Below are 576,716 nucleotides of genomic sequence, written 5' to 3' on the forward strand. Positions count from 1 at the left end.
TGTAGGGATCAAACCAGGACAAGGGAGAGAGAGTGAAGTGGGTAGGGGAACGAACATAGTCTAGGGATTGCCTGGATTTAAAGTTAATGTGATAATGCTGGACAAGGCAGTGGTACTCAGACCCATCCTCACTGGGATGCAGACAGCAGGAGCTGGAAGGAAGATGCTCACAAGGCAGTCCTGCGCGACCTGTCCCACCTCCCCCACTTATCCTTCTACACCAGCCCAGACTGGTCGTCGGAGGCCAAATTTCCGGCCAGGAGGAACGGGCTCAGAAACTCACCTTTGCTAGCTCATTTTTACATTTGGGCTCCTGATGGGGTGCATCCATATCTATGGTGATCTCGCAGACTGTACCTCCTATGCTTCTTGTGGCATGGGGAGAAGACTACCTCTAACTACGTTTATAAACAATGATTACTGAAGACGTGTTCCCTGGTTACAGAGCCTGCAGGCGGTGCTCGCGGGCCAGAGGGCACGACTAGGGCCAGGCTGCTGTGCAGGGCTCACACTTCTGGAGCTTCTGTGAACAGCAAGCACACATGTGAGCAACAAAGCAGCAGCCAAAGCGGTGGAGACCCTCCTCTCTCTCCCGCCAAAGCACGGCACATCCCGTAGGTCCGGGTGCTCACAGCGCGCAAGGTACGCTTTGGGGCAGTCCTGCCTGACCCCGGAAGAGAAAGTTGTTTTGGGGAAGGGGAGCAAGAAAAAGAGAGCGAGTTGAGTAAAACTTAAAATCAAAGTTGTTTTGCTCCCCTCAGACTGCCTCCCTATCCCCACCCCCACCCCCTAACCCCCGCTCATCTTTGCACTAGTCTCCTTCGGAGTCTGACTTTCTCAGAGGGACTGATGCTCTTTAAGTTCCAGTCTGAGTTGGGGGACAGTTGAGCACGGGGCCCGCAGGTTCCTAGACCCTCTCCGGATCCAGGTCGCTGGGAAAACCCGGAGCGGAGCAGCCCCCGACCGGGAAACGCCCTCGGCGCACGCCCACTGACGCGCATGCTCAGTCGCGCGGCGGCAGCGAGTAGGAAGCTCTGCGCGGTAGTAGCAGCGGCGGCGGCGGCCAGACTGGAGGGTGGGACGGGGCGCACCGACTGGCGGGCGGGGGCTCTGGGACGAGGCTGTGGCTCCCGCCCGAGGTTCCTGGGGGCGTTTGGGACCGCGAAGCTCTGCGCGAGGAGCGAGTGAGCACGGGAGGCAACGAACGCGGAGTGGACTGCGGGCGGAGCGGAGCCGCCGGGCGGAGCGGGCTCGGTGCCCGGGTCTCCGCGGCTCGGGACCCGGCGGCGGGGGTGGCGATGTTCCACTGCATCCCCCTGTGGCGGTGCAACCGTCATGTGGAGACCATCGACAAGCGCCACTGCTCGCTGGTCTACGTCCCGGAGGAGATCTACCGCTACGCCCGTAGTCTTGAGGAGCTATTGCTGGACGCCAACCAGCTCCGCGAGCTGCCGGAGGTGAGTGTCCGGCATCACCTGAGCGCCGCCCTCGCCCTGGGGGAGCGCGGCGGACCCTGGCCAGCCCTCGCCCTCTCTCCCCTTTTCTCTAGTCTCCTCGCGTCTCCACTTGTTCCGTTTTCCATCTTCAGACTGGGCCGGCAGGTCCCGCAGGAACCACCTCTACCTGCATTCACCTGCTTCTTTCCCCTCCTCCGCTTCCTCGGTAAAAGTTTCTTTTCATTTTATACAAAGCCACTTGATGTTTTCCACGTAGTCACTTGAGCCTGTGCGATTTGGGGAAACATTCTGGGCTGATGAGTAGTTTAGATACATGTCTAGGTAGTAACACCTGGCACTTGTATCCGGGCAGGTAAGTAGCCGGGTAGCTTGAGCTGTTTCCTGCTAGAAGGACCGACACGGCATCCCGCTCCCGGGGCCAGTTCCCTCAACCCCATATTCCCCGACCACCAGGTGGGCACTGTCTCCCCTTTGGCCAGGGCAGGTCTCGGAGGGGTAGACAGTGCGCAAGTGAGCCGCATTATCTTGGCATCTTGCGAGGAATGTGCCCTGGGCCTTATCGCTGGTGAGTGGTGCTCGGAAGAGCGCTGGCCTACCGTGGCCACCTAAGCGGCCGCGAGGTTGGGCGGGAGGTTGCAGGAGGAGACCCGCTCCTGGGGAGCCGTGGACATGTGCCCAGTGCTCGCGGCTGCGGCCCTGCGGGAGTGGACTTGTTGCGTGGAATCAGCCGCGGTGAACGTCAGCAGAGATTCTGCCCGGCGGGCCAAGCCTTGCAGCCATCTCTCCTGCAGCGGCCGACTTCAGCCTGCTGACTTCTGCCCTGGCACTGATGCGTTACCTTTTCAGAGTTGTTTACGTAAATTGATCAGTATGCTGCGGCCGAACTTGTCAAGCGACTCTTGCTGATTGTGCTTTAATGGATGATCGGGGACTGCAAACTTTTAACCTTCCAGCTTGTCTCAGGAACTTAGCTTTACTAATCTTAAGGAGGAAGGTATCCCAAATCCCGGGGTGTGCAGGAAGTCAATGTGCAATAATCCAAAGGTGTGCAGGAAGTAGGGAGGCTTATGGGAGTTGGGTAGAAGGGCTGAAGGCCTGAGCCTTGGAACGCAGATAAATTGCTTGTTCTTTAGTTAACGTAAAACCAAGACTTTGTCACAGAAACACTAGTCTAACGTTCTGGCTTTTTAGAATGTCCTGATACGTTCTCCAGCGCTGACAGTGTTTTGAAAAGCAGAACTGTGTGTTTTTCTCAGTATTTCAAGTGTTATTATTCTTGGATTAATTTTCCTTGGTTCGTGTGGAATTGATTGGATGGTTTGTTCTGTGTAATCCTGGGGATTATCCTCACTAGGATCTTTGCAAAGCCCCTCAAGCTTTATTTAGCTTAGAAGCAGAAAAGCAGTCTTCTAGTTCCCTCAGGCATTTATTATTTTGCAGGCATTTTCAAACACATGATTTTATTTGGCCTTTAGCTTCCTTAAATTTGATTTAAAAGTCATAATCTCACTGCCTCAAGTTGTAATGAGTTTTAGATGATGCCGTCGCCAGAAATATGGAATATGTAATTTAACACTTTTTAAGGGCTTCGAAATGAAGTTATTAAAGATTGAGTGAAAACTGTTCAACTAGAAATGTTTCAGTGTTCTTTGCAATGTTTTTGTTTGTTTGTTTTCTTTGGTGGAACTGGAAAATTTCCTTTTACTGGATTGGCTTTTCACTCCCTCTGCAAAGGTTGTGGATTTTCCTGTAATGTTGGGGAATTCAACTTGGTCTGTGAATTATGGCTTTTGGAAATGTCAGGTATTTCTACCAAGCCTAAATGGAAACTTCTCAAAAGCTCAAAATACAGTCTGATAGCACTCTGTAAATACAGGGAATAACATGCTTTTCAAAGGCTAATGGTGTTTGCTTATGGGTGATTATTTCTCTTACAGCTCTTAAATTAGTTTCATAATTTTGAGGTGGTGTAAAATCTGTATCTCCTTGACTTATTGTGCATCTGTGTTCCTGCGTGAGTACAAGCCAGATGCGAAACACTTCGAAAGCACTGATATTTCATTCACAGTTAAAGTCTTTCCTTGGGTCATCCCTTGTTTAACCTCTCAGATCTGCATAACTCATTAGCACTGTTCTCTGCTGTCCCTGCCCTCCCTTCAAACCCTTCACATTACCAGTGGGCTTCTTGCTGACAAACTTCCAAGGTCCTTCTGGTGGTGGCCATTCCACAACTAGTATGTTCCCTCTGTAATTTGTTTGGAAGCACAAGGGGGAATCCTGCACTCCCCACCTCAACAGCAAAGATACACTCTCCAGGTTTCAGCATAATGAAAAAGCATCTCCTGTCCACTGAAAAGGTCTACAACCTCTGATTTCTTCCAACTTCCTATTTTACAAATGAGATTCAGAATTGAAGTCACTTTTTCAGGGCTAACTAGCTAGTTAGATGCATAGTCCTTGGTCACCCCCCGCACATGTGTCCACCAACTACATGACAGCTTCGTCCAACCTAGGGGGAATCTGGCCTCATACCCATCAAACCCCTTCTGTTTTACTCTTGTTAAAACTGGGCCTCAGTCAAACATTTATTGACCCTCCATTATCTACTAGACATCGGGAATATAGAGGTTAAAGAATATGTGATTCTTGTGAGCTGTTCACAGTTTTGTGGGAGACAGATGACTTTAACACAGGTGTGGTGACTGTGTGGTGGAGCGGACACTACAGTTACCAAACTTGATGGTTATTTATCTAATCTTCTAACCTTTTGCTGAACCTGCCCCAGCCATCCTCAACAGTGGTTCCACCTTGTGATAGCTTCTTGATGCTGCTATTCTGTAGGGAAGGTTTAGAACACTCATCTTTGGTGTGGCTCCAGTTAGATGGTAGTCTCGTCGTCCATTTCCCATCCACCTACTCTCTCCATCTCCCCCAACTCAGCCTCTTTGTGATATGTATCAGTAGAGACAGTCTGCCTCGAACCTCCTCGAAGTACCCACCTGTCTTTGCTCACTCTTGTGAAAACAGGCCGGCATCCAGTAGGTCCTGCTCAATCAACAGCTGTTTATCTGTTCAATGAATGTTGCTGAGTCTAATAAAAATCTTCCTCCTCTGCTTCTTTCTCTTCCCTTTAGCATATCACTGCTCCACATCTATACTTTTCTGATATAGTCAGAAAATATTCAAGTTGGACGTGGCTTCAGAGGTAAAGATGTGAAGTTGTTTTGTCTCCCTCTGCAAGATCCTTGCCTTCACCTCTATATTTTCTCTGTGTGTCTGGCATCATCAATTTCCCCTTGGTGTACTAATTCTCAAATATCTTCAAATATATGTATTTTACTGTCATCTTTCTAGCACTAATACAGTGCCTAGTCTGATAGGCATTAAATGTTTTGAGTGAATACATTCAAGCCTCTATAGCTTAAAAATTGGTTTCATCTTGTTACATCTTCTTAGAATTCAGTTAGAATTCTTTCCATGAATGCTAGATGAGCTCATTTCAAATACCTGCCCCTTCCCATCATCCTTTCTCATATCCTGCTTTATTTTTTTCCTAGCCCTTAGAGCACTTAACACTACCTAACTCAAGGCTATACACTTGCTTACTTTTTCTTTGTCTGTCTTCCTAACTAAAACATGTAAGCTCAGTTTGGGGAGGAATATTTTGTTCATGGCTGAACATAGGACAAAATTCGGTACATAGTGGGTACTCATGTGTTTTTTTTCATGAATAAGTCCTTACGTGTTGTCATGGGTAGACTGTTCCTGTTTCTTAGCCATCGTAATTCCCTCCCTATAGTCTGATTGGTACCATACTCCAATCTATTGAAGTTAGTAGTGACACAAAGTCAGGATTCAGTGATCTTGCCTTGCTAGTCTTTATTCTCTAGCTCTTCTGTGCTGGACATTTTTGACCACCTTATGTTTTTGAATATTTTTATGCATGTAAACATAATTTCTATAAATGTGATTTCAACCTCTCCAGCTGTGTGATCTGTTAGAGGATAACCATCCCCTTTTGGAATAAGTCCTCCTTTTCTTTTTTCAATCTAGGTCTTGTCTCCTGAACTGGCTTCTCTTCCCATGAGTTCTATTCGTGAAGGATGGAATAGCCATTCTTATTGTCTCTCAGGTTCATGGACTTCTCTCCATTCGTCTTGTCTCTAAGTCTTGTTATTTTTTTTCTTTTAAAATGTCATCTTTTCTTTCTCAGTCCCTCATTCTCACCTGGCTGGTTTCCCCTGGATTCCTGCTGTCCATTGCTGGTTTTCTGTCAAGGGCTAGTCTTGAAGGAGCAGAGAGCAGAGGTGCTGGAATCAGTTCAGATACTGCTCCATCAATTGGAAACTTTCTTCAAGTCTTGGTTTTCTCACATGTTACAGTAGTATCTACTTTACAGGATTATTCTGGTGATTAAAGAGATAATGCATGCAAAGCACTTTGAGTTAGGTCTGCAATGTCCAAGATCTTTCTAGGTACTGTGGCAGGGCACTTATTATAAAACATAGTTTCTTAGACTGGAGTTTGAAGACATTTTTCAGGAGCTTGTAAGTTATTTTTTAAAAACAATTAAATTTTTAATGTTCTTTTTAATAATAATTTTAAAAATCATAAATTATGTAATATCTAGATGACTGTACAAATGAGTAATGCCCATGTTTGATTGAGCAGTCTTTAGACTGTAGCTAAGGGGGAAGAACAGATGTGGACTTACTGCAGAAATCATGCGTTTGGGTCAGATGATGGTTGGAAGTCACGTTAACAAAGGTTTCATGGAACTTTGTTAGAGAGGAGTGATGAATAGCTGAAGGGGTCACAGAGCCCACGGTGGTATAGGTATGCAGAATTGCAAGGAACCTGCTCCAAAGTAGTGTTGTTTTTAATACATTGTGAGCAGCCATGCAATGTCTGTAAAATTGCATCGTCATCTATCATGTTAAATTAATGATGGGTTAGTTCTCTTTTATTGGTTTTTACCATATTTTGAAATTGCTTTATCTTATATTTTTACAAGAGTTAAGCATAGAGAGGGCATACCTAGCGTTATGTTTGGACATACTTAGATAACATTCAAATAAAAATAAGGCAAAGCTTAGGAGGGAGTCTGAGAGAGTACTTTCTCTTTATAGTGGTGATCCATGCATTTTTCAAGTTAGGCAGATGGTTCTCATTTCTCAGATATACTGTTGTTCTTTTACAGGTTAGAACTTAAGTTTTTATCTGGTTCTTTTATGTGTTGGAACAACTACCCCCTTCTCCTGCCCTATTCCTTTTTATCCTCCCTATACTTTATGAATGAGGAAACAGACCTGGAGAAGTTGTAAACTTAATCTGTTTGATTAAGAAATATTTAATAAGTATTTGCTACATATTAATAATAATTTTAATAGCCATCACTTACTGAGATTTTACTGAACTCCAAACATTGTATTAATTACTCTGCATAAATTATTTCCCTTAACCTGAATAACATTCACTTTAGCCATTGTAATTAGTTTTGCAAATGGAGAAACAGACATTTCAGAAAATTATTAAAGAGGCTTGTTTAAGAAACTTGGTCAAGGTCAGTTCTGCAGTGAGCATTGTATTCCAGCTTCCTGTTGTGCATTCACCACCTGGGTGCCTACCTTGAGGGGAGGAGGCCAGGAAGGGTGACAGGCTAAGGAGGGAGCCTCTACAGAACCCAGTGACAGCTTTGAGGCATTTCACATTCTCTGGGGGAGCAGAGGGAAGGCTTTAGGGGTGGTGACATTCACACTATACTGAAAGGAGGGAAAAAGCATGTTGCTGTTTCCAAGACTGGTTCTTTCCAGGTGGCTAGAATGAGGGGATGTGTAAGTGGCTGAGAGTTTTGCAAGGGAGTCCTGTCCTGTAGGCAGAGTTGGCCCATGGACAGTGTGTAACCAGAGATTCAGTGCAGTTAGATCTCTGTTTCAGAAAGATAATAATGGGGCAGAGTAGAGAGTGAAGTCAGGGGGACCTGTCAGGAACCCACCGTTGTGGTCTAGGCCAGAGGAAAGGATACAGCACTTGTGGAATGAATAGGGGTTGGCTTCATCCAGGATGTTCACATTAGGGGTTTTCTGGTCCAGTGCTCTTTCTACTGTGCCACCTTCCATGTTGTGCCATCTGAGGCATTTCGTCAATTCTTGTGGGACACTAAGTATGAAGCATTTACCTCCTTTTCGTGGACGTGTTTTTCTTAGTTTTGGGGTGTGTCTGCATTCAATTTGTGAATTGCTCTCTAAGGCATGGCAAGTTTTATTTGTAGGCATTGGCTCAGAGGAAAGATGTACAGCCAGACGTGCTACGGATGGGAAAAGTTTGTTTATTTGGAGTTTCAGATAAATCTGGTCATTAAGTTTATAAAAATGCACCACAGTAACACTGGCAAAAACAGAACCTGTGGGTTCTGTTTTTAAGGGGAACATGATTGTGTACCGTATGTATACTGTAACAGGGACTTCAGTTTCATCATCCTCTGCTGATGCTTTAGAAGACTGATACTTAGAGCATTTTTGTTATTCAGGAGTAACATGGAAGTCAACTTGCTGCTTGCATGTCTTTTTAAATAAATAGCTTAAGTCTTTGAAATAAAGTAAAACTATTCACTTAGTAAAACTTTTCTAGGGTTGACAGAATTGAGTCATGATGGTAAAATAGCAAAATGAGCCTGCCTTGCTCTCTTCCCTGGTCCTTCCAGTGAGAAGGGACACCTCCACCCCTCCTTTCAACCTTCTAGTGCACTATCTCTGCCAGAATTCGTAGCTTCTGCAATCCGATAAGTAGGTACTTGGGATTTCCTTAAAAAGGACCCTTTACCACAAACTCGAAATTTTGGGGGTAAAGCATAGCTGATATTTATGCAAGAAGGTCAGAAATAGCAATGTAAATATTTCTTAGCAATGACGACAGAAATCCCAAGCATGGTCTTGCAGTGCCATGGAACAGGCATCGGGCTCCTTTGGGTGAGGATCCAGTCAGTGCGTGCTGCAAGCTTCTTTCTCTGCTCACAGAAGTCTAGAGAAAGTTTGCTTATTTTAGAACTCTACCTGGAACACAGGGCTAGAAATGTTTGTCCTCTACTTTATAATGATAGTTATGAGGGGTGATGAGATCATGGGCCAGATCTAAGTAAATGCATAGAGGAAGCTTCTGGATGTCCATTTACTTTCTCTTGGCCGTTATTTAGTGAACAGGAATGGTAATTTACTATTGTATGTGGTATTTTAGAAGATCTAATGTTATGTGTGCCATGTAAAATACTTTGAATTCCTAGAAGTAAGATGGAATATTTTTTTTAAAATCTTTTTTGCTCGCCACTGTTTTGAAGAATTTCCTTATCAAGGCTATAACTTCTAGATTCCAGAGAAGTTGACTCAGTTGGAACAAGTTTGGTATTTCTGCTTCCAAGAACCACAAAGAATGGATTTGTCGTGTGGTGGGTAGAAGGAGGTGTTACACCTGGTGTTCCAGACTGATTCCTAGATAGTACGGCCAGATGGAGCGGGCTCTCTCTGCCCTGACCGTGCTAGTCACTTTGTTTTCCATAGTCAACATCCACTTCTTGGGAAGAGATCATTTGGAGGGGCTGCCAGCTGACTTGTGAAAATAAGGACCTCCAATCAGATGAACAGTTGTGAAGGCCAGAAGCAGTTTCTGAGCCTTTGAGGATGTGAGCAGGATTCTGACTGCTTGACTTGATTTGGAAGATTCTTGATTGAGAAGATGCTGATACCCCTGAGCCTTCTCCTGTTAGTGCCACTGGCTTTGGATGGTGATGTGGCCTTGTTTTTACCTCATTACAGGAGTATTCTGTGTTGGATGCTTTAAAAAATACAAACAGTTTTTAAAAAGTGATATTTTCCTTGATCGCCTTGAAGTGATACCAGCCATTAACAAGTTTAGAATGTATCTTTATAGGTTTTTTCTTTCACACACCATCTTATATTTTGTTTAAATGAAAAGAGGACCCTTACTGTATAAATTGCTTTGCCCCTTGTTTTTTTTTTTTTTTTTTTTACTTCACACTGTGTACTGGACATCTTTAATATCAGTATGTATAGATATATTTTAGCATTGATGCTGGTACTACAGTATTCCATTGTATTGAATATACCATAATTGACTTATTAAACTGTTATCCTATTGCTAGACATTTCAGTTGTTTCTCATGTTGTCAGTGATGAACTATGCTGGATTACATATTCTGGTACATATTATTTTCCACACTGGTGTAAATGATTCTTTAAGATAAACTTCAATAATTGTTGGATTTACAGATTTTTACAGATGTTGTTAGATCTTCAGATTTTTAAAAACCTGATTCGGGTAGAAGCCTAGAGGTTATACAGATTCATGCACTTTACAGTTAAGAAAATGAAAGTCTAGAGAGGTAAAGTGATGTATCAAGGCAAACCAAAAATGTGGGCTGTTAACATCTCCAACTTCTGACTCCAAGTCCTGTTATCTTTTTGGAGGCTGAAATATTAGACCTAGAGACTGGTCCATATCCGATGCCTTTATTCTTAACTGTGACTCTTTCCCATAGGTCTGGACAAGCCCTTGGGTAGGCTTTTTATCAGTTAATCAGGTATTTGTTCCAGGTCTTTTGAAGTCTGGCATCTAGTTCTTTCATTCAAGTATTCTGAACTCTAGTTGGGGAGAGGAGTTTAGCATCATGGAATTCCTAATGCAGCTCAGTGCCACATGGGTCTGCAAACCAAGAGTTGCTGCGGACCCTTGGAGTAGGCTCGTTGGGGTGTCAAGAAAGCAGGACTCTGGTTTTCACCGAAAAGAGGTTCAGAAGGGCTATTAGGGGGATATGAGGCAACACAATGCTGTGCAGTGGAGCAGACACCCACACTCTGGGCTGACTTGGTTCTGTTTCTGGAGAGGATATGAGGGCACATGAAGCTTGGGCATTAACTTGGTGTGGTGACTGTGTGGATCCAGGCCTTCTCTCCATCCCTTCTACTGAAGGATTGGTTCAGGCCTGAATCTCTTACTTAAAGAGAAAGTACATATAGTAGTTAGGAGATTGATGGCTTTGTTGTGATACCTTGGAGAAATAACTCAGCCTCATTTTGCCTCAGTTTCCGCAACTGTAAACAGAAGGTAATAATAGTCCCTACCTCATGAAGGTGTATGAAAATTAAATGAGTTAATATGTATAAAATGCTGGGAACAGTGTCTGTTATAGAGAGTACCCAATAAAATTCGATCATTATTATTATTATTATTATTGACTACTTTGTGGTAGAAGTCCAAACTTCTTTTATTCTTGTCTCCTTCAAATCCTTTCTCAATACTTGGTTGGAGTTCTAAAACACAGAGGTAAGGGATGACTTCCTGCCACAGTAGCTTCTCACACCTGCAGGATACAACCTAGCAACATTTTTGTCCTCTGCCTGCCCCTTGCATCTTATTTCCTATTTCTGTCCAACTTGTACTTTGTGTTTCAGCAACAATTAGCTGCCTTTAGTTGCAGACATCATTTCTTTTTTTGCTCACCACTTTTTTCTTTCTTTCTTTCTTTTTTAAACTCTAATGTCAATTACTCTTCTTCTTTACTTGGCTCATTGTTCTTCATCCCTTGGGACCCAGCTCAGGCAGTAACATTCCTCCGGGAAGTCTTTCCTTACCTCTTCTCTGGTCTCTGGGGACACCTGTGTCATTATTCTTACCTCTTTGTAATTATCTCTGTCCCCCATCAAAACAAGTCCCTTAAAGCTACACCTTTTCTTCTTTGCATTCCTGCTACCTAACAGGGTGGTTGGTACAGAGCAGACATTTAATACATATTTGAGCAGCATTCTTGAGGAAGTTTTCAGCCTTGCTGGGGAGTGGATTTAGAAGTAGGTTTGGGCCAGATCTGTCTATAAATGAGAGCCTGAAGATTACTCCAGGAAGAGCTGAGCTTTCTATGTTCCTTGCACGTGTGGGTGGCATTATGCTGGAGTGAAGTCAGCGCTGGCCTGGGAGTCAGCCCTGAGTTCTTATCCTTGCCCTGTCCAACACTAGCATCGTAACCGTGGGCAAATCATATAATCTCTTGAGTCTCTTTCCTTATCTGAGTGATAAAGGGAAGGTATCAGTGATGGTCAAGGTCCCTTTGAGTTCTGACCTTCTTTGATGCTAATTTTATGAGATTTTATGACCTGGTGCCACAACACTAACCCTAGGAGAGCGGTCCCTCACTTGTGCACATACTCTGGCGGTTGCTTGGTGAGGGGTAGTGGAACCACAAGGCTAGGCTTCATTATTATAATCAAGGGTTTGATAATAAGGAGAAGCTATTCCAAATATTTACCCTCCTGTTAATTCCCAGGACAAATTAAGGGAAAAAGATCAGCAGATTTTCTTTGGTTAACACACAGACACACCAACAACCTTTGAACACTGAATTCCTCTCTTCCCCACCACCCCCTGCCCCATGACAGTTGCATTTTCCCAGCTTTTAGAAGTGAGATAAAGTGTGCTACTTGGCTGGGGCTTTCTGTCTCCTTATTAAATGAACTCAAGCAATTCAGAGGTGATCATTTGAAACTTTCACTTTGGGTTGATTTGAGAGACTGTATTTCGGGAAGCTTAGATTGGGAGCTGATGATTAAAAATACCTATGGGTTAATAGCTGACCAAGGTGGCTTTTCAAGGAGGATATTAGGATCAGAGTCTACAGCTTTCTACTCTTCTGCGGAATACTTGGCTTCATGACTAGATGCTGGTGTTGGACTTCCCAGGCAGCACAGTTCAGAAGTGGGGACTAGGATAGATTTCTGCAGGATCCTGACAGACTCTCCCTTCCTCCTTCCCTTATTTACTTCGCATATTTATGAATGTTGGCTGTGCTGCAGACATAGTTCTGTCTAGCAAGGCAGGTATCTTGGAGCTTCCATTTAAGGTAAGGGAGATAGCCAGTAAAGGGATAACCAAATAAGAATTTTCAAATAAGCAAATAAAGTAGTGATGAAAAACTATAAAAAAAATAGGGAAATGTGGTAGAAAGTGACACAAGGAGGTTTCTGTCAAATTCTGAGAGGGCCTCTCTGCACTGATGTGTTGAGGCAGCCATGGGGATAATGGCAGAGGTCCTTGCAAAGGCTCTGGGATGAGCTTGGTGAGTTTATGGGCAGAAAGAAGGCCAGTGCGGCTGGGATACACAGTGTGACAAGGAGGGGAGTAGGAAATAAAAGTGAAGATATTGGTGAGGCTCATGTATGTAGGGCTCGAAGACCCCGGTAAGACCTTTCTCTTTCTTTTCCTTTGTCTTGTCTTGTCTTGTCTTGTCATTTTTCTTTTCTTTTCTTTTCTTTTTTTAAAATTTCTTTTCTTTTTTTCTTCTTTCTTTTCTTTCATTAATTGAAGTATTGCAGGAGGGTTGTCATGAGCCCATAAGATATCTGATTTATGCTTTAGAAAATTTACTCTACCTGCTAGTTAGAGATGAGTCTGTAGGGAGGAAGAGTTCAAGACCTGGAGAAAGACTTTTCATTGAAATGTTCTAGAGGAGAGCTGATGGCAACTTAGACTAGGGTGGTAGCAATGAGTAATGAGTTATATCTTGGGGGTAAAGTCAATGAGACCTGCTGATGTATTGGATGTAGTTTTTTGGTTTTATCAACTGGGGAGATTGGAGAGCCATTTACCAGCTTAGGGAGGACTGGAAAAGGGAATATAACAGTGTAGGAACCGGTTAAGCACTTCAGTTGGGGAATGGCAAAAATTTTTATGAGACCTAGAATTTAGGCGAATCAGTCTGGGGTAATGATAATTATAGTAAAGACAGCAAACATTTTTTGAGCAATGTGCCTTACACTGTTCTAAACACCTCCCATGATTAACTCATTTAATTTTTACAACAACTATAGCTTCATTTGACATAAAAAGCTTTGTTTTATGGTTGAGGACACTGCTAGGACACAGAGAGATGAATTAACTTGCTGAGGTCACACAGCTTGTAAGTAGCAGAGCTTGGGGTCATACTGTTGCCATTTGGTTTGTGAGCCATTATTGCTACTCACAGGGCCTTCTCTCCTCAAGGCCAAACATGGTGAGACCATTTTTGCCTGCGTCAAAAACCACCTGATAATCCAGGAGTTGCATCTGTTCTGTGAAAGGGGGAAACAGACAGACAGTTGTGACTTCTGGGTTATTTTTGCATTGATAAGCAAAAGGGTACTGAACTAACATGCCATTTTAAGAATTAGGTCACCAAATAGTAATGTGCTCATTCAACCATAATATTTCAAAGAAGATTAATGCACCCGTTCTTATCAATGGAATTTTACCTTCAGGAAGGAACTTATAGCTGTATCCTTGTATACTTTTAAAAGCACATCCATTTGGGAAAAGGAGAGGAGTCTTACTGAATATAACGAGCACTTGTTTTATTATAGGGGTACCCCCATTATATATAATTCTGTTCGTAATTATTCGGCTGTTACACCGTCCCTGTTTTCAAATCATGATATCAAGGGATTAGCTGATGAGACAGTTATTAGTCTTGACTGCAAAGGTCAGTATAAAGAGGTTCTGATATACTTTTTGGAACTGTACATATGCTGATACTGCTGCAAATGGATGCTAATAAGGTTAAGTTAATAAAAAAATATGCATTTTACAGTAGGTTCACCTTACCGAGTATCATGTTACAGTTATTCCCATACCTTGATTCTCAATAACTTCATTCTAAAATAGCAAGATGAGGGAGGGGGAAAGTGATAATGGACTCGTTTTCTACATCTCTGGTAACTAGTGATTCACTGAAGTTAAACAGAGGCCAGGAGAAAAGCTAATCTGGCCCCTACCCTTCAGCTTTACTCATTCCCACCCCTCTTCAGTAATTAACTTTAACAAGAAAACATGTATAAATAAGTTTTGTAAGGTTAATATAGCATAGGGTTATTGCTTGTGATGTGCAGTTTAAATGGTCCTTCACATTTTATGTGTCCTAAAATGCTTTATTTCAATTTTCAGGGCGTAGGTCCCAAGTAAATTTGGTCCAAGAACAGTGTCAGGTACTACTGTGGTTTAGAGAGAGGATTCAGCCCTGGAGCAACAGGAGTGTGTATGTTTGGAATAATCTTGATTGCAAATAGCAAACATCTCAACATAAAATACCTGAAATGATAGAGGCATTTAGTGATGTCACATATCAGGTAGTTTTAGGGTTGGTTTAGCAGGCTGGTAGTGTCAGGCACTGGTGTGACTTCTGTGGGACTTGCTGGCCTCTCTTCTGCTGCTGCTCTTCACAGGGGGTCATTCCAAGGAAAAGCGTAGACGGAGTTCCAGGGCCAGCTGTCTTTTTTTTCTTTTTTTTCTTTATAGGGAAGGCAGGTAGTCAAGGTAGGCATGGAATAGGGATAAGGAGATTGGGAATGGGAATAGGGTGCAGTGTCTACTGCAGGAGGAAAGGAAGGAAGACACAGACAGTGCAAGCCTGCTTGGTTCTTGCAGACAACCTTCTCTCCCATCAGCAAGTAGTAGGTAGTTGTTATGTCTGTCTAGTTTAACCCTCTGTCTCCTGCCAAAAACACAGGGACCATCTGCTCAGGAAAAGTCTCTACCAGGAATAATTATGTTGCAAAGTTTTCTTAAAAAAAAAGAAAAAGAAAAAAGAAAAGAAAAGCAGCAGCAACTTGTACACATTTTCCTGAGATCTTATTCTATATGTGAGAAAAATTTTGTGAGACAAGAAAAACATAAGTAAACAGGGTATCATAAAGATTAAATTACCAGATATGCTTATTTTCTAAATTGTTTAATTCTGATGTCCTTTCCAATATAATTTTTAATTGTTAAATTTCTGTGACTCAGTAGTCTCATGTTCTCCTGGGAATGCCCTTTTCCAATGCAGATGCTGCCCCCTCTGTGAAGCTCTCGCAGCTCTGCAATCAAGACAAGGCTCAGTGCTCCTCCAGCCCCTCGCAGTTCATGTCGGTCATGCAGTTTGTCAGGGTCAGACTTGGCTGTGAATCTGTTTGTTTCCCTCAGTTGGTCATCATGGACTTACTTTATATGTGTCTGTTCCCAGGTATTGATTGGGTAATTCAGTGCGTATTCACAGGAAATGCTTAAAAAATGTCTGTTGTATTGAGAAAATATATTTTTTGTCTAGTAGTTTAAATACATAAATCCTCCGATTTTTTTTTTTTTTCATTGTGTCTAACTACTCCCTTTTTGAGCCTAAGTGTAATAAATTATTCTGAGGGCCGATGATGCCAGCACTACAGCCTCAGTCTGATTCAGTCTGAGTCTGGCATCTCCTGGAGGAACCGCGTGTAGCCGCAGACAGTGCCCGCCCAGCTAGGCATGTTACATTTGTTTACTGTTCACCTGAGTGGGGTGGTGCCTGCTGAGTAAGCACTTCCGCTGGCAGAGGGTCAGCAGTAGCCCAGAAAGATAACAGATCATTAGTCTTGTTGACAGAAGGCCTGCTTCTCTACCTTTTGCCTCTTAGTAGAGGTGTTAATGAGGAGTAAAATGGCCAAAATGCAGGAAGTGTATCTGAAGGGCCTGGGCTGTCCACACACTGGGTAACCTGGCTTCCCTTTGGAAGAGTGGAATGAACGCCTAGTTGCCATTTTGAAAATACCAATAGTAGCTCTTTACTGACTGTCTACAGTGTTTCACATGGATGAGTAGGCACTTAAACAGAATTTGTTTGGTCCTCATGGTAGCCTTCTATGGGTAGTGGATTTAAGTTCTATTTTACAAATGAGAAAACTGAGGCCCAGCCCTTGCCTATGGTAACTCAGGTGGGAAATAACCTGGCTGGGTGAGTTACACTCCAAAGGCTGATGCTTTTTCATGTAATATGCTAATTTGGCAGAACTACTCAGGTGATGGCCTTGAGACCTTCATGAAGCTAACATTCATTGAAGACTAGCTGTATTGTTAGGCACTGGGGATGTAAAAGTTAGTGACATTCCTTGGCTTTACGTGTCACAGTTTAGAGATGGCACTGGACACCTGAGCAAGTTATAATAAGGCCTGGTTTATGGAGCTGGCAACAAAGGCTGCCTGTCTTTGGAGGGCAGGATGCACAAAACAGCAATGCCTTGTTGGAGGCCTGGAGTTTAAGAAGAGGATTTCTAGGAGTAGACAGTCGTGAATGTCAGGTTAAGGAGCTTGGCCTTTATTTTGTAGGTGGAGGCGTGCCATCAATAGAGTTTAATTCCAGGAGTGTTTTGTCAGATTTGAATTTAGAGAGCTCAGCCCGGTGGCAGTTTGTGGATGGTTTTGAGGGGAACAAGATTGGTATAGGGAGAGTATTTCATAGGCAAACAGAGGCAGGATTTGGCCACTGTGTGGCTTGGAAATGGAGTCTGGTAGTTTTAGGGGTTAAGGACAACAGTTGAATTTTCATTTTGAGTGACTCGGTACCAGTCTCAGAATTTGAGGAGCAAAAGAAAAGATGTGTGTGGATAAATAGAAGATTAAATCTGGTGGTTTTAGATTTCTCATGAAGGACGAGATAGGGCAGTCCACTAGACAATGAAGGCAGAGTTAAGCAGGGATGCCTCTGGTATGGTGAAGGTAGATAAGGACCTAGTTGACGAGCATTACCAGGTCGGTGTGAATTTCTTGTGGTGTTAGCCTTCATGCTCCAGCATGTGTGCGCTCGCTCGCTCTCTCTTTTCCTCCCTCCCTTCCTCCCTCCCTCTCTCTCTCCTCTTTCCCTCCTTCTCTCTCTCCCTCTCTCCCTCTCTCCCTCTGTGCCTCTCTCCCTCTCCCCCCTTCTCCTCTCCCCCTCTCCCTCCTCCTCTTCACCCTCCACTCTCTCCCCGCCCCTCTCTCTCCCTCTCTCCCGCTCTATCCCTCTGATATTTATGATGAACAAGTATTTGGGATGCTGTTTAGGCAAAGAAAGAAGGGAGTTCCAGCAAGGGGTGGACCGTCAGAGAAAAAATAGTGTGAATAGGCCATGGGAAAGGGCATGGCCAGATCCGGAATATTGGAGTTGAACATGTGCGAAAGGAAGCAGCTCTGGGTGAGGTCAGCGTTCCAGGGTGTGACCCAAGAGGAGATGGTGACACACAGTGGGTGTGGAGGTCATCAGCCTTAAGGACACCCTGGTGCTGCTAGGCTTAGTTGTTGGATGGATTAGCTCCAGTAGGAGCCACAAAATCACACACCTGTCCAGGGGCAGGTGGGCAGTATGAGATAAAGACATCTAGCTATAGATAAGACTGCGGCATACCAGAGGGCACATGCCCCATCTGAATAGGACAGCCGCCACCTGCTGCAGCCCAGCACTGTCAGGTGGGGATGTGGGCCTGCTGTTACTGCTTCACTCAGTGCTTTTTGTTGTTGTTGTTGGAAATCAAGATTTTTTATATGAAGTCTTCCAATTTTTAAGTGTTGACATCTTATTCAACAATTTAAAACACAGGCTGTGGGCAATATGAATGAAGTATGTGTGTCGGATTTGACTGTGGACAAACACCTTACTGTTCCTGGGACTATGGCAGGAGGTGGGAATTGGATCTCAAAGTCTTAATAACAGCTTACCTTCCTGGGTCATCTCAATCACCTTGAAGGATGGAGGTTTTAAAGATAAAGAGCTAACTAGCTAATTAATTTTTTATTGGGAGCTAATAGGAGATGATAGTAATCTGAAGCCTGTGGCTCAAATGGACTGCAGATTGTGATAAAACATTTGCCAGCTCCTTTTGAAACTTCTGAATCCTTCTTTCTTTTGCTCTAGAGAGAGTGGAGTCCCTCTATGGCTCTCTTAGTTTGTTTCTTTTTTTTATTCTTAGTTTATTTCCTGATTTGTACTTCTCTTTTGCTTATTCACAGTATTTTCTTTTTCCTTAATGCTTTTTTTCATCCTTTCTTTCTGTATTTACTTCTCTCTCTTCAGTTCATTTTTTTACACACTTCAGGTCATTAGTTGGTTCAAGTAATGTGTAGATCAAATTCTTTTTGGTATCGATTCGATAAAATTTAATATTCTGTTTAATTTTAAATTTGGCGAATTAACTGTACAAGTTGTGATTATAGGTAGTGAAACTGTGGTACTTATCCATCCACAGACATGTTTGCCTTTCAAATTGGTCATTTCGTGGGTTTGACTCAAATTTCAAAATATTGTTTATCCTCAGGTCTCCTCCTGCACACAGCTTTGACCATCACATGTGTTTGTAAATCTTTGTTCCTTTGAAAAGGTGCATTCGATGTTTGAGACAGGATAAGAACTAAGTCTAAAGAGTAAGGTTACGGATCTGTCTGGGAAATACCATAGTTCTGTGTAAAAAGGAGAAGAGAGCATTGACTGTCTGTTACTTAGTGGTGAGACCTCAGGGTCGCTTCAAACAGAGAGGTCTGCAGATGTGTGAATAGTGCGGCCTGCTTGGATCTGACATTCGTCCCCCTACATTTTTAACATACTTTTAAAGACTTTGCTTCCAGACACACTGTATTTGTTAAGTGGCTGGCTAACTGTTAAATTTTCCCATTTCCAAAGATATCTTAGTTAGATCTTTAGTTAGTCTTTTGGAGATAAATGTACAATATCTATTGGCCTTTGAAATACTAAAATAGACTTTGAAACCTGCATTACTGTCAGTCTGGGCCTGTTGAGCTCTGGAAACTCCAGGTTAAACACCACTGGGGTATTAGTTCCCTGAATCAGCTGTCCCCAACCTTTTGGCACCAGGGATCGGAGCTCCTATGAGAATCTAATGCCTGATGATCTGAGGTGGAGCTGAGGCAGTGATGCTGGCGCTGGGAAGCGGCTACAAATACAGGTTAAGCTTTGCTCCCTGTCCTGCTGCTCATCCCCTGCTGTGCTGCCCCATTCCTAACAGGCCACGGACTGGAACCAGTCCGCAGCCCAGGGGTTGGGGACCACTGTCCTAAATGATGATTTTAAAGAATGATGCATGTGGTTGAATACCAGCATGATTGTTGAACAGCACATACACACATTGAGCTCATTGCCAAACCTGTATGTACTTCTGTTTATCTGCTAAAGAACCGGGCTGCTTTTCTCAGGCCGGTCACTGATGGGGGCACCCACTGTGGTTTAGGCTTGGTTCTTTATCAGATGCATCTGGGGAGTTGTTTTAAAACTTAAGGATTCTGGGGCTCCATCTCTAGAGTTTCTAATGCATTACGTGGGAATGGGGGTGGTGGGTGGGACCAAGAATGTATAGTTTTAGCAAGCGCCCCAGGTGAGTGATGCTGGTTGTCCCGTGGCCACACTCTGAGAAACACTGCTGTAATGGGCTTTGAGATTGAATGAATTTAGGTTCATATACTACCTTCATCCCCAAAATGGCATCAAATGATTTTGCAAAGTTACTTAACATCTCTGAGCCTCACTTTTCTTATCCTTTTAATGATGAATGGTGATACCATCAAGGGAAGGTGGTTGCGAGGATTGCAGTTAACATACATAAAGCATCCAGAAGGAGTATATAACTAACCCTTGAGGATAAGGATCATATTTTATACTTGTTCCTATGATCTAGAGTCCAACACTGCATGTGAGCGATGGGTGCCCGTTCTCTTTAATGCTGGTACTTATGGTACAGCATGTCGTTCCGTTCCAATTCATGAGAGTGTGCCGCGCGCGCGCGCACACACACACACACACACACACACACACACGCAGAGCTGAGCTTGTCCTGAGGAGCTATGCCTAAAGCCTAGTTCAGGTCAGTCTTCTCAGATCACTGAAATGTGAAAATCGTTGATAGATCTGGCCTGCCAAGGCCCAGGGACTCTCTAGACCACAAGAGTTGGCCTCTGCTTGTTGTGCCGATAGAGAAATTAAGGCATCAGCTTCAGTGGACAAACCTATTTTAAATTCTTTTTTTCCTGTGTTCACAGACACATGAGATAAGGTTCACTGTGCACAGAAAGTCGTCTTCGTGAAACTTTTAACAAAAAATGTTGTGGCCAAGGTAATCTTGATCTTCCTGGAAGATAGGCAGGCTAATTTTTACAAAATGTTTTATTTTTGTTTTAATGCTAGCACTGAAAAATAATGCCTCGGTTTTGGCCCATGATGCTGTCAAAACAAAACACTTCCTGTATCCAGGATATAAGCAGGTTTAACGAGTACTCAAGCATGTTGCTGCTTTTAGTTTTCATCTCCCTTTTGTAACTTTTGAAGTGGAATAACTCTGCATTCTTTTCTTGCTAATCATTTAAAATTTTAAATGAAAGTTTGCTTTTATAATGTGAGCTCCTTTGGCAAATGCATGAAGGTGTGTCTAATGTAATTCTAGTTTTAGAAGCAGTTTTCTGTGAAAGAGATTTAAATTGTCAATGCCTTTGAGGCTGGGCTATTTATTAGATATTTTTAGCATGCAAATTATGGTGAGCATGGTACCAAAGGGCACATTTTTTTTTTCTTGTTTGGTACGTTCCCTCATTGTTGGCTTGGTAATTATATTTGAGGTAATTTAGGCTTGGACTACAAAATAGATGTTGGGTCTGTGTTCTGTCTTTATTATACAGTAATAATTCTGTGTTCTTTACATGACAGAATATATTGAGGTATTTTAGAAATCAATCCCCTTGCTATCTCTCTCATGAGGCCCTTGAATCTTATGCAAAAGAAACATGTGGGAAAGAGAAATCATTGAGATGGAAATTCTAAGTGCCTGGTGACTGTAGACATTAGTGAAAAGCCTTTTTGTGTTCATTTTGAGTTACCAAAACCAAAATAGAGCTAAATTTGTAGCCATTGCTCTTAAATATAGCTTTATTACATTAGAATACATAAAAGTACATTACAGTTCCTTATTCAAGATTTTAAATATTTTCTAGGATACTTTGTAAACTATTTCTTTGAAGTAACCACATGAGACTGGAAGGAAGGATAATGGACATGGGTAACACCCCTTCTTTCCTGTTCTTTCTGATTCCTCCACTACTTTTTTTGTGTGTGTGTGAATGCTTTTATATATGCTGAACGATCTGAAACAGTCTGAGTGCCCTCTAAAATCCAGTTCTCTTCCCCTTTCAACATGTCAGTTTCATATTAATAGATTAAGACAAAAAAGGAGCCAGAATTTTAATTAGTGCTTAAACTGTTAAGCTAAAAAATTCATTTGAGTTGATACTGGCAATCAATTTCAGGGTGTGGGGGGAGTTCTTTCTTTTGCCCTTGAATATGAAAATGATATTGATGCCTATTTTGGAAACCTTGACAGATACAGAAATATTTAAAGAGGCAGAAGAAGAAAGTCACCCATAATCCCACCTAAGATTTCAGCTCCTAATTTCAGTCAGAGGCACTGAATAGTCTAATGTCTAATCTGTCATGGGCAAATGAAAGCTTGAGTGAGCCTATAGGGCATCCTTCACTCCTGAGCATTCTAGCTGTGCCTGGCATTGTGACTGCCTGACATACATGTCTTTTTCTCTACTGGACTCTGAGCTCCTTGAGGGAAAGGACTGCCTTAATTTTTGTATCCCTAGAAACTAGAGTAATGTAGGTACTCAAAAATGAATATGTCTAAGCTAAATTCTATGCATTTTAACTTCACATTATTTAATTACATGTAGCCAGTGCTGTATGGTCAGTACAGATTCTCCTCAACTTCTGATGAGTTTATAACCTGATAAACCCCTCATATAAGTTGAAAATATCATCAGTTGAAAATACATTTAATATACCTAACCTACTGAACACCATAGTTTAGCCTAGCCTACCTTAAACGTGCTCAGAACTTTACATCAGCCTACAGTTGACCAAATTATTTAATGCAAAACCTATTTTATAATAAAATGTTGACTATCTGATTTAATTTAGTATCTGTATTGCTTTTGCACCATCAAAAAGTCAAAAAATCAGAAGATGAACCATCATAAATCAGGGACCACCTATACTTTTTTTTTTTAAATATCTACAAATATGTAAAAAAGCATTTTATATTTTGAATAAGCAATATATGGTTATGGTAAAACAAGAAGACAAAACAAAAAGTGTACAGTGAAAAATAAGTGTCTCTTTTGTCCCTTTCCAGGCCTGCACTTCCCTTTAGAGGGGAAAACCACTATTTTATTACTTTGTATCTTTCCAGAGATAGTCTGTGGATATATAAGCATTAATGCAATTATCTTTTAAAAAACTTATCTGAGATGTAGGGCAGTGGTGGGCATGTGAGTGAAATGGCCCTTTTGGAAGCCATTCTAGCCATGTCTATTAAAATTGAAAATCTAGCTTGGCAATTCCAGTTCTGTCATTCTATTTTAAAAATAGAAATCCCAGCATGCCAAGATATATATGGAAGGATTTCTAATGCATATTTTTGGTGGCAAAAAAAAGAAAGGAAGGAAGGAAGGAAGGAAGGAAGGAAGGAAGGAAGGAAGGAAGGAAGGAAAAGGAAAGGAAAGGAAAGGAAAGGAAAGGAAGAGAGAGAGAGAGAGAGAGAGAGAGAGAGAGAGAGAGAGAGAGAGAAAGAGAAAAAGAGAAAGAGAGAAAGAGAGAAAGAGAGAAAGAGAAAGAGGAATGGTAATAAAAGAAAAAAGGAAATAAAGTGAATGCTTGTCAGGGAAATGGTTTACTAAATTGTGATGCCTATATGCCATGGCTATAGTATAGTTATTTCTTACAAAGATGAGGGCAAGCTTTCTTAGTTGTTAAGGAGGAAATTTCTTGATGTACTTTTATGTAAGAAGAGAAAGATGCAGATAAGATTGTACATGATCTCCTTTTTACAAAACAGTGATAAACTTCATACATGATTGTACGTATGTGTTTGCGTGATGTTATGAGCATGGAGAAAGGTATAGGAGCGAGGAGTTAAGTTATAAATGCTTTCTAAATTAAGTTGTTTCTTCTTCTTCTTCTTCTTCTTTCCTTCTTCCTTCTTCCTTCTTCCTCTTCCTTCTTCTTCTTCCTTCTTCCTTCCTTCTTCTTCCTTCTTCCTTCTTCTCTTCTTCCTTCTTCCTTCTTCCTTCTTCTTCTTCCTTCTTCCTTCTTCTTCTTCTTCCTTCTTCCTTCCTTCCTTCTTCTTCTTCTTCTTCTTCTTCTTCTTCTTCTTCCTTCTCTTCTTCTTCTTCTTCTTCTTCTTCTTTCTTCTTCTTCTCTTCTTCTTCTTCTTCTTCTTTCTTCTTCTTCTTCTTCTTCTTCTTCTTCTTCTTCTTCTTCTTCTTCTCTTCTTCTTCTTCTCTTTTCTTCTTCTTCTTCTTCTTCTTCTTCTTCTTCTTCTTCTTCTTCTCTTCTTCTTCTTCTTCTTCTCCTTCTCTCCTTCTCTCCTTCTTCTCCTTCTTCTCCTTCTTCTCTCTCTCTCCTCCTCCTCCTCCTCCTCCTCCTCCTCCTCCTCCTCCTCCTCCTCCTCTTCCTCCTCCTTCTTCTTTTTTTAATATGCCCATAATTCTTTCCTGAAATAGTATCTTGGCAGTTGAAGTGATTTACCAAATCCACTTCCTTTTACTTCTAGGAAATGGTGGTGGGTACTTAAGTCCTCACTTAATCTCATTTCATAAATGTTTTTATCTTTTGGAGATATGAGTCATCCAAGGCAAAGCGTAGAAAATCATGTGGAGCAGCTAAATGCTTTGGTACAATACCTGTCTTGGGAATGAAGTTGTTGGAGAAGGCACTGACCCTGCCAGTAGCCGCAAATGCAGGACCATGGAGGACTTGACAAGTAACTTGCATTTCAGGCTGGGAGGCTAGGAAAGTGACAGTAGTGGGAGATGTTCAAAGCCTGGATTAAAGCTCTATAGGATTAGAAAAAAGAATTGCTAAGAGGTAGGGAAAAGAGAGACAGTCTAGGGTCAGTTGATAAATGGAATGTCTTGCCAATAACTGGGATGTCTTGCCGGAAAGGTGAGTTAAGTAGCAGAGTGATGAGATGATGAAGATTTAAAATGGAAAGGCAGTTTGGAGAAATGATGTTCAGATATCTTTTCTGGGTTTACATCTCAAAACATCTCTTTGTTGCCGTTTACATTTTCCTTCTTGTCCTTCTCTAGATTAATGCTCTGTCAGGAAGGAGTAGGAGGTGTATGTCCTTCAAAGGGGCCTTGGCAAGTACTTGAAAAAGACATTGTATCCCTGCCTTCTCCCCACAGAAGTATGTAAACGTTTAGGTAGTAAGCTCTGAGGGAGAAGTCTAAATTAAGCAAAATCCTAAATCATTTAGTCTTGGATTGAGAAGGTCCTTATCTGTTCAGATATTTGAAAGGAGTCCAAAACTTCCTGTCTGGACCAAAGAAATGTAGAGTCTCATGGAAGAGATGAGGGCAGCAGATGCTCTGCATGCGTTTGAAGGATGTATGCCACCATCCTCTCTGCTCTTGAATTTACCCTACCTCCCTACCACCTTCTGTATAATCTCATCTTCAATTAAAAATTTATAGTTCACTTATTTTCTCTAGCTATGTTTCTATAGAGATATTACATTTTTGCCAGTCATTTTTAAAATGCAGTACCCCAAATAAGATTACTAGCCAGGGCAGAGAACCATCACCTTCCTCATTCTGGGCGTAATACTTTTATGAATATGGTATTAGATCATATAACTATTAGATTCATATTGAGCTTATAGTTAATATGCATAGTTTTGGGAATATAACTCTTAAACTCTCATTAAACTTTATAGTTAAATCCATCCGTAAGTCTTGTTCATGCATGCTCCTTTGGGCCAAGTCTTCATTATTTTGGATGGAGTTTTAGTTTTTTTGGATCCAAAGGCAAGACTTCACATTTCTTTGGGTTGAATTTAATCTCATTAGGTTAACACATTAGTTCCACTGTAGCTGCCTTTAAAGAAATTTTTCTCTCCCCCCAGATTTTCATGCAAATTACTGGCTAGTTTCAGGAACTCTGAAAATGAAAAAAAAAAAAAAGTATCATCAAAGATAAGAGCTAGAAACTGAATTTAGACTCCTGTTCTACTATTTGTTGGTTTTGATCCTCAGTAAATTACTCAGCCTCTTTTACCTTCCATCTGCATACTTTTTTCTTCATATTAAATGGAAAAATCTCTATCTCACAGGCTTATTATAGAGGAAAGGGAGTACGTGCATGTAAAGCATTGAGTACTGAGCTTTGCACATAGTAGGCACACTGTTGATGAATACCAGTTAACATCATTAGTTCAAGTAGGGAACAGTGCAAAGTCCCGCATCACACCCCCATTGTCATTCCAGGTGGATAAGGAGCTTTCTAGTCAGAATTCTTTGAGTTTGATTATTCAACTAGTTTTGAAACCCTCCATTCTATCCTTCAGCCCATGTCTCTCTATTTTGTTCAGGATACCTTAAGAGATGTTACTGCATACTTGGCGAATTTCAAATTCACTCAGGTTGCAGGAAATTATTCCTGATGTAATAATATTCGAAAAAGGCAAGATATTGAAGTGTACATGTAGTGAAATCACAACTTAGTAAAAAAGGTTCTTTTAAGTGAAGCAGTTTTGATCAGGGGAGGAAAGATCAAGGCAACACGCTGGAATGCCAATGCTAGTTGGCATGACGGGCTGCCTCTTTCGTATCTCGGCAGCAGCGACATAGAGGACCTCCTTCAGGATCTGTTGGCCCATTTGTTCTTTTGCCAGGTGCCAGAGCTTGTTTTCTCTTTATCATTCAGAGAATATTTAAGAATCTATCTCCTGCCCAAGCTTTTTCAGAACAATTGAAAAGAAAAATTATTATTTTTTAACTTAGTGCCTGTTGTAATATGCAGAGTTCACTCAGCTTTCACTGCAGAAAATTATTTGTGTTAGCGATGGGTATCATTTGAATGCCCTGTGGGTTCCTATTCGTCTGCCTTGGACCCTGAACAACTTGTCTTGCTAGTATCTGTTTTTTTCTCTGTGGACAGAGATGAATATGAATCTTCTGGGTCCTAGTATATGCACTTTACCTTCATAGGCCCCTTTCTTCTCGGAAATATTACCAGTTATTTTTAAGGATGGTGAAAAATGAATATAATCTAGGCCGGCTTCATTATTATTACATTCATTTTACTCTTTTGTTCTTAAAATAAGTTAAAATCTTTTTGAGGGCCTCTCACAGTATCCTGGACCCTCAGCGCTGTGCCTCCTGTGCCTAAATGCTAAGTGGCATGGTTCAGGGACTCCATCGTACCTGTCACTGAGAGCTCCCCTGCACTTTGAGATGATATAATTTATGATGACGCTGCTTCTCCATTTTGTATCCTCATTTAGTTTGAGAAGATTGGATGGTCCTGAATACTATCTGAGAAGTAATCACTTGCTTTTCTTAATTCATTACTTTTATTTTTTCACAGGTTAATGTACCTTGATAGCCTTTCACAAATTCTCTGCTGATTCCTACACTGTTATAAAGATGGCTGCAAAAGGGGGATTTTTGAGTAACTGCTCTGGCCCGTGTTATCAGTGTTGCTTTGTGAGACTGACTTTGGAAAGACATCAAGGTTAATGCTTTGTTTCTAATGCTAGGCTTTAAATTTTGTCTACGTGTTTGTGTCTTGTGAGATTGTTCTGTTTTTCTTCCTTTTTGAATGGGGCCAGTCAAAAAAGTATTTAGGCTTTGTCAATGACTATTTTGAAATAAAACTTGTTAGAGAAAATATAATTACTGCACTCGTCATGAATTCAGCGACTGTTTCTCTTTGTTCTTACCCCAGTTGGATATTTCTAGGTTGTGTAAGAACAGCTCATCCACTGTTAAAGTGTCAGGTGGCTAGTAAGGAGTACAGATCCTTGACAAGAAGAACATAGCAATCAAGGGAGGAAAATTGCAGAGGAGTTGGGGAGGATACAGCAATAGCAAAAGCTCAGATGCCAGCGAGAGACCAAGGAATGTGGTTTAAACTTGCCTCTTGAGTATTTAAACAGATGGGCAACACTAAAATAAAGGCCCACAAAAAGCCAGAGAAAGTACACTTGAATGAAGTATACCCTTTGAATGGAAGAGGTCTGGGAGAAAAATGAGATTTAGTCAGTCTTGCTGTAGCCTACCCAGGAAGGTAGTTTTGACATTTTTAGAGCCAAGAACATTGTTGGCATTTCCATTATTCTCATAAGTAAGTGACTTGGAGCAGTGAAACGTGTCTTCCTGGGGGCTACCAGGGAGGGCAGGGTGCCAGTGCCTGTGTGGTTGCGGGGCACTTGGCCAGGTCCTGCTAGATGCATGGACAGTGAGTAGTGAGCGGTTGGTTCACATTTTGACTGTGATTCACTTAAGATTATCAGACAAATGGCTACCTCATCTATCACTGGCAAAGTATTGAAATCTCATTGACTGCAATTAAATTCTCTCACCTCATTTGTCCATTCTAGGTTCGTGTGGAATATGCTTCTTTATAATATGATGGAAAGATGGCTGTAGAAGGAATTAATTTTCTGTGACTTCTTGTTCTTGCAGACATTCGACCTACGTGTGTTCTCCTGGGAGGTGCAATTGTGTTCCCCATGGTGGGGGAGGCTGAGCCTAGTTAAGGCCTGAGCCTCCCATGTGCTAGAAAGGGTGTTTGAGCAAATACTGTTGGATGATGCATCCCTGTGGCTCTTCCAGTTCAGCCATCACAAATATTCAAAAATAGATCAGATGCTAGTATGCCTCTCCCAAGTTTAAACTTTGAGGTTTTCCGAATTTTCCGTTTCCCCTGATCCTCACTATGATCACCCCAAGTTAAGGCTGTGGCTGGACTGCTCTTGGTCTGAGGCATCACAGGGCTTCACTCGGATGTGTCATTTCTGCTCCTGATGCCGTTCTCATCTACGGGGCTTGTTTTTAAGATTCAAAAAAAAAAAAAAAAAAAAGAACAAGAGACTTATATTACCATGGAAAATATTGATAGGAATCAATTAAAATTCCATATTTAAAGATGTTTGTAACTCATGCCGGGACTACATGAGCCCTTTCATAAAGAACTTAATATGTTGCAGTATGTATATTTTTGAAAAAGCCAGGTTGATAATACTGGCTTGCCAAATTCTTTTCTCCTTCTTTCTAATGCCCATGAAAAAGTAGAGCTATGTTTTTACTACCTGAGTTGGTCAGTGCTTCCTTTATTTTTCTTCTTATTTACTGGGGGATGTGACATTATATTCTAACTTTTGGGATACTGTCTTCTGACCCCAGATAATTTGTAAAGTGCTTTACTGCTTCTTGCAAATACTGTACTCGATGCTAGTTAAGAATAGGCCAAAGTGCCCATCACAAGCTGTTATCTAAGAACCTTGGTAAATTTTGAGCGGGAGGAGGAGAATACTTGGAAATTTTACTTGCAGAATCTTAGGGTCAAGAAGGCACTTTCTGGGTCAACCACCCATCTGATTCATCAGTTCCCTTCAGAAAACCATACTAAGTAGTCATCCGATCTGTGCCAGAACAGAGAATTCACTGTATCCCCAGAAATCCCTGCCACATTATAGTTCAGTAGATAGAACAGTTTTCTTCTTTTAATTTCCTGCTCTTGGACCATATTGAGCCAGTCTAATTGTTTTACCTGGTGACAGGCCTTCACATATTCATAGATCATTTGATGTCCCCTGCAAATCTTCTAGCTCCCTTTCAGTTCTTTGTGGGATATGACCAACTCTTACCACTAGCCTTGCTGTTCTGGCTGCTCTGTCCCAGGATCCCATGCACTACCCATTTTTCCTGGCAGCCACACATGTGGAAGGAACGTGGAATTTTTCTTCGATATTTGATTTGTGTGGTTCTTAGGTATACCTCATAATGGCAGTAGGTTTCAAATCTGGAGTATGTAGTTGATAAAGAATGTACTTTGGATGTGGAGTTTTGTGGGTCTGTGTAAAGGAAGAACTCTGAAAAGTGATTCTAAAATTTGGCTGCATTACCTTCAGAATATAATTGAACAGAAACCTGTTAATTTGGACTGCCAGTCAGCCTTCGTAGGCCAAGGAGCCTGGATGCCATGTTAGCCTCTCCCTCTACTGTTCAGTGAGCTCTCTCTATTGACACTGTTTTGTAAATTAACATTGGGAATTGGCAGACAAGTCATCGATGTGGGAGTTACTATAAACATTGCATATGTGCTTTCTTTTCCTGCAGGTGTAGAAACAGGGTAGGGGGCACTCTCCACAAAGTTGGTTGTGGCTTCAGAAAAAAATTTCTACCAAGAGCACTGGAAATCGTTCTGTGTCAGCACTCAGAAATAGAGTTGTCTGTCATTGAGGAGCTGGAAGATCTTCCTATGAAGAGGAAGGGAGCTGGGTCCTGGTGTCATTGTTGTCCTCTAACCAGCTGGTTTCCATAGCTCTGAAACAAGGTCTTCGACTCTGTTCCCCAGACTTAGCTGCTCATCAGAGTCATCTGGGGAACTTTATAAACCAATATGCTTCGGCCCATTGCAGGGCCACTGGATCAGACTCTCTGAGGGTGGAGTCCAGGAATCTGATGCTTTTGTAGCAGATTAAGAGGACCAGTTTACAAGGGCAAGTGGGAGACAGGTTTAGGGCCATAGACTAGATATTGTTTAATCTATTCTCTAGCTCTAAAATTATGATTTTTATATTCTTTTGATTCTATTTTCTGTCCTTTTGTGGTATGGCTTTTATTGTCTTCCTCTTTCATTGCTGTGTTCTTTCACTTTCCTTCTCTTGTTATTGCGAGCTTCTGTTCGTTTGAGTACCTTGCTGCTGAGTGTCCTGAAGGATTTCGCAAGCAGAGCAAGGGCGTGATCACAGTCGTCTTTCTTCTCCTTGCTCACCTATGATGACCATTCTCTCTCTCCATGTCACAAGAACCCTCTAGGTCAGGGCATTCTTTCTCAGGGAGCCTGGGGCTGCCACCGCCTACTGCCAACACTCTGCCTACATGTGTGTGCTTACTTGGGTACGATCTTTATTTCTTCTGTGGCTTACACATCTGTCTCTGTTTTGGAGCTCCTGATCACCATAGCTGACATGTCTGTATTCCTTGGAAGGGGCTCACTTATGAAATGCATCTGGATTTTTTAATTTTTAAACTTAATACTACAGAGGCCATACCTTCTTCCAGCTTCGAGCCTCATTTCGATTTGTGTTTAGGATACAGGAATCTCGTCTGTCCTTCCAAGCCATCTTAAATTAAGAAGGGATGTCCCACCACACTATGGCAGAAGGAAAATAAAGAGCCCCCGACAGTCACCTCAAATACTATTATTAAAAGCTTATGTTTGATAAGGTATATTGTTCTGCAGGTGCCCATGTATATTCAGGCTTCAGCATTGAAACCCGTATCAAGTTTGTTCCTCCTCCACACTTAGCTAATCTTTACTCAGTTCAGAGCAACTGTAGGACAAGTGTGTGGGGTGAGGGGGAAATCTTTTATGTAAATGTCAAGAGTTACTCACTTTGTTTATCACCTTAATCCAGCTTTCCTCAGCCTTCTTTTCATTATCACCCTCTGAGTTTTCCCCATCCTCTTTAGGCATATTTTTCCTCTTTCACCATCTATTTTGAAACTTTGATACCACAGGTGTACTATGGACCACAAACCATTGTAATAGCTGAGTTTTTAAACACCCATCCATCAGTTTTCACTCTCTTGGGGACTACATCACCCCTGTTAAGAACACAGGCTTTAACTCTGACCCTATCTCAGATAAGGTATACCTGGCTTCCCCTTCATGATTCTAATATGCAACCAGGATGGCGACTCAGTGAGCAAACCCAATGTTTCTAAAACTTGCTTGATTAAAAGAATTAGCTGAGAACACTTGTTAAACCACTAGATACCCCCAAGCTCTTCTACCTAGAGATTATGCATTAACTGGTCTGAGGTGGGGCTTAGGAATCCATATGTTTAGTGATTGCCCCATTAATTCTTAAAATTTAATGGACGTGGTTCTCAGTGTTTTGACGCAAAAGCTGGTCCCCCAACCACCCATTTTCCTGACTAGGGATTGCGGGGTTGGGGCTGGGGTTGCTTGCAAAGCATAGATGTGCTCTGACTATCCTGAGTTGGAACTTAGAATTCATTTTCTAATAAATCTTTTCATTAAAAAAAAAGTCAAAATAGTGTCATGCCACTTCCCTGGACAACTGCACAGCAGCTGTCTATTGTGTAGCAGAACTGCGGTACGTGTTCTGAGGGCAAGGGTCCTCGACCCCCAGGCTGTGGACTGGTATCGGTCTGTGGCCTGTTAGGAACTGGGCCGCACAGCTGGAAGTGGGCGGCAGGCCAGGGAGCGAACGAACCTTCATCTGTATTTGCAGCCACTCCTCAGCGCTAGCATCACCGCCTCAGCTTCACCTCAGATCATCAGGCATTAGATTCTCATATGAGCACCAGTCCCTGTTACCAAAAAGGGGACCGCTGTTCTGAGGGATTCGATGATGTGTATAATGGGGTTTATTGCCACAGAGGGCTTATTAATCTTGTGAAGGAGCAAAGATGAAATGCCTTGGAAAAGCAGTTCTAATTTTGCCCAGGTGATTGGGTAAAAAAGCTTCTGAAAGGTTGTGGCATTTGAGGATGAGTAAGATGTTGATAGCCAGAGAAAGGTGTTGGAAACAGTAAAGGCATGATATATAACAGATGATTCACGAGGGCTAGGACATGGGGTGCACAGGCCTGTGGGTGTGGGAGCTGAAGTTGGAACGGCCATTGGGGCAGTTGTAGGGCAGAGGTTAGAAGGACGTTGGACTTGCAGCCAGAGAGGCCGTATTTAAGGTGTGGCGCTGATGCTTTACGTGTCATGTTCCCTTTCTAAAGTTCAATTCTTAATGACTGTTTGCTCACTGGGCGGTTGTGTTGGTCGTATGAGATATGAGAAGGCACCTGCGAAAATGTCGATGATGTTTTTAGAATATGTTCCAGTTAGGAGAGCCCTGAATGTGAGGCTAGGGAGTTTGTCCTTTGCTCCATAACAAGTGGTCAGCCATAGAAAGGCTTTGAGAAGACTTTTGTAGGTGTTGAGTAGACTTTTAAAATCTTACTTGAAGATTTTATCATGACACGTAATGTTTCTATGCCTGCGGAAATACATTCTGAATTTCCAACTCTGACTTATAAATGAATGTTTGGAACATAACCCTTTGGAGTATTGGAGGCTCTTAGTTCAAAGGCCATGAAATAGAAACACAGGTAATTCGTCTCCTGCTTTCCTTCCTTTTTTCATAATTAGAATCTCAGTCTATTGGCATCGGAAAGGAACCCAGAGATCTGGTTGAGTCATTTTGTCATCTTGAGTGCTCAGGACTTTGGTACACTCTATTCACAGGGCCAGGACTGGAGGAGTCCTGCCTGTGGTTCTGAGCCAGGCAAGCCATCACCCGAGGGGCTGGCTACCCAGAATGCTCTCCATTTTCTAATGTAAACAGTTGTCTCCTCCCACCTTAACATTTATTAAGCATTTTTCATACACCAGGCACTGTTCTAAATAGTTTACCTGTATTCACTCATATAATTGTCACTGCTATTCTGTGAGGCATAGGTGCTGTTATGACTCCTCTTTTACAGTTGAAGAAACTGAGGCACAGAGAGGTTAAACAACTTGCACGAGGTCACACAGCCAGCCAGTTAATTGGAGAGCTGGAATTACAGACTTTGGACTCTACAGTGCCTCTTTGCCTAGGTGTTTAAAGAAGACAGATAAGGACTTTGGCACAAATCTGAATCCTTGCTTGACACATCTGTGTAAACTGGGCTCAGATGTGTAACCTCTCTCTGTTTCAGTTTCATTATTTGTGAAATCAGAGTAGCTGTCTGGCTCAGGGTTGTTTTTAAGATTAACTGAGATAGTAAGTGCAGAGCCTCTAGCCTAGACCCTGACGTATTAGAGACATGTCTTATCATTTTAGAGTTGCTTTTGTAAAAGGTAAATGTTGGAAAGTTTTTGAAGTTAAACTTTCAAAGTCTACTCAAGTGATGTAGCATATTAATTTTAAATTGTTTGAACCCATGCATACAAGATATTCTTTCGTAAAAGAAGTCTTTGATGAGTCCTCAGCCAGGAATAATACCAGGCTGTGGAAGATGTTTTCCAGAGAGAAAGCTGGCAGTGGTACCAGGTCAGGGTCAGCCCCCATTGGTGCTGGTGATATGTTATAGTAAGCCATGACATTGATGAACGAATTCTGCACATCTGGATAAAAAACTGGACTCTTGGTTGGAAGTAGGAGGCCAGGGAAGTGGTAGCACAGGAGCTATTGGGACCATAGAGCTCCTTCAGAAAATTGCCCTGGGCACTTTGAGGAATGGTTCATGCCATTTTGTCTGGACACTTAGGAGCTATTGCTTGTTTCCTGGAAATCCAGGAGCTGAAGGAATGCTATTGCCTCTCATTCTTTACTTTGGGATTCATGTTTGGGAGTATCCCATAGGATTCCTACATTCCCTTCTTTTTCGATGTTCTTTTTGATCGCATGTCACAAAGAGAGATTTCCAACTGAGAACTCTTGAGGTGGTATACTGAATAAGTACTTAGTATACAGTTTTTATCCTGTGGTCAGCTCCACAAGCACACTGCCAGAACTTCTTTGAAGAGTTTAGTCACAATGAAAAAATCATGTCCTTAGACAGATGCTGTAGTTAGTGAGTGGAGTGGCTTGTTGTGTGGCCTGCAGGCCACCATCCAGCATTGCTGTACATTCTTTTATTAAACGAATGCTAGGAATGTCAGTTTGGCCTCTTACCTCGGTTGCTGGTAAATAGTAAAAATAAAATTTAAAGAATGTCAGAAAGAGCAGCTTCAAGAGGAGGCTGTGAGAGAGCTTTGCCTTTTTTCTTAACAAAGAAAGCAGACTTGTTAGATTTTAACATTTAATCACATGTAACTGCAGACCGTGGAAGTTGAGCATTTTCTCTTGGGCACTAATGCGTTCTCTTGTTCCTTAAACAGTAGGGCAATTCAGAAAGTTTTCAAAATTAGGCCTTGTGTTTGTGGTTCTTCATCTGGATTAATATTAGAATTTAATATTTAGTTCAGTTTGTAAGCTAAAATGTGGTGATCAGCATGAGCTCTATTTTGTTTTTGTATAAGTGTTTGCGAGTTGCTAGGGAATCTACTCAGTTTTTTCCATCTTGCTTTTTCATTTAACTGTTTGGGTCAGCCAGTAGGAAATAGTGTGAATTTAGTATGTGTGAGATATTTAAATATGGGATTTATTTTGAAGATGCAAAGCTGCTCTTACAGGAACTATGAACACTTGGAACACAAGCCTGTCTGGGTAGAAAGACACGCTTTTACTAAAGTTACTAAATTGAACAATTTTAATCTTAAATTGTGATTACAGAAGCGAGAATACGTATATATTGTAGCTCATGTGTATTTAGACTATATTAGAAAATGTTTTGGAGGCAAGTTAAACTGCCCCACTGTTTACTTCTGTAGTGATCCTTCTATTTCTAAATGCCTGAAATCTGGTTAGGGCCTAACAGTGACTTCTTAGTCTATGCAAAGACTAAGTTACATATTAAAATTGTTTGGAGTCTTGTGGGACTTCAGGAGGTATCATTCGATGCTTGGATTACATGTTCTGTTAGTGTTTGCTCTATTTTACTGCTTGACGATATACTCCCTACTCTTTTGGAACAGTACTTTGGCTATTCCTTTAAACAGACTTTCCAAAATAAATATAGTAGCATCATGACTACCACTGCAGGGCTTAACCCATGCAGTAGTTTATTAGAGATGAATTCTTGGTTAACATATGTCCTATTAACTGATTAGTCAGGTCCCTCTCAGGCTCTTCAAGATCTCTTGATGGTGGTTTAAAACAGTTTGGTTGTCTTTAGTGTTATTGAGAATAAGAGATAAGGTCCTTTTCTTTCCCTTTTACTTATGATTAGTAGCCACTAAACGTGCCATTAAATGTTGCCTTAGAAAATTATGGGCCATTCTTGAATGACTCATTGTAATCTGGTAAAACTCAGATTAATTTTCTAAGTGCTGTGTTAGGGACTGCGTACTTCCATTTCCTGCTTGCTGTCCAGAAAGATCAAACCTTGGCTAGGGGTATTAATTTATTACTTTAGGAAAGGAAAAAGATTAACTAATAGGCAGTCCAAGATATTCTGTTCATCCAAGGTCAAGACTCATCTGCGTTGCCCATGTATTTATTCTTAACTGAGCACGTTACCTCAGAACTCAGTGTTGATCCAAATGGTGGTATATTTCCTGTGAAAATTCAGAAGCAGTCTTTCTAACACAATCTCTGAATAATCTGTTCTTATTTAATGTCTCATAGGAATTTTTGATCTTATTGGAGTGGCATGAATGACCATAAAACAGTCTAATTGATTATTTTTCCCCTGAAGAAGCATAACAGATATAATTTACGATGACCAGAGACATCATCGTTCATAGCGTTTTGTGCCTCATTTATCATGATTCACTTGCTCCCTCGTATTTTAACTTGATATACCTGTCTTGAGTCAGCTCCTGGTTGTCCCTTGAGAATAAGAACTACATCTTGTTTGAACATTTTTTCCCTCCACTTCAAAACCCTGCATGTAGTAGGCATATTGTGTGTGTAGTGTTCATTATTGCTATTAGCTTGAATAAATTGTATTGAATCCAAGGCAAAACACCCACTAAACAAATTTTTATCCCATTTAAGTCATGTAATGCTTTCCTGAGTATATGTATGAAAAATTATTGAAAATCCTGTGTCAAAATATAATGCCACTTAAATAATCTTAATTGAATCACCTGATTTCTCGTTGGAAGAATTTTTTTTTTTTTTTGTACTAAAACTGGTTCTCGTCTATCTTTTCAAGTTTTGCTTGAAGATACAGGTGATTCAAGCTTGAAGGAAAAACATCTCTTTCATGAGATAAACAGAATCTTTTGTTTCCTGTGGCACAAAAACAGTACCCAAAAGTCAAATGATCCTCAGTCCTTGGACTTGAGTTCTTTTTTCTCAGCAAATTTATCTTTTTAAAGAAGTTATTTCCCTAAAATTCATATTACATTTTTTAAAGCAAAATAGGTATTTTAGTATATATGCACTTTAATATTCTTTTTTCAGAACCCTAGACCATATGTATTTATCGTATTATTAAATACTGTCCAGAAACCATGATTTTAAATGGCCATGTCATGATAGCGCATCGACTTTATCATCCCATGTTTCATCCTTCTATTGTTAGTGTTTTAGGTTGATATCTTTTCTTTCACCTTGTCATATTTGACCCTTCCCTGTGCTGTGCCAGTCCTGCTGAATCCAAGTCTTGTCAGTTCTCCATCTGTGCCACCAGCCTGTTCTCCCAGGTCTACGGCTGTCCCCTCATTCAGGTTCTCAGTAAAGTAATGCTGTCCTAATCCATCTTACTTTTAATACAAGTTTCTCTTCTCCAAACATTGTAAGTATCTCTACCAGCTTTATCCACTCATCTGATCAAACCACAATAAATAAAATGTTCCGGGTTTTACAGTTTTCAAAGTGATTCACCTCTGGGCTATTTTAATTATTGGAAGTGGAGGTACCCTTGAGACATTAATATCTTTGTTAGGGTTCATTAATGGTGACAGCTTGATAACATATGAAAGTACCTTGAAAACAGTAAAATATATTAATTACCCAGTTAAAGGATAAAGTTATTAGTGGAGGCTAGAAGACAGAAAATTGGGAAGGGAAATATTTCAAGCAAAGTCAATTATAAATATCTTTATTCTGAATGCTCAAGTATACATGCTAACATCAGTGGAAACTGATTTGCTTCATGGAAATTGATCAACCTGTGATTTTTTTTTTTTTTTTTTTTTTTAGGGCCATGTAAGGAAAAAGAGGAACACTTCCTTTTCTGTTGCATAAAGAAAAGGGTACCTGTGCCTCTGAATTATGAACGGATTAAAAACACGTATTTTAGAACAGAAGACTTTTTCTTATAGGCAAATAAATAGTCAAGGGAATGTATTTCTCTGTGCTTCATATTATAGAGGAAGTTGCTGGTTTTATTTAGGGATTAAACCTTTTATTTTACTTCATATTCGTTATTTGTTACCTGGCCCATGTGTAGATACAAACTTTCTAAATTGCAAATACAAGTAGTATGTATATATAAGCTTTCTGTATTGTAAATCAGTGTTTCAAATTTTTAAATATTTGTGACTTTCCTGAATTTCATTCTATGTCTGTCTGAAAATTGCTTGAAACTTTTGAATTGGTAGTTGAATAGACAGTGTAGTTAGTCTTTTTGAATTTTACTAGGACTGCCCTGCTTCTGGGTGATACTTCTTCATTTGTCTCCGAAACTAGACCAAATCTTTTTTTCTTTGTCTTTTTGCTAGATCATACTGTAAACTTGTATCAAATTTCTGTCTATTGCTTCCACTGCCTATTTCAGCCTTCCACTTGCCTAAGGCTTTTTTTGGAGTTAGGTCTCTATGTCCATGATCCTCTAGAAGTTGATTCATTTCCTTATCTGTCTCGATTTCTTTTCTTTCATATCTGCCCTCTCTGCCTGGATCAAATTGGCAGCAGCACTGCATATGTGCTTTCACATGCAAGTTTCATTAGCACGCTCTTTTCTTTCCCTCTCAACTCGTTAAACAAGATGGAATACAGCATTGGCACACTTTTAACAGTTATCCTTTTTCTAGCCTAAAGTCTCCCTTCCCCTTTACTCTTCTTACTAGAATATAGTTTCACTAATGTTTTTTGTTTGCCAGATAGTTACCTGAAAATGTGTTACTCTTCAATCTTCCAACATGGTTGTGCTTTGGAATTTTCCTTAAAGAATGTTATTAACTGACAGCAATATCAGAAAAGCCATGTTGTTGAACCTCAGTTTTCTCATCTATTAACTGGAAGAAAAAAAAATTACCTTATTGGTGCATACAAGGGTTCAGTTAAATGAAAGTATTCATGTATTCCTAGCTTAGCCTTTTATTACCAAAAGAGACTCCTTCTTCATTTGATGCCTACCAGTTCTATGCATGATTTGATGTCTTTAAGATGTAATTCATATACTATACAACTCACTCATTTAAAAAGCGTAATTCAGTGTTTTAAGTATATTCGGAGTCGTGCAGCCATTACCACAATCAATTTTAGAATGTTTTCATCTCCCCAAAAGAAACTCCATACCCATTAGCAGTTATTCTTTATTTCCTAGGCAACCACTAATCTACTTTCTGTAATTTTAAGCATTTTAACCCCATGTTTAATATATTGCGCGCTAATAGGATTTTCATTTTTCTTAATGGTATATCAGTCCTATAATTTTTAGAAGTAAAAAGAGCCTTTTGGTCATTTAATGTTTATTTTTTACACAAGAAAACAGGACCAACAAAGCCAAGTGATTCACTCAGGGATATTCCCATTCCACACCTCTTTATCAAAACACTCTAAAAAAGTGTCTTATTAACATTTAATTTCATTAATTTTTATTTCTAGGTGTTTACTAAAACCCAATCAAATTCAAATTCTTGATATGAGATATGATTATTTAAATTCTCTGCTTTGATCAATGGATCCATCCATTCTTCTAAATACTTCTTGGGCTTTTCCCTCTATTAATAACCTTCTCTTGTATCAAAAGTCATATCTTAGCCAAAGTTTACTCAATGTATTATTGTATTTTTTGTTTAAACTTCCTTTAGAAAAGTCATTACTCTGTGATCAACCATAGAATTTTCTAGGATAATCTGCCTGGTTTTAAAGTGTGTTTCTTTGTGGCATACTTGTGGTTCCTACTTCATTTTGTGGTAGACTATTTAACCTACCAGAGTTCTTCCATTCCATGCCTCTTTTCAGTGTGTTTTTTGCTATTCCTTCCATCTGTCAGTAGAGACTATTTCTCTACTCCTCTGAATGTGACAGGAATGACATCATGTAAATTTCAAGGCCTAGGCTACAAGAGTCCTTGCAGCCTCTTCCTTTGCCCCTTTGGATGCTGCTTGGAGAACATATAGGAAAGCCACTTTATCATAAGGGAGAAGACAAGAAGCCTTGTGGAGAAGAAAGGCACTCTAGCTTGACAGCTAGCACTAATTGCCAGGCCCTTAGAGTGAGGCTAGAGTGGATGGTCCAGCCCTTCTGACCTTATAGCTGAATGTAGTTGACTGAGTGAACTCAAGTGGCAATGGCAGAGGAATTGCCTAGCCAACCCACAGAAATGTGAGGGATGAAAAAAATTGTTTCTTTGAGTCACCAAGTTTGAGATGGTTTGTTATGCAGCAAAGGCTAACTGATACGTGTAGGTATCAGCATTGTGGCAACATTGAGATGATTAGTGAATCTAATTCCTATAAAGTCCTTAGTTCACTGCCAAGCATAGAGAATCTGTCAGTAAAGGTTGACAGCTGGATATCATAACAGCAGTGGCATTATAGTTACTAATACTGTTGTTTTAGTCACTGTGGTCACTTCTCTTCCTTCTCCAGATATAATGCCATTGTTTTCATTATCATTAATTCTGATGAGTTGAAGAATTTGGCCTCTTTGGTGCTAATTAGTGTTTTCCTTCATGGTCAGTAAGTAGTTTTTTAAAAACACTTTTCTTATTATGAAGTAAAGCACATACGTAGAAAATGCATAATGTGTAAATGTACAGCTTATAACAAATTATAAAATGAACACCCGTAACTACCACTCAGAAACCGAACATTGCCAGGACTCCAAAAACCCATTTCATGCCCTTCGTGGTCACAGTCCTCTCCCTCACACCTAGATTTTATATTAATCACTAACCTGATTTTATAGTAATCAATTCTTTGCTTTTCTTTATAGTTTTTGCCACTTCTTTATTCATCTCTTAAGAAAAATTATTTAGTTTTGGTGATTTTTTTCAAACATCACATAAGTAGAATAATGTATATATTCTTTTGTATCTGGATTTATTTGGCGAATATTATTTCTAAGATTTTTTCATATTATGATTAACAGTAAGCTTTCATTTTTGTTGCTGTTTAGAATTTCGTTGTAAGAATATTCTTCTATCAGATCTACTATTGATGGGTTGTTTACAGTTTTGAGCTATTATGAATAATTCTGTCAAGCACATTCTTGCATGTATTCTGGAATAACATTCAAGGGATTTTTGAAAAAAGATATGTATCTAGGAGTAGAATTTTTGGGTAATAAAGTCAGTCACTTTTTATAAATCTTATAGAAAAGAACATTGTCAGCTGATACAAATGATACATACTTTAATAACTGTTAATCTTACCTAGAGATTAGAACCATTGACTTACCATATCTTTACTAAGGAGATTGACCAAAAAGGTAGTTCAGGCCAGTAACGAGACGAGTAGAAATGTTGTCATAAGAGTTATGTAGGATGGAAGCGGGTCGACATTTAGTGGAAGGGTTAGAATGTCTCCAGAAGGAAAATCGAGTAAATTTGTTATCATTATAGGTCAAGCATTTTTCAGAAGTTTAATAACATTCTTTACACTGTTGTTCTCCAGGTGAATCTGTAACAGTGGTTTATGTTTTTTCTGTGTTATTGAGACATTTGGGCAATGGGAGAGACAATTGACTGATTGTTGGTCACATAGTAATAAAAAGAGGACACAGCTCTTTTAGGACTGAGATTTCCTTATGTCCCTTTCTAAGAAGAAGGAAGGTACTACACTGTATCAAAAGAGAAGGAAAAAGAACCTTGTCAAAAATGGAAAAAGGGAAAAAGAAACATTTTGTTCAGTTGGAGACTCTGTAGCTACTAAAAACAATGGTGGTATAAGAAAATTTAGTGTAGCCTAATAAGCCAAGGCAAATTGGATTTTTTTTTTTTTTTTTTGCATATGATTGTACAAAATGTGCTCTAACTGGGCCAGTGTGCTATAATCAAACATGGTATAGCTGAAGAATGGTGTCTGTGTGTTCCATCACATGATCGCTCTGCACTGAGGCGCCCTGCCAAAAACAGCTGCATGAATTGTTCTTCGTGTGCCCTGGCTAATCTCAGAGAAGACAGAAGAGTTTACAGCTTGTTGAGTTTTTTTTTTTCCCTGCCTATCTGAGGAAATTGAAAACTTGAGGATTTAATAAAGTCTTAGTGGTATTGTGTTGGTCTTATATGAAAATAGTATATTTAAAGCATTTGGATGCCAAATTAAGATCCTGTCATGATAATGAGGAAAGGATTGAGGAATTACTGTTTTCATTTTGGGATCCTGTCAGATAGGGTTGTTTTTACATCTGGCATGTGCTTCCCAAGTCAAATAAAGTAGTATTTGTGACAGACTCTATTTGGGGATGCTTTTAACATGCAGAACAAAACTTAAATTTGCTCGCTGTTATGATTTCTTTTGGATGTGGGAATTTGTAGTCTGTCATTTCCACAGACATAGAACTAACTTATTATTTATTCACTGTTGATATAAGTACCTTATTGACTTGATTTCTTCTTGTATTTCTTCTGAGTGGTCTCCAAATATATGGAATTGGTAATGGTTTTTGTGCTGTTGCTATTACGTCTTTCCTGGAAAAGAAAGTGAGCTTTTCATGCTTGAGTAAACACATTGATGCATTATGAAACTGTCAGACTCTTTGAACAATTGGCATAAGCTCAATTATTCAAATATGTGACTCTTTTGAATGGCTTTTATGTCAGCTAATGCTTTAGTACAACCAGCATAAAGAAATTTCAGTACCTTTCCTTAAGAAATAAATCTTAACTGTGTGATTAAAGAAACCCAAAGGATTAGTCCTTTTGTGGAGCACCTTCATTATCATATACAGCTAATTGGTAGCAGTCACTCACTGAGATTCATAGTTCATTTATTTTAAAGTATCTTTTTTGATAAAAATAAAGTTGTTTATGCATTTTCCTTATACCTAGCAAAACTTTTTTTCCCTGTGTTTTCTTCCTGCAATTTCATTTTCTTTTTAAATTATATTTTCATCGTAAATCTTTTTCGAGTACTGTGGCTTTTATAGTAACCTTTTTTGTGGCTTGCTTATTATCAAATTATTTGTTAACATACTAGTCGTTTCTCTTATTTGACATGTTTTTCAGTTTTTGATTTTTATTGATGACAATGTGAAGACATACTGTGCATTGTAGCTTGTTTTTCTTTTTTTCATTTATATTACAAGGACAATGTTCAAAGTATGGTTACGTCAATGGGCTTGCAAACTTATGTTTTATGCATTGCTCAATCGCTTTCCCGAAGACAGTGCCTTCTTTTCGATTAAATAAGTATACAGTCCCTTTTACTAAATATATTAAGTTAAAAAGATGAAGCTTACTAAATATTAGCGTTCTTCAAAATTGTCATTTGGAGCCCCCTGTAATCTTAGTAGAGCCTTTTTTCCCTTTGTAAATTCGATTTCTATTTTTAGCAAAGTAATAGATGCAAATGGTTTTTAAAAATCCAATAAGCTGTGTGATGTGACAGTGGAGAACAGCAGTTGATTGCCCTCCCTGTTCCCACTCCAGTTTCTGGCTTTGAGAACCTTCAGCTCTCTGATGTTTCTATTGATATTTGCCTTCACTTGCTAAATGGCTTACCTTTACAGTTTGATGATGACGATTATTTTTTTTTTTTACTTTTGGTTACCCATTGATTTCTGTGGAAGATGAGACTTTAGCTCTTCCTATTTCTTTCCTATCCTTTTGATATTGACATAACAAATTTTGGTTTTATCAATATGTAGATATTAAAATATTATGACTGAGTATTCTTCATAACCAAATCATATGTTTATATTATGATTATATCATCTTATACTTTATATTTTCCTGGAAATTAATAACTTCTTCCTCTTTTTCCTTGCCTTTACTTTATTCCTGTTTCTAATTTATCACCAAACATTCCTGATTCTAATTTATCATCAAACGAATCTTCTCATTACTTCCAAACATATCAGATAATTCCTCAGATGTGTTTTTATTTTTTGTTGTTGTTCAAAACTTTCCTCTCAGAGCCTTCATATTTTCCTCATTGTGGACTGGTTGCTGCTCCTAAGGCCTCTTACTCTGCTGACATCTTGGAATTCCCTTCAGTAATTTATCCTAGGCATTTCCTTCATCTCTGTTTTGGTGCTTGTCTGTTTCTGGGCCTCAGATCCTGCTCCTTTTAGATTTATTTCCATATTTTGGTGGACTCATGAGAAAGATACAAAGAAGATAAGTTTTTTGAGACTATGCATATCTGAAAATGTCTTTATTCTGTCATCATAATTGATTGATAGTTTCTCTGGGTATGCAGTTTTAAGTTGGGAATAATGTTTTTTGGAATTTTGAAAGCATTGCGTGTTGTGTTAGAAAAGACATTGCTCCATTGCCTTCTTACTTGTCGAGTCCAGTGCCATTCTGCCATGGTTAATGGAAGTATCTAGTGCGGGTTCTTTTTTACATTTGTCAAAATAATGTTTTCTCGACCACACAGGGGAGAGTTATATATTTTCTGACACATAGTAATGTCTTTAAAATATTTTATTCTAACTTTCACATGTTTATTTAACATTGCAGATTTAACATCAATTTTCATTAATAGAAAATGTGACCACCTATTGGATAGCTTAAAGGAATACTTAATTATTTTCCCTAAGTCACTTATTCATTTTTAAAACGTTTAGTTTTGAGATAATTATAGATTAACAAGAGAGTTGTAAAAATAGAACAGAGATGTCTTTTGTACTTGGTTTATCCCAGTGTTAACATCTTTGTATAACTAGTACAGTATCAAAATCAGGAAATATATTGATGCAATTCTCATTAATTTTTAAAAGACATTGTTTTAGATTTAATATTGGACAAGTTTACTTTGCAAATATATGTGAGACCTATGTGAAACTGTTTTGTATTTCAGCAATTTTTCCAGCTGGTCAAATTACGAAAGCTTGGACTTAGTGATAATGAAATTCAGCGGCTCCCTCCAGAAATAGCAAACTTCATGCAGCTGGTGGAACTTGATGTGTCCCGAAATGGTAAGAAAAAGATTCCACTTGAATTGTCCATTTGTCTCTTTTGATGCTGGGGGCGATTTTTAATAAACATAACTGGCTAAACGTTATCAGAAGTGCTTTTCCTGATGGTTATAGGAAAGTTGTATATAAGTTTTGGAATGAAATTAATGCCATTGTTGAATATTTTAGTTAACTTACAGGTATTTACCAAAAACTTTTCATAACAGTTTTTAAATGATAACCATCTCAAAGTAGATTCAGGCTGACTGAGTTAGAGAATTATTTGGAAAATTAAGTAGTCTAGCCCCTCATTTTACTCACATTTAGGGCTAGTGGTCATTTGTTTAGTAATCGGGGGGCTGCTGAGGTGAGGGGAAACCATCCTAAGGAAGGGAGGGTTTCTTCTTCTGTGGCTTAGTTGCCTGGTATGCTCCCATGAGAATCTGTCTTCCTGCAGTGAACAGACCTGTTTGCTGTTAAGAATCTTCTGCCAGTTTGTCTCTTATTAGGTCACTCGTGGGTCTGCCCACTGGAGTTTGTAGTGGTTTTTTGAGTTCATTTTGATTTTCAGATTTCACTGTAAAGTTGCTCTATTTTGTATTGAACATCCTAATAGGATATTTGTGTCCCATTTAACCTTTCACTTTTAAACGAACACCCTAGTTTAACCTCATGTTTCGTAACCCTTAAGCACTGCCAGAATGGGTTGGTCCCCGTTTGTTATCACATATTTGATTAATTAAGTTAAATTGCAGCTCCCAGTGGTCCTGTCTTTAGTGATAGTATTCAGTTCTTGCAAGGACTCTGGTATAATTTCCTCAGGAGAGCCCTCAGTATACTCTGAATTATTTATAAAAATGGTAATCTTTTTCTTTTTCTCATATTACATACCTGTTTTGTTTTGTGTTTTGTTTTTGCTTTCCTACAGAAATCTCTAAGCTTCTTCTCAGTGAACCTCAGTCTCATGTCTTCTGCAGAAACTCCAAGGCCCAGATACAGGGTTTTTGTGTGTGTGTGTCATTGTTATAAGGCAGCAGTGATAACCAGTACTTGATTGAAAATGTGATGAAACAAAAATTATTTTACCCCCCACGTTTAACAGCTTTTAAATTGCTGTCATCTATCAGGTCCTATAAATTGGAAACTGTTGTTAGGCCAAGCTGTATGTTTTTGACATAGGGTTGACTTTTATTTTTCATGAGAATTATTCCTTACTTGAAGGTACTGGAAAAGTGTAAAAAAAATATTTTGGGAGGCATGTTTTACAGCGGCTTGTTTGGTTGCAGGGGCCCCAGATCTGCTTGGGTAAAGGAGAGTTGATTATAAGGACGGGAGTGGAACTGACGTTCCAAAAGCGTTGGCAGGGAGCTCACATCTGACATTGTCTTAGGGGTTTTATGGCCTCTGTCTGTTAGTGGTGTGCCTGCTTTTGTTTGTGGGTGCTCTGTTCTCTCTCTGCTGACCTGCTCTCTTGAAACTGGCCTCTCTAGAACCAGTTTGTTGTGGTCTCTCTCCATACAACTTTTGGCTTCTGCACCTGCTGTGGCATCTGTTTGCCAGTGACAGATTTCTCAGGATTGGTTGACCCAGCTCATCTTTTTAAGCCAACCATAAGCCATAAGCTACAGGTCACTAGATACCCTAAAGACTGGCTCCCCCGGGACAGGGGTGGCAGGCTGTATAAAGCATGGCTCTACTCCTCAGCACAGACCTCTTGATGAGCAGCTTATCTTACCCTGGAGCGTGTAGATGGAGCAGGTGTTTGAGGCTGGAATTGCTTCTGAGGCTATCTCTTGTACTACCTTATCTGAGATGTATACATAACTGGAACTGCTCTTTCTTGTTTTAGCAATTATCTCAGTTGTAAAGGGTGGCTGGCTATTAACTCTGCAAGGAAGTAGAGTGAAATGGTCACTGAACTCATACAATCTGAAGAAATAAAATGGCAGTTTTGAAATTGGCATTAGAAAGGAAAATGAGCAGGGGTCTAGAAATCCTTGAGAAAGGGAGGTATTTGCTTTAATTATTTGAAAGCAGAGAAAACAGCTGGAAAGTTCCCAGTCCCATTATTAACTCGATTGGGATGTGATGCTCTGTAGAAAGCCGGCATTGTCAGCTGCCTGTTTTACCAGTTGCCACATGAACTTTTTATTTTTAAACATTCATAGTGAGGAAGAAGGGCTCCACACCTCCTCACATGTGTCCATTTATACCTTCCAGCATGTTGATAAACGAAGCTAAGCCTTTCTGAAGTTAGTGTCAGGACGTAAAAAAGTATCCTCTCCTTAGGGTACGTAGCCTCCTCTTCCTCTTTTTTTCCCCTGTCCTCATTTTCAGCTTTTCCTTCTGCACGTGGATGGAGTTTTGTGGTGGATTCTTCAGATCTTTCACCTTCTCTATCAGGCTGTTTTACAAATACTGAGGGGGAGTTAACCACCCCTTTCCACTACTGGCAGACTCTTGCTCTGGCTCAGTATCATGAAGGTGTTTGTGTGCCCGTGTGTGTGTGTGTGTGTGTGTGTGTGTGTGTGGTGTAGGGGACGGTGGACAGCATGGAGGATGGCAGGGTTCAAGGCTTTTTGTGAGGCTGTGGAAAAAACTGCAGATGACAGAGCAGAACAAGGTCACCATTTACTGTAAGCACTAGGCACATGGATGGGTCTCGGGCTATTTCCAGGTCAGGCAAATCTCATTGTGCTACCTCGCTCATTTTTTTTTTTTTTTCCAGATAAAAATCACATTAATGTGAATTTCCTAGGCAACTGAGTAGGTAAATAAAAGTCACAAAGTCTGCAGCCTGAGAATGTGAGAATCCCTACTTTATGTGGATGCAGGCATTGGTAAGGGTTTGGGGTTTGGGGCTGAAGGTCTGTATGAGCCTCTCGTCTTTACTTGCCCCAGCTGAGGCTGCTCGATCCGTGATCAGAGCTTGTTTCTTTGAGTTCCTGCCTGGTCCCTGGACTTTATTAGCAGGGTGATAGCCAGGACTGGCAATTGCCATTGTAGGACCTTTATTCACTTCTTTCATTCCTGATTTTCTGAAGATCATTGCTTAACCACGAAGGAGGAAGACAGGATGTTGGTATCAGACCACTCAAGTTCATTGAGTCAGTACTTGTCAAACTTAAACATGCAATGAATTACCAAAGGATATTGTGGCAATGCAGATTCTGATGCAGTAGATCTGGAGTGGGGCTTGAGATTCCGCATTGCCGAGAATCTCCAGGGGTTGCCGATCCTGCTGTTCCACTGGGCACACTGAGTAAGCAAGACCTTAGACACGACAAGTCCACTTCTAATGTTCCTCCAGCAGCTTTGTGTAGCTCACATGCACTCAGCTTCTGGCTCCCCCGCATCTTACCATGTGAAGGTGGGAAGCCTTCAGGATACTCCTGGTTACAGGGTAATATACTGGAGCTGACTTAAGCTCAAGTTGGCTTTGATTCCAAGAGCAAAATTAGACCTTTCCTGATGTTCCCCTGGCTCAAGTGAGGGTAAAAAGACAAGTTTTGTGTTTCACTCCAAAAAAATCTGTAGAGGAGGAGGAGAAAAGTTTATATAGGCTCATTTCCTAGGCCACTAGGAACTGCCAAGACTCCCAAACCCTGACTTTTGTGGCTTCGTTTTCTGATATTTCAGGCACAAAGTCAGGGGAATTGTGTGTTGTGTTAGAAAAAAGAAGAGAGAACTTAGGAAGAAAGACGGCATTGCTTATGGGCTATATATAGATTGTGGGGACTTTTTCTGAAGTAAAAGTAGATGCTTGGGATGAGCGCAGTTTGTATGGTTTTGTGCCCGGGATGGCTAGATGTGCTCAGCAGAGAGGACTCTGGGGCCTGCCACTCACCACTTAGCTAACTTTGGATAGCACCCCTACTCCCAGTGCTGGGTCTTGCTTTGTGAAGGAACAGGACAGAGCCCTGCTTCCTTACAAATCAGTGGGAGGCAAGGAAAGTGGCAGATTTCTCATGTTCTAACTTGGTGGATTTTTTTTTCAGTCAGGAAAATAGTTAAAAAATATAGATGAGATAAAAGAAACTAAGTGTTTCTCCTGAACGTAGAAAAGAGGATGGAGTATATGAGGTTGGTATCTGAATATGCTGTTAAAATGTCTAAAAAGGCCTCTAGGCTTTGAATTAAGTTCTAAAGCAGCTTTCTGTGGTGGAATGCATATGCGTCAGTGCCTGAATTTTATGTTTGTTTTCTGCTCACTGATTCTTACCTGTTCGAGGAAAATTATTCTGGATATGTGAGAAGAGTTATTACCCTATAGTACTATTTTGTTATCCAAGAATCTAGGGCAGACTTTCGTAGCGCATCATGAATCTGCCCAAAGGGTTAGTAATTTGAATTTTATAGTCTATGTTGTAATTCGACTTACATCACAGTACTATGTCATCCATTTAGTTCAGTTTTTCCCAAAGTGTAAGGCATACAGCACCGGTACTGCTAGAGACGATTTTAAGCAGTACTGTAAAATAGCGGTTTTTAATACTGAATCGTGGTGAGAAAGTTATCCAAAAATATTCCTTTTGGATTGCCTTCTATAAAATTTAATAATACTATATTGTATTTATTGTTACATTTATCTTCTGTATCTAGGGGTGGTAACTCTTATTCATGTTCATGATTTAAAGAAAATCGTTTTTTTAAAAAATAAATCTTACCCAGATTTAAAAAGATGATTTAAAAGAATGAGCTAAATAATATAGAATATATGTGCTATACCAGTATGGTAAAAATTGTGAAGATGGAACTGGATGGCTGAAGTTACAGAGCCACTGATTACTATTAGCCTACCATGCCAGCGAGGTCGAGTTTATTTCACTTACAGGGCAAGTAGTGTTGCGTACAGAAAAACATGGCTGTACACCCTGGCTAATTACTTTGCAAACTTGAGTTAACAAGAAACTAAAACATAGTTTTAGTACAAATCATCACTAGCACTAGGACAACACCTCAGAGTAAGTGGATGAATGACCTACCAGTGAAGTCATCGTCCTACAAAGTCTAGAGGCTAGACTTTGATTAAAGGCCTGAGTTAGTTGTCTCTGTCCAACCACGAGATGCTGATCAGTGTCTGTGGTCTGTAACTCTGGGTTGTTTAATGAAATCGAAGGGTGATTTTGAAGCCTGCTGAAATGACCTCGTATAGCCCATCAAGTCTTTGTGTTTCTGAGTTATGTACTGAAGAAAAGCTCTTTTGGCAAGCAATAAATCCAGTGTGCCTAGAAGTCTTCCTTCTTTGGTTCTAAATTTAGTGATCTGTTTAGCATACTGCTCCTGTATCTGGACTTAATATTGTAGTAGGTGAGTTTGTGGCTGTTAACATACTGTAGGGGACATCCAGTGAAGGGAAGCCCCACTGTCCCACTCTACCTTGTGGTTGGAGAGCTAGACAGTTTGCAAGCCAGAGTTTGCTTTCTTACCTTTGCAACTACTGTCACTGTCCTATTATGAGCTCGCTCGCGCTCGCTCTCTCTCTCTCTCTCTCTCTCTCTCTCTCTCTCTCTCTCTCTCTTTAAACTTTTAGCTTTCTTTTTGTCAGAAAGTGGGATTAATAAACAAAAAATACATCTGCCTTCTCACATTTAATTCCAGATAATATTAATTATTTTTAAAGTGGAGGTAGAAAGGAAGTGGGCTTCTGTGATGTTTTCTAGTTACCTTTCCATGCTACAGACCATTTTTTTTCAGGGAGCAGTGTTTAAATGTGAAGATATATAGAAACCATTTTTAAACACTGAACATGTTGGAATAAATTTTACAAATATGTTTTGGACTGTTAAATATCAATGTGATTTTAGCAAATAAACCTGAAAAATCATGATTTCATGTTATAAATTAGTAAATCAGAATAGAAATTCTTACAACAATGTTTTTGCTCAAAATGTTTTTGGAACTCTTTCAGATTATTTTGAACTCTTTCGGTGTATTATTTTGCTTATCTTCAGACTGGAAGTTTCACTTTTTAGAGTGGATTGGTTTTTAGAAGCAACCAAACATTGTTTAATGCCCACTTAGGTATACTACCAGGATACTGAAAATCTTATGTGACTCAAAATCTGCCTCAGATAGCAATTTCAGAAAGTATAAAAGAGTAAACTATTGTTACATTTTTTATGTTAATGTGGTTAATTTTCTTTTATCAAAAAAATTGTGGCTGTTCTGAATAAGTTGTAGGTTTATATAACTTTCTTTCTCTCCTGCCTTTTTTTCTTGTTAATTTGCAGGTTTATAATAGAGATGATAACCTCTGAGTTTAGAACAACACCTCTGAATACATTTTTTAGGTCAACAAGCTCTTTGGTTAGTCCCAGGTTTTCTGAATGCTTTGTCTATTTTAAGTAGCTCCTTATCTTCCTTTCTCTCTCCTCACTCCATTCAATCAGTCTTTGCATGCGGTACTTTGTGTTAGATGCTAAATTTTCCAAAACAATTGTGAATTTACAAAAAAAAAAAAAGCTAAGTTAGAGAAGCAAAAATAATTGCAGTGGCTTCTTCTGAAATAAACAAAACCCCAGCATGCAGAATGACTATTTCTGCTCGCTTTTTAATTAGGCAGTTTATGTAGGTATTGGTTTGACAGTTTCCAACTCTGAAAGTGATTGAGAATGAGTGGCCATATTGCCTCATTTTGATTTTGAGGTCACCTATTTTGTCATGTGAATCTGGCTTGAGCCAAGTGATGCTGAGCCTCCAGGCAGCTGAAGGCTGGATGGCATCTCTTTATTAGGATGGTGACAGCAACATACTGCCATGACTGCAGACAGTGCTCTGAGCTCTTTAATTTGGAAAAGACACATCTTAGAAAGGGATGAGGTAGCTGAGAAGGAAAGAGTGAGTGAGGAGAGGCACTAAGAACTGCAACTTGAAGATTATATGTAGAAATGATTTGATTTTTGAATTAGCTTTATAAGAGTCGAATAAATGCTCTATCTAACATACTTGCTCAAAGCTAATAACTAATTATGATCGTGAATTCTTTTTCAGTTCAAAAAGACTTGGACCCGGCCCTTTATTTTTTTTTAAATGCTTATGGTTATCAACTATAGCCTAGAATTATTAATATTTTTTACTTCAAGCAAAATTTATCGAGCAATTACTATATTTGTGTAAGGCTCTTTGGTGAATTCTTCTATCCCTTGAGGAGGTAAATCTGTAGGCACAACAGTCATGTGTAAGGAACTGCACATTAATGCCTGCTTTACTGTTATGTAATAGAGTTCTCGAGGCATTCAGAGAGGTGACAGTATCTACCCATTTTGAAAGAGGTTTGAAGGAGGAATGGGGCACTTTGGGTTTGAAGTTGAAATCAAGAAATATTTAAAAAGTCTCATACTTTAGCTGCAAATTCAGAGGGAGTTAATGAGTGGATTCCTTAGCTACATGCCATCATTATTGAAATTTTTTTTTCAAATGTTTGTAATAGATTTACAGAGTAGACAATTCAAAAGTGCAAATACCTCAGTGCTTGTCTATTAGATATTCACTGAAAATTTTAGGATTCATCAAAAATTAAAGAAGCGTCCAGTACATAACCATAAGAACTACAACTGTATGACTTGTCATGGGATTCTTTGTTGTTGTTGTTGCACAGCTGACTGCTACTGTGTTGTAAAGGATTTGCTCTGCCAGGTGAAATGCTAAGCTCTGTGCATTAGTCAAGAGAGACTAAGTATTGTTTTAAAAAATGTCAGAATCTGAAGGGCTCACACAATGAGGAACTTTATTTCTGTTCAGCTTATAGTCTGTGTGTGTGTGTGTGTCTGTGTGTCTGTGTGTATGTATGTGTGCATGTATGTGTGCATGTGTGGTGGGGGAAAGGAACATAGACTGGGAAGGTGGGAAATGGGAGGCTCTTCTCTGTAGTCAGGCTTCTTCCTTGTTGTAATGTTTACGTCTTTGTTCAACTAGTGGACTCCAAGGCGGGAGAGGGAGAAAACAGGGAACTGTGTATGGGCAGTTTTTTTGGGCCATGTCACGTGGTGAACACCATTTCCATCCATGCTCTATTGGCCAATTTTATGTCCTCAAATTAACTGAAAGGAGCTGGGAAATGCAGTTAAGTATTTGTACATGAAGAGAAACCTGGCTATTGGTAAAGCACTAGCATCATCTGCCACATTGGCATTTAATTGAATGCTGGAGTTGTGTGACTTTATTGCACCAGTCACACACAGGCCTAATAAACACACACACACACACACACGCACACACACACACGCACACGATTCTGTTGCACTGTCACAACCTTCCAGCGAGTGACATATTTATAGGAAATCCAGATGCATGCCCAAAGAGGACAGAATAGCCTTTCTTCCCACATCTGCACAAAAATGTGTATACCAGACATAGAATAACATGTTTGAAAACACTGATGTGCTAATAGTTATCATAAAACCTATATAATTATGCATGATATTTTTTATTTTGAATTTTTAGAACTTGGTTTAAAGTATGTTTTGAAAATGAAAGTTTTGTGTTTGAGGAATGGTTGTCTAAGGACTTGCTCTAGACAATATAGGATTACTAAAGGTTTTCAAGGTAGGAATCACTATCTTGGACAAGTTACTTAATCTCCGTGTGCCATCTGTAAAATAGAAATTATAATAGTACCTACTGCATAGAGTTATTGTGATCCTTAAAAGAACAGTGCCTTGTACATAGTGAACAGCTGCCATAATTAATTCTATCATCATCTTTCATTTTGGGTCATAAAGATCTGAACTAGGACCGTGAGAGTAACAATATAGAGCAGAGGTGAGGACACAAGCAGATTTGAAGGATGGAGTGATATAGGTGAGGAAGGTTTCTACCTGAAGAGATGTCTAGACATTTTGTACCATGCACCAGGCATTGTGCTGTTTCTTCACGTCTCTATTTTATTTAATCTACATACTAATCTGGTGCGATGGGTAGAAGCATCTCAGGATGACTAATGAGGAAACTTAGGCTTGAAGAAGTTGCAATATGTCTCAAAATCATATTTCTAAGTCCATGGTAGAACTGAATAAGAAACTCAGAGGAGTGGCACTTTTAATTATTTTTGGAGCATGTTGAAAATGATAAAGGTAGTTTCAGTCTGTGTTAGAGAAAGGATGTCTACAATATTATGGCTAGGTACTCTCTGAATTTGGAGATAAAAACAGGAAAAAGTCATCTTAAGACATTAAAATGCATGGAAATCTACATTGGGGATGAATTGTACCACCTGTAGAAGTGGCCTCATCCCGAAGAGGTGGCTTTTAAACTTTATATGGTTAGAAATGGATTGTCATCTAGTGAAAGATAGTAGGGCTTTCTCAGTAAGCTCTGATATAATACTTCTGAGGTAATTGTTGTGCTATTTTGGCAAAAGATTGGTGCATTGACAGAATTGTAGAATAAGGAAAGCCAAAAATAAGGCTGTGTGGAGTTTTACCTTCAAAAGAAAAGTGAAGAGATTAGGCACCATGAAAGTCCCAGGCCCTTGGAAACAGGTGTTAGCCTTTTTTTAGTGAGATGACTTTGTATTCTCTAATTGCTCATGGTTAAGGTTATTTCATGTTCTTTTCTCTGGGTATGAATATTCACCAAGCACTGTCTGTCGTTGGGCAGTTCATTCTTGATATGGACATTGAAAAGAAGTGATGTGCTGACCTGTTGACATCAGCACCCAGTTCCATTGTCATTCAGATTGATCATTTGGTCGGTCCCATGTCAATATTCTTAGTATGTGCATATTTTCATAGCCTTATCTCCTCTGAGCTAACTGTCACTGACTTGGCAACTTGGTGACTCTGACCTGGTTAATCCACTGAGGTTCATCTTACCCGTGAGGGCCTGTCTGGAGCAGCCAGCAAATTTCTCTCTCTGAACAACGTCTTTGCATCCAATTTAGCAAGTTTCCTTTTTTCCTTGCTGTAGACAAAGCGAATTACATTTGATCTATCTTGAGAAGAGTAAGAAGAGCACCTTAAGAAGAGTAGAGAAATGAATTATTAGGGTCATTGATTTCATGCTTTTATGTTTTAAAGCACATGTTCATTGTCAAGAATTAATAATAGTGAAATATAAAGAAACATTGTTGAAATACCAAGAAAACTATGTAAATTTTTATCATCAGAATATTTATTGGATGCTTAACTCTGTACCACCTATGAGGCTAAGCTTCATGTGTATTATTTTATTTAATCCTTACACCATCTCCAAGAAGTAAACTTCTACTCTTTTACAGATGAGAAAACCCAGTCTTGGGTTCAAAACTTTGTCTATGGTTTCATGGCTAGTGAGTAGTACAGCCCTTATTTGATCCCAGGTATGTTAGACTCCAAAAATCACAATTTTGTTTCCCTAATTTAAAAATTTTATATCCTACCTAAAAATAAACATCATTGATGTTTTGTGTATTTCATGTATCTTTTTTACTTTTCCCTAACTGTTTCACAAAATTGGAAATATACAACACGTAGGTATAGCTTTTCTTTACTTAATATAGGTTGTAAACATTTCCCATACCATTATTGTTAAATACTTGTTTTTTTAAAAGGCAGATTAATCAATAACTTTTACCTTTTTGTCTTTCTGAAGAATACACTAACTGATCTATAACTTTAACACCAACAGGAAGCTATAGGTTTCAAAGGTAAGATTGATATAAGATAACCAGAAAGACGGGAATTCCCAGAAGGACATGATAGTTAAAAGTCAACCAGACAGAGTGAAGAAGGAGGTGAGTAAGTAGTTTAGAAATCTCTACCTGGTTTAGGATTCTTGTGCTGAAATAAATTGGAGAGGCATAATTGGAGAGGCCATGTAGTTACAGAGGTACATTGGGAAAGAATGTGGGCAGAAGCAGACCCAGCATAAATGCTCAGCTGCTCTTAAGGTACTGTGAAACAGTTCTGTATTTACCTAACATATATTTTGTTTGTGAAGGTGCTTGGTGAAATTACCTTTACACAGCAATAGTTAATGTCTTGAAGTATTTAACTTTGTTGTTCAGGCTTTGTTTGTTAGTGCTGTAAAGTGTTAAAGAATAGGCCTTCTTCCATTCAGCAAGGCTGATGAGTGGTCAGTCAAGATGAACAAGTGGGTCTGAGCAAATTAGACAAACGTGTGAGGACCAAATGCCAATGACTTGACACATGTCCAAAACAAAAGGCAGCCTGAGCCAGGGGGACACACCGGAGGAGCCTAGGGGGAAACACCTGAGATCTCTCTGTAGAGGCCTAAACTAATCAGAGGCGGGAAGCACCTAAGGGAACTGAGTGGCTCATTGGCATTCCTCACTTCCTCATCTATACGGACAGTGCTGCCTTCATCATGGTCTAACTGGCTGGGAACTGACAGGACACAGCATGGCAGGGACCTAGGCCACTTTGAAGTTAGCCGTAAGTTGAATCAGATGCCTTGGGAATGTGCCATCATAATCGCAAGGAACACCTTTGCTCCAAGAATTTCTCACTTGCTCCATGCCTCCCCACTCCCACGTATTTTAGCTCTCTCTGGGGGCTTTGCATGTTGGTAATTAGAAAAGACAGCTCCTACTATATCAGGGTCCCTGCCTTTGGCATTTGTCATGGACTGATTGGCTAATGACCAATTAGACCATGGCAATGAGGTCTCCTCCTGGTAAGTCACTGGCATTTTCTGAGCAGATACTTTGGTCTTCTGGAGAACCCTTTCCTACTGCCCTCTTTGCTATGCTAGCAACTTTTCTGACCTTCTTTGGGAGCCAAATGGGAAGAAATAAGTTAAAAGAAATGTTCTAAATGAAGGCAGCATATGTCATTATGAAAAGCATAGCAAAGCACTAGTGAAGTCTTGGCTAGAATGTGTATTTCATTGAGATAAGGGACACAGGAACAGGGACAGGTTTTAGAATGAGTCGTATTCATTTCTTGAATATTTAACCAGCACCAGGTATTCGAGTTCCATGCTATGAACCAGAGATAGGAAGTCAGTTTAGTGATGGCTCTCAAGGAATTTAGGGTACAAGGGTAGAAGGACCAAATTCATCTGTGATGACACAGTAGTGTGGAAAGTCCGGTCTCAGAAGTATGCCTGGAGAAGGCTCGGAGGTGGGGTGAATATATCTTGATATTTTGGGGGAAAGGAGGAGTATTTAGAAGGCTTCCTGGGAAAGATGACATTTACTAAAGCCCTGAGGGACAAGGAACAGGTAGAGACAAAGACATGCAGGGAGGACATTTCTGGAAAGTTGAAATAGCATGACTGTGTATCTGAAGGTTTTAAATAGTGCGATGAACTTGGGGAATACAAGATATTACTGGAGTGTGTGGCGGGAGATGAAGCTAGAGAGGTAGATGGCAGTGAGATCATGAAGGGCCTATGTGCTCATCTAAGGAATGTGTTCTTGAAAGCTGTGGGGAGCCATGAAAGGGTTTCCAGCAGGGGAGTGGCTCACATATGATTGTGGCACTAGCAGAGAGCATGGAGCTGATTGAGAGCAGCATGCTGTAGGCCAGCCAGCCACGTTGAGGGTGGAAGGACTAGAGAGGGGAGCAGGAGAAAAGGAGATTCTGGACGAGGCATGAGGGTGACAAGTGGGAAGCTTGCCGGATGGGGAGAGGGCGAGTGAGAGGTCTGGGTCTGGGATAAACTCCCACCTACCACCACAGGAGATAGAGACACTGAAGACAGGATCAGGTCTGAGAAGGAAAGATGAGTTTATTTGTAGACATGCGGAAGGTAAGATGCTTTGGGGATATCTAAATGGAGATGTTCAGTAGGTAGCTGAATATTAGGATCCAAGGCTTAGGGGAGAAATTTATCAGGAGATAAAGTTTTTGGAGTAATCCATATATCGGTGAATGTTAAGCTACGGGTATGAATGAGATCACATGAAGTTGGAAGGGTAAGTTAGTATGCAACATACCATCATTTAAGGGAAAACAGAGGAAAAACGTCCCTTCTAAGATTCAGAGAGGAAAAGCAGGAGGATTTGTCAGAGTGTTGACTGGTATTGCAAGGGAATGGCAGAGCAGTGTTGTGATGTTAAATATCATAGAGGCTTTATTGATCCCATGGCCTGAAATTAAAGCTTGCAGATTGATGAATGAAGTTGTCATAGATAAAACTCTTCAGGCTGTAGAAAGGCAGGAACTTGGGGAGAAGCACTGTTAAGACTGATGAAAAGAAACCTGAGAGAGACTGGGAAGGAACAGTTAGAGAAACAGAAGAATCACGAGGGCCTGACCATGGAACCAGAAGCAGGGAAAGCACATCCAGGAGGACTACAGTGTGCAATGGGGCGGAATGGTCAGTAAATACGACTGAAAAGTTTCCATTGGATTTGGCACGTGAGAGGTCATCTGTGACAGCAAACGCAATGTCAGAAGTGGTTTACAGCACACACTGCTTGTTGTTTTATGCTGTTCCCTTGACTCTCTTTGAGAGATCAGAGGAATGCTTGAAAAACATCAGCAATCACCACTTCCTGGAGGAAACAGCAGCAATCACCGTTTCCTGCTGGATCTGCCAGTTCTATGGGATGTGAGCTGTTATGATAACGGTGGTATATGTCCTGGAAAGCTAACTGTGATATAATTAATGGAGGAATTTCATAACTCTCTGGTCATAATGAATATATGTTTAATCAGTGTCTGGTATAGGAATGAGCCTTCCAGGCATCGCTGCTGTCATACTGAAGCAGACGCAAAAGGCAGAAGGCGATGGTAACCAGTCACCAATATCCTTTTTCTGGAGTCTGGTCATCAGCTATGATTGGGACCAGAGTGGACTCTGGACGTTTTAAGCCTGGTTATTCCATGTTAAACGTTGAGGACCACAGACATAATGTTCCCTCCTTCTAAGACGCTTTAATAATTGCCTTTACCCATTGTGGTTCCAAGTTTATTTCACTTTGTGATTTTTTTTTTTAAATTATAAAAGCAATATTTGATCATTATAAAAAGTCATGGAGGCAAGTAAAGGAAAAGTCAACAACTTGCCCTTCCCACTTCCAGACTCTCTCCGCCCTTGCTGAGGTTGCCAGTGTTGGGTGTCATACCATATTGGGCTTATTTTTGTGATACCTCTCTTCCCCACTGGATTACGAGAGCATAGTGGGCAAGGACAGTGCCTCTCATTCACTTTTGTCTCCTTACTTTCTACCACATAGCCTGGAACAAATAATCAGGGTCCATTAAATATTAATTGCTTAAATAATTGGATAAGTGAATAAATGAATGAATAGGGTGATCCCTTAGGCTTTGCCCTTGTGACTGTTGCTTTCATCCCTTCCATTGTAACTTAAGAGAGAAACTGGATACAGGAGGAGAGCACCCATTTTTCTGACTTTTTGATTTGTGGGAGCACTTATTATATGGATACCGTTGTGTAACAGGATAGGATGTCGGGTCTGCAGCCTATTATCCAGCCTAGAGGTGCAGATTTCTTGAATTATGTGAATAAAGTTAGTGACTGGCAAGGAATAAGTCAGACATGACAGGCCTCCATGGAATTATAAGGTTCAATATTTATAATGCATTTTATATTCTTTAAAAGAAGCACATTGCAGCTTCTATATTAAGTTCGACAATCTAGAAACTTACTGTGCATTCTCTGCATGTCAGATACTGGGATGTTATCACAGGTATAACAGAGGGAAGAATCATGTCCAAGAGATGACAAGCTACCGTCTCCTCCTGGAGGTGTTCGAAATGCTGTGGGCAAAACCACATATGTAGGTTTAAAAGGAAGGATGGAGAAAAACATGACCAAATTTAGCAAATCAGAATGCCCTGCTGATCATGAGACCGCAGGAAAAGGGGCCTTGAGGTATAGTGAGAGCAACAATTCTTTTTACCTAGAGATTTAGACTTTGGATCATGGTCTTTCTACCTGTACTTAGAGCACTGTTTCTCCCGGTGGACTCTAGGACTGCCCACATAAGAATCTTTGTTAAAATTGCATATTTCCACCTGACCCAAGGACTGTGCAATCAGAATATGCAGAAGAGGATCCCAGCATCTGCATTTTTATCTCCAGGAAAACTCATGTAAGTTAGAATTGGATCTAGGAGCTACTCATATAAGAACCTAACAAAACCTAAACAGTTCCTGACAGGGATTGTAAACAGTAATTTTAGGTCAAAAGGATGTCTTTAAAGTCTAACCTTTCTCATCTTCAATGAAATCCATGGAATAATGGCTTAAATACAGAGAATGATTTTTGTCTAGTTCAAAATTCAAGCATCTATTAGAATAATCTGGATCACCCCTCAGCAAAAGCTCTCTTGGTTTTCACCCTAAACTCGAATGGGGGTCTGTGAGGATTGCTTTAGGACATGGAAATAGAACCAAACTTGCCATAACATATCATCTTTACAGTGAGATTCAGCTGAAGCAGAGTATATTTTACACCAGTTTCCAGTCTTGAATTTTTATAATTCATAGAAATAGCATTGGTTCTGCAAGATTTTTTCAAAACATTGAGTTATGAGAAATATTCATAATTCTAAGAAAGAGCTTCAAAACATTAATCCAGTGGCAATACTGGAAGAATGTATATGCATGCTTCATATGATGAATACTTTAAGGGGATAATACCAATTTTAGTGTGTAAGTTCTGTTGTGTTTTTTTTTAAGAAGTTGAAAGATTATAAATGTCATAGTTTTTCATCGATCATTTGACAACTCATTATTGTTAAATCCTTAAGCTCTTTTTCTACAGGGCCTCTGAATAAGATAAACATGTTTTGAGCTCTTTTTAGAATATATTTTTCACTCTGTTTCCTAGTTTAAGCTCTTTTTTAAGGGTTACTTTTGAAAAGTGTACTTGTATTACAGGTAGAGGGATTGCATAAAGCATTGACTTTCTTTAAAAATGGGAAGGAGGCAGTTAAATTAGATTCAGACAATGCCCCTTTTCATCTTTTTCTCACTTCTTTCCCTCCCTCTTTTCATCATCTTCAACTAAACAACAGAACGCGTTCCCTTGTTACATTGCTACTTCAGGCAGTCCTAACAAAGCCCTCAGAGACCGCAGCCTTTAAGTGTCGACTCTCCTTCAATCTAAGAACAGAAATAGCTTTATTATGGAGGTAAATTGTGAATGGGAGCTATGAGTAATTGTCAGATACTACAATAAAATGGCCAGGGCATCATCAACAGTGGTTCTTAACTTAGCTGCATATCAGATTCACCTGAGGTAGTTAAAAGACTACTTGCCCAGGCTTTTTGGAATCGTAAGTGATGATGGACCCAGGTGATTCTGATAATGCACTCAGGGCTGAGAACCAATTTAGTTAAATGCCTCAGTGTTTCTCAGAGGCGGCCTTAAGACCCTCTTTATCTGAATCTCCAGGAGTTCTGGGTGAAAATACAGATTCTGTCTCTGGACCCTGGACCTGGTGAATCTGTTGCTAGGAGTGTGGCCAGACTTTTATCAAGTAAGTGCTCTAGATGATTCGCCCCTGTATTCTGAAATTTGAGAATTTCCTAGCCTCTGGGATACTCAGTGGTTTTGTTAGACCTGGTTTAGGGATTTGCATTGGAAAAAGCTGGTGAGGACTATTGAGAATCAGTGTTCTAGCTAGTTTATCTGGGCTGAATGACTTCTCCCTGTACTTCTGGAGAACTGTATTGTTCACTTCTGGCCTGTACCCTCTATTCTGTGCTTTACCCAGAGAGTGCTTTTAGGAATCTAAATGACTCATTGTATCCTGTGATCGAGTCCGTCAGTTGATAAACACTGCATGGTGTGGAGGTGTGAGAGGTGAACACCGAGTTTAGTAGGATGATTTATCCCAGCTGACAAGAATCTGAGATTCTGTTTGGAAAGATGTGGTATACATAAAAGGTAACACAAGATAGCATGGAATCAGGCCCATAGAATTCATGCAAAGGAGTGGGCCTGCTCCCAGGGGCTGATTGGCAGTTCAGAGGAAGGAAAGATTTCTTGTGGTCCAGGGAAGGGGGAGGAGACCTGGAGAGTTGAAGACTTAATTTCTGGATCAGAGCATTAATCCATTGGAAGTCTTCCTTTTCCTAGAGGATTTTGATGCATAAATACCAGTAGTTGTATTTATGGGTATAATTAAAATGAGCTGTAGTTTTGAGTGAATGTTGAAGTAGCTGATGAAGACAAACATTGCTTTTTAGTTTTTGGTATTTAGTCGCTTTTATCTTGCGGTTTAAGTAGACATTATTCAGAATCATATATATTTTGTTTGGGGAGGAGGGTAAGTAAGTAATAAGAATGACAAACTGTCCACATTTTTTTTTTCCTTCCCATTTTTCCACATGAAACCTAACATTTAGTATTCTGTTATTTTTCACTTTTTTTTTTTTTTTTTTTTTTTTTTGGTGAATCAGTATTTTGTACCTCAAGGCATGTTTGTGTTTATTTAGCCAACTCTGCTGGGGAGGAAAAGCTGAGGCATAAAGGTTATTTTGGTAATTGTGGCTAGAATTAGGTGAAAGCCTTCTGAACTGGGAAAGCTTTTTGCTAGCACAAGTGCCAAGACTCTAAAATAAAACCTGGACAATGGGTCACTCTGTCCTGTCTTCTATCCTGCACCATGCAGAGAGACCCATGTTAGCCTTTCTGCTCTGTATCGTGTCTGTGCCCACCTCGCCTTCACAAACAGTGGAAAGGCTACTCAGGCAGGAATTATGCCTCTGTCTCCAAGGTCGGCCGCCTCCTGGGTAAGTCTGTGGTGGTTGGAATAATATGATAAATGGGATGATGCCTTTGAAAAAAACCTCCATTTAGCTATTTTTTCCCCCTGTACACCCAGAGGAACAGCTGTGGCAGCAAATGCAGACTTGGATCATGTATTCATATTTAGTCTTGTTTGACAATCTCAGATATTTTTAAGCAGGATTGAGTCAGGCAGCCAGCAGCATAGCATTCAAACGGTCTTAATCAGCCAGCCCGTTTGGCACGCAAGGACCTTGTTTTACCCGAGTAGTAAATAATTCTAAATGAAGCAATGTGATGTACTGAGTGTGCCCCAAGTCATAACATTCAGTATTTTACTACAGCCTGTCAGCATCTCTTTTTACATGCTCATTCTGTTCACTCCTATTTGCTTCTTCCTTGTAGCATTTGAATTCTGTCTTTGGCCAGATCTCTATTCATGGTTTTTACACATAATGCCAGAGCGACCCTCCTGTTATCCCTCTCTCCCTCCCTCCATGCCGCATTGTCTAGAAGATGCAGCGTTCATTTTTTTTTTTTTTTTTTTTTTTTTGGTTGGGAATGTTTCATATTATGGCACTCATTTCCTTCTTAAGACTGTGGATTTTGTCATTCACCTCTGCTGTGGATTGGGGCATCTCATCCCATGAGCCTATTCTCAATTTATGAGCTTTCTTACATCATCAGCAGCCTGCTGGTGCCAGGTTCCTCTCTGTCCCTTCCATATAGCCAGGGTTCTGAAGTCTTCACTCTCCAGTCTTCCCCTCACACCGTGTGCTGCCCTCCTTGTTTCTTTCTGAGCAAAGATGGGAATGAATTTTCATAGCTTTCTTCAATCCCACTTCTAACTCCTCCGGTCACTGTGCTGTGCAGATATTCCAAACAAACAAGTCCAACCCAAACACAATGACCTCGTTCTTCTCAAGTTATAAACCCCCCCTTTCTCCCTCTAATGGCCAGACATTTTGAAGGCATACTCTAGCTCAGGTTCTCAGGCTTTTAGGTTTAATGGAGCAAGCAGTTGAATTTTTTAAATGAGATTGTGACACAGAATTGCCAACTATTTTATATAAGAAAGACTATCATTATCATTTAGTAAAAGACAAAGATTTTATTTAACCTCCTAGTCAGGATATAATCTCTGATTAAACAACAGTTCTCATGAATAGGTAAATTAGACTTCATGATCAGAAAACTGTATCACCTTCTTTCCATTTTCCTCATCTTGCCAACCATGAATACTGTGTCTCAACAGTTACTTCACAGTCTTCCATGACCGTGAAGCAGATGGACTGGAAATTCAGAGCCGTGCTCTTCCACATGTCAGCAGAGTGACCTTGGAGAATTTACTTAATGTTTCCGACACTGCTTCTGCATCTGTTAATGGGACTACTACTATCTCAGTATTTGTTGTAAAGATTAGAGAAGATGGGTGCAAAATGTCAGTTGCAATACCTTGTATATAATAGGCCCTCAAAAATGACAGCTCTTTTTATTTACAGTCCATCATCAAGTGGTGTAACAGGACTTGGAGGGGAGTGTTTCAGAGCCATGCCTGGCACTTTTCTTGATCCAAGTTTGCAAGTTTGTCCCCTGCTATTTTCTCAGTGCCTACGACTTTCCACTTGTGTTTAAGGTAACAGTGACAACAATTGTCGGGTGATTAATTTCAAGAGTCTTCTCTGAGCAATAGGCAGCCAGGTAGCAGTTTCAAATCTTCATCTAGAGTACAAATATTGTGCTAAAAAAATATAAAGTGTCTATATGGTCAAAAGGACGGTGTGGGGTGTGTGTGTGTGTATGTGTGTATGCACTCGATACCGTGGTGGCCAGCTAAAGCCTAAGGGTCAGCTCAGCATTGGCCAGGGTGATCTCGGTGCACAGTTTCTTACCAGGAGTTGCTGTAGCATTTGGAGAATTCAGTGTGTGGGCAAGAATGTTAATCTACTAAGTCAATTTTTCTCTAATAGGAAGGGACAGTGCAGGAGGACCGAGTTCTTTATAATCTTGTATTTTGCTCTTGTGATACTCCACAGCATTTTAACATCATTAAATATAGAAGGTCCTCAATATAAATGTTGATAGTTTCGTAAGAAGGAAAACCCAAGTGGGCTTTCTTATAGGTCATTTCTTAAACATTTTCTCTTTATAGACCAGAAACACAAATGTAATTAAACTCTAATTGGGAAGTTGTTCATCTTGAGCAAGTCTTGAAGCAGCTTACTGAATGTCGATGCCAAGCTTAGGGTCAGTTAGCAGTCTGATACCCATGTGCACACCTGCGAATTGCTGGATTCCTGTTCGAGTCATTCTCTGTCCCTGGATCTCTTTTCGGGACAGTTAGTGGCTTTCTTTGTGTTGATACTGTTTGTTTAAGCTATATTATTTTTAGTTTGTCTTTGATTTGGTTTAACATCAGTGATGTGGCACTGAGGTACTTAGACAAAGATGCATTTCTTTGTCTAAGATTGGATGCTAATAACAAAAGAGACATTTAAAGACTCAGTTCTTTCTATACTGACAGAGTTCTTGATGATATTTTTTCCCCCCTCTGGTCTGAATAAATATTGGGGATGAGAAGAGGGCAGGAAAGTATATGCCCCAAACTCCATGTGTTGATACAAAACCTGTCTGTACCAATGTGGGGCGGGGTTGCCTTCCTCTGCTCTCTTTTAGTCCTTTGCATTTGTGTGCTTTACTGAGTTATCATGCACATTATCTCATTCTACCTCTCAATAGCCCTGGTCGATGAGGCAGTGAGAACTCAAACACCTCTTTTATGAACAAGTGGAGATTCAGAGCAGTTGAAGTTTACCTAAGTTAAGTGAGGATGCTGGCCTGGAATCTATCTTCTGATTCCAGGTCTAGAGCAATTTGTAAGTATCGCTAAATGCCTGCTAAGGGCCTGCCCTGTGCTAAATACATCGAAGAACAATATAGATCTGATCCCTGAACTGGAGGAGGGTACATCTAGTGGGGAAGCAAGCTACTGAGTAAATTTCTGTAGTAAACTTTATATACCTTTGAGCAAAGTGCTTTAAAGAACTAACTATTGGGCACTCTGTGAGGCCTAATGTATTTGAAGGGATTCAGGGAAGATTTAATTGAAATTTTATGACACCACATTACCTTTTTGTTGGTAGTGCTAATTATATTCTTTCTCTTCTTTTGTAGGAACTACGTTAAGAAATAACTGAAATGTTTTTCATATTATGTACTTAATCAAATACTATACTTAATTTCTATACTAAGCCATAATCCAAAATTGGTAAAGATTAGCCACAGCACAGAGTTAAACTTTAAAGTTTCTTCTTTGTTACTTTGATATTTTTATTATGTTTTCTTGGACATAAAGTATTAGTGTGGCTTTGTTTAATCATAACACTTAGGTAAAGAAAAAGTTTAGACATGTTGTAAGAGGTCAGATGGGATGGTATACCTTCCCCTTGCCTCTCTTCCACTGAGCTTCTGAAGATTCAGGGATGGCCTTATCCTTGTCTTTCACAAGTGGCACACGTCTGTGGTTCGTAGCAGTAGTAGGGCACTTGGGTTGAGTTTTCTGGTTTCTCTTACCTCACTCATTATTTTTAGAGACACCATAACTTTATGGTGAAGAGCGCAGGCTCTGGGGTGAGAAGGCCTAGGTTCAAATCCTGGCCCTCCCATACGGTAGCTTGTAAACTTGACTAGGCCCTTACCATTTGGTGCCTTAATTCCTCATTCAGAGAATGGAAATAACGGTAACTTTCTTAGAGCCGTGAAGATTTAAATGAGCTAATTTGTGGGGAAGTGCTTAAAATCATGCCTGACATTTAGTACACGCTCAGTAAGGCTCAGCTGTTGTCTGTTTTTTGTTGTTGTTGTTTTTAAATCAAATTTTAACGTAAAGGGTCCTCAGAGTGCAGTGAGACTGGAACCAAGCAAAGGAGAGTAGCCTACGCTTGGACTGCGTCCAGGCCCTTGACCTTGTTAGCACCTTGTACTAATTAAGCTAGCACAGTCACCTTGCTGTGGGGATAGTAGTGCTGACGCAATAAGTGTAAATGATTACTTACATAGCTCTTGCCCTCTTTGCAATAATAAAATTTCAGCTTCCTAACCATCCATATGATATGTCGTAAGATTTAAAATGTTATTCTTTGCGGTTTTACAAAAAGACAGATTAATAGCTGGAGGTAATAATTTGCTTTCTTTAAGCATTTCTAGTCACCTTTATCTTTCCATTTTCAAGCACTATTAATTAGTTAATCTTAGAGAATAGCCACAAAAATATGTAAGACTTGTTTTCTTAGCATTTCATGGTACTCTCAATGGAGAGAACCTACTATTATAACGGGTTAGTATCAGATAGATCTTGAACCCACAAGAAGAGATGACTCTTTATATAGAATGAGAATAAAAGCCAGCGAGTAGTTAATTTATTTGGGAAGGACTTGTGCTATGCACGGGGCTGTGATCATACATGAAGCAGGCTAGCTGTGCACAGTCCCGCATGAAAGGAAGTTCCCTGGAAGTTTCTGAACTCACATATACTTAGAAGAACCCGAGAGGTCACTTAGTCCAGTCCGTCTCCATTATAGTAGTGGCCCTAAAATGAGGATAGCTTTTGAGGAACGGGCGTGGTCCACTTGGAGAATTCTGGGCACATGGGAAGAAGATATCCCTGATTCCCTATAAAAGAATGTAGACCAAGCCTTTGTGGCACTTGTGCGGGGGTAGTGGTAAGGAAGGGTGGAATTTCAGCTGGATGTGTTTATCAAACATAGATGCCAAGAAATGAGTGCCAGGAAGGGCAGGGAATGTTATTCTTTTAAATCACTTTTCAAATGACAGTATCTGTAGTGAAAGCTACATTCTATCTCAGAAGGCTTTGGGCTAATTATCATTTTCCTGGTGGCGTTGAAAAAGAGTTTTGCACTGATGGTGTTAAGGCCTGATTATCTCTTTCTGGGATACAGGCTGTAATAATGGTTATATTGGTAAACTACTGATTTGGTACTTTTATTTTTGTAGTACAGCTATGTCTCACTAATTCAAAGCAATTCTGATTCAGAAATAATGATAGCTTACAGTGGATCTAAATTAAAGACTATCTCACGAAAGTTATAGGGAAAGGATTACTTAATTTTACAATCATTCTCAGACATTTTGTAAATACAAATTTTATGCTTTTATTCTTGGACATACTTGAGACAAAACTAGTTTTAATTAATGAAAAATGTGATAAAAAATTTTTTTTGTTTCACCTCATGTAGAAGCTTGAACTAAGCTGAATGTTGGCAAGTAGACATAACTAGATGAAAATAGAAATTATTTCTAATGTTTATATGTAAATAGGTACTTATTCAGTGCTTAATCATTGTATAATTATAATCTATTTGTTATAAGTTATATATATTTATTATGTTATTATAGTTAATACGACAGCAAAAGCCTCTAAATCCACTCATCGCTATTAATAACGCTACTCTTCTTTAAATTATTTGGCCTTGAATGGAAAACAGTGGTCCCCTCTACTGCTTCCTCACCCAATATTAACAAAAGAGGTCAAATAGAGTGTGCCATGTGCTTTAATTTGTACTACTCTCCTTTATTCTTATGATAACCTCTAAGCTAGAGGTATGGTTATCTCCTTTTTATAGAGGAGGAAACTCCTTGTCTGTTAGATTAAGTGTAAACAGGTCAGCTTGGGTTTTGGTAATCTGCTATTGAGATCTTTCTAGCTTTATCCCCAGATACTCCAATATTGGCATCCTAAAGCTCAGGCAAACTATACTGTCATTCCTCAGGGTACACCTTTTTCCTCACTTTGCATCCAATATCACATTCATGCCTATGCTTCTCGTCTGCTCTTATTTGTTTGGTTTTAAAGCATAAATGTCCTTTGTTTAGTTTTGTCCCTTCTCTGAGCTTCTGTAGCACTTTAGATATGATATGATATGATATATATATATATATATATATATATATATATATATTTATCAGTGATTCATTTTTCAAGATGATTGGGGCCTAAAATTGGTTGATGATAATTGGAGTGGACAGGACAAGGTGGTTCAGAAAAATAAAGAATATGAGGATTTGGAAATTGGGTGTTAAGTGGTAAGAGCGAAGGTGCAGGAGAAAAGATTCAAATTACAATTTTTTAAAATGAGGTAGGTGGTCAGCTTAGGCCTCATCGAGAAGGTATGTGTGTGTATGCGTGTGTGTGTGTTTTTAGATATTTAGTCTTAATCCTCAATTTGTCCTGAGTAAAACATTTGGAAGTTGGATAAAGGAAATTTCAGCTGCCAGCAGCCTACAAGCTTTATACTATTTCTTTCTTGTAAGAGACCTGAGACTAAGCAGTTTTCTTACTGGTAAAATGAAGATAATACCTATCTTCTAAGGGTGTTTCATGACTCTTAAAGTACTGTGTCAGCTTTGGGGAAATAGCCAGAGATAAGAACAATATGGTCATTCTTCCAAATGAGCTTGGAGGTTAGTAAGGGAGATTAACTGTTACCAAATAGCTATTAATTAAAAGTGTAGCAGATCTCACAAAGGTGAAACCCAAGGAACTTGAGAACAGGAGAATCCAACCTAATCTTGGGGGCTAAGGAAAGTGTGCCCAAGGATGTGACATTTTAGCTGGGTATTCAAGGGTAAGTAGATTTTTCCCTTCCTCAGTTTTCTATTCTAATATCCTTAGTAACCTAAAGCAAACCAGTAATCAGGACTCTTCAAACAAAATGGTTACCTTCATTTCCTAAAGCTCTTATTTTTCCAGGTAAATGCATTCTTCTTAGTTAAGTTAGGAGCATGCATATGGTGGAAAGAAATGGTCTTTAGTCAGGAGACCTATCTTCTTTTTGCTGATCTGCTCCTTCTTCTATATATACTATTAGGTTAGCCTAAGGAGGGAGTTCCTTCCTTTCCTATAAACCAAACCTCTTGGTCAGCTCTGTCTGGATTGAGTGTTCTCTGGCAGTTGCTTCTATCCTCAGATCTACAAACTCCAGACCAGCCACAACCAGAGTTTCTTAGAGCCACTATTCACTTATTTCCTTGGTAGGCCCATCTTCCCAAGTTTCAGTGATGTTTATGATGCTCTGAGAGATATCAGAGACTTCTACCTAATTGACATGCCTGTCTTCTTTTTCTGCTTCCTTGCTCTTTTTCTTGAATAGAGCAGCAAGCTGCTCTAAAACTTGTATTTTAGTGTCCTGCTTGAACTTCTTTGGTACTCGTGAGGTGACAGATGCAGCACTTGCACCTCTCTTATCAGTCTTATGAAAGCTGCTCACAAAGACCCGAAGTAGTGGCAGAAGAGGGACTGTCATGGAGTGCACAGGCCAACCAGAACCTTTCAGACCAAGGCAAGGTGTGGCATGCCATTGCCTCACTTCCCTGGATAGACAGCAGTGCTAATCCTGTAATGGGTTCATGTATGTTCACTCATTTTTAAGCATTACAGTGCCATGACATCAGTGTGAAATAGGCCTAAAATAATGGGCACACCACTTCATCTTTCTGAGCCTTAATGTCCATTTTATAGTTATTTATAAATTAAAATAATTTATATTGAGATTAAATAAGGTAATTTATGTAAAGGGTCTACCACTATATTTGGACCTCAGGGCCCACAAATGTTTGCATGTCTTAATCCATTCCAGACTCAACTGTGGACAAGATTTTATACACACACACACACACACACACACACACACACACACACACACATATACATACATATATATATAATATTTATCAAACTAGTGTTTGTTCTTCACTCGTGTGAGGAGAATGTCACCACAAGTCTAAATGTGAACTAAAAGCTTTTATGTAGCTTCTGATTACTTTGAGGTTGTTGGACCAGGGCATTCATTTTTCCCTTTGTTTTTCCCTTCTCACTGCCACCCCCAATTTAGAAATATTAGGTATGTTTTGGCTCAGCTTGCATTTGTTGAACTGGTGGAAGAAACAGCATGGGACCAAGAGAACCTTTTCTATTTTAGCCCTTCTTAATGTTAATGTGCCCAAAATAAATGTATTCTTGAAATTAAATGTTATAAACTAACCTTTTCAAGCCCTAAAAGCTATAACCTCAGCTTTTGTACAAAGAGAAAGAGGAATTTAAGAAAACAATTTTGGTTGTTTCAAAATCACAATCTTTTGTTGCCAGTGAACATGGGGGAAATATCCAGCATCAGCAGTAATAAAAGGAATATAAAACAAAATCTTGCCAGAATGTTTTACCAATAACTCTGGCAGTTTTTCTAATGTAAGAGAAAAAGAGGAAGGGGAGAGATGTTGAATTGGGCACTTTGTACTGGCTGATGGAAGTATAAACATGTATAATTTGCCCCCCTGTCAAGCAGTTTAACAGTATTTATCAAGTGCTGTGGAGATGTTAATGCCTTTGACACAGTAATTACACTTCTGGGAGCTTGGCCTAAAGAAATAATCAGAAATGGACAAAATATAATTATAACATCAGGAACCTAGAAACAACCTAAATGTCCAGCAACGGGGGATTGATTAAATGAAGTATGAAAATATGTGCAGTGGATTGGATCTTCTGCTCTTAAGAATGGCAAACTATTTGAAAAAATAATGTTGGGGGAAAAGTTTGTAAAGTTATGTAAAGTGGAAAAACTCTATAATCAGTGTGAACCTAATATTTTGAAATAGAATTTATACATGCATCGTTTTTTGTGTGTGTGGGGCGGGGGAGAGAGGAGAGAGAGAAATTGAAAATGAAAATGACAATACAACTAAAAAAATACATCAGAATAAAACATTATCTCTGGGCGATGGGATTGTTGGTAGGTTTTATTTTCTTGTTTGGACTTCACTGTATTTTCCAAATTGTTATGTTTATAACTGGAAGAAAATCTATAATTTAAAAGCGCATTCTTTAGAATCCTTTGTACTGATACAGCCATATGAAAACATAAGGAGAAAAAAGCCTAATGAGAATTGCAACGGAATACCATCAATGACTTGATTGGGTGGTAGGACTTGGTATTTGTTGTTGTTTTGAATATTTTCCTTTAATGGGCTTCTGTTAAGAGCACATTGTCTTCTATTAGGAAAGCAAATATAAGATAGATATAGAAAAACACTTTAGAAATCTATGCCACATTTGAATAGAGATTGTGATTTCCATTCTCTGTGACTGTGGTCCCTTTTGAGGACGATGAAAACTTGACAGTGGTGTAAATGCTAGACTTTTTTTTTTTTCCTTCTACAGATATTCCTGAAATTCCAGAAAGCATATCATTCTGTAAAGCACTACAGATAGCAGACTTCAGTGGAAACCCACTGACAAGGTAAACTTTCTGCTTGTTTTTCTGTCTGTGTATTAAGGGTATTTTTTATTTATTTATTTATTTATTTTGAGAACCAACCAAGATACACAACCAGGTCACCAATCCTGAAGGTACATATATAAATTGCCGTCTTTATCAAGGATGGTTGACCTTCACAGATATTTACTTATAAGTAGCACTGTACAATTAAAAGGCACACTGTGCTATTGATAGAACATTGAAAAGATGTTAAGGGATAAGGGGAGGCACAACAGACGATATAATACAGGAGTGAAGAGTGCATTTCTGAAGCAGTATGAAGAATTGGAGTAGTTTATAAATCCCCTATTGATGCATCTTATCTTGTGGGATAAGACTGAGTTCTGAACTCCCATAGAGCTTACCCCATAATTATCCAAGGAGAAGTCTTATTAGAGGTGTTTCTTCCACTCCAAGAATGAAACATATTTAACATCTCTTCTTTCCTCTAACTCTTCTTTTAAAAAACAACAACAACAACAAAAAACAAATAAAAAACCTCCACTGACATGATTATTTCTTTACTTTGGCAATAGCTGTGAGGATTGCTTTGGATTTATCTCTCTAAATAAAGCCACCTGTCACTGTTTTACTACTGAGTCCAGCTTTGCCCTTCCTAGTATGACACTACACGCTGCCTGGGCATAGCTGAATGATATTATTGTGAGCCCCTCCTTGTGATTCCCAGTTCAATCTTGGGCCCACTGACCACTGGCTTCTAAGCTTCTGTATGCCCGCACAGCAATGCATAGACAGCCCTAGAGAGAGTCTGTTCCAGACGTTTCTCTGGGCCAGGTGGATCCATTTCTAAAATTTCTCAAGACTATGTAAACAGCCTCAGGAGAAAGATACTCTTCCTTCTCTTCCCTTTTCACTACCCCCCTTTTTTTTTTAAGGATATAGGAAAATAAAGACTAAATTAATATTTAGGATTCATCTCACCCATTTCAAAATTGCTTGGGGCTTCTTGGGTATGAAGTGCTGGAGAATACCTTGTTTAATTTTGTTTTTTTTTCATATCTGCTTATTCTCAAGAAATAAACATGTTTTTAAAAATATTCCTGGCTTCTCTCTTGAATTTTAGTGGTTAAGTTAATGACATTTATTTTTATGAAAAAATAGATCTAGTAATCTTCAACCTAATATCTTTCTAACTCACTGTGATCCTCAAGTCTATGCACTTCCTTAACCATCTTTCATAGAGTTGTCCTTCTTCAAGCCTCTCAGTGGCTCCTTTTCCACTTAGAGGAAGTCTGAGCTGCTCGATGTGCAATGCAAGCCTCACACACCCCTATTCGACTTTGGTCTCCCTTTCCACCTTCATTGCCCTCAGTTGTCTGTGTCAGATGTTGTACTTGCTGTAATAAGGTGCTCGTAGGTTATTCATTTCACACCTCCCTCTCTTTGATGATACCAGCCCTTTTCACCCTCCTTTAAGGTACAGCTCTAGCACCACATGTCTTGTTTAATCCCCATGGTCCCCTTCTCCTCTGGTCTTCCGTAGTACTCTGTGCATACTTATTTCATAACACTTGAAATTTACATTTAAGTTACTGCTTTGACCAAAACTCCCCAACTAGACTGTTAACTTGTATTCTTCTATTATTTATTGTTGTATCTCCAAACCTGTTATAATTTCTGGAATGAAGTAAACACTCAGTAAATGTTGAACTCAACTAAGCTGTTTATCCTTAAGAGGGCTAGTAGAATTAGCCGGGAAATAGTAGTCATTACGCTACCTGTGAGTTTTTTTATCCATTCAGTTGCTTAATCCCCTTTTCTACTTCTTTAGTTTTCTTTTTATAATGTCTGCCAACATATGATTTTACCATCGTCTCGAAACTCTCTCACCTAGAACACACCCACATTATATGAGGATTTACTGGGTTTTACCTGGCTTCATATTTGGCAGGTTTCTTAAAGTAAATCCTTTTTAACTTGGCAGGTGCACTGTTTTAAGAATTAAGACAATATCTATGAGTTGAAAGGACCTTAACAATTATTTAGCTTGACCTACTTATTTTATGACTGAAGAAACTGAAGCTCAAAGAAGTTAAATGACCTTTCCAGATCATGCAGCCTCTGAGCAGTGTCAGACTAGAATTCCTTTCTCCTAACCTAGAGTCTGTGCTTCCTCAACACTTCATACTAGTTTGACTCCTAATGTTAAAAGCCAGTAAAAAGAAAATTGGCTATTTAAAAATACATTTTTAAAAATATTTAAGATAATTTTAGCCAGTTTTAAAATTATAAAATCATATATACTTTCCAGTAAAAACAGGCAGAAAAGATAAGTTGCACCTTTTTAATAATAAGTAAAATTTACCTCTATTACTCTATGGAAGAGGTTTTACCTTACCTTTGTAAAAACCATTACTAAGAGTGTATTTCAATGATTATGAAAACTCTCATTAATACTATCATCTTGCAGGGCCTGCATTTGGTTTTGAAGTTTGGAATTATCAATATTAAATGTCAAACAGTACCTTAGGATTTGTTTTTCTTAAAAAGGAAATTGGAAAAAGGAAAGAAATGGAAGACTGTAGAGACTATTATTAAAACAAGAAGTCCTCCCCCGACCAGCTCAAAAATGAGTTATGTGTTCTGTTGTTTATATTAGCAGATTTATAAGGACCTTCAACATTTCAGATGCAGTGAGATCTTTTTGCCTTCAGTTATTATTTTTTTTTCTTCCTTAAATACTGGTAACCATAGAAATACTGAAAGTAAACTTTCTTTGTAAGTTTTTAAATAATTTATTTTGAAAATTCGGTATTCAGTAGTTTAAAGGAAGTATAAAAAATGTCCTTTTGTGTAGAATATAGTGAAACATATAATTATCTCAAGTGATTGGCATGTTACGTCAAATTAAAAGAAAAATATTAAGAAAGTGGCAATTGACTGTCAGCCGATCAATTCTAAGTAATCTCTAGCTTTGCTCTGGGTATTTTGCAGGAAGAAAAACTTTGCCGAGCAGCTATCTTGTGTTTTATTATAATCTTATGGGCTAAAATTTCTCTTTATTTTCTGCTAATCAATGAAGTATTTTCACTCTTAGGCACTTTCAGCTACAGCGACTATCATTTTCTTTCACAGAGCACTAAGTATTGTCTCAACGTTTTTTCCCCCGTTATTCTTAGAACTTGCATATTTCTTCTCTTTAATTATTTTTGGATCACCCTATCAACAAGTACTGATCATACCCCTGTACTTCTAGGTAGACCAACTCTTTGGGTTTTTCTCTTTATAAGTGTATGATATCTAGGAAGACAAGGCAAACATGCTATATATAATGTTATTTCAATTAGCATATACAAGAAATCATTATAATTATGTTTCATATACACTATGTGTATACTTTTATTTTTCAGTTAACAACATATCTTTTCATTTCAGGTTACCAGAAAGCTTTCCTGAGTTACAGAACTTGACATGTCTTTCTGTAAATGACATCTCATTGCAGTCCCTACCTGAAAATATTGGCAAGTAAGTTTTCATGTCAAGTTTGTATATATCAGGGGGAAAGGGCATATATATCATCTGCTCCATCCTCCTGTCCTTGTATGGCCCTTATTTTTCTACTCCGAAGGCCGTTTACCCAATCTTCAGTATTACCCTCAAGAAAGATCATAACTAGACTCCTGAGTCTTTACATTCAATAGCCCCTAAATTTTAATGGTTAAAAAAGATGTTGCGAACACAGTGTAAATATTATATATGCCTTACCATTAAAGTATCCAGCTGAAACTTACTGGTTTTCATTAACCATTGTCACCATAAAAAAATAAATTAATTTAAAAAAGGATGTCACTACTTGTTACTGGTAAAACACCTAATTTGTATGGAAGTTCTCTTTAAACTGATGGATTCCAAAGTATTTAATTTAAGCAAAATAGCATGTGTTATGCATGGTGGTTAGTAAATACAGTTAGATACTACCACTCTTAGTAATTTTAAACCATGCTAGAGAAGAGAACCAATGAAAGACTCCGTTAAAAACTTAGAGTACCTGACCTGAAAATAACAGCTGCGTCTGCCAGTGTTTGTGCGCAGTAGACTTGAGAATAGGGAGTAAGGACGGTGTGTTTGGAGAGCAGGCACGGATTGGGAGAGGGGTGGAATGGGATGGGCACATTTCCATGTTACTGACTTATAAGTCTGGGAGGACAGCCATGGCAAGAAATAAAATCCTTTGAAATATATGTTGATGAATAAATGGTTCTGTTATGCGTTCTCAGAGATTAATTAATTGAATTATTTTAGCGGATCTTTTTTATACCTCCAGGACATACGGTGGCTTAAATCAGACGGTGGCTCATGCTTTACCACCTAAAAGCCCAACGTGGCTGGCCTAACTTCCTGGGCCTGTGTTCACTGGTATCATAAAGGGTTTCCCTTGTGTTTACCTGTCCTGCCTAAGTTCTAAGACAAAACAGACACTTACTTTTGAGAACGACAATGTATCTGATAGATCTGCTGTCTGTTCTGCAAAGTTTCTCCTTCCAGAGGTCTCCAGAAGTTTTTAACTGTCAACATTGCCCCCTCATTTCTCTCCTGTGTAGGCAGAACACAACTGGCTGATTATGTTTCAGCCAGCAAGTCCATGTTTTTTCTGAGGTGCACACTGATTTTTTACCATTATGTAAATAGATTTTCTGATTAAGAATTGTGCCCTTTAGCTCTTAGGAGAGGAAGGGGACAAGAAGCTTCCAGCTCATCCTGAGTTTATGGTATCAGTTGCAGAGGAAACAACAGTGTTTTACTCTGGATTTCATACACTTACACTTCACTTTTGCTGTGTCAGATTTTATATGCTTTTAATTAATGTAATAGTCATTTAAATACCTAAACTGATGCTGTCTCCCTCCTGCTCCTCCGGTCTCTGGAATATAATTCCCTTGCACCCTTTCTCCCATTCTTTCTCAGCTAATCACTGCCCTTTTTGTCCCCTGGTTCATTTCTTTTTAAAAAGGTTTAATGTTTTGAGAGAAAATGTGTTTTCATTAAATCCCTGCTGTGTTGTTTCATTGGAAAATGTTATTTAATAATCATTTTACAACAAATTACAATATTTTTTACTTTATCCTTTCTGTTAATACCTGTACCTGTTTTTGTCAATGTTTAGGATTTCTCATGTATCTTCATTTTCTATCAATAATAAGGATAGTGGGTTTTGGGTATGTGTTTTGATTTAATCAGCTCGTATGACTATTATAGCCTTATGTATACTGATTGTAAAATAATGCCACTTTGAGCTTGAACAGTGTAGTAAATAATAACCCAGGAAGTAAGAATATAGGGGTCAAGTAAGTGAATCAACTAATTCTTATTAGGTTAATTTGTGGAATTAAATAGGAACTAGAGAGTTTCCTCTTCCTAGTTATTAATAATTTTTGTTATAGCAAGAGACTCCATGACTTCTACCTGCTGGATTAAAGATGTATGCATGCTAAAGCAACAGCCTGTTTGCACTTAGTAGAAACAAAGAACGAACTTCTCTTTGGAGAAGATTAGGCACCTTTAGTGTTCTAGACCATGCTGAAAAGATACTTGAAAATTGAAATGGTGAATTGTCGAGGAAATCTCATATATGCATAAGTATATTATATTTAAGCAAATTGTTATTTGAAATTTAATTTCCTTCTTAGAAAAGATTCTTCAGTTTGCCAAAGGATTCCCAAGTAGTTTTTCTCTAGAATATTGAACCACATATTTAGTAGCAAAACAACTTTTTAACAGATAGTATGGTTTTGTAAATAAGGTGCAAATATTTGATATTCTAAAAAATTTGAAAGGACATGAAATGGCCACTTGAATGATTGATACTTACTGTTCTTTGTGGATTCTTAAGTAGAGTTTTTGCAAAAATTGACTTTGCAAAAATTGATCAAATGAGTCTTATTGTGGGCCTTTTGACTCCTAGCAGAGTAGCTAGCATTCATTGGGAAAGCTGTGGATATCTCAAACACTCTGGCACCCTCAGGATGGGCAGGAGTGTCCAGCCTGGAGAAGAGAGCAAAACCTTTAGGTAGGACACACTTGTAGTACCTTGAAGCTGGGGCACTTGCCAGCATCTGTCCCATTGTGTGTTAGATTTGCCCACAGTCAGTTACTCTGAAGAGTGTTTCAGAATTGATGGCAGAGTTGAGACTGGAGCACAGCTCTCCTGGTCCCAGTCCCGTGCGTTTGCACTACTCCCCCCACCATCACCATAAGACAGTTCCTAAGACCCTTAAGGGCTTAATAACTTTTTCTTACTGTCCCTAGAGATACCTAGTAGTTTGATTTTTAAGTAGTTAGGGCTAAACAACTTGATGGTAAGTATTTTTGTTCTAACAACCACATAGCTGTTTGAAAAAAGTAACACACACAAATTGAAAGAATAAATATTTTTATTTCATTCTTAATATACCCAGTTTACTATGGGATGTGGGTACCTGTCAACCACTACTCAGCTTCTTAAACTACCTGATTTCCTTTTCTATATTGATTTTTCACCTGGTTACTATCTTTTATCACAGCAATCGCTGAAAACCCAACTTGCAAAGATAAGATGTCCTTAAAAGGGATGTAGTGCTAGCTAATGTAAAATTGAATTACCTGAGCTAGTAGTCCCCATGGTGTCTGACAGATTTTGAGTAGTGCTGTGTCTCCTTCAGATGCAAAATATTCTATGGTGCTCCTGTAGGCTTGCTGCAGCTTCCCTGGACGCCTCAGTGCACAATAGCCACACATGCAACTATCTTGAATACTTGAGTGCACACATATTATTTGTGAATACTTGGGTGTGTACTGGAAGATCACACTGGTTGTTGTGCTTTCAGTGCACTGAAAAGTGTTGCGTTCATACCTTGTACTAGCTACACGCCAGGCAACCATGAGTATGGTTACTTGATAAAGCAAGTTTCTCAAATAATAGAATCTGTATAATACTTTGTAATGAGATGAGGAATGATCATGAAATCTTTTGAACCACACAGAGGAATACTGCCTACTGTCATGCAAAGTCACACATTTTTCTTTTACTAAAAGTGTCCCAAATTTGCTAACCCTCTTCTGTGATGGCACATCAGCACCTTAGTCCTTCAAAGTAAAGGTGATATTTAACGCTGAGAAACTAACTCGACTTCAGTGGAATTTTTAAACCTTTTGTTAAAAATACAAAAATGTAACACCTTCTCAATAGTCTTCATGAACAAGTGAATGACATCAAGGAAGAAGGTAGTTTATCAGCTGAATTCCGGCAAAGACCTTTCCATAATTGGAGGAAATTTTTATAAAATTAGTGCGATGATTTAATAAATGAAGGTGATGATGCGGTTCTTTTGGATCAGTGCAACTTTGTGAAGTATCTTTTTCATCTATTACAGCCATTAAAGCAAGTATCAAAAACAATTTAGAAACAATTGTTTTATCTCCAAATTTAAAACAAGAAAGATTTAATACATAATACAGTATTTTCAATACCATTGCTCTCACTAATGAGTCAAAAAGATTTTTGGATCTTGAATAAAATATTTTAAAAACATTTTTTTTTGTTTTATCTATTTAAAATTTTTTGACTAATTTATAATGTATACAATATGTTGGTATATAGTACATTTATGTATTTTAAAAATAAATATACGGATTTATATGTTCAGAATATGAGAATATGAAAGTCATACTCTTAAATGTGTGGGGAACCACCATTCTAGAAAAGCATGTTTGGGAGTCAGTTAAGCTTCAGACCAGTGGTTCTCAAGCTCTGCTTTGTTGGGCCCCAGGGACCCTGCCGAAGTCCCTCCTGGACGTTGTGGAGCATGTGAACCAGTGATCTGGTGGGTGGTCCCTGCCGATTCTGTTTGCATTAGCACAGCTCTATTATTAGCTTTTAAATTTTTTTTGTACTGATGTTGCATATAATATTTGCCTTAAAAAGTCTGCTGCAAATATTTTTTCAAGTTAAGTTTGGAGACCACTGTTTCAGATGCTTGATAGTTCTTGTTTCTTGTAGCAGCACATGATGTGAAGGTTTTACTGTGATATAGATCCCACTGAGCTCTGCCCAAACTTTCAAAGCCTTTCATGAAAGTGAACCTTAAAATTTTTTACCAGCTTTTTTTTCCCAAACTGGCTGAAAATTTTTCTTACTTAATGACTGAAAAAAAAAAATCTACCTTTTTTGTCAAGCCTTCTCCAGTGATTGGAAGAGATGAAATAGGTCCCAAGTTCCCAGGTTCCCTGACCTTCCCCTTTATTTCCCACACAATAAGCAATTTAGTCCTTTGTGCACAGAAGTCTAGTTCTTCAGTGTTTAATTGTATGTGTAATTGGTGTGCATACTTTGATCACCTTGTCCCCTGAAACAGGGCGGGGGTGGGGGGGGGTGTTCGGAGTGTCTGGGGGCGGGGAGATATCCGTTGTAAAACTTTCTTTGTGTTTGTACTGAACCTGGTGTTACTCTGACATACTGGACATATATGTGTGACAAGGCACACAGTGTTACCTCCTGCCCTGCTAGCTTTCCCCCTGCAATCCAGTTGGGTTCTGGAAGCTTTGTACTAAGACCACATTAGCTTATTCCTGGACTGTCACTTTTTTTGACTTACTGTTGTATACTCAGGCTGTGGGAAAAGTCAATATACAGAAACATCTACCAAAAAAAACCCCTGCTTTCATTGCTTTAAAACCTTCTAATGAAGAATAATTGTTGTCTACCAGTATTGCTTTATTTCCTCAATATAAGGAATATTGAGAAGAGATTTTTAAAATATATATTTTTAAGGGGAAAAAAAGTACCTCACCATAAGAACTGGTAAGCTTCTTTCTTTTAATAACAGTTCTAACATTATCATACTTCCTTTTGTTTTTGTTGCCAGAAAGCTCAAAACTAATTTCAGTGATCAGTGAGAGGAGCTATGTTAATATCCACGTGGTGAAGGGACATAAGGAGTTGAGGGGAGAGGTGTCGCTGGCATTTACAGAGGGGTGGGTGCTCTGTTAGGCACACACACTGTCTCTTTACAGCACCTGCACTCATAAGGTTAGCATTAACCATCCTGAGCTTTATTAGCTTTGTAAAATGAGGATAAATAATCTGCTCAGGTTTGTGTCACTGGTGGGTTGTGGAGCTGGGATTTAAACTTAGCTTCTTCATTGAGGAAGCTACATTTTCTTCACTGCATGATGCCTCACAGTGAGCACATTAGTTTCTTCCTCTCTTCCATGTCCCTAATTTTTTGTTTCATGAAACTTTTTGCATGTTTACATTTTTTAAAAGGTCTCATTAAATCTCTTTTAGAAAAAGTTGAGGTAAAATGAAGTAAATGACTTTATATATCACTGAGGATGCCAGCTAACATGGGAAGGCAGCAGTCGAGCAAAAGGGAAGCATTCACTCAGGTCGTAGAGAGTCTAATTCCAGGTCTGGATTGGCTTTTGGAGAAGTGTCTGAGTAAAATCAGTGTTTCAGAGATGCCCTTGAAAACTGTCCTTTAGACAGTGACTTTTTAATATACTTACCACTAAAAACACTTGAATGGTCTCACTGATAAACCAGGAAGGATAATTTTGCTTTAAGGAGTTTTTAAGTATTGGTATAATGTGTGAATGAATTTGTCTTTCAAAAGAGCATTTTAATACTGAAGAATATTTTTCTTGAGATCAGTTGTATCAATTTCTACTCAAGTAAATCACACACTGTAGTTTTTACTTTTAAAAAATGAGTTAGCCTACAAATGGACATGATCTTATATAGAGAGAATACTAAGGAAGCCACAACAACTATTAGAACTAATATATGAATTTATTAAGATTGTAGGATATAAGATTAATGTGCAAAAATGAGTTGTGTTTCTTCTATAAAGTAGCATTGAACAATTCAGAAAATAAATTAAGAAAACAGTTCCATTTATGAAGGATCAAAATGAATGAAATAGGAATAATTTAACTGAAGAGATGTATAATACATACACTGTAAATTATAAAACATTATTGAAAAAAGTTAAAGAAGACCTAAATAAATGGAGTAACGTCTTTTGTTTATGTGTTGGAAGACTTAATATTGTTAAGATAGTAATACTCCACAGATTGATTAAAGATAGAATTCCATTCCATGAAAATCCTAACTGGCTTTTTTTTTTGCAGGAATTGATGAATAAAATTAATATGGAAATAAAGGAGACCCAAATAGCCAAAGCAAAGTTAATAAAGAAGAGCAGAGTTGGAGAACTCACACTTTCACATTTCAAACTTAACTACAATGCTATAATAATCAAGACTGTGTGGTACTAGTGTAAGGATAGACCTACAGATCAATGGAATAGAATTGAAAATTCACAAATAGACCTTTGTATTTATAGTTAAATTATTTTGACAAGAGTGCTAAAGCAATTCAATGAGGAAAAATAGTCTTTTCAACAAATGCTATTGGGACAACTGAATATCCATCCATATACAAAAGAATTAAGTTACACCCCTACTTTATGTACATAAAGTAACTCTAAATGGAATAGGGACCAAACTATAAGAGTTAAAACACATAAGAAAGCATAAGGGTAAATCTTTGTGACATTAGGCATTGGTTTCTTAGATATGGCACCAAAAGCCCACACAACAGAACAAAAAAAAACATGGGTAAATTGGACTTCATCAAAATTAAAGGCTTCTATGCATCAAAGGACACTATTAAGAAAGTGAAAAAAGACAACCTACAGATGGGAGAAAATATTTGCAAATCGTATCTGAGAAAGGGTCTCATATCTAGAATATATAAAAAGGTCTTACAACTCAACAATAAAAAGACAACCTGGCCATTGCTACCCTGAACAAGCCTGATCCTGTCTGATTTCGGAAGCTAAGCAGAGTTGGGCCTGGTTAGTACTTGGACGGGAGACCACCCAGGAAAACCAGGTGCTGTAGGCATAAAAAATAAAAAAAATAAGGAATCGTAAGCTGACAAGTGCCTTTCAATCTGTCAACCAAGGGTTGCCTCATCTAAAAAAAATTAAAAAATAAAAATAGGCAACAGATTTGAATCGACATTTGTCCAAAGAAAATTTATAAATGGCGATAAGCATGTGAAAAGATGAACATCATTAGTCATCAGATAAATGCAAATCATAACCACAGTGATACACCACTTCACACCCACTAGATGACTGTAATCGAAACGATGAACAATAACAAATGTTGGTGAGAATGTGGAGAAATTGCAACCCTCATACATTGATGGTCGGAATGTAAAATGATGCAGTCCCTCATTGGAGGAAGTAGGTCCTTCCTCAAAAAGTTGAACATAGTTACCATATGACCCAGCAGTTTCATTCCTAGGTGTATATACCCAAGAAAATTGAAAGCGTATGTCTACATAAAAACTTGTTCATGAATGTTCATAGCCAAAAGGTAGAAACAACTCAGATTTTTCATCAGCAGTTGAACTGATAAACAAAATGTGGTATATCCATATAATAGAATATTATTCAGCCATGAAAAGTAAGGAGGTACTGATAAATTCTACAATATTGATAAACCTTGAACGCATGTTAAGTAAAAGAAACCAGGCAGAAAAGACCACACATTGTATGATTCCATTTGTATTAAAGGTCCAATATAAGCAAACCCATAGGGAAAGAAGTTAGATTAGTGGTTGCCAGTGACTGGGGCTGGGATCGGGGGTAGCGGGGCAGGGTGAAGTTAAGGAATGACTTCTGATGGGTATGCAGGTTCTTTTGGGGTGATGAAAATTTTCTGGAATTAGGTAGCGGTGATCTTTGTACAACCTTGTGAATATACTAAAAACGACTGAATTGCGCACATTAAAAAGGTGAATTTTGTACTCTGTGAAATCGATCTCAATGAAAAAAAAGAAATGTATGGACCTTAGACAGACTTGAAGCCTAGTACTGCTGGAAGGCGATACTATACCTGGTTTATTCTTACCAGAAATATGCTGTAACATAACCTTAAGAGTAATGTGCTGCATTCATTTTGTCTCAGTTACCTGGTGTTCAGGAAGGTACACGTAGCCAGAGCTTCCAGAGTATTCAGGTGATATGGAGTTGGAGTAAAGGTTGGGAGGATACAAAAACCCTATTGAGATCTAATGGAGAATTCCGAGGATCTGGGAAGCCTCTGCTTCTGTCTGGCAGCATACTGCTTTGTCTTTACTTGCCTATCTATCTCCATGAGATTCTATATCCTTGCTATAAAAGAAAGAATATTCTCAAAAAAAAAAAAAAAAAAAAGTTAGCCTATGTATCAAAACTATTTACTTAAAAATTTTTCCTCAAAAAAATAGCATTTTTAAAGCATAAGGAATATATCTAATGGACTTGCACAGTGCCTAAAACATAGTTGTCAGTCATTAAACATTTATTTATGATAGTGTGCTAATAAAGGTAGAACCAGTAGATAAGCTCTGGGTTCTCTGGCAGATTGAAGTAGAGCATGTAGGTCTGATTTTCTGTCTGCTACCCTTGGGGTTGGTGACCTTAATTTGAGTGGGCTTGAATTAAGGAGCCACGTGGCCCTTGCTAATAAGACGTTGTCCTAGGCTGCTTACCTATATTGTGTTAGTGCATGCTGCCTAAGAGGAATAAATCGTTTTGAAAACTACTATCATATTTAATGTTTTTTGAGGCCTGGGAGTTTTTATAACATATTTATTGTTTCAAAAACGTAAATAAAAATTTTTAGAAAAATTTTTAGAACAAAGCCACCTTAAGGAAATTTGCAACTAGAGAGTTCTTAAATACTACTTGGCATTAAAAAAAAAAAATACTATGAATGTTAAACAATGCCCCCTATCCCCATCAATATTGTTTTCTCCAAATATTATTGCCGTAAGTGTTCATAGAGTTTATATTTTAATGGCTTTATAGTGTACTGCCATTTGTTTGCTTGGGCTACCTTAATTTATTTTATTCTCCTTAATGATTTTGACCACTAAATTGGAAAAAAAAAAATCCAAGTATATGAAGAGTTTTTTTTTAAATGTAGTAGAAAACTGATGTCAATTCTTTAAAGTAGCCACTTACCCAGTCCCTGAAATAGAATCCTAAAAATACAGTTGGCCTACATTCTGACTGACTTGAGTGTCACTATGGTCCCTGCTATCATCATGAACTGTGTAGAGCATTAAGCATTAGTGTACTGGGAAGAAACGCTTCAACACACTCTTTTTCTGCAGGAGCATACATATGGCACCAATTTTAGGTGTTCGTTTTTACCCTCCTTGGTGGTAGAAAAGGTGGGTGTGACAGGAAGAAGAGAAAATCATGTTTTTTTTTGCGGGATAAGGATGAGGTCATTCTGACAGTATTGCATAGAAATTTAATTTAATTAAAATCGAAGGGTAAAATAGCATTTAATAAGGTAGTGCTTAAAAAAGTTAAGGTACATATAGGCAGTGAGATACTATGTAATTTAAAAAATAATAATGGTATGTACAGCTAAGAAACAAGACAAAAATCTGTTTTGTGAGGAAAGCAAAGTACCAGATGTGTTTAGGATATTACCTTTCACGTGAAAAAGAGGAGAAGACCTTTTCTTTCATTTGCATAAAAGAAAACTCTGGATGAATACAGAAGTAACTAAAAAGGTGATTTCCCATGAGGAGGGTCTCAGTAGTGGGAAACCTGGTAGATGAGGGACAAAGGTGAGAGAAAACTTATAACTGCTTAGTTTTACATATATATTAACGTACTACCTATTCACAAAGTTAACTGAAGAGTGAGACATTGCAGAAGATGGTGATTAAAAGTGCAGACTCCTTAGTAGTGTGAGACCTTGTCGGAGTTCCCTCTCTGTACCTTAGTTTTCTCATCCATAAAGTTAATTCTTAGAAAGCACTCAACAATATGTGTCATATAGTCAGCTGATGTAATTAATAGTAGGAATATTAAAGGTTAGTAATTCTCAGATTATATCTTAAGTGTCTAATTTTTGTCAGTTTGTAAAGGTATTAAATATATCTGATATTCTCTTTTGTTCCTGTGAAATCATGTTTTAACTGAAGTGGCTAATAAATATATGTAGAGTTTGGGTTTCCTTGTTTCTCTTGGCCTAGTGATTAAGAGCCTGGCCTCTGAAGCAGACAAAATTGGGTTCAAATTACCTACTCCTAACTCATCTCACCACCATATTCTTTTTTAGGTGCTGTAAGAGATGCAGAGATGTTTGCATTGATTAGGTTGATGGGAAAGGCAATATCTTGAAGTCTCTATTGAAGATGCTATATTCTGAAAGACTAGGGAAGGGAGATCATTCATTTATTCATTTATTCATTTACTTTTGTATTAATGCCTCTGATCTAAATCTGCATTTGGCTGGATCCTGTACACCAACTGTTTCTAGAACAGACTGGAGAACCACATTCTGAAGTGGGCTGGTAGGATTCTGCATTTGGTCTGGAACTATCTAAGGCAAGCTACTGATGAAGGCCAACCCACAGTTTCATTCTAGAATCAGTAAATGAGTCTCTGAACTGAGAATGACTAGCCCAGATTACACTCTGAAGTTTGGGCTTATATGGGAGGTGAGAGTCTATAGTCAAAGCTGTTTCTTTGTGTTCTATTCCTCGTTGTCCCATTGATCACCCATTCTGGACAGTGTATGGTTAGTTCAAAGTTGGCCAATGCCAGCAGCTCACCATCTATTTGCAGTGGGGATGACTTGTGAATAATAGCATTTTGTAGCAACATGTACTACTTGTACCTATCTGTGCTTAGGGACAGGGGTTGGTTGTCTCAAGGAAATAAGGCACAAAATTGGTTCTCTTAACTTGAAAGGAAAATATATTATGCCATAATTGCCATAGTAGATATGATTATATTCATTTTAGGGGAAATTGAGATACAGTGTAAAGCACCTCAGCAGAGCAAATGCAGCTGTTTATTGAGGGACAGGCCAGGATTTTGAGCCTGAGGCTCTGTTCTCTCACCTCTCAGACTCAGCATGCTTTTTATAGAGTGGCACTTTAATTAGCAGATCCATAGTGTCTGCTTATAATGTTCAAGTTCTTTATTTTCAATAGTTTAAAGTTACGGGGAAACATTACCTCAGAAAGGCTATTATTTTGTATATGTTGTTTAAAATAATTTTGAATTTTGAAAGGTTCAAAAATTTGGCATTTGTTCTTGTTGTAACACCTGTACATTCACATTATCCTTGCTGTTCTAAATCAATAGAAACTAGGAGGTTTTATAGTCAGACCCTTTCAACAGGATGTTATATTTGGATGTTAACGTGATAGGAGTGGGAACTAAGTATTTAATCTAACAGGGCATCATTAAGTTCTGTATATACACAAATCTGTTGATATTTTTGCAGTATTTTTGCTCAAGCATTATTTGCTTTCACCAGCTATTGGCTTATGCCTTTTACCCTTATGACAAAATTTAAAGATAATTTAAAAATGTGTATCATATTTTTAAAATGACATAAACCAGCAAAAGAAATACCAGTGTCCGTCATTTGGTTAAGAAGGATAAGACAAATACTTGCCTAAAATTGATAGGTGTTTTCAAAATTTAAATTATATATAGAGAGAGAGAATGGAGGGCCCCCAAATGCCTCAAGGCAGTGAAGCAGTGACAGGGGCCGGCGATTTTTATTTTGACCAGATATGAATTGTGGCTTGCTGCTTTCTAATGGACTTCAGGGAAAGCCTTACTTTTTAAATCGTGTCATCGTGGTGTTATCAATATGCTGGGTTGTTAATAATCAAGAAATAGAGTGTGTAAGGAACCCACGCAGCCCCTCCTGCCATGGGTAGTGAGTGGGCGAGTGTCTCCCTTCTGTTTCAGGCAGGAGGCCTCAGTCAAGACTGCAGACCTTGGTAAAACACTTAGCACCAAGGCCTGTGTAAAACTGCTTTTAACATGCTTTCGATGATGCCCAGTGAGTGAAGGTTTTGAAAGGAAGGACTTTTTCCTTCTTGATGGGTATCTTTAGTGTGTCAAAATAGATGTGAGAGTAATGATGTCGAACAGAAAAAAAAATGACAGTTCTACCAATGATTTTTAAAATATAAATGTGAAAATAGCCAAATGATTACCACCTCCCCAGTAAAATTGGAGTTACATAAAAATTTAAAACCGAAAACAAAGCCCTCTGTTTTGAAATCTTTATTTTTACAATTACTTTTCAGATCTTCTCACCTTTATCTACTGATTGCTTTTGGAAATAGATACTGGTAGTATCCTCACCTCCATTGGTATTTCTTCTGTTTAAATTTGGCATAGAGAAAGTAGAATGAGATAGCTCCAACTTCCCACCTGGTTAAATTTTTTTTTTTTTTAAATATTGGCATTGAATTCATAATTACTTATTAGCAGTGATTTTAATTATGAAGAAAATGTCTTCTAAGGTTTATTTGTTTGCTCTTGGCTTTTAACTGTGAAAATTGTTATTCAATTTTCTAAAACTAGAGGAGATACAGAATTTATGCATTTCATAGTATAGTTAAAATACATTTTCAAGCCAACAGGCTATAAGTATGTGTATATATTGTTCATGCAAATCAAGTTTACATTTTCTAATGTTATGAAACCAGCTTTGTTAGTTCTCATGATTCTGGCTTTTGTGTTGGAAGGAGAATAGAGGATTAAGGCAGATTAGAGTGTTGGAATAATGTCTGATTCCTCTGTTCTCCACGCTCACACATAAAAATTCTCCAAATCTGGATGTTGCTATGGTGATATTAGCAAAAGCTTGAGTTTTTGATTGATATAGAGCTTAATACAGCTCCTATTAGAGTAATAGACGAATCAGTCATCTTCTGAATCAATGTGTTGTGCCAGTGCTGACATCACTTGCCTGTGTGAGGTTCCGGTGATGCAGAATTGCCACTGCCTCTAAAGATTCAACCCAGATAATCAGTGTCTGGGAGGACATCTGTCTCCTTTACAGTGCTACCAATAGGCATGGATTACACCTGAGAGACAGGAGAATCTGCTGAAAAGAGTACCACTCAGGGGTTTAATAGAAATAAAAGCAACATTATAGCTACCATTTATTGAATCAGTCTTGTGTTCCAGGCACCATGTGAAGGTACATTATTACATTATCCCCAATACATTTAAATGGAAGTTATTTTCATAGTGCTGCTGCCGCTTGCTCTGTGAGTTTATGATCTTAAGTAGAGCACTTGGGCTATCTGGACTGAGATACCCACTACTTCTGAACAGGAATGGTCTCTGGCTGATGTTTGGGAGAAGAGCTCTGAGCTCCGTGAGATTAAAGGCGTTATTGTTTTTATGGTAACGGAACATTTTTGACATTCTAAAGTCCAGAAGCACATATTCGGTTTCTATCTTGGTCCCGGGAGTGGTTGTCTTTCAACGACTAGTGAGTTATTTTCACATGTCAAATGTACAAGGTATTTGAATGAGGGTGCCTTATAGTGATGATACTACTCTTGTTATTTTAATATTAAAATTGGAGAGGTAGAGATTATGTTGTTTTTAACAGTGTGGTGGTGATAGGTATCTTTTTCCTGGGAAATGACATATAACAGATTTTATTAAGAGTTCCTACTTACAGAGTGTGTATTTGGGGAGTGGGATAGGCAGAATCTCAAGAATTTTCCTTATACTTTTTTCTTCTGTTCATTTCTAGTCTTTATAACCTGGCTTCACTGGAACTGAGGGAGAATCTTCTCACATATCTTCCTGAGTAAGTCTCTGGGGAAACATAAGAGGGTGTTTTGTACCGAATGAATTTCTTCAAGCATTATAGGAAAAAGAAAGTACTACTGTATTTTGTCAGAAACTGATTCCGTGTCTATGGAAAGTTTGGGAGATGTCAGCCTTCTCTTAATAGTCCTTCTACTATGTAATATTTAGTGCATAAAATGCAAATGAATCTTATTTTTGGAAACTAAGCGAGGAATTCCACATTACTCAGCATTTCTAAGCACTAAGAGCTCTTATTTATCTATCTATCTCTCTATCTATCTATCTATCTATCTATTTATTTATTTATTTATTTTTTGAATAGCTCTCTTACCCAGCTACGGAGACTAGAAGAACTTGATTTAGGAAACAACGAAATATATAGTTTGGTAAGTTCGTATTGAAGGGTGATCTGAATTTAACTTTTTCCTTAGTTACGGTCACAAAATATTTTAGGGGAAATCTGCAAGGATGCCTATAAACCAGTATTTCCACCTGTATAGCCTGACAACATTAAAGACTGTGCTACAGTTTGCACAGGTTAAGAATTCTGATCCAGGGGCATGGAGGATCAGGACTAGAAATGACGGACGTAAGTGGTAACTACTGGTATTCTGGGAGTGCCGGCGGTGCTTTTAGGAAGAGGGGCTCGATATTGGAGAGATACCAACAGATACCCACTATGGCACCTAATAAGTAACTGTTGAAATAGGATTCTTTCCAGTTGCATCTTTGTTATCATAACATTATTTTTTTGTTTCAGCCAGAATCAATCGGAGCTCTCTTACATCTAAAGGATCTCTGGTTGGATGGAAATCAGTTGTCAGAATTACCTCAGGTAAGTGGTCATCATACTATATTGACAAAGAAAAATTGAAGGCCTCAACCCACAATTTCTAAAAATAGCAATATATCCTTTAGTTTGTGAAGTCATCATCCTTGTTACCCATATGGCTTACTTCAAGCCTAGGAAATTTATAAATTACCAGGATCCCTGATTCTGATGGTATATGTTCCTCCTCCTCTTTATGATGTGCCAAATGCTTTAGGGTAATTTTGACCACATTTTGCCCTGTAATAAATGATGTAAAGTTTTTATTTAATACATTTTTTAAAGATTGCTTATGGTTTAGCTGGAATATAATGGTGTTCGGTTTCTCCCTCCTGTTACCAAGTGTGAGAACCATGTTCCAAATGAAAGGGTCTTATATAGACTTCTGAATATATAGTCATTTTGTGGAGCCTCAGTAAGCAAGCCTGCCTTCTGTTCGTTTGAGGTAGAAGCCTAAATAAGCAAACAAATAAACAACAACAAATGGGCATTTCCCTCTTATTTTATTTTTCTCCAGCTGTTACTGAATCTTATTCTTTGGTGTATTGTACAGCCATTCTTTAAAGTCAGAATATATCTTGTGATGGTCTAGGTGCTTGTATTTTAAAGTAATTCAGATGCTGTTCCTGCTCAGCTACGTGAACCAGTTGTGCTGGGCTCTGCACTGCAGGTGGGGAATGCCACATCAATGCAAGGAAGTCTAACACTAGAAAGAAGTACTGAAGTAAAAATTTGATTGTTGTAGTGATAGCACTGGAGTTTCCATGACATCGCTTATGACTAATAGAACTAAGGAACTAATTTGAGTCTTTTTCTGAGGTCTTGGCTGCATTTGGGAAAAGGAAGAGATCAGCAACTGGTGTGAGTGAGAGTTTAATTAATATTCAGATTTATCTACAAGATTTTGAGAAGTCTTGATTGAGAGGATTCTAGTTACTTTAGGAGTCAAAGAATGGGGGGAAAATACCAGAAAATTTTCTGGAAAAAAATAAAAATTTATCGGCTATTATACACGAAGAGGGGAGATTACGTGTGTGTACAGATGTGCATAAGTAATCATGTGGAAAATGCCACATCCTAAAAACAAAGAAATTAAAACACCAGTGTTATAAATGGTTACTTAAATATCTCATTTGCTTCTCTTGTATAAACTTCTCTTAAGTCAGGAATAAACACATCATACAGTCTCATACAATCAGAATTATTTTTGTGTCTTCATTAGTGGAAAGAAGAGGATATAGCAACATCGTTAAAAAGAATTGATGAAAAGTAGAACAACTTCAGGGTTCTGGCATGAAATTAGTAGAAATGTAGTCTGGCTTCCTATAGACAGGGTATTCAGGGATAGGGTCATAGGATGCATATTTGCTAGAAGGTAAGCTGGAAAGAACAGAACAGACCAAATTAAATACAGATTGAGGAATTTGTGCTTATGTAGACATCAGGGAGCCAGTAGACTTTTTTTCAGTAGAAGAGGTGGTCTGATTATTTGACTAGAGCTAGTTATGTTTCTAGGAGGGAAATATGGAAGCACAGTTTGCAGAACAGAGAGTCCAAGAGGCAGAACTAAAAATCCAGGTGAGAGGCTAATGAGAGGGTGGGAATTTAATGGAGTGGCAATGGAATGTAAAAGTAGAAGTAGTTATAAGAGATAAAATATGCATTTTGTGAATGGAAGGTAAGATAACTTGTGAATAGACTCTTAGACTCATTGAGGTACTTTCCTCACTCCTTGACAGACCGTGTTCCTTAAAAGCAGTGTGCTTCTCTTTCTGTTAATGTTAAATGTGTCAGTGGATCTGTGTGCTCTAGTTTTGCTGGGAAGCAGTTGCATTGTTGTAACAAGTACTGCCTGTCATGGGAGATAAAGAGTAGATGGTTTCTTAACAGAAAAATCTCAGGGTGACCCTGAAGTGTAAGCTGGTTACTACATGATTGATTTCCAAACTTGGAGAACTGGATTCCAGCATCTTTTTTTCTCCCTACTTGTGTGACCTTAAAGTCGTTTGTTATCTCTTGCTGCCTATCTCTTCATCTGTAAAGTGAATGATTTCTCGCCTGCCTGAAGTTGGAGGGCTTGGCATCCCTCCCAGCTCTGTGTCTGTGATTCATACCGTTTCCCGTTTTCATTGGAAGGGGGTCTGGAAATTTACTCCAGCTTTCACATTTAGATAAATGCTGAAGAAATATCCTTAGAACTACTTTGAAATTTGATTGCAAAATATCACTGTAACAAATTCCTCTGTACTGTGGCAGATTCAAGTATGAGTTTTTTGTTTTTTTTTTTGTTTGTTTGTTTTTTTCCCTGTGTCATTCATCGATGTAGGAAGTAGGAAATCTGAAGAACCTGCTGTGCTTAGATGTCTCTGAAAACAGGTTGGAAAGACTTCCTGAAGAAATCAGTGGCCTGATTTCATTAACAGATTTAGTCATTTCCCAGAATTTATTAGAAACAATTCCAGAGGGCATAGGTGAGTATTGAAAATAACTACTAAAGGTGCTGGCTGTTGTCTTGGGCATTTGGAAGACACTCTGATCCCTCGGTCACCACTCGCAGTCGCTGGGGGTGTGGCTCCTTTAGTCTCCTTGTTGCTTGTTTGTTGTTGTTCTTATTTTGTTTTGTTTTTAAGAAGAAATGCAAATAATATTTAATACAATTTAAGTTTCCTTATATGCAAGTATTTCTGGTTTGGTAGCAGTTATAGGTATTATTAACTTTATAAGTGTCGACTCATATCTACTTCATCGACATCTTGTCTCAGTGATCTCAGCAGGGATTTGCCCAGGTAATAGTATGTGTTTCAGGTGTATGAGCAACCACTAAAAAATTTTTAATTGAGCATCCTAAATAGTTTATGAGAAAGTAACTTTGACTTTATTTCATGACCTAGGAAGGACTGTTAAAGGGGTATGCTGGAGTTGAGCCTTTTCTGGTACCATTCTATAGCATTTTCATTTTTTAAAATTAGTCCGGACATTTCCTTTACCATAAAGGAATTCAGTCCAGTTTGAGAAAATAACCACAAACAGAGAAGGTTTAAACAGACATGGACTGGCAGCTCCACTGTGGCAAAGCTGCTCAGAAGTTGTAAGAAGCTATATTTAACCATATAGTTATCATAGGATTGCTGTCTTTGATCTTCATGCAACTTTTATTCCAAACATCACAGGAGATTTTTGAAGGGTTTCGAGTAGTTAGAGAAGCTGTATGAGAGAGGACTACTTCCTTTCTGGTATTTGGTCAGGATGAAAGTGTTAACCAATAAGAGTGACTCAGCAGGAATATGGACATTGCTTTTTGGTTAAGGTTGATTGGAAAATGGATGGCGATTTTGACTCAGGTATAAATGTTCACTGAGAATCATATATGCCATCTGAAAGCAGTTGTAGGAACTGGGAATGTTTCGTGGCTTAGAATAGGAAGAAATAGGCATGAGATGGCATTTGAAAGGAGTAGATTTATTACAACTTCCAGTGCCAGTAGGTGAATTGAAAGGATATTGAATCTTAATTTGATTTAAGAATGAGCTTTAAAAGAAATGTTTATTACAAATTGGTTTGGGCTGCTTAATGAAGAAGTGAGTACTCCAACATTAGAAATATTCCACGAGAAGTTGTACGGCCACTTGCCAGTGATATTGTTAAGGAAACTGTTGGGAGGCGGTGTGTCGAGTGTGGGATCCAGTGTGCCCTGCAGAGAATGCCCGTGTCTCCTGACAGTGAGGACAGGTGGGACCCCTGTGGGGACAGTGTGGGTAGGTTATTGAATTTGCTAAATAAAGAGAATAAGAAGTGATTAGTTTTTCTGCTTTGGCCTGGAGGGTCACACAAGGCAAGATAATCTTTTCAATGTTTCCTTTTCTCCAGTTTTGTATCTCTTAAGATAGAGGCTGCTTTCTGGAGAAAGTGTTATGCCAAGCTCTCTTAGTAGATACAAAGGACAGCTGCTCTACAGGCTCAGTCCTCTTAGTTGCAGTTGAAAATGAGAAGCTAACTGATTTAGAATTTCCTTCACTCAGTAGGGACTCTGAGGAGTCTGCTGTAAGCCCAGTCTTTTTTCCCATGGCCTGATGGCATCACCAGTAAGTTCTGTCTTCCTGGGTGGAATAGACTCAGTCCTTCATGCGACTTTTCAAAGATTACCATATTATTTTGCATGTGTAGGAATACTTCATACGGATCTTCACAAAGTCATTTTCATTCACAGGTGATAGAATAAACTACACATTATTATTTTTTTGTTTTTGGTAAAGATGATTCTTGGAATGCAGTGAAAGCTTCTCTCCTCTGTACTTGAACTATCTCCTGTTTTTAAAGATCCATTATGAGCCAGCTATTTTGTTTTTTAAATGTTCTGGCTTTGATACTGTATTTTTAGGTAGTGACTTTTAAAATGATTTGCTTCTAATTGCTGACTATTTTTGATATTTTGAATAAACTGTTTTAATTCTCAACCTTTAGTGATCTAAAAGAGAATGATATATTTTCATAATATGAGAAGCTGGGTCAGGAAAATATGAATAACTATTTAAATCATAAAAGAACAGCAGATGGGAAATACAAAGTGATGATTAGGACAACAATCATAACTAATGAGTTTAAATAATTCTTTCACAGGAAAACTAAAGAAACTGTCGATCTTGAAGGTGGATCAGAACAGACTAACACAGTTGCCTGAAACAGTTGGGGACTGTGAAAGCCTCACTGAATTAGTTCTTACCGAAAACCGGCTCCTGGTGAGTGTGGTTTCAGTATTATAATGACTTATGAGGAGAGAGTCTACCTATCTGTAATTTGGGTGGGCTAAATAGAAACCTCTTTATGTTACACCTAAAAAAGGGACTAGCAGAGCAAATGCATGGCATAAAGATGATCAGTTTTTAGCCTGCTTATGCGAAGAAACTGGTGTTGAAGCTCCCTTGTCAGAATGTGTGTGCCGCTTACGGTACTTACAATACCCAGCACAGAACTGACACTTCACAGCGGTCCCCAGGGAGGTGTAGGGAAAAGCCACTGTCGGCGGATGTGCTGATGCCTCTGCCACGACATCCAAGGACCACCAGAGGAAACACTGTTCTCTCTGGGTTCTTTGAGCAAATGGGAAGAATGAGAGAGAAGGGAGAGAAATGGTGGTTGGCCAGGGAAAGCCTTGGTGGAACTAGGTGGAGGAATGTTCTTTGGGGGGGAAGCCAGAGAGTGGTGTCTGCTGGCCTTTGATCTGTGACCTCACCTCATGCTAGAAATTGGGGGATGGAGGTGACTGCAGGTGTCCCTCCTCCTAAGGGCAAAGTTCTTGGCATGTGTCACCTGCCAGGGGCAGGGCAGCAGGGCAGCAGCAGCAAATCTCAGTTGCCCTCTCCCTTCCTGCTGCTGCCTCTTCTTTCATTGGTCCTTAATTTGTCACTTCATCTTTTTCTCCTTTTTCAGTTGTCTTAAAGTCACTATTATTTCTTCGGTTTGCTTTCCTACCTTTCTCTTTTTGCTGTTACTTTATTTTCTATCCTACTTTTTCTTCTCCTTGTTCCTTTCTTTCCATCTCTCCTTTTCTTTCTTCTTTCTTTCTTTTTTTTTTAATAATAAGAGTGAATAATGCTTTTTAGGTAAAAAGTGCAGAAAAGGACAGTAAGCACTGAGCAAAGACACAGAGTTGGTGGGGGAGCCCGAGAGCATCTTTCCTCAGGCAGCTCAACTAGACTCCTCAAGCAGGTGTCATGGAAGTGACCAGAGTGTCCTTCCCTAGTTTGTGATTTTAGGCTTACAAACAGTAATCATAACAATTTTTAAAATAAAATTCCCCCTCGGATTCCAGGAGAGTGTTGAAGACCCCTCTCCCCCAATCTGGGTCCCGGCCTGGTTCCTGTAGGGCCTCCTGCTCCCCACACCAGCTCATGCAACCCTCGCCCTCGCCCTGACGTCACGGCCCCACCACTCAGGGTTCTGATCCCCTGCCTCAGTGCCTTGGCTCCCACAGTTATCTAAGCTCCCACATCAGCGTGGTTTCTGAAAGGTGCAGGCAGAGAAGGGACGAGGGTATTTAAATTCTCACTTACTAGTGTCGAAGAGCCTAAATTACTAATTACCTCTCTAGTAGGCGTTTCTCTGTTCTCAAAAAAGATGTTAAGTGATAATTCCACATTTTCCAAGTGAGCTTTACAAATATCTGATATTCAGAAAGAACTATTACTTCTGTTACTGAACTAGATTGTATTATTTAAGTCTTTGAAAAGATCTGTTTTACTGTGAGCCGTGTTAAAAGAATGTATTAAGTTAATAATAAAAATGTTATTTTAACAGACTTTACCTAAGAGCATTGGAAAACTTAAGAAGTTGAGCAACTTGAATGCAGACAGAAATAAATTAATGTCTTTGCCGAAAGAGGTATGTGCTTTTAAAAGATAATAAATAACAATTATGAGGAAATAACAACAGAAAAGAGATCAGAAATGTCAGTTTTTAAAGACTCATATGGTGCCTTTTAAAGGTATGAGCTCTCATCTGTGAGTATAGAGATGGTTGGAGGAATTGTCGAAGAATGATCATCAGCAACATTAAAGAGAGTAGGTGGGTCTCTTTTAGGAAGGAGAGAGATTGATGTTTCTGGCTTGGCCTATAGAGAATGGTGACGACATTGACATAAATGGGTGATTTGGGAGTTTGGCAGAGAAAGGGGATAACTTTGGGTTTGATTGCGTTTAATGGGAAATTGAACCGCCCTATAAGCCATGGGAATTATAAAATAGATCATGACGCAACCCTCTTCTTGGGCAGAGGCTGACTGGACAGCATTCACATCTGGGAGAGGCTGAATGAACTCTCTCCAAAAGCATTCACATAAAGAAAGGCAAAGTGGGCAGCTATAGCTGCCTGATTCATAGCATTTTTTATTTTTTTATTTTTTGTAAACGTTTCAAGCAGGAGAAAAGAGACAATCACTGTCCATTGTGTAGCGTAGCTGCATGCACTTACAGACGGTTAAGTTCTGGCAGGGAGGTGAAAATGCCGAGAATGAGAAGGAAGGCCATAGCGGATCAAACAAGAAGGTGTCTGTTGTTTAAAAAGAAGGCTTATTTTCTTTTTGGAACTAGGAGAACTTGACTGGAAATGGGTAGTAACTGAGCTTGATTTTTTTATTAGCAATATAGCCTAAAACTAAGTTTACGCCACGTGTATTCCCTTCATTAAATGTTGATGAGTTCCCGCCTCCTCTGTCAAGGCCTCACATAAAAAGGCGTATGATATGATCACTGTCCAGGCGCAGTTTCCGTTGTATTTCTCTATTTTGACTGTTTCCAACATCTATCTTGGAATAATTTCAAAGCTGCCATACAACCAGCCAGAACTTGAGAGGTTCTTATTTTCCTAGGATACTTGTCAGGGTGTCAGAACTTGGCCTGGTTTCTTCTCTCCATTTCTCACCTTGGTGCTCTGCCCTCCGTGTCCCAGCCTGCTCCCAGGGTAAGACGGCTAGCAGTTCTGAATGGAAGCCTGAGGATGTTTATTGTACATGTGACCATGTTCTGATAGGTCCTTAACCTGAACTCTGGCATCTAAATAAAACCAAGTGAGCTTTACAAATATCTGATATTCAGAAAGAACTATTACTTAAGTCTACATCTCAGCTAAACTAGGCCATAACTAAGAGATTCTGCTGATCAGAACATTTTGGTTCCAGTCTAAGTGATAAACCAAAACAGAGCTGAACATTTAAATTTACTCTTGTTGAATAGCACATGTAAATGGGTAATATGTTAGACACATAAACACATGCACAGTGAAGTGTGAAAGATTTATTACTTTCTTTCTCACTCCACATCCTGTACTAGGTGCTTTTATATATGTCAACTCATGGAATCCTCACAACAGCTTTGGAGGGCATAAGGATTGTCCTCATTTCACAGATGAGGAAACTGAGGCCAATGAGAAGCTTTCTTTACGAGGGAGTCAATAGAACTAGACTGCAAAGATGTGTCTCCCAACAGCTGGCTCTCTGCTTTTTCACTGGCCAGTGACAGCTTGGCCACTCAGCTAACACACATTCAGCACAACATTTTTATCTGTGTGACCTTGAGGTAAGCAGGACCTCGATTTAGTAAAGAAAGCGCAAATTATCTTTGGTTTGGACATTTTCAAAAATTAATACATTTTAGAACTTTTCATGGTAAATGCCAAAGAGAGCACTTTTAAGTATATTAATCTCCATTTTCACCACCCACCCTCAAATTTTCCTCCTCTTCTCTTCTGATTCTCTTTTTCAAAGAAACATGTTCTAGACAAGAACTTTAGAATTTTATTTTTGTGAAACTATCATTTTTGCATCAGTTCTCTTTTCACTTTAAGAGAATAAAACTTGTACTCCATATATCTTTTAAGAGGTTTATTTATACCTAATGTGTGCTGTATGTCCACATAAATTTAGTAGAAAAAGCTTTTCATGATTTGAAAAGTGAAAGTATTATGAAAATATTTCCAGCTTCAAGGCATTTTAGTTAGCTGTCACATTTTATCCATTTTCTACAAAATTATGATTGTTTTCCTGGCATCGAGAGTTTGATAAAGGCATAAAATCTGTGCCTGTTCCTTCAGCTGCCTGATAAAGCAGAGTGTATTTAGACTTTTAGGAACTGGATCTTTTCCAGCACACCTCCACTCGTACTCATACACTCAACTTCCAGAGTAGGAAATGCTCTAAGCACATGTCTCCAATTTTGTTGTGAATCATAGCTTGGTAACCCAGCAGACATGGCAGAGTGCTTTCCTCTGACCATCAGGGCTGAGCAGCCAAGCCACTGAGGGCCTGCTGACCTCGGATTGCGTCATGTTGGTCTAGGCGGCACTGTCATGATGTGAGTCTCTGTACAGAGTATGGCAGACCCTGTGTGTGTGTGCATGTGTATGGGAGGCTTATGCCCAGTGACCACATGTGTGTACTCACTCTGCCTCCAAGCTTGATACCATTTGATCAGATCCTTCACTTTTTTGATTGGACTCTTTTCTTTCAAAACTATAACTTGCCCTCGAATAATTAAGTTGCATGCATGATATAGCTAAACAAAAATACTGACCAGTTCAATTTATATGCTAAAAATCCATAGTTGTATTAATTGCCATTGGTCTGGTGTGCTGTGTAGTTCTTATTTTTTGTCTTTTTTTTTTTTAATTTGATAATATTGTATATTGTCAGTTTTATAGCATAGCTTCTTAGTCTAATAACATTTATTTGCTTTTTCTTTTTCCAAATGGTTGAGGGGAAAATGTATGTAGTATGTGGGTCACGATAATAGATTCTGTTTCGTGGTGTTATTTGTAGTAAACATTTGCAAATCAATGAATGTCTCTTGTTTTTTTAATTGTTAGCTGCTTGGGAATTTAGAAAAGTCAGGTAAATTTGTTATCTTGTTATCTTGTAAGTATTGTTCAGACCACAGTTGCATCTCTGACTTCCATTTCTTCATAAATGCATGAAGATTAAAATTAGCTGGTTGCTTTGTGTGTGCCTCATCGTAAAATATTGGCATTTTTCTCAAAACTTGAGTTTTTTTTTTAAATGACTGCATGGCCTGGAACCTTATTTTGTTATGTGTTTGCCAGATTTGTTCAGATTATTCTCTCTCAAAAGAATGCTTTTCTGTGAATCGAATTTTAAGTTATTCAGAAACTCTGAAAGGCATAACTTGGCAGCTCATCTGTCTTAACTAAATTCTGGTTTTTGGCACGATTCTACTTTTAATGGAAAGGCTAGATTTGCTTTATTTGCTACATGTGGCATGTTTCTGATTTTTCAAGCAAGTGTTTTGTATCTTTTATTTTTCATCTTGTCGCTTAAGTATGTATGCTTCTGGGAAAAGGAGATTCTCTTAAAATCTCATATTTTTAGTCAAGAGAAGAATTAAGGAGAAGACTATTGTAGTATGATTTGTGGATAGACAGGGAGTCGCTACGTATGTGATCATGGATATGATAAAAGACAGCCAGTAACTTCGTAATACTGCTCAGCCAAATGTTAGCTTTAAACAACCTGCATCATAATGAGTTTCTGACTGGAAGAAGTTGAACATATTTCTAAGTTTAAACTCCAGTCTTTTGTCTCCATTAAGTCAAAACGAAAGTGACTCTACTGCATCACACTAACTAGTCAAATGAGACAAGATGGGATTTGCAGATCATTTATCAAAGCTTTTCTTTACCAGGCAATCTGTAAACATTAATTACCCATAAATATTATTGTGATGTTCAGAAATGTCTTTAGTGATTGAGTGTTCATTTTGTGGATAACGTTCTACCTTCTTATTATTACTGTTTAAAAATAGTTTAGTGTAAGTTTCCTGCATGTTCTGAAGGAATTACTGATAAATCAGAGATAATCAAATAATTGAAAAATACTAGAATAAAATATAGTTGACCATTGGATTTCAAGGTGGAGAGGGCATTCCTGAACTTGAAAGAGGAAATAAGTCAAAAGAAACAGTTAATGGATTTGTCTATATGAAAGTTAGATTTTTGATCTTTAAGAAGTTAAGTAAAGTCAACTTGGGGGCATGGGGACATTTACAACAGTATAAATCAAGGAAGCTACTCATTATTCTATTTGAAATTTTTTCACATCATTGAGAAAAAGATACTTCCACTATAGAAAAGTGGACAAAAATGAAAGCAAAGACCCCCCCACACACACACACGCACATACAAACCAGTAACTGATACATAGAAGAAAAATAGAAATGGCTATAAATATGAAAAAAACAAAATTAGCTCCATCAGTATTCACAGGATTATTCATGAAAGTATTTTGATCTTTAAGATTTTCAAGATTAAAAAATAATATTAATGATACCAAATTTTGATGAGGGTACAGGAAAGTACATATTATCATGGAAGTATAAATTATGGCTTCTCTGGTGGAGAATATGGTAATATTAAAAACATAAAATGTTCATGTCCTTTGATTCGGCAATGCCACATCTAGGACTTTTATTCTAAGAAAACAATTATGGTTGTACACTAAGAAGGATGCACAAAAGTATTTCTCACAGTACATGGAGGGGCAGCTAACATGTGCCAGGCACTGTTAGCTTTCATGCTTATTCTTGTCTAATTTTCACAACAGGTCTATGAGGTGTAGATAAATCATTGTCAATATCTAACAGATTGTGAAACTAACACAGATAAGTAACTTGCCCAAGATCACAGCAGGAAATGGCAAAACTATCAGTGTCTAATATGGGTGATTTGTTAAGCAATCTGTGGGATACATCTGTAGAATGAAATAATTATGTGGTCAACAAAAATCCTTTATGACACTGGAAAATGTTCTTAATGTGATATGTAAACAGAAGTGCTACACATCATAGTGTTGGTCCTAATTTTGTTGACATACATATGTATAATCACAAATGTATGATGACAATACTAAAAGATTGTACCTCAAAGTGTTAAATAATGATTAACTCTTTGTGGTAGGGTTTGGCTTGAGTTCTTTTCTTTTCTTTTTCTTTTTTCTTTTTTTTTTTTTTTTTGCGTGTATGGGTATATGGTTTTTATTTTTCAGTCAATGCAAGTTACTTTTTTAGAAAAGTAACTTAGAAAAGAAGAATGATGTAGCTCTTAGTGGCTATTTTTATGTCAGTGGTCCAACAATTCAGGAAGTCCCAAAGCCACATGATTTCCAAAATATTTATGAAATAAGGAATATTTGAATAATATGTCACAGATGATGGAAAAGGCAAAAAATAGTCTTTCGTTTCTAAAATTACACATCATATTATTTCTGTTCAAATTGTATTTTGACCAGATTGTACATTTTCCTTTTTGCTAATGAAATGTGAGTTTAGTTCTGTTGCAAATAATATCAATAGGAAGGTAACTGAAGGAAAATGAAAGCTCCTTTATAGTTAGGACAGGCATTCACAAGGTGGAATATGGGCAGACAAAGGTAGGCTTTCTCTTTGAATCATTGAATGTGTCTGATTATCTCTTCTAGGGTAATGTAATGGCAGGCAATTAATACTTAGTGAAAGTTGACCCGACTAAAGGTTTGCTTAATGGTCTGCAGGTCCCATCTCCTTGAGATGGATTATATCAGTGCCAAACCTATAAGGAAGTATCATCTTGACTTAGGAGACACCAAATAGCTAACCGAGGATTCTCAGTTATATTCTGTAATTCTCAGAGGATCCAAGTCCAATCCCTTGTATTCTGGAAAGGTGCTATTATGTGGTTTAAGGGAGGTTTAAAAATATAAGCTTTCTACATCACTGGTAATAAGTTATTTTAAACAGTGACTCTGCTTCCCAGAATTTCTAAGTGATATGGACATTTTATCCTGGTGACCACTAATGAAACTGTACATGCTGCTGCTTGAACCCAGAAGAGAAAGCAAAAATACATATGAATGAGATACACAGATACACACATACATATATATATATATTCATATATACATATGATACAATATTATACTGAACGCATGCCAGTTCTTCACTAGTGCTAACACCAAATGTCACCGTGATACATTGTCAGAGAAAGTTTTTTAAGAAGTTCAGATGGGTTCAGGGAAGAGCTCGCCAGGATCAGCAACAGTTCTAGCAACACAGTAGGTCCTCGAGTGTTGGTTGAACTTTTCATTTAGATGTGGGATTTGCACTTGGAAAAACAGTAACTACCACATTTATTTGGTGGCAGCAGTAGACAGGTTCTATGATAGGTGCTAAATTATATTCATAGTTTCATTTAATCCTTATTATTACTTTCTGTTACAGTAATGTATTAGAGCCCACAAACCATATGACTAAGCCTTAATTCTTACCCAAATCTGTATGATCTTAAAGCTCGCATTCCCTCCATTAAACCTCATTCTTTCCTCTCTGATGTCTATAAAGAACTATATCCTTTGACTTATGGTTTTGACGTCTTAGTACTCTTTTTTGAAAGCCAAAGTCTCGGGCCATCTTTTCCTGGCTGATTGGGAAAGAGGGCTATGTTTGTGTGAATGTTTGCCTGGGACAGCCTGTGCCCTTAGAAGTGATTAAGTCATGCCTAGCACACTCTGCAACAACACACGTTCTTTGCTGACATTGTTTTCCAAAAACTGTAGACAATAGAGATCAGGAGGTCGCCCTGCCTGCTTTGACAACCCAGAGTGCCTAGGAGGCTCTTGAATACAATTGCTTTCCACTCCCTGACATCTCACATGGATGTGAGATTAGAGAGGGAATGAAAAAAATAAAAAAGATAATGAGACTAAACACAGTAGACGGCTGACACACTGCATTGGGAGTTCACATTATTTTCCCCAAAATACTTAAAGGATGTTCACTTGTCCAGATCTTACAACCTTTAGAGCCCCCTCTGAAGGTTCTAAATTAGTTTAATTAGTTAATTAATTAACTTTTTTGAATATATAGTATATGCAGATGATACGAATTGAAAACATTCACCTGGTATAGTAGTAGGGCTCCAAAACAGATGTCCTCCAGGTGGCTGGGGCAGTTTCATGACAAAGTGCCCCACGTCACAATTCAGTCTTGTTTCTATACACGCTCCAGGAGCATATTGTCCCATCAGCAGGGTTTTGTATATGAATAACTGATAGCTTCTCCTTTTCCTCCCTGGAAGAGGCTGACAGGGGTGTCTAGCCTCAGCCATGTGCTAACCTGGAAGGCCTCCCTCATGGCCCACAGGCCCACCACTGAACCCAGACCCTGGTGTAGACACTCCACCACATGAAGTGGGGTAAAGGTGCGTCCCATCCATGAGGGTCTTGGGTATTCCTTCTCATTAATAGACCTTTGTTGAGGTCATTTAAATTTATCAGAGAGAATCTAAAACATGTCGATCCTCAGAAGATTCAGGGTTTTGATTTCTTTCTTTCCATGATATTCCTGGGCTTCCGAGGAAAACCTTCCTCAAGGGAGAGAAGAATGCCTTGCCCCACAAACGGTCCTGTCGTGCATCTCTTTCAGGACACGACAATGGGGGCCCTATATTTATAATATGTGAGAGAGACCACTCTAGTGATTCTTATTTAAAAAAGAGAAAACTTTCGTGGTCTCCATTGCTATACATAGATGCAGGTAATATCTTTAAGTAACAAGTACATTTAAAAAAATAAATGTATAAACATATCTAAATGAGCAATGTTGGTGGGTGTATAGTCTTCACAGGTGAGTAGATGGGATGGGTACTGTACTTGCCAAGTACCCCGATTTATATGTAAATGTGCAAACTAAATAGTAGCTCAGTCCAAGGATCTGTCAGAAGGTTTGTATACACCATCATTATTAAAGAAATGTGGAGAGCAGTGTATCAGTATGAACCAGGGGGTTCTGGAAAGACATTATGGAGTGGAAGATGTTTAGCTAATTGTTAGATGCTTGGTAAGATTTAGAAAGACAAAAAGAAGGGCATTTCTGTAAGAAACAGTTGAACCAAAATATAACATGTGTCTTAGAGGACAGTGAATGAACCAGTTTTGCTGAGATAAGAAATGTGAATACTGAGAAATAAAGAGGACAATCTAAAATGCTTGTCTACATATCTAGGTGTTTTCCAGGTGATTTCAGGCCATGTTTTTTATATGTGATGATTTTAGTCCATGCTGTCTTATAGATGCTTATTTTTCTTTTTCATCTATTATAGATAAATAATATGATTAAAAATATTTCTAAATCTTTATATTAACTCCAAAGGAAAGAGATAATAAGATTGTGCATGAAGGTAATTATGTAGCAATTTCATAAATATGCATACTGCTTTTAAAAATATGTACATATACTAAACATATAAATAGAAAAGGACAGAAGACATATTCAGACATCGTTGAAGAGTCAAGTCTCTTGCCCCTCCTCAAGTGGGAGGCGCTGGAGTATTTTTCCATGTGTCAGAGAGACATCAATAGGTTCCTTCATGAGCCTTTTCTAGCAGTGGCTCTTAGTCAGGTAGAGAGCACATACTGTACGGAGTCTGCAGAATGTTCTGTCTGGGATCAGGCTGTTTTTTTCACCCCCTTGGGTGCAGCATTCCTGACTGTAGAAACCACAACCAATTTGTTCAAGAGAGTCATTGAATTCTTTTGTGTTTATGTTCTTTGTTAAAGATCAGACTTACTCAAAGCTGGATAACTTTTGAAGTGCTTGCTTTAAAAAAAAAAGGAAATGCTAATCAAATTTGGTGTGAATGTAGATATTAACATATGCTTTTACTAGCAGGTCATAGCTGAGGAGATTAATGTATGTATTTACTAAATTCATCATTGGCTAAAATATTGTTGATTTGTTTTATTGGTCAAAGGAAAATGATTTGATCAAATTAAGTTGTGAATGAAAGCTATTAAAAGATGTATGGTGGAAATTAATATACTGTATCATCTATCAGATGCCCCCCCTTTTTTCCTTTAATAAACTAGAACACTGAGAACACTGAAGTTTATATAGCGATTTGGTTGGTCTTCAAAAGTGTGTGTGTGTGCATACGCGTGCGCACAAGAGAGAGAGAGAAAGACAGACAGATAGATATCTTTGGCTTAACTTTTGAAACCTGGAATTCTTAAACTCTCATATTACCAAATAAAATTTGTCTGGACCTATGTAGCTTAGTTAACACATTTAAAAGATGTAGTTGCATATTTAAAAGATGCAGTGGAAAATGACTTCTTTCCAGAATAAAAATTTTGAACTCCATTGTTTATTTTCTTTAATTTAGAACATGTGTGTTTAATGTGTTGTAGAGATTTTTATGAACATATTGGACTACTCAGTGTTTTGTATGATTTAAATTAATCATAGTTGGTCATCAGTGAGACTTAAAATCATGCGGTATAATTTTATGCATTCTTTTCATGCCATTCGATAAACAAGATACTCCAGTACCACTCCATCTCCCCTCAAAAACCTGGAAAAAAAGATGTGTTTTCTTTCCCATTGCAGATTGGCGGGTGCTGCAGCCTCACCGTATTCTGTGTGCGTGACAACAGACTCACTCGGATACCTGCTGAGGTGTCGCAGGCGACAGAGCTTCATGTCCTGGATGTGGCAGGGAACAGGTAAGCACGTTCTGGTTTGCGTTGCCTGAGAGAGAGAAACAACTGTTCCTCCACCTCAGCCTTTGCCCTGCATCTTTGCCGTCTCGCCTTGCTCCATCTTACAGAATGGTTACCACGGAGTCGAACGACCCAGGCCCCAGGAAGTTTTTTGTTTAGGCACTGGAGTGACTGAGCCTGATGGAGTAGGGAAGGCCAGGAACAGCCTGAGCATGGGGTGCTTTACAGTTTAAGTGGATGCTTCTGTTGAAATGCTTCCCAGAGCAACAATACAATGATGGAAAGGAAGAAGCACTGCCTGATAACTGGGAGACATAGGTTTCACCTCAGCTTTTTAAACTAGCTTTGGTAGGTTACTGTGGGCTTCACAGTTTCCTCATCTGAAAAATGAGCTGGAATGAATCTGAACTAGGCTTGAACCAAGGGTCTTGATATGCTCTGCTGGTGACTCTGAATTCTCTGAAATTATAAACAAGGTTGTATTCAGGAATACTTTTCTGGCATAAGGATCTGCAGGTAATGTTAGAATCACCAAGTAATTCATAAGCCAAAAAAAGTAGAGCTACCAGACTGATATCCCCAAGGTCACAGCAGTGACATTTCTCAAGTTCTTGGGTCAAAGGTTGTATTGGACTACTGACCACTTTCTGGGATATGTCTTCTCTTGGCTTCTGTAGAATATAGGTTCGTTTCAGCCATTCTGAACTAATTTCATCACCTCAAATGTCATATGCACTGTCTTTCCCTTGAGACTAACAAACTCTTCTTTCTACCTGGGGCCTTCCTCTCTAGCTCCCCACTTTTCTTCTTCATCACTCATGCTTTTATTTTCTCTGGGAAACATTCTTCTCTGAGTCTGCATTTTTAAATTACCCCTAACATAGTACTCACAGCCTCCATAATAATTGCCTGTTCACATGTGTGTAACCCTCCTAAACTTAAAGTTACCTAAAATTGGGTATTACAGCTTATATGTCATTGATTCATTTGTCCCTTCACAGTACTTAGCACATAATACATACCTGGTAAATATTTGTCAACCGAATGAAAATGTTAGTTTTGCAGAATGAGTAGCAGGCTACTTTAAAATGATTTCTATCACAGGCTTCATTCCTAATAGGAGTTTTCACAAATTGCTTTTGATTATTATGTAGTTAGATAGGAGAGAAGGTGCCGAACCAGGGGAAGATGATGAATGGTTTTAAATGATGAATACCAGCGATCTGAAGAGTGTTTGGAGGTTCGTGTTTTAAGTGCTGATTTAGCTGGTCGCTTAGGTCAGGCTCAAGCCTCCATGTTTTATTCATGCTAATGCACTATAGACAGCAGTGTTAAACAAACAGCAGTACTCAGCAGAAATCTGGAGGTGAGTCGCGGTCTCAGGGAGTGCTCCCCCTTTTAAAGTTAATGCTTTCAGGACATCTTGATAGATTCGTAAGACCACTAACCTGTGACTCAGGATTAATTTGAGTTGAATGTTGCGTTTCTGCTGGACTAAGCCTATCATGAGATTTATAGCTTGAAAAGTGTAATTCTTTCCTGACCCCTCACCTCCAACAATGGAAACTCAGTGACTCCAAACCTTCCTTGGTTCTTGCCACACTGGTGAGCATGAATTTGCACCACTAATTCTTGAGCCTCAGAAAGATGGCTCTGATGTCTAAAAACTGGTTTTCACATGAGGAGGGCTCCATTCCCCAGTTCTTGGAAGAAGGAAAAGTTAAATTTTTATTATGCTTGGTCTGGGGTGGAGAAAATCCAATTAAAAAGTTGGGTTACATAGCTGTCATCTGAATCAGTTAAGTGTGTTATTTAGTCCATATATATAAGATCCATAACCAGATTTTATGTCTATTAAATATTTAATTACTACTTATTTTAAAGTATCAGTATAGAAACTAATAAAAAAAAAAATGGGAGCTACCATGTCAGCTTTTTAGCTTGTAGAAATAGCACACCATGGGAAATCATACTGAATACAGCAGAAGTTTCTGCCTCTTCTCTCAAGCATAGAAAAATAGCAAAAAAACAAAACAAAACAAACAAACAAAAAAAAAAACAAGGAGACTACATCTGGGTTTCAAAAACTTTCTTTGACAAGTTTTATAGGATAAATTACAGCAAGAGTAACTATAAAATGCCTCTCGGAAACTAAGTATCAGAGTTTCTGGTACAGTAACAGAGGAGGTGTCTTGTATCCTCAGCTACCCATGGACACAGAACATGCATTTCTTTAATTCTTAGATTCTCTCCCAAAGGAATATCCACTCAGATCAGATATTCGAGAATCTTCCTTATAGTATTAGTAGTACCAAATACCAGAAACAATGGCTGTCAATGGGGAAATAGTGTATAGCTTTGAATTTTATAATTCAAAAAAATTAAATTGAAAAACATTAAAAAAATCACCTCATACCAGTTATAATGGCTGTTATCAAAAGAGAAGACGTAACAAGTGTTGGCGAGTATATGGAGAAAAGGGAACCCTCAGACACTGCTGATGGGAATGTAAACTGGTGCAGCTGCTATAGAAAACAGTGTGGAGGATTCCTCAAGAAAATTAAAAATAGACCTACCTTGTGAGCCCGGAATTCCACTTCTGGGTATTTATCCAAAGAAAATGAAAACAAGATATCATGTTCATTGCAGCATTATTCACAATGGCCAAGATATAGAAACAATCTAAGAATCTATCAGATCAGCGGATAAAAAAGTGTGTGTGTGTGTGTGTGTGTGTGTGTGTGTGTGTGTGTGTCTGTGTCTGTTTCTGTGTCTGCATATATATAATGCAATATTATTCAGCCTTGTGAAGGAAGGACATTCTGCCATTTACAACATGGATAGACCTCGAGGGTATGAAGTAAGTCAGACAGAGAAAGACAAATACCGTATGATCTCACATGTAGGTCAAAAAAAAGTTGAACTCAGAAACAGAATGGTGGTTGCCAGGGACTATGGGGAGTAAGGGAAATGCGGGAGCTATTGGTCAGAGGATACAAACTTTCAGTTACAACTTCTGGAGATCTAATGTATAGCTGGTGCCTGTAGTTGACAGTAGGTACTACATTATATACTTGAAAGTTGCTAAGAGAGTAGGTCTATGTGAGGTGATTACTTTGGTAATCATTTTATAATATATAAACATATCAAGTCATTATGGAGAACACCTTAAACCTACCCAATGTTATATGTCAGTAATATCTCAATAAAGATGAGAAAAAAATATAGCAAATGACAAAATATAACAGTATATAGCTATACTGTGGAATCCTAAGCAGTTATAGAATGAAATATTTCTGCGTGTAAGTGACACAGAAGGAGGCCCATGATGTCAAGTAAAAGACCGAGTACCTTTAGCGCTCCCATTTTTGGTTTATGATTTTTTTAAAAAAACTTTACCTGTGTAGTACATCAAAATAGTAATAGTAGTTCCTCTAGAGGAGGGATGGAGACTTGAATTTATAGGAGTTTTCACTCTAGATATTTCAGTATTTTTAAGTTTTTTCACTGATTATATTCTCTATTTAATATACCTTTAAACATTTCCTTAAAACTGAAAACTTTGCTTAAAACTAAAAATTCTAATGGGAGGTAACAAACAGATGAAACATTTCATCGTAGAAGTATTCAGCCATAGGTGAACTTAGTAGTACATTAATCAGGAGGCCACATTTAGTCATTAAATAAATTTGACAGTGCAATTACTATGGCAGTTCAGAGGTGGGGAAGGGCGTTTCAGGTTGTGTTGGTCATGGATGTAACCGGAAATGAGAGGCTCATGGTTTGCTTATCCATTTGCTTTAGTCTTTGTATCATCGATGTAAATAGTAAGCACGGGCCTTCTATTTCTGGGGGTTGCGGTCCTAAATAGAACGCGGGGCTGTGCTTTCTTGTGTTGATTCTGTAGTGTTCAGAAGGTACCAGAATAAACCAAAAATGTGTTATTTACTCCTCTGGAAAGCAGGGATACATATTTATTTATCTATGTTTTGCTTGTATCTGGGATGGTTTACCCAAGAGAAACAGGAGTGTGTGTCTTTTTTCTCCAGACCAGAAAGTCAGTGAGACAGTTGGCCCAGCCTGTAGAATGCGTGTTCAGACTGAGCAGGAAACAGGACCCCCTTTTTTTTTTTTTTTGATACCGCAGGAATCCCTCTGTCCACGAGATACTTGTAAACATGCTGTGTATGGTGTGTGCTCGATCAGCAACTGCCATTTTCAAGCTGGCATTTTGATTCTTTGCAGGAAAATGAGTGTTTTAGACAGCAGATTAATCTTATATGTCTTGGTCCAATGTGATTATATGTTGTAGAGTCCAGCAACTTACTTTAGCTTTACCACGTGATTTGTCATCCTTAGAAGAAGCTGTTATTTATTATTGATGCTCCGTTTAACCTTTTATTTGTCCCTTTGCTTTAGCATTTAGCCAGGAAACCAGTTATTAGTCTGAGAAGGTGCGATGACCAGGTTTGAGTATGTGTGGTTTGTGCCAGCTCTCAAATCTTTACTTTTTTTTCTTTATACTCTTGTGATTAAAAAGGAAGAGATGCTGACTATAGATTTCTTGCCCAAGACCTCAAAACTTTATACATTCTAGAAGATGTTAGCTTAACCCCTTTTTAAAAAAGAAATAGGAACAAACTTTCAAACTAAATTATCCTTTTGTTCAATAAAATGAAAAAGAGTGTGATGCGCTTTAAGCTTTCACAGTGTATTTGGAGATTCCTTTTAAAAATCCCTGTCAGAGTGCCTGGCAAATAGTGTCTTATGCCTTTTAACTTTCTTGCCTTCGAAGATGTGTGTGATGGCCTTCTGGCATAGGGAGAAATCATTTGTTATGTAAGCATAGTATATTTCACTTCCTGTGCCACTCATTTCACTTCCTGTGCCACTTGGAGAACCAGTGCCTCAGAATAAGGAAAAGTGGAGTTGTGAATCTGCTATTCCCTCAGGTCCCCTGGGCATCCTTCCTATGTATGCGCACATATATCACTGCACCGGGCAGATTCTGGGATTTAAAAATACACGCTTCTCACCCAATTTGGCTCTCATTGGTGAAATACTGTAGCGTATAATGCCTAATCTTTTCCGGGGTGCTTTAATATATGCAGTTCTCATGGATGCCTTGACTTTAGAACCTAACTCCCACGTAAGGTACAATTCCACTGTACTTCACACTGCACTCAATACATACATGTGGGGCACATTAGTCTTTACTGGACTCATTATTTCAAAAAGAAAATATTTCCTTATCATATTTCTTACATTGGCAATCTTTTGCAAAACCTATCACTTGTTCTTATGAAAAGTTTGTTAATGCATTTGTTAATGCTCTAAAATTATGCACTGATAATTTTTTTTTACTTCATTTGTTAAAGTAACTTAACCACTTTGTGTTTACACAGTACATAGATTAGTTTTATAATACTGGAGTAAAACTTCTCTTCATACCGCTACATAGGGTTTTCATTTATTTCCCATAAGCCTGTCTATTCATACTGGTCTACAGGCATACCATGGAGATATTGCACATTTTGTTCCAGACCACTGTGATAAAATGAGTATCGCAATAAAGTGAGTCATAATCTTTTTTGCTGGCGGAGGCTCTTGCCTTCAACTTGTAAAAAAAATGCCACATCCGTGGAGTGCGATAAAGCAAAGCGCAATGAAACAGTGCCCATGTATGTCAAGTAATGCAATATTAATCTGTTGGTAAGATATATAGGTTGATCTCCCACATATGTTAATTGGAAATAGGTGTGCAATTTCATAAAGTTTTACCACTTCTTACAGGATTAATGGGCCAGAGATTTCTTTTAAGAAAATGTGCTTCATCTAGTAGTTAACAGAATTTGATTAACTTGTTATTTAGCTTTTGAAGTCACTTCTAAGTTTGATCCATAATTTAATACATGGAGCCATCCTGAGAGTGAAAATACTTGAATATCATATATAACCTTAAGTTCTTTAAACCTTAAATTTCTGATATCAACAGAAGTTTGGTTGTTTTCAAAGTGAATTAGGGGACTTGTATAAAGCACTGATTTCTACTAAATGTTCACCCTCAGCAGTAGTAGCATTTGGGGTTGGATAATTTTTTATCGTGGGGAGCTGTCCTATGCATTGTAGGATATTTAGCAACAGCCCTGGCCTCTACCCACTAGATGCCAATAGCACCGCTAAAAATGTCTGCACACATTACCAGATGTCCCCTCAGGGCAAAATTGCCCCTGGCTGAGAACTACTGCACTAAAGTAATTTTTGGCAAGTACCAAGTATATGTGGTTTCTGATGGTAGTCTTTACTGAATAGATGTAACTGGTTGCTGTTAAGCTGTGAAATATTTGTGCAAACATAAATATGAAACTAACTTTTAGGTGTCACATTACAATTTTTAAAGTACTTTAATATATACTATGTCTTTTGAGACTGAGACAGTGTGATATGGTTGTTATCACGTAGGAGTCTGAGAAGTGGAAGCTTTTAGAAACTGAAAGATAAAAGTTTAAGATGGAATACCTAAAATAATCTCTTGAAAGAAAGCAAATGGAGTCCATGAAAAAAATTTTTTTAACTTTATCTTAACTGCAACTTAAATTCTTCCTTGCCCTCCTCCTGATTTGCTGGGTGCTACAGGAAGCAGGTAATCCCCACAGGCTCAGAGCAGCCCTGTCGGTAGGGCTGTTACCATTGACCAAGAACTCTGGCTTCCAGGGCTTCCAGGTTCTTCCATGATTACACGATGACACTGGCTTTATTCCGCTCTTTAAATTGAAACCACCTAGAAAAGACTGAATAGGGAGTTCCATAATTTCCTCGTTTGTTGCTGATGGCCTGGAGGTGATAAGGAGACAGGTGATAACAGAAAGGGAAGCATCTACTTGCAAGGAGTAAATAAATCAAGTACCTTATTATAAACATAACATCTTTTTAAATATTGAACCCAATTCTAGGAGGTTGTTTTCATCCCTCCCCCCCGCCCCCCGCCCCGGGTTTTATTGATCCTCAAGTGTCCTTTTGTTTTAAATTAGGTTGTTGCATTTGCCCTTATCTCTGACGGCCTTGAAGTTGAAGGCTTTATGGTTATCTGACAACCAGTCCCAGCCTCTGCTCACATTCCAGACAGACATAGACCACATCACCGGAGAGAAGATTTTAACCTGTGTCTTACTTCCTCAGCTGCCTTCTGAACCAACTTGCCAAGGTGAATTTAAAGACCATATTCACGTAGCCATGAGAATTAGTAGGAACTAATATCTATCCATAAGACCTCTTATTCTCACATGGGACTGTATTTTGTCCAATCTGCCCCTCGAATCAGTCCAGGTGAGGTAACTATAGGTCTCCTCTGGGAAAACAACCCTGCATCTTTGCAGAAAAAAGTGCCACTTACACCTGTTTATCATGTCTGAAATTCCTTAAACAGCCTTTTGGTTTTGAATGATAACTAAAGGTGAAAATACAAATACTGCTGAAAAATGGTAAGAGAATCACTTAAAATCCAAACTGATGGTTTTGAGAATTAGTGTTGAAATACCATCAGCAGTTGGGGGTCCCCCAAGTGGAAGTCCTCAAAGCTACCTTGCCAATCCCAGCCTTGTTAGATGAGCTTTTAAGACCCCCAAGAGAAAAATGTGGTAAAATATATTACTAAGAAAAGTATTATACAACGAGTATCTAACATGTACAGCCACATCACTGTCATGAAGTAGGTGTATAGAAAAGAATCATGAAAAAAAGCACTCTATAAATGTAGCAGGTATTTTATATGATCTCAGACACAATCATGCATCATTTTTTTTTTTAAAAGGGCAACTCTATCCCAGACCTTTTTGTTTTTACTTTTTTAAATTACTGCATAGCAGTTGCCAGTCACAGGAACCTGAGCTCCCTGCTGATGTGTTTTTTGTCATGACAGAGAACCTGCCTCGTTGCGGTGCCTTGGAGAGTCTGGTGAATGATGTCTCCGATGAGGCCTGGAATGAGCGTGCAGTAAACAGAGTCAGTGCAATCCGATTTCTGGAAGATGAAAAAGATGAGGAAGACAATGAAACGGTATGGAAATTGAGATTCTTGGCTCCCAAGGAAGTTCAAAATTTAAAAGCTTTCCAAGATTGAGAATGGCACCTAATTAGAATTTCTTGTATTCTCAAATAGTCTGTTCTCTGTTTTGCCTTTAGCATTTAAGAATGTTTTTTAGAAGACAAAATTAGGTACTTTTAGGTACTGATTCACCAAATGAATATAAGGCAAATGGAACTTTTGTGATTTTTTGTTGTTGTTTGACTAGTTTACGGTGCTACTTTTACTTTATTTGTAATAGTTTCTCCTCCTGTCTCTGCCTTTTTCTTAAAATTAATTGGGAACTTTTTTCTTTTTTGTTGTTCCCAGTAAATTAAGCCTCTTCCCACCTTCTACCCCTATTTATAACTACATCATATTGACTCCATTCACATTTCATGATGTGACTTAGTTTGCTTCTTTTGTATAGGACTTCTTTCTCTTCTTCCTGTGACCATTCTTCTTTTCACCTCTGTGCAGAGCACTCGTAAGTTTAGTTGGATGACTGCATTTTCATTCAGAAATCAAGAATAGATTTGAAAATACCTCTCCAGCCTTACTTTCATCCACATTCAAAAGTGTCTCTTGGCCACCCAAAATCTCCAGGAGTCAGTGACAGCTCTTGAAATCTTCCTATAAGTTGACTTTGGTTTCTCAAACTCCTTGCTAATTGAGATTTTCATAAGCAGAGCTTAGAGGGAGTACTTGCAGCCCTCAAAACAAAGGGTGATTTTTAAATTATTATCTGTAGTCTTTGTTATTCCAGCTGTCACCAAATGAGAATTTATCTACTTACAGTAGTAGAGGGCAAAATAGGAATTAGGTGTGACAAAATAACTTCAATATAAATGACTATTTAATGCTTACCTCATGACTTTGTAGAGTGTGATTATTTCCTCAGTTGCTTCATTGCCTTTATAGTGCTCTCACTTTATTAGCCTACTTTAGCTCCTCCTGAAACTCCTGAACAGACCATTTAAAAGATGTAAATGCTGTTTTATGAGCTAAAGTGCATGTAACATGTGAAATAATATAATTTTTAAAATATTACCCTATGCTATTACTTCACTTCCAGCACTGTAATCTTTATTAGAAGAATGTGAACTTTCTTCAGCAGGTCCTATAAATAGCATACACAGTGGCAAACTTTAAAAAAGTCCTTTTCCCTCACTTCCTTTTTTCTTCAACTCCCATGCCTCAAGGGTTGAGGAAGGCAGAACCACTTTGGGTAATAGTAGAACATTATAGTGATTTTAACTTATAATTTTTTACCCCTTCATCTTTTCCTTCCTCCACACCCCACAATTATATCTTGTAAATCTTTTATTTTTTTTTCTCATGGTTCATGGAACTTTATTTTTATCATGCACTAATCTCATATTTTAAAATGTATTCTTTTATTCTGAAAGCAATCCTCTGTCTTGACCAGATGAGTTACATGCAACACTTTCATCTTCCATTAATTACTAGTAAGCAGTCAATAAAAGCTCATAGCTCCAAAGAAAGCTTTTCTACCCACTCTAACTCATCGTCTATGAGGTGAGATTTGTACTGGAATCCTACCGCTCAGGAGCTGCATGTTTGAAAGAGTAATGCAATAAAATCAGAACACTCATTCCACCATTTGTTTTTAGAGAACACTTCAGAGGCGAGCCACTCCACACCCGGGGGAGTTAAAGAATATGAAAAAGACAGTGGAGAATTTACGGAATGACATGAATGCTGCTAAAGGACTGGATTCAAACAAAAACGAAGTCAATCACGCAATTGACCGAGTGACCACTTCCGTGTAGAGTTACACCTCCAGGTTTTGCCTCCCGAGTCTTCCCCTGCTGTTGAGATGTTCCTGGCTTCTGAGGAGCCTCATGCAGCCCTTCGTCTTCACCAGAAACCCATACGTTGTCTCCCCCTGTCACGTGTTGGGACGCTGCTCTCTCTGGGGAAGTGCCTTACTCTAACCAGTCAACCAGTGGTCTCCTAGTGTGATTTTTTTCTTTTTCTAAATTTCAGTTGTTTGTACTAAGTAGAATACACTACTGTAAACATCTGATCTTTGTTTTTGTCTTATGTTGGGGGTAAGGGAGAGCAGGAAGGGGAATTTTTGGCCTCCTCCCTTCCATAAAATGCTGGGACATTTTGAACACAAGTTTTTCTTGGACCTACTGATGAGAGATAGTTTTATGTATGGGGGAAAAACTGATACTTTTTTAAACCCTTTTGGCAGCTCAGATGGTGTAAATTTAAAAATTTTGTATAGGTATTTCGTAACAAAAAATATGTATTTCTTTTTTGTTGTTTTATCTTGAAAACGGTACGTATTTTAGTATTCACGCAGGAAAAAAAAAAACAGTCCTAAAGTATTTGTTTTTATTTGTACCATCCACTGTGCCTTACTGTATCCTGTGTCATGTCAAACCAATAGTATATAATGGCATCCCTGAGCATTGAGATGAGACTAGGAATGTGGTACTTTTTAAAGCAGTGTTGGATTTTAATCAGTGATCTACCTGGTGAATTTGTTTTTAACCAAAAAAGAAGAGTTACCACTGATTTCTGAATTATATTGGATGATTTTTTAAAAAGGCAAACCAAAGGATTAGGCTGCTAATATTTCGTTTCTTACACTTTAATTTTTCATAAATGAGTCTCTTAAATGAATGCAATGTCTGATTGTACCTACTCGGAACGTGTGTGCCATTTGTAAAATAAAATAGAGCGGAAAAGCACAAAAAAAGAAAACTGGTTCAGAAATTCAGCGGGTAAATAAATTATGTACTACAAAACAAAGTATGATTTTTACTGAAGAAAGCTTTAAAAGTTTTATATTGATATAAAACCACAATAAAGCAAAATAACCTACAACCATATTAGAAATTTTGCTCTCTTTGTAAGTGCAATTTCATTTGTAAATAGAGTTTGAATCAAAGTGTAACAAAACATTGCTTCAAGTTTTAATTTTAATTCTAATTTAAGGGGTATGGGAGTATGTTTCGTGTGTTTTCATTGATTTTTTTTTTGTATGATGTGATAAAAGAGAAATGAAAAGTGCCAGTCACTGTGTGGTGTCTAGGAAAATCATGTTGTTGGTGGTTTTTTGTTTTCTCTCCATGAAATAAAGTCACCCTGGACATGAGCCATGCAGCTTTTTAAAATTAATGATTACCTTGCGTATTCAAATGATAGCAGGTAGCCAAGTTCTTTGACAGTGTGCTCCCTTCCATTAAATATCTAAACTACCGTCAGTTTTGAGTTAACTGCCTGAGGGATTCGCATTCACTGGTCCTTCACCCACACAGAAAGGAACCCAGAATTGCCTTCAGCTCTGACTTAACAGCTTCGGGTTGTGGCTTCCACTAATTGAAACCTGCTTTCACTCAACCAGATACAACACCTTCTCTTGCTATTGTGCATTTACTTATTTCATTGTCTTTGCTTTTTAAGTTGTTCAGATATATATATATTTTTAAACTATTGAGTTGAAAGGTGCATAAATGATTTTTGGCTGGTCAGTTTTATACCTTGCTCCCTAATCTGGGTACCCACTTTCTTTTCTCCATTTTAAGATTTTGACATACTCTGTTTTGTTTTATAAAGATGATGTTACTAACTCATGGGCTGATAGATGAACAAATTGGTTTTAATTAAGGAGAGTTATCTTGACCCTGAAGAATAAATAGATCTTCCATAGTGTTTTTGTTTGTTTGTTTTCATATATAGCTCACCCTTTACCTCTCAGTTTATAATGGCTATAGTGGAATAGACATGGGCAGAATGGTGTGTGTATTTAAATTTTTCTAGGAAATGTTATGTACCTAATTATTTTTTCCTTCGGCCTATCTCCTATACTTCATATTCACCTGGATTTTTTTGTTTTGTTCTTTGTTTTCAGTTTGGGGAGTTTAGTTTTTTCCCCTCTTCCTTCAGAAGTAAAAGTTACTTTTCTCTTAATTATTTATTCTAGGTGATCTTGCAATGGTTTTTACCTTCAGGGTGCTGGGACCAGAAGTTTTGGCCTCACCATGGAAACAGTACCAACTTAGCAAACTTAACTGGAGAACATGTCAGCCTTTTCCAAGGAGGTCTCTTTTGTCATAAGGAAAATATAATTATATAAAAGGATACCTTCCCCTTGTGAGGCGAGTGTCAGAAGTTCCTGACTTTTCCCTAGAGGGGCATGTTAGACAGCACTGCTCGCCCAACACGCCTCCCCCTGTCTGGCCCTCCCTTTAGGAGAGGGGGGAGTATGATGCATTGCTCGTCACATGGGAATGACTCTTGTGGGAGCGACAGGTAAAAAGCAGGAAAGGTTAGTATGTCCTATTCCACCACTTTTTTTTGTAGCCTCTTATGTCCTCTTTTTAGCAAGAAAATAATACGTAAGTGGGTAAAATAGTCAAAAATTTTTAGAAGGGGGAAAATAATGAAAGTCATTGATGATGAAAAGAGGGGCAGGTAAGAAAACTAGAATTACTTGCCTGGAAGTTCTGTTTTCTTTCTGGGAGGTTTGGAGGAGTGGTCCTGGCCAACCCAATCTGTCTGTCCGAAAGCTTCCTTGTTAGATATCACAGGTAAGGAAGTGCAGATGGAGCCACTCGTGCCAGGCTTTCACAGCTGTCCGTCTGCCATCTCTTGTGAAATCTGCCACACCCAAGAAGGACGCTTAATGGATAGGGTGGAGGCTGGGAAAATTTCTTTCTCAGAAAGTTACTCCGAACAGCCAGTTCTAACCTTGTAAAAATGACCGACACCCCTGCTTGTGGGAACACTGGCCGGTGGGTGGTAAGACTGACTGCGGAAACACTGTCTGACAAGGGACAGCACTGGGGGAGCTGCGTATTAACGGAAGGCGATCAGAGATATTACAGAGCAGTGACATCCAGAGAGAGCCGAGATCTCACTTCAGCAATTAGTGTTGACTTACCTCACCCAGCTTTCCAAAGAGGCAATTAAATAAAAATTTAAAAAACAAAAACAAAAAACAAAAACCTTTTTATTATGGGTAATCAAAAAATGGACCCCTGTATACCTGTCACCCAATGCTAGACCACAATACTAAGTAAGCCGTTTTAAAGGAACCGAATTGTTTTAAAACACATCCATAAAAAGAAGACTGAACAATGAAATAGTCAAACGCTCAGGAAAAGCAGAGAGCATGTATGTCCTTTACAGCAGCACTTTGGAGTGAGCATAGCAGGGCTACTGGAATCATGGGCACGGGTTTGAATCTGCCGTGTGGCTTTGGATAAGCTGTTTAACCTCACCGGCCTCAGGTCCTTCACCTCAAAAATGGGACAGTGATACCTCTTACAGGCTTAGAGTGTGGATTAAATGGGATACATGAAACATAAGCTCTCAGGAAGTGAGTGGCTGCTATTATTACAGGTCTTGCTCTTGTTATAGTCATGTTATTAGCAGCTCTGTAGTTCCCACCACAGAGCCAGCAGTGTGTGATCACGGGTAGAGTTCATCAGGAATGAGGACATATTAGTTCTCTGGCAGATACACAAAAACTCATCTATGCTGTTACATACAGACCCTTGAGTTATGTAGTGGGCAAAGGAAATTTTAATTTGTCAGGTCGGCTCACTTAAAGGTAAGTTTAACAGTGGTCTCACAATAACCCTGTCATTGTAACTGGACTTGCTAGCTAGCATCAAGGTAAAGCTAGTTTCTATCGAGCAACCATTAAACACCTAACTGAGAAAATAGTTTCTCTGGGTTTCCATACAACATCCTTGTCTGCCATGTTCTCAGTTTTCAAAGGTTTTGGTCTATTGTGCTCATTTACTAACTTACCTCTATTTCATCTTTGATTTTTGTAACTCTCTCTTTCGCTTCTTGCTGTGTTCTGTCTCCTCTTTCTCCAAGGGAGACCTGTGAGGCTTTTCTATATCAGAAGAGGCGAGTACACTCAAAATGGAGAAGAACCTACTGGATAAAATAAGTACTTGGGGAGTATAGACTACACGCCCATATTGCTTCCCCCTCCCATAAAAAAAAAAAAAAAAAAAAAAAAAGCTGACAGCTGGTAGGAAAGGGAAACCAACTAGAAGAACCTGATCTGGTTGCTTTTGTTCAGCAGGCTGAACAAAATGTTGGAGACGAGTTTTTGCGCCTCACAGTTGGCCAGGAGCGTGTAATTTTAAACCGAGAGAGAGTGGGCAGTCACCAGGGCTCTTGAGTTCTGACAGAGCGAGAATCTGATTGGATCGATCCTCCAAGGTCTTTTTGAGGCATCAGCATTTAATATCTAAACAAATACAATTGACCCTTAAACAGCGTGAGGGTTAAAGGCACTGACCTCTGTGTAGTAGAAAATTCACCTATAACTGCTTACTGTAGAACAGTGGTCCCCAATCTTTTTTCGCACCAGGGACAGGTACTCCTATGAGAATCTAATGCCTGATGATCTGAGGTGGAGCTGAGGCAGTGATGCTAGTGCTGGGGAGCGACTGCAAATACCGATGAAGCCTCGTTTGCTGTTCGCTGCTCCCCTGCTGTGTGGCCTGGTTCCTAATAGGCCACGGACTGGTACCAGGACATAGCTGGGGAGTTGGGGACCCCTGCTGTAGAGTTAGTCCTTTGCATCTGCAGATTCAACCAACCAAGGATGGAAAACATTATTTTGACCCATGGTTGGGAGTCTGTGGTTAGGAATGGGAAAATACTAGTTTTTGTTTATTTGTTTGTTTGTTCATTTATCCCTGTTGATTGAATCTGCTGATACGGAGGAGTAGGGCTGACTATGTATTGAAAAACCGCGTGTGTAAGCGGCCCCACACAGTTCAAACCCATGTTGTTCCGGGGTCGATTGTAATGAGCTGCTCCCTGGCCTACTGACATAGTGGTTGTGATGGCTGCTGGTCACCCAGCTAACTGAACACAATCGCAATTTTCTGGAACAACCCCATGAGGTGGGTGCTGGCATTTGATCTTTGAAAAGGAGAGATTTAAGATTCAGTTAGTTTCAATAACTTTTCCAAGCTCAAACAGTACATGACAATGTTGGAATTCAAAATCACTTCTCTGTTAACTAGAGTCTATGACATCAATTACTCCTAAATTTGCTTTCCTCCATCCCTCAGCTAAAATACTGTGAATGTACAACTCCACTTAGAATTGTATTTATCGTAGTAGTGATGGTTCTGTTTTAATTAATTGAGAATTTTTTTCCATGTTATGGAATCGAACTTGAGTGAAATTTAGCCACCACATGTGCAGACTTGGGCCTTCATTTGTGTCTAGTAGTGGTAACAAATGTTATGACTCTACCCACCGCAACCCTTCCAGCAACCGTCTCCCCTGCCCACCCAGTATCATGTTGGCCTATGGTAGGTGCTGTGAAAATATTTATGGGATCTTTGTTCTGCCGTTTGAAACTGCAAGCCAATTTCAAGAAACTTGGGAATTAATAATTTGGCTAGTGGGTGATCAGAAAAAAAAAAAGTTATTTTTTTAATATTGACTGAAATGACAGTTAGGTAATCAGCTCTCTGAGAGAGCTTTAACTTGTTCCAGAAATTGGCAGTTAGCTCTAGAGTGAGCTAATTAGTTAGGAATGGTTTTTGTCTTCACTACCTGTAAGAGTCTACCCTTGGAGCACAGCCAGATAATGAGCACTTAGAAATCAATAGCACTGCAACATGACCTTAATGCAGGTTGGGGGAAATAAGACAGGTAACTCATGACTTATTATTTAAGATCCTCCTTTTTAAAAGCGTTGTTGCGAAAGATGTGGCAAATAAGAATTGTCTTCCCATTTAGCAACTATTATTTAATCAAAGAACCAGAAAATAGAAGGAATGGAAAACTCGTGTGACTAAGCTGTATTTAATTTTATTTGAAACTGGATCTACTGCCCTGGTTGTAAAAAGAGAAACCCTTATGCATCAAGAAACCTGGCTCGCACCAGGGCATAATATAGTGAAACTCCATACCTGATACCACGTAAATAGAATCTATAAATGCTTCTCTTTAGGTGCTTTCTCAAGGAGTGTCATAAATGAGGTCTTACTGCTTGCAAAAAGTTGCCCAAGTACCCATGAGACAGCACGTACTGAGCACCCGAAGGAAATAGGCCCTTTAGGGGGACAATTGGTATCTGTCTAGACCCCACGTATCCTGTGTTCACACACCTGGCCGCTGCTTCCTGCCCTTCCTGGGCTGTAGGTGTGAGTGCTTGTTTGTTTAAACCTCGATTAGTACTGCTTGGAAAAACAAAACAACACACTTACCTGTCTGGGCATTGAAAGCTCTTCCTGAGTTTTCGTCCTGCCCGCTGTCCCGGAGGCATAATGGGTGGGGCGAGTTTCGCGTTGGTTTGGAAGTTTCGAGAACCGGCTGTGGGCTGGGTCTGTTAGGTTGGCCCGCTCTTAGTTTGAATCATTTTGGAAAGTCCGAGGTCAGGGAGCATTGCCATAGGTGAGCGTGAAAGCTGTTATGTTCTGGCTCTGCCCCTTTCTCACACAAGGGCAGATGTACCTTGGGAGGCATTTTATAGAGCCCTGACAGATGTTAGGTAACCTTCGTCCACATTGTGTTCACCTTGGACACTGAAAAATGTGCAGTATAAAAAAAAAAATCACCAATTAGGTGAGATACCTGTCTGATATTGACTCCCTCACACAGATAAAGTCGTGTGCCCCCAGGACCCGGGTAAAGGTGGTCCTTTGGAAACCCAGGGTTTGTCACCTGCGGTAACTTGACCCTAACCTCCGATTTCCCATCTCAGAATAGCAATTCCGTGTAGCACATAGGTTGTTAGAAGAAATGATATCAACAAAATACGATGAAGCTTTTGTATGGTTCTTTCCCGCTAGTCCTTTCATGGCAGCTTGTGATAGGGCTGCTTTGCTTTTCAAAGAGCTGGACATTGGGCATCCAGAAAATCAGTGCCTGGGCTGCCCTGATTTCTCTCTTAGTGCCTTGGGTTAGTTCAGAGCTACTCAGTGGGGCTGAGTGTGTTCTTGCTCACCATCCTATAACCTGTCACCTACTACAGTTTAGCAGGTTCTCGAATAATGTCATTTCTTACAACATTATTTTTTACAACATTGATGAGAGGCTGTAGGAACTCAACTCTTGTTTCTATCAGTGACCCTATGGTAAAATTTTGTTATATGTTGTTTCACTTAAAGTCACAGGACCTATCAAGACATTACGTAAGAATTTAACATAACCTCTTTCACTTGGAGGCAGTATCGGGCAGGGGTTTTCAAACTTCAGCGTGCACTAGAATCCTCTAGCGGCCACGTTTAAGCAGATCGCCGGGCCTACCCCCAGGGTCCCTGATCATGAGGCCTGGGTTGCCGGGAGATAATTTGCGTTTCTCACAAGTGCTGCTTAGGTGCAGGAACTATACATAGAAAACAACTAGAAGAAACAGAACCTTTAGAGTTAAGCAGAGCTGGATTTAAATTCAGCTGTGGCACTTAATTCTGTAACCTTGAGAGATTTTTCTTAATTTCCCCCAAGTCTCAGAGAACTCGTTTCTAAAATGCAAATAATATCTACCCCAAGATTATTTTAGAGAATCAGGTGACAGAGATGGCATAGAGCAGGTTTCCAGTAATTACCAGCTCATGCACAGAGTGGCTCTACATGTAGGCAGGAGAGCATTTTGGCCTCTTTTCCCAACTGCTGCACTTTATGCCCCTCTTGTTAACATATACAAGCTAACAAGAGTAGAGGAAGCGTTAACAAAAGTAGAAGCCATACTTCCCTGTGGATGAGCGCCCAAGGAGAAGCCCAGAAATGCCTGATGACCAGACATGGTTAGAGTAGATATCTCGATGGCAGGAACTATGTGTTTCCCTTCCTGTGTCTATGCCTGACAAGTGAGCCAAAAATCTCCCAACTCACGATCCGCCGTTATACCTGAGCTGTTGGAGGCAAACTCAACCGGATGTCTCTAAAGAAGCCAGGCTTCCTCACCTCACCTGCGCTCTTCACACAGTGCGACCATGCTGTCAGTGTCCTCAGAAACTGGAATGAAGTTGCTCCGTTCATCTGTTCCAGGTTTTCATTAGTCCCCAAATCCATGCTCCCCTCCTTCTTGTCGCCTCAAGGATGTTCCTCAAAATAGAGAACTAATGTGGAAACACAGTAATATTTAGATCAATGCAAATTTTAAATGATTTCCTCTTTACCATCTAAAGCAACATTGTATCTACCCTAAGACTACTTTCCTAGGGATCTGAAAAGTAGTGCCAAGCATATATCATATAATTGATTTCCAAATAAGTTGTGTAAGACTTCTTTAATATAGTGATCACTATCTAAATGACATCCTTCTCTGAGCCATGATTCAATTTGGGAACAATATTAAAAATTTTTTGACAATATTCCTATTAAAATATTCAAGGATGGGATCCTTTAACTATGGCCCTACTGCCTGTTTTTGTAAATACAATTTTGTTGGCACACAGCCATGCTTACTTGTTTATGTACGGAGACTGAATGGGCCTCAAAGCCTAAAACACAATTTGGCCCTTTACAGAAAGCATTTATAAGGGTTTCTGCTGCATCAGTAGATCCCACCTCGAACCTTTTGCCACCAGAGGGCGCTGGATGTACTGCCTGCTCATAACAGCCAGACACCCATATGGACACCCTGGTTTCCCATGAGGGCTGAACTCGGGGAGCCCGCACCTTGGTCCCTGTTGCCAACAGCATAACTGGTCCTGTCACTTGCTCTGCCAGCATTGGGACACTCTCCAATACACGCTCAGGGTCACCCCTTCTCAGATATGCCCTCTCTGCACCACTTCTGGCCCCAACTCCGCACTAGACCTGAATGAGTGATATCATTACATGCTTTGTAGTCTCATAATTGAAATTAGCATCTTGTAAAAAAAAAGGCCACAATATTTTAAAAATTGTTAAGTCAGCATATTTAGATACTGTCTGACCATCAGCCTTATTTTATGGAGGAAATTCTGGCTTTCACATGCAAATCTCCAGTCTTCATTCCCCACTATGTGTACCCATGCAGTGTCTACACTGGGCTGCCTCCTTTCCCCAGACCTCACTTCTTGGTCACAACTAGCTCTTCCAGCCACTCTCCGTACCTTTTTTCTCTCTCAGAGCTTGCTCCATCAGTGATCCACTTTGCCTCATAGTTTCAGCTGCTTCTGTACACTTGTTTAAACTCTTTCCTAAATAAGCAATAAACCTTGATGTTAATCAACTCCCTTCCCATAGCTACCTGTTTCCCCTTTTCTTTGTCACAGTTCTTAAAAAAGAGGTCTATTCTTGTTACCTTCTAAAGTCTCACACACCTCTATACTCGATACTGTGGACACTCTTCCTCCAATACACTGTGGAAACTGCCCTGGCCAGGTCGGCAGACTTCCACGTTGCCATATACGATGGACATTTCCTTCCTCCATCTTTAGTGATGTATAATCACATATAATGTTGTTTTAGTTTAAGGTATACAGTATGTTGATTTGATACATTTATATATTTCAAAATGATTACTATCTACCACCTTAGCATTAGCTCATACTCTGGTGGACATTTTGATTCAGCTCTTGCCTTTCTAGCCCTGTCTGCTGCTTCTGGCTCTGTGGATAGCTCCTTCTTCCTTGGAACTCCTACCTCAGTGCTTTACCAACATTTCTGATTGCAGCTAACTTAAGGAACTTTTTATGTAGCAACCCAGTAAACATATACACAGCTGAAACTAGCACAGTACTGATCCTTAGCTATATATCCTTAACAAGGAACTCTGATATTTCCTGTTTCACTCGTTTTCAGTGCTTGTCACAATCTAGTAAATTAATTTCATGACTCACTAATGGGTCAGGATCCACAGCTTGAACGCTTATGTCTTTGTCTTCTCTGTCACTCCTGCCTCCTCAAACATCTTTTACCGTCCTCCTTGGTCCACGTGACTTATGACGTCCTCCAATATTCCTCCTTCAGCTTTCTATTTCTCATCATATATTTTCTCTCAGTGATCCCATCCTTCCCCTTTATGCTGCAGACCCCCAAATCTACCTCCCTCCTGGAACCTGCCCACTGTATTCTTGCAGAAAATGATGTTGGTCTCAGGTTCAATTCCCAGAAAACCTGCACTGGGTCATAGTCAAGGAGACTGGTCATTGGGTTGAAAGTCATGGAGCTGGGCTGATCTAGGACAAAGCTAAGAGCCAAACCAAAACAAAAAGCCACTTGGATTTTTCTGAAAGGACCTAAGAGAACTAGTTTTCTCCGTTGTAAAGTTCTAATATTTCCTTTTCTGATGTTTCTTTTTCCGTATTCTATTGTTAGAATTCGCTAAGCCCAGCCCACACTCAAGGGGAATTGTCTGGCTTTATCATCAACACGAGAAAAATAATAGCTCTTCTTTACCAAGTGACTGTTGTTATGTGTCGGGTACTATCCAGGCTGTAGTACATATGCTAATTCAATGCATATTTAATTCTCACAATACTTAGAGCTTGATGGTATATTATCCATATTTGGATAATTAGGAAATTAAGGCATAAATAGGTTAATTGACTTGCCCACAGTGGCAGCTCTTACATTTGAACTGGCCTGTTTAACTTTCAATGGTCATTTCTAAAGGAGTTTCAGCCCCAGTGTGTGCAAGACTCTTCAGATCAAATGACAAATTACAGGTGGTAATGGTAGAGGGATGGAGAGAGAGAGAGAGAGAGAGAGAGCCATACTAGTTACTTCGGCCTAGTCTCTTAAGTAGTTCCTCCAAGTTAAGCTACTCTGGCCCAATTAACTATGGCAGGGTGTAGAGAGGGAGTAATCGAATTGAATAAAACTGGCAGAGGGTTAATGAAGCTCCTAGGAAGCTTCTTGCCAGTTGATTGGCATCCATGGTATAGTTGCCATACAACTGGTAAGTTGTGCTGGAGGAAACTCATTAGCGTGGGATGAGGGTGGGAAGAAGGGACAAGTGAAATGTGGTGGGTGTTTGTGGGTGTCCATGGGGTGAAGAAGTGGTGGTGATGAGAAAAGAATGGGTTTGGAAGGAGGACATGTAGGAAGGTAAAGAGGGCAGTTACAAAAGAAGAGGAAATAAAATTTGCCCACATGACAGGCATATTGTGATAATTAACTTTTGAAGTGGAAATATAGTTTCATGGTATCTATTGCATTTTTGGAAGAAAGCTAATATATTATTATAGAATAAGAATTATATACAAATTTTCTCTGCCCTATTGAAGATTCAGGGGAAAAGGCTTGCCAAAATGTTTTCATCTTCAGTGAGATCTCCAATTTCCTTGACACATGACGTTCAGTTTGGAGTAAGTTTCTCTGTGACATTTATGCATCATATCAAGTTAATCACGAGAGACCTCTTCCTGCTTCTCAAATGGACAGCATATCAGGCTAAGAACAGAGTCAGCCTAAGAAGTTGAGGATTTTCCAGTACTCTAGGTGATCCCATCCTTCCCCTTTATGCTGCAGATTCCAGTTAACTGTAATTAAAGCTATGATAAACTTGCCTGATAACTTTCTAGACTCTCAGCACAGCTCCTCTTCTGAGGATTGAACAATGTTCAAGGCCTCGTTTCTGTTCATGTGGCTGCCTATTACTCTGATTTTTACTGTCTGGAATCTTTACAATCTTTGAATGGCAAACAGGGAAATTGTTTCTTCCTGATTACTTTATGAAGACTTACGCTAAAACCCATTTTACTTCTGGGTTTTGCTTAACCGTTGTTGTAAGTGAGTCCTTGGGCAATTGTCTCAGAGATGGACATTTGCATGCAGGAGGTTTATCAGAAAGTGTCCACGGCAACAACACTCAGTAAAAGAGTGAGGAAGGCAGGACCAGGCAGTGGGAGAAGCTGAACTATAATGCAATTGTGAGAGGCTGCAGCCCATCTAACTGGGTGCACGGGAACCCAAACGAGGCAAGAAGGTGGCCCATTATACCCCACAGCCAGAAATTTTATGTGGCTGCCTCTGGAAGGGAGGCATAAACTTGGGCAAGACAGTTCCCTTCAGTGGAGGTCAGTTCCTGGGTGGAGAGGGGAACAACAGGACTCAGGGTGAACAGTCAGCAGCCAACTCACACTGGACAGGTAAGCGATGAGCACCTTAGTTCTAAAAGAGGTGTTTGTGCTGAACACTGCAGCACCCACTTCAGATGTGGTGACTACTCCAACGATCTCAGATGTTCTGGTTATTTTCCGGGTATTTGTTCAATTTTAAATATTTCTTTTCGGGGTAGTTTTTTTTTTTTTCCTTTGTTCATTCCCAGAAATTATTCATCTTATAACTGAAACTTTGTACTTTTAGAGGCTCATTTTTTAAAAACTTACTTTTAATTAATATTTCTTATAGCTCAAGACAGGAGATTAGGAATCACTGATTTATTAAACTGTATCCTGACTCCCAGTGTTATCGAAGAGTGAGGGGGGATCCTTTCCCAGCACGTTGTCCAGTTTCTTGATGTCTTGAACAAAGAATTGAGCAAGAAACTGAAACACAGTAGAAAAGAAAAGTTTTATTAGAAGGGAAAGTACACTTCCAGGCATGGAAGTAGGCCTGAGAATGTGGCTCAAAAGGCCTAGTAACAAAGTCTTCGGGGTTTTAATCCTTTTTGCTGTTGGTGGTTACTTTTCTTAGAGGAGTGGGCTTCTTTGACTGACAACCAAGATTGACAGGACTCAGTGATTCATCATTTTGCTTTCTGCACATGTTTGTTCCCAGAATTCAGTGTTATAATGATATTAATGAACTTTCGGACATATGCATTATATTATAATAATGGTATAATGAGGCTCAGGTGAGTCAAAAGTTGTTGGGGTTTACATTGCACAGGTGCGAGTGACTGGCTTAAACTGGTACCTAATTGTCTGCCTACTTGTTTCTTTGTGTGAGTTAAAAAAATGCCTTTTGGCTTGCTTAATTGTGGGTGGATTAGGGCGGACCTCTTCTAGGATAAGATGACCTCAGTGTCTTTGCAAGCAGATCCAAAATCCCCTAACTAACTTTCCTGCCTAACTCTTTTCTAAGAGTCATGAACCCCATTATTATTAGTATGGATGTCGAGGGATGGGAGGTCTCTTTTTCTGAATCTGCTTCCTGCTGAGAATGGCCGTAGTCCCTGCCTACAGGGGTTTCATGGAGCTCTTTCTCTTCCTGCCTCAGTCAGGATGGGGTCCCACCTCAGTCCCTAGACAAGGAAAAGAAGATACAAACTTGTTATTTAAATCATATATCTATTAATTGCCTATTAAGTGAGTAAAGGAAAACAGACTTGGTTAATCTATTTCTTACAAAGTGAAAAAAGACCTTTGGCCTAAAGTCCCCGCCCCTCTCAGACTCTAAGGGGCCTGTCTGACTTAACACCATTTCTGCTAACAATGGGCTGATGACCCTTATCAATAGCCAGAGGAGATCCCAGTCACTAGTTTGGGGCAATTATCAGGATTTGAGCAAGAGGGCATATTTCCTTAAGAAAGGAAGAAAACAACTAGGTTTACTAAAAAGATTAACTCTGCAAGAGATGTCCCATATTTCGTTTCCTGCTAAAAGATTAAGAATTTTGCAAGTGATGTCTTGTCTCACCAATGTCCTAAATTGTCTTCTGAGCCTAAAGTACATAGTTTATATTTTTTCTCCTCTTTCTGGTTGTTACACAGTCTAAGCTCTAACCCAGTGAAGGCCTTTTCCATCTTTCGACTAAACCACTGATGATACATTTTGTTATTAATGGTTTTAGCTAATCAAAGGGCTGGGGATGTCAGATTATTTTACTTTTTCTTAGGGAATATTTAAAAAGTAATTTTACAAAACAGCAAATAGTTACTGAACCTAATATTTCCTTCAATTTCTGTTTCTCCATCATCAATGTAAAAAACAAAAAGGCAGTGTGTGCTTCTGCATTCAACTGGAGATATGCTAAGGAAAATAAATGATCCTTTTTATTCTACTAAAAAGTTTTAGATTGCATGGCCCTTTTTATTTTTATCCAATATATATGGTAACATTTTATGTGCATTTCAAACAATAACAAATAAAATTGCCTTATTTTATGCACAAAAAAATTCGAACAATTCTAAACACCCCAACCTCATCCAAAAAAGCCTGCTAGCAGAGTAAATTGTAGATTAGATTTGTGCTATTTTCATTTCATAGCAAAAGTTATCTTGTAAACAAAAATAGCTGCTCTCTTCATCACAGTCATGTGAACCACTGTTGTTTATGAGCATCTGTACTTCGGCAAGGAATTCTCCTGTAAGAAATTTAACATCTTATTTTCCATCCTGTCACAATGTTAGGCAAGCATTTCCTGTGTGCTGGTGCTGGTCCTGGAAAATGTGCTTCCAGGTCAAAATGTGGAACAGAAGATGTGATAAAACACTGTGAAGCAGGCAAACAATTACCGCTGTAATTGAGGACAAAATTCGCCCCAAAATATTAGCACCAATGCTTAGAAAATACAAGGCAACAGTAAAACAGGCTTCCTCTTAACTTACCAAAAAAGTTGTATAACCAGAAGAGGGTAATGGAAATATGTTGGCAACGTGGCTGTATAATCAATATCATCTTAATGAGGCCCTGAGTTTATAATGCTTGTATGTTTACATCTCCCGGATTTAAATTTATTTCTATTGTAAAATTAAACTTGCATTATGTGAGTTTTGAAGCATTATGAACCTTTGGAAATACAACTTTCAAAATAAAGCGACAGTTTTTATTTTTAAGGGTTCGACATTTTTGACTTGTTTAATGTTTCAGTTTTAGCATGGTGCTAAATCCCTCACATTGTAATTGATTTGAGGCTATTTGTAAGAGAAGAAGAAGCAATAGAGCTCAAAAGGGCTACAGAACTAAGGAAAAAGGATGGGGAAAAAAGGGAAAGTAGTGAAGGAAAGAACAGAGAAACTTGAGCAGGGTTGGGGCTGGGGTCCTAAGTGACATAATGGAGACCAAGAAGAGAAATAGTGCTAAATAATAGCAGCCCTCTGCAAGTGAGGCAATCTGGCTGGCGGAAAGAAGTCTGAGAGAGATTCAAATAGGACTTAGCTCCTCACTCTCCAGCTGAAGTCTATCAATCAGTCAGCTGATACTAAGTTCCTTTCAAGTGCAGGCTGCTGTTAGAAACTGGGGAAAACAATGAACAAGACAAACAGGATTTCTGCCCTTGTGGAACCTGCGAGTCTTGTTATTAGAAACAATTTAATGCTGAGTATTGCAGAAGAGCTGCAAGGAAAAAATAGAAGATGCCATGGGAGAATCAGAGAAGGCTTTATTGCCTAAGTGACAATTAACGTGAGATCCGAAGAACGTCCTTGACTGCTTCAAGGCTCTGCCTCTCCATCATGAACATGACAGCCCTTATTATATAGGGTTCTATAAGGAATAAGAATGATAGATGTAGGTTTGGGTAAAATTTTATTTGCAAAACAGACAGCAGTCCAGATTTGGCCCCCTAGCCATTCTCTGCTGACCTAGACATCAGAGACATATGTCCAGTCAATTAGTGTCACTTTGCTCACTTCGGCATGCTATCTGTATCCAAACTTTAAGGACCTCCCCCTTTCCTCCACCCATTACCAAATGACTATTGAACGATCTTTAAAATGTGATGAAAAACTGTTTTCTTGAGCATGATTAGGTTAGGCTGTTCATTTTCTTGCCCTTTTGTATCCTTTTCCTATTGAGCGAGCAGGTACCTCAAATATAATTTGCCCCCATATAGTCAAAATTTTCTCCATACTCCACTCACTCCTCATATCTGTTTGTTTGTGTGTATATTTTCTGTTCAGTTAATATCACTGCCACACACAGAGTGATTCTAGTGAGAAACCAGAGTTGCCTAAGTCCTAGCAATTCTACCTCCTTAACCTGTCTCTTCACCGCCATTGCTGCATCTTGGTTTGTGCCCTGATCACCCTTCACTCAAGACCATGATCAGATATGTGGCTACCTTGAGCAGACCAAATATTTGGTACCCCTTCTAACTGATATTTTACTTTTCTGTTCGATTATTTTTCAGAGGATGGAGCTGTGTGGAAGAAGAGTAAGGGAGAAGAGCTGTTGACACACGTGGCTTTTGGAAAATCTGGAGCGATTTCATGTCACCACCCCCCCATTCCATATCTCACTTAGCACAACAAACATCTAGCAATGAACTCAGAACAATCCCCAATACCCACCTTTAGAAAGGTAATAGTGGTTCAAGAATGTACCTCACTCCATCTTTTAAAATTCTAGTGGCTGTTTTAACAGACTGCTGACCTGTTCACTAGTATACATTCTCTTTCTCTCTCTTTTTTCTTTTTACCATATTTCATACAATCCAAGACATCATCATTATAGAATACATCATATTTTATCTTACCACTAAGAAAGGAAAAACACCCATGAATGGGGAGTCTAAGAGGAAACCCCCAAACAAAGGTGGGACAGCAAAGGGCTGAACCTCAGTGAAGAAGAAATGAGATGTGCATGACACACACCCTTGGGGCCAGCAGGAAACATGTCCCCCTGGTAGAGAGACAGGAAAGACAGCAATTTACCTTGAGAACTTGAACCAGGAACTGTTACTCACATAAATTTGTGGTCTGAGTTCATACTAACTGAAGTTTTAGAACAATATCAAGCACCGAATTTAATTTAAAATAGTCCATGTTAAAATAAGATTAAAAATAAATAAATAAATAAATAAATAAATAAAATTTAAAAAATAAAAATATTAAAAAATAAATGATAAAAATAGTCTCATGTTAGGAATGTTTCTAGATTACTGGAAGAAACAGATGCAAATCAACCTTGGAAAAATGCAACTTCAATTCAGGCTAACGGGAATTATGAGTCCTGATTTCAGGGATGTGAAAATGTAAATATATATGTGTTACAGAGTAGACGAAAATGCGGTGATGTTAAATTTCAGATGGACACATGGCCAATTATCTAGTGATGCATTTCCCAGCTGCCTCTGCAGCTAGAGAGGATCAGGTGACTTACTGGCTGAGTGCAGGCTGAGGTTCTCTCCTACCCCGCTTTCCAACTGGAAAACGGTGACAATTGCACTAACTTCCCAGTGTGGACGGTCCATGCTGAAGGTGACCAAGCTCGCCACCCCAGCCCCGGATAATCTGAGGCTCAGAAACATCTATTTACCCTAACCCAGAGTTGGTTAGAAAGTAAAGGGTCAGATAGTAAATATTTTAGGCTTTTCTGGCTATGCAGTCTCTGTTGCAAGTACTCAGCTTGACTGTTGTAGACGGAAAGCAGGTATGGACAATAGGTATGGCTGGTTTTGATAAAACTTTACTTACAAAATAGGCAGCAGTCCAGATTTGGCCCCCAGGCTGACCCCCTGCTCTATACCACCCGCACGTTCGTTGTACTATGTGACAGAAACATCTATATTTACTAAGCCCCAATATTTTTAAGTTCTTTTGTTGTAACACCTTCACCTATATCCTAATCAATGTGGCCTTCATTATGGATTAACTCCCTAAGCAGCTCTTCAGCTGGCCTAGTTATTAATCTGGCTCTACTCGTCACTCAGATGGTCAGTGGTCCTTGCTTGGCCATCCTGTTTCCAGTCTCTAAACCTTGTGTGTCATTTTCTAACCTACCACCAAGACAGAGCTTTTGAATACAAAGGTCTTTTTTGCATTTTCCCCCTTGAAATGCTCCTTGTTCGCTCACTGCAAAGAGTCAAATACAATCTCCTAGAGTCGCACAGGAGCCCCTGATGCAACTACCCCCTGCCTACCTCTTCAGCTTCTGCTACAGGCACAGCTGACCTTCCCAGAGTTTTCTGTTTGTGCAGCTCCCTCTGGCTGGGGTGACCTTTCCAACATAGTCCTCCTGGTGCACCACAATTATCTGTCACAGTTTACCCAGGGGCTCCTTTACCCACCCCTAACCCTCCACCACCCCCAACACACACACTAAGAAATGAGGTGCTCTTGAGCAGGAGCTGTATGTTGTTAGTTTTCATTACTCTAGGATCTAGCACAGAGCAGCCTCTGTAATGCTTGATTGAGTAACTCGCCTCTTTTGTCACTACTAGTAATTAAATTGATCTCTTTACCTATGAGACATATAACATTTATAAAATCAGAGAGCGGAATAGACCACTTCATTTAGAAATGATAGAAGGAGAACCACAGACTAAGTATATTGCTCAAGGCTTACTTATATTTTATTTATTTATCTTCACATCACACCTGTTGTGAAATCCTATTCCTCTGAATCGATTGGCTCCTTCTACCTGTATCTGTGGTTAAAATCCTTCCTTACGTCTTCACTCAGTTTTGCACTGACACCTGCAGTGCTCATCCTTGAAACAGCACTCACTGCCCAGACCACCTCCTGCTTGGATTGGCTTACTTTGTCAGTCCTTTTCTTCTATTATTTGCCCAGTTACCCTGCACGCATGTCTAGTTTCCTCACTCTTTACCTAGCGAAAAGGGATGTTAAGTGAAACTTTTGCCCAAGATTGTAAGATGATTAACATCAAAGTGAGTTGTGAAAGAGAGCATCCTCTTTTGTGGAATTTGTGAAAAGTTAGCTGCTGGGAACGACTGATAATTTCTAAACCTCATCCATTCAGCACCAAGGGTGTGAAATGTTGGGAAACCAGAGAATGGGGAGGGACATGTACAAAGAGTTGCAAGTGTGCTATGAATCTCCCCCTTTTCCTACCAGCACCTGACAAGGAGGATGGATGAGGGGTATCTGCTCCTTTCTTCAAGTTCTGCAAGAGGAGCTTTAACAGTACCGCCCTAGAGAAGTAGATAACGTGCCCCATTAGAACTATAGGGTCAGAGTGGACAAAAGATGGACAATCCTCAACCCAGAGAAAGCTAATGGTCCAGAGACCAGCTGGGCAGCAGAGTGAAGGAGAGCTGCTCCAAGCTGGGATGGACCAGACATCCTAGAAGTTGTCCTGAGTTTTCTCCTGGATGAAATGTGAGTGCAAGTGAGAGAAGCAACATGAAGTTACCTCAAGTCTTGTTCAAGAGGGCCACCTGGAGGGGCTAATACAGCTCAGCAGAAAGAAGTTAAAAGTAGGGTTAGATTTCTAGGAGCTTTAAGCAGCCAACCAGGATACAGACACATATGCCTGGGTCAAGAGGACTGCTAGGGAAGGTCCACATTGATGAGGGGGATTGCTAAAACATCCACAAGAGCTCCAGGGAGAGACGTAGTCAGCTTTATCCAACTGCCAGGCCCAGAGTGCACGGCCAGCTTATAATGGTGCCAATACGGGCAGAACTTTTCTTCCCCTTACCTCTTCCTCTTTCTCTCACAAGTTCTTCTTTAGCACAGCAGAGGGTGGTCCAATGCAGCTGAAAAATAGGAGGAGACGGGCCAGGGGGTGCAGGAAGAGACCTGCTGACCTTCCTTTGCTTCATCAGGCGGCATCCTGCCAGGTGCAAGACTACCCTGGGGGAGGGCGAAGGGGCCTGGAATTTCACATTTCTGGATTGAAGATGTTTGAATTTGCTGTTAGTGACCAGAAAAATCATAGAGATAGCCTGAATTTTCGAGGTCCTGGGAGAAGTGGAAGACAAAAATTATTTTATGCCTATATTTCCTTACATCAGGCTTGTTTAGTAAATCAATTAAAATTTTCCCACTTATATTTTTAACTTGTAAAGGCTGTGAAATATTTATTGTTCCTAGTGATTTTTGCCAAAAGTAAAGGAAAGAAAATTGAGAGGCAAAACGATGCACTTTGGGAACCAGGGAATGAGAGTATATTTGCTAAAAGTGAGAAAATATAATACAAGGATATTAAGAACTGAGACTATTTTCTCATTAACTACATTCTCACATGATTTAATAGTTCAAAAAAGTATCTTTCACACTTCAGGTAATTCTGGGATTAGGAATCTGTTATTTTCCACCCCTGCTCTGCAGCTCCTTGGAGAGGAAAGCAAACAATCACTGGGCATCTATTCAGTTGAGAGAATCTTGTGGAAAAACAGAAGACATCTAGTTAAGACTGAAACCTCCTGAAGAGGCTGGCTTTAAGTTTCATGTTCTCCCTAGGGAAGTGTCTTGATTTGAAATCTTTTTAAAGCCTGAATGCCGCAGAGGATATATCTTCAGAGTTAGCTGTAGCCGGGCCGCTAAAAGGAGGCAAGTGGAAGAAAACTGGCAATCTGGAAGAGTACGGCTGAGGTTTGCAGGCTCCACAGGTGTGGGAGTGACGGTGACGTCATTGGCTGTGGCATCATCTTCATTTTGCCACAAATCATTTGCAGAATGGCTTCCTTTCACGACGAGCTATGTGTGGAATAAATACTTGCGTTGCTATGGGAGGAGAAATGGGAAAGCCTTGGTTTCAGAGAGGTCTTAATTTTAGAGGGAAGTCTCCACAGGAGTGAGGCAGAAAAGACTTGCTTTGTGAAAGGGTTACTCACATGTACCAGGAGTGAGGCCACTCTACCACCTACCTCTGAGAACACAGTGGTCCCCTATCCCCCTAATATATTGCTGCTGGGACTGGCCAACTTCCATGCTTTTTAAGGAACATCCCCTCATCTTAAAATTATTTTTATATCAATAACTATATAGCATAAAGAGTTTATATACATGTATATTCAAAATAATAATAATATAAGTAAAGTGAGCACCCACACATACCATCCAACTCGAGCAACAGAACAGTGCCAGTATTTTTGAATTCCTCTGTGTTCCCTAACTGATCATGTCCTTTCTCTGTCCAGGCTCCAGAGGGAATCCCCCTCCAGAATTTTTGATTATCAGTCCCTTGCTTCTCCTTTACATTTTACGCACAAGCATATCTCCTAGTCTTTACGTTATTTAGTTTTGCCTATTTTGAATTTTACATAGATGGAACTATGATCTACAGTCTTTTGTATCTTGTTCTTTCACATAATTACACATTTGAGATGTATCCATGTCGATATGTGTAGCTGTCCTTTTTCACCACTGTGCTATGTTCCGCGGTATGAATACATTGAATATATTAATGTTTATATATTAGTTTTATTCTTGATTGATATAGAGATATTGACATTTTTCCTATCATAAATACTGCAATGATCATTCTTGAACATGGCTTCTGCAGTGTACCTACAATAAATAGTTTCTCTGGTTACACATCTTGGTATAGGCTTGCTAAATGGTAAAGTATATTTATGTCCAATTTTACTAGGCAACCCTAAAATACTTTCTAAAGTAGTTGCTCCAATTTATAATCACACTGGCAGTGTGTAGAAGTTCTCACCATTGCACATCCTTGTTATTGTTGGTATCATCAGACTTCACATTTTATCCATCTGGTGGGTGTAAAACGATATCAAACATTCAATTTACGTTTCTCTGACTAATGCAATTTCTGATCTAGTAAGTTTAGGCATTTTTTCAGGAATTACACATATTCTTTTTCTCCTTCTGTGACTTCCTGTTTCTATCTTTTGTCTGCTTTATAACGTTCATTTTTCTTATTGTGTCATAGGTGTTCTTTATTTGCAATCTTTGGTTAAGTTTATTGCAAATGTTGCCTCCCAATTTGTGCCTTATCTTTCCACTTCCCTTATGGTGCCTTGATGAATAGAATGAACAGAAGTTTTAAAAATTTAATGTAGTCAAATATACCAGTGAGTGTCCTTAAGAAATCCTTCCTTACTCTGAGGTCATAAATAGAGTCTCTTCTAAATGTTTAAAAAATTTGCCTTTAATATTTTAATTTCTTAATCTATGTGGAATGTGTATGTGTGTGTGCACACGCATATGCTTGCCCAGTTGGACATTTCATACCTGAGTAGTAGGAATGCTGGAACCAGGATTCAAGACAGGAAGCAAAGCACATTCAGATATTTAGTCAGTGGGAATCCATCCAGCACTCCAGCAGCCATTCTTTAGCCCTACAATGACAATTCAGACAGATAAGGGGAAGGACATCACACTGGCTTAGAAGCCCCAAGTTCAGTAGGAACCAATAACTCTTCTGACTATGGGCATAGCTTTCAGGTCCTGGCAAGGGAAACGCCTAGTTATAAGCTACATGACATCAGGGAAGTTTTCCTAATGTATTTACGGTTCATCCTCAGGCTTCCAAGACAAATACAGTTTGTCAATCAGAAGTCGTTTTTATCATAAATACTACTGCCTTGCAATATAGCTGAAATGCTACATTTATCAGATTTCAAGGTATATAGAAGAGAAAATGTAACCCAAGGCCAATTTCTTATGTTGAAGGAGAAAGGGCTGTATTAACCTTTTCCGTCCCTCGCTGTGTGTGTGTGTGTGTGTGTGTGTGTGTGTGCGCGCGCGCGCGCGCGCGCGCGCGCAGAATGTGAATAGGGATCTGGTTTCATTATTTTCTATGTGGATAATGAGTTCTCTCAGCACTATTTGCTGAATAACTGACTTTTTCCTCATGGATCTGTAGTGCCAGCTAGATCATCTTTCAGTTTCACTATATATGTGAGTCTGTTTTATTGGCTCTCTGTTCTCTTCCAGTACTCCCCTATGCTACTTACTACCACATAGTTCTAATTAATATAGTGTTGTCATATGACTCCATACCAGAGGTCAAGTGCAGATAAGTCTTGTTTATTTGCGATGGCTTTTTTTTTTAATCTGTCAACCTACCTAGGCTACAGTCCCAGTTATGCTGTGAAGTAGCATTGCAGATGTAATTAAAGCCTCTAATCAGTTAACTTTAAGAAAGCTTATCCTGGATTGTTTGGGTGGGCATGATTGACATGTAGGACTAAGGTTTCCCCAGGAGAGAAAGGAAATTGTGCCCGTGGGCGATAGCTTTGGCCAGTCCCTATGGAGTGCTGTTGTGCTTATGATGACCTCCTCAATGGATTTTGAACTTGCTTAGCCAGCCCCTGTATACAATCATGTACACAAATTCCTTATCATAAATCTGTCTTTCTCTATCTCTCTTTGTCTCTTCCTTTATGTCTGTTTTTCTCTCTGTCTTTCTCTGTCTCTGTCTCTCTCTCTCCCTCTCTTTTTCTCTCCCTTTCTGTGTATATATATGTCCTGGTTCGGCCTCTCTGTTTGAACCTTGACGTCTACACTGCTCTTCTCTTTTTTATTTCATTTAAATTACAATATCAAGTTACATGGAAATACTTTGGGGCTTTGATTTATATTATAAATCAAATTTATATTATAAATCAAAGTTGAGTCTTCCTATCCATGTTCCACTTATGTAGGTCTTTTACATATATTTCCATAAAGATTCATAATTCTCTTTTAAAAATCTTATTTTTGAAGTAATTACAAAAGTTATCTTTTAAGCCTTTTTAAATTAAATAACACAAATATAAAAATTATACATCTTAAAGAATTCTTATAAACACCCATGTGATACTACTCAGGTCAAGAAATAGAACATTGCCTGAAGCTTGGTGAGTGCTTCTCCCTGTTCAAAATCTCCTTTCCTCTACCTGAGATGTAATCATCATTTTGCCCTTTATGGCAATATCTCCCTCTCCCTCCCTTGATTCTCTTACTCCCTCTCTTCCGTCCTTCCTTCCATACTTTTGACACTTCTGTAAGAATTTCTGAATAATCTGGTTTAGAATCTTATATAAATGGAGCCATGCAGCAGGTATACCTTCACAGATGCTTAATTCATGACCCAGTGTGAGGCCATGTTATTATTTAACCTTTGCTCTTCCTGGTAAAATAAGTAAACATCATTATGAAATGTCCTTCTTTATCTCTTAAAGGCTTTTTTTGCCTTAAAATTTACTTTGTCTGATATTGATAAACCACACTGGTTTTCCCTCATTCTTTTACTTTTTAGCTTTTCTGAATTCCTATTGATGACCTCTCTGGTTAGTCATCTTTTCTTATATTTTTGCCTAGAATTCTTACCACTTTTTTGTTCTCCAAGCTATAAAACATTATATATTTTGCATAGATTTTCAGTTATCCTAAGTAGGAGGGTAAGTGCAACTTAACCTCATCTGTCATTATCAGAAGTAGAGTCTTTTCTGTGTGGCTGGCTGGCTTGTAAAATTAAATAGTCTTTGTGTATTGATCTTATATTCTACATACTTGTTAAACTCTCTTATTGATTCTAGCATTTCATATATAAATTCATTTGGATTTCTACATAATAATTATATTACCTGCAAATAATAAGAGATCTCATTCTTTCCAGTCCTTACAACTTGAATTTCTTTTTCTTATCTTGCACTGGCATATATCTCTAATATAATAAATAGAAAATAGTAATATTGGACATCTTTTCTGGTTCCTGATTTTAAAGGGAACTCATTTAATGTTTTATTATTAAGCAAGATATTTGCCACAGGTTTCTTTTATAAATAAACTTTATCAGATTAAGCAAGTTCTTTTTATTCCTAGTTTGCTAAGATTTAAATTTTCTTTTTAAATCATAAGTGGTTGCTAAATTTTATTGGAGGTTATTCTTCCTTTGTTAAGAGGACACATGTTTTCTGTCTCTGCATCTGTTATTGTGATGAGTTATATCACTAGATTTTTCTAATGTTGAACCAGTTTTATACCCTCGAATAAATCCAACTTGATCATGATGTGTTATTATTTTTATACATTTCTTGATTTGATTTACTAATATTTTTTTTTAGAATTTTTGCATCTATGCCACTGAATGGACTAAAATTTAATTTTCTTATAATGTTTGTGTCCGGTTTTGGTATCGACTTTATATAGGTCTCATAAAATGAGTTGGGAGTGTTCCCTGTTGACCTTTCTTTGAAAGAACTATGATAAGCTTAGAATTATCTTTTCCTTGAATATTCAGGAAAGCTCATTTCTCAACCATCTGGGTCTTGTGCGTTCTTTGTGGGAAGATTGTAACTGTTGATTTAATTTATAGGCTGGATCTCCATCATTAAAGACTCCTGCCAAAGGAGGGCCTACCATGCCTCAAAGCCTGACCTGTTTGACGTCTGGCAGAATCTTTTTTTTTTTTTTTAAATTTTATTTTATTATTAGTTTCAAGTACATAATACATTAGTTAGACATTTGTATAGTTTATAAAAACAATCCCTCTTATTGGCAAGCCCTATTACTTGGCTGTCCTCTCTTTCCCTCTCCAGCTTTCTCAGAGGTAAAATCCACATGGACTGCAGCTCCTCCCAGTGGCCACAGATGGGTGACTCTGAAGAAGAGCTTGTTAGTGGTGGGCAGCCTCAGCTTGGGGGAGCTAGCTGGCAGGCTCTGGCCAATCACTTGTGTTTCGGCACTGTTGCAAGGGTGCCATCTTCCCCAAAGGGCTGTAGACATGCTGTGTCAAGGGGAAATGAGAAGACAGGAAGAGACACATGGGAGCCAAAGAGGGCTGGCTGGTGGGTGAGAGGGCTGACGGGTTCCCTGGGAAGGCTGGGAGCGTGAGGAAGGCCGATGGTACAGTGGTGCTAGAGGCTCACTGCTGTGCTACACAGTGATATTTAGTTGCTAGATTAGGGGATATCTCAGGAAAGGCGCAGGGTGGCAGGGCCAGGTGGAGACGTGCCTGTGCAGGGTGTGGAGTTCACTGCAGCAACTCTTTATCAGCAAGTAAGGACATTTTTCAAATTTTTCATGTCTGCTATGCTGTTTTACTATGTACCAGCTGTGATAACTGGGTATATGTTTCTGGATTTTCTTTCAGTTATTTGAAAATATTATATAGCCCAGGCTTCTGGTTTCATTATTTTGTGAGAAATTAGCTTTAGTCAAACTGTAAATTCTTCACAGATCATTTGTCTTTTCTCTCTAACAGTGTTTAAGACCTTTTTCTTCTTTCAACGTTTTGCAGTTTCACGATGATTATATCTGTGTTATTTCTTTTTGTTTATTCTTCTCGGGGTTTCCTGATGTGAGGATTCGAATATTTCATCAGTATTAGATAGTTGTCAGCCATTATCTATTGAATATTCCTCCTCTCCATTCTCTCAGTTACCTTCTTCTGGATTATATATGGTGCCTTCTCACTTTTCTCCCAATTTTAAAATACTTCATTTCTCTATGATATCTTCTGTATAGTTTCTTCAGGTCTAAATTCCACCCCATTGATTCTCTCATTAACCATGTCTAATGTGGTAGTTAACCTTTATATTGAGTTTCATTTTTATTTGGTTCTTTTTCAGAAGTGTTTGGCCAGCTTCGATAATTTCTTTTTTCTTTATCATATTTTCAATAATCTTTTATTTTTTTTGAAATCTGAAATATGTTTACTTTAAAGTTTCCATGCTATTTCCAATCTTTGAAGTATTTATGGGTCTGCTTCTATGATTTATCATTTTTCTATTTCTTACTCAGTGGCATATTGCCTTTGTGTTTGCTGATTTCAGACGGTCAGTTTTGGTTCTTAACAATTTAATCTGTGGGAAATCTATGAGATTCTGAGTTTGAAGTGCTTGTCCCAGAGACCTGATCTCCTGAAGCCAAATTTCCATATTAGAGGTTTAGAGGTATCACGAACGTCTAAAGTAGTATAAATTCTAGATTTCATTTGATTGTGAGCTTGTAATTAATAATTCTCAGGAAAGGATTGCCCCTACTCCTACCAGTATATCCAGAGGCAAGGCAAAAATAGTCAAGTAGAATTTTATTACCTACATTCTCTATGAGGAAGAGAAGCTGGAGAGATTCTATTTTATTCACTGAGGTTGTCACTCTTGGAGAATCTCGGCATTGGGAGTTATGGTTCTCTTACCCAACCTCCTGGATGGTCCACTCAATTTGGTCCCCATGTTTTCCAGAACCGAATTTGGTTCTTGGCCAAAATTCACTGGATTTTTCTATGTGCTGCGTCAGGTAATTTTTCTCCTTTCTGGCAGTCATATTGCTGGGAATGTGTATATACTTTATTTTTAAAAAGTATTTCTTTATTCTCTCCTCTCATTCTCCCTTTCCTCCACTGCTTCCTTTATCTGGCCAGTTAGAGGGCTCTCAGTAGGAGTGCTGACTCTCCTCCCATCTCGCCAACCTTTACTTTAAGAAGAGTTCGAGTAGCCAAAATTGAAAGCACAACCAATCACTTATGTAAGTATTCAAATTTCTAACAGACTTCAGAGATCCTGTTCAGGGCAAGTTATTATAAAGTACACACACAGCATCTGCTATATATTACACAATGTTCTAAGTGCTTTATAAGTATTAAATCCTTCAATATTTGTAATAATCCTATGAGTTAGGTACAATTACCTTTTACATTTTACAATAAGGACACTTAGGCCCAGGGAGATTAAATAACTTTCCCTGTATCATAGAACTAGTAAGTAGGGAAGCTATTAGGATTGTGATCTAGACAGCCTGATCTCGTGACCAGCTGTTGGAGGCGGTCATTGAGAGGAAGTGACTATTGGTTGACTCTTGAGCTGGGCCTGGACAGTTGGAAGCTTCTCGCTCATTCCTGTCCTTGGAGTGTACATTCTGCCCACTGTTCTCACAGTGTGAGCAGTTGCCAAGAATGCAGTCTTAAGAGAGCAATGTCTTGTTGAGGCCATCTGTACAGTACACATGACTGAGCCCAGTTAAGGCTTCTATGTAAACTTTGAGACTCTGAAGCACAGGTGAAGAGATCTATTCATCAAGACAAGCCTCATAGGTAAGTTCCCTGGCTTTTTAAACCTGCCACCTTCCAATCTACAGTAACCTGCCTCTTTCTTCCATCTCTCTTTGTCTTCCACATATGGGGGCCAGTTTACAAACCAACACCAACTGCTTAAACCAAACACAGAGAAGCCCTGTGGTAATTATTCATTCATTCATTCTTCTTGATCTGTCTCTAGGATTCATCTATTGGTTTCTTAAACATCCTTCCTAAGCATGATACATTTGTAGAGATAATCCCAGAAAACTCATTATTTTTGCAACACTCATGTATTAGCCAGGGTTAGGTCATTTCATAGGAAACAAGAAAGAAGAGAAGCTGGGGAGAAAGAAAATGGAGTTCTGGTGATGATTCCATTAAAAAGGATAACACTGAGGTTACCAGGAAGCCTCCTCACCGAGTTCCTTGAGAAGTTTGCTGAATAAATGCTGGTTAATGGGGAATCTCAGTGGAAGCAGAGGGACAGTCCCTGATGCTTTATAATGGTTTCTAGTGTCTTTAATGGCTCCTGGGGCTTAGAAGTTCCAGATCAACTCTTAGGCATCTGGTCTCTCCCACATTTCTTTTAAAAAATTTTAGTTTCTGCAATTGCCTAGCTGTAATGTTGTATTGGTATAGAAACATTTTTGGATGTGGATTTAAAGGATGATTACACCAATTAGGCCTAATTTCTACCTTTTTATTAGCTATATAGGTTGATAATCTATCCCTTTTGAACCTCATTATCCTCATCTATAAAAAGTTAAATGATAAAAACTGGCCTGCTTACCTGAAAGACTTGTGCTAGTGCTATATAATTATTATTAATAATAGTAATAATACTTTCTGGTCATATACCTATAACCATTGATAAGCAGAGTAAAGGGGAAAAAAAATTTAAGTCAGTATGTTTTATTGTTAATCAAAAGGTTGAGTGAATCAATCATTCAGATTCAGTGGTTTTATTTTTTCTCTTATGTCTTCTGTGATTGGGCCCACTTCCAATATATCATTGAACTTGCTTTTAGGGTATAAGTTTTCAATTTTTTAAATTATTCATTCATTTAGAACTTCTCCAGGTAAATGTGCCTTTGGTCCCATGTAGATTTTGCATGTAAAATCCATCTCCTGAAGGTCTGGTTATGGCCTATTTTTAAGATTCCCATAATTGTACTTGGAATGGACCAATGTGAGTAAGAATCTGCACTAAATTTTCTAGTGAATGAATTAGAGACAGCAGTTTTGGGGCATCCAGCAGCCTGGAGCTGCACAAATTTTAAGCAAACAACTTTTTGATTATTTCCAATCATAAAAAATATCTTGAACCATATGATCCTTTCTTTGTTTGCTATGAATCTTTTCATTAAATTTTTAATATCCTTCGAAGAATTTCTCTCTGGACTGGAGAAGCATGTTTGTGCATTGATGATGGTTAAAAGTTTAGAATTTTAGGATTTGACATAAACATACAAAAATATTCTATTCTTTGAAACTGCAAGAAATCTAATTATACTGGCCAATCTGTAATGATATAGAGAAACCTAATTTCTGTTTTTAGGAATTCTTGTCCTCCCAAGAAGCTAAGATACAAGTTGTGTGATTAATAGCTTGTTCATTTATTGTATGATGTAAATGTGAAAATAGTTTTTAAAAAGTAGCAAGAGTTTTATATTGGTGTATGTGTCTGTTAAAACTGATCAAATGGTTCAATTTAGAATTTGTGCATTTCACTGTATGTGAATCTTACCAAAAAAACTGTAAACAAATATTAAATTCTCATGGTTAGTATATATATGGAAGCATTTAAGGTGAAGTATACTGATGTTTGTAATATACTTTGAAACCTGTCCAAAAATCACTTAGATTAATGAAAGGATAGATCTGTGATAAAGCAAACAAAGCAAAATGTTAACAACCGGAGAAACTAAGTGGTGAGTATTCGGTGTCCATTGTGTAATTCTTTCAACTTTTTAATGTGTTTCAACATTTTCATAATTAAATGAGGGGGAGAAAAGTAGCCAAGGGTAGATCCCTACACCATTGCAAATTATTTTCAAGTGTCTTACTTCTTTTGTCAGCAAATACACCAAACATAGTATTCTGTACACAGACCTAGCCCATGAAACACAGAAAACTAACATACAAATAAGAAACAGGAGCTCTCTGAGTCACCAAAAATGGAGTTAACATTATGAGGTTGAAATACTCTAATAAAAAGGTGCAATTATTAATTCAGTGTTTCCATGTGTCAAGCCTTGCCCTAAACACTTTCGAATGTCATTTGTTTTAATATTCGCCACAGTCTTCTAGATGGGAGAAGGCAGGAGGCATTATTATCACATTAAAGATCAAGAAACTGAAGCTGGGGGGTGGGGAGTCCTCTTCTAGATTTTAGGAGGCCAGAATGACAAGAGAAAACTTAATCCAAAATTAGGTAACAGCAATAGACCAAATATCATCATTTAAAAATTCTTTAACATCTAATTTGTGATTATCTTTCAAGGAAATCAAATGAGAAAGAGAGAAGGGTCACAAATTTTAAGAGCCTGGAGCTTAGCGCTTTCTAAGATGGTAAAGGAAGCAGTCATTGATTCATTCATTCAGTAAATATTTACTGGGCATCTGCTATGTTCCAAGTACTATTCTAGTTGCATATAACAGTAAACAAAACCGATAAAGTACATTGCCTTGTGGACTTATGCCCTAGTAGGCATCTGAAAAGTTAGCGATGGACAGCTTCAGTGCCAAGAGAGAACTCTTTGTGAGGTCACATAGGAAAAGAACTTTCTTCTTCAGCAAGGTTATATTTGTGTCCCAAGGACCTAGCGCTGAGCCCACATATAGGGGTTTGTGGACTGGGATAAAGTCCTATAAAGGATCTTAACATCTAAAAGTTTATAATGCTTCCTATCCCCATTTGTCATATGTAATTCGAAATAAAACAATACAAAATTTAAAAAGTATGGGTGTAAAGTCTATCAAGTTTAGATTTTTTCCATGAATGTTATATTTCTATGAAATATTACATTCTTCTCTACTGTATGCTGACCAATGAATTTTCTGTATTTGTCCTTGCTTTGCTGGTTCTCTAAGTATGAACTTACAATGCAAGTTGGGTAGTCCAGAACTGGTAGGCATTCATACGCATTTATTAATTACAGAAAAAAGTTTTATTTGAAAATTTTATTTATTTTTACTTTTCAATTACAGTTGACATTCAATATTGTATTAGTTTCAGTTGTACAGCATAGTGGTTAGACATTTATGTAATTTACAAAGTGATCTCCCCCAATAAGTTTCATACCCACCTGACACCATGTATACTTGTTACAATATTATTGACTATATTCCTATAAGTTGTACTTTTCATCTCCATAACTACTTTGTAACTGCAAATTTTTACTTCTTGATTCCTTCAGATTTTTGTCCAGCCCTCCAATCCCCTCCTATCTGGCAACCATTAGTTGACTTTCTGCATCTATGAGTTTGTTTCTGTCTTGCTTGTTCATTTTTTTTTGTTTTTTAGATTCCACATATAAATGAAATATGGTATTTGTCTTTCTCTGCCTGATCAATTTCACTTAATACAATACCCTCTAGGTCCATTTATGTTGTCACAAATGGTAAGACTTTGTTTGTTTGTTTGTTTGTTTGTTTGTTTTTATGGCTGAGTAATATTCCATTATATAAATGTACTACTTCTTTATCCATTTATCTTTTGACTGGAGCATTTAATCCAGTTACATTTAAAGTAATTATTGATAGATGTGTAGTTATTGCCATTTTATTAATTGTTTTCTAACTTTTTTGTAGTTCTCCTCTGTTCCTTTCTTATTCTCTTTCTCTCTTCTCTTGTACATTGTTGACCCTCTGTAGTGTTGTGTTTGGAGTCTTTTCTCTTTATTTCCTGTATATTTTTGGTTTGTGATTGCCATGTGCTTCATATATACCAAGATACATTTGTTTATAACAGCCTATTTTAAGTTGTTGGTCACTTAAGTTCAAATACATTCTATAATCACTACCATTCTTACTCACCCCCTCCACGCTTATGTTTTTGTCATACTTTTTTACTTCTTTTGTGTGTGGGTCTGTGTGTATCCCTTACTTTACCATTGTAATAACACATGATTATTCTGTTTTTGCCTTTTAATCTTTGTACTGACTTTAGTGTGGGTTGATTCACTGCTTTTGATATGTGTTTGCCTTTGTCAGTGAGAATTTTTTCTCTGTGCTTTTTATTCATATTTTTAATTTTTTTCTTCTTATTCTTCTTACAGAAGGTCCTTTAATATTTCTTGTACTACTGTTTTGGTGGTGATGAACTCCATTAGCTTTTCCTTGTCTGGGACAGAAAAAGTAGTTTTAGAAAGAATTGAAGCATCTCTGGCCCTGGGAGTAGTATCCACCTAATTTCATCTCCATGTAAAATATCTTTTATCATTACCTAGACGAATTTAGCATCACATCTCATAAAAGTTCATCTTTGCTTGAAATACAGGCTACCTTCTATGTATTCAATCATGTTAATATTTTGCATTTTTATTACTTTGTTCCATTTACCTTAATCACTTACTAAAATTACTCTTATGAAACTCAAGTGGTTTGTTGGTTTCCCAGGGGAAGAAGCAAGTCTTTCTATAACGTGGAAAGAGGAAAACACCTCTCATTTCTTTCTCTGTCTTGTATCTTATTTTGCTACCACCTCAAGTTGTCCCCCACCCCCGCCATGTTCTAGAAAGCTATATTTTAGTTTGGATATTTTACTTTTCTTATTAGTTTTTAGTATTTTATTGAAATGCTATTATAATATTTGATTAATCTTGCTTCAGTGTGATTTCAGTATGTGTGAGATCCAACAGAGCGGGCAGGCCTTCTCCTCTGCATCTCTCTCCTTTCTTGGGAACTGCCTCCCATCCTTCCAATCAAGTGACTTTTACAATAGCAAGAGCCATGTTCTTTCACAGGGTTCTAGTCACCTTGCTAGAACCAAGCTAGGCCAATCACAGAACGAATGGAAAGAAGGAGGGATCAGAGACCTGTTTTTTTCGAATGACTGTGATATGGACTCAGTGTTGGGCATGATTGTTTTCCTTTCAGGAAGCTGGGAAGCAGAAGAAGCCTTAATGCTCGTCTCCGTTAGAATATGACCTATTGGAAGCTTGTGTGGATACCTCCTGTGAATTGTATTTCAAAATCAGAGTGAAATTGTAGGTTGGCCTGTAATTGGTTTGATTTGGGAAGTATCCAGGAATGAAATTGCCTGAAAATTCCATAGCTATCAATTTCATCTCGTTACCTCCCATCAGTGTTGTCTTTCAGAGGGAAATAATGTTGTTTTCCCAGAAACTAGAACATGTTATCCTCATTTCCTCATTTCCTCACAGTGTGTGAGGTGTGTAGAATAAGCAATAGCTAGAAAAAGATTTTTTAAACTTGAGTAACTCTTTTTTTAAAAAAATTCTCCTTTGCCCATGTTGGCTAAACAATTTTTGATTTAAATATAATTAGTATATAAAACATAAAACTCATTATATACTCTCGTGTTTATAAGTGTTATATGACTATAAAACCAAATCGAGCTCATAAATTACATAAGTAATATTAAGCGAAATGAATGATAATAACACCTGTAAGCCTTTTCCTATGAGTGAGGTACAGACTAAGTGATTTATATCCATTTAACTCATTTTATTATCACAGAAGCAGGTATTTCTGTGATCTCATCTGACTTACAGATGAGAAACAGGCACACAGGGCCCTCAGCTATCACGTGTTGTAGGTTTACTTTGAACCTAGGCCATTTGGCTTTGGAAAATTACATTTAAACATTCTGCTAGATTCCCTCTCTAAAAGCCAGTGAACAACATTGAAGCAACAGATGGCATTGATCAGTTAACGTTAATTTGCAGGTAGTTGGTTTAACTAAGGAGAGCTATACATGTGTGTCGACTTGATTCTTTTATTAGAATGTGATGGACCTAAATCATGACTTAAGTCCATCAGGACTCCTGCCATAATTTTCTGTTTTTAGCAATGAATGTTTTAACTGCACATCTATTATTTGGCTAAGCCAATTGAATAGTACACTACAAAACACAAATGGTTACCATTCTGAGTCTCTATAATTTGCTTATGTTTAAAAAGTTTAATCATCTTTGAGATAAAAGCTCAACTTTAAATTTCTTAAAAAGGTGCGATCTCTCAAAAACATATTTACAGTGGTCTATAGCCTTTAGTTCCAGAACCATTGGACTGGGGATATGTCTTACAGACTAAAATTCAATCTGATTCTAAAAGAAATGTGGACAAGTCAAGTGGGCTGCCTGGTGGGGATCAGGAGCATTGCATACTGATGGCAGTACAACTACTCCAGGACTGACAGGGATGTGGAATATCGGAATGTGAGCTACTAAGTGCCTCTTGTTTCAGTCTTTTATAGTAATGATGATTCTGGGCCTGTTGTTCAGGGTTGTTCTTACTTTGTTCAAGGTCATCAGAGTATTGTTGCTGAAGACCAGGTTTCATTTGTATTAGTTTAATTTAATGAATCAAGGGGTGAACTCTGCCTGAGTGTTTACTATTGGACTCTCAACTTCAAAGTTTGATGTAAAGAGAGGGGTGTCTGCTGATAAGAACGCCCTGATGTGGTTTTGTCGGAGGGCACTTGCCCATACAGTTTTCCCAGTTGGCCTTGCCACTGCTGTTTCACCAGTTCTTGGCAGGGCTTTGTGCACAGTTATTACTCAGTGACTCCATGATGAATGACGAAATGCTATTATCCCTTTTAAGATCTACAGAGACATGTTTAGTTCTTCTATGATACAATACAATTTCAGGTATTGTATAAATATGATCAAGTGATTTCATGGCCTTGAGGGAAGTTTTCTAAAAGATGGCCTCTGAAAAATGTCAGAATAATTTTTTTTTATTTGTGCAATTAATTAATTCTTTTCTTTTTTTCTTCTTCAAGTAAGGGACTGTGGACATCTGCACTTCTGTTATGCTAGGCACTTGCATGTAAATGTTCTGAACTCCTCCAGCTGCAGCCTCAGCTGAGGCTGTCAGTACACTCCATGTAGGATGATATTTGTGAGGATTTCAGTCACTCGGTCCTGTTTTTCCTCTCAAGATGTGGGTAAGAGGCCGCTGAAATCTCAGTAGAAGCTAAATTACCAGGTTCCCACTGGTTCTCTCCTTACAGAGGGAGAAAGTTTTTCATGGTGGTTTTGGACAAGCTCAGCTTAGCTAATTTAATAAAAAACTGAAGGAAGAGTCAGTCCAGAGTAAAAAGCTGAGGAGATAGAGCTCTCAGATGAAAATGTAAGAGATTACTTCCTTTAAAATGGGATATGCTAGATTTAAAAAATAGTTTTAGACCCTTCTTTTTGTAGCTATAAAATTAAATATTAACTAAAGAACTGTGGTTCTAGTTCTGGTCCAAAAGAGTGTTGTATGAAGATAATATTGCCTAGCAATACTTGGAGTTATTTTTTCCCTGCCCAGTAGTGGGTTGTATTGATTTTTTCCCTCCTCTCAGGACTGGTCTTTTCTGTGTTTGATAGTGTGTTGCCATGGAATCATCAAGAGGTGATTTCCTGCCAATGGAACTGTTAATAGACTTTTCTATTCTCAGTATCAGGAAGAGAATGGGAAAGGAGAGGGATCTAATTACTTGAATTAATCGAGTAAGTCCCATGAATGTCAGTGAAGTAATGATGAAAATATTTGTATGCAGAGGAGTTAAAAATAATCCCTTGATAAAATGGTATTCATGCACACTGTGTCCTCTTTGTGCATTTAAATTTTTTAAATTTATTTTTTTAAAGTTTGGCTTAAACTTTTCAATGCATGATCTAGTACTGGAGCTTAGAGGACTTTTGTCAGATTATCTTCTTATTATTAGATCTTACACAGGCAGTTGACATAGTATTATCTCCTACAGGATATCACTTTTGCAAATAAAGGTGCTTTCTTTATAGTAATTAAACATTCTTTGTGTGTAACCGAAAGATGACTTTTTTTCTATAATTATTCATTGTTGTCAGCATTGCCTAACTTTTAAAACTGTTTACTGATTATTTTAGTAGATTGTCTTTCATTTTGGTAACTATAGATTCAAAAATTTTACAGACAAGTTTCAACAAAATCCCTCAAAATCACTGTCTCGTTGAATGGCTTAATGGAATAATTATTCCTATTTCTAAATAGTTTACCTCCCCCCCCCCATATTCTATATTAAAAGAAAAACAATTAAGCCTTTAAACATAGAGGTACTAAATAAGTTGTTTCATCTATGCATCTTTCTTCAAGATGGGGTGGAGTCATCGAAAGGAGGACTATGTGTGAGGTTTGTAGTGTTGGCAATGTTATGATACCTGAAGAGAGGGCAAGAGTAAAACATGGCGAAGGGAGAAAATAATTCATTAAAGATGCTCTCTATGACTTAGAATGTTGTTTACCAGCAGGATGAGTGATGTATTTGTAGATGGCTGTCATCACTCTGCTTCATCGTCAGTTTAGAGACTGCATATTATAAAGTAAGCGTCAAAAATTTACTTTTTTTCTTAAAATCCAAAGCATGAGCCAATACCTTGGCGATCTGTTAGCTATTGCAGTCAACAGCAGTGACCCAAGAATCTCTGGAAAGTTTTTCAGGAGAAATCAAAAATCTACAGGCAAATGGAGGATTTTGATTTTGACAGATGGGGAGAGGACACATTAGGTTCCAGCCACATTTCTAGAGACACTCAAGATTATTTACATCCCATGAGTGATAAGCAAATAAAGTAGTCTTCAAAGGTAAAGGAATCCATGCAGAAATATGTCATCACCTTGCCACTTAGGAGCATCCCTATAAATGGCAATTGGCCTCAGTGGATATTGGTGTATGTGTGTACATGTGAGTGTGTCTGCATGCATGCATGTGCTATAATGTGTGAATCTATTTTTTATTATTTATTTATTTATTTATTTATTTATTTATTTATTTATTTATTTATTTTAGGTGAGGCAACCCTTGTCAGTTTACAATCCCTTTTTTATGACTACAGCACCTGGTCTTCCTAAGTGGTCTCCCATTGAAGTACTAACCAGGCCTGACCCTGCTTAGTTTTGGAGATCAGACAGGATCAGGCTTGTTCAGGGTAGCACGGCCAAAGACATGTTAATTTAAATATATAATTTATCCATTATGATTTATTTCTCTGAACCCACATATTCAGAAACTACTGGTTATTTTCAGCCTTCAAAAATGAAATTTTCTTACTGATAGTATGATATAGAGAAATAATCTTGCATTCTAACATTTGAAGTGAGGTTATTGGTGTTTTGTCTCCATTTAAACACAGAAACGCATCTTTATTTGTCTATCACTATGTATGCGTCTGTCTAATATGGAGATGTCAGGGCAGAACTCTCTGGAGATGGTGTCTGTGTCTTTGTCTGAGATCTATTACTGACCAGCTGTGTTTCTCAAGAGAGGTGGTTTAACTGCTTCGGACTTCAGTCTCTAAATCTTTACGAGATTTAGATCCATATAATGTCTAAGTCCTCTTGTCACCTTAAGTTTTATCAATAATTATAGCATTTGTAGGAAACAAGAATCTTTTCAAGTTTTTTCAGTTCTAGATATGCCAATCATTTAGAGGAGCAACATATAAGCATAGAAAATATCACTACATTAATAAGTTTTATAAAATATTTCAGAAATTCAGACATGGGCTGGCTTACGTGGTTGCTTTATTTTTGTCATATTTGTTTTTTCCTCTCTCTTAGGATTAAGCTCTAGACATAGGATATCTGCAAAAGTTTTTAGGCCTCTTAGAAAAGTATTGACTTACATCAACTACAGGGAGAGAAGAAATGAAAGTAAAACCTTTTATTGCTTCTGAATTAATTCTTAGTGACCAGAGAGAGGAGAAGGAGAAGATTCTTTTTGGTGCTAGAATGAAAGTAAACTAAATTTTTTTGTTGGGATTATAATTTTTAAAAAGTTTATTCAAAGTTTATTTTGAATGAAACATTTACAGTTACTTTAAGGATTTCGAATTTAAACCTTATTACTCACTCTGGAAAAGTTAATTTATACTGAATGAAAACTAAAGAAATCAAAAGAAGAATGTACGGGTAGGACATTCAGAAAGGGTAGGAGCTATTTGCTTGGTTTTGGAGATGATAAAAGTTTGAATATCAATCAAAGCAAAGCTTTTTCTTGTTTATTATAATTAAACTGGCTAAAATTTTTGAGACAGGCAGTGGTAATAATTTGCTGATCAGTTTAAGATGGCATAAACTTTTTGTAAAGCAATTTGGCAACATGCATCAATAATTTAAGAAATTCATAGCATTTGACCCAATCATACTACTTTTAGAACCTTATCCCTGGGAAAACTATTAAAAAACGAAGAAAGATTTCTATTCAAAAGATGTTGATTGTTAGGCTATTTTGAATATCAATCAGTCCCTGATGTTTTGACTTTGTTCCTTTCCAGGCTAGGCTGATAATCTAGCATTATAATCATTCTCTCACAAATGCCTTCCTTCCTCTTGTCTGCCCTTCTTCAATTTCACTCATCTGGCAAACCCTGACACGACTGAATCCAACTATCTACTCTTTATCTGTACCTAACTTTGTTGGAGAGAATTACAATCAGGCAGAACAATAATACTATAAACTGATGATTACCAACCCCAATTTATTAATGTGCTTGATATATATGTCAAATACAGTGACCATTTCTATTCTTCCTCTTGGTGAATCTAAGGACCAGAATTCCCCCCCACACACACTTTTTTTTTTTTTTCCATGAAACACCCTGAACCTTCCTTTGACTTCTGGGGCATCATGGATTCTCTGTTTCCTCCTGTCTCTCATATTGGCATCATCTCTTTGATTTGACATCTATGTTTTCTATTTCTTTCAACTTCTTTGGGCTTTACTTTCCTCACGCCTTCCATTGTTCTTGATGACTGTATAGTATATCCCCTTTGCTTTAAGTACGGCCTCTATGATGCTGATATCCAAATGTTTGCCTCTAACCCCTTCCTCTCTCCAGAGCCTGAGACCCCAATATTTGAATATCTACTTGACAGACTTGGAGATTCACTAGCATCATAGACTCTTGACACCCCCTTTTCATCTGCTTTTCTTTTATAAAATGTTCCACACAAAGAAATTATCAACTTCCTTAATATTTTGTGAATTTTCCTTTAGGTAAATTATAGCTATCTGTGAAGAGAAATACAAGTATTAGAAACTAAAGCAAAACAACTTAGAACCCCCCGAACCTGAAAACTTTCTTACCCAAATTCATGACTTAGGTTGTTTGCAGAATTTACTAAGCTTCTAGTTTAATAAATGCAAATGTTAGAAAATACAAAACATGGAAAACTATTTATTAAGAGCTAATAGTGTATCTAATGGTAATTTGAATGTTATTTTTTTAAATCAATATTATATATATATATATATATATATATATATATATATATATATATATAAACTTGCCAGTTTCCTAAGCTTTATACCTATAATTTAGACAAACAGAAAGCACACCAGATGTGAAAATGGTTATTTCTCAGAGGAACAGGTTCACAGATATTCCCATTTGCAGAAATTCACCTGGGATCGGTAGCATTAGCACTGACATTCCATATATTACCTATGTTTTTTAAAAACACCCTAAGGCTTACGGAAAAAAATAACTGTCTCTATTTTGTGTAGTTGTCCTTAGGGAGAAGCATAGCTAATATGTGAACATTAACAACGTAGATTCACTTTTGAAAAGTAGATCAGCTCAAAATTGTGAGTCAGAAACAATTTTCTAGCTCAGTGGTTCTCAGCTTTTCAAAGTATAAGAACATCTTTTTAACATCTAAAAAGAGTTACAGACATTTCCTTCCCATAAAACAAAGCGAAATCAAACTGAAACCCCACACAAAATCATGGTAGCTGTTATTTTTTTCACTTATTTCAATTAAGGAAATAAAGTGACAAAAAAGTTACCATGAATTTGGTAATTCTTTATGAAATTTGCATTACTTTTTTTTTCCTTTCCCTTGCTTTTCTTTTATATTTATATTTACTTTTTAGTTATAGCTGTATTTGATATGTTACTTCATATTCATTATGGGAGGAGTATAGGTATTAAAAAGAAAATTAATTTAGTAATTTTTTATTGGGTAAGATATTTTTTAAATTCTGAATAATTTATATTTAAATTATTTAAAGCTACACATGCAAATAGTTTAAGAAGTCAGACAATTTTACAGGGCTTGCTATAAAAAATATCAGTCCACTGAACACCTCTATTCAACCTCCCAAATTTCTACTCCTCAGCAACAACTTTAAACCAATTGAGCTGTTTCTTTTGATATTTATATCTATATCTCTATATAGTAGATTTATGTTGTCACTTTTTTTTGCTACAACTTTATTATTACTAAACTTTTGCAGTTTTACTCATAATGTATTGACTGATACTTTTGCTTAATAAGTTTTCTTTTGATTTACCATACATGTTTAATTCTTGCTTCCTCTACTTCCTCCTAATACAGCTATAGCAGAATTTGGGTTAGATCGACATTCAATGTTATTATTTTGATGATAAAAGTGCTTTTTTACAGATAACCCAAATGGTATATTGTGAATTTTTTTTCTCTCTTGTAAATGCTTTATTTTCCATAGAGTGGATAATTGTTCCTTTGTTCCAAACTCTTTGTCAGTTGTCCAAATTTAATCGGCTACACTAGGTTCTATTTGGTTATCTTCTGAAAAATATCCTTTTTGGTACTTTCTGACTTACTCTAAACTCTCCTGGTTGTTCTCAAGACCTGCTGCAGAATCATCTTCTTGGGAATCCTCTGTTCCATCTTTCTAGTGATTTTTTTTTTAATCGCTCTTCTATTGGATTACGTGTTTTTTGGTCTCCCTGTCTTTCTGTTTCTTGTGTCCTTTCTTGTTTTGGCAGAACATATCCTTCGGTAGTTTTTTGAGCAAGGTGTATCTGAGAAAAGGTTTTTCAGACTTACATTGTCAGAAAATATTTTTTATTTCATTCTATCTTTTAATCAATGGTTTGGACATATTATTCTAGATGTTGAAAATCTCATAATCTCATAAATCCCTCATAATTTTGACTTCTAGTTTGCAGAGTTTTTCTTGGGTGATCCAATGCCATTATGTTTCTTGATCTTTTGTAGGAAAAAAATATTGAAGCTTTTAGGATCTTTTCTATTTTCTTGTTGTTTTGAAATTTTAAAATCATGTGGTTTTATGTAGGTCTGTCTTCACCCGTTATAGAACTTTGTGAAACTTTCAATGTGAAAACTAATTTACTTCCATTATGGAGAATTTAAAAAAATTACTATCTTGATTATTTGCTCTCTTTTTCTTTCTCTGGATTTTCTATTATCTGGCTTTTTGACCTACTGGACTTTTCTAATTTTCTTTTCTTTTTTTTTCTATTTTACACCTTTTTGTCTTTTTGTTTTACTTTCTGGAAGATTTCTTCCAAGTTTTTCATTTCTGGAATCATATTTTTGATTTCTTGGGGTTCCTTTTTGTTCTCTGCATTTTATTTTTTTATAGTGTTCTGTTCTTACTTCACAGTTTCAGTGTGTTCTCTTATTTTTTGAAGCTATTAATCACGTATTTTAAAGTTTTTTAAATCCTTATGTTGTATCTGTCTCCTATAAGTTGTTTTTTTCATGTCATTTGCCCTGGTCTCTGTCTTCCATGTGAGAATATGAGACACTTTTCGTCAAAAGTCTGCCCATTTTCAAGTGGGACATTAGAAAGCTGGTTGGAAGCTCTGTGCCTCTGAATGGGGCTGGTTGCCATGATCTGTCCTGCAAGGCAATCTGGTCATGTTATATATTTAAGACTTTTCTCTTGGGCTGCTATAAATTTCTACAGTAGTTACTTTTAATTTTTCTTTATGGAATGCCTGTTCCCAGTTTTCAGTAACCTGGGGAGAGGATGTCTCAAATTTCATTTCTAAGCTTTTACCCATATGGTTGCATAAGAATATTTTTCTTAGGTTCTACGAAAAAAGGAAAAAACCTCCAGGCTCTGGAGGAAATGTTGTAGTCACCTTGCAAAAGCAGAAGGGATTTTTCTCTTTAAAAATGGTATGTTATTTTCTTATAAATGAATATAACTGTATCTGGATATACCTGGGTCTGGATATCAAGACTAATGATGCCATACACACAACAAACAGGTCTTTTAAAAGGCTATGTATTACTTACACAATGGAGGTTTTGGGGGGAGAGCCAGTTGGGTCTCTCAGGTCCACAATGGCTTGAGATAGCGAGGAAAGGAGGCTGGTCAGGGTTTGTATTGTGCTTAGAGTGTGGGCTAGGGCTCATGTGCAAAGAAGATCACATGGTTTGAATTGCCAACCTACATCAAAGCAGACAGCACCCAGTCTTTTTTATCGCTTGCTCAGAGGCTGGCACAAGGGGAAGAGGGAGTGGTGAGGTTTGAGATCTGCCAGCAGTCAAACATCAAAAGATGGGGTCAGAATTCTCATTATAGATATGCTCTGAGAAGAGGACAGAACCAATATTTTAGGGCTGGCTTGCATTTACAGAAAATGTTAATGGTGGAGATTGTCTTATTCAGGTCCAAGATATAGAAAAACTTTAATTTAAAAGTTCAGTTCTTCTGATGTGTGGCTAAATGATGAGGCAGGAGTTTGGAGGGGATTCTATTGTTAGCAAAAGCCTTCAAAGCAGTGGTTTTTCAGTGTTTCACATTTCCAGCAGCATCAGCATCTCCTGGGAATTAGTTACAAATGCAAATCCTTGGGCCCCACCTCAGACCTACTGAACCTGAAACTCTAAGGGGTGGGGCCCTGCAATCTCTGTTTTAACAAGTCCTTCAGGTGATGCTAACACATGCTCAAATTTGAAATCCATGGATGGAAAGTATACAAGTTAAGACAAGCCTGGGAAGGAGTGGGAGAACTTAATGGAGCAGCATAATGAAGAAGTAGGACTTTTTCATTTTCTGGCAGGTAGAAAATATAGGTCATTGTGTCCCTGAAAAGGGTGGACAGTGGGGAATTTTTTACAGAGATGATAGGAGCCCTGCCACATGGCAGAAGGTTAGAGTCTGAGCGGGAAGAGAGCTGGTAAAAATTTCTAAAAGGTAGGGATGACCAAAGAACTCTTAAAGAATAACGACGTGTGATATTCTGTTCTAAGTGTTCTGTGTTGAAACATCTCTCCAACAGTCACAAATCTTCTGTAGAAGTCAATTATACACAACCAACTGGTGTGGTGTAGTGGAGAATGAGGGAGAAGATGCCAAAGGAAGGAAATCCACCATTATTCTGTGTAGAGAGAGTATATGTTTTAGTTTTTTCCTTACCAATGTATGCCGCAATGTATTCAGTTTCCACTGACTGACTAATAAGTAAACTGCCTGAATATTTTTAGAATTTATAGAAAAAAATTATGCATATTTTTAAAATAAGAAGTAATTTGTTGTTTTAGGCATCATATGTTTTAAAAATAGAAATAAAAAATAATTGGTATGGATTTGATTTTTCTCTTTAAAAATGGTATGTAATTTTCTTACAAATGAATATAACTGTATCTATAAATATCTATATAAATTATCTATAATATCTACATTTTCTTCGAAGATTATTAAAGTGAAGTCTGATTCCTGTAGACAGATGCCTAATGAGCTTCTAGAAGACTTTTCCCCATACTTTAAAGTTAAACATTCATATTCTATAACAATAATGTGAAAAGAATCCCTGGTGTTATCCATAATAGCACATCTAGAGATGAGTGGAAACATATAGAATTTTAGACCTGAAAGAGACCCTCTGCTGTTCATCACATGCCCCTACTTTACAGAACTCCTCACTCTCCTGACTTTCAGCTCAGGGTCTTTCCCCACACACATTTGGTTATTGATTTAGACCAAAGCTTTAGCATCAGCTGTCATCCTTTATCATTATGAGTACTTCTGTACCGTGGCCGTTGTGGTAAGAAAAAAATGTCAAAACTCCTTCCTTGAAGAATCCATGCTCTTTCTTCTAAGTGTATTTTTTTTTTCCTTAGTAGCCATTAATTCTTAGTGTCTGTTATTCCTGTCCGTGAATCCATGTGTTCTTCCATCTGGCTTCTATGATCTAAGGATCTCAATCTATTTTCTGAGCTCAGATCTGTTTTCTGTAACAATTTCATATCTCCATCTGCCCTTATGAGATTTTCTTTTGGCTGTTTTCTGTTACTTCAAAGTCTTTATGTCTAGAATGGAATTCCGGTTTTCTCCTACCTGCTCCAAAACAAGGTCAGCTCTCCTGATTTACCTAATCATGTCACTAGAATCATCGTTCTTTTTGTCACTCATGCTATCAACCAATCCCTTCTCTCATCTTTAATCCTTAACCAAGGCCAGTTAATAGTTCTTTCATGAAAGCATCTGTGCTGAGTCTTTCCGTTTCTGTTCTTCATCCCCTTGCACCTGGATCATTGCAGTAGTCCCAGGGATGGCTTCCCGGCTTTTGAGTTTCTCTTCCCCTCCAAGCCTCACTTTCAAGTGCTGCAGAATGAACCTTGGGGAAAAGTGCTATTCTTAATCTATCATTCTTCTGTTCAGAAACCCTCAGGGACTTCTTATTGTCCTAAGGGTAAAATCCTTGTCCGGGTGCCCAGCCCTACTACAATGGGATGTCCACCCTTCAACCTTATCTCTCACTATTTTCCAATGAAATGAATACCACCCCAACTAGGTTGTCTTATGTCTGGTCCTTTGTATTCTCCTCTTCCTGTAGCAATCATCTTTCTCTTCAAATCTTACTTCAGATGTTATTATTATATTTTCTCTGCATAATTTTTTTTGATTGACCAACCTACAGTGATTTCTCACTTGTTTGAAATTTGAAAGCATTTCCTGTCCTATGTATTTGGCTCCTAATTATATAATAATAGCTACTCTCAGTTGACCTAAGTACCTACTATGTGTCTGGCATTGTTCTAAGCAGTTCTTGATTCATTTATTCATCTCACAATCAGATGAAGAAAGTACAGTTATCACCTCCATTTTACAGAGAAAACAGAGTCATAGAAGGTTATAGAACTTACACAAAGTCACAGGATGGTAAAATCTAGATTTAAATCCAAACTGTCTGACTCAGAATCTGCCCTTTCATCTACCCATTACTGTCTATCGGTGTGTACTGCCTTAGATTTCTGTTTTACTCCCTGCATTTGTGTGTGCACATTTTTTATATGTGTTGTCTTCCAAATTAAACTAAAGGGACCATAACTTATATGCATGCTCCAAAAGGCCTAGCAGAAAACTGTGTGCTTAAATAAATATTAAATGTTCGAGTTAAATGGATTACAGAGCCCCTTTTTTTCCTTCCTGAGATGATATAGCTAATTTTCATTTATTGAAAATATAGTCTTAAAATCAGATTTGGATTAGTCATGACCAAACGAAAGGCAAAAATCAGTGGGTAAGCCAGTAGTATCCTGGCCTCATCACTCAGGTTCAGCAGTCTGATCATTTCACAAATTATTCTGTGTCAAAGCAGAAAAAATAACGAGAGCTTACTGAGCCTGAGCGCCTCTCCGTGTTCTTAATAGTGGAAAGTGAATTTGGGTAAGGCCTGCATGTCTTCAAATAAGAATTAACCAGCCTTGACTCTAGAAGTTGCAGCTGAATGACCATCATTGAAAATGCAATTACTCTTTTCTACTGTTTTTTTTTTTTTTCTTTTGAAGCCAAGTGTGAGTTGTGGGAGGCAAAATTTGATAAAATTTTTATGTGTTCTCCAGGGGCCTTCACTGAGAGGCTGTTCAAGGAAAATTCCACAAAAACACCTGATGTGTCAGGAAGAGGCAAACAGCCAAAGGTATGGCGGAGAGGATATGCCTTTTAGCCCACTCGATCGTATTGTATTATATACTTACTTAAATCTGTGCCACAAGTCATGACTCCTGATATTTTTCTCTTCCTAGAATAAAATATCTTCAGAAGTTTTCCCAGATTACCTTAAATTATTTATAAGGCTATACAAAATAAGTAAACCTTTCTTTCTTAAGAGCCATTCACTTTTTGAAAGTGGATATGGGTCTCAAATCACATGCCAACTGAATGTTTCATAACATTTTCTGGTATTTCTCAAGTACTTTATAAGTGAAAACAACTTTGTATTTATTTTATGATTATTATTAACTTGCAAAAAATTTGCCTTTTGCAAAGCCCTCAGACATGTTCTCTCTCTCTCTCTCACACACACACACACACACACACACACTTTTAAAGGAATATATGATCATTGATTTCAGGTCAAGAACTAAGCCTATTGGGCAGTTTTGGATGTAAAAACAACCTGAGGCTGGTTCTGGCTGTGAAGGCATGTGCCCTCCGGTCGTGAAGGCCACATTGCTGAGGCCCCCCTCCTTCAGCCATATGTTCTTTTTTCTGATGTCTTAATATCCTTGATGATATTCAGCTTTCGTTTATACTGTATGCACTGAGATATGATTTCTAGGATTGTTTTCCCTGTCTTGACCTGGGAGGTAACCACCTCCCAAGGTTGCCAGTGGTGGTTTGTAAGATGTGCACCCGACTGGCACTTTGCAAGGTTGCACAGTGCCCAGCCTGCGCATCAGCACATGCTACCCTGACCACTGTGTCTGGGTAGTTTTTGCAGGTTGCTAAATCTTATTTATTCTGTGTTGGTTTCACTGGTTTGATGCCCAGAGTTCTAGAGGAGGTTGTGTGAATCACATAAGATAAAAATTAAAGAAAAATAAAAAGCAGACATTTTAAATACAAGAATAGTTAATAGCTAAAGATTAGATGACTTGGAAAATGTATTCTCAAACTTCGGAGGTAGAGGCATATTGTGGAAACATGTTCCAAGAGTCGGAACACTTGGTTTCTATGACTGGTTCTGTTGCTTACTAATGTTTTGACACGTAGTGGGTTATTTAACTTTTCAGAGCCTATAGGAAGTGGAAACGTCTGTTTCTCTGGATTGTTAGGAAGCTCACAGGAATATGTAAGAGAGAGTGTGTCAGACAGAAATGCTATACACATGCATGATACTGAGTCTCCATCATGAATGCAGGTGTTGGTGTGGTCTGGGAAGGAGAATCCTGAGCTAGGATTAAATTTGGAAACTTTCATGCATTAAATCAAAGACAGGAGCCATGTTTTGTAACCATCTCTGCCTCAAATATTTATACATACTTATGAATTCTATGTTTTTTAAATGAATGAAAAAATAGATAACATCTAAAAATCGAGAGAAAAATAAAATATATTTCAATCCAAGCTCTCCAATTTTTCAAGTCAACAAATATATTCTTAGAATACTTACTATGTGCCAGCCATAAATATAGGCACCGGGTATACAGCAATGAACAAGACAGCGGTCGTTGCTAAAGGGTGTACTGTGCTGGCCGGGTGAGAAAACATTTATAAAATGTGTTGAATATCATAAAGACATGTCCAGGTACATAATTAAGAGTCTGACAATTGCTAATTTTAAGACAATTATTTAAGTACATTAAAATACATGGCAAAAAAGCTTACCTCTCAAAGAAATTTTTAAAATAAAACTGGCAGTTGATAAGATTTGCCAGATTCTTCTTATTTTCTTCTCTAGGGGAGACTTGTTTGTATATTCTTTATGGTGTTTATTCACAGAGGCCTAATACATGATAGCTTTTCCCAGAAAAAGTCTAGTGGCATTGTCAGCTTAAAGTTATTTATTTTTGAAAAATTTATTAAACATTTACTAAATGCAAAGACATACCAGACTCTCCCTTTAGAAACCTACTGTTCAATAAATCTACTAGACACGTGTAGCTATTATATACTTGAAATGTGGCTAGTCTGAATTAAGACGTGCTATAAATATAAAATGCACCTGGATTTTGAAGACTTAATGTGAAAAAAAATGTAAAATATCTCACTAGTAATGTTTTCATATTAATTATGCATTAAAATGGTAACATTTGGAATATATTGGATTAGATATATTATCAATAGAAATTTTATTGGTTATCTTTTTACATATGGGTACTAGAAAATTTAAAATTCTGTGTGCAACTCATGCTTGTGGCTCATATTATCCTTCTACTGGAAAGTGTTTCTTTAGAAGTTGATATGATAGGGAGACATAGAAACAAATCATTAGAAGTCAGTATTACAAGTGCTTTAAGAGAGGCCTTTATAAAGAGTGGATGAGAGCGTGCAGCCAATTTGCTCAAATATCAGAAACCACCAGATGGCGCTATGCTCTAGGATTGAAAAGCAGGCTGGCAAGAAAAAGTGGCAATTTCTTGGCTCAGTAGCCTAAATTTTTCAAGGGTGCTCCTGCTATTTTTGAGCATGCCAACCCAATACATGTGTGCCTATTTATTTATAAATTATGTACATAAATTATAAATTATATGTAAATAATATATACATCAATAATGCATTATGTCAGTTTAAGACATACACATAGAAACATTGAAATATAAAACGCCATGATCAAAATTAAACTGAAGTTCTAATGTCCTTCCTGCACTTTAGTGGATTTCTGTGTGTTCATGTCCCTGGGGTGTGTGAATCATACTTTAAAGAGTATCGGTTGGTCTATTTCATGATTTTTGTCTTTTTAAAGATGGAAATAACACCCAAAAGTCTAACATGAAACATTTTTACTACACATGGGCTTAAAATATGCATAATAAGTTACATGCCAATCCATTACATTCACTGAAATTGAAGACTAAAAGGAAAAAAAGCCAAGACTTGTTACCTTTAGGATCTTTATACTTTTCAGTTTTAAACACAGTTGATCTAATATATTTTGTTGTTTAAAATCAAAGAGATGATCTTTTGAAAAAAGTAACAAGACTGAGAAAGAATAGATATAACTGATATAAATAGATTAGCAGAGTGCACCATGCCAAATAAATATGTAGAATTGAGTTAAAAAAAAAAAAAAAAGCAAAGGGGACCCTTATCCTGACTTTATTAGAGGAGTACAATTAATTGCTTTTGCCCTGATTTCAGAGAACTGTCTCTGTGGGAAGTTTTTGTTTTGTTTTGTTTCTTAATATGATGGACTTTTAGACTTTAGACATTGAAGAACAAATGAGTCCCTCTAGTCAGGTGAGCCCCACTGGTCAGGTGATCCTTGCTGGTCTAGTCAGCTAGGGTGGAGGCAGGGACTAGATCGCAGAGAAATTAACAGAAATTCACTTCTGTGTTTTGGGGATGGGGATCAGATTTCAGAGCATAAGGATTATGAAGTAGGTAGAGACCCCAATAGGTATCATCCAGAAGGATAATACCTGTTAATTACACTCGTAAAATATTTTAATTCTCTTTTGTAAGACATGTACAGTCTGGTATTGATAAAAAAAGCTGGATTTAGGAGTTAGTTATTAAACTCCGTCATCACTGTGATACCCTTCTAACCAGTTTATTCATCCATCTTAACTCATTGTGATTCAAACACAAAACTGTTCTTTTTCTTTCAGCACTGACTCCAACCATGCTTTCTCAAACTCATATGCTGCCTTTCAATGACTCTGAACATTATTAGGACATTTGCAGGCATTATGAGCGTATTTAAAAGCCTCAGTTCGGTACGATTTAAATTCTAATTCATAGTCAATCTAATATCCTCCTTTCCACCCACTGGCCAGGGTGGCACATTAGGGGGCTTGGAGTGGGCGTGAGTGTATGACTTCCTCCCCATGACTCTTCCCTCCTCTTCTGAGGTCTCTGAGTCCTCTGATGCGTGGAGGCCTTGAGGAGAGTGGTGGAAAGGGGTGTGTGCCTTTCTTAACTAGTATGCCTACAGTCCCCTCAGATGTTTGTTGCCACTTCTCTCTGTGTGACAGTTAGAAAAACCAGCTCTCTCAGGGTGCCTCTGGAAGAGTCTCTGAGGGCCCAGGGCCTCCCCACTGCCCAATTTCCCATCGGAGGTCTGGCTCCAACTCTTGTTCTACTAACACCCCTTGGCTCATGTCCCCAGAGGCTCACCTCCCTGTCTGCTTGCCCAGGTAACAGCTGTCTGGGTAGAGAATCAGTTCAGCTCCTTCCGTGATATGCACTCAGCTCACAGCAAACTCAACATCCATCCTTTAGACAAGCCTCATGCATGCCACTCATCTTCTTCCCATTTGCGATTTCTGTCCAATTTACTTTTCTCTGTCTAGGTGGCCGAAGGGTAGCAAAGCAGAGATGCTAGCCCCTCTTCCTTAGGTACCCACAGTTTCTACTGAAGATTCTCTTGAAGCCTTCCTCACTAGATTTCATTGAGAACAAACCACTCTCTTCCTCCCTTTAGGTGGAGAGGAGGGAAAACTCTAGCATGCTCCCTGAGCCATAGCCTCATATATTGGAGAAATCCATCCCTTTTCTTCTCTGCAGCCTCTAGTCATTACACTTGAGTACTAAGCATCTCTTACACTTATTAACTCACTTAATCCTCACACCAATGCAGTAAGTTACTTTTTAATAGATGAAGAAACTGAGACAGTAGAAGTTAAAAAAAACTTGTAAAGATTAGCTTTTTGATGGACAGATGGAAAAGCTAAAGATTTGGAACTAGAAAGTTTGAATCTGGGCCTGTGCTCTTCAGAATGGAGTTTTTTGAGTTTTGTATTGCAGGGCGAAGGATAGCTGAGGTGTGTTGGGTTTGGGCTGTAGGTAATGAGCCTGGTGCCTGTCTCTTAATAAGCTCCAGGTAATAATGTAGGGAGGAGGCAAGAGAATTAAAATGTTAATAAAGCCATAATCAGGGACTGCAATATGTTCATCAGCCCTGCAGCCAGGCCAGGAGGACACCTTTAGAACAAAGAAAGATTTCTACTGGGATTGCTGACAATCCATTCCCCATACCTGTGAAGGGAAAACAGGCACCGACAGTCATTCCCTGTGGCTAAAACCTTGGGGAACCTAAGGATTAAAGGTTGAGAACTGCCAGCAGGCCCTTCACACTACATATTCTTACCTTTTCAAGCTACATACTCTTCCCCTTCCTCACTGTATGTCTATGTCAAAGGAAATGGGAACTAAAGAATGACATGTAAACTGAATTCCCTGAACACACACCGTCCCTCTCAGTGCCTTTACTTTGTCTCTCACTGTCTCTCTCACCGTCCCTCTCACTCTCTGCCTTTGAGAGGAGACCACACTCTGTCTGTGGAGTGTTACCCCTTGTCTAATAAACTTTCCCTTTGACTCTCACTCTGTGTGTGTGTTGAATTCTTTCCACACTTTCTGCCAAAGGACCCTCTTCTTCTCTAGGTGCTGGGCTTGGTCTCCCCGCCACTGAGGAAATTTGCCCTGTCCTACATCGTGGGGAATATCTGGCCCCTAGGTATTGGCGATTCTTGGGAATATGTAGTTTATTGAACTTTGAACATTTTCTACTTCACAGACAAGAGGAGAGTAATGCCCATATGATCCCTAAAGGCACTTGCTACTTTTAAGAGTTTTTAAAAAATTATTCTGCATGTGGCAATATTTTAAAGCAGATCAACTATGACTTTTTGACACAAGAATGCTCTAGCATATTTGACCCCTGGCTTTCTTCCCTGTCGTGTTGGGATTAGCTTTTTGATGCACGAATTGATTAATTTGTTAATTTTATGGTGGGGGTATTTTGAATGAGCATGGTTAATAAATAACAAAATTCAACCAAGTAAATTTGAAGATGTAATTGGCTTTACTAAGAAATTCATGAGATGGGCAGCATCCCATCAGGCAACCAGAGAGGTGCTTGAGGGGTTATACAGAAAGGAAGTTTTTATTTATTTATTTATTTGAAATTTATTGGGGTGACATTGGTTAATAAAATTACATAGGCTTCAAGTATACAATTCAATAACACATCATCTGTATATTGCATTGTGTGTTCACCACCCAAAGTTAAATTTCCTTCTGTCACTATGTATTTAACCACCCCCCTTACCCTTACTACCTTCCCCACCTCCTCCACTTCCCTCTGGTAACCACTAAACTGTTGACTGTGTCTATGAGTCTCTGTCTGTTTGCCTTGATTGTTTGTTTGTTGCTTTTGATTTTTTTAATTTAAATATAGCTGGTATAAAATATTATATTGGTTAATTTAGTTTTAGGTATATGACATAGCGATTCAACAGGCTAGAAGGTTTTTATAGGAACAGGGTGGGTCATAGAAGCAATTAACAATAGGAAAAATTATTTTTAGACTAAGATATCTTTTGTGGGGAAGTGAATGGCAAGGATTTCATTATGCAGATTGCTGCTTCTTTCTATGGTGAGATGGAAAGGGCTCATGTGACAGATTACCTTATTAGTATTAACCAGAAAATTCCAGACTGGTTGATTATATTTCTGGGAGAGATTGAAACAGCGATTAGGTGAGGTATTAATTCAAGGTTTGGTATCACGGGCTTTAGCACAAGTGATGCTATTTTGGGCCTGTGGTTTTCTCTTTTACATGGTTTATCAAAGTAAAGAGTGGAATTTAAGGAAAAAATGTAAGCTGAGGACTTACTAAAGTCTAAAAACCTCTACTTTTTTCTGAACTCCTAACTGGGGTAAATAATAGGGTGTTTGGCAATTAAGCTGCTAATTAGCAACATTTTCTTACGTCCTTGTATTAATTGTCTGTTAATTGAAGCGCGACTTTGAAAACCTTTTGCAATCTACCTTTGAAATGCATTTTCTGTTTGCTGTGGTCTTTGGAAGCAGCTGAGGAGTTGATTTCACAGCCTTCCTCACTGGCACTTTACTGAGTGAGTCATGCCCAAGGGGCTAGGGTTGGGCCTGCCCAGTTGAGTTGAATCTGAATGAAGTCAATATCTCTGTGTCTTTGGGGGTCGGATTCTGACATAATGAGGTGAATGGAGGGCCATGTAGAGAATTCTTATTTATTTAAAATTTTAAACAGGAGGTCACAAAATAAAAGGGTGATGATGAGTTAATTTTTGCCCCACAGGAAGGCACTGTCTCAGAACCTGGCTCACCTGAGTCTGCTGATGACTCAACTCCGAAGGGCGTCTCATTCCAGAACGTGAATCATGTAATAACAGTAAGTTACTCATGTAACAGGAAGAGTTGACCTCTTGGTGCTGTAGTTAAGCCAATGTTTTATCACCTTTTCTGTCTGTAATTCCTCAGATATGTCAGATTAGATCAACGTAAAGAGCTGTACTTTTCTGATGAGGATGTAGTTACCATGTTAGCTTCTCTCGCCCTTGACTGTGCTATTTCAAAGATCAAGTTCTTGAATATCCCAGACTTTGGGTTAAATTAAAACTCAATTGCAAGTTAGCTTTGTTAAAACAACGAAATTCATCCTAGGAAAATTTGAAGCTTTAACTGGCTTTATTAAAGGATTCATAGATCAGGCAGCTCCTCTCTAGCAAATAGAAGGGAACTCCGTTGAGCTGCAGAAAGTGAAACATTTAAAAGACGTGTGGGGGTGGAGTGGGAGGGGAATTATTTGCAAATAATGCATTGTTTTAGGTAAGGCAAAGTCCCCCCTTTAAGGAGAATTTAAGGGGTTTCTCAGAGATTACCTCCCAGTGCTGGAAGTTTCAGGTTGGCTGGTTAAAGGTTACATTCCTGGGGAAGATTGAAGCTATAATTTGATTATGTGCTATATCTTCTTTGCTGATGTGGGACCTTAAAACAAGTGATTTCATTTTAAGCCTGTTGCCGCTCTCGTTCTCACCCTCCTACTTTCTCTCATTCTCCCTCTCTCTCTCCTTCAGACTTAAGGGGCTAGAATGCCATGACAGGAGTTCTTTTGAGAAATATAAACATAACACCATATGTGTGACGTTAGTATTTTCATGGATTTGTATGCAGATTACATGTTATATGCTGATATCTGTAATGCCACTAGACCAAGCTCCATTAGTTTTGCTTTTAGTCACAATTAATTGATATTAATGCATTTTCACTGTCTTGCTGGTCTCACTTAGGATAGAAATTCTAGAATTTTAGTATCAGTCTATGACACATGTAAGCTCAGGACAGAACTGAGCTCTTAAGATCAACTAATCTACTAGGTGATGCATGATATTCGACACAACAATATAAAACAGAGTATACTCTCTAAATATTCTTTACTGTATTTCTGTGTTCTGCAAACTTCTTCAGGACAAGGCACTAATATTTGTGAACTATTTTATTGATATATCATGTACATCTATAAATTACTTAAATGCATTATGATATTATTCTATTTTGCAATTATAAACTATATACAAAGTTATAATTTCTAAAAGAATGAGGTAAAAAATAAATATAAATTGAAACTATGATCTTTTCTTCTTGTTTACCCTGGGGCCTATGTTCTCTGCTTAGACTCTGCTGAGGTTCAAAAACTCAGAATTAGATCTGCCTTTCATAAAGCTATGCAAATAATGACAAAAACCAATATCACCTTTCTGGAAGCAACTTTTCAGAGTTGGCTTGTCCAACTTCTTATTTTTTAGATACAATTATGAGATTATTTCTAAGGTGAAAATTAATTCTATGTAGTTCTCAAAGTTCTAAACTTTAAAAAACTTGCTCAGTCATGCGTGAGGTAGAGTTATCCCCAATAACTGGAAAACGCATACAAGTGGTGACATCACTTTGTGATCCACACCCCACTGTGTGGCTTTCTGTCTCCATGGAATCAAATATTTGCTTGAGAGGAGGTGATGTCCAGGACCTGGGAAAACCTCATCTCTGTCTGAAATCCCTGTTCTGTAGCCCGAGTCACATGCACACAAAACCAGGGGATGGTTAGCGACACACCTCTCAGATCAACGATGGAACCTACTCATAGGGGCAGCCTCATTTCGTCACTCTCTGACAGCACCTATAGCCACTTCTAATTCAAAATTAGACTAAATGGAAAGGTATATATTTTTTAAAATTATAATTTGAAACTAATCTGAGAACAGCTTGTTCAAATGAGGAACAAGATAGGGCACTTATTTAAATCAATATTGAGAGTCAGAGAGGAAACTTTTGTGTCTAATATTTCCATTTGCTAATGATGCATCTAGGCCTCGTTACCGTGGCTTCTGGGAGTTTCCACCCAGACACTAGGCAGGACTGGGTCCCTTTGGGATGCTTTCTCTGCTTGCAGACAGCCCTTGTTTAGCATCTTTCTCTTTTCCAAAGCTGTTCGCTCCTCACTTGTCCAGGGGTAATTTTTTTGATTTCACATTTTTCAGTATAGCTCAGAAAAATTTGTAGTGTTTTCACAGACATCACTTTACTCTGATCTTCATAATCCTCCAAGGGAGGTAGAATAGGTTGTTGTGTCTCTGTTTTATGGATAAAGAAACAGAGCTTCAGAAACATGAAATACTTCTAACAAGTGGCAGAGCTAGGAGGAGGATGTTCATCTCCTGACTTCTACCCCAAAGGGTCAGAAAAATTATAGCACAGGAAGTTTTGTTATAGCACTAATCATATTCAGATTAATTTTATTTTACTTTTTGTTTCAGCTGAATATGTTGCCATTCATCTATCATTTAAGTGGAATCATCCGGTCCCAATGTAAATGACTTGGCTGCATTTGTATCCCTTCTCCCAGCAGAACTAATTACCCTAGTGCTAGGAGATTGATTATAAGAGTATGAAGTATGTAGTGATATTTTAGTAAGCCCCCTTTGAAATAAAGCTCTTGACTTACTTTTGCCTCAGAAATGTGTCCTTCACTACAGAGACTGTTTAGCCACCCTGTAAAGGGACTGCAAGATTGTACAAATGTTCTCCCGCCATTGGGTGTCACAAAGATAAAATTGTCAGTTTAAGAGACCAGCCAGCTAAAGGAGGCATATCAGTCAACAAACGAACAGTTTAAACACTCTTGGATCATTTTGCTTTACTTTACAGGGCGGTTTTGTTTGGAGAAAGTGAATGATCTCCCCTCTTGCTTCCTAACTCTAGATGTCTCTGTCTCTTTGTGTCTGGATCTGCCTCTTTACATTTTGCCTCTTTTTCTATGTCTGCTCCAGGCTCTCCGTCTTCATCTCTTTCTCCTTACATTTCCCTTTTTTAAATTTCTCTCTCATTTTCTTTTATATTGTCTGTCACATTGACTTTCTATAAACACATATTGGTCATTAAAAGATTAAAGAATCTTATAAATTATGAGGAAACTTTAAAATAGCTTCCTTTAAAATTTTTTTGTACCATTCTCTGTGTCTGTCTGTCTGTCGGTCTCTCTCACTGAAATTTATTTATTTATTTATCTATTTATCTATCTATCTATTTATTTATTTATTTATTTATTTATTTATTTATTTATTTATTTATTACTATATTATTCCCCTAACCTTAGTCCCCAAATGTATAACTGAAATATATTTGTGTCTTACTCACAGTACATTTCCAGCATGAATGGCCTGACATATTACTTTCCAAATAATTTTGCAATTCTTGATTACATGTATTTGCATAGATAGTAGTAGAATCCCGCAAAGTATTCTTTCTTTCCCACGCAGGGCTGCATAAGAGGAAGAGGCCAGCAGATGTCAGCCTCACCCAGTACAAGAGCTGAGAACTGTTTCATTGCAGTTTTTCTTTAAGACAGTGTGCTTTTTTTGAATGAACTTTTGAAGAACCAAAGTGAGATTCTTGTTGTTTTAAGCAAACTTTGAATTGGTTTAAAGAGAAAGTAGATAATGTCAACCCTGTACCATTACACACCCAAAGTGGTATACTGATTGATTTCTTGTTAAAAACACACCTATTGGTTTGAGATATAATCTTATTATTGTCTAAGCATCTCAGCATCAATGAACAGGTGTTTTAAATTTTATTTTTCCTTCAAGGTTGATTGATTCGTGATAGAGAATGGAGCTCCAATATGTTTTTTGACCATGTGCGACAGTAGCCTAGCACCTGGAATTTTGGAGTTAGTCATCAACATCCTAACCACACACTCTCCCCATATTCGGATGAGAAAACAGGGATCTAGCGAAGATTTATTCAAAGACTTGCAGCTGCAGGGAAGAGGATCTGAGTTAGGACTGAAATTAAGAGCCAAAGGAACTGAGTCCTCAACGAGCCTGAATGATAAAGCTGTGATTTGAGTCTAGAATTAGTGGTAACGCTGTTGACCTTGGAGTCCATGCTCTGTTCCTCTCAGCGTCTCTCCATGTTCAGATTGAGAGGGCAAAAGCAACATCAGACAGGAGCGGGCTGTCAAAGCCTGTTCCTGTTCACAAGTGATTATCTTCAGTGTAATCTCCATGGCAACGTAGCAAAGTGACTGCCCATGGCCAAATGATAAAGATGATTATGCTAGAGAAGGAAAGAAAATCCTAGGGACAGCCTGATTGAGGAGGGGTTGTTAGACACATCAGCTCACAGCATTGCTTCTCCTGAGGCAGCCTCGGCAACCCTGTTTGACAGGGGCCTGTGGAGCTTGTTGTTTACATAATCAACCAGAAAGCACTTTTTCTTGTAGTTGGGAACTGACTAGCAAGCCAGAAATCACTCTGGTTCACTTTTTCTAGCTCCTGAAGGTGTTTGAAGATGAAAGACACTCTGCCAGCCAATCGCCACCATTCACTATGGGGTTCATAAAACCAGCTCAAGCTGCAGAGCTTGAGGCTGAGGAACAGATGCTAAAGGTAGTTTTTTACTAGAGGAAAATGCTCGCCAACCTTGGCAGAGGAAAGTAGGCTTAACAAACATGGGAACAAGTGAAGGCAGGCCTCGCTAAGAATGACTTTCCCTGTGTTCTTAAAAGTGCCTTATGAAGGTTAAATATTTTTTGTTTAAATATTTTTACTTAAATGGCATGTCTGTTTAAAGCAGAAGATATGGGTGCCTTTAACTAGGTAATACCCTGGTCTGGCCAGTTAGTACTGGAGTGGTAAACATGGAGGTGTGTTGCCTGGATCTTTCCTTGAGAAAGAGCTTGCTGGGGAGAGTGCTGTCAGCAGACAGCCCATAGCTGTCATATCCTTCTGGGTCTGCCTCAGCTGCAGAGAGTCGCGTTGCCCATGTCTCACTCTGCCCAGGCAGCCCACCTCCCGTGACTGAGATGGGAGAGGGATAAAAACCTACCCGACTTTTTCCACCCAGTGTGGGCCGCTGCTGATGGGCTCTACTCACCACAGCTCCCAGGTGGGTTGGCCAAGGCTTGTTGGCTTGCATCAAAGTTCTTATTTTCCTTTGCCCAATCCAGTTTTGTCTCCTCACCTCCCCTTCACAGGTACTGATCCCAAATTCTTCTCAGCATCTGCTTTTAGGAAACCTAACCTGCAACAAGCAACTTATCTCTTCTGCTTGGAAAATTTTATGGCCCCATAAAAGTAAATGCCTAAAAGCCTTTTGTGATCATTTAACTTTTCAATAATATTTATGTAAGAAAGGAAAGAATTATCTTTATAAAGTGTCTCAGAAAGGAAACAAAATAGTTATCTGGTACTATACTAAAAAAAATAGTTACTATAAATTGAATCTTGACATACCCCACATAACCACTTTTTACAATGATAGGAGAAGGTTCTTGAATTTGATTTACAGAACCCCAAAAATTGCACTTTGAAGGTTTTCATACCCAGGTCCTTATTAAAGTATTGCCCTTTTTTTTTTTTTTTTTTTTTTTTTTTGCATGTTTCTGGTTGTACTTTGTGGTTCCATCAACTTTCCTAGTTAGTCTCAAAATACCGAAGCATTGCCTTATTCTTGTTGGGAGTGGGGTCAATGCTTCCCCTCCTGCAGAGGGGTTGGGGAGCAGAGAGAAGAAGAATTGGGTGGGGAGGGTATAGGGCACCAGGCTTCATTCTATTACCCTGGCAACTTTGTTTCCAGAGATACCTGATTCTGTACTTGACCCTTGAATTACCTAACTGGGTATTTTAGAGACTATTGGGTTGTGTCAGGAAAAGAAAAAATTGAAAGAATAAGCATCTTGAAGGTGCCGTACAAGTAATGAGCCTGGGTAATGAGCAACTAATTCATGGTATGGGTAAATTTATTTCTGAGTTAATCACAAGCTAGATGTAACCTAAAAAGTAATAAACATGCCACAAATTGGGTTTTATGAAATCTGAAAAAATGTATAATTTAAAAAGTACAGAGATTTAAAGCAACAACTCAGCCTAAGTCAGATTTAGAACTGTTGTTTTGTTTGTTTGTTTTAAACACCTACAGTACCTGGTATTCCTAGGTGGTCTCCCATCCAAGTATTAACCAGTCCCAACCCTGCTTAGCTTCTGAGATCAGACAAGATTGGGCACATTCAGGGTGGCACGGCTGTGGACTAGAACTGTTTTTAATATGATACCAAGGGGTGATATCCTGGATCACACAGGGTCTATATCTTGGTGTGTGTATGTTAGGGCTAAGATAACATCTTGTTCTTATCAGTATTTCAGGAAGCATTCTTATTAGAACCATCTTCTAGAAGAAAGCAAGTTATATTAAAAATATTGAAATATGAGTCAGTTTTCAGTGTTGTAGAATAATGAAAAACCAAATATATGAATCTTAGAAAATTTAGTGAGAGCAGACACTTAAAAAAAGAAAGAAAGAAAACAGGTGACTAAGAAGAATTGTTTTTCATTTCTGGGATTAAGCAATTTTCATAATAATATATGGATAGAGTTCTGTCACAAAAGTGTGGTTTCGGTTTTACTCAGTAAGTCAGAGCTACTTTGATTTCTCTAACATGGTTCTCTTAAATTTCATCTAAGTAAAAAGAAAAGTTACAAAGTTCTTACAAACTAAACCTGCCCTTTTTCTCAGTGATGATTTAAAACGTTCAAAAATATTGTTTCACAGTGCAACTCATGGAATAGTCTCAGAACTGTGTGTTTTAAAATCTGATACATTTCCAGTATGTTTAACCTCCCTCCAAAGGGGAGTTATATCTTCAAACTAAGTGTTAACTGCTTTCGGAATGTCCAAATTGGCAGCGCAAACATTTCATTTGTTGGACTTAAGTTTCTCATAGCATCTCCTAAACAAAATATAGTGGCTTTAAAATTAGTGGCTGTCACTATGTGTTGGCTGGGCTTCTTTGCTAGGTCCATATTATAAAAAATCAGAGAACATTTAGTCCCAGCTGGCCTGTCTAGAACAAATAATCCCCCCCCCCCCCGCCCCATTCTCTTTCTCACTTCACTCTCTGGCCTTTTCAAGGGTTTCAGCTAAGCACACTTATGGTTTCTTCCTTTATTTTTCCATTGATGTTTATCTTTGCTGGTCTTTCTTTCATCCTCTCATTTCTGGCTTTTATTTGTCTATTTGTATAAATGCTCCTTTTTTTTTTTTTTTAATCTACTGGAAAAAATTCTACCATGCTGACTTAAAAATGCTAGTGGTACTTTTTAAGAGGTCTTGATTGAACTTAATACACATTTCAACTTTTCAACTGCCACTATTTTACTTAAAATAAATGTTATTGTTCGGCTTTATTTTCTCTAAAAGATAGCAGAGCAGGGAGAAAAAGGACAAACATTTTAGCAATTACTAAGTCACAGGAAAAGGTTCTTACTGGGTCAGCTGGGGATATCCAGGGCGGTTAGGAGTTTTTCTTCTCACTGTTCTTCATTTGTTTATGCTTTAAATGTCAGTGCTCAGTAGTTTTAAAGTCTCATCAAAAATGTTCTTATTTTGTCATTGTGAACCGAAAAAGGGGCTCAATGGAAAACAACCTCATAGGGAGATCTGATCATAAATTCCTAACTGGGCAGGTCATGGTGGGTAGTCACGTTTCAGGCATATGACCTTTTAGTAAAAAGTTTATCTTTCCTGTAATCAAGTCCTGTCCGTTGTTTTTATGCATCTAGATTAGTACTCTTTGAAGTAACCACCTTCAAAAGAGCACATAATCTTGCTAACTATTCTGTAATCCAATCCTCGCTTTGCTTTCTACATTCCCTCCTTAATTCCAAATACATGAAAGAAGCTGCAAAACTTATTCTTGGGAGCATTTGAGATCTTGCATATTGTTGTCAGTTTGGCTCAAATGAACTTGTTAAAATTCTCTGCAGGTTTGAATGTTTCTTATGTTGACATCATGAAACTTCAATTAAATCTTTTTTTTTTTTTTTTCTGAGATCTATCACCCTAATGTCCAGAGGGGTCATAAAGAAACTGTAAAGAGACTTCAGTCCTCCGTATTTGCCATCTCCTTTAGAATGTGTTTATCAGATATTTGTGACTCTCTTCATAGCAGTAAAATATTGATGTTAAAAAAGAGAATCTCACTTGAAGGGCCAAAGGAGCAATATTACCCTGGGGCTTAATTGTCAACAATTTGAAAGATAAGAATAAACTGAATGTATGAATATCATACTTTGGAAAGATGACTATGTCCTTAAGAGCTGGATTCTCAGGATTGAAGTGTTCTGAATCTCTCAGAGACACAGCCATTTTCTCTTTTCCTCCCTCTAGATCAGTGGAATAGCTCATTTCATTAACTTTGATTTTACAAACCTTTATCTTCTAATCTCAGTGAACATTCAAATCTCTTTTACTTCTGTTCATTTTATCTGTCTTTAGGCAACCTATTGATAGATCAAGATTTTTAATACATAAATATTTTTTTTACCGTAAACTGGTTTCTCCTTTATTCTTTATGTATCATAAAGTTCACTGGTAAGGCATCAATATATACATATTTTTTTTTAATTTGAAAAGAATTTCAAACATATAAAAAATTACTTGAATAAGAATAGCACAAAGCAATTTGCCTGATTATTTGTGCACCTTCTACTATCTCTCTCTATATATGCATACATATACACATAATGTATGTATACATACACATATATACATCTATGCAAATACATATATGCATAATAATGTTTATATACACATATTATTTTTTATTTTTCCTAAAAATTTGCTAATAAGTTTCACACATCCCAGTTCTTTATCCCTAAATAGGTTAGTATTTTTTACAGATAAGAGTATTCTCTTAAAAATATATGATGACAGAAGGAAATTTAACTTTGGGTAGTGAACATACAATGCAATTACATATGATGTATTATTGTGCACTTGACACCTACATGATTTTATTAACCAATGTCACCCCAATAATTTTAATAAAAAGTATTCTCTTACATAACCACAGAGCACTTGTCAACTTTGATAATATAACATTAATATTTTTATCTAATTTGTATTTTTTTCCCATTGCCTCAATAATGTTCTTTATAGTGTCTTTTCCCTCAAATGCATGATTAAGTCTAGGGACAGCTATTGCATTTAATTGTTAAGTCTCTTTAATCTCTGGAGCATTTCCAAGCCTTTCCTTGTCTTTTATGATATTGATATTTTGAAACTAGATTCCTCCTCCCACACACACTTTTTAAAAACAGGAGTCTTCTCTTTCAAATTTGTCTGATAATTCCTCACGATTAGACTTAGATTACGCATTCCTGACCGGGAATACTATATACACGACACTGCGCACTTCTCAGACAGTCACATCTGGAGGCACGTGATCCCCATCTGCCCCTCATCGCTGTTGTCAGTTTTCACCATATGGTAGAAGTGTTGTTCAGTTTTTTTCCACGGTATAGTTGCTATTTTCTCTCTTGCAACTAATAAGTAGTTTGTGGAGAGACACTTTAGGACTGTGCAACTATCCTGCTCCTCATTAAAATTTCCCTTTGGATTTGGTATCCACCAAAGTTTTTTCCTGAATCAGCCTTTTTTGTGATGGTTACACAGGGATGATAGTCCATTTCAGCACTTCCTCCATGTTTACCAGTCAATAGGTGACATACTACTGGAACATGAAGTCCTCTTCTCCCTCATGTATGTATGTATGTATGCGTATATTATCTGTACGGATGTATGAATGCTGTTCCCCACCCCTCTGCACCCCAAATAATCTATAAGTATTATCCTTATTTTAAAAAAATTATTTATTTATTTTCAAGTATACAATACATTGGTTAGACATCTATATAGTTCATAAAATGATCCCCCCAATTGCTCTCTCCATCCCCTGGTCCTCCACCTAGCCAACATATTAATGCTAACTGCACTCTCTAAGCCATGCTTCCCATCCCCGTGACCATCTATCAACTACTAATTTGTACTTCTTTAACTCTTCACCCCATTCTTCAAGTCCCCTAACCTCTGCCCCTCTGTACATCACCAAATTGTTCACCATATTTGTGCCTCTGTTTTTGATTAGTTTGTTCTTTTTGTTCCTTAGATTCTGCATATAAGTGAAAACATATGGTATTTATCTTTGTCTGACTTATTTCATTCAGCATAATCACCTCTAGGTACGTACATGTCATCACAAATGGTAGGATTTCATTTTTACTTTAATGGCTGAGTAATATTCCATTATACCTATGAACCATAATTTCTTTATCCAATCATCTGTAGATGAGTATTAGGTTGCTTCCATATCTTGGTTATTGTAAATTGTGCTGCCATGAATATTGGGGTGCATAGATCTTTAAAAATTATTATTTTGGTTTTCTTTGGATAAATACATAGAAGTACAATTGCTGGGTCAAAAGGTATATATATCCATTTTAAATTTTTTGAGAAACCTTCATACTGTTTTCCATAGTGGTTGTGCCAATTCACAATCCCACCAACAATGTATGAGGGTTCCCTTTTCTCTGCACCCTCACCAACACTTCTTGTTTTTTGATTTATCAATGATAGCAGTATTATCCTTACTTAGTTTGGAGCTCAGGTTGTCCCAGATTTGGCTCTTCAAGCTTGCTCAATGTGCTTGTGTCATACCTCCATTATTCTTTTGATACATCCTTATCTCCTGGTATAACAAAATGTTCCAGGCTTATCTTGTAGTTACCCTTGCCAGTCTTGCTTTCAGCTACTTCTTCAAGGACCTCTGTTTCCTTTTAGTGGGGAATGGTATTAGATATCAAGACTTGTACACTAGCTGTGCTCATTGTTCCTGGAATGTCTCTCCTTTAGACCTTTTTAATGGACAGAGGCAAGAAACATACGTATGCATGTGCATGCACATAAATAAGTACATATGCGCATACATATATACACATGATATCCATGTATAAATGCACATCCATGCAGATATATATACATATACATACTCTAGCTATTATTACTATATACCAATATCCCCAATTCCGATTTATCTTTTTTTGTCTTTCCCATTAACTATTTGTGAATACACTTAGAGTTTAATATTGTGCATTTTATGGTGGAAACATTAAGATTGCTCCATCCACTACCTCCTACCATCTGGATAATTAGTAACTCTGTACTGTTCTTTCCAAACCAGGGACCTAAATGGCTGAGCATGGAAACAATAATTGAGACAGCTCTCTAACAAGCTTTGACTCTGCATATTTGGCCAAGTCATGTGTTAGAAAGTATAAGAAACACTTTAATTTTCTGGGGCTATTCACTGAATCTTCTCATCCAGATTTGTTTCCATCTGTTCATTCCTTTGTCTCACAGAATAGAGTCCATTGTGGTTTTAATCTCTATTATACACATTCGGTATGAATAAAAACCCAGGCGCACATACGCATATTTCACTATGAGATACTAAATTCTCAGTTTGTGAGGACCTCACTCCCAGTGTGAACTTATGGTTCCCCCTCTTTGCAGTTTTAAAATTTTATGTTAACCTGGCATTATGGGTGGGGGGTTTTCTTCTTTACTGTGAGTCATGGCAGTATATAACACCCACAGAATTGCTGAATGTGGAAAGGCTTGTTGGCAAAAATTTGAATACCTACTCTCTGGCTTTTTCTGGTTCTCATCTGTATTTCATAATATAAAACTAAGGACACTTTTGCTTTGGGGAAATCTGACTACCAAATAATTCTTGCAAATAACACATTCTCAATTAGCATTTGGGATTTTGGTTAAAGCATTTTCAAAGTAATTTCAAATTAGTAGCTGTTAAAGAGTATATTTTGAAAGGAAAAATATGTCTGGCATTGAGTACTTTGAGGTCCTTCTTCAGTTGATCAAAATCTATGCAAATCGTAATGTGACCTTTTAATGTACAGGTAAGCCCTTTCGGTCCCAGCACTTACTATCACATGATACACAAACAGTGCATACAACATATATTGACAATAAAATCTCTAAGTCAGACTGACACCGTGGAAGTGCTTAACACTCTTATTGTCTTACTAGCCCAATTGGATTAATTGTCTCCTTTTCCCCATTCTACTGCTTAAAGCATTTGCCCCATTCTTTCATTTATGCTTACCAACATTTTTGTTGATAGTTACATTTATCTGATTACTCATCTTCTATGGTGATTCCTGTCACTTGGTTCAACTTCTTTTCCTTTAGTCTCTTTACTTTTGAAATCCCTACATCTCATCTGTCAACAACATCTGAATATCTCAACGGTAACTTGGCTTGTCTTGACTTGGTCTTCGTCTTTAGATGAAGACCCAGAGCAGTTATCTCAAAACCCAGGTGTTTTCAAGATGGAAAATAAGAATCGGTGGTGATGTCCTCCCCTAATCAGATTGTTTAAGCAATGCTTTTTATTCAATTTACTACTTTCCTAAAAAAACTATTTAATCTTTTTGCCATTTATGTTTTTCTAATATTGTATTTGAATCACACTGCCTTAGTCATAGTCAACAGAAATTGTTAGAAATTATTTTAAGCAGAGCAAAGAAAATTTAACTTCATTTAGATTATCTTTCATTTATAAATATTTGAAATTTGAGTTTAAAATTGTATAACAGAATGAAACAGTCTTAATAAAATGAAGTTGTTGGAATATTAAAATTTTCCTACTTTTAAAGTGTATTTTATAAAAAAATTCCATTGTCAATGACTAAAGAAACTATGGAGGTGTTTTCATTCATTATTTTCCACTGGAAGAAAGTGGTTGAAGTAATTGTATAGATTTTTACCTTATTCTTTTACATCCTGTGTAACTAATTCTTTGCTTTATGTCCAAGTGCCCTGGTTTCTAAAGGCTATTCATTTTCTGCTGAAATAAAATACATTTTCAATTTAGTTACTAACTTTGAAAAAATATGTACTTGTTTGATAGAGAGAACGAGTAATAGTAATTTAATTCATTATGTGTAGTTTTATTCCCTCTCAGGTGCTTTGTTAATTTACAAATGGTATCATCCCTTTTATTCACCTTCTTAAGAACAGATCTCCTAAAATAACGCTCTTTCCTTGAGTAAATGCTGCCATTCTTTAAAGTATTTTAGTTTAGGATTTTTTTAAAACAGTACATTGACTACAAAAAGAAGTCCAGATATTATTGAATGGCAGAGTTAGGGCAACAATTCAGTGATGTCTAGTCTATCTCTGCAATACTTATAGTCTTTTCCTTATTGCCACAAGATGGCTGCCATCCATCCAACCATCAAATCTGCCTTCATGGCAGGGATAAAGGGATAGGGCTTGCTTTTAGTTTATATATAATTTAAGAAATATATGTGGAACTTTTTTCAGGAGGATCAATAACCCAAAAATAGAAAGTGTAAGTTTTCTATTTGGAATAATATTTTCCCTTTTAAATTGGTTATCTGAAAGGCTATAAAATATATCTTTATTACATTATTATTTAGCATATGTAAATTTAAGAGATACTGTGCATCAACTATGTACCAGACAATGTTTTAAAAATTGAGACTACAAACTATAATAAAACAGAGATTTTACCTTCAGGTTGTATTCATCAGGAAGAAATATCAGAAACAGACAAATACAGTCTTGTGTGATTGATAAACCATAGAATTTACCACTACGATGTGCAAGATTAGAGTGTGGAGTTGCTGACTGGTACCTGGAACGGATGAGACTGAGCCTGAGAACTGGAGAATGAAGATGAGATAGTTGATGAAAGTGAGGAGGGGAATAGTGAGGGGAAGAAAAATTTCCCCTTCTTCCCCTCTAGGTTCTTTGGTTAGTCTAATAACTAAATTGACATAACACAGATTAACAGGAGAAAAACAAATTTAATTTCATACATACAGGAGCTCCAAAGTTACAAAATTCCAAGAAGTAACTAAAGCAGGTAGCTTTTATACTTTTTAGACAAGAAAACAATAAATTTGTGAAGAATTGACAAAATAATGGGATTTTGGCTTGGGATAGCAAACCAATGGAGAAGTAACAAGGTTTGTTTATATAGCATTCTCGGTCCTGAATTCTCTACCTCTAGTAATAAGGATGCTTTTTATCATTCAGGTACAGAGAGAGCACCTTAACATGGGAGATTTAATTCCTGCTTTCAGGGGGCCAAAGGAGGGTTAGAGTGTACTTCTTGCACTTGTCGTTCCTTAAGTAACTTTGATTCAAAATAATTAATATGCCAAAGTGGCATTGTGGCAGCCTGACCCTGCCTGGCCATTTCCTGCTTGAATGAGTTCATTCCTGACTGCCCTCCCTGCACCTCAAGAACTTTTCAACTAACATCGGTTTTCTCCCAGCTACCTCTACCACCTCAAAGACTCTCCAGCTAGCATTGGTTGTTTCATAGTTTGCCAACTAATTAATGTTCTTCCTTCTATCTGTAGCTGTGTAGGGATGACAAGACTGTATAAAACTGCCTATTATGTTACAGTCAGGGCTCAGCCTTTGAATAAGAATCCACTGAGCTGGTGCCAACATCAATAAATACTGCTTCCTGCTTATAGCCTCGGTGTCCCGTCTCTCCATTTGAGAATCCTGCAACAGCATATCTTGGGGGTGGGGGGGAGAGGGAGTAATATTCTATTATTTTCAACATGGATGGTCTCTAGGCATCAGGACCATTATGTGCAAAGGCCTGGAAGTGTCAAGAGTGCAGGGTTTACTCAAGAACTACAGTAATTCTCTATGATTGGATCATAGGCATGAGGGATCAAAATTTAGAAAAACATTTTACTCAAGACTTTAATCTTCATCCTATCCTTGGTAATTATGCCATAGTCTTATACTTTCACCTGATTCTAATTCCTTAGAACTTAGTTTTGGTTCCACTTCCTGGAACACATGACTAATAAGTCAATATTTTTCTTAACATTGTTATTCGATAGAAGCTGTATATTGGTGATCTGTTGACCTACAGACAAGGTTAGAGTTGGTCAAAAGAGGAACTTGGGTGAAAATGTGGAAGTGGAAGTCCATCAGATACAGAGATGAATAGATTAAGAAGTGTCTGGTGGATCCAATGTTGTTCTCAATGTCCTTCACTTGGTGGCCCTCTCATCTTCCTGACTGCTGGACCTGATGACCAGTCATAGCCCAGGGACACTATCAGGTGCTTGCATTCAGAGCCACAGAGGCAGGGACTGCTAGAGGTCACAGCTCTCTTTAGGCCCCCACAAGTTTCTTTCACAGCCTGATTTTAGAGGATAGCTGTGGTTGGCTTCTCATGTCTCCATACAATCTTTGACATATCCAGTAGGGTCGATGCTTCCTGAGAGTTGGTAAGTGACTCTTCTGTCCTCAAACTCTCTCTTCTAGACCTTTGCTTCCCTTAATCTTCCCGTAATTGTGAAAGCTCCAATTCCTATAGTAAAGCTCTTCTTCCCATAACACGCATAGTGGCTCTGCTTTTCCAACTAAAGCCAGACTGATATGCTCCTGGCATCATTGATTGCGTTTCCCACAATGAAATTTTTATATTGAAAATAATCATGTACTGACCCAGTCTTCCCTTTTCCCATGAATCCTTGATCCTCATCATTTTCCTTTCAAAATTCCCGTTTAAAAAATTCAGAATGCCATCTCCCTGAGTCCTGCCCACCCTGGCCGAACTTTGGAGTGCGAGGCCTCTACTCTTATCCACTCTAGCACAGCAGGCTAGGGTTGGAGGTGGAGAAGATCTTTATTAAAATTTTTGTTTTGCTCTTTTATAGCTGGGGCCTTGGGCAAGTTATTCAACAATTATTAGATGTAGCTTCCTCACTTGCAAAAGGGAGATGATAGTCACAGTTACGTTATGGAACTGGAGTGAGATGTAGACACAAAGGTGTCCACAAATATTGACTTGTTTTTTCTCCTTTATTTAGCTGCCAGGCCTACACTGTCCTCCAAGGAGAAGAAAGATGTCACATCATCCAGATATTTCACTTTCTCTAGCACCACAATCCCCAGTGGAAAGGCCAGTTTGTGAACCGTGGACTGAAGCACTGAGACTGGGTAGGAGCATTTGGTTCAGGGAATGGAAACACTGTCTTTTAATGTGGCTGTTCTTTAAGTGACAATAGTAAAGCCACATTCAAAAAAGTTGCTGACGTTGATTCTCATTACAGATTTGAAGAATTGACACAATGAGAAATTTTAAAAAGGAATTTGACTGTAAAAGCAATACTAATTATAGATGGTTATATCCATGGCTTATTATTAATGCCTAATAATTAGCATGCTGCCCAATGCCGATGATGGAAGGCATAGAGTATAACACATCACTAACTTGTTTCATTCAATTGCAACAACAAGTATCTTTATGGACAATTAGCCATTAAAGTTTGTTGTTCAAGTAGTATGTTCATCTGCTAGCAACCTAGGACAATTAGAGAAAAAGCAGTCCCCACAAAGATAATGCTAATATGTATTGATCCTTTTTACATTTTTGTCCCTCAAACAGTACTATGGGAGAGGTGTTATTCTCATTCTCATTTTTCTGATAAGAAACTAAGGCTCAGGGAATTTTTTTTTCATTTCATAAACATTTGGTTTCATTGCACAGAAGCAACTGAAAGTGGACTCCAGGGCAAAAGTGCACCCTGACATGATTCTGTGGCCAGTACCTAGCTCCACCCACTACAGCTCTTCCAGGATAGAGACCTCTGGGCAAAGGCTTGACCACTCCTTCGGATAAAAGAAGGCATTCAGGAATAGATTAAGACATCTCATGCACGATATGTTTCTAACTGCTTATTCATCATTGTGGTCATTTGTTAGTCACACATACATGAAATAAATGCACTTACTTGGAAGGAAGAGGAGCACCATTTAAAGTCAAATGTGTAGCATTCAGCATAAATGCCTAAAGCCGTAGGGATATAAATTGGATTCAAATAATATTCTGTTCCAAGCTCTTATTTGGACCTATGTGGCAAAGCCGATCTGTTGGAAGGTGTTTAGTGACACACATAGGTCTTAATTAATGAACATGAAAATGTGAAGAGAGATGGCTCTGTATCAATCAGGATTTGTAGGTCTAGGCCTAAGGCTAAATACTGGGGCAAAGGCATGACTGCTCATTTGCCCCTGGGGTCCAATTTCCTCTGACGTTTTAGTCTTTTGATGTTTGTGTCAGCCACCTTAAAATCTGTAGGCTTCCTAAAAGCTCCAAAAATTTAAAAACAATTCTTCGATCTTCTCAGCCTGTTCTAGCATCTCTGAGCTACTCAAGTGGCCTAGCACTGTCTTTAATATTCCACAGACACTGCTCTGTTCCAAACAAACAATAGTAGCCCTCATCGATAGCGTGATTCCTCACCCAGGGGAGCATGTGGATTTCTCACACTTAAGGGCTCTTGAACAGAGGAGGCTACAATTGATCTGAATTCTTAAATTAGACTAATAAATACTCCATGTTATGGTGTGCTGATGGTTCTTAAATTCTTCTGTAAGGTGTGGAGGAGAATGAAATTTAATTTGTTATTGTTGAAGGAAAGGAAAATGGGATAAAAGAGACTTTCATAATGTTTTGAAATCTTAAGAAAGCTGATTGCATTACCCTCTTCAAAGGTGTTTGAATCACCCTTTAACTTCTTGGTTTAGCAGTTATTTCATGTTCCCTAAAAACAATGTATGAATCATCCAATGAGTAGTATACCAACTAATTTATGGACATGAGGATTAACTTGCAATCTGCTAATGTTTCATTAACAAGTCTATGATTTTTACAAAATATATAAACTAACTTTGAGTTTTATCAACCTCAGAGGTTGAAATTAAAATGGAAACAGCAACATTTGTTTTTTGTTCTCTTTACGAAGCAACTCATTATTTTCCTCTCAGTAATGATAATTAACAAAATGCCTCTCTTGTCCCTGATTAGTGCACAGCTGGTACTCTGATAACCACCAAGACTTGATTTTATGTGGCGACATTAAACCCCTGTCTAACTTGGGAAGTGCATTAACTGTGTGTTCTTTCCTCAGCTTATTAATTCAAGCTTGTGCCTCAAAAACTTCTCAAATTGAGACCAACATTTATATTCATAAATTGTAGTGAGAGAGAGAGAGGGAGAGAGAATGTTATCATGAAAGTCTACTACTGAGTGTAGATTTTGTCTGTGTAAGATGTTACAGTTGGGCTTACAACTTTGATGTATTTGAATAAGACCCAAAGGAATATCTCATCTCTATATTTCTAAGCGTTCTTCTTTCAGTTAAGCAGGAATATGCACAATAGGCCTGGGCTTTGGAGCTGAAATATGTTCAGAGCACTGCTCACTCCCATTCCTTGGCTCTCCTAGAGTGTAGGTTTGGACGGAGCTGACCAGAGGACCTGCTGGGTATGTATATGTCACTAAGAGAGTGCCACCACTATGCATGGCCCTAAACGGAATACAGTGGTAATTCTCTGTCTATTCCAATAAAGACTGTTATCTTTCTTATCCTGTGCATTTAAGCGCCCTTAAGGACAGGACTGCATATCAATAACATTTCATCTCTAAGTTTTGCACAGTGCTTGAAATAGGTGCTCATTCAGTGTCTGTGGGATGAATGAGGGTGGTAAAAAGGAAGAATGGTGTGTTTCATCCTGGCTACCAAAGGAGACTTGATGCTAGTTAGCCAATGTGTGGCAATTGGGTCTTAACAATCATATAGAAGAAACCATATTTGCACTCATATTACCTTAAGAACACCAGTAAGTTTGTTTATCTTAAGTTTCCATTATGGGAAATTTTAAAATATGATAATACTTTATGCAAGTGAGGGTATGTTAAAGACACACTTATGCAACCCTTTAGGAAAGAAATGAAGCCATATCTATCAAGAAATTGGGAATGCTTATTTTCTTTAATCTGGCAAAATTCAGCATATGGAAGTCAATTTTAATGACATAATTAAAAATAGATAAATGGTTCTCTGTACACCAAGATGCTCATCTCAGATTTGTCTAAAATTATGGAAAACTAGAAACAATGTAAGTTTCCCAAAACATGGGGATGGTTAGTAAAATATGGCATAGTCACTAACTGGAGCTTTATTTGTTGATATAAAATGTTTTTTAATATTTTATAGTAAGGTAAACATTTTTATGTTATGGTCCAATTATATATTAATATATTAATGTATAATTAATAACATATCACTAACAATATATTAATAAATATTATGTATTTTTTCTTGAGCCAGTTTCTGTTACTTACAATCATTATAAGTAAATAAGATGCCTCTACTTTTGTATATTTAAAAAATATCCAAAATGAACAGGTATTACTACTAAAATATTATAGTAAACATAATAATCGATGTATTTTTTTAAACAGTAGATATTTTATCAAGAACTCTTATTGATACACTGTAATAAGTAAGAAGCATAGATCATTCATGGCCATAGAATTGCAGTGTTTCTTCTGGTACTATTTTCTGATTTTTGGAAAATTTGATAGTATCATTTACTGAATAGTATCATTTATTGAATCTGAGATTCAATAAATGGTTTGTATTTTGAGCAAACTTAATGTGACCAATTTCAATTTTAAATGATAAAGGAGAGAACCATCCAATAAGGTGGGTGATATCCAGCCAGTTCTCTCACCTATGCTATTGTCTTACCTCTGTCCCTGACTCTTACCTCCGTCCCTGACAAAATTTATGTTCGCCACCACCCAACTGTTAGAAATGCTCATGGATAACAAGCAGGAATGACAGGGAACATCATTCATAATGATAATGAATTATTCAATAAAAATACAGGTTACAAAGATTACAATCCTAATTAAACACACACACATACAAACACACACACACACACACACACACACACACACGAGGAAAAAACCTAGAAAGAAATATTCTTCAGTATTAACTGTGGTATATTTGAGTTGTAGCTTTACAGAGAATTAAATTTTTTCTTTGTGTACTTTTTTGTATTTTCTGTATTTTTTACAGTGTATGTGAATTTTATTGGCAATAAAATGAAAAACAAGTTAAATTTTTAATGAAAAAAATAATTACATTAGTTACCAAAACAATCTTGTCAGTTTTTTTCCCTAATTGTATTAGGTGCAAGAGATTAGAAGGAAATGAGGAGAGAAGAAAAAATAAATAACTAGAACTTGGGCTGCTTCTGGGATTCAGGCCCTCAGATTGCTTTCTGGGGGAGGATTTATCAGGAAGAGTGGACTGGAATTTGTTCCTGGTCTGAGGAATCCAAGGTTTATAGCAAGTAGTAGCTTAGAGCTCTGGCTTAGGAGTAAATATTAGTTTTTGATCCTGGCTCTACTCTTTTAAATCTGTGCAGACTTGAAAAGTTGTTTAACATCTGTAAGTTTCAGCTTCCTCATCTGTAAAATGATGTAGTTCCCTCCATAGGGTTACTGAGAGCATAAAATGAGACAGTGCTGTATCACTCACTCAGCAGAATCGCTGGCTCATAGTAAGTGGTTGAGGTGTTTTCATTATTACTGTTAGGTGTCAGACATATATCCTCCATTTTCTACTTGCCATTTCTCGAGCACATCATCCATTTTCTGGTCTTCATTATTTTAGTTTACCACTGACATGTCCTTCTTTCTATCTCTATCAATTCTGAAAAGGGTTAAATAAGTGCTTCTCAAATTTTAATGACCATAGGAATCACCTGTGGGTCTTGTTAAAATGCAGATTCTGACTCTATAGGTCTGAGGTGGCATCCCAGATTTTGAGGGTTTTTTTTTTTCCCCCAAGGTGGCTATACCATTTTATTTGTTTATTTATTTCTCTTGTTTTATTGAGAAATAATTGACATACATCAACTGCATAAGTTTAAGGCATACGGCATGATGGTTTAATTTTTATCCACTGTGAACAAGATTTTGAATTTTTCACAAGCTCCCATGTGAGGTCAATGGGCTGTCTGAAAGTGACTTCAGTAGTAAGAGTCAATTAGGATGTCTGAGCTCAGATTCAATGTGTGCATGAAATAGTCTCCAATGTCCCTTGTCAGAATGGTCCTCCCCTTCTCTGGCTCTCAAAGCACATCATTTATTTTCCTAATTTAGCACTTACCGCATTCAGCCCGCTTTGATGCATTGCTGTATGTGATTCTGTTCACTCCCCGACTAAACTCCTGGCAGTAGACTGTGTGTTGTTCAACCCCTGCAAGCTGTCACACCAGCAGTGGTGTGGGTGTACTGTTCAACCAATGATTGTCGAATTTCTGAACTGTGTGAAAAAGAATGAAACGATATCTTAAAATAAGTGTTTTTTTTTTTTTTTTAATGAGTTTTCGCTTTGAAATTGTCAACATAAATCAATTCAATTTGTGAAAATAGTGGAAGGGAGTATCTATGTGAATAATTCCAAATGGTGAATATGTAATAGTGCTATTTTCTTTCTTTTTATACTACATTGCAAAACGCAGAGTGGGATAATAATATACGCAGTGGAATGACAAAGCCAGTCTGGGTTGATATATTTTCCACAAATAACCAAATAAATGGGTAATAATTTGTTTTTCAAACTCTGAGTCTTTTGGCCATGGTGTAAAAGTAGCATCTCAATGGGCCTGAGGCCAAAGTTAGATTACTGTGCATAGAGGCCGGACATGTAATTAGTGATCTTTGGTGTAATATGGATTCACTGCTGTTGAGAGTAATTAGTGAAGAAAATTTGTGAGAACTGAAGACGGTTCAGTGGAGGTCTGCCTGACTGTGGAGTTTGTTCAGACTTGCCATGGCCACTTACTGCATAATTCTCACTTTCCTTCTCTGGAGCAACTGGCATTTACTTTCAAGAGAACTTTCAATTTATTTAAAAAATCCAGCAATACAAATAGAAGAGAAACTCCATTTTCAGTAATCTTTTATTCCTTTACCACTTATGTCCTTAGGGAAGCTTAAAGAATTTTCATCAGTACACTAAAAAGTAAATAGTTGGATATATTGCAAAACTTTTTCAGCATTTAACTCCAAATCCTGACTGCTGCTAAGACATTCTTTAAATAAATCATTTGGGGAAACTTAGCAACTACTGTTTTCTTGAAGTGGTCCCAGAGGGAATGTGGTTTATGCCTAACTCTTTTTAAATTTAGTTGCTATATCCTGTGCCTGGTATCCAGCATTAGTTGCAGAGTAAACAGTATTTTCCAAAGACTGACAGAGTCAGCTGCTTCGGGAATGTGGCCGGTGACCTCCCTGACGGATTACCGTCCTGCAGGCTGCTTCCAAGTCAGTTGAAAGGTAGGCATTCTTTCTGTGTAAGTGCAGACCGCTTTGAAACATGTTTCAATTTCAACTGATAAAACTGAAAGTATATCCTGAGCACGCTGTCTCAAAGGGCACGGAGCTGTTACTTTGGGGGCAAAGTGATTTGTCATGTCAATGCAACCACAACTGCTCAGCTGCTGGGTTTAGTGGGTAGTGAGCTACAGTATTGAATCTGGTTGCTTTGATTAAATTGTAAAGACACAGGAAAACTTAAATCCAAAATTCATCTCTGAAGTTAGAAACACACATTGTAATTCTAATATCCAAAGAGTAAAACTTTCCATTTGAGTCCTTTTCCCCAAGTCTTCTCAGTATAACTTGGCCTGTTGTCTTCACTTCTAAAACACAAATAGTGTGTGTGTGTGTGTGTGTGTGTGTGTGTGTGAGAGAGAGAGAAAGAGAGAGAGAGAGAGAGAGAGAGAGAGAGAGAGAGAGAGAGAGAGAGAGAGAGAGAGAGAGAGAGAGAGAGAGAGAGAGAATGAGGAATTGAGGAGGTACATCTACTATTAAAAGGGTCTGGAAATAGATTGAATGTAACCAAATGCAAGAGCAAAAACCTGCTCAACCCAGCACTTCTGTAGATGTCACCACAAGCAAGAGAACATATGTAAACAGTTCTTTAAAAATTGTAGATATTGATTATAGAATAGTTGAGAAAATAGAACATGCTGGGCTTGGATCCCCTACTGGTTTTAATCGGTTTGTATATTATAGATGCTGGAGGTATCGTTTTAGTTTCAGATCAGAATCATTGTTATTTACAAATTATCATTGATGTTGATAGCATTAGTTGTTTTACAACCTCACATTTTGTTTTTCAATAATTTTTGATAAAAGAATTGTATTTTTCAGATGTACACATTCAAAAAGTTAGCACTTTTCAAAGTTTTCTCAGCTCTCACTTGATTGAAGTATTTTCTAATGCTCCAAACAAATGCTCTGTTATCAAGAAGTGATTTTATTTAAAAAGCTTCCCTGCCCTTACACTGACTAAAATGACTTTTCCATAGTCATTTAAAAACATGGGGAACCAAAATAAGGGGATAGATAGTATCAGAAGAAGTAAAACATACCATATTTCAGTAGAAAAGGTTTATGTTTCACTGAAGAGTGGTAATTACAAAGGCACACATTTCTTAAGCTGTCATTATTGTAATTATACCGATATTTTGGGGTTTGCTTTGTGTCCACTTGGCAGCTTTAACTTACAAAAAATGCTTATTATATAGTGACAAATTCAACTTCAAGAAATGCCTCTATACACGTTATCTTTTCACAAGCTATGGGTATGTACCACAGCTCTTAGTTTCTAGTGCCTCTGGCCAGAAGAAGCCATAAGGGATGCAGCAAAGTGGTGAGAGTGGGAGGTTGAAAGTGTTTCTGTATTTGCCTATGCTCCAGATGCACACACAGATGCGAAGGTAAGAGTCAGAGGATTTTCCAGAAGAGTTCACAGCTGCTGCTTGAGACTTCACAGTTGCCAAAGCTGATAAATGGACTTGGGTAGGGATGCTGAGAAAACCAGAAAATTCTGGGAACTATTTTCTGCTTTCTGTTCTTTACCACAACCTCCCACTCCACTGCACTCCATTTGACTATCAAACAGAGCCTTCTAGAGATGTAGGCATGTTCTGAACTAAGAACAATACCAGCAGGTCAAAAGTTAGCTGCTTGAGTAAGATCAGTTCTCAATGCTAGGTCTCAGTTAGATTTGGTTTTGGCTCTTGCATACCACAGGAATTACATTTTCCATGTGGTTTTTGTGAGAGGCTATGACACATGGAAACACGTGCTGAGTACAGTATCCTTGTCCACTACTAATTGCGTATGGGGGTTACATAGGTTTCCAACTTGACCGTGGAGATCACAGAGAACCCATGTCCTAGAGGTGCTATGTGGAATAAGAAGAAATTCATATAAAAGGCATTCATTGTTTCAGAAGAGGATCTCCATTTTAATAAAACAGTATTTGTAATGGAGCATACAGTGTAAAAGATCCTCAGTTGTCTACATCATACTTTGTAGACTGTTATACTTTCAAAAGAAAACAGTATTTGTTTTTCATGCCTTGTGGATGTCTGTCTACCTTGTGTGATTTCAGAAAGAGAACATTTAAATATCTGTGCTTTTGTTGCGGAGATGAAAGTTCTTTAATGGCAGGTGTAGGGAACTTGCCACTATTGAAAAAAAACAAAAATAAAAACAAAACTACATTTAGCCCTCTGACCCAGTAGATGAACAAGCCATTTTAGCAGCTGCAAACTCCGTGTTCTCCCAGTTTTTGAATATAAGCATAAAATCTGAGCAGCTGAGATTTCAAGAGCTGCATATCACTCACATGCCACATGGTGATGATGCAAAAGACATGCAAAGGATAGTACAAAGGAGTGAGGTGGCAGTATCTTAAAGCGAATATCATTTGCTGCGGGTCATTTTTTTAATTTCGAATGGAATTCTTGCTTGCCTACTGTAGTGGAGATTTTAATTTCCTGTTTAGGGTGCCCCTTTGTGCATATTATATTCCTGGATAAAATAATACATTTCCAGTTTATAAAGGAATTATAGATCTTCCTCTGTTATTTTTTTTAAAATAGTAGGTTTGTTGAGATAGTCACATACCATAAATATTTCTTTTAAATTATACATACAACTCAGTGGTTTTCAGTATATTCGGAGTTATGCAGTCATCACAATCTAATTTCAGAATATTTTCATCACTCCTAAAAGAAACCTATATCCATTAACAGTCACTCTCCATTCTGCCCTTCCCCTAACACTTAGCAACCACAAATTATCTTTTTGTTTCTATGGATTTTCCCATTCTGTACATTTCATATAAACGAATCATACAATATGTGGCTTTTTGTGACCAGCTTCTTTCATTTATATTTCAAAGTTCATCCTTGCTGTTGTATGTATCGATACTGCATTATTTTTATTACTGAATAATATGCCCCTATATGGATATATCACACTCGTTTTACTGTCTGTGTGTTGGTAGATATTTGTGTTGTTCCCACTTTTTGACTATTATGAATAATGCTATCATGAATATTTGTTTACAAGTTTTCATGTGGACATATCTTTTCACTTGTGTATATATCTAAAAGTGGAATTGCTGGGTCATATAACTTTCTACATATAATTCTGAGGAACTGCCAAACTGTTTTCTAAAGTGGCTATTTTACTAAGTGATTTTACCAGCAATGTATAAGGGTTCCAGTTTACCCACGTTCTTGAAAGCTTGTTATTGTCTATTTTTCCGTTTTAGTCATTCTGGTGGGTGTAGAGTGTTATCTCATCGTGTTTTGAATTATGTCCCCTAATTACAATTTTGTTGAACACTTTTTCATGTGATTGTTGGCTGTTTTCTTACCTTCTTTGAAGCAATGTCTATTTAAATCTTTTGCTTATTTTAAAATTGGGTTGTCTTTTTATTGTTGAGTTGTAAGAGTTCTTTATACATGCTGGATATAAGTTCCTTATCGTATAAATGATTTGCAAATATTTTCTCCCTTTCTTTTTGTTATTTTTTGTGCCACATTTGTTAGGACTTCGATATTATTTTTGGAGTTACCTTTTTCTAGATAAACTTCACATAGCCCAGGGAAATCATGGCACACACTTTTACTGAGAAACTGCCTGATGCCAGACACTATGTTAAGTTCTTTGTACTATTTTTAATTCTAGTAGTAACATTGAGAGGTTGGTATCATCCTTTTATTAAGGGAAAGGGAACTAAAACTCTGAGCAAAAATTAATTTGCTCAAAGTGGCCAAACTAGAAAGTGTCAGAATCTGCAAATGAATTCAATTCTTCCTGCTTCCTCAGTCTATTTCTCCTTTACTCTAATAGTTGTTTGAGTAACATAAGTGAATGAAAGTATTGTATTCATCTGTAATATGATTTGTACTGGATAAATATATATTTTATTTCTCTGTCTCCAAAAATTTTATAAATAATAATGTATCAAATGTCATAAGTCACATTCATTAGATACATTTCCTTCCTGTCTCAACTTCCTTCTCTCTCTCCCTCTTTTTTTCTTTGCTTTATTCTTTCCTTCCTCTCTTTCCTGCCCTATTTCCTTTACAAGAATTTATTTAGTCCTTACTGTGTTCAAAATGTGTGGATAAAGTGACAAATAAAGGACCCTCTGGTGCTTATACTCCAGTAGGTGAGATAAACTACAAATAAATAGATACAGATGGACTTAAAACATCATGCGAAATAATATAATGCCAGAGGCGATAAGAGCTATGAAGAAGAAAACAGCAAGTGAATAGAGGGAGAGTTTACTATTTTAGATGGAGTTATTGGGGAAGACCTGAAGTGAGAAGGCAGGGGCACATGACTATCTGAGGAGAAAGCACTCTAGTCAGAGGAAGAGACATGTTTGTTGTGACGGATGAACAGCAAAAAGACCAGTGTTGTAGACTAACTTTTGCTTGGGCATAATTTTACTTAAGAAAAGCACTGGTCCTTAAAACATTTCTGAAATATATTTAAACATACCTCTGTAAATGATTAGAGTAGGTAGTATTTACCACACTTTGCTGGTGCTGTTTCCCCACTCTCTCTGTTATGTCTCTGAGGAAATTATTTGTTTAGAGGCCCTAAGAGTACACTGGTTAGAAGCTTGGGACTGGAGACTTGAGTACCACTTATTTGTTGTGTAACTGTGTCTTATTTTTTCAAGTCTAAAATGGGTGTATTCATTCACTAGGGCTATGGTAACCAATACCACAGACTGGGTGACTTAATCAAGAAATATATGTCCTCATAACTCTGGAGGATGGAAGTCTAAGATCAAGGTGTTGTCAGGGTCGGTTTCTTTCAGAAAACCTCTGTCCTTGGCTTGTAGATTGCCATCCTCTCCCTGTGTCTTCACGTGATCTTCCCTCTGTGTATATCTTTGTCCTAATCTCTTCTTATAAGGACACCATATTGCATTAGGGCCTACCCTAATGACCTCAGTTTACCTTAATCACTTCTTTAAAGACTCTATCTCCAAATATATATACTTATTCTGAGATATTGGGGTTAAGACTTTAACACATGAATTTTTTAGGGAATATAATTCAGCCCATAAAAATGTAGAAAATAATCTACTTTGTAGAGTGTTTTTGAGAATTGAGATAATATATAGAAAGGCTATGGAAGTGTACTATATAAGAGTGCTGTTATCCTATTTGTATCCAGTCACACCTATATTGTTAGTTTGTAGAGGAAAGAAATGTACAGATTATAACTTTTAATTTTAGTATTATTTTAATTTATTATTTAAAAAAATATGCTTGTGCCTAGGATAATCTTCACCTCTTATAGGTACTCAGTACATGTTTGTTAGTTAAAACTTCCATCCCTCCCTTACCACGGGCATATCCCTCCTGTTATCACTATCATCTTCTCCTTCCTCAACCACATCTGCATCCCACCATTCCTCTACTCCTAAGTGAATTTTGAATTTCACTATCAGGCACAAAAACTACCATTAACTGAGCTCCTTTTGCATCCATACCATGCTTTTCTTTTTCCCAGAGAGATCTTGGCAGTTCCACTCACTTAAAATTTCAACGACTGCACTGCTTTTGACACATACCAGTCTTGTATGCTGATAAACCTATAAGACTTCAATTTTCAAACTTGTTAGAGCAACAACTGGTATATATTATTCCCTTTCTAGAGCTGACCCAGAGAAGGAAGCCTTTTTTGCCCATGTGTCTAATATAGTGTTTCTGAATTCATTATCCCAAAGCAGGAATAACAGGGTTTATTTTCCTATCAAATGTTCACTTCTGAAATCCTCAGCCCTTCCTTCACGGTACAGAATAAGCTCCAGAGCAACCCTGCCTGGCAAAAGAGGACCAGCTGTGATCACACTAACGGACAGAGCTTTGTAACACATATCCTAAAATGTTTTCTCAAGAAGTGAAGGAAAAACTGATAGGAAATTTGAGTAAAGGTCAGAAACAGGGGTTAAGAGCACATTTAAACAGGTTTAAGGATTAAGCCACCGTAAAGATCAGTCTTAGCCAACTCCGAAAACCATTAAAATTACGAGCTACAAAATAAAAGCAAAAAATACCTAGACTATATGGACAAAAATTGGAATTTGGAAGGAAAAGACTGGCCGGTTCAGATTTGCTATATGATGATCACATTTGTACTTTTTAAACTGATTTATGGGGTCAATAGTCTAGAATGTATTTTATTTTCCTGCAAGGCTATTAATGAACACTTCAATAATGATTTTTTGACACATACATCTTACTTGGTTCAGGAAACCTAACCTGTTGTAATACTCTCCTGTTGAAGAGTTTGCTTTTATATCTAGTGACATTTATTATTATCTAAGGGCCAGCTGCCTGACTTCTCTTCAGTGCTCTGTTTATGGGGTTTGAACATCTATAAATGGAAACACTAGCTAACCAGAAATTATCGCCAGGGCTTTCTGATAGTGTCCTGGGTTCTCATAACTTGGAATGTCCTGCAATATCTAACATGTAAGCACGTCAAATCATTTTCTAGACAGAATCTGAATCTCTCTTTTTCTGTTTCTCTGTCTCTCGTTCTCTTTCAACATGGAATTTGAAAAGCATGAAAAAGGAAGCTTATTAAGTGAGAATTTAGAGGAGAAACTGACGGTAAGACTTGTGAGATTTAGCATAAGCAGATTTATAATAGAATTGTCAGAGTGAAAATGCAGCTGTCACAGGTTGGAAAAGTTGTATTAGCCAGTCTATATTTCCGTGTTTTTAAGGTTAACGGCCTTGAAATTAATGAATTCCATGGTCTTTACTAAAAACAATGTAATAAAATGAATGTAAACATTTTAATTACTAGAATGTGGGAAGATTTGATTTAGTTAAATGATGTGGTTTACCTCCATTTTAAAAACCAAATGATTTATTTTAAATCCTTGTTGTGATTGCCTCGATACTGGCAAATTATTTTATTTATTCATACGAAGCTTAGCAAGTGTTCCCTCAGGGATACCAGGAATATGTGTCAATATATATTGACACTATAATACACACATGTATTATAGAATACGTTAATGTCTTATGGAATAAGTTAATGAACTTCTGATGTAAGGATACATTTTACTCTATAGAAACTTATTATTTCTTTTGCTATGAAAATTGTAAAAGTAACTACCTTGATGCTAAGAAATCAAATGTCAATGAACTATAGTGGTTAGCTATATTTGTTCAAACTTAAATATACTATGACCTTGAGTAGAATGTACTGTCCATGGTTCAACTGATAGGAATAAGAGGTTAATTTTATTTGTAAATTTACTGTGGCTACAGAGTTAATGTTAGAACAGGACATAGCTAATTTTAATAACAGTGCAAGTAGCAAAAAGTAAAACCATATGGACTATAAGACTGTGGTCCTTAAACTCAGGCGAATGCATTTTTATTGATGTCTGAAGTTGAGATTTAAGTACTATTAATGATATTCATACTTGAATTATGAAGAGGAAGGATCACATTGGGTTGAAAACTCCTAAAGTATATTAAAATTTCAAAGTCTTGAAGAAATATATTGGATAAAATATAGCATTTTCTTAAAGGATTCAGGTCATAATTTTGAATATCAGCTGTGTACCTCTGTTTCAGGTGGTTGTCTAAACATGTGATGCCCCATACTATTCTGAGTTTTGGCTGTTTTTAAAAGGCACACATTATTGTAGAACTAAACAGAGGTTTCGAGCCAGAACGGTTTGGATGAGAATTCTCACTTCACCACTTCTGAAAGCAGAACTATGACATTTTGTTTAAGCGTTCTAAGTCTCGGTTAACATACTTGTAAGTTGGGGAACAGTAACACCTAATTTGAAGGCTGTCATGAGGATTAAACACTATAATATATGTGAAATCCCTAGCTGAGCCCGTTATTTTCTAACTGTTTTTGGCCTGACTTACATCCGAAGTACGTACCCAAAGAGAAAGCTAAAATGCATTTCAAAGTAAAAGGAAAACTCAGATATGCTAACCATAAAGACTTGCAAAGTAGTAATAAAACTATTATGGAATCAGATAGAGAGTAAATAAATACACGAATAAAGAGTTGCTATGTAGTAGTGTGAAATTTGACCCAGATCTTCCTGGCAATCTTTTATAGGAAGCTTTGCAAATAAACATAATGGACATGGGGCAAGTGAAACAAAGCAAAAATGATCTCTTATTGTTCGAAGTGATTTGGCGAATAAACATTTCACTTTCTGGAAGGTCAGACATTCTGCACGCCCGACTCTACTTTGAACACAGCTATAAATTTAGAAGTGAGAATCTCCTCTTAGAGAACTTAGCTTTCAAAAAATTCATGAACGTTACTTTGGAGAAGAGGCCTAGGGCTAGCCTCTGATTCAGTTCCAGAAGATTGGAGGAAAATGTGGGGCAGATCAGAAGGCGTGAGAACACCCAATCTGTACTGAGAAGTGACGGTTCTCAGAGAGAGAAGGAACACATTAAAATTCTGTATTGGGAGCAATTGCCTGCCCAGGCAATAGAACTACGTGTATAACTCAAATGCCTTTCAAATATAGGAATTCTGATGATGCTGTTATCAAGAATAGGTTAACTTATATTTAGTATCTCTATTTAGGAAAGCTGAAAAATATATATCTTTTAAAATTTCCACTAGACATTATTTTAGTTAAACACTTTGGCTGTTTATGTGAATAAACATCCTATAACATCGACTCATGGAACATTGTATTTTTTGTGAATACCAGCATAATCTACTATGGCTCATTACTGAATATAGTTTAAAGTGTATTTTTGTGGAGTTCAATAAATTCTGAAAATTATTAAATTTGTTTATTATAAATAGTCAAGTCTGTAAAAACATGGTTTTTAAAAGGAAAGAATATTTTGCCATTAAAATATGCATATTATTGAGTTATGATATGCATTTTGTTTAAAATTAAAGGTATACTTCTCATAAAGATCTAGCATGAACAATATTATAATATATATTAAAAAATTAAGAAACTTGCATGCCTTTATTTGAAAGAAATTCTAGGATAGATCTATAGCACATAGGTAAGAAAATCAATGGTTGGCAGGTTTTTAAAATTTATCAATTCATTCTACCCAAAGATATAGACAGAAGTCACATAGGCTTTTTTACTGCAGATTCAATATGAACCTTACTTTACACAGGCAAGTGAATTGCTACCTTTAGCTTTTGACATTTTTGCCCTGAATTTGTTCTTTGGTGATTAGAAGTAGATTTTTGTGTACTTGACAGTTGAAGGTGCCAGTTTACATCCATTCATCAATAGAGATTTGGAGAAAAAAAAAAGTGATGCTCAAATCTTTCAAAATGTCCTAAATTTACCAATGCCAATCTATATTTCTCATAAATTGATTGATATTATCCTAATTTTTCAAACATAAAAATGAAAAATCAATTAGCATGGACTTAAAAGAATGTTTCCACCCTGTGAAAAACTAGCATATTAAGTCATGTTGAATATTTTAGTCAAGCCTAATTCTGTAAAATCAGATTATGCTAAAAGTAATTTTTGTAGGGGGTAGAGGACGGGAAGGGACAGTTTTGTAACAATACAGTTTAGTTTTGCTGGATCCACAGTCATTGATGTTGGTGTTGAATGGATCTTTTGTTTTTCCTGGTCAGGCTTGAGTAATTGTTGTATCATGTGTTTCCCAGAATATGTTCCTTGGAACTCTGATTTTCCAAACTGATTCACAAAAAGAGGTTCAGGTTTATTCTCAAGAACATTCATGAAACACTGTGTAGGTAATTCACTATATTTCAGCTTGGAGACTCACTGTATTTTAACACACTGAAGGCAATGAGACACCCTGAGGTTAATCTAGTGTTTCTTCCACTCCTTACCAATATAATGTATTTTAATGTGTGTATATAATGACAGTGAATATTTTAAGTAGTGTTCTCTGGAATACACTTAAAAATGATGCACTCACATATTAATTGTCTAATTTTGTTTGTGAGTTGCATTTTTAGAATAATGATAACACAATGAGAAATTCAAGCTGGATGTCATTTATATCTATAACATGAGGTTATTTCTGGAATAATTTTAAATATAAGTATGTTTGTATTTAGTATGTTTTAATAAATAAGTAAAATTAAGGGAAGACATTCTGATTACTCTCCAACCTCTTCTTTTTTAGATTATTAAATGCATCAACAAAGAATTTCACTTACATTTATCTTCAACTGAAAATTCTTAATGAAAAAGAACAATTCATGTATTAATATAGTAAAAATGATGATGAACCTCAGGGCATTCAGACATAATAATGTTTTCTTTTTCTCTAAGAGATGATAAGAGCAAACAGATCTCATGCATAAATCTAATAATTTCTATCACATTCATATAATATGTCTCAAGAGGCAGTTCTATCTTTCCAAGTAATAAACACTGAATAAATACCGTAAATATAATGATAACAAGGGTATGTCATCCAACTCATTTTATATTGAGGCTTTGTAGACACAAATCAATACAGCAGTCAACTTCTGAACATCAGTAATATTACTTTTTTGAGTAAAAGTAACTCTGAACTTGCAAAAGAAATTGTGTAATCTGACAGTTTTTTAACTGGATGTATTTCATATTAGGAACTGAAAATTTATATTTTACATAATTGAAAATTTACTTTTTATATTTAAAACATTTTAAACTTATTTTAAATTTGAATGTGAAAGGCTTATGCAATGATATGTAAATTTACTTATCTCATAAAAAAATCCTAATTTCAGGAAAGAGGGACTGTGCCACTTTTTTAATACTGCAATGAGAGAGGAAAGAAATCAAAGAAAAAACTGTAGATAAAATGTAAAAATACAGAAAATTATGCATTTAAAATTTTTGTGATAGTTCTTTGAAGAGTAGGTCTTAATATTAAATTAGTTATTAATTTGTAGTTTCATTAATAGAAATAAAATTTATTATTTACTAAGAAGAGATCTGTTAGCAAACCAAAAACATGATACTAGCACTTTGGTTATAATACTCATTGTTATCATCAGCTGACAAATCTGAGTTTGTTGGGGAGCATTTACAAAGATGCCGCCTAGTATCTGCTAGAGAGAAATGTCCTCCGAGAAAAGAAAGTCTTTCAAATCAATACACATTTCTGAATGCCTATTTTGAACAAGACAGAGTATTAAGAACCACAGTAAAAACATGTATGATAAAGTCTCAACCATCAAGAAGATTATGTTTTGTTTTGTTTTTTTTTTAGTAGATTATGAAATAATAATGGTGAGTTTTAGTAGCTTGGTAATATAAAATATAACCATCCCAAATTCTATTTTCTCACATAGATGTGCAACAGCAAATCTATAATATTTCATCAGAATGTGCTAACAATGGGAACAATTGTAAAGTATTTCATGTAGTAACCAGTATTTTATTGTGTTGTAATATTTAGTTTTGGAAGAGGTCACTGAGAGGATGTGACTGCTGGTTTACTCATGAGCTGAATCCCTACTCTTGCCCTTGGAATGTATGTTCTGCCCACTGTTCCCACAGTGGGAACTGTTTTCAAGGACACAGACTTGAGAGAGAAATGTATTGTTAAGATCATCTGGATGGCACAGGTGACTGAAACTAGTTAAGACCTCTATATAAATTTTAGGATTCTGGCGACTGGGTACAGTGATCTACTCATTTTGCAATTGCCCAAGACCAGCCTTGTATGTAAGTTCTCTTGCCTATTAAACCTACCACCTATGAATCTTGGGTAGTCTGCCTCTTCAGTCTCTCCTTGCCCTCCATGTAAGAGGACTAGTTTCAAATTTCACCTGGAAAGCTCCCAATGTTTTGAATCACCACCTATATATCTATTTATTTTTCTAATTGTATCTAACTAGAGTCATTGGTTACAGTACTCAGTAGGTGCTAACATAGCTGAAAAAAAATTTATACTGCTGACATTTCTAATGTGTTATCTAGAGATATTTTCAATATGGCTTGAATGTTGTTTCTAACCTATATGTAATTCCTGACAAGACAATATCACATAATGAAATGAGCAGTAAATTTAGGGTCATAAATCTTTGGAGGTAAGGTACTAGAACTATATATTTTTTTATATCATAATTGATTGCCCTGGATCCTTAACAAACTAATTTTGGTGATAATCAAAATGAAGGAAAGATGAAAACAAACAAACAAATAATGACATTTTCTTTTCTTTGGCATTTGATTATTTATTTTGGAAACCTCCTCCATTTCTCTGCCACTTGTAAGAGCAGACCAGTGACTTTTGCTATGTTCTGAATTTTACTGAAAAAGTTGCCTTGGATGTCCATTTTTTTTTTTTTTTGAGTGATCATTTTGATGACAGAGGATGCGAGTTCATGTGTCCCCAAACTTAACTCCCATATGCTGCTGGCTCATGTTTGTTTTTTATGGGTGGTGTCATCATGGAGAATGGTTGGCATTTGGACATCTTTAAGAGTGCTGCTGTTCTTTCTAACATGTTTGTGGTGCCTATGGTGTAATATCCACTTCTGTTTGGCACATTTCCCAGGATGGCCCATTCATCATCAGTATATTTTGAATTTATTATTCCTTTTTTTGCAGAGAGGGCTAGAGCTCTGTAATAAGTTGATATTTAAAATACTCAGTGGTAATAATTATTTTCTAAACACAGATGGGTAGTAATGAACTCAATTTTTTGGTTAGTGCCTCAGTCAGTATACTTCAACTGGAAGACCAGTGGAGGAAATTTAGAATTAGGATTCTCTGAAGTTCTGAGTTAAGTGTTGCCTCTTAATTCATAGTAAGATTAATTTATTCCTATTTCTAAGGGAGATAAGAACTCTGAGAAATCAATAAATTTGGATATAGGATTGATTAATCTATACCAGGTATTAGAGAGTGCATTGATTAATATAATGTTCAACAAGGAACTGAGAACTTTGGAGAATATAATCTCTTAACCATTATGATTAATAAGAAGATTCTGATTTCACTCCAGCTGAGGATGTGTAGTTCCAAAGAATAACCATGAATTCTGATCATTTGGCAGGCCAAAGTGAAAACATGAATAATTGATCTAAAATCTATTTTGCATAAGAACTAATTCCACCCTAACTTCTTTCTGGTCTTCCTTCCATAGTCAGTAACAAACAAGTTTTTAAAATACCTGAAGAATCTGTAACATAAAATTTTAAAAAATGAGGTAAGAGATGAGATGCCATGATGATGGTGGACCATGGGCGTCCATGGGGAATTACTAAGCAGTAGAGATTGAAGTCTTAATGGGCACAATGCAGAATAATGAACTACAGAATTATGAGACTGGAAATAATGAGTTAGGGTAGGTGACTGCATACAGGTGTTCTGAGTACCATCCTAACATATCTATGAAAATTGAAACAAATAACTTGTGCCTGTGGGTGGTGTGTGTGTGTGTGTGTGTGTGTGTGTGTGTGTGTGTGTGTGTGGTGATGAGGACTTCTTCCAAAGAAGAGATATTCTATCTTTTGTAAGTGCCCCCTCTAGTGTGGTAAAAAGCATGTCGTATCTGAGTTTAAGAGACCAATATTGGTGTTAAAGTTGTGTTTGTGTGGTCTTTGACAAATCGCTTAACCTTTGGTTTCTTTATCTGCAAAGTGAGAGTTTGAGTTGAAATTGCAAAGATGCTCTTTAGATATCATATCTGTAGAAAGTGTCCTTTGTCTATGAACTTATTAAATCCTTTTAATACCAAATGATGCCTGTTTATATAAATATTACAAATCTTGAAATAGTTTATATTTTTATGTCATCATTGACCAAATGTAAAATAAAATCAAGTCTTCATTGTTAGATTACACTTTCTTTGTAGTACATCGAGTTCATAGTTCAGTTCTTATGAATTGAATTGCATGTATTTTTGTATTTTCACCAAGAAACAACAAAGATTTGAGAATTGGATCATGAGTGAAAATTAGGAAATAGATGAAGAAAGTAGCATGCAAGTGCCTTAATATTAATATTGAAAGATCATCAAAATAAAGCATTCTATTTTCTCGTAATATTACATAAAATAAAGCAAATGCTGTGTTGTCATCAGGAATAAAAATTTAGCAAAAATAACATCTATGTTTTAAATGTTATTTCTAAAATGGTTGCTTTAGCTCTATTCACTCCCTTTTGTAGTTCTTACCACTCCCTGAGATGTACCTGACACAGATATCCTAGTCTCTTTGTAACACTAATTTTAGTCCCTTTGCATCGCTGAAGCTTGGGGAAAACGTGGACTGCACAGAAATGGCAAAATCCTAGCCACCACTTTCATTTTTCTTTTTCCTTTAAGAAAAATGAGGACTGTGTTTATTAGAACTGGGGGAGGGGAGAGGAATGTAAAGTGAAACTGATAAGGATCCAGATTTCTACTGTATGGTTCAAATGAAGTTCTTGAAGCCATCCAGTCTGTTGAAAACTACTGCTGATTAAAGTAGTGTCTGCTGATAATGTAAGTCTAAAATGCACTGTTTCACTGGATCTTTTGATACAGCTCTGTGTGATGGCGAATGACAGAAGGGAGATGGATTTCAGGCTTTAACCAAGCTGTGCTTTCACAGTGACATTAATAACACACGGTACGCACCGCGAAATATTTTCTAGGTCTCATTGTGAGAATTACAATTACTTACATATCTAGTTGTTCTGTCCCAAGTATAGCTCCCCTAAGGGAATGACAAATAGACTGTTGTATTAGTGATGTAATTACATTAGAGAGTCATAGACTTTATTTTGCTACGTGATCTTCATAAATATAAGGAGATGGTTGTTAAAAATGGTGAGAGGATGTCTGTGGTTTAATTGTTGTTCTTTCTCTTTTATTTATAACCTAAAAAATTCTCAAGGGGCCTTTCATCAGTTTTTTTTTTTTTTTTTTTAGTTAATGGGTGTTTCCTTGCATGTGTGGCTTCTGGGGAAGATGTCTCCCCCCAACTTGTTCTCCAAAATAGGCCTTGTGCCCTTGTCAAAATGTAGCAATTCAGAGACCAGATCACACTTTTAAATACTAACTTGATGACATTCATCTCAGGCAGAGATGAGAGAGCCCATAGGATTGCTTTCCTGAGCCTGTTATAATTTCTCTAGATAACATGTCCTAGTGGGAGACCGAAGGAGGAAAATGTCAGCATGAATTAATAAGCTATTACAGAGAGTTCTTTTAGAATGTGTGAAGAAAATATGGGAAATAATTTTTTCATTCCTGTTTTGTTTTCCAGTTGAGATCAGCTTTCAGTATAGAAATTCCTGCATGTTTTGTTCCATCTGCTTCTGCTTATTCATTCATTCATTTGTTTGTTCATCCATCAATCTGCCCATCCATTCATCATGGGAGTCCTCTGCTTGTAGTTTGTGGCCCTCCTAACTGCTGCTACTTTTTTACATAGGGTGCCGAGAGAGAAGGAGAAGTTGGTCTTAGATTTTCAATAAATTATCATCTTTGCATTCTTACTACAGTCGTGCCCCCTGTGGAATTTGCCTTCCTTGACTCTGGTGGACCCTACACGGTTCATAAAGGCATTTACTAGGGTTCCTTCCTAGCTGTAGCATTGCTTCATCTGGCAGTACACTTATTTCTCCTTCTCATCTTCCAGAAATTTACAATGTATTTTTTCATGCTGATTCCCTTCCCCTGCCATATATCTTATCATGGTAAGTATATTCTTTTATATTTCTTCACTGTCATTTTAATGGGTTCAAGAGAAAAATATGAGAGAAACTCATGTGTTCCATTAACCACCTTGAATCAGAAGCCTCTAAATTTATTAGTAAAGCTTTTCCTTAATGCTTCGTATTTTCAATAGGTGGTGAGTATTATGGAATATCCTGATCCTTTATTGAGATGAATGGCATTATGTGGAACTATTGCATAGGCTGTGTTGAATGGTATGCAAAAAAAATATTCTGAGCATATAACTAAATAAATTTTATGCCTTTTCTAAAAATTTGGAAATTGAAAATTAAGAAAGTTATAGTTTTTCCCCTTCTTTGTGCCATAGTGATTTTGGTGATTAAATACAAAGACTCTGGGATGAAGGTTCAAATCTGAGATTTTGTGTGCTCAGCCTATATAAGCTACAGTTTCCTCATCTGTAAAATGGGAGATGACTTGCCCCCTAGGGCTGTTATATGGACTGAAAATGAGAAAATATTTGAAAAGCACCCACGCATAGCAAGCACTCACTCGACAATCGTCATTAGAGTAACGAGAATTGCAGTGGTATATAGTTATTTCTTGTGTCTGAAGAAACCCTGAACTTGTGATTTTTTGTTTGTTTTCTTCAGATAGACCACATATGACATCATATTGACTGTTAGACCAGAGGCAATGCTTACATTCCTGCTGGGAAGTGAGCCATCATCAAAACTTTGATAAGTTTTAATTTTACGTCTGTCCTGTGATGACAGATTTCAAAAATAAAAGTGTTGAAAACATAGTACCTTTTCTGAAAGACGTTGTGGCCTAGACTTAGTGCAGAGTAATAATATTACCTGAATGCAAGTACTGTATATAGATAGAAATAAATGGCTAAATTATGAGTTGCCAATATTGGCTTGTACAATAATAAAAAATATACCAAAAACTGCTAGACCTATCAAGGGAGGATATTTGTAGAAGAAAAGAATATAGATAAGTAGAAGAGAGTTATGAAAGGCATCCTGGTGCATGCGTGTGTGTGTGTGTGTGTGTGTGTGTCTGTCTGTGTCTGTGTGTAAAATGTTCAAAATATGGTTAAAAGCACTATCCGATTCAAAAAAGTTTTAACTCCAAAATCCATTTATTCTGTTCAGAATATCATAATTTATGTCTCTTACCTTCATCTGGCATTTTTCTTCCCTGCATTTAAGATATTTTCCTGGGGAAGCAATACTTCTAATAGTTAATTTTTTGTCTAAGAATTTTTCTATAAAACATATAGTTTTATATACCACAAGTAGAACTGAAAAGTAATATAACTTTTCTGGATTATAATACTCATCGAAGTCTTAAATACTTATTTACTTACTGGCTAGGTAGTTTTACTCTAGGATTTTGTTTGAAGTGAAAAAATATACAATAATGATGTTTATTACAATGTTATTTATAAAATAAAAATAATGGATATAGTAGGAGAATTATTGATCTACAATAACATGCAAGGATATTTAAGGACCGTGATAGAGTGGACAATATATTCTTTTTTTTTCTCTAAAAATATAGATATTATGCAAAGCAGATATTTACCTCAAGGGAACTTTATTATTCTTTGTTCTTGAAAGATTAGATTAATGTTTAGCAATGTGGAATGGAGTAAAATATTACTACTATAGATTCTACATGAGTAATAGTACCTCAGCGTTCTCCTTCTAAATTCACTTAACATTGTTTTAAACCAATTTCCCTTTAAATAGGGAAATACATTTTGATAACATGTTAAATTTTCTCTAGAAATAACAGTTAAATAGGTAATAACTTTTACATTACATAAAGATCTGTCTTTCTAAATCTTGACTACTATATTGGAACCTAATTTATCAGTAACCTATTATTATTTAACATCTAAGGATGCTAAAGATTCTAATTCTAATTCCAGTGTATATGGGGGTTTCCCTATACTGCTGAGCAGTTCTTGGACACCAGCGATGTCCTACAATTCAACTCAGTACTGACACTACCTACCAGAGGTAGAATCAGATTCCATAGGTAAAGGGCTCAGTCCCACAAGACTGCCTTCCACTTTATATAACAGTCTTAAGCTCAGGTTGTTACTGGTGACTGACTGGCTATAAAACAGGTTCTTATGACCCTCTCCTTGGATTTTATTAATGTTCTAGGGCAGCTCAGAGAACTCTCAGGAAAACACATTACTCATTAGATTACTAATTTATTACAAAAAATATTAAAGGATAAAAATCAATAGCCAGATAAAGAGAGTTTAGGGCAGGGGTAGGAAAATGGTGCGGAGCTCTGTACCCTCTCCCAGTGTGGTTTTATGGTGAATTTATTATGTAGGCGTGGTTGATTAAATCATTGCCCATTGGAGATTGAGTTCAATTTCCAGACCCCCTCCTTGCCCCCCACAATGTCTTGGGGCCATATGGGACTAAAAATTCCAACCCTCTAATTACATGTTTTTTCCCTCTGACAACCAATCCATATCCTTAGGTTACTGGGGACTTCTCCAAAGTCACCTCATTTACATTACAAAAGACTTTGATAGCTCTCATCACTTTGGGAATTTCAGTGGTTTTTGGACCTTTGTGACAGAAATGGGAAGACCAAATTATTTATAATAAATCACAATATCACAATGCAAATCAAAAACAAAAGGTAAAGGATATCTAATATAATTTCTCTCAACTAATGTAAAATAATTCCTTCAGATTTCTGTTAGTGTGTAAGATCAGAGAATCATTTTGAAGTTTCTTTAAAATATGAAAACCCTAGTAATCACTAATATATTATTCATCTCTATAATTACCAAAGAAATGTAAATTTAAACCACAATGTGATACCACTATATCCACATTTAAACAACTAAAATAAAAAGTAATGATAATGACTAATACTGACAAGGTTGTGAAGAAAATAAGATTACTGTTAAATAAATGGAATGTTGTAGTATATAACTTTTCAAGGTTTTTTTTTTTTTTTTTTTCACTCATAGTAATTTCCTTAAGGTTTATTCAAGTCTTGTATATACATAATTTGTTCCTTTTTAATGATGAATGCTATTTCACAGTATGGGTATACCACAGTTTGTTTAATCATTCTCTCTTTAAGGGATATTTGGGTGGTTTCTAATTTTTAGCTATTATAAATAAAGCTACTATGAACATTTGTGTACACATTTCTGTGTGAACGTAGGTTTTAATTTTTGGAATTAATTTCTAAGTGCAATTGCTGGGTCATATGGTAAGTTAACTTTTTTTGTTTTGAAAGAAACTGCCAAACTATTTTCCATAGTGGATGTATCATTTTATATTCTTACCAGTTATGTATGAAAGTTCCATTTTCTCCATATCTTTGTCAGCTTTAGTTGTTATCATTATTTTTTTTATTTTAATTGTTTAAATGTGTGTATAGTGGTATCATCATGGTTTTAATTTGCATTTTTTTGATAGCTAAAAGTGTTGAACATCTTTTCATGTGCTTATTTGCTACCTGTAGTATCTTTTTTGGTGAAGTAGCTCTTCAGATATATGATCCATTTTAATTGGGTTGTTTGTTTACTTATTGTTGAGTTTTTTTGAGAGTTCTTTAGATATTCTAGATATGTATCCTTTGTTGGATATTTGGTTTGCAAGTATTTTCTGCCAGATTTTAGTTTGTCTTTTCATTCTATTAACAGCTCTAATAATTGGTACCAAAAGAGTCTTTTGCAGAACAGTTTTTAATGTTGCTGAGGTCCAATTTATTCATTTTTCCTTTAATGGATCACACTTTGGTACCAAGTATAAGAGCTCTTCTCCTAGTCCTAGAAGATATTCTCCTTTTAGACGTTTTATTGTCATTGTACACTTAAGTTCATGATCCATGAGCTTAAATTGAGTAAATTTTTATATAAGGTTTAGGTCCAGGTTTTTCCTCCTCCTCTTTTTCTTCCTGTCTATGGATGTCCAAATGTTCCAGCACCATTTATTGGAAAGGTATGTATACTATTTTTATCAACAATAGAAAAATGCCTCGTATTATAGATTTGCTTTAACATCAGAGACATGTTTCATCATTTCAACAATAGCCGCCCATACTACTGCTACTACTTATGTGCATTTTGCCATGCCCCTTGCACTGTTCTAATACATACAAATCTTACTTGATTCATTCTATAATCCCCAAAGTTGCTAGATATTATTTATGTTCTCGTTTTTTGTGGGGAAACCAAGTTAAGAAAGATTAAATAACTTGCCCAAAGTTACACAGTTTGCAAATGGTAGAGCTGTTTTTAAACCCAGGCCAATTATCTCCTACCATATCTCACTGCTTTTAAACTCAATTTTCTTTATGGTTAAATTAGCACAAGAATATATTGTGGGATATATTTTAGGATAAATTTTACATGACAACTTATTTGCCTTCTCTTTAGTATTTGGGTTTGAATAATAAATAATGTTTTTATAGGAACTCTGAGAATGGTGTACTGAAACATTAGGCTGATTAAAGATTTAAATGGACATGATTACTGTTTTAGAAAGATTGTAGCAAATGTTTTCTGGATGAGATATTTGTGATATTTCACAAACCTGAACTTTATAAAAACTTACTTCAAGATATTTTTTTCATAACTTAAAAGGGAAAAATAATATTATATTGTTTCAGGGGAATTTATCTTGTTTTTATGACCAATTATTTAAATTTTCTCTATAGTACTATTGGTATATATTTGTAAGTATCAGAGTTCTTTGAGTGATAGGCAGATTTTTAAATTCTTATTTAACCAGGTGACCATGTAACTTAGTATTCAAACAGAGGCCTTTTGAGAGTGAAAGGAGGACCTATTAATCAATACTTCAGGACAACAGGCGTTAAGCAGGATTGTCCCAGGGCACAAAGGCACTTGTGATTTAACTTCCCCATGGATGGAGACCAGGGAATCAGTGATTCAAGAGATCAGAGATGGCTTCTACACTCTCTAAAGGTTGAAAGAATTCTCTACTAGATAAATGTCATTTGCTTCTGTTTCTTAGCAAAAGGGATGGAGAATACTAAAAGGACAATTTAAATCCATTCACTGACATTCTTTTTTAAGAGCTCGAACTTAGTTTTTTTTATATGTGTATCATGTTATATTTTGTGATAGAGAGAGGGATGATCTTTTATGTCATCGCTTCAGTAAATGCCCTTGACTATGAAGAGAGAGGGAAAACTCAGCCCAGTTTTCCTAAGTGTTGGTTATTTCTTTTGTGAAATGAGAAGAATCCAGTAGACAAAGAGAAGGGCCATAGGCAAATAGATGCAGTTGAATCAACTTCCCAGTAGACAGAATATTATATTATATTACTCAAAGGTATGGAAATTTCTGTGCAAAGGTATGAATGGTATATATACATATATATAAAATAAATCTTGTCACAAAGTTACTAGGGAACATTAAATGCTGCTCTTATCCTTGGCCTTTCATTGCTATCATGCCCTGAGTGAAGCAATGTGGTATAACGGAAAAAATGAGGAAAAATTCGCCATCATTTTAAAATGGCTGGGATGAGGTGCTTATTTTCCCTTGTTCTCCATTTCCTTACTGATAAAAAATATATATATATTGAACCAGATAATCTGAGTTCCCTCCCAGTTTTAATTTATGTAATTTATAACTTCCCAGGAGGTTAGATTCTTGAAAGTTCTGATATTTCAGTCTCTGCTTTCACATGTCCTTAGAAAAGTCCTCTAGATTTTTTTCTGTCATTAACAACTGTAACTTCTTAGCATGTATTATATCCAATTTTCTTTTGCTTCTTTCAGAATCTTAATTTTCTCACCCAGCAAACAAATCAGTCTTTTGTATATAGAAACACTAAATTAATTTTTTTTCCTATTTTGTTATTCTTTTACATGTGTGAGTAGGCACATTTACTTTTCACACTAGGAAATTAGATTCAAAACTAACAAAGGTTTTGAACACATATCATGAAATAGGCACAAATTCTGGAATTTTAATATGCATTCTCATTGTTACCTAATCACAATCTTACTTTGAGTTTCCTAAGAATCTGATATTTCTTTCTTTCTTTCTTTCTTTCTTTCTTTCTTTCTTTCTTTCTTTCTTTCTTTCTTTCTTTCTTTTATGGAACTAGATATACTGTAGGTGGTAATTAAGAAATTGTAATATATTAGATTTTCAGAATGTTCTTTAAGAGGAATTTTTATTAATGAAACCCCTGGTTAAAATTAAGATGTTTTATCAGTATTCAACTCAGAGAGAATCTCCAAAAGACCATAATTCTATTATATAAATGAGCAGAATTGGAGTAACTATTGGAAAATTTATCTCTGGTTAGAGTGGAAGAAGATACATTTAAAAGAATCAATACAATTTATTTAAATAATTTCTGAAGATTGACGTTCTTTGGATCTTTGAGCAATAAAAGTTGCACTAATAAAAGATATGAACAAATTTGTATAAGATCTTTGGAAAGTGTTTTTTTCTAGTAAATTTAAATTATATTATGTAAAAAGTTTAAATGGTTTAAGTTTGACTTTCATTTTAGTTTCCCGGGTAATTTGTTAGAGAAAGTGGTATGTGCGATGACATTTTTACGAACTTTGAATCATTCTCTTCTGAAAACATGCTGGAAGTTGCCATTTAAAAACAAATAAACAAAATAACTTAGGAGAAATAAATATAGTGGACTTAAAATGGGTGAATGTTCTTGAAATGTGTTAATGGCCAAGACTGATCTTAAAGCCAGAGCTCACCTGTCTTTCAAAATGAAAAGTTTTTTGGCATGGTGCAAACATAGGCAATTGTGATGGTCAGGTTTAAAGACTGAAAGGAATAAATATTGGTGATGAAACAAAATTAGAAAATTTTCTCTGGCATGGTGCTGAACTGTGAATTTGGTTTCAAATGAGTGAATGGGTGTCAACTCCACATGAAAACCTGCATGTTGTTGATTTACTCAGTTACCTCAACAAGTAAAATATGAAAATTGAAAGCACTTTAATTCTTTCCTTAAATCACTGATTTCTCTTGATTTTGTAATCTATGAAATAAAGTTGAAAAGAATAGAGGTGATGTAATAATATATATAACAAACGTTAGCTTTATTTATCTCTTTGCATATGTTCTGTATTAGAATGAATTACATACTGAAGTTTTTAGCTATGCTAAGATGTTGACCATCTTTAGACCAAAATCAAATAATAACTACAGAATTCTTCACTGTCAGGTACGTAGGACATTTAAAAATCAGAAAGTGACTGCTCAGCAGACAGTGACAATGATAAGACAAACGCAATACATTTGACTTGATAGAGGACTTGACAGAACAGTCACTTGTTAGCAAGTTAAATTTTTGTATTGAATATAGTATGTTAAAAGATAAACTGAGGCTTATTAAAAATGTTAAAATTTATTTGAGAAAAAGTATCCTAATACGGCAGTACCAAACTAGAAGTGGTTAGGAACTCTCCACCAACAGGAGCTTGGTGAGACACTTTTATAGGAAGAAGCAGAAACAGAGCAAGAAAATTACTTGATGGGCTATAGCTTGAGCAGTTAGTTGCCTTATTTGAGAAATCTCATGGGCTGTTTGTGATTGATGTCCTTAGGTTTTGATTTATTAACCATGAAGCATCAGGCTTAGATTTTGGTTTGGTTATGTTGGCTATTAAGGCATTAAAGCTACCTCACTCTAATGATTTAATTAATTCAACAAGTAGAATCATAGAGGTTTAGATATTGTTTCTCATGATCATTTTTGAGCACTTACATGTATATAGCTACTTACTTTTATCCACTAAAAATACCTTTTGAGTATCTACTGTGTATCAGGCATTATCCTAGATACTGAGATTATAGGAGCAGACACGCCTTCATGGGACCAGCATTATAGTGGAGGGAATTGAGAGAACTGACAATAATCCATTGAACAGATGAATAAACAAGGTAATTTCAAATAACAACAAATGGAAAAAGAAAATATAATGAGATGAAGAAATAGAGATTGATAAAGGTGAGAGAGTAAATGGAGGCTACTCAAGAATCTTCAAGAAAGCTTTTTAAAGAGCTGATAGCTGATGAAGAAGAGACAAAGAAGAACATACTTCACAGAAAAACAGGTGTAAAGGTTTTTCAGTATTTTATTTTTCTATATTTCTCATTTTGCACATGAGGAAAAAAATTGTGTGAGGTCGACTTGTTCAAAGCAGCATAGTGAGGAATGGGTACCTTTTTTTCTTGAAGGCATTTTTGACTCAGATCCTATGATTTTAGCTATTATATTATACTGCTGAGTGGAGATGGCCACTGACCAGAGACCTACCTGATTTGGATAATGAAACAAATGAACCAACCAGTCTTAGATCTGGTGACCAAAGCTCCTCACCTGAATTTTAGACCTGAATTGTTCACACTTAGAGCCTCCAGGAGGAAAGAGAGGCCAGGTTTTAAAATGTTAACTTTTCTTTTTCATGTATTCAAGTCCTAGCAACCAAGAGCAATTACAAATCAATGAGTAAACATGAGTAAAAATTTTAAAATATTACATTAGAAAATCAACAAAGGATATGAGCGAGCTGAAGAAATAGAAGATGCAAATGAACATAGAAAAATGTTTATTCTCATTAATTACCAAAGAAGTACAAATTATTTTACCTTTTTATTATTAAAAATAAAAGAGATCAATAATATCCAGAAGGTAAATACCTTATAGTACAGTTTTCACAAAATCTTAGGCCACTTTGAACAAAATCTTACAGATTCTTTGTTTGTATGTTATAAGGTATCGTGAGTTGAATGGTGTCTCATGCTCCCAAAAGATATGTTCAGTCAGAACCTGAGTACATGAATTTAATTTGGAAAAAGGGTCTTTGTGGGTGTAATTAAGTTAATCTCAAGATGGGACCATCCCAGATTAGGGAAGACTCTTAATCCAAAAACAAGTGTAAAGAGAAGAGAAGAGGAGAGGAGAGGAGAGGAGAGGAGAGGAGAGGAGAGGAGAGGAGAGGAGAGGAGAGGAGAGGAGAGGAGAGGAGAGGAGAGAAGAAAAACACAAAAGAAAACCATTTGAGGATGAAAGCAGCGATTGTGGTTATGCTGCTACAAACCAAGGAACACCTGGAGCCACTAGAAGCTGGAAGAAGCGAGGATTTCTCCCTAGAGCTGTCAGAGGGAATATGGGCTGTCAAAAGCTTGGTTTTGGATTTTGGATTTCTGGCCTCCAGAACTATGAGGGAATATATTCCTGTTGTTTTAAGTCACCAAGTTTGTTATAATTTCTTATGGCAGTTTTAGGAAACTAATGCACGAGGTATATAAATCTTTCATATAACAATATTTTATAATGGCAGAAACTGTAAATAATCAAAATGTCTGTCAGTATATGAGTGCTTAACTAAATTATGTCATTAAAAATAAGAGATCTAATTATGCTGACAAATCATCAATAATAAGTAAAAAAGATGTAAAAATAACAGACCTTGTCTATACCCCATTTTTATTAAAACAGAAAACCAAAGAGGCCACTAACTGAATAGAAGATATTTTCAAACATCTCTGATAAAAGGCTAATATACAAAATAAAGAAAGAACTCATACATCTCAACAACAAAAACAAACGATCCAATTTAAAAAATGGGCAGAGGACTTGAACAGACACTTCTTCCAAGAAGACATACAAACAGCCAACAGATATATGACAAGATGCTCAACTTGACTAGCTATTAGGGAAATACAAATCAAAAGCACAATGAGATATCACCTCACACCTGTTAGAAGGGCTATTATCATCAGGACAAATAATAACAAGTGTTGGAGAGGTTGTAGGGGAAAGGAACATTTATGTAAACTGATACAGCCACTATGGAAAACATTATAGAAGTTCCTTAAAAAATTAAGAATAGACTTACCATGTGACCCAGCAATTTCTCTTCTGAGTGTCTACTCCCAAAATTGGAAAACATTTATTTATCTGTAAAGATATATGCATCCCTATGTTTATCACATCATTATTCACAGTGGCCAAGACATGGAAACAACTGAAATGTCCTTCAATAGATGATTGGATAAAGAAGATGTGGTACATATAGACAATGGAATATTACTCAGCCATAAGAATAGATAAAATATTGCCATTTGTGACAACATGGGTACATGTTGGATCTTGAGAATATTATGCTGAGTGAAATAAATCAGATGGAAGAAGTTGATAACAATATGATTTCACTTATATGTGGGATATAAAACTGAAAGCAACAAGTGAACAAGACAACTCATAGACACAGAAAACTATTTAGTGGTTACCAGAGGGAAAGGGGGAAGGAAGGGAGGTAGAAAAGGGTAGAGGAGGTCAAATATATGGCGATGGAAGGAAATCTGACTTTGGGTGGTAAACACACAATACAATATACAGATGTATTATAGATGATGTATTATAGAATTGTACACTTGAAACCTATATAATTTTATTAACCAATGTCACCTCAATAAATTTAATAAAAAATGAATGAGTAAAGCCAAAAATATACATTTGTATATATATTTGACATAAAGCAACTCTGAATGTGAGGTGATTCTTCATTTTTCTGATAAGGACAACATAAAGTGTTTTTTTGTGTGTGTTTGTGGGGGGGCTAACTTGAACATGTAAATCTTTATGGATATAGATGAAATAACAAAGTCTACTCATAAATTATTAATATAGCTTTACATGAATATTTGACATCATACAAAGGTAATATTAACCTATACGGATTTGCTTTTTTCTACACTTGAATTTTTTACAATTTTATTCAAATTCTTGACAAGTTAGGTATTATTTGAGATACTTTCAGGCTCATACTTCTTCCTCAAAAAACTGCTGCTCTAAATATGCATAGTGAGTTAGTTTTAGTGACTGAAAAGCACCACAAAGTTATGGAATCTTCCAAAGCTGGTTTTAGGGGTTATATAGAGAAATCTGAGAGATCATGGTTACTGACGTTGGTAAAAAATAAATTCATTTTATGGCTGTACTCTAGTGAATTTAGTCTGTTCAATCGGCTATATATTAAGCATTTGGTTATGCATAGGACGATGTTTGTGAGGATATAAATCAAACTGTGTCCAAGTTAACAATGGTTACCTTAGGGAGTAGGATTAGTAGTAATTAGGTTTTCATGTGTGTGTGTGTGTGTGTGTGTGTGTGTGTGTGTGTGTGTGTGTTTTATCATTTAGTTTTATAGTTCTGTATTGTTGGACTATGTTACATGAGCAAATGTTACTTTTATAGTACTAAATATTGTTAATTATAAAGGTAAAAAATGTAAAATTTCTACCAATCCATCAAGACCTAATCTATCTTTTATCTGTATCCATATTCTCATCTAGAAATAATTTCTCCTCACTCTAATCTCCCAGTGGATTTTTATCTATCTCTCTTTTATTCACTATAACTTTTAAATGTATGCATCTCTCCTTTGCTAAATAACTTTAATCTGTTTCTGAGAATCCTACTGCAAAGTGAAAAACTATAGAATAAGTATATTTGGTAATTGTTTTTCTTATTTTTAGCTTTATTTTTAAAATTAGCATATAGTATAAATGACTTTTTTGTGTATAGTTCTGTAAATTTTAACATGTGTATAGATATAAATACACTACTATCAAGATACAGAACAGTTCTGTAACATCAAAAAAACTCCTTTGTGGGGACACAATATGAAATTCCAAAATTGCTTTCTTGTAGTTACATCTTCCCCCTCTTTCTAACCCCTTGCAACCACTGATACATTCTCTAAAACTATAGTTATGTCTTTTGACAATGTCATATCAATAGAATCATACAGTATATAACCTTTAAGAGTGGCTTTTTTCACTCAGCAAAATGTCTTTGAGATCCATCCAAATCCTTGCATGCCTCAATGAATCAATACTTTGTTCCTTTATCGTTGAGTAAGATTCCATTGTATAGATGTTTCACATTTTGTTTAACCATTCACCCACCGAAGTCTGTTTGAGTTGCTTCCAGTTGGAGCTTTTATGAATAGAGCTGTTGTAAACATTGGCATACAGGTTTTTACTGTGAACATAAGCCTTCATTTATCTAGGGCAAATAACTAGGAGAAGCCTTTCTGGACAATATTAAATGTATGTTTACTTTTATAAAAAACTTCCATACTACTTTCTCAGAGTGGCAATATAATTTTGCATTCCCACCAGCAATCCGAGAGAGTTCCAGTTGCTCTGTATCTTTACCTGCACTTGGATATTTTCAGCATTTTTCATTATAACCATTCTTTTTTATCTGCCTTTTAAAAAAGTTTAAGTATAGTTGATATTAAGTATTATATTAATTATATTAGTTTAAGCTGTATAATATAGTGATTTGACATTTTTATGCCTTACAATGTGATCACCCCACAAATCTAATAACCATCTGCCACATGTAAACTTATCACAATATTATTAAATAATATTCCCCTTCACTTGTTTCACTCATCCCTTCACCTCCCTCTCCTCTGCAACCACCTCTTTGGTCTTTATTACTATGAATCTGTTTTTGTTTCCTTTGTTTGTTTTAGATTTCACATGTAAATGAAACCACACAGTATTTGTCTTTATCTGCATTATAGCCATTCTAATAGGTGTGGGCCGGCATCTCATCATGGTTCTATCTTGCATCCCTAATAGCTAATGATGCTGAACATCTTTTCATGTACACATTCGCCATTTGTGTACCATTGGTTAAGTATCTAGTCAAGTATTTTTGCTATTGCCAAAGTATTTGTCAAATTAGTTTAAAGCAGTGTTTTTCAACAAGCCCTCTGTTGACATTTTGGGTTGTATAATTCCTGGTTTTATAGGCTATCCTACTCATTATGACTTATTTAGATTCCTGCTTTGGGGGCACAAAATGCTTGAAGTACCTGCCATTATGATGACCACAAACTGCTCGCACACATTTCTAAAACTCATTAGGAGGATGGTACCACTTAGTGAAAACCATTAGCTTAGAAATTAGAATTTTTCTGTATTGCTGGAATAAGGTCACTTTCCCACAATTCACATGGAGTTTGTGGAGGAAGGGTGACTAGCTTAACAATATTGGTATTCTTCTAGGAAAAGAGAAGGAGTGAATGCTAATCAGAGGACTAACAGTTTCTGCTGGAATTTAACTCAACTTTTTTCAACAGTCTATGGGTCTGTGGCTTTTACTCTGAGACTTTTTGTTAATAAGGAACTGACAAGAACCTTTTTAGATGTAGTAAACATTCTTTGGACCAATCATCATCATCATCACCATTATCATCATCATCATCATCATCATCATCATCATCATCATCATCATCAGAGTAGTTAGGGCTCTCCAGAGAAAAAGAACCAAAGGATATCTATCTGTATAGATATACAAATATAGGAGGAGATTTATTATGAGAATTGACACACATGATTATGGAGGCTGAGATATGCCATGACATGTTGTCTGCAAGCTGGAGAACCAATGGTATAATTTTGTCCAAGCCTGAAAATCCAAGAACTGGGAGATCCAATGTCTGAGAGCAAGTGGAGATGGACATCTTAGCCCGGGGTGGGAGGGGAGAGAGTGAGCGTGCATTCACCCTTCCTTTGTCTCTTTGTCCTATTGGGGTATTCAAAGGATTAGATGATGTTCGCAAACATTGCTGAAGGTGTGAGATCTTCTTTCCTCAGATTCGAAAGCTAACTTCCTCCAGAAACGCCCTCACAGACACACCCAGAAATAATGTTTTACCAGCAACCTGGGCATCCCTTAGCCCAGTTAAGCTGACACATAACTAAAAATTACAAGGTGAAGATAGACCAGAATGAGGTACTGTCTGTGAAACTAAGGAGATTCAGATCTATGGGAAGTTTCGTGTTTTGCTACTTTATCTTAAAGAGTTGCCCAAAAGAGGATGACTTAGTGCTTCTTTCTTCCTTTGCAAAGGGAGTAAAAGCCAAATTTCTTGGACTTTTAAAAAAAGAATACATACATTATTATTCCGTTGCTAGTGCAGATTTAGCGGTTCACAGCAAACACAGTAAATAGTTGGGTAATTTTAAGTATTTAGTTGTTAAATTTGACAAATGTGCCATTTAACTTGGTCTGTGGTTCCTGGTTCAGGAATTAAAAGCCACGATCAATTTTAAAAGCTGCCACAATTCTTTAAGAGTGAATGGAAACAGAATGTCAAGCAGCCACCCTCTACTGCCCTGCCTGGAGTTGTTCTTGTCTGCAAACAGGATGTATGCTATCGGTGTGGTGAGGAACTGCATTCTTTTTCCATGTAAGTCTGATTGCTCTGGCCCAAACGGGACAGGATCTCTCTCAGTACTGTTTAACATATATGCCTCAGTTTTTTTTTTTTTTTCTGAAACATTGCACTATTTAGGAAGTATTTTAAACAAATGGGCCCACACTCATGATTGTTCAAATAAGTAGGTCAAACGCATGGCTGCTTTTGCCGATTTTTAGGTGTTTGAAAGCAATCTTTTCCATTGGTGGCAGGCTTTTTAAATGAAACATTATTTCAAAATAAGGCCTTAAGTTTCATTCTGAACACATTAATTAATTTATACTTCCATTACGAAGACTTTAGGGGCTACTCCTCAGTGAAATTAATGCCATATGCATTAGAAAGAAATAGCAAGAGCTGCCAATAGAAAGCACTCAGAGAACCAAGAATTCCTATTTGAAAATTTTCTTCAAATATTTTTCTCTCACGCCACTTAGGTGCGTCAGCTTTCTTCTGATCTATAGGCAAGTGTAGAATAAAATTTCATACTGAGTTTGTATAACAGCTTATGGAATATAAGCTTGAATAACAGTTTATGAAATATAACAGGAATGGTGCATGACTATTTGACACGTCGTCAAGTTTAGATTTTTTTTATTTAAAAATGTTATATTTATTTTAAACATTTTTTTTAAAACTCGGCTTCACATTGTTGAATTATACTTCTCTCATTAGAAATTCATGGGATATGGTGGCACGGTGTGCATGACCGAATTCTGAGAGCTTTATATTTCTCAAGGAATATACTAGTGGTAAAAATATAAATTTGATTTCTCTGTAAGTCATTTCATTATGACCCATTTTATTATGCAGGCAGACTTGCTATGGTTATTGAGAATAACACCATATTTGTCAGAGACCTCAAATTTTACTTTTCTTTAAGGTCATCTGTATTTGGTGACAGACTCTCTCTAGGCAATTATTGAGTGGGGAAGCTGGTATTTTTATCTTCCCTTGTTTTGACCAGCCTAGTCATTGGTGGCTGTATTTCTCTTCCTTCTACTGTCTTCGGAAACTCATATCTCCTCTTTCTTGAGTCAGTCAATATATGCTTTTCATAAATGTCAAATAAGCTAATTTATATTAACTTAAAATGTTGGCCAATAAAAAGCTATTCTTAAGGCATAGCCATTACTTTTATTTTGAACTGTTATTTATAATAAGAACACTTTTTTCCTTCCTATAATTTTATGCATTTTCATTTTAGAATATATAAAAAACAGTCAAATAAAAAGACAAAAATTCCCATGCTCTCAGCTCTACAAGGCTACCTCTGCTAATTTTGACTTATGGTCTGAGTATAATGAAATGAAATCATCCTGTGTTCAAGTTTTAAGCTGTATCTTTTCTCTTAATTTTTGATGATATCTTTTATACCTTTAAACATACTGTAAGCCATATTAATATTTCCATGGTTTTGTATTATCTGACTGTACCCCAAATTATTTAAACAATCTACACTTATTTGACACTAAGATTGTGTCTATTATTTCACAATTATGAGCTGTCAAAATTATTTAGCTTATTTCTTCAAATGTAATCATAATCATAGGGGGGGCAGGAATCCTTGGATAGGATACTGCATTGTTAATGAGGTAGGGAGAGAGAAATTTCTTGCCTTTTAAAATTATACCTGTGCTGTTATTTTCTCTGCTTGCTACTGAAGATAGCCTTGTTTGTGCACTTTTGAAAATTAACTGAAATTTAGCTAATTTGGTGCTCACTGAGGGAGAAAAGTAACAGCAAATAGTTGAAAGTTTGGAAGTACTTTACATTAAATGGAAAACAAAAAGCAAATTATCTGACCTATATTCAACCCAAATAACTACAATGTTTGGAAATACTGCAGTGAAACTGAGTTCACAGCATTTGGAATTAGATGTGGAGCCTTTAGCGTGAAAGTTACTCATGGCTGAAATACTCATGATCCTATGAAACTGTAATTCTTGGTCAGTGTCAAAGTTACATGGCATGTAGGTCAGAAACTTTGCTTGAGAAAAGTGCTCGGGAACTGAGTAAGAGAAATGGTCAGTGATGGAAAGGAGATGGATGTTACAGAGGCATAACTTGTGGCATTCGATGCATCATCGGTTACTAGGAAAGAGGGAGATAGAGGATGGATGGTATAACCATGGAGGCAGGAGGCTAATTCTGCCATTGTTTGAGGAGAAGCAAGTTGTGTGGCTATGGGACAAATTCCCTGGCAAACATTTAGCCCAAGCTTCTGACAATTGAACCATGCAAAGATATCCCAGCAGGGAGTTGGAAATGCGAAATTGGAACAATGAGTGTATACAATGAATAGTTTTAGCTAGTAGAAGAAATAAATGTCCCTCTAGTGAAAGAATGCCTGCATTTGAAGGTTGAAATGAAAAATATGCTGGCAGAGTTAGCAGGGAAGGACATAGGAGAGTGTATGGTCAAGAGGAGCCCACGAAGGACACAGCTTTGGAGACTGATGAGAATTGAAACCTGCTGATCCATGACTTGGTGTCACTGTTGAACTTCAACTAAGGTGTTACAAATGAATGTGGTTGTAGATGCCAGAGAATAATGAAAAAATGATACCAACAAGAAGAAAATGTAGCATGTTAAGAGTTTACTATGTGACAGCTACTGTGCTGAGCAAATCAATTGCATTAGATCATTTAATCCTCTCAGCAACAGCTGTGATATAGAAGTTTTCATTGTCCCCCTTTTTATAGAAGGAAACTAAAGTCTACAGAGATGAAATATCTTTCCCAAGGTCACAGACTGTGCCATAAATAGTACAAAAACCCAGGACTGTGCTCTTAATTTCTCTACTGATTGTGTCAGTTAGCTATGCAGTCTTCAAGGGATTGCATAATAAATGGTTGGTTAGAAGGTGGAGGCAGCAGATTGGACTCCTTTTGAAGAAGGTTAGCTCATTCTTAAAGAAAACCATGAGAGAGTCCTGGAGGAAGAAGAGAGGTGGTAATGTGGAAGAGAGATACTTGTAGAATTAGGCATTGAAAGAAGAGCTCTTCCCCGTGAAAGAGCAAGGAATGGTGATGTCTGTCAGTAGGTGGCAGAAGTACAGTGGGACTAAAAGCCACTTTCGCTGGAAAGGTCAGGCTCTACCTTGAAATCTGGAAAGGTTATCGGTATCTATGCCCCCCTTTAGGAGACATAGAAGAGGCTGGGTTAAACAGTAAGATGCTAAAGTCATCAAAGATGATGGGAAGTCATCCTGTAGCCAGAAGATGACAGATCTGCATCACCTGTCATGAGCTGGGAATAGGTGGTGCTTGTGGCAAAAGTGGATTTTGAGAGAACAGCAGTTATTAAGAAATGGCAGTGAACAATGATTGGAAATCAGGAATTGAGGAGTGCTTTGATGAACTTCTAGTTTCCAGTAGGTGTGTGCTCCTAAAGGAGGGTGAGGGAAAAGTGTAAAAGCCACTGTCTTCCATCACTTGACTATAAAGATGTTTAAGGGAGAGGGAGCCATGAGGGAAGGAGTAGGTGTCAGTTATTGTGTGTGTGTGTGGGGGGGGGGGCGGGTAACAGAAAAGATGAAGGCACAAGCTAAATATGTTTCCCCCCAAGAGAAGAGGGTTTCCAAAGAGCATTGATGAAGGTGCCAGGCTAGCTTTCAGTGGCATTGTGTGTGTCAATTACTTATGGTAGAAGGTTGAGAATAGACTGGAAATACCTGTTAGTGATGGAGAAAGAGCAGGATAGAGAGAAGTCCTGAACTGGCTTTGTTTTAGACCATTTCCTTATCACTAAAATTTCTAAGTAGAGTTGAATTTTTGGTGTTTGCAAACCGTTCTTCAGCAACCAGGACTCTCAGTACTAAGAGCTGCATCCTGATAAAGTCAGAGGCAGTAGGGAAAGGTGGGGAATCACCCTTGAAAAAGAAATGGTAAAGTCGCCCTGAGTTGTCTGCATAGTTTTAGACTTTTCTTGAAGGTTTTATGAAATTAAGAAATTTGTAATAAGAGAATTAGACATTGATGCCTAAATGTGGCTAGGCATAATCCTAAAATTGACTAAGAAGTCTTGACTTTGGCTATGATTAAGAATACTTTGGGGACTTTCAGAAATGGGAAGCGAACATTTGTAGATGGGCTCTGGTATTGGTGTTTCAACAATCTTCAGGTGTTCTGATGTTCTGATGGGAAGGCTGAACACATCTGTGTTATAGAAAGAGCAGAAAGCCAGAAGAATAGTTAAAAAAACCTTTTGTTGATGTGAACCCACCTGTGTGCTTGCACATCTGCTGGGCCAGGGGTCTAGTGTCCTGGTATCATTTACTGCTGGTTCGTTATTAAGTTGTGAGAATGTAGACAGATGGGCCGAATTAGTGCTGTTTATTAGTGTATTTATTTGACAGTCGATGTTACTCTATCCTTTATCTCCCACAAAGATAAATGTTAGGTGAAGGGAAGCAAATTAGGAAACATCCTATTGTGATGAGAGGGTAAGGCATGATCGATTTACAGGCTTAGCATGTAGAGAAGCTTTTTTACCCTTTAAGACAGGCTCTGTTGTGCTCAGCTAAATACCACCTTCCACTCTCAACAACTTCAGGCCTTGTCTTTAATGCATTATTCAAAATTATGTAAATTGAGTTCTTATGTCATGTACATCTTGCATACAACTAATAACTTGATGTAAATTGGTTGTTTTTCAATAAAATAATCATTAAATAGTTTTGAAGTGTCTTTCAAGGGAATAATCATTAAATAGATTTGAAGTGTCCTTGTGAGATAATTCCCAAAGGAAGTGAGTTTAATCCCTTTATTCCAGTTATGTCAAATATGTTATATAAAATTTTATTACACTTAAAGTTCAACACCGCATGTATGTGATTGAAATATGATGATAGCTTAAGAATTGTTTTGGAATTTAACAAAGGAATTTAAGCTTGACTATTGGTTAGCAAAGAGTATGAATAAATTGAAGAGTAGGGCACGTGGTTTCTCACATGGGAGCTCTTGTTTCAGAAAAAGAAAGTATTCATTCACTCATTTACTCATTTCTTTCTGAGTAACATCTGAGTACCAGTATCTATTTTAAATTTACTTTCTCCCAGGTAAAGAATTAAGCCTTGTAACATGCATAAATATATACATATACTCCTCCCCCCCCACTTCACAAGAGTAATGTATAGTCTCAGTTTAAAGCACAAATAAGCCAGGGAAGAAAAAAAAAAAAATATATATATATATATATATAAATCTTACCATCTGACAATAACTACTGCTAATGCCTTGGAATATAGTCTTCTTGCTTTACACACACACACACGAACACACACAGACATACACACACAGATTAATTCTGTATATTGTATTTAGTAACTTGTTTTTTTTTATTTAACAAAATACATGACATTATTGTTCTCATTAAGTATTCTCCTACAATATGAATTTGTCTGAGTAGTATCAATGTTATAATTTATTTGACAAATCATCTGCCACTTGATATATAGATAGTTTATAATTTTCTTTGTTTTTAATTTTTGCTAATATAAATTGTGATAGGTTGGAATGTCTTTATAGTTCAGTTAAAAGTTTTTAATGCTGAAACATGAAATGGTAGAAGAGAAAGTTGTGTTCTGCCCCAGTTGGTTGTGATAGGAAATGTCGTGCATTTTTAATATCCTGAGGAGTTGCACGGGCATCATTGTATTAGTGCCATAAACTCTGTGAGGTTTTAAGAATTCCTACTGAAAGCCTACTGAAGACAGTAAGTTCTCCTGGTATGCTTCACCTAAAACTAACTATTTTTATACACCTATCTCTCACATGAACTCATGGATCTGTGTGTGCTGTGTTTACAAACATACCCTAAACTTTCGAGTTTTTTTTTTTTTTTTTTACTTATCCTCTTGACAACCTCTGGAAGCTTTTGTTTCACCAATTTCCCAATGCAGGCTTTTGAAATGCAGCTCTTCCACAAAACCAGCTCAAAGGTCACCTTTTCCAAGAAAGCCTCCCCAGGTCCTTCAGGAGGACTTTATCTCCATCTCCTTCGTGCTTCATGCTGTACTTTTCTTCCCCCACCAACCACACCTGCGCTCCAACTTGGGTTTAGCACAGTACTGGTATTAGTATTACTATCTAATTAAAGTTGTACCTAGTTAACATTTGAAGTTATTTAGTAGTAAATATATAATCATTGAATTGTTAACATTTGAAGAGTTATATCCTACTGTAAGTATGTTTTAATCATCTTTGTTTTGTTTGTGATACATTGTATAGGGTGTTTCAAGTGCTTGGGATCAATGCACCATCTTTGTAATAAATTGCTTAATAGTAAATTTAAGTAAGTAACTTCAAATATTTAGTTTTTACTTCTCTTTTTCATTGCAACATAAAAGCAGGGAATGAGTAATCATAACAAACAGAAAATCCCAATTGTCCGATTACCTAAATCTTTTATAAAATAAATACAAAATCTACAATGCACATAATATCCCTAAACTCAACTTGAAAACAGGCTCTTCATTTTTTTTCTCATTACATATTTCTGAGAACTTCTAATGTCCCTGTTAGGACTTAATTAGTCATGATAGTGTTATCCATATTATAGGTAATTTTAGGGGAATATAACATGTAAGAGAAAGAAAATCTAGATTCTGATCCTAGATATGCAAATGAAAAGCAATTTGATTGTGAGAAACACTTTAATCACTCCGGGTGTCTCAGTTTCTTTAAAAAATGAGAGAATAAGATTAGGTTCTTATGGTCTCATCTAATATAAAATCCTACCTTTCTTAACATGGTTGATGATATATGTCTGAAATTTAATGATTATTTATTATGGAATAAACATATGCCACACATTTTACATGTGTTTTTGGTTTTGGTTACTGGTAACAGAAATCTAACTCAACTTGCTTTTAATAATAGGATATTGTTGTTTGATATAACTGGGAAGACCACAAGTTTATGGACTTTAGGCATAGCTGAACATAGGAGTTCAAACGATGTGTTCAGTGTTCTGACTTTCATCATCTCATTCCTTATTCTGCTTTTCTCTCTATCTTCCGGCCTCTCTGTGCTGGCTTCACTCTTAGGTAGGATCATAGGATGCCATGGAAAAGATGGATGGTGATGGTCTCCAGCTAGAAAATTGTGAGTGAGGATTCTGACTCACCGAGTTTAGATCTAAAGCATAACCCTTTGCCCAATCACTGGCTCCTAGAGAAGAAATATGTAATCATCACTGGATGTGATGAATGTCTAACCGGGTGCTCCTTGGACAACGGTGATAAATAACCATGCCGAGACTAATGAAATGGAACATGAGGTACAGGAATAATGGAGTTAGGAAAGTATATTAAGCTACTATCCAAATCATGATACTCCTGGGGCAGAAGAAAAACTTAAAATTCATCTGTTTATTGTTCAACCATCCATTGAGAACATCTATATTTTTTCTACAATTAATGGCAAAAAAAAAAAAAGAGAGAAAAGATTTAGGTTATGTTTAACATGGATTTAAGAGAAATAATTAGTATTTTTTGTTTGTTTGTTTTTAAAGACACGGTTATCTATTTTTCTTTTATATAAAGTAACTGGAACAGTAAATAATTATCTACATAAAAATGGACAAACATTACGGGTAATGTTTATATAATGTGCTAGAAATTCCTTGAGCTATAATCACTAGTTTTATCACACATTCAAGAATGCTCTTCTCTTGCTGTTTCTTTACAGGCAAATTATAAGAAAAAAATTATTCTCCTTAAAAAGGGGAGAATGATGGTACAAGATAGAAATTTGAGACAACATTGTGACAAATTTTAAGCATATAATTCTAGAATGAGATAATAAATTAGAGTACAGAGTTGAATTTTTGTTTTGTTCGGGTGCGGTTCTCTAGTTAATCTGGCACTAATGTCACAGAAAAAAGGGATAGGGTTGCAAATGAGGGCTCATATTATAACCATCTATTTCAACTCAATAGGTATTGTAAGAGGAAGGAATGTGAGTTGGAGGCTTGTTGGCTTGATTTGAAAATAAGTGAACAACATATACAATGGTCACTTTAGAGCATCGTTGACCACTAACTATGGGCTGGGTGCTCCATTAAGTGCTTTTTACACATTATCTTCTCACAAAGGTGAGCTCTTTCATTAGCCTTATTTTACAGTGAAAAGACCTGTGACTGAGAGCAATAATCATGTGCAAAGATCACAGACCTGGAGAGTGACAGTACCAGGACTTGAACCTCGGGTCTGCCTGGCTCTGAGTCCCAAAGCCATGTATGTTATCTAGTAAGTTGAACATATGGAATTCCTACGTTTGTAGTTCAAAACAGTCCAATATCAGCTGTTTCACAAGGTAAAAGAATATGCTTAGCATTGGAACTTTTGAATGTTAAAGAGATGATATCTATATCATCTATCTATATCTACTATCTATCTATCTATCTATCTATCTATCTATCTATCTATCATCTATCATCTGTCATCTATCTATCATCTATCAGCTGTCATTTATCATCTTTTTATTTTCTTTCATGTGAAAGTAATTTATTGAGGGACTAATCTCAGGGGAAGAATGAAGAAAACAATTTAGGGTGGGAGAAGAAATTTAAGCATGTATATATATGCTCTAAGCTGGAGACCAGCCTCATCTGATCCCATGTCTTAGGAGCATGAAAAGTTTCCATCTTGAGGCTAGTGGCCTTGTGTGCTCTCATGTCATTCAGCCACTGGCTGCTGGCTGTGATGTGTGAGTGAGTGGGGGAATAACCTCCCATGCAGCTACAATAGGCCAAGGAAAATTTTCTGGAGAAACAGCAGCTGTGAACCTTCAGCAGCCAAGCCCACAGTGGCCGAGGATAGAATGTACCAGCTCAGTTAAGGAGACCTAGGCAGATGCCACCAGCATCTTCTACAGCAAAAAACCTTCTCCAGTGGTTTTGGAGAACCACTGATTTCTTCCTTTCTTTTCTTTTCTTTTTTTATTGTGGTAAACTATATGTAATAAAATTTTGACTATTTTGAAGTGCTCAAGTCAGTGACATTAAGTACATTCCCGTTGTTTTGTAACTGTCACCACCATCCATTCACAGAACTTTTCTCCTCATCTGAAATTTAAATTTCGTGCCCCCTAAATAACTCTCCATTCCTCCAGGCTGTGGCGGCCACCATTCTACTTTCTGTCTCTGTGAGTTTGACCACTCTAGGTACATCATGTAAGTGGAATCACACAGTATTTGTCCCTTTGTGACTAGTTTTTCTGACTTATCATAATGTCTTTTTCTTTTTTTTTACTTAAAGTTTGACATGATTTATAAATTTTTAAAAAAATTTTATTTTTCAGTTAGACTTGACATTCGATATTATTTTATATTAGTTTCAGTTTTACAATGTAATGTTAGACATTAATAAAATTTGTGAAGTGGTCCCCCAATTAGTCTAGTATTCACCTGGCACTATACACAGTTGTTACAATATTTTTCACTACCTTCCCTATGCCATACTTGACATTCTCATGATTATTTTGTAACTATCAATTTGTACTACTTAATTCCTTCATTTTTTTCTCTCAGCCCCACAACCTCCATCCATCTGGCAATTATCAGTTTATTCTCTGTATTTATTAGTCTGTTTCTGTTTTGTTTGTTCACTCATTTTATTCTTTAGATTCTACGTATAAGTGAAGTCATATGATATTTGTCTTTCTCCGTCTGACTTATTTCACTTAGCATAATGCCTTCCAGGTCTATCCATGTTGTTACACATGGTAAGATTTTTTTTTTATGGCTAAGTAATGTTCCATTGTATATATGTACTACCTCTTCTTTATCCAATCATTTATTTATGGGCACTTAGATTGCTTCCGTATCTTGGCTATTGGAAATAATGCTGCAATAAATATAGGGATGCAGATATCTTTTTGATTAGTGTTTTGGATTTCTTTGAATAAATACTCAGAAGTAGAATTGCTGGGTCATATGGTAGTTCTATTTTAATTTTGTGAGGAATCCCAAACTGTTTTCGATAGTGTCTATACCAATTGGCAATCCCGCCAAAAGTGTATGAGGATTCCCTTTTTCATATATCCTTGCCAACACTTGTTTGTTGATTTATTGATGATAGATATTCTGTCAGGTGTGAAGTGATATCTCATTGTGGTTTTAATTTGCATTTTTCTGATGATTAGTGTTGTTGAGCATCTTTTCATATGCCTATTGATATGTTCCTTTTGGAGAAATGCCTATTCAGGTCCTTTGCCCATTTTTTAAAATTAGATTGTTTGTGGGGTGTTGAGTTGTATGAGTTATTTATAAATTTTGGATATTAACTCCTTGTTGGATGTATCAGACAAATATCTCTCCCATTCAGTAGGTTCCCATTCAGAAGGAAACCATTCAGTTGATGGTTTCCTTCACCGTGCAAAAACTTTTTAGTTGGATGTAGTCCCATTTGTTTACTTTCTCTTTTATTTCCCTTGCCCAAGAAGCCATATTAGAAAAAATATTACTAAGAGCAATGTCAGAGAGTTTGCTATCTATGTTTTCTTCTAGTTTTATGGTTTCAGGTCTTACATTTGAATCTTTCATTTATTTTGAGTTTATTCTTGTATATGGTGCAAGAAAGTGTCCGGTTTCATTTTTTTGCATATATCTGTCCAGTTTTCCCAACTCCATTTATTGAAGAGAGTGTCTTTCCTCCATTGTATATTCATGCCTCCTTTGTCATAGATTAAATGAACATGTAGGTGTGGATTTATTTCTGGCTCTATTCTGTTTCATTGATCCCTGCATCTGTTTTTATGCCAGTACCATGCTGTTTTGACTACTATAATCTTATAGTATAGTTTGATATCAGATAGTATGATACCTCCAACTTTGTTTGTCTTTCTCAAGATTGCAGGGGCTATTGAAGGTCTTTTATGATTCTATATAACTTTTAGGATTATTTGTTTTAGTTCTGTGAAAAATGTCATTGGTATTTTGATAGAGTTTGAATTGAATCTATAGATTGCTTTGGGTAGTATGGACATTTTAATAATGTCAATTCTTCATGCACAGTATATGTTTCCATTTATTTGTGTCTTCTATTTTTTCTTTAACATCTTATAATTTTCCAAGTACAAGTCTTTTACCTCCTTGGTTAAATTTATTCCCAGGTATTTTTTTTCATGCAATTATAAATGGGATCGTTTTTCTTTTTAAATTTCTCTTTCTGATAGTTTATTATTGGTGTGTGGAAATGCAACTGATTTCTGAAGATTAATTTTATATCCTGCTACTGAATTCATTTGTCATTTCTAACAGTTTTTTGACAAAATCTTTAGGATTCTCTATATATAGTATCATGTCATCTGCAAATAATGACAGTCTTACTTCCTTTCCAGTTTGGATGCCTTTTATTTCTTTTTCTTGTGTGATTGCTGTGGTTAGGAATTCCAATACTATGTTGAAGAAAAGTGGTGAAAGTGGACATCCTTGTCTCATTCCTGATCTTAAGAAAAATGCTTTTAGTTGTGGGTTTGATGTTAGCTGTGGGTTTGTCGTATATGGCCTTTATTATGTTGAGGTGTTTTCCCTCTATTCCCACTTTACTGAAAGTTTTCATCATAAATGAATACTGGATTTTGTCAAATGCTTTTTCTGCATCTATCGATATAATCATATGATTTTCATCTTTCAGTTTGCTTACATGGAGTATCACATTAAGCGATTTGTGAATATACAGCCAACCTTACATCCCAGGAATAAATCCTACTTGATCATGGTGTATGATCTTTTTAATGTCTTGCTGAATTTGGTTTGCTAATATTTTGTGAGGATTTTTGTATCTATGTTCATTAGGAATGTCAGTGTATATATATATATTTTTTGTAATGTTATTTTCTGGTTTTGAAATCAAGGTTATGATGACCTTGTAAAATAAGCTTGGGAGCCTTTCTTCCTCTTAAATTTTTTGGAATAGTTTGAGAAGAATAGGTGTTAATTCTTCTTTGAATATTTGGTAAAATTCACCCGCGAAGCCATCGGGCTAGGACTTTTGTTTGCTGGGAGTTTTCGATTACTAATTTGATTTTGTTAGTAATAATCCATCTGTTCAAATTGTCATTTTTTTCCCCTTGATTCAGTTTTGGAAGATTGTATGTTTCTGGGAATTTATCCATTTCTTCTAGATTGACAAATTTGTCAACATATAATTGATGATAGTATTTTTTTAATAAACTTTATTTCTCTGGTATCAGTTGTTAACTTCTTTTATTTCTCATTTTACTTATTTGAGTCATCTCTTTTTTTATCTTGGTGAACCTGGTTAAAGGTTTATCAACTTTGTTTATCTTTTCAAAGAATTATCTCTTGGTTTCATTGATCTTTTGTGTTATTATTTTAGACTCTATTTTGTCTATTTCTGCTCTGATCTTTATCATTTTCTTCCTTCTACTCACTTTATGCTTTTTTTTTCTAGTTTCTTTAAGTGTAAAGTTAGATTTTTTATTTGAGATTGTTCTTGTTTCTTGAAATAGGCCTGTATCACTGTTATTGCCCTCTTAGGACTGCTTTCTTTGTGTCCCATAGATTTAAGGTCATCGTGTTTTCATTTTCATTTGCCTCAATGCATTTTTAACCCATTGTTAACCCATTGTTAACTCATTGTTAACCCATTCATTGTTTAGTAGTATGTTATTTGGCCGCCCTGTGTATGTTTTTCAGTATTCTTCTTGAAACTGAAATTCAAGTTCCATACCATTGTGGTCAGAGAAGATGCTCGATATGATTTTAATCTTTTAAATTTATTGAGACAGACTTATTTTGTAGTTTAACATGTGCTTTATCTTGGAAACTGTTCCATGTGCACTTGGATAGAATGTACAATCATCTGCTTAGGGGTGAACATCTCTAAAAATATCAGTTAAACCCATCTGGTCTAGTCTGTCATTGAAGGCTGCTGTTTCCTTATTAATTTTCTGTCTGAAAGATCTGTCCATTGGTGTTAATGGAATGTTAAAGTCCCGCACTATAACTGTATTACTGTCAATCGCTCCCTTTATGTCAGTCGATATTAGATTTATATATTTAGGTGTTCCTATGTTAAGTTTTAAAGTTTATTTTGTCTGATATAAGTCTTGCTACCCCAACTTTTTTGGTTTCCATTTACATGAAGTATCTTTCTCCATTCCTTTACTTTCAGTCTGTGTGTATCTTTCAGTCTGAAGTGGGTCTCTTGTAGATAGTATATTCATGAGTCTTGTTTTCTTATCCGTTAAGCTACCCTATGTCTTTTGATTGGAGCATTTAATCCATTTACATTTAAAGTAATTATTGATAGTATATTGTTATTGCCATTTTATTATTCACATTTAACCCCCCCCCCCAACTTCTTATTTTTTTAAAAGAAGACCCTTTGAGATTTCTCGTAATACTGACTTGTTGGTGATGAATTTTTTTAGTTTTTTCTTGTCTGGGCAACTCTTTATCACTTCTTCAATTTTAAATGCTATCCTATCTGAGTATACTAGTCTTGGCTGTAGGTTCTTGCTTTTCATCGTTTTGAATATATTATGCTAATCCCTTCTGGTTTGCAAAGTTTCTGTTGAGAAATCAGCTGACAGTCTTTAAGGAGCTCCCTTTCAAGTAACTAGCTGCCTTTTTCTTGCTGCTTTCAGGATTCTCTTCGTTTTTAAACTTTGCCATTTTAATTATGCTGTGTCTTGGTGTGGGCCTGCCTGGGTTTATTTTGTTTTAGACTCTCTGCATTTCCTAGACTTATGTATCATTTTCCTCACCAAGTCAGGGCAGTTTTCAGTCATTATTTTTTTAAGTAGGTTTTCAATACCTTGCTCTCTTTCTTTTCCTTCCAATACCCCTATGATGTGAATGTTGTTATGCTCGACAACCGTGGGAGAGACCATGCTGTGAACCGAGGCTGGCTGACACCCATATCGGGCCTGGGGCAGCTCAGCCAAAGGCCTGGAGAACCCTAAGGCCTAAGGGCACCTGCCAGCTGTCCACAAAGCTTAGCTATTGAAAGAGCCTCTGGCAGCATGTGAGTTGGGTGAGGCATGGTCCCAGGGAGTCACCAGCGTGGGGTGAGTGATGTTCACCAGGTTAATGCAGAACCAGGTTTGGTGCCAGTGCTGAGCTTGGGGCTACCCGCAAAAGTCTCAGATCACAGTGAGGCCAGCTGCCACCCACCTCAGGCCCGCAGACCCCAAAATTTGTCCAAGAACGATTGCAGCTTGGACCAAGGATGATTGCCAACCACCAAAAATGTCTTGGGCAGCCTGCGAGCTGAGACCTGCTGATTGCTGCTGAAAGAGCCTCCTGCGGCAACTGGGGCAGAGCTGGTTATCCAGCTACCGAAAGTACCTCTAGTAATTTGCAAGTTGGGTGGGATGTTGTCCTAGGGAGTTACCAGAGGGGAGTGAGTGGAGTTCACTAGGCCAATGAAAAATCAGCTTTGGCCATATAAGGGGAGGGCTCAACACAGGAAAATGGTGCTCACCTGCAGGCTGAATAATTGGAGGGCTCAATACAAGGATAATGGTGGCTGTCCTTCCAGCCCTTGCCCTGAAGTTACACAACTCAGTCTCTCCTTCCCTCATGTCTTTGGCATGTCCCGAATTGCTGTGCCGCTGTCAGAGCCCAAGGTGAGTGCCTGTGAGCATGCGAGTCTGTGTGTGGACCCTTTAGGAGCAATTGTTTGTCTCAGTTGGAATTCCCACTGACTTTCACAACCAGATTTTATAGAGACTTGTCTCCCCAGCACTGGAACCCTGGGAACGGGCCCCTCGCTCTTCTGGGGGGAACCTCTGCAATCGAGACATCCCTCCCAATGCTTAACTGCTACACGTGAGTGTGGAGCCAGCCTGTTTGGTGTCTCTGCCCCTCCTACCAATCTTGATGAGGCCTCTTTATGTCCTTAGTTATAGGATTTCTGTTCGGCTAGTCTTCAGATGGTTCTTCAGCTTGAGAATTCTGTATTTAGTTGTAATTTTAAGTGGTCGTATGTGACTAGGCAAGCACAACATTTTCTCAGTCTGTCATGTTGAATGGAACTCTAGCATTTTTATATATTTTTTTACTTTTAAAACCTCATGTGAGAATGGCGAGCATTCTTGATGTCTCTTCTTTCACTGTTTAGAGAAAATATCTTTTCCTAATTTTCATTTTAGATGAATGAAATATAAAGTTTGAATTAATAGTTGTACTTACCCTAGGAAGGAGATGTAAAAAAATCTCATTATAAGGTTCAAGTAATGTGATATTAATTTCTTGATTTACTGTAGCAGGTGGTCATAAAATTAAAATGAAAGAAAATGAGGGCAAAAGCAGAATGCTATCATGATTACTAGTTTTGTGACTGTGGGCAAGTTACTGAACTTAATTCAGTCATAATAAGCTAATGTACCTTGTAGAGTTATTGTGAAAATTAAATTAGAAAATGCAAGAAAAGGTCTTAGCATGGTGCCTAAAATTTCCCTGTTATTATTTTAATTTTATTTCTATATATTTTAAGTCTGTGTTTGAGAATTATATCCATTGGGGATATTCTGGGATGGTTTGCTGACACACTAGATGCTAATATAATAAATAATACAGGAGTGACTTGAAATGGAGGCTACATAGAGCACTCCCAGACAATTTCAGCCTTGGCTCTCCTGCATAAGCCTGAGGTGCTGTTCATGACCAAAGCTTATTTCAGAGTTTAAATTTTATTTAATGGAAAATGACCAACTTTGTTATCTGAGCTGCATGGGAGAAATTTAACCACGTGACATTTGCTGATGCTCCAGAGTGTTGCCTGTCTACAAATTTGTTCTTTCTCACAAAAAGCCCAAAGTAGTGAAAGTTTTTGGCAGTCATAGCAGCTTGTTAGTGGCTCTCTCTCCTTCCCTTGCTGAAAGGCTCCTTCTTTATCAGCCCTCTCCCAAGAATTTACATCCCACAATGTGCGTCACGCAGTAAGTTCAGTGCTTCCCGGCAAGCAGCTTAGAGTCAAGTTCGGCAGCTATTCTTAGCTGGTCCCCACCCTGTAATGGAAGATACTGGATGAACTTGCAAATGACACATTGTACTGATGACAAACAGGGTGGATTGTGTCAGATTGAGTTTCCAAGTCTCTGTTTTCTTTGGTGTAGTAAGGACAGTGGGGGAAAAAAGGCCAGAAAAAAAAAGTATTCTTGAGATTATTAGGATAGCAGATATGGCACTGTGGAGTAGAATGTGCGCTGAAAAGGTAAACATGCTTCTTTGCAGTTTCCTGATTTCTGCTGTTCCCAATCTATAATCAGGGCTAAATTAAAGATATCAAAGCAGTTATAATCTATATCGTAAAATCTCATTGTGATAGTGAATAATTCAGAAATAGCGGCTTTGCTTTTGAATGGTAAGTAGAACATTGCATCATCACATGCATCGAGAAGATAACATTTGCCCTGGCAGCCTAGACTTTAAAATCAGCATGCACCCCACAAAGTGCCTTTTCTAATGAGGTAACTGTTCTCACTTTGCCCTACATATTTTCTCAAGAAACTAGACATCTAAAAGCAGAAGGAATGCACATATACTCATTATAGTGCTTATCGAACTGTACCATCATTCTTTTTATATGTCTGTTTCCTTAGTACACCTTTTCTGTCTGCTTCCCTAGCATGTAACATGATGCCAGACACAGAGTAGGTATTATGTATCAATGTGGTCATACAAATATGTGTGTGTGTATACACACACACACACACACACACACACACACACACATATATATGCATATACATATATAGCGAGAGAGAGAGAGAATGGGATTGTATGTATGTTTTTTTACAATTTGACTTTAAATATCTAAAAAACATAATGGAAATTTTGCATGCCATTAAATATAGAAATACATTTTTTTTCATATATTTCATTTTACAGAAGAATCATAATTTATTTACCCAGTCCTCTCTTATTGGACTGGTTTATAATTGTTAAACCAACTAAACCAATTAAACCAATTAAAATAGATTATAATTATTAGGAAAAAGGGACATTGCAGTGTGTTTTTATTCAACTCCTCTTTACTCATTAGTTCAGTCATCAAATATTTACTGATTGGCTGCTCTGTGCCAGACACTATTTAAACTCTGGGAATATCATAGCAAACCAACATTTTAGTGAGAATAGGGAGATAATAAATACAATAAATAAGACAAATATATAATCTGAAATCAAGCTAATTGCTTATGATCTGCTACTTTTCTTAATGAATATTATATGAACAAATATGATTATTAAACGTAAATATAATATGTTCAAACTTGATCAGTACTATGGAGGAAAATTAAAGAGGGAGCACTAGAGGGAAGTTTTAAATAGAATGATCAAGGACTACTTGAGAACACGACATCTGAGTAAAGACTTGAAGGAGTGGGTTCCCTGCTGAGCTCTTTATGGGCAGGGGTCATGTCTCCTTGCTCATCCTTATGTGGAGAACCTTGCCCTCATAGAGCTTAGAATCTAAGATCTAATATTATTTGGGTTATTTCCAAGTTGTGTAATTAGGACGATTTTTGTATTGTGAGTATGTGTATGTGTGTACACACACTAAATTTAAATATTTTAAAACTTCTCTACAGCAGCAATATGTCACATTTACAATAACAAAAATGACATCTTAACTTAAAAAAAATACTTTCTTATATTATTTTGTTAGCATATCACACTGTGGACATACCATGATTGTAAGCCGCTTACCCCCTCAGCTTTAGTCACATGAACTGCTATTGAACTAAGACTCATCCATCATGCACATAAGCTATTCTTTCTTTGCTATAAGTGCCAGACTTTGCATCTTTAAGTTTTGGATCTAAGTTAATGAAGTTTGGGAAATTGTAAGATTTCTTTGAAAAACTGAAATAGGAGGCATTGTACAGCAGCTTGAATGCAAAAGGTCAAGCAGACATTTGGAAGCAATTCATAGAGGCTTTTGCTTATTTCTTCTATCTTCTGTCTCCCGTATTTGGAGGATGTTGTTTCTTCTCTTTGTTAGAGGTCACTCTGCTCCCCGCACCTTTGATAGACTGCTCTGTGAATTGATGCACTAAGGAATACTTGCAGAAGTAAACAGTGAGACCCAGGAATGAGAGACTTGTTCTACTAAAGTGAGAACGCTTTTATATTTTTGTGTAGTGTCTTTTCAGTTCAATCTGTAATACTGAAAAGCCCCAATCTTCTATATGTAGAAAAATGCTAAAACCCATCTCTGGAAGCTTACCCACAAGAATGCCTTTATTTTTTCAACTATTGTTTGCTTTGATGTAAAATTCCTAGCTCTTTTCAGTGAAACATTTATCTTACAGAGTGAAGAAGAAAATTTAAAAAGTATTTGCAACTAAAGTTAGGAAGAAAGGAATTCGCTTAGCAGTTCACAATATTAGTTTTATCCACTCCTAGCATTTGCATAGAAGCTGATATATTTCAAAGCATTTTTACCTCTCTCCTGTGATTTTCACAACGCTCTGAGGTGGCAGTGTTATTTTTGTATCCGCTTTATAAAGGAGAAAACTAAAACACAGAAAAAGATAAGGAAATTGCCCAAGGGCACAAGGTTAACATTTATTGAGTACTTACTTACCTGTGTGAGGCAGGATTCAAAGTACTTTATATATATACACATTCACTCATTTACTTCTCGCAATAGCCCAGATGATTTGGGATTATTCCTGCCCTAATTTTTCAGGTCAGGAAATAAGGCACTGAGAAATTAAGTGACTTGCTCAAGGACATGCACAGCTAGTTAGTGGCAGAGATGACATTTATCTTACAGAGTGAAGAGCCTTGATTCTAACCCCAAATATTGAAGGCTTGATTCAGTACAGCTGCTCCATTGGGTATATGGGATACTTGGGCTATGATCCTGGAAAGTCTCTAAGTTCAGTAGTGGCAACCCTGATATGAGTACTGGGATGCAGAAGTAAGCCAAACCAATCTTGGTATTTTCAAACTATTACAGTGAACTCAGAACAAAATGTATTCTCAGTAATTCTATTATATTTTGTTGTCCATTAAGTATAATATATTAATAAAATACCTATAAATTTCCATTCATGGGGATAGTAGTAATTTTTTTTTTTTTTTTTTTGGTAACAGACCTATATTCTTAGAAAATGTTGAGAATACGGATCTCAAAATTCTCTCTTTCCTGCAGAAATCTCTTTATGACATTCATGACTAATACTCTCTTTCTGTTCGATCATGCCCAGTCATGGCAAGTCTCTTAATTTTTTGAGGCAGTTTGTTCTATTTGAAGATAACTAGTTATTTAGAATTTCATATATATATGAAATTAATATTCATATATATATTCATCCATGTATATATTTTGGATCAAAGTCTGTCCCGATTTTAGTAAAATATTTTGCTTTAAAAATTCCAAGGTACAGTATGTAATTTTTTTTTCATTTAAATAGAACTCCAGTCCTATGAAGACAATGCAGGAGACCTTTATGAACTGTTGGGACAGGGAGGTAAAAATAGAGACTAAATGTTCAACAGATATATTGATAGTATTAACAGGAGAGAAAAATCTGACTTGTAAAAATACACTGTATTAACTTCCATATAGTTTCTTCCACTTTGCCTCTATAACTTTCATTGTAAAGCTGGGTTATAGTAAGACTAGATAAGCAAATAATTTTGGATTACAGGCTTTGAACAAAAGGAATTTACATTGTGTGTGAAGATTGTGTGTGTGTGTGTGTTTTAAGGGGTATGAAAAGAAAGATGTAAGAAAATTAATTGAGCAAATTAATTGACAGGCTGTTTTTATAATTAGGTCTTTCCTTTGGAATGTCAAATTTTCAAGTATTAAAATTCCATCTGATAAATAATTATTAAGCATCTTCCATGTGCCAGACTTTGTGTTAGGTCCTGTGGATACACTGGTAAAAACACAGATATAGTCTCTGTCTCTAGGGTACAGTGTGTGTTCGCTCATGTCTTGCCAAGGGCATGAGTGGGACTGAAATGTAAGCAGCATTACTATAAGCCTCCACCTTGGCAAGAGGCTGCATCTGCCTGGGGAAAGGAGAACATTTATCTAACCAGCATAGAAGTGCTATATGGGCTTATGGGCATCTGCCTGCCTTTATAGGGCTTATATTCTAACAAGAAAGGCAGTCTTTAAGCAAATAACTGTATGATTAGAGAGAGAGAAAGAGACAATGCATTGCAAAAGGGAAGCACAAGACACAATGCTATTTAATTTAGGTCAAAAGGCCAGGGAAAGCCTCCTTGAGAGAATGATATTTAAGATGAGCTCTAAAGAATATGAATAGGAATTGAAGCCACACTGTTTTAGATGAAAAGAAGCAGCTCTCTTCTCCATGCCTCACACAGAAAGTTGTTAGTTACATTGGCCCCTTAAATAAAAGTTAAATATTGGCTCAAAAAATTGTAATTCAAAATTAGTTGGAGTAGGAACCAAATTTCTGAGGGAAGGTAAAGAGAAAGAGAGAGAAGGAGCAAAATGAAGGGATACAGAAAAAGTTACATGAACATTGACTTACTTCCTTTTTCCACGGTAGTAAATTAGAATTTAAAGTTGTGTAGCTGAACCTGGATGGTTTCAACCACCACCACCACTAAGGAAAGGAATATAAGTTCTTAATACATTATTATTTAGAAACTGATGTGTAGGTTAGGTATACTTTTTCAAGGCAGGGAGGAAAGAGAGATAGAGATAGAGATAGAGAGAATGAGAGAGAGAAAGAAGAGAGAAGAGAGAAAGAAAAGAGAAAGAGATAGAGAGAGGTAGACTATGTTGACTATTGTATCTTCACAGATATGAATCAGTGTTTTCAGACACCTTTTTCTAGGTACCCAGTTTGCTTTTTCTTCTTTTTTCCCTCTGTTTCTTTCAATTGAAAATGCTGTTTCACTATTTTTTGGGGGGGCGGGGAGGGATAGAGTGAAAAATGGAACTTAGGCTTTAAGTCAATTCAGATTTTTAATCAAAGCCCCTCATTGGGGGAATATGGTATTTGGATAGTTATTAATAAAATGTTATTTCAATTTGTGCATGTCGCTCCCATGAGACTTTTTGGAGTTGAGGTAACTGACAAAACTGAGACATTTCTATATGTCTTCCTATATTACTATGAAAATATCACTACTAATTTCCATTTTACCTCCATTTTATTCTTAAAATTATAAGGAGAATAATATATGAGGAGGAAAAATACTTGAGTAAACAGAATATAAATTAAAATTTGATAGCAATTAATATAATTTTGGAATGTGAGTGTCAGAAGAAAAATCATCATCTGCAAATGTCTCATTTTATGGAAATGATAAAGATTTTCCAGATGAAAAGTCACACAGTGAATGAATGACTGTGGATTCACCGGTGAATATTGTTTTACATATCCTGCTGACCATTAGCAGCGAGTTAGTCTTATTAGAATGTCTAAAGACTAGCTTTTCTTTATAGTGATTGGTTATTTGGTTAATGTTATTTGGAAAGAAAAAGAGTAGTAGAATATGTCTAACTTTGTTACCTACTATGTACCTTTGTTTATGAATAAAATAATCACTCCATCAGACTGGTAAAATTTAGTTTCTTTTCTCCAGTTGGTCTTTCCTTGTTTAGTTTTCAAATATTTTGAATCTTGATTGAAAATAAGGTCTAGTTAATTCATAATAGGTATGTGATGATTTCTCCAAAAATTCTGTTCAAAATGTAGACTTTTGTTGAAAGATTTTTAAGGTAGCAAACTTAATACTCTTGTATAATACTATTGCACTCACTTTATAAATGTGGAAATTTCGAATAGTATAAAATTGGAAATGATATGTTAAGGTACTGTGAATAGAGAAATCTTATGTAGCTTTAAGTATTCTCCCAGAAACATCTAGATACCTCCAGAGCCACTGAAAGATAAAGTTATCTACTCTGCTTTTTAAAGAAAATAATATTATATATTGAAGATATGGCATTCTTGCCAAAATTCTAAAACACTTCATGCTGAAATGACATTTTCCTGATTCATAGTTATTCTAGTAACTCTTTTTCTTAACAAGTTCAATGGAGGTGTAAGAAATCTTAGGAGAGAAATTATTTACCTATATTGTAATTTGACCTTTCATTGTTAAAACCAATATTCTTAAATGTCTCCAAAGGTCCACATCATTAAAACAGGAAACAAACCTCAGCTGGATAAGAATGTTGGCCATGTATATAGTGATTATGTGTGGAGGTTGCAATTGTACGATGTGACTCCTGCTTTGCACTCTGACCTGAGCCATGTTATCTCATTTATTTCACCTCTAGTCATTCAGCTAATAGATTTTTAAAAATTATTTAGATATCATTAGATGAAAATTAAGTCTGTAGAATGGGGATGAGAAACATTTTTACTATTGAGAGCAATACATTAGACAAGGGTTATATAAGTAACAACTGTTCTAATTTCTTATTTTTGGAGAAGAGAACAAAAAATTAGTAAGGACAGTAAGTTAGTGGGAAGGGAGTTAGATAAGAAGAGAGAAAAACAGAAAGAAGGAAGCTTAGTTACAGTATAAGAGTAGAATATAGGCAGAGAAATATATACATAGATGTACACATATAGTTGATAGAGAAAGAAGACACACAGAGACCAAGGCATATTTTGCAGCAATGCCCTGGGAAGAAAATCAGATGGGTGCAAATAGGGATGAGAGATCTAGGGATATTCACTAAAGACAAGACTTTTATCAACTTTTTTGGCTAAAGGATTTAAACTCTGTGTTGTGTATCACAATTCTAGCCATGATAGATGCAGGCAATGGTAGAAAGTTTACAAAAGATCAAAAGGGGTTGAGATATCTGGGAGAAATTTCTGGTACGCTAGAAGCAGCCGCTTACAGTTTGTTAATTTCTCTCATCTAAACAGTTTCCCTACTTGCTTTTGTTTTGCAAGGATCTCACCATATTTCTAGAAAAACAACTGGTTCAGGAAGGAGATGGAGGCAGGAAGATAAAGATGGCTCAGTTAATTGAGCAACTTGTACTGAGAACAAGGACCAGATAAGCAGTGCACAACACTATCGTGAGAGAGCTGAGTTCTAGACTGTACTTGCCAGCTGGGTAGTCCTGAGTCGATTAGTCAAAATGTGAGCTCATTTCCTTTTCCATAAGTGGAACTAAAACCTTGGCTTACTGGATTTTCTTAAAGGTCAAATAAAGTCACGTATGTTCTTTCCCAACTGTAAAGTGAACAAAATAAGAAAGTAACCACTGTCATTATTATTCCATTGTGCCCAAGGCTTTATAGTAGACACCAGGCTCCAGCCTTTGAAGAATTATGTAATTCCAGAGATGGAAAATACAAATTGGATTTAAATGGCATTAAATAAATGAGAACTTTTATGTATTAAACACTGTACTAGTGTAGGAATATAAAAATGAATAAGATATCATCTCTGCCCGCAGGGAGTTTATGCTGGGTAATTAACATAAAAATGAATGCAAATTTTATTGGAATAATATTACCAATGCAAATGTGAGAAACAAAAGAGAGGTGCTCAGAGTGTTACAGAGTTATATAGAAATATCTTAGAAGGGGTGGGAAGATAGGCAAAGGTCAGATTAAAAGTGCAGCTGGGGTATAGTATAAAAATTGCCTAGGGATTTGTGATAATGTCATTACTTTCTCAAGTTGGTTATAGCTATTTTTTAAACCACCACCTTTTAAAAAACTTTGCTTTGAAATATACCTATTTTCACTCTACACATTTAAAACATTTCATTTTAGGAGAGTTATGAAATTTTTTTCCAGCTGACCTGATTTTACATTAGACAACTTTGTGTTCCAAAAAGAAATAGCATACCAACATAAATTCCAGTCCTTCCCCATCTGAATGACAAGGACAAATGAGCCAAAGCAGAGAACAAATTACCTTCTGTATTAGAACTATCTAGACTTTTTTGTAGTGTTCTGTACTTTCAATTTAAACACTGTTCTAATATATGAGTTCTCCCCAACAAGCTGTTCTTCCAGACTCTCTTTTTCTATTAATGATACCCTCATCATCCCAATCACAATTTTCATTTTTCCTTTTTTTTCTACACCTCACTCCCCTCTGTTGTCAAATTCTGATAAAGTTTTCTTTAAAATGTTTGAATTGAATCTATTCTCCAGTTAATATCTTGGGATATTTTAATGAACTTTTGCAAGTCTCTTTCCATTATTACACTGAGCATACCACAGCCAGGTCAATAACCCTAAAAGCATCTTTATAATAAATCAGGCTATTTTCTTATTTTAAAACTTAATAATTCTCTTCCATGATTAAGTCAAAACCGCTTTAGATTCTATGACGATCTATGGTCTAGGCTAGCCTCCAATTGCTTACCTTTCTGAAACTTTTACTGTAATCTGATTTACATACCTTTCTCTAGAAACAGAGCCCCTTTCATTTACTGCCCCAGGAGTGCCAGAGGATGAAGGAGGAAGAATAGAAAGGTGAGGAATGGAAGTACTGATGAGGCGCTTACTCATCCTCAACAAAATTCTGCCCTAAGTCTCTGTTAATCCTAGATTGACTTCAATATCTAGTTCTCAATTTTTTAAAGTGTTTGTTTTAGTTTGAGAATAAGTCGGGTGTGTAGAAGATTATTTTAATTTAAAGAACAGCAAAGCATAAAAATAAGAGATTGAGAAATTATATCCTAATTTTTACTCACCCGTCTGTAGGTGTATGTGTATTTAGTCTCAGTCTATCTCCAAGGGTCAAACGTTAACAGTAAGGTACACATTTATTTGTAGTCGGGATATGTGCTTAAATTTATTCAATGCTGGAGAAAGGAGAATTAGACAACATTTGAAAGTAGCATTAGATTTTCACAGTATCAGGTCACTGGCTGCTGATGACTTCAGTCAAGCAGCCTGAAGGTTTGTCCCCTCCAACTTGTTCCCCAGTACCATCAATGCCTAATATAATATCGGTGTTTAACTTATCAGCACAGTAAAGAAGAATGTATGATATAAGAATCTTGAGACTCAAAGTGTCTTTTAAAGCCTCTCAAACTTCGGTAATATCAAGATAAACATCTCTCTCCTTGTATGAGTCAAGGTCAGTTTACAGTTTTTTGGAAACATAATTCTGAAAAAAAAAAAAAGAAAAGAAAAAACCCATGCTCTGGGAGGAGGAGGGGGTTTAGGTTGAGGAACATTGAAGACAAAGAAAGTAATTTATATTAAACCAAATAACTCATTTCAGCAAGGGATAATTTTTGAGGGATTAGGGAGTTTAAATGTGTACATATAGTTATTGCAATTCCTTCTGAGTTCAGGTTTGGGAGAATATGGAATTAGTAAGCAGCTGCCTATTAGGGGATCTCCTTTAATATAGTTCTGCCACGTTGCTAAGACTCATGATTTTTTACAGGAGGGAGTTAATGATGATTAAAGAGAGGTAGTAGTGATTGGTGGCTCTTCATTTAGATGGTAAGTATATACATTTTAGTTTTGCTCATATTAGTAAAATCTTGAGCAATGTATTACACTCCTTGGTTTCTGTATCTGAAGAATATGTACTCACAACATATGATTTTTGTGAGGCTTAAAACAAATCGATCTATACCAAACACCCAGAATGTTGTCTGATAATTGCTAATTGTGTTTCCTATTGTTATTGACTAAATTATAAAGAATCATTTCTTATTACATTAAAACTACCTCTAGTTAAAAAGAATCAATGATAGAGTTCTCTTATTCAAGAGAATTTAGATGCATATTCAAAGATAACTGCTAAATGTGTAAAGGGAATTGCACCAAGGATGAATGCTAACTAAATCATTATTCTCAGGGAAAAGCAATCACAAAAGTTTTAAATTACAGCATAAAGACATTAGAAGAACCAAAAGGAATAATATACCAGTGAGATTCATGATTAAATCTAAGTGAGTTTATGAAATCTGGGATACTTGAAGCAGGTCAATCTTAGAGAGCATTTGAAATAATTGGGTTGAATTATGGTGCTCCCCATTCTCTTGGGTTTCCAGCTATTCCACCTAGGGGCTGCCCAGCCCTTCCTGGAACATCCGGTCCAGGCCACCTCTGATTTACCTAGTCAATATAATTTCATTCACCCTTCCTTTTCCTCATCTTAAAATTTTTGCATATTTAATAGTTTTTACTTATTCAAATAATTGTTGCAATGATAGCAAAGTGCATTTCTGACTCTGATAACTGAATATCTATTTTTTTTGATGATCTCTTCCAGTTTTCATATAAATAGAACCATATGTAGTTATGATCAATTAATCCTTTCCTTTAGAACTTCACCTAATTAACTTTCAACAGCTTCTGCAGAATTCTTAAAAAGTAGCAGATTCTTTAGAAATAGACATAAAAATTTCCAGTCTTTAAAATCAGCAGTTTATTCCAATTCATTTTCTAGAATTAGATTTGATCACCTTTTCCAAGTTAAGGCTAAATTTTACTGTCCTCTTCTAAATAGGCAATCAGAAATTTGAGATTCTCTTAGATTTATGGGCTAATCGGTGGAAGTGAATTCAATGTTTTGCTATTCAAGTCAAGAAATTAAAAGCTGTTCTACACATAACCTATACCTTGAACATTGTTGGCAGAGACTGAGAAAATCCAAGATGCCCCCCAAACCTTAAATATTTTAGTTATGCTAATCAGTACTGGGGTAAGTGATAGGAACCAAACATTATATAGTTTAGGCCGAAACAGTATTTTATTTACTTATATAGCCAAGCTAAGGTTGACAATTCAGATAGCAGCTGAGCTTGGGATGTACAGGCCCTCAGGGATATTTGAAGCTGGAATGTACAGCAACCAGGTTATTCTGGGAACTCAACTCTAGTTCTTTTCTCCTTTCAGCTTCTTTCTTTCCCACTGCAGATTGTGGTTGCCAAATGTGGATGAAAACACATTGTCAGTGGCTCCTGAATTTTATGCCTTAAAACCTTGTCATCAGAGAGGGGCAAGGGTTTTAACAATCTATTCCCTGCTTTAAAACATTCAGAAATAAGTTCTTGTTGGTCCAGTTTAGGTCAGATATTACTACTGAACATGGTTTAATGAAATAATTAATAGAATACCTTCTATCAGAAGTGATCTTAAACCCTGTTAATGAATTTTTGACTTTATTTCTTACAAAAATTCTATGAGATGGGAATAGTATAATTTTTACTTGATGCATGATATATTGAGGCTTACAGAGTTAGATGGCTTGCCTAAATTCATCAGCTAATAAATCTCACAGGATTCGGGCCCAGTATTTGCTTCTGGGTTTGTCTTTCTCTAAAGGCTCCACCATTCTCCACTGTCTATCTCTGTGATTAAATCCTCTGAGTCAGATGTGTTTCTCCTAGTTCCTTGCCAGTTGGAAGGACCATGAGGAAACATGTCAACTCCCAGAGTAGTCAAAGTAGAAGGAAGGGTTGGAAGTGGGGAAATATCCTGGAAAAGAAGACAATATTTCAGATGTCCTTTACATTCTTAACATCGCCTACCATCATCAGAGATTTTGGTGGCATTTGTTATCCCAGCTCATTTTGATCACCCTGATTAACACAGGAAATAAGTCACTTCACATTCAACAGTGTTCCAAGAATTTTCACTGTTTCTCCAGGTCTGCAGTTCACAGTCACGATTTCACTTAAAGTTTATATTATTTTATTTTTACCATTTTATTTATTTACTTATTAGTATTACTGGAGTTATTGGAGTTCCAATAACACACACACCTCTGGGTCTTTTTCACTGCTGAATTTCAACTCAGTGAATATGAGAAATATTTTTTTATTAAAAGTGCATTATGAGGTAGAAGATGGGTTAAGTCTAAAACTGGCTAACCACGTAGAAATGAGGTTACATACTCCTGGGTGAAGATGGAGAGTTGTAACCTCAGGGGAAGGAGAGGTTTGCATTATATTTCGGGTCATGATAGGTGGTTACAAAGGCATTCTTAGGTGATTGACAAGAGAGGTAATTTTGATTGACACCTGTCTGCTATATAACATGCCTCGTGTACATGTGCTTACCCAGAATTTAGTCTGTTATAGATTCATGAACTTCCAGGCATAAACATAGTATTTTAATGAAGTTTAAATTGTAGGCAAATTAGGGTACTACCTTCTGTGCAGGCATCTGTAGCTGGATTATGCCAGTTAAGACTATGACCCCTCTATCCTTTGCCTCTGGGGATGCAGAAGGGATTCTCTTAACTACCAGTAGCATATTCTTTGGATGGTCCCTAGGCTAGGCCTTCATTCCTTTCCTCCTCTGTCACTCATATCTGACTAGCTACATAACATTAGAACTAGGAGATGTATTTGTTTCTTCTTTGGATAATTTCAAGATTATTCAGTGAATTTTATCCTTTCCAATTAAGTGGTTAATTTTCTCATGGGGATGTTTACAGATAACGAATGGAACAAATATATTTACGTATGGTTGAAATCTTTACAGTTGTCTGACAATGAAAATAATGCTTCTGATTTCAAAATTAATTAAAATATTAAGAAATTTCAAAAAATATGTCTTTGAAAAAGACTCAAATAAGCAATATTTTTATTTCAAACATAATACAGGTATTTAGAGTATAGCGCAGGGAATATAGTCAATATTACTGTAATAGTTGGGTATAGTGCCATATGGGAGCTAGAGTAATTGGGGGCTCATTTCATAAGTTATATACATATTTTCAAGGAATTGATCATGGGAAAAATATTACATTATGTTTTTATTAATCTCTAACTGAAATTTAACATTTCTTTCAAATGTAAATATAAATGTAATCAATAAACTCCTGTAGAATTAGCACTATCTGTGACTTTGATATTTATAAAAATCATATATTATATTTTATATATACATATATATGTATGTGTGTGTGTGTGTGTGTGTGTGTGTGTGTGTGTGTAACCATAACTGAACCACAAAGTGAGCTTAAGCTATATCTTTTTTCTCTGGAAAGTTGTAAAAAAAATACTGGAAAAATATGGAGAGGTTGTGTTCAAACCTTTGACTTATTCAACAAACTTATTTTTTTTCTAAGCATTTTTTATCTTTTGACAATGTGTCCACTATACAGTTCCAGTTCCTCATTTTGTCCACCCTCCTTCCCCCATCTCTGTTCCTTTTGGAGGTAAATGACACCGAATGATTGTTTTCACTTTTTAGTGTTATGCCTCATTCATCATTTTTGTTGTTTTTCTTCATTTTTTTTCAGGTACTTAATATCATGCTGGGACCAGCCCAGCTTGATATAATGAAATATTTTTCTTTTTTTCTTTCCCACACCCTCTATAGCTGATATCCCAGATAATGGCAATTGTTAAACTAGTTTGCTTTAAGCAGAGATTCTCTGCTAATATTTCTGTTACAGAGATAAAGTAAGAATATTCAGCTAATGATTTCCAAATTGATAGTTAATGTAATGAGCCTCTAGGACCATGTTGTCGCTTTTGTTTCTGGAAAAGGCCTGGTATTTATTATATGCAAAATCACTTTTTAACCTTGAGTAACCTTTTTCACAGCTATTATGATATTCTGTAATGTTCTGCTGCCCTGGTCAAAGAGAAAACAAATATAGTAAATGAACTCATTCTATAAGGCAGGGATTTTTCATCTTTTTTGAGCCATGTACCTTTTTATCGGTTTGAGGAAGCTGATGGCACCTCTCTTAGCATATTGCTTTTACATGCATAATATAAAATGCATACGATAAAGGAAACCACTTATATTGCAATACATACATCAAAATATTTTTTTTTAATTATAATATAGTAACATATGTGTGTTAAACAACAAAGTTTGGAGATGGGTCTAAGAATTATTATAATTTGAAAGTAGTTATATTTTACTATATTTATAACACTTGTAACATAAAAAAATCTACGATTTTTATAAATATCAAAATCACAGATTATGCCAATTCTATAGTGGTTGATCGATTACATTCAAACTAGAAGGAAATGCTAAATTTCAGTTAGAGATTAGTGAAAACATAGTGTAATATTTTTTTCCCATGATCAATCCCGCAAATTCTATCTACAGACCTCTTGGAGAGAATTAAGATGAACACTTTAGATAGAGTTAAGAACCTCTGCTGTAAATTGTAAGCAACCTAAAAAAAGTTTTAAAATTTTTTTTTATTAAGGTATAAATGACATATAACATTATTTTAGTTTCAGCTGTACAACATAATGATTCATTTTATATATTGTGAAGTGATCTCAAGAAGTCTGGTTAACATCTGTCATCATTCATAGTTAAGGCATTCTTTTTTTCTGTGATGAGAACTTTGATGGAATTTTGTACCTTTTGACTCTTTTCACCCATTTTGCCTACCCTTCTTCCTTCCCTCTGAAGCCTCTTTCAACTGCCAATCTGTTTAAATGATAGGTGAATTAATGCATTACTTCTCTCTTACATATTTCTACTTTAAAATAAGACCTGGAGAGAGAAAATAAGTTTATAATAATGGAATTTCAATCTTGTATAGTCTTCTTTAATGAGGATGCGTATACTTTGCTGTAAACATGATAAACTCTAACGTGTATGAATGCTGCCTCTATCAAAGTTGCCACCTCCATAGACTATAATTGTATTTGAATACTATTTGTAATTCCAGAAACCTCCTTGGAAATAATTTTTCTTTATCTTTTGAGTCTATTTTAAGTCATCTGCTATCTTTAAATAGCAGATTTTATTTTTAGGAATAGTCAAAGTCATGATAAGTTAATCTGTTTAGGATTTTTTTAAAAGAAGTTTAAGGCAGTGAAACAAGTTTTCTCTTTTTAAAACTTAATTCTAAGAGAGATTTTAAACATATTTTGAAGAATGGCAAAAATATTAAATAAACATCTGGATTCCCCAAGGTAACTTCTTTGTAGATAAAATTCATATAGGTATACATTTGTTAAAAAAAATTCCATGACCCACACATTGTACTTTGGCAGTAGAAAGACTCTCCCATTAAACTTCAAATCCCATAATTTAGGTATCTGTCTTTTCTACTTCAGAAACTTACTTCTGGCTACCAAAACTCTGCCACTGTCCAAATAAAATAAAACACTGCTCATGGTAGTGTCCATTAGTAATCATTTTCTGGAGGTTTCTAGAATTCTGCTGTTTGAAGCATGCTATGATTCACCCTGAAATGCCACTGTGATATTTTCTGAGAAGTCTTAAGCAGAGCAGAAATGGTCTTGTCTGAATCTGTCATCAAAAGTGATCTTGCTCTTTCCTTCCCCCTCTATTTCGGGTAAATGCATTGAGTAATTGACTCCATTCTTTGCTTACAAAAGCCTGCTTACAAACAGCCCATAGGTGCAAATAGATGCTTTCCAAGCATTCCTTTGTTGACTTTGCGAGCTTTTGGGTGGGCACCAGTAGCCATGAAATGTCTGGAGATTTTTGCCATCCTTTTTCAGCCTTGCCACACATTATCAGAGGTCCAATGACAGCAGTCATCACTCACTCCCTTCTCCTGCCAGGGGTAACTCAGTCTTTGCAGCTGCTCCCCTGTAACCTTGTCCAACTTCTAAACTATGTCTTCCTCTTCCAGTGGGTTGGCCTAAAAGTGGGGTAAGATGGCTGGGGGAGTGAGTAATGCAGGGGCTCCAGGCCAGGAATCTGCACCTGGGCCTTGGATATTTGGAAAAAACCACCAGGAGGACCAATAGAGTGAAACATGCTACTTATTAATTACCATACAAAGAGGCTTCAGCACTTGGTCGCTTGGAGGGAGCTTCAGGAAAAGTCTGCTGGCCAAGAGCAGGCATTGTTTTATATGCGAGCAGAAGGGAGGAGGATTGCCTCATCTTGGAGATTAAGGGTCTGCTCCTCCCGGTCCCCTCCCCTCAGCAGATGAGAGCCAGATGTGCTGTCCAGCTAGTGTTGTGGAGGACCAGACCAGCCCCTCCAGCAAGGGGTTGAGATAATGTCCATGGGCATGGCCAAAAGGGCAGATCGTGCCTATGGGAGCAATAAAAAGTGTCTTTGGGAGCAAGTACTGCACAGGGAACACTTTATTCATTGTCCTTTTTGGGGCTGCTGATGAGCAGTCCTCTTTGCCTCCTGAGTCCAATCTGTTTAAATGATAGGTGAACTAATGTATTATTCCTCTCTTGCTACGTTTAAATTAACCCCACAGAGTGGGACTTAAAAGTGCCTTTTTGAAATAGCAAGTTGACTCTTCCTAGTTTACCTCGACCACTCCCATGTATCAGCTTTCAGCTTTCTGTATTTTTGCAAGGACATTTAATTCTAATACCCATTAAATAGTACTTTTAGTATGATAGTTCCAGTTTTAGAGGTTAAATAGGTTTGTGGATTTGACTGAGGATTTTAGTACATTTTACTGTATTCTTATAGAAAAACAACACAAAGTAGTTTTCAAGTAAATTTTCAATTTCTGTAAATTGAGAATTACTGTAGTGCACTTTCCCTATAGTTAGTCCTAAATACACATGTTTTAACCAATTTTTTTATAAACCAGAACACTAAGTTAGTGGCTAATAGAAAAGTGGTTCTCAAATTTTAAAATTTCCTAAAGACTTGTTAAAACATAGGTTGCTGGGCCTCACCTATAGAGGTCCTGATTTAGCAAGTCTGGGATGTGGCCTAAGAATTTGCATTTCTAACAAATTCCCAGGTGGTGTCCTGATTTTTGTCCAGAAACAGACTTCGAGAACCACTGGCCTAAAAAACAGGCCACTGATCCAAAATTACTATTAATCTCTTTCCTTCCTAATATAATTTGAATCCCGAATTTTTATGAGTGTGAATTTTAAATTTCTCTAGCAGAGACTCAACTAAATGCAGGTACATCCAGGGTCACTTATAACATATTTAATTTCTAATTTTCAATTTATAATGAAAAAATTTTATAATCTAGCAATAAATGGACTACTGTTCATGAATTCATATTTTTAATCTATTCTAAACCAAATTAAGTTTACTTTTTTGTCATCAGTTTTCCTGCTAGCCATTTTTTTGCTTTTGAGCCACATTTTCTTAAGTAATGTTTTTCAACAGTTTTAAACACTAAATTTCCACTAAGTTTGTTATCTTGTTAGTTTGAAGTTGTTTTTTTTTTTTTTTTTTGGCAGCACTATTGATAAATGGCTCCCAGTATGTCCTGCTGTGATAGAATGAAAAATGTAATTGATTTTTATAGTAGTGCTGAGTGTTCAGCTCTGTGACCTGCCTATACTTTGCAGATGTGTGAATTGAATCAGAATGAGAGAATTCTGTTGCTAATCACCACAAGCCTACAGACTTGGTTTGGAAGGTGATTGGGCATGGCATTGCTTTTCTTTTCTTGAGGAAAAGTGAAATCAAAGCTATACCAATTCCCCCTCCCAACCCGAGCCCCCCAGCCTTTGGCTCTTGTATTCTCTCTTAAAAAAAAAAAATCACCAACAAAACAAATACAGTGCAGGTATCTTTGTTCAGTTGTTTTCCTGAAAGAGTGTTAATTTTGATATTTGGGGTTGAGAAGGTTCGCATGTAAATGAAAGTAGCCTGAGATTGACCTAATTTATGCAAATTAATGGATGAGTCTCTTCATTCCAGTGTTCCAACTAGAAACTTTTTTTTTTTTTTTTTTTTTTTACTGTAAATCCTTCAAACAGCTGGAGAAGCTGGGGCTATCAAAGAATGAGCCTAACCTTGGGGACATCAGTTTTGAGTTCAAAGCTTAACTGTGTCATTTGTTAGTTATGCTACCTTGGGCAAGTATTCAGTTTCCTTGTCTGTGAAATAATATGGAGCCTGCAGAGCTGTGAGGGATTAGAAACATTAGATGTAAGACACCTAGTACACAGTAAAAAGCCAATAAATGTAAGTTATTATTATAGACAGAAATCCTTAAATCCTCTCATAGATTTCAAATTTTCTGACTTCTTCATATGCAAAAGCACAGCTGCTATATTTATTTAAGAAAAAAAAAAGATCCTAAGTCTCTGAATAAAAATCAGAGAAATATCTATATGCCTCTTACTGAATTTTTATCCAAGACAATTTATGATTATTTGTCCTCACTTTTGTGTGGAGATTAATTTGTGATTGGTTTGTTGAATTTTAATAACCATATCAGAACTTATACCAATTTGATCAAATTCTTTAAAACAACTGTTAAGTGTGCAATAGTTATGAATAGAATTGCTATTATGAGTCTGATAAATGTCAAAAAAAAAATCCCTACCACCTTGCCTGGCTCATACCATTTATTCAATAAATATTAGTGATTATGGTTAGTAACTATAATATTTAGATACTCCATCATTCACACTTTCAGTTTGTAAATGTTTTTAAAAGTGAAAGTGCTAGTTTTTTTTTTCTCACCACTACTTTTATGAGTTTATAGTCAGAATGCATTTCAATTCAGAGATATCTCACAGAGCTGTTTCCTCTTTTATTGCTTATGGCCTCCCAGGCCCATCAAGGCAGTTTTTCAAATAACTCTAAGTGCCCAGATCCAAAGCTACTCCCTCACAGGTACTTCTGAAGACTGCCAGGTAATGCCCTCAAAAGGTAAGTCCATAAAGCCAATCTAAGACTTGCCTTTTTCACTCAAGTTTCACTACACTTAAAAGAGAGGGTTTGAATATGTATATCTCATCATTACTGAACCATTTTCTTTTCCTTTTTTTGATTGACAAATGGTACAAAGGGCAAGAAATTAACTTGAGAATATTTTTCAGTAATAGGGTAAATTATTTTACTTTTTTTTTTTTTTGAAGCCTCCTGCTCTGGTGAGCATTAGCATACATTTCTGATCTCTCTGAAGAAACATTTACCTCTCAGCAACCGATCATTCTCTTCACTCCCCATGAGGTTTGTTGGAATTAGCGGATATGCCAAGGATTGACTTATGATGGGGAAACCTAAGGCCCCTCACTATAATCTTCATTAGCCTTTCCAAAGCCACCCCAAGTAAGCTTAAAATTCTAACTAAAAATCATGTGCTGATTATACAATCACCAGCAATGTGTGGACAACTTATCCCTTTACTCAATCTAAACTACCCTGATGTCTCTGGGATTTGCCTAATTGGCATTTGGTGCCTGCACTGCTCCTTTTCCCACAACTGCAATGGTGAATGTTTGGACCTATAATTAGAAAGGCTATCTGACCATGTTTCTAGAGGAAATCATCTCTAAGGCGCTGAAAGTAGGGTTTAATAGAAATGCAAAGTAATACTCTCCTTTGCTGAAATGAGGTGTGTCTATAGTCAATGTTTGCAAGATTTCCTGCTGGAAACTGAGAACAGCCCAATAGATTGTCTCTGGGTAGCTTTTACTAGGCTTCAAAGAGTAAATTTTACATCGAATTCTGGAGGCACCACCAAGATGAAAGCCTGAACACAATTTCATCTAAAACAGCCCTGCGTGAAAATTGTGCATCTCTTATATTTCCAAAATGAAAGTGTACCAACTGATTATGGGGACTAGTTGGTATTGTTTCTAGGCTAGAGTTAGGCTAGTGTTTTCTAGGGGTGAGGGTGAGATTGCCAGAGGCTAGAACTTAAATGGATTTTTAGTTTTACAAAGATAAAAGGAGAAATAAATCAAACTGGATTTTTAACTTGATTCTTACATCAACTGGATAACTTTCCTAGCTCTTATATCTACCAGCAAGAAAGGACTGTGATGAATGAGCCACTGAGAATGCTTTTTGCATTAGACTGAGGAGAGAGCCTCTTCCATCGAATTTACTCTTTCTGTTGCTTTGCCAGGCATTTTTGCATCAATATTTACATTTTATTGATGCTTTAGACTTTAGTCTTTCTCTCTTGGCTATGCAAAGCCTGAGTTATCAAAGCTTCCATATTTATCCTAATTATATCCAAATCAGCCCCAGGGAATGATTTGTCCTCTTGACTGGTGTGATAAATGTCTATTTAGACCAGAGTTTGGCAAATCCTTTGTGAAAAGCACCAGATAGTCAATATTTTAGTCTTTGTAGGCTATGACTACTCCACCCTACAGTTGTAGCAGAAGACAATATAGAAATGAATGAGTGTGGCTGTGTTTCAATAAAACTTCATTTTCCAAAAGAGGTGGCCGGCCATACTTGCTGTGTGGACCTTAGTTGCTGACTCCTGATTTAGACCATTTCTGATGAATCTATAAAGTAAACTGTATAATTAAGTGTTTTTGTTTGAAAAGTATACAAACGCCAACTTTTTCTTTAAAAAATTCAGAAGAAGAAGGGGCTTTTAAAGGCAACCCTCTGTAGCAGTCAGAGACTATGTGTCTAATTAATGTTAGGAAAAAGCAAATGTCATTGCAAATGAAAAAAAGGTGGGACCAAGAGCTGCATAAATTTAGAACACTGAAACTTGGTACAGCATTTATAAGGTTGGCAAGCAAGAAAATGCTTTAAGAAACAGATGGGTAAAGTTCGATCAAGAGCATTTATCTTCAAAATACATGGCTCCCAGGACATATGTTTTCTTGCCAGACATATAATTGGATTATTTAAACTATCATTTAAAATTACAGAGCATTTTTTCATTAATGAGAAAATAGCTTAACATGCAGATAAAAATTAACAGTTTTCTATATCTGGAATCCAGTTTGCTGTGGTCCAGTTTGTTCTCATTTTCACTCAGCAATTTAACAGAACAAAGGAATGGCGACCTGAATACTTTATATGCTAACATGACCTACTATCATTTTGGCAGAAACAGTTCAACCGACTCCATTTACCATTTCTGACAGGCAAGGGGTTCTTCGTTGTATCAAAACTGCTGCCTTTGAAACACTTACTGCTTCTGGCTTACACAAATTAAGTTAACAGTGTTTGTAATAAATTCATTTTCTTTTTTCTCCCCCAAAATTTACACTCATAAAATGCCACCTAGGTAGTAAATGGTCAAAGTAGTTCCCTAGCACCTTTTACAGTCTTGGCACAAGGTTTCGAAATAGCATGGCTAGATTTAGTAAATAAAAATAAAGGAGGCCCAGTTAAATTTGAATTTCAGAACAATGACACATTATTTTAGTATAAATATGTCGCATGATATATTGGGGACATACTTATACCAAAAATTTTTCATCCTAAATATTTGTTGGGACATAATTGTAATAAAAACTTATTTGGTGTTTATCTGAAGTTTAAATTCAGTTAGGCATAATAACATACAGAAGTATATTCTACTAAACAGTTTGTGCTACACACTATGTTTTATAAGGATACTACTAAAATTTGAAAATGCAGAGCATCTAGTAGACAGTTTTTAATGCCTCATTGGAGAATCTGTCTTAGTTGAGTGTCTACTCCTAAAACATCTTTTTTAATGCAAGTATGGAAAGAATGCTTTTAATGTTGAGGGTATGTTTTTTAAAATTCATGATGCAGGAAAATATTAAAATGATTTTTTCTTTGTATTTTAATGGTATATTTGTTTTTGTTGTTGTTTACCATAAGCTTTATGGTATATTATTTGGAAATTAGAAATAAGTAAAAAGAGAGAGAGAGAGAGAGAGAGACAGAGGAAAGATACTAATACTCACCCATACTCTCATTGTCCAGAGAAAACCACTGTATGATAAGTAGAACAGCTAAGATGTCTTGGAAATTTGAAAACACTTCAGCTCTGAAATGTCACCATTACTGTTAATTTCCAAATAAACTTGCTTCATTCTCCTTCCCCTGGATTGTGTGAAATCCAGGGTGCCCAGAATATTTGAAAAGATTCACCCCAAGTGTGTATCTTCAGTTTCACGTAACTTCTTGCTCCCCATTCCTCCTTTTATGGACCCTTAACCATCCCTCTAGTTGCAATTTCTTTTTTCATGTTGTTTAATCTCTTATTAGCAATTGTTCCTCTTACTGCATTCCTACAAATACACTGACACAAAACTGTTGCATGGAGTTGACTTTTCCTGACAGTCAGAAAGTTGATGGAGGTGGATTATATAGCATAACACAGGATGGGAAGTAACTTGATATCATGAATACTAGACATTCTGTTCACAGATATTTCTCTGATGTCCCCAATTGTGGGACTTTTTCACTTGGGTTCTGGCCACTTACCTGGTTTTAATTCCTAATCCAGTACTCATCCACAGGAATTCTTCAACTTGATTGATCCCTCTTCTCATTCTAGAGCCCTGGCTACCCTTTCCCCAATTCAATTGCCTTTACTGTGTTTACCTTCTTTAGACTCTAAACCTGCAAATTCTCATTACTTTATTATGCAGAGCACGGAGTAGACTGCTTAATCACCTCTCTGCTCTGGCCATTCCAAGGGCTCTTAAACTTTCTCAGACAAAAACATTATATTTTTTATATATTTATTTTCTAATTTTATAAACAAGTTAGATTTGTCCCTTTATTAACCTTCAAAGTCTATTTATATCTATATGTATCTATATCTCTCTACATATAAATTTACATATAAATTTTGTCTGAGAAAAATTTTATATATTATATATCATATATATCATATATCATATATATATATATATTTTTTCTCACTATTGCCCAGAGTTTACTAACCCAGATTTAGTGTTTATAATTTTTATAAGCATTTTGTACTAATACTATGTATAATCTATAAAATTACATATAGTTAGTTTTACATTAAAAAAATAATACACAGATTATATCATGGTAGTTATCCTATCATAATTTGCTTGCTTTCCTAAGATACAGGTATACTGACAGATATAATTCCAGGAGATTTATTTTCCTGCTTTTTACTATTTCACTGGATAAATATGCCATGCATTTATCTATTCTTAAATCGATAGGCCTTCAGATTATTTTTTTATTGTTCTCTCCTTTTACTCTAATGTAAAGCATCAATAAAATACTCATGTATGTGAGTTTTTAGACCAGGTGCAGGAGCTTCTCTAGGGCACAGACCTAAGGATTAGATTGCTGAGTCAGAGAATGTACCCTGGTCTCCTTCTCTGGGATGTTGCCAAATTGCTCTCCAAAGGGGATTTACCAATTCATTCTCACTTTAACTACATGTGTCATTATACCTGTTGTTCCATATCTTTGCCAGCATTTAGTATTGCCAATTTGGTAGGTAGAAAATAATATTTCATTACGGGTTTAATTTTCATTTTCCTGATTTCTAGTAAGATTGAATATTTTTTATGTTTGTTTTTGTCATTCATGTTTTTTCTTCTTTGAATTTCCTTCTTTTATAATTTGATAATTATTTCATTTTTTAAAAACTGACTTAGAGAGCAATTGATATATATTTTTGACTTATAAATTCTTTTTTTGATCTTATATACTGCAAATATCTTCTCCCTATCTATGAATTACCATAGCATTTTTTCTATCTTTGGAGTAACATAGCAGTTAACTCATTGTGTAATACTTTGTGTTTGTCTGTCTCTTTTTCTTATAAAACTATGAATTCAAGTGAGAGCATGAACAGACTTTTTCTTTTTATTATCTTAGTCTCTGGCACATAGATGACTCCTACCAAAATTGTTTGAATCGACTTGAGATTGCCACTTAATTTAATAAAAATACTATTGTAAATTTGAGTTTTTTATTTAAGGCTTTTGATTTGAAGGCATTGCTGTCAATTTTAATCATGTGATATATAAATATATATTCATATACATACACACATATACAAATATATCACTTGAAAAAGCAAGACTTTTGCAGATTAGGCCCCTTTATTATCTTTAAAATAGGGCTTCCCTCAATTTCCAGGCAGAGTTTCTCTTAGAACACTGCTAAGGTTGAGATAGGTTAATTTATTCAGATGAGATTGAAATAACAGATGCATTGCTATTTCTAGTCCAGAGCTGTTGGGGAAGCAGGGAGGAAGGAGGCATAATTGTACAATGCTTTGTCATCTTTGCAGCTCATCAATATCAGCAGCTGACACAGGCGAGTGTTTGCTAATGAGTTCTATTGGCTGACACTGACTGACTTTGTCGTTACAACCACTGCTTCCTTGACATCTCCTAGATAGACACGTGGCACCAGACTCTGTGTGCAGCTAGTACCTTGGATTTGAATGTACTGTGAGTTCTCTGGCATTGTTACTATAATTCTTTGTTTTTGTTACTATGCCATACCTTTGACATCAGTGATAGCCGTGTATTGTTTTTGTGTTTCTTTTTTCACATCACAGTAGTTATGTTTTATTTGATGTGACTTTTTATAACAGCAGCAGGTAACAGTTGTTAAATTAGCTATGGACTTACATGTGCTTAATATGGAAATTGCTCCAGGCAAAGTTGATTTTAGTAAAACTTTATATGAGAAGTAATTTAAGTAAATTGTGGGTTGGAGTGAGCACCATGAATGTGAAGAACCGATTTTCATTTAAGATGTAATTGCTTTTAAGACTAAGTTTGGGAATGAAAATGTATTATGATTTTATTGATTTGTTCTCGAAATATGTTTCAAAATGAAATTCTAACTTCTTAGTTATTCATTGGGATTTACAAAATACAGAAACCACAGTTTTCATTTTCCCCCTTTGTCCTTCCTTGAACTAACTCCCTCTCTCCCTTCCTCCCTCTCTTCCTCCCTCCATCCCCCCTCCTCTCCCTCTCCCTCTCTCTCTCTCTCTCTCTCTCTCTCTCTCTCTCTCTCTCTCTCTCACACACACACACACACACACACACACACACACACACACACACACACGTCTCTGTCATCTTTGTTTCTCCCCAGTCCTCTGTTCTTTTTCCTACCACGGCATCCAAACATTACTAAACTCTTCAGGTGAAATTTACCATTCCACTTTTAAACTTTTATTATTTTTTCTTTTCCCCAGTAGTGTTCTTTGAAACTGAAAATTATCTGCAGTAGTGACTGGAGATAAGATTGTTGTTTATGGTGCTGTACATAATTGCATTTACTCTTGGGTGTGTCAAGCCTACGACGATGGAATAATAAATAGGTACTGAATGTTCCTGCAGCTTTTATTTGCCAGGCATGCAATCAGGGTCACATTACCTAGATGTAAGTGAAATAAAACAGGTGGAAGAGGATTTATTTAATCCACTGTGAATACATTCCAGAGTGATTAGTTTGTTTTCTATACCTTCTAGCAGGTGGATGTGTGTACATGTACAATAGCTGGGAAACTTTTTATTTGGGTTAATAAGAAGAAAAAAGCATTCTAGAATTCTTCAAATTGGGAAGATTAGTACATTTTTATAGTTTCTCTAGGGTAGCACAGCTATAACTGTTCACAATATATCCCATCTATTGTAAAATCCTTTTTATCTGAGTCAAGAGAGAAGTTGAATAGTGAGTTTTTATTCCAGAAATTCAGCCATTGTGTATTTCTGTAAATTTTGTGTCTGCCTCATTTATTTTCTATCCAAAAATTGTATGTATTCAGACTTGAAGATTTTTTAAGATGATGTCAGAAGTTACTCTAGAAATGTGTTCAGATTCTAAAGCAAACACTTGCTTCTTGGAAGACCCAATAGCATGGATAATCCTGATTTCTAATCCATCGCTCTTGTCCTGTAGATAGTTTTTAACTAGGAACTGCAACCATTGGAGAATTTTCATCTTTAGTAAATCATGGGCTCCAAATGGGAGATCCTTAAATGGATAACTGAGGGACATGGCCACAGTTAACTGAGAGTAACATCTTCACTCTGATCCTCTCTCCTGGCTCCAGTCTCATACTTTCTAACTGGCTACTGTTCCAGGTGGCAGCTCCGAAAAGCAAATCTCGGAGAAGCATTGTAGGATAATGGTTAAAATCATGGTGCCATGGAGTCAGAAAGACCTGGATTTGAATTCTATATTTATCATTTACTTGGTGTATGACCTTGTGAGAGGTCATTTAAGTATTTTTTTATAAGTTATTAAGATTTTATTTTTTAGAGCAGTTTAGGTTTATAGCAAAATTAAGGGGGGAAGGGCAGAGAGCTCTCACACGTTCATAGCCACCCCCCATTATCAACGTTTCCCCACCAGAGTGGTACATTGTTACAATTGATGAACCTATATTAGCACATCATAATTATCCAAAGTCCATCATTTATCTAAGGCTTCACCGTTGGTGTATGTTCTATGATTTTGGACAAATTATAATAATATGCATTCATCATTATTGTATAATCCAGAGTATTTCCATTGCCCTAAAAATCTCTTTGTTCCCCCTATTCATCCTTGTACACCTTCCAAACCCTTGGCAACCATGGACCTTTTAATGTCTGGGTAGTTTTACCTTTTCTAGAATGTTATGTAGCTAAAACCATACAATCTGTTTTCTTTTCAGGTTGACTTCTTTCATTTAGTAATATGCATTTAAGGTTTCTCCATGACTTTTCCTGGCTTGATACTTCATTTCTTTTTAGAGTCAAACAGTATTCCATTGTTTGGATGTACCACAGTTTACTCAACCACTAAAGGATGTCTTGATTGCTTCCAAGTTTTGGCGAAAATGAATAAAGCTGCTATAAACATCTGTGTGCAGGTTTTTGTGTAGACATAAGTTTTCAACTCCTTTGGGTAAATACCAAGTAGTGAGAATATTACTGGATCATAAGGTGAGAGTTTGCTTACTTTTGTAAGATATTGCCAAATGGTCTTCTAAAGTGGTTGTACCATTTCACATTCCTAGCAACAATAAATGAGAGTTTCCATTGCTTTACATCCTTGCTACCATCTGGTGTTGTCAATGTTTTGAATTTTGGCCATTTTAGTAGGTAGAAAATGACTTCTTATTGTTGTTATAATTTGCATTTCTCTGATGACATATAATGTGTAGTATCTTTTCATATGCTTGTCACTTGTATATCTTTGGTGAAATGTCTGTTAAAATGGCCCATTTTAAAAATGGGTTGCTTGTTTTTCTTATTGTTGAGTTTTAAGTTCTTTGCATGTTTTGGAAAATAGTCCTTTATCAGAAGTGTCTTTTGCAAATATTTTCTCATAGCCTATGGCTTGTCTTCTCATTTTTTTGGCATTGCCTTTTGCAGAGCAAAAGTTTTAAGTTAAGTCAGTCTCATCAATTATCTTTTTCGTTGATTGTGACCTTGATATTGTGTCTAAAAGTTTATCACCATACTTGAGGTCATATATGTATATTGTACCACTTCTTCTTTATCCATTCATCCATTGATAGACACCCAGGTTGCCTCCATACCTTGGCTATTGTAAATAATGCTTCCATGAACATACGGATGCACATGTTCCTTCAACATAGTATTTTGGTTTCAGATAAGTACCCAGAAGTAAGATAACTGGGTCTTTCTTTGTCTCTTGTTATAGTCTTTTTTAAAAGTCTATTTTGTTTGGTATAAGTTTTGCTGCCCCAGATTTTTTTTCATTTTCATTTTTATGAGATATCTTTTCTATTTCTTTACTTTAAATCTATATGTGTCTTTCGTCTCTTGTAGGCAACATATGTAAGGTTCTTGTTTTCTTATCCATTCAACCACTCTATCTTTTGATTAAAGCATTTTAATTCTTTTTCATTTGAAGCACTTCTTGATAAATATGTAGTTACTGTCATTTTAATATTCATATTTTTGGCACTTTCTTTTTCTTCTTTTAAAAGAAGCCCCTCCAACATTTCCTGTAATACTGATTTGGTGGTGATGAACTCCTTTAGCTTTTCTTTGTCTGGGAAGCTCTTTATCTGTTCTTCAATTCTAAATGAAAGCTTTACTGGGTAGAGTAATCTTGGTTTTAGGTCCTTGCTTTTCATCACTTTGATATTTCATGCCAATCCCTTCTGACTTGCAAAGCATCTGTTGAAAAATCAGCTGACAGTTTTATATGAGCTCCCTTATAGGTAATTAATTGCTTTTCCTTGCCACTTTTAAGATTCTTTGTCTTTAAGCTTTAGCATTTTAATGATGATGTGCCTTGGTGTGGGCCTCTTTGGGTTCAACTTGTTTGTGACTTTAGCTTCCTAGGTTTGTTATGTCTATTTCCTTCATAAGGTTAGGGAAGTTTTTAGTCATTATTTTTTCAAATAAGTTTTCAATTTTATACTCTCTCTCCTCCTGGCCCCCCTATGATATGATTGTTGTTACATTTGGTGTTGTCCCTTAAACGATCTTCATTTTTTTGAATTCTTTTTTCTTGTTGCTATTCTGATTGGGTGTTTTCTGCTACCTTATCTTCCAAACCACTGATTTGATTCTCTGCTTCATCTAATCTATTGATTTGCTCAAATGTATTCTTTACTTTTGACTGGTTATTTTTTATGTTTTCTATCGCTTTGTTAAAGTTCTCATTGAGTTTTTCTGCTCTTCCCCTAAGTTCATTGAACATCCTTATAACAAGTATTTTGAACTCTGTATCTTGTAGATTGCTCGTCTCTATTTTGTTCAGCTCTTTTTCTGGAGCTTTGTTCTTTCCTTTGGGACATGTTTCTTTGTCTCCTTATTTTGGTTGCCTCCCTGTTTTTTTTTTTTTTTTTCCCCTATGTATTTGATAGGACTTCTAAGTCTACAGGTCTTAGCAGAGTGGCTTTATATAGTAGGTGTCCTGTGGAGCCCAGTGGCATAGTCTTCACTGGTCACCTGAGCCAGGTGCTCCAGGTATGTCCCTTGTGTGGGTTGTGTGTGCCCTCCTGTTGTAATTGAGCTTTGCTTGCCATTTGCATGTTAGTGGGAGGGATTAACCCTTGGGATGATTGATTGTGAGGACTGATTGGTCAGAGCCTGACCTACAGAGCAGGATTCACTTTAACAGAGCTCTGATGCCTACCCAGTTTGCCTTTTGGGTATATCCTCTTCAGATGCAGCCGTGGGTGGCACTCTGGCTCTGGATCCAGATGAAGCAGGCCACTATGTGTGCTGGCCCTAGGGCCTCCTGGCAGGCGCCCAACTGCAGTTCAGCATATTCTGTGCACTTCTAGGGCCACCTGGCAAGAATCACCAAGCAATCCAAAAATGGCTGCCGCCTCTGCTGGGCTTAGGAGTGTCTAGAGAGGCCAAGCCAGGAACCAAGGCTGGCTGCCACTAGTACAAAGCTTGGAGCTACTCAGCAAGATGTATGGGAAATTCTGAGGCCAGATTCTTTGGGTTTTGTGAGCCTTTGAGAGATTTTTGGAAAGTCCACAGCATGAGACAAGATAGGCCACTTGTATGGGAAAAAACGCTGGGTGCAGCTTGGGTGGGTGGCAAATTTGGGAGCGGCAGGGTCTCAGGGATTCAAAAGGGCAGAGCAAATGGTGTTAGCTAGAGTGATGGAACTCAGATATGGTGGTCATTTGTGTCAGCATGCTGGGTGGGTTGGGGAGGGCTCAACAAAGGAACAATGGGTACTGCTAGTACTTTGGTCTGGGAGAAAGCCTCACCTTTAGCTCTTGCCCTAAAGCCAGGCAACTCAGTTTCTCCCCATATGTCCCTGGCGCTGCTTGAGTAGCTGCTCTAGTGCTGGAGCTCAGAGCAGGTGAGTCCATCACCAAGTAAATCTGCACATAGGCCCTTTAAGAAGAACACCCGTGACTCCCACGAACTTCTGTTTCACTCTGCTGGTTCTCACAGCCAGAGGTTTTAGAGATTTCTCTTTCTGGCACTGGAACCCTGGCTGGGGAGCCCAGTTTGGAACTGGGACCCATTGCTTCTTTGGGGGGTGTCTCTGCAGTGGAGATATCTCTTTTGATTCTCAAACACCATACGCAGTTGTAGGACTGGCCTGTTTCACATCTCTGCCTCTCCCACCAGTCTTGAGGTGACCTCTTATGTGTGTTCCCAGTTGAAGGACTTCTGTTCAGCCAGATCTCAGGTGACTCCCAGTGATGGTTGTTCTGTAATGTCATTGTAATTTTGATGTGTTTGTGAGACTTCTATGCCCTCTTGACCAGAAGTCTTGTTCATTTTTCTTAAACCAATTGAGAGTAAACTGTAGACATCATAACATTTCATCTCTAATACTTCAGCATGGATTTTTTTTAAGTATAAAAAATAATTATATAATCCCATTACAGTTATCAAATTTAGAAAATTCAGCATAGAAACAACACCATTTTCTAACTTATGCTCTATATTAATTTTCTCCACAGCTACTACCCTGATTCCAAATCCATGCTTTGTTTTTTTTCTGGATTAGCGCAAAATTAGTGCACTGTCTTTTAGCGCAAAATTAGTGCACTGTCTTTTATAATATTAAGTCCTTTGTAACATTGTTTCTTTACAATCCAGAATGCAATCCAAGGGCATGTGTTAAATTGAAATATTATGTCTTTTTAGTTTTCTTTATATAGGATATTTTGTCAATTTATCTTTGTCTTTTTTTTTTTTGATATTAACATTTTGAAGGGCACAGAATATTTATTTTTTTAGTCCTTTAATTTGGGTAATTTTTGCTTGTTTTCTCATGATTAGATTCATATTATTAATTTTGGCCAGAATGAAATATAAGTGACATATTCTTCTTATCATATCATATCAAAAGGCATATAGTTTCAGTTTTCTCATTTATTGATGCTAATGATCACTTTGATTAAGGTGGTATCTATCATATTTGTTTGTTATAAAGATATCTTTGTGTGTATTTTTTGCAATTAATGTGTAATTTATGAGGAGAGAGATACTTTGAGATTATAATACCCTGCTTCCAAACAAACTTTCACCTAATGACTTTGTCATTCACTGAGGAACCGTTCCTAAGTCATTTATTATAATGAGTGTTCCAAAATTGTGATTTTCCTAACTCTAATATTGCTTCTATTTTTAGTTGGTACTCTACTGCTAAGAATTTTCCCTAAACCATCTATTTATGTGTGTATGTGTAATTTTTAGTACTATCTTTGTACTTTTTTTGACTCAATTTTGGAATCAGTCATTTCTTCAACCCTAGTCCATTTTAGAGGAGAATGGTATATAGGAATGAAGATTTAGGTGCATACGATAATATGGATTAACCTTACAAATATAGTATTGATAAAAACAACTCAGACTTAGAAGAATTCATAGTATATGAGTCATTTGGATAAGAGTTAAAAACAAACAAACAGGTGACACTAATCTATGCTATTAGAAGTCGGGGTAGCCATAACCCCTGTTGAGGGGATAGTAGTGATTGGAAGAGAGGACGAAGGGCTTCGGGGGTGCTGGTGAGGCTTTATTTTTTGATCTGGCAGATGATTATAAGGGAACATTCAATTTTTATAATTCTTTGAGTTGTACATTTATGTTTTATGCATTTTGGGTATATATATATATATATATATATATATATATATATATATATTAAGCTTCCAAAGTTACTTGTATTAATTTCTTTTGTTTTCCTTGTGTGATTATGTTGCCGATTCCATAGATGGTTAGGTCAATTTGTTTTCGTTTATATTCACTTTTAGAATCCCCTCCACTATTATTGATTTAATTTTATCTTTCTGAATATGTAAAACATTAGCATGAGCTCAAAAGTCAAAACAATGCAAAAAAAAGTTCTCTGAGAAAGAATTCCCTCCAGTATCACTCCTGCTTTTTCTCTCTCTTCCCCACTATAAGCAATCATTTACTCATTTCTGTTTTATCATTCCTATTATCTATTCCTAATATAGCAACCAGAACAATGCTTTCAAAACTTATTGATATCATGTTATTGTTATCCTCAAAATATTCTAATATTTTCTCATCTCACTCAGAATAAAAACCAAAGTCCTTATAGTGGCTGACAAGGCCTTAGCAATCTGGCCCCCATTCTCAAGCACTAATGCTTCATCTCTTCTGGCTCCTTCCCAGGAGCATGCATCCTCAGCTACACCAGCGTCTGTTCCTAAAACATGACAGATATTCTCCCATCTTTGGGGCTTGGCTTTTGCTGTCCCCTCTTCTTGGATTATTTCCCACTAGATATCTGCATGGTTTATTTCCTCACTTCATTCAAACCTCTTCTTAAAAAGTCGCCTTCAATAAACTTTCTCTGTCCAATCTTTTTAAATTTATTGTACTCTCATCTCCACCTTCTGGTCTTCCCTATTCATCTTCCATGATTATTTTTTTTCTCAGCACTATTACATTTTAATACATAACATTTATTTTATTTATAATTTATCTCCCTCCTCTAGAAAGAGGGTCCAAGAGGACAGAGATTTTTGTGTGTTCAGTTCACTGTTGTATCTCCAGGACTGAGAATAATGTCTGGCACATAGCCAGTGCTCAGATCAATATTTATTAAGCAAACAATGAATGAATAAATATGGTTGAGAAGAGAGCAGTAAGGAATGGCCTCTGGAAGCTCCATACTAAAGTGGCATCAAAGCTAAAACAATACACTATGGCTATAACACTTCTACAGCTGTGAGGGTGGAAGGTGGGGAGATGTCACAAAATCTGCATTAGATATATAAACTACTGAAGAATTGGAAGTTTCAGATTTGTAGCAAACAGCTTTGGGGTTCAGATTGTTTGTCTATTAATAATAATGAACTGAATTAAGTAATTAAGATGAGTGGCTTAATGGAGGGACCATGTTTTAAGTAAAGGAAGTATTATTTGAAGAAAAAAGAAATAGAAAAAAAGGGAAACCAGAAAGAAAAAAATAAGGCCAAATGGGAATGAATGAAATGAAAGGGGCAAAGAAATTTCAGGTAAGTAAGGAGACCCTTGAAAACTCTTGATGACTCCTCCTGAGTCTTCCTGCTCCTTCATGGGGCAACAGGTCTCAGAAGTATATGTGGCAGTGAGAAGGAAGAGAATCCAAATTTTCCACCCACGTGGGTATATTTATTGGAAAAGCATCACTTTGCTTAAATACAAAAAAAGCAGATTCGACCTGGGTCATGTTCCCATTTACCAAACTGATTCAAAAAAGTTTAAAAACACAGGGTATCTTCAGATGCTTATGAAGAATATGTCTTTTAAAAACTCCTCTGCAGTGTGAGATTCTTGCCCTTTGCCAGAAGGCCTGTCTGCCAGTCGGCAACAAGACTTTATGTGGAGCCTGAAGCTCTATTTGGGGAATGTCTCCAAAGGGAGAACATCTGGGTGGGCTTAACTTACTCTTCATTGAACTCAACTTCTTGAGTGGAGCACCTCCCTTTGGGAGTGTTCAGAAAGAGCTATGGTGTTATTTTCACTTTAGTACTTGTTTTAGAGATAAAATGTGCATATTCTTATGCTAATGTTTTTTCCAAAATTAACACATTTATTTTTAAGCCAGGTGGTTTTAGAATTGAGGTAAAATTGTTTGTCTTTTCTGAAGAGAATCCAAGGTAAAGAGAGAAACTTCTGTGAGGTATTTAAGGCATCAAACTTCCTGAATATTGCCAAAGGTCAGATGCTGGAAGCTTAGAGAGGAGGAAGTGAAAACATGACTTAAGAGGGAGATCTGAAGAATAGGGCAAGTCACACAAATATAGGATTGGCAAAGTATTAATTTATTTTACCCTTCTTTGCTTTCTGTGTGGTCCTTTGGCAAATGAGACAATCTTGATGCCAGAGTTGGAAAAGGCCGAAGAGCTTGACCACCCATAAAAGCTATGTCATTACTTTATTTATGGCGGTAAATGCCACCCATCCCCACCATCTCTTTAGTTGATTCTTTGTATTACAGGAGTATCAAAGAATATCTCCTAACACACATTTGTCGCTTGCATGTTAGGGTAAATTGGCATCTCAACTTTTGTAGATATTGTTTACTCATCTTATTAAATGTAAAAAACATTGTGTCATAAAAGCCAGCTACCCTGGTTGAATGGCTTAAATTATATCTACTGTAGTGGTCTCAAAATGAGTAAGCACATCTCAGTGGCTGTGCCCGGCAATTCATTAGGGTATGGGGAGAAATTGTTAATCCCTATTAATTTTAATTTTTACCATTTTAATTTCCATTTAAGTACATGTTTTACATTATACATTGTGCAAAAGTACATGCACCAAGATAAAAATAAATATTTGCATAGTAGAAGTATGTGTTCAGATTATTTTACCGATGGGTGCGTATCTCAGAAATCTTGGAGTCCACTGTCTCAGTATGCTCTTTGATCTCTAAATTTCAGCTTAAACAATCTTTTTGTGCTAACACTCTGAGACCAAAGCTTATCCCCTCAGTAAGTGTTTAATAAACACTGTAGTGCTTCCTGTGTACTCATCGTGATAGAACACATTTCTCACTGGAACAGACTTATCTTTTTAATGAGCATGTCCATTTTTATGTTATAGATAATAACTCGATACATTTATAAAAATACTTTTTAAATTAGTTTTAAATTAATAGTTTTTCAGCATGTTAATAATTAATAGCATGTTTGATAGTTTCATTCTAAGTTTTTCACTTTAATTTGTTTTATTTTCACTTTTTATCTATAGCAACTTCCTTTGACCATTAGAATATTAATTCTTCTGACTCTAAGACAGTCATTTTGACCCTCTCAGTTGGAGCAACTTGTTGGCGATATGGGAACTAGCCTTCACAATGTAATGAGCACCAGTTGTGTGCAGGGCATTCCATCTGTGTTAAGTAGTGTGTGTGTGTGTGTGTGTGTGTGTGTGAGAGAGAGAGAGAGAGAGAGAGAGAGAGAGAGAGAGAGAGAGAGAGAGAGAGAGTGCGAGAGCGGGACACAGAGAGAGAGGAGCAGAGAGGGAGGAGTCGGTCTCATATGGATGTGTGTGTAGGCACACCCACACACACATACATAAGCAACAGTACAGTAGATAATTTTGGCATACATGACTAAAATTTTCAAGTAATCTTGATATGTCAAGTCATGAAGTCATAAAGTGGTCTGCAATTTTGTTAAGCATGAATTTGAATTTCATCTTTTTGAGGTTAATGTAAGGAGCAAGTCACTAAACTAATGATTAAGCTAACTGTGTAGATCAAAATACAGCATTGTTTCAATCATTTTTTAAATTTTTTTGTGAAAAAAATGTAGAACAAGATTTCTCAACTTAAGTGCTATTGGCATTTTGGGCCTGATATATGATTGTTTTTGGAGGCTGACCTATACATCATAGGATATTTAAACATCCCTACTCTCAACCCACCAGAAGCTAGTAAAACACCACTCTTATTTTTGTGACAACCAAAAATGTCTCTAGGGATGATCTCTGGGATGGGCAAAATAGCCCTAGGTCAAGAACCATTTCTGGGTTGATGAGTGAAAGTTAGGCCATTGAAATTTTATTCCTGAGAACACATTCTATTCACAAAATTATAAAATTGACTTAAAACTTTTGTTTTTTAAAGATACATACTAAATATGGAAACTAAATACTATGAAATCTGTATTCCTTTTAAAAAGCTATCATAGTCAAGGCCTCTTAAAATTTTATTCAGAGGAGTTTGAAGTAAATACTCTCTCTTTTTCAACTGAGTAGCAGTGTATCCAATATTGACATTCTTCATTGACAGTGTTTGAGAGAAATTATTTATCAATTGAATATAGGACAAAATGGAGAATGGGAAAAGTTTTATTTGACAATTTGGCCAGGAGACTGGATTAGCTTTGTCTATGAGATTTGGAGTAAGGGTGTGTTTTCAAGTTATTGTGAAAGAAAAATCAGTTCCAAATAAATGGTAATTTTTATTAATGCCAGTGAGATCTAACCATTTCTCTCTTGTGGAAGAAAACGAGTGGTGACTATGATTTTAGTGTCTAGGTACAGTCCTGTGAGCTCAGCCAGTGCCCATAGTATCGACTCTTGTGATCGTTCTAAACCCCAGGCCTCCAGTTATAGATGCCTTTTAATTATACTCACACCTGTTATTTGAGAACTTGTAAACATCCAGCACATCCAAATATTCTTATTTACTCTCTCACTTCTTCGTACTTAACTAATTTCATGATGTATAATTTTTAATTCTTCAATTTTCAGAGTCATTTCTCCATTCAGCAAAATTGGCACTCCACTGAGCTTGTGTTTCGGAATACTAATCCACGAAGATAGTTTTCAGAAGGGAAATTGCAGCTAAGTGAAGCACTGATAATTTGTCAACTTGGATACTTTTTACATGACTTGACTAGGATCTGGAATTAAATATCCAAGAGAGAGGATTAAAAATAGAATAGGTTTAAATTTCAGAAAGTGAATTCTTGAAGTGTCTTTCCTGTCCTTTTCATTCAATTTATCACATACCCTGGCACTGCCATTTCTGCAAATGAAGCAGTGTTTCATCTGGAGCTTCCAGATTGAAACAGAACCAAAATGTCTGAGTACTTTTGGCTGGATTTTTCTACAGACAGGTAGTTGCCATCTCAATGAAAATTGTAGCATATTAGCCTAGTACCAGCATCTACTGTACCCTTCAAGTGAAAACAAAAACTGGAAAGTTTTGCCCTTTTTACATATCTTGGTACATTAGATTCATTTTAATATCATGCCACATTTGATGGGCTACAGAATATCTTTTTTGGTCTTGGTTCATTTACATGTAGGCAAATAGTACCATGAAAATCAGACAGTTTTTACAAAACTTATTTATTTATCATATTTTTCCAATCGAAATATATTTAATGTAGGTATAATGACATTACATCTGTAATGTAGCAGGTATAATTACTATTAATATACTAATAGTGTTATAATAATGATATAAATAGCATAATAATATAATTCATACTGTAATAGAACAGAATTCATAATAAAATAATAATAGAATGGTTATAAACAGTTTCTCAACAACTGTAAAATTTTGAGATGCTAAGAAGATTTGTAAGAATTACAATTCAATTGACTTTCCATCACCTCAGTGTATGATTTAGTTGGTTTTATTGCTGTGAGAACGATTATAGTTATTGAATCTTAAAGCTGCACAAAGCTCTCATATCATCTGGTCCAATGACTTTGAAATTTGCGAACCACAAATCCAGTGTTTACACTGTTCATATAAATCTGAAAGAGTCTCTGAAATAGTTCTTATTCAGATATTTTCTATTAAATTCAAATATATTTCATTCTATTCCTTTTTTCTAATTCATTAAAACAAATGCTGGACAGGACTCACTTATGGTCATAACTTGTGCTTTGAAAAACACTTATCTAGTCTGGGTTAAATAACTCATTAGCCGCTAAAGCAAGTGTTCTTTTAAAAATATATATGGAATTTCAGATTCAAGTCATTTAGCATTTGGCCTTTACAAAATGATGTATGGCTAATTCAGAAAGACTTCAAACTGCTGTGATGAAAATTGGGAGGCGAGATATACCCACTGCCACTGCACATGCACATACGCACTTGCTAATCTCTGTTACTGATCCTGTGACACACCAGACCCAAGAAACCTGAGTCATGTTGTTGGCTTTTAGTTCCCTTCATACCTTTGGCATGGTTGTGGGAGAAACAAGAAATTCTTGAGTTTGGCTATTTACAACTCTGAGCCTCGAAGAACCCACGTGGACAGCATAGCATGAGGAATCTCAGGAGCAGGTGCCAGGCGAGCTGCCTGCTCTGCCCCAGGCTACCAGCACAGTGTGTGACTTTGAGCAAGTCATTTAACATTCTGTACCTTAGTTTTTCTAATCTGGAACATGGGGATAATGATACCTCACCACCATTCCTCATAGACTTTTTGGGAGGATCCAATGAGAGAAAATAATGAAAGCTTCTGATAGACTGCAATGATACATACATAAAGAGTATTTTTTTAAAAAAAAAATTCCTACTTGTCAAAATTTAGATATACTTTTTCCTTTAATTTTTAAAAATAGGCATGGAAATGATTATATATGATATTGTTTTTTTGTTTTTTATCTGAAGACATTAGTAAAATCAAAGTTTGGGTGTGCTCTTTATATTTTTTCATACATATTAAAATAAATGAAAACTATTAAAATGTTTATACATGTATCTCCTAAAATCATCTTGAATAACAGCCAAGGGTACATGTGTCACATTCTGGATGTAGTGGCAAAGGACAGATGGTTGTTGGGTGATGGTTAGTCCTAGATGCTAACTCTGCCCTCTGTCTGCTCCCTGTATGACTGTGGACAAATTACTCAACTTCTGACAGGCTTGCTTTCCTAATTGGAGAGCTTAGGATGCTCCTGATGACCTCACAGTGTTGTACATATATTTGTGAGATAATGTAGGGACTGGTAAACTAGTGCTAGTAGTCCACACCTAGTCCACTGTCTGAATTTTGTAAACATAGTTGAATGGGAACACCAGCAAGCCCATTTATTTACATATTTTCTGTGACTGTTTTTACCGTACAGTGGCAGAGTTGAGTAGTTATGACAGAGACTGTATGATCTCCCAAACCTAAAATATTTACCGTCTGGCCCTTTGTAGGACAAGTTTGCCAATTGCTGAGAATTATCTGATAATAAATATGTAGCACTTACCATTTCTGGCAGGTGGTAAATACCCAAAGAAGAGCAGCGATTTTTATTAGATAGTGGTAATGGAGATTAAGGCAACATGAATTATGATAAAAATGGTGATGATAATGATAACAGATGATGATGTTAATAGTGATGATGATGATGACAATAAATCTTTTTTTTTGGCTAACAGCTTTAAATCCTTTTACCTAATTATAGAAACCACTCCTCATATTACCCAGATAGCTAACAAAGTTTTTTCTTTTCTCCTGGTATCAACATTAATTTTCAGGAAAGGATCTGAAACCTGGTAAAAGAGTAAAGCTCTGGATGTTTAAGGCTTAACCAGCAGGAGTAGGGAGGTATTTTGAGGGCAAATCCAGACCTGCTCCTTATTCATTTTTGTAAAAAATTACCACTAATCTCTTCATACTTATTTTTTCATGAGGGATTTTAGTTTTTTCCTAAAATCACATGGTCATTGTGTACAGAGACCTTCACCTCTGTAGTGCTCTGTGACGGGTTTACCTTGTCTGGACCTTTATCTATCTATCTATCTATCTATCTATCTATCTATCTATCTATCTATCTATCCATCCATCCATCGATCTATCATCTATTTGCTATATCTATGGCTAAATAAATGTAACCCATTCTTATCACCCGTACACCCCAAATGTGTCTCAAAGTAAACGAGACTCACTTACAAACTTACCATCTGTTCTTTCTCCCAGTTATAAATTCACAAATAGGATCTGTTCCTCCCTTTAAAGCAGTTTCCCTAGCAACTAAACCACCTTAAAAGATCAGAGCAGTTTGTTACTTTTGAAGTTTGACTTTCTGACAAGGCCTTCTGGCTCAAGGGGATGAAGAAAAAAACATCTAAACACAAACATTTCAAAAACACTCAAGTAGTGAATTACAAATGGAAACCACGCTAGGTGACTTTTTTTTTGTAGATCGTGTGTCATTCCCTATTACCAACCTCCCCAACTAAACAGCGAAGATAGTGATCTCTTGAAATAGCTATCTTTGTAACAGAGAACAGATGGGAGTAATTCTTAAAGTGGCTAAATCACTCTAAAGATATATTCTGGGAAGCAGTGAGTAGGGGACGATATAGAAAGATTTGCAGCAGGCAGCCAAACAAGGCAGACTCACCTTGTGATTGTTCAATCTTGTTTATCTCTAAGCTAAAATAAAAGTATCCATCACAACTCAGATACATTATGGGAACACAGATATTGCTTTCTCTATTCATAAAGGGCCAAGAGAGAAAGAAGATGGGTCTCAGGTAATCCTCAAACTGGCTTTTCATTTATTACTATTATTACTATTATTAGTTAGCCCTGATGCCTTTTCCCTCTGCTGCTGTCTTATTCATCAATGACCAGAGTCAGAACTTTATTCAAGTCTGGGTTTACTTACCCTCCACAATCCTATTTCAGCTCCTCCTCTTACACAGTGCAGTTGGGAGTGGATAGAATGATTGTGGTAGGAAAGAAGAGTGGGGTAACTCAACAAAAAAGTTGCCTGCTTTCTTTAAACATTTCCTACTCACTCCTTAACAAAGGGGAGGGAGAAGTTTATGGGACCTCTAGGAATTTATAAGACTCTGCAGAGATCACCAAATGAGGTTAGAGTGAAAAAGAGTTGAAACATATGAGAGAAGAGGGGAAACAACACCGGCGGAGGCTTAATTGAAGTGTTCTAGTAATGAATTTACATTCATGATCTCAAGATGAATGGCAAATTTTCTTCCCTGGCAGATTTTCCTCAAGAGCACAGTGTTCCTCATAGGAAGCAAGTCAAATGGGCAGCTCTCCCCAGTTTGCGCATACTTCCAATGGATTTTGTCTGGATGCCCCGGCAGCATCTAGCATGGTGATAGGAATTAATTGGAGTTAAGTGAAAAAGGCACATTCTACAAAATTAGGGACTTAAATCTTTTGCAAAGTCATTGCAGGTTCCAGGAAGCAGGAGGAAAATGCTTTGAAAGAATTTTTCTTATAAAGAAACTTTTGATACCTTAATTTTAGATAATTTTGTTTATCTCAGGAACTTTTCATAAATTATATTTCTTCGGCTAGGCATAGACTAAGTTTTAATGAAGTATTCTGTAAGTATTTATCAAACACCTATTGTAGGTTTAATACTAAAATTGGTGTTTTGGGGAGAGACACAGATAATGGAGCAATCTGAGCTACAACAAATTGGGAAACTATAAAGAAACTGGCCTGGCTAAAAGGATGTTAGACTCAAAGGTGTGGTGCCCAGATGCCTTGTTGAAGAAGGTCTTGCTTCTGAGCTGCAAGAAGTGTAGCTGGCAAACAGCCTCCAACTGTCGTCTCCTTCAGGGTCTGCCTCATCTGCAGAGAGATGCTTTGCTGAGGTCATACCTTCCCAGGACAGCCCGCCTTAGTTGAAGTCTTGGCCACTTGGGCTAGATATGATAATACTCACTTTTGAACTCCCTGCCCAATTATCCTGGCTCTGTAGAGTCTGTGTCAAAATTCAACCTCTCCTTCTACCCAACCCTGCTTCTGCCCCTTTCTTCTCAAGTGTTTTTCCCTTGTCCATAACTAACATCCTAAAGTTTGTGGTGGGATATATTTCTGGAGAATTCAACCTACACCACCTGGTTATTAATTATCTTACAAATAATTCAAGATACAAGACTACCTTATGGGGGTAATTGATGATGTGGAATAAAATATAAATGTTACAACATTCAGATGAGAGGAAGAGAATTGAGCATTTCAGAGATCAGATAAAGGCTCCTGTTAGATCTGAACCTTTTTGGTTGAGCAAATCCAAGATGCTTTAGGGTGAAAATGGAACACAGATAATGGAACAATCTGAGCTACAACAAATTGGGAAACTGTAAAGAAACTGGCCTGGCTGAAATGAAGGGTGCAAGTTAGGGAAGAAATAGAAATTACAATGTTAATTTACTTAAGATTAGATCTGCCCATAGACAAGAGAGAAACCTCACAATAGATGCTTACTTCTCTCTCACATTAAAAACAAGTTCAAGGGTTGTCAGTCCTTACTTTAGGGACCCCTCCTGCCAAATTCATTCACCTTTCTATCATCTTTAGAGTGTAACTTTTATCATAAGGGTCTATTGTGGCTGCTTGAGATCCAGCCATCATATCTAAATTCCAGATAGCAGGATGGAGATAAAGATGGCCATGACATACCATTTTAAGTACACTTATTTCTAATTACATCTCATTGGTCACAACTTAATTGCATGGCCTCACCTTCCAATAAGAGAGGTTGCAGAATAGAATTTTTATACTGGCAAAATACGGACCTGAGAAATTTTAAATTACAATTAAAGACAATATTGCCATATTTTATTTCAAATAATAAAAACAAATAAGACAAATAATAACAAGTGGAGATGAGTTTTTATATATATATATGTGTGTAAAATATCAAAGATTTTGAATGTATTCAATAGGGCATTAATATTAGTAATCATCTGATATATATTTAGTATTTTCCATGTACCAGGCACTATGTCAAATACTTTACATCAGTTGTATTGTTTAATTAAGCCTATGAGATAGGTTTTCTAAATGATCTATTACCGATGAGGAAATGGAGATTTTGAGAAATTAAGAAAATTGATCATGGTCATGCACCTTGTAAACTGTAGAGTCAAGACTGAAACACACATTTGTCAAACTCCCCAATTCATCTACTTGTTGTATGGTGCTTTTATTAGAGTCATCAAAAGAAGCTTCAAAGAGGAGAAACTGGGGCTTGGGAGAGGGGGCAAAAGTGGAGGTGTAGTGGTAGAGCCAGCGAGCTCTCAGGAGCGTCTAAATCATGAAAGAAGAGGATAACTATCACGGAGGAGAGAACACAGGCAAGGGCAGAGGAAGTGCTATGTGCTGAATCTCTGGGATCTTTCTCTCAGAGGAGAAGGAGATAAGAGGAGGAGTTACTGGGGAAGAGCCAGGCAAGGAGAGTTCAGAGAAGACAAGGGGAAAGACTTTCTTAATGAGGAAAATAGCCAACAAATGTCATTAACAGAGAGGTTCAGGAAAAGAGTCAGTTATATGTGCAGCTAAGAGGTCATTCAATGATTATTTTTAAAAGTGTTGGAAGTGGGCTATTGGAATGAATAGAGGAAGGTCAGAAACAATGGATGAACTATTAAAATACATATGGTCATTCTATTAATAATAGCTGGTAATAACTGTTAACATTTATTTAATTCTTACTCTATGCCCTATACGGTTCCCAGAGCTTATGTGTACTAATTCATATAACCACAATCCTATGAATCTTATTATTCTTGGTTTACAGAAAAAATAATTAAGGCAGTGAAAGGTTTAGTAATCCATCTAAAGTCACACAGCTTTTAAGTGGCAGAGTTGGGATTCAAACACAGCAATCTGGCTGCTGAGCTCATGGTTAGCAGTCTAGAAAAGCCAAAAGTTTCTTTAGAAAGTAATGAATTGGTAATAGCTCACAGATTAATTTTTCTGAGTTAAAAATCTCATGTATGTTTTCATAAATGTTAAAAGCACTTAGTGATTATTTCTTCTTTCCCTAAAACACTATTTTGAACAGGGATTCATTTTATTTATTTTTTCCTATGTCAGTTTTTAAGGGAAAAATATTTTAGGAATAATTTAAGAAAAATTTGAAATACTAAGGGAAGATATATTGTGTTTTTACTAGTAAGCTTATTGAGAGAATTGAAATGACACATTATGGACCTTAGCAAATGTCTCCAGAAAGAAAGAGGTCATTCTGTCCTTACAGCAAAACATTTAATAACTATGAACTGGAACAATGATATTTTTGTGTCTCAAATTCCTTTATGCCTACAGACTGCTCAAATGAATGTCATTAGAACCTCTAGAACTTATTTTTTCAAAGTTTGAAGGCTCAGCCATCTCCTACACAGTCACATGTTGATTTGAAAAAATATATATATATATATACACCTATATATACATAGCTGGACACGATACCATATGGGCAGCATATTGAAATCTAAGACTTACAGATGCCAGCCTGCTCAGCGTCCCTAACCCTTTCCAGGTAACCAGATTTATTAATGTCAATGCATGCTTTCAGAAGACTGAGAAGTAACTCTTAAAATATTTCTACCAGAAATACTATAGTTAGACTTAAGAATAAAATAGTATGGTGATATGCAAAACCAAAGACTCTAGAAAAGTGCTTCTGTTTAGAATTTACTGGTAATTAGAAGAGGCAGATTTGATGGGAATAAGTTTGTCTTTCCATGTAGTCTTATCAATTAACAAAATTGTAAGTGAGAAAAGAGTTTTGTTGTACACAGAGATATATTAAAAAGTCAAAAAATAATATCAAGTTGATCGGAAAAAAAAAAGAAATCAAAACACCAATTTTAAATGAAAGTACTTTGGAGTATATATTAAGTAACAATATTTTTGTGAAATTTAAAAATAATTATGTAACTGGTATTTATTGGTTTTAAACATATACTTAATGTTAGATTGCTAGTTAATTTGGTCAACTAAGTATTACATCATACAGCTACGACAACTTATGTTTGAGAGCTTATCATATGGCAGGCATCATGTTGGGAATGTCCCATATATGGTTTTATTTAATCATCACAAAATCCCTTTGAGTTACATAATCTAGTTTTGTTTTGTTTTTAAATGGAAATGAGGGAGCCATTTTTTTTTTTTTGTAAATGTTTAATAGTCTCTTTATTTTAATCTCTGAGCAAATTTGATAAATAGGTAAAGTGCTCTTTTCAGGTAAGATAGTTGCTATTTCAGTTTTTCTTCACGATGTACTAAATACCTTTAAATGACTATTTTATTAACTTGAAAAATTTCCTTCTTATATCCTGCATGTTACTTCATCACACACTGTGAGGAAAATAAATGAAAATGTTTTCCTCATATTATCTTCTGTATTGCTTCTTAATATCTCTCACCTTTGAAACGGTAGCCATTTCTGACATAGGAAATTTTCTATCATCGAATGTGATTTAGTCAGAGAAGTGCCAGTGGAAGGTTAAATTGCAGTAGCACCTACTGACTTACCACTAAAGTGAGTCCTGGGGAGAAAAGCTTTGTGTTTTATCTTCTATTTCTTTACATTTAACCCATAGCACCTTTGTATCTTACCCGTTATTTTCTCTAGGGGAGGCATATACAATAATTCATTCGACAAATGTACATTTAGTATCTCCTAAATGTTAAGCACCAGGGATGCAGTAGTGGTGATTAAAAAAAAAAAAAAAAAACATCATTAATTTCTATCTTCATGGAAGACTGACTTCACGACAGCACTGGTCCCAGGACACCTCCCATCCTGGGGGAATACATTGGCATAATGTAGCCATCAATTAGTTTCTCCCTGGGTAAAAATTACTAAGTGTCAAATCTAAATTCAAATGGAACAACTATCCCCATGTAATTTGATTCACCTGCAACTCTTTACCCACTCAATTAATCTTTTACAAATACATATGCACGTTCATTCAAGAAAATCCTTCAGTCTAAGTGGTGACTGATTTTGGAGAATATGGAACAAATATGAGCTCTATTAACTTGCCATTTGATTGTTGGTTAACTCCTCATGAGTCTGGTTTTTAACAGTTGTCATAGGATTCATAGAAGATCTTGAAGATGATGGTAGACAGGAGTTGAGATCTGCCTTTCTGCTTTGATTTGAACACATTAAGGAGAGAAAAAGGAGGAAACTGCAGGGAAACATGGTAGTATTCTGATACTTATATCAATTACAAATTTTCATTAAACCTCAGACATTTCATCTATCCCGAAAAGAAAGAGAAAATTAATATTTATTATGTGCCTACTATGTGTCAGGCCATACACTGGGGGTCTTTATGTTATCTCATTTAATTTTCACATTCATCCTATGAGATTTAGATGCTTTTATTATGCCCACTTTATAGATGAAGAAACCAAAGCACATAGAATTTAAGAAACTTACATAGTATCATCAGTTAATCATAGGTAGATTGATGATTTGAATGTGATTATGACTCCAAATTGGTTTCCATTATTAGTATAATTGGTTGATGTAAAATATAGGTTAGAGTTCACACATTACTTCAGATGTTTTTGAAGATAAATATTGTTTAATATAATTAAGTACTTATAAACATATTTAGTCATTCAATAACACTTTTCTGTGTGTTGTGTTATCCATATTGAAATTTATGTAGCTCTAGTACTCATACCAATGACAATATAATTGAATTTTTTGGTGATATCTCATTTCTGTTTTAAAGTTATATTGCAAAATAATCTTACATTGCTTTTATAGCTAGAACTAACATAGACATGGTAAGAGACTAACAGGTATGAAAGGTAGAAAAGTGGGAGTATGTAGTTACACTGTGAGAATAAATACTGGCGTCTTGGGGAAAGTGTTCATCAGAGCCCAATTCTCCTGAAGAGGAGCTATACTAAGAACAAAATTCATGCTCTCTACTGCTTGTAATGTACTCTTATCACTTTTCTTATCACTTTTCTATAAACGAGTATTTCTAAAGTAAGTCTGGCAGTCAGCAAATAAGAGTTAACATTAATCTGTGTTCTAGCCAGGCAGACCTGAGTTCAAATCCAATTGCATCATATACTTGTTAAGTAAGTAACTTAATTTCTCTGAGTCTCATTTTTCTTACTTGTTTAATGGACATCATAATTTTTGTGCTGGTTTGTTGTTGAGAAATACAAGAGATGATATAATTGTCAAGAGCAGCATCACTTACAACTCATTAAATGGTATTTGTACATACTATATGTAGGATAAAATCTTGAAATGAGTGAGTGAAGTGTTTGAGGGTGACAGACCATGGCTGCTAAAAGTGGGAGGAGGGATCTAAATCTGAGATGCTTTTTCTATTTTTCTTCATGGACCCCAGCCCCTCACACACCCTTTTCATGCTGATGCCTTCCATACACTCCTAAAACATTCACAGCTTTGACATTCATTGTGGTTTGCTATTTTTATATGTGCTCTATCTTTAAAGTAACAGAATTATACAGTGATTAAATCACTTTTATTACTCGATGGACTCTGACACCATGTTTCTTGAAGACAGAAATCTCTTTTGCTCTCTCTGAGTCTCCCATATAAGTATCATGAATGTGCACAATCTTTCATCTATTTAATGAATATTTATTGACCCCCTACCATGTGATAGACACTACTAGGTGCTGGCGGTGCAGCAGAGTATACAATAGAAATTTCCTATTGTCCTGGTGTTTTTGTTCCAACAGGGAAGCCAGATACTAAAGAATTCACTATATAATCATAGAATTTTAATAGCAACAAATGTTGTGAGGTACAAGGTGCTAAGAGACTGCACAACAGGAGGTTGTATCTAACCCATGGAGTCAGGGAAGGAGTCTTCAGGTAGTGATTTTATAAAGTACATTGTGTGTCAGAAATTGTGTTACTTTCACGATGCAATTAAAATGATTCACATGGAATCTCCAAGTTTCTTAGAACTTAGAAAGGACAGGGTTATTGCAGAGCATCTGAAGCAGGGTATGTAGCATGTCAATCATTCACGTAGCTCCATGTTTTAAAAGATAACACAATAAGCCCCTCATATCATCCCCACCCCTAACCAATAGCCAATTTCTATTTCTGAGAAAGGAGTTGTAACTATTATTGAACACCTGTATTGTTAAACTTCCTGTATAGAATATTACATCATGCCATTTTAACCTCACAATTGTATTGAGATATCTCAAAATTGCAAACAGGTTGAATACCTCTTGATTTGTCCACAACAGTTACATTTGATGCCTATTGTCCTAAAGTAAAATTACTAATAGTGCCCCCACTCCCTTTCATGCTCAAGAGTGTCTCAGTTTGTTTAATTCTATGATTATAAATAAATGTTGCTTAGAGAGATCAAGAATCTCCCTTGGGTCACATAGCTAATAGGTGGCAGAGGAGAGGTGATACCGCACCAATACTCTCTGACCTAAAGCCCATGTTCCCTTTACTTTATTGCACACACAGCTAGTTTTACTTTTACATTGCTCTCTGTTTTATTCTTCTAATCAAAGTTAGGTAGCTTAAGAGAAAACTGACAAAAACCGACTTTCTGATGTCTGCCTTCCGTTCTTTCAGTTATTCTGCTAAGAGTCATGTCTGTCTATAGGCTATGAATTAAATGATGAATTAAAATAAAATATAGACTATGTTGTAGTAAGCAGTAGACATTTTTTTGATATATATGTCTTTACACTTATATTTAGCCTATTCGTTGTTACACAAGTATGAGAAAGTTCATTTAAAGTGCAATTGCTTCTGAATGTCAAGATGTTACTCCAGTAACAAAACATTGGTTGTTGATCTTTTTTAGGACAATCTACCCTATGTGGAGGAGGTTTATGACTTGCGCTAGTGAACAGAGCCTAAGTGTAAAGAGCTTAGGGCTTTCTAAAATAATCAATGAAACTCTTTTATGTTTGATCCATTTTATAATACTTTTTGAATAAAGTTTTTATCATTGTTGAAATTGAGTAATACAGATAAAATACTTATCTGTAGAATATAATGAAGGCTTTTTGAGGGCATTCTTCATATATAAATATATCTGAAACAGAAAATAGCATACTATGACTCCCTCTGTTATATAAAATAACAATGCATATCACTCATCTTGTATTGGAAATAAATATTACTTTGTCATGTTCTTTTATGAAATAACATAATCTCTAAAGATGCTAGTATCATTCTGTCCACTTAATAAAATTTTATGTATTATATTCTAGGTCCAAATTTGTTCCTCTTATGATGTATGTAGAAGTGATTCACCATGGAATCTCTGAGTATATTAAATAATATGCTTTATCCCCAGCTATTCACCCTACACTTTATTAGTATCCCTTTGGATGTGTTTTGAGATCTTCTAGTCAATCCTTCATCTATTTATTCAATTTGTATTCCTGTGCGGCTGAATGTTGTTTGTGAACTGTTGGAACAGTGGATTTATAGTTGGTTGGCCAGGTACATATACCACTTTTATTTCTCTGTTGTTGATTTGCTGTCGTTTCTTGGGGGGCGGGGAGTGGAGGGGAGGGGGGGGGGAGGGGAGGGGAGGGGGAGGGGTGGAAGGGAAGGGAAGGGAAGGGAAGGGAGGGAAGGGACAGGGAAGGGAAGGGTGCAAGGGAAGGGCAGGGCATGTAAGGAAGGGAGGTGTAGGGAGGGAGGGAGGGAGTCGGAGGGAGGTCTGTTAGGGATTTCTTTCGTCGTGTCTTGTATTTACGTTTTTAAGTCGTCCTTATTCCTTCCTTCCCTTCCTTCCTTCCTTCCTTCCTTCTTTCTTTCTTTCTTTCTTTCTTTCTTTCTTTCTTTCTTTCTTTCTTTCTTTCTTTCTTTCTTTCAACTCAGAGAACATCTGCTGATGTCCATCTATCTCATCACACTCTCTTTTCAGGTCAGATCATGAATAGCATTTCATTTAGCAACTTTGTGGAAATTCTTTTTGTTGTTATTGTTTGACCAAAATATCTTCTTTCCATACACTCATCAAGAATCATAGCAGAAAGAACTTCCTATAAACTGCCCAGTTCAGCAGTCCACACTGTGAGTGGGATGATAGTATGCATTAGGCAAGCAAGGGATTCTGTGGCAAAATAATTGTGAGAAATTGTCAGCTGAACCAAGCTTGACTTTAAGATTCCAAAAGGAGGGTATGGAATATATTAATATCTAAATTTATTTGACTACGGAATCTCTCTATCATTATTTATCTTGCAAGGCTGGTATTTTAAAGAAAGCGTATTGGGCAACACTGGTTTAGAGTCTTGTTTTATAAACAAATTGTTCCTGAGAAGTAGAATGATTTACTGAAGACCTCACAGCTATTTGGTGAAAAATCTGAGATCAGAATCTATTTTGTCTCTTCTGACCTAGATGGTTGGACATTACATAGCTTTGAACATCCTGCTGTATCTTGCTGCCTGTATTTGTATGTAAGAGTCATGGGGGGGGGGGGGGCTGACTGCAATTACTCTCATTCTGCTACTTCCTTTAATCCCTATACCCTTAGTTCTTAGCAAGGACTTGTGATCCCTAGCAGTAACCATTCCAATTAAACTGAGAAACTTGAGGAGATCGAGCTGATTCTGTTTTCTTCTGAATGGTCAGTTAAAAGTTTACCAAAATAATTACTTTTTTTCCATTAGAAGCAAAGAAGTGTAAGAAATGCCCACAAAAAAAGAAATCACTGTCAGTCAAGAAGTTCATTGTACAAATATTTATTGAGTGCTTGTGTGTGCCACATACTATTCTATCTGCTGAGATAATAGCAGTGATCAAAAAAATAATCTTTGCCCCCAAAGAGTTTAAAATCCAATAACGAAATCAGGTAGTAAACAAGTGATAGAGGTGATAAATGCTCTGAAGAAAAATAACATGGGCTGAGTGGGTAGAAAGTGCTAGCACAGGGCTAGGATTGGAGCTGCAATTTCAGGTACAGTAGTAAGGGATGTTTTACAGTTAAAGTAATCTTTGAGCAGAAATCTGGGGAAGTGAACGAAAAATAATAAGCTTGGGATAAACATTCCGGGGAGTGGGGTTAGTATTCTCTAGAAAAGCATAAAAATCACTGAGGCTAGAGCTCAAGAGAGGAGAGTAGTAGGGACAAGATCATGTTGGGCTGTTGGCTAGCATAAGGACTTTGACTTATCCTCCAGGTGACAAGGGAAATTGTTGAAGGGTATTGCATGAAGAAATGACATAGAAGCAATCCAGATGAGGCCAATACATCTGTCCTATACAGATGAGGCCAAACTTAGACTGTGATGGAATCTCATGCATTTTTGATGAGATGTCAGAATTCACTTTAAATAGTATATACTTGATTTTGAGTCTATGAATTGGGATAATCCTCATTGTGCTCCCTGGAATCACCTTTACCCTGGAGACAGGGATCCAAACTCCTGATGATTGTCATCTTCAGAGGAATAACACCATTCAGGGCTAAACAGAACGTGTCCCAATGTTGGTCACTAGAAACAGGAACTAAGAGTGCAGAAGCTAAGAGTGAAATCTCCCTGGGACTGGCCCGAGACCATTTCTCCATGCATCCTATAATCAGCATACCACCTTGCACTCTCCTCTACTTCACTCACTACCAGTGTAACTTGTGATGGTATCTCATTCATGGGACTATCAACCACGTTGAGAATAGGATCCAAGTCTTCTTTTCTTGATGTCTCCCAGAGCTTAGAATAGTTCCTGACACTCAAAAGGTGTTTCTGAAGAAAAATAAGTGGGATTTCTTGTACCTTCTTTTACCAAACACAAGGCATAAAGAACAGAGAAATGGACACTTAAATAGCCTTGACAACTGATCTGTTTAATCACATGTTTCTTAGAAAACCTTTGTGTTCTAATCTATTATTTTCTCAAATTTGTTTCCCATGTCAGGAGAAGAGACTATTTGTTCTATATTATTTAATTGAAAAACAATATCCTAAGAGTCTTTTGGCTGGAAGGTATTGCAGTAATATCTGTGTAGTAAAAAGAGTGAAGGATGCCGTTCTTCAGCCATCAGTAATGTTGGATTTTAAAGAGAATTTCAGATTGTTTTTGTCTGTTGCAAACATTGACAAACAATTTTCTTTTGGAAAAAGATTATTCAACAGAATAGTTTGTGTTCTTTTGTGGAACAGAGATCATTAAAGGTCTATGTTTATATAATGCTTCTGGGTCTTGGGCAGACTATAGGTGACCTTCTTACTCATAGGAAAATGGTATTAATTACAAGATTGACTCTTTCCTCCTCTCTTTACTCCCATCCTAAGTAATTGATTTGCTTGTTCTCATCCAAGACTGGGGGCTGTTTTTTTTTTTTTTTTTTTTTCTGATCAGGTATCATTACTTTCTATTCAAATGGGGATGGTTTCTATAGATATTGTCCTAAATACATGTGCTCTTTGAAGCTATACGTAGTTACTAACCAGATGGATGATGCATGCTGTTATAATGCATGACTATTATGTGTTGTTTTAAATAAAAATTCTGACTTCTATCAATATAATAGTCTATAACACCAACAATTATTAATTAATAAAACAAGGGAAATAAATTGATTAGTGAAAAGTTTCTAATTAGACTTAGAATAAAACAACAATATGGATTAATTTATTTGGTTTTCATGTTGTAAATGATTCAAGGAAGAATTTAAGTAGGGCAAAAAATAGGGGCTGAAGTATTTCCTCTTCCAAATTTGATTGTGCCAACATGTATAACTAGTGCTTTATGTTTGAGGAGGGAGTGAGAGGAAGAAAAGATTGGAGGAAGGACAGAATGAGCTATAGGACAAGAACACAGTTGTTTAAAACCATTAGAATAAACTGATGAGTAATTGACAAAGGACCAGACTGTTACTTCCCCTTGGGAAGCCACACACTAGAACTTAAGATGCGTGCTCACTAGGATTTATTAATGTTATCCTTTGATGTTTGAATGTACATATACATGTCATGGTAATTAGATATATAAAATAAATGTTAATATATATAATAGAATTTATATATATTATTTATTCCTATTTCCCACTGAATAAAATCAAAACATCTCAATTCAAGGCTTAACCTGCTTTTCTAGTCTTATTTTCCTTTATTCTCATTTATGTTGCTTACCAAACTGGATAACAATAGTACTAACAGGAGTAACATATATTAAGCATTTGCTGGCATAGAGTTAAGGTTTTACATGCTGAATTTTAATTGTTATCCTCAGAACCCTTTAAATAAGCACTGTTCTTGTCCGCACTTCACAGGTGATGGAACGGAGCCTTCGGGAGGTTCAGTAACTTCCCCTACGTCCCACAACCAGTGTACAATCTTGCTTTAGGGTTCCATTCTTTATAACTATACCTGCTGCTTACTGCAGTTCTGATAGGTGCCTTCGCTCAAGCTTTTCTCTCTGCTTCAAATAAATGCTATTCTTTCCCACCTTTATAGCTCCCTATTTCCCCATCCTTCTAAATTCAGCCCAAATGCCACATATACCAGGTGGCTGCGATCTCACCATGCTCTAAAAATTCCTCTAAGTCTTTACTACTCGAAGTGTCACAGACCAACAACAGAAGGTCATCAAATGGGAGCTGATTGACAATGCAGAATCCAAGGCTCATTCTAGATGTCCTCAATCAGAAACTGCATTTTAACAGGATTTCTGGGCAGTTTATGTGCAAAGTTTGAGAATTGCAGTATGGGACGTTTTCTTTTCTTTTTTCTTTCTCCTTGTTTTGCTTTGTATCCCTGTTATTTGTATACCTGTTCTATATTCTCAATGGACTGTAAGCTCTTTGAGGGCTGGGATATTTTATTCTCTTTTGAGTATATGGAATATACTCATAAATATATAGCATAGACCAGGCCACATAATTTGTTTAGTGATATAACAGTACTTATATTAAAAAATTTAGATCATATTATAGGTCGAAAAGTACTGTGTTATTTGGAATGTTTTTTTTTCCAATGTGCTAGCAAAATCACTTGACAATTATTTTACTTGTAATATTTCTACAAATTTAGGCTTCCGATAACATTGAAAATGTTAAGATCCATAATCTAGGTCCTTGAAATAAAACCTTCATTCTTTCCTGTACTCTTTTGTCTATAACCAGCTCTTGGGGCACAACATCTTTCATTGCCAAAGTACAAATATAGATATTGCAGATTTGGAGAGAAAAAATCAATACTTAGAAAATAGAAATACAGAAAGCTGAAGACTCCAATCAATTTCATGTGTGAGGTTTTGAGGTTTGTCTGCATTCAGGACACTCACTGTCTTCTAGGAACCTTGGAATGGAATTTTGTTTTGACAAACGTTTGATTTCAAGCTTTAATTTATGGCTGACTTAGTTAATAGCAAAACTCCAGTTATTGCAGATGCTCCTATATCATTGCTTGCTATTTATATGCCAAGGACCGATAATTAAAGTTATTGATTTTTTGAAATGATCACTGTGTGCTTTCTAGTTCTTTATTTAGACACAGTGTTTGCATATATTTGTACCTCTGAATGTTCTCAGTGTAACCAACTGATCACTGAGATTGGCATATTCTCGGTCCCTTCAATCAGCTTCTTGTTGCTGCACAATCTGGCTTCTCTCTTCTTTTTGAAGAATACATAATTAGAATACATGCATGAAAAGAGGGCAAACACAATAGGTGGCTTTTTTTTTTTTCACTTTTGCTGGTTCCATTTCAGTAGTCAATATAACCTCTTATGAAGTTGCAAATCTAAAAATTGTCTAAACATGAAACTTCTTTGGAGCCAACAAAATTTTTCAATTCAGGGAGGATTGCACTTTCCCTCTTTTTAGAATTCTTTTTTATCTGCGTGAGTGAGTGTGTGTTGTTCCAGTGAGAGGCTCCCTTCCCACCTCATTGGTTTGCTCACTCCCTTATGTGATGAATCAATGCTCCCAGAATAGGGGCTTCTTTCTGAGTGACTGCGGGGAACTTACTTCCAAATGAGCTCGTGCATCTTAACAGGGAGCATTCAGACCACACCCCAGGTAAAAGGAGGTCTTTCCTTAATGCTTTCAAGAACTTTTAAAGGCTGTGCACTGTGGTGTTTGCTGCAAGAGGGCTTGAGGGAGAGCTGCTTGGGTGTAGATAAATTTGGCTGTGTATTCAAATGAAATGTTATCTATAGTTACTGTAAAGGCAGAACTGCTTACTGGGCAACCAAAGAAAATGCTCAGGACTGCCCTTGGCGTAGTGTTAATGCTGAGACATCCTGTAATGTCTCTTCTCAACAGCAAGCTAGTGGCCATCTGTGAGTGTGGGTGTCAATGTTGGAAGGAGAAATTTAAGGGAATTAGAAGAAAGGAAGGCATCACAGCCTGAAACTGAGCAATGGAGCAGTTAGCCTGTGCGGCGTGGGGGAAGACAATTTCTTAAATTATTATTTGGATGTCTGGTGAGAAGGTGACAGTCTCAGAGATTTTGAGAGCTTGAAACCTTATTTAGAAAAAGGTTTTAATTCTTTCAGCTCTAATTTCTATTATTAAAATAGTTTCCCAAGGATAGGAACTAAGATGTGATTTTAAGCAGCATTGACGACTGAAGGTGTTAATTGGCATTCAATAAATGCAATGGTATTAACGTGCATCTGTCTCTGCTTTGTGTGGAAAATGATATTTCATCACCATAGCGATTAATTTCTGGGCTCCAATGGAACTTGGTCACAGTATGCAGTAAATAGCATTTTTTTTTTTTCCCTGAAGAAAGGATTCAGCAGTCTACTGCTAATGCATGGCTCTTCATCTAAATGTTGCATAGTGTAGCTGGTATAATTTCAAATCTTTTTCCAAACAAAGTTCTGTTCAAAAAATTCTGTGCATACTTGGTAAGATAAGAGGATGGTAGGTAAAGGCAGAGAACAGAGCCCCATGGGAACATTATACTCCCAGCTTAAAAGCGAGTACTAAACCATTGCTCTTTTTTGTGGTTGCTCTTCTGAAGTTATGTCTGTGGACAGGAATTTATCCCTGATCTTGTTCTCAATAATACCCTAGGGAGATGAATGAGTCTTTAGTCCTATTAGACTTTCTATTTTTATGTTATTCTTGAATGACACATATTGGTTCAACTAAAATAAAAAATTGTTCTATGCTGATGAAGAAATTTTATGTAGGATATGGATGTTTCTATAAGAAAATATAGTAATAAAGTAGAAGAAAATAATTTTACTTCTCAGTGGCTTTCATTGTTAACATGTGTTTATGTTTAGATATTCCTTCGAGGGCATTGTTATAAAGGCACACCTTATGCATCGAAGCATGTTTTCATTCACACGAGTGGAGACCTATCTGTACTTTATAGAAATTTGAGTAGCATTGAATTATGTAAATTTTGCAAGGCTTTTGGAGAAGTAAATTTTTTATCATTTTATATACTTTGGAAGGCAAAGTCACTTACTGTTAATAATGATTATCTAGATTTTATAACAATGGAATGCTTATACTGAAGTCTTTGATACATTATTATTTAAATTTAATTTGGATGGAACCTAAGACTGACCTATAGTCATCCATGTGGGGGGTGAGGGCAGGCCTATGGAATCTGGGGATAAAGTCACAATGTCACCTTTTCTTTGACTCCTAAAAGACTATCTTTATTTCTACCCAAATGAAAGTCCATGATGAATTATCTGAACTACCTACCCTCAGTGATTCCCTTGCTAAAACCACTCTCCATCCATCATGATATTAATGAGATTAGTTAGATAAAGAAACCTTCCTAGAAAATAATCCATTAGGAAGTATGTTGTATTACGTATTGCTGATAAAACTAGTGGGATTCCAAAATCTCACAAAGAATCTAATGTTCCTTCTTATGAAGGAAAGCATTGATTTATTATATTCTGATGATAAGCTGAAACCTAGGAATTGTGACATGACTGCAATCAGGGGATAATGACAAATATCTTCCAAGGCAAAAATATATATATTTTAAAAAATCGGTTCGGAAGGGTTTGTGTATTTTATGCCTCCTAAAGAATATATATCGTTTCATAGATTTTTAAATTTTTTAGTTATGTCAGAAAGATATACCCTATAATAAGTGGTTCAGGGTTAGTTCATTAAGCCTATCACTTGGGTAAAATCTCCTAAAGGAAATCTAGTTGCCTTTGATTTCATGATCACAAAGAAAGTATTCAATCAATAACATAATGTCCCAGGTAGCCTGTTCCAGGTATCCCCTGACCCCACACTCACACTGAACTATCATGCTATGCCATTCTCTTCAGCCCAATCTTGATTTCATTTTCATAAGGGCAAAGCTGTTAACATTCTTGTCTTATAATTCTTTGACCTTCACAATCTCAGTGTCCTTCCTGCTTTTTCATCTCAGATATGCAGTCTCAAGGCTAAAGTCTAGACCTTATAATCACATCAAATTACTGTATTTGTAGATATTAAACTCTCACAATCATACTATGACCCCAAGCCATTCTCCCAGACACTTACCATTCTGTCAAATCTATTTTAGAGCCACAGAGACTTCCAGTCCCTTGAACCTGAGGTCCCTTTCTTTGCTATCTAAACTGAACCGACCCATGGTTGATCATTTGCTTTACTCTCATCACTACTCTCAGTTTCCTTATACTCGCAACATCCTTCTGCTAAAACCACTTGCAAACATCAGTTTTGTAAATGCCATAGTACATTTTCTGTTTCTTTGATAGTCAGTTGATAGAGAGTATCAAAAATGTAAGAAAATTGCTTCACTGCAAATTGATAGATTTACATTTGGATTAGATTCTCAATATAGTCTGTCAATTCTATTATTTGTTTACAGTCAGTCCTTTTTCCTATTGTTAATAATAGTCCAGTATTTATTTTCTTTAAAATCCATGCCACCTTTACTAGTTCTTTCTCTGCTGTTGGATCACTTAATGGTAGAGTCTGGAGAGTTCAGCCTTGGACTTCTATTTTTCCTATTTGTGCTTACTCCCTTAATGATCTTTTCTAGTCTCATGGTTTTAAATACCATGTATAGGTTAACAACCCTAATAATTTTACCTCTAGCATAGACTTTCCTCTAAACTTGACTCTCTTATCTACATTTCAACTCAGATAAATATTTAGCACATCGAATTTAATTTTTAGTCACAAACTAGCTTCACCTGTTGTTTTCCTCATTTCAGTGAATTAAAAAAAGATTATATAGTGAATTTAAAAAAAAAACAGTCTAAAATTTTATACTTGTCTTGACTCTTGTATATCTTTTACATTCCACATCTAACTTTTCAGTAAATTCTAAGATTTTCCTTCAGAACATAGCATAAATCTTAACACTTCTGCTCACTATTACTGCAGCAACCCAAGTTCAAATTAACATTCTCTATCCCATGGGTCATCGCAATATCCTTTTAGTCTTTCTGGCTGTTTTTTTTTTTTTTTTTACTGCTCCCTTCACTAGAATATAAATTCTGTTAGGGTAGAGATTTTTGTTCACTGTTATATCACCAACCCCTACAGTAGTGCCTCACATTTAGTAGGCATTTAATAAGTCCTTGTTGAAAATAAGTATAAGGCAAAGTGTTCACGTGAAGGTTTGTTTTAGTAGGAGCATGGTGGCAGGACTGAAGGCCACATAAAAAGGCAAAGATGTAGGTGGGTGAGTAGATATGGTAATGGGGACCTTGGAAGTTCTTTTCTGATTGCTTTAATTATCTCAGTGAAATGAGAAACAAAGTCATCAGCTTAGAGCGAGACTAGGGAAGATGATGTTGGTGGTTTGAAGAAATAGGAAAAGAAGTGAGTTTTCTAGGTGAGTGGAAGACTGAATGGGCTATGGAACCATAGTGCGATTATAGAGCAGCATCAAAGGGCCCATTTGAGGCTCAGAGTCATAAATTTGAAGCAAAACCAGTAAGCATGGTCATGTGATTTTCCTCAACCGTGTTTACCTCTGTGATTTAGGAGTAGAGTATGTAGGGGGTTAGATTTAGTGAGGACTGTGCTTTACCCAAATAGGAATGAAAATGTGGGAGAGGGGATGACTTTTGAGGTATATGCATGGGAGTAATTGTGGCAAATGCAGTATGTGGTAAACACAGGCTGGTTAAAAGAAAAAGAAATATGGGAAAATATCATGTTAGAAGTATCAGTAGATTTTCATTCTGATGGGATCCAAGAAATGTTGGAGTTGAGAAAGTAGAGGAGTGGTATGGAAAGAAAAGAAGTAGTGGTCAGAGAATGAAAAAAAAATGAAATTACAGAGGGGCTGTAGATATTGCTCTAGGCTAAGGATGTAAGAGGCAAGGAAGAGTAGAGGTCAAGGCAAGACAATCTTAGAAAAATTACTCATAGGATATAATGTTGGGAATTATAAAAATCGTAGTATTTGGGGGAAGGATATTGAGACAGGAACTTAATCTTCAAAGAAAAAAGGGTTTGATTTGAGCGTGGACAAATGATTGTGACAAGGAGAGGTAGTGAGTGGTATAGACTGATGACATAAGGTTCAAAGGCAAAAGTTTTTAGGTAAGAATAGTCTGGAAGCAGTAATAAGGAGCAAGGAGGCCACCTATTTCACACCCTGGCCCAGTGTGAGAGAAAACAGCTACCACTGAGAGAGCTTCTTGAAGTGTCCTTCAGAGGGAAACATAGTTTAATTAGAGCTAGAATATTTAGAAGAGAGGTTGAAAATATGGAGGATTTGTGATGGCTGACTAAATTCCAGACAGCGTACAGTGAAAAGGCTCTCAGAGTTGGAGCAGTGTACAAGATGTACTAGGGGTGTGCATAGCATATAGTGATTGAGGGGTGACTCAGGACTGGATTTCTCACAGAGGCTAACAAGATCTGAGCTGCCATAGCATAGAAAGGTGGTACAGCTTGAAGAGAGAGTAGAATAGGCTACCTTGCCAGGGCAAATAACATTTCTTGCGACAGAAGCAGCAGAGGGACAGGGTTACTCTGACTAGAAGAGGCTGTTTATCACAGACACTGATTATATCAAAAGTGATTCCTCTTACCTTTCCTCTTCCCCCACTCCACCATATTTTCTTTATTTTAGTTTATTTTCTCTGGATGCCAAGGAGGCCAAGTTTCTTCTCTTGTTTTCTTAACTTATTCTGCCTCCTTTCTTTAAGACGTTGCTTCACTTTCACTCTCTACGGTATCTTCCCTCAGTCTACAGACATGTTTAAGTCTATCCTACTACAGATCAAAAGGCACGTCTTTGAGTCATCCCTCTCTAACTCTCAACCTCTCGCCTTACTATTGACCCAACCTTCTATCAAGATAAATTTATAGCACCATCTTCTCTTTCTCCTTTTCATTTAGTTTTTAATTGATTGCTCTTGGGTTTTTGATGTCTCTAGATTTGTGTCTTTTAAAAGCAGAGTTATTTATCAAAATTTTAATGTGACTGACATTTTCCAATCTACAGTTATTTAATGGTTCTCTACTATCAATAGAACAAAATGCAAGCTCGATCCCCACACTGCTGCTGTTTCTTTCTATGCTTTCATTCACCTGATTTTCTTAGCCTAGGACATTTTTATCTTCTTCTTCACTAGGACTTAAATTTCAGGAGTTTTTTTCCTTTCCCAGAGTTTCCCCTTAGTATTCCATACATACCATTTTTCTACTTGTCAGTGGTATACTGACTATTTCCTGGTCACTCTTGTATCCCTCGCTGCTGATTGCCTGCCACATAAAAAATACTTAAAATTATTTTTGAATAAATAAAGAATGAATGAAAGAGAAAGCAGATCCTCTAGAGCAGTCACATTTTGATAGCTAGAAAACCGTACTTCTAATTTTAAATCCATATTTAGGATTCTTGTTAATGATAAATGTTGGAAGTTTCTTGCACGCCTAGTGATTATGAGTCAAATTGAAGTTGTTAACCCAGCGTTAAATGGATAAAAGTCCCTTTTGAAACTGACCAGATGCTGTTTGTAACGAACCCACTGAGGTAGAGATGCCTTGTAATATTCCAGCATATCAGCTTGCCAACCTGCTATTTTACTGTCATTTCCTATAACAAAATCTTCCTGGGGTTGTATGCTTTTTCTGACAAATGGTGTCATAAAAAAAGAATCTGATCCACTATGACTATTTTTATAGCTGTTTTCTTTGGCAACCATTCATACAGTTATACAGGACAATAGGCAATTTATCAAAATAAATGATTTTTATTCATGGTGTATAGAGAATAAAGTCAAGTTAAACCTTTGACAAGAATGAAAGTCTAATTTATTACATGTCTCATAGGTCTCTTCTGGTGATTCTGAAGCCAAACCTCTGATCTTCACATTTGTCCCCACTGTCAGAAGACTACCAACCCACTCTCAGTTGGCTGACACCTCTAAATTTCTTGTTAAAATTCCTGAGGAACCAAGTGATAAGAATCCAGAAACTGCAAATAGGGTAGGATTATTTTTATTTTTTTACATCAAGCAATTAACATTAAATTATCCATAATCATTACTTGGAAATTGGTATAAATGTTTATTTTTTTCTGCTTAAAGTGAGGTGACTGTGAAATCTATGATCGACTAAAAATATAATAATGTAATAGTAATTTAAAGTTTACCAAATCCCAGGTACTCACTAGAACATTATTCTCATTATTCTCAATCCTTTTGAGTTGACATCTTATTGTTTACTATTCACATGACACATTTCACCTCCTGGCACCTTCTCTTTTTTCAAAAGTATCTTAAAATAACAAAAACAAAATCTAAAAAAGTTTAAATTCATTTTGAAAGAAAAATCAATATAAAACAGTGTGGTGTTACTATTTCTCACGTAATAAACTAGCAACATTAAAAAAATATAATACCCAATGTTGGCACAATTGTGAAAATATTTTCATACTCATACTTTGCTGCTAGTTTTGTGAATTTGTACAATTTTGGTGGAACGCCCTTATCAACAGTCATAAAACTGTTCATAACTTTTCAATAATTTCACTCTTAGAAAGATACCCCACGGAAATAGCACAAAAGAAGAAAAATAATTATGCAGGAAAATAATCAGGGAAAAATAAAAACAGCCTAATGTCTAACAATCAGAGAAAAGTTAAGAATAGGATAATACATCACCTTGACAAATTTTTAATTATAGCAATTATGTAATTCCACGGAAAATGTTAACCTTATATTAAGTGATAAAATACACTTATACAACTATATTTATAACTTGATTGTACCTATCCAAAATGAGACCAATACAGAAAATTAAATTAAACCACAAGAACAAAAACTTTAGATTACTTGCGTTAAAATAATGACATCATGGGTAAAAAAAAAAAATCTTTAAGATGTATTTTAATAGTCTTATTATAAATAAAATGTGATTGAATGAACTTTGTGGTATTCTTGAGTCAACAGGAAGGGGAAAAATAATCTGATTTACCTTGTCTATATAAAAATATCTTATCCAGTAAATAGTAATATATCTGTGATTCTGGGACTTTCAATGCTCTTATTTCAAGGACCATAGGGACATAATTATTTTAGAGTCATCCTGAAAACTACATATGGCACTTTTCAGAAGTTTCTCCCTAATAGTACTCAACTGCATATATTTATTGAGGCTTTTTTATTAGGTGTCCTGAGTATGTGAGACTGTGACATATGAACCAAATTTGTTTGGGTATCTCCAAAGCTTCCTAAGATGATGATATTCATCTGCCGAGTGCAATTATACATATGCAGCTATGTCTTTAAAAGAGTAAAGAGCGTTCTTTCTACTTTCTAAAAACAGTTCAATATTATAATAAGACAATTGGCCATTGTATAGTTACTGAACACATGCTATGTGCTTGGTGGTGTAGTTTCTGTGTGAATAAAGTAAACACATGTAAATTATTTGTTATTAGAAATGCAGACAATGAGAAAAGTGAAACGTGTATAATGAAATCTCGGTTCGTGGTAAATGCTATAAAAATACATCAGAGTAAAGAAATTCAGAATGATGGACTGTGGGGGAGGGAGTTAATTTAGATCATTAATAATGTTTTCAAATGCTACTTAAATTTTTGACAGTTTTTTAGTTATTCCCTTACTTTCCATAATAAGCTATCTGCTTTTGAGTCATTTTTTTTCATTTAAACTTTCTTTCAATTCGGGCTTTTATTACTATATAGGATTGTAATTTAATATGTGAAATGACCATTGTTAGAGAAATTTCAATCAGAGGGAATTTGTGTTTATCTTGACTTCATCATCAACTCCTTAATCATCTAATCAATAATTTTACTTCTATCTTCACACATACTACACATAATAAGTATTGGCATACATTAAATTGATGACCAAAATTGAAATTGAAATTTAATTTATTTTAGTTTAATAAATGTCTTCTTTAACTTTCTATTTTGAAATAGTTTTATTTGTATTTTTAATATATTTTTTAAAATTTCAATTATAGTTGACATATTATATTTTATTTGTTTCTGGTGTACAACATAGTGATTAGACATTTATATAACTAATGAAGTGATCACTCCGATAAGTCTCGTACCCATATGACACCATACATAGTTATTATAGTATCATTGACTATATTCCCTATACTGTACTTTACATTTCTGTGATTATATTTATAACTGGCAATTTGTACTTACTGTTGAGAAATCAGCCGACAATCTTATGAAAGCTCCCTTGTAGGTAACTGACTGCTTTTCTCTTGCTGCTTTTAAGATTCTCTTTTTGTCTTTGACCTTTGGCATTTTAATGATGTGTCTTAGTGTGGGCCTCTTTGGACTCATCTTGTTTGGGACTATCTGACGTCCTGTGCTTGTATGACTATTTCCTTTACCAGATTAGGGAAGTTTTTCATCATTATTTTTTTCAAATAGTTTTTCAGTTTCTTGCTCTCTTATCTTTCTGGTACATTGGGTCTTTTAAAAACAGTCTTACCATACATAGCTTCTATTGTTTTAGACAAAAGTGTTCAGTAGCATGATTAATCTATCTTCCTCCTGGTCTTGTAAACCTTCTGTGTATCATAGAAAGTTGGATGGGAAATGATTTAGAATTACAAATCCAAAGTGAAATAATAGTAAAAAATACTTCATACTAAAAATATCTATCTTTTTTTGGTGTCTATTTGTAAGTTCTTCCTGATTAGCTTAAATTGTTGTATCTGAATATCAGTGCATTTCATTCCAATTTTATTTTTTCTCTCAGACTTTTAGATATATTTATATTATTTTAGACTTGTCAAACCAATGTCAATGTTTTTATGTCTCTACGCTTATTGCAGTCTAACTTCAATGAGTACTTGACTGTGAATGCTGGGAGCCAACAAGAGAGAGACCAAGAGATATTGGCTTATCCTTCAGAGATCAGAGAAAAGATTTCAAAAGGAAGGGGATTTAAAGCAAACAAACCTCAAGGAATGCAGCAAAGTGACCTCTTCAAAGCTGAATATGTCTTTATTGTGGACTCTGAAGGAGAAGATGAAGCTATAAACAGAAAAGGTGAACAAAGCCCCCCAGGGGTAATGGGCACTACAGCTACTCGGCCCAAGTCTCTAGCAATCACCTCTAGTCTGGTCTCTGATGTGGTGCGTCCAAAAACCCGGGGGGCCAACCTTCAGGCTCCATTGCATCCTGAGATGCCTCATGGGATGGCTCCTCAGCAAAAGCATGGGCAGGTAGGACTTTCTTCTTGTTACAAGAAATAAGATATTGTTTATGTATCCCTTTTTCTAGGCTGCAAAGGCCCATCTGTTCAAGGTATAAAAAAAATCTCTTAAAGAAAACAGTATTAAAAAACCAAAATCTTAAGCTCATACACAATCAGTGTAAATATAGATAATAAATCCATAAGACAAAAAAGATTATACAGTGATACTGTGAATTGAAGAGAAAACGTAAAACATTTAGCTGGAGTGAATTTCGGGGAATAGTACCTCCGGCAGTTTCTTAGAAGAGAGTATTTAGCAAGCTTGGTGCATCAAGAAGCACATTGCAAATATGAGAAACATTCAGTGAGAAGATACCAATTGGATTTTTAATGTAGGCACATTGTTTTTAAACTAGTAAAAGAGTAGTAAAAGGATACACTATGTACTGAGTTTGAAGTAAAATAATTCTCCTGGAAATACCTACTGTGGTCCTGGAAGGCTTCAGGGTGGGGTTGGCATCAGTGAAATGTGGGAGAAAAAAGTTCATCCTAAAACTTAGAAGCAATATTGTATGGTTTCTTTATGGTGAAGGACTTTGGTACAGTAGGAGAAGACCCATGTCTGTGATGGTAGGAAAGAAATGGCAAGGTAAGAAAGATAAGGAGGGCATTCGAAGAAAAAAAAATAGGAAGATTTTGCCATTGTCTGGCTATTTTTTATAAAGAAATTATAAGATGACTTTGACAGGTCGTGGATAAAATGTCAGGAATGCAGAAACTGGCTTTGGAGTAAATGGTGGATGCAGAACTCTTCTTGACAATGAGTCAGTACTAAGACTCCCTGTTTAGAATCTATGAGACCAGGCATTTGCAAGCATCCTAAAGTAGTTGGAAGACCATTTTTACTAGTGAGTTAGCCTTTGGTTGCTATTAGGATCTGTGCAAAAATGTAGAGTAGGTATCTTGTTTTTGGTTGTACCCAATCTTTATTTCTGTAGCCTTCAATGACTTCCTGATGCTGTATTCATAACTCTTTCAAGCATCCAGTATGCTCATGCTGCTTTTTGGGGCTAGGAGACTCTCAATGGGCTACCCCCACACAGGTCCGCTGGAGTACATTTATCTCTTCTTGAAATTTATTCTCAGCTAGTCATTTGAAATATTCTAATCAAACATATAATAAAACCTATCCTCAGTAAGTGATGATAGGCTTACATATTTTTTTTTCTTGCCTCTGGAATGATGATGGAATAACCAAGTTGAAGATGTGGGGGCTTTCACAGTCAGTGGAGAGTAGTTTGATGTGGTCTCTTTGAATAAGAGCATGTAGGCTTAGTGATAACAAATATAAATTTTTAAAAAAGAAAAATTTTCTTAATGGAGCAATATCTGTATTTTTGATTAATTTTTTCTTCCAATTGATATATTTCCTCCCAACTTTGTCATTTATTTTGTTTTCATGTGACCAAATATATAGAGGTTGAATTAGAGACTTAAATACATACTTTGGAACCTTTTTGCCAACATAGGTTAGTTAGGAGTAGGTTATAGTTTGTGTTATAAAAGCTCCAAATGAAAAGGCAAAGCTCAACCTGATTCATTAGTAGTGGCTGAAAATGATGAGTATCCCTAATGGAGGAATACTGGATCCTGGAATGTTTGGGAGTTGCCATAGTTTCTGTTTTCATTTCCTGTAATAATTCATTTGAGTGATGAATAGTAGGTCATTACAAAACAAAAATAAGTTGAATTAAAAAATAAGATGACTGTTACTCACAAAATTAAACTAAAGAGAAATGACCAGAGAATCAAAGAAGTTACTCTAAGCTTAATGTAGTCAGTAGTAGAAGTCTAATGTAAAAAGTCTAAAGGATATCCCATGATTGGATTACTTGGTGCCAACAACACATTTTCAATCAGAAATGCAATTAAATGATTTTTCTGGTCTATCTGGTAAAAATTAATCCATGTGTGGAATTATCTGTAAATTAGCACCGTTAGTTATAATAATTTATTGTTATTCCTAAAAAAAGTCTTTAGTTCTCAGTTTGGATTGTAACCTTTCCATAAACTAACACAGATGTCATTTTCTATCCACATTTTGCATGTCTTTTCTTCAGCTCTCCTGAATTATCACCAGAGTTCACACTTTATACCTTTCCATCCCCTAACCTTGATTCCTCTGTGTGTAATACTTCTTTCTTCCCCAGACCTATTCCCATTTTGACCAAGGCTACTTGATACTCTAAGCTTAGCTCAAGTAACACATTTTCCTAGAGACATTCCCTCTAAAGGGGCATTAGTTTTTCTCCTTCATCTTTGTCATTTTCCTTATAGTTTTGTGATTTTTAAAGAAAATCTTCACTATAACTCCTTTTGACTTGCTTATGATAATTGATTTTCTTTTTCTTCCTCACTAGACTGAGAATAACTTGAAGTCAGGGTCTGTCTTCTGTTCATTTCTGTATCCATAGCACTTAGTGCAGTATCTTGAACACAGGTGAGGTTCAAAAAAATGTGTGAAAAAAAGAAATATTTAAAAGTTTACATCTTCAAAGCCCTTTCTCAGATAGCAAGTCCTTCATGAAGTTAGCTTTGGGTCTTTCAGTGAAAGTAAACTCTCCCTCAATATAATTCTGAAAGATTTTTTCCCCAAAAATCTTTTATAATAATTATCCTATTTCAGCATGTATTATAACTACTTAGTTTCATGTCTTATCTCCCCTAGCAGACTGTAAAGCCTTTAAAGATAAAGTCTCTGTTAAGTCCATTTTTATTAAGCATTTTGATCCCTACAGTGGTTACTATATTATCTTGAACATAGTCAATATAAATATTGAGTTGAGTGTATTTATGTTCCAAATACTTTTGTTAAAGTGGCATGTTTAAATAAAAGCACATTATGTTAAAAAATATCACTAAAGAATTTTAAATTTTAAAGTATAAGCCAGAAGAATAATGCTATATAATTGGTTGAATAAAATTCCTCTCAAATAGAGATCAGAAAAAAAGAACAGTTTTTTTTTTTGAATGTTGGTGTAAAAATATAAGAATTGTCTTAGCTAGGGATGGATAGTATTACAGTTAAAAGAGAGATGTATATACATATACAAACACAGAGTAATTTGTCTCAAAGACCTATGATAAATCCTGGATTTAAGTCAGTGATAATGGGAATTAAAAGATGAACTTATGGGATAGAGTAGTTAATTGGATTTGTTTATTGACAATATATGGGAAAAATCAAGTCATGAAATATGCAACCAAGGTAATTAGATGAATGTTGGATTAATTGAGGAAAGAATAACAAGTTTAGGGAAGTGATAGGAAGAGGTAAGACATCTGATATTGAGTTTGAGATGCTTTTGTGGCATAGCACGATGGTATTTAGAAAGAAGGTAGAAGTATGAATCTGGAACTCAGGAGAGATGGAAAACTGGAGATGTTTTCTACCTAAACTGAAGCGATGAGAATGGAGATATTTATTCATTGAAAACATGTAGAACAAGAAGACATAAGATACGAACAGAAAACTAAAATATACCAGACTTGTGAAAGAAGAGAAGCCAATGAAAGAGACTGCGAAGGGACCAAAAAAGCTGGAGAGGACGGTTTCATGCAATGAAAGCTAAAGGGGCCTTCAAAAAAAGAGTAGTCTGTAAACAAGGACAAATAAAAAAAAAATGTAATATTTAATTTAATTTAATTTAAAAATTTTTAAAGGTAGCTTAGTAATTTTTTTAAATAGAACTCAGATGAATCTGGTATCAGTCATATCAGTTTGGAAATACAAAATATTAACTAATGACTTTTATAGTAATAACCATAATAATATAACAATTAATTACTTTCTGGCAGTGTTGACATATTTTGAGTACTGACCTGGAGTTATCAAATATGAAGAACAATAGTTCTTTTATTTTTATGCTGAATGTCCTGGAGAATGCAGCCTTCCTTTGCAGCATTGTACTTTTATATTTTTTAGCTGCCTTGCCAGATTTTCTTACCGTACACTAGCAAGTAATTCTGCCAAGTGGGACAGCCAGGTTAATACATGCTGCTGCTGCTTGATTAGGGAAGAAGGGCAAGTTGAGAGATTCAAGAGGCCCAGATCAAAGCTGAGGAAAGGATCGAAGACCTTTTGCTGATAGAGCTGGAAACAAAGCACTAGGAGACGTTGAGGGAAGCGTGTCACCTGTAAGGCAGAAAGGGGGACCTCTCTTCTTAGTGAGTATTTGTAGGACCAGAAGATGTGTAGGGATGAGGCCAGTGCTATGGCATCTGACCTGGCCACTGTCTCACTTTGAAATATGGGAGGCCTTCCACCCTCACGGGTCAGCCCCTAGAGCCTTGTCCCCAGTTAGCTGCTTGGAGCCACACCTCTTCTATGCTCTCTCCTGCTCTGGGAGAAGCAGGTTGAAGTTGTCTAACATCTGATCAGTCCTGCTCCAGAAGAGCTTCCTGGTGCCTTCTATTAAAATACTATATAATATTTTTTATTGAAATAATATAAAATGTTATAAATGTAATACAAGAAAAAATAACATATAAAACAAAATCAAATAAAACAGAGTCCTCGAAACCCATTAAATGGAAATTAGGATGTTATTTGGTGACTTTAATGAGCACAGTGTGAGTAGAGTGATACGGGCAGATATCAAGTTGAGAAATGGATAGGTAGAGAGAAAAAGGATGTCATACATAAAAAGATTGATATGAAAAAGCAAAAATGAGTCAGGGAACTTACTGGCCATGCTCTTCTGGGCAGTTACTTGTAATCATAAACCTTAGTTTCCTCATTTGTAAAATAGGATGACGACATCAACCTTCCTTGTGAAGGTAAAATGAGATTTTACACACACACACACACACACACACACACACACACACACACAAAACTGCTAGGACAGTTCCTGGCCCACGGTAAGTTCTCAACAAATAGTTTACTGTATTTAAGAAGTCTGAGATGGCAACATGTTTTTTGGGGGGCACAGAGTAAGGATTGTGTGGTTCAAATGTATCTTAGATGTAAGAACTGAAGAGAGGACATGGAAAATAAGATCAGAAGAAATGCCTGGGTCAAATACAGGAGGTTTTTACATAAAACTCTGAGAAATTTGGATATTAGCTCATATATTTATTAAGTACCTAGATTTCATGGATCTATGGAAAAGGGATTACAACAAATTATTTGGACAAGGCATTAGACATATAAATCTTCCTTATACTCTTGGCCCTCAATTTTATAATAAAATGCCCTATTCATACCAGTGCATTGTATTAGAATAGCCTTTCTATGTCCCTCTCACTCCACTATTTTTGTAAGCCCTGTCGTGACAAAAAAAATCTTGCCTTCTGGTCCCCATTATCTAACACAGTAGGTGTTCAGAAAGTCTGATGAGTGACTGGAGGAATGAATGATCCTCCTTTTTACATGAACTTGTGAAATAAGTAAGGAATAGACACCATTGCATGAACTGTCTTAATGGGCAGCCAAAGTGGAGAGAAAACTATAATAGAGTATAGAAGAGTGCCTAATAATTCTACCTCATATTTTTGCTGTTTCTCCCTATTTTGCTTCCTAAAACGAATCATCCATAGCTTTTGGACTTAGAGATTTAGAGATTGAAGACTTTGAAAAGAGCTGGTAGATTAAACCTCCATGTTGGAATCTGCTAACCGCTGGGAGGACTAGCTTGGAATGACAGAGGTACAGTGCATAGTGCTTTTCTAGCCACTGCTTCTTATATCACATTTGCTAATGTCCCACTGGCCAAAATAAATCACATGGTCAATTGATGTTAAGGGGTGAGGAAAAGGACTTTGCCTTTTTAATAATGAGACCAGAGAATGTTGGGCATTTTTACAATCTACTACATGATATTTGTTATTCTATTTTTAAAGATTGGAAGGATTTTGCTCTATATTTATGTTAGGATAATAGAGGTAGTAAAAAAGGAAAAAGAATACATAGCATAAGAGGATTACTGATGAAAAGTGATCCCTAAGGAGGCAGGAGCTGCTGTGATTTGCAGTAAACAGAGAAAATTTACCTTTTAAAAAGTGAAAAGTAATATTTTTTTTTTCCTTAGAATAAAGGAAAGGAAATGAGCGTAGGTCTAGAAAAATCAGAATTCCCTGGTAATCTCAATTTTCCTCGGGTAAAAGGAATCTATGTTATCTGTTGAGGAAAAAGGTTTCTGAAGAGTGTTAACTTTTTGGAAGATCTGTTCAGAAGAGGAGAGAAAACTGATGTCCAAACAAAATTAAAAAAATAAATAAAACCACCAACAAAAATGTCAAGAGGTACAGGGCCCAACTAAGACTAGAGACCTTAGATTTATAATGACACGAATCCACAGTATCTTATCCATTCCCTAAGTAAACTAGAGAATGGTTCCCCTTCTTCATATGTACAAAGAAATTCAGCCCCACTCTCAGCTGGCACCCTTGTACAGAACAAGTCTGTAAATTAAGTGCAGTGGTCCTGACAATCAATAGGTTTGTGTTAATTTTTTTTTTTTAATAGCATCTTTAAGTAGACTAGGTCTAGGAACATAATGGCAGTTGGTGGGAATGATTTAAAAATGCAGACTTCCCAAGTAGATTGGTAAAAGAACAGATGGCTAGAATGTTGACAATACTGGGAAGAAGGTTGAGATTGAACAAAATATTAATAACATCTAAAATGCAAAATACCAGATGAGTGAGATGGTATTGGATAGCAAGAGGCCAGTCAATAAGGCAAGATCTTTAATTTATGGTAGGCAGAGATTATTGATAATGTCTTGAGCATAGGTTACTTTGATCAGATTTTAAAAGGTCACTCTGATGACAGATTGGTATGAGAGGTAGGACTATCAGAAATATTATTTAAATTATTCAGTTAAGAAAAACCGAGAATCTGCTTAGTGATATTACGAGGGTCCATCAGTGAGAAGAGGACTGATCAACAGGTAAATTTAGGAGGCCAAGCTGCCGTGATGCCATGATTATATGTGAGGACAGGTAGAATCTAGAGTTTCTGTTTTACATAGCTATACAGATTCAGGAAGAAAAGCACAACTATACGGGACCATCATCTGGTGCTGTCCAAATCTTGAGAACTATTCTGAACATCAGGTAGTAGTAGCAGATTAATCACTTTAGCTTTTATTCACATGCTTTGGAATCTCAAAGACACATCAGGAAAAAAATAAATATATACAAGAGCAGTTAATGTAGATTGACTAAAATTACAAGGTAGCTCCACAATCAAGACTGATTGTTAAAATAACTGATGACTTCTATTATAGAGGACCCAGGGGTGGATTCGTGATTGAGATTGTCCACTTAATGACAGTAGAACATTGCAAGCATCCTCTTTTACTAAGATTATTGTGAACGTATTCCAGAGTTCAGGATAATCTTTCTAGAAAAATAGAGTTGTGAGAATAACTTTGGAAGAAGAATGTGGTAAAGGGACTCAAGGAATCAAAGAGGGTTGGGGATTAGAGAACATACTCAGAGGTAACTCTGAGAGGTGTGTGATGCAAAGGAATAAACAAAGATTGGGGTAAAAATAAGCAGTAGAGAAGAAAGAGACCAGGCTTGGGGGGAAAGAATTAGAGAATCTGAAATAAACCTAAAGTACAGCACAGAGGTATGAAAATAGTTTGTAGACATTGATAGAGAAGTTTATTATCACCAGTAAGGGATTTATAGGGAAGAAGTAAATTGAAAGGCCTAATCTGAGCTACTTAACTGAGAATTTGACAGGTATCCATTCTTACTTTCTGCATAAAATTATTCATGTTTTTAGTTCTTTTTAAAACTTTCTAAGGAGAGGAACTCAGGAAAATGAATCTTTTTTCATTATAAAATGCATTCCTCACTCCTGGGAACTTTATAAAAATATGGTGCCACATTTTTGTATTAGTGTAAATTAGGATAACATTAGGATATATTTACAAATCACAAAAGAATGTATTATAAATATTAATATATTGAATAGAAAAATATAATAAAATTATATGTATATTAACATAAACATAACAAACATTCTTAGGCTTTCCAGAGTTTTTCTCTTTGAAATTTTTCAATAGTCAACTATTAAAAAGTATAATAAAATTCCAAGTTACTTATATTAGGTAAAATATGGCTTAAGATAATAAAACATTTGGTAATTATAAGTCATACTCTTGAAAAAGTTGGAGGGAGCAGTCTTTTCCTCTGAATGAGACCCTCAAAATTATGCCCTATGATTTTGATATGGTACTTTGGTGGGTAATCAGGATGAATAAATATGTCATATAAGTTGAAGTTATTTGGAAACATGACTGAAAAGGTAATAAGATTTTCGTGGCTATTAATATTAATTTATAAAATACTTTATCAAAAGCTGAGGCATAACAGGACAAGACACCTTATAGAGTCTTGAAATTTCTTCATTTCTTCTGTGAAGAAAGACCATCACTGCAAACTATAAGAAAGACTTTCATTTATGGCCAGTCGCATGAAACAGTTATATAAATACTGGCTAAGCAGATTTGTTTCTAAGTAAAACTTATACGAGGCAATTGTTAAGCCTTCTTTGTCAATTTGATTGGATTCTGCTTGATTTTCAATTATTCCTTATTGTCAGATTTTTTGGGTTATGCCAATGTAATTCAAATATTATTTATGTGGCAAGAATTCTGTGTTGCAACTAAACATGTGAATTTACATATACAAAGAAAAATATTTTGGGTATGTTTACTCATAAGCTTAGTAGTTTGGGGTGAATTATTAGAATTTATAGTTTTAATTATTTTTTTTAGAACTCAAAACTTTGTATTAGGTCTGATGGATACTTTAACGTGTTATAAAGCAAAAACAAGAACAATTTTTTACTGAACTTATAAATCAGTCTTTTGTTAAGTTGAATTATTATGGTCATATATTTTCCTGCTATGTAATGCAAAAAATATATGCATATTAAATGCATAAATATTCATTAATTTCCTGGATTTTTTATTAGACATAAGTATTCCCTTTCTCTTATAGATTGGTAGAATAAAAGTAATAATTTTAAAAGGAAACTTATGTTTAAAAGATTTGGTTTTAGAATCACTTATAATTTCAGTACTTGAAGCACTGAGCAATTTTTAAAGTGGCACAAGAATATGTTCACAGTGTCTCCCTAGCCTCTTTTGAAAAGGAGACATTATTTCTTTATTTTCTTTTTGTTTGATGTAGAATTGGTGGATTGCATTGTTTAAGGCACATTACATTTGTAAAGTACTCTGGTTTCTTTTGATATGAAAGAGTACATATTTCTTTTTAGCATAACCAAGTCATTTCTTACATGTTCATCCTGGCAAGTATTTAGGAAAAATACTTTTTGTAAGCTAAAACTCCCTCTCTGTTTTAGACTTTGCTTTCACTCTCTCATTGTTTATCATTGTATGCCGTCTTCGGGTGCTGCATCGTTTGAATTCTGGGCATTTTTTCAAGTTCACAATGTAGGAGTAATCCAAATATTTAGAAATTTAAACAGTTAAAGTATGTTAAAATTTTTAAGGATTGTAGTCATTATTATATTATGGTTTATATTCTTACAATGGAAAAAAATCTATTTCATTTTTCAAAGTGAATTTTGAAATTTCTTTTGATGGTTTAAATCTTTTCAAATCTCATGATTCCAAATTTTAGATTTTGTCAATAAATTATTTTCCAAATGGGAATATGTGAATACAACTTAATATTGATGTTTATTCTGGGCAATATATGAGCTACACAATATAACACTTCAGAGTTTACATATATTTTATTTCAAATTCGAAGCAATGCTTCATTAGCAAAACAGAATTTTTTCCATTTTATGGAGTTTTAAGGTACCTCCTTTCATGTAAAACAGTATAGGACTGTCGGTATAAACACAAAAGAGCCAAGACTATTTCAATAGTTTCACAAATAATGTCCTATTACAATCTGTCTATTTCTCTTCCCTCTAGTTAACTTCTTCTTCCACTACCTCTGAGCAGCTTGCCTGTAAACCACCTGCTTTCTCCTTTGTTTCTCCAACTAATCAAACAACGCCACCTGACCCAGTCAACCCCGGCGGAGCCTCTGTCGTAGAGCAGTTCCACAGTAGGCGGCTGGATGTCAGTGGGGCCTTGGTGGAAGAGACAGCTACGTATTTTCAAACTTCCGCTCACTCTTCACCCTTTTCTACATCGAAGGGCAACTTCTCGACGCTTCAGTTTCCCCATTCCACTCAGTTAGCAGGTTCTAATTTATCCAGTCCCAGTGCAACAGATCAAAAACCTGGACTGACATCTGAAGCTCTGAGGAAGACAACAGTGTTGACCTCGCATGCCCTTACCCCCAGAGAAAGCCCGAGAACCTCTTCTTCACCACCCTCTGATGCCTCTCTGAAGTTGAATCCAGCCTCGTACATACCAGTCCGTATTGTCATGTACTCACTCTCTCCAAGTCCAAAACCATTTACATCCTCTTTCCACGGCTCTTCTTCCACTATCTGTAGCCAACTGTCTTCTAGCGGAAATCTCTCAAAGTCAGGGGTGAAATCCCCGGTGCCTTCCCGGCTTTCCCTTCTCACTGCAATCCTCAAGTCAGAACCTTCTCACCGGAGACCCTTTTCCCCTGCATCCTGTCCCACTTTCTCTCTCAATTCCCTGGCTTCTTCCACACTCACACTCGATCAAAAAGTAAAGCAAACCCCACCCACACCTAAAAAATCTCTCTCAAGTTGCTCACTGAGAGCCGGGTCTCCAGAGCACAAGGAATACCAGGTCTCTGACCTTAGCCAGCAAACCTTTCACTTACCTTTTTTCACCGAATCTGCTCCCCTTTCTCAAGCACCCTCCCCTTCTCCCACAAAACATGTCGATAGCAGCCTTGTTTCTTTGAATGTGGAGAAAACACCATCGCCTACTTCTTTGAAGAGTGACCCAATGCTCTCCCCACTACAAACAAAAACATCAAGTCCTGTAGGTCTTCCTCCTGTTCCACCAAGCTTTTCTCCTTTTTCTTGGAAGGGAAAAAAGGATACTGACCTCAGGGGTCCAGAAAAGTCCAGGAATATTTACACATATCCTTCTACATTAGCCTCCTCTACATTACCTCCTGTATTTCCCACTAACCAAAGAGCCACACTCTCTGCTCCAGAGAAATGTTTCCATCCTTCCCCAGCTCTTTCAAATCTGATGAACAGATCCCAGAAAACAACACCACAGCTATCTGGCCAGGGGCAAAAACCTTCAGTTCCTCCTTCACCTCCCATCTCTCTTCCCAAATTGGGGTCATCTCCTCTCCCTCATGCTAATCTTCCCACTCAGGCGTTCCAGCTCAGTCCCTCAGCACTGCACCCAAATTGTGGCAATGGTACTTTGCCTTCAAGACGTGGGAAATCTGAAAGCTCAATATCTGACCACACGTCACCTGTTTCAACTCCATCACCTCCCATCTCCCTAACAAGAACCAAGGAGCTGATTTCACCTCGTGCACTGTCCATGTCAACAGTCCCTGAAAATAAGAAACCCAAGGTATTTTTCTGCATGTTGCATGGTGCATGCTTTTTTTTTTTAATATGTAAGAATATTTTTTCCAAGGGATAAAATCAATAATTATGACATTCATTCCGCTCCTACAAGGAAGTAGAGAAAGTGCAAGGGTCAGGGGCCTAGGTTTTGATATATTTGAACATGTAGATGAATTATAATCTGTCTAAAATTGTGCATGTTTCTGTAAAACTCTTTGATTTTGCAAGTCCTCTTCTATGGTAGCTTTTTATATTCATAACTTCAGACATAATATGTGTTATATCATTGATCCCAAAATGGAATTTAAAGCAGCTAGTCGAGTCTTGGGAATATATACGTTTCTAATCATTTAACAATGTGGACCATATTATCCATCAATATATCTGGTACAGAAAGAAGATAGACAGGATTAATGTGAAATGGCATATTATCTTACATTTAGTCCCATGTTCTTGTCAAGCCAATTTGAAAACTTTCTATTTCCTTTGCCATCATTCATTTATAATTATTAATTTTCTTCCCTTCTACCATGTTGATTTCTTTATTACTCCTCATACCTCAAGCTAAATCAATATGGATTTACTTATATACATATAAGGCAAGAGGGGTTAGACATTTCCTTTATGTATGAAATTTATTTGATTTACAATAAACACTGAAAATAGTAATTATGAAATACTGAAAGAATAGACAGGCTAGATAAAAGAAATAGAATTAAGACAGGAGAGATATTGGCTTTTAAGTGCTCTGAAGCAACCCACTGAGCAAAGATGTGAAACTGACATTTACTTTAATATGAGAAAGGAAATATTTGAAGGAATGACCCATAGAGTTTATTTCTTCCAATGAGAGGCAACTCTGCTCTAGAGCATGCCAGCTTCCCAACTACTCTCAAATAATTTAGAATTTGGTTATTGTTCTATAAATAAAATAAAATTGTGGAAGTGTCTGTATTACGAAAGAATTGGGATATCCAGTTTGGTACAAGGAAATAATGCAGCTTTAGAGTTTCTGAATTCCATGGAGGTTGTGTTTAACTGTGTCGCTGTTTGAATGCTGAACTTAAGATATGAAAGATAAAAAAACCCACATGTTTGTTACTGATGCTGCAATATAATTCATTTAGAAAGCATGCATTAAGCATCTATTATATGCTTATCACTATACTACCTCTTCTTTTTTGAGATGTGTTTTTGCGTGTGTGTGTGTAAGGAAAGTAAAAAAGAACTTTCATCTTAAAAAAATTGTATTCAGAATGAAAAAAAATAGATATGTATAATGTGGAGAAGCTATATAGAATTATTAAATATATAATAAAGCTAAAAAATAAATATAAGGAAATATTAACAGTATAATACAGATTAGACATAATTATTCACTGACTATGATATAATAGAAATATTATTGAGATAAGGTTAGTGAGGGGAGTTATTATAAATGTCAGTCCTGTCGGAAATATTTAGGATTTATCTTAATGAGAGGAAAGGAGTTGGTATTTCAGAAATGGTAAATGACCAAATATACAGAAAATGATTCCAAGGGAATATATGTGTAGACATAAGAAAATTGGCCTACCATTGAATAGTGATGATAGTAATCATAATTATAGTAACATATCACATGTTTTCTGTAAGTCAAGAGATATCCTAGTAGTAATGCAAAATAATTAAAATAAATAGTTAAAATGGTTAAAAATTGGTTAAAACAGTCTACATCAGTTAATTTTCATGACTATATGTGGGTAGCAATATTATTTTCTCCATTTTATATACCAAGAAACTGAAGTTCAGTGAATAACTTGCCCAGGTCATATATCTTATATTGGCAGAGTTGTTATATATATTTTAATTTAAGTCTACTGATTCTTGAGGCCATATTATTAATTACTATGCTTTATTGCTACAGAACAAAAGCTCATGTTAATTATTATTTTAGCCTTTTTAAAGAATTCTCATAAAGGAAATTGTCATTATTATGGAATAATTTATATAATGTTTGGGTCATTTAAAAATATATTTTTAGAGATTATTAAGTCCTTGTATGTTAACCTTTCAAAGCAAATGTGATGGAGAAAACCTTTTTCTATAATTCTAAATTTGGAAATTTTGTTTATTTGAGGTAGAATGACCTGGTGATTACCATTTCAACATATATGTGTAATTATGGAATTCATTCGTGGTGTATTTAAAAACCTTGGTGTTCCAAACATTACAGTTTCTTGAATTTATTAACAATGATTTGTAAACCGTACTGCCATACACTAAAAATTATTAGTTACCTTTGTGAAAAGCAATGTTACCCCAGAGGCTACTTCAAAGAGTTTCCGTTTGTGGTTCACTTTGCTTTATTCATGTTTGGTGCTGTTTTGAAGTTGGAAAACCAAATAGGGTTGGCTTAGTGGGGCTTTGGATAAAGTCAAGTCCTTTTTTGTCCCAAAATTGAGTTTGTTGAAGACGTGTTCACTTATTGCCCCCAAATTGAAGATTTTTCAGCATTTGTTTTATATTTTTGTTTTGTTTTTTTTTTTTATTTCAAAGTTTAAATTCAAGCTTACAAAAATGCATAAATTTGATGTGCATAAAAGTATAAAAATACAAAGAATGGTTATAATTTATCTATTTTTATCTGTTTCTTTGAACAGAAAAAAGTTTCTTATAATGGGTAAAATTTTTGTAACTTCTGCAAAAATAGTTTCTCTCTGAGCCCTTTCTTTCTTGCTTCTTGTTATTATCTTTCCAGTAAAAATCAGCATACATATACAATTTTTTATTGCAAACTATTATTTGCAGAAATTTAACTTGAGTATAAAACATTCATTAAAATGGATGCTGGAATAGATAAATCTTATCCAAGTTTCTTTTGATGTTTGACTAGTGTTCCTTATATTGCTAAGATTATTTCATAGATTGATAAGAGGAAATAGACAAAAGGTTTCTGATATCAAATAATTTATATGCTTTTTTGGCTGTGTCTTGTCTTGCTTCTTCCACTGTGGTGCTAATCTAAGTACAGGGCTATCTTTGAAGTCAAAAAGCATTAGATTGAGATCAGCTTCACTCAGTGCCAGATGCTGAAAGGAAAGAGGTCCTGGAATACAAACGGCCATCAAATTAAATTATGAATGCTTGAAGGATGTTAGTTCAAAGTCTGAGCCCTGCTGGCCTTTGATATTAAAATAAAATCGAACAGCTAGAGTATGCTGAGCTAAATTCAGGTATAAAGTATGTTTAATGTTTCTTTTTCATAGATCAGATCTTAAGGTCCTAAATCTGTTTGTATTAGCTTGATATAGTTTAATTTCAGATAGAGTTAAAAAATAGTATTTCACATTCTGATCCTTACTTTACACAGGATGGATATATCCCAGAATGTTGTTCAGGTTACTCTTTGATTAACACCTACATTGTCTTGGGAAAGCCTGAATATCATAAAATTAATCTATCTAGTTGTACTTGGATTCCAAAGTTTTGCACTCAGTTATGAAACACTTTAAATTTTCTCCTAGTGACTTATCATGGCATTTCATGTGGGAATTTGGGGTGGCCATTATATCAACACCTCAGACATTTTGCCACTCACTGAAGATGGTCCGAAGCTCTTTTCTAACTATAAGGGCTTCAGTGGCATGCTCTGGCCTTAAAGTTATGTGTATACATAGAGTGTTTAAGAAGCTAGTTGGTAGCTTTTTGATATTCCATGAACTTTTACAGCCAGTGTTTTATTTATACTCTCATGCCTTTAAGACATCCAAACATTTCCAAACACATCACACTAGAAACTTGATGGCAACAATCTCTATGTAACCTTCTACATTTCTGCTGATCCATATGTAATTTGGGAAATGAGCAATATTGAATGTACCTTAGTGAGCTAAAATAGTTAATCTAGGTTCGAGCGAATTATTTATTCATTCAGTATGTATTGAGTGCTTATTTTGTGCAAGGCACTTTTCAAAGTTGTAAGGATATTGCAGCAAGTAAAACTGAAAAGATGCCACTCATAGAAAGTTATATTCTAAAACGGAAGAGAAACAATCAGCAATACTTGCCTCCTGCCCCAAATAAGTAAAATTTTCTTATGTTAGAAAGTCATATGTGGTATGGAGAAATGTATGGCAGGGTAAGGAATGATGTCACAAATTTACACTGGGCTATTAAGATAGATTTCTTTTTTAAGAGAGTCTAGTCAGGAAAAATTCATGAGTCCAGAGAATGCTTGGAAAGTACAAAAACAGATAGAGAAGCCAGCATAGCAAGAGTGAAGTGAGTGAGGGGAAGTTGAGCTTGTCAGAGGGAGATGCAACTGGAAGCTGAGTCCTATGGGTTCTTGTAGGCCCTTTTAAGTTTTTGATTTTTAATTTGAGTAGGACAGGAAACCATTGGAGGGTTTCGAATAGATCATAGACACGATCTTATCTATCTGGCTGCTGTGTTAAGAATAGACTCTGAGAAGGTGAGGGGGGCAAATAAGAACAACTTAGGAAGCTATTGCAACAATCTAGGCAAGTGTTGGTAGCTTTGGTAACGTTATAGCAGTGAAAGCAAAGATAATATTTCTGTATATATTTTGTAGGTAACAAACATTCAATAATCATTAAAGCCAGCTATGTGTAAAATGGTAAAAAGCTGAAAGTAGACATATATATCTTTCTGTTTCCTTTTTGTCTTTTTATCCCACTGTCTTGCCCTCTATATCCTCCACAGAGTTCTTGGTGCATTTCTCGGGATTCCAAATTTTCCTTGATTCTCCCATCCCTGCTATCTGTCACTTCCTTCTCTGTACTAACCAATGCTATGTCCCATTCCCTTCGCTTCTTTCCAACTAGCCTTTCTGAATTGATCTGAGTAATGATTTATGCTCAAATGTTGATGATTGACCAAAGCATATTTTTTACCTCTTAGGGAGTACATTCATTTTAGTTGAGAGGGGCTTATACAGTTTAAGTCAAATAAGAGACTTTTAAAAAGATAAAAACGGGGATTCAAGGTCATGAGTTCAAATCTTGAAAGTTCACATCATTGAAAGAAGATGACTTTAGAGACTTAACATATTGAGAATGCCTTCAGGGCATGCATGGAAGGGGGAATGGCTTCTTAAATCAGTTAGGCTTGTCTAAGTTTTGAACAGTAGATGAGGAGCTAAAAAAAACTTTATGTCCTCTGAACCTTGTTGTAATGTTCAATTAAATACTTCATTTTAAGTCAAAATATGTTTGCTGAATACCCATTCTTTGCCGGATTGATATTAGATGTTGGAAATAATATAAAATCTAACTAATATGAATAGCAAAATAGTGTCATACAATGAAATAAATGCCCTATGTTTAGAATGCTAGAAACACAAAAAGATAAATTGGCCATGGGAAAGGGACCTGGCAAAAAAGTCAAGAAATTTTCTCAGTAGCTACTGCTATGGTCATCTTTGCCAGGCTATGGTCTGTAGCCATTTTTTATATTCTTCCCTCCCCCCACCATTTCAATTATCAGGATAGTTACAGAGATTGTGCTCTGCCAATAATCTAAGTGTCTGGGTAATTTATTTTTGTGAATTGGATCAGAACTAGGGTTGAACATCCTCTCAGGGAGATTTTGACTCAGGCAGTGCAGGCATGGTCACTGAGGAACAGTAAGTGTATGTTTCGACTAATGCCCTCATCTTGCTCATGGATGCTTCTGGAAGGAGAAGTTGCCTATGGTGGTAGGGAGGCTGTTAGTCAGGTTTCTCTCTTCTTCTTGTTTATGTAAGCTGATGTTCTGCCATTCATTTGTACTGAAAGTGTAACCATGACTTCCAATCCCTGATTCTCAAGGCAAATAATATAGTTCACTTTGAGATCTCATAGGTCTTTATTACTACGGCCTGTGGTAGAACTTTAGATATCAGCAATAAGGGATAGGATAGCAGTAGGAAATATTTTCTGAAGGAGAAGGATGTGTTCTTTCTATTCCCACCTTCACATCCAGGATTTATGTTGCAATATCTAGCATTGCCTATACATAGGATTACCTTTGATAAATTTATGTATTAAAATGCCATTTCTCTTTCTAAACCAAAACTTTGCCCTGCATCTGTCATGTAGTGGATGTTTAAGACATTTATTGAATGTTGACTGAAAGCATTGGAGAGATACAATAAGTATCATTCAATTTTTTGTGAGATTTAGGGTCAGGCTGGTCAGTTCTACCTTCTATGATTAGCCAATGGTGATTACAGCCTGTTGTCCTAGAGTCTATTATTCAAGTTATAATTACTTTGACTAGAATGATTTGTTATTTTAAACAAAGGAAAGAAAACCAATGCATTTGTTTTTATACCTGGAAGCCTTGGAAATTTAAATAAAAAAATATTCTCAAATTAGAATATCATTAAGAGAACATAGAGGAAATATAGTGAACCCAAAATGTATCTCTTATGGTAACAAGAATGATTTTTAGACTGAAAAGAAAAGGCTATATTTGTCTTAGAGAAGCGTGAAGCCTAAAATAGAGGAGGAATTAGAGAGATTACCAAGTTGCTCTAAGAAAGTTTATATTTCCTGGTCTACATAAATTGTATCTCAAACAAATAACGTTTCTACCTCTAGTACAAAATTATTGTAAGTGATGGGAAATAAAAGATTTACCAGAAAAAAAGAAGCAAGTCATATGTTTCATTGTTCAAAAAAAAAAAAGTGGAATGTAAATTCTGAAAATTATGGCTTATATTCTTAGTTTATGTATGTTTACAAAAACAGTTATAACTGGAAGTCAGAAATTTTCTTCAAACAACAGATGTTTATTGAATGCCTGGCAATTTCCAGCTTTTGTGATATCTCTCATGATACCATGAACTGGGAGAGATATGTGAAGTGTACTGATGTGTTTCTGTGAATTTGCATTTGTTCCAAGTGCCCCATCCAAAGCATTCTCAAGGTCACTCTATCCCATCACCTTATTTCAATTTTCTATGTATTATTTGTCTCTTTATGACTTTTCTTTTTCTTTCTTATTTGTTTGTAGTTTATCTTCATTCATTAGGACATAAGCATTAGAGAGTAAAGGCTTCGTATGTTTTGTTCACTGCCGAATCTCCAATTCTTAGAGCAATGCATGTCACAAAGTAGATAATAATATTTTGCTGAATGAATTCATTAGTTGAACTGTTATATCCAAGTAGATTTACAGGATGAATTGCTGTCCACCAGGATGGTAGAACCCAGTAGACAAGAGCTCCCTATGATTGGTATAACTTGAATGAAGATAAAAATGACATACCCAACAAAATGGTTCATGAAATAATATTAACATTCCTATCTTCACAGTTTATACTGACAAGCCAAATATAGTCAGATCAAATTAGATAGAAATTATCCCTTAAGTACTATTTTGGGATCTAGAAGAGAAAAAACATAATTATAGGATGGAGTTTAATTTCAAATGTTTTTTAAAAATCAAAGTATTAGGGATTTAAGGTGATAGCATACTTAGTGTGACCCACCAATATGAAAAAACTCTAACTTCACTCTCTTGTATATTCTAAACTCACCACAAAAACCATTGTATTAATTAGCTTTATGTTAATATCATGGAGGTGGTGATTATATTCTACTTTGTGTTAAAAATCTATCTAATTAAACACAATATTTTTTAATTTAAAGGAATATTGACAAAGAGAAATGATGAGGATAGTGAAATCATTTGAGGATCTGTAAGGAGGGGTTGGTGGAAAAAGCACTACAATTATCATGCAGAAGAGAGCTCTTGGCATGCATCATGATTCCAAAGGAATAGAAAAAGGACCGATGGAGTAAGTTAGCAGGGAGCATTCTTTGGCTCAGTAGAAGAAATATTTTTATACTAATTCACACAATTAAACCTAAATATGCTTCCTTAGGAGGTAGGCCAGTGTTTATGTGGTAGCTGAACAGATGATCAAAGAGATTCATGTCTTAGATGAGGGCATTAAACCAGGGCTTCAATATCACTTCTGATTCTAAGATCCTATGGCATGATGTGTGTAATAATAAGATACTTCTCTGTATGAGCTTCTCCAACTATAATCTCAAGGACAGTTGAAGATAGAACAAGCATTATAAACGATTATACATCCCAGAATGAGAGGCAAGGGCAATAGGTTTGTTGTGATAATTAAGTGAAGTAATACACATAAAGCTTTTAGAGTGGTACCTGACTCATAGTGATTGTTAGCTATTGTTATTTTTACAACTATTATTACAATTAAATATCCATAAAACCATCATGGAGTTTCAATGATATATTTTATTCTGTATTATTTTTTTGTTAGATATTCTTTGGGAGAAAATGTTATCTTATAGAGAAAGTATGGATGCTGGGTCCAGGCAAACATGGGTGCCAAACTTGTTTGTACTCTTTATGGGCTGTGTAGTCTTAGACAATGCTATCCCTAACTTCACCTGGTCCTCTTTTCTTAAAGACTCTTTAGTTATAGGGCTTCTGTAAAATCAAATGAGACAATGTATATAATTTAACTAGTAATAAATGTCAACTTTTATTCTCCTTGAGGAGGTGGTATTTCATTTTCTGACTTTACGCAAACACATTGTTGTCTGAAGCCCATAGCAGTATGGAATCGATATCTTGAAGGAACCTGAGACTTTGTTCCTCCAGGTCTGGCATTTTAATTTTTTCTTTGCTTCAGCTTCTTCTTATGGAAAATGAATGTGTTAGCCTCTTACCTTGCACACACCAGTAGCTTTAATGAAAGTTACTTCAGTTATATCCATACAACCCAAGGTTTTGTCTGATTTTTTGATTATCCTGTCTTCTTCTATAGGCTCTTTGGTCTGCTTTCTGGGACTGAGACAGCTTGGAGCTTTGTGCCAATTTCCCCCTGACTCTGAGCCCCTAGGGAAGTTGCCTGGGACAGGGGCTTCTGAAGTGATAGGAGCCTTGACTTAGTTAAGTGGCTTGGGACCCAGAATCATATCAAAACCTGGCTTTTGACTATGTATATTATCCTAATTTCTACAACTTCCTCATGTTCAAACCTTTCCTCCAGATACTATAAAAAAACGAAACTACATTACTCCAAGTTTTCCTTAAAACATAGGCCACTTTATCATTTAATTTATTAACATTATTATGTTAGTTCAGGAGATGATAAGGTTTATAATTTAAGATTAAGAGCTTTCTGTATTTTCCATTTTGGAGTTAAATTGATGAAATTACTTCTATTCAAAATATGCTGCTTATTGAAATGCTACTAAATTTCGTGTTTTCTGATCTTTGTTTTTATGAATGATGTAAGAGAATGTATCAAGAGTTCAATGTAACATACTGGCATAATATTTTTAATATGGCAATATAAAAAAGAATCGCTTTTCTTTGAGAATCAAGTAACTTCTCCAAATAGTTATAGAATAGTACACCTGTGAGAGAATGCTGCTATTGAGAAATTTATAAATAATTGTCTAAAAATTGATATTTTTAAGTTCTGAAACTATATGTCATAGAATCACCTACAAATCCTAGGCTGATATTTTGCTGTGATATTCCTTTGCTTCTCATTCTAATAAAATATTAACATGGTGAGCTAATTTTTTCTGCCAAAAACAAGTTGTTCAAGCATAATAATTTTTTTTTTTCATTTGATAACTTGCCATTTGACCTGGTAGAACTAGTCTAAAATTATGTCATATTCTTTCCCCTTTTCATCTCCACTCTTGCTCTCTGGTTACCCATTCTAGCAATACAAGATCAAGTCAAGCTACAAGGCTTTTGCAGCAATCCCTACAAACACATTGCTTTTGGAACAGAAGGTCAGTGTTGGCTCAAAAGGAGAGTGAATTTTATGATTGTAATGTCATTTTTGTTATGTTTTCTAAAATTTCTGCTTTAAAGTTCTACCTTTACTAAAATGAAATGCTGTGATGAAAGCATCTTGGTGAATAGAATTGAAGACATATTAATTTATCACTAAAAGCTAGATATGAACTTAGAACTATTCAGTCTAAAGTCAAGTAACATTGGGAAACTTATTCAGATTTGGATAGATCACTGTCCTTTGGAATTTTAAATGGCCATTATATTCAAGAATTTCCACCTCTCTTCACATTGATTAAAAATGTAGAGGTAAAATGGGGTTATATGGTAACTGGCTACCTTGGTCAAGACTTAGTGATTCATAGTGACTTCCACAGGGTAAAAACATGTTAGCTATGTGTTTAATTTAGTCCCTAGATCTCATTATGGGCTAAACCTCCTTATTTATTCTACCGTCACTGATCCTACCTCCATGAATGGGAGGGAGGATTGAGATCACTTTCAGTGACCTAGGTGCTTTTACATGGCTGCAGGGCATTTTTGCTTTGCTATTAAGAGTCCTTAATTATAAAATTACAAGATTCTGTGTCAGTAGGTAAATTAAATTTTAATTAAATTAAAGCCCCTTGTTCAACAAGCACATTACAGGTGCTCAAATGAAGGTCAAATGGAGGATCATACCAGAATCGAAGTGAAAGCAATTACAGAGTCTATGAAATTATTCATTTCATACGCTATCTTTATGATATTTATTTAGACAATTTATTTTTTAGTGCATTAAGCCCTTTTATTTTCCTCTGTAATCAGTATTTCAAATAGTGTTATTATCATTTGCCAAATGTTAATGTTTGTCAACCAGGTGGTATTGTGACTACTGGTTTATGAACCTACATTCTTATTTTAGCATGATCTGGGAAATAAAAACTTTGTGTGATCTCTTGTCTAAAAATTAGAAATCGTTAGTGGGAAATGTTAAGTTACATATCGGTAACCATTATTGGGCAGTGTTTCTTTTATGTCTCTGATAACTAATTCCAAATTATCCACATGTAGTCCATAATCTATGCTCTGTATATCTGAATGCCTTGAACTGGGGTGGGTGACAGTGTCACTGGCCTGCAGAAGATCTGCAGCTTTTCTCTAGCTTCTCTTCTGAATTTCTCCTTTTTATAGTTCATTAAAAAATGAGATAAGCCTAAAACACTTATTTCAAGAGGCTTCAGGAGGATGCAGGAAGTGACACTTTTACCAGTTGCCCCTTATTTTAATTGCCTTATTTTAATTGTCGAGTCGTAGTACCAGTGTGCCTTCACCACAGACCCTCTTGGCATTCCAGATGGACATTTCTGAAATCTGGTCACAAGGGTCTGTCTTCACAGCATTGGGAGAAACTCTTGCCCCTCAGCAGCCAGACAAAGAGGAGAATAGGAGCCTATCATGTCATAGTGTCCTTCCATCATACTTATCTCACTTAACCTAGCATATTTTTCTATTCCTTTGTGGTACCACCATATTAGTTTTCTGTTTAGAAAAATAACAGTTAATTCTTCTTGAAAGACTTTCATAAAATAAAGCTGGATGTCATTATTGGTTCCAGAATCTCTGTCTACCAGCTCTCTTCCAAATGAATGAATTTTAAAGATTATAATCTATTAGTCATTAAAAGTGAAGAAGAATTAGCTTGCCTTTCAATTTTATTACAAACCTGTTTTATAAATGTGTATAGTAGTATCACTATGTATCTAACCTAATAAAGATTTTATATTTTTAATTTTGAATAAAATACACTTTTTAGGAAAATTATTTTTATTTTTAGTACGATAAAATGTAAACATCATGATGCCTAATTTAAAATAATATTATTATAGGGAGGATTGATTATTTTATAGACACTAATGTGAGTAATTATCTCTTGGCTATGATAAATTGTTTTGGAACTATAAATATTTGAATTGTTCAAAGGTCACAATATATTACATGATATTTGCTTTTGCTCTAGAGCCTTTGTATAATTTCACATATTTTTGTTAGCTTTCTTATGTTATATGTTCCTCAATGAGAAACTACTTCATAAGACTTTGTAAATAACAAAAGTTTTGTCCCAAGATTTTATGAGCAATTATTTCCATTTTCACTAACACTTGTGAATTATATTATACTGCCCCATTCATGGTTGTAGTTTTTACAAAATAAATCTGGTAATTTAGACCTTTTTACCCATTTGTTTATATAATAGACCTCCTCATAAGAAATCATAAGACCTTATTTCTGAGTTGAGCAGGAAAATTAAGACTATAATTATTGTAAACTTATCTATTTAGGGAAGAATTAACATATTTAGAATATTTTAAATTACAGGGATTTTTATTAGATCCCTTTAATATCACACAGAACACCATGATTAAGAGGTATGGTGATGCTGCAGTCTCATTACAATAATTTGTTAGGGTCTATGCTGTAGAATGCCTTGACGATAGAACTAACACATTTAATTCAAGTCTTAGACATCAACAACTAATTCTCTCCTCTAGTCAGATAAAACTCATGGTTGACATTTTCTACAACATTCTGTTTTATAGCATATAGTATAATCAGTGAGGAACCAGACTCACTTAAAAAATAATACTATTTGTAAAAGCAAGATTTTCTCCAAATTGAAATACAGACATCCCTTGCAATGAGACATTAAGCTATCATTGAATCGCTGGATTGGTTTCAGCCTTAATCACCCCTAGATGAAGCACATAATTTTCAAAAGAGTATATTTGTTGGCAGAGAATATGAAATTTCTGGTACTTCTGTTCTATAATTTATTTTCTTCATCAAACTTAAATTTATAGCTTATTCAGTATTCTATCACTTTTTTTTCCTTATGTATGTAGGAGAGAAGGATTTTTAGCTTAAGTCTTAACTAAGGCTTTACAGGAAAAGATTATATTTTAACATGTTTGCGTCAGGTTCTTTGGCTTAATCTTCTGTCAATAACCATCTTCTCCAAGATTAAGATGGGGATGAAATACAAGCAATTGTAAAGCAGGAATAAAGTAATCAAATTAATTTGCTTTTGTAACTGTCCACAGACTCTATTGCACTATGTTCAAGAAAATAATTTTACTTTGGACACTATTTTTTATTCTGTGTGTACTGCTGTCCTTTTCAGAGAATGTTAAAGATGTCTCTCTTATTGACTAATCTTTCTTATCATATGAGTCTGATAGCAATAGATAAAAAGTTAAGATTAAACTAAAGGATACATATTCATATTCTAAATAAATGAATTTTATTTTTATTTGTGTACCTATATTACATAAAGAAAAGATAAAAGAAGGATAGTTCCATGAAATTACATAACATGCATTTTTATTGTCTCACAGGTGATTAATATTTTTTCATGAACGTATAATTTTTTGTCTTGAAAGTAATTTGCATAACCTGTTCTCTTCCTCATAAGTTTTCCTTGGGATAAAATCATGGCTGGGATTAGTACTGTTTTCTAACAAATGGCATTACTATCCAACGAATGCATTTTCAAGATACATTTAGTTCATAAGCTATGTGTGTTTAAAAGAAAAAATTTAGAGGAGCTTAATTTTATAAATAGCATATACAAATACAACATTAATTATTTAAATAAAAGTAATGAGATAAAAATTATTTACTTTCTAGTGGAAGGATGATAAGGAACAGTCATTTTGAAGACTGTGCTATAAAAATAGAAATGTAAAGATTTGAGATATCTTGTCAGCTGTCAAATCAATTTATTCTAAGTTGCCAGTTTGATTTTTAAGACATGAGTTGGTAAACTCCAATCTGATTAAACATATGTCTTTGAGTGAGACTATTTTAAGATCTCTGCATGTCTCAAAAATTTAACAAAATCTGGTTGCTAACTTAGCATATGGCCTATACTAGAGAGACATCTCTTAAATTAGGTTAGTATAAATAGTCAGTGTTCCCAATTTCTTCAGCAATGGAGAAGTGCCAAGACCCAAATCTATACTAATTGTTTCTCCCTAGGCAATTGTCTACTAGGTACATATCTCTTTTAAAAGATTTACTAAACCATATTTAATTATACGTATTATTTTTTTCTTCATCACAAACTATTTGAAAGGATATAGTAGGTTTTTGCTAAATGTTTATTGAATGAATTAATTTAGTTTGCACCTGGGTAGGTCTCTAAAATTCACAATTTCATTCCACAGGATTTTAAGACAAATGTTTGCTCATAGAATTATAAAAATAAAGGGGTCTAATGTATGACAACTGGGATGATGACAATTAATCTTCCTTTTGGTTAGATTAAACCTCATAAATTCTGCTTCCATGAAAAAGTATAAAGGCCTTCTGCCATTAGGGAAGTAAGTTGGTTTTAGACTTGGCACCTCTTGACAATTAGAGAATATGATCACAATGGCTGCCAAATTGAATGCTAGAGTGCTATCAGACACTGAGCTTAATGCTACACTATCTTCACAACTTTGTGAAGATTTTGATGAGCAAAGATGCCAAGTAGACACCACAAAGCATTAATAAACTGCTGAATTGGACCTCAAATGGCATCTGATTATCCCCTAGCCTTTCCCTGCTCACCATGCAACAGTGACATCAACTAGCCAGAGTGAAATATTGAATAAGAGATGATGATTTTGAATCCCTGTTTACAAAATATTTAAAATATATTTAAATTATCATTAAATTAGAGCAACAAAAAATTTTTTTTATATGAAGAAAATTGAAAATGACTTAGTTCTGAGAAGACTTTAGTAGATGAGTAGTAACAAACCAATCCAATTCATTGAGCTACTAAAAGGGATGAGATGAATTACAATAGAAGTTCTGGCTAGAAATAAGAAACACCCTTCTGATATCCCTGATTAAATAAAGAAAAAGTGTGGATTTTCCTGCCATTGAGCCTTGATGAATGGGTTTGAAACTGGCTATAATAGTTTGCAAAAACTCCCATACTTCTGTGTGAGAGGAAGACATTTAACCCTGCAAAGATCTTGGGATTAAAAACACCAAGCAGATTTCCTCAATTCTTAAAACTTTTAAACCATCATATAAAAATGATCTTATGATAAATATTCCTGGGTCTTTAAAGAAGCTGTACTTTTATACACCTGGAAGCCCGTTTGGTTTCAGTGTATATTTCCCCTCTTTTTTCAGATCCGAATGCTATTCAGACTTGAATCTCCAACTACATAAAGTGAGATTCATTTTGTTGAGAATATCTTCAATCCTACAAGCGGTTTTGTATTAATGACTATATGCCAAAGTTTTTTAGTTCTCAGAGGATTTATTCTACACAATAGCTGCTCAGATTAACAAAGTATAGGAGCATTTAGGTTTAGCACAAATCATTTTTAGGGGGGTTAATTTGATCCTTACTAAAATACTCACTCATGAATTCTTTGAAATTTAATCCAATTAGATAGCCTCACAAAACGTTTACAAGCCCTTTTAGATTATTCTTCCATTGAAAGCAGTTAAGTTTCTAACTATTTAGAGTGCAACTAATGCTTCAGCTTTTTAGAACTTAATACTATTTACAAAGATAGTAGGTTATACTAATTCAATATATTTGACTAAAAATTGTTTGCAGTTCCATTAGAGGTGCTCCTTTTGGTGGGGGAACCACCTGTTATAGTTTAGTGGTATGTATTCCCATAAGGACTTTGATTTATAATACTTGCTCATAGTTCTTAGCTAGTAATTACGATGTAGTGCTGAGCTCAAACACTATTTTCTTTTAAAAATCAAGTTTACTGTATTTCTTTTTAAAAACTGGGCCCCAAAGTTAATTGTTCCAAGCAAAATGTAATGACTTCTAAATAAAATGTTTCTGATAACTTATGTTAGGTAAGAATCTTCAAAAATAGGATTCAAAGCCTGTGCCATTTATGTCTCACTTGGCTATAGTCCAATTTGGTAGAAAATATATGTTTTTAATAAAAATGTTTTATTGAAGAATATTCTGAGAGAACTTAACCCAAAATGAATAAATATAAACATCAATACAACCATACTGGTTCAATTGTGAAAAGCAATCAACCTCCAGATTTCTCGTTAATAGTGATTTAATGTATTTTCTTTTGATACACTTTCGTACTACAGAGGAAAAAAGTTACTTTTGTGACTGCTAGGAGTGGATCAAGAAAATATGTTTGATAAATAACTTCTCATCAATAAAAAAATCAGTTTTAGTAAATTTCAAGGCTATTTAAACTTGAAATAATCCCCATTACAAATTTTAGTGCAGTCTGAGTATTGTTTCCATTTCAAAGTTACCAGTTAATATCAATTACCTTCCTTAATTTTCCAAGGGTTCTGAGTGAATAGTTTTCTCATTCTTTAAACAAATTTCAGTATTTAATAACACAATGAAAGTTGTACTTGCCTATAAGTTCCCACAGAGTAGCCAGGATATTAACCTTATTTGGTTTGGGCTGAAAAACTGCTTAAAAATTAAATAGAAAAAGTAAGACAAAAATAAAACATATATTTTTAAAAATTAAATAATTATAGTAAAAGAAATTAATTAATTTCTCAAATGAAAAGACGAAGTTATTAGACCAGATTAAAAATGAATCCCAGACATTTGCTTTTTACAGACCACTGATTTTTAATGTTTGGTTACAGAAGATCAAAAATAAAGAGGCAAGTAGTGTTATATGAAACACTGGTTATATCTGACAAAGTAGATATTAAGATACAAAGCACTATTAGAGATATAGAGGGTCAAAATGATAAATATTTAATTCATGAAGAAAGTATACTTCTAATTATGAATGTAGTTAATAAAATGGCTTCAAACCATGTTGAATAAAAATTGCTAAGATGAGAAAGATAAATTGACAGACTCATTACTATTCTACAAGATTTTATGATTCCACTTTTAATTATTCTTAGAATAAGAATGCAAAAGAAAACAGTAAAAGAAGAGATGATTTGAGAAAAACAATGGATAATCTTAATGTAATCGTGTGCGCGCGCACACACACATACACACACACACACACATGCACCTGCAACTAACAATTAGAAAATAGATATTTTTTTAAGTCTATGTGGAATATTTACAAAAAATTGATTATGTCTTGTTCTATAAATCTTGAACTACATAAGAAATAAAAAGTATATTTCATTATGAAAATAAATGTCATTTGAGGCTCAGTCTGATGAATAAGGTAGCCAAGACTTTTTGAGTATAAATAATTAAAAATGAGGCCACATTTTCTTTTGTGTGTGCATATTTCTTATAAATTGACTCTGAAGCATTTCCTCAAGAATAGTTTCTGTTAAATTTTTAGAAATGACTATATTATTGTTATTTCTGTGTGTGGTTTCTCACAGTGACTTCTTTGAAGGGAACAAGGCTCATCTGGATGTATAAGATGTCCAAGTTCTACTTTGTATGTTTAAAACTCAGGCTCCTTTCTTTATTTCAACATCTTATAATAGAGGTATTGACTCCACAAGAAAAAGTAGACAAATGGGGAAAATGCCTCACTCTCAGAGAAAATAGCTCATGAAATTATTCAATTTTTTTTTTTTTGAAATATTGAGATATACAGGGCTTTCTTTGAAGAGAATTTTGTATTACATTTATATTTAGCTAAAAGCCTCACATGAGAACTATTTCATTTATTGCTAGGCACTAGATGAACCAGCCAAGACTGAAAGTGTCTCCAAGGACAACACATTAGGACCACCTCTGGAGGTAATGACTTTATATTACCCTATTTTTGAAATGCAATCCCAAAACTTGTTGCTAATCCAGTACCTGGTTTCAATTCTTTCAGTTTTGTTTTCCTGCACAGCTCAGGCAGCAAACTGAAGAGCTCTGTGCTACCATTGATAAGGTCTTACAGGATTCCTTGTCTATGGTAATGCCTTAGATTAGAATGTGCAATTCAAACATTTGCTTTGCTTCTCTTCATTTCCCTCTACTTGAGTATGAGACATCACAGCCTTGTCCTTTTTTTTTGTTATTTTCCAGCATTCTTCTGATTCTCCTTCAAGCTCCTTACAGACATTGTTGGGTTCAGACACCGTCAAAGTATGTATATATTTAATATAATTTACTGAACCATAAGAGTTATTAGAGCAATGATTTTTTAAGCTATAGGTCATGGTCCTGTGGTGAAATGGGAAATTAATTTAGTGGATAGCAACTAGAATTTTTTTAAATTAGTAAATAGCATTTTAAAAATTGAATAGTAAGAATGTAAAGTATCAGATTATTTCAAGTAGTATAGGTACTATTGACATTTGTTTTAATTTGTTTACATATATATAGGTAAGGGTGTACAGGATTGCAAAGTAAATCTATTTTTAACTGTGGACCAAGTTCAAAACACTTTGAAAGCCAACATATTAGACTACATTATATGTTGGCATTTTCAGAAGCTATATAGAACTGCATGTAAAATTTGTGGCCTATTGTCATCTCAAACCATGGCTTCCCTACTTACATAATTCACAGCTACTTAGAACTGTAGAAGTGGAACACGATATAGAATAAAGTAACATTAGGCTGAGAACTTTAACATGGGTATTACTTCTAGAGTTTTTTTTTTCCTTTTATTTTGGTTGATGGAATCTATTTCATTATTCTTTGACTCAGAGGGACAGAAACCTGAATATTTTAGATTGTTAGAGTACTATTAGAGCATTAATTGTTGTATTTAAGTATGTAAATATTTCCTTTCTATAATGTAACCATTTTCATGTGTTGGGATAAAATGCTACATTTCTTTAAATTATTTTTATATATACTTAATACAGATCTACTCATCAAAATTTCAAAATGGTTTAAGTTTTTCCTTTATTGATAATTGTTAGGTTCTTTTTCGTCAGCCTTACTTTCTCTCTTGGAATTAGTATAAATGCTTTTTGCATGTTCTTTTTGAAAATTAGACACTGTATTTATAAAGTAGGTTTTAAATATATAGATTGCTTATTATTAGAAGAGTAATCTGAATCTTCAATTGGAATGTTATAGACAAATATCCATTAATAACGACACAGAAACCCAGAAATTGTCAATATTAAAAATATATGTATATTAGCAGAGAGGACCTACAAATGAATAATTGTAGTTTCTGTTTGTTATCTATTTATTTTATATTCTTTGTCTTTTAATCTAAAGATATAAAACTTTGTTTGTTTTGCCAAAGAAATACTATATAAATTTTAAAATGTATTTTATTTATTGAACATATTACAAATATTCTGTTATAGTAAATTAGTAGGAATAGAACTTACATAGTTCTAATATATGAATAAATATCTTTCATATTGATTCATTTAACAAATATTTAATGCTTATAGTGTTTAAAAAACATTATTCTAGGCCACCAATTTTAAGATAATTATTTCATTCAATAAATATTTATTAAGTGTCTACTATGAGCCTGACACTGTGAAGTACTGGGGAGATAATGGTGAACAGGGCAGAGTAACCTAGGGGACGTACTTTGAATGTAGTAATCAGAGAGTAGAATTCAAGCTGAGACTAAAGTTGCAAAGAAGCCAATCACAAATTAGGGCGAATAGCTGTCAGGCAGAGGAGTAGGCATGTATACATTTTCTGAGGTAGGAAAGAGCTTAGTGTGTATAAAGATGAAGGCCAGTGTGGTTGCAGCATAGTGAGCCAGGAGTGAACTGTGTAAAACGAGGTTGAGAAGGTGAGCTAGGGACAGTGAAGACACTTACATACTGTGACATGAAGTTTGGATTCCAAGGAAAATGGGAAGACAAAAATTTAGGGAGAATAATATGAAACTATCGTGACATTGTGAGGAAGCTACTGAGTTCAGAGACATTGTGAGGAAGCTACTGAGTTCAGAGAGACAGTCAATGAAGTTGGCCTGGATAGAGTGGGTTCAGAGCTAGAGAGAAATATTTGGATTTGAGACAAAGATGTCAGACTTGCTGTGGGTTTGGATGTGAGTAGCTGAAGGAAAGAAGAATCATGAATGAGTTCCAGGTCTCTGACTTGAGCACAGACGATTGTGGAGGGGGCACAGTGTGGTAGAGGAAAGATGGCTATGTTCGTTTTGGACAAGATAAGTTTGAGGTATATATCAAGGAAGGCTTAAACCTTGTGTTTGGAGCTAGTAGGAGAGATCTGAGGATGACCAGCACGTGAATGCTGTAGGTGCCCTGTACACGGCTCCCAGGTACAAAATATTGCAGGTTTAATAAAAGAGGTGGAGAGGGAGCCTGAAAAGAAGGAAAAATCCATTGTAGTAAGAGGAAATCAGAGTAGTATGGTATCATGGAAGCTACAAGAGGAGAGTATTAAGGAGAATATAAATGGAGTGATTGCTACCAAGAGGAGCAGAAAGATAAGGCTAGAGAAGTGTTTATTAGATTTAACTTGTATATTTTGAAACTATATTACTATTGCTTATGTGTCTGTTGTTCATGCTCATCTGTTTGATTTTTGTAACTTTTGCTAGCATATATAACCCTTTTGAAATTAAGGCTGTGTTTTTAGTCTAGTATGAAAACATTTATCTTATATAGGTGATACATGTATTTTTTAAATCATGTTTTGTGATATTTTTTACTTTATTTTTATATTACTTTTTTTTTTTTTTTTTACTAATTTCTATTACTTATTTTTTTTTCTTTTGAATTGTCTTATCTGATTTTCTCCAGGACAACGTATTTCTGGATATCATTGTTATATTTAGTCTTATATTCTCTTTATATGAAATCTTAAGCCATTTATAATTACTATAATTATTGTTATATTAGTCCTAATTTCTGTTGTCTTATTTTATATTTCCTACTTAAAATGTCTTTTTCTTTGTCTTTCCTGCTTTCCTTTGGATGTTTTGACATTTACTGGTTGAAACTTTTGAAACTTTTATTTATGTATTTTTTTATTTTGTAGTTACACATAAATTATTAAAGGCAATAATTATGTTTACTTCCCAATCAATTTTAAAGCTTGCAAAATCTTTTTCCAAAAATTAGATAAGTACTATAGCACTTTTCACTTTTCACATGTTTTTAATTGAGATTCTTAGAGACATAATTTGTTAATATTTTTTGAACTTTTATATCTGAATTTTTATGATTATATTTTTTAAATCTCTTCTTTATTTAGATACTTATTCTTTATTTAGATCTTTATTTGTCATAATTCATGGCTTTCTCCTGGATTCATTTTTTTCTTGTTGGAATCTTGCTGAAAATTGTATTCGACCAGGTATGTTTGTATTGATTCTGTGGCCTATGTCCCTGAAAATATCTTTATTTTGCCCTTTCATTTAAATTATAGTTTTGCTGGACATAAAATTATAGCTTCCTTCAACATTTTTTCCTCCTAGGTTCTTTTTCTTCAACAAAATATTTATGAAATATTTTGTCAGCATGATATTTATTCCTCTGCTATATAGCGATCATTTACAGAGTGGTATTGTAATCTTTTAGTATTTTATTTTTATCTATGATGTTAATGATTTTTCCTATAATGTGTCTAGGTATACATTTTTTTCTCTTTTGTATATGAATTGGTTTTCTCTTTGACCTTTCATCTGAAGTCTTCAATTTTCTTCTGTATACATTCAGACTAATTTTTAGTAATTTTTTTTTCAAATACGTCTCCTGCTTAGACTCCTATAAGACTGATTATGCCACTTTTTTGCCTCTCTATTCCATATCTCTTAATCTTTATATCTTTTTTCTAATTCCTAATTCCTTCAAGAGGATTCTTTGATCTGATATTTCAGTTTAAGAATTTGTTCAGTGCCTATTCTGTTCTTCAGTGCCTATGTAAAGTTCTTTATTGTAGCTTATTATAGTTCTTTTTAAAAAGTCAGGTTTATTGAAGTATAATTTGCACACTGTAAAATCCACTCTTTTAGTGTACAGTTCAATGAGTTTTGACGAAGCATACAGTTGTGTAACCACCACCATATCCAAGATACAGTACACTTTCATCGAATGAAAAAAGTTTCCTTGTGCTTCTTTGTAATATATCCCTCCCTCCAACCCAAGTGCAGGGCGACCTCTGATCTTTTCTTTGTTCCTATACTTTTCCGTTTTCAAAAATTTCATATAAATAGGATCATGCAGTATGTAGTCTTTTGAGTTTGTCTTTTTATACTTAGTAGAAAGCAACTGAGATTCATTCATATTTTTTCATTTTCAATAGTTCATTTCTTTTTATTGCTGAATAGTATTTCATTATATGGTTGTACCATATGCAAACTATTCATCAGTTGATGGACAGTTGAGTTATTTCTATTATTTCTAAATTGGGATTTTTACTAATAGAGCTGCTGAAAACAATTGCAGATAAGTCTTTGTGTAATCATATGCTTTCATTTCTCTTGGATAAATACCAATGAATGAAATGGCTAAACTACTCTTTTCTTTTGTAGTATTTACATTTTTTTTCTCAGATGCCCTATTATTTTTCCATGGAAATGCAAAGTTCTGTGGACATATCAGCTAGCTTGGCTGTCTGTATACCTCCTGCCTAGGGTGGCCTGGTTTTTAGGATCTGTCAATTCTGTTATTTTGTTTTGTTTTGTTATTCATTTTTAGGAGGTGTAGCATATATCTCAGAATATAGAAACTCCATAATATCAAACATTTCTGAATTCTTCCCCACCCCAGTGACACTGTCCCTCACCTTTGCTTGCACCCCTGCTTATGGCTCTCCATTCTCCACTTTCCCAATAGCTATCCCAATTTTCATCACTGGAAGGGATCAGAAAGGGATTCATCAGAAGCTGGTCTCTTGTTCAAACCTGTAGTTAACTGTTCCCTTCTTCTCAGATAGGCTGAAGGACCATTATTCTCATACATACTTCTTTTCACCATTCTCAAATTTTACTCCTTTATACTACCACTTTGCTCTCCTTATCTCTGATGTTGACAAATGTCATGAACGAGAAAGTATGTAAAAACAAACAAACAAACAAACAGCAAACGAACAAAAATAGCTACTTTGGAATATTGATCTGTGAAAGGGAGAAGGAAATTGGGTTAGTAATGGGGTCAAGGAAGAATTTTTTTGCCTGCTTTTTACAGCTGGAAATTACAAAGCAGGTTGGTATGCTAATGGGGTTGATTCAGTAGATTTTGAGGTGCTATTTATACAACAGAAACTAGAGCCTAATTCAAATAACTATCCTTTGATAAGATGCTGGAAATGTCCTCCATTGTAACAGGACTGTAAATAGAGGAAATGATGTGTACAAATACAAATACATTAGTAGGTTGATCATGGGAAATTGAAGAATTTTATAATTAATATCTTCAGTTATGTCATAAATAACACCTTTTAGTGAAGAAAATTATAAGATTATTAACCGAAACTAAAGAGAGGTGGTACAATGGGGAAGAGTTTGAAAAAGTTGAAAAGGAAAAAGTTGCCTTCAATTCTTCTCTCATTCCCTCTTAAATCCCTTCTGTTCAGGCTTTAGCCCCCACCATGCTGCCCAAACCACTTTCCCCAAGTTTCTGGAAGTTTTCCCCATTGCTATAAACTCAGCTTATAGCTAATCTGAGGTGACATATCAACAGAATTAGAAACAGTTGGTCACTCCTTCCCCTTGGTATACATTTCTCCAATGCCTTTGCTCTCTCAGTTTTTTTCCTACCTCACTCATCATTATTATTTCTTAATTTTGTTTGCTGGTTCAGCCTCTTCTTCCCAAGATATTAAATTTGGAGTGTTCTAGGGATCAGTTCTTGGATTTCTCATTTTTCTTTATATTCATTCCATTGGTGTTCTCACTCAGTCTCAAATTGGTATTTCTAGTACAAGATTCTCTCCCAAACTCCAGTCTCCTAACTACCAACTCTTCATTTTCATTTAACTGTCTAATAAATATCTTAAAAATGAAATCTAGATTTTTCTCCCACAAAAACTATTCTATATCCTGCCTCCCCATCTCCCTTGATCAGATTGTAATCTTTCATTTGCTCAAGGCCAGAAACTTTGATGTCAAGATTTATTCCTCTCTTTCTCTCACATGCTACACCTCTTCTATTAGAAATCCTGTTGCTGTAGATTCAAAGTATATGATTATCTCATATGTTATGTAATACTGAGCCATCATCATGTTCTGTTGGATAGTACAATAGCCTTTCCCCTCTACCCTTGCCTAACTATAATCCATTCTGAACACATCATGGATTCTTTTAAAGAGGGATTCTTTTAAAGCATAAATCAGATTAAGACCCTCTTCTGCTTAGAATATGAATACCTACATATTTTCCCCAGAATATAAACCGAAGTCTTTAAAAAAACCTTGGGAAGGCCTCTGCGATCTGGCCTTCCAACATTTCCACGATCTGCTCTTCTATTCTCCCCTTTACTCACTTCACTTCAGTCCTATGCACCTCCTTGCTAGGCCTTGAATATGCCGTGCTCCTGCCATAGCTCATTTAATTCTTTGTCAAATCAATTATATAATTTTTTTATAGAGTCTAGTTCTGTGTAAATATTTGCAAACTTAACTTTTACCTCAAAAATATGGTTAAGTATGGTGGGTTTTCAGTCTGGTTCTAAGAAAACAAATTTATGGATTCTTTGTGGACCTTTTATGGTTTATAACTGCTGCTCATTCTCACTCACATTGTCTTACCTCTTCGTTTTTCTGAATCTGATTGTGTGTTGGATAGTCTGCTTGAAAATTTATTTATATAAATTATTCAAGGCCTCAGATGAAATTATCTTCTCATAGTCTTTTTGTTTGTTTGTTTTTTTGCTTATGTCAGAAGCCAAGAGCCTTAGCAAAGAAGGGTTACCTTAATTTAATCTAAGGTCTTGAGATTATTTTATTTCTGCACAATCCTTTTTAGATGATTTGAGGCCAGGCTGAAGACCATGTGAGGTCTTCTGGATCACTTTCACTTCTGGGCCTCCATCTATTCTTGGCTCTGGAGATTTTATCTCCTTCCACCTCCAAGACTGTCAAAAGTTTGGATCAGCTTCTCAAACAACTCAGTATTATTTGCAAACATCCCCAGAACAAAAACAGGTTTTAAATGTCTGATCCTCTCTTTAGATCCCAATTCTCTTTTGATCTTGCCCCCCAATTTTTCGCTCTTACTAGCTCATTGATGTTTTTAATAAAATATTTTCTAATATTTTGCTCAACTTTGTTATCACCCATTTTGGGAGGATTGCTTTGAGTTCTCTAGCCACCATTGTCACAGGTGGAAATCCACGTAAGGACTTTTACTTGTTCCATCTTATCAGAATGTTTTTTATCTAGATACGCACGTAGCTAGCTTTCTTACCTTCTTGAGCAAATCTATGTCACCTCCTAATGTCCCTTCTCTAGAATGCCTATCCTATTTAAAATTGTAAACTCTCAATGCTCTTGACCTTCTTTACATTGGATGGTCCAAATATACATACATATAAATTATGTTTGGCAGAAGCAAAGAAGATTTCTTTGGAAAACTGTATAACCCTAGGCTTCAGATTATTTCTACTCTTCTTTTTTATTGTATTTGTCATGTTCTAACATATGACATAATTTACTTATTTGTTATTTTATTGTTTATTTTCTCTCCTGCTGAAATATAAACTGCTAAGGGCAGGACATCTCTGTTTTTCTTTTGTTTACTGATAAGTCTGAAGGGTGCAAAACAGTTCTGGGCATACAGTAGATACATAATACTATTTGTTGAATAGATGAATAATTTAAATAGCCATGTCTTCTTAGAGAGTGGGAAAATGGGCTTATGAGAATGGGAAAAATCGGGGACCTACCAGGCAGTCTTAAATACCCATTCGAAGTTGATTATCATTAACTTATAATCAAGTCAGTTAGCTTAGTTGAGAGCATTTCCTCAGTAATATTTTAATATTTTGCTTCTCAGGTACAAGTTTAGAGAAAATGGATGATAAGGTCCATCTGGGATTTATTTGTTTGTTTGTTTGTCTGGTGTGTGTGTGTGTGTGTGTGTGTGAGAGAGAGAGAGAGAGAGAGAGAGAGAGAGAGAGAGAGAGAGAGATAGGAGGTAAAGTTCTGAGAGAAAGATGTTAGAAATTAATATTTTTGAGGTTTCCTATTTTATTTCGTGAAAGCAAAATATAGAAATGGTTCTAGAAATGAATTTTTAAAATGGAGTGGATGAGAATATCTTTGAAGTTGAGCATTTCAAAGAATTGAGAGAATAGAGACTTCTATGTGAATTTTGAAATAACTAAAAATTATTATGATCCATGAACATCATCAATAAACAAAGGAAAACTTACCAGAAAGCTGATAGACAGCAGAAATGAAAAGAAAAATAAAGCGATATAGTTTAATGAAATAATTTTCAAAGGAACAAGGGATTTTGCATAGAAAAGGAGTAATGGTTACAATCTTAATAGGACAAAGATGAATACCTATCCAAGAAGTTAAATCTTTTAGTATTTTATTGATTACTTCAGTAGTATAATTATTTTTATATTTATACAGACTCCTACAACTCTTCCAAGAGCAGCTGGTCGAGAAACAAAATATGTAAGTCCCTTCATAATTCTTCATAAAAACACATGTTGCTGTTTCTTAAATAAGTGTATATATATGCTTTGGGGGCAGCTGAGTTATAAAGTCATTTAAATTGAATTACTTAAATTTTTTTTCATAAGTGAGGAGTAGAATGGTATAATTGACCTGGATGTGGAAAATTAAGTTATGTCAGGTAAGTTTATTGAATAAATTCCTTTTCAAATGAGGCCTAGTTTAACTTGGCTAAATAAAACAACTTTAACACTTGTTTTCTGTCTTTCTAATTATCAAAGCTTAGATGACATTTTCATTTCTGTAATGGTTTAGTGTGCTTATTAGTCAATAGTCAACTCATATACTTGAAACGTTCATTTGTCCATTTTTAATGGGATTGTCAGTTTAGTTCATTTTGACTAGCTCGTTGCTTTCTTTCATTTAAATTATTATTAAATAATGCAATTTCTAGTTGTGAGAAAAAATGGATTAATAATGAATGTATAGATATGGACTCATAGACTTGATTCAACTAATTATGGGGAGCTGAATGTCCTAGAAAAAATACATTGCCTCACTCCAATCCTTCTCTTCATTCATCTGATAATCTAGCATATAGCCAACTTCTGCTTTAGACCAAATACATTACAGTAGAAAAAAATTATTTCCTAAGCGTTTAGTTTTTAGTTTAATACAGACAATTAAATTATTCTTTTTATATTATATATTACATTTTCTAATATGTAGCTTTCATCATCATCATCAAGAATAAATAGTTATTAAATTTATATTTTGTGACGTATCTTCTTCACAATTTCTGACTTAATTTGAGTCTCTGTTAGGCACAAATAAATGGGTGAAATTACTGAATTTTATCACATTCAGGAAATAATGTTTAGAGGGCATGAGTAGGAACACTGTTTAAAACATTTCCTAGAAGCTTTCACTGTTATTTTTTGTTATTATTGGTAGCCATTTGGAGTAATATTTAAAAGACTGGGGGCATTTGGTGGGCTATACACAAGTGTACATCATGATATCCTGCTTGGTAACCATCTGCTCCCGGAAAATCACTTAATCTCTCTGTGCTTTAGTTTTTTCATATATAATATTGAGACACTAATAACCTTATTTTGTTGACGTATGGTTTAGATTGGTTAATGTATGAAAAGCCCTTAATGTAATTCTGACACATTGGAATTGCTTAATAAATAATAATTCTTCCTTTTCATCCTCTTTTTTCCCCCTTACTTTTCCCTTCCTAATTGTCTCTTCTCTTTTTTCCCACCTACCTTGGAAAGTCTAGAAGCACCATGAGTTAACTGAGTTCCTTGATTCTTCAGTTGGATATAAGAAAAGAAAGTATCCTAAAGATATTTCTATACTTTTTGTGATTAATAAATTCTACAAGAGCCAGACTCAGAAAAAAAGTAGCTAGACATTTTTCATTCTCTCACTTTTTTTTCTCATCTACTCCTGCTTTTCACCAGAATACCTCTGATTTAGACTTATATGCAATAAGATGCAGAAGGCTGATGCCTCTTCCAACCCCTCCATGGGGATATTTATTTTGATAGGAATTAGAATAATTCTTGGGGGGGGGGTGCTGCTTCAATCTCCATAGTTCATGGTTATTTTAAATTATTCTTCAGTCAGTTATTAGACTTAATTAAAGTAGCTTAACATTTGCCCTGAACTTTGTGAGAGCATTTGAATCAGAATTTACACTGAATCATCAAACAAATTTAGTATAGACTAGAACAAATACAAACTTTGATTCAGATAAGATTCTTGTCTTTGATTAAATTTGATTTCTTGAGTGAGAGGCTTTGCTCTTTACTTTCTCTTACAACATGACATTTGAATTATTTTTGACACCTCAAATATGTTCATTTCTTTTGGAAAACTGTAAGGGATAATTTTCATGGAAGGTAAAAACCATTTCTTTGGTGCCGACTCATAGATAAGTCACACTTGTAAATATTTTGCTACAGTTATTATATTTACTAAGTGATGTCTGATACATATGTGAATTTGAGATATCTATGGACTTTAACATTTTCAATATTCCATCTCTCTTCAGAATTTTGAAGAAAATAGGCATCTTTACAGTATATACCTGCCAGGATTGGATGTGTCATTGACTTTATAGAGATTCTTAGATTACACTTGAAGCTGAGATCATGCGGTTTAATAACTCTTGCACCACAGAGGGAAAAAAAAAAAAAGGAAGACTTACATTAGATCCAAGAAAAAAAGTTTTGTCACATCCGAGAATATCCTTAACAGATTAGCATAGGCCACTTAAAATCCCTATTCTGGGTGCTCTTTAAAAATATAATATATAATCTATGAATCATGACTAGTAGAAACTCTAGTCAGTATTTTCTAGCTCCAATATTCATTGTTCCGTTTGTTCATTGATTTGATAAATATTATGTGTCTGCCACGTTCCATTACTCATGGAGGAGTCACTGAGATGATAAAAATGAATATAACAACAAGCTTCCCATTTCTCAAGCATACAATGGAGAGACCGTAAACAATTAAATAGTCAGTGAGCAAGATACTTTCTCATAGAAATTAGAAGAGAGTTAGTCAAAGAACTGGTTGATGTTAAAGTAAGCTTACAAAGTTGCTAGTTTCAGTACCTCCGTATGTCCACTGGATTTCCAATTACCTTGGGATGATTATAATGGTTTAATTAAATAATGAGAAATTATATGACTAATTCCTATTAATGGTGACTTTGGTGAAAGACTGATTTGTCTTCATTAAAAAAATGCAAAACAATTAGGTTTTTCTTATTATCTTTTTATTGTACATATTGTACACATCACATAGTTTGTTTTTAAGATGAGCAGTAAAGTACCATCAATTTAGACTAAAGCCAGGTTTTCTTTAGTTTATGATGTACTTGAATTGTATGTTATTTTAAAGTACAGTTGACTGTTGAATAACATGAGTTTGAACTGTACAGGTCCACTTATATGCAGATTTTTCCAATAAATACTATAAATGTATTTTCTCTTTCTTATGGTTTTCTTATAATGTTTTGTTTTCTCTAGCTTACTTTATTGAAAAATACAGTATAATACATATACCACAAAATATGTGTTAATCAACTATTTATGTTATCCGTAAGGTTTTTAGTCAACAGTAGACTATTATTGGTTAAGTTTGGGTGGAGGGAGTCACAAATTATATGTGGATTTTCGACCATGTGGAGGTCGGTGGGTGGGTGCTCCCAACCTCCTCGTTGTTCAAGTGCTAACTGTGATTTAATTTAGGTTCTTTTACATGTAATAAAATTTAAACTAGGCTAAGAATATGTTACATGATTGCCACAGGTCACTTGTGGGATTGATTATATTAATTTATCATCAATATTTTATTGGATTGTTTTAAACCAATGCCAAATTCAACAATAATAATAATATTTTAAGTTCTCATATTTCAAATGAGATTTAACTATCTCATTTAACCTTACATGGATTATATGAGGTGTATATTATTTTTACAAATATCCATTTTATACAGGAAGTAACCAAGTCTCAGAAGTCACAGCAGACAAAACCAACCCAGGTTTTCTGCATATCAAAACTCCTGCTATTGATGATACTCATGTGAACCTATAGGTTCTGGAATAGTTTTTCTTCTTTAAATATTTTATCCATAAGTATTTATTCTCTGTGTCTAAATAATTTCTTCATGCCCAATAATCTTCAATCTAACTTTGAGTGAATAATTTCATAATTTTTAATAATTTCTAAGATGATTATGTTTTACTGTATTCCTTATGTTTTAAATCACTTGCTTTATGTAAATTGACTCATAATTTATCAGATACTGTTTGAGTGAATATTTCTCATGATGTTCATTTTTAAAGAATTTCTTTCCCCATATGTAAGGAAATAAATTTTCTATTTAAATTTTTATTTTACTATCCTTTCATGATCATCTTTGAAAGGAAATATCATGTTTTTCTTTGCATCACATGTCTTTATAAATGTTCGTTATTTTTTATTATCTACTACCTATGTAAATTTATTTCATTCATATAATGCAAAAACATAGTACACTTTTTAAAATAAAGAACAACCTCAGAAAATAGGGCAAATATTTGATCCTATTAAACCCTTAGTTGGATTCACATTCTAGTGATAACAACATATTTCATAAACTGACTACATTTAAAGAGTTGCTTTTAAGTGCCAGAGAAATAACAGAGACAAACTTATTTAATATTATATAGTGTGCAGGTAAGATGCCATTTTAATGAGCTTGAGGGACAAAAAAAATACCATTACAATTGCATATTATTGCTTTTGAAATATCACAATATATTAAAAAGTGTCAAACTTTATTAAAAATATTCCCTACTATATGTTCAGATATTCAAATAAAGGTCATCGGCTCCAATTTAGCCATCTCATAAACTACCTTTGTTGCTATGCTTGGAAAATGCTGCTAGGCTGAATTGTTTCAGAGGTGATGTGCACTAATGTAGTCATAGATCTTAGGGCAATAGGTGACTTAAATCCAAATTATTTAAATTAGACCTGGGTATAAATCTGCTTCCATATGATGCAACTAGAGATTTGATGAGTTACAAGAAGGGTTGTGAATAATTTAAGCAATAAATTCCAGTGTACAAATTATTTTATTTATTTTATTATTCAGAAGTATTCATAAAAAATGCTTGTTTAAAAGGAGATGAGGAAAGGATGGAAGATAATTATCTACATTCTGCTAGATGAGGAGGGAAAGGCTTAATAAGACATGCTTTGTGCTTTGTATCTTTCTCATTATTTTAGAATTTATCAAGCATAACAGTGCTATATTTCAGCCAAATTTCCTCTTGATCGAGTCTTTTATCTTCTCATTTGCAGATATAAATTATGACTGTTACTGGTCACTATGCCCACTTATGCTGCTTACCAATTATATTCATGATAAGACTGAATCATCATTCCCTAGCTTAAGAGTAAAACTTTTCAATATCTCCAAATCTATTTTTTATACTTATATCTTTGGGAATATATTAATAACATATAAATGGTTTTTAATGAGATATTCATACAGGGCAGAGTCTGCAGATAATTAGAGTAAACACTGTGAAGCAAGAAAGATAATATGCCTCATAATATATCTATCTCTATGACTTTTGAATCTAACATTTTTACCATTAAATTCATTCTTTCATGTAGTGCCTTATGTAAAAATGACAGAAACACTTTCTTAGTTAAAGATAGGACAATTTCTTACCATTTCATAATTTTTAATATTTCCTCAATGCCAATCTTAGAACTCAGTGATTATTAGGTGCTGAGTTAATATTTTAAGTTTTGTCTCTCTACCTGTAGGTCAGTCTTGTCTGGGAGAAATAATGTGATTCAATTAATGCATTAACACTAATTAAAGTTCTTTGAAACTTGATAAAAGAAAACTCAGGACAGTTAGAGTTAACAAAGAAAAGTTAGAAGAGAAATATTTTAATGATATTGATTCAGATATATTCAGAAGGGAAAGCTGTAACTGCTGAAAGAAAAAAAAAAACAAACAAACAGAAACATGTCAAAAGTGGAAGGGCAGAGTGCAGAAGGCAGAAACAATTGTTCAATACTTTTTTATATGATACAACTTGATTTTGTTCCTATCCCCTAATAGGATGTCTGCTAATGTAATGCCAGCCAAAAAGACATGTGTCAAGGATGGGGAAAAACTGCAGATTGCAAGAAAAAGTAACCTCTAGACAATAGCTAAGGAGCTTGGTTGGACTTTATGTGCGTACCTCTGGCATCAAGTCTTTGGGAGAGTAGAAAGGTTTTTCCAAAGCTGACTTGCCACAAGTGGTGGCCTTGTGCAGCAATTTATTTTTCAGTGGATTTAAAATTCCCATTTCTTTCCTTAATCTTTAACTCTTTTAACTCTCCATATAACCTAATTCTTTAATAGATTTTCTTTGAAGTATAAAAGTTCTTGGCTTTTACAATTTTTTGACTGCCTTGTTAGTTTTTATAACGATGTTCTAGTTAGAATGTTCTCTCTTTCACTTTTCTTTCTTTTGTACTTAACATCACATCAAAAGCTGTCAAATATATATTATGAGATTTTGTTTCATATTAGAGCCATTCTTATACCAATCTCTAACATTTTTTCTCCACAGTTAGTATTAACGTAGATAAACATGAATGACTAAAAACTTAATGTTCAAATCCAAATTCAAGTTTATTTTTAGGTACTTCAAGTTGCTTCTCTACCTTAGTTTAGTTGACTGATAGGCAGCTAGCTGTTCAAATATAGTAGCCTCTTCCCTACACTAGACCTGGGCGGCTTCAAGCTCTCTCCTGACACTTTGTCTGACCAGGCAGCTTGGTGATTGTCCAGAGAGAGTGAATGTGGTGTCACTTGGTTCCTGCTGTGGTGTGAGATGCAAGGTTTCCACATGACTCAGTTGTCTGGGGCAGGAGAAGTTCCTCTGCACCCCCAGCGAGTGGCCCGCCTCTGCCACACAAGCCTTCCTGAGTCAACCCAATTTTGGAGACTCCTTCCTCAGTGCCCTGGTGGCCACATCCAGGCTCATCCCAAGTTGTGTTGAAGCATTAAGGAGTGCAGAAGTTTCTGATGTCAACTGAATAAATGTTTGGAGAGTGTGTTCTGAAAAAATAAAAACAAAAACAAAACAAAACAAAACAAAAAACACTCACTGCTCCAATCTCAAATCATCAAACACTATTTCCTCACTTTAAAAAAAATAATTGCTACAATTTCGATAATGTGACTATAGCTACATTTAATAAATATCATTAACCTGTACTATGCAAGCAGAGGGAGGCTTCTAAAAAGTTTTAACATGATTAAGTTGGTTAAAATAATCTGGTTTATATTCATGATAATACACATAAGCTAATATATTTTTTTTTTTGGTAAAAGAGCTGTAGTGGTTTTATAAATATTTACTCCACTGTGACGTTCACATTTAATTCTGTCTTTTCTCTGGGAATAGTTTCTGATAACAGTGATATGAAGTCCATTATATTTGATGAAAAAGAAATGTACTGGGAATGTCTAAGGGATCTTATTGTTATGCCATGATTTTCAGTGAAGGAATTTGGGAGACTTTTGGAGACTAGACACAAAGATACTTGTTTCTTTTCCCCTCATTTAATTAATACGTTTACTTGAGAATTTTATCTTTTTTCCCCAGTAGTAGTTTGGTATTATTAACTCGGTGTACTGATAAATATTAGTAGTGTAGTTAAATTGTGCAAATACTTTATTTTTAATGTATGACCTCTTATCTCCTATAATTATTAAGATAAACATTTAACTATGTTTCATTTTAGTCAAGATGCATTTAATTCAGCATATTTCACAGAAGGAATTAATTAACCTTATGAAATTCATAGAGAATTCTTTCATTATTGCAATAATGAAAGTTAACTAAAGAAAAAAAACTAAGATTTTAGAAGGAATTATTGTTACTAATATTACACAATGAAGTTAAAAGCAAAAACTATAGATGAACAGAATGAACACTGTGATTGACATTCTAAAGGGCAATTTTCTGCAGCACAGAATAGCCAGAAACCTTGGTGCACACTAACCATGTCTACAGTGATTAGAGATGGGGAGCGCTTACCCAAGACATCCTGCTGACGTAGAGCAACCAGGGATGGTGCAAGTCAAAAAGCAGAAAACAAATGATGTTGGGCTCAGTTTGAGGACTACAGTTATGTCATCACTATGTTTGGTGATTCATGCTTCTATATGCTTGGCAATACCATAAAAACTGCTAAGCTTTTAATTTTCAGTATCGTTCATCTCTTAGAGAGTAAAAACAACATTGGCACATCTAGAATAAACCCTGAAAATATTTGCAACTTCATTATAGTTTAGCCAAGTATATTTTTAAGCATGCATCTATATGTTGACCATTTCTTATCAAAGTTGATGGCTTAGCTGATGTGGGAACTCAACCTTTAATTTAAATGCAGCAATGCTGGATAAAACATAACTATTAAAATATATGTATATAAACCAACCTAAAAGAAAGGAAGAGAAAACTTGGAGTACCAGAAATGAAATCAGAGATCTAAGTGTTAAGAAGTGTTAAGAAGAAGCTAAAGCCCTGATGGAACATAGGTACTTCAAAATTTAGGTGCTAGGAGCCAGGAACTTAGATTTTAACTTTCACTATATAACAAGTCTAAGACTTAAGGAATTCTTTGTGTAATCCAGGAGGCCAAATGACCACATTGGCCATGAAGCATGAAGTAGAAAAGAGATAAAACTCTGTCATTTTTATCCTATAGTATTGAGTGGTAAAATAGTCATCTATGAGAAAATGAATCCTGTGAAACTTAAAGATGTGGTAATCTGCCACCGCTGAGGTTTAGAAATATCAGAGTGATAAAATAAAATGGAAACTGGTCCAATGTGGGTAAAGCTCCTATGTCCCCAACAAGGGTAAATTTAAAATGTATTGTACAGATGGTTTCTCACCCCAGGGCTTCTTGGACATCTACAGGAATTATCACTGAAGTTACCCGGACTGGAGGTAAACTAAATTTAAAAAGCCATAATATGAGTAAAGATCATCATGAGGGAGAGACATGAGGGAGAGTCAGCAGATATAAGAAATAGAAGATTTAACAATGAGGGACTGTAGAAAAATCTGGAAAGAATTTATAAATATATTAAAAACATTGAAATAGTTAACAGAAGTTACAGCTACCATAAAAACAGATTGGAAAAGTAACCAAATAGAACTACACATTAAAAATAAAGTCATTAAAATATAAAGTGCAATTGCCATGATAAACATACTATTATACAGCTGGAGAAAAATTAATTAACTGTTGGGCTTATATGTGGAAACCATCCAGAATGCAGCATAATGAGATAAAAAATATAAAAGGAAATTTTATAAAATGAGAGATGGATTGAGAAGACCCAATATATATTTAGTAGAAGCCGTTTTAGAAAAGATTAGATATAATGGGAGAAAGGCAAAATTTGAAGAGATATTCATGAAGGATTTTCCAGAATCGAAGAAAGATATGCATACTCAGAATGAAGAACTACACCAAGTCCCCCAAAACAGGATATATAGAAAGAAATCCACCCTCAGACATTGAAATTACAGACAGTCAGGGAGAAAAATCTTAAATGCTAACCAAATGTGAAGACAGTCGATCCACCAAATTATGACTTTTAGACTGACAGCAGTAACAGAAATCAGAGCCAGTGGAATAGTACCATCAAAATGCTGAGAGGTCATAACTGTTACTCTAGAATTCTATATCCAGTTGAACTCTTTTTAAATAATGATAATATTTTTAAAGTCCGAGACAGTAAGGTTTGAAAAACTACTAAAACATTTTCTTTGGAAAGAAATAAACCATATCTAGACTAAAGGAGTTAAATACAGAAACCAAAGATGAAGAAACAATATTCACCAACCCTTTAATTTAAAACAGCTTTAATAACCAAATCGTTTTATTTCATAAATCATGAAAACTTTGTGTTACTTTTTATATATAAAAATACTTAAAGAAAAATCTATTTTTTGTTTCAATTTTTAGTAAATATATATAAATATCCGACAATGCTGGTATATTTAAATAAAATATGAAATCTACAGAGAATAAAATATTATGTGACTGTGAAGCATTTTTGATGTCTTATGATAGTGTTTATGTTAAGACATTAAGGAAAATCAACCTGTAATACATCATATTGACTATTAGGTGAACTGAATAAAAAACATGTAGGAAAAATATTGTAAGGCAATGTACCAAAAATGGTAAAAATAATTTTTGGTGGCATAATAATACCTTTTTTTTACTTTATACTTTTTCAAAATCTATAATGGCTATATATCATTTTAATAAAAGAAGAACTAAATACTTAATAACATAGATGTATATTTTACTAAATTATGAGTTTTACTAAATAAACACCATGTTTATATTTTACAGGCAAATCTCTCCTCACCATCCTCTACAGTATCTGAAAGTCAGCTGGTATGTATACTCTTATTAAGTCATAGGTCTACTTTAAAAAATTCTGATCCCTTCAGACTTTACCTGAACAAAAATGAACTGAGAATATATTTACTACATATAAGTTTATTTGCTTACTAGTCTAATAAAAGTTTACTAATCTTTTACTAAAGCTTCATGGTGGTTGTTTGACAGACTACAAACTACATAAAACCATACGTAGACCCTATTTGCCAGTAACTTCCATTCTAATAGTGGTGTTAGAGTGGAATTGGTGGGGTCAGAAGCAAGATGTTGGAATTTAGAGGAGAGAGTTTACTTCCTAATGAGATAGATCGGATTATGTAGAATAGGTTCTGGACTTGAGGAAATGGGAAATGAGATATTTTAGATGGGAAGATTATCATGAGAATATTTTAGACCAGTGATGAGTAATAGAAGTATAATGCGAACCATAAATGGAAGCTACATATGTAATTTAAAATTTACTAGTAGGCACATTAAAAAGTAAAAAGGTACAGGTCACACCAATATTATATTATTAAATATTCAATTATACTTCATATTATTATATACTCAATAATATATTTTATTTAATGGTATATAAAATCATTTCAACATGTAATCAGTATAAAATTGAAATATTTTACATTCCTTTTATTTCAGACAAACTTTCAAAATCTGTTGTGTAATTTACATTTACAGTCCATCTCAATTCAGCTACATTTCAAGTATTCAATACGTGACTACTTTCTTGGACAGTGGAGATCTAAACTCTAAAACCTATTATTTATAGATAAAAACTTGATTAAATAAAAGAAATACTTTTGCTTAGCTAATAAATTCCCTGTATATTACTAGTTAAAGATTTTATTTATATCTTTTAATTATTGCTGTTTATAATTATAAATTCCTGAACAATTTTACCTTCAGTAAAATTAATGAAAATTTCTAACAAAGCAGTTTGACACATTAAGAAGACAAATCACTGCTTAATACTGATTATTTTTCTTTTAAAAGCAATTGTTTTAGTATCCTACATCCATAACCAACAAGTTCTCTTGTCATTATCATGTCACAATGATGACAATAATTTTATTTTGTTTCGAAAGTTATAAAAGGCATAGTCTAACTCTTAAAATAATCTGATCAATCAAACTGCTTGGATATGTTGGTGTTTATACATATAGTGTATGTATGGGATATGTGTGTGTGTGTGTGTGTGTGTAATTTTAATGTCCATTGGCTTAGAACAGTGGCAAGCAGAATGATATAGTTGAAAGAATGCTGGAATGGAGGTCAAAAAATTCACCTTATACCTCCTACTCTAACATTAACTACTGGACTGACGAAAGATAAGTCACAAATTCAAGAATGTGGGCCTCAAACATCTAATTAAACAATGAGACCATTCTACTACATACATGTCAAGCTCCTCTAGCACTTTGAGTTCCATGATTACTAACATGGTGAAGTGAAGGTGTTGCCATGGAAACAAGCACTGCAATAATATAATAAATTGAACAGTTTCCCACTTTAGATATGGAAATATTACAACTATTTTAATATTTAAAAAATATACTTATTTCTTGAGACTAATTTTGGAAATCAAAAATATTTTAATATTCTCATTTGTAATTATACTTAATTACAGATTTTAGATACTGAATGATTAAATGTCTGTATTTAGTCATAAACAAGTAAGTATTTGTATATATAAATATATTATCAAACTAACATATATAGGGCAGTTCTTGGCTTAATATTTTAAGAAACTATTTCAAAGAGGCAAAAATACATAATGACTTTATAGAATAGGACATAGTAAAAACAACTCTGTGATGTTATAAACCTTTTCCTGTATAATAAAATAATTCTATAAATTCTATATTTGTAATCTCTAAGGGGAAAAATACCTGGCATTGCTTTGACTGACTCTGGTGATTTCTTTGTATTTACTTTAGACTTTTTCTTTAAAGAGTTCAAGAAATTTCTTAACCAAGTTTTAAATTAAGTTTTAATCCTCAAATGCCCTTGAGACATTCGTAGGTTTGTTAAGGGATTATTATCAAGCAAGCTTATCACATTTAAAGAGGACATCTCCTGCATTTATGTAATTATTCAATTCAATGACTTTGACTTCTATTTCATGATGTTAACTCTGCATTTACATTACTTGGGAATAAAATAGATTACAAATAATTTCATGCAAAGAATGTTCACAGCATTTGCTTCTTTAAGGATTTAAAATGTTACTCTTAAGTAACATAATTATAAATAAAATGATAATTTTTTCATTTCTATAAACTAATTTCCAATATTTGCCATCATGAATTCTCTTTGGGAGAAAATTATGAAAAATTTGAATAAATAAGAATGCCTTTAAAAAACAAAACTGTATATTTATATATATGTATTCTCATGTATGCCTATAACATACACACACATATAGATGCCATATGACAGCTAATTCTGATGATATATATTGCTTTTTGTTTATGTGTATACATGTGCATATAGCATAAAATCAAAATTACTGATAACACATAGATTATAGTTAAATTACATAAGTAAATATATGTTTTGTATAAAATAAGCAGATAAATTATTTGCCTCCTATTTTAGTGGAGGAATGTAATAAATTGGTTGAAGTGAAAATACATGATAAATTGCTGTAGCAGCACAAGCTTACTACAGAAGCCATTTTGCTTTTGAGATTTGGCTTTTTAAGGATATACCATTTTCTCATACTTTGTTCTTTCTAACTTGCTTATTTACATTGCCACTGTGCCAATTCAACATTGGAAGGAAAAAAAAGGAATATGACCTGGCCCTTACTCTTAAAATATTTTCATTGTTTACTCTAGAAGCCAAATTATTTAGTAGGGGGCTAAGGGAGAATAGTTTGTGGGCCCTTGTAAAACTAGTTTACCAATCCGTGCCTCAGTTTCTCTTCTTCTATTAAACAACATTACGTTACATTTAAACTGGAAAGGAACTTAGAGATGAGGGTATTGGAAATACCCATCTGTAAAACAGAGATTTGTATAACTACTCTGTCAACCTAAAGGGGTTATTTATGATATCATACACATAAAGTTGCCAATGTAGTCGTGTGCATATGGGAGGTGTTATTATTGTACACAAAATCTCTAAAATACCTTTGAAATAATATGCACAGCCATTTGATAGAGTTTAAGTAGATTATATAAGATCACAGTGTTAGTGGTCATCCTTGTTCTTTGTAAATTTCAAAAAAAAAAGGACTCGTTATGTATTTTATATAATTCAAGGGGCATCAAAAAAGATTGATGAAGGAGTTGGGAAATTGGGCCTCTATGAAAGTGCGACATTCATTGTGTATCTCCTGTGCCAGGTCCTTGGCTGGCATTTTAGTATTGCCTGCAAAAATGTGATCACTTACTGAAGAGGTAGAGACTGGGTAAGATCAGTTAGGGTGTTGAGGTTTAGTACCTGTGTATAGTGTGTCCCCTAGCATAATAAAGAGAGCAAAAAGAAAGGAGAGTCTGGGTTGAAACTTCACAAGCTTTCCTAATTCCTAGGTTGAGTAATCACCATATTAACAGAGGCTAGTGGAGAGTCTCTTTTACCTGGGTAAGAAAACAAGTTTGGCTCTGTAAAATGGAGAAACACTGGTCTTCCTTAGGTAGGTAGGGAGTATGATTAAAAGAGACAACTTTTGGCTTTGGCTTTTGAAATTTTATGCCACTCCAAAATGTTTACTGTTGTCTATGATGTAATATTGAATCTAGAGAGTATGAAACAATAGATTTCAAAAATAAGCCACATGGCTATATACAAGTAAAAGTAAATGCAGTTTACAGGAATACTATAAAGAAGAGTACTTAAACTTGCAGATACTTTGTTCCCAGTTCTGAATGCCAGCTGAATTCCTCTTGCTTTAGTGGTTCATGACTCATCTTTCTGAGGGCTCTTGAAGTCCCTGTTGTTCAGAAAATGCAGCCCTGAAAGCTTTTGTGTAGAACTGATGGCTTCTTTAAGCTTAAAGGCAATTTGTCCTTGACCAGTTTTTCCTTGACACAACATACTTAAGTGCTACAGCATTTATCATGTACGCCTCCTCAGGTTTGAGTCATGCTATTGTCTTTTCTTTAACCATTGAAATATTTCAATTTGGCCAATCTGTATTGTGTACATTCTGCAAAAATTTTTGGAGCCATGGGATGTGGTTTATAATTACTGAAATTCTACATATGTTTATTTTTGTACAACTATTATATAAATTATACATTTTTGGGAAAAAAAACATTATGTGTGTACTTTTAAGGATAGTCTAGATCATTTAGTATTAACAGTCTATTATAAATGTGAAAATAGAAGGAAATGTTTTTTCCTTTGAAATTCCTTTTACGCCATTTTTTTCTTTACAAAATTCTGTCAAGCATATTATCTCATTCGATTCTCACAATCACCTTGTGAGTTAGTATGGCAGGAATTCTTATCATTATTCTGGTAAAACAACTGAAGTACGAATATCTCCAATGACATGTCAACAGTCCCATGGCTAATGGGTGGTATAAAAATCTATTTTGCAGCACCCCCACCCTCAATCTTAAAAACTGTGGTGTTTTGAAATTTGAGATATTTCTCTGTGGGGGAGAAAAGCTTAAGTATTTGCTTCAAGAATATAATATTGTTCATTTTAAAAAATTAGAGCTAATAAAGATTATTAATTGAATGAATAAATCAGCTAAATGGCTTAGAGAATATTGCTCTTGTTAATGATCTTGATGGGTAGAATGCTTTTGAGTTTCTGAGCTTGTTGCCACAGAAACAAACAAACAAAAAATCACACTGGAATAGGAAAACCGAAAAAATGGGTAAAGGAAAAAACCATAGTGCTTTTACAAACTCTTTGGGTCCATTGAATTGGTAGAATTCCTAGCCAGTCCCATAGAATTTTTTATACGCTGTGTTTTATTATGTTATTGCTATTTTATTACACATCTTATATCTTCTAAAGTATAAAAATAATCCCTTGAAAACTGGGTCCCTATCCTTAATTTCTTTTGTTCCCTCATCACAACCACTCCAGACCTTACTGCTGTGGTCAAAAGCAATTAAAAATATCAGTCTATTAGTTGAAGTTACTACTTTGAGAAAGATTTTGCTCTAAGAAGTCATTAGTTTAAAATATTAGTAAGGGAATTTCTAGGTCAGTGCTGGCAGTTAATTTTCAGTTTTGGTCTCTAGCCAGAGGCAGTACCAACTTGTTGTCAGAGAATTATGATTATAAGTTTCAAAGGGCAGAAACAATGTCTATTTTTACAGTTCCTTGAGTAGAATGCCAAGGTATAAACTAAGAAGCTAACAAAACACCCAATTATCTCAACCCAAAAATATACGCTCAGACCAGAGGCTCACAAGCCATTAAAACCTACCACCAGGCCCTGGGGACCTCACATATCTTATCTACTGGACTTTTTCTCCCTCGAGGTTACAGTAGAGTTTGATGTGATCTTTGAGTTCTATCTCACTCTTGAATTCTCCAAAAGAGATGATATTATTGTGTTTTGGTGTTGAGTTTTATTGCTTATCATCATGAGAACAGAGGGGGCACAACAGCCATTTTTTTAATAGAGAGAGTGAAAACCTTATAAAGTCTCGAAAGAAGTGGTCTCTGGCTTGATTTCTTATATCTATCAGAGATGACAACATTAGCCTTCTACTCTTATCTCTAATGGTGGAGCTCACCAACCCACTTTCCTTCTCTGGTTCTCTATTGGTGAAAGGCAATGTGGACCTTTTGTCCTGCAAAGTTTTCTCTTCCTGGGCTATACTGTAATCAAAAATTTAATTCAGGAGAAATAATGAAAGATCTGAAGCTGTGCTTCCATATCGGTTTGTAGCCAACATACTGGACTTCTGTCTGTCGGTTAATTTATTCATTCTTCAAATATTTATTTAGCACAGTTCTAGGTGATGAAGATACAGAAGTTAACAAAACAATGATCACTAGTCTCACATAGCTTGCATTCTGGTATAGAAAGAAAGATGATAAACATAAACTGATGTCAGATTATGATAACTACTATGGAAAGAAAAAAATAAAGCTGGAAAGGAGAAGAGGTGGATATTGACATATTGGAAAGGGAGGAAAGAGTTCAGATAAAGAAGGAGCAATTGCAGACTCCCAGAGAAGCGAATATCATAGTGTGTGCAAGAGTGGAGAGAGTAATGGGGTTAGAGGGATAGTAGCAGTAGATTAGATTGGAAAGGGAGAATCTGGTTGAAGATAGAAAAGATTAAGTCATATGGCATATTGTAGGCATGCTTGCTGACATTGCAAGGGTTTTGGTTTTTACCATAAATGAAAATGTGAAGCATTAGAAAGCTTTGAGAAGAGTTGAGTGGCATGGCTTGACTTATATTGTTGTTGTTTTGTGGTTCACTCAACTGGATTATCAGCCTTCTGAGAAAAAAGTTTTGTCTTTCTCATCTCTGTAGACACTATAGTTTCTGACATAGACTAGGTTCCAATTGGAAAAATGGCTCCAGAGAACATCTGATAGAAGTATGTTTCAGAGCTTCGAAACAACAGTTTTGTTTTTGAGGCATTTTTAAAATGTCTTACATCCAGTGTAAATCAGTTTTCGGTGGGTTTATCATAGTAAATTAAAATTCGTCACTTGAAGAACCTTTTCGTAGTTCTTTCTGTGCCCTTTGTGCTGACTATGAGAATTATTACTTGTTTTTATTTATCCACTTAGACTGGAAAGAAATTATAGAATTGCTTTACTTGGCATCATAAGAATGATATTTATGTGTATCAGTCTTGAGCCTACCTCTTCTATGGAAATGAAAGAATGACCTCTTTGGACTAGTTTAGTTGTAATATTGCTAGACGATAATGATCTTATAGTAGCTCACATTTATAAATGCTTCTAACTTGATTCAACTAATTTCCTTTGTTTTTGTTTGGACAAAGACTTAGCAAATTAGATTTTCAAGAATTAGAGAACCAAAGTCTACTTAAGTCTGAAGATATCAGAGAACTATGAACAAAGATGTAATATAGATTAGAAATTAATAGAGGGTATTCTATTCTAAAGCCTCTCTAGTCTGGAGGCAGAAGCTCAAAGTTAAAGAGACATCTCTCAGTCAGCAGACTAAGGAAGATCTACCTTTGGGTGGGCAGCATGGCATTTTAATGAGATGAATTCTAGTTGAGTGCCTTTCAGTTTTTAATGTGCGCATGAATCACCCAGGGATTTTGTTAAAATGCAGATCTGATTCAGTAGGTCTGGGGTAGGGCCCAAGTTTTGGGACCTCTAACAGATTCTGAGGTGAAGCTGATGCTGCTGGTCTATAGTCCCCATTCTGAGTGGCAAGGTACTAGCAGACACCCTATTTGGATAGAGCCATTAGTTTACTAGGTTGCAATATAGTCTTTAAGCAAATGTAGATTACGTGGCTATTTGACACTGAAGAATAAGGTATTAGGAAAAGCAGAGAGGAAGTTAACTAATATTCCAAGAGAGCTTTACGTGTGCCAGCAATAGCACCAATTACTTCACATATGATCTTTTATACACCTTCTAAAAGACACTTTAATACCCTTGCTTGAATGATGGATTTGAATATTCAGAAACAAGCCTTATGCAATAACTATTATCAAGGTGGCATAAGGGTAAATAATAAGATGTGTCATTACTCATTATTAAAAGACCTAATTATGAATTAGAATTATAAGCCTTTAGCAGATGGTCAAGACAGGTTGAATGGCTTTTTCAAGGTCATATAGTCTGTTGACGCTTTTGCAAAAACTAAAATATATGTTCTTGATACTTTCCTCCCAGCAATATCTGCTTCTTAGGAGTGGATTTTTAACCAAGTCCAGAGAGATGTCAGTATAAATTTTGATATCTTGGCCACATTTGCTATAGAGTTTTTCAAGAGGTGGAGTGTAGGATGTGTGTGTGTGTGTGTGTGTGTGTGTGTGTGTGTGTGTGTGTAAAGAATAGAGAACATATGAATTTGTATATTGAATAATAATACATCAGGTCCTACAGTTTTCCAGGAATGTTCTATTGGCTGGAATACTGATTCCACCTTTAAGGAAAGAATGAAAAGAAAAATAAGATGACATAGACTGAAGAAACAATGGCAAAATTAAGGATATGCCAATTGTTATTGATTAGACAGAATAAGTTAGAGAGACATTGGTGTTTAAAAATGATTTAAATTTCTATGTTCTCTCTCTTTCTCCATCCCCCCTCTTCACCCCCACCCAGGGAAGGCATAGGAGTAATTAAAATCATGGGTTTAATTAGACCACATTTAATCTTAACTTCTTTATTTATTAACTGCATGACTTTGGCTTGTGACTCATTCTCTCAGCCTGTCACAGGGTTGTAGATAATGAATCAGTGAGATAATCTAGCTAAAACATTGAATGCGGTGCATTTGGGTCAATGGGAGGATAATGGTGTAATTAGCTGCAACAAGTCCTCAAAGATTTTGAAGCTGGTTTCAAAGCATGTGGAATAATATGAGCAAGATGCAGAGGCTGCCATGAACATGATTTGTTGGTATATCATCATTATGAAAGTTCATGAGGTACAGAATTGGGCCACCAGGGTGCTAGTTCCAATTTGAATAAATACTGAGAGACAGTTGGGTGTGAAGATTATGGTTAAAGGTTAGAGGGAGCAAGTAGTAAACAATCTCAAAAGCAAGCTATGTCTAATCTTTTGCCAGAGTTGATCTCCATGTCTATGTAATACTGACTACTAAGTGACAATAAATTAAGGTGCAGGAGCAAATTAGGACTAAAAAAATGAGGTGATAAATATAATGTAAGAATTAAGATAACCATCTCAAGACCAAGTAAGCAAAACAGAATGAGTAAAACTCCAAGACTTCAGGTAGACCAAGCCTAGGGACACAGAATTCAAGAAAAGAGCATGTGGAAAATCTGGTAGAGTAAAAGAAATAGAGAAAAAAAATCATTGTTACATTTCAGTCAACTATCAAATTCATGAAATTCATAGGAGCTAAGGAACATAAAGGCTGGTATAGAAACAAATATTGTCCATTAGTAACTAATTCTGACACTGAAGGTACCTGATATCTAACTAACCAGAAGAATCTTTTTTCTTGTCTCACCTTTGAGGATGGCGATCCCAAAAGAGATTACCTGAGTGAAAGGTTTCAGGACAAGATAATCCAAAACACCTTCCTGCTAGCAATACAGGGACCAGTGGTCATGTTTCTCCGGCAGAGGGATTCTCTTACCATATCAAGTGCTCCTGGTCAAATTTCTTCTCTCTGCTTTTGTCTTTCTGTATACTGCTGCCAAGTTTTTCTACTAAAGCTCTATGTTGGTTTTAGAATCTGGTGTTAGCCCTGAGTTTTGGAGTTTTTGTATTGGTTTCCTGCCTCACAAAGGAGTAGGAGGTAAAGAGAAGGCACAGAAGTAGGATCAGAAGGAAGGAGACATGAAACAGGAAGTCAAGTGGAAAAGAGAGACAGGAAATCTAGACAACTTAGGATCATGTCTCAGCTATCACGCATCTCCCAGTAACTGCTTGGGCTTTGTTCTTGTGTTGACTTTACTGTTGTTCTTACATGTATAGTCAACTGTGTGATTTCGTGTGTAATTGGATGATACTTGTTCATGTTGTCCCCCTTGAGAGAAATCAGAGTTTCTTACATGGGAGATATTTCTCAACCTGGGGATGACAGAGACTTTTCTCAATCTGTTTTTCCCCAGTTGGTGTATATATAAAAGATAACTGGAAAATGTCAATTGAAAAAAAGTATTGCAGAGTGGCATTTATTCAAGACTCAAAATATTTCAAGTGGTTTATAGAGCAGAGAGATAGATGCAGTCCCTTAAGGCTTAACTTGTGAGCATCAGCATTGACTGAGGAGAACTAATTTACTATTTCCCAAAAGGAAATGGGGTTGAGAAGAATGATTACAGCAAAATGCTTAAACAGAAAAAGCGTCACAACTTTTTATTGAATTCTTGTTTGGGATGTTTTTGTAAACTTATCAATCATTTTGTGACATTTTACAGTGTAAAAGGTTTTAGTGTTTGTGAAACAGCATTTTGAAATTGCCCCAAACTAGATTTCTCTCTTTCTCTCTTTTGTATCAAACTGACATTGGGTACAGGTTTATGAAACTTGAATGACTGATCTATTAGCTAAAATTCTTTTGATGGCAAGTTACAGAAGTAAACTTGACTGGAAAGAAAAATGCAAATCTAGTGTAAAAGAAAAGGAAAGTCTTAGGAACCCTCAGGACAAGAAATCCAGCTGGTTCGCAGGAATGTTTTGGAATTCAATTCTGGAAAGCCCTCAAATGTCTCTCCTCTCTGGAATGCCTCTCCATGCACTTTCTCCACCTTTCTTGATGTTATCAGATCTGCTTCCTGGCAGATTCAGGCTTTCCTATGCCTCTCAAGTTAAGATATAATTTTAACCTCCTAAAGTGACTACAGAGCAGTTTGAATTTTTATTGCATATTCTTGGGAGAGAAAATCTGCTACTTACCGCACTGCCCACCTTCTTATGTCAGAAGGCTACCCCTGGTTTCATCACACATAATATGAACATGGTTTTGGGGGTCCTCAGTCTGTGGATTTGGGGACATGGATGGGGAACAGTTTCCAGAAAAAGAAATTTGTTATGGACTTGGTGGATGTGCTAAATTCATCTATCCTACCATGTCCAGAAAGAGAATGCTGCTTGGCACTGAGTACGGTCTCAATAAATATTTAACAAATGAAATATGTATTGATTGAATACACTGGCAAGAATATATAAGAACATGTTTGGCTAGATAAATAAAGAAGATTTTACATTTTGAACATTGTAATAGTCGATCTTTATGAGTCAATTGCTATAATAATTAACTGAAAACTAAAGTTACATTAGTTAAAATCATTTGATTCTAGGTTGTTTTTCTGTATTTGAAAAATCATTTTAAATTTAAAAAATTATAGATTTTTATGAGAACATTTGAAAGACTTAATAACACACATACAAATTTATTTTAATAGTGTTTATTTTTTATTTTTTTAAAATTGTTATGTTTATGAAGACTAAACCTGGAGTAATTCGCCCGGTACCTGTAAAATCCAAAATATTACTGAAAAAAGAGGAGGAAGTCTATGAACCCAACCCTTTCAGTAAATACCTGGAAGATAACAATGACATCTTTTCCGAGCAGGTAAGTATACATGTGAGAAAATCTTTAATATTTTGATAAATGGCTATATAGAATTTAGAGATGGTTCTATGAATATATAGTATTTGCAAGAAAATGTTCATTTAATTGGAGTATCCTTAGTAGTAAAAAAAGATCAAATTTTTATATAATAAAATAAATTCTTATATATTTCCAGGATGATATTTTGAAATATTTGTGTGTTTTTTTTCTAATTAAAAAATTTCTACCTACTGCTGGTACTATTCTGGGATCTAAGACATTACTCTCTATAAAGATATGAAATCACTGGTTGCGTGTTTCACACAGGTGCTGTATAATTACTTCTAAAATCCTGTTTCCTTTTGAAGAGATGTGATGTTTTAGAGTTGGTTTATTAGTATGTTTCACAAAAGACCTATTGTTTAGATTTATATTAACATAGTAGAGATGATGTGATTCCCTAGATTGAGCAGTACTAGTTAGGGGATAGGGTCCCAAGTTATCTAAGGCTTTATTATTCATTAGGTTTATGAGTAAAAAGATATATTACCTTGCTTTTGTTTATCTTATATGTTGGAGGAGGTATAATAGAATGTTGTCAATGGTGCTTTGTAAGATATTTGGGAAAACATAAAAATACACATTTATACAACTTCTTAAATTATTTCAAATAAAAAATTTATATATTAATTTTTATTAAAATAAAACAATTAGGCATGGTTATATATTTCATATCTCAAACATTACATAGATAAGCAATGTAAGTAATCCAGAAATATTTTTGGATACAACTAGGACATGTAAGATCACCACATTTAATAATCTATAATAGAATAGACTTATAAAGTAACATAGCTTATACCTTCTTTAAATTTTAGTTTGAAAGTGACAACTAATGATATTCTTGAAAATATAAATGAATTCATATTTATAAAAATAAAGAATCTCTTATCTCCACACGTTAGCTCTGTAACATTGAGCAAGTTTCTCCTATCTAGACTTCACTTTCTTAATATACAAAATGAAGTAAAGTTAGGTGCTTTTTAAGGATCCTTCAAATTCTAAAATTTGGGTTACTTAAAATCTAAGATTAACCCTGACTGGATCTGAAATCCTTATGTAGCCTTGAAAAAGTTAGATATAAATACTTTCTCATGATTCACTACAGTTTTTGTTTATAAAATGGAGATGAAAATATTTTCTGTTTATTCTGTTTATTTGTATGTCAGTGAAGGCTGATATGATTTTGATAAGTTAAAAATTTTAGAAAGCACTAGTATCATTGCAAATGATAATTAAAGGAAATTACTTTTATTTAATGAAATAAAATAGAATTCATAATTTAAATTAGAGCAATTGTATTGATATATATATATGTATATATGTATATATATGTTTGTCTTCACTAATTCTACACATAACAGAAATGCAAATTCTTGTTGAAAAGCATATTTCTATCAACAAAAATATTTATTAAATGTCTATTTTTTGTATGACATAATATGTTAGAGGCTTAATGTGATATTTTAGACAGTATGAGATCAGTATAAAATTTTTATATCAAAGTCAGCTAGCTAGTCTTTTTTTGACAAAAATGCCAATAGTTAAAATAAAGTTCATGTACTATCTATGTACCATATATTCTTTAAGATTTGATCTAATGCTACAATAAAACAATTTTGTCTGTATTAGAATAATTTCAAATTTATGCATTTAACTTATAACAAGATTCTTTGTAGAATATCAAGTTAATCTACCTATAATTTATTACAATTTGCTGTCCTCTGAAATGATAAATTCCATTCTTAAGTGTAAGAAATTTTTTTCATTAAAAGGAGCTGCCATTTCTTTCCTTTCTCTGACTATGTAGCAAGTTTGAAGCTCTGTTAATGTGCAACATAAATCTATTTCCAAATGGTTTTTTTGAAAATTTGAGCTCTTTTGCAAATAAGGTGTTGTAGGACTAATTTTATTTATATTTTATCTCAGCCAATTAATTCTTGTGTGCATCCCAATTTCCACTGGAACGTGGAAAGTAATAGGAGTCTGTAGATTGTTGGAAATGAAAGAAGTCCAGCATACTACTTAAAAGAGAAAGGCAAATACCATATGATTTCACTTATATGTGGAATCTAAAGAACAATATAAGTGAACACACAAAACAGAAACTGACTCATAGAGACAGATAACAAACTGATAGCTGCCAGATGGGACAGGGGTAGGGGATGAGGTGAAAAGGTGAAAGAATTAAGAAGTACAAATTGGTAATTACAAAATAGTCATGGGGATGTAAAGTACAGCAGAGGGAATATAGTCAATAATATTGTAATGACTATGCCTGGTGCCAGATGGGTGCTAGACTTATCAGTGGGATTGCTTCATAAATTATATCAATGTTTAACCAGTGTGCTGTACACCTGAAATTAATATAAACTAATATTGAATGTTAACAGTAATTGAAAAAAATAAATTAAAAAAGTGAATTCCAAACTTTTCTTGGTCTTAGTCATTGACCTTGCGTGAGAGGGAAAACATAATAGAACCGTGGGGTCACTGCACACTGGGAAACTACGTAGACTATCAACTAGCCTTTTTATATTGAGCTCCAACTACCATCTCACTGAGTCCAGAATCTACAATGGAGACAGATGCCAAAGACAGCTCACAAGTGTAGATGCTTAGATCTGCTTAAAAAATAAATCGAGTAACAACAATTTATAACCTCACATTGCTACTTCATAGGAACTTCAATAGAAGAGAGAGTACTCAAATTTAGTTTCAGTCACTATTGTGTTCTCTTCTACCGCTGCCACAGAATAAATTGAATGGTTCCAAACTCAGTTGCTGTCACCCACCCATGTAATGGAAAATTCTGTAGCCAGAATGTTGGGCCAAATTGAAGCAGCTCACATTCACTAATCTGCCTTGTACTGGGGACAGTTCCACATGACAGGAGATGTTGGATGAGATTGTTAAGTCAATAAATTTCCCCTAGCAGCTTAACTGCCATAAATATGATTTCTAAACTCTCTGTTACAAAACGTCAGACAGTAAAGAGGATAAGACTAGATGAAAATGTATTTACTGTAGCTTAAGAAAGTACAACTGGGCAGCCTTTTGAACTGATAATGAACTGAAAATTTGCCTGGAGACAGCCTCTGAGTGCTAAAAGCAAAGTTTGAAACTACTTGCATAATTAAGTAATTGAGACTTATTAATTAACAACTTTTACATCAAAATGGCATAGGCCAGGAAGCATCATTCTGTATTGATAGATAAAAAAAAATTCTTCAGAATAAAATTTATGCTTCCTGAAATTACCTTTAAATTCATTATTGTATCAATTTGGGCTTCTTTGGAGTTATTATAAATTATCCTCATTCTCCACATATCGATTTAAAACTATGGTGATGTGCTTTGAAGCTTAGTTCTATTGATAATAAAATCAATTCACTGATGAGAGTTAAGAAACTAAAGGCTGAATGTTTTTTAGTTTTTCTGACTACTTGTGAGTTTGCAAAATGTACTGATTACTTTTTGGTCACTTAAGGTATCTAATTAGATGACATGAAGATATTTAAGTAAATAAATCCTTATTGATTTTTTAATAAAGATTTTCAATTTAATATAAAAAGCAGTTGCTAAATTGAGTTATATAAGATATTCTCTATCATATTTTTATAAATTAGTAATTTAACCCATGATAGTAAATATGTCACTTCCATATTGAAGGCCCAGAAAAATGTATAAAAAAGGTTTGGATAGAATTAAACAAGGAATATTGTTGTTTCATTTGATCTTCCCAGAATGTTTTCTTCTTCTTTTTTTTTACATGAGACGGATTCCCAGTGCATATGCCTCTCAAATTTTATTTTCCTTTGAATTTGTTTCAATAGGGAAAATAACATGCTTATGTGTGAAAATGACCATTTAGCAAATTCCTCCATACCGCTTCACAGAAAACATATTAGGACAATTATAGGAAATTTTCTTTGTTGTAGTATTTTTGTTCTTTTCTTCTGATTTTTCTTAGATACCTGATTTGCTTTCCTTGTTTACCAAACTCTCTGCTTGACATTCACTTTTGATGATTATGTGGGTGACTTTTAGATTTCTATCTAATGAGTGATCATATTATATTTCTCCTGTGACCTTCACTTTCACTTCTTTATGTCAACGAGGTGTTAATATTACAAGGCAAATAACTTTCTCATAAGGTGAAACTGACAATATTGCCTTTTATTCTGAATGACTTCTGGTTTCATCAGAAATTGCTACCTTTTCAACATTTATTTCTCAATCAAGATGGCTTATTGTTTTTTTGTCATAAAATTATCTCATCATTGCTAAGCTTTTATTAAGAAATGTTTTTCAGATTAAAATGTTTAATTTTTTAGATCTAGAAGTGATTAAGCAGTTTGCTAAACTGTTTTAATGGAGAGAGAGAACTGGTATTCCTTGTTGTGTAACATTCCTTCTGAAAGAGTTAAGAGATTTGGCTTTTTAAGTTTTGCCATGTTGTTTTCATTTATTCAAATAATAAAATCCTTGTGAGTTTTTTCTTCCTCCCTTTTGTCTTCCTTCTTTCCTTTTTTCCTTTCTTCCTTTCTTCCCTCCTCCTATGTAATAGGTAATAAACAATTTATCATAAATAACTTATGTACTATATGTAATAGATATTTTGTCATTAATACAATAAACTATTTTCTTAGTTTTATATATATTTTTAAAAATTCCCCTACAGAGACAATATTTGCATTCTCTATGAAATAATCAGAATAGATCACCTCTTCAAATTTAGGATTTTATCTCTCTCTTTTTAGGCTTTAGCTTTCTCTTGACTTTGTGTTTGAATGAAGGTTAGAAGATTAGAACTAAAGGACCATAATTTTCTGTTGCAATGTCTACATTGCTAAGGGAGACTTCTTTTCTGTACCCTTTCTCTCACCTCACATAGGGTTAAGAATCTTAAAGATATTTTTACTTGCTTTGAAATGAATATAAAAAAGATATATTTGCCACTTCTATCATAATAGAATTATGCTAATAATTCTAATAATTAGTTAAGCAACTGAATTCTGATCTTTGGTTAATGTCTGAAGGATTAGTTTCTTAACAAATACTTAGTAAATAAATAGTGTCTGACTATACCCCAATCAGCTGAGAAACAATGACAATCTGAAAGGTTTATGCAAATGTGTCTATGTTTTGTTAACCCGTGATGTCCTCATATATCTTTATCTAAGAGAGATGGTCATTGCTATATTTAGAACGTCTTATGGAAAGTATAATCCAGTTTTAAAATTAGGCCTTATTAAAATAGAATTAAAACTTCTATATTGGTTTCAGCTGAAAAGTACTAGACATAGTTAGAATGTCAAAAGAGAAGGTATCTGTGTAAAATAATTTTAAGTAATAGCCAAAGTAAGTGTTATTCAGAAATTAGAAAGTTTTATTTGTCAGCATGAGAAAAAGATGCATTCTTATGTTTTACTTCACAAGAATCTCTATACAAAACTTAAAACTCTGAGTCAGGGTCAACCTGTGAATAGAATTGTAGATGGTAGCAATCACATGCCTTTGATATGGTTTTGCACTGTGATATATAAGACAATTTTGGTAAAACTAGTGCGCCTTTCCTAGAACACTGTCTACAATAATCTCTTCCCTCCCTCCACACATAATTTGAATTCCACAACTGCCTTAAAATGATTTGGAAGATAGTTATTAACAAGTATCCTTAAGAAATGTACAGAGTAAAGGGCTTGTGATTTTCTTTAATGAATATTTTCTTTGATCTTGAGAAGTGGAATCAAGGTAGAATGTATAGATGAGAACATAGTAAAATTGGATGTAGTCTTTCAATATATATACTAAGATTGATGTGTTTGAAACATACATTATAATCTCTTAATTGTTGGAGAGGTTGTCACATTCTTTAAAGTGCGAGTGAGATTAGACAGACTTTGAATGATGACAAATGTCAGGGTCACAGAAAGATATATAAGTTAGAAAATGAGTTATGTGAAGAGAGTTGGGAATCTTTACTTTCTGTGATCCAAGGTAAAATAAAGTAGGATATTAAGGCAGAGAAAACAATAAATCCAAATGAGAAGAGCAACTAATAGAATGCATAGAAGAGAATGAGGTAGGGAACTAAAACTGTTAAATCAACTGCTCTTTGATTCCCTTAAAAAAAAAACAAACAAACAAACAAAAACAAATGCAGCTTGAGTAATCCAGCCTATAGAAAACTAAAATCAGGCTGGTGAAATAGATCATTTAAAGTAAATGCTATATGAAAAAAAGAAAACAAGATTTTAAAAAATGTATTTTTCTTCTTAATTTCAAAGCCTACATAGAAAGGAAGATCTGTCATAAATTTGTAAATTAAAAATAAGTGATTTCTTAGAGATAGGAGAACTGTAGGTTTTTAGAATTTTTCAAAATAATGTTCTGATCTCCAAAAATAAACATCCTAAGTGAAATTTAATCTATTATAGCTCAAACATCCAGATATCAATTTGTCTAATGGACCTTTAGATCTTTAACGTTTCTTTTTACCTTACTTTTCCTTGAAAATAGAAAACTACTTTTGATTAGAAAATAATTTATCAGGAACCGAATTATTAGTTATTTTTATCTAGTAGAATTGAAAGGCTTAGCATATTTACCTGCTCAAATATATGCAAGTATATATGATATTCTATCGAGTAAGTTCAGAAAAATAGAGGTGTTTTTCTCAATCTTTGGCTGAACAGTTTCCAGGAGTTTCAGGCTCTCAGGAATTGCATTTGGTCAAAAACTGGCCCTTCGCAGTGTATTATAAGTCAGGCTAGTTTTACTTTCCCATTTTAGAGCCCACATTCAGGCAGGATCTGATGATCTTATTCGTTTTGGTATGTAATTGAACCAAAGGGAGACCAGGGCAGCTCAGTTTTTCAGAAAGAGCTCTGACATGTGGGTTCTAGCTGTGATTCTGTGATAAACTAGCTGTACCTAGTACATTTGTGAAACCTGAACCTCATCAACAAAATGAGGGAACTAGACTAAACCAGTGGTTCTCAACCAGGGTGACATTATGGTTGTTAAGACTGGGGAGGTTGGTGTTACTGGCGTGTAATGGGCAGAGGCCAAGGAGGCTGTGAAACATCCTACAATGTATATAACAGTCTTCCTAAACAACAACAAAAAAATCATCCTGTACAAAGTTTCAATTGTGCTGGGACTGAGAAACTCCTGGACTATACCATCTTCTGGCTGCCTTCTAGATCCAAGAATGCTATGACCAGTGAAGCTCAATACTGTTCCTACCAGGGGCATTTTAGTTCAACTAACCTTAATTAGATGCCATATGTTTATGTTTTAACTAAGAACCTTTCCCTATTTGATATACACAGGAGGTAGTTAAGCCTCTATTTATGGAATCTCCCACAGGCCATAACTTCTACTCATAATGATAGCCCTGTTTAATAAGGGAACTATATTCTCATTGGCTCTGGATATTTCAGCAAATTGTAGCTTCCCCATCTTTCTAGAACTTTCTTCCTGTTTCTTGTATTTTCCAAATTGTTAGATTCCAGGGCAATCAACTAAAAGAGAAAATTTTAAAAGTCAGGCAATCTTTATAATAATTAAAATGCATGGTGTCGGATTAAGTCATTTCTGATACTGGACCTTATTATACATCAGTAACAGAAGGTCATTGTACAAAATACTTATGAAGGTCCCTTCTTCTTTGAAATTTTGTGTTAACGTATTTAAATATTATTGAAACCCTCCTAATATTTCATATTCTTAGATGATCAAAAAAAAAAAAAAGGAAAAAGTAGCAAGAATTACTCAAGTCATAAATTTGGAAATGGAAAGTCTTAATCTATTGTTTAGGTGAAAATTGTGACAAATTGTACCCATTATCATAGAGTTTACTACAACTTTTTTTTCTTCCTTTTGGATTGAGTAATTTCAGTTGTGAATCTTTTTTTATTTTGAATTTTTCCTTTCTTTTAAAAATCACTTCCTATTTACTTCCTCTTTATAGAGTATGAGATATCATCAGTATAATTTATATCTCTATTTTCCTTTGAATAACTATAACTTTGTTTTGCTTTTCCTTAAACTAAAACTCTGGGAGGAAAGATAATTTCTTTTCAAGATTAAATCTTTCTCTATGTATGTGCATGTGTGTGTGTGTGCATGCGTTTATAGAAAACACACGCACACATATTTGATAGTATTTTTAAGGGTTCTGATATCTGCTACTTAAATTACTTTTTTTTTTGCATTGGCGAACTTGACAGCTATTTTTCTTTTGCAAAATCCTAAGTAGAAAGGCTAAGTAGACAACTTAAAATTTAAACGAAGTTGCTTATTACAATGAAAGTGAAGACTTTAGGATAATCCCTGTATGAAACTTTGGTGATAATTTTAGCTTTTCTATCTTTTTCTGGGAGATGATGTTAGACTGGGAGACAGGCTCTGTATAAAAAGCATAATTTAGTTGCAGAACATCAACCTTTTCACTTAAATTCCTTGTTGAGACAATAATAGTTTCCATGGAACAAAATCTCAGGATGTTAAAAACTGTAAGATCATTTTTCCTTAAAATTTTAACACTTCATTAACATGAACAATACAAAAGCTACAGTGAATGCATCTAAATATAAAAATCTTGTAGCAAGAAGTTTGTAATGGTGTAATATAAAACCTATCTTGTATGTACACAGCGTGCTCAGAATTTCAAAATAGTTTAAGTGGGTTTAAAAAATAAGTTTGCTTTTAGTATCATAAAGTCAGAATTAGTTCATAGTTGTGTGCAGGGTATCTTAGATTTAAAATATTACCCCCAAATAATAAAACCATGGTCAATTCCTATTTGTCCTAACAAAGACAGAGTAGTTTCTGAAGTAAATAGTGAATGTAATACAAGTCAAGAGCACAACAGTTTAATTTTCTACATGTTTTTATAAAGAAGATTCTATCTCCTCACAGTAAGGCAGAAATCTGCAGGGATCAGTCAAGTAACAACTTTTTAACGCAATTTATACTTGGACATTTTCTACCATTTTGTGAAATTGAATAGTTCTTATGATGAAAGAATCTCTTACTGTTTTAAAATCCAGCTGGTTTCTAAAATCTCCTTCCAATCTCAAAATGACCTCTCTTAGGACTATTTTCCCTCTCTAGATGCACCCAGCAGACACTTCTGTTTTGTAGGTCTCATACTAGACTAGACACTGGGAAATTGAGAGTCTTGTCATTTCATTCAGTTTTACTTAGGAATCTATCACATATGTCTTCTCTAACATCTGATTACCCTAATTTATCAGGAATTATTTTAACCACCACCAACTTTACCCCAGGACTCAGCCCACTTGCGATGGTTGAGCATAGGGACCTTTCTTAGTCACATGCTGAGATTTCTAATCTCTGCTTCCCTCCATTTCCTCCATCTTCTTATTTCTTGTCTCCTCCCCTAATCTAAGTACACTTTTCATATTATCACTCTGATTAGTTATGTATTATTGATGTCCTGGATCCTGGACTTTTGAAACCCAAACTTTTTCTCTATCAAAAGATTATCCCTGCCATGGGTTCCCCAAATCAATTTTGAAACTCAATATCCAAATATTGACTCTTTGCTTTCTCTTTGAAATTCTCTCTTAACTGTCACCACCAAAAATCTTATCCTGAGATATGATTATGAAATTAAGCTTTAGCTGACTGGGTTGGGGAAGGATCATAGAACATAGGACTATGAGGTTGAAAGAACTAGAGTGTATTCCCTGGCTTGGGGTCCTCACAATGCTATGTACAGCTGTGGTTTCCTAATGGATGAGTGTTGCTACTTTTCTCCACACTCATTCTCTTTCCTTCTGCTCTTAACATTTAACCATGTAACACTTGTGCCAGGCTCTGCAATAGATATGAGCGATTCCATAAGAAAAAAAGAAGACAATCTCTGCCCTCCGTGGAGCTTAGAGTCTAGTGGGTTCTAAATATTCTGAACTTTGGTCTCCATCTCCTTTCTGCTACTCTTAATTTTTAGTTCAAATCAGGATTCAAAATATGAAGCTGTTGCTTTAAGTATATCTGTCTTTAAAATGCATATGGATTCTTCAAAATTAGGACTGACAAGCAAGAAGTTATGCTATATGTTCAAAATTAAGAGATAATTTATCTTGGCTTGATCTTAATGAAATGTAGTTTATTAAAATTTTTGTAATTGAGGTTTCCGTGATAGCATCTGTAAAATGTTGACATATCTTGGCTGAAGAAGCCACTCTTTAAGAAATGCATTATAACTGCTCTTGACTTTATGAACAGTGTTGTTTAAAATTAAAATTGTAGCAGAAATGCTATAATTCAGTGTTTAAATTGTTATAAGCTCCAGGAAGGAAAGGGAAGCTGAAAAGAAGTGCTGCCTTTAAAAAAAGCGTTGCTTTATCAAAGAGGTAGGAAGAAGGGAGTGAGAATGGAGTTAAAGGCTTCAATAATTTTACCCATGGTGCTCTGAGTCCCCAAAGGCACGCTGGGACAGCAGAAGCAAAGAAAAGGTAGATTTTCACCCTTCACTTCCAAAACACAGAAAAGGAGGTAACTTTAAAATGCCAGGATGCAAAAACGTCTGAGATATACAGACTTTAATAAAAAGAACCCATAGTGCCTTAAAATGCCCTTTGGTGTTGCAATGAAAATAGCTTTCGAAATCAGATGGCTGAGTAGATGGGCTTTTTTGAGAGTGGTGAATGCATCCAATTTGGCTGTAGCATTAATTTCTGATGTCCCTGCTGATATTTAATGCTACAGTATCTATAATTCCTTAATAAACAGCTTATTTATTCACTGCATACTTGTTAATTTCTTTCTAATGAACAAAGATAGTATTTACCGTATAAATTCTTGTGTTGTTGAAATTTTGCAGGATATACTGTAATCAATCAAGATAATGAATATCTTTTAAAAAATCCTGCTCCTTAGTAAAGCTTATTTTATTTTGAGAAATTCGTTCTAAGTATTTCTATATTGAAGAAGATAATTCTTAAGTAAGTGAAAAGCAGTTTAAAACATTTTCTCAGAAATAACTGTTACATATGTATTGAGACACCATTTTTGCCCTTGCTCACATGTTGATAGCTTCTGCAATGCCCTCCCCTGTCTCTCCCAATTTCTTCTAGACCCAAGCACAAGCACCCTTAAGTTAATTTCCACTCTTAACCTACCTCTTTAATGAAGACTTTCTAACCCCACCAAACCCCTTTGGGGATGAACTTTCTTCTTCCTTAAACATTTCTCCTCTCAGTACTTTCAAAAACAACAAACTTGGCACTCTTTAGGAGACACCGTTTACTTCTGCAGAAGAGGCCGGAGGTAGGAGACAGACTGGAATTATTGAAAGAAACAAATAATATGCACTGTAAAAGCAGGTATCTTGTGAGAAACCTGAGTATGAGAAGAGATTTTCTTCTTACTAGTATCAAATTCTGACATAATGTCTATAATATTTAGAATTACTTCCGAATGAGCTTGATTTTTGTCCACTAACATACTCTGCCTTTCTTCTTCCCAGGGTGTGACAATCCCTCACAAGCCTGTTTCTCTCCATCCTTTATATCAGACTAGACTCTATCCTCCTGCTAAGTCCCTGCTGCATCCACAGACCCTCTCACATGCCGAGTGTCTCACCCCAGGACCCTTCAGTCATTTGTCCTCCTTCTCACTGACTGATGAACAGGAGAATTCTCATACCCCCTTTAGTCACAACGTATACAATAAGGTGAGAATACTCTGCTGAAATGGGAATTATTCTGTACTGTGAATCTTCTTTATGCTTAACTTTTAAAACTTAAATGTGGAGGAAACATATTAAAAATATTTAAATAAATTAAGAATATTAATCTTAATCTATTTGTGGAGGCATATGACCTTACAAAAATAATAATTAACTTTGGGAAATTATTAAATATTTATTTCTCCTTTCAAAGTCATTTCCTGATTTGCATTCCTCACTGTTTTGTGTTCTAGCTCGGGGGGGGAATCCCAAAAAATTTTCTAAAACCTTATAAGGTACCATTATTAATTTATCTTCTATGCCATTATTTATTTGTCACCCAGTCTTAGTTTACTGTTCTTAAAAAGCTTCTTTAAATTACAATGCCTGAGGAAAAAACACTTATAATTGCAGTCAATGGGCAAAGAAATACTTCAAAGTTTTACAGGTATCTGTAAACATTAACATTTCATTTTAAAATGTGTCTATCTGCCTCATTATACATAGTGATGAAATATATGTAAAAGTAATGTGTTCAATACCTAAAATATATACATATATATTAAGCAAACAAGCAGAAATATTTATAGTTGGCATTGGAATGCAATCATAAATGTTCTATTAGAAACAAGCATTCAGTATCACACAAGGCTTACATGTAAGTGTCCTTTCCTCTTATGGGCATTACTGTAAGAACATTCTGTCTAGTACAGACTTTTAGACCCTGAAAATTTCCTAAATGAATTGACTCATCAAAATCAACCTGCAATTAAGTCTTTTTTAAAAATTCAAATCTTGCTTAAAAACATTTATTTAGCAAATTCTCTATATCTTATGAAATATAACACCATACTTGAAAATTGATTAAGGCCATATGTTCCAAAATGTAGTTCAACAATATTCCTTTGGCCCTGAAACGTTTTTTGAAAAAATGTTCATAAATCTAGTCTAAACACCGACATCTAAAAAGTGAACACGATTACATGAGGAAAAATTTGCTTTTTATATTTAATAGCATTTATCATAACTGAATGATCAACCCTGAATTAAACTTTTAAAATATCCATTTTCTGCAAAGAAAATGTTTCTTGGGTAAAGTTCAGGATGGCATTTTTATGACCTTTGTTTGTTTCCTACTCATGGTTTAGAAAAAGTTATTTCAGAGAAAGTATATTATTCTTAGGATTTTATATTATTTGTAATTCTTCCTGATTTAATGATTGCCAACATCTATGAGATGCATTTAGCTACTAAATAGAGTTAATAATTCTGATAAAAACATACCATTTTTTTTTTTATAAATTGTCATCTGTGATCAGGTTATAACTGGATTTTTATAGGTATCAATTGCATTAAATACCTTGTTCTTTCGTATTTTGTTTGATGTTTTCTGGAAATAGTCAGCTAGGATAGAGTCAGTATTTCATCCACATTTTAACCTGTGCTCAGTCAGACTGTATAAAAGCCGTTTGAGGTTGGACAGCTATTTTCAGTCTATACAGTTTTCATAATAGATTTTGTCTTTCAGAGTCTGAGATTTATTGATATTGAATAAAAAACATTTACATTTGGAAATAATAATAGTAATATAAGAAAATATTTCTTGATGGAAGATTTAATTGCTTAGTCTTTTAATCCAATTTTTCCTATTAAAATATATAGATTACCTAATTTGATATCTATGTTTACAAACCCTGTGTTAAAAATATTGGGTCAATAGCATTCTAAGTTATAAAAACTTGTCTTTTTTACTTGAAATAACTTCTTGTCTGGCATTGTAAAACATGATCCACCATCTAAATCAACTTTTTTTCAATACACTGATGTCATCCCCAGGTCTGATTTTACAACATTACCTGCTGAGCTCACCTCCAAACTCAGATCTTTCCACCATTCCCCCAGGAGAGCCACAATGAATTTGACTTAACTATCTTTGATGGTTCTAATCAACTAGAGCTACAGAAGGTGTTGGACAGGTTTTATTCTCCTGTTAGATCTGTAGTGCACACTCTTCTTGTTTAAATATTCATCAGACTCTACGTGTCCTAAATTGTCCCACTAATCCCTACCTTCTTCTCTTACTTTCAAGATACAGCTGTATTATATGATGTTATATCATATATGATGATACTCAGGTACTTTCCTTTTCATCTTAGAATAAAACAATGTGTCCTCTCTTTCCTCTAGTCTCATAAAGGGAGCCAATACTCTTTCATTCTTGAAAGTAATATAGCCCAGTGGGTTAGAGTATGATATCTCTAGTCAGTTTGTCAAAGTTAATTTCTTGACCTCACTCTCTCCAGATGGTTATATTGGATAAGTCATTTAGCTTTCACATACCTCCATTTAGTAACCTATAAAATGAAGATGATAGTAGTAGTCACCTTATTAGATTATTATGAGATTAAAGTGTACTAATATGTGCAAAGCACTCAGAACAGTGCCCGGAACATAACAAGAACCACGTAAGTGTTAGGTCTTATTATTAATAAGCCTTCCTAGAATCTTCATTTGTTTTTTCCCATTGGATCCTTTCTCTTTGTGTGCAGAAACCTCAAAAAAAATTTAAACATTTCCTCATTTTTTTCCTTGATAATGCTGCAAACCTAGTAATTTTAAGAATTTCTTGGAGAGTGATTTGTAGCCATTATCTCCATTCCCCTTCTATATTCTCTTTAACCTATTCTTTCTTTCACCTCAACCATTCTACTGAAATTGCTATCTAGAGGTAAACTGCTGGTCAGCAAACTCAGCTGAATTTCCTTAGTCCACTATCTGTTATTCCTTGTAGCATTTAGCATAGTTGATATTAACTCTTGAATCTTTCTCCTTGCTCTCTTTTTGGGATAATATGTATGTTCCAACTCCCTCGCTGTTTATTTGTTTTCTTTGTGGCCATTTTTCCTCCTCTACCTCTTCTCTCTAATGGCCTCGTTTTAGATATTCACCCACTCACAAGTTTCTGTAATTAATCTTCGTACTGATAATTCTCAGATCCAATTCTGCTCCTCCTCTGAGATCCAGTTTTATAACTTCAGATGCTTGCTTGTCAGTTTCCCCAGGATATTATTTTATCACCTCAAACTCATCATTCATTTTGCCTTCAACTAGTTCTGTTCTTATTTCTGTCATTGGTACTACAATTCTAGTCTCCAAACTCAAAACTTGATTGATCTATTATGATTTTTTTACTTAGTACTTATGGCTAATCATTCACCAAGTCGAAGGGATCCTTTTTTTGTTACATCTGTCACTTTATAATCTCTCAATACTATTTATTATCATTCTCCCCATATAAAATACCTTCCTGCTTTTTCTCCTTAGGAAAACCATTCTTATACTTTCTGACCTAGTCAAATTATTTTTCCTTTGTGAAGTTTCCCCATGCAACAAAATTCAAAGTGATATTTTTCTCCTTTTAATTTCTGTAATCCTTGCCTGCACCAAGGTATCTTATGCATGTTATAGGTTATCTCATCTTCATTTGTCGTGATTGTCTTAGTGTTCATCTAGGATGTGATATGCTTAATAAACTATTTTTCACATTATAGGTATAGCAATAAATATGTATTAATTATGACCAAATCTTAAATGATCCAATTTCTTCAGTAAGAGCCCAAGATGCTTGAATATTTACGATTATTTCTAATTTAAGCAGAAACTAAATCTGAGTCAATTTATGGATTTATCAGTACATTGAGCACAATTTTAGAGTATTGAGAATCTCCCTTTTTTTGAGGGTTGTATCCAATTTCCAGTGAACTTATGGACTGCCTTCTTGGCATGAGAACGTAGGTAGAGTAGGAGTGTGAAGGCAGGAGGATCTGATTTTTTTCTGCTATACGTGGACTCTGGTATCTTGTCTTGATACATGACCATCAATCTTATAGTACATTGCTGCATCCTTCTTTCTTCAGTCAACAGCTTGCCCTAGTTGACTGTAGGTTAGCTACTACTGAGCCCCTATAGCATGCATGGAAAAACATTTTCACCTGCATACTGGGAGCAGGTAAACTTTGTGAGGGTACCTACAAACCATGGATACCCTATATATCATTCTCTAATTGTTTGCTCCTGCCCGCTTTGCTGTAGGTAACTCAACAAGAGTTTATCTGTGAATTTTCTTACTCATTGAAATTTATTTATGACCCCAAAATCAATACTTGCTAGTACTTTTATGGTCATTTGTGGACATGTGAAGAACTGAAAATTTGATTGGTTGGGCAGGTTCACAGCTGAGGTTGAACAAGGTGATGCTTTACTTTCTTGTTTCAGCTATAATGCTATATAAACAATAGTCTTTTTTGTGGTTTACCTAGTGCTATGTGTTTTGAATTTCTCTTGCTTGCTGTTGGTGATTTGCTGTTTAAAATGGTGACTAAGTACAGTGCTGTCTAATGTTTTCTAAGTGCAAGAAGGCTGTAATGTGACTCACAGAGACAATACATATGTCTGGTAAACTTCCTTTAGGCATGCATTATAGTGTTATTGACTGTGAGTTCAGTGTTGATGAATCAATAACACATATTAAATAAGGTGTCTTTAAACCCAAATACACATAAAACAAGGTTATGTATGATTGATTGATAAAAATGTAATCAAACTTGTAGGAACATAGTCCTGTATTTCCCCTTGGAGAATTGGTTCAATATTTTCTAATTTCATGTTCTCAGTGAACTTAAAGAACATAACTACTGTGAATAATGAGAATCTATTGTATCTTTGGCTTTCTCTTAGAAGAGGATTCATATATTAGTAGTTAATTTGGGAAGTGGATTTAGGAAATACCAGTTAGGGGTGTGGGAAACTGAGGAAAGGAGGAGAAGGCAACTAATAAAAGGTATATCATCAAGCAAGTTACCATCGTGGGTATAACTGGAGCTTGAGTTTAATGAGTAATTCTGGCAGCTAGCTAATGTGGAACATACAAATCAGAGTTAGGCAATCTGAAGTGGGGGATGGGAATTCTGCTAGCCTTTGCTGAGGGCTGTGCTTGGGGGAGGAGAGTCTGAATCCTCAGAAAGAGCCCTCAGGCAAAGAGAAGCAGAGATCAGCAGTTTGAAGTTCAAAGGCCTGAAATTGTTACTGTTTGGGGGCTATCTGAACTTATCACCCAGTGCATGGAGGGGATAACAGCCCAGAAGTATAAATAGCACTTCTCGTTTCTTCCAGCAGCAAAGAATCAGTGAGATTTAGAAACGATTTATTAAAAGTATGTTTTAGAAAGGCAGTGCATGATCCAAGAGGGAAACATGGGTTTTCAGCAAAGAGAGCTGTAACTACACAGAAGTAGAAAGGTTTGCCCTATATTTGGGCGTGATGGGTGGTTACAAAGGTGTTGCTAGGTAATTGGCATGTGAGGTCATTTTGAATGACACTTGGCTGCTATATAGCACTTTGCCTAGTGTGCATACTCTTACCCAGAATTCAGTCTGTCATAATTAGATTCATGAACTTTTAGGAATAAACATGGTATTATAATGAAGGTACAATGAGGCTGAGGTTGTGGGTGGGTTAGGGTGGTACCTTCTGTGCATGGGTCTGTGGCCAGATTAAATCAGCTATATGTTATGGCCCTCCTGTCCTTTATCTACGGGGATGCAGGAGAGATTCTCTAACTAACAACAGGGTGTTCTTTGGACAGTCTCTAGGCTTGGCCTCCATTACTTTGTTCCCTTGTGGCTCATGTCTGACTAATTACCTAACAAGATGACATAGGTAGTCCAATGATTAACATTATATATATCCACAAATCTTATATTTATGATCTAAATTTGAAGTCCAGAATCCTGCAAATCAAAACTTTGGCTATTAAAACTCATGAGAATTATTTTTGTTTTAGATAGATAGATAGATAGATAGATAGATAGATAGATAGATAGATACAGATATAGTTGTAGATATATTGATATATGTTTTGATATATGTTGGACTATGTATGACTGCTGAAACATAAAGATTACAAAGGAAATATGCTGGGTGTGTGGAGTTACTATCTTAAAATTACATCTCATCCATAGATGTTGTACCAATTTTCCCTCCATTATGCAATATATTTCAAAATTTTTATCTTCGAAGTTAATAAAGTACTATGCACAACACATGTTTATATGGAGTCTGCCTCCTATTTTTGAGAGGTCAGTTCATTTAGAATGATTCTTCCTAGGCACCAGGAATTCTTTACCATGTCTCAACTACTTCCTTGGCCCTCAGATGAGAAACCTAAAATGCATGTAATGAACAAAAGTAGAAAGTTTATAGCCCTCCATAACTTTTATTCTTTTCTCCATTCTCTGCCTCATTTTTTCTATCTCCTGCTTTCATAATCTCTGAAGTACCCCTGTCTTTTTAAGTCAACTCAAATTTCAATTCTTCTGGCCTATTTTCACATTCCGATTTAAGTATTCAGTTTTGTGCACTTTTTTCTCTTTTCTTATTTTAACTACATTTTCTTCTTTTTATTTAACATGACTAGAGGCTGTGTAAACAGGAAGTTATCACTCATCCTTGTTTCCCCTGAGTCTCTACTCTGCCAGTTTGTACCAGCAACAAACAAGAAAACACATGGCCAGCCTATGAATAGAACTGGGAGGAGAGAAAATTAAACCTTCATAGTTGGGATGGCTTTTCTGATCTGTTGGCAGGGGAAAGGCTGGGATTTCCTACTCAGAAAGGCTCTATTTACAGTGAAAGCTTGATTTTACAAGAAAACATAAACTTTTTATAGACAGAGAGATAGCTTTGAAGCCCCAGGAGAAAATTCACAGCAGTTCTGAGAATATCTACTCTTTCAGTTTTCAGAAATTATATTGTTTGGGGGCATTGTTTGTGATCGTGCTGCCATTTTACTTCTCTTCTCCCACTATAGCTTTCACTTCAGAGCAGGAGAGAATTATTCTTCAATTCTTCCTGCCCGGAACCCCTCCCAGCTATGACAACTCCTACTCCCACTCCCATTCCCACTCCGACAACATGATTAAGTAAAACATTAATGTTATCTAAAATGTCTTTTTCCTTTTTTATAATCTATTCTTTAATGTTTTTCATTTATTCACACATATATTCCTTTTCATTCTCATTCCTCTTTGCCCATATTGCCTACACTAACGTATTTTTATTTGTATATATTTTTTCAGAAGTTCTGTTATTTTGCACGTATATAATTTAATTTACGTAAATGCTATTGTATCACAGACTTCACTCTTTTTCTATGGGTTTCTTTTTTTCTCATCTGTAAAAGAGGGTATTAAATTTGGCTCCAAAACTCTTACTCTAGGATCTGCATCAAAATTGTGTGAGGAGTTTTAGAAAAATGCTCATTACTAAGACTCAAAACTTCTAAGCTCAGAACTTACACTGAACTTGATGATCTTAAGTTTTTACCTCATCGAAAAGTCTATGCTTCCTCTATAAAAGCAAACTTTTCCTTTTTTGCTTCTTAAATTCCCTAATGATTCAGCAAGAAAGTGAACTTCATTATAAAAAATAACTTTACAAAGGAAAACTGTTTATATTAACATGCTTACACGTGCTTGATTATAATTTTTTTCTCATAAAACCCCTAGTAAGTAAAAGAAAACACATTGTTAAATAGTATATGTATTAACTTAAGTCTCAAGGTTTTTTTTTTTTTAATAAGTTATAAAATGTTGAGTTCTTAATCAACCTTCTTGTACTTGTAACATTTACAACTGGGCTGAGTGTTTATACATTCAGTACTTATGGACTTTATTGAATCATAAAATACATATTTTTTTCCTCTGCACTACTTCAATTATTAAAAGTTATTTCTTTTTGAAAAAATATCACAGCTACCACCATGTATTTTCTTATGGTTTACTTTAAGAAATTAAAGTGTCCTTTTTCATAAGAAGAGATTTTAAAATATAACGATCCTTTATATTAGAATTATGTTTTTGCTAGAAAAAAGTATTTTACTTGAAATATATTTTATCTTTATGCTATGTTAACTGATGAGTTTTTATTAATTTCTTTTCCAAGAAGCTACTCTTCAGATGGCAGAGTAAAAATAAAGAGGAAATATAACTCTTTTGCAATAAAAAGAGAGAGAGAGAGAGATAAGTAAGCAAAATGGCACTTTTCAATCCTATTCCATCTGTTATTTATCTTTTCTATGTAAAGGACCAGTCCACTTATAATAAGCCAAGACATCTATTGAAACACTGAGGAAAACTACCTAGCGAAGTACATTATGCATGGTAAACACACAGTTTAGGTAATAAACAGTCAACTCTTTAAGGCAATTGGGCTTTATCATCCTTGTTTTTTTTTTTTTTTTTTTTCGGCACGGCAACTCTTGGTTGACCTCACAGATTGCAAGGAAATTGTCAGTTTACAATCCCTTAATTTTTTTTTTTTATTTTTTACACCTGCAGCACCTAGTCATCCCGGGTGGTCTTCCATCCTAGCACTAACCAGGCCCAACCCTGCTTAGCTTCCGAGATCAGACAGGATCGGGCTTGTTCACTGTAGTATGGCCTCAGACTACTGTTTTTTGTTTTGACATCATATATTAGGGAGTTGGTGCACAGAATTCGGAATCTCTGATGAGGCTTCGTGGTGGTATGCCGTGTGTGCATGGGGTAGAAAAAAAGAAGAGAAAGAAACTTTTATATCATCTACAATAAGTAGGGGGACAAGTTTTTCCATAAACTGGCTTTAGCATGCTTCCTAGGTCATGAGCATCGTTTCTTTAAACCTTTTTGGATGTTTCACCCCATAAATGTGGACTTTTCTCTTTCACATTCCTTTTCTCCATTTGTACTTGTTTATTTTCTAATTCAATCTATTTGTAAAGTTTCTATTTTTACCATTATTGAGAATATCTTAAATGGTATTATCAGTCATTGCATAGCTACTCAGAGAATTGACTCTGAGAATCTACAGAAATCCAATAAATGAATTAACATATTCATATTACAGACATAGTTTCAACATGGGTTGAATATTTTACTTGCTCCCTGGAAGGTGATTTTTTTCCCCTACGGTTTCTTCTGATATTTTAACAGAGATCAATCAACAGGAATTAAAGAAGATTATGACTTAGCTAGAAAATCTAAAGTAATTCCAACTTTTACCTACTGGTTCAAAGGCTGAGGGAGCTTTGAAATAAAAATTTGTTTTTCTAATGTAGGCTATAAATATTTAGATCTAAATATGTGAAAACTATTTTACAAGTATATTTCAAGAATAAAGCGACATCCCTTTCAGATAAGCAGCTTACAGTTGTTAATAGCTTCAAAATGAGAAAATGAACCCTAAATTATATGATTTGGTTCAAGGTCTCAAAAACCTTGTCTAATAGCCTAATTCTCTACCAATAACGAAGAGTATAGATTTTGTAACTTCTTTTTCCAACATGACAATTAAAAACACTGGAGTCTGCAAATTGACAATGCATGATTATTTATTCATTTTACAAAGATTTATTGAGTCTCCCTTATTTACAAAGTACTGTGCCTGCGCTACCCATGCACTGGAAAATAAGGAGGTAGAAACATGAAGGGCCTTAATCAGGTACTTATTCTCTACTTGTGAAGAAAAAAGAAATTAAACAAGGTTGAGAAAATGAAAGAGATGTTGAAGAAGCAACAGAAGTCAGAAAGTATAGTTTTTGAAGTTACCAAGAAGTAAGACTGTCAGATGACTTCTGCATCCCTGGGAATAATGCATTATCTGGATTTGTGAGAAGAGGCAGGGAGCAAATCAAGGGGGTCACTGAAATTTTGTAAGAAAAAATTGATATTTAAAAAAGAGAGAAAACATGCCACTTACCTTACAGACTATTTTATTTACATTTCAAAACAATAATAAAGTAAGTTTTATACCCATTGTTTTACATATGAAGAAACTGAGGCTCAAAAAGTGTAAAGAATTTGTACAAGATTACACAAAACTAACTTAAAAACAGGTACTTCACTGATATTCATTAAGATACTTCCTACCCCGCCCCCCACCCCAAACAAAAACAAAAACATCTGTTCATGAAATAGCATCGCCACCTTCTCCACTACCACCAGAACTATATATAGGCTTTCATCTGGTCAAACAGCCCTATATACCTCAGGACTGGAACTCATCACTAAGGCCATCTGAGGTCTTTAGTTCTACAGACAGGGAAACTAAGGACTAAAAATGCAAAGTGGCACACCCAAGAGCATGATGTGAGTTATTGACAGAGCTTGGATTTCACATGAACCACATGATGCTTTTTACATTTGATCCCCAGGCTCCAACCTTCTTTTGGCAGCCACTTTCCAAAGGTTAGTGGCTAGGAGAAACACTATACATCTAATACTCTGACAAAACTTACTGAGGCAGCTACATTTACTGAAAAAAGTCATCTTGAATTTGGGAGGTAAAATCTCCTTTTATTATTAATAATATCTATTGGTGTTCTGTCTACATAATTATAAATCTTCCTGTGTGAATAAATCAAGGTACTTTATTTTCTATCATCACAGATATAAATTGCTTTGCTCTCAATTCTAAAACTTTCTGACAACTTTTGGAGTTATTGAGAATTGAATAACTATTAAGATGCTGTAGAACAGAAAAAATTCGAGGTTGGTGGAATAGGAGAAAAAGCTTTAAAAACTCAAAATTGGTTGTTAATTTTTCAGGAAACCAGAACATGGACACTGTTTGCCTATGCCAAATAATTTTCAAATTGGATGAATTTGTATAATATGTTCATAAAGAACATTCTGTTCAAAATGGTTAAATGCAAATTAATTGGACTTTTAGCAATAAAAATGAATGCCACTGAGCAGGTATTTTAAGAGAAGCAGTTCTGAGAAATGAAATATCAATCATATATAGTTAGGTTCTCCACTAGAGGGCAAAAAGAACATTTTAACACAATAGATGCCTTGGCAGACAGGCTAGCGTTTGAAACCAGGCATGTTTCAGGTTATCTAATTGGCCATCATTCTTAAAATGTACTCAATTTAAGCACAGTTGACTTTTAAATTTCTTCCAGAAAATTGAAAATAACCCATTTCTTATATATCTGACCCTAAGCATATTTGCTGTCATCTAGCTGATTTGTTTTATTGTAATACTTTTTAATAATGTCATTTTAAAAATTAAGAATTTGCTAATTTGAAAGAGATATGTGGTAGGAGGCAGGCTGGAAGGCATTTTTAGTTAGAAAGTGTACTTAGACAAAGATGATTTTTAAAGCTCTCGTAAAATAACATGTTGGCCCCTTAGAATTTATTGACCATACTCATGTTCTACAGGCATAGAGAAAATGAATTGCCATCAATTTTCACCTTGTGCAGATAGAGGCACTAAGGAAAAATTTATTTAACAGGACTCAGCTGCCACCTACCCCTTACCCACTGTATGGTCTCTTAAATCAGTTTCCTTATAAGAAGAGTGGAAGATAGGAGTTCAGGCTTTTGTGATTTATTGAGTGCGTGCGCTCTTCAGAAAAGCATCCTGTGAAGGAAGGAATGAGTCCTCATTGGGAAGGGCAAAGAGAAATCTAATTCACTCGCAGGAGACTCTGTAGTATAAATTGCAAAGTTATCCTACCCTGAGGCAAAGGAGCTGACCTCTGATAGGTCTTATCAGCCCCTCCTTAGCTATGTGCCTTGATGTGGGGAGGAGGTCAAGTAACTTAGCTTAAGGACATTCTTCTCAGTTGAGGGCTATGGTTTTTGGAAGGAGGCAGTTGTGGGCCCTAAAATATAATGAAAATCTGATGGTGGCATTTATCTTTGCAAATTGAGTCTTTTTTAATATATGTATATATATTTATATTCAACCTTTGAGCACAGTTCCTTATCTAACCTTTTTTTAATGCTATTACTTTTTCTAAAAGTTGATTTACATGAAATTACCATTATTCAACAGTTCTTGACCTGCAAAAACATCAGTTTTATTAGTTTTAAATTCTTGAACCTAATTGTTTGTCTCATTGCTTTAATTTATTTTGCTAGCCTTTTATATACCTCATGCAACAAAAGTCATGTATATCTCGTGGTGTTTACACAGTAAAAGAATCTCTTATTTTGAAACCTCAGGGCAAAATTTCCTGTTCTGCTTTATCTTGTTTAATGTGAACATTGTTTTATTCCTTTTACTAAAATATGAATATAAAATTATTTCAGACTGCCGAATTTGTTGAAGTTTACCCTTGTATGACCTATTAAAGTACAACTCAGATGTTTTATTTATAGCCATCAAATAATAATACCCATTTGCTCCCATAAAAGCCATATGTTCCCTATGTTCTGTGAATCAAATAGAAATCTCTTTTGTGGAAGAAAGATATGCCTGTGGGGTTGGACTCTTCCTCAGGTTGTTTAAAAATATTTACTAAGCTTCCACTGGGTACTGAAACATTCAAATGAAGTGTAAAGCCATTCCTTGCTTTCAAAGTGGTGGAGGTAAACTAAAGGAAAAATCTTAAAACTTTAAGACTGTATTATTAGGAATATATGTTTATTTTGGTCCTCTCTTCTTGTTCATTGATTTTTTTTACCAGTATATAATGTTTTTTTTTTTATCTTACGAAGTTTTTTTTCTTAAATTCCATTTTAAAGATAATAAGATTATTATCCCAGTTTTATGTTGGTTCATATTGACAGATAAATCTTCTCCATTTATTTTCAACTTTATGTTTTTTTATCTGTGTATCTCTTGTTGATCATAGATTTTCTGATCTTGTGCTTTTTGACCTTTGCATGACCTTAGTTCTGCCACATTGTTTCACATTTCTCATTATTACAATTTCTTACCTTTTTTTTTTTTCCAGTTTTGCATACAAGGGGTGTGGTTTGAATTTACTACTTTAAAATTTATTCATTCTATTTAGTTGTTATGATGACCATTCACTTAGGGTCCATATTCACATTCACATCGGTATCTTTATCTTCTCCTAGTAAGGTAAGTCCATTTGGACTTTCATTATCTACCATCATGTTGATTATTCAATTCTAGATTTTATTTTGGCATGTTATGGTCATAACTTCTTTATTTTCTCTCATCTTTCATGACTTTTTTTTTTTAATGGCAACAACACTCTTATCTAGGGTATTTTATTACTCTGCCTTCCTTTATTTCTTCCTGCATCCTCCTGTATTTATTTCTTTTCTTACTTGAGTCCTTGATCCAAGAAAGTTTTTAAGGTGGGTCTTTATTTGGCAAATTTTCTAAGGTCATTTATAACAGAATATATTTTATGCTTCCACATTTGATGACACTTTAACAGTTTATCAAGTTCTAGGTAATAGAAATCTTAGACAAATTTTACATTCTAGCACTTTTATCCTAATTTTCAAAAGCCCTCCCACTTAGAATTGCTAAAACCTACTAACATAACCTAACCAAACATAGTTTTCCTATGAGCTTTATAGCAATAGGTAGATACCCTACCTATTTTTTTGGTTTGAAGTTTGAATAAAGAAGTATCATGGTTGTTAGAATGTGTTTCTAGTAGGAGCATGGCAGAGATTAAAAAAAGATTCTCCAGAGGAAAGATCCTAGACCCAGGAAAGCAAGGCTGTCAAAATTCCTGAGGAGTGGCTACAACATAAAGCTGAGTTGCAGTGCCTGGAAGGATGATATAGTTGGGGCAAGGATGGGTGATGGGTGGGGTACTGGGAACAGTGAGCGAACTGAGAGTTTAAAGATGTGTAACAGATATGGTAAGAGTGTTAGGAGGTGCTACATCATTCATGAAATGTAGTTTGAAACAATGCATAGGAAGATGTGAGAATGAAGGAATAGGGCCCAATTCCAAAGAGGCAGAGCTGGAAGGCACCATACTGGTGGCAGCTCTCCAGTTGCTCTTATGCATACAGTCCTCAGCTCATATGCCTACCAACTATTCACATATTCTCTCCCTCTTCAACACCCCTCCCCCAATCATTCTCAAAGATGCTACTGGGAGTATAGTGTTTGGAGAAAATAGAGTGGGATCTGGCATGGGTTCTCTGGAGATGGGGGACATAGATTGGCCCTCATCATAGTCATGCCTGTTCCTCCTCTTAAGACACGCTCTTCCAAATTTTTGTGACATGTCAGTTGAACATCTGTTAACACACTCCTGGGTTCTGGGTTAGGTTTCTTACAACTTGGGATAACTAGTTACAAATTAGGAACAGTTGGGATGGGACTAAGGCAGGGCAGAAATTGAAAAATATTTATGAGATCGAGAGTCATAATACAGAGTTGTTTTTTCCCATTATACATCATCTTGGAATAAAATGGTTAGTACCCCTTATATTCTATGGAAGAGAAATAACAGGGAGAAAACAATTCCACAAGCATTGTCTTTTGTGAAGAAAGAGACATTTGGTTTATGATTGTACTATAGTTAGTATGATATTGAAAAAATTGAAAATGATGTTTTTGCTGTTGTACTAAGCAACTAATTGTGCCCTAGGATAGAGGAAAGAAAGTGAACAACAAAATATAGCTTTTTCGTCAGTTCCAATTTCAGTTTCTGGAATTAATTTTGAGGTCTAGAATGGTGTTGGATATAGATTCTGCTCCATTTTCATTACAACCTGGGAGCTGTGCAATGAAAAAAGTGAATGGTGTAGTTAATCCCCTTGGGGAAGTGGTTTTCTAGTTGAGAAAGAAGCAACTCTAGATGAAAAATTTGAGTAAATACAGGGATGTGGTATTTGTTTTCAAAACAGACTGAACACAAAGTGATGGGGAAAAAAATTATTATGCTGTCCTTTAGACAATGGTATTTGGAGGAGGGAATTCTTACATGTCCCAAGTCTGTACCTCCTAGGATGGAAGAGGAAAGGCCGAAAATAAAATAAGTGTAACTTTGGAATGTTCAGCCATATCTCAGAAGAACTTTTACAAAGATCAGAGCAGAAAATTTTTGTTTTCCTTCTAGTGTTAGACTGGTATTAGACTTACTGGCACTTAAGCTCCAATGTAATGATATTAATGTTGGTAGTTAACAGTGAGTTTTCTGTATTTTTATAAAATGATTAACATGTACCAAACTTGAACTGAGTATGTGATAATACTCAGAGAATGTACAAAGGAATGTTGTGAAACTTGATAGTGTTTATAAAAATTCATAAAAGGAGCAAGTGTCACAGCTAAGAACTGACATTAAGGATCCAAAGTAAGGTCCTATAGAGTTTATTTTTACTTTTGTGATAGGCATTGCTTCTACCAAAGCTGCGGTTCAGTCAAGAGACTCCAAAAAGGAAGACAGTGTCATCTATCAACCAACAGATAATTTGTTTAAGCATCATAGGTTCATTGAATTATCTCAGTAGAAGAAAAGCTGGAACTCATCTAGTTAGGGCTCCAATTTTAAAGATGAGGAAACTTGAGGCCCAGAGACAAAGTGATTTTCCTAAGGTAACACAGGAAGTTAGTGCCATAAACAAACTCCTAAACCTTTAAGCATTTAAGAAAAAATCGATACTGTACATTTAAGTTATAAAAATAAATATTTAAGCTACTGATGTTCTGTAATTTAAAAAAAATATTTCAGGAGAATATAGATGAAATTTTCAAAACACAGAAATAGGAGTAGCATGTTTGTGACTGTTATTAAAAACCACTTTTTCCTCAAAGTACATATCATGAACTGCCCTCACTAAAGAAAAATTCAGAGCACAACTCACATTTTGTCTCAAGACATGGACTCTTCAGTTAGTACTCAATCAACTAGTACTTGGTGAAAAAATGCTAGGATATGATGGGCCCTAACCTACAGCAGCTTGCAATCTTTTTGGAAAATGAGATAAATTCATATTTAATAGCCTTCATTCATTTAATAAGCATTTTCAAGGCTTACTCCTTTGCTTCCTAAGTGGAGTCAACCTATGCAAAATACTTGCATAGTAATTCTCGAGCCTTAGTTCCTAACATTCTCACACTTATTTTGCTCATTTGCTCTGAATTTTCTTCCTATCTTTCACTCAGCCTAACTGTAATTTCTTTTTAGCTACTAACCTCATATGCACTCTCCAGTCCCCTTATTGCTGTTAGGAGATTTATCCTTTATTTTTCAGTCTCTGGGGGAAGAGATTCTTTCATCCTTCTAGATTAGGTCAGATTTATCTCTTCTGAACACAGGACTTTGAAATTTTACTTCAAAATACATTATTTTGTATTTGTTTCTAGATATTTGTGATTATATAATTAATATTTTTCTTCCACTGCATTGATCTCCAAGGGCGAGGACACTGTCTGGTCACTGTTACATCTCTAACACCTAGCAGAGTGGCTGGAACATTTTCAAGTACTTAATAAAAAAGATCTGTGCTAAATTATTTACTTGTACAACCGTAGTATAACTTAAATGATTAGGATATTTTGAATATAGTTCATTTCAGTTGTGAATAAATATTTGAAAAACATTAGTTGCATCGGTTCATACAAAATGTTGGTTAAGCCTATGGTAGCATTAGCATCAGTTGAGAGCCCCTTGGAAATGCAGACTCTCAGGCTCCTCTCCAGACCTACTGAGTCAGCATCTGAAATTTCTAAGACTTCCTGGGTACTTCCTACGCACTGGTAGATACTGTAAATAAGGGATTAAAACTCATGTATTTTGTTAGGCCATATCCCCTAAATAAGTGATGTAAGAATATATGTGTATAAATGCAATAATAGGTGATCTCTGACACTTGGCCTCCTCTTAGTAGGAATGGTGGGGTTATATTGACATGGAGATCAACGTCATCTAAAAAGGGCAGGCTGCTACACAGGTCAAGATGATCGCAGGACTAGTGTTCCAAGACCTTTGAGCAGTTCAAGAGAAAGAAACACAAATCTACAGTCTGTAAACTCAAACACTGACAATGAAATTCAATTCATTGTAAAGTAGAAAAACTGTGAGGGTCAAAGAGAACACACGTGTATGACAGTGATAGTTCAAAGATCTCTAGTTTACAAAGTTTCATATAATGAAGAGACTTAGGAAAGCAGTAACGGCTCCTAATTCTTCCTTAATATGGACTTTTTAAATTCTGCAACTCAGAAAACCCTCTTTGCTTCTCTAACCATTTCATTGTTTCTTTCTTTTACTAATTTATACATTCAGTTCTTATTTAGTGTCCACTCTGTGCTCTAGGGAGCCCATGCCAGGTGCAAAAGACTAAAGATGAATAATAGATAACCCACATGATTTCCCATGGCTTTCAGTCTCATGATGACAACTTAAAGTTATGAAACACAATATTCATGTGGGTACTGCTACAGTAATTTGTGAGGTCTCTTTTGAGAGATGTTCTTAAGAAGATTTCATTCGAGCTTGAATAGCGTACAAATCTAGGTGGGAAGACAGAAGTAGAAGGTCCATCTTATGTAGACAAATAGAGTAAAGGAGGTTTGCAAGAGGATGTGGTTCAGCAAAACGACAACAATAACAAAGAACAGACAAACAAACAAAAATCCCAAAGAAGTGAATTCTGAATAGCATGCATAGCACCCTTGACGATTTTAAAATGTTAACCTTTCTTGCAACACTTTCTCAGCTTCATAATTTTTGGCAGACAAGAATTACCTACTTCATCTTTGTGCAGGAGGGGGAGCTGTTTCAAAAAAAGTTAGAACTTTGAATTCCATTTCTGAGGTAGAATGAAGAATTAAGTGATTTAACTACATTTTGCAAATTTCTCTTTCTAGTTGTAGAGTTCTCACCTCTCTAATTAGTGGAAGGAAGTTTCATGTGTCTTGGTCAGACAAGTTTGTGTTACCTCTGGAGAAACAGCGCCAGTTACAAGAAAATCCTACACTGGTAATAAACACTTCACAAGGCTGTATATTAACTGGTGGCAGCTGTTACTATATTATATTTTACTATATAATATAGTAAAATTATATTACTATATTACAAGAATATAGTAAAAATCAACTGAACATCTTATTCAAATACCACTTGATGATTCCACAATGGTGAGTGAGCAAAGGTCTAATTAGCCTGAGTCTCTATCCAGGATAATAGTATGTTTTATTTTATTTCATCTGAGCTTTCCTTTTCATCCATTCTTCTATGTTGACCAATCATCTGATAATAAAATTAATAACTCCATATTTAATTTTTTGGATTCAAAATAGTCATTTGTTCTCCAGAAAATTTACCACCACTTAAACAGGCTTGGCAGACTCTCTCCTACCTTTGGTATTGACCTACTCTCTCGATATACTTCCTCTATATACATAGAAACCCATTTACTAATACAGAATGTATTTAAATGTTTTAGGTTCATTATTTCCATTCTTACTGTGAGAAGATTTTCACAGCACGTTTTATTTTTCTCCCCATTTAACATTTGTAATCCTCCTGCATTACAAAATCTCTGCATTTGGCAGAGATATCAACATTCAACATTATTTCTCTCCAAATATCAATGTGTCTGCCTGGTGTTTCTTGATTCATTGTAGAGAGTAGGGGGACCTAGAGTTACCAGAAAACTTGAGTCTATTCTATTGTCCAAGGCAATGCTTTAACTTAAACCTTCTTTATTTTCCCTTCTCTCTCTCTCTCTCTCTCTCTCTCTCTGTCATTACTTAAATATCTTTCCATTTCCATCCATGTTTTGCACTTCAGCCACAGTGACATTTTTTTTTTTTTGAAATGAAAATCTGATCACACATGCCCCTTTCTTGCTTAGAGTACTTCAATAGTTTCTCACTCCCTAGAGGATGAAGCCCACCTCCTTATCTGACATGTAAGCTCCATTATATTGTGGCCCTTGTGTGACCTTTCATAGCTAGACTAGCCACTCCTGAACTGCTTCTGATCTCTAAAAGGGACACTCTTGCCTTTAGTATGTGGCTTTCCTTTTGTAAAATGGTACACATCACTCCCTTCCTCTGTCTCCCGCTCTCCCATTTCTTGAGTATATCCCCAGGGGCATACTAACACCTCATGCTGGTTTTGAAAAAATAGTCTCTGGAGACTGTCACCCTTGATTCCAGCCATGGATCTGCCACTTACTGGTTCTGGACCTTGAATAAGTCATTCTGCCTCTTAAGTTTAGTTTCCTCATCTGTGAGGGTAAAATTAGTGTTCATCTCACTAGGTTGTTGTGAATACTAAATAAACAAATACATATAATGAATTTATCATGTGAGAACATAATAAATGATTATGACTAAATCCATTAACAACATCACATTTTATTTAATGTTTTTGGTCAGGCTGATGGTAATAAAAGGCAAATCTATTGTGACAAAAGATAATAAATAGGAAAAAGCATGCCAAAGCCAAATATAAATTATTTGGGGATTATCAATTAATTAGGATCGGTCATTTTCTGTCTCTTTTGTTGATTAAGATAATTAACACATTAATTAATACAAGATTTTAAAATTCAAGATGAAAAGAAAATATATTTAAATGAATGAATACCTATATTAAAAAGAAGAAGTGGAATGTAAAAGTAGATAACACATAATTACTCATTGCTTTTCCAATTTCAGTAAACATTTTATTGGGAGTGTTCCAACATTTTCAAATTTCAGAACATTTATCTTGTTCTATCTTAGGAGACGAGAAGAATTAAAATTTGACATTGTACAAACTCCACTGATTTATATAATTATCATACCACTTAGCCTAGGTATGCTAAAGATGCTGCTATTTCCAGGGCCGATAACCTGGGTCTGAGGTTTGAAGTGGTGTACAAGTTTGGGATCTCAGGGGACCCTGATGAACAGAAAAAAATAGAGGTTTTCAGCCAATTTTTGGAATGTTGTTTAGATCTCTAGTTGGCTCAGGAGTCAGACCATGCTTCTCTTTAAAGCAACAGCCTCAGGCAGCTAGAAGGTGTCCTGATGTTATGATACCCAGAGGATCTCATAGTTGGAAACAGAGTGCAATGGCTAGGATTTAGTGAAGCCTTAGCTTTAAATAAAAACAAGCTCCATTCTTGAAAATCTGGCAGAACAGAAGGAAGTCTGAAAAAATGTGAGGCGGGGCCTCCTTGGCATCTTCAGCTGTCAGTGTTGGTGTTCTCCCAGGGCCAAGGCTAAATTTCTGGGATCCTCTGAATTGCCTTGGAGGATTAGGAGCAAGTCCTGTTCCACAATGTATTGGTCAAATCAGGACCCTATTGAGAGTAAAAGGGGGCCAATCATTTCTATAGCTCTGATTTGCTCAGGGGAGAAGCAGAAACAGGAAATGTTCCTTTCCAATCAGGTACTGGGGTTACCCTAAAGTGAGGAGAGATGGTGAAAGGAATACATAGATTTATTACAAATGATTGCTCTCCCCTTCTCTTTGTGTATATGTCTCTCATTCTTGCTTATCTATGTCCCTTTTTCTTGCTTATCTATGACTTCTATCTTAATAGATTTAAGTGTGTATACAGTGCTCAGAAGGCCCATACAATAATAAAAATTCTTATATAAGCAAAAGAAACTCTCTTTCAGTAGCATCACTATGTTGTGACCTACATTATAATAACATCATCTGGTGAGACTGCAATGTTTTTGAGTCCCTGTTTAATAAGAGTATTAATGTTTACAATAATGTACAATGCTTTATATTTCAAGTAAGCATTTATTTTCTGTAGATAATATGCATTTACCATGGGTTCGAGTATGATTTTCCCTTTTGCTTTGAAACTTTTCAAATGAAGACCATTGTGAGAGTTGAAATATATATTACTTTGTTTCTTCTTAATGATATCTGTTAACGTATTTTAATAATTCATCCATTCCATAGACATTTAATAACTGTCTAAGCTATATGCCAAGCATTGTTAGAGCTTATGTGTAATAGAAAAATAAATAAGATGTGGTCCTATGCTCAAAGTATTCATCATCTGCCTATTCCTTTTTCCTGTATTAAGAATATTATTTTTGTTTTCAATGACAATCAAATTTTAATGGCTATATTTGATAGGATCTACTGTGATCAGCGATAGTATACTTATGTTATTGTTTATCTATTTAAGTTAAATTTAAACTTTCATTTCTCTTCATTTCTACCCCTCATCACATTCTGGCATCTTTTCTATGAAGCTGGGTCATCCAATGGTGGCTATTCCTGAACATGAAACTCTTGATTCCAAAGAGGTAAATGTAAGATATGATTGGAGATATAATTATCCATTTCAATGTGATATTAGGTTGTAGGAACAAACCAATTCCATTAAAAATATATTAATAAGATTGTCAATTTTTTTTTAAAGATAGAATTACCTGGCTCACTCCATGTTGTTCAGAAGAATTTGATAGCTAAATAATAAATTTTGCTGCTTCTCAGTGTGGAAGATAATACTAGAGGTTCCCATGTGTGTGGCACCTTGATTACAAACTAACTCCTTCAATCCTGACGGTCTTTGTGATTTTTCTTTTTGGATACATTGTGAAACCACTGTGGTCTTCTTTTGCTAGAAGGTCAGTGGATGTTCCATATTTATGGTGTATCTTCTAAGTCAAAGGTCTCAGCATCTCATGTTGTCTCAGTTTTCCAACCCCCAAGTAAATTTTGCGTATGGCAGGTAGCCTACAGGCAAAAGCATATCAACTCAAACATAGCCTTTAAATTTTATGCAAACGTTTAACCACTTTCACATTTTGGGATGACAGACAAAAAATCCATTTAAAAATTTCTTTTTTTATTTTTATAAATGCTATACCAGAGAGACAAAGAAAAAAATCTGTAAAGAAATTTTTATTTTGTGTAATCAAGAACATGAATAATTGAACAATGTTTTTTTCTTCTACATCTTTTCAGGAAAAGTGGTAAATGCAACAAAAGTAATTTTTTAGAAGACACCTTTAAGAAAAGAATAAATATGTTCACTCATTTATTTCAGAAGATACCCTCACAAATGACGCATGCTCATTTTTGCAGCCTACAAGTTTAGGTGGGGGAAAAGCATAGTATTAAAATATATTAAGGATATTTACTTTGTCAAATTGCCAGCCCTTTCAGTGTGATTGTGGCAAATTATGTAATAGTGAAAAATTGGACAAATATATATGTCCACAAATAGGAGATGGTTGAATAAATTTTGTCCATTTCAGGTAAATTTAAAACAATTATTCTCTTTCTTTCACACATAATTTTGGATCAAGTTCATATAGCTTTATCAACACAATGTGAATGTTTCTACACAATAATAGGATCAGTTGATTATTTAAATAACAAAAGCATACAGTTTGAATAATAAATACTAAATTAAGGACTTCTGAATGTTAGGTAATGCTGAAAGACTATGCTGCAAGAAGAACAGGGTAGATGTAGTATTGTAATATTTGAATTTTATTGCACCAATTATTACAACCCTAAAGATAAAACAAAATTAAGCTAGTGAATAATGATTTTGCCAAAAAATGATTTTGAATCATTTGGAATATATAAAAAAGCACCACAAAAGAAACTAAAGTTTGAAGTTTAGCAATTGTGAGAGACAGTGAGTTACTGCTCATATTTTTAAAAAAATGTAAATAATTAAGCAAAAAGACCCTTTCTTCTAGTATGCTGTTTTTTTACTTAAAAAATTTGGCACATTTTGGAGCAACTAATTTTACAATTCCTTATGACATGTGGTCAAACTGTAATATTGACCTGTATGTTTTCCCCAAACCCTCTCTTTGTTATTTACCTGCAAAGCACCAACTAGGAAAATTATCTGTTTTTATATAGCAATTCTGGTCTTATGACTTTATGGCCTATGGAGTAAAACGTTCTAGCTACCATCCCACTGCAGATAAACGATTATGAAAGAACCCTTGATCAGATCTCCAAATTTACATCTTAATTTCTGTCATTTTCTAATGACAGCAGTCTATTTTTCTTATTAACAATCTCCCATTTCTTGTATTTGATTATGCTATTTGTTGATATTAGTTTTTAATATTATCTTGATAATTTACTTACAAACAGACTCATCTGATTTGGTTTGTTCATTGTTTTTTTTTTTTAATTCCCATACTTTACACAGTACATCTAAAAGAACCAACTCAAAACAACAATTCCACTTACCATCTGGTTCAGTGGTTCTCAACTCTGGCTGAACATTAGAATCTCCTGGGACTTTTTAAGAGCTCCAGGAGTAGGGTTCCACTCCAGGCAAATTAAACCAAGAATCTCTGGAGGTTGGCAAAGAAATTTCTCTTTTAAAATTTTCCCGAGTGATTCAAATGTGCAAGAGTGGAAATCCTCAAATTCTGTCTTCTTCATTGGCAGTCTAGGAAAGCCAATCAAATAGCTAGTCAGTCTTGGAAACAAAAATCTGAAAGTTAAAGCAAAAGAATCATAATACATTAATTTTAAAGAATGATTTGAATTAATAAAAATTTGGATCACATATTCCTGTCTAATGTCATAAAGGTTTAACATGAGCTTTAACCCATGGTATAAGTTAATTTTGAGAGATCTGTTTTATGTTCAGATTCACTGTAATTTCTTTAGTACTTTGTGTTTTTAATATTTTGTGTTTTCTTTGTATTGCATACAAGGTTTAGGAAATAACCTAGGGTAAGAAATAGCATTTGGTGTAAGCTGAGGCTGGGGAGTTAGCACATTCCAAAGAATGTTTTATTAAGCATTTTACATGGCACTTAAAAAAAATACTTGGCCATTGATGAACCCTCAGACAAGCGAATTAGATCCCTAACTAATCAATTTGACTGCTGTAGTCAGCTGGCTGATCAACTTTCAAAGATTTCAATTATTTACACCAATACTATAATCTCCAAGAAGATGCATATATAACACCATCTAATTTCAAACAAACTCCCTGCCTGAGATAAATGATTTCTAAGTAGAGTTACTTAGAAAAAATTAAATCTTCTAAACAGCAATAATTATTTCTCATTGTATACATCATGTCTTGTGAATTCAGCAACTCTTTGATTCACAACCACTCTATAAACCGTTGCTCTTTCTACAAGTTTAACTGTGAAAGTCATGATGAGGAATAAGATACAAACAGACCAACCACTCTTCACATCACCTGCTATGTGCAGTCCTAGGCCTGTTTTATTTTTAACTTAGGAGTCAATTGATTTCCAAAAACGTGATTAGATACATTTGATTCTGACCTTTTATTTCTGCTTTTTATTAACAGAACCTGAGAGCTAATCATTCACTAGACTGCCCATAAAACACATGCCTAGCAAATTCTTCTGTTTTCTTACTCCTCTTTGCAGATTTTTGATAAACATTTAAGGATTGGCAAGATAATAATTCTGCTAGCAAGGTGACTAAGATTGATTTACTGTTTGACATATATAAGCTCTTTGTGTTCATTTTATTTTGAATTCCAGGACCTCTATTGATGTCTAAAGTTCTAATCTTATGGGACAAGTGTCTCATTCTTCTATATTTATTCTCCAGATGAGAACACAGAAAAGAGAAAATAAGTGACTTGTCCATGGAAGCCACTCTCATTTTCTGGTTTGATTCAAGGGTAAAATGAAATTATCAAGAAGAATGAGCTTACTCTATTCTCTTCAGGCAATTTCCCATAAACATTATTTCTCGAAATCAAACTTTAATAAATCATAGATTGAGTTTTATCAACCTTGAGAGTTCAAGGTTGTAGTCTCAGGCAAGCACTTAGAATCTGAATTTTACTAACTGCTAATTAAAAGAAGATTCATATGCTTTGATAGACAACTGGCCTGAGGGCCAGGGTAAATTTATCTTATAAACACCGAATATGAGTGCCTGAACAGATAGTCGCCTTCCCCAGGCATATAGGTAGGCTAGGAAATAATAAAGGGAAGGACATCCTACCACAAGGTTTGGCAGCAGAAAGTCATAAAAAGACTTTCTGTGTTGTAAGGCCCAGCCTGTATTGGGGAAATATAATTAAAAAAAAAAAAAAATCTTTCTGCCAATCCAGAAATCCTCTTCACAAAAACAGTAGAAAAAGGAAAACAATTTATTATTGAATAAGCATTAAACCAGAATGTGACAGGCATCACAAACAATCACTAAGAGATTACGAAGTTAGGAAGAAGTCTTATTCTTCATATAGCCAAGCAGGTACAACTTGGATGTACATGTTCTCAAGAGAAACAATAATTCAATTCATCCTTAAATAAGAGGACTTGACAGTACAATTTATTACATATAGTTTATCCGAAAACACCTGGTAATGGGGGTGACTGCCTGTGACTGGCTTTACACAAAGGAAAAATAAATTTCTCACATCTTATGGCAGGAGATAGTTTTATAAGTTGGAGTCAGGTATCAGCTAAAGTTAAGCTCTTACTCTCCCTCAGACACTAGGAGATAGGGGCTCTATCTCACTTGGACATTTACTTGGTTCTTAAGTCCTTGAAAAAGACTTCACTGTGTCTTAAAGCTGACAAAAGGCCCATCTAGTTTTCAAAAGGACATATACATTTCAAACAATGGAGGATGTACTTATGATAACAAGTTTTCTGAAGTAAAAGTTCTAAGAAAGGAAGGTAGGAAATCTCTTACCTAATTTTCAACAAGGCTTATTTTCAATAAGCCTCTTTTTAATGCTATTTGTCTTTATACCTGGTTGACAAGTGTAAAATTGAAATTTTACTCTGAAGTAGCCACTCCTCCCTCTCCCCTCACCCCCCAAAAAAGACTCACTTATCATTCTTTTCTAGAGACTCAGTTGAATCTACTATAGGAGAGGTGGGGGTTTGACAATTTTGAGGACTCTCTTTCTAAGTCACCTCAGTAGATTAATTAATATTAGGTTTTGTATCACAGTGAGTTTTGGTAAAGCTGAGCGAATATCAGGAAGTAGAAGGCTTACATTCCTCTGTGTGCTAGTTTTTCAAGAGAAACAAACAAAATAAAATCCAGGTTAACAATTAACAACTTGGAGCTCAGGTCATCCAGATATTAAATATTTTTGACTCCAGATTTAATGTGCTTTCTGGAGGCCATTATACCTTCATTCTCTATCAGGATCCCTTTATAGGACCTTAAGTACTAAATGTTTTATTGTTTCTTGCTTATGGATAATAAATTCTGACACTAGATCTTGTATTTTTTGCACCAAAGTTAGTGGTTATTTAAATGTCCAAAATGTATTTAAAATCTTTTAGAAAAAAATAAAAGAATATACAGCACTTAAGAATATTACAAAACACATTTTCTGGAAATTTGGTCTTTGTTCTGTGTACTTGAAACTGGGCTTCATATTTATAAGAATATGTATGGAAATCATTTTGCTTCCATTTGGCAGAGAAGAGTATGCATAGATGGTTTGTAATAAAAGGAAATGAAAAATCAATGTACACAGCACATTCTTTAATAAAAATGCTTTCTGTAACATTGGCTTAAAGTTTCACAATACTACATCACTTATTACCTAAAGTAAACTCTACATAAAAGTATTTTTTGAATTTGATTCCCTTCAAAGTTATGATTTTCTAAATGTCTTCATTTTTTTTTTACTTTTTTATTTTTATTTTTTTTAAATATCCAAAATAAGTATATTTTCCAACTTGTAATATGATAAAATACTTAGCTTAATTGCCAGGGTGCTAGCCTGACAAAAAATAATTTATTTTTTATAATGATTTTCATCTTTCTTAAATGTCACCTTTGTTTTTCTTAAATCATTTAGCTCTTTATCTGCATCGAGATTGGCAAAGGAAAGTGAAAACTTCACAAAATGTCTATAAACTTGACTTTACCTCTCACAGCATAATGCATCATTTCAAACCAGCTGCTATATTACAGTGCCAAACATTACTGATCTGCCCATGGGTTCAGGAAGACTGAGAATTAGTGCTGGCATGGTGTCAGATGATGAACTACTTATTCCTCTTCAATTTGATTTAATTATTTGTATAATTATAAAATTATATTTGAAAGAGAATTTAGAAATCAATTAGTGCAATATTTTATTTAATTTTATAATCCTGTCTACAAATATTTTCTTACATATCTTCTGTTTAAATTCTTCTGGTGACAAGTCAGATATATGTTTTAGTATGGCTAAGACAAACTAATGACTATAGGAACAACAAAAACAAATAGAAAACATTGAAAAACTAGGGTTTCATTTTTAAATACTGTGGTCTTGAGCATGATATTTAATCTTTTTGAGCCTCAATTTCCTTCTCTCTAAAATGAGATCACAGATTATGGTGAATATCTGCATGGACACATGTAATGTGCTTAACATATAAAATACATAGCATTTGGTGTTAGCCAATCGCAATGATTTCTTTAAATCTCTTGTAATGCTAGTAAGTGTTGGTACTTACACAAAAATCTAAATAAACTGTAGTTTTTATTCATTAGAAAGAAAAGGAGGAGATATAATTTAGTCATTTCCTCCATTCATTCTAAAGCTTCAGAGAATCCCAGGTGATGAAAGCTACAACTCATTTATATCATGACTGTTGATTTTTCTATGGCCAGAACAAATACATTGGTGCAGTAATGGAGCTACCCTTTTGTTTTAGTAGCTCCTTCTCTAACTCTTCCTTCTAGTCTAACAAATGCAATTTTTCCTAAATGATGCAGAATATATCTGTTTCACAATTCTACTTTGCCTTTCAACCATGCCATGCTCAGGTTTCCTCTCTGCTTTGCTTACCCTTTGCATATAGCCCATGTTCCTCTTGAGGTCAACTGTAAGCCATAGCTCTCCCAGACCACTACTTCTTTCTGCTATGACCCAGCCCAGGGCGAAGTAGGGAGAGTTGCCTACAGAAAAGCAACTGACCTCTTTAATTCTCCACCAGCCACTTTGGAATGCTTCATTGTCAGCCATGAGTTGGCATTTCGAAATATAAAGTTAAGGTTATTTCCTTCCATTGGTGTCATTCTATCACATCATATCAGAGTAATGTTTTAGAACTAAATGTTTCTTTCAGCCTCATCTCTTATGCTTTCTTTTATACTTTTTATCTTGAATTCTATAATCTACTAAGAGCCATCCCCACTAGGTTCTGTTTATCTTAGCTGTTCCATACAGTCAAACCCTATAAAACAGAAACACATAGAGATTGGATGGATAAATTGCTAGAATCACTCGCCTACTATATAACTATGCTATAAAGCCAATAGAGCCAGTATATGGGAAAAAGCAAGAGGTTCATTTACTACTTCTTTCTTTTGTAACATTCCATTTTACAAAAGCTGGAACTTAATTCAATACCTACGTTTTAGGAAATGATGCAGACAATACTAAAAGATAGGGAAAGCAGCTGCCATCTGATCCAGACTTGAGGAGCTGTGGGTGGATTGTGGTGGTGCTGTTCCTTAAGGCTGCCCTGGCCCTTCATAACCATCGTGACCCTTTGTAGGAGGCCAGAAATGCTCTGTTGAGCTCTCAAGAGGTCACAGTCTAATGCGAAGCTAGACTGCGTGTCTTTATTGTCATTAACTGTGTAACAAGAAAACAGCTACTAAAGGAAAAAAATAAACACAAGTTTTCTACTATAAACCATTTTTTTTTTAAGTATGAGAATACTGTGCCTAAATGTTAATGCGTAAATATTTGGGTGTATTTTTTAAAAATTCATTTATGTCCATTACCTGACAACTACTTTCTCTTATTTTTCAGCAATGAAGTTGGAGCAGAAGCTAAAAATCCAGGCTGCGCTAAAGTTTTTGGAATGCTGGTGCTAGGCATTTGTTAGATTTAACTCCCCCCACCCAATGATTGTTCCCTTTAGCAATGCAGCAGTGGAACTGAAAAAAAAAAAGGTTCTTGCAAGGATATAACATTTCAGTATTCTAATTATACCCAGCACTGGAAAGATTTACCTACAGCTTCTTGAACCACTGATAGAGCTTTTAATGCCTTCTAGTAAGCTGACAGCAATACTAATATGCCCCTATGTTTAGCAGCCAAATAAAGAAGAATCATGGGTAAATAGAAGAATGGTTGTGACTATTTTTCAACCCTCGTTTTATTTAATAAATACAGGACTTACCAAAACAGGTTTTATTTCCCTTTTGCTTCATTTATTTATTTTTAACATGTAAAGAAAAGGAACAACAGCTTTTAAAAAATAAATCTCTGCCAGCTTGCAGGAGATGCTAATGTTGAGAGGTTCGTTGGGGAGATCTTGGACACAGGAAGTTGGTATTTCACATAACACACACTGTTTTCCTGTTCTGTTGGAATTCTGTGCTGCCAGGACAGGCTATGTATCAGGGGCAGGTCAGTGATCTTGAGCATAGTGTCATTGGAATGTTTCTAACATTTCTCTGTTACCACATGATTCTTACAAAGGCCACTCAGGGAATAGCAAAAACAGAGCAAACCCACACTGTGAGGACAATCCTGGGAGTTCACCCTCCAGCATACCCTATGTCCACATATTGGCCACGTTCAGTCACCTTCCTAGTTGTCTGTCTCTAAGCATAAGAGATGAGGCTTCCTAGTTAGTCTTCTCTAAGTAGTTTTCTTCTACAACCTTCTGCCCAACTGAGAAGCCTAGGACAAGGCACACTAAAGAAGAATCCATGGCAATTCGCACAATGAGCTTCTGGTAGTAGAAGAGTCTTAGCGAAAGCTGAGTTACTTACCCCTTGCACATAACCTATGTTCCCCCTGAAGTCAGCTCGGTCTAAGCCATAGCTCCCTCAGATCACTACTTTATCACCTTGTCATCCCACCCAGAGCAAAGCAGAGTTGCCACAGAAGAGTAACTGGCCTCCTTCATGATCCACTTGCCATGTTGGAATGCTTCGTTGTTAGTTATCAGTTGGTACCTGGAAATATAAAATTCTCATCATCTCCTAAATTAGTGAGTGACAAACACATTCTTCTGTATTTAATATATATATGCTTCACTTACATATGTTTAGAAAATGTATGTTGTTTTTTGTCTGTACTTATATTTCAAAAATGTAAGTGGCATTATAGCTATACTATATTCTATTTTTTTTTTCTTTTTGCTCAATACTATGGTTTTAAAGCTCTATCCACATTCTTCTGCAAATGTGTAATGGATTGTCTCCTCACAGACACATGATGTGCCCTCAGTACATTTTACCTACCCACTCACCCTGGGGGCGGTCTCTCAGGTTGCTTCCTCTTTGCCAAGAATTGTTGTAATACATGTCCTTGAATGTGTCCCTGTGTGGACTTTGGTGAGAATTTCTCCGGAATATATAGTCAGGATTATAATTGTTTAATCATAAATATGCATGTACTTAATTTGACTAAATCCTCCCAGATCACTTCTCTCTAGAATGTATGTTCCCATTTTTGTTTTTACCAGCAATTTATTAGGCTTTTATATCCCCAGTGTTCCTCTTTGCCCTTGAAGGTCTGAGCTTTGAAATGCTAGGCTATGCTATCATTAAGGGCAACTTTTAAGACAAGAAGTTTGTTTGAACTTGATACCCTATTCCTACCAAGTGTTCCAATTCTCAGAGACTTTTATACCCTTTAATTAATTGCATCTGTCATCCAGGTATCATTGTTGATGAAAACTTGGAACTGAAAGATTTTTTGACTGAGGGCACCAAAGTAGTGAATGACAAACCTAGTGTAACATCTTTCGATTTTCCTACAATATTTTTTCTACTAAAACAAGCTGCATCTGAATATCATGGTCTAATCTATTCAGTTTGTCAGCAAAGATCAGTCTTAAAAGCATGAGTACAAGAGGGACAAGTGTTGGTTGTTGAGAGAATGTGGAGAATTGGCTGCTTTGGGGTTGGCTAGTACTAGCATTCAAAGCACTGAGGCACTTAGGAACACAGTGGATGTTGTGAGGAGTAAGGGGATGGGAACCGGTAATAAGAAATAGACAAACATTGAGGCTGTGTCTTTTTTTTTTTTTTTTTTTGCATCTCTGGGGAAACAGATTCCAAGACAAGGATTTGTATAAACAGTTTATTTGGTAGGTGAGCACAAATGACACTGGTGAAGAAGTGAGGGAGTGAACTAGGGAAAGGAGGAAACCAATAAAGGGTCCATTATAAAGCCAGTTACAACAAAAAAACAAAACAAAACAAAACAAAACTGGGGAAGTTATTCTAAAGCTTGACTATTGACCTTTACATAGCGGTGATTTCTCTGTCTGTGAAGGTTTTTTGTTTTGTTTTGTTTTGTTTTAATTATAAATACCCAATAGAACCCATCATTTATTTCTGGTGAAATTTTAATTTGGGAAAAATGGGAAGTTTATTAAATATTGTTCTTTATTGTCTCTGAAATGAAGTGTAGGAAGCTAGAGTTGATTGAAAGCTTATATGATAAGCCAATATTCTCAGAAAAATTTATTTATTAGACAAGCAGAAAGTCCGTAATTAGTAATGGAAACAAAAATGCTTCTTTAACTAGACTGCCATAAATTTCCATATTTGAAACGGCCTTAATCTTTTTGAAATTAAGAAGGAAAGATTGTTTTACTTAGAGCTAGTCTAGAGGATTTAGAATAATCAAATAATAATTAAGAAATATTACTGAGTTTGTTTAAACTATATATTACATTTTCAGGACTTTCCACATATTTTTGTGGTATGTTGTAAAATTAAACATTCTCTTCCTCTGATGTTTTAGAACATATTATTATCAATTTATTTGTCTGGAAATCAATTTTTCTCTATTTATACTTTAATGAACACACTTTAATTTTTTATTATAAAGGTTTTCCAAAGAATTTATTTGAAATTTTTAACCTTCACTGAAGCGCCCGTGTCCAGATATCTCTTAACTAAAAAATCTGTGGAAAAATTAGAAAATAAAACCATACAATAGGCAGAAGGAGTAGTAAATAATGTAAAAACAAAACAAAACAACTAAATTTTCTAGGTGTCTACAGATAGACAAAATACCGAACAGAATCTCTAAAATAAAATCAGAAGATTCAGCTACAAGAAAGAAAGAAAGAAAGAAAGAAAGAAAGAAAGAAAGAAAGAAAGAAAACCCCTTGTGCAATATTTAGCCAAGAGCATGCTTTGTGAAAGTACTAATAGAAAAAAAGAAGGGATATAATGGGAATGAGATCGCAAAATATTTTTTACAAGGCTTAGGAAGCATTTTCAAATAAATTTGAGCTGAATGAAATTATTCAAGGGAATAGAAGTCACAGTTCAGTCTCTCTTTTTTTTTTTTTTAATCAATGCTAGGTTAGGTAAAAATTATAGAAATAGTGTAGAAATTAAAGATGGCAGCATACTTTTTTTGATGAACAGATCTATGTGAAATAGATATAATATATGTAACTTTTTACTTGTCACTTAAGATTAGAAAAAGAAGTAGATTTTGAACAATATGTGGTAGGCCATCCTCTGAATATTTTTAAATTGTTTTGCAGTTAAAGAAACCTTAGATAGGTTCAATAGAATTTGGGAAAGTATACCACCAAGAACTCCAGCTTTTGTTAATTATTATATTCTAGGTTAGTAATCTGAGGAAGGAAATTTCTTTCCCATCATTCCTTAATGCACAAAATTAATGACATTTTTCAAAGAGGGAGAAAATTATAATATGTATGTATGTTTTTCTCAGAGTTTCCTATTCTACCACTAATCACAGATTTTACTTGCAGAAAAACAGTTGAATCGCGAAACAAAATGCATTGAACTGCTACAGCGATTTTTGTTCAAGGACCTACCCTGAACTAGGATGAATCCAAGCATTTTAGTGCTTCTAAAAATAAAAGTTGAAAACCACAGTTCCATTTGGGATTATCTTTTCTTCAAAAAGCTCTCACCCAAATTTATCATATTGATAAAATGATGAAAATACATGTGAAGTAAATAATTTTAAAGTGACCTTTAGCTCAGAGGAGAAAATTTTTATATTATTAGAGTTTGCTTTAAATTATTAATGTTTAATTACTTTTAATGCTTTAAACTTGTCTAGAGAGGATTTCATCTTTGACAAGCATACACATATAATGCACAAGCACACAGTTACTCCTAAGGTTGTATTTACTGCAAACATGGATGTTGAGACACCATGCTTATGTAGGAGAGAAAACAGAGTAGTCTTAGGTAAAAACTTTCAAGATAAACTTGTGACTTCTTGGGTACTTTTTGAGGCTCAGTGTTTTTATTTGCACAGTATGTGTCAGACTAGGTTTTTCTTTTCTTATTTCCTTCCAGTTAAAATAATAGTGTAATTTTGTTGCTCAGTTTTAGGAAACGACTCTAAGTTTTGAAATTGAGAAACAGAATAATTTGGGGAAAGCTGGATTATGTTTCACATTTATGGGCCTCTTAACAGTCTCAGCTACATCTTTCAGAGTGACCAAGAATACTTGTATCAAAACGAATGAAGATGCTTTTTAAAAGTCACTTTCTTGTCCTTTTCCGTAACTATTGAATTAGAATAAATGAAGTAGAGCCCAGAAATCTGCTTTTTAAATAAGATCTCTGGGTAATCACTATGCAAATTTTGATAGCCACGGATCCTTAGATCAGTATAGTAGATAAATGGAAAGAATAGGACGTTCTATATGGTTAAGAAAAACATGTTGTGACACTGTTTATTTTATTGGTGATGAGAGAAAATAAGAGAGAAAATATATTAAATGTTTTCACATCAATCAAATAAGGGTGGATAATGTAATTAAACTGAATGCAGTTAGGCTAAGTTTATGATAGGAATAATAAGTGATCTAGAATTGGCAATATACTGTCTTATTTTTCAGAAGAGAAAAAAGCTCACCATTGTTTTGATCATAAACATTAAGAATTTATAATGAATTTAAAGTCAAGTAACAGGGCATGAAATAGGGATGATTAAAGGAATAGTTTATATTTTTTCTTTCATTTTCCTTTCATACACCAATTGGAACTAAGGAATGAAAGAACTAGCATCTTTTATGAGCCCCTAAAAGTCCCAATATCAGAGACAGACTCATCTACATATGTTATTTTATTTTAATTTAACCCTTCCCAAAGTCATACAAAGTGGACATTACTGCCCCAGTAATAGAGAGAAGTAAACTGAAGTTGAGGGAGATTAAATCTCAAAGCTAGGATTTGTGAAGAGCAGATTTGAATTTTGGTCTTCTTTTACTCCCAAGTTTTTTATATGCTAAAAGCGTTTTTCCATTTTTCTCCCACCACATGCCAAACAAATAAGATTCCTTTGGAAAACACACCCCCTTCTATAAGGGAACATCACTAAGAGCCACTGAATAGAGATCATAACAGGTGAGAACCTCTCCACTAGCCTAGACTGCAAATACCTTAAATTATTTTAATATTCAAATTAATTGCTCACATCTCCACCATCCTTATAAGTCGTAAATATGAATGATCAGATCTTGACATTGTGCTCTGGTTCCCCTTGGCCAAAGACTCCTTTATGCACCTCAACTTCCTTTTGGGTATCCAGGTTCCACCTCTCTCAACCAGTCTTGATGGGCCCCACACTATTCAAGCAATTCTTCCCTATTTAACAAAATCTGCCTCAAGGAGACTTGTTTCGTAAACTCTGAAGAAGGACTAATGTATTTTTATTTATTCTGCCTCACTCGGCACTCCATCATGATAAAAGAGGACTTAGAGATAATATGCATTTCGGTGGTATTTCAGATGTCCTTCACCCCTTTTTCTCAGAGTGCTTTACTGCTCTGATGTGAAAATTGCTGTTACACCATGCTGTTCCCTGAAAAGTCAAGAAAGCCAATGTGATTTATTTACCATCTCAGAACACATTTGCTAAACTACTCTCAATAGCACATATTGAATGCTACCTCTATTTAAGACTGGCTTGAACACATATTTTCTTGGTAAGAGAAATCCAATGCCCTCTCCAGGATTTCTGTGAATTCTCAAAAACATATATTTTTCTTAATCTTCTTTAGAACAAACTCTGAGTCTCTGTGGAATATCTGTCCTCTACTTTTTATCTTGCCACAACACTCTTAAATGTCTTCGTTCCAACAGGGTAAGGAATAGACCTTCATTGGAGATTTGTGTATAATGGTGAAGGAAGGTAAGACAAGGATTTGTGTATAATGGTGACGGAAGGTAAGACAAGGACTTATAGTGTGGTATCAGGTGGCGGAGTATTTAAATTGGACTTTAGACTTCCTTATTCTTGAAAAAGAATGAAACATTTATGTCAAATCCAGTCTAGTTTTTACCCAGAGGCTTTCTACCTTCTTCCGTCTTCTCCCTAGCTCGGTTACATGCATAGATCACTTAATTTTTATGCAACCATTTTAATATCTCTTTTTCAGATGTTCTCCCTACCCAGCCAAGTGGCCTATTAACTTTCCTAAATAAAAAGTTTTGTTTTTTTCCCCTCAGAGCCCTTCTAAAGAGGTAAAATAATACCGTTAGGCCATAAGTCTATAGAAAGTAGTATTTAAAAATTTCAGCTAAAAATCTACTGCAGCTCTTCCTCTTCTTTTATTCCTTTATAGAAAGTGAAAATACTACAGAAGTTAAGCAAATTGTAAACATCACAGTAAAAGAAATAAAAACAAAAGCATAAAAATTGTATTTGTCTACTTTGCCTCTTGGCCACTGACATGTTCAGGCTCTCCCTTATTGCTAGGCTCCCTTCAGATTTGTAAATTGAGTTTAACCAAATCTTGGGCTCTGACCTGACACCCACTTCCCTTAGGTGCTGATCCCTTAACTCTATGAACCTACATTCTAGAAAACTTGCCATATTCAAGTCTCTGTTACAGCTGTGGAGATCTCAAGCCCCAGCACCATTCTATACAGGAAAGACATGGGGGTTCACTAAACTTAAACCATTTTGGGGTCTCCATTGGTAGTTATGTATTGAATAATAAACTCTCGTGAAGGTGACGTATGTTTTCCACTCTATTTTAGAAGTAAGTAGTAATATTGGGAGAAACAGGGAAAAGTGCTGTTGATTGAAAATACACTTGACTTTCTGGAAAAATGCCCAGAAAACTTTTCAGTTTCTATTGACTGGTTATGTGAGAGTTGTGCTTACTTTAGTGGATTTAAATGGAAGAGAGTATATGAGAATAAGGTTGCATATCAACTCTGAAACCCAAAGCCATTTTTGTTTCATAAGATACTTTTTTAAGCTTTACATGTCAGACCATTTTCTTAGTAAGTTTTTAGCTCTTCAATTAATAAAAATTATAAATGGAAAACTGGCTGACAAAATGGTCCTTTTAGCTTACATCCTATCTCCATGTATTTCTAGAGCCAGAACTTAACCAAGAAAAGTTCTTTGTATACTTGATAAATTTCTGATTTGCTGAACTGCTCTGGGGAATAATTTTTGGATATTTCTTACAAAGAAAACTTCCCTTCTCCCCAAGGGCCAGCCCAGACATAATCTAAGTGAAGATTTTCCTGACGCACACTTCTCAGTCAACTCTCAGGGTATAAAAGCTGATTAGGCAGTCATCTTAGGCCTTTAGCTCAGGCAGTATCACAGCCTGTTAGTGCGAATGGGAATCCAGAGGGTGAAGAAAAAAAAAAAAGATGCTTCCAAACTTACTTCCCAAGACACACACACACACGCACACACACACACGCGCGCACACACACGCACACACACGCACACACACATGGTTTCTCTCACATACATACACACCTGCACAAGTAGCACAGTCCTGTACTACATCAATAGTAGCTATGGTGCTAGAATAATTTAAACAGATCAGTGAATACTAGTGAGACTATATATGTAAGTTTTATACAGATTCAAGGTGGAAGGGTTGAGACAACTCTTTCCAGGCAGATGGCTAACATCTGACATTAGTCTCTCCTATCCCTCATTCTGTACTCATAGTAGAATTATTTCCTGATCATGGTCTTGAGCTATGGAATCTAGGTTTGCCTTCAGAATCATCCACGCAGAGTTCCAGGCAAATGGTTGTAGTCTATGTTCAAGATGAAACCTGTTATCACTCCTACCCCAAACTGTTGCAGGTTAGCTCTTTGACAACACTATTCTCTGTGCGCTTCTTTTTCCTCCCCAAGAAACATTTTCTGTTGTCTAAACCAACTCAGATCCTCAGTATTTCCCTTATCCATGGGCAAGTGAGGTCCATTTTCTAGGCTCTGTACTTAAGGGAGAGCTGAGTTTTAGAGTACCTTCCTCAAAAATATCTGAATTCCTCTTTGGTTGCTGAAATGAGCCAAGGTCAACAGTAACATCCAAATGGAACATTCTGAGTTTGGACAATGAACTTCATGGGCCCTAACCCTTTTTATTCCATTTAGGGTATCTTAATCCTCTATCCGATGCTTGGGTCAAACAGGTTCACTAAGATGCTCAGGGAGTGTTCCTAGAGGGTTGTCCCATGGTCCTGTGAGTGGGCCCCAGCTGTAGGAGAGTGGTCTGGTAAACAGATCTCTCTGGCTGCCCTATGTACTTCTTTAACAGAATTGTGAAAAATTAAACCTCTACATGGTGTTGACATGCTGATTTTTGCTGATCCAAATTGGTTAAATAGACAGAGGCTTCACAAAACACAGTCTTCCTACAAGTTTCTAAAAAGCCCCTACTTTTTAAACTGTAGAAATGAAACACTTTCTCTTCAATATTCTCCTTCCAAAATTAAAACTTACTTGTTCTGGTTCCTAGTACAATTGGAACCCACTGTCATTGACAGCTTAAGAAGGAACATGGACATAATTCTGGTCAATGAGATTTTTAAAAAATCTATTTGGAATCTTCTAGTAAGAAATTCTTAGCTCTTAAAATGAGATAGTATAGGAGAATAAAGTCAGCAAGATTGTGGAATAGAATGCCTCATTCTCTCTTCCTCTCGTGGAAATCCAATTCAACAACAATACCTGGACTAATTCCCTTTGTGAGAAATTCAGAAGCTAGTTAAGAGGCTACTGCACCCCAGGTGAGCATAAAACCAGGTGCATCAAAACTGGTAGAAAATTCATGGCACCTTCTCATGCAGTTTCTCTCCTGGCATAGAGACATAGGCTTGGGAGGAAACGCTCAGCTCCTGGCTCCTTCCTGGGTAGAAAAAGCAAAGACTGAACTTACATCCAACACTATGACTTTTGGGAGGCTGCTCAAAGGACTGGTTTGTATCTCACCTGTCTCAGGGAGCATGGATTGGAATGGGTATACTCTAAATGCCTGGGGGCTACTGACAACAAAAAGGAGCTGGGTGGTATGCTGCTGCTTCATTGTAAAGCAGACAGACACCAGAGGGAGCAAGAGATTACGAGCTCCTCAAAAAACAAAAACAAAAACAAAAACAAAAACAAACAAACAAACCAGCAAATCCTAATTAGGAAACTACACATACAAATTCAGAGAAGGCACACCCATAGAAAAGGTTTAAGAGGTCCTCAGAACCTGTAGCAAGGCTAATTCATGGTCTTGCTCTGTATTAAGCCAGTTCATAAAAACACATGGTTGTTTTTTCTATTATGGGGATGCCAACACAAAGTTACAAGGAACATAAGAAACAAGGAAAATGGGCCGAAGGAACAAAGTAAATCTCCAGAAACTAACCCTAAAGAAATGGAGGTATATGAATTACCTGATAAAGAACTCAAAATAACAATCATAAAAATATTAATGAGCTCAAGAGTTCAATGCATAAACAAAATGAGAATTTCAACAAAAAGAAAGTATGAAAAAGAACCAAACAAATTTTGAAAGTGAAGAATGCCATAACTGAAATGCAAAATTGGATAGAGGGGTTCGACTCTATATTTAATCAAACACAAAAAAGAATCAGAGAGCTCAAAGATAAATTGTTTGAACTTATCTAGTCAGAGGAGCAAAAGCAAAAAGAATGAAAAAGAACGAAGAGTCTAAAGAACTTATGGAATCTCATGTTATGTACTTTTACCACAATTTTAAAAAAGAGACACAATCAACAGATAGTTCATCTTTCTAACTTTTTACATTGTTATGAGGAGACCCACTAAGCTATTGCAGTCATTTTGCAATATTGAGAAGTAATGACAGAGTAAAATGTGGAGGGAACTTTAGTTATTGATGGTGCCTTTGTATTGCTGAATTAAGCAACCCTAGAGACCCCTTGTCTTTTATTAATAAAGCCATTTTACATCGGGTTTATGTTACTTATCACCCAAAGCATTTTTACAAATACACCATTTGTGAAGATTTGTTCTTGGCAAATAGAAGTTAGCTCACAGGGAAATGCCATAAATGAATTAAAATTAAAAAAAAAAAGATAAAATAGTAAGCATAGAGTTAACATATGACTCAGCAATTCTATTCCTAGGTATGTATCCAACAGAAAAAATAAGTTCACTAAAAGAATTGTACATGAGTGTTAATAGTAGCATTATTCATAATAGCCAAAAGATGGAAACAACCCAAATGTCCATCAACCGATGAGTAAACATAATGTAGCATATTTATACAGTGGAATATTATTTAGCAACAGAAAAAAATAAAAGTATTATCTGTGCTACAGAACTAATAAACTTTGAAAACATGTTAAGGGAAAGAGGTCATAAAAGGTTGATATATTGTATGATTTTATTTACATGAGATGTACGCAATAGACGAATCTCTAGAGATACAAAATGGATTAGTGATTGATTGCCAGGGGTTGGGGAGCATGGAGTAATAATAGATATGTTTCTTTTGGGGGTGATGAAAATATCCCCAAATTAGGTAATTATGATAGTTGTATAATTTCTTGAATATACTAAAAAGGTACTGAATCGTTCACTTTAAAGGGGTGATTTAATTTTATGTGAATTATACCTTAATAACGCTGTAATGGAAAAAAAAAAACAAATAAAGAAATTCAAGGGGAAATGTCCACCAAATATTTCTTGGCTGTCTAGGCAAGAAAAGCACATGGATTATGAGGAAAAAAAATAGTTTATTAGCCAAGTTTTCAATATTAATGTCAAAAATTCAAAAATTCCTGAAAAAGATGGAGTACCATATTTAAAATATTCAAGAAAATGTGACCAAGAATTTTACATTCAGCAAAACTGTTCTTCAAGTATAAATGACAATGGCACTGACAAATTGGCCAATATTCTAGAACTCAGGGGACATTGCTGCTAGGAGCCTCATTAAAAAAGAAATGTACCAGTGAAAGAGCTTCAGAAAATCAGGAATGACTAGATAGACATGGGATTATAGACATGGAAGTAGGTAGTAAGTATGAGATAGCTAGTTGTACAATTAAAACCAGAGGAAATAGTGTGCATAGACATGCTTTGACAGTGTAGATATAGTAAGCCATTTTAAAAATGGCAGGAGAATAAGGAATGTATGTGTGATATTGTGATTTATAATAAGAAACATGTATTTGGTCTTTGTCCAGGTTTTATGGCTCACAGTTCCCAAAACCATTGGAATTTTCTAAATGTTGAGAGTAATAAAGTTTTCTTTTGTTATGTTAATAAGGTGACTTTTGGAAAGACCCTAAAATGGGAGCTGATTGGCAGTGGAGCCAACCATGTGATTAGAGGGTTGGAAATTTTAGTCCCACCCCCAAACCTCCAGGAAAGGAGAGGGACTGGAGATGGGGTTCGGACACCATTGGATAATGATTTAATCATTCATGCCTATGTGAAGTCTTCATAAAAACATAAAAGGACTAGATTCAGAGAGTTTCTGAGTTGGTGAACATGTGGTATTGCTGGGAGAGTGGCACACCTAGAGAAAGCATGGAAGCTCTGTGCCCTTACTCCAAACCTTGTCTTATGCATCTCTTCTACCTGGCTGTTCAGAATTCAAAGCTTTTATAATAAACCGGCAATCTACTAAGTAAAATGTCACTCTGAGTTAAGTGAGCCTCTCTAGCAAATTAATTAAACTCAAAGAAGGTAGTGGGAACCTCTGATTTATGTATGGCCCGTTAGTCAGAAGCACAAGTAACAACGTGGGCTTGCAATTGGTGTCTCAAGTGTGTGTGTGTGTGGGGGGGGCGGGGGAGTGAGTTAGAGGACTGAATCTTAACCTGTGGAATCTAACAATACATCTCTGTAGACCCTATCAGAATTGAGTTGTAGAATACCTAGTTGGTGTCCAGAGAATTTCTTGGTGGGATACAAGAAATCCTCTACTCTTTGGAATTGGAACCAAAACACTTTAGCTGTTTTTAATAATGGCGTTGGTTATAGTGATTTTAGTATCTTAAACTGTTTTTAATGATCACGTTGGGTAGTAGTACTATTGGTGGCATTATTATGAAACAGTTATATGTGGAATGCAGGAGAAAGCCAATAAATAAGTGAGGAGTATTCTAATTCTATCAGGCCCTGGATCTTTGAAAACCATATTCTTAGTGTGAGAGAAAGAGTGTAGAGGTGAAACAGAAAATTAAACACCCTATAATCCTGATTTTGAGTTGGAATGTTAGTTAAAAACTCCTAACTCTGTCCACTGAAGATGCCTATAAACAATGACTGACCCAAGATCAATAGAATTTCTAGCAACCCGATTCTTGTTTTCCAATACTATATCCCATCAAAAGAAACTCTGGGCTTCTTGCACAAATAGCTAATTTATATTCCAGTGCGGGAAATGTACAAGATCAGCAAGAAAGCTATTGAGGACAACTACAGTTATGTTGGAAGCACTCAGGAGCAAACTCAGAGACTCTTACTACCCGAAGATGGGACAATTTAAGTTTCGACAAAAATAAAGTTGAAATGGATTCAAACTCACGAGTTTATAATAATATTAAAAAGTAATTCATCATGTCAGAAGATGACAGGAAACTAACTTATCTTGAAAAGCAAGTAAATAAAAAGAAAGCATGAAGGTTTATCCTGACTTTACCCTGCAAGTTGTAACACCAGCTAATTAAGTAGTAGATGAATGGAAGCATCCTCTTATTATTCCAGCTAATAAATGAAAATAAAATGAAAGACTATTATTATTTTGCAACCAGCAATGAATTTATGGATCTAGGCACTGAGCATCAATGACTGCAAACATTAAAAAGGAGGAAAAATTGGGCATTATGTGCCTCCATATTAAAGAATATGTCACTATCTACATTTTGTTAAATGGAATGAAGCTGATTTGATCAAACCTCTACTTTCATCTGCCAATTTCCAGGCCATAAAGAAGATGTAAGAATATGTTGGATAATGTCATGAAGAGGCAATCAATACGATTCAGACTGCGGGAAACAAGACAAGCAACCTGAGCTCTTTAGCAAAAACATTGTAAAAATAAATAAATAGAATGCGAAAGAGATAAGGGAGGAATCTTTTCTAATTTAATTTAATTTCTAGATTAAAACGGACTTTAAAATTATGAAAAAAAAATGGCAAGAACAGAATCTAAGAGGGAGATAAGATGCTGTGATTAGGATGAGGCATGTGGACACAGCTGGCGAGATTCTGTTTTTTTGACTTGGGTGGTTATGCAGCAGCATTTCCCAAGCTTTTTGGCACCAGGGACTGGTGCTCCTAGGAGAATCTACTGCCTGATGATCTGAGGTGGAGCTGAGGAGGTGATGCTAGCGCTGGGGAGTGTCTTCGAATATAGATGAAGGAAGCTTCTCTCCTTTGTCCACTGTTCACCTCCTGCTGTGCGCCCTTGTTCCTAACAGGCCGCAGACTGGTACTGGTCCACAGTCGGAAGGTTGAGGACCCCTGTTATAAGGGTATTCACTGTGTAACAATTTAGTAAACTATAAAAAAATAGAAAATACTGAACATATATTTGTAAATACTTAATATATTATTCATCCATAATCCATAATTCACCCATTCTAAGTATACCACCCATATAGTCACCCATCTATATTTCACCATCACCTCAATTACAGTTAAAATTAAATAAATTCTTATTATGTGGCACATATTACTCTAAGTTATTTATTTACGTGTATTATGTCACTATTTACTAATGTTATTTCCATTTTACAGGTAAAAAACCGAGTTGTTACACACAAAGATGTTAACACAAAGATGTTAAGTAAAATGTCTAAATTCATATTGTTACTAAAGCTCCTTAGAGTTGAATGTTCTTCAGCTAAGGAAAGATTCCTGGCTAACTCAGGTGGCAAAAACAGCTTTAAAGGGGGATTGATTTGGGGTTTATTAATTAATTGATTCATTCAATCACTTTACAATTTTGTTGTTGTTGTTGTTGTTGAGTATCTTTGTGTTAGGCACTGTGCCAGGGCTGGCCTGCACTAACATCTGAGGTCATTACTCAGTGCTCTTATGTTGTTTGCAGAGTTGACGCAAGACAGACAGAGCCACAGAGCATTTAGCAGTGGGATTGGGGTGTGATTTTGTTGAGGTAAAGAGGGCTAAGCTTATACTGGAGGATGAAGTACAGTGTCCAAGCCAATGATGAGGGTGGAAGTATTTGCAGATGGAACTGAGGGAGTAAAGGCATCAGGGGCAGAGAAGGGGAGGACAGTCTAGGAACTGCAAAAAGGGTTCCGAAGTTTTCCTGGTATTTAAACCTCAGCTCTTTCCATGAAGATGCTATTTAAGTATAAGTAACATTAGAAAAGCAAAACCAAACCAAGTTAAAACCGAACATGTGCACCCAAAGTGAACTCGGAGTAAACTGAATTCACAACAAATGAAAATCTCATTTTTCCTCTCTGTCCCTGTCCCTTATTTTAATTGACTTACGTATAGAGTCAATACGAATAGAGTCAATAGGAAAGAAAGAGTGAGCAGGAGGCTCTGAACCAACCTGCACTAAAACTAAATTATATCTAGACTTGTTCAATGTGGAGCCAGAGGGCTAGATATGTGCCGGAGTGAAGAGTTCTTGGTATCATATTTTTATTGTATTAAAAGTTTCAGAAAAGAGGGTTAACAAATTTCTATCACAAGAAGGGTTTGAGAGAATAAATCACTATATGATGACCAACCTTGTGTTGAAGAGAAAATTTGCCTTGGTGGACTGAAAGGAACTGAAAGTTTCTTTCCAAATATTTTTCCTATAATAAGAACATTAGACTATTCTCACAACTGAAAAAATTTTGAACATGATCATTTTATTAAGTCTGAGTATATCTGGGGGCTCTGAGTTGTGTTTTGATAACTTGGTTAAACTCAGAGCAGCTGATTTGAAAAAGTCCTCTCCGGACCCACAAAAGCCCACAGGTCCCAACCCTGCTGGTAAGGACCAGCAGGGTTGGGACCTTGTCCTCTGTTTGGGGACATACTGGCTCTGCCTTTGGCTCAGTTCTGACTGTGACTGGGGCTCGTCTCCCAACACTTGACAGCCTCGTTCCCTTCTCTCACAGGGACCGCTTCTTGGTGGACTGTGTAGAAGTTAGGACACTGGCTATAACTCCGATTCTTGGTGTGAGTGTGGCAAAGTCACTGGCTCTGCCTGGGTCTCAGTATCCTCATTGGCGAAGCGAGGATTCCACCCCTTCCTCCCAACTCCTGTCAAGTGACATCTCAGAACCTTTCTGGAATTTATACTCTGAGATTCTCTGATTAATATGTACCAACCAATGTTTCACTAAACAAAAATGATTGATGATGTTGTGAACCCTGACCATTAGGCCCAGGGAGCTGTGGTCAGAGCTTCAAAGTTCGCTAACACTATTCATTAACCAGGCTGTCCAAATCCTGAGTTATATGGCATTATTTTTGAAGGCAATAGACAATGGAATTTCTGAACTATGAAACAAGTATGTCTTACAGATTCCATCCCTGCAAAGTAAGCTCTGTGGTCAGTCTTGCCTTCACATTTCTACTTCATGAGTCTCATTACCTAGGGCTTTCCTCCTTCCCTTCTTTACCCTGATGCTACCAATATTTTCTTCATCTATATGATTTACAAGATTATTTTATATTTTGCTAACAAAATTCTTCAGAACTCGAGGATTTTTTTTTCTTTTATATTTTAAATGCATTTCTATGATAAAAATAAATGGGCACAGCCTTTAGACTAAAGCCTGGGTTTATATTCAGGTTTTGTTTTGTTTTGTTTATTAACTTATTACAATTGATTTTAGGAAAGTTATCTCTCTGAGCCTTGTTTTCACATCTGCTAAATTAAGATATTCTACAAATACTTTATAGTGTTCCCTTGAGGATGAAATGAGATAAGTGAAAAGAGCTGATATAGTATATAGTACTCTACACAGTAAAGATTAGTTTCTGTACTTTCATATTACTAACATGCCCCCAATAATAGTTTTATACTCTATTTTCCTTTTTAGCCTGATTCTTACTCAGCCAAACTCTATGTCAGGAGTAGCCCAAGTGAAGGAAGAGGTACAATATGTATATGCTCATTCAATCTCAGGAAAACAGAGTATTTAAGGTTGCCATTTAGAATACTGTTCTTTTATGCCTTCAATATCTATGACATAACCAGGCATAGGAGAATTATAGCTATGTTTTCCTTCTTCCTTATTTGAGCTGAACCCTGTTAATTTCTATCTCACACTTTTTTTTCTAGGAATTCCCCAGCCCTTCCACCAACATACTGACCCATCACTCACATAGTCATTAGGGGAGCTGTGATACACATACAACTATTATAATGCTGCTCCAAGGTGACAGTTAAATTACACAAAAATAAAAGCCTGGCTCAAGAACCTAACTAAATTTACATTAACTGGTCATGACGAGTGCATTGGTCTCAGACTGAACCAATGGATTTCTTCCCCAGAAATTAGGGTTTTGACTTGAGAATTAATTCCATCCCCTATATAGCTATCTGGATACCGAACACTCTCAGAAACTTTTGAAGCTATTTTCCACAGTAGATATAGGTAAAGCTAGAAATGTAATTTGCAGAGAGTCAATGAAGGAAATGCATGAAGGGAGATAGAGATCAGAGGGACCAATCTGAATTCCTTCTGGCCTTGCAGCCACTGCTTTTATTGATTCCCATGGACCACCTGCCTCCCTGCCTACATAAACTTTCTATGCACCCTTCCCATGAATGCACTTATTTTTGCTTAAATTAATTCTAGTTAAATTCTGTTACTTTTAACCAAAAAAATTGTGACTGATGGATAGTGATATTAAAACACAGCCTGCTAGTCTGGCTGGCCACTGCAGCACTTAGAAATAAATGACCTGTGTTCAAGGATTTCATTGTATGTATGTTTCCAGCAGCATTCTTTACTCCCGGTAAGTATATCCATGTTCTAATGATGTTCAGATACAGATTTTCTAATGAACTTTTAGATTAGCTTAGATTTATTAAGGAATGTGGTTCATTAAGTAAGTTGGAATAGTTTGTGGAAATTTCTGTTAAAGCATACCTCAAGAAGAGTTTGGGTTAAAAGCAGAGGACTGTAAATGTACTCTGCTCTTAGGATCCATTTAAGCAACTTTGGTGTGTGACAAACATAATCCTTTAATTATAAAAACTAGTGTGTATAGTAGTGTTTTGTAGTGGTAATAAAAAGATCACTCAGATATGCAGAGAGAGGGTTGCACTATAGTAAAGGTATGAATTCTATACTAAATTGTCTTAGCTTCAGTTATGATTTTGATACTTAGCATCTGTGTGACTTTGGATAAGTTATTTAAACTCGCCTATAAAATGGAAACATTCGTAGTAGTAATCTAAGATGCCGTGAAGTTGTATGCGTAAAATTCTTAATAAGTAGTCTGGCTCAGAGTAATAGCTCAATAAATGTTACCTATTAATTTAATACCACTATGTAGCCTTAGCCAGGTTTAGTAATTCTTGTGTGCCTCAGTTTCTAATTGGAATCAATATCTGGAAATTATTTATAATTCAAAATCTAATTCATTCGCTTATATGTTTCCGGGTGCTGGTTAACATTATTTTTTAAATTGTATGCAGAAAAAAATTTATAAAGACAAATGATATAAAAATTTTATTTTCTATCTTTAGGAGTTTAGAGTCAAGGACAGTAAAGAAGATGAAAAAATAAATAATTAATAAACATCAAAAATGAATACGTGGAATATATACCATAAGTGCAAGTTAATGCTAAAAATAACAGTATGTTTTTCAATATGTACAAGGATCCAGCTTGTTTTTCTTACACTACATACTAAAACGTTTGAATTATTGGTGAAAATGGAGACTAGTATCTCAGAGGATGAAGTTCAGCTGAGTTTAAAAGAGAATAGAGGCCAGAGTTTAAAGAGGTAAACAGACGGAGCTCTTCAGGATAAAAGCAGCATCACAATAGATCTGAAATAGGAGGTAGAGATATTCTGAATGTCCTTCAACAAATAGTGTTTAGGTATCTGTCATGCGCTATGCACTAAATTAGTCACTGAATTTGCAAAGATAAATAAAAATTCTGACAGAAAACTTAAATTTTGAAGTGGCAGACACATGAACAAATGTAATGGGGGACAATTCTTTGCAAATATTAAACCCATACATTTTCATATCTTTCTTAAAAGTATTTCCTTGTAGCTCTTTCCCAACTCAAACTGAGCCACCAGGCTTCGAGCTCCAGGAAAAGAGAACAAAATACTGCTTGAAAAAAGACTGCTCAGTCTAAAATTTTAAAGCTGACTTTCTGACATTTTTAGGAAGTCAGTAGCTCTAAGGAGATTTTGAGAGAGGAAATAATTGTCTAAATTAATTTATCCTCCTTTAGCATATCAAGAGATAGGCGAAAGCTGAATTGAAGAGGTAGACTCTCTATGCCAGGGGTAGAGAGATCTCGGGATGTTGGGGGAAGATGTAGAATGTCAGAGTTCAGGAGATCCAGAGGTTTCCAGATCAACAAGAGGTGCTAATGAACCCGGAGAGATAGCAAAGGCTATGTTTAAACAAACAAAATAACTATGTATTCTGGGCTTCAAGCCCAGAGCAAAATACCTGGGACCCTACATTTTTATGGCAGGTACATCATGTCACCCAAATTACATTTGCATTATATATATGAGAGTACCCATGACCCCGCTTCATAAGGGATTGTAATGAAGTTGGAGAAGAAGGTTGCATTGCTCCGAGTCTGGGTAAGGTTTTGTGGGATGGAGGATCTATATGCAATCCTTAATATGAATGTGATAAAAGGGCTTCTTTGTAGATGTGAGATGTTCTTCAATGATATAACGAGATGTTCAAGTCTTTAAGGATAAGTAGGAATTCCTCGTGCAAAATTAATGAGGTGGGATTGCATTCCAGGCCTCAGACACCACATGAGAAAGGTTTAGAAGGAAGAAAAAACATATTTGGGGTGCTATGAGTATTTCAAATGGTGCAGCACAGAGTTTGAGAAATGATTTAGGTTCCCCAGGAAACAGACTCTAGGTAAGACACAGATGTTCGTGTAGGAGGTTATTGGGAAGTGATAACACATGTCAGGGAGTGAGGATAGCAGGATTGGGCACTGGGGGAAGTTAGACTGTGACTCAGGTCTCAAGCTGTTCCTTAGTGAATTCTGGAACTGGGTTGGGTCTTTAAATTTATCACAAATTAAAGCACGGAGATGGTTTTTGTATTTTTCATATTCTCCCCTGACCTCAGATAAATGTTGTCGCAGGGGTGAAGAAGTAACCTTGGGGAGGCAGCTTTCTTTGGTTGAAGGCAATTCCCAGAAAAGGGTTTCAGCTGTGAGTTATCAGCTGGTAACATTTCATTGGCTGGAGAAATAAGTGCCTCAGACTTGAAAGGGTATCTGGCTGACACATCACAGCATCCACCTACAAGGTGTAAATTTGCAAAAGATAAAGTCAGAGAAGTAAGCACATACCTTGTAAAGCAGGAGCTTATGGATCATATTTACAGGCTTGGGCTTTAAAAAAAAAAAACAATGGGGAGCTACTGAAGCATTTCAAGCAGGAAGTTAAATCAATACAATCGTGTTTGTATTTTTAAAACATCACTATGGCTGCTGTGCAGAGAATTGATTTGAGAAGGATACTGGAGACAGGGAGAACTGTGAGGAAGTTGTTGCAGTCAAAGATGTGATGAGAGTTTGAATTTAAGAAGTGGAAGTTAGAATAAAGAAAAGTAAACCAATTAAGGAAATATAGAGAAAGCAGAATTAAAGGTATCTACTTAATAATTTATGGAAAGTAGGGGTAAGAAAGATGGGTAAAACTACAGTTTCTGGCCTGGGAATCTGAAGTAGGAAATTTAGCCAAAGAAAATGTTACGTAATTTTTATTTCCTATTTCTTCTTTCTGGCACATGGACAACTATACTTGGTGACCCTCTTGCAGTTAGAAGGGACCATGTAGCTATCTCTGGCTAATAAATTGTAAATGGAAATAACATATGCTACTTCTGGGGTGAAGCAGTAGAAACCTCTGTGCCACTCTCTGGTCTTTTTCTTCTTCTTTGACAAGAAGGGAGGCCTTGTGTTAAGATGTTAAAGCCACAGAGTCAAAACAGCTGAGAACCCTAAGTCATGGCATGGAGGACAGCTGCTTTAGACTGTTGCCCAGTCGAGAGAGAAAGGCCTTGTGTAACTTTACATATTATTTGAGATTTGGGGGTTGTTTGTTCTCACAGAATAAGCTAGTCTATCCTGAAAAATACTGGAACATAGAAAAAATGTGTGTCGTAGCTGGGGTAAAAAGAGAGCAGTAGAAAAGGCAGAATGTGAATTTAGTTTTAGAAATGTTTCTTTTAAGGTAACTGAGATATTGAAGTAGACACGTCCAGGTATACAGTTTAAATGTGGGAAAGGAATCTGAAGCAAAATCTAGACTGAAGACATAGATTTTGAAAGGTATCATAGCCAGTAAGTGAAGTCATGTGAAGGATGAGATTTCTAAACACTTATCTAAAATGACCTGAACATATTATTTTCCTAGTACTGGTCTTTTTGGTCCTTTTTAGGAAACAATGGAATTCCAGAAAACTTTGCATTTTACTTGTAAAACTGCATTCACTGTATAGGTCAGTGTCAAGATCACCATACACGATAAACCTATTTTCTTTTGTCCCCCCTACTTCAGGATACTGTAGGCACTATGCTTGAATATAAGTAGAAGAACCAATTTCAACCACGTAGATGAATAGGCAAGACAAACAATTATTAAAAATTTGCAACTAATTTCTATTTTCCTTGAAGTCTCAGACTTAAATTAGGAGTTGTTTTGAAAAATTAAAGGGACACTTTGGTTACACGAATGTAAAATAAGTACCAGTACATTATTGTTGACAGCCATAAAGTAATCTCGCTATTTTAGACATAAGCTATGAGAGCTATTTGGTAAATTTTATGATTGTTGTGAATGCTGCAGATTGTGTTGCTTTGGGGGGATAGAAATGATAACAGAGATAGGATGTGATATGAATTCAGCCTGCACTGTGCTTAAACAGTTGCCTATTCTCGTTCAGACGTATGTTTTTATTGCTGCTTACCAGTTTAGTCATTAGATGCCTAAACTGAGCTCAGTAGCAAAAATACAGACATGAGATTTGCAGCATATTGCAAGAGGAGCAGAAATGGGGAAGTAGTTCTGGCTTGGCTCGGCCTAAACGTGGTCTGCACTGTTAATGTCCTTCACACAGATAGGCTACATGTAAGAAAACATGCTGAAATGGTATATTTATTATTATTTCACTTACAAACTGAGTAGGAGAAGAATTAAGTGATCTCTAAAAGGAATACACCAAAATGTAAGGGCCCAAGCTGGAACCCGATTTGATTCCAAATCCTGTACAGGTGTACCTTATTTAATCATGCTTCACTTTATTGAGCTTCACAGGTGTTGCATTTTCTACAAACCGAAGGCAAGACCTTCCACCAGCAAAAAGATTGTGATTTGCTTTATTGTGATATTCTATTGTGGTGGTCTGGAACAGAACCCACAGTATTTCTGAGGTATGTCTATACTTTCTTGACATCACTGTTTTAAATGGAATGATTGCAGGTGTGATTTTATATCCCTCTATATTGTGTAAGAAATGTCTCTCTTTCCTTCTGTCCTTGAGATTTGAAACATTTTAGAAAGGATTGTTAGTCTCCATTTCTCTTTTATTTGTGACAATAGAAACACCTCCCTTCTCTCTCTTCTGGTGTTGATTAGAGCAGCTGCTCAAAATGACTCAGCTCTTTCAGTCAGCTATGGTTCCTGCCTCATGGTGGGGAAGAAAAAGCCCACAGCATACCATACCTGTAATAATACACCAAAGGGTGCCTATTTCTGAGGAGAAACAAGTAGACCTGTCCTTGTCTGGAACCACCAACCCCCCCTCAACACGCGCACAACCATCTCACCCAGTGTTTCACCTCATTTTCCTCATTCTGTTCTGATTCCACATCATCATTTTTGAATGGGTTATTATCACCATCTCTGTGAGTAAGTGGAATATGAATACCCTAAGGATCGTGAGCACAAGCTCGTCTACAAATTCTCTCCTATCCTACAAAAGGAAGAAATATGATCGCCGAATATCAATAGTCCACTAGAGATTAGAATTTAAGATTAGGTAAGATCTGCCTAATGCATTTATTATCCAAAAATGAATGACAGGAAAGGGAGGGGCTGAGCAAGGAAATCATTTAGAGAGGAAACTAATATATATTGAGTCTGATACATAAACTTTTCTACTTATAAATTTTCAATTTATGGACTCTCACTATGGGCACAAAGTTATGCTGCAATTAGAAGTTCTCACCACCAATAGATGCTGTTAGTGGTAATATTAGGTCATTTTAGTCATTGTGTTTCTTAAGTCATAGACAGGAAGTTTGCTATGAATGTGTTAGTTTTGAGGTAATTTATGATTATGATTAACCCCATCATAGTAGATAAGTGCAAATAATTACCCAAAAGGTGAAGATGTGATGAGATGATTTTAAATAATTTTTATAGTGATAAAAAAATGGATGAATATTGTACAAGTGTATGGTATGACTCATTTTTCAGTAAGAAGGAATCCAGAGGACATATCACAAATCATGAAATATTTGAAAACTATCTATCTGTATCACTGAAATTAATAGGCAAAAGATGAGGAAAAGTGATTGAAAAATTGAGTTTTTTGAGAGTGAGATTCCAGCAACTGTTTTTAGCCTGACCCTATCTTATACTATACTAGTGAAATAATTGTTATGGATAACACCTGGAAACTGGCCTAACTTTTATTTTTTTATAATTTTTACTTTCCAGGTGACTTTAATCTGCAGCCAGTGTGTGAACCACTGGGTTAGGTGTTCAGAAGTGAGGCTGTGGATTTGTAAATAAAAGAGCTCTTAAGCCTTGAGTGTACTGGTGTTGTAAATTTAGGATGATTGCCCCAAGCTAGCAGAGATAATACAATCTCAAAGTTTCTTGGAATTTTGCATGCTAAAACCAAGGATGAGGCAGTAAATGCCTTTGCCATGTGTTAAGGAATTTCCTTTCACCTGTGTAGAGATCATTGAGAAGGTGGTTGATCTTATTTATACATTTTCATATAGATGAAGGAGTCATGTTTTGAAAAAAATTCCTAATTGAGTATAAATCAGCAAAATGGATATAATTACATTTAATTTAAGTCATTTTAGAGGAAATGCATGAAGAGCCACAAGCTAAAACCTTGAGTTTCCTTGGGTATTAAACACATTGACTTGGATAAACATTTGGTAGACTAATCCTTTGTGAGTTAAGGAACTTCTGCATGGTTCCAGTACTTTCTAGTAATTTTATTTAATCTTCAAAGCAACTCTATAAAATTGGTATTATACTTCCTATTTTGATATTTTAGTTAATTAAGCCTATAAGAAGATAACTGACTTCACCAATGTCATGGCTGGTAAGGAATTTCAATCTGATTTTGATTTGAATCCAAAGCTAAGAATAATTATGACAATACCATGATGTCCATCATAAAACAAATACCTGAAGGACACTGAAATTTTTGTATAGTTTATGGAAAACATGATTTAAAAAAAACTTTGAGTAGGGCCCATGAAGTTCTAAAATAAAATTCTTTGCAAATACATTTACAAACGCATTTAGACTATTCCAATATCTTACAGAGTCATGTATCAGCACTGGCTGATAATAGGTCATGTCATTCACTTCCATAGTTTTATCATTGTATGTTGATGACTTCTAAACCTAACAAAGAAGGAAGTCAATTTCCCATTAGACATCTCCATCTGGATAACCCACCAGAAAATCAAACAACAGATTCCAAACTAAGCTAATTTTTGCTGTAAACCACTTTGCCTATAGCTAATGTTACTATCTCATCACACAAGAAATCTGAAACCCACCCTAGGCCATTCCTATTTCCAACATGAAATGAGAGAAGAGCAGATCCTCAAAAGAAAGTTCATGTTGTTACTTAAAAAATTGTTGGGTGAGTAAAGTCAACAACTGTCTCATATTCCTTTTCATTTTTAAAGTATATTTACAATGTCCTTGTCATTTGAGGTCCAAAAATAAAATGGCCTCAGCCAGCTTTTTAAATATGCCATGTGTTCTATTCCATTTCTCAATCTAGAAATTCTGACTACATAGCAAATATCTTATTTATTCTTTAAGAGCCAATGGAAATGTAATTTTCTTAGTTTTGTCCTCCCTAATTCCACAGTAAGTATTGCCTACTACCTCCTTGTGCTCTCATTAAATTCCCTACGTGTCCTTGTAATAACATCTATCAAGCTTTTTTGCATTGATATATTTACAAGTTGGCTTCCCTGGCTATATTGAGTTGTTCTTTAAGCACTAAAATAGGTTTTATTATTCTGTGTATCCCCAGACTATAGTGGTGTCAGAAATACATTTGGAGTTAAATATATATATTTTTGAGTAAAAATATGAGTAAATAAAATTGCCTTTCTTCAAAGCATTATGCTGCTAGAAGCATGCAAATAGAATTAGATGCCAGGGCTATCTCTTATTTTCAAGTGTCTCGTGAAATAAAGCATTAATTAAAAAATTATTAGCTCTAGAGGTAAATTTTTGCATTTCCTGTTGTCTCTTGTTTAAATACATTGAAATTAGAATTTTGATGTAAAAGAAAACTTTGTTTTTACTCAGAAGCACAGGCTTTTCTTGTAACAACTTTTTTCTGTCAGCTTTTTCTCCTCCGTAATTTGCTATACCCCCTGCTTTCATGCACTTTTCTTCATTTTTTTCCTACTTCTTTTTTTTGTTGTTGAGGAGGGAGTTCTTTTTGCGTCTTTTTTTTTTCATGAGGTTGAATGGCTCATCCCCTGCCCACATCAAGGCAAAGAATTGGCAGCATAATCTCTGCTAGGAGACCTGTAAAGGAGAGTAGAATTTAAAATGCAGCCTTTGCCTGGGGGTCCCTTTGGCTCTCATACTCACTCCACTCTCATCCTTTTAGACCCAAATGAATTTATCTTCTTGGCCCATGAGAGGAATTCTTTGGTCCCTGATGGTTTAAACCAAACATCCTCTTTGGAATGTTTTAATCTGCAGATGAATACTACATAAATCACTGTATCATGCAAGTCCATATTGTAAAAGAAAAAAATGAAAGAGGATATTGAAACTGCTATTGTAAAAAAATAAAATATGATGAGAATAAATCCACAGTACCTGTTTAATTACCAAGATAAGTTAGAAGGCTTTGAACAAAATTGCTAAAAGACAACCTGGGCCCAGAATCCTGAACTATTCTCTGTTAGAGAGCTGTTGCAAGATTCTCTCTTCCATTTTTATGGATCTACTAAGTTTTAATTTTTTTTTTCAATTTTCTCATCAATGTATAATTAGAAACCAAATCTGCATTAATGTGTAAACTTCCACAGAAAAGTGGAGTTTCATTTAAATGTTTTAGCAATGTATAAAACAATCAGTGAAAAACCCTATGATCTTTCCCTAGATCTCTACCCTCTTCTGTATACTCTACACCTCAGGAATGACTGAGTTGGAAAAGGATCTGGAAAGATTATTTATGTCATGGGCTAAAGCCAGGCTTTAGTCAAGAGAACCCAATGAACAATTAAACAGAAAGGTAAGACAGGGAAGGAAAGTATGAGCCAAGCTTGGAGTCACCACTCCATCACTAACTGTGGCTTTATATAATTATTTGATTCTTAGTTCATCTGTAAAAACTAAAATAGGGATAGGAGAAATTCTGCCATCATGGGTTATTGCAAGGGTCAAAAGAGAGTATATACACAAGTAAGACAATATGTATTGTGTATTATAAGACATATGTATACAAATGTATATTGTAATTATAATGCAAAATCCTCCAGTCTTTCTCAGCGGCTTAATCCAAAGACACTACACTTTGCAGTCAAAAGTTTTCTTTATGTTTCATTGAAATCCTTTATTATAAAATTTAAATCGACTAAGTGGAATAGAAATAAGAAAGTAGCTTCAAATAAATACTTGATAGACCAATATGTGAAGAAAGAGCATTTCATTTTTAGCAAATCTTCTCCCTGTCCTTTTCTTATCACCCTCACCAGTCTTTCTCATTGCTCCTGAGACCATTCTGCATCTCCTGTCAAGGCGAAGGGATCAAGCCCCAAACTCTCAAAGGTGAGTTCACGTTACTTAAGTTACCTCACCAAAGAGCACTTACTACCACAGTACACTTTTGCAAACTCTGTAATTCAAAGAAATAAATCTCTAGTGATAGAATTTAAGCCAATAAGATAAACTTTTTTCAGCAAGCCCACCTTCCTGTTACAGCTCTTTCTCTTTTTCTCTCTCTCCCTTTTTATGTTTACATTTCGCCTATTTAAACTTCCAATTATAAACGATTAAAATTTTCAGTGTCTGGATCTATTTACATAGCATCTAGCTAAGATCTTATGTTAAAAAGTTGTTTGATTGGCTTCACTCTCTCCAAGGAAAAATCTTGAAGGCTGCTGATTTCCTCCATTGTTCTTTGTGCAATGGAGGTTGTAAAAATCACAAGAGGGAATGCGGCACTTTTTGTCTCATCTAAACTGTCTCTCATCCAAGGAGAATGGTCAAATGGAAGAGAGAGTGGCATGGTGGACCCTAACCTTGGTAGTCATATATTCACTGCACCCCCAATTTTTGAAAGATCACTTCCAGTTTATGTGCACTATTGTCATTAGTTAGTATCTCAAAGCAACTATTTGTTGGATGTCCATCTGATTAACCTTTATATAAATCCCAGTTGCAAGTAAATATCGTATTTTAATTTGTTTCTGATTTCTTGTTAATTAAAAATAGTTTTTCTGTAAGATGTATAAATTTTGGTTTATCGACAGTGTTGTTATTGACACTTTGCCCAGAAAATTCTTTATGAGTTCTGACCTATTCATTCTAGGATGTTTAGCAGCATCCCTAGCCTCTATCCACTAGATGTTCATGCCACCTGTCTCTAGACTATGCTAACTGCTCCTGATAGGCATAGATACCTCCTATTAAAGAGCATGAGTCTCAAGAAATGTGTTAGTAGTAACTCTTCTGTTGATATGCCATTTTCATTGCGAAGTTCCTTTGCAGGGCTAAAAACCTTTTTTTCAATTTAGAGAGGGTGAATTAAAGTGAGATGTTATAATCAGTAGGTAACATTTACCACATAATAATAAACTGCATTATTGAATTGTGAGTTGCAAACAAATAAGTTAGGGTACCACCATCAGTCAATCTCTTCTGCTTGTGGAACTCCCACTCTGACCTCAAGATGAGGGCTATGCATGTGTGGATAACTGAGGTAACGCATCCAAGAGTATGGACAGTGGGGTACTTATACATCAAGTCCTCTAGGCCTGTGTAAAAGCTGCTTCTGGGTTACAGGAAGAGTGTTAATTCTTCAGCACTCTAGTTTGTTTTGCAGTGTGGTAGGGCAAGGAGTGGGCTCTTGTCAATAACTCACAAAGTTAGAATTTCAGCTAGCTTGTTCAAAAATGCTAAGGTTGGTGGGAATGTTGGCAGGGCGACAACAGTATCTGCTACAATCCTATGAATAGACTGAAGGAATTGGATGAGAGAGAGGTTGAAGATGGATAGGAACCAAGAGATAAGTGAAAGAATAAGACAAATGGTGGCAGACTAAAAATCGTAAGTGGAAGAATTGTCTGAGAACAGGATGACATCTCATCTTTGAGACTAGAAAGAAGATGGGAAAGATGATTGCAAGCATAGATAAGTTTATGGGTTTGATGACAGGAAAGTGTGTGATTAACATTTACTTCTTTGTTTTTTTGTTTTTGTTTTTGTTTTTGATAACCTCTGAGAGAAGGTCAAGAGAGTAATAATCTCTAGTAAGTTAGGAAAGCAAAGTTTGTAATAGTTACTGAAGGAAATAGGAGACAAGTATAAAAAAAATATAAGTAGCATTTAAGAGCTTAGTTGTGAAACATATCCAAAAATATGTAGTGGTGCCAATTCTATTGGCTGATGGATCATCTCCAACAGTATTCAGTAGATGTGGTATAGGGGCAGGAAATAAAAATTGTAAACTCATTCATTAATTGAATAAATATTTACCGAATGCTTAATATATGTTAGGCACTGACTACTTAAGATAGAAAAATGAACAGAAATGACAAATATACAAAGTTCTATGATTTTTAAAATCTTACTTTCTGGAAAAGAAATACAGAAAATAAGTAAGATCAATAAAATTATAATGCATTAGTCAAAAGCATATAGAGTGGAGACAGGATTGTTGGAGCTGAAGTGAGTTATAATTTTAGATAGGGGACATGGGCACCACTTCTCTGAGAAGGTATCATTTGAAAGAATACTTGAAAGAGGTGAGATATGAAGCCATGTGGACATCTGGGAAGCATCTTCCAAACAACGGAATAGCAACTACATAGGCCCTAAGACAGGCATTTGTCTAGCATGTTGAGGAGTGGCAAGAAGGCTAGAGTAAATTACTGGACCAATATGAGCAAGATGTAAAGTGGTTTAAATTGAGGTCAGAGAGGCAACAGGTTTGGAGGTCCACTTTGTATATAGTCTTCTGGCCCATGGCTTTCAGAGTGATTTAGTATTAGAAGTTATGAGAGAAGATGAGGTATGAGGACTAAGGAGGGGGGAAGGATTGAGAATGTTAGTGAAAACATATTTTAAATGACCCTTGGGAGGGAAAAAAGTGAGTTCCAGAATAAGTTGATAAATTGGGAAAAATATTGAGAATGGGAAGAGAATTAGGAGTGAATAAAAGCATAAAAGGCAAAGAAGGAGTTTCCAGTGGATTGTACACTTATTAGTGATAACTAACATTTTTAGCTTAGGCAATGTGCTAAATATTTTCTGTATTTCATTTAAATTTTCCATCCACCTGATACAATAAAAAATTATTGTCCAGATTTTGTAGATGAGGAAATTGAGGTATAGAATGACTATGCCATTTTCCAAAAGACATGTTATAGTTAGTAATAAAACTAGATTATGAACTCCATTAGTCTAATTCTTAGGCTTCTGTTCTTAATGGAGCTGTTATACAGGCTAAATGATGAAGAAGATTCATGTAAGATAAAGATGAATATAGGTTTATGAAAATTGAGTGTTAGGTCATTGGTGAAAGTAGATGGAAGATAGGCAGACCTTAGCAGTTATTTAGTGACTCAGTGATGACGGGGAAGTGGAGGCAGACATTTTGGGGTTGGAGAGATGGAGATTTTGGAGACTGATGCCAAGATAATGTAAAATTAAAACAAAGATAAAAAGGTGCCAGAAGAAAGTGCGACAATGAAGTTAAAAGCATGAGTCAAATAACTTCTTCCAAATTCAAGGAATAAGTTTAAAGGGTTGGAATTATGAATTAGCCTTGAAGAGAAAAACCCTCATGTTATAGGAAAATTCTGAGGACCAGAGAAACAAATTATGAACCGTAGGTCATAAAGCCAATTAAACAGTAGCTCAGGGAGCAGAGTCCAAGTTTTCTGATTGTCAAGACAAGTCTTTTCCACTGGGCCACCCAACCACCTTTGCTGAATCATCGTCTGCTAGTTTCTTACCCTCAATCCAAAGGGAGTTATTATAGTTAATGAATAAATACAGCATAGAAAAACGTACTGTAGATGCACAGCTCTACTGAAACACCAAGGACATTTTGACCTTTGAGATTCCTTCACGACTCCCACCCCTGGCAGCTCTTTAGCACGACATATTGACTTTTCAGATACTGCAGGTTTCTACCTTGATGTCAAATAGGAACTTTCAGATACTGCAGGTTTCTACCTTGATGTCAAATAGGAACTCAGGCGGAGAGAATTGTCACCCTCTGGGAATTTCTAGCTGAATTAGGCTCCACTAAACCTTGACATCTGGTAGGTAATGCTTCTGGTAGGTAAATGGAGTACAGATGGTAAATAAAGCCGATGTGTGATTGGGCATGACTTAAAGCAACTGTTACTGCTATGAAAGAACCCAGCAGGCAAACTCACGACAGCCTGGATTTTAGTTGAAGTAGCTAAAGCAAATAATTGTGATTTTGACTTTTGAATTTTCTATACCTTGCCAGTGGTTACTGAAACTGTAATTTGGGTCATGTGTGTTCCAGAGAGGTTTTTTATTTACTTTAGATTTTTTTTGGTGGCAGGCAATATTCAGTGTATTACCTATGCATAAGATTTTATGTATTTTTATGATGATGAACTTCTTTATGATATGAAATATTATAAATTTTTTTACCTTTGAAAAACAACAGTGGCCTATTTCTAACACTTATATTATCTTGGGCAAACATTTAAATTTCCAATTAATGTTTAACTTCAAGAAGCATACTTGGTTCAAGTAAAGGAGCAGTTTCAGGAATCAGGCAGAGTTGTCTTGATGATTAGAAGTCAGACTCTAAGGAGAAGTCTCAAGAAGTTATATATTGGCTATAACAAGAAAGTGGGGGCCATACCAGACCTCTAGAGAATGTGGATCGGATATAAGATCTTAATTGTCTCTCACCTCATAACAGAAATCTGGGCGGAGAAACAGTATTTACCTCAAAGAGAAGTTGACCCAGGAGCTGATTTTACTAGGAATCACACCGTTTTGGAAGGTACTCGGTTCAAAAGAGCCATTTACAAAGGGCAATACTGTAGAAGTTTTGGTTGTTGTGAAGACAGAGATGATGGCTGTGTCACTCAGTTCTATGAAATGAATGCACTGTGTTACTGTGATAAATTCTGTGAAAGGGAAAATTCTGATTGCTGTCCTGATTACAAGTCATTTTGCCATGGAGAGAAAGAATGGCTTCCTCACACAAAACCTTGGTATCCAGAAGGTAGGCTTTGGGAATGTGTTTAAGCATTATTTTCGCTCATAACAAGATATGTCAAACTTTCTCTTTCCTTCCTTCCTTCCTTCCTTCCTTCCTTCCTTCCTTCCTTCCTTCCTTCCTTCCCTTCCTCCCTCTCTCTCTTTTCTTTTTTTTCTTTTCTTTTCTTTTCTTGTCTGTCTTTCTTTCTTTCTTTCTTTCTTTCTTCTTTCTTTCTTTCTTTCTTTCTTTCTTTCTTTCTTTCTTTCTTTCTTTCTTTCTTTCTTTCTTTCTTTCTTTCTCCTTCCCTTTCTCCCTCCCTCTCTCTCTTCCTCTCTCAACTCCTATCCTAGAGATAAAATTAAAAACAAATATTGCAATCACTAGAATAAATTGCTTTAAATTGGCAAAATGCTTTGGTTTAGATGCAGAGTACCTGAATCATATAATCACCTGCAGAAAAGTTCTGGTGCGATGGCCATAAATGATGGTCTGAATCCTGTTATGAACACACAATTTATGTAAGACTTACTTAAAACTTTTTTTTTTTTGTCAAATGTATTGACAACAGGAATATCAAGCTTTTTGAATGTGACCTCTTAGAGAATCTCATGAAAGTCACATGATCATTTGCAGATCCTGTAGCATTTTACATAAATTCTACTTCCAAGCATTAAAATCTGTGGTATTGTAATGCCATTAAAATCAGTACAAAAGCAAAATAATGTCAGTCACCTGCCCTGCTTAACTAATAACAAAAAGATTCTTCAGTGTATTTTTGTTTTGTTTTGCCAATCAGGGATTTTTAAACTATTAGAAACAAAGGAGGGCTTCATATGGAGTAATTATAAAAGTAGAAAAATACAAATGATTCATAAGGAGAATGATGTTATTTTCTATATGGGTCTAATTATAGGAGAATGGCCATTGATTTCGAACAATCAAGATTTGCAGCAATACATGGAATAAAATTCTACTGCCACGTTTATCTAAGGCCCTATTTTTCAGTCACCCATCATGTCAAATGTCCACAGCAGAAATGCAGGTTTAATCAGAGCTTTGTCACACTACTGTAAATGGGTTATAGTGACTAGAAATTATAGTTAGAAGACAGAAATTAAAGATTCGTATCCTTATTTAAACATCAAGGTCTCATTTCAAAATTCAGATGGTGTTGCCTTCATTCTCAATAGTGTCATCTTGTTATAAAAATTGAGGAAATGCTTCTTAAAACATATGTATTATGATAAAATTTCCACAGAGTTGTCATGTATTCCAGACCTTTGCCTTTATTAATAATCAGCTTGCAAACATTTATTTTGTTTCTAAAAAGTGGCATGTACTCTACTAGGAATGTCTGAACTAGTTGTTCATCAGAAATTATATATAGAATGTCTCTACTGTGCCAGGAATGGTATTTAGAGCTGGGCAACAATTGGGGGGAAAAAATCAAGATCCTCTTCCCATTGAAGTGACAGTCAAGTTGGGGTATGTACGTGTAAGATATTTAACAAATTCCCTATATAATTGCAAATTGTGATAAATTCTCTGAAGGAAACATTTAGGGTCCTGTGAGAAAGTGTATCAAAATATAACATTAATATGTAAAATAATACACAACTTTAACCTGGGGTAGAGGTGGCGAAGGAAGACATTTAAGCTGGGACTCAAGGAGTAGTAAGAAGTGATCTGACCACTTATATTGAGCTGATTACTTATATTCATTATGCTGATTAACGAGCCACTAATTTTGCCTATTAAAGCCCATTTCTGACCTTCATTATGCTGGCTTTAGTGTTTATCAAAAGATAGATTATGGAGGCACTTGTAGATGTCACCCTGGAATTTTGCCTTTCAAAATGAATGCTATTAACCACTGATAGGATATGGAATCCTGGTTAGAGCAAGTAAATGCCTTCCCTAAAGTGAAATTTAGTCCAGTGCAGAATTTGTAATACATTACAATAAAGTATTTTCAAATACATTGTAGACATCTTATAATCTTTTCTCAAATCAATAAACTATTTCACTCTTCAAGTATTTTGTATTAGTGACTATTAAAGTTGCCAAATTCCGTCAAACAGTCATTACTCTTTTTGTTGTTGTCAAGATGCTATAGGTGTGACCAATTGGATTAACTCACTCTGACATGCTTTATACATATTTTACTGAGAAAATAAAGCCACCAGAAATTTTCTCATCTCTCCATCATAATTTTCAACCTACCTCCTTCTCAGTTACTGCTTACCTTGAATCAGTTCTTCCTCTTGACCTCTGAACACCATATTCTCTTGTCTTTTCAAGATCTTCACCATTACGATTGTCTCTTTCCCTTTCTTGTTTCTTCTTCTCTCTTTCCCTTTCTCCTTAAGCATCATTTCCCCTCTTCCTCCTTGGTCAACTTTCAGTTTACAAAATGTGTTTTTATAGCTCTCAGCTTTGAAAAAAATCCTCCTTTGATTCCAGGTCCTTAACCAGCTACTATCCCATTTTCTCCTTTCCTTTTATCTGAAGGAAATATTTTGCTTCCTGACTTCTAGGTCTCTCATCAACTTGTTCCTACAAGGTGTTGCTTCCCGCTACTTCACTGACATTTCTTGTGGCAGGGTATTGACCACTTAGTATTAGTAAACACAATATCCAGATGTGTATTCTTTTTTCTTTTTTGACGCTACTCTGGTACTACTCTACATGTTTGACTACTTACATGAAATACTTTCTTTTCTTTTGCTTTCCAAGATTCTGCCCCCTCCTGAATTTTCTACTTTCTCACAGACCACTCCTTCCCAGTTTTCTCTTCTGGATGTCCATTGACTGGAGTGTTTTAAGCTCAATCCTGTACCTCTTTCTCTAACTTATACACAATCTCTCAAATGGACTTTTTTTTAGTCTTAAGATATTCAAAAAAATATGTATACTGCTGTCTCTCAAATTCATACTTTAGCCTTGACTTAACTCTGGATTTTCACAAACTATTCCACTTGACATTCTCCATTAGGATGGCTAACCTAGATTTAATCTATATCTGAAATACATAAAATAGAATTCTTGATGTTCTTGCCATAAGCCTATTCCTTATTTCAGTAAGAGCTTCATCATCCTTCTATTGCTCAAGCCAAAATCCCAGTGAGACATCCTCAATTCCTCTTTTTCCTGATTCCTCAAGCTCAATCCATGAGCAAGTCCTATGTGCTTTACCTCCGAATTATGTCCATCTACTTCTCTTATCATCGCTACTAGGATTTGCATGAGAAAATCCTTCATTTTTCTGAAAACCCTGCCCTAGCCCACACAACAGTAGTGATGTGGGCAGAGATTAAAGCAGAGCCATTTGGGGCAAGGTCTTATAAGTTATTGTAAGAAATTCGGTTTTATTCTAAATTAGATAGGGAATAACTTGAGGATTTTAAGCAGGAAATGATATAACATGTATATAAAAATCTCTCTCTAAATCCTGTGTAAGAAATGAGGGATACATTGAGTTGAGTAGGGTTGTAGGAAATAAATGGACTATGCCTCAGAATTGTGTAGAAACCAGTTCTCTACTTTGTCAGTACCTTGACCAGGCTTGGATCAACTGATTATGGTTTGCATTCAAGTGAGACTATAGTAAATACACTTTTTCATAGTCAACTCTGACTTAATATTAAAGAAGGATGACCAAGAAATGAAACTTTTGCTAATATTAGATTTAGTACTAATTATTTTTGGTAACCCTGGTGATACCATTCTCTTGACTCCAAAATTGTTAGCTAGAGTACAAGTCAGAGAAGAAAAAGTCTTTTATCCTTAAGACCTTTGTGATTTCTGCTCTATTCCCTTTATCTATATCTATTATCTATGTTGGGTATGCAAAATTCATTGGAATGACTAAAAATCAGCTTTAATTTGTCCCCACTCACCCTTTAAAACTAGTTAGGGAAGTACTTCCCTTGACTTTGAATGAAAACCCAAATTGTTGCATGAATCTTCTATTGCTCCTGGGTAATTAAATGTTCTGGAGTCTCTTTAGGTTACAAATGTAGTGTAAGTTCATTTATTAAGTGTCTAGTCCTGAGTAGTAATGAAAAGTGTGAACTTGATTTAAAGTTGAATTTTCCCCTTCCCTGGAGTTTACTAGATCGAGAAGCTTGTGGTTCAGGAGGGAGGTGGTTTTCATTCTTGTGTGGAATGCCAAAAACCCATGTGAGATGATAGACACAAATACATAAAGGTTTTAGATTTATGAAGCAAAATATTGGACTGTGAAAACATAATTCACGCTAAAGAGGGGTAGTTGTGAAATGTTTCCTTTGAAAGAATTCTTTGAAAAATCAGAGGATAGCTAATTCCATAAGTTGCTTTTGTGACATTGTGCCTGGTAGTTACATCAGGTCCCTTAGAATGCTTCCTAAATTAGTAGATTTTCCCTTATGATGAATGACAAAAAAGTTCGAATTAATTTTGTTTAAATTGGAACAACTGATATCTGTCAATTAAATATTTCTGTCAAAAAAGTTTTCACATGACAAAATAATGAATTTTTCTACTTTGCTAATTGGACATGAATTTAAATTTGCGTAAATTATATTTTTGAGAGAGAATTAATTTGTAACCAGGGTACTGTTTTTTACAATATCTTACTGATGACTTTCATAATGTGATGATTCATCATTGATCTCTTTTGTGTAGTTTATGTAATCTGGTAAACTAGTTAACAACTAGTATCAATAATAGTTAAGAAACATTTGTGTTTGGAACACAAATGGCTACAATTTTATTCCTACTACAAATTTTTCTCCTGATCTAAATCCTGAAGAAAAAATAAAATTTATCTTTGTCAGGAGAATTCAATGAAATAGCTCCACATTTTGACCAAAACTTTGAATTCCTTCCTCTAGTTTTATGCAATTAGTCATATTCACTTATGAGACTTGATAGATCTTGACCCTTTTCTGGTTTAGAACTGAAAAACTCCAGCTCACTGTCAGCATTCATTTAGCATCATGCTTAAGAATGCTACGTTTTCTAGGATTTGATATTTTTAGCGATTGAACTACTAAAAGCAAAATACTATAAACAGAACGATGTCATTTTTTTCTAAAGACTATCAATATCCTAGAGCGAAGCAAAAATAATAAAAGTGAGATATTTCATGGCAAACTTTGGGAGTATGGTTAAGACTGTAATCCACGAGTTATGTTGGGGTAAACATTGCAACCACAAGCACCTCTAGTGAGTGTTCTCAGGGAAGACAGGAAATAGGTTAAAAATGAGAAATGACCTATATTTATTCAAACTCTATTTTATTGGTTACCTACTTAAACACCTTATTTTTTGAGTGTAGTTAGTGATTAATTCCTTGCTAATCTAGTTTTTATGCTATGCAAATCTTCTCTGTTGGAATACAATATGCAGTTTAAAGATAAAAGCTCATGGACTAAGCCCAAAAGAATTCAATGTATAAACCTTGCCACAAACCAGATGTGCATTTACATCAGATCTACAATAGGTATTTTTGCATAATTGAAAAACCAGACACAATTTTAGGTTACTTGTGTTAATGTACTTTATTATTCAATTTAGAAATTTCATTTATTTACATGTTATATTGACAGGTTGTCTCAGAGATGGTCAACATTACGAAGAAGGATCAGTAATTAAAGAAAACTGCAACTCCTGGTAATGAATTTAAATGACACAGAACTGAATTCTACTGTGTATGTTCTCCAAATGAAAGGACTATCTGTGAAACAAAATGCATATTTAAATACAGATAGAATCATAAGTCAAGGTGTCACATATCTGTAGCTTTTTTATAAGCATATAAAATTTTAATGAATGTTGAAAAATCTAATCTTGAATATATTTTTATTGCTCGAGTTTGATGTTCATGACAGTGGGCCTTTATCATACATCAGACCCGCATTAAATATGCCTCTTAATCATAAACATTCTGGCATATTACAGGCAAATTGTGTACGTGCGTGTTTTTAAAAACAGTAACTGTAAAAACAGATTGCCTTAAAAAGATTATCCTGTAGAAAGTTCCCTATTACAAATACATTGACTTAAAAGTCTAAATTGTCTTGTGTTTTTCAACTTTAATGAATGTGTGTCCAATTTATTTATTCTTTCCCTGGATTAGAAGATAAGAACATATTGAGTTGTAGCTGATACGTGCTTTATCGTTTTTTTTTTTTTTTTATCTTTGCCAAAAATCAAATAGGCACATGGCTAACATTAACCAAAATATGGTTTATGTCTTAACAATGTACAACTCTGGTTACTAATTTTGTAAATGTACTCCATAAAAGCCAGGCCACTTTTGTAATTTTTATGTCTTTGCAGCACATGCTCAGGACAGCAGTGGAAATGTTCCCAGCATGTATGCCTTGTTGAACCAGAATTAATTGACCATGTCAATAAAGGAGACTATGGGTGAGAGAAATCATGCTTTTTAGGCTTTTTAGCACTTTCAGTTACTCCTCACATTTCAAACAATGTATTTCCTATCATTTACTTCTAAAAATAATCATTATCTCAAAAGCAAGAGTGGAAAAGAAATGGGAAGGGAGATAGAAAGACATCTAAAGTTGGAATGCACAGAGGGGAATATTAAATAATTAAAATGCATCAAGAAGAAATATAGAACATGATCTTAAGTTGCTCAGAAAGGAGCAGTATCATGGCCTGAGTGAGGAGAGTAGCAGGACGTTAGTGTGGATAAGTATCAGGCAAATCAGAAGGTAGGCATAATTGATTTATTTCTGTTTACCATCTTTCCCTTGGCTGCCACCCTTACCCATCCAATCACATGCTTAGCTCTCCTGATGTAGAGTCTAGCCCTATGAGGACAGTATTATATTTTGATTAACCTTTTTAGACAATTTCACTGACATGACTGGTAGCCAGTTTCATTTACAGTTGAATCAGAAGATAGGTTGAGACACTTTACTTTGCTAATAAACTAAAGATAGAGCTGAGTAGGAAATAACTGATGCTCTCCAACAGATTAAGAAATTAGGCGGCTTGTCTACTTATGACAAAGAAATTAAGATGTAGGTGCTAACATTGGCTTTTTTCACTGAACTGAAAGGAAGAGAGATAGGCTGTTTGGTGTCTGCCTCAGGATTCTTCATTGCCATTGATCAAATCTCTATAGACTCCTGGTAACATTTTCTACATTTTGGAAAAGATTTCACATAAGATTTATTATCAAATGACCATAAAAGCAAAGTAATTTTTAAAAATTAGAAATATTATTTCAAAGTAATTTTTAAAAATTAGAAATATTATTTCATTCCACACATAAGACATATGTTTCCTAGCACAATGCGGACACTGTATTTTAATGTACCCAGAGTCTTTTCTTGGAAGACGGGAAGTGTAGAAAACCACATTCGTTGACATTAATATCCTTAATTCTTCTGGTGTGTCTCTGTGTGTGTGTGTGCGCATGAGTGAGTGTTTAATATTTTAGGTGATAACAGATTTTTAAAGTTTTTATAGGGAAAACCTATTATAATTTTCTGTAGCTGAGTGCTACTTAAATCAATAAAATAACAGGAGTATGTGTCATCATGAGAAATTATCTTAATCATGTTTCTAAAAGAAACAAGTTTGTGCTTGACCTACAAACAAAAACTTCCAAAAAGCCATAATCAGCAGCCTACCTTTCTCCTGTCACAGAACGCAGTCTAAAGCAATGTTGTACGAAAACACATTTAGGGGAACAGATGCTGTTAGGAAGCTGCTATCTTCCTTGAAAGAAACAATTTTCTTTCCATCCTTCGTCTATTGTCATAGTACTCCAGAACTATTTAAGAAGCATGAGCTTTTCCTTTTAGTAGCAAACATAGATGACGTTAGGAGAATGAAAAGTGAAGTACAATTGGAGCAAAAGGAAACGTACACAGACCAAAGAAAAAAAAAAGATTAAGTAAAGGACACAAGCCATGAAGAAAAAGTAAAACTGAAATTAATTATTGAGGAAAACAATGAGGGAGGAAGTTCTTGAATTTAAAAGAAATTTCTAATTCTTAGATATCTTCTGTTTTTCATGATCAAATTGTCTTCATATGAGAAAACAGAATCATATTATTCATTATTTAAGTGCTTTTTAAAATAGCTTACAAAGAAATATGTACAACCTTTGCTTTAAAACATTTGTTTCTCACATCTTGGTAGTGTTTAAATCCAAGTCTTTATTCATTGTACATAACCTACTTCAATGCTTATTTATTCCCTGTATTTGTAATGCAATCAAGTAATAGTAACAAAATATGTGTTTCTTTTGTGGCACTACTAAAGATACAAATAAAATATTTCTGGCTTAAAGGAATTTACAATCTAGCTGAGGAGTCAACATGCCATACTTTGTAAAAGGATTTCTAATGGTAGAGCAATAAATAGGTGCCAAATTAGTGGCACAAGTAATTATCAGCAAGTTAGTGGAACAAAGAGAGATAGACAATTACTTCAGTGATCTGATGCTACACAACAAACCACTCCATAATTTAGCAGTTTCAAACCACAAGCTTTTCATTTGTTCACATCAGCAATTTAGGTGGACTTAGCTAAGGCTCTTTTGCTGGTTTCTCTTGGAGTTACTCATGTATCTATAGATATCTGGAGTCAGCTGGGGCTGAATTGTCAAAGATGATCTCACTTCCATGTCTGGTGGTTGACCCATGTGTCTGCAGCAGGCGAGGCTTAGCTTCCTCACATAATGACAGTCTTCTAATCAGACACGAGTGGAAATTGTGAAGAGCTTCTTCGAGGCCTAAGCTTAAACTTTGCACAGCATCAATTCTATTGCTTTCTACTGGGCAAAGCAAGTCATTAGGCCAGCCCACATCCAAATGGGAAATAGACCCCATGTCTGGATGGAAAGAGCTACAAAAAAATTATGGCCATTTTTAATCTATCACATCTCTAAACTTGATTTTTCTTATGATCTCAGAAATCTAGACTGTTGGCCTTCATTTTTCACTGGTGTTTCAAAATCAGCATACCCCTAACTGAAAGGATTAACCTCTTTGACTCTCCTTGGTTCCTGGAAGCCTCCTCCACATTGTCAACTAAGCCAGATAATTTTAAGTGTTTGGTTCTTCTTTCTTCTGTACTCTCAGACACTGAACTCTTACAATTCCCACATTCAAAGTTTCTTTTAAATATTTACTTCTTCTATTCCTTTGCTATATTCTAATGTACTTCTTCATCATACCTAATTTGAAATGACTCAACTTTTCTCTCTGTTTCCAGACTAGCCAAACTCCAACCAATCTTTTATACTTTCACGGTTGTCCTTCTAAAACAAAAGTTTGATTCTGCTGCTTGTGTTCTTAAAATTTTCAGTGACACTCTACTACTTATAGAATAAAATTATACTACTTAGAATAAATAAAAATCTGGCCCAAATGCTTTTTTACTGCCTCTTCTGTACCTTCTTCCAGTCTCTGTCTCTCTAGCCCCTCTCATAGTTTAAGCATTTCATTTATCTGCTGTTCCCTAAATGTGCTACCCAATTTCAAACCTACATATTTTGCTCCAGAGTTGCCTTTATTTAGAATAAATGCTCTCCTCTTTTAAATCTGGCCACCAAACTCATTCTTATCCTTCCACACCTAGCACCAAAGTCACTTCCTGTAAAAAAGTACCAACTCCCTCTGGCAGAGTTATGTTTGAATCCTTTAATCATACTTTGACCTTCTTATAATAAATGACACATACTGAAGTCATTTGTACCTTTGTAGTCTTTTTTAGGTATGAGCGCCTTGAAGGTAAAGAAATTTATTTCAATGTTCCTAATGTTTATGAGAGAACATGACAGACAAATTAAAATGTTCAGTAAATGTTAAATTAGATTAAAAAGAAGTTATGAGTCCATGCTAAAAGAGAATGGTATAAGATAGTACCTTTCACGCTTTTTAGCATGTTGCATTAAAACATACACTTAACTTTGTGACCTAGTACACTCGCATGTGCCTAGTACACTCACATGTGCACATGCACTTGTACACACACACACTATACACACACACATATATAAATAGTACTTACTCTTATTATGTACAATATCCTCTAATATTTCCTGTCGTTTCTCCTATATTCTATTTTATTTTTAAAAACACTTACCCTTACTAAGTGATCAATTAAATGACCCAAAATGTCTCTGATTTTGCCTAAGGCGGGGCCTGTTAATCTCTTAAACAATGCAGCAATATCTAGTATATTCAGAGGATTTCTTGTTGAAATTCCTTGGGCGATGGAGATCGCACTTTAAAATTATGGTCAAAATTGCTTAAGGTTTTAGGAACCAACAAATCTTACAAAAGTATTAACTTGCTAGGCATATTATTAAAAATTGAGTTTTATCTTCAGTCATTCATATAGCCTTTTACATTATAAACAATTTTGGTAATAAACACAACAGGATAAAGTTTAGATTTAAGTACTAAAAATATATTGCCCTCAATCTCTAGATAATTTAAACAATAATTAAATTACTTTCATTTTTCTCATTTTTCAACTCCTATCATCTCTTAAGGAATTTTTGTTCTCACATTTCCATATTAGATTTTGAAGACAAACCTTTTTCCATGTGAGGGCACAAAATATGTCTCTGGAAAAATACACACTTTTAAAATCTAATTTTATGTCAATTAAACTTGTTATTAGTATTATTAATAACTAAGATTGAGCACTTAACATAAATTAACTCAGCATGCAATAGAATATTTTAATATTTAAATAAAATAGTTCAATAAATTTCAATAAAATAATTAGCACTGATATAATCTTTTAAAGTATATCTATTTTATTTTCAATTTTTCATACTTTTTTTACATGTTTAACTTCTATTCAGATCAAAATTATAAATGAAACTTATTACCCTATTAATTCAACAACTAGATTTCTGTACATTCAAGCTTCTTTTTAAAATGCATTTAATAGCATTTAAAAGAAACTACACATATTATTACCACTCAATCCATTCTGGTATGTAAAAATTTCATATTCTTAAATTTAGCATATATAATATAGCCTCAGGCTCTTCATATGAGTTATAAAAATAATTGAAATAGACCTTATTTAGAAAAAGCATCTCATATGCTTCACTGCTAGAGTAATCAATAATGCATCACTTATATAAACAATATCTAGCTTGCAGTAAAAGTTTCATCTTGTGAGATTTGTTTCTGTATAAATTCAGAAATATAAGTGAACAGGTATTTATAGAGGTGATATTATGTAATCTGTACATATTTTTTCTCCTTTATTTGTAAGATAGATGGACAGCTCAGAACTACAGTCAGTTCTGGGGAATGACTTTAGAAGAAGGTTTCAAATATCGTCTTGGCACCTTGCCACCCAGCCCTATGCTTCTGAGTATGAATGAAGTAACAGTAAGTGTTTTCTCTGTTTGACTCATTAATGTGTGTGTTTGTATTGATGTGTTCACATGTGTGTTTAAAGCAATTTTAAATAACTAAAATAGTGAGTTTTGAGTTTTCGGAGTTATAATTTTGTCATATAAATGAAAACCTTTCCAAATGGTTGTCATATCCCTCAAAATTTCAGATAGACTTTGAAAGTTCACTAATATTAGTTTATATATTAGATATAGTCTCCTATCTTCAAGAACAATTGCGTGTTCATTAACATTTCTAATGATTTTGTAGAAATTCATGTTTCTACTCACTGTCTCTTCAGTGACACAATGCTTAAAAAACTGATTAGTTATCCTATTTTTCTTTCTTGAAGTAAACACAATTATTTTGTAAGTTCATCAAAATGAGTTCTGATATCTCTTGGACTAACCATTATCACAGGAGAATACAATAAATGCTAGCAACTGCAAACATGTATGTTATGATGATTACTAAAGGTTTATCCTCAAAAATCCTAAAAATTTCCATTGAAAGAACATCTTCAAAATTTGCCTGATGGCTTGGCAAACTCCTTAAATAAATTGTTGTGTTTCCTAACACTCTTATGCTTTGCACTATTGTATTGGTTTTCCCTTTCATTTTTAAGAGGTGTTATCTGGTAATAAGTATCTTGCATGAGGAGGCTTTTATCCATATAGTTATCACAGATCTCTAATTCATAGAGCTGCAGTTTTTCCACACGAGATATGTGTTGTCTCTCAGATACACACTTTCCAATTGAGATGTTGACTGTATTCAAAGCCATTTAACAAATGCCCAGGACAGGGCTATACTCTCAGGCTGCTAGAGTGCAGCCTCTTCACTCTGCAATGAAGATATCAGGTTTTGGCTGCCTGGAAGCTCTCAGCATCTCAGAGCAAGCGGGACTGTTATTTGCTCTTGGATAAGTTCTAAATCCACAGGTTTCTCATTAAACATTTAATGTGCTTTGCTTTTGAGAGATGTAATCCCCTGAGTTAATCCAATTCAAATTCCAGCAGTAGGGCCTTCTAAATTATAACTAATATCAGAAAAGATAATAATAGCTGCCATTTATTGCGTAGTTGTGTGTTAAGCATGCTTATAAGCACTTTCATACATCATTTCATCTAATTCCCACAGCAGCTTGATGTAGTGGGTACTATAATTATCCACATTTTAAAGACAAGAAAATTGCAATCGAGAGAGGTTAAGGCACTTGGAAATTGAGAGAAATGAAAAGCCACCACAGAATTACTTAAATTACAGAGCCAAGACGTCTTAAAAGATCTGCCCCCAATATAGTCCCTAGAGTTTCAGCTTTGGCCCATTCGGTTTCAAAATAGCAAAAAGCCCTTTAATATTTGAGCCAGAGCAAACTTTATAAATTAATCAGCATAGATGTATTTTTGGATCTTTTCTACAATCAGTATAATATAAAATATTTAGAGACGTGGTTCAGAGTCATGGATTTTAATGACCTAACAGTATGATTAATTAGAAGAGTCATTTACATTTTTTTCTGGTTGTTTTATTTTTATTTATTTATTTATTTATTGCCTCATCTGGAATGAAAAAGAGGCAGAATTGTTTAAGAAAAGAATAAATTTATCTCTTTATAAGGATTGCTATTTCTCTTGCTTTTATCGAGGGTTCTAGGTAGCCAAATACACATTTGGGCATTTATATACATTTTCTCCAGATTATTTCTAATATTTTCTTAAGTCTTAGTTTTTTGCAACTTAGAATATTTTATATTCCAGAGAAAATAAGATAAATTTCTTTTTTAAGTTGCTCCTCACCATAGCATAGAAAAGGAAATCTAATTCTAAATCATCATTGGCTACTAGGATTTGTTTGCATAAAAGTCACTATGGTGATATTTAAATGAAAAACCTTGGTGCTTAGTAATTTGGGAGAATTTAAATTACCTAATGCTATATTGTTATAATACAGTTGCCAAGTATTTCCAGAAAAGCAATAAGGAAAGTTCAGCAACAAGGTCTGTAAGAGTTCCATTACCCATTTATGATGTAAGGCAAAGAGATAGCTCCTTGTTTCTAGGGCTTGAGGACCAAGGGCCTTTCAAAGCTTCTAAATGTTGGTCTCATCCAAATAAGAAATAAGACATAAGAAAATTAGAAATATAATAAGTACTTCTAGGAAGAACACAAAGTTAATATTAACTGAGGTACACTGGTGGCTACAGAAAGAGCTATAAACTAGTTTAATTCTTAGCCTAGTAACTACATAGAAAGTATCCCAATTCATCATAATGCCTCTGAGTACATCAAAAATAAATTATTTTTTGTGAGTATGCTTCTGGATACCCCCCCCCCACACACACACACACTTTTTCCTAATTTTTAAAATATTATTTTCAACATAGAATGGTTTATATGTACAGTTAGGGTAGGCAGCTGACAACAGTGATAATAATTGTGCTAAAAACTCCATTGAATTCCCACTCTAAAACATCTTCCTTGACCACATTACCTAGAGGCAAGTTGGGTTTCACAAAATTCTCTGTCCTGGTGAAAAAGATGAGCCATGAGTCATCCTCACTTTCTGAGGAAGAGTTTCTTTTCTCTGGTTATTTTCCTGGCTTCATTCCTTCCTTGGCTTAACTCACTATTCCCAGAATGTGTCTGCCAAGGATAAGTTAGAGAAATATCAATAGACATTGTACAAAGAGTTCCACGATCATATAAATATGAAAAAAGTTTTAATCTCTATGAATTAGTTTAATTCAAATGAATTTTTGTAGGGTAACAATGAGGAATAGAAATATGTTGATAGTGGAGGATTGGAAAAGGTAATTAAGAATTTTGAATGAGAGTCCTAATGAGGGCAGACACAAGGAAATATAAACTTATTGTTTTCTCTAGGTACAAGCATAGTGGATGAAAGGAAGTAAAAAAATGGGAAAGAAAGAAGGCTGAGAGGGACCTCGCCTAGCCCATGTAGCTTCTCGTACACAAAGGCTCACTTCACCCACTTTAGGATTATGTCTAGTGTCAGGTCAATAAATGACAGCTAATTGGTTTATGTTTACCTTTTTCCTAAAGTATTATCTTGAGATTTTTCAAATTCGTGCCTTGAATATACAACTCTGTTCTAAATTGTTCTACACTAAAAATGTTAAAAACAATTAGATGAATCAATCCTTCTCTGTCAGTCCATGGAAATGTTGTATGTTATATGAATAGACTCACAAAGGGACTGATTGGGAGCTGGCCTTCACAAGAACTATAGCTCCCCACAAGAACTTTAAATTCTGTTCATCGTGTCTTTTGTCATTTTATGATACAAAACAGGTTATGACATGGTTTAAACCTTATTTCAATATTTCTCAAAATTTGTTCTATGGATCACCAATCTTGAAAGATTGTGAATAAAGGTATCCCATTCACTAATGGGATAAGTTTCAAATAAGTTTGTGAAATGGTGCATTATATCTTTCTTCTGAAGATTTACACTATTCATTAATTTATCGAACACATTGAAAACCCTTATTCCAATAACATTTTTTTCATCCACTATTTCCTAAATTCATAAGATCAGAGAATCTTTTTGTGTGTTTGTTTATAATAATTGTTAATATTACCCAGGATATGGCTCCACAAAACACACTTTAGGAAATGCTGACTTAAGCTAAAATGTTGAAATAAAGGTGCTGGAGGGAGCCGAAGAACATTCAGGGATAAAATAGAATGTTCTCAGAGTATCAGAAAGAAAACAATGGAGACAACCACTTATTATAACTGTAGGCAAAACCAGCATTGACTGAGGTCCTCTTGAGGCAGCAGAGATATCACAATTGAAATCTGTTAATAGGCATGTGTAGGCAGCTGCATTTATCTGGCACCATTCTGTATAGAGCGATGGACATGAGCTGCAGACCTGGTGTGTTTGGGTCAACTTGGCTCCCTCGCTTATTTCCTCAGTTTCCTTCCCTGTGAAATAGTGATAGTGGTAGTACCTAGTTCATGAGGTTGTAAGAAGTGCATGAAGTGCTGAATGAGAAATGCTAACTATAGTTCTTAGACTATAGTAAAAGATTAAAGAAATGTCATTATATAATATGTAAAATTGTTCCTTCTACCTTGGATTAACCTTGGGAGCATAGCAGTATTCTGCAAAAGGCCAGTTCTGTAAGGACTAAATTATCCAACTCTTTATCATTTGGAGCATTTTATTTCATAAGGAAAAGTATAGCTCTGGATTTATTGGCCCTGATGGTTTACATATTTCTGGTAAGCCTGAAAGTTCTACTATGTTGCTAAATCAAATCAAATCGGATCAAATCTAATCTAATCAACAACTCTACCTGATTGTTTTTCCAGACATACTATTCAAGTGCTTTTGAATTTGAAAAGTAACTTCAAAAAACTTCACTGTGTTATATAGTATTATAAATATTGCAAATGTTTGAAATGAAAAACACTATTTTCAAACAGAAATGGAGAAATTGAGTTTATTTCTATATTCAACTCAGTTAAAATTTTTTAAAATAATTGTCGTTGATTCCCCAAGGAAAACAACAAAGTTAACAAAAGCTGTTACAGATAAGTATTGCATCTAAGGTCAAGCTACTTGGAGACTATTAAAGCATTGAGAAGCCTGGCATAACATTTAAGACCTGTAGCTGCACTATCTTATATGGTATGAGACTAACGTATGTAAAAATGTTCAAAAATTTTTTCGTCCTTCTCACAGTTTACTAGTATATCTTTTCACAGTTACCCAATATAAATGACTTTAGTATATTTTAGTTGGCATTACTAACAGAGGAAAGACAAGTTTTAATGGTTGTTGGAAGTTAAATTAAAATATTTTTTATATTACACAATAACTTTTAAAACCATTAATCATTGAGGTGAAAAATGAAAATTTATTAAATAACCTGAATACTTGATCATTGTCTAACACACAGTATTCGATTGACTGGATTTATTTCTCTAGTCATTAGTTGTAATAGGAGGAATTTGTTTTTCTCTGTCTAAAATATATTTCAATGGCAGCAAGAACTAAGGGATGAGAAGTACCTCAGGAAAAAATCAAAGTTAATTATTAATACATCTAGATTTTACCCTTCGTAGGTTATTGAAATTTTTGATTTGTTGAGGAATAACCCTGCCTGAACAAGCATCTTGTATTTGATTCCAATAATTTTTGTCACCCGCGTAAACAGAAGCCTCTGTAGAAACTAAAACACTGACTAGAAAAGAAAAAAAGTTCAGTTATGTATTTATGTTCTTTATATAATATTGAACAAAAATGACCATTTTCCCCATTAAATTGATATTTAGCTTTCACTTATATGACATAAAGCAAATGACATCAGGTTTTTATAATAATTTTATAAAATACAGTAGGTACCAATGATGCTGCAGAAGAGGGGCACAGCCAGATGTCATGGTGGAGCCTCTTTAAGTGTACGTGTCCCTCAGCTCATCTCAGAACCTTCTCATCTGTGTAAGTAAAGATCCAGGGAAGGGATAGAATGCCAATTGTTCTTGCTGTTTCTGAATTTTAAGAGCTTTGAAATTCAAAGAGCATCAAAACATTTGCCTTTGTCTTCTCAAGCCTCTGTCTTTTCTTTTCTTCCCTCCTCAGAATAGAACCACAAACGCTTCGGGGAACTTTAGAAAATATGCATCCAGCCTTACTCCTTATTCAGCTGAACCTGTGGCAGAATAAATGTCTTTTCTCTTAAATCATTTTCTGAGTTTACAGTTTTGTTTTTCCATACTTTGTCACAGTCTGATGCATAACTCTGTGATATAATTGAATATGACTTGAACAGCACCGTGGGGCTGAATTGATCATCACAAGACACATCTTCAAAAAGAAATGTGAAAATTCATTTTTTTTCCCCTATCAGCAAATATTTGGGGCTATTAAGTCGATTCCTGAGGTGGTTTGGTGTGTTTTGCTGTACCTACTTTCTGGTCTCTCCAAGCCTAAATCTATCTAGTCCATACCACAGTTTTTCCCAAAGTCTATTTCATGAAACACTGCTGCACAGTAAAAATAACATTAAATAATATACTTTACATTGGGTCAAGAACATTTAAAATCATGAATATTACTTTCATTTCTTATAGCTGCACAACACTTAGGTAGTTTATAAAAATATATTGCAGTGAGGACAGAAATCTATTTAATTTTCAAAACCAATGTTTCCCAGGACTGTTTGATTAATTAACTCCTTTTGTAATTATGTATTATCATACCACAAAATTAGTATTTTAAGAAACTCATTTTAGGAAATATCATAGTTCATCAAATTCAAGATGCACATTTTCTTCACTTTTTTTACCTCTGAAATTGGGGTGATTTTTACAGTTGATGATGTCCTGGGTTCAGTGAAATATAGTATTTCTCTAGCAGCTTTCCTGTTGGTTATATGTGCCGTTTTAGTTATGATTTGACTCATCCGAGAGTGACAAATATCCAAAATAATAGTGGCTTAAAAAACATAGTAATCGATCTCTTACCAAAAAAATGTGGAGGTGGGTGGTCCTCTGTTAAAATTGCACTTTCTGGGGTTGGCCTCCCAGCCTTCTTCCTTCTTATTCCATTTACTAGAGTCTTCATATTCAAGGCCTTCTAATGGTTTAAGAAGTCTGTTCCATGTCCATCTATAATACCCAAATTCCTGCCAAGAAGTAAAAGAAGAAAAGAAAAAGATCAATAAAGGGGAGTAAAAGTAAGGTGCCAGAAGTCTCTTAAAGAAACTTCTCAGAAGCTTCCAGTGACACTCCTGTTTATATCCAATATGTCAGCACTTAGTAATATAGCCACACATAGTAGGCCAGGGGGTGCTAGGGAATGCAGTCATTTTTTTGAGCTTGCATTTATTGAGGTAAAATTGCTAATACTATGAATAAAGAGAAAGTCTATGAAAAGAAGAAGAACTGGAGAAGAACTAGCACCACCTGCTATAGTGTGATCACTGAATATTGACATTTATGAGAAGTAGATCATTTAAAAATTACTCTATAAATACAAACTAGAGAAGTATCAAAGCATAATTCTTTCAGAGTTAAAGCTTAAAGAAAAAATAGTTGAAGATGAAAAATTAATTTTGCCATTAGCAGCAAGAAAATTAGCTCTTTCATCTCCAATATCAAATAATTTAGAAGAAATTTCTTGGTATTCATGGCCTTGTATTGTAAAGGTCAGAACAGAATGATATTCTTCATTGCCTTTCTCAGGTCACTCTGGTTATCCAAATTTAAGTGGGGGAAAGTGCAACTAGAGATAGAGGGAATGACTTGTATAGTAGATATTGTGTAGATATGGGCTCACACTAAGAATGTTCAGAATGTTCAGAATTTGATTAGTTTATTCTAAGCTGCCCTGTAATTGTTTCTATTATTCTTTCAGAGGTTTTGATTGAATCTAATGCAGACATTACTGTAAAAAAAATTCTCATTTAATTCTTATATTTGTTCACAACATCTTTAATCTCTAATTTCCCAATGGAAATAATCGAAGTAAGGAGACTATTCCAATTTAACCTCAGATTTGATTACTGTTAATTTGGAAATATAATTAGATGATGATTATTTTGTTTCAATATTATAATTAATGAAAAGAATTTAAAACACCCTATGTAATAGCGTAAATATTTTTAAAATATAAATTTTTAACTTTTTAAACCACTATTTTGAAATTTCTATCACTCAACTGATCCTCTTGATTCTTTTGCTTTGTTAAGCTTTGCTTTGGCCAAAAAAAAAAAAAAAAAAAATTATTTACTGAAACCAGACTTCTATTACCAATTCCTAAAAGCTGTTATTCTACAATGCTTATCTTTTTATTTATAAGCTCTTTAAAAATAGTCTACCAGGGACTATAGTAATTATGTAATCATGGGGTATAAAATTTGTCATGTTTATTATGTAAGGTTATTTGATATCAGAAGGCAAATAAAAATTGCAAGATAATATATGCCCATTGAACCTCAAATTTTATGGGCTTGTTTTTAGAAAAAACATATTGAATAAGCGGTAGATCCAATAGGTGAGCTTCATGAATTGAGCAGGGTTAGTGGGTTCATAAATCTGTTTTCAATAAAAAGGTTGTTTTGCTTCCTGTTTCTCTATTGCTTTATCTTATTGAAAAGGATTAGCCATTTACATATATTTTTTGAATAAATCATAAAAGCAACAAATGCATACTGGTATTATAAATTAACTTAATATGCCCACAAAAATTGTTATTTTTTTCTTGAGATGAAATCTACCTCATTATTTTCTCCTCATTATTATTAGATATTTATTGAGTACCTCCTACACACAGAGCTCTCAGGTGGTCTTTGGAATGTGGAAGTCAAATTCTAAATAACTCAATCTTTCTGAAATATATTTGAAATACTAGTTTTATTTTTATTGTTTCAATAGTATGGAAGGGAAATATCCTAGCTATGGTATTAAATTGGAATTATAAAGTGAAAAAATAACAACTGATACTCATTTTCTTTTTTGGAACTTGAGGCAACTTAGTATTATAAATTCTTAAAAGCTCATTCATAGACCACTAATAAATTTGAAAAATATGAGTAATGTATAAGAAATATGTACAATAGTCCCCCCTTATCGATGGGGGATAAGTTCCAAGACTCTGAATGTACTAAACCTTATATATGCTATATTTTTTCCTATATATATACATACCTATGATAAAATTTAATTTATAAATTAGGTACAGTAAGAGATTAACAACAATAACTAATAATAAAATAGAACAATTTATAACAGTTTGTACTGTAATGAAAGCTATGCAAATGTGGTCACACTCTCTGACAATCTATCTGATAACTGAATTGGCTTCTAAGTAACTAATGGATGGGGAACAATACAACATAGATATACCAGACATAGATATACATTGTGGGTGGAATGGAGTGAGATGGTACAAGATTTTACTTTGCTACTCAGACCAGCATGCAATTTAAAACTTACGAATTATTTATTTCTCGAATTTTCCATTTGATATTTTTGGACTATGGTTGACTGTGGGTAACTAAAACCACAGAAAGCAAGACTGAAGATAAGGGGTAACGATTGTATTTCTGTCCCAGTTAGAAAACCTCCATTGGAGAGTGAATCTATATCTCTGAAACTATCTACTCGGAGAAGTAAATTTATTCTGTTCCAATTATATATATATTTTTTATTGTGGTCAATATAATGACAAGAATCTAAAAGCACCTAGATTTCTATGATACTGCTCTTCAAGTTATCGTTCAGGTACTCTACTGTGATCTGATTGATGTTTTCTGCATTTTTCTTCTACCATCTAAACACTAGTAATGGACATCAGGATTTAATAACTGTCTTATCAGGTGATAATAGTTCTTTAAACAAAAATTGAATTCTATCATTCAATTTCAAGTTTATAGATATTTTGGATGGTTACCTTTTCAAACAAACATGTAAATTTTGTATTTTCCTTTTGTCTTTAAAGCTATTATATACTTGTTGAAAGTAATTTTGTTTGTAAGATATTAGAACAGCAGCCTGACTTGTTCAATGCACAATCATAAGACTTATAATAAATACAATTTTAACTTTTATAGACATTTTACTTCTGCTGCAAAATATCCATGTATTTCTAATAAAGTGGGGGAAATAATAAATGTAGCATAGTGTTAAGAATTCTAAAACCTGGGTCTAGTTTCAGGGTTATTTCTTATTGAACTGAGAGCCCTTAGCATGTCATTTTATTTTAAAAGTTTGTTTCCTCATTTATAAAATAGAGTTAATAATATTTGCCCTGATTATATCACATAGGTATATATACATAAGTGATAAAAGTTAATAAATGGATCCTTATTTGGTTAGAGTCTTGGTTGTTTATGGAAGTGAAAGGTATCACTCTTTAGAGGAGTTTGGAAAAAAACAGGGCATTGTGTTTTAGATACTCTTTGAGTGACATGAATAGAGCAAGATCTGTAACATTTCATTTGACTTCTTGGAAAGATAGCAGCTGACATTGACTCTGTCAGGACTTAAACATGAGCTCTTAAGACATAAGGGTGTTGTATATTTGGCATTATACACTTCCTGAAATCCTCTTTAATCTTCAAGGATTTTATAAATATCAACCAATTTGTCCCAGTTTTGTTTCCCAATAGCTGGTGTAAAATTGGTCTTCCTTGGGGCTCCAAGTGTGTTATTGTATAATTGCCATGAATACATTGTTTTAAAATTAATTTTTCATGAAATCACTCACACTCTCCAATATAAAAGGGACATAAAGTAAATATTATTTATGAGGCCGAATTCAAATAACAGCAACCAGTGTTTCACAAGGATAACCAAAACTGATTTAAAATGACAGAAATATTGGCCGAAATCTTTGTACTATTGGTAATTCAGAAAAAAGCATTCTGTGGATTATTCTTATGACTTTGTAACTATGTTATAATTCTCCACATTAAATTTTCATTTTTAAATATATATGAAATAGAAATCTTTAATGCTTTTCAGGGATGTCATTCAAAAAACTTGAATGTATAAAATAAAAAGCAATAATAAACATTACAAAAGGACATGGCATTTTCTTATAATGGTTATTGAGATATATTCTTTAAAAATATGACACATCTGCCTCTTCTTCTTTAGGCTTTACCTGCAATAATTGATCTTCCAGAGTTTTTTGTCGCTTCTTATAAATGGCCTGGATGGACTCATGGCCCGTTGGATCAAAAAAATTGTGCTGCATCATGGGCATTTTCCACTGCAAGTAATAAAGTCATTTTAATTGCTTCCTTATAAAGTCTCTCTTTGACTCTAGATACTCTAGGGACAGTAATTAAGAGGTACTTATTTATTTATTTATTTATGGGCAAAAAGGATTTATTTTATATAAGATAATTATGGAATATTGTTTTAACAACAAAAACACACATACTTATCTAAGAGGTTTTAAATTTAGAATATTTAAATATTTGCATGTGTTTAATTAAAATAAAATCTTATTCTGACCAGAGAAAGCAATCTGAAGATTATGTAAAAATCTATTTTACTCAGAAAATTTGTCCAATTTTTAGGATCTAGTTTTAAATAGAAAATAAATCATAAGAGCAACAAAAAAAATTTACCAAAATTTTTTTGTTCTTTGATAGTTAAGGGCAGGCAATAAGAGGAGCATAAGGTTCTTTCATTCATAATAATAACTGTAATATTAATACTCAAAAACATTCATAACTCTTATATTTTCAAAAATATATTAAGTTGGTAAACTAATTTGATATATAGTAAGACTTCAGAACTAAATAAGTGGATTAAATGGGTTTTATCCCATTTTAGATAAAAGCAAAATACAGGTTCTGACTCTAAAGTGATATAACTAGTCTCTTAAGAGTAGCTTCCAAATTAGTGCTGCCGTTAGTTCAAACATGTAACAATATCTCTTTTATATCTATTTTCATATAAGTTCACCCCATAAATCAATACTCAAGTTAATGCTAAGATTTGGTCTTCAAATTATCCTCAAAGGAGTGTTTATGATATTCCAGTAATTAAATTGAACCTAACATAATTTTGATTGGCTGCTGTCAAAGATCTTTATAAAACTATGCTCTAAGCTTTAAAGCAATTCCAAGAGTACTCAACAGTCTAAGCACTGAAATCATTTCAAAATAAGTGCATAGACTCTTAGAGGAGCCCACTTGAAGGGTGGTACTCCTTGAGACAGAAAAGTACTGATATCTTTGTCTAAATATTATTACTGCATAGTATCAGCTAGTTCTAGAAATGATACAGTGGCCAAGGTCACCTCTAGAGTGCTTCCCTCTGTTAACTCTATGCTAGTGCCTGCTCCCCCAGTATAAATGCTCCTTGGCTTTCTGATGTTTATCCTCACTGTGTTAGGGATCCACAGGGGGACCACTTTGAGCCCTGTTTCAGATGGATGGAGAGAGAATTAATCAGGTAAATCTTATGTAATTTTATGTTCATATGGTTAATGTATTATACTTCATACATAATATATAAGAATTTTGCTTTAACTTTAGGTTAGACCAGTATTTCTGAGATGTCTTAGGAAAATCATTGGTGGTAAAATGCTGAGAGTAACTTCCTAGACTAGTTTGGACACTATGTTTTGGTGTTTCTAGGTCACAGACCCACAGATGGCCTTAGAATAGGGCTAAGTCTGTATTTGTCCCCATATCTAATTTATCAAAATACCAGAGAGAGGGTTTTCAACATTTTTGTGGTTTCAGAATATGCAGTTTTATATTCAATATGATAAATCAAGCTGACGCTAGTTTTTAAAAATATTAAGAAAAGAATAATTAGGTTCTTTTAAAGATCTTAAAAATTATGTCAGGAAATAGTTAAAATAAGAAAAAAAATGTCTTTTAAAGAAGCTAGAAGGTATTAAATGGAAAGTAAAATATTAAAAAATATAAATAGATAGATGATAGATAGATAGATAGATAGATAGATAGATAGATAGATAGATAGATAGATAGATGGATAGTTATTCAGCCAAACAAAATTCAAGCAAGATAGCAGAAGCTGAAGATGAAGAGGTAAAAGAGTTTGAAATGGTGGAAGTGATACATGCCAAAGAGCAAATTTGGGCTAGAGTAAAATAAGCAGGGAAAATAAGAGATTGTGTCTCAGAAAGTCCAATAAAAATTTTCAAAAAAAGACTGGAAAACAATTTGCTAAACTGAGTCATTCTTTAATCTTCTGACCTTTTCTAAGTAGTTCTAGTGAATTTGGATTAAACCCTCAGCGAGATTCAGAAATGTCTGTAAGATAAACATACTGTATACCATTTGAATTTAAAACACTTATCCTTTAGTTGTAATCTGCAGGTTCATGGGACTGGAAGAGACTTTAAAAGTCACCTTTTTCAAGTCTTTGGCAGATTTCTTAATGAAAAATTTAGAAGTCTATAAAACACGAAAGAAGAAAAGAACTCGGAAAGTCTCTGAAGACAATAATACAATGGAGCAATACCAAAATTGAACAAAAATAAATACTGAAATTATGACACGGTTGAATTTGTTAGAATACATAGATATATTAATGATATTTTGCCTTAATTTTAAATTATATAAAGCTCAGAAGACTAGTTTAGGGTTCAAATAAAAAAAGGATATGTAAGTTATTAGAAATACTATGTACCATTTAAATATTAATTAATATTTTATTTGAAACAGGTGTGGCAGCTGACCGAATAGCAATTCAGTCTAAGGGTCGATACACAGCCAATCTATCCCCTCAGAATCTGATTTCTTGCTGTGCCAAGAACCATCATGGATGCAATAGTGGAAGCATCGATAGGGCTTGGTGGTACCTGAGAAAACGTGGGTAAATAGCTGCCTATCGTGTATTTCTAGGATTCTTATAAGTATGGCTTGGAGTTAGGAAAAAATACATATTTAAAGACTTTTACAAAAATCTACAAATATATATGGTAAATCTACATACATATATGTATTATATTTAAATATATACTATATTTGGTATCTACTGACATTATAAATTATCATAAACAATTACTTGAAGAATGTATACATTCCTATATAAATTAAAAAGAAGACTCAAGGAAGCACTGTCTTCTTGTTTCTTTGAGCCAAATGGCTCTACTAATCCCCATGAAGCAAATAGATAAAACTAATACTACCGATACCTCTGTCAAAACTTTGTTACCCAGAAGATGAATAGATAATATCAGGTAATAATTAGATTAAGAATCAGATGAATAAAATAAAGAAATAATTTACAATTGCCTCAATTCATCAATATCATTAATTGTCACCATCCCATTTGATGAGAAAAAGCAGGCTGCATTTCCTTACTTTAATTTATTCTGATACCCACACATCATCCTTCTATCTGCTATGAGAGCTAATCTACTTAAGAGCTGAGTTATTCTATTCAGCCAAGGAAACTGTAGCCAATACCTAATAGTATATGTATGATCTACTCATCTGTTGTTTCCTCACCCACTGACTCCTCCAGATCTGCCATAGAAAGGTGAGGTACTATGAAATAATGGGTATCAGATATGTCTCAATAAATTTCTTTAAAAAAATTTTTTTCATATGTTTTGCCTAATAACGTGTTTGCTTAGACTAGACAACATTGCTGATATCTTCCTGGAGTAATAGTGTTTAGTTGGCTTCTCTTTTGTACTATATAATAAAAATTAAAGCTCTTTAGAAGCTTAAAAGTACAAATTATCATTGAGACCCAACTAAACCTCACTGTATTAGTCTGCTCAGGTTAACATAACAAAATACCAGAGGCTGAGTGGCTTACACACAAGTGTTTATTTCTCACGGTCCTAAAAGCTGAAAAGCCCAAAATCAAGGTGTTGCTACATTCAGTTCTTAGAGACCTCTTCCTGACTTGCCTTCCCACTGTGTACTCACATGACAGAGAGAGCTCTAGTGTCTCTTTTCTTATAAAACACTAATCCCATCATGAGCCCCACTCTCATAACTTCATTTAAAGATAATTGTCTCCCAAAAGCCTCATTTCAAAATATCATCACCCTGGGATTAAGGCTTGAACATATGAATTTGGGGTGACACAATTCAATCCATAGCAGTCATTATTCCAAAGTAACAACAGTTAATGTAGTGTTTGACATTTTTCATAGCTTTGCTTTTATTATGCTCCTCACACAGATTTTCTTACTCTATTGAACATTATTGAATTTTCTTGAACCAATCTTATTGCATACTTCTGTGGCCAGTTCAACATTGAATATCTATAAAACTAATTCCAATGTTTTATTTTTCTTGCCATCTGCTTCTATAGTCAACTAATTATGTTAGAATTGAAGCCAAATATTTTCTACTTTTTTATGTTCAGTTTCAAAATTAGAGACTAAGTTTGTTTTATCTTTTGCAAAATGTGTATGTTTGATAACTTTCTACTTTATTAACTTTATTATATTAGTATATACTATTTCTCTAAAGTGTCATGAAATAGACACTTAATAGTTGAAGTCTTACGAGAAAGTATAACAACGAAAATATTTTTAAAAACTTTAATTCTAAAATTTACATAATTTATCAGAATGCTCCATCTAAGTAATAAGTTCATTGTTTTTTGCATTTTAAATTTGGGTCTTCTATAGATGCAGAATGAAGGAGTATTTTCCCTATTAATATTACTACTACAGATTTTATTGACAGTCACTTTTTATCTTCAGGAAATTCTATACTGTAGATAGAATTACTTATTATAGACTGAAGCAAGATTTTAAAAATTATAATAAGAGGAGGGTAAGGAAGAGTGTAATATCATTGAACTTCTGTGTTAGAATCAGTTAACATTTTGAAAGTTACACATGTAAGTAGACAGAATAATTTTTATAAGTATTTAATTCAGTAAAACTGCATGTAGATAGGATATTGTGGCACTTTCTAAACTACATAACTTCTTTGCTTATTCCTCATAGGCTGGTATCACATGCATGTTACCCATTTCTCAAGGATCAAAATACTACCAATAATGCCTGCGCCATGGCAAGTAGATCTGATGGGCGGGGAAAACGGCATGCCACAAAGCCATGTCCCAACAACATCGAGAAATCTAATAGGATCTACCAGTGCTCTCCTCCATACAGAGTCTCTTCCAATGTAAGTCTAATGGCAAGAATTAACAATGTTTGACTTGCTAACATATATGTATATGATATATATATATATATATCTGCTTTTATTAAAACTATTTAAAAACTACTTCAAATTATTACATTCTAAGATAATACTATATTTTTACATATAATTGTTTATATTCTTAAAATTTCCATTAAAGATTTCCAGTTTGGATATGATTTATGATCTTGGTAATATTAGCAGTATAAATGATTGGCTTAAATTTTAAGCCAACTCCATGGAAATAGAGTTTTTAAATTATGTTTTAATTAATTAATTAATATACTTGAAAGATAGCTAAAACAAACACATTTTTACTGACTTTTTGTGGTAGTAGCTCATCTACTCAATCTTTTGCCTTTCTCCATAAAATAATTGTAGTAGAATAGCTGTGATGGGAAAAAGACTCTCTTGCATTCCAGTTTGTCATGTTAAAAACACTGACTAATTTTTCTCCATATCAGTGCTACCCAGACCTTACTTTCAGAATATCTGAACCTTCAGTGGTCTCCACTTACCTACAGAATACAATCCTGTATTCTTACTACAACATATAGGCTGTCACAATTTTTTTCTGACCTACTGCTTTTACAGATTCATGCCCTGCCAGCATCTTTTCTTCCACCTCCCCATAATGCTCCTGATATAAGGACTACTATCTGCTTTCTAGATACACCATGCTCTTTCATGCTTCTCTACTTAGCCAAGTGATAATTCCTTTAACCCAAATGGTTATTCCACCTGTTTGCATCTGGCAAAATCCCGCATATGTGTTAAGCCCAGGTCATCTTCTCTGTGAAGTTTTCTTGACTCTGAGGTGGGATTAGTTTCTCTTTCTTGTTTGCACCGATGGCACTTTTTTGCTTGTTCCTATAATAGAACTTATTGATTTACAATGCAATTAATCATTTACTGTCTTTCTATTTTATAAAAATGTAAATACATGGAGGATAGGTGTAGGGTCAACATTTGTTTCTATCCTGGCTTCCGGTGATATGTATTCTGTGATACATATGCTAGATGGATGGATGAATGAATGAATGAACGAATGACCTGGATCTTTACTAAAAGCTGCTTTACACATTGAGTGGTAACATAGAAATATTTGCATGCTAAATCTACATTGAGGAATTTCACTAAACAAGCATCTAGAATTGCTCCTGTGATTAAAAGAATGGAGGTGGCACTAATCATCACTGATTAAACATGGTTTTCACTTAATTATTTTTTGTGACCATAAAAGGTTATTATATTTTCCCTCCATTCCAAAATTATTATCAGCAATGAAGTAAATGAAACAAACAAGTACATCTTGTCTTTAGCAACTTCATCAATGTTGCATTTCACATGTGAGTATTTCAAAGCATGATTAATCACAAGTGGTCAAGGCACATTGGACTGTTAACTCTTAAACTGATTGTATAACACCTAAAATTATACACAAGACAACATACACTCTGATAACAATAAAAATGCCACTGATATTTTTTCTTCTAGGAAACTGAAATAATGAAAGAAATTATACACAATGGACCAGTCCAAGGTAGGCTCGCATGAAATATGGTTGTATCTTATTTTTTCCTTTAGTAAACAACATTATTACCTTTTACTCATGTAAAAGGAACTGAGTGGAAGAAAATTTTTCTTTTTAGAGTATTTATAAGAGTTTAACAGTTCTAAGATCAGTGCATTTATGGGAGGTATCTTCACCTAATAACTTCATTAGGTGTCATTTTAAGAAAACAGACTCATCCATAAATTGAATCCTTAAATATTAATGACACGTTTAATGAAAATTTGATAAATCTTTCCAAAGTGATCATGGACCAAGCAGACTGTTAAACATAAAATGCTAAGTGATAGAGTTCATATAATTGTTTGGTCATATTTAAAAATCATATATAGTGTTAAAAATTTTCTCATTTTCAGTTTAAATAGATCAGGTAATGGACTGAAAAACATCAAGGCTTATCAGTAGAAATAGTGTAGATATTTTCCTTTTTCTGTAAACTCAAAATAAATCAAATAAGCCTGCATGATTTGTGTTTTATAAAGGCTTCCTATTTTGATAATTTTTGTAAATGTGTTATGCATAGTAAAAAACAATAAACAAAAAATAATACAGTGACTTACTGTACACTGACTGATTTTTATGATATTATCTCATACATAGTTACTCTGCTTACTTATTATATTTTATTTTGGACAAATGGCATAAGGATACATTCTCAGTGTCTAGTCTCTGTACTAAACATTTTCTTGAAGAGAGTGGAAGAAAAAAATCTAGTGAGGTCTAAAATGGAAATTCAAGTTGTAAACACTGAAAGGGCCCATGTATATTATCAATGCAGTGGAATAAACCAAATAAATTTAAATTAACCAAAGAAATTTAAATAAATCAAAATTAAATGTAAAATATTTGATATATACATAAGGAACTATTGGCCAGTTTTTCTTTTTGTTTTTTTGGTTTTTTTTTCTGAATGCTGAATTAATTAGTATTGATTCAACATCTAGCAGGAACTACGAATTTTAAAATTGTGTTGGAATACTTTTTATTAATCATTATTACGATTTAACATTTGTTAAGAAACCGAACTTTACATTAGATATGTCCTGAATTTAATTTTTAAAATCCAGGGACCTTACACAAAACCTGAAACAAATTAACATAATTTTTTTCTTCTTATACTTGTATCACTTTTGGTGTTTATTACAAGAGCAGGACAATTCATGTGTAATTTTAATATATGCCTCAATAAGCAAAGTTTGTGAGACAGTTTGAAGGCATTTGAACTCAAGGCTAAATTCAAAGATCTAACTTTGACCTTTGCTACTTAAATGACTTTGGGCAAGTTATTTAACCTCTCTGAATCTTCAGATCATTATATTACTGTTTTAAGTTTCCTCTCTCTTTCTAAAGAGATTTGGAACATAATTATTTAAAATAGAAAATACCTTAGTTTTCTTTCATAGCCATATACTTAAATGTTCATGAATTTCACATAACAAATCAAAAATAAATAGATAAAATTTTAAAATAATAAAGTTGAAATGCAAAATAGTCAACATCAGTTGAACAAATGTTTCTTGAGAACATGTCCCTTGCCAGCCTGAGCCAGCGGCAAAAGACAGAGCTGGAATGACAGCGGGCTTAATCCTGTCCTCAAACTTATTATTATTCTGTATAACTTGCTACAGTTTTCCAAAAATAACATTGCACTATGGTAGCTTATACAGTTATATGTTTATGGATTCATCAAATCTATTTTGGTGTCAGAAACTGAAGGAAGGAGCTGCATTCCAGTTAATTGTGATGGCTTCTCACCCACGTTTCTTTATAATTGGCAGCATTTTTCAGCAAAAAGAGTATATTCATGGTGGTGGAGAAAGAGTTGTGAAAAGCTAAAGAAGCCAACTGTTCTTTAGAAGAGGAAAACCTCTTCCAAAAAACCACTAGCAACATCCTCACATTTTTATAAATGTTGGTTAACTCATCTTGCTACAGAATCAACATGATTGTCTGCACATTTTTGGCTAGGCTAACATATAGCTTTTTCCCCTGGTCTCACTATGAAAGAATGCAAAAGGCAACAGAATGCTGAATAAATGACACTGTGTGCATTTTTCTAAAAGATGTGGAATTAAAAATAAACTTAGGTTATAGAAAGAGAACAAAAGCAAAGATCTGTATAGAGTTCAGTTATATAAATTCTTTAAAAACCTATGAGAATGTGTTTTAAAGTAGATAAAGAAAATTTAACCTCTTTTGAGAATATTTGAATAGTATCAGAAAAGACATGGAACATTAAAAAAATGAAATAAAAAGTAGAACATTAAAAAGTTATATTTGACTTTGAAGTATAAGCTTCATTTTAGCATCTATCAAATGCCAGTGCCCTTAGTTTCTATTTTATTTAAAATGCATGTCAAACTAAGGTAGGCAAGCATTGTACACAGTTATGAAGGTACACAGTTATGAAAAACATTTTCGATTCACATTTTCTAGAAGAGAAGTTTAAAGTCTTCACCCTGAGTTGCCCAAGTCCTTCAAAAAAGCACACAATACAGAAGAGAAGTAATCTAGGTGAGGAAATGAAGGAGAGCTTTATAAAGTATAAGCTCTTACTTTCTAAAGAATACAACATCGGCTTAGCTCTCCAGAGCTGGGAGGATGAAATCTTGTCAAAGTATTCTTTTGCCAAGGATTTGCTTTTTATTCAAACTCACCAAGTAAGCGTGGTTTTCATTTCTAAGGATTAAAGACAATTACTTAAAGCCTGGTTTGCTAGGCTCATCCTTCACTGCTAGCTTAATTGGAGTTTTAAGAGGCTTGTGGTAAAGCACAAGGTTAATGGAGAAGTAGCAATCACCAGCCAAGTGAAGTGGGCCTTCACTGTAAGGGACTCAATTCTTGGTAATAGTGCCTGTATCAATTAAGAAAAAAATGTGTCTTAAAGGTATAATGTGTGCTTTGGTGATATTCAAACAGCTCAAAGTTGTTTTTATAAGAGAACAAGAAAATATTGCAGCCAATTAAATGAAGCAGGAATCAAAATTAGACTGTATTGCAAAATCTTGTCTTAGGTTCTACTCCTGCCAATTTACCCATTGATTGTTCTTGGAGAACTTCTGGAGGTTTTTAAACATAATTTTTTAAAACTGTGTCATTTATCCTGTTGGATTTTGTTTTAGCCATAATGCAAGTCCATGAAGATTTCTTCCATTACAAGTCAGGGATATACAGACATATTACCAGCACAAATGAAAAATCAGAAAAATATCGAAAGCTTCAGACACATGCAGTCAAACTCACTGGGTAAGGCAATTTCTTAAAAATTTTAATTTAATGATTTTGGAAAATGAAACTAAAAATAAGTGTTTGTAGTGCATATAGGTACCAGAATTTTCCTTTGTATGAGAGAGTCTGATACAAATTAAAAATTATCTAAGACTTGACACTCTAGTCATTATTTTAAAGTTCAGCAAAAGGATGATTTAAAATTCTGGGAAAGATGACCATTTCCTGTCTCTCACTTACTTGTAAAGGTATCCTAAGAATCTGTTCCAAGGCCAAGGGAAATATATTATTGAAATAATGTATTCTACTTATGGCATAATCAAGGGAAGGATGCAAATACAGAACGTATTAGGATTTGGTAAAAAATAAAAAAAGGTTTTGAGTGGAGTTATAAATGGTAGAGTTAAGCAGAAGAGAGGGTAGGGGTCACTTGTAATTCAATATAAGATTTTACATTTTTGTGAGAATTGTGGAAATTACATTTATCAAATTTGCGAGCAAAATACATTCAGCTTTGCAAGGGCAAAAACCAGTTTCAAAATTTGTTTGCGTTTCACGAGGAGTTAATTTCATCAATAGACTCTACTGAGAATCAGTATGTGGTAGTCTGAGACTTCTCCAATGCTTTCTTAATCTCATACTGACTGCCCAACCTGTAAGTTCTTTCTCAAAATGTCTCACTCCAGTTCAAAGAAATGCTACAGAAAAAGGTTTAAGTTCTTTGTTTTGTTTTGTTTTGTTTTGTTTTTCCATTTCAATACCCTTGCCTATTATGGTAAATAATTTCATTCCTTGTTGAATATTTCTTTTCTGTCTAAATTGGATTGAGTCTGTACAAGAACAAACTCTGTTATAACCAAATTGTTATCTTCTGTCTTGAAACTCTCTGAGTCAATTCTAAGGTAAATAGACCCGTTAATTCTCTGGGAGATGTCTCTTAAATCATCATCCCTCCTTCATTTTAAGTACTCTAATATTTCAATTACAAAATTAACAAATTCATGGAATCTAAATTACTAATTTTATCACATCTCGATTTTAGGGATGTGAAATATGTACATCTTAGAATTAAATATATGATATTTCATGTTAATGTAGTATACTAAAAATTTCAGATGAGAAAAATATATAACCAATCATATATAACTCACCATCAAGAGATAACCACTCTTGAAAGTTTGGAGTATATAGTTAAATATAGAGCTATAAAGAAAGATGGCTAGATAGATAACTAGATATCTTCTATAAAAAAAAAAAAAAAGGAAGTACTAAACTACTTAAAATTTTATGACAAAGAAAATTTTGCTCAAGTTTTCATTAGCCATATGTAAGATTACCAATTTCTCAATAATCCTTCAAACACTGGGTGTTTTACTTTTTCATTTTGTCAAATAAACTTCCCCAAATCATTATTAACATTTGGTGAAAAGCATTCGTGTAAGTCTGTCTCTTTCATTCCTGGTGAAAAGTTAGAGATTCTGTCTGTCATTTTATTGGTTGTATTCTATGCTTTTTTTCTTCTCCTCCCTCTTTTTTTTATGTTACAAGTCTCAATTCTGGATATTTCTGTGTGTGGTTATCATTAAGTTTATGTAAAAAAAAAAAGTTTTATATATATAGTAGCTCTTTTTCTTGTGTGTTTATTTTATTCCCATTCCCCTTTGTGATTTCAAATGGTTACCCTCTCCCCTTTTCTGTTTTTTGTTTTCTCAGATTATTTCTGTTTATGCTGTGAGTTAATTTCTGAGTCGCAGTAGTTATTGTTTTCTTCTCTTTTGAAAATATTTTTACCTCCTTTAACCATTATGTAATATTTAAGTATATAATACCCAACTCTGAGTAAAGTTTGCAATTGCGTGTTTCTGTCTGTCTGTTAGTCATCTTATTCATAGTTTTGTATTTTTGTCTTTTTGTTTCAGATAGAATAACCCCTTCAGTATTTCCTATAATGCAGGCCTTGTAGTGGAAAATTCCCTCAGCTTCTGTGTATATGAAAGGGTCTTTATTTCTCCTTCATATCTAAAGAAGAACTTTGCTGGATGTATTGTTCTTGGCTGATAATTTCTCTCTTTTAATAGTTTGAATATTTGATTCTACTCCCTCCTAACTTGTAGAGTTTCTGCTTAAAAATTTGATGATAACCTAATGGGTTTTTCTATATAGGTTACCATCTTCTTTTCCCTGGGTACTTTGAGAATTCCTTCTTTGTCATTAATTTTTGGCAGTTTTAATATAATGTGCCTTGGGAAAAGTCTTTTTTGGATTGAGATAATAATGTGTTCTGTTTGCTTCTTAAATTCTAGAATCCAGTTCTTTCCATAGGTTTGGGAAGTTCTTATTGGCTATCTGTTTGCATAGTCTCTCTGTTCCCTTCTCCCACTCTTCTCCTTCTGATATAGCTGTTATTCTTATATTTCTCTATCTGATAGAGTCAGATAGTTCTCATAGAGTTCTGTCTGTCTATCTATCTGTCTTTCTCTTTCAAGTCTCTCTCTTTTCCCATTCGCATTGTTTCCAGATTTCTGTCTGATATTACTAATTCTTTCCTTCATCTGGCCAGTTCTGTTTCCTAAGCTTGCAACTTCACTAGCTATTAGAGAAATGCAAATCGAAACCACAATGAGATACCTCAAACCTACTAGAATGGCTATCATCAACAGGATAAGTAATAACAAATGTTGGAAAGAATGCAGAGAAAAAAAAACCCCTCATATGCTGCTGGTGGGACTGCAAATTGGTGCAGTCACTATGGAAAACAGTATAAAGGTTTTTCAGAAAACTAAGGATAGAATTATACATATGACCCAACAATCTCTTTTCTGGATATCTACCTTCTAAATTTTTAAACATCTATCTGTAAAGATATGTGCACCACAATGTTCATTGCAGCATCATTTATGGTGTCCAAGGCATGAAAGAGTCAAAGTACTCTTTGACAGATGATTGGATAAAGATGTGGTACATATATACAATGGTATATTACTCAGCCATAAGAAAAATGAAATACAGCCATTTGCAACAATATGGATGGATCTTGAGATTATCATGCTAAGCAAAATAAATCAAACAAAAAAGTTGAGAACCATATTATTTCACTTATATGTGGAATATAAAACTGAAAAGAACAAGTGAACAGAACAAATAAACAAAAACTCATAGACACAGACAACAGTTGAGTGATTATCACATGGAAAGGTGGGGGAGGTAGATAAGGCTAAAGAAGGTAAAGTATATGATGATAGAAGGGAATTTAACTTTGGGTGGTCAGCACACAATACTATATATATATCTATATCTATATCTATATCTATATCTATATATCTATATATATATCTATATATATCTATATATATGATGTATTGTTGAATCGTACACTTGAAACCTATTAATTGTTGCCTCAATAAATTTAATAATAAAAAAGAGAGACAAAGGTAGAAAGATAACATAGGATAGTGGCATTTTAAATACAGTTATATGAAGTGAGATAGTTTTCATTATTCAACACAACAGGTACTAATTTCTAAAATAACTCTTTTATTTAAGAAAAAAGTAAATTAAAAGAATTAGAGATTAGAGTAATAATTCATTTTTAACTTTATATTTTAATTTCAGATTATAGCTATTGATTTGTTAACAGATAAAATGAGGACATTTAGTATTCTTATAGTTCTTTTGACCTAATCTCCTCTCATATATCTTATATGTGTTAGAATATTACTATTTTTACATATTAGGAGCTTATAAAATTTGAATTCCACTCTGAAACCATAATATCCAGTTATTTGTAATTTATTATATAGTAATGTTATCAATGATAAGCAAATATCTTATGACAATGGCTTTTCTGTCCTTGAGTTTAACTTTTATTAATTATTTTATTGGGCAAATTTTATTTTCCAGTAATTTCTTTTTAATCAAGAAGAGCTCTTAATGTCTGTGGTCCCTAATTTCTTAGACACTTGAGAAAATGTTTGTTTTCTTTCTATTCAAGAATAACTTTAATAACGATAAAACCCTAGGACTATAAAGCCTTTAGAACTTCAAGGTTTCTAGCATTGAGTTTTCCTGCAGAAAGGTCTCTGGCCAACCAGATATTTTTGTCTTCTTACAAGTGACATGACCTTTTCTACTCAAATACTCTGTTAATCTTTCTTTTATCCTCAAATTAAATATATTCACTTTTTAAAAGTACATAATATACACATGCTAGATTTTCTTTAACTCCTTTTATATTTTTAATAATATTTATATTACAATTCTTTATTATTTCATTGTGTATAATTTACTCTGGCCCATGTATCCCTGAATATTTATTATAGTATTTGGTGTTCATTTGCCATATGGTTTTGCCTCTGAAATGTTTTTTAAACTGTTCTCTTCCCTTTCTTTTGTTGTCTTTTAAGGTCTTTTATGAGCTGTATTTAAAGACTTAATGTCTGTGATTTCTTTCAGCCTATATTTGATTTCTCCAGTTTCCATGAATAATTTCTTTTGAGCTATATATTCATGCGTTTTCTTCTCTGTCTTTTTTTTAAAAAGTAATCTAAAATCTAGGCATTTCACTCTTTATCATTTCCTTTTTTTCCACTCCACTCCCTCTGCTATATGACCCCAACTGTCCTTCAGCCCCATAAGTACTTTCAATAAATTATTCCATCTGTCTGACCACTATTTAACTGTTCCTTTTCTCCTTAATGCCTACAGTACCTTCCTTGTTTAGCTAGAATTCCATGGTAATTCATTATAATCTTTCACACATGCCCCAGACTCCTCTGCCCTTGCTCAATTCATCATTTTGGCTTAGCAAAATCTCAACTTTGGTTAAATTCAATTTGGCCTATTTTGCATCTGCAGCTGCGCATGTAAGTAAACACACAGCTGGAAAAAATTCATAACTATGTTGTTTTCATTTTAATTTATAACCACAAATTTCAAGTAGTTATTTAATTCTACCAAGCAATTACAGTCTGAATTTTTTCTGCTACTGTCCTACTCTTCAAGTGATTATCTCAAATCTTTTCTTTTTTCTTGACTCCCCAATACCCCTACCCTCAAGCTCTTAGCTGATAATCTTGAATTCTAGTTCACCAAAAAGATTAAAGCCATCAGAAAAGAACTCCCAGCATCACACATGCCATGTATCAGCATACACTCTTTCCTACTCTTTGTTCCCTCTTATTACATAGATGAAGTATCTGTGCTCTTACCTAAATCCCTCTTGCTATAGTGTTGACACCAATCCCTCTTCACCATTCAAGAATATGCAGAAGCAATTGCCCCTTTTTTTCTCTATAATGAATATTATTTCTACCATTATATACATGCTATTATTTCTCAGCTATTATTAAAAGAAAGAAAGAGACGGGGGGGGGGAGGGAGGGAGTAAAGAAAAACTTTCTCTTGACTTCACTTCCTCCACACTCCATTTATGGTCTTTTCTAACAGCAAACACCTTGCAGGATTTGTCTGTACTTACTTTCTTTGATCCATCTCTGTTTATTTTTTTTAAACTTCTCCAATCACTTTTTAATTTTTCCCCTGCTTATCCTAAAAATACTTATTTTAAGATTATTAATAACCTCCATAATGCTATATTCATCAGTTAGACTCTAGACTTGCCCATCTTCTCCTTCTATTTTTCTCTTACTAGCTGTGACTTTTTAATGTTCTTTGCTAGTTTTTTTCTTTTTCTTTTATTTTCCTTTACTTTTATACATTTAATGTTGGAGTGCCCTAGCCTAGACTCAGTTCTTGGTTCTTTTCTCCCTTCTATGCTCAATCATTCTCTAAACTCTTCAGTCTCTAAGCTCATCCTAGCTTTGAAAACCGTTTAAACCTGACACCAAATGGACTTACGTCTCCAGCTAAAATCTTTCTCTTGAGCTCTGGATTCATACATTCCACAGACTACTTAAGATCCACACTTGGATACCAAATAGATGGCTCAAATTTAGCATGTCCAAAACAAACTCCTGATTTTTTCCCTTTATACTTGCTGAATGGGATCTTAGATGATGACAACAACAGGCTTTCATGTGCTCCAGCTGTAAACTTCGAAATTATCTTTTATTCCTCTCCTTGCAACTCATTTTCAGTATGTCAGAAACTGTTGGCTCTTTTAACTTTTATCCAGAATTCAACCACTTTTCAATATCTGAACTATCATCACCCTTGCCAGAACCAGCATTAACTATTTTTTTGTACATGGATTACTGAAGTAGCGTCTAACAGATCTTCCTGAATTTACCTTTGTCCTCAACAGTCTGTTCTCAACAGAAAAATCAGGTTGTTCCTTTATAACATTAGTCAGATCTCGTTACTAGGAGTAAAAGTGAAGGTCCTTACAATGGCCAACAAAGGCCTGCATGATCTGAGGACTACCCTATCTGCCTGCTTACACCCTCATCAACTTTGTGATCTTAAGTTCTATTTATCTGTACCTTGTTTTTCCTGCTCTAGTAGTCCTTTAATGTTTCAGGAACCTTGTCGTTAGGGTCTTTCTCTGCCTAAAATGCTCTTTTTTCATACATCTGATTTCTTAGTTTCTAGTCTTTACTCAGATCTCATCTGCTCATATAGCTTCCCTGACTGTCTTATTTAATACTGCTACCTGCCCTCTCCTTCAGCACTTCTGATCCCCCTTACATGATCTATTAAATTTTTTTCATAACAATTATCACTTCCTCACATACTGTTTAATTTAATTAGCTTTATATGTTGATTCTGTATTGTCTGTCACTCCTACAGAGCAGATGTCTTTATTATCCACTGATTATGTAGCCAAACCACATAATACAAGCTAATCCATAATACATTTAATGCTTTTTCTATTCAAAAAATGATTTCTTTTAGCACATGTTCTATGCTAGTTCTCATTTGGTACTCATCTTTAAATGGGGCAGCTATCTGTTAAAAAATAGACAAGTTGGAGGAGAGAGCGAAGGCACTCCTCAGCTTTGATTGAAGTTTGTAATTCTTGGATCCATGCTCACCAAATCACCTCTATCCTTAGTGCATAGCCTGGAGTTTGGTGGGACTCACAATGCATCTCTTGCAGGTATCTCTGCTGCCATGTGCTATTCTATGCCTTTCTTTTTTGCTTCAACCTGCTTTATCATTCAACCATTGTCCCCTGTAGGCTTTTCCAGGACTTTGGCAACTCAGTGTCCTTCCAGCATGATGTCTTCTTCAGCAGAATTCTCATGGGTGGTATGGGGAGGAACTGGCGCAATCCAGTTGCCATCGCCTGCTCATGGCCCTCGTTATAAAGATCCTGAGGGAATATTTCTGGACCATCTTACATATTTTTCAGAGGATATTTTCTTATTCAGGCCTGGAGGTGAAGGGGGAAGAGTTGTGGCATATGTCGTTTCTCGGTATCTGTTCTTGCTTTGGTGCATGTGTTTTTTGGTTTGTTTGTTTTAATTCGAAGTTGTCATTTGGGATTTTGGCTGTTTGCTTGGTTCACTAAAGATAGAAAGAAAGTACTGAGGTTTTAACATGTATTTTGTTTTATTTTTATTTTCTTAATTCTTAGTTGTTTAATAATGTTTCGGGAAGAAAATTGGAATAAAAATGCCTTTGTATTGCCACCGTAATTGAAAATTCACCTCTACTTGAATTTCACTTCTTTTCAGTTTGAAAGTCCCATTCCTTTTAAACTTCTCCTTCCTATGTATGTTTCATTACCAATTTTTGTCTTCCCTAGTGACGTCCTTAATTGAAAATTTTTTTCCACCATACACTTGGTGACTAAAATACATTTTTCTATTATTCAGAGAACACTAAAATGCCAACACTGATGTGGAATCTTCCTTGATTTATTAAAACTGATCATTTATCATCTCTGCCACCTATTTAGCCATGCTGGTCATGTTATTTTAAGTCTTCTTCTAAATTTGCTCATGCTGTCATTGCACAAGATATGAATATGTTTATATTTAATTATTCTGACACTATTAGTATGTTTTCCACATTCAGTGTGTCAGTTGCAATAGTATGTTCACTTTTATAAACTCCTAGAAAATTCAGACCTTTATAAATTTATATCACACGTGTGACAATTAACAAGGCCAGTTCTGGCAAATTATTTTTGGAGAATATGTTTATTTTTCAGAAATAGTTTATGTTACCAGGGCATTGTTAGGTGCCTGGAGCAGGAGATTTTAATTTCTCTATTAGTATTTCCTGATTTGGTAATTACTGCATGTAGAAAATTAATACATCAGTGAATTAGAGAGTAATCAAATGGCCCAAGTAAGTTACTGTCCCTTATCAGAGATTTTAATATACTCTTATGAAGTACCTTACAAATTTATCGCAATAAAGTCTATTTGCTGCCCTTTCTGTAGAAGACAAAGCTATTATATTTAACTTACTTGAATACATGAATTTAAACTTCCATCAAGTGGCCAGCACTGAGGAATGCAAGGAGGATTAATATCCAGTACTGCTCTTAAAGAATTTAGGGAATGAGGCAGACACATTCACAACTGATTCCAACCATGGGGCGATAAGCTATATATTTTCATGTACATGTAAAGGACAGGATTGTAGTAGGTATATAAAAACTTATAATGTTGTGTTTTGTTCCTGATGTTATTTTACTCCTCTCCCTTCTCTTTCCAAAACCTCTGTTTATTCCTATTATGAATATTATAGTTATAAAAAGTATTTCTTTGAATTAAAAATGGCAGATATTTTGAGACATAGCATTATTTTATATAATAAGAAATATTAACAACTAAACTAAGAAATTCTGTTGATTGTTAGATGGATCTCAATTTTAGAGATATTAAAATGTAAAGAGAAAAAGTATGCCTTACAATTTAAAAAATATGGTATTTGAGATTTTTGTACTTGCCAGTGTTCTCTATATTATGGTCCTGGTTCATCTATATCTCTATATCTGTCATAGTTCTTCCTGTGTCCCTGTCCGCAAAATGTTCTGAGCTTTCTTTAATCCCTAAATTAGAAGTTGATGATGTAGTGAAATGAATGCCATTACTTTTACATGTGACTGTAAACATTACGATGTTGGCATTTCGGGAATCACCACTAGAATTCAAATGAAAAAAATCTAGCAGTTATAAATTTTAGAAAATTAAGAGAAATAAGTGGGATAAACATTTAATTTTTTTTCATTTTGTCATTTCTGCTTATGAGACAAAATTTTATTGAGAATATAGTCTATATATCACCGACAGAGAATAATAAAAAAATTTTAGAATATATTATTTATATCATATAATAATGTTTTATGTGAAAGTTTATTTATTCAACAAGCATTTATTGAGTACCTGTATGTGCCAAGTACTGGTTTAGGTACTAGGCATATATTAGTGAACAAAATAGACACAGATCCTGGTCCTTATCAAACTTATATTCTACTAATTGATTTATAGCTATTAGGCAATTAAAATTGTGTTTTATAAGGGCCAGACGATCTGTATTAAACTTATTGTGTGTTTGTTCAGAATCAACAGTATCAACACTTTTACATATAAACAATATTGTGTAGTGACTCAGAGAGAGAAGAGACAAAACCATTGTGGAATGGAGGCCAAAAGGAAAGCAAACTTAAAATTGTCCAAGGAGAACTGATTAAAGAATAAAATATTTTTCAAGTAGATTATGAATGATACTTGTCAGTTTTTAAAAATTAAATTGAACACCCCAAAATATGTAAAAAATGCTGCAAAGTGATAGAAATTGATTATGCTTCCAATAAGTATGGTTTGACCAAATTATCTAAAAATCAAGTTGGAGATTTCTGTGAACTTTGATGCAAATCTATTACATGACTTAAAATTGGGTACAAATAGACTGAATTCAAAGTTTCTTTTTTCTATATATTCAACAAATATTAAAGAGAACCCATGACGTTCCTGATACTGTGTTGAGTACTAGGCATGGTGAGAAAAAAGAAAAAAAAAAGTCCTTGACCTCATAGTATAACTAGCTATTAAACAAAAACATATAAAATGTAAAATGATGATACATTTTACAAAGGTAGGGTAGAAAATGGTAAGAAGGCATACAATACTTGATCTAGACTTTAGAATCCGAGAAATGTCCCTAATGAAGAAAGGCCTGAGCTGAGATGTATGGGCTGTTTAGGAACAAGCAAAGGGAACAGATTGTGTAAATGACCTGTTGTCAGAGAATATAAAACCTTATGTGAACACAATGCTGTGTTTGCTGAATCTCAGATGGCAAGGGTTTATAGGCCATTTTACAGAATTTAGTCAAGCATGTTAAGTATTTGGTTAAGGATCTTAGGAGAAAAAGGAAGTCATTCAAGTTTTTAAATAGGAAGGTGGCATGATCTTCCTTTGTGTTTTTTAAAGATGGTTTTACTATAAACAATGTGATATAAAAAGGCAAATCCTAGTAATTCAAATAAAAGGTAACAGTCGAGATTTGGTCAGATGGTGGAAGAGTTGAGGAGACATGAGTATTAAGAAATATTTAAGGAGAAAAGTTGACAGACTCGATGTAGATTTGGAATAGAACATGGACAATAAGAGAGGGAAAGAATTCAATATTAGACCTGATGATTCTGAGATACCTTTGATACATAAAAATGCAGATTGGTGTCAGAGAAGACATATACTGATCTCAAAGTCATAGGAGAGATTAAGGTTGAAGATAGAACTGAACAGAGTGAAAGGAAAAGATTGATTGAGATTAAGCCATAAAAAAATCTAATATATAATGGCTGATTAGAAAGTGATGAGTCTACAAAGGAAGAAAGGGGCCAGCGAGGCGTTTTGTTTGTTTGTTTGTTTGTTTTGTTTTGTTTATTTATTGCCAGTGTAAGGTTTTTGAGAAAGCTGTAATGCTGGAAGAGTTGCGATCCAGAGTATGTGAAGAGATTGGTCTTAGAGAGAGACTAAGTAGCAACTCTATTGTATGAGGAGAAAAGGCAAAGAGGATGAGATAAGATGAATTGTTTTAATATTTAATATAGTGATAAATTAAGGAAAATCCTATCATATTGCTTCTTTTTCTTACCACTAGAAAGTAGAAAATAATGTTATCTGTAGAGGGAGGAGTTGGTGGGAGGGCTCTATTATCAGAAATTTGAGGAGAATAGAGAGGGTTTACAAAGGTCCTCTAGATGTTTAGGAGAATGTGCTGCTTAGAGAAACCTGCCCTTTTGTGTGTGCTTTTTGCTGTTTCAGTCAGCTGCTTGGGTGCACACAAAGCACAATGGGTAGTCGAGTTTATCCTACTGACAGTTTTCCAGATGGGTGCAATGAAGAGTCAGAAAAACAAAGGGTTAGGATATAAGTATTGATATAATTATTGCTAAAGGGCAGAAAACATAAGATACAAAAAAGAGGGTTGATGGATTTGGAAAAAATAGAAAAATTTTTGGACTAGAGGATCTGATAATTCTGATCTCAGTGATTTTATGATTCTCTAATTTACTTTTTTACCTTTTAGATTTTTAATCATTATTTATTTTAAAAAGTAATAATAATAAAGAAGTGATGTTTTACAAATTACAAAAACAGTGTTACAGAGGGATTAAAAGTCATAATTTACTATGTTAGTGCCAAATTGTATTGTAATATTGACTGCCTACTTTGTAGTCATAAACCTTTGATATCCATCTATCTAGTTAAAGATACTTGCTCTGTAGGAGAATATAAAAATAATGCTTCAGAGTTAAGTTTCCAACATATTTTCCTCATATTTTCTACATATCATAAGTAGGAAGAATTCCAGGAGCATAAATCTTTATTTAGTGCTATTACAAATTATTTGACAGCTTTATTGGGACCACCACTTGTTTTTCTCCATTTATCTTTTTTCTACCTCTTCCTTTCTGAATAACAACTGAATAATAAGCTTAAATTTTCAGACTATGTTATGTTTAACCCCGGGCAAATTAATAGATTCTGAGCAGATGTTTTAATTAGAGGTTTTTAATGCATGGCAAGGTCTAAGACAGTTGAATAAACATTTCAACTGCACTTTTTTTAGAAAATGCAAATACATGTGTGATAATTAGTATAGACAATATAAAAACATTTAATTTGGGTGTTAAGATATCTTCCAACTGCAAAATGCTTAATTCTTTCTCCTTTGGGGGGTATACTGATTTGAATAGTGGTAGCTACTGCAACAGATAGATTTCAAATCTTTAATAGTTTAAATATATTAATAGAAGTTTATTTCTTGTTCACATAATAGTTCAAGATGGACAACCCTAGTTTTGGGGTGGCTCTCTTCCACGTGGTTGCAGGGACCGCAGGCTCTTTCTACCTTGTTGCTCTGCCATCTCTTAGAGCCATATGTTGTGATCTCATTTAGTCTATTGAAAATGAAGAAGAACATGAAGAGGGCTTCTTAAAATTACTTCTTCTAAAGCGTTGACTCAGAAATGATCCTTATCATTCTATTCACATTCCTTTGGCTAGAACTCATTCACATGACTCTACCCAATTTCAAAGATGGTTGGTAAATGTAAAAGATTTGGCAGGGACATTTTAATATCAGATCAAAATATCAGAGCTAAATATTGGAGTAAAATTTCAAATTTACATATATTTAAGGGAAAAAAAAGACTCAGATTTTGAGTGCGTGGAGAGCTGATTTGGTCCACATCCCCTAGGCCTTCTGTGATTATGTGTTCTGTTTTTAGAGAATCTTCATTGAGAGATTTTGAGAATTACTGCTCTACTACAGTCACTGAGATGGTACTATCACACAGTTCTGATACTTAAAATCCTTGTAAGATGAAATTATTATTCCAGTTTACCAGAAATAGAAAACTGAGAATGTTTTAGAAAACTTTCATGTCCTTCTGACTTCAAAACTAATATTCTACCAATGCTACTTTATATATATATGTATAAGGACAGTCCAATGTCAAGGGCCACTCAATGTCTGTTTACCGCATAGGTTTTCACAAGCAAATATTATATTTTCTCTTTTAATACAAATTTTCTTAGGGTAAGAATAAATACATCCTTTTTTTCCCCATCTGAAATTCTGTTCTCACTTGCTTGGACCATAGATCTTTAATCTATACATAAAGACTTTTGCTTAAAGTATATAATATGTGCTAGGCTTTAAGAATACAAATACCAATAATATGCTCTTCTGTTTTCAATCAAATTCAATCAAAGAGAAGGAGAGGGAGAGAGAGGCATCTACAGGTGCTAATACACGATGTCTTAAGAGTGGAGATAAAAATAGGATCAGAATTTATACTAAGTAGCGAAGATGTACATTATATAGGAAGGCATATTACTCGAATTCTGGGGCCAGAGAGAACTCTGGGAAGAGGTGGCACCTGCTGTGGAGTTTAGTAGAGCAAGTAGAAATTATAAAAGGTATATGGAAAGAGAAGAGGATATTCCAGAAAAAGTGCACAGCAAATGCACAATCTCACAGTGAGAGAATATGACATATTTAAGAAATTGGAAGAACCTATTATGGGTTGAGTATAGCACAAGGAAGAATCTAGTGAAAAATGAGACTAAGAGGTGATCAAGTCAGAAAGGCATTCTTTTATTTACTTATCTTGGAGCCTGGCCTGACTGAGTGCTTTGCTATTTCTGAGTCTGCTTCACATTCCATCATTATCTCTATATTAACTTACATGCCTTTGCAGCAACATTGTTTGGTGTATAGTGAAAGTTCCAAGATGTGTCAATGTGACACCTCTCTACCCCATTTCCTGTGAAACAATGTTCCCTATAGAGACCAAATAAAGTCTTTCACATTTGGAAGCAGTTCAGTTCAGCATTCTGTTTCCGAGACCTTTAACTTTGAGATGAGACAAATCTGAGATCAGAAACTGTCATCAAAGAAAAGAAACAGGATTTCAATAAACTAGATCAGTTATTCAGTAACTGCTACAAGACAAGTAGGGAAAACTTAAGAACTTTCAAAATGGAAAAGGAATCTTCCTTTCCCTGACACACTGACAGATCTGAGCTCTGGGCAATACATACATATACTTGCCTGGACCTGAAGTGTTTAAAATCTGTGTGTGTGTGTGTGTGTGTGTGTGTGTGTGTGTGTGTGTGTGTGTTATAAATGTGTGTATATATATATGTAATATATATCTGTTTGTTTATTTAAATGTATCATGTAAGTCATTGGTTTTGAAATAGATCAGATAAAAGTGAATACAAGCACAGAGGAGGGAAACCTTGCCTGAGAGTGTGGATGCATTAGAGATGGTACAAGTGAAGAGTATAGTAGGAAATGAACCTAGAAAAAGGTGAATATATTAATTATTTCTTTGCAACTCTTCCTCTACTGTGAACTCTTTCTTCATTTTTCTAATCATTTTAGTTTTTAGAACCTTGACATGTATGAGCTCATAATACATTGGAAACATTAATGCTTTTTATAATATTTACTAAATCCTAGCTTATTGTTGGCTTTTATAAATTTAATGATTTTTGACCTGGACAATACTTTTAACTTTTAATTCCTAATTTGACATGGACAATAATTTAACTTTTAATTTTAAACTTTTAAGAATTCTAAAGTTCTATTTTTAAAATAATTCATTCAAAATTCCACCTGAAAGATAGTTGGGTGAATAATGTGCGGTGATGATCTAATGTTTCTTCCAAAATCTGAGTAAAAGAACCAGGATCACACAATGAATAATTCATTCCTCCTGTACTCTTTAAAATGTACTTTTTTGTTGTTGCTTATTAAATTCTTATATATATTTATTATGATTCCATCATTATCTCTATAATGATCTCGTCATTGTATTATGATAATATAATTATATATTACCATTATCTCTATATTTATTCGAGGGTGTCCTGTTCAAAATATTCATATCTGTTATTCAGTTTCTACAACTTAATTTAATACCAGATGGTGTTTGCATTGCTTCATTGCTCTCGTATATTCAATATTTATCCTATTGTTTTTCCTGTTTATTTTCCCAATGATACTTACTTAAATTAGAACTAGTATGTTTTAGCTATTTAAAAAGATAACGAAGTTTTTTACTTTTTAAAGGCTACTATTAAGTATCCTGAATTTATTTTGTTTTTCTTTTTAGAGAAATGGTTTTTTTTAGAGAATTTTGTTTAGTAATACATTTTTTTTCTTCTCTATACCCTAAGATCTTTATAACATTCTGAAATACAACTTTCGAGTTGAAGCTCTGGCTGCTTAACTATTTTATTTCACTTTTGTTACCAGCTTCAAGTATTTCAATAGTAAATAATATTTAAAATAGATGTTAAAATGATCATTCGATTCAGTGGATTAAAAATTTTACCACTTTTCAAACAAAATATTTTATCCACCTAAGTAATAAATAACTATGAATTTTATCTACTCAATAACCTAAAAGAAAACATGGTGATAGAGATTTTCCAGAGGTTACATTCTGGGTAGTTGCAGAATCAATACTTGGCTCAAGCCACTTCATTACTAATCTCATTTGATAAACCACTGGGACACAATACAATGTTGAGGGTAGGCATGTCGAAGTCACATACATCTCTATCAAAACCTATTGCTGCCTTAGTTAGTTGTGTCTAGCCTTTTGTAAGCTGGGGATAAAAGGGTGTTTGTAAGGAGTAAATGAGATCATGCAGACAGTATTTGTATGCTTGATATATGAGAACATTCAATAAATGTTAACTATTAGCAATCATATCAAAAGTGGAAATCATGGGCTATATTTGTAATTATATATACTTTGACAACTTTAAGATGTGTTATATTTTTTTTCCCAAATCTATAACATTTTAAGATAGGCTAATAATTTTAAATGACATTCTCAAATTATAAGTGTTAATCAGATTCCTTTCTTGTGAATAAAAGCTAAACTTCTGATCTAAAAAAATTGAACTGATTATATGAAAAATAAAACCATCATGGGTATAATAAACAAATGGTATCATTTAAATATTTCTTAGACATTGACTCGTTTCTTTTCTAATACTTTCAAAGATTTTAAATTTATACATTATAAAATAACTTTGCAATTTTATTTCAAGATTTTCAAGCAAAGCCAGCTTTGCTATTGGTAATTGACTTTAGAACAAATTTTACTGAGGAATAGAGTTTTAAATTACATTCTGTGATTTGCTAACTTTCAAAATTTGAATTTAATTGAAAATTTTAGCTTCAATGATACTATGTGGATCCTTTCAATGCTGTCACCTACTTAAAAGTGAGTAAAGAGACTATATAGTACTTTTAGAGAAAAAATAGGTAATGTAAGATATCTTTTATTTGTCAGAAGTATAATTGGAAGAGTTTCTTGGGTGGCAACTGAAGATACCTAATTAAACACCATTCCTTGATTTTCCCTGGGGGAAACCTGGACAGAATATAGATTTAAAATTTTTGAGTGAAATGAAAGTAAAACCAGCCTTTTTGTGTAAAAAAAGATAATATCAAGTAATAATTAATATTAATAAAAATTTTAAAGGAAATTAATTTTGGTTTGTTGATAGAGAAAATAGTCTATTTATCAGGTATCTTTTTTTATACTACCTGACCTTGAAGCTATTCGAGGGTAATAATTATTTTATATCTTTATTAATTTACTTTATAGTCATAGTTTGACTTTAGCTCTTTGCTTAAGTTATTTTTCCAGAAATTAACTTATCGAGGTTGGTGAGTTGATTGTAATAATAATATAGTAATGACGATGATGGTGATAAAAGTAGTAACAGTTGTTGCCAACTTATCTGTATAGTGTTTAAATTACTTAGCTCTGTTTTAAGTGCTTCATATATATGAACTCAACATGATTCTCCTACTCCTGATACAATTTAAAATATTTAAAAATAGATAGCAAAAAAGTAATGACAAAATTCCAATGTTTTAGCTCAAAAGTTATGGGCTGTATTTGTTTAATTTATGCTTATACTTGTGTAATATACATAGAGATTACTGTATGTGTATGCTATTTTTTAAAAAGTTGTTATGTGGGAGTGTAGAAGGGATAAAAATACAATATGTAAAATTTCTCATTTTACATTAATATTTTTAATAATTACACTAATATTTTTGTGTCTCCTTTTTGACTTTGATAATATAAAATCAGATAATATTAAAATATTTGTAGTGTTTACTATTTTTGTAATAACAGATGTATTGATTTTCCAAGCATAAATATTCTTGTTTTCAAAAGCTCCCTTAAAAATGATAAGTATTTTGGGATAAATTAAAAAAGAAAATCAACTATTAGCGACTTACTTGAGAAACCAAAAAACAAATTAAAAAGTGCTTTCCTCTTTTACTTCCTCCATGAACAAGAAGAAATTTATCCCGACTCTGTGTGACTGCCAACAGACAGAGCTGTAGATTGCTCTTAGCCTCACTCATTATCTCCTTGGTCTTTGATACAATCCCCAGACTACATTCTGAAGTAAAGTTCGTGCTAATGTGTACAACTCCTAGGTCCATTGCCACACTATAGTGCTACTTCTCCCTAAGCAATACTGCACTAAGATGGAACATGGTGCTGTGCCAATCTGTATTGTCACTACTGAACAAATATTACTGTTCCATAGTAAATTATCATGCATTCCTTAGAAGGATATGTTGCCCTAAATGTTATGTTTCACTATTTTAGATACTGTCTGGGGGTTACTAGGAAGGGATTAGGAGAAACAAGTATGGAAAATGTAGTTGAAAAGAAAGAAATAAAGTAGGCGTAGGACAAAGCTTGCAGGGCCTTGTTATGGTTAAGATTTTGAACTTCATCTCAAGCTTCAGGAAATAATTTTCAAGGACTTTCAGCAGGAAAATTTCATATTTCACATATTTAATAAAGATTGCTATATGTGATTTTTAGAGAATGAATTTATGGGGTTGAAGGTGGAACAGAAAGAAATTAATGTCAGAAGCCCTGATCGCACAATATTAATAGTTGGACTAGGTTGATAGTTTTAAATATGAATAAGTGCAAGACATATTTTTAAGTAAAACTAACAGCATTTGGTAATTTTTTGGATGGGAAGATGGGATAGTGATTGGAGAGGAAAGTGTCAAGGGTAAGTCCTGGGTATTTTCCAGGAGCAACAGGTTGCACAGATATTACATTTACTGAACAGTGGAAAAGATGCAGATGGAGGTAGAAGAACCAAGAGTTTCATTTAGATTTATTGAGTCTGAGATTTCTATAGACATCTCAATGGCAATGTCAAAAACTAATTATATATATATTTCTTGAGTGAAGCCATAGAATTTTATGAGTCCAAAGAGAAACGATTGAAAATGATCAGCATTTGGATGGTAGCTTAAGCCATAGAAGTGGAAAGAAGGATTAGAGATCGAAACCTGAAAACCCCCTACATTTAAAGGTCAAATGGAGAAGCAGAGAATCATAAAGGAAACTGAGAAATAGAGAAGGAGAACTAGGCTTGGTGTCACACAGACATAGGAGAGAGGGTTCGAAGAAGGCAGGAATGGTTAGCAGTGTGAAATGTTGCTAATGAGGTCATATAAAACAGATACTGTTTTTGAAAAATGCCTTTTGGGTTTGGTGATATCAAAGTCTGTAGAGAAAGAAAGAATAAACAAGTTGATTCTTCTCGCTGAATCTTTGCATTTATACCTGTTGTTATAATTGTGGGTGCAAATTATATTAGAACTTTTATCTCTATCTCGAGTCCTGTCAAATTTAATTTCTCTTATATGAGTATACTTGAGATTCTTCATACCAATATTTTAAAAGAATTAGTTAAGATTAAACAAAGGCTAAAATAATCTTTTGCTTTTATACTGAATGACTGAAAAATATTTGAACCTTAATTGGAAAGTGAAAAAAATGCAGTTATTTAGTTAATATAGATGCTCCCCAAATTGATTCTCAACTCAAACGTTCAACAAATTTTATTTAGAAATGATTGCTAGGTGCTGAAGATACTGAGATAAATAACATGGATAGCCTTAATAAATAAAATAAGACCCACTGATTTAATACACTTATGGGAAACTATTAATCAATCATCTGAAGAAGCCACTGGGAGGCTCCACAGACTCTTGGGATCCTTTGAGATGAACTCATAGACAGAAGAGAGGAGGCGGAAAGGGACCTGAGAACAGTGAAGCTGATAAATGGGTTTTATTTTTCTTTTATTTTCAGCGCCGATTGAATTGTGTTTCCTTGTCTGTCAGTACTGAATCACATTGACAGGACAGTTTGTGCTCCATTTATTTTCTCTTGTTTGACATTGGTCTTTCATTGATTTGTCATCTCAAACACTGACCAGGTCTGTTCTACTCTGTAACTGCCATTACTACAAACTGGCCTTTTACAAAACATAACTTTAGCAAAAAAGATAAGCTTTATTTTTCTTTAGGTAAAGGCATGGTAGGAGTGTTATTTTAAAAATAATTCTTCACCTTCTTGACATTCATGAAAAGGTAGCTTATAAAACATGCATATGTATACATGCACCCACACACACACAAGTTCTCTAAGATCTTTTGTTTGTTTGTTTGTTTGTTTGTTTCAAGGCAGTTCAAGGCTAATCTTTATTCTGGAGGCAACATTGTGGTGCATAAAGGACATGGATTTTGGCTTAGGTTCAAATGCCGATTCTGCCCTTCTTTCTGTGTGATCTCAGGCAGGCTATTTAATCTCTCTATATTTCAGTTATCTATTATATTGGGATAATAAATTTTCCTCACTGTCTTGTTGTGAAGATTAAATGAGACAATGTGTCTGCCACCTAGTAAGCTACTCGCTTTACATTTTAATTTTTAAAAATTCATACTTTCTTTAACTTTTTTATTACTCTAAATCTGTTTTCAGAAGTATTTTTTAAAACTATAACTTGGAGTGAATTCTAATTATGTCATGAATTAGTACTTATCTATGATATATTTTTACACTTATTATTTCAATGTATTACCATTAAAAAAATTGATCCAGTGTAGTTTGAGAACATAAGTAGATGGATGAATAAGGATGAGAAGGGGAGGAGAAATGTGACTGTGGGAGAAGTGATTAATTTCTTTGGTAAATGTGATATAGTTTTCATAACCTTAGATAAGATAATTCTATTTGTACCAAGAAAGCTCTATAAGTAGTAGGAATCTGGTCACAGACATTTTAATTCTGCTGGATAGTGTGAATACAGTGTGGGTGGAAATAACAATTTCCTAGTTGGTAAATATCAAAGAAAGATGTGGTACACGAACAAATGGTTCAGTTGAGGATGGGGATTATAGATAAATTTCTTATATTAAAAGAGAATGGGGCAATGGGTTATACTAAGGCTAAGAATTGCTTCCAATTATTGGAAAAGTATACTTTCTTGCTGAGATGTGTTTTAATGTCCATAGGTACTTCAGATTTTGGGGGACTGTGTAATGGAATTTTGTTAAGGTACAGTGCTACCTTCCAAATTAGTTTAATAAATTCTTTGTGGGGGGGGGTTGTTTTATAATCTAGTGCCTTTTCCGGTAAGTGCCTATCGAAATTCCAAATATGATAGAATTCACATAGAAGTTAGGTAAATTGTATGTTTGTGAATTTCCAGAGATGTGTGGTTAGAGGAGGGGACATCAGGAGTAGGAAGTATAGTGGCTTCTGACTTATTTCTGTCACATTGTGGCTTGATTGTCCCTTGAAAGAGAGAGCACTTTGTACAATTTTAGAAAGCATATAATCATTGTACATTTTTAGGAAGCATATAATACAAGCTTACCATTTTAGAATCTAGGATCAGATTTTTATCTTATGCTCTAGGAGTATGATATATGTGACAATTCTGATGAATAAATAAACTGGGAGATTTTGTTAAAAGGCATGTGTTGCTATGGCAATTTACAATGTTTTCTCTAAATGGAAACGTGGGATATTACTGACTACTTCAATAAGACCAAAGAGAAGATCAGGTCAAGTCTATGTTACAATAAAAAGGAAAAGGTTGCAGAATAATGAATTTTGCAGATGATGAATGAATATTACTTGTGATGTTAAGCGACAATTTTGATTTATTTTGATCCTCAAAATAAAAGCATTAAATATTATTCTTTTCTATCTTCATGATTATAATAATTATGTTCATTACATTTCTTGATACAAATGAGATGGTTAGATATGATGAATGCAACCATGATTGGAATATTGTTACAATGGCCAAACTGTTATTCCTGCCTCCAACACCCACACTTTTCCATTTTAATTCATCTCGTTTACCATCACCAGCTTTATTTTCTATGGCTGCCTACAATCCTCCTTTTTCCAAACCTTTCATGATTTCTTTATGAATGCACAAAGGGTAGCTCCTGGCATTATTTCATGCTCTTTTCTCAGATATGTCCTTATTTCCTATTAGCATTTTCTATAAATTATTTAAGGCCCATCCTGTCTTCCCTTATCACAGCTGAAAATGATTCCACCCATTTTTGACTTCTCCTAGTCCTACCTTTGATCACTTATGTTATTAATTGCTCCTTAATACAAGCACCAATTAAGCCACTTACCATAGAATTTTGAAATGTTGCTTAACCTCTTTGGACCTCAATTGCCTTATCTATGAAGCCAAGAAATTGGAAAAGTCGGATTAATTTGGGGGATGAGGCGGGAGTCAATAGTCTTGACTATTCAACTCTGCCATTAGCAGACATGATAATATGTAAATGAATGAGCTTGACTGTTCCATAAAACTTTATTTAAAAAAAAACATGTGGTGGGCCAGATTTAGCCTGTGAGTCATAGTTGGACAACTTCTGGAGTATACTATAATCTCTCATTCTCCTTCCAGTGCTAAAATTTGATGAAAAGATAAAAAGTCATTTCTGTTTCTAACATCAAAGTGCTGAAGTTTTTCTTTAAAGTATACCTTCATAAGATATTACTCTAGTTAACTATCACTGATGATGATGGCTGGTTTTAGCCTTGCACTCTCTCTCCCCCTCACATTTGGCATGGTTGTGGACATCTTAACGTACATTCTATTGATATAATAAATGCAGAGAGAGAGAGTTCTCTCAGTTCCACAACAGAGCATTCTAACCAGAGCATAAACTGGGCACAACCATGTTGACAGTGTTTTCCATTCTCCTTTTTATTGGGCAGATTACATGTGATATTATACTTACAATGTTTTTGCTTCCTGAAATAGTAGGATAGTGTAGGTTAAGTGATATGTCAGCAACTCAATAAATAGTATTGGTTAAATGATTAATATTAGGAGTATACAATTATCTCTAACATTTCCAAATGAAAAATATCTATTAGAAATCTCCATGTGCTTCTCCAATCTATGGTAAAACTGGTAGCTCCTTTGTAGAACATATCAATAAAAGTATCTGATCTTAAATTTAATGAACCTGGCTTGATTTACATTTTGTTTCAGTTGAAAATGAAGGGGGATGTGTGGGGAATGCTCTGATTTTATTGTGCTTTCCCATGCAGTCTATTTTCAGTCATCTTTGATCTAGCATTAATTAATACCTTCTGATAGCTCTCTATCGCATTCAATACTTCTGTACTCACTAGACTCGAATATGTTTCTTATTAAGTGTCTCTGGTAGAACATTTGTAAGCAGCAAAAGCCTGCACATCTCTGCCTTACTCTTACTATAGTTATCTTTCAAATCTTGTGTAAAGGCAGCTGACAGCCTATCTGCAGTCTCACCTTTAAAAGCAATATCCTATGTCCAGAGTAGTCATATCATTGTTGTTGACTTGAGGCTTATCTGGTGATTTCTTTATACTCGTATACTATCTAGCTTTCATTTCCTTAATAAGAAAGTTTGGAGTTCTGCTTCAGATTCTTTTTATTTTTTTTAAATGTATTCCTTATTTTCTTCCAAAATCACCTGTTCTAGTAGGCTATACTATATATATTTTTACATGTCCACTGTTTAGAAACTTTGTTTTTATTTGTCTGGATTTATATTCACTAACAGAGAATTGATCTACCCAGAAAACGTGAGTTTGAATTCCTATTGTCAGTCTGCTGAGCATGTGTGGGACACCATAAATAACAAATCATCAGAGAAGCATTGCAACATTTTGGTCTAGACGATTCTGCTACAGTGTAATACATCAACCAAATATAAAATAAAACATTTTTTGTGGGTACTTATAATTCCAGATTCTTAGATGGATGTGAGACCTGCTGCTTTAAAGAACTTGATTTCTAAGCAAATGTGTTCTTGACATGTGACTTAGGAAATAATTATTCTCATCGCAGAAGAATTCTTCACTCTGCAGAAAAGCTCTTTCACAATTTCTTTTAATAATCAGGTTTCCTTGGTTCTTATAGGGTTTTAACTGTCAGAAATCCTGAAAAGCCATGACTTTAAAGGTTAATATGTAGAACCACTATTAGTAGAGGGAACTCAAAGAAGAGGAAACAACTCTATAATTACAGTTTTAGGCAGTGAGAAATCAACCTGATCACCTGGAACACAACTCTGTGTAATGTGAAGTACACCTCATGTAATGCCACATTTGAAGTACCTACTCACTCAACCTTGAAATCCTGGAGTTAACCTTGACTCTTTCTTCTCCTTTTCTGTCAATATAAATTGGCCAAGAAATTCCATCACTTTATTTTCAAAATAGATCTCAAATCTGTGCCTTCCTATTCATTCCCACTGCCAGTGTACTTCAACTCACTTGCTCAAAAATATCTATGTAGGGTCGACTATGTGATAGTCTCTATTCTAGGTGTTGGAGACACAGCTATTAAAAAAGAATAAATGATATTTGCTTTGTGGGTCTTACATTCTTATTCAAGATTTTATTATTTCTCACTTTAACTACAGCATTTATCTCATTCTTTCAACTTTCTTCCCCTGGAACCTATCCCTCATTCTAAGGCCAGAACTGTCCCTCTGAAAGACTGAATCCTGTCACGTTTTTGTATTCAGATGACTCTCTACTACCAATTTTGTAAATGCTGAGCAGGGTAACCATGAATACTCTTGACAGCCTGCACCAAAACTGCTTTTCCAACTTTATTTCTCACCATTCCCATTGCTATTCTCCAGTCACACTGGAGAACTGCTGCTCTTAGAAAAGGCTAAGATGAGGTTTTCTTGGTTCTCTGTAACTTTGCACTTATTTATTGTGACTAAAATTCTACACTCTCACTGGATTGCCAGTATCTGGAAGACAAAAGATATATCTTCTTTGTACTAAAACAGTATTTGCTGAAAAAGGCAGAAATAAATGGATGAAGTACACAGATTCTATGCTTTCCTTTTAAAAGGGTTATTTATGGGAATATAAACATTACTTTTAAAAAGTTTTATCTTAACTCTCTTTTATTTCCATGTTATCTATGATCATTACTAAATATATGAACCTCAATGGCAAAATCAAAACCAAGGGAATAAAAAATTCTAACTTAAAATCTTATATAAAGTAGTTATTCAGTTCCAATAATTTTGCCATCTAGATATACCTTAAAAAAGGATTTAAAGAAATCTACTATTGTTTAGCACAATTATCTGTAAAGAATAACATTCTTTTTAAAGGGAACATGCATAAAGACAGTCATAATCTTAGCAATGCAAAATCTTACATCATACCTTAATGGGTTTTCATGCTTTACTCTGCAGAATTTATGGTCTCTCCACTAAGAATTTTCATATTATGCAAAAGAATAGTGTAATAGTGAGAACATAAGATGAATCCAGAAGGAAGAGATTAAATGATCATGTGCTTGAGGTGAGAGTAGACTCAATGTAGGTGTCTCAGGCATCCTCAGGAAATATAGTCCATGAGCTAGGATCTGCCCAGATTTTTTTTAGTACCAGCATTTCTAAGATATAACTAAATTTTGAGAGAAAATAAACATTAGTGGGTCTTAACAAAAAATTGAAATAATTTAATGAGGTAGAAACAATTTTAAAGAACAGTATAAACTTCATATGCAATAGAATCACTTGAGACAAGAAAAGCCATTATTAAGATCTTGCAAGCTTGTGAACCTTTTGTATAACCTGTTTTAGAGTAGCAAGGTCAAGGAGACAATCTGAGGTTAGGGTTCTGGTCTGTTTAAACAAATGCTTGTGAGTAGTCCTTAAAATGAAGAAGTACAAATGCAGTAAAGAAGAGTGTAGTTATGTTTAGAGATCATATGAATGTAATGAAGATTCTCATGTCCTCAAAGACAGCTGTTGACTTACAAGAGGACAGTTGTGAAAGCATATACATATATCTAGAATTTCCAGCTTATTGGTATAGTGGCAAGGAAAAGTGCAGTACCATAATTCAGAAATATACGTATGTTAGAGAAAAATGCCTTTCAAAGATCAGAAGAGCTCTCTCCTATAAATAATAATAAAATGAATGTAAATGATTAAGTGGTCTTCTTGCTTTGTACCAGTTAACCTTCATTTCAATGTAGATAAAGGTTTTAATTACATGAATTTGCTATAATATCAATGGGAAATCACCTAGGGCAAAGTGATTTCTCTCAGTCTTTCAGTGCATGATATATTTAGAAAACAACCCACAAGTCTATTTTTCTACAACACCCCATTGCGACTCTATGGGATATTTGATTACCATCTCAAGAACTGTCTAGAGAAGATAGAGGAGAGAAAAGATAACTGAAGGTCACAGTACATGTGTAAGATCCTGTGATGGATGAATCTTGCTTGCCATTTGACACAGAGGCTGTAATGTAGGGGAACTGCACAATAGCTCCTGTGGTGAATGTGATAATTTTTTTCCATCTGAATTTTGCATAAAGGTTAAAGTCCTTTAAAAAAAAAATAATTTTCTTTCGCAAGCATCCTAATCTCTAAAGCTATCAAACTCAGCAACCTTGCTTTATTTTTCTTCCCTCATCTATTTGAAGACTTTTTTTCCTGCCCATTTTGAGATTTTTTATAATAATTTGAATTGTAGTGTTCTCTCTGGGTTAAAAATGACATATTTTACATAATGCATCTTAAAGTTATAATAAATAGCAACACTTCTTGAAAAAACTTTTCAGCAACACCAAAGAGTTGATAGATTTACTGTCTATTATATCATTAAAAATATTATTTAGATAATCAAAATTTATAGGAACATTTGAAAAATATAGGCAATTGAACAAAAATTAATGTGATAGTTTATGTTACTTAAGTGTCTCTAAACCGAGGTAGTTTATTTCATTTATAATTTATTTGTGGTACTAGAAAAAGAAAAATTATAAACCTGCAATCTGAAATGTCTCTTCTTTGTGAGGAAATATTCTGTTTTCTTAGAATTAGTCTTTGATCTGTTGGTAATAGAATTATGTGTAGTCATTATTTTGGTAAATCTTAACTCCATATGTAATTGGAGATTTTCATGCCCCCAAACACTGTCTCTATTTTTCTGAGAGTCCCCAGGAGTATCTAAAATGGTCTTGTTAATAAATCCAATTCTTATTTCATGGTATAATTTTATTATAAATATTCTGTTGAATATTTGTTTCCCTATGAACCATCCTCAATGCATTAGAACCTGAGAAGTTTGAAGATCTTATAAAGTGGGGAAGAAACTTTTATCCACATTTGGTCTTACCCTCTATTTGAGTATTATTAAAGTGTGTTATAGAATATGCAAAATAGCAAAATAGATCTTTCAGGTTTTAATATAACAAATTTGACTTGCCTAAGTCCAGTGTGAGAGTTGAGTTTGGACAGATCCGTGTGATAGAGAACAAATTATACTCTTAATTGCTCCTTTCTTTTGATCAAGGCTTAATTACTGGATCAAGCTTACCATGTCTGAATACCTCTTTCTTAACTGGGAGTTGTTTCTTAGGAGTCCCCTTAGTGCTTCAAGCAAGACTGCCCCCAACTTCTCACCATGTCTGGTGAGATCTCAGATATGGGGTTTCTCTCCTGTCTGTATAATTTTGGAGTTAAATGGTTCCTTTGACTGTCCTGATTCAGTCTGGTGTTTTATAGTTTATGTAAATAGCTAAAGTAGTAGCCAGATCATCTGAAATAAAGTTTAACTGAGTGATAAAGCCTATTCGAAATTGTTTTGATAGCCATGATAAGTAAGTAGAAATGAGTAACTTGAGGTTTCAGATATCATCTACTAAAAGTACATAATGATCTTTGAAGTTTGGGGACACATGTTGTGACTGGTAAATTTTTTCCATGGTGACGACTTCTTAGAAAATTTAAAAGTATGTAAATGCAATTATAACACTGCAAAAATGGTTTGGAAAATTGAATCGGTTTGAATTTACACATTAATCTACATAGAATATTTGAAACCTTAAAGTGTTCTGTTCTGCCCCTGTGTGCAGCAGAGAACTATAAGAGAGATGACAATCACTGTAATTACCAATCCTAGCTCCTATCAGGAACAGAAAGAAAAGTTGTTTTTTAGCTTCCTACCTTCCTAACCACTTTTTTTCCCCTCATTCTGATGCCGAAAGATATAGATGCATTAATGTATCTTCTTGAATGTCTCAAGATCTTCATTTGTAGGCAATACCTCCATGCCATGATGACATTGTTCTATTCTGCACTATGAAAAATAACTTTCTGCAAATTGACATATTGAAAATATTTGAACAAATTTGTATCTCTTTCAGGAATGTTATGTAATGGCACCCCATGATTTAGCTTGAAAGACCTCGGATGATGGGATTTGGGATATTAGGGCTGAATTGATGGGGTGATATGTGGACAAAACTATACTCTCACTATCCATAAATCATGTAAAAGTGGTCATCACTCTGCTTTCTCAGCATAAAACTGATGCTGTTCAGGACACACAGCAGTTGTGGACTCTATAAGAGAAGCAATATAAGATATGAAGAGGGGTATGAAATTTGGAGTCCTGGTTCAACATTTCCCACTCTATAATCTTGGACAAATCTTGTTATTTCATTAGTAAATAAAACACATTAGTAATATCTACCTCATTGGGCTTAGTCAAGAATAAAATGAGATATTGTAGGTTTGGGTTCTTAATAAACTGTTACATGCTACATTGAAAATGTGCCTGTACTAGGAATATAGGATTTCATTTTCATAGACACATATTCAGTGCATAGCCAGTTTATAAAATAATATATACATATTAAGATTTTTACATAAATTCTCTTATTTACAACAATTTTCTGTATTTACATTATGTTTTGTATCACAAGTCTTGGAGGTTCTTGGTTTATGCCATTTAGGGTAGGTGGAGTTTCAGAGAATCAGATATAAAAGAGGTAAGCATTATTTAGTATTTTGAAACCTCTGTGGAATCATATAGCATTTATCTTTCTCTGATTTATTTCACTACCATAATACTCTCTAGGTCCATCCATGTTGTCACAAATGGGAAGATTTTATTTTTTTTATGGCTGGGTAATATATATATATATTATATATATATATAATATATATATATACACACACATACATACATACATACATACATATGTATATATATGTGTGTGTGTATACACATACATACATACATACATATATAATCTCACATCTTCTTTATCCATTCATCTATCAAATCCATATGTTTTACTTGAAACAAATATATATGTCAACTATATTTTAATAGAATAACAAATAAAACAAAAACAACAAAAACAACAAAATAAAACCTTCATACCCTGGTTGCCTTAGAATCTCCTTTGATCAATAAGTTTGATTTCAAACCATTTGAATGTAAACAAGTATATTCTGAGCAAGTAATTAATGTTATAGTCAGAAAGAAAACTATACAAGCACATTTCTGTCAGGCAATATTGACAGTTGCATAGTAAAAGAGGATGGGGCAAAGGAAAATAGAAAAGACACAATCCTGAAAATAATTTACATTTTATCAAGATGCAAATCAAACATTTTTAACCATACCAATATTTATTATTATTACTATTTGTAGATGGGGCACACAGAAGGGAGCCCAGGGACGAAAAGAAAAATTTTGGGTATGTAACTCTACTTGAATTTCTACCGTGAAGTATATATTTTAGAACCTTCTGTGTCTTTACACACGCTTTGTATCATTAAGTCACACCCTAAGTCACTATAATATTGTTTGCAATGTCAGTATTTTCTCCAACATAAAACTCATTGTAATCATTAATATTATAGTAATGTTTTCCTTAAATCCTCTTATTTTAAATTGTTAAAAACCAGTATTTTGTTTTCAAAATGAGAATCAACAGGAAAACTTGTTTTCTATATTATCATCAATATTAAACTTAAAGTAGTGGTTATACTTCTGTCATACATGTTAATCAATTTTGTGTTCTTACATTAATTTCGCTATGGATGATGCCTTTGTAATGTTTGTGTCAATTATTTACATATAAAGGTTAAGTGTTTTGTTTTTGCTTTTGCCAATTATAACATGTACATGTTTCTTTATGGAGAAAAAAAATGTCTAGTTTTAATATTAATAGAAAGTTACATGTAAGAAACAGTTTGAAAATGATTACAATATATTATCTCAAATATTCAGTTGATTACAGTAAAGTTTGATGAATTGTCCCAAGTCCTTACATCATTATACATTTTTTTCAGAAATAGTATAAAATTTAGGTAATGACATTCATCAGGAAATTTGAGTTTGAATGTATGCAGTAGAGAGCCTATAATGTCTAACAAAACATTAGATATTAGTACTTGTACTTACCAGAGTGACTCTTGTTAATTAGATTTCTCCACAAGGCACTCACAAAAATCAATCACCCAAGTATGTGGTCTTAACCTGTATCTGTCTTGATATATGGAAACATTATGTTTTTAAGTAGAATGATGCTTCTTTGTTTTTAAACTCAGCTTTCTTATATATCATTTTTCTTATTAAAATAAAGCTTGAAGTAGCCAATAATGAATATTAATATTCAAGAATTAAAATTCATAACACATAAAAGAGGATATGTTATTTGAATATCTACAAATAAATTTTTATATGGGATTTTTATTAAATTAATTTGAATAGTTATCCAATCTTATAATAATGTAACATTTAGAGCCAAAAACTTCTTTAATATATTTATTTCACAACAGTTCTTATCATAAAGCACTCAGTAAGTATTTATTGAGTGAATTTGACTGTGTTGAGTAAATATGAATAAGTGCAAAGGAAATGCTCTGTGATCTTCTTACCCTCAACCTCATCATTTTTATCCTAAAGCCTCATGGGTAATAAACATATACACACTCACACTCATTTGTTCAACACATGTACACTACCTTTTTTTTTTTCTGTGCTAGTTAAATTTGATATGTATTTTTTAAAATAAGTTTATTTAAATTAGTTTCAAATATACAGTACATTGGTTAGATATCTATATAGTTCATAAAACGATCCCCCCAATTACTCTCTCCCTCCCCTGGCCCTCCACTTAGCCATCATATTAACGCTAACTGCATTCCCCCTGCCATGCTCCCCGTGCCCAACTATCAACTACTAATTTGTACTTCTTTATGTACACTATCCTTTTAAACTATATTTGTTGTAGTTACTATCAATTCTGAACTTACTACTTACCAAACATTTTCAAAGAAAACATTAATTCATGGGCATATTTGCAGGATTTCTTTCTAGTGTCACTCTTTTAGATACATTATTTCATGTAAATGGTAGGAATATAAGACTCAGACTGAAAATTTATTGTATTTTTTATTATAAATTTTGGTTGATTTTTTTCCCACTAAACTGTATATTCAGAATCATATCTGTCTTATTTTCCAATGTATACAAAGAGCAGTGCAAAATTACTAGTACATAGTAGGAATATAAACAATATTTATTGAATGAGTGAATGGATAACAATTTATAAATCCAATCATGTCATTAAAATTATTTTCATTTTGTATAAAACTTAATATTGGTTTAATTAAAATATGAAATATTTAAGAACTATTTTACTGTTTTGTCAAGAATTGTGAAAGGTCTGAGATGTTAGTCCACCTACATGAAGACACTTGGGTCAGAAGAAAAGAGTTCTTAACTGATACAACAAAATCAATAGCCAATGTCACAGCATTGGACCACCACACATTAGTCTTGCAGGTGCTGTGATGAGTCAATGGAATTTTTCTATAGAGGTGGCAATTTAATCTCCATGTATAAGAAACAGAAAATGATGTATTTCCTTCATTTATACGGAGGAGTGAGACAGACAAACTCCTTTCCTGGAAGGAGTGAAAAAATATGTATTCCATTAAGTTGAAATGGGATGGGTCCTTTGTTCTTATCCTAAACTTTAGGAATATAAATATGTCTGGGGCCAGATGCATACCAAATAATGTCTCCAAATGATGGGCTTTATACCTTTTGGTATGTAAATACCGAGGGAGAGGGAGATAATATCCCAGTACTCCTGCAACCTGAGTAATAATTTAGAATTTTGTCTAGTCTCTAACAGTTTGGCCCTTTTGGGCAGCTAAGAGAAGTTTTATCGTCCTTTGGGATTTGATCAATTAACTAGACAAATGGCTACAGGTCTAATTCTCATGCTGTATGAAGATAAAGTATTTCTGGGGCAAGTAAAAGAAAACATTTCCTGTCTTATAACGCATATGCAATTTGTGTGATAGGAGACTACGTTTTAGGTAAGTTTAAGTTTAAAGTGTATAAAATGATGATTTCTCTACATATAAATATTGCAAAATGCTTACCAAAATGTTTGTTAACGCACTCATAGCCTTATATAGTTACCATATTTTGAGTGCATGGTGAGAACATTTAAGATATACTCTCTTACCATCTTTCAGGTATACAGTAGAAGTATTGTTAATTATAATCATCATGTTGTATATTAAATCCTCAAAACTTACTCATCTTATAGCTAGAAGTTTGCATCCTTAGACCATTATTTCCCTGACAAATTGGATAACATAGATTAAATAGAAAAATTCCTAGAAATGTATAATGTACCAAGACTAAATCATGAAGAAATAGAAAATTGGAACAGGTCAATAAGTAAGGAGCTTGAGTCAGCATTCAAAAACCTCTTAATAAAAGTAAGCCCAGAACCAGATGGTTTCACTGGTGAATTCTACCATACATATAAAGAAAAATTAATGCCAATGGTTCTCACACTCTTCTAAAAAATCAAAGAGCAGGGAACACTCCTTAACTTATTTTATGAAGCCAGAATTACTCTAATACAAAGTAAGATAAAGACACTACAAGAAAACTATAGATGATTATCCATGATGAACATAGATGCAAATATTTTCAATGAAATACTAGCAAACTGAATTCAACAGTACATTGAAAGGGTATTATATTATGATCAAGTGAGATTTATCTCTAGGATGCAAGAATAGTTCGACAAATGCAAATTGATAAATGTGATACACTTTTCTAATAAAACAAAAGATTAAATTCATGATCATGTAATTGGTACAAAAAAAAAACATTGGACAAAATATAACATTCCTTTACAATAAAAATACTCAACAAATTGGAAATATAATGAACATACTTCAACGTATATGACATACTCACAGCAAACATTATACTCAATGATAAAAGTTTAAAAGTTTTTTTGTTTAGATCAAGAATGAAATGAGGGTGTCCATTCTTACTTCTCCTATTCAATATAGTACTGGAAGTCCCAACCAGAGCAATCAGGCAAAAAAAGAAAGAAAAAGAAAAAAAAAAAGAAATGAAAAGCATGCAAATTGGAAAGGAAGAAGTGAAGTTGTCTCTGTTTGCAGATATGACTTTATATATAAAAAATTTTAAAGACTCCATCAAAAGTCTGTTAGAACTATTCAGTAAATTCGGTAAATTTGCCAGATACAAAATCAACATACAAAAGTCAGTTGTGTTTCTACATTCTAGCAAACAAAAAATTTCATTTACAATGTATAAAAAAAATACTTAGGACTAAATTTAACCAAGAAGGTAAAAGATCTGTATACTGAAAATTGTAAAAAATTGAAAGAAAGTGATGAAGGTGTAAATAAATGAAAGGATACTCTGTTTATAGATTGGAAGAATTATTATTGTTAAAATGCCCGTACAACACACAGCCATCTATAAATTCAATGTATCCTTAACAAAATTCCAATGACATTTCATAGAAATAGGCAGTCCTAAAATTGATACAAAACCACAAAAGACCCCGAGTAGCCTAAACAATTCTGAGAAAGAACAATGAAGCTGGAGGCATCACACTTCCTGATTTCAACTTTATTATAAAACTTGAGTTATCAAAACAGCATGATTCTGACATATAGATACATAAACTAATGGAACAGAATGAGAGCCCAGAAATAAACTCACTGACATACAATCAACTAATTGTCAAAGAAACCAAGGAGATGCATGGCAAAAAGACAGTCTCTCCAGTAAATGATTTTGGGAAAACTGGATAACCATATATACAAAGCATAAAGTCAGACCCCTATATTATGCTACCTACCAAAATTAACTTGAAATGGATTAAACACTTTAAGACTGAAGACCATAGATCCCAAGAGAAAAAAGGAGGAGAAATTCTATTTGCCATTGGTCTTTGCAAAGACTTTTCATATATGATACCGAAAGCACAAGCAGCCAATGCAAAATCAACAAGTGAGACTACATCAAACTTAAAAGCTTCTGCACTGCAAAATAAGTAATCAGCAAAATAAAAAAATAAACCTATGTAATGGGAGAATATATTTGCAATATATTTGCAATATATTTATCTGAAAAAGGCTTAATTTAAAAAATATATAAGGAACTCATACAACTCAATAGCAAAAAAACCTCCAATCTGATTGAAAAATGGGAAAGGATTTGAATAGATATATTTACAAAGTAGACACATAAAAATGGTCAATAGGTACATGAAAAAGTGCTCAACATCACTAACCATGAGGGAAATAGAAATTAAAATCACAATGAGATATCATCTCATACCTATTAGGATGACTACTATCAAAAAACAAAACAATAACAAAAAAACAAGTTCTGGCGAGGCTATAAAGAAGAGGGAACCCTTGTACACTGTTTGTGGGAATGTAAATTGGTGCAGCCACTATGGAAAACAATATGGAAGTTCCTCAAAAAATTAAAAGTAGAACTACTATATGATGTTGCAAAATCCTACCTCTGAGTTATAGTCAAATGAAATAAAAAAAGAATATTAAAGAAATGTTTACACTCCCCTGTTTATTGCAGCATTATTTACAGTAGCCAAGATATAGAAACACTCTAAGTGTTCATCAATGGATGAGAGAATTAATAAGATGTGTGTGTGTGTGTGTGTGTGTGTGTGTGTGTGTGTGTAGTACAATAAAATATTATTCAGCCATAAAGAAGAAAATTCTGTCTTTTGTTACAACATGGATGGGCTTTGAGGGCATTGTGCTAAGTGAAATAAGCCAGATAAAGACAAATATATGTTATCACTTATATACATAATCTAAGAAAGCTGAACTCAAAAATAGAGAATGGTGGTTGCCAGGGGTTTGGGGTTGGAGGAAATGGGAAACTATTGTTCAAAGGTTAAAAACACCCAGATCTGGGGATCTAATGCATAGCACAGTAACTATTATTATCAACACTGTATTATATACTTGAAAGTTGATGAAAGATTAAATCTTAAATGTTATCAACACACACACACACACATACGCACATGCACACACATCATAAATATTAAGAAACAGGTGTTGACTAACATTATTGTGGTAATCATTTTTCAATATATATGTATATCTAATTACATTGTATATCTTAAACATATTTTATATTTTAATAATATCTAAATAAAGCTGAAGAATAAGAAGGCAAAGAGTCAAATCTTAAAAGAAATGATAATAAGTTCTTCATTAAGGCTGACAATTTTGATGCTGAGTGAGTCTGCCTTCTCTTACATGGGAGAAAGCAGTAAAAATTCAATGCAGCGTTCTATACCTTAAGAATACCAATGTAGATCGCATTCAGTGAATGTGAGGCAAATCCCATGAATAATTTCAGTAATTATCCTACTGAATTTTTCTGTTGCATTTAGTTATAGTCAGATAATTCCTTTCTGTATGCCCTTTTGACCTTCATGATATTTTCTATACACTGCATTAATGTTTTTTCTTCCCTGTACACTTATTTCCTCAAGCTCTAAACTAAGGAGACATTCTAGACATATCTCAACTCTCTAACCACCATCATTTTTTAAAAAATAAAAATAAAACAAAATTTCCAATTCCTATTGATTTTACTTTCTATTTCTTATATACATTCTCTATTTCTCTCCTTATTTTCCCTGTGCTTACACAAGTTGCCCATCTTGATTATGACAAATTTACTAGCTAGTCTCTCTGCCTCTTGTGTCTACCTTCTTCAATCCATTCATCTCATTTTATGCAAAAATGTAATCAAAATATAAATTTGTTCACTTTTCTCTCTTGCTGGAAGCAACTCAATAACTTGCCGTCATTTTCACCATTATTTTCTCAGTCTAGATGGCCTTACCTCCTGTTCCAAGCATATAAATACATGTATATTAATTTAACTGATAGGTAACCTACCAACTTGCTTTTGTTTTATGATCTAATTTTATAACAATTTTATTGCTTTGTTTCACTGCTTCATGCTGCCTCATGATTTCGTGTTTATGCTCTTTTTCCTTTTATCTGAATCTCCTCTCTTCCTTTTTAATCTGGTTAATTTATGCTCAAGCTTTAATAGGAATCTCATGTGGTGCTTCTCCCATGACAATATTTCTGAACCATCCAAGTAAATTAGATGCCCCTCTGTTGACCTCAATTGCACCCTCTGCATATTTCTACCTTGTCTTATATTGGCTGTATTTCATTAGATCATAAGCTCCCTGAACACAGGATAATGCATTTGTCTTTGTTCTTCTAGAGTCTAACACTGGGCCAGTCATATCATAGACACAAACTTAAGCTTGTGTGTCTTCTGATGGGTCATTTCAAGGTCTCATGCTTATGTTACTGGTGTCCTCTGGGGTACTCAGAGGTATTACATCAGTTCTGTCTATTGGTAACATAAATATACATACGTATTAATCTAACTGATGAATGATGTAGCCTTTATTCTTCTTTAGAAAGTATTTAGGTTCTTAATTATAATTCATAATAAGTCTAAAGACATTTAAAGCTACATATGAGTTACCTGTATTTTTATAGACAGAATTAAAAATATCAAAGTATGATATTCAGTTTTTTCTTTTTTTTTCTTTTTCTTCAGATTGTTGCCAATTCCTGGGGAAACTCATGGGGAGAGAATGGCTATTTCAGGATTCTTCGAGGAGTAAATGAGTCTGACATTGAAAAGTTGATTATCGCAGCTTGGGGCCAACTGACAAGTTCAGATGAACCATAGTTTATCATTAAATTTCCATAGGCTATGCTTTAAGTAACCCCTTAAACTTAAATTAAGCAGTGTGAGGTTGTCTGTGACAGTGGAATCTTTGTGTCTTCGCCTTATTATTATAATGTTTTCTGATTTTACCCTGGACTCTGTGCTTTGCTTCCTTTATATTACTGAGTATATAAAAATATTGAGAGGACAGCAGAGTGGCTAAATGCCTTTAAACTTCCTTGGATGTCTTTAGCACTTGTATTCAAATTTCATAGCATTCATTTGTAGAAATTATGTGGTTTCTATCTTTGACCAATGAGGACTCCAGATAACAAAAAAGAAACGGAAACATCAATTTACCATCTTTACAATTTTTTTAACTAAATAATGCTTTCTTAAATCAGAGCTTGTTTGTGTTTTGCCAAGAGCAATGGAAATAGGTTATTAATTGTTTCTCTCAGTAAGCTAACATTCTGTTTCTTTTTATTTGCCTAAACCTAATTTGCAATCCAAACCCAAAAGGAAAGTAACTCTCCACAGAAAATAACTACTCTTTATGGTACTGTGTAATGGCCTGTAATGTGGAGAAGGTGGTAAGTAATGAAATAGCTTAGAAGCTAACAATAGAAGTACAGTCTACAGACACATAAACACCCATATTTTTAGAAGCCAGTACCCTTTGTGTAAAGTCTATTAAAATCAGCTGCAAAACTGTATTCGGAAAGATAGCATATTTATCCCCCCAAAACAGCAATATGATGCCATGAGTCAGAAAGAATAAATAAACTTTTATCACAACCGTTTCACAGTTCACTGCTTGAGGCTCTAAAAAATAAGCTAAATTGGCACTAATTTGCATTTAATTTTTATTTTAATTCTCTACAGCCAGAGAAACAGAAATAGCATCATCATAATAGTTGGGGAAAAGATATAATCTTTTCATAATTCACTGGCATCTTAAATGGCAAATGAATAAATGAAGTAGCGAAGCCGATCAGTGAGTGACCACGGCTGATGACAATGACAATGGTGGGGTATCCACGGCCTTATTTTCTGGGTGCTTGGTCATCTTAATTTTTGGTGTGCGGCTTCTCTACGTCCTTGTGCCCAAAGGGCCCTGATTAAATAAGCCCGACAGGCTGTCAGGAAACAGGAATATGAAGTGCTGCTGCAATCGTTTTCTCCTTTAGTCGCTGCGGCTTTATCAAAAGCAGCATCTATTCACTTGGTTTCTCCCTAGAAAATATACATGAGGCTGATTCATCTTATGGGGACTGGACGATGTTCCCTCAGAGTGTTGAGAAATAATTCGGTTTTCTTTTATGTTGAATCCCTTTAGATACAGCCCCTGAAACAAGGTTTCAAGTGCAAATTGTTTGGGCAGCGAAGGAGACACTGATAGGGAGCAGGGCAGTGATACAAGGTAGCGAAGGCAGACAGAAAAGGGTGCATTACCAAGCCGAGCACCACCACAGCTAAGTAGTTATTATCCCACTGGGGACTGTTGATACATTCCTCAGATATGTGCCACCCTAGAAAGGTAGTTGGTAGTTGAGGCCTGCTCCTGGTTGTCATGAGTTCCCTGGTTGTTCCGATCTGGCATGAGGGTGGAAAAAGCAAGTTCCAGTGTCCAGGGAAAACCCATAGGCAAAAAAAAAAAGCATATTCTGGTATTAGGACATCAGGCTGAAATGGCATGAGTAGGCACTGTAGGCGGGGCAGCAATAGTGTCTCTGCCGGAGGTGTTGAAACATTTTTAAAACCTTCCTTAAATACTGAAAATTGAGGAAATAATAAATGTTAATGCACTAAAATGCCAGATGACTAACTGCTTTTAAAAACACTTATGGGATCAGGTTGATCCAACCTCGTCCTTGTTATGTAAATAGACAAAAATTGTTGTAATTAATTTCCACATTGCGATGTATGATTCTAGATTGTAGGTCTAGATTCTGCTGTTTTAAATTTTTTCCTACTGTTCTAACTATCCCAGTTGATAGGGAAACTGATCCCAATGATTGGGGGAAAAAAGAAAAAATATCACAATAGTAAGTTCCAAAGAAAGATAGAAGGTGTGTTAGTTCAGCAATTACAGACTAAGAGCTAAAGGAGAAACAGAGACTAGTTGGGACAGAGTGTACCAAGGCAATAAGAAAAATATGATTCCTAAAGTTTGTTGAGTCAGTGTCTTCCTTTGAATGACATTGCTCTTTATTCTTACAACTTAACAGAGCATGTTTGGTTCTACTTATCTAAAAGCCCTGAGTCATCATCACCTTTCAGAAAACAGTGATTGGCATATTTTTTGCTCACTATAGGCACTGAGAAGCTATGTGTAGAATTGATTTGACTGATAACTAGATGGTCTCTTCCTACACTGTGGTTTTTCTTGACTTGCAATGTGCCCTGCCCACCTCAGCTTGGAGCAAGCAATGGAAAGGACCACACATTTGATGCATATATCTTTGGAGTTCCTGTCTCTGTTTGCATATATTGGGTTTAATTATTTCTTGTGAAGAATATATGAGAGGAAAATTGTCCATAAAGATCAATATGTCTCAAATCGGATAATATTGTGAGCATTAAGATCTGGTTTTCTTCCTGTTTTCTCAGAAGTATGTGCTCTTTATGTACTTTTTATGGGTTCCAGTTTAAACTGGTTATTGTATATAGTTTTGTTTTTGTTTTTGTTTTTGTTTTCTGGAAGAAGAAAAATCTAGTCCCAATATAGCACATTGAATCAAAGCTTGGCCCTTCCACTCAGCTGAATAATACTCTTTCTTCAGGTGTCATTAGGAAATACATATAAAAAATAAGAGGATCTTGAAGATTAGGCTCCTGGCCTTCCCTGCTTCACAATATTTGAATCTTTTCTCATTTTATTCTAAACAATTAAAGGCCTTTCCCTGTTTTTATAATGCATACTCACAAATCTCTTAAAAGTGCATATATAGAATGAAGTTTGTTAGTTGGTATTCAACTAGAAAAAAATGAGACCACTAAGTGTTTTCAAAAGAAGGAATGTAGTGCAAGGATTGGTTTCACAGGTGATAGAAGAGCAGAGAAGGCAATAGAGGATATGGAACCAGTTCAGAGATGAGTAATAGTAGAAAGCCAACATCATCGCTAGATTGAAGGTACGAAGTGAAAAGGTGGCTACTGGAATGCAGGGGCTGTTGTCTTCCTGATGGTAACTGGAAGCATGACTGGTCAGTGTGAAGCTGGAGTCATGAAAAGACATGTGTTGCCAAATTTGCCAGCCGAGTTGGAGAAGAAGAGGGAGAGACACTGAGATTACTTGTTTCCTCATGCCTTCCAAACTCTTGTCAATTCTTTTCACTGGACAATCTGCTGAAAGATGGCTGATTCAGGAGGTTACGAAATTAAACTCTCAGGGTCAGCCTACAACCTTTATCAGATACCAGGAAGAATAGGATATGGGCAAGGAAGAAATAAGAGGGCAAACATAGAAAATAAATTTTGATTCATTCAAGATAGATATTGGAGATTAAGCTTATATAAATGGTTTTTCATTAATTGATTAGCTCATGAACTCAGTCCCTGGGTTAAAAAATATGTCTTAAGTACTATTATGCTTGCTATTACATGTACTTTTTTTTTTTTTTTTTGGTTAAAATCTTTTGACCTATAGGGAACATATTATAATCCTTGTAGGGAAAGACTGTTTCCCACTTTTCACAGTACTTTCTAGAAACTCTGATATTTTACCACCATTGCCTACCAAAAGGATTATAGTAATCTGATCTTGAAACCAGAGAGCAACTGAGTCTGGCCCTCATGCCGCCTGAGCCGCTCAGCCAATAGATCAACACAGGAATTGGGTTATTTAGAATAAGTGTTTATTGTCAGAACACCAGTGATCTGAAAATGCAGCAGGTTAACACCTTCAAAACTTTCTTCCTTTCTCAATCCGGTTTAGGGTATTTAAAGAAAATCTGGGCATTATTCCAGAGGCTGCATGACAGGGCGGGGGTAGGGGGTTGGGCTGTTATGCTTCATGGAACCATTCCTCTGGCAGTGTGTTCCTCCAGTGCTGTTAGCAAGCCAGAAACAAAGATGGGAGTAGTCTGGAAAGAATGCTAGATCAGAAGGATTATGATCAGTAAGCATAAGGGCATTCATTATAAATTTCAAGGCAACATTCTACAGCAGGGGACATTCCAAGCTCTGGGTCAAGCCACTGAGGACAATCTATTGTTAAGATATAGAGCAAGGAAAAGTGAAGCCAGGGACACTGTGAGGCCTCTACTACAGGGGTTCCAGCTGGGCCCTTCTTCAATCTCAGAGCACTTATTTTTCATTCAGTGGAAGCAGGCTCCATTTTCAAAAGAAAGAGAGGAGGAAACAGTTGTATTTCACAAACTACTATTTTATAAAACATTTTAAGAGAGAAAAAGCATCAATCCCTCAGATGCCATTGTATCTGAAAGGAATGTCTAAAGAATGCACAAATGTTCCTTCAGAGAAGTCAAAAAGGCACACACACACACAAAATCAGTCTAACGCTATCGAGAATGAGATATTGAATAAAGTTAAAAGCTTCTCCAACTTTAGCCATGAGCACTACTGTATATCGTTTTGCTATCATATCTGGTAGAAATGTTTAAACATTTGTTAACAATTAAAGCTAATAAAGTGAGATTTCTCCTCAGAGGCACTATCAATAAGAACCTTTTAGGTTAGAAAAAAAATAGGCAATAACTCTTCCCTCTGTCATCCTTCCCCTTTCTGTCACCTCCACTTTCTGTGAGGCAAGATGCTTGATTCTGTTTCTTCTGAGATTTAAGAAGAAAAAGTGTCTTGTTACATAGAATGTAAACTATACCTGATATTATAGCTACCATTTTAAATATTCACAATTCACAGGCTGCTGAGAAGTCTTGCAGTAAAGTCTGGCAAAGAACTGCTTGGATTTTAGTCCTTTTCTTTAGTAGGTACTATTTTGTGATGATCAAAGACCCTTTTCTCTTAAAAATTCCCATTAAATCACGTATTATATATTTGAGATTTATTATGTACACTTAGCCACTGTGTTAGGTACTAGATGAATAGCAAGGGGACCCACAAGAGATACAGTGTCTTCCCTGTCTTATCTCACAAATTATTCTTTTGTAAAACACACTTTGGCAGAGACTGGCCTAGATAGTTTTGAATAATAAGGCCCATAATGAGCTCTTGGGGAGAAGTTGGCATACCCTAACCTCTGACTTTTGATGTAGCAGGAAGTGTTTATCTTTACAAATCACCTTTGGTGCCACTCTCAGAATGCCAGCTTGGGCTGCATGTCTCTGGAGCCAGCCTGAAATGTCTTATGACAGTGCACTGGTATGCAAAGTCAAAGACTGTGGTGTATTAGTGTGATTAAAGTATACGAGAGAACTGTGCTTCGATGATGTGTGTTTTAAGGAGAGCCCAAGAAGCTAGAGATTTTTATTTCAAAGATTTTTAAACTTACTCAATGAACGGCAAAAATTGTCAACCATGAGCGCTACATCTCAAGAATATTGTGAGTGTCCAACCATTCTTAATAAGCCTCATTTGATAGTATGGCAAAGAATTCCAAGTTAAATTAGCTTAAGATGGAAGAGAATGACACTCACCTATAAAATAGGGTGATTAAGAAGGGGTATCTAGCTTTAAACATGATTGGTTCAGGGGTTTAAATGACCTCATCAGTTTTCTCCCTTTTTCTCAAGGTATCAACTCTTTTTGACTCCACATGGACTCTTTCTATGTACATTTTCTATATGTAGCAGCAAGATGGCTGCTGGAAGCCCATTGCCAACAAATTATAGTCATTGAGACTCAGATTCTGAATCTGTAAAAAAGAGTTATAAGTACTTATAACCCTTGTTATTATGAGAAGTAATTAAGAGAGTGCATGCAAAATATTGTGTATGATTTTTGGCATAGGGTAAGCTATAAATAGATGACAGCTATCACCATCACCAGTGTCACTGTTGCCTTCATGATCATTAAGGTAGAGGATTCTTGATATGGATCTAAGCTACCAAAAATTCCAAAACTCCAACACTATGTGGAAATTATAGACAACTTTTAGTTCATGGCTAAGAGCTGTCACTTTCTAGATCACTCACTTTTTCTTCAGGTCAGTCATAGCTCACAAACTGATCCCTCCTCTTCAATCATTTCCATCTTACAGACAGCATTAGTACATGGCTTTCTTTTGGTATGTAAGTGGCAATTATCCCCACAACAGGCTTATAGTTTGCAGTATTTAAATCCTGGCATTAGGGATATTAAAACTGTACAAGTCATTGACCTACCACTAACTTGTGAGTAAAAAAATCACAAACGTTATATCTTACAATTTCGAGGGCATATTTCCTAATGATAATCATTAGGGCTTGGTAAGGTGATATCCAGTAAATTGTAAGCCATTATAAGGTAAAGATTATGTCTTATTCCTCAGTATTTCTACCTCTAGTAACAAACATGTTTTATGCACAACAAATATTTGCATAATGTGTTATTATGTGTTCTAATGAACACAGAACACATAATCTCGGAACATAACAACTTTTGAGTTATACTATACTGTTATTACTACTTTACTACCCCGAATCCCACATTACAATCTCATCTCCTGAAAGGCACAAAACATGGTCATGTAATGACCAATCCAAGCACAATGTCTGGAATAAATAATTTCTACTGACAAATTTTGGTTTAATTACCAAAAAAATTCAAGTTTTTCTCATTAGGAAGTGTATAGCTTTCTTTTGATGAGCCATAACTAATTTGCTAAAGTCATTAAATAAAGAAGAGCTTTTTGAAATTTGTTGAATTTAGATCCTTATGTACTCAATTTATTGAATTATTTGCCTTGTATCTTCACTTTTTGTGTCTTTTGATGAGCAATGTTCTAAATTCCATGTAACAACATTTAGCAAACATTTATTTTATGGTTAATGTTTTCTGTGTCTACTATTCCTTCTTGAGTTACTTTGTTATAGATATCTATATACATTTTATATATTTTTCATATTTATATACTCACATTTATCATATATAACATGTAAATGTCATTTATAAAATATATCATATAAATTATATTATGTATAAACATGTAATTATATGTAAATATATATAAAACAAAATGACTCAAGAAAAAATGGATAGTAAGATACAGAAAGCATTAACCATAAAACACATGTTCACTAAACTTTGCTACATGAAATTAGACCATTACTCATCAAAAGACACAATAAGAAAAACGAAATGATAGGGCAAATGAGGAGAAAATATTTGTTACATATATAAGTAATAAATGTATATATGTTTATTTGCTCATTTCATATAAGTGTTAATGTTATTGAAATAGTTTATATTCATATTATTATTAATAATGCTTTGATCTTTCTGGATCCACATTTATTTCTCATTTTTTCTTCCTAAAATTATTTATTCATTAATTTATGCATTCTCCTTTTTCTTACTTTCTTGAACATGTTTATCAGAAATTTGTCTATTTCCTTTTCTTTTTGAAAGAACAAGCTTTGGTTTCATTGATACTCTCTACTATACCTTTATTTTCTGTTTAATAACTGCTGTCATCTTTACTTTCTTATTTCTAATTTCTTTGCATTTATTCTGATTGTTTCTGACTTTCTAAGTTGTGTCCTTAGTTCATTAATTTTGAGCTTTTCTTGGATTCTAATTTAAGCATTTATGTACTCTCTGAATGATACCCCTCAGTGTGATCATTGCTTCCTTTAGCTCTTTATAATTATAATTACTTAAATTTTAAAAAGAAAACACAATTTCTAAATAGTAAAAACTGGAGAAGTTTGTGTCTTGCTTCTAGTTACATTTTATTTCTCATGCACAGTAATTCACCTTTATTCTTAGAGAATATGTTCCAAGACTCACAGTGGATGCCTGAAACCGCAGGAGTACTGAATCCTATATCTACTATATTTTTATCCTACACATACATAAATAACTTTTCACTGAAAGGAAGTGCTGACATCTTCTCTTTGGTGTATCCAAATTGCCAGCATCACTGCTCTCACACTTGGATATAAGCACTGTGATACCACAACAGTCAATCTGATAACTGAGGTGGTGAGTAAATGACTGACAAGTGGGTAGCGTCTATAGCATGGATATACTGGACAAAGGAATGATTTACATCCTGGGCTGGATGGAGCAGGACGGCACAGGATTCACCATGTGACTCTGAACGGTGTGCAATTTAAAACATATAAACTGTGTCTGAAATTTTCCATTTAATATTTTCAAATTTCAGTTGACTGTAGGTAACTGAAACTGCAGAAAGTGATACTGTGAATAGGGGAGGTCTACTCTATTCTTTTAGATCATCTCTATTCAGAAAACTTATGAATATAATGTAAAAATAATTTAACAGTACAATATGCCAACTATGTGATTAGGTAACTAGCTGTATTAATGTATACTTTGTGTTACAAGAAACATTCTTTAGTCATTTAGTTCTCTAATATATATTTGAAACTGGAAAATTTACAACAAGATGCATTTACTTACAAAAGCCATGTTTCAATGGAGGGCCACTCTCTGGGGTCAGGCCATTAAGTGCATTAGTTTTTTGATTTCAGGTGGTAACATTCTCTTTTTCAAGAATTATAAGCTATAAGTCATTCTTTTCTTAGCTCTCTAGTTTCCTACAGAGAAAACCAAAATAAAGTAGAAAAAAAAATCAGCTAAGACATAAATTATTTGGACATTTACAAATCTGTTTCAGATTTTGTAGTATATTTCTCTTTAACATATTTTAATTTTTGTTATATAAAATTTGTTAAATTCACAGGTACTTTCCCAGTAAAAAAGAGATACTTGCTCAAAGGCAGTAAGCTTTATCTTTATCATTTCAATTACTATTGATAATTGTCATTTATAATATCTGTGACATTTAATCAGCTCTGTCTAATTCATACTTTTGATTCATGAATTAATATGGCATGAGATGTCTTTCTCAGAAATAAATATTAATTTAAAGTCAAAATGACTCCATAGTAGAAAAAGCCCCATTTTGATTATTTGTAAGAATATTTTACATATTGACATGCACATGAAAGTGCTTTTAATGATTATAGAATGATTAAGATAACATAGTTGAAGTAATAAGAATTTCATTTTTTCCTATTTTAACATGGTGTTAAAAGCATCTGTAAAATACAGGAAAACTCAGTTCCTATCCTTTTTATGAATATTAAATTAGTAGGTTAAGTGGCTTTAAGACCTTTGGAAAGTTACTAAACCTCTCTTGTTTTATTTGTTCATGTTCAAATTAACATATTAATCATATTTACATTGAGTTTTTGCTATGTATTGAGTGATATGATAAGTGCTGTTTATACAAGTCTCAACTTATGAGGTAGTACATGCAGCTGAAGAATATATCATTTAAAGGGGGCACCGATATAGCTCCTTTAATGACAGAGCACCTTCTTCTGCATCCTAATGTGGTACCAAGTGTAGCAAAGGCAGAGGGAAGAGACACGGATCTTTCGTACAAGTCTTAGAAGCTGTTCTCTCACTCTCAATGATACAATCCTGCAGGTGGCTAAGAGTAAGCAGCTTGCTCTCAGAGTAGTTCTGTATAAGGCCAGTGTCCATATCTTCTGAACCAAACTTCATGCCTGGCTGGAATTCTGCAAGTATATTTAGGGAGATTGTGAGATATCCTATTCTACAGTATGACTGTTCTGGAGAATGTAGGTCCCTTGGATACTATGTATATAAAGGCCTCTAAATAGAACCAATTCTCTAGTTTTCAAGTTATTTTTCAAGAACTGCCAGGAACAGGGGGAGAAAAAGGAGGATTCCCAATTGCTGAATAAAATCTGAAAGTATAATCTCATTTTAGAAGATGAAATGAATGTCTTCATATTCTAGGATTCTTAGGGCTATTGTAGTGGGGAAGAGGGCTTTAGTATTCATTTGCTACCAGTGGGTTAATTAATCTGATGGCTTCTATGGTGAGATCACACACACACACACACACACACACACACACACACACACACGTGCAGGCACTTTAGGAGGCACTTTAAAGGTAAGAGTCTCTCTTATGTTTAAGTTTGGAAGTTTGTTACTTAAATAGATATTTATTGAGGACCTGCTCTGTTTTAGACTCTGCTAGATACCGAGGAGATTTTGTGCAAAAGGTCAGAATTAGGCCCTGTTTTCCTGTAATTTTTAGTCTAGAATGAAAAATAGACATTAAACACATAATTACAATAAATTATAAGGGATATTTTGAGGAAAAAATTCAAATGACTAGAAATTGTATCTGGAGGAATGATACAATTCAGAGTGTTGGTGAAGGACTCTTCTGAAGTAATGTTTAGTTTGATATCTGCAGGAAAAGTAGGAGTAGGCAAAAGAAAGTAAAGCCTAGGTGGCAGATAATAATGTTTTCTGGAGGCCTGGAGGGAAAAGTTCTCAAAGAAGTCAAGTAGAGGTTCTTTTGTAAGTGAGAGTGACAGGAAATGTACTAGTAATGTAGGCATTTGGCAGATTGTAAAGACCCGTGGGAACTATGTTAAGGAGTGTTTGCCTTTATCCCCCAAAGCAATTGGGTTTATTAAGGAATAATGAGAAAAGTCACTCTGGCTGCTGGTTGGGGAGTAAATTTGAGGAGGGCAAGACTAGAGACAAGGATACTGGTCAGCAATATATTGTGAAGCTTGAGGTGTGAAATGGGGTGTACTAGAGAAATGGAGAAGAGAAATGTCTAGGTTTGTAAAATGTTCATATTTTAAGATTATCAGGATTTGATTTAGGACTAATGGTTTTTAGAGGGAAAGAGTGGAGATTCCAGAATGACTTCAGAGTTTTTGGGTAACTAAATAAAGTGAGAGGTTGGGAATTTTCAGAATGAGTCTCCAGGTTATATTAAATTTGTCCCTGAAATACCACTTTGAAGAGGGACATTAATTTGCCAGGTATAATTTTTCTGCATTAGCTATTTGGTATCTAATTCAATAAGTGTTTTTGAGTGCTTACTCAATTGCAGAGTATTTAGAACATTTCTACTCATATAAAAATTTTATTAAAATGGACATCATTCCTATCATCAGCCTAGTGAGAAGACAAACAAACAAACAAACAAACAAATATATTGAACACTTAAGGTTCACAAAAGAAACAGGCTAGAATGAGGGAAAGTAATAGAAATGGAGTAAGAGGGATTAGCCCAGATAGTGTGGGCATGCATGGAAGAATTTTGAAGAGGGAAGTTACATTAAAAATATTAAATAATCAGCCAGTTGAATAAAGGAGGGAAGAGAATTTCAGGAAGAGGAAATATCCTGTGTAAAGGGGAGGCAGAAATATTCTTGAAGAAAAAATAGTTGAAAAAAGGATAAACTGGCCAGAGCATAGTGGACTGAGGTGGGATGTGATGGGGGATGTGCCAAGATATTTTTGGAGAAGTAACACAGGAAACATCCATGCAGACTGTGGAGACCACACTGAATAGCTCAGATTTTATTCTCTGTACAGTGGGAAGCCATTAAGCAACTATTATCATTTAAATGCTGTGTGGAAAAAAGTTAGGAGAAAACTAAAGATGAAGAAAGAGAACCAATAAGTAAGCTATTACAGTGTTTCAGGTGAGAGGTGATGAAGGCACAGATGAAGGCAGTTATTGAAGATTGGGAGATAAGGAGAAGTAGGAAGAAATACAACTTGGGTATGTAATTCGGGATGTTTTTTGGGTTTTTCTCTGGACCAACTGAATTGATAGTGGTGTCATTCACTGAGAAGTGGAAGAATGAGAACTAGTGGGTGATGATATGAAATTAATAATTCATGTTTAGACATGCTAAATTGATATAACCCCAAGTCTTCCATAGTCCGAAAGTGGCATAGGAGATACCAAAGGTCTCTTATTTACCAGAGAAGCATCAAGAGTGGCCTCTAAGTTTGGATGAATTGTCCAAAATGGGAATGAACTAGAGATGGACATTGAGATATCAGTGGATGGAGGGATGATCTTATCTAAGATGAGAGACAAGATAGGAGAATGAGCATCATGTCAGCATATACCAGTATGGACAATGCAGACAATAAAGTCCAAATACTCTCATCCCTCTCCCCAGCCACACAATGCTCCAATAAAGGTAGGAATTAGCTCCCTTCCAGAAAGTAATTGAGGAAGAGATAAATCCTTAGTTAACTAATTTTGAAAAGAAATTATTATTTTTTTAAGAATTGACTAATATTAAATTATTTGCCTATAATATTGAATGGGCAATTAAAAGAGAAATGAAACAGAATTATAAAAGCACTCAAAAACTTCCTATACAGACACACACACACACACACACACACACACACACACACTCACTCCATAATTGGTTGACATTTTCTTAAGAAGAAATGTTTGTATCCTCAGTTGCGCTCAACAAAATATTGGTTCCAAACAGATACTTAACATATGTTTACTGATAAATAGCCAACGTTTTAAAACACAGACAATATAAATGAACTGATTGAAAGTTTGGGTGAGCATTTCAGTGTTTGGCCAAGTTTGATAGATCCTCAGATGATGCAAATACACAGAAAATTTTTAATAAAATTTAGATGACTCTTTTCTTGGTTATGTTTACAAATATTCTCTGTTGAATGAAACTTAATGTATCCTTTTAAAATATGGGCAAATATAAAAATGCTAATGATGGGAATAATCAAAAGTGACCACTTCTACTATTTTGGTCTAACGAATGCTAAGTCAAGTACAAAATTTAATTTAAAAAAAGAAAAGAAAATCTTCTGAAACTCCAGTTTTCTTAATTCATATGAACACTAAGTAAAGTAGCAGAACAGCATGAGATCTGCCTTTTGACTTTGCAATGCTCTGTATGAAACCTAATTTAGACTTGAAAAAAATTATATCATCACCAGAACTAGCTTTGTACTTAAAGCATTAATGAGAAATGAAGGACTTTTCAGTAAAGTATAAAGAAAAAATCCTTAGGAAAGTGAGTGAAATAAATGATGAAAAGACTTTGATTTTGACTCATTGGAGGACTAGAGAACTCATGCAAAGAAGGCATTACTTATTGTATTAATTACCCAACAGGATGATCAGAATTCTTCCTCTGTACCTTTCCTGCATTACTCACTCTCTTGTGTCTTTCCACTTTTATTTTTGGAAATGAATTTAAACTTCTGAATAGATGTCTGTGGTCGGAATCACTCAGGAATTAATGAAACATTACAAACATGCAAAAAATGACAAATTCTCTCCTCATCATGGGTATTTTCAAGAAAGAGTAATGAAAATGTGTTTGTAATAAGTAAAATATGCTGTCCCTATAGTATTGTAATTTGAACTTCATTGATGAACTATTTCAAAAGTCAACTAAAAATAATGTGCAGAGAAAAAGGTGTGCTAAAATTAAACATCACCATTAAAAGTAATTTAAAATAATTTTGTGTACCTATATCTTAAGAAACCAAGCACCGATTCACTGAGCCTCTGTACTGTCTAATATCCCAATGTATAATACATAAAAATTGTCAACCTTTTTGAAAAACTTGGGTGCTAAATATTATTATAAAGATGCCTGAATATCTTCTTCTTACAGAATCAAATGTGGTCACAGTACCATATATTTTTCTGGGGACTTTTCTTAAATAAAACTTATATCATTAAAGGATGCTATTTAATTAAAGTTTTTAAAAATTTTTTGGAAACTCTATGAACAGAATTTTTTTTATTTTCAAAAAAATAGAAAGCCACCTCAAATTAGAATAAGCTAGATCGGACATTTTATGTATTTATTTATTCATTATTTATTTATTTATTTTTCAGTTAGAGTTGACATTAGATATTATTTAATATTAGTTTCAGATGTACAGCATAGTAGTTAGACATTTATATAATTTACAAAGTGATCCCCGCAGTTAGTCTAGTGGCACTATACATGATTATTACAATATTATAGACTACATTCCCTATGCTGTACTTCATATCCCCATGGCTATTTTAAACTACCAGTTTGTATTTCTGAATCTTTTCACCTTTTCACTCAGTCCCCCAATCCTGCCCCCTCCTCCAAACTTTCTGTTTGTTTTCTGTATCTATGTGTCTGTTTTCATTTTGTTTGTTTATTTTGTTTCTTAGATTCCACATATAAATGAAATCATATGGTATTTATCTTTTTCTCTCTGACTTATTTCACTTAGCATAATACTCTCTAGGTCTAGATGAGACATTTACTGATTAATATAACTGAGAAAAATAGAGATGGAGCCAGGCATAGGGTCAACTGAATCTAAAGTCTAAATTATTATCTCATCATCCTCTCTCATCTCATATTTTCATTGCTTGATTTTTTTCCACCTCTTTGAGCTTTGGTCTCATCAAATACCATTACAAAAAGTGAGCAAACTTTAGTCCACATAGTATGGAAATTGGTCACTGGTAGTTTTGGGATTGCATCATCATGACTTAATGATTTCGGAGGTGCGGTTCTCAAATGTCTTCCTGGTCCAACATCATCAGCAACATCTGGAAACTTGTTAGAAATGAAAATGCCACGGCCACATCTCAAACCTGTTGGTTCAGTAAATCTAGACATGGACTTCCCACCTTCAACCTGTGTCCTAACCTATTCTCCACGTGGTTCTGAAGTATGCTAAAATTGGGAGAACCATTGCCCTGGAGAAACAAAAAAGGACTCTCTCTTAGCTTACATCTAAAATTAATTTTGTGGAGGAACTCTTATTGGCTTGGCTTTAATTATATCTCAAACTCTTGGGTGGATAATTAGAGGCAGGAAAGTAGAAAACTGTAGTCATATGAATTATGCATTCATAACCCAGGCCTGAGGAATGAGATTCTGTGTTTTGACAGCTCCTCCAGAATTACTAGGTGAAGTAGGGGAAGAAGATATCTCCAAAGAGAAGGAAAGTGTTACAATAATAAAGGGGTAAAGGATGCAGGGTTAACAGAAACACAGAGAATAAACGTTATTCTCCTACTCACTGATGAGGACAATTTAATATTTATCTTACACATTTCTTGGAAGAAACACAGAACATGTATAAATGCTATCAATTCCGTCTTATCAACACTCTCAGGAAGCAAAAGTCATATATTATCAGGTTCACCTTTTACCGCTGTGGAAAAATACAACATATAAATTTTAAGTGAGTTTTCAAGATTATTAATCTAATAATGTAGTCAAAGCTAGACTACAAGTATGCAAATGGGCAAGCCAGGAAATAACTTCACTAGTCAGAAGTGGCAGATCAAGTAGCAAAACAAGATTTTGCTGGGGTGATCCCATGGTTGATAATATCTGGATAATAGCGTTCTCTCTTTCATCTGTTTTTTTTTTTTTTAAACTTTATGTAGCTCAAACCAATATGTAGGAACTAGAGAAAATAACTCGATCTAAGATTAGATTAATTAGACAAGTTAAGATAATGTCTCTATTGATGGAGAATATCTTCTGAAGCAAGCTGTCTGGAAATAACCACATTTGATAAAGTTTTATGAAAAAAATGTGAATGCTTGGAAGTTTATATTAAAGGAAAGCAAAGTTTAACATTGAACCTTAAGTATAACAAAGATTCATCTCTGAAAGCACAGAAAACAATTTGCTTCATTAATCATATCACTATCAAACAGATTTTGTTTCAACTTACCCAGAATTACTCTGATTCTCTGAAGAACATAATTTTAGAAGTCTGCTTTGATTATTTTTCTAAACAACCCCAAGTAAAATATGTAAACACCTTTAACTTCACAATTTTAAAATAAAGCTTGCTTCACAACTACTTTCCCAGAAAATATCTGAGAACCAATGAGCAATGGGCAATGTACACCAAAAAGAAAAAAAAAAAAAATCTTAGTGGATGGTTTGTATTGAATTTTTGTTCTACATATGTCTACAAATAAAAGCAATGTTTGTGCAAAGGTGTAAATGGCTATTTGTCATTCAGAGATGTCCAAAATCTTTTACATATTTCTTCCACATTTCAGTAGTGTCACTGAGTGCTGCCTTCCAAAAGTAGAATGTATAAAATTGTATTTCTCAGCGTCCCTTCCATTAGGGTCAGACAGAGATGATCTAGGGCCCTTCTACGAGACAAAACCTCCTTGAACTTTAGTTTGTAATAGAGCTATATGAAGAAACAGGCTCAATATGAAATATGCACTTTTCTGGCTTGGGTAGAATCAGAGACTCTTGATTCTGGGGTTAACAGTAGTGACAAATTCCTAATCAAGCCAGTTCAGCATGATGTTTTTGGGGCTGGCAGCGGATAACGTGACAACCTCTCAAATTAAGAAGCTCAATTGTGGCAGAACCAAGGTTGTTCTGGCATCATTAGTGTCTGAAACAACTTTCTTGGATCACTTCTGTGGGAGATGTTCCTGACAATGGAGTTCAAAGCTTAATGATCCTGTAAGCTTCCAATACAGCTCCATAAATTCCTTTCTGTGTAAACTAGCTAAGGTGGATTCTACTGGCAGAAACTAAGAACCCTGAACAATACAAAGATGTAGGTGATTCTAAAAGATAGTTGCATATTTAATTCTATTGTAATATGGTCATTTTTAAAAAACTTTTCCAATACTCTGAAAATGTATATGTTAATTGTACTGGTTTTATAAGCTAACATTAACAAGAATGCCCAAGTGATTCATGTTTTTCCAGTGAGTTCTACTACAAGGAATTTAATTCTCCTCTAGCAAGGAGATATATATTGTGCATTTCTTTTGACTTTTCTATTGGACTGGTATAATATAATATTGTTTAATGCTTATTATAGGTATAAATCAAGAAGAACCATGCTGGAAGGAGGATAAACAGAATCAAGAATCAAGAGAAAATGAGATTTCATAAAATATTTGTTCAGGGATTATACATTTTTATATTCTATTCCCTGCTACATGTCTTTGGTCAAGTCATTTAACCTTCCTGGGGATTTGGTGTGCTCTTCTATAAAAGGAGAAAAATAACTTAATTTTTTCCATATCACATTTGAGATGAGAAGTGGCTTTTAAGGTATATGGTATCAAAAAGTTTGAGCAATGCATCTTCCATAAAACAAAAGTCTACTTCTTAAAGAAATCTGGATAAGGAAAGAGACTGTTGTAACAATAAACTGCAGGCAAATACCCCACATTGTGTTTTAAAATGTAAATATTTTTTATGAAGACAAGAGAATACGATCTATTCCAAATAGATAAAAAAGGAATTATTTTACAATGTATTTGAATGTAAAAATTGATTTTAAAAACAAAATCAATTAGTCTATGAAGAAAAACAAAAAAATCTGGAGAGTTCTTTAAATACTCTTCTTTGATTCCAATTTTGGAGTCTTAAGTTAAAATAAGGCCTGCCCATCAACAATCTTTCATTTTCTGATTTATTATTCTGTCATGAAGATTTTTCCAAATTTTACTTGGTAAATTCTGTTTAGAGACACAATTAAACTATAAGAAATGAGAAACCCCCAGATTTATTGAGAACATACATAGATCCCAACAATAAGCATTCTTGCACACCAAGCAGAAGAAATCTAGATTCTTTTTGATGGTTACTTCTTTATAGATGAATCAAAAAAAAATGGTCACATTTAAAAACAAATTAAAATAACTTTAGTTAGATTTAATTGTGAGTAAGTCTTGGGAGTATGGAGTGGATCAAGGAAAGTGAGAATAGAGAAAAAGAAAAAAATACAAAGCATTCATTTCTCTATATTTCTTAAAATTTTAAGATCAAAGAGAAAATTCCACATAAATAAAAAATTAAAAGTTTTGTAATTAAAAATGCTTTTAGTAGTAACTTTAAAACTCAACTTTCCTAGGTGTCGTGAAAAACGAGTAATTAATAAAAAGGGAAGAAAAAAAGAGAAAGGAATAAAGGAAGAAACCTGAAGAGAACTGAGCAAGAGTGAAAGGGAAAGGAAATAAGATTAATAGATGGAAAGAGCACTTGCTCAGACATCAATTCTTCCACTCTTTTAATTCATTCCCCTTAACAGACATTTATTGAGTGTCTCTGCTAAGTCTCTGGTATGCAGTGACCCAGTAGAGGTGAAGATTGGCATAAAAACAAATAATTTTATCTATATGTTAAGTGTTCAGGACATGAACGAAATTTTCTGGATCCATAATGGAAGATATAATTTTCCTTTCTGAGAGGATGGGTTTTTCTATGATAGACTCACACTGGAGAAAACATGTAAACTGGGCATTGATTTAAAAAAAGTAGGAGCTCCTCAGATGGAGAAAAAGATGGAGAGAGTCTAGTAAATAAAGCATGTGGCAGAGAGAAAAGCTGAAACAACAACAGGCAAACTATTCACTTATTCTCATCTCTACCTGCTCCCATCTCTGCTCATTTCTGTGTCTTTGTCTCAATTCTACTTACTACTACATTTTGCCAACTCAAATAAAAGTTCACGGGGTGACTACAAAACTAAATGTTTGAAATTGAGATTGTTTCAAACAAATCTGAGTCTATTCCCCAAATCTATCTATTCTCCGCATTCATTTAAATATATCATTTTTAGAGAGGCAGTATGAGGATGGGGTGGATAGAAATTTGTTGACCACCAAAGATTTCATTTTAGCAAATATTCATGGCCTAGGTGATATTGGTCTGGGCTAATCTCATAAAAATATTTATATATTTTGACAAACTGTGGAACCGTGATGCATTTCTTCATTAAGGTGTTATATGTTATTGAATAAAACTTTATTGGTTACTGAAATAACCTACATTAATGTACAGGTCATACAGCTTCACCTGTTTCTACTTGCCATCTCTTCTTTACACAAAAACATGAATACTTAATAGAAAGGTATGTGCTAATTCACATTACTTCTTATCTTCTTTTATCTTATTTCTCCTCTGTCCATGTGCCGCAATAAAATATCTAATTCGAGTTGTTAGGCCTATTTCTTCCCCCATTCTCCATAGTCCATCGCTAAAACTTTTTTCTGGATCTCTCTACTCTTGAATTAGTTGTGGGGACATCTATTGGGCTAGAATATAACCAAATTCAATGTTGTTCCCAAAAGGAAAAAAAAAACACACACAGACATCTCCTCCCAGAGATATACCATCAACAGAGAACAGCTGGCTGCCTACAGAGATTTCATCTCCCTTCCGAATGAAGTGCCTTTCCTGTCTTTCATCTCCTATACACTTCGACTCTGTTATTGAGATTTTCTGGGGACTTGACACACTTAAGACCGCATTCATTTAGAAATATAGTCTTTTTATATGTTTTGCAATGAAAGGAATTGTGTATTAGCAATTACAAATGTCTTCTCTTTCCATGCTTAAAAATTGCCTTACTAGCTTTACAAAACCAGAAACAGTTCAACAAATGCTACTAACATACATACAAAATATTCTTTATTTTACGTAATAGGGCAAACATCATGCGTTACAGAACACAACTAAATGGACATTGATTACCCATAAATGTGAGGAGAGAGAACAGCGTGGGATTCTCTTTGCCATTTAATGAAGGTCTGTGTTTCACAGGACTCAGGGTTTATGTGGAGCTAAAATGTCCACACAGTAGTTGATAAGGCCTTTAGTACAAAGGGACAAAGTGAAGAAAGTTAGCAACCTGTAGACCAGAAGAACCTCAGTCAGGCCCACACACACTAAACATCATTGCTTTGGTGATCACAAACCCTGAAATAGAAAATATGGTGGTTCCTACTTAAAATTCACACAGCAATGTTGAAAGCCAGTGATAGTTTTTCTTTTAATTCTCACAATACTTCTTTAATAGCGCTGAGAAAAAAATGGAGCTAAGTAGTTTAAGTTATATGGCTTGTATGTGATAGGCTAGGATTGCATCTGGATTTGCTTTATTCTAAATCTCATGTACTTAATCACTTTGTTACACCTCAGATCTTTTGTATTAATAGAGTTTAGTATGACTTTGTATCTTTATTATTTGCCCTAATAGCTCTTTCTATGTATTTACCACTAAAATATATAATTTGAGGGGATTTCACTGAGGAGCTCATACAGGCCACATTACTGGCACATGAATCACCTGGACCTTGCTCATCTAACAAACGACTGCTTGCACAGACTATTAATCAAACACTAAGTGCATGCAAAGAATATGCCATGCTAAGTGTGTATGTGTGACCTTGAGCAAGTAATTTAACCTCTCTGAGCTCCAGATCCTTATGTGTATAATGAACAACTGGGCATTTTAAAAGTGCATAAACAGTGCCCAGATCATATTTCTCTAATTAAAAAACAGAAATCATTTAAAAAAAAAGAATATGCAATGGTGCAAAATCCTTTCTCCTTATTTATCTATTCATTCATTCATTCATTCATTCATTCATTCCCCTCCCAAGAAATGCCATGTAAAATACCACGCAGTGAGGAGCTTGTGTATTGCAAAGTCCTTAACTAGGAGCTAGGACTTCATTGAGAAAGATAGACAGTATTCCAAATAACTGTCGTGAAAGTGCAACAGAAGAATCTGTTATGTAAAAGCCAAACTTACACTACTTCTCCGACTTCTAAGATGGAGGCAAAATTTGCATTGCTGAAAAAATAGATGTCGCTATTCTCTTTCCTGTCCAGAGACTGGTGGAGGAAGGGGAATAGAAATGTCTCTACTAATTTTTTTTCTTTTTTTCTTTTTTTGCTGTGAAAAGGAAAGATGGCCCCTTTACTAGAGGACACATTGATGTTTTAGATCTACAAAAGTTAACTCTTACATATTAGGTAATGAAAAACTAAATTACTCAGACCAATAGCAGGAAAGAAAATGAGTTTGCTAGCAGAAACCAAGGTGCTTAAGTCTGGGAAAACAGAGCTATGAGAGGGTTGAAAGGGACAGGGAACTAAGCAACACACAGATACAGAGCCCTCTATTGTCCTGTAGTATCATCGAGCTGGTTTGCAAAACGCTCTGTGTGCACTGTTTATATTCCTTTTTTCAGGAGGCTAGGCAAAAGAGGGAGATCACAAAAAAGTGACTTGTTCTCTCCATTAGGGTTAGTACATGGAGGTAAGAGTTCACCAAAAACAGAGACTGGGCAGAAATAACTGTGAGAGAATATGCCCTAGGACAATACACAGAAGTTTTTATGGTGGGTTATTAGACCACATACTGAATGTGTGATGATAAACACACTATATTTACATTTTGATGGATATGTCGACCTCTAACTACATGCACAAGTTATAGATGGCAAATGTCAAAGGTGAAATATAAATATGGTACTATACTAGGGCTCACAAAATAATGTTCTTTATACTTACCTAGGATAGTTATAAAAGTTGTTGTGGTCTATATCAGCCTACATTGTAAGATTCAAGAAATCCTGGTAGGTACCTTGTCTGTGTCCAAGAGTTGGCTTGACCAGAAACAGGTAGGGGTCAGCCACTAGGCGACAAGCCTTTACTCCATCACACTGCAAGGTAGTAATTAATACTTGCGCTTTACAGAAGAGTGAGCTGGAAATTTAAGCAACTGTTCAGAGTTTGAAACTAGGTAAGTGGCATATCTTGGATTGAAATTTGGGTCTCACTGATTATAAAACTTATGTTTTTCATATGACACTTTGCCGCTTCTCTGCTATCACAGTGCACTGATTTCTCATTTTACATCATTAAAGCACGAGTTAACCTAGGGTGCATAGAGAGGATTAAGGAAATCCAGGAATATGGGTGAAGAAGAAAAACTACATCTTCATTTTTATTAACATATGACTCAAATTTAGCAGTTTTATTAGTTTTGAATATAGTCAACAAACCACAGTAGAATTAGCAATATCTGTGATTTTTTTCACCAGAAGAAATGTGGATATTTTATGGCATATTAAAGTTATTACAGTATTGCAAAAATATCATTTACACATCACCTTGAAAATATGGCATTATTAAGACATCTCACTAGATATTGCTACTCAATAGGTTAATAAGGAAACGTTATATCATAATTTTATTTTAATAGTAGAATTTCAATATAATCAGCTTCCATGTAATACTATAAATTGTTTTTTATGCATTTAAAAACATTGTGGGAAGGGGTTCATGACTTCATCAGAATGCCAAAGGAGTCTATTGAACAAAAAGTCAAACTTTAGGTCTAAGGCATTTTTATTTAGACTGAGTAACTTGGGAGAGTGAAAGCTGTATGATAGTCCTAATTTTCTTCTAGTGGAGAAAGAGAGAGAGAGCAAAATGGGAGAAATGTTGACTCTTGAGGTGGGGAGCTCAGATTCATAAACCTGATGATAAAGGAGGGCCTAAAGGCAGGGTGGGCCTGGGTGGGATCCAGTGCCGCATTCTCACCTGAATAGGGAGAGACACCTTTCAGAGTCAGGAGGTAGGTACCACAGGGATTGAGCAGAGATTTCAGACCTAAACCAGTTTGTATTCACTTTGCCTCAAAATGGTCCCTGATAATTTTTCATTTTCCTATAATGTCAAAGAGTACTATGAGTACTTATTTTCACCATAAAAAAAAAAAAATGGCTGCACAGTTTGGTTCTTTGTAATCAAGATAAATACTTTTTTTTGTGGAGTTTGAAGATAAAATGTATCTTGATTCATATTCATTTATCCTTGATAAAATTGCTGCTTTCTTTGAAATACTTCTAATTTGAGCGCATATAAAGAAAAGCTTTCAAAATTTGGAAATACTTTGTCAGAAATGCAGAAATGAATAGAAAGACAGTAATTTGACACATCTGTTTGTTTATATGTGCAGCATCAATAATAATCCAGGTACTATTTTAGTAAAGCTTTGTAATTAAAATTATAATTACATTTTCAGGTACAGACTTAATTGTCCTGCTCATAAAAATGTTAGGTCGGGATATTAGTTTAAATTAGTAAAATCTGTCAAAAATTATAACCTTTTAAGATATATTACACATTTAATAAATTATCACATAAGTTTATTATATTTTATATGGTATACTTATTACCTCATGAAAAACAGTCCATTATTCAAAAATGCCTTATACTGTCCCATGTTTTTCAGGACAATTTGTTTAATGCCATTTCCTGTATTTTCTTCTGATTTCATCTGGTGAACTTTCTTATTCTGCAAGACCCAGTGCAAAAGTCAATCCCCATAGCAAGTACTCTCTATTCACTCTTAATCAAATGGCTCCTCTCTCTTCTGTATAACACGTAGAATGGTATCCTGTCTTGTGTTGTGGTAATTAATGCATATTGACGAATTCTTTATCATTTTGTAAACTCTTTTGAGGCAGGGCTAACTGTCCTATACATCTTTGATTCTTTTATACTGTCTTCTGTATAATTGTCCTCAAAAATATTCATTACATAAATTATTGTCTTAATAATTAAATAATGAATAGTTAAGTTATTGATTAAACTCTTATAGTTTTTAAACTACTAATTTGAATACTACAACACTGGTCACTGTTTCGTGTGTCTGGAAAAAGTTGAATTTGCAAAGAAAGATTCCTATTGCTTGGTTGGTTATTTCTGAGAGAGTATGTTCACAAATTCAGTTGTGACCAGATAGGTTCTCCCAGCTTGCTTCTAGAAATATTAGAAAAATACACTGGATTTGGTATCAACAACAACGACAACAACAACAAATAAAAAAACCTGAGTTCAGCTAGCCAGCTTTTGTTGTTATCTTTTAAAAATTTTTTTATAATTTATTTATGACTCTTTATAGACACTATTAATTTTAAGTAGAAGACACTAATATTTTATTAATTATTAATGGATATAACAGAGATATTTCCATTTCACAACCTCTTTTAAGTAGAGAAAGGGTTACTTCTTTGCTATCACATATGCTCTTAGTGTATGTTGATATCTTCCCAAACACAGAACAAGTATATGTCTGTTCCTTTAGTGTTCATGGCAGTTAGAACCTACAACTTATAACTTGAATTCAAAAGTTGGCTCTTAGTACGTAGCCTTAAAAGGAAGAAGTGCAGCAGTGTAGCAGGCATTATCTTAGATCAGACTTTTTCTAAATGTAAGAGCAGTGCTCAGAAAGTTACTCTTTCACTGCATATTTAGATATTTGCTATAGCTGTAAATCTTCCATAGATTCTGAGGAAGAAGCGTCAGTTACATGATGATCTTCTATTCATGCCTTGCTTTATGTTTAGTATTTAAAATGTAAATTATAAGCCTTCTATAACCATACCCAAATTAATTTATTTTATTAGAAAATAAAAATTTGAGACATTTTAGTGCATAAATGTTAACAAGGATTATATACTCTTGTTAGATTGATCCCTTTATCATTGTGAAACGTCCTTTGTCTTTTATTATAGCTTTGTTTTGAAGGCTATTTTGCCTGATTTAAGTATTGCTATCCCAGCTTTTTTTCATTTCTGTTTGCATGAAATACATTTTTCCATCCCTTTACTTTCAGTCTGTGTGTGTCTTTCCATCTGATGTGGGTCTCTTGTAAACAGCATATGTATAGGTTTTGTTTTCTTATCCATTCAGCTACTCTATGCCTTTTGATTGAAGTATTTAGTCCATTACATTTAAAGTGATTATTGATAGATACATAGTTACTGATATTTTATCATTCATATTTTTGTTGTTTTCTCCCTCACTTCTTAAAGTCTCTTTAATATTTCTTGTAATACTGGTTTAGTGGTAATGAATTCTTTAGCTTTTTCTTGTCTGGCAAGTTCTTTATCTCTCCTTCAATTTTAAATGATGCCCTTGCTGAGTAGAGTAGTCTTGGTTGTAGGTCCTTGCTTTTAAAATTCTCTCTTTGTCTTTAACCTTTATCGTTTTAATTATAATGTGTTGATGTGCGTCTCTTTGGTTTCATCTTGTTTGGGACTCTGAGCTTCCTGGTCTATTCCCTTTGTATGTCTATTCCCTTTGCCAAGTTAGAGAAGTTTTCCATCATCATTTTTTTAATTAAAATTTCAATCTCTTGTTATCTTTATTCTCCTTCTGGTTACCCCTATGTTGTAAATGTTATTACACTCGATGTTTTCCCAGAGGTCCCATAAACTATCCTCATTTGGTTTTCATTCTTTTTTTTCTTTTGCTGTTTTGATTGGGTGTTTTCTGCTGCTTTATGTTCCAAGTTGCTAATTTGATCTTTGCTTCATCTAATCTACTGTTGATTCCTTCTAGTGCATTCTTCATTTCAGTTATTGTACTCTTCATTTCTGACTTTTTTTTGTGTATGTGTGGGTGTGTGGTTTTTATGTTCTTTTTTTTAATTCATTTTTTGTTGAAGTTCTCACTAAATTCCTTATGCATCCTTATAACCATGTTTTGAACTCTGTTTCTGGTAGATTTCTTTTCTCCATTTAATTTAATTCTTTTCCAGGAGTTTTCTTCTGTTCTTTCATTTGGGACATGTTTTTTGTTTCCTCATTTTGGCTGTGTCTCTGCATTTGTTTCTATATTAGGTAAATCTGCTACATCTCCCAGTTTTATATATGGCAGGGTGGCCTTACACAGTAGATGCCCTGTGAAGCCCAGTAGTGCAGTGTCCCTGGTCACCTGAGCCGATGCTCCAGGAGTATCCCTTGTGTGGGTTTTATATACCCTCCTATTGTAGTTAAGCCTTGACTGCTGTTGGCACATCAGTGGGTGAGAATTACTAGCTATTAGAATTGGCCACGACCATAGCATAAGAGCTGCTGTATGAAGACTAACCCCACAGAGAGAGACTCGCCTCAGTGTGCTCTGGTGCCTGCTAAGATCATCTTTGGTAGGCTGCTTGCGGGACTAATCAGGTAGTGTTTCATTGTGGTTTGAAGCAGGCCATCTGGTACACTGGTTTTGGAGTCTCTTTGGAGGGGCTCCGATGTGGGCCAAGATCAGTTACTGCCTGTGACTGATCAAGAGCTATCTGGTGGAAGCTACAAAGTGATTCATGGTTGGTTGCTGCCTCTGTTGGACCTGGAGGTGTGTAGAAGAGGCCACACTGTGAACCCAGGCCGGTCATCATCAATATCAGGCCTGGGGTAGCTCTGCAAAAAGTGTAAGGCACCCTGAATCCTGCTGTCACCTGCCAGCTATCCATAAGTCTCAGTCACTGAAAAAACTTCAGGTGGTGCAGAAGTTGGGTAGGGCAGGGTCTTGGCGAGTCATCGGCATCGAGACGTTCAGTGGGTAAATGCAGATTCAGGTTCAATTCTGAGCCTGGAACCACTCTACAAAAGGTTCAGAGCACAGGGAGGCCAGCTACTAGCTGTGTGGGGCCTGTGAACCTCCAAAAGCTGTCCAAGAAGTTCTGCAGTGGGGACCAATACCAGTTTCCCTCTAGTTGCGAAAAAGCCTTGGCATTGCACAAGTTGGGTAGGTCAGAGTCCCAGGGAGTCACCAGGGTGGAGTGAGTGAGCTCCCCAGGTCAGTGGAAGTTCAGATTTGGCCATATGGGAGAGGGTTCAACACAGGAAAGATGGTGGCGGCCCACCAGCTACACAAGAGGAGGGCTCAATACAGGGATAGTGGTGGCTTTCACTCCAGCCTTCGCTTGGAAGCCACACAACTTAGTCTCTCTCTGTTTGTCTCTGGCATCTCCTGAACCACAGTCCCCCTGCCAGAGCCCAAGGTGAATGCCTGGGAGTAAGAGAAACTGTGTGTGGACCCTTTAAGATGATGCCTGAGTTACTAGCTGCCCTCCATTTCACACAGATGGACAGAATTCCTGCTGATTTTCATAGCTAGATTTTGCGTGGACTCCTCTTCCTGGCCCTGATGCTCCAGGCTGGGAGCTTCTTGTGGGGCTGGAACCCCTTGCTCTTCGGGGGGCGGGGGGGACCTCTGCAGCTGAGACATCCCTCCCGATTCTCGATTCTAAACCTCCACACGTGGTTGTGGAGCCAGCCCGTTTCATGTCCCCACCCCTCTTACAATTCTCAAGATGGCTTCTTTTTTATATACTTAGTCATAGGACTTCTGTTCAGCTAGTTTGTGGATGGTTCTCCAAGCTGATCTAGAATTTAGTTGTAATTTTAATGTGGTCATGGGAGGAGGCACACAAAGCATTTACCTACTTCGCCATCTGGACTAGATTCTGAAAAGAATTTTAGAAGAAAGGACTATAATGGAAGAACACATGGTGAGCAAAAACTGGTATGCATGTGAGTAATATAAACAAATGTTAACTGTATAAATTAATAATTGTGTCTAATTTCTGGAGTTAAGATTAAATAAGATAAACTCAAAATAATAGTTGCTAGGATTCAAGAGAGAATGTGTGATTGGAGTTAAAGCATGCTAATGCTCGTATATCGTTTGGATTATAGGTAAAACTGTTCACTGACATAGAACTTTGCTAAATACATATATGTTAAATTTCCCAAATTAACACCAAAATATAATATATTTTATACTTACAAATATGTGAAAAAAGAAAAATTAATACAGAGAAAGGCAAATAAAAATGAAAAATGATATAGTAAAAACAGGAAAATGCAAAGTGTAACATAAGATAATAAAATAAAACCAAATATATTGGTTATCTTGATTACTATAAAAGGCCTAAACTCTTCAATTGAAAAATCAAATTTGACAGGCTTTTATAAAGAATATTTATTGAGTACAGTACCTACAATGAGCAAAAGAATATGGAAGGTAAATAGAGCATAGCTGGAATACAGAGAGGTAAAAGATGAAATCCTTAAACTAGCCGTGACAAAATTCTATCCACAATTAACCACCTCTTTGTAGAAATAGGGTCCACCATGACTCTTATGGCATTTTAGCCAGAGTAGATTCTAAAGAATGACAATGTAGCCATTCCGAAGGGCTCCTGAACCACAGCAAATCACACTCTGTGTCCCTTATGCTAAAGTACACAGCTGTAAAATAGAGTAAACATCAAGAGGTTTCTCTGAGCCGAAAGAAAACCTCTAAAGGGCAACCAAAAAGATGAGCATGATTGTTGCTTCATGTTTCCCCTTCCGTGACACTCGACTTGAGTACAGATGTTAGAGGAAGAGAAATCATTTTAGAGGGGGAGAAGGGAAGCTGAAAGCCGTGACAGTGTGCTAACACTGATACAGACCTTCAAAAAATAGGGTGTCTTAGAGTTCTTTTTTGTTAATTTATTTTTTATTGAGGTTTAACTGACATATAACGTTGATATTTGTATACATTGTGAAGTGATCACCACAATAAGCCTAGTTAACATTCATCACCATACATAGTTACATTTTTTTCTTATATGAGAAACTTTAAGATCTACCTTCTTAGCCATTTTCAAATATGCAATACACTATTATCAAAGTTCTTGAGTAAAATATCGTATCTAAAATTGGAGTCCAAAAGTATAGCTCCAGAGGAAATTTTGGCTGCTATTGAAAGCACAGCAAGTATGACAGCCTGTTCTGGAAGTTTTTGCTTTCATTTGATGAAAGAACTATTTGACTCTTGCTGGAATTGGCATTGCACATGTAATAGAGCAGTGCTCTAATCCAGCATGACAAATCCTTTTTTCCTATGTAGAGGTGATCTGAGCCAAAAATGTGGGTTATCATGAGCAAAAAAAAATTGATAGGTGATTTTTAATAAGACTTGCTTTTTATCTACCTTTCATCATTTACATGTGCAGAGAGCACATCTCTGTAATAACTTACTAGAGCTCTCAGGCCCATCCAGTGAACACCTAAAAATACAATGAAGTCTGCGTTAGAAAACAAATTCTGAATTTTTACCATTGTACAACATAAATGTATCTTTTAAATTCCTTTTATTGTCTTTGAGTTTTACATTTATCTTTTGATTATTTCTTTTTTTCTAAACCTTTTCTTTACCAAAATGGTTTTAGTTCAAATCAAATGCTAGTTTAATGTTTAAAGTTTACATTTAATAAGGTCTTAGCTAAGATATACTTCCTTAGAGAGGCTTTTCCTGACAAATCTATTCATAGTGGGATCCTACTCCAAGTCTAGTTTTTGTCTAAACTGTTATTCATTTTTATTTCCTTCACAGATATTATCACAATCTAAAATTTTTAATTAATTGATTTTTATTAGATTTTCTTCCCGCAAGAATGCAAATTTCTTGAGATCAAGAACTTGTCTTTCTTATTCATTCTATAATAGAATGACAAGCAATGTCTGATACACACTAGGTTTTCAATAAATCTTTATGGACTGAATCAAAAAAATATTTTTCCCACAAACTAATTATAGTGTCATGGCATACAAATATGTGATTTTAAACTATACTTATTAAATAACTTTTTAATAAAATTTAGATGAAGCCTTCTAATCATAAGGTAATGATATATTTTAGGTCTCACTTTTCTTGGAATTTATAGAACTATAGCTAGCATATAAGCACATAAGTATTTGATCTTTGAGTGTTCTAGTTTAATAGTCCTTCTTTTATAGTATTTTCACTGGAATAGGCCTTTATGTGAAATGCGATGGTATACTTTATAATAACACATCATCTAACTGGTGACTGGAATTGAGAAAATTCTCAGTCATTCTCCTTTTGTGTTCTCTGACATAGATGAAAAAAGTAAATAAATAACTATCATATGGTCCATATAGTTTATTTTGCAGAGAAAATATGAAGTTACTTGAGGATCTTGCCTAAAATTTTTTGAATTAGAAGTCTACATTAAATAAAGGTGTTGACTTATCTGATTGGAGTGAGCAGCAAATTGAGACAAGAGTGCACTTGTGCAAGAGGGGACCTTAAACAGATGCTAAAATGTTAGATGACATTGCAGAGAATTAAAGAAAAATTGAGTTACACGTATTCAAAAATAGTTTAGTACAAAAGTTGGAGAATTTTTTTGTTTGTTTTTTAACTTGTACCAGAATCCTCCCTATAGTCATGACTGTTTAAGGTCCCAGAGTAGGAAGTAAATACAGAGGTGCTTCTAAATTCTAGAGATTTAGACCTTGCCATCCTAGGGATGGCCAGCTATACCCTAAGAATAGCTTTTACTCTATTTCAAAATGAATTCAAGGAAATAACCTTTCACATATAATTTTACACGTGATCCCTTTTCTATAGAAAACATTTTTTTTTCTGTGTTATTTACCATTTCCATAGATAATCATATCCCACAATATGAGTAGTCTCACTAGGACCAAAAGCCATTTAAGAACCTTCTAATGTCATTGAGGAGCCCTGCCTCCTTTTTGACTTTTCAGGACTGCAGCATCCTGAGGGAGTCATGTGGATTATGAAGGTCTTTTAATATTCCAACTTCGTATTTTAATTTCATTTGTGTCCTCTCAAAGTTCAGAAACCATTCATCAAAAATATTAGGGAAAAAGTGGTTTCTTACTCCAGAGAGCAGTAAACATAAATAAGAAATGCAGAATGTGGTAGAATTAAAAAAGGTCATTATACAAATATTGGGTCACCCTAGTCCTGTAGATTCCCATTTAAGACACAGAAATAGAGAACATTTTGGGGAAAAGAGAGGGTTAAATCTTTTGTGCATCAACATAAACAATTTCAAATCTCTTTGAGTGTGTGAACTTCATATGATAATAATATACTGCTATAATATTAACTGTTTTCACAATAAAAACTCGAGTTATTGAAAAAGGCTTTTATTTATTTATCTTTAGGGTAGTTTCTATTTAACAAGGCTGCACTAATGCAGTGTTAAGATATACCAACAGTGGTTTATAATATTATTTAGTTTCTATGAGATAGCTGTGTGATGTTGTGCAAATTATTAAGTATCATCTGTTATACACAATTGCTGGGAGGGTTGAAAATGATGTATATATGTAGCTCACAGCACAATGAGGCACACAGCAGGCATTGATGTTATAGTAATAACCTTCGTAATCAACCTTACCATTTCCCCTGCTTTTATTAGTATATAACCTCATACATTTTTTTTTAATTAGCCATTCAGTCCTTTGCTAATTTATTAGTAGTAAATCCATTATCTCTCTCTCAAGACATCTGTCTACCAACTCTTATTCAAAAAAATCCAGGAACTTATTTCATTCAAAAGGTGAGTAGTACTATTTTCAGACACTAAGCAGACAGCAAAATAATTGATTCATTGTTGCCATCCTCTTCCAACAGCGGTTCCTTCCTCTTCCAACGTCATGGAAGCTGATGGATGACATAGTATGTGGGATGATGCTTCTCTATTGTGCCAGGAATATTCCTGCTGATCCAAGCCCCTAATAGCATGTAGTAATGTTCTACAATGACTACCAAAATTAAAACTCTTTTTGTTCCTATTACCATGCTCATTTACCGCTCCATAAAACACAGCCACTATGTCAGGGAGGCTGGTGCGTGAATATTATCACTCCTCTTGTGCTCTTGGTCATTAGAGCATCAGACTTGCTGCCATTCAAGTACATTCTCAGAGTTCAGCAAATTGCCTGGAGCAGAGGGAAGGAATGTTGTTTACTGCTGTGTCCCTAGCACCTGGATCTGCACTTGGTCCTTAATAGATGGAAGAATGAATAAATGAATGAATGAATTCAGCTGTCACTGATATTGAATCTTAGGGAGCATGACTCAGGTCTTGAACTTCTCTCTTTGAAAAGTAAATTATTCTATCTCTTCTCCCAGAATCAGCTCTGCACACGAAATGCTTTTTATAAGACTACTGCTCATTTCAGGGTATAAAAGTTTTCACTGCACCTTTTTTTAGTGTTATTACTAATAGGGAAATTTTTTTATTTTTCTAGAAATTTGATATATGACAAATATCTCATATTTAACAATGCAAGATGATTGTTTCACTAAAATGTGGTTTCAAGAAAGAAACTGTTAGTGTCAAGAGATTTATTAGAGCTTCCAAAATACCAGCAACCCTCAAACAGCCACATATAGACCCAAAAATTATGACTATTTTTGGCTAAATTACATGAAAGTTAAGTGAATCATAGCAATGTGAGATATGCAAACAAGACCCTTTTCTAAATACCATCTTATAGGAAATTCCACTTGTGACCAGGCTTTGAGAAGTGCATAATGCTGACAAATAATATATCAAGGCAGCTTTATTAGCTCAAGTTAAAATAAATACAAAACTTTTTTTTTGATCATTAGGCTTAGTAAAACTGTCTCTTGTTCCTATAAATATTCGCTCAGAGGCTTGAGGATCACTTACTATGGATTCCAGTAAAGCGGTTTCTGCATTCCCCAAGAGATTAGAATTCATGACCATTAATATCTTTCCCAATATGAAGAGTCTGTGATTAGTATTGTGAGTTTCAGTACAGTTAGTATTCACTTTCTAGTATAAATCATCAGTGCATGCTTCATATATATTTCTGCTAAAAAATAACAACAAATAAAACTTGACAAATGCACATTTGTATCTAACAACTACATTGCCAAAAGTTTTTGTGGTTGGCTATCAATAATGTTTGTGTTTCATAAAGAAAAAAGATACCCAGGAAGAAACTTAATTGTTTTGTTCCCTTAGTGAGACCCCACTCGCCTTTTTCTTTTTCTTATTTTTTAATATTTGCTTTTTTTTTTTTTTCATTTGTAAGTGCTTGAGAACATTTGCCACAATCGCCAGAATCTTTGATCTCTTTTTCTTTTCTTTTGTGGTCAGCATGTGCTCAGAAAATAGTTATGGCTGAGTTGTCAAAGGGAAGGCTTCAATGACTCCAGCTGAAGGAGGCTGAGCTAATTAAGGCAGAAGCAGGCCATAAACTTGAGTGCCAGTCAGAATCACCTGGGGGCCCTGTTATAAACTATTGCCTACTGAGCCCACTTCCGGAGTTCCTGATCCAGTAGGCAGTTCCCAGGCAATGCTGATGCTGCTGGTGCCGGAGGTGCTTTGAGTCCTGCTCTGGTGAGAACTAGCATCTCAAAATTTTTTGAGTCTTGTTTTGACATGTAGCTATGAGGCAAGTGGACTCTCCAGGTTCTCTTGATTGAGCAATGCCTTTAAAGTATTCACCTCTTTGCTTAATCTCACATGCATTTATAGTTTAGGCCATGTCTTTATTTTTTTATTGTAAAGCAGTAAGTGCCACACACCTATGTTAAGCAAATGTGAGTAGGCAGGAGAAGCAGAAAAACACAATTTGCATCTTGTACTTTGCTTTCAGTTATTCGCTTGCAGGTCATAGAGAATTACCATTTTATCAATAGGGATTGCTTTTCTACATGAAGATATTTCTCCTTTCAAAGTAATGTTGCCTTGGGGATTTGAAGGTCTACTGAATTCTGAATATTTTACTTGGCCTGGATACATAACTGAATATTTTATTTTGCCAAGTGTATTCATGTCTGTTCAGTGCTTTTGGTAACTCCCTCTCTACCTGTGCTGACTCTGAAGGTGACCTATAAAAAGCACTGCAGTTAATCCCTAAGTCATCAGGCACCCACTTTAAATCTAGCCTTTAATACCAGTTTTAAATCTTCTTCACTGGCTTGGGGGTCCGTCTGGTCTTTTGGCCTGTGCTTGTGTTCTGACTTACTGATTAAATTCTGGGACTTGATGCTTCTGTTGAACTGTCTACTTGCCTTTGACATTCAGGTTTCCCCTGGTTCTGTGACCTGAAGCCCATGTCAATCTCATCCCACCTTTGTGTCTAGCATAGATCCCAGTACTCCACCCTAAGCTCCTATTTCTCTGTAAATTTGAATAGAGCCTGCTGGTTTTACTTTATCTATGTTGATATACAACTCTTCATTCATGAGGTAAAAAAAAAAAAAAATGTGCTGCCTACTATTTAAGAGAACAAAATTTTATTATCTAGTGTTACATATTATTGAATTTAGTATTCATATACATTTCAAGATTATTTGAACTTAATGGATATCCATTACCACATTGTTCGTTTCAAGTGACAGAAAACCCAGCAAAAACTAGCTTAAAGAAAATTAGTTTTATGGCTCACAGGGAAAAATCGAGAGGAAGACTAGCTTTAATTATAGTTTAAGGCAAAGTTTCAAATAATAATACCCTAGTCTAGTTTCTCACTTTCAGCTTTTTGGTTGCATTTCTTCTGAGCTGGTTCTTTTCTCAAAGAAGCTCTTCCTTATTGAAATAAATCTGGTCATACAAACTCATGCTCTCATGTATACTAATCAGAGGATGGCTGATGGTTTTAGAAAATAGATCTTTACCTCTTGATCCTTTATTCTTTCCCTTTCAGACCACACATTGCCAATATTTCCAATCTCTTTTTTTATTTAAATGCAAAGAAAATGCTCTTTGTTTTCATTAAGAGTTATAAGTATAATATTTAAAAGTATAATATTTAGAGAGAAATTTTTCACAGAACAGAATTTTATGTTTACCTTTTTCTACTCTGCTTAGTTAAAATCTGAAAAGGACTAGAGTTTGAACGTAAGAATTTTGAGAGTGTAGAAAATAATTATATCAGTGGCAGTTTTAAAAAACACATTATTGGCATCAATAGAATGTTATATAAGTTTTAGGATCCCTCATGCCAAAACTATGTAAAAAGAAAGATAAATGAAATTGAATAATCAGAAATAACTCATTTGCAAAAAATTAACATTGTTCTATGGGCATATTCTTACATCTTTTTTATCAAGATATAATTGGCATAAAAATTGTGTAAGTTTAATGTGTTGATTTGACATATTTACATATTACAATATGATTACCACCATCGCATTAGCTAACGCTTCCATTATATCATATAATTTTCTCTTTCCTTTCTTTTTTGTGATGATCTCATTTCTTAGCAACTTTGAAGCATATTATATAGTATTGTGGCATATAATCATCATTTTGTTCATCAGACTTCCAGAACTTACTCATCTTGAAACTACAAGTTTTTACTCTTGGACCCGTTTCCCTAAGACCCCACGCCTCCACCCCCTGGAGACCACATTCTACTCTGTTTCTATGAGTTTGGCTTTTTTAGAATCTGCATATAAGTGATGGCATGCAGTATTCGTTATATTCTTACATCTTAAGGGATCTTTCCTATCCCTGCATAGAGGCATCTAAGTGGTCCTTTTAAAAATAAAGTCAAATTGTTTACTCAGCTGTTGAAACTCTCCTCATTTCCTATCCCACTTAGAATAAAACTCAAGTCCTTTCTGTGACTTCCATAGCCCTGAATAGTCTGGCCCTGTTACTTCTCCAGCTGGAGCTGCTACTTCCTTCCTTCTCACTCTGCTAGAGCTACACCAGCTGGTTCTCAACATCCATCAGCATCACACCCACCAAACATGTGGCTGCCGTAGAGCTTTCACACATCTGACTCGCTGTCCCCCTTAGATGCCTACTCGATGCTTTCTCTGACTTCCTCTTTCACTGTGTGAGTCTCTGCTCCAGTTTCATCTCTGAGCCACTTTCCCTGTTTGCCCTATTTAGTGTGCCACCCCCAACTCATGGCTCCTCAACCTTGAAGTCTACTTTCTTTTATCTCCCACGAACGTACATATATGACAGTATATTCTAATTTGTTTTTTCTTTAATAAATTGCTTTTTCATAAGATTGTCAGACCCAGAAAAGCAAGGGCTTGGCCAGGTTTTTAGCATTGTACACTCAGCTGGCAGAACAGTTCCTAGCCTATAGTTGGCTCTCTACAATTTGTTGAATAAATCAATTAGCTTTGCATTTATCTTTTTTTTTTTTTTTTTTTTTTTTTTGTAGCTTGTAAGGGTTTCAAAGTAACATTTTACCATGAGGTGAAAATCTGTGAGTGGTATAAAAACATCCTCAGCAGTTAAAGAGTGCTACAATTCTGGTTCATGTAGGTTTCCTAGGAGACTGTTATTTCCTTCAGCAACATGGTTGAATCACAGTTTGAGCCTCTGCTATCATTTTGATATCTAGACCATGGAAATACTTATTTACTCCTTTTTAAGGGTTTAGTAGTCAGGTCCTTTATAGTAGGAACAGAGGAATGCTAATACCAATAACCCCTTATAAGGGTTTGAATAATTTTTTTTTCAATCTTTGCCTTCATAAACCCCATAAATTTGAAAATCTAAAGGGAATGATCATGAGCTTAGTAACAGTGAAAATTTTTGTAAAACCAGTCTTGAAACAAAGAATTATAAAAGACTAACTTTCAAAATTCATTTGTAAATTGAGTTGTTTCAGAGCTGTAGTACTTGCTCCCAAATACATAAGATGTACATCCTGGTTAGGTACATAATCTAGGCTCCATAAGCCCCCTAATCCTTAAATATCTGAAGCAGTCTTGCTATGATTTAATATTTACTTGACCTCATACATTATATTGCTTCTGTGGAATACTTTGTTGCTAATCATATACTTCAAGATCAAGCTCTTCAGTGTCCTCCATGTGGGCTGCAGGGGACTGAGATTAAACACTCTTACATAAAACATTTTAGGTGTTTGTCCCTTTATATCTCTGTAAAGGATGCCGAGCATTCAGAATTAATTAATATTCCAGCTGCATATTTTTTTTTTTTTTTCCCAGCTGGGAGGTTGGGTGAGAAATACTTGCAAGTGGGAGTTTTTTTGACGAAGGTCTAGATTTGAACCTAAATAAGTATTAGTTGTTTGTATAATATTTGAAAATTTGCCTGTGCATATAAAATTGGAACTAAAAAAAAAATTTCACAAATCTAAGAGAAATAACCCTGACTGGTACTAATTTTAATTGTGTCATACAAGTTAAATAGAAGCATGAGACTAGAGGGAGACATGGAGTAGGAAGTTGAGGGGGCAAAGCTTATTGAAAATAATAGCTGAGAAATTAAATAGAAATTTATTCACCTTTTGGATTTTCCAAACTTTTAGGGCATATCTATCATTAGATCCATCTCCCTCTAACCTTGTAGCTGACCTATATTCTTAAGGAAACATAAATTTCAGAAAATCAGAGAACAATTTATCTAGAGTTTGGATCTTTGCAAAACTATTTCATAACAGATTAGGAATAAAACAAAAAAACAAACTTCAGGAAAAGGCATGCCAGAACTTTCTTATACTTTTACCTTACAAGCAAGGATTTTTGCTTGTTTTGTTCACTACCGTACCCCAGTGCCTAGAAATGGCATACAACACATACTCATTAAATATTTATTAAATAAGTTGGTGTAGCAAAGTGTCTTTCCCTCATTATGGAAGCAGAAGCAGAGGGATAGTCTGTTTCCATACCTGACATCAAGGATATAGGCAGGTGACCTAGGTATAGCCAGAGAATACTCCTGACAGGGAGTTTGAAACCAGAGAGAAAGATGTCAATCAGTTCAGCTACCATTTATGCTACTAGTAGTGGCATCAAAAGTCTGCAGTGGTGATTTCAAGCCTCTGCTTTGGTGGCTGCAGTCTTGCAGCATCATGGTGGCAAGACCTGAAGCTGAGTCTTAATTACCCTTTTCTGAGCCTTAGGTTGTGGTTTTCATTATATGTCTTCCCTTGGGGTATGACATTTATCTAAACCTGATCGTTTAGCTTTTGTATTGGGTCTTTGTGATAGTATTATTATTACTTTACTGAATAAGTTAGCTAGAGTTGGTTTCTGTTGTTTTCACCCAAGAATCTTAACTGATATTAGATAAGAGATAAGGGAACCCTAGAAATGAGAATATAAGATTAGGGGATTAATAGGTAAGATACATTTTTCAATGGAGTATGAGGATTAAAGAAAGCATCTCAGTGTTTGGCCTTGGAAAAAATCACAAATGAACGCTTAGTAATAAGATCAGTCAGTAAAAATCTTACAGAATATAGGTACTAAGTCAAGGCAAGACTACAAGAAAGATTTACTTTAAGACTAACTCATTACTAGATTTTATTTGCATCTCTGAGGTAGACTTCTGGTTCCTGAGACACTTAAATAAACATATAGATAAATCTTTTCTTTCTCTTTCATTTCCCATGATAATTAGTGCCATTATCATCCTCCAGTTTCACCAAATTGAAATCCCAACATCTTGGACCGCCTCCCACCTCTACCTCTTGGGCTTCATATTCAATTACTCATCTTTAAACCCCCACTCTGTCATATCATCTTTCTTTAAAACTATTACAATGGCTCCTTAGCAAGAATTGTTACACCCTCCAAACACAATTCTAAAACATGCAATCTATCATCTTTAATTCCAGAATCATTAATCTAAAACAGAGTTTACTAACTCTTCAAATCCATTGATAAAGATAGAGATGGCATGTACTCATCAGGTAAACTAGAAATTAAGAATTTTACATAATGTACTAGACTTGATAAGCCTTTTCTATAAAGGACCAGATATTAAAAATTTTAAATGTTGCAAGCTATATGGTATCTGTTACAACTATTCAGCTCTGCTGCTGTATTTGATTATTGCTAGGCACTTCTTGTAAAAAACGTCAACTCATCCCTCTCTAATAAGTTGTTGAGTATTTTCCTATAAAGAGACATCTTCAGAATCCGTTTACCTTAAGACCCTGTGAAATTGTATCAATAAGTACATGGCAAGACCATTAGCACACAAAAGTTTGTTTTGTTATGTTTTCCCTTAATCCTTCCATCTGTAAGGATGAGGCTAAACCTACATATCTCAACAACCACTTTGAATCTATTTACAGCTGATGGGAAATGCACAAAAGCACTTTTTTCCTCTCAAAATTGTTCGTATAAAAGGAATTCTGATTTTAAAGAACTCTGTGAAAGATTATGGATTATTATGAAAAGATGATTCATGTTAGAGAAAAGCACAGACTCTGTAAAGGTGCAATTTAGGACAACATTTTTTAAAAGTAAAATCTACATTTATAAAATCTATTCAGTGTCTTGTGTCTGTGTAGAGAAAATAATTTATATATCATTAGTGAACTATTTAACCCACTTAATATGTATGCTGGCAGAGTATCTCTTAACAAATAATTATAAGTTACTTGGTGTTTTTGAGGAGAAAATAAAGGTGAGATAATCCTATTAACCATAGTTCTACGACAGACATGGTTCATGAAGTAGAATGATGCCTGCTGCAGAGAAGACTCTACATCAGTATTGACTACTATCATATCAAACTTATTTTGCAACATTTAAAAGACATTCTAAGGAAATAACAAAAGCTAATTGAAAGAGGTTAAGTTCCATGCAAAATAATTTGTTGCTGTTGTTATTTACCAGATTTAGAACTTCATAGACTGCTTGTGTAGTTTTAAAACTAAAATAATTCCCATAGACACATCTTTAAAGAAGTGTAACTTGGCAAAATATACTAAAAGAAACTAAGATGATTATTCAGAATATTAATATTTGATATTCAGATGTTTCCAATTGCCAGCACATTCCTCATTGCTTTAAATAATCTTTTAATTTTTATAACTTGGTAAGATAAACCTGAAGTGCACTGAAAGAAGCATATGATAAATATTCAAGCACTATTTTGGGGCATAATATTGTGTGAAAGAGAAATCATATGTTTGGGTTATATTTTTCTGCACATTTAAAAGATGCTTTTTCAGTTTAACCTTAGTGATCAAATGCAGGAAATGCCAAAAGGAATAATATCCTTGGAATAAAACAGAAAGTTCAAAACTAAATACTGTTTACAAACTAGTTCTGATTGTGTGTGTGCTTGTGTGTGCACAAATGCTTTTTATTGGTGTTGACACTAATGTTGGCTTTCAATCAGAAAGTGAGTTTATTGCACATTTTCTGGATGTACAAAGGCAAATATCACAGTTATACCTGTTGCCTATCTAATTTCATGGAAACTTTTTAGGAAGATAATCTCACACAGAAAAGGAACTGTTATTTGCCCCTGCATAGCCTAATAAATTTTTAAAATCTGGAAAAATAACCTATATATTTAAAGGTGAAGTTGACACAGCTGATAATAGAAATATGTCCATTCTGTGCAAGTAAAACATCATATATATTTATAGCCTACTGTTGCACTTCAATGAACTAACCAACTATTATGTATAAAGTACAGAAAGGAACAGAAAAAAAAGACACACTTCCTCCTATCCTTAAGTTTATATTCAGGGCAGAGATGCAAACTGCAAATTGAATATTCTGGAACCATTAACAACAAAGCAGAGAATCTGATGAGTCGACACAGAAAACACCTTCACTTCTTAAATGATTTCAGAGTAGGAAGAACTAATCCACTGTAAAACAGATAAGCCTTCAATGAGGAGGTAGAATGAGGAGATCGTGTCTTTGAAGAATGATTAGAATTAGATTATTTAAAGGGATAGATGATCTCTATAAAGTATTGTAGGTAATTGGGTGGGGAAAGTAACTGAGGCCTAAGTGTGCTAGGCGAACGTACACAACAGTGAGTAGACCTGATTGCTGGAGTGGAAACTGCATTTTAAAGAATAGTAATCATTGCCATTTATTGAACAGTTACTCTGTTCCAGGTATACATTTTATCTCACTGAATCTGGCCATCCACCCAGGAATTAGAGTACATTATTCACCCCTTGGCAGAGGAAAACACTGAAGCTTAGAGGAGTAAAGCAATGTTCTTCATACCACTAGCTGAGATTTGAAATAAGGAAGTAAATCTTCAGAGCCCATTTCGTAACTGCTGCACAGTATTGTCACTGTCAATATAAACTGTGATAAGCCTACTTCGAGTATCAGGCCAGAAATGTGGATATTATCTTGTCTAAACTTATAAATTATTGAAAGTTACGGACAGAGGAGTGACAGTTTATCTAAGAGGAGTTGACTGTCAAAAGTTTCTAAGAAAGTTGTACATTACTGAGTTGTAGGAGTCAATAAGATCAGACTCAAAGAAGTTAAGGTGCAAACAACTGCTATATGTCATGGGCAGAATGAAAGTAAGACCTGAATGTTACAGGAAAGAGGGTTATTAGTAAAATGGAAGTTAAAAGAAATGAGAGAATTAAGTTGGGTTTAAGTTGATAAACTTAAATATTCAAGTAAAAAAGTCTTAATGTAATTGTAAATGTATAATCGAATTTTGAAAAGAGGCATGGGTTAGAAATATAAATGTGGAAATTACCATTAGAAAAATCTGGTTTAAATCATAAAGTGAGAAGAAATCAGTCAGAGGACTGAGTTTTAGAAAAAGTTTCTAGTTAAATGAGAAGTGGTAAATAGTAGGAGAGAAAGAGTGCGCTTGGAGAAGTGGGAAGAGTAACAACCTTAACAGCAACAGAAAACAGTATTTTAGGAAGGAAAGTCAATAATAACCAGAGTTAAATGGAATGCAAAGGAAACAACAACAACATACTTGCATAAAACCACTAGACAACTTAGCAGAGTGTCAACAAGATTTTAAAGATGAAAGCCAAAGCATAGAGAATTAAAAGGAAACTTTCAGGAAATTATAATCATAAGATTAGGGGTATTTTGGAATAAAAACAAATTAAGATGTAACCTAGAAGAGTATCAAGGTCAAGTGAAATTCCTTCTTACAATTTTTAATTCTCTCAAATTACAAGAGACCTTAGCTTGTTTATGTATAGGGGGAAAAGTGTGTGGAGATGACATAGAATAGCAGTAGCAGTAGTAGTCATAGTAGTGGTAGAGTAGTAGTAATAGTAGTAATTGTGACAGAAATAATGACCAGAATAAGATTCACCTCCCTAGACAGAGACTAAAGAATATTTGTGTTAGAATTGGCTCCCTCATTTATAAATTTTGAGATGCTGAACAACCTCTTCGATTACTCATGAGTCTTAATTTTCTCATCTGTAAAATGAAAATAAAAAGCTCTTTATTTACTCATGAAATATTAAGCAACCACAGCATATCAAATACTGTGCTAAGACTCAAGATATGGTCTTCAGAGGATTAATAGTTTAGGAAAAGAAGATGATGAATAAGTCAACAATTAGATTACAGAGTTAAAAGTAGCAACACAAATTTCAACAGTGTTGTGAGAACATAGTTGCATGATAATTAAAATAAACTAGGTGTATGTAATTAGAAAAAGAAGAAACAAGTATATATTCTTAAGTGACATTCCTTTCCCCTCATACTTTCTACTCCCTTATTTGTGCTTTCTGGGTAACTTCCCAAATAAACTATGTGACCTGAATCCTTGTCTTAGGGTCTCAGATTTGGACTTTTGAAAACCTCATGCTGGAAGTAATTGAAGGGTAATTAGGCAGAAGTCAGTGAAACTGGTTTTTCAGAAATTGGAGTAATCAAAGTGAAAAATGATGAGAACCCAAGATTTTGGCAAGAGGAAAAAAAGGAAGAAATTAACTTAAAAGCTATTGAGAAGGTAAAGCTCAGTGGGAAAGTGTAAAATACTAGATTAAAATTTTAACATAGAAGGAGGAATCGAAGATGATTTCAGATTTTATAGTTTAGGCAATTAGGCAGAAGAAGCAGGTGTGTGTGTGTGTGTTTATTAATGGAGAGTACATAATCACAAATTGGTTTTTTTTTGGCATGTTGAGCTTTATATACCTATGGAAATTCTATGAGATGTTAAGTAGACTACTGACCATTCAGTCTGACACTCTGGAGAAAATTTAGAGATGTATATTAGGGAGTTAATACTTGAGAGGCTACCCTTGCCCAATGGGGTGGGAGTTGATGGATAAATAATTTTGCTTTTTGTGCTGTGGATTGACAATTCTTGTATTTCTTAAGCCTTCTGAAAAGATAGCATATAATCAAGAAATAGTTGCTTGTTGGGTGGCCAACTGAGAAGCTTATCTTGTATTTGTATTCCCTTATTTCCTGTTTTATTCCCCTGTTCCTTGTACCCTCTCTCTGGGATCACATCAAAATAAACTATCTGCCCACAATCCTTTGTCTCAATGTGATATTGTGATATATAATAGGAAATATACATTTGGCCTTCTTCCCCAAATATACATTTGGACTTCTTCCCCGTTTATGGCACAGAGCTCCTAAAACCCTTGGACTTTCTTGTGTGATGAAAGAGATGTGTGTCTTTTCTTGTGTTAATTAAGTGACTTTTGGACCCCACTAAGAATGGGAGCTGGTTGCCAGGAGAATCAACCATATGTTTAGAGGTTTATAACTTATAGACTTATTCTGCCTGAACCCAAGGGAGATGAGGGGGGTAGAGGTTGAATCAATTGTCAATGGCCAATAATTCAATTTATCGTGTCTATGTAATAAAGCCGCCACAAAAACCTGAAAGAATGGGGTTCAAAGAGCTTCCCAGTTGGTGAACACTTAGAGGTGCTGTGAGAGCAGAACTCGCAAAGAGGGCATAGAAGCTGTGAGCCCTTCTCTAAAACCTTGCCCTACGCATCTCTTTCATCTGGCTGTTCCTGGGTTGTAACCTTTTATAATAAACTGGAGATCTAGAAGGTTTAATGCTTCTCTGAGTTCCGTGAGCTGCTCTAGAAAATTAATCAAACCTGAGGAAGAGCTCATTGAAACCTACAAGTCAGTCAGAAGCACAGGTGACGGCCTGGCCTTGCTATTGGCATCTGAAGTTGGGCAGTCTTGTAGGACTTAACTGGTGAGATCTGACGCTATCTCCAGGTAGATAGTGTCAGAATTGAGTTAAATTGTAGGATGCCCAGCTGGTGCTGTAGAATTGCTTGTTTTGTGAAAAAATCCCCACACATCTGGTATCAGAATTGTTGTGTGATAGTAGTATGACAATAAAGGAGTTTTGTAGGTTTTTCTAAGACAAATACATAGGCAAATGTGGGGTCTGGAGAGAGATAGTTTTATAGAGAAGAATATGCCTCTTGTTTCAGCCTAAATATTCTTCGTTAAATATTAGGCAAGTTGATTTGCTGAAGATGAGGGAAGATGTGGCTAAAAAATCATTTTTGGAGAAATGCAAAGGTTGGGAATAGCAACTGAGGAGAATGAACTAGATCTACCTAATGATTTTTAGAAGGTAGCACAGGAGGCTTTCAAGATCCAGCTGAGGTAGAACCCATGAGTTTTTTTTATGACATTAACCTTTCTTATTAGGTGTTTTTCTGCAGCAGAAAAATTAATAACTAGGATGTAGTTTGAGGATATGATTTACAAGGTTGGGCGATGGATAAAAAATGGTGTAAAAGAAAAGAAGGCTATGGAGCTTAATGATCTGAATCTTGGGACAAGATTTAATTAGAAAAGGAGTAAATCAAGGAAAAATTTGATAGATTTGTAACAAATGATGTAGTTGAGAGACCACAGACTCTAATATAGTTATTGGTAGAATGTCTTAGAAGAGGGGTTGCTGACAGAGACAGGTATATATGAGTATAAGAGTTCAGAAGTAGAGTGGATCTGAATTGTGGTAAGGTCCAGAGTGTAACTGCAGAAGTGGATCGAGAGGAAGGTCATTGGGGATAAAGTTAGGTGGCTGAATAAGCCCTGATCATAGACTTTGATATCACCCAGGACACTATGAGACCAGAAGAGAAGTGGGTGATACCAGGTCATTCGCAGACCATAAGCTCTGGTGGTGTGAGAAGAAAGTTGGTAGATGATAATAGAAAGGGAGGATAACAGTGATTCTTACAGACGAGAACCTTGAAGGGGGCTTAGAAATGGTGATGGGAGAAAGAAAAGACCTGGGTTTCCACCTCGTTGGCTTCCAATCTCTGCAGAGCTTGGGTGATGGGAAATGTACAATCAAGCCTGATTTAGAAGATAGGAAGCTAGTATATTTCTATCTTTAGAATTATTAGGAGGGCTCGGTGAGTGTAAAAACCTTTGCCAACAGTGGATGACTACCCTTCTATAAGTTAATAAAATTCAGAGAGGAAGAAATTGAAGAAATGAGGTCAAAAGAGAAATGGGATGAGATCAAATATAAGTTGAAAGGAGCATTGGAAAGAAAAATGATGTTGTTTTCTCTGGGATTGAAGGACAATCTGAGAATGCATAAGACAAAATAGAGACACTGTTATCCTCATCTGTCCTAGAATGACTTTCAGATTAATTCTGTGGAATCTGGACATACCAGTCAGTGACTGGTTTATGAAATCATTAGTTCAGATCTTTAAAGCCACTTTGTTTTTTCATTGATCTTTAATAAGATATTTCTACTTAGAAGAATAATAAAACAGCTTTATCATGCAGCAGTTCAGATATTTAGGAAACTGATATTTAAACATGTTGTCTAGTTGTAAGTCATGATTGCAGTCATGAGTGAGTTTTGCTGCAGCTGATCATTAAACAGCAGGACTGGAATAATAAAATGAAAACTCATATCCTTGGCTGATCCTGAGAGGCAGGGTGAAATTGGTACTTTCTAGGATTATACTCTTGACTGTTGAATATCCATTTTCACCTTGTTTGCAACTGTAAAAATACAATTAAATGAGGAGAGTTGAACTCTGGAAGGAAAATAAAATGATTCAGAATTACCAATGTCTCTGTATTTCTTGACATTTGGAATAAGGTAAAGACATTTTTTTAAATGTGTCAAAATATTGTTTCTTTCATACATTATTACTGTCATTCAAAGCATGAATTATAAGATTGGGCAAACATATTTTCTTCAGAGAGTTTTTTGCAAAGATATGAATTTTAAATGAAGCAGTGCTTCATTGATGTCAGCAGAGCAGAGGTGTGAGACACTAAGAGAGAGCATCTTACTATAAGGCCCATTTGTCTCTTATGTCAATGCTCTACTTTGATGCAGATTGTCCAAGATGGAGCACATATAAATTCAGCTCTTCGAAGAAGAATTCACACTCAACTCAGATGTAATGGTGACTCAATGCTGTTCATTATGCACATGTGACCAGGGATGGCACCACATCATAGTAGTTAAGCCTGGGAACAAGTGAAATCACCCTCCTAGAATTGCATGACATGTAACCCAGAACAAGATACTTAATGTCTTTATGCTGTAATTTTTTAATCTATAAAGTATAACCCTATAAAATTCATAGCGCTGTGATACAGTAAACTGAGAAAGCATGATAAGGCACTGGAAATAGTACCTAGCACATATAAGTACTCAGTGGGTGTTCTTTTTATTAGCTTTAATGCCCAATAGTCTCTTATGTATGGAGAGATATGTTTAAAACTTTGTAATTTTCTTAATATTCAATGTTTTTATATTGTATATTTACTAAATAACTTATTCTGAATATAAATACTTAGAAAACCAGTATCATAAGTTAAAAACAGAAAAATTTCCCAGTTATTTAAAATCGATTATATTTATTTAATCAAATCTCCCAAACACGTAATTAAAATAACAAGTATACTATAACATATTTAATTCTTTCAGTCACTTAAAAAGGCAGACAAAACACAATTTGGAATTTTTTTTTAATTCAAAAGGTTTTAATTTTTACTTAATCTAGCTACAAAATTATCAATACAATGTAGGTAAATAGTTTTCTAACTATCTTTTTTTTTTTCTTATTTTCATTCTCGGTGAACATGTTCATTCTTAAACTGCTGTTATGCCTGCTTAGGTTGCAATAATTTTATCAGATACATTCTGTATTTTTCTTAGGATATAGCCATCTTCCAAGCCAGAAAGAAAGGATTATTGTGTCATTAAACCTGAGATTGCAGGTTCTAGGTGATAGACTGACTCTTAGTTGGCATATGGCGCTAACTGTGTTTTCCAAAACTTAACAGGAATGCTTCAAGCTGGGCATGTTTTTATAATTCAACTTCACTGACACATTTTAGGGACTTCTGAACCCAAACATTTCTACTGAGCTTTAGTCTGCCAGATCCTATTCCCTTTCCCACAATTGTGCTGAGAAATTTTACTTACCCAGTATTACATACCCGCTGTCTTCTCCTTTCTATTGACTGGGACTGTTGTAATCGAATACTTATGCTTGGCTAATTAATATCTCCTTACCAACAATTTAAGGACTTTATCTCCAGGAGACAGAGTTGAATGCAAAATCACCTCTCCTCTTGAGAACATTTATCTAAGCCATCATTTTTGAGCACATTGCTAGCTGCTCCTTTTACTTGGCTGCTGTATGATATCTAGTGAAGATTAGCCACAGGTTATGATACGCGATTACTCTGTTTACCAGTCCTCTCTGTTCTTTCCCAGGGGTATACAGTTTACAGTTCCCTTTATCATTCCTTTATTCAATTGATAGAGAAATGTATATTTTATAAGTGAAAATATACTTAATAATAGAAACATACTACTCGAAGACTCCCAAAGTTATTAAAATTAATATAATTATATATTAGAGTTGCCATTCTTTTGTACTATAGATAATTGCTAAAACATATGGCCTTTATTTCTGCATTTTGAGTATCTTTTTGGATTTATGACTTCTCACAGATCCAACTTGTTTCATTTAATCGTAATTTTTTTCATTGAGTCAGCATCTGAAAGTGTGATGTGCCTCCTTTCTCCTTTCTTTTTTTTTTTTAGCAATACCTTTAAAACCTGTGAAAAAGTCCTTACTTTTCCTCAACACCATCCTCATCTACCTTGAGTTTTCCCTGCAGCATGACACAGAGTTAGTTCTCTCCTGGTCCTCCTTTAACTGTGTTAGGGGTACACACAAGATCGTATTAGTCATACCATTGGTAGCCAATATGACATTGTATAAGGGCACAGGTATCTCCCACTTTCTGGAACTGCCTTACTTCACTTTACCTATATTAGTATGTTACAGCTTTTTCCCCTATAAGCAAAAATCCTTTTAGGATTTCTTTTGGTTACTGGCAATAGGTACTAATGCAAATCTTTTGTAAAAGTGGTGTGGCTTAATTAGAACTTTCAGAAACTTGGGAATGCACTTTGCTTAAGCCATTTCTGCTTAGGAAAGGCTTCAGAGGAACCCTCTATACTTTCGGATGTAGGGAGTGGGGGACTAGCACTTTAGTGAGAAATGTAAAAGAGATTTAAAAGAAAATCATTAGTCCACAATGTTTCCAATTTTATTGTAACCTTCCTATATCACTCTTTCTTTGTTGTGACATAATGGTTTTCTACTTGCTTTCTTCACAAGATACCTATTTAAGGTATCTCCTCACCCAAGCTTTACAGTTTCTTCTTTTTGTAATAATTATACATTCCACTAACAATTTTTTAATATATACTTTTTATATTTACTATTAAAACTCCATATTTTATAATTTTGTCTTTTCTCTACTATGTTTAATTTTTAGATACCTTTATTAAAGAATCAAAATATTTCAATGTTATAAAATATGAAATTATAATTGTTAATTTTTCCCAAATTGCTATGCATACTAATGCATTCTCTTACAAATATGTTCTCCAAAACTATTGATATGTCTTATATACTACATATATTTTATAGGTCAAACTGCTTTTATTATTCATATATTATTTTTGACTGAATAACCATTTTGTTAAGCTGGATTTCATGTAGCATTAGCAGTAAATTCTACATCCATGAATGAATGAATAAAACTTGTACATTCTCTACACTCTAATTTACCAGAAACTTGGAACAATTTGGGACTGAAATTGGGTAATTAGTTTGGCTTCACCACAAACACGTTTGAGTCATGAAAGAACAGAGCTCACCAAGAGTAATAAAAAGTCTATGACAGCCCTATCAGCTGGACAGACAACAATAATTCTGACTAAGTGTCCTTTTCCAGACCACTTGGAAGCACAGTGGGTATAATATTAAAAACTGGAATGAACACAGCATCTCAGAATTATATGGCTGTTAAAAATAATAGAATAAAGAACTAGCATGATGCTAAGTTAAATTTGTAAATAAATTTTAAAGCATTATTTTGGAGGACAAATAATTGCTTGGTTTGGAAATTCAGCAACAGTGGTTATATCTGATGAACAGAATTTCCTAGAGTTGTATTATTTGTAGCCCCTTTACTTTTAGTTTACATGTTCTTTTGGATCTGAAAACCAATAAAAGAAAATCCTAAGTTTGGTCCTTACTTTCTTCAGTGAGAAGTATATTTAATTGGAATTTTATTTTGTTTTAAGATAAATTTTAATTGGCCCTGTACCTGAGAGGATGACCTCATATTCTTTCCTTCCTCCCTCTTCTTCTCTCTCTTTCCTTAAAATGTTAAGACATATTGCTGGGGATAATGACATACCACCTTAACATCATTCATAATATAGAAAATTGTTGTAAGTGTTGTAAAGAGAATTTCTACAGTTGAAGAGGGAAACTAACAGAGCGAAACTAACAGAAACTAACAGTGTTAGTATCCCTCTTGTTGTAACAGTATAAAGCATTTAGAAATCTCTTTTGAGGAAGTGCACTAAAGAGTCAATATAATAAATATGAATATTAGAGTTTGTTGTGTCAAGATTTTGGTGATTTTTTCTGGTATAGTCACTTGTGCTCATAAAAACTATATTCTCTCTTACTCTTTTCCTTTCCATGGCTACTCACTAAGAGCTAACAAACTCCAGGAATAAGCTATTTGTTTTGAGATCAATTCATCTACATCATATAAAAAGTCATGTTTTTTCTTGGGAACAGAAAGAATCTAGCTTTCCTCTTGGTTAGGGGCTTTTTAAAAAACAATTCTTCCTTTTTTCTTTGAGCAGCCAGAGTGCTAAAACTAAGTAGTATTGCTCACCTCTTCTGCACGGCCTCTCTTGCAGCATGATAATCAGTTGCTTTGCAGAGTTATTTGTGAAAGGAAGTCTGTGCTCTTCCCTATAGATTCAGAGAGGAGACTATATATTTTTTAGACTATATCAGCCAATATGCAGTACCCAGGAGTCCTAGACAAGGAAGAAGAAAAGAGAACATATTTAAATCGTAGGCAATTTCCAGTTGACTGAAACATGGTTCTAATCCGCAAATTCAACTGAGTAGAAAGTAAGGTAGTGGTTCTCAGACTTTACCATGCATCATAATCACATAGAGGGTGGTTAAAATACAGATGTCTGGATCACCCCCCAAATTTCTGATGAGTAGGTCTAGGGTAAAACCCAGGGAACTGCATTTCTCACAAGCACAAGGTAATTCTAATGCTGCTGGTCTGGGGACTACATTTGAGAACCATTGCATTAAAAGAATATGTACTCTATAAATCCACTAGATTATGGGTCCAAAAAGCAGTAAATTTTTTGTATCATTTCTCATCTCACTAGACATAGTGTATTGAACAAAACAAATCCATAGTAAATCAATATTTATTAAACAATTATCTTAAGTGTTATGTAGATAGCCCCTAGATTTATATTAAATTCCAATTTCCCCTATTTTGCCTCTATTAACCTGTTTCATTCTTTTCATAGCATTTATCAATATCTAAAATTGTCTTGATTTTATGTTTACCTTTTATTATCCATCCCTCACTCACACATTTGCACTAGTATTTAAAATTTACACTTATCTTGTTCAGAGTTATATTCCAGTGCTTAGAAGTAGATCGTAAATAAAGATGTGAGAGAACGAGTGAATAAAATAATCAATTGTAAAATCTACTGTTAATGTCAAAAATATCAATCTGACAAAGTTGCACCTCATGTTGTTTCAATTTAAGCAAAGTTAAGTCATCCTTAAGCAAAATTTAAAAGTAGGTAAATAGCTCAACTGTGTTTAAAACTATGTAAAGAAAAGTATCTCTGGGAATGGGATTATGGAAAATATGTAAATATTTTTTACAGTTCTTTCTATACCCTCATTCCTGCTTTATAGAAACTTCCTGTGCCTTAATCCCTTTTCTCTCCCATCTAGTCTTCTCTCTTTCTGTTTCCCCACTCCTACTCTTATTAATCCCGTGGTCAGTTTCTTCATTCACTCTAGGATATAAAGCACCTGATTATAGATTGATATGCTAAAGAATCCAAGGGATACATGGATTTTAAAATCGAAGTATATTTATTCCTATTATAAAGTAATACATGTTCATTTGTGGAAAAAATGCAAAAACTTGGATTGAAAAGAAAAAAAATCATCTGTTTCTATATAACCAGAGATGACTATGATTGACATTGTGGTTTCTTTTAAGTTTCTTGTTATGCTTTTTTTTTTTTCATTTAATTATGAAAAAATAGTATATAAATTATTATACCATATATCAGAACTTTCAACTGATTATAAATACTATGATAATCACAGAATATTATAAAAATTCTGAAACTTATGAAGAGGAAAATCATGCATAATCTTGTCATTTTGCAGTAACACTGATATTTCGGCTAATTTCCTTGCAGCCTTTTTGTCTTTGAATATATTTAACATAGTGAGATCATTTTCCATTCAGTATTGTTAATGAAGGAACATTGATAGTAAAAGACATAGCAAATGACATTAAGAAAGCCTGGTTGATGACAGATAGCATCTGGGTACAAGATGATTTATTAGTCTTCCCGAGCTAACATAAAAATAATTTAGTGTTTGAGTCATTCAAAGGTAATAAAAATAATTATTTAAGTTTTTAAGTGATGAAAATTACCACTATAGAGCTCTATGAATCTCTTTCTATGTGGAGGGAGGGAGAGAAATTGATTTTTACCTTACAACTCTTCCAGTACCATCTCAATGGCAACATAACTTCAACCAGTTTAAAACTGAATGGAGCCAATTACTATCTTAATTGGTCATCATAGTAGGCAAGATATTTCATTGGAAATATGAAGCATGTGGAATAAGAAACATAATTCTAGCTATGCAAGAGGTTGCAGAAAAAGATGAAATACTGATATAAACACTCTGAGCCATATTTTGTTGGTCTATAAAATGCACCTAACTACATATAGTTTAACTGAGCTCCTAAAGTTAAAAAAGTCTATTTATTTTAATTTCTGATTTTTAATTCATTCTTTGTTTCAATTTTATTGATTTAATTTAATTATTTTATTTTAATACAAAAGGAGTTGGTGGTAACCTTCCTAAGCCATAACATATCTTGAGAGTATATTTTAATAGTATTCCATATGAAATAAAATTATGTTGGTTACACACTTCCTGAAATAACAGGCATCCCTTTCTATAGTTCCACTGTCCTTGGACTCAGTTTTGCAAATTAAGAGTCTGAAGGAAGCCTGTCTTTATTTATACTGGCAACATTTTCAAAAATTGTTTGGACTATATCAAGAACTTTTCTGATATACTCAAACACTTTAAATATAAACACTCAGATCATGTTTGAGCTCTGAAAAGTTTTTTGTTTTTCATTTGTATATTTACTTACAGTTTGTATTCTAATTTTTCTGGCTTCTTTTTGAGTAGCAGTCGCTCTGTACCAGACACTGTTCTAGCTGCTGAAGATGCCACAGTGTACAAGATAGAAAGGTCCTTGGTTTAGTGGATCTTCCATTCATTCTATCAGGATAAGATGGGCAATAAACAGGAGTAGTTGGTAGAAAGTGCTGATGAGAGGAGAGGAAGAATTTTGAAGAGTCATGAGAAAAATCTCTTTAAAAAGGTAACATTTTAGTGGAAACATGAGGTATGTGGTGGACTGTTCCACCAATAAATGAGAGAAAGCCGGAAGACCTTGGGCACAGGAAATGTGGAACAACATAGTAGGAGCTGAGGTCTAAGTAAGATTAGTCTAGATCACAAAGGATCTAATGGGACCTGGAGAGACATTGCAGGGTTTTACAAAGTGGATAGACATGATCCAGTCTACATTTTCTAAATATTTATGTTGCTGTGTCTTGAATGATTACAAAGAGGCAAGAGTAAATGCAGAAAATCAGTTGAAAGTCTCATGCTGCAGTTCAGACAACAAGTAATGGTAGTTTGAATGAAGATAACAGTAGATAAAAGAGAACAATAGATGGATTTGGGACATTGGAGGTAGAACTGAAATGACTCACTGATGGATTGACTATGTGGTTGTGGGGAAAAAAATTTAAAATTACTACTTGGTCGTTTATTTGTACAAAGGGATGAATAGTGGAGACTAAAGAAGGGAAAGTTTGGGTGGGCAAAGTATGGAGGGAAGTGGTGAGATGAGAAACATTACTAATATTGAAAACATACTTGCATTAATGGATTGGAACTCTCAGCATTCTTGAAGGATAGATGGCATGGGGATTCTAGGTTGGGTGAATTAGAAGAATTAGAGGTGCTCATCGGAAAAAGGGGAACTCGCCATGATTTTGAAAAGGAGGCAGCTGTCACTTTAACAAAGTCAGGGGTATGACTATGTGCTTGATGTGCTTGGCCAGTGTGGAATCAAAAAAAAAAAAAAATCACTGGAAGATCAAGAAAACAAATGGCCAAAAGAAATCCAAATGAATGTTGTTACCATCAAGAATGACATATAAGAGAGGTAGCAAATCTCGGAGTTGTAGGACCTGACTTCCAGAGAGTTTAAGATTTGCAAAAGAAGGTTGGAAAATGCTTTGAAAATGGCAATGTGGAACAAAGAGAAACTTGACTTATCTCTATGTACTGAGATACTTGGTATAAGAAATAAAAAGCAAGCTCTACATGAGAGAGTTGTAAGTTAGGTGTCCATCTCAGGAAAAACTTCAGTAAGGACTGCATATAGGGAAGATTCTGATAACTGACTACGAATCACAGGGGGCATAGTGGGAAGATTTGAGAGGGCTTAATCTCGAACCAACATTTTCTGTCTTATACTTTGTGCTTTTGACTTTCACATCAAATATTTAAATTTGTGTAGCATTAATTCTGTGCTTTATTCCTTATAATGTATATTTGAAATATGCTATTGTATTTTTTAATTCCTTGACACACTTTCTCTTTCCTGCTTTTTCCATTTCAACATTTTCACTTCTTAAGGATTTCTGCTTTTACCAATTAATCATATCCCTTGCAATCTATTGAGATTGCCCAGTTTTTCTGTACTTGTCTTGTGCTTCTTTCAAAAGGTCATTTTCAGAAATGTGCTTTTCCTTTATATCTTCAAATAATGCTTATTTCTCCCCTTAATTTTTTAATTTTATCCCATAAATATGGAATTTTCAATCATATTTTTGTCCTGCTCTATTTTCTTTTCCAATAGCCTCTAGATCAGGAAAACACATTAGGCTAAGATACACTCTAACTGGACAGGAAAAGTACATAATGATTCGTTTTAGTGTTCCATATTTAAATGAGAACACTCTTGAAATTTCCATAAAACATTTTGTAAATTAAGCTAAAATATCAATGACTTATCAAAACCAAAAAAAAAAAAAAAAAGTATTTCCTATCTAATTATATTTTGGAATCATTAAATTCTGCATTAAAAAAAAAAAAAAAGTATTACCTTTTTCCACTAGGATTTTCTGAGAATTGAGAAGAAAAAGCTGTGAAGTTTTTTGGTGACTATTATTAAAAAATAATGGAACCCACATACACTGCTTGTGGGATGGCAAACTGGTGTAGCCACTATGAAAAACAGTATGGAGTTTTCTCAAAAAACTAAGAATTGATCTGCCATATGATCCAACAATCCCTCTACAGGGTATTTACCCCAAAGACTTGAAAATTCATATTCAAAAAGATATTTACACACCATGTTCATAGCAGCATTATTTATGGTAGCCAAGACATGGAAGAAACCAAAGTGTTCTATGATAGATGATTGGCTAAAGAAGCTGTGGTACATATATACAATGGAATATTATTCCATTTGCGACAACATGGATGGACCTTGAGATAATCATGCTAGGTGAAATAAGCCAGGCATAACAAGTTGAAAATTACATGATATCACTTATATGTGGGGCATTAACCTAAAAAGCAACAAATAAACAAGACAAAAAGAGGCTCCTGGACATGGACAACAAACTAGTGGTTACTAGATGGTGGGGGGAGGTGGGAGTGGGGAGGTAGATAAGGTAAAGGGGGTCAAATATGTGGTGACAGAAAGAAATCTAACTATGGGAGGCGAACACGCAGTGTAAATATATACATATGTGTGTGTGTGTGTGTGTAGATGTATACATATATGTACACATATATATCTTACTGTTAAAGTATACAGCTGAAACTTGTTGGATTTTAATAACCAATATCACCATAAAAGTAAATTAATTACTTAAAAAAATAATAACGGAAGTTGTGTTCGGATGTAACCCTAGTTTCCTTTGAGTTCTTTAGGGATTGAAAGGAGAGCCGGATAAATTGTAGGAAAATAGTAATGGTTTTGTTTTTAAGCATGTTCAGGAAAATAAAAATTTTATTTATTCTAAATTTATGTAGCACCAGGATAGCATCTTCCCCTCTCCTCTCTCCATCTCACCTTAGTCTGAGGCTTCAAGTGAAGTAAATAAGCTTTTCTTTTTTTCCAGAGAAAAAAATTAACATTTTATAGTTTGCTCATTCTATTCCAGTTAAAACAAAGCATATCTGTGGATGACTGAAATATTTTTCTGTGGAAAGTAGAGGGTATAAGAGAGGTCATCAAAAAATTTTTCAAAACATACTTCTTTTGGTTAATAAAATATTGTTTACTACTTATATGAGCAGAACTTAATTCCTTAGAAGGAATTTCTGGATCCTACATAAAAGCAATGAAGAGAATACAAATGTGGAAACTACATAATAATCCATATAATAACATATCTGCCTCTCCTCAATTTTCACTTAGTATCTCAATATCCAGTAGTAAAAAAAAAAATTAACATTTGAAATATAATAGACCATGGGATATTTATTATAGGACATGGTAATAATTCAATGGAAATTTGTCACTTGGTTTCATTAGTCCTACACGCAAACTAATAGAACACACATCAAAGATAAATGGAGTCCAATGAATACCATGAGATTCTCTTACAAACTAGTACTTCCATGTCAGTTTACATTCTTTCCCAGTAATATCACCATTTTACTCACTCAAAGCTTCTGTAAAATGTCTAACTAAAAAAGTAATAAATAATACTTATTGTATGCCATGCACTATTCTAAGTATTTTAAGCAAATACATTTTTTTAAAAAAATCAACCCAAAGATGCATGTACTGTTGTTATTCCAGTGAAGTAGGCAGAATTACGTTTCTTATAATTTCCTTCCCCTGGCATTCACATCTTTGTGTAATCCCCTCTTATTGAGTACAGGTGAAACCCGTGGTTTACTTCTAACCATTAGAATACTAATGGTGAAAAGACTTTTTTTTTTCCTTTGGATGAAATTTAGGCCCCTAATCAGTAACACTGAGTTAATCAGAAGGGAGAACATCCTAACTTTAGGCCTAACTTTATCAGCTGATCCCTTAAAAAAGGGTCCATGCTTTCTCCAAAAGAGTCTGGAAATAGGAGACACACTCTCCTGCTTGTCTTAAAGCTAACAGCCATTCTGTGTACTGCCCGTGGAGAAAGGCAGTCTCCAGAGCTAAAGATTTTGGTCTTACAACCTCAAGAAACTGAATTCTGCCAACATCTTAAAAATCTTTGAAGATGACTCCAAATCCTAGAAGAGAATGGAGCCTGATCGACATTACTAGGTTTGTGGTAACTTGTTGTATAGCAATGGATAATTAATACTTCTCATTTTACCAATAAGGAAACTAAAGAAATAGACTCCATTGTAACTAGTTCAATGGGAAACCAAGAATCAATCCCAGGTAGCCTAAATCCAGAACTGCATGGACAACCACTGTATCATTTCTTAAAAAAACTGATTGAAGATTCAATCAGGCAATATGAATAGCAATATCTGATTTGCAGCATTGAATATATAATGCATATTAAAAACTATTTCAAGTAGTAAAACATTCTAATAAAGACAAGTTGTTGTGAGGAGAAATGGATTCATTTTTTAAATATTTGATTTGAGAAATAGAGTTAAGATTTTTCTTATTAGAGACTCGTGATTTAAAACAGAATATTCTATAAATATAGATTGCTAAATTGCATGATTAACACTTTTCCTCAAAATGCTTTTAATTTCCATGTAAAAAATCTCATTTGTTAGTTTTGATAAAACTGAAACTTTTGCTTAAAATTGTATGATGAAATGGAAATCTAATTTTTCAAAAAAGAGATATATTATGGTAGAATCTGCAGTGTTAAAGGGCAACATGGTGTCTTTGGGAATAAAGAGTTAACTACCACAGAAATAGTTTTAAATAGCATAATTTTCAAAAGTAGCTTGAGTTTCACAAGGATTATTCTTGATACTTAAGAGTCCTCCATATTTAAAAATTGAAAGACCCATTTTTAAGTCCTTTGGTATATGACTGAAAGTCTTAATGAAAATTAAATGGTCCATTATAAACTGATAGGCTATGAACAATTTTACTTCAACTATAAATTTCTTTCTTGTGAGTTAATATCTAAATAATGTTTTTTAGCTTAAGCTGTTATTAAATGCAAGCCATTTTGATTTATATGTGACAATTATGGGTAGTGAGTCTTATTGAAAAAAAATGAATATTTTAAGAACAAGAATTTAGCACTAGGGTGGTTAAGATGCTAAGCTCGCCAGCATGACAAAATAACTAAAACTCTGGTATATATGTTTTAATATAATGCACATGTGGTTAAGGCCATGCTCTATTTATAGTTAACTACTGACTTAATACACCTTTGGTAAGCCACTAACCTCAATTCCACTTGCAGTATAATTCCAATTAAACACTTGTGGAGTTCCTCATTACTCATACAAATGAAGTGGTCACTATAGTGAAGTCATCAAATGAATTTTAATAAGACAGTAACTCAAGCACACAGGCAACCTCTTGCTACAGGAACACAATTAGATGCCCCTCAAGCACCAGTGGAGGAAGGTAATTTGATAATTAAGAATGTCTTGACACTCTGCTTATCAAATTACGTCTTTCTTGAACAGTCACTCTCTGCATTATATTTGGCCTCTCATTGCACAGCATCATTGGATAGATAAAAACTACATAAACTTTTAGTTCAATTAATTTATGGCATAAAGATGCTGTCACAAGTATACAGAATAAATCATTCTCATAAATTCTAGAATATTAAGAATGATTGGCGTTAAAGATTTTCATTCACCTTCATTCTTCCTCCCTCAACTTTTCTCTTTCCCCTTTACCCAGTCATCTATCCCTCATCCCTAATTGCTAGGAGAATATTCTTTTGCTACTATGGCCCTAGGTTAGGTACCAGTAGTGAATAAAAAAATAAATTCTGAGGTCAAATAAATAGGGAAGAGTTTTCTCCAGCACAACATTTGAGGACACCAATGAGGCCTCTTGATAGCCGACCTGAGAGGACTTACTGCCAAATATGTAGGACTACCATACACAATGAACCATTTACTTTTGACTTGCACGTTCAATTGCTGCAAATCACAAGTCACTAAAATTTTTGATCCATTTTGTTTCCCCATCTGTGAAACAGATTAATAGTCTTGACTTCTTTTTTCATCTATGTTTAATGCCTTGGGGTGTTACTGCAGATGATCACTCGTACTCTAGCCAGTTCTTTCTCATAGAATACTTTCAGTCAATCAATATCTAACTCTCTCACTGAAAAATGACATAATGTCATTATAAAATAAAGAGAAGCTCATTTGAAAAGTCAAATGAAGGAATAAAATGAGATTATGCAAAAGTGTCTAGTCCTCAAACAAGTACTTTGTGCAATTGTGTCATCACATGAGGCTGCTCTTAAGTGAGGGCTTAGTTTAGAGCATAAACAAGTGGCATAAATTCTAGAGTAGTATAGTTCCTCATATGACATTTCCTATTTTTTTTTTTTAAAAAAAGAAAAATTCTAAAGACTTCAGGGGAGATATAAGAATTCACACTATGGTCTCTAAAGTAGATTTAACTTAAAAGCCTTTTTGCTAAATAAACTCACCTTATTTTATTTGTCTATAGACTTCTATGTTTCTCTTGTTAGTCTTAATTGGCACAGAATTATGTGCCAATTATTTCATAGTTTAGCATTTCTGTATACACTGTAAAAATACATTTTAATTTGATTTGTTAAATTTAAAGTAACAGAAAGCTCAGTGTTCCATGTCAAGGATTCATCAAAGATTGCCTCTCTGTGAATTCTGCCTCCTTCACAAGGCTACCTTACTTTTATTGCAGTAATTCTTAAAACTCTGATTACTTAGACTCATACCCAGAAAGCTACTTCATTCAGTCTGGGCTGAAGCTCAAGAATTTGCATTTATAACCAATTTTCAGAGGTTACTGATTTGGCATGAAATTGAGAACCACTGCTACATTAGGTTCACTGCATTTCTACAGGGTAACGTTTAAAAACAAATCTACTCGACAACACATTGATTAATCAAATGTATTTTTAAGAAGATTACACTTTTTGGTGGAAAATTACTCCTGTGATATAACCTAGTAATAATAATCACTAATATTTATTTTAAAATTACCATCTATCTCAAAAGCTGTCTGTACCCTTCGTGTTCATTGCAGCATTATTTACCAAGATAAGAAGCAAACTAAGTTTTCATTCATTCGTGAATGGAGTAAATGTGATATATGCATACAATGGACTATTATTTAGACATAAAAAAGGGAAATACTGCCATTTGTGACATCATAGATAAATGTAAGAGCATTATGCTAAAAGAACTAAGTCAGACAGAGAAAGACAAATACACTGTATAATCCTAAATGTGAAATCTAACAAAAAACAAACAGATGCAAACAACAGACTGGTTGTTGCTACTGGCAGGGGCTGAGGCTAGGTGGTGAGAGAAATTGGTGAAAGTAGTGGAAAGGTACAAACTTCTAATTACAAGGTAAATAAGCACTGCAAATGTAACGTATATGGTGACTAGTTAACAATACTCTATATTTGAAAGTTGCTAAGAAAGTAGATCTTACAAGTTCTCATCACAAAAAAAATTATAACTATGTGAAGATGGATGTTAACTAAACTTATCATGGTAATTATTTTGTAATTTAGACACATATTAACATATTGTACGCTTAAAACTAATACAATGTTATGTCAGTTATGCTTTTATAAAAAATTTTACCATCTGCTATGCAGTATTATACATATCATATGTGTTTGTTTAGATATCACAATAGTTCTATGAGGTTAGTACTATTATTTGATTTTCAGATAAGAAAAGAATACCACAGAGAGTTTAAGATCACTCCATTAGGTGGTAGATAAGACATTATTAGAACCTGATTACTAATTCCAAAGTTCCCACTTTTAACTACTAGACTATTGTTATGGACTGAATTAAATCCCCTTAAAATTCATATATTGAAGCCCTAACCCCCAATGGACTATATTTTGAGGTAGAGCTTTTAGGATGTAAAGGTTGAAGGAGGTCATAAGAGTGGGGTCCTAATATAATAGTATTGGTGGCTTTATGAGAAGAAAGATAGAGATCTCTTTCTCTCCACAAGCAGAGAGAACTCAACCATGCTGGCCCTCTGATCTTGAACTTTTAGCCTCCAGACCTGTGAGAAAGTTAATTTTTCCAGTTTATAGTATTTTGTTATGGTAGCTAATCTGACCAAAACAGTTTTGCCCCAAAATGTGGATTGTAATTTACTATGCATCAACATTGTATTTTTGTAACCTTCTTGAATAATATTAGTCCATTTCTAGTTTCTATGTATTTGTCTTCAATTAAATAAAGGCAAAAGACACACAACACTTTCATAAGAAAGGTCTGTGCTAACAGCATCCTTGATTTCCTTGGCTTCTCAGGGTGTAGGAGTATCTGAGTAATGAAGGCATTAGAAGTCATTTTAATCTGGTACTTCTGAAAAAAGTGAGGAAATATATTATTAGATTAATTTGCTATCACGTTGCTTTACTATGAATTTGATTGTCATTTCTGCTGTAATTTAAATCATACTCTTATAGTTCAACATAGAAATACTTGGTCATTCAAAAGGATTTTTGAACTTCAAAGTGATGCTTTGGTTTAAGCAAATTTATTCAGATCACTCAAAATTCTAAGTGTTCTTTAGGGTGTGCAGGATTGAAAAAAAGTTTCCAGAGGAAACAACTGGGTAATATAATAGAGAATGTCATGTAATTAATAAGTAGATGTCCAACATTCAACTGGGTAGAAAGAGGAGAAGCTAGCAGTATTTATGAAATATAGATAGAAACTACTTATGGCAATACACATTAACTTGAATACAGCATGAACAAGAAATTTTTAGTTAACACATACCCTCTCATCTGTGGATTAAGTATATTTTTTCATTAAAATATATTATATCTATAATAATGTGCATAAATGTTAAGTGTATAGCTCAGTGAATTTTATACTCAGATTTATATATAGAACACTACTACAGAACTCTCTCTCCTTTACTTCCCAATCAATAACCCCAAATATACCAATTCCTATCATCATAAATTAGTTTTGTTTGTATATGAATTTTGCATAAGAACTCTTGTGTCTAGTTTATTTTGTTCAACAGTATGTCCGAGAGATCATTCATGGTGTTACATGCAGCAGTTCGCGCCTTTTAAAATTTTTAATTGTTCTGTGTTTTCAGTTGTATAAATATACTGCATTTTATCTATATCTCTCTAGATGGTATTTCCAGTTTTTTAATGTTATAAATTATTTTGTTTGTTTCCCAGAACTTTTAGTTTCTACTTTATTAGTAAATTTCAGTTACATAATCCATGTTATCAACTATTGTCACCTTGTTATATATTAGATCTTCAGACCCTACTCATATTATATCTGGAAGTTTGTACCCTTTTCCCTACCTCTTCATATTTCTCCCACCCCATCTCACCTCCCAGCCTTTGGCAAACATTTTTCTACTTTCTGTTTCTATGCATTGGACTTTTCTTAGATTCTACATGTTAGTGATACCATGCAGTATTTGTCTTTCTCTGTCTGGCTTATTTCACTTAGCGTGATGCCCTCAAGGTTTATTCATGTTGTCACAAATGTTAAGATTTCCTTCTTTTGTGCGGCTGAATAATAACATTATATGTATATATCATATCTTGTATCTTATGTGTGTGTGTGTATACACATATAACACTTTGTATCTTGTATATGTGTATATAAACATGCACTCATCACATTTCTTTATTTATTCATTTATAGACACTTGGGTTGTTTTCATATCCTGGCTATTGTGAATAGTGCTACAACGAACATGGTGTGTAGATAATTCTGTTTTCATTTTCTTTGAATATGCACGTAGAAGTAAGATTGCTTGTGTCACATGGTAGTTTTATTTTTAATTTTTCAGAAACCTCCATACTGCTTTTCATAATGGCTGTACCAAATTCCATTTCTAGCAACAGTACACAAGTGTTACCTTTTATTCTTATCTTTGCAAACACTTATCTCTTGTATTTTAATGATAGCCATTATAACAGGTGTGAAGTAGTATCTCATTGTGGTTTTGATTTGCATATACCTATTAATTAGTGATGCTATATATCTTCGTATGTACCTGTTAGTTATTTGTATGTGTTCTTTGGAAGAATGTCTATTCCGTTCCTCTTCCCTTTTTAAAATTAGAATATTTGTTTGCTGTTGTGCGAATTATTTATTTTGTATGTTAGCTTCTTATCAGTTACATGATTTGCAAATATTTTTTCCCATTCTGTAGATCACCTTTTCATTTTTTTGATGGTTTTCTTTGCCGTACAGAGCTTTTTAATTTGGTATTGCCCTACCTATTTTTTTTTTTTGCTTTGTTGCTTTATTTTGGTGTTAAGTCCAAAATATTATTGCCAAGACCAGTGTTGAGAAATTTGCTGTTTTCTTCCAAAAGTTTTACAATTCCAGTATCCGGTATTCCCAACACCGTTTATCGAAGAAACTAATTCTTCTGCATTATATGTTCTTGTTGTCTTTGTTGTAAATTAATTAACCATGTAAGTACAAGTTCATTTTTGGGTTCTAGTCTGTTTTACTAATCTCTATGTCTCTTTTTATGTCAGTACCATACTGTTTTGATTACCAGGTTTGTAATATAGTTTTAATCAGAAAGTGTAACACCTCTAGCTTGATCCTCCTCAAAATTACTTTGGCTATTTGGAGTCTTTTGTGGTTTTATAAAAATTTAAAATTATTCTAATTATTTCTGTGAAAAGTGCCATTGTGATTTTGATAGGGATTACACTGAATCCTCAGATTGCTTTGGATAGTATGAACATTTAAACAATATCCTTCCTATCAATGAGCATGGATTATATTTCCATTTATTTGTGTCTTTTTCAATTACTTCATCAAAGTCTTAGAGTTTTCAGTATACATATTTCGGCTCTTTGGTTAAATTTATTCCTAATTATTTTATTGTTTTTGATACTATTATAAATGGATTGTTTTCTTCTCTTTTAGATATCCTGTTATTATTGCATAGAAATGCAAGCAATTCTTTTCAGTATCTCTCTTCAATAAATGGTACTGGGAAAATGAGATATTCATGTGCAAAATAAAAATCTTATACCACTCACAAAATAACTCAAGCGGGTTAAAAACTTAAATGTTTTTGCCAACTTCCAGCTGAAGCTTCTTACTCTTTTGTTCTCAGTCATGGGGTTCATGGGATAATGTTAATTTATTGTTGTATTCTTATACTCTGTATTATGTATACACACATTCCTTTATTCATTCAACTATATTTAGCCAGGAACTCTTCAAGGTAGTGGAGTTATAGCAGTGGATTAAAAGACATACTGACCTCAGGAGTTTACATTATAGTGAAGAGAAACAGACAATAAAGAAACATGCGAATAGGTAGTAATTTAAATAGGCTAAGTACTAGGGAGAACAACGAAGTGGAAAAAAGAGAAAAGGGAAAGTGGATAGAGGAAAGAAAAGATAACTATTTCATATAGACCAGGTATGACCACTCCAGGTTGGGAAAAGTGTTAATTTTGTTGGGAAAGAATGTGCCTTTCATCGAATCTTAATAGTTCTCTTGAGAACTCTGTGAGGTGGAATAGTAAACCTTGTGCATTAGAAAGTGTAGGTACATCTTTTAATTAGCAAGGAATTAAGGGAAACATAAGGGTTAATTAAATAAATTTGGGGAATATCTCCTATTGAAGAGTAAAATGGATTTTTAGTTAGAAAAATACACACACACCCCTCACAAAACACTGACATGAACATATCCTTCTCATTTGTTTCTGGACTATTTCCTGCAGAAAAATTAGTGGCAATATTATAATACACAAAGGAATGAATAGTTGATAAATTTTATCATTTCAGAGTTTATCTGAATTCCTAAAAATAATGCCTATTACTATCTAAATATATATTTCTAATTAGAGAAATATGTAACAAATATTAAATGTATATAATATGTATGATTATGTACAAATTATTAGATTTTATACATATACTATCTATGATTTATACAGTTAGATTGATGATACATCTATAGGTATAAGTAAATACACATGGAGAGCTTTCGGGTTCCCATTGCTTAATCCAGGTTACTCATGTGACAACTTAATATCCAGAAATCAATTAAATTCACAGTGTTGGCATCCTTTTGAAAAAGGCAACCTTCCTTGGTCTTGAACTTTCTCTGTATTCCATAACTCAGTAAAATTTAAGTGTCCTTGTACCATAAGTGTGTTAGCACAAAAAGTAAAATCATAAATAGAGGACCTAGAATATCTCACAGTTAAATTTGCTTTTGTAATAATTTAAAAAATTTTAGGTCAGACATATCAGAACAACATATAAAATTATCAACATTTTTGATACTTTACATATCAACCTTTCTATTCCACTTAACTTGCTAAAGTGTCACATACTTCAGTATATATGTGTATCCTCATAGAAGTATTATGATTTTTCAGTTTGATATCTTCTTTGGATTTCTAGGTTTTCTCAATTACTAATTCTGACAACATCTCTCAAAAAACTGAGATTAAGGAGTCCAGAGTTATTTCTACCAGCTTTCCATATAAAGAAACACATTCTTGGGTTCCTTATATTGACAGTGAATCACTAATGTTTGGATCCCACTCAGATATAAGAGAGGAATGGCAATCTAGGAGCAGCAAGTTAGAAGACCCTTGAGCTGCATCTGGAATTAATTTACCAGGCAGATTGTGAGGACAATGTACTCATCAGCTTAATGCTTTTTACCTCTACCAAAAGGATGTTCTATTCCATGTCAAATGTTCCAGCATGACTCAGAAAATAAATGTAGAATTTGAGATTGGTTAGAATTATCTGTTTTTTTTTTTTTTTTTTTTTTTTGCATTTACTGTGCTGTGAACCATTAGAATGTAATGACTTAAGAGGCATTAAAAACTATAATTCTGTAATGCAGTACAACACATTTATCAAAGGACATTATTGCTCATTTATTTATTCGTTAATTCAGTACGTAATTATGAAGTGCCTCCTATGTGCTGGACACTATGTTTGAAACTTCCCTTGTGTTCCTCATGGTCTGTGGGGTGGCAGAAAACTTGCAAGGTTGAAAAACATGTAATAATCCAGAGTGTGTAAATACTGAGAAAGATAAATAGAGTTATAGAGCAAATCAAATGGGGGACCTATTTCAGGTTGTTAAAAAAAATGCTTTACTGAGGTGAAAATACTCTAAGGACTTGGTTAATAAAATAGGCCAATGAGGAAATATGATCCATAAAATCTTTATTTATATGGAGAGAGAATTAATGGAAATGCAAAAAGAAAATGTGAAGTCAGTAATTTCTTTGCTTTCCAACAGTGGAATAGTGACATGTTTCATATTGTCAGTTCCAAGGCAGCCATAATTACATTGAGAAAAAGATAAGGGGCAAGGAAGGCAAGGAAGCAAAGGAAAAAAATATGTTTGTGAAACATGACTAAGAAAAATATTTTCAGTGTCCCTACTGGCACCAGAAACTGGAAGCAAACAGAACAAACCTACTAATTTTTTTAAAGATTTTTTTTTTTTTTGCTAAAAAAATCACAAGCCCAAGCAAAACGACAACAAAACATTAACTATTCTGGCAAAACATTATTCTGGCAACTCCTAGGCTCCCATTTTTGCATGAGCAAGAGTCATACTGTGAAAGTTCTAGAAGTCCCAAAACATCATGATCCCAATGACTACTACAGGAGGAAAATGAACAAGAGAGAATCTTCCAGAAGGTGAAGCCAAGAATCACAGAGAATAAAGAGAACAGATTTCTAATCAGGATCTCATTAAAACCATTCGCAACTAATGATCAATATGTTTATTTCTATTACTTAACGTTTCTTTCTATGAGGACTTACATTGAAAAATATTTTGTTCCTGTTATTCCATAGCATATGGAGGATTTATATCTGCAGAAAAAGAGAGAAAACTTGATACATTTTTTTGTTTTTTTTGTTTGTTTGTTTTGTTTTGTTTTTAGTTCACAGACTACTAGATCAGGACCTGAGAGACAGAACTTCCCTTCACTCAAACATCCAGGATTTGAGCTGGGTAGAGGGACTAAATGATATTATAGTGTTTATTTGGGAGGGGGAGATTCTATAGATTTGAAGAAGGAAGGCATGGACATTTTGTAACTAGAGGTGTAACCATTTATTTTATGGATGGATAAGCTTGATTCTTTTGAGGGCTGTTTGGAACTTTGTCTCTCATTACACATTTGGAGAGGTATCAAAGTAATACAGGAATAAATCTGAAAATTCTAAAGTCTTTTTAAAAACATAGAAAAGTCATAAGAACAAATAAGTTCTAAAAAATCACATTCTCACACTGTCTAGAAGATGAAGAATATTCAAACTTCAAAATACCTACTGCGGAAAAATAAAAACCTCAGTGAGCTATCTCCTGTGCCTCCAGGATAAGTCTTCACAGAGGTGAAAAGCAGTCTAGAAAAAAAAAAACTGCATGGGAGAGAAAAGTGGAGAGCTAATACTGGGCTTCAGATTGATAAGAGAGAGAGGGAGGAAAGGAAAGAGGGAGGGAAGGAGAGAGGGGGAGAGAGAGAGAGAGAGAGACAGAGAGACAGAGAGACAGAGACAGAGAGACCAAACGACCGAGAGACCTTAGGATGTGGAGAGGCAGTCTTGAAAATGTAATCATACAGGGAAAAGAGGAGATTGGGGGGGTGGGAAGGAATGTTTTCTGGAAACAATGTAATGAAAGGAGAAAGAACTTAAGAATCTTACAAAAGGAAATAACAAATTGAACTACAAAAATATCTCTCCTCCCACTATGCCTTAAAAATAGTCATCGGCAAAGAAATGGCACTGCTATACTGATAAAAAAGGAACACTTTTGAACTAATAATCTTATAAATCACAGCAAATACTAATTTAAAAAAAAATTCACTCCTATATTTTGTTGCAGCACTATTTACAATAGCCAAGATACGAAAGCAACCTAAGTACTCATCAATAGATGATTGGAGAATGAAGATGTGGTACATATATATACATTGGAATATTACTTGGCCATAAAGATAAAATGAAATCTACCATTTGCAACAATGTGGAAGAAACTACAAGGTATTATGCTAAGCGAAATAAGTCAGACAGAGAAGGACAAATACCATATGATCTCACTTATATGTGGAATCTAAGGACCAAAGTAAACAAAATGAAAATAGACACATAGATACAGAGAACAACAAACTGATGGTTTCCAGATTGGAGGTGGCAGGATGGGAGAACTAGCTGAAAAAGGTGACAAGATTAAGAAGTACAAATTGGTAGTTACAAAGTAGTCATGGCGATGTAAAGTATAGCACAGGAAATACAGTTAATAATATAACTATATATAGTGCTAGGTGGATACTAAACTAATCGGGGACCACCCTTAAGTTACATAAATGTCTAACCACTATGCTGTATTCCTGAAACTAATATAAAATAATAAATGTCGACTCTAATTTAAAAAATTTTTTTTTTTAAATGGCAAGGGCTATTTCCACTACTGTTCAGCAATTTACTGATGACATTAGCTAACACAATTAGACAAGAGAGGAAAAAACTAGGGCCAGAAGAGCTGGAAAAGTCAAAAAGTAAAATATCTACTTATTGATGAAATGATTGTATACCTGAAAACCCTAGAGAATTAATGATAAAACTCAGAGTATAAAGGAACTCAGTAAATTAGTAGGATATAAAGTTAACATTTCAAAATCTATAGCCTTCATATACAAAACAATAACCAGGTAGAGATTTTCTTTAAACTAGATAAAGGTTTTTCTATAAAGAACTTATAGTAAATATTCTGAGCTTCAAAGACCATACATTTTCTATTGTAATTACTCAGATGTGTATTATAGCACAGAAGTAGTCATAGCAACACATAGCAACACAATAAATGAGCACGGTTATGTTCCAATGAAATTTCATTTATAAAAACAGACATTGGGCCAGGTTTGGCATTCAGGCCAGTTTGTGAACCCTTGAGAGAGAGTCAAAAAAAAAAATTAGAAAATAACACAGAGTAATAAACTTTTGTATAAGAAAGGAAAACTAAGACATTTTGCACATATCAATTAATTTGTATAAAATAAAATACAAGGAGAATAAACCAGAGTAGTAAAATTAACTACAGGAGATAGATGAGAACAGGATAGAAAAGACAGAAGAAAGTGGGGAAGAAACACATCTCATGACTATACCTCTGATTTTGGGAACCATGTTTATTTTATATAATTGAAATGTGAAAATAAATCAATAAGAATAGAGGGAAATCCCAAACTGATAAAAACGGAAACAGATGAATGGACCCATATTAATAAATGATTAGCATAACTACACTAAAGAGGGAAAAAAACAAAACTTTAGAAAAATTTAAACATAGTATTTTGGATCACATTCTCTCAGGTTAAAGACAAAAAAATTAAAAACTCTAAACTAATATCAACTCTAGCTCATAGCATGAGTTAGTAATTCTGGAATTATTTTCTTTATATATTTTAGGATTGAGCAAATAACTAGACATATTGTGATAGTAAGAGACAGGTTTCTCCCTGTTGTCAAAGATTTACAGATAATGGAAAAAAAGGACTAAGCCCTATAGTGGTGGATTAAAACTAGAGATATCAAAATCTGCTCATTTTTTTTCAATAGACAAATATAGCAATACATATGAGTTTGTGTTTGTATCTTGTGGGTATGTTTATGTGTGTATGTGTTTCCTAGTTTCTCCACTAAGGATCTAGAAACAATGAACACAGATTATAGACCTTGGTTTATAAACACCCTTTCCATTAAGAATTCGTTCTCTTTGGAGCAATGGCTGATTCTAGTACTGGGTTCACAAGGAGTCCAGAATATTTCGATTTGCCAGAATATAATGAAATATTAAAAGAGTGATAAAGATGTGTCAAAATTTTGGAGCTAGTTTCAGGAATTTCCTCACTTGCCAGATCTGGGATATGAACATCAAAATAAATAATGATACAAAGGAAATATACCTCACAAAATAAAGATCGATGAGCCCAAACGAACAGGCAGGAAAGGGAGGGCGGGGGGAGGAAAGAATAAGAGTTGGAAAGGAGAAAAAAGGGGAAAAAAAGAAAAACCTTTTCTTACAGTTATGTCACTAGAGTGATATCAGATTGGAAACCCTTTCTAAACTTCTCTCTAAAGTTGATGAACTGTTCAAAAATAATAGTTACTACTCTAACAGTTATCCACACAGTTTATGTCAAAAAATATCAATTCGTTACTTTTTTTCCCCATGGAAAAATCAAATCTATACCATGGAAATTTGACACCTTATTAAAATTAAGACATGCAATCCACAAAGACTGGATCTTTTAAGAAGGCGTTAATTCAGATATATGTAATCATGTATCTCATTTCTAGAGGAGGTCTGCCAAACAAAACAAAACAAAACATAAAAGCCACCTTTCTCAAAGAAATCACTAAACTATTAAATAGAAAGAAGTAATTTCAAAAGTAACATAAACAAAATTTTATTTTTCCTAGAGTGAGCGTATAAATCAAATCTCTTGTTTCTTTGTTCTTGTTCTGAGTTCCCCCCCGCCATTTGTCCTATTTTGAATATAATGATCCATATCCCATTTGAAGTGGTCCACTTTTAATTTATTTACATTCTGGTTTACTTAAATACAGTTTTGAAGCTGTGAAGGAAGTTTGAGAGATTCAGGTATCTTATGTAAAGAGGGATTATTTTGGAGTTGTTCATCTAAAAGTAAAAACAGATCCATATTTCATTTAATTAGTACATTAGCCATCTGTCCACGTCTTGGATCAAAGCATTCATTTTCACATTAGATAAAAAAAATCTTAATCAGTTATTTTGGATGCTAATTTTGTTTGATTTTTTTTTTAAAGACTGAGATGGTTGGAACATCAGAAAGTCTTAAAATTTGTAATGGAAAAATTAGAGCTGGCTCACAATGGTTTTATATATATTGTGTTCTTATTTATACTACTTTGAGGAATGTCATTTAAAAAACATTATCTGAAAGATAGGTAGGATAATTTGTAAGAAAATCTGGTATAATGTTTATAATAAAATTCAATTTAAAATTAAAAATGCATTCCGCAACTCAAATCTTTTTTTTTTTTTTTAAATGCCTACAATGCCTGATCTTCCTTGGTGGTCTCCCATCCAAGTACTAACGAGGCCTGACCCTGCTTAGCTTCCAAGATCAAATGAATTCAAGTGCGCTCAGGGTAGCATGACCATAGACTGCAACTCAAATCTTTTTGAAATTTTTCCCAGGCTTTTCTTGACAATAGGGTTAAATTCTATCCAAATAATGAAATTGAACTGTTATTTGCAACAGAAAATGCAATGAAAGTATTAATATTGAAAAACTTTTTAAATTATTGAAAAAGAAAGAAGAAAAAAACTTTTTAAAATTTAATTTTTATTGAGGTAACATTAGTTTATAACATTATATGTTGCAGGAGTACAACACTATAAATCAATATCTGTATGTATTATGTTGTGCTCACCACCAAAAGTCTGGTTCCCATCTGTTAACATACAACTGAGTCCTTTTACCCATTTTTCTGTCCCTTCAACTCCCTTTCCTGCTCTCCGGTAACCACCAATCTATTGTCTGTTTCTATACATTTGTTTTGTTTTGCTTTTGTTTTAATATTTCACATATAAATAAAATCGTAGGGTATTTATCTTTCCATCTGATTTGTTTCACTTAGCATAAGATTCTCAAGGTTTATTATCTATGTTATCACAAATGGCAAGATTTCATTTTCTTTTATGGCTGAGGAGTATTCCACTGTATATGCATACCACATTTCTATCCAATTCATCCAATGATGGACACTTAGGTTGTTTTTCATTTCTTGATTATTATAAATAATGCTGTTATGGATATAGGGCACATCTATCTTTTTGAATTAATGTCTTTGTATTCTTCAGAAAAATAATCAGAAATATAATAACTAGATCATACATACGGTAGTTCTAGTCTCAATTTCTTGAGTAATCTCCATATTGTTTTCCATAGTATCTGAACTAATTTAGATTCTTACCAGCAGTATAACGAGGGTGGGTTCTTTTTTTCCCTACATCCTCTTTAACACTTATTTCTTGTCCTTCTGATGATTATTGCCATTCTAACATATATGAAGTGACATCTCGTTTTTTTGATTTGCATTTCCCTAATAATTAATGATGTTGAACATCTGTGCCCATCGACCATCTGTATGTCTTTTTTGGAAAAATGTCTATGCAGATCCCCTACTCATTTTTTAAATTGGGTTGTCTTTTTGTTGTTGAAATATATGAGTTCTTAACATATTTTAGATATTAACCCTTTATTGGGTTATGATTTGCAAATATATTTTCCTATTTGGTAGGTTGCCTTTCTGTTTTGTATGTAGTTTCCTTTGCTGTGCAGAAACTTTCTAGTTTGAGATAGACCTTTTTTGTTCTTGTTTCCCTTGCCATTAGAGTCAAATCCACAAAAATGTCACTAAGACTAATGTCAGGGAGCGAAGTGCCTAAGTTTTTCCTGTACGTTTTATGGTTTCAGGTCCTACATTCAAGTCTTTGATTCATTCTGAGTTAATTTTTTAAATTTATTTTAAATTTATTATTATTAATATTTTGGTGATATTGGTTAACAAAATCCAGTAAGTCTCAGGTGTACAACTTAACAGTAAGGCATATATATATATATCCACACACACACACACATACACATTGCATTGCATTGTGTGTTCCCCTCCCATGTAAGATTTCTTTCTGTCACCACATTATATAACCCCTTTACCCCATCTACCTCCCTTAATTTTTGTGTTTGATATAAGATAGTGATCTAGTTTCATTCTTTTCCATGTGGCTATACAGTTTTCCCAACACCATTTATTGGAGAGACTTTCTCCATTGTATGTTCTTGGCTCCATTGTCGTAAGTTAGTTGCCATATCTATATGGATTTATTTCTTGACTCTTGATTCTGTTTCATTAATCTTTGTGTCTATTTTTTTAATAAGACCATACTCTTGTGGTTACTTTAGTTTTGTAGTTTAATTGAAATCAGAGGGAGTTAATCTCTCTGGCTTTATTTTTGTTTCTCAGGGTTGCTTTGGCTATTTAAGATCTTTTGTAGTTTCATACAAATTTTAGGATTTTTTTGTTCTATTTTTGTAAAAATGCTATTGAGATTTTGATACAAATTACATTGAGTCTATAGATTGCTTTAGGTAATATGAACATTTTAACAAAGTTAAATTTTTCAATCCATGAGCATGGGATATCTTTCTATTTTTTTAAGTCTTCAATTTCTTTTTCAATGTCTTACAGTTTTCAGTGTACAGATCTTTCACCTCCTTGATTAAATTTATCCCTAGTTCTTTCTTTGTTTGTTTTGTTTACAATTGTAAAAGGGATTGTTTTTTAAATTTTTTGCTTTTTTGTTGTTAGTGCATAAAAACACAACATATTTGTGTATATCGAGTTTGTGCACTGCAACTTTATTGTGTATTTCTATAATTTCTAATAATTTTTTGGTGAAATATTTAGGGAAAAGAGTTCTTAAAGAATATATGTGCCACTTTTTCCAAAATGTTTTGTGTGTTCACCTTATAGCAGTGGAGTTTTTCTAATCAAAATACTTCACGGAATGCATTTATAAATAAGACCATATAACTGTTATTTTATAAATTCATTAGGATAGTTACTTTTAAATTAGTCAATGGAAATAAATAAAGATCTTTGGCTATACTCAAACCTTTAAAGGAGAATTTTGGATGACAGTGCATTTGTTGTTATACCATCTTGAACTACTAGTTTATTTTGTAGTTATTATTGTTACTCCACTTGTAAAGCATAATTTGCTATATAATTCAATTAAGATGAAGTGATAATAGATAATTATAAATAAACATAAAGTGACTGAGACAAGGCACTAACCACCTGAATCCTCCTGGTGAGTAGCACAGTTTACCTAAATAGTGCCAAGAAAAAATATATATATCCTCAGCTGTCAGTATATAAATAAATAGGACAAAGAAAGATTTTATTATTAGGTAATGTTTTATTGTTTATCTTCAGAGTAGATCTCTAATGAGATAGACTTGATGTTAATGAAAACTTGTTTTTAGTTTTACTTTCATTCCCACTCCACGCCTAAACTGAGATTGCTTTCAATGCAACAACTTTCATACCTTTCTGCCTTTAGAACACTATACTCTGAATCCCTTTCCCCTATCCCTTCACACACTACATTATGTATTCATGCTTTCTTCTAAGGTTACCCTTTATCCAATTATCTGAGATTAAAAACCACGTCTATGCACATGACTTCCACAGTTTTATCTAGCCTTAGTGTCTTCCTGGTATCCAACCTCCTAATCTAGTTCTGTGCCAAAGAGGCAATTTCAACCCCATGTGTCAAAAAGGAACTCTTGATATTTTTCTTTTCCTTACTGTTCTCTACAATCCTGGTTTTTCTCTGTCTCTTTACATCACCCAGCAATCTAGCCAGAAACTTAAGTGTAAACATAGTTCTTATTAATTCCTTTTTCTTAACTCCTAGTGACTAATTGTAAAAGCCTCCAATTCTACCTCCAAAGCATATCTCATATCTATCTTTATCTCTGTTGATACCATGCTAGTCTAAGCCACCTCTCTTATGAATTGCCACAGCTACTTCCTGACTTATTCTTAACTTACCTGCTACCAAGATCCCGTCAGAGAATAGATGGCATAAAACAAGATGCAAATGTGGTCGAGGAACTGATAAGAGATGGTAAAACATGTCTGGGCCACCCCAAAGTATAAAGTTCAAGGCACAAAAGTGGTTACTCGAACCTGGTATAAGAAGTGACTGTAGGAGCCCTTCCCTCACCCTACCACCTGACAACAGCTGAGGCCTTTGGTAGAAGACCATGGGGCCTCCCAAACCTCAGCTAAGCAGGTATGTTTTGGGAGGGAAAAGTTTCCCCCATTCTTCTCTCCTTCCGTTCTCTGAAGTTGCCATTGGTCAAATCTAGTGGGAGTCTAAAAAGCTAGAGTATCTGATTGATACTGTGTATAAAGATAAGCCTCCCCAATAGACAAAGGAAGAAAGTAAATAAGGAGTGCCAGAAAAATCTCCAGCATACTTCACCACAATCATTTCTTCAGACAGTAAAGCGATCTTTTAACAATACCATTTATATCATTTGAATCAAATACGTAAAATACCCATTGTAGCTAGAATGAAATTCAAACTTTTCACCATGCTTTCTGCTTGACTTTTCATTTAAAACACTTCTTCATGTCTCCTTCCCTCTCCCGCTCCCTCTGTATTCCAACTACACTGGTGCAGAGCACAGGTAGCTCCATGATGATTAAAAGTTTTTGCACTTCCTCTGTCCAGAATGCTCTTAACTTCATCTTTTTGCAAGCCACACACTCACAAAAAAAGTTAATATCTAGTGCAACCAAATGGTCACTAACTTCTATAAAGAACAACAAACACAGCAAGGCAGAAAGGGCCAGAGGTGTATTGTTTTATACATAGTCGTCATGAGGACTTCTTTAAAAAGCTGATGTTTAAGTAGAGATCTGGAAGGAAGTTAGGTAGACATTCAAGTATTCTCAGTGAAGAGTGTTCACGGCAGAAGAAACGAGTATAAAACATTTGAGGTGAGAGAAGGTTTGTTGTGTTTTAAAGTGTCTGAATGACTGGCCCAGTGAGGAAAGGAAGAGCCAAAGAAGACAAGTCAGAGACTTAAAGGAGCCAGATCAGGAAGGACTTTGTAGGCCATTGTAAGGATGTTGACCTGATTTAAATTTTAAAAGAATTACTCTCATAGCTGCCTTGAGAATATAGGAAGGCAAAGATGGGAACTGGGCAACTACATAGGTGCCTAATCCTGTACCCAGGATAGAGATGTTGATGGCTCAGACAAGGTTCTGAAAGTTCTTGGATTTAGGGTATTTTGAAGGAAGTGTATGCAGGATTTCCTGATGGATTGGATATGGAATGTGAGAAAAACAAAGATGTCAAGAATTGCTCCAATGTTTTAGCACCAGATTACAAACTACATTTTGTTACAAACACTCTTTTATAGTGTTTTTGTTTGTTTGTTTGTTTGTTTGCTTTTATACCTACAGCGCCCAGTCTTCCTAGGTGGTCTCCCATCCAAGTACTAACCAGGCCCAACCCTGCTTAGCTTCCAAGATCAGACAGGATCTGGCTTGTTCAGGGCATAGCAATAGACTCTTTTATAGTTTTAATTTGTTTCACATGAATAGATTTTTATCTCCAATATCATAGTCAGCATCTTGAAATAGAAGACTTAATGGGGTCGGGCTTAATTGCCTATCAAAGTGTTTCATACCTTGTAGGCACTCAGAAATTATCTGCTAAATGGTTAAAGATGCTTTATTCCTTCTTTTTGATATCAGTCTTGATGATGTACTGGTTCTGAGATATAGGTAGGGCTTTCTCAGATTATGAACTAACAAAAAAACAAACACAAATTTCCAGTTGGTGTAACAGGATATCACAAATAGGATAACACGATTATTGGCTTTTTCAGGCTAAGGAAATTTTCTAATAAGGGGAAATCAAAACTTAAGAGTATGACTTTTGTTTTTCCTAAAGCATTCAACGAAGTAACAGGCTCAGAGAAAGAACTCAATTATTATTTTGTTGCATTTAAATGAAATAGGATTTAGAAGTTTTAAAAATTCTTTTGACATATATTCCAGTGAGTTTCTTTGAAATAAATTTTTTGAGTTTTTTTTGGATCTCCTCCTGTGACTCATACTTGATATTTAATTGCCTAAGGGACAGCTGATGCATATGTTGCCCTATTCTAGTTATATAAAATTGGCATTTTGAGTGGATGTAATTGTAATAGATCAAGAAAAATGTACTTATAAAAAATTGTATGGATGTACTTAGGGAATTGATATATATATATATATATATATATATATATATATATATATATATGCCATACACAAATATACATATGTATATAATAAAGTAATATTGTGCATGCTAGTGTTAATGGCTTTATTTTTATATACAGTTAATTACTTCAGAAATTATGTAGATGACACTTTAATTTTAGTTATAACTGAGCTGTTTAAATCAAACAAATCTGATGTATGAATGAGTTTGAATTTACACCTATAAAATAGAAATTAATGGTTCATAGTACATTTTCTATTATTCAAAATAATCTCAAGAGTTTGAATCTAGCATAATGACTACATAAGACCCTTGTTATTAAAATTATATATGGGATCATTAATTATATTTGAAGTGAATAATAAATGCTTTCAATCATATCTGTACATTTATGAACTATTTTTTCTGACATAATTAAAACTAACTTGAAATTTTTAATACACAATATAATCTTTTCCCCTTTTGAAAATGTATTTATTTTCATTATGCAATGTACTCTTTCAATGTCATATGGGTGTGAAGGGAATGCATTTAGTTTAGTTCACTGTTTGCTGTTGATTAAGGGCCTGAGACTGATTAAAGTTATGCCTTAACTTTAAGATTTTTATCCTATAAAGATGCAGATAATTTCTGCCTGATAGAACAGAAAATGTCAAAGTTTATAGTCAATAGCCCTTTTAAATTTAAACAGCTTCATATCTAAATCAACAATCTTATCCTAATACGGGCTATTAATACTGAGCCTCTCAAATGCCCTTTAAATCAGTGGTCTGTATATGTGTGTGTTTCAATAAAATTTTATTTACAAAGACAGGTGTGGGCTGGATTTGGCCTGAGCTGTGGTTGCCATCCCTTACTGTATGGTATTTAACTGCAGCACAAAGTTTTTAGCAACCATATGAAAATATTCAACTCCCCCATCTGGTTTTTCTTCCTTGTTATCAGGCAAGTAGGATAATTTGGTTTTCTCCTACACTCAGGAGCTCAGAACTGATTTTGTTTAGGGGAGTGGCACAGGCTTTCTCTGGCTCACCAGTGATGTTTAGATGTCAAATCTCCAGAGTATCTTGGTGTTGACATCTGTGTTTTGTCTGCTCTTCTTCCTCCACCTCAGCCACACCAATGGCAGTACTATCTGTCCTGAAGCTTGCAAATATCTTTGAACCAGTTTTAACATTTTACTGCTTCTTTCTTAAATGAGTTAAATAAAACACGTGATGTGTTTACTATGCATTTATTTAAGACTCAAGATCTCACCAATATAAAATCATTCTGTGACAATATAAAGAAAATTGCAAACTTTAAATTGATATGAAGAAGCTACGTAAAATGTATCATGAATAATCTCATAATACAAAGATAGCCACATTTTTTATTATAATTTTTTTCTTATTCCATGTTCCTTTCTGTAGTGGGTTGAAAGGTGTTCTACCAAAATTTATGATCATCTGGAATCTCAGAATGGGAACGTATTTGAAAATAAGTTCTTTGCAGATATAATTAGTTATGGATCTTGAGATGAAATTACCTTGGATTTAGAGTGGGCCCTAAATCCAGTGAGTGATTTTCTTATGAGAAGAGATGGAAAAGACACAAAGACACAGGAAAGAAAGCCATGGGAAGATGGAGGCAGAGAATGGAGCTACTGTTGCCACAAATCAAGGAAGCCAGAAGCCACCAGATGCCAGAAGCAGCAAGGGAGGATCCTTCCCTAGAGCCTCCATATGCAGCATAACCCTGCCGACACCTTGATTTTGAATTTCTTGCCTCCAGAGCTACGAGAAAACACATTTCTGTTTTTTTTTAAGCATCCCAGTTTGTGGTAATTTGTTATGGCAGCTCTAGAAAACTGATACTCTTTCCATTTTGATTATTTTATATGTGTTTCACAGAGAAGACTGAGAGGCTTTCTCTGTAATATAATCCTATGTACCTCGAGACAGTCACTTTTCACATTTAAAAATGACTTCCACTTATTTTCTTCAAATAAAATTTTACATAGTCAAGCTTATAACTGTGAATCATGTGTAATTATGAGTTTATCTCTCTTTTTTTAAATTAAATGTTTTCCCCAGTAGTATTAAAACCTGTTTTGATATCATTTTATTACCTGTAAACTAATTCCTCCTAGAAAGTTATTATAATTTCTTTAAATCTTTTCCTAGTTTTGGAAATTAAAGTGTTTTAGTTATTTGATTTTTTTAAGGTAATGTCCTGTACATCAACCTTTGTCTATTTCCTTAAAGAGATATTACTGAAATGGAAAATAACCAGTGAAAAATTAAGAACATTTTTTGAAGTCTCTTGA

At 35.3% G+C, this 576,716-nt stretch overlaps 3 protein-coding genes, 1 long non-coding RNA gene and 3 pseudogenes across 14 annotated transcripts; 4 read left to right on the plus strand and 3 right to left on the minus strand.

Moving 5' to 3' along the window:
• Positions 1–1,032: 1,032 nt before the first annotated feature.
• On the plus strand, positions 1,033–116,884 carry LRRC1 (leucine rich repeat containing 1). The gene is made up of 14 exons (XM_016153878.2): positions 1,033–1,457; positions 44,083–44,200; positions 71,067–71,145; positions 74,560–74,649; positions 88,765–88,821; positions 89,146–89,209; positions 89,584–89,658; positions 91,979–92,123; positions 94,270–94,388; positions 95,947–96,030; positions 105,573–105,688; positions 112,717–112,889; positions 113,604–113,740; positions 115,381–116,884. Exons 1-14 carry the CDS (start codon positions 1,299–1,301, stop codon positions 115,537–115,539), a joined length of 1,575 nt encoding a protein of 524 aa, XP_016009364.1. The 5' UTR covers positions 1,033–1,298; the 3' UTR covers positions 115,540–116,884.
• Positions 116,885–143,091: 26,207 nt separating this feature from the next.
• LOC107515266 lies at positions 143,092–187,383 on the plus strand. Its single transcript, XR_004950358.1, has 4 exons — positions 143,092–143,267; positions 161,061–161,137; positions 168,227–168,319; positions 184,221–187,383. It is a non-coding gene; the product is annotated as an uncharacterized LOC107515266 (long non-coding RNA).
• Positions 152,297–152,415, minus strand: LOC118604972 (annotated as a pseudogene).
• An 8,680-nt stretch (positions 187,384–196,063) lies between the features above and the next one.
• Positions 196,064–406,966, plus strand: LOC107515265 (muscular LMNA interacting protein). 8 transcript variants are annotated; one of them, XM_016153881.2, is made up of 13 exons: positions 196,064–197,229; positions 296,478–296,633; positions 299,478–299,870; positions 309,817–311,370; positions 321,074–321,145; positions 328,807–328,872; positions 328,955–329,038; positions 329,152–329,211; positions 337,604–337,648; positions 347,617–347,661; positions 358,735–358,863; positions 370,460–370,618; positions 391,604–393,595. In XM_016153881.2, the coding sequence occupies exons 1-13, from the start codon at positions 197,167–197,169 to the stop codon at positions 391,715–391,717; spliced, it is 2,940 nt and encodes a 979-aa protein (XP_016009367.2). In that variant the 5' UTR covers positions 196,064–197,166; the 3' UTR covers positions 391,718–393,595. The 8 variants fall into 8 exon arrangements, with proteins under 8 accessions (XP_016009367.2, XP_036074788.1, XP_036074791.1 ...); XM_036218898.1 differs by lacking the exon at positions 370,460–370,618 and adding an exon at positions 399,112–406,966 and having other exon boundaries at positions 196,065–197,229; positions 391,604–391,657; XM_016153879.2 differs by having other exon boundaries at positions 196,065–197,229; positions 370,412–370,618.
• LOC118605406 lies at positions 379,000–379,118 on the minus strand (annotated as a pseudogene).
• A 22,345-nt stretch (positions 406,967–429,311) lies between the features above and the next one.
• TINAG (tubulointerstitial nephritis antigen) lies at positions 429,312–500,157 on the plus strand. Of its 4 annotated transcripts, XM_036218932.1 has the most exons (12): positions 429,312–429,514; positions 430,156–430,464; positions 436,035–436,098; positions 436,768–436,857; positions 441,713–441,827; positions 452,471–452,591; positions 455,026–455,176; positions 457,281–457,461; positions 458,977–459,022; positions 462,175–462,298; positions 491,100–491,145; positions 498,384–500,157. In XM_036218932.1, exons 2-12 carry the CDS (start codon positions 430,338–430,340, stop codon positions 498,516–498,518), a joined length of 1,200 nt encoding a protein of 399 aa, XP_036074825.1. In that variant the 5' UTR covers positions 429,312–429,514; positions 430,156–430,337; the 3' UTR covers positions 498,519–500,157. The 4 variants fall into 4 exon arrangements, with proteins under 4 accessions (XP_036074825.1, XP_036074814.1, XP_036074820.1 ...); XM_036218927.1 differs by lacking the exon at positions 429,312–429,514 and having other exon boundaries at positions 429,961–430,239; XM_036218920.1 differs by lacking the exon at positions 429,312–429,514 and having other exon boundaries at positions 429,962–430,464.
• A 68,439-nt stretch (positions 500,158–568,596) lies between these two features.
• On the minus strand, positions 568,597–568,715 carry LOC118605215 (annotated as a pseudogene).
• Positions 568,716–576,716: the final 8,001 nt, after the last annotated feature.

This window comes from Rousettus aegyptiacus, unplaced genomic scaffold, assembly GCF_014176215.1.
Source record: "Rousettus aegyptiacus isolate mRouAeg1 unplaced genomic scaffold, mRouAeg1.p scaffold_m13_p_1, whole genome shotgun sequence".
NCBI classification, from domain to species: Eukaryota; Metazoa; Chordata; class Mammalia; order Chiroptera; family Pteropodidae; genus Rousettus; species Rousettus aegyptiacus.

Excerpts from the sequence above, each read along its gene's own strand:
- TINAG (XM_036218920.1), top strand. The coding sequence starts at position 430,110 with ATGTGGATCGGATATAAGATCTTAATTGTCTCTCACCTCATAACAGAA. Across the intron at positions 455,177-457,280 it reads TGGTACCTGAGAAAACGTGG|GCTGGTATCACATGCATGTT; the intron begins GTAAATAGCTGC and ends TATTCCTCATAG. Across the intron at positions 462,299-491,099 it reads CATGCAGTCAAACTCACTGG|ATGGGGCACACAGAAGGGAG; the intron begins GTAAGGCAATTT and ends TACTATTTGTAG.
- LRRC1 (XM_016153878.2), top strand. The coding sequence starts at position 1,299 with ATGTTCCACTGCATCCCCCTGTGGCGGTGCAACCGTCATGTGGAGACC. Across the intron at positions 74,650-88,764 it reads CTACCTGAAAATATTGGCAA|TCTTTATAACCTGGCTTCAC; the intron begins GTAAGTTTTCAT and ends GTTCATTTCTAG. Across the intron at positions 88,822-89,145 it reads CTTCTCACATATCTTCCTGA|CTCTCTTACCCAGCTACGGA; the intron begins GTAAGTCTCTGG and ends TTTTTTGAATAG.
- LOC107515265 (XM_016153879.2), top strand. The coding sequence starts at position 197,167 with ATGGAATTTGAAAAGCATGAAAAAGGAAGCTTATTAAGTGAGAATTTA. Across the intron at positions 296,634-299,477 it reads ATCCAGAAACTGCAAATAGG|TCTAACTTCAATGAGTACTT; the intron begins GTAGGATTATTT and ends CGCTTATTGCAG. Across the intron at positions 299,871-309,816 it reads CTCAGCAAAAGCATGGGCAG|TTAACTTCTTCTTCCACTAC; the intron begins GTAGGACTTTCT and ends TCTTCCCTCTAG.